The 536903-nt window shown below is 56.7% G+C and overlaps 12 protein-coding genes, 4 long non-coding RNA genes and 2 other non-coding genes across 36 annotated transcripts; 7 read left to right on the top strand and 11 right to left on the bottom strand.

The window, feature by feature from the left end:
- Nucleotides 1-6420: 6420 nt before the first annotated feature.
- On the bottom strand, nucleotides 6421-27153 carry NADK (NAD kinase). Of its 4 annotated transcripts, XM_033845033.2 has the most exons (13): nucleotides 27044-27153; nucleotides 26300-26452; nucleotides 16986-17207; nucleotides 15895-15978; nucleotides 12113-12242; nucleotides 11704-11812; nucleotides 11526-11611; nucleotides 10343-10445; nucleotides 9830-9984; nucleotides 9560-9659; nucleotides 9320-9489; nucleotides 8582-8664; nucleotides 6421-8165 (listed from the first exon to the last, which is right to left on the bottom strand). In XM_033845033.2, exons 2-13 carry the CDS (start codon nucleotides 26356-26358, stop codon nucleotides 7952-7954), a joined length of 1515 nt encoding a protein of 504 aa, XP_033700924.1. In that variant the 5' UTR covers nucleotides 26359-26452; nucleotides 27044-27153; the 3' UTR covers nucleotides 6421-7951. The 4 variants fall into 4 exon arrangements, with proteins under 4 accessions (XP_033700924.1, XP_033700926.1, XP_033700914.1 ...); XM_033845035.2 differs by lacking the exon at nucleotides 26300-26452 and having other exon boundaries at nucleotides 27044-27131; XM_033845023.2 differs by lacking the exon at nucleotides 27044-27153 and having other exon boundaries at nucleotides 9320-9477; nucleotides 26300-26435.
- A 3625-nt stretch (nucleotides 27154-30778) lies between these two features.
- GNB1 (G protein subunit beta 1) lies at nucleotides 30779-122989 on the bottom strand. 4 transcript variants are annotated; one of them, XM_019942329.3, is made up of 12 exons: nucleotides 122769-122989; nucleotides 71818-71866; nucleotides 57241-57343; nucleotides 52205-52243; nucleotides 50491-50597; nucleotides 46299-46362; nucleotides 44822-44984; nucleotides 36850-36916; nucleotides 35195-35396; nucleotides 34345-34561; nucleotides 32744-32859; nucleotides 30779-32508 (listed from the first exon to the last, which is right to left on the bottom strand). In XM_019942329.3, the coding sequence occupies exons 3-11, from the start codon at nucleotides 57295-57297 to the stop codon at nucleotides 32753-32755; spliced, it is 1023 nt and encodes a 340-aa protein (XP_019797888.1). In that variant the 5' UTR covers nucleotides 57298-57343; nucleotides 71818-71866; nucleotides 122769-122989; the 3' UTR covers nucleotides 30779-32508; nucleotides 32744-32752. The 4 variants fall into 4 exon arrangements, with proteins under 4 accessions (XP_019797888.1, XP_033700904.1, XP_019797887.1 ...); XM_033845013.2 differs by having other exon boundaries at nucleotides 30779-31408; XM_019942328.3 differs by having other exon boundaries at nucleotides 30779-32505; nucleotides 122769-122988.
- A 16005-nt stretch (nucleotides 122990-138994) lies between these two features.
- LOC117310043 (U6 spliceosomal RNA) lies at nucleotides 138995-139101 on the bottom strand. The gene has a single exon (XR_004524311.1). It is a non-coding gene; the product is annotated as a U6 spliceosomal RNA (small nuclear RNA).
- Nucleotides 139102-145492: 6391 nt separating this feature from the next.
- On the top strand, nucleotides 145493-147328 carry CALML6 (calmodulin like 6). Of its 2 annotated transcripts, XM_033844956.2 has the most exons (5): nucleotides 145493-145873; nucleotides 146512-146686; nucleotides 146783-146927; nucleotides 147004-147104; nucleotides 147179-147328. In XM_033844956.2, the coding sequence occupies exons 1-5, from the start codon at nucleotides 145493-145495 to the stop codon at nucleotides 147223-147225; spliced, it is 849 nt and encodes a 282-aa protein (XP_033700847.2). In that variant the 3' UTR covers nucleotides 147226-147328. The 2 variants fall into 2 exon arrangements, with proteins under 2 accessions (XP_033700847.2, XP_073653491.1); XM_073797390.1 differs by having other exon boundaries at nucleotides 147004-147319.
- Nucleotides 147128-149565, bottom strand: TMEM52 (transmembrane protein 52). The gene is made up of 5 exons (XM_033844971.2): nucleotides 149461-149565; nucleotides 149331-149374; nucleotides 149177-149218; nucleotides 148382-148560; nucleotides 147128-148272 (listed from the first exon to the last, which is right to left on the bottom strand). Exons 1-5 carry the CDS (start codon nucleotides 149524-149526, stop codon nucleotides 148094-148096), a joined length of 510 nt encoding a protein of 169 aa, XP_033700862.1. The 5' UTR covers nucleotides 149527-149565; the 3' UTR covers nucleotides 147128-148093.
- Nucleotides 149566-151904: 2339 nt separating this feature from the next.
- CFAP74 (cilia and flagella associated protein 74) lies at nucleotides 151905-209830 on the bottom strand. The gene is given in 38 exon segments (XM_033841420.1): nucleotides 151905-152006; nucleotides 152203-152337; nucleotides 152551-152707; nucleotides 152919-153055; nucleotides 153296-153450; nucleotides 153577-153703; nucleotides 154378-154533; nucleotides 154820-154939; nucleotides 155049-155104; nucleotides 155233-155342; nucleotides 155498-155632; nucleotides 156255-156382; nucleotides 157205-157303; nucleotides 158355-158631; nucleotides 163988-164121; nucleotides 164852-165025; nucleotides 165489-165576; nucleotides 165792-165920; nucleotides 168187-168308; nucleotides 174876-174998; nucleotides 175402-175478; nucleotides 185302-185464; nucleotides 186530-186694; nucleotides 193624-193713; nucleotides 194166-194232; nucleotides 198030-198148; nucleotides 198467-198640; nucleotides 199752-199907; nucleotides 200937-201138; nucleotides 202089-202246; nucleotides 202657-202759; nucleotides 203118-203228; nucleotides 204173-204319; nucleotides 207553-207652; nucleotides 208472-208581; nucleotides 208869-209009; nucleotides 209092-209176; nucleotides 209767-209830. Coding segments are annotated over 38 exon segments (4896 nt in total).
- Nucleotides 206401-206473, top strand: TRNAG-CCC (transfer RNA glycine (anticodon CCC)). Its single transcript has one exon. It is a non-coding gene; the product is annotated as a tRNA-Gly (tRNA).
- A 33189-nt stretch (nucleotides 209831-243019) lies between the features above and the next one.
- Nucleotides 243020-253606, top strand: GABRD (gamma-aminobutyric acid type A receptor subunit delta). The gene is made up of 12 exons (XM_073805549.1): nucleotides 243020-243087; nucleotides 245119-245189; nucleotides 245736-245761; nucleotides 245849-245925; nucleotides 248961-249073; nucleotides 249373-249440; nucleotides 249538-249758; nucleotides 250919-251001; nucleotides 251374-251511; nucleotides 252122-252277; nucleotides 252489-252700; nucleotides 252926-253606. The coding sequence occupies exons 1-12, from the start codon at nucleotides 243020-243022 to the stop codon at nucleotides 253208-253210; spliced, it is 1518 nt and encodes a 505-aa protein (XP_073661650.1). The 3' UTR covers nucleotides 253211-253606.
- A 13133-nt stretch (nucleotides 253607-266739) lies between these two features.
- PRKCZ (protein kinase C zeta) lies at nucleotides 266740-363263 on the top strand. Of its 3 annotated transcripts, XM_073797343.1 has the most exons (19): nucleotides 266740-267009; nucleotides 271761-271882; nucleotides 272827-272916; nucleotides 274605-274655; nucleotides 331762-331847; nucleotides 336353-336484; nucleotides 337054-337135; nucleotides 338118-338170; nucleotides 340775-340963; nucleotides 343719-343816; nucleotides 345418-345528; nucleotides 355235-355321; nucleotides 356775-356910; nucleotides 357082-357169; nucleotides 358118-358237; nucleotides 358922-359001; nucleotides 359391-359480; nucleotides 362603-362718; nucleotides 362867-363263. In XM_073797343.1, exons 1-19 carry the CDS (start codon nucleotides 266939-266941, stop codon nucleotides 362952-362954), a joined length of 1890 nt encoding a protein of 629 aa, XP_073653444.1. In that variant the 5' UTR covers nucleotides 266740-266938; the 3' UTR covers nucleotides 362955-363263. The 3 variants fall into 3 exon arrangements, with proteins under 3 accessions (XP_073653444.1, XP_073653454.1, XP_033700802.1); XM_073797353.1 differs by lacking the exon at nucleotides 345418-345528 and having other exon boundaries at nucleotides 266741-267009; nucleotides 336985-337135; XM_033844911.2 differs by lacking the exon at nucleotides 345418-345528 and having other exon boundaries at nucleotides 266743-267009.
- On the bottom strand, nucleotides 353159-374628 carry FAAP20 (FA core complex associated protein 20). Of its 3 annotated transcripts, none has more exons than XM_073797371.1 (4): nucleotides 371014-374628; nucleotides 370149-370284; nucleotides 369776-370062; nucleotides 353159-355865 (listed from the first exon to the last, which is right to left on the bottom strand). In XM_073797371.1, exons 1-4 carry the CDS (start codon nucleotides 371124-371126, stop codon nucleotides 355823-355825), a joined length of 579 nt encoding a protein of 192 aa, XP_073653472.1. In that variant the 5' UTR covers nucleotides 371127-374628; the 3' UTR covers nucleotides 353159-355822. The 3 variants fall into 3 exon arrangements, with proteins under 3 accessions (XP_073653472.1, XP_073653470.1, XP_019806893.1); XM_073797369.1 differs by lacking the exon at nucleotides 353159-355865 and adding an exon at nucleotides 360203-366202 and having other exon boundaries at nucleotides 371014-374622; XM_019951334.3 differs by lacking the exons at nucleotides 353159-355865; nucleotides 371014-374628 and adding exons at nucleotides 360203-366202; nucleotides 370538-370677.
- A 266-nt stretch (nucleotides 374629-374894) lies between these two features.
- On the bottom strand, nucleotides 374895-381908 carry LOC109552783 (uncharacterized). Of its 6 annotated transcripts, none has more exons than XR_012328501.1 (4): nucleotides 381301-381908; nucleotides 378790-378961; nucleotides 375489-378515; nucleotides 374895-375381 (listed from the first exon to the last, which is right to left on the bottom strand). It is a non-coding gene; the product is annotated as an uncharacterized lncRNA (long non-coding RNA). The 6 variants fall into 6 exon arrangements; XR_004523309.2 differs by lacking the exon at nucleotides 374895-375381 and adding an exon at nucleotides 379113-379246 and having other exon boundaries at nucleotides 375392-378515; nucleotides 381301-381880; XR_012328508.1 differs by lacking the exon at nucleotides 374895-375381 and adding an exon at nucleotides 379113-379208 and having other exon boundaries at nucleotides 375392-378515; nucleotides 381301-381873.
- A 12819-nt stretch (nucleotides 381909-394727) lies between these two features.
- On the top strand, nucleotides 394728-455207 carry SKI (SKI proto-oncogene). Its single transcript, XM_033841369.2, has 7 exons — nucleotides 394728-396463; nucleotides 450382-450501; nucleotides 450583-450698; nucleotides 451182-451444; nucleotides 451545-451846; nucleotides 452425-452655; nucleotides 453226-455207. The coding sequence occupies exons 1-7, from the start codon at nucleotides 395495-395497 to the stop codon at nucleotides 453412-453414; spliced, it is 2190 nt and encodes a 729-aa protein (XP_033697260.2). The 5' UTR covers nucleotides 394728-395494; the 3' UTR covers nucleotides 453415-455207.
- Nucleotides 432898-436726, bottom strand: LOC141277326 (uncharacterized). Its single transcript, XR_012328510.1, has 5 exons — nucleotides 436692-436726; nucleotides 436442-436604; nucleotides 435903-435956; nucleotides 434209-434434; nucleotides 432898-433889 (listed from the first exon to the last, which is right to left on the bottom strand). It is a non-coding gene; the product is annotated as an uncharacterized lncRNA (long non-coding RNA).
- Nucleotides 454934-460172, bottom strand: LOC141277328 (uncharacterized). Its single transcript, XR_012328511.1, has 2 exons — nucleotides 458102-460172; nucleotides 454934-457786 (listed from the first exon to the last, which is right to left on the bottom strand). It is a non-coding gene; the product is annotated as an uncharacterized lncRNA (long non-coding RNA).
- An 829-nt stretch (nucleotides 460173-461001) lies between these two features.
- Nucleotides 461002-467217, top strand: LOC141277320 (uncharacterized). Its single transcript, XR_012328491.1, has 2 exons — nucleotides 461002-465144; nucleotides 466348-467217. It is a non-coding gene; the product is annotated as an uncharacterized lncRNA (long non-coding RNA).
- A 26396-nt stretch (nucleotides 467218-493613) lies between these two features.
- Nucleotides 493614-518894, bottom strand: MORN1 (MORN repeat containing 1). Its single transcript, XM_033844883.2, is given in 9 exon segments — nucleotides 493614-497795; nucleotides 504413-504523; nucleotides 505467-505566; nucleotides 514123-514207; nucleotides 514789-514879; nucleotides 515790-515903; nucleotides 516392-516487; nucleotides 517396-517467; nucleotides 518585-518894. Coding segments are annotated over 9 exon segments (945 nt in total). The 5' UTR covers nucleotides 518706-518894; the 3' UTR covers nucleotides 493614-497640.
- A 37-nt stretch (nucleotides 518895-518931) lies between these two features.
- On the top strand, nucleotides 518932-529201 carry RER1 (retention in endoplasmic reticulum sorting receptor 1). The gene is made up of 7 exons (XM_019951370.3): nucleotides 518932-519088; nucleotides 522569-522650; nucleotides 523703-523807; nucleotides 525593-525692; nucleotides 526947-527025; nucleotides 528242-528377; nucleotides 528943-529201. The coding sequence occupies exons 2-7, from the start codon at nucleotides 522570-522572 to the stop codon at nucleotides 529030-529032; spliced, it is 591 nt and encodes a 196-aa protein (XP_019806929.1). The 5' UTR covers nucleotides 518932-519088; nucleotide 522569; the 3' UTR covers nucleotides 529033-529201.
- PEX10 (peroxisomal biogenesis factor 10) lies at nucleotides 529122-536262 on the bottom strand. 3 transcript variants are annotated; one of them, XM_073797323.1, is made up of 6 exons: nucleotides 536020-536260; nucleotides 534987-535067; nucleotides 534190-534596; nucleotides 532781-532956; nucleotides 532559-532691; nucleotides 529122-531106 (listed from the first exon to the last, which is right to left on the bottom strand). In XM_073797323.1, exons 1-6 carry the CDS (start codon nucleotides 536129-536131, stop codon nucleotides 530996-530998), a joined length of 1020 nt encoding a protein of 339 aa, XP_073653424.1. In that variant the 5' UTR covers nucleotides 536132-536260; the 3' UTR covers nucleotides 529122-530995. The 3 variants fall into 3 exon arrangements, with proteins under 3 accessions (XP_073653424.1, XP_033700748.1, XP_073653429.1); XM_033844857.2 differs by having other exon boundaries at nucleotides 529122-531707; nucleotides 536020-536258; XM_073797328.1 differs by lacking the exon at nucleotides 532781-532956 and having other exon boundaries at nucleotides 529122-531707; nucleotides 536020-536262.
- Between the last annotated feature and the right edge of the window lie 641 nt (nucleotides 536263-536903).

The raw sequence follows: 536903 nt of genomic DNA, 5'->3' as shown, positions 1-536903 counted from the left end.
CTATAAGTCCCTAAGGGGCCGCCCTCCGAGTTTTGGTTTCAAGGGACAGAAATTCCAGCCTCAACACGCCTCCTTTAGAAGAGGAAAGATAGAGGGAGTGTGTCTTCCCAGCATCCTAGCATCAGAGGAGCTCTAGGGGCACCTGGACCCCCGAGGCCACGCCCCTGGAGAGGGCGCTGATTGGCCAAGCTGTGTGGAGCTCCGCCTGGGGGCGTGACCTCGGCCCAGGTGAGCGGCGGGCTGCGCTGGGATGGTCGCAACTGCTGCGGAGCACCTGCCCAGACCGGTTCTCCTCCCCGCTTACTTTTTAACATGATTTTAAGGGGCAAGGGTACAGCTAATGGGCTTTTTTTTTTTTGTATATGTATCTCCTCCTGCTTCTCTTTCAACGTCAGATTGACATATTATCTGTCTTTTTATGGTGATTTAATTACCGGGAGAGAGGAAATCTCAGAATGTTAGTGTTGTTTTCTTTTTTAAATTGAAGTATAGTTGGTGTGCAATGTTATGTTACAGGTGTGCAATATAATGATTCACAATTTTTAAAGGTTATGCTCCATTTATAGTTCCTATAAAATATAGCCTATATTCCCTGTGTTGTGCAATATGTCCTTGTAGCTTATTTTATTTTTTATTTATTTTCTGTTTTTTAAAAAAATTTTTAATTTAATTTAATTTTTTATACAGCAGATTCTTATTAGTCATCAATTTTATACACATCAGTGTATACATGTCAATCCCAATCGCCCAATTCATCAACCCCCACCCCCACCCCACTGCCCCTTTCCCCCCTTGGTGTCCATACGTTTGTTCTCCACATCTCTGTCTCAATTTCTGCCCTGCAAACCGGTTCATCTGTACCATTTTTCTAGGTTCCACATATATGCATTAATATATGATATCTGTTTTTCTCTTTCTGACTTACTTCACTCTGTATGACAGACTCTAGGTCCATCCACCTCACTACAAATGAGTCAATTTCGTTTCTTTTTATGGTTAATATTCCATTGTATATATGTGCCACATCTTCTTTATCCATTCATCTGTCGATGGACCCTTAGGTTGCTTCCATGTCCTGGCTATTGTAAATAGAGCTGCAATGAACATTGCGGTACATGACTCTTTTTGAATTATGGTTTTCTCAAGGTATATGCCCAGTAGTGGGATTGCTGTAGTTCTATGTTTAGTTTTTTAAGGAACCTCCATACTGTTCTCCATAGTGGCTGTATCAATTTACATTCCCACCAACAGCGCAAGAGAGTTCCCTTTTCTCCACACCCTCTCCAGCATTTGCTGTTTGTAGATTTTCTGATGATGCCCATTCTGACCGGTGTGAGGTGATATTTTCAGGAGCAAGGGTACAGCTAATGGGCTCTGCTTAAAACCTACTTTTTGGTCAAACTTTCACATATTTTTCTTCACATTATTTTAATAATTTTGTTTTTTATTTTTATTATTTTTTATTTTTGGCTGCGTTGGGTCTTCATTGCTGCGCGCGGACTTTCTCTAGTTGCGGCGAGCAGGGGCTACTCTTCGTTGTGGTGCGTGGGCTTCTCATTGCGATGGCTGCTCTTGCGCGCGGGCTTCAGTAGTTGTGGCACACGGGCTCAGTAGTTGTGGCTCGCGGGCTTAGTTGCTCCGCGGCATGTGGGATCTTCCCGAACCAAGGCTCAAACCTGTGTCCCCTGCATCGGCAGGTGGACTCTTAACCACTGTGCCACCAGGGAAGTCCCTCTTCACATTATTTTAAAATTAATAAAATTTCTCCTTTAGGTCTTGGCCAGAGGGTCAGTTAATTAATGGTGGTGTCTGCCCACCCCTGGGCGCGCACAGGTGGGGCTGGGGCCGCGAACTGCAGTTCAGGGCTCAGTGAGTTACTTGTGGTGATCAGTGAGTTAGTTACTTGTAGTCAAGAATTTCAAAAGGAAATGTATAAAAAGTATCCAAAACTTTATAGTAGGGCTTCCCTGGTGGCACAGTGGTTAAGAATCCACCTGCCAATGCAGGGGACACGGGTTTGAGCCCTGGTCCAGGAAGATCCCACAGGCCGAGGAGCAACTAAGCCCGTGCGCCACAACTACCGAGCCTGCGCTCTAGAGCCCGCGAGCTGCAACTAGGGAAGCCCGCGAGCTACAACTACTGAAGCCCGCGCGCCTAGAACCCATGCTTCGCGACAAGAGAAGCCACTGCAGTGAGAAGCCCGCGCACCCCAATGAAGAATAGCCCCCGCTCGCCGCAACTAGAGAAAGCCCACACGCAGCAACGAAGACCCAACGCAGCCAAAAATACATACATAAAATAAATAAATTTAAAAAAAACCTTTATAGCAGAATCTTTCTTGCATTTTATCTGAGACAGTGCATTTTAACAATTCTGAAATGATGTCAGGGGAACCTAGGCACCTTCCCCTCCTGGACCAGGCACCCCAGCATGGAGGACAGTTCGACCCAGGCCTCCAGCCACTGCCCAAGGAAGCCTTTGCTCCATGGTCACACTCCCAGAGTTTGTATCCTGCCCTTTTTTCTTTGTCCTGCTAACAGTTGTTCACCAAAAACAATAAAACAGCCAGTTATTTTACCAGCAAAACGGGTTGATTTGGCAGCAGCAAAGAAGTGAAGTTCAGGACAGGCAGCTACGGTGAACCACAAGCAAGTCTGGTGAAGCAGAGGAGAAGGGCAAGTTGTTATAAACAGTCTACTGGAGGAACTGGGTGGTGGCTTTTCATTGGCTGAGAGGCCGCCAGGCGGGGGACATCGTCCTTCCTCCTGCTGGTGGCAGTGAAGTATCTGCTTCTGGCCGCAGGTGCAAGGGACTCTGCCTGCTGGGATCTGTGTTGAGGCCCAGGGGCACCTGCCTGAGAGCTTACCCTTCTGGCCTCCCGACTGCATTTTAGTTGAGGTTCCCCTTTGTTAATTTTCACATAAGTCTTCTCTAAACACTGCAGGAGACACTGCTGCAGGTAGCGAGTCGTTTCACCGCTGGGCCGTGTCTGACTTCCAGTATCAGGGAAGGGGTCTGAGTGGTTTTACCTGCATTTGCTGGAGTTTCCACTTCTTCCTTTGACTGGATTCCAAGAAGCAGAATTTGGGGTTGAAAGACTTTAGACCGGCCAGGATTCTTCACACCCTTGTCAGCTTCAAATGTGACCATTTCAGCCTCTTTGCTGATTTGCACATTAGACACAAACTTGTTAGGAAGCGGCTCTCATGAAGGAGCCCCACGCCGGCCAGCCTGCCTCTCCTCGTGGCATCTGCCGGCCTCTCCCAGTCCAGCCCCCCGCCCCAGCCCCCTTCTCACAGGCTCAGTCTGCATCTGGGCCATGGTCTGACGTGATGGCTGCAGTCAGGTGGGTTGGTGACTTGCGGGCCTGGAGGAGCCCAAGTTCCCAGGGGACGGTGAGGACAGCAGGAGGTGTGGACCTGGGCCTGGGAGCCCACAAGGCCCAGAGCACGGGGTCCCGGGAGGAATTGTGGGGGATCCCCCCCTCGTCCCTCCAGCCGCACCGCCAAAATCGCCAGGAAGCACTGACCCGCACGATGCTGCTTCCTAGGCGCCTGGCCTCCTGATGGCAGCCCCTCGCTGGGCCGGGGGTGCCTCTGGGCCCACGTTCTGAGGGCTCCACGTTAAGCCCCAGGGGTTCTCTTTCTTTTAAACAATCACCATTTGTTAGGCCTCACCACCTCGGGGTGCTCTTGGGCGCCCTTGCTTACCCCCTGTAATTAGCTTGCTCTGGGAGGAAGGCAGGCGGAGTGGTCAGTGCTGGGGGCGCCGTTGGAGCTGCCAGGGCAGGAGGGGGGACGGGGGCTTCAGGCCGGCAGCCCATGTGGGCCACTGGGCACCCAAGGCATCGGGAGCTGAGTCTGCTCCAGGCTTCTCGGGGGCGGGGGGGGGACCCGTTATTCGGTCCACTGGGAAGGGATTTCGCAGATGTAATTATGATCCTGAGCGTGTGGCCTTCAGACCCATCCAGGGGGCAGTGCCCGGAGGAGGGGAGCCTCACCAGCAGGTGAGGCCGGTGGGGTCTGCCTGGGCCTGGCCCCTCCAAACTCAGCCCTGGCCCACCCAGCAGGGCCCCTGGCCATCCCCAGGTCACTGGGCTGTGGAGTCGAGGCCTCTGGTTCCTTCCCGAGTGTCCTTCCCAGGCTCTGGGTCCAGCCGGGATGCCCACAGCCTGGGACGGCCAAGCAGCCTTTCTGGACGCTGCCCCTGGTCCCGTGGGTGATGTCTACTCACTTGTCATCCTGGCCATCACCTCAGCAGGCTGCCCCGGGGGGCCAGAACCCCGTCCAGTGCGAGGGCTGTGCCCGAAGGTCCCTCAGTGAGACCCACTCGGGGTGGGGCAGCAGCAGCCGCTAAGGCCTCTGGGACTTGCCCACTGAGCAGCAGATGAGGAAACAGGGAGTCTGCAGCCAAAGTCGCTCAGGTTCGCGACACCTGGGCCCGAGCCCAGGCCTGTCCCCAAACCAGAGATGTGCAGCCTCCCTGGCTGCCCTTTGGGTACCCCTCCACACACACTGTGGCGTGACCCCTGCCTCCCACCCCCACTTTAGCCTGACCTTGGGGCTCAGCCTCTGGACTCCACGGGCCGGGGGCACTGGCAGAGCAGGGAGGGCACCTAAAACCTCTTCCCCCTGGGGCTGGGGCCAAAGGTCATGCAAGCAAAACCACAGGGCTGGGGAGCCGCCCCCTTGCTGCTTCAGGCCAGCGTCTGGGAGAGTCCAGGGCACCCACGGGCCTCACCGAGCTCCCAGGAAGCCGGCTGAGGTCAGGCCGTGCCTCTGTCCCCGTGGCTGCCTGTCCTGAGCTTCTGGGGGCAGGAGGCCCTCCCCGCAGGGTGCGGGGCGCAGACCAACCCCGTCCCCGCTGTCCTCCGCGGGCTTCACCCGCTCCTCGGCCTGGCCCACACTGACCTCACCTCGTCCACCAAATCCTCAGCGTTTCCAGATTCTGAGGTGGCCCAAGCTGTGGCCTGGACCTTTCTGGGGTGAAATGTGCCGGCAGTGGCCAACCCCGCCCCCTGTGGTGACTCGAGTTCATGGTCCCCCCCCCCGCACCCCCCATCCTCTGGGCTTCTCCAACAGGCCTCCACCCACCGCGCCACTTGGCCTCCATCTCCACAACTGCTCTCACCCCCAGCTGGCCCCCCAGGCAGACTTCCCAGGTCCTGGTACTCAGTGGCTCCCAGGTGTGGGAACCTCAGCAGGACAGGCCCCGGCCACCACGGGCCAGGAACTGCTGGATGCGGAGCCTGACCTGAGAGAGAGGGGAGGCCAGCTGGGTGGGCGCCCAGCACTGAGGCCTTGGGTGAGGTCTGGCCCCGGCGCTGCTCAGACACAGGCCAGGAAAGGCCAGAAGAGGTTTCCAAGGCCACCGCCCTGAAGACCAGAAGCTTCGAGGGACCTCAGGCCTGGCCCACAGAAATGCCCCACCGGCCAGGTCAGGAGACGTCTTGGGTCCCCTGTCCTGTGGCCTCTGGGACCTGGGCTCCGCATCCCCTTCAATGTGCTCCACAAAGCCCAGAAGATCAAGGTTCAGGGGTCAACAGCCTTTGCCAAGAAGCGCGATCCTGCGGGCAGTGTCTCTGTCCACGGTGAGCCTGCCCCTCTGGCCCAGAGACCCCAGCTGGCCGGGCTGACTCCTGCCCTCAAGTAGACAGACACTCTGTTCCTGGAGCAACAGGGCCTAGTTTGGGGTCCGTGCACGGCCGCCTCGAGTTTGGAGAGCCTCAGGCCCCGGCAGCGCCCCCGCCCTGCCCCGCCGCCCGTGCAACTGACTGTGGTCACGGGCACCTCCCAGCGGACACACCGCCCACCCAGCCCCACAGCGGAGGGACAGCAGATGCCTTCCAGCCGCCAAGACGCCTGGGCAGGAAGAGGCCGCGCCCACGCATCCGCCTAGATCCCGACAGGAGGGCGGGGGCCACTCCGCTGCCCGGGCGTCCACCGTGTCTGCCCGCGGTGGCCTCGCAGCAGTGCTTGCAGGGACGCTCGTCCCATCTCTTGCCAGGCTCCAGCCCACAAGGCTGTGTCCGCAGCACCTGCTCTGGCTCCTGGAAGAGCCTGGTCCCACCTCTGCCCAGGCCTGGGAGGGAGGGAGGGAGGGAGACCCAGAGCCGGAGCGGGCGGCAGGGGAGGAGGGAGGCGGGAGCTCCAGGCCGGGGCACGTGCCCCACCGGCCCCTGCAGGGCACCCTCGGCCCAGGCCTTGGGCTCCTCCCTGCAGGACCGGCCCTGAAGCCTGACCCCAGAGCACTCGGGACAGGACGTGACTGGGGTGTGGGGGGGACTGCTGGAGCGCAACCCACTACCTATGGGTGGGCCAAGGGCAGGCTCAGCGCATCTGGGCTCCCCAAGCCTGGTCCACCCTCCTCAGCATCTTGGTGTTGGTTACAAAGAACTAAATTAAGTTGTCACTTGACCCAACTTTTTAAACAAGCCTGTTTATTGAAAGAATCTGAAAATAGTAATAAGGCTTTCAACATTTAACAAATTTTCAAGATATTAACAATATGAAACATTAAGAATTGATTTCAAAAACCCAAAGTTTCCTAGTTCATTCCCTGTCACGCTTCAGGACTTGGTCTACACTGGCTCTGTTGTCTGAACGAGTAACCTGCGTTCTGAATGCTACTCTTTTCTGGGCCTAAAGCTGGGAGTGTCGCCCCCTCAGCCCATGGGAGGCCGAGCGGGCTGCCCACTGTGCCCGAACTCGCGGGCAGAGGGTGGGAACCGACCTCCGTGCCCAGCACCGGCTGAGCTGCCCACACAGGCACGCGAGGCAACAGCACTTGATACACACACGGACGGTGGCCACGGTGCTCAGGCCGCAGGGCCCGCCCTGGAGACCCTGGATGCCCTTCCATCAGCCCGTGACCCTCCAAGCGGGCAAAGCACAGCGGCCCCCGGCCCCGTCCCACCAGAAGGAAGTCCAAGAAATGACGGGCCCCCATCCCTTCTGTTCTGGCCAATTTAACAGGAGAAAACGCAACCCAGAGAGAAAACAGTTACTCAAAAATAGGAAGCCCATTAGGCGACAGTAAGCGGGGCCAGGGCCACACGCCCCCCGCGAGCCACTGCTCCCACCAGACTCCAGGCGGCCCCAGCCCCAGCCCCAGGCAGCCAGCGATGGAGGCGTGGGGGCTGGAGCGACGGGCACGCCCTCGAAGCCAGGCCCCCGGGGAGAAGCAAGAGCAGCTTCAACACCTCCCGGCCCGCCAAGCGCCAGGCGCTCTGAGCAAGTCGCCCAGCTCTCCGGACGGTCGCGCGGGCTGCACAGGATGGTCCCACTTCACAGCACAAACTCCCTTCTCGCCGAATTCTCAAAGTGTACACAACAAAATCTGTACGTAAGCACTTTCAGAATAAAAGAATCTCTAAAAAGTAGACACAGAATCGAGAACACCTTCCAGGGTGGGGAGGTGCGTCCCTGCTTCCCGAGGAATGTGTGCGGTCTGAACCCTCGCCCCGCCAGTGCCGGTCACCCTGAAGCGGGGGAGGAGACCGGGGCCTGGGGACCCATCTGTCCTGGCAGCCAACCTGCTCTCGGCAGAAGCGTCCCCCCGAGTGGCTTCAGGGGAAGTCGTGGGAGCTGAAGGATTTTTGGCCGTGAGACATTTATTTTCAAGACCATAGGATAGACCCATTCATTCTGATCCCCTCTGAATCTCAGTAGACTGATTTATGGAAGTTTCCTCACAAGGAACTACAAGGAGCCCACCAGGCTCGGCCGTCCCTGCCTGGGGCCGGGCTCTGTCCACACGCAGGGTGAGTGCGCCTGGGCTGACCTCAGAGCTCCTGGTCTGCTCACTTGTTTAGAAATGCAGAAAAGTCAGATTTAAAACGTTAAAAACAGCTGATCTGGTCGACAAAAGGCAGACTGCAGGCCCTTCCTCTGGCCAGACACGTGGTGCGGCACCTGCCACTGGCGCTGGGCCCGTGGTGCTCACAACGCGCTCAGGTCCGCCTGTCCCGAGTGCAGACGGCAGGACCGCAGGCCTGGTTCCCCGCCCCATCCTCCTCGTGCGCGTCCTCCTCGTCCTCCGCGAAGTGGGCTTGCTTCTTCCGCACGTTCCAGTGCAGACACTGTGCCAGGCTCTCAAACCAGTCGCTCACGGGGTCGCGGACACAGATGGAGGGGAGCGGGTAGCGAGAGGTAGTGATGCTGACGCTGAAGCAGGAGAGACGCACCGTGGCCCCTCCTAGAACCGCCAAGCGCACGGCCCGCCCCCCCAGGGCAAGACCCCTCCCTGGTCTGGCTGGGGACCACCTCAGCTCTGCTCACGCCACCTGCTGCAAAGCCTGGCCCCAGGTCCTACGGTGCCACTTTCCGGTCTGGTCCTGAGAACAGCCAGGAACTGGGGGCTCAGTGGTGCTCTTGTGCCCCCCAGGACAGAACCACGGACCCCCTCGACGTACCCAGGTCCAGAGGGACCCCAAGGAGCAGGGTGGCGGAAGGATAAGCAGTGGGAACGGCTGGCAGGGCGCCGTCACCCCAGGCACAGGTCCATGACACGATCTCTCGAGAACCAGGGATGGGCCCTCAGCCCACCTGCCCCACCCGCTGCAGCCCCGTGGCCCACACACCTGTCTCCGTGGCGGACCTCCTGTCTCTTTCGTCCATCGAAGGACACCCACACAGTGTTCCTTGCTTCCGGTGACAGCATGATCTGACGGGTCAAGCAGGACAGGTGTGGGCTACCTGAGCGCAGCCGAGCGCCGTGGACCCTACCCCGGGGGGACAGCACCGGCCGGGAGGAACCTCACAGGCGCCCCCAATGCCCACCACGTGCCAAGGTCAGTTCCAGGCTGTGAAAACATTAACTTGCGTCGTGCTGACCCCAGCCCCAGGGGCCTGGCTCTAGCATCGCCCCCCACCCCCCACCCCCCGCATCTCTCTGCGTCCAGCAAACGCAGCCCCACCCACCAGGGCTCACATCAGGGACTCACTGGTCTGGGGGTGGCCTGCAGTGGGGGGCAAGGGGCAGGGGAAGAAGAGTGGACGTGGAAGGGCAGCAGGGCCAGTCAGACGCCAGGACACGCCGTGGGGGACACGCCGGGCAGCGGCCGTTCCTCACCTGTGGGCCCCCCTCCCCTCCAGCAAGGCCTGTCCCCACCCACTCAGGCTGAGAGCCCACCTGAAGGGCTGGCCCGGCTCTCAGCACCACCCCCGCCAACCGGACCCCTGGGGCACTGGCCACACGATGGAGGCCAGGGTGGATACAGCCCCTCCGGCACCCAGCAAGGCAGGAGGTCAGCACTGCAGGCCCCGCACCGGCTCCAGCCGACAAGGGCAGCGGGGGTGGGGTGGGGGTGGGCTCCGACCTTCAGCTCGACCCCTGCAGGAACCACGATGGGCCGGAAGGACAGCGAGTGGGGGCAGATGGGCGTGATCATGATGGCTGGCACGTTGGGGTGGATCATGGAGGCCCCGGCGGCGGCTGCGTACGCTGTGCTGCCCGTTGGGGTGGAGACGATCACGCCTGCGGGACAGGCTGAGGGTCACGGTCAAGCGCCCGCCCCCACCCCACGTGCAGCCCCCAGGCGGGCCTGACGCCCACCTACCGTCGCCCTGCACCGTGGTGATGAGGTGCCCATCCAGGTAGACGTCCACGTTGGACAGGTATGAGGATGGGCCTCTGTCTATCACCACCTCGTTTAAGACCTGTGGGTGAGGTCACCGCAAGCTGAGGGGGCCGGGCAGCACCGAGCTGCTCCTGGGCTCCCTGGAAGGTCCCGAGGACAGGGCTGGGGGGTGTCCAGACCAAAGCTGCCACCCTGTACCCCCTGCCCGAGGGCGAGGCCCTGAGCCCTGTGGGGGACAGACCCACAGACCTGGTACTGCATGACCTGCTTCCCGACCTCTGCGTCCAGGGCTGCGGCCAGCACCCCGTTCTCGCTGATCCCGTTGGGGACGGCCACCTTCTTCCCTCGGAGCTCCTTCACAACCCTGACCTTCAGCCGGCTCCGGAGAACAACAGCTGCGTTCCCTGGGGGCCAGCAGGGGTCACACCCAGGGAGGTCAGCAGGGATGGGGGCGGTGGTACTGCAGGAAGAGAGACCCTCCCATCGACCAGGGACCCCCCTTTCTTCTCCCAAATGGAGGGCAACACCCTGTGCTTCTGTGAAAATCAATTCACTGCTACTCGACACGTATGGTAGCCTAAACCCGTGATCAGCTCAAACTTCTCACTGTTAAGAAAAAACGTCTGACTCGTTCAAAATTTAGAATTCTCTGAATCCCGAAACACTCAAGTGTTGCTCTTTGCATTGTTAAAAAGCCCCCAAATCCCATAAGATGATCCCATGTTCAGAACTGCTCGTGGGTTCTGGAACATTCTGACTCACCCTGTATCACCTGAGTAACTTGGGACTGAAAGTTCTCGAAGTTGAAGGGGGTCAGGAAGCCCAGGGAGCCCAGGTGGAACGCCATGACCGGAGGCACGCTGCCCTGTGAGCCAATGAGGCAAGTCACTCAGCTGGCCAGTGCACTCGAAAGCCACCCGAGCCGTCCCCAGCCCGGAGCGACCCGCACCCCGACTACCCCTGGGAGGGGCGGGCACGGGAGTGCAGGGTCGGCGCCCGGCGTGGTCGGTGGGGCTGCCGTGCTGCAGTGGGGCAGGGCTCCTTGGGGTGACGGCACTCGGCCCGCGAGGAGTCAGGGAGGCCAGGGGAAGAGCGTTGTGGGCAGCTGACGAGAAACGGAGGCGGCGGGACGGACCAGCCCACCGGCCACGGCAGACAGGAGGGAGCGGCGGGGAGACCTCGACAGAGCCGCTGGAGAGGAGTGGGGGCAGCCAGGGGCAGAGGGCCTAGGATGGGACTCGGGGACCCTAACGGGGCAGCACTACAGCCCCCCGCATGCTGCTTCCGCTGAGGAGGGAGGGGCAGGCGGGTGAGGAGGGGCTCCCACAGTGGGAGGTGAGGAAGAATGGGCAGCTCTGAGGAGGCGGGACAGCCCCAGGACCCTTGCCCTCGTCCTCTGCCGGCCACGAACGCTGCGGCCTTCCAGCCTCAGCGGGTTCACACCGTCGGATGTGAGGCCCCAGGCCCCGCCGGGCCCTACCCTCCTGCCCTGCTGGCCGTTCTGCCCACTTCCAGGCCGCTCTCTGGAGGCCACATCTGACCTTCTAACACACCTCGGCCTGGTCACTCCAGGAGCCCTGCCTTGAGGAGCGTGAGGGTGGGCTCCCGGGCAGACCCTGGCGGTCTGCGGCCTCCACAGAGCTCCCCCGACCCCCCGGACGCTCGGCCTGCAGCCGCTGCCCTCACCTGCCCCGGACGCTCATCCACCAACTCGGCCCCACATGCCGGCTCCTCTGGGGGATGCCCCGCCCCCAGGCCATGCCCCGCCCCCAGCCCCACCCTCAGGCCCCCCCTTCTGGTGCACCGGCACCTCGAGGTGCATGGAAACGCCTGGCCTGTCACAGTGTCTAGCACCGGACAGCAGATGCAGCACTTGGTATCGTTTGCAAACTTGCTGTGTCGCTGCCTCCCCTCGCCATCCTCAGGCGGCATCTGGGGGCCTCACCTGGAAGAGCGACGAGGCGTACAGCAGGGTCCCGTCTCCTCCCAGGCAAATGATGAGATCAATCTGGTTGGAGATGTCATCGTAATCTAGAAAAACAAGGCAGACACAGAAGAGCCGTCAAACACCCCCGATGCTGCCAGGCATGGCCACATGGGCGAGGCCCCACGGGACAACTCGCCTTCTCTGAAGGTGCAGAACTTCCTCTTCACTGGCCCAAAGCGGTCATCACTCACGATGGCGGGGTCCTCCAGAACCTTCTTCTCCACGTACACGATCATGTTGTTTTCCTGGAAGGGACATGGGCGAGTCAGCCCTGCCGGTAAGAGCCAGGCCAGGGTGGGCCGGTCTTCACGGAGCCTCCTTCCTGCCTTGCTTGGCCTTGTACGATGCTGGGTGGGGGGTGGGCGGCAGCAGCTCTGTCTCGGTGACAAAGCGCGGCCGCTTTCTCACTTCACACGCTGCTGAGCTGCTGGAGGCTCGGTGACGCTGGGTTACAGAGCCTCCTGACTCGAGCAGCCCCAGGATCAGAGCCCTGGAGCCCCAGGCGGGAGCCGGCCTGACCCCAGCCCCGCGGCCACCCCGCTCACCTCCATCAGGTACACGCAGAGCTCCTTGAAGGGCTGGAGCAGGCTGGCGTCCCGGATCTTCTTGATGACGAGGACGCTCTTTGGGGACTTGTTCCACGTCAGCCGCTGGCTGGCAGGGTCCTGGATGTGCCTTTGAGGGAGACGAGCGTTCGCACTGGCCCTGGGCCGTCCCCGGAGTGTGTCTCCTGCGCCAGCGCGGCCGGTCCCCGAGCCGGAGGGGCGCTCGGGGCACTCAGCGCGGTGTCCCCCCTCTGGCTGCCCGACTGCACCCCTGCCCGCGGCTCCTCTGGAACAAGGCTCACTCGGGGACCTGCTGCGGAGGAAACCCCACACGCACCCGGACCCAACAGATGGGGACTCTGTCCCGGGGGACCCAGGCCTCCTGCTGACTCGCAAGAGGGGCACAGCCCCACGTCCACACCGTGTGAGCAACTCAGGTGACCGTAACTTTCACAGTTAAAAGCCACCCGGTTTTAAAGTCAATGGCAGGATGTGGGGCAGGGAGACGGCTCTAGAGATTTCAGCAGTGGGCACGTGTTGTCACGTCTGTCCAAAGCACAGGACGCACCGCACGGAGGGACCCTGGTGTCAACTAGGGAATGTGGGTGACACGATGTGTCAGTACAGGTTCGTCGTGTGTAACAGGTGCACCCTCTGCGAGGATGTCGAGGAAGGGCTGGCTGGGGGGGGCAGGGGGGGCATGAGAAATCTCTGTACCTTCTCCTCACTTCTGCTGCGAACCTAAACCTAAACCTGCTCAAATAATAAAAGCAAAATCCAAAAAAAGTCAGCTGGGCCTGCCTGCCAGCAACAGCTCTGCAAGTTCTGTGGCGCTCGGCCTTGGCCCCTGGCGCTGGGGGCTGGCACGGTCCGCGGGCAGCAGACCCTCCCTGAGGGGCGGAGGTCCCGAGGCCGAGCCCTGCCAGGACTCCGACCGCTGTGGGCACCCGGCAGGCGCCCGCCCGGCCTGGCAGCACACCCCTCCGCCTGTTGGGAAACAGTCCTGAGGGCTGCAGGCAGTGACTTCCCTTCTGACGCAAGTTCCCCAATCAAGACAACTGCTCCAGGTCACACCCTGTGGCTGCGGCCCCCCTGAAAACCTGACGACCCCAACAGCAACTCTCCAAACCGTGACGTGAACCATGAAAAGAGCAGTGGGTCCCTGGCCCCAGGCTGGGACTGACTGACCATCACTCACCCTTTCCAGGCGTTTCTGCGAGGGCAGGGGTCACTCATGACCTCCTCTGCCAGGGTCTCCACCAGCCCGGGTCACACGCGCGGCTCAGCGGAGGGCGGCGCTTGGTGCCCAGCATCTCGGTCACGCTTGACTGACAGCAGGAGTGCCATGCAAACCACCTCCCCCAGACTCCCCAAATGTGCAACTGCACCACAACCCTGATTTCTGTACCCTCAAAACTGAAAGCAAAACATACTGTAACTTGTTAAAGGTTGTATAAAACAACAAGTCAAGAGAACTTCCTAAAATGAAAAATCAAACCAAACGAACTGTATTTGATCTTCTTACTGTTCACACCATCCTCTTGTCCAATCGCCTTTAACAGCAAAGAGGCCAGACCTCAGACGCCTGCTCTTCAGAGGCTGGGCGCCAAGTTCTGACGCCCTGGGCGGTCAGGATGGGCCCTGTCCAGCCGCAGACGACAGCGCTGGGCTGCGGAACCGGCTTGGCCCGTGGGAGGGGCCCGCAGGTGGAGGGGCGGGCACTCCCGGGCCTCCTGCCACTCCACCTGGCCCTGGGGCCTGGAGGGAGGGCAGGCGGGTCAGCGGAAGTCTGCCTGGCTGCCCAGGTGGATGATGAAGCCCCCCCTCCACTGACCAGGTGGGCCGGACTCACGGCCCTTCAAGACCCGAGACTCAGCCGCGCCCAGCCAGAGCCACCACAGCGCCATCGGCTTGTCTCGGGTACCAACTGGTCACTTCCTGTTGGATCACTGCAAAGAGCGGTGCTGGCCCCTCCCTGGCACAGAGGCTCTGGGGGCTGGACAGGAGGCAGGGATGCCTGACAGCTCAGCGGGGGACCCATCTGAGCCCTGTCTCAAAAGCCAAAGGCGTCAGATGTTGGCAATTCCACATGTTTCAACATAACAGAAAATACACATTCATGGTGAGGTCTGAGAGAAGGAAGTAGGAAGTGCATGTCTTGCAGTCAACTCCTCTAAGTATGTTCCTTTTCAGCATCAGGGGAAGTCAGGTCAGCACATAATCCCTGCCCCACCAGCCACGGTGCTGGGAGCGCCAGGGACAAGATGGAGAGTGGAGTCCTGTCCTCCCAGGGCAGGACTGTGCTGGACGCAGGGCCTCGGAGACGCTTCTGGAGCACCTGCCGCTCTGCTCGGAGCACCCCTCCCCACGATCCCACCTGACCTCGGGGAGCAGCTCAGATGCCATCCCGAGACCCCACCCGAGGTTCACGAGGCCAAAACACACACACACCTGTGACATGGGCTGGGAGCAGCTGACAGCCAATTAAGCCTGGATAGCCAGAGGCCACCCAGGGCGGCACTTATGCTGAGCCATGAGTGACGAGGAGGGAGCGGCACTGCCAAGACCAGGGAGGGCAGGGAGGGGCCCCCGGGCAGCGGTAAAAGGTCAAGGCAGGGCAGTCTGGGGCAGTGCACACAGCAGGGCGTGGGGCACCTGGGGGACTGGTTACCAATGTGGATGCTGTGCGGAGTGCAAACGTGGGGCACTGGGGGGTGGGTGCCGCAGGTGGGCAGGACCTGCCTGCGTCCAGCAGCAGCGACTAGAGAGCCAGGGCAGCACCTGGACGGTAGAGGCACTGACACCAGTTACCCCAGTACCCAGGCCGCCCTTGGGTCACCAGGGTCCACAAAGCACAGCAGCCCCCAGGGGCCCGGCACCATCTGCCCACTGGGCCAGTGCTGAGAACGGGGAGACAGCTGCAGGGAGCAAGGCCCCCCGACGGTGAGTCGCAGAAGCCCACCTGGGCCCTTGGTCTGACCCCCCCCCAGAAGGTGAACCCGCCATGGCTCCCCAGAAGAAGGGGGCACAGACGGCCCACTCGGTGGTGAGCCCACCGCCAGGCACAGTGGCAGGGCTGACCTGGAATTCTGCTGTTTCAACACGAAGCTCTTGTGGCCACGAAGCCATTTGAGTGTTTTCTCCCCTAGGACACACACAACACAGAGCAAAGGAGCAAAGCTTTCCCCTCTTTGGAACCATCCAGCACCTGGAGGAGGTGCTGGACGGGTAGAGACGGGAGCTGGGTTCAAGTGTCCAGTGAAACAGCCCGAACTGCTTCGCTTCTAAATAGTTTCTCAGCCAGCACCGCACGGCCAGGGGCCCCCAAGCTGCACTGCCCTCAGGCTGTCGCTAAAATACAGAGCTTACATAAAAAAAAGAAAAGGAAAAAAAAAATTGTGCCCGCAAGTCAGGGTATCTCTCAAACAAGTAAACTCAGCTTTTCAAAAATGCCAACTGACATCTCTGCATTTCAATAATAATTAAGAGAAACATATTTGACCCACCAAATGCATTAGCATGAAATACATTATTTTTCTCTCCTAGAGCTTTTCCTGTAAAAAGCAAATTAACTCTAAACACGAGTCGAGGCCCCTCCGACCCACTGCGCCCACGGAGCAGGCCGCACCCACTCTCTCGCCCCGAGCGAGTCGGAGACGGCGCCGCGTGGCCTCCTGGGGCCTCAGAAGCCGCCCGACACACTCACTGCCCCCCGAGCCAGAACCTCCCACAGTCCAGTGGCCCCTGGACAACAGCCCTGTGGAGCCTCCCAGAAGACTCACATGATGGTCTGGGGGTTCTGCAGCACGCAGGCCTTTGGTCCAAAAGTGGTCACTGGGCACGGCCCGTGTAGCGAGCGGGTCCTCCTGTGGGGAGAGGCACAGGGCAGGGGCCGTCAGTCGGCTGAAAGACACACACGTGTAGACAAGGCACAGACTGTGTTAAACTCTCCAAAATATTTTTAATCCAAATGATGTAAACTCCGTCATCTGCCCAGCACCGATGTGACAGTCCTGGAAGACCCTGCCCTGATCCCCAGAGCTCTGGCTGGAGGGCTACATGCTGTCCGTGTAGCCATTAGAGGGGGCACACTTAGAAATACTCCTTAGAACAAGGACCCCAAACCAGTGCAGGTGCCCAGGCCCCACCCCAGAACAAGGGGATTCAACCCAGGGGAAGGGCCTGGGAATCTGAATTCTTGACTGGGCAAGTCTATTTGAAGACGAGCTTTTGGGCCCATACTTGGGAATCAAGACTTCAGAAACGATCCCCAAGTTATCCAGATTAAGATTCTAACAAAAATACTCATTCTGAGTTGTGCTCTCAATAAAAACAGGCAGTACTTGAGTGACCCAACATTTCCAATAACTGAAAAGTGACTCACAGGGCACTGTGGCCACGGAGGCCACCTCTGACCCGCTGCCACCACACCAGGTTCAACGCCCTTTCGGGCATGACACCCCACAGAGCCAGCAGCCAAGGCCGCCCGCCCGGAGACGCACCCCCTGCAGTGCCAGGGACACCAAAACGGGAGGACAACACGACTCTGCACGGAAGCTTCTGCTGGGAGCTGGCCGCCCGCTGCCCAGCAGGCGAGGGTGCCGTCCACCGGGCCCCCTGCATCTGCGGCAGTGCTGGCTCGGGCAGCTCCTCCCAAGACCCCGGGTGGCGTTCACAGCTCTGAGGCTGCCACTGCCGCAGCCCGCCTGGCCTGCCCAGTGCCGCTGACGGCACACGGGCCCCACCCACGCGCCTCAACCTTGCGCAGCGTGTGGGCACGGTGGGTGGGGGTGCCCTCTGGGAGCTGTGGCAGCAAGCGCACCCACCCCTCGTGTGTCTGAGCGCCCACGCAGGCCCAGAGGAGGCCTGGTACCTGAACTCGCGGGTGCTGGCCAGGGCAGGCGCGGCCGACAGGCTGCGGGACTTGGCGCGGCCCCGGATGGGGTGGCCCAGGCCCCAGTCCTCGTCACCATGGCACGCGGAGCAGCGGTAGGAGGCCGCCTCTGCACGCAGCTCCGCACTCCCGCTGACTGTTTCTTGTTCCATTTCTGTAGTCGATGGACGAGGAGGACTTCGGCCCGAAAACCGCGGAGGCCTTGATTTAATAAAATACAGTAAATATCTGTGTACAGAACAACGTATACACACACCTACACCCGCCCTGTCGGGAAAAATGACTCATGTCCAACTTACCAAAGGACTTGGCAAATAGTCTATTTCCATCCCAAAGATATTTAAGAACTCGGGAATCTACCTGTGGTTTTTAGTGAATCCAGAAGAGCTAGGGGTCTACCAAGCTGCGGTGTGGCCACGTGCCAAGGGGTGCACGCTTTCATGAGAGAGCAGTCACCATCGTGCAGTCTTAAATGCCTCTCGGCCCAGAAAATCTGGCTAAATATACTTGATAAGACCACCAGCAGGCACCCACTGAGCTCAGCCTGCGCTTTAATCCAGTGCCAATGAAACACTGGCCAAAACCGACGTACTTGGTCCTCAAAGAAAAGTTCAACTTCCAAATACTAGTAAAGATAGGCACCCTCATCTTCTAACCACAACATAGTAAAGCAGGAAAAGATGGAAACAGAGGGCTTCCCTGGTGGCGCAGTGGTTGGGAGTCCGCCTGCCGATGCAGGGGACACGGGTTCGTGCCCCGGTCCGGGAAGATCCCACATGCCGCGGAGCGGCTGGGCCCGTGAGCCATGGCCGCTGAGCCTGCGCGTCCGGAGCCTGTGCTCCGCAACGGGAGAGGCCACAACAGTGAGAGGCCTGCGTACCAAAAAAAAAAAAAAAAAAAAAAAAAAAAGGATGGAAGCAGAAACAAAACAACAGTCCTCCAACTACTGGGGAATGTTTGAATTTTCTCCTAACCAACTGAGGGCTCAAAAGAGGTATCAAAACAACCGTGACGGTGGATCGAAAAGGTAAGCATGAACCCAAAGTCCATGCCCCCCACTGAGCTGTGCTGAAATCCTTGGGAATTAGGAGTCATGAGCTGAGGCCTAAGTCAATGAAGCTAGAAAAGGAATAAAACAAGCCTCAGAAAGGCAGAAGAGGTGACAAAAATACAGGCAGAAATCAGTAGGTTGAAAAGTAGAAAAAGAAGAGCAGAGCTTGGAGAAAAGCAACAATAAATAAGCCAGTTTAGACAAGGGATGAAAAGAACTACACTCACTGAAAAACTTGGGCCAAAGGCCATTTTCTAAGAGAACTGCTGACTAATGGAAGAGCTTCGGCTGTGCCACGCACTGCTGGGGCCTCAGGACCTGGCTGTCCTCGGGAAGCAGAGGGAGAGCGGGACTCCTCGCTCAGAAAGACCCAGCAGGGTAGCCTGCCAACAGCTCACGTCACCTCTTGAACAAGCAAGGGAAACAGGGCCATCGCGGCAGGGACCACGACAGAGACCACGATGCAGATGCCAGCACCAGAAGGGACAACGTGGGGTGACGGCACGAAGGGCAGAAAGAAAGTTTAAGGACTCCAGAAAAGCCTGGGGCCTCTACGATAAGGTCAAAGGTGACGGGGTCTCTGCATCTCCCACCTCCACCTGCCACACCTGACTTCGACCAAAGGCATCAGTAGTTTTAAAAAGCTCCTGAGAGGGCTTCCCTGGTGGCGCAGTGGTTGGGAGTCCGCCTGCCAGTGCAGGGGACACGGTTCGTGCCCTGGTCCGGGAAGATCCCACATGCCGCGGAGCGGCTGGGCCTGTGTGTGCACCCCAGCTACTGAGCCTGCGCTCCGCAACAAGAGAAGCCACCTCAAGGAGAAACCCACGCACCCCAACAAAGAGTAGTCCCCGCCCACTGCAACTAGAGAAAGCCCGCGTGCAGCAACGAAGACCCAACGCAGCCTAAATAAATAAATAAGTAAGAAGACAAGGCTGTGCGTCCCTCTATCTGTGCAAGAAGGAAGAGCAGGCCAGGGAGGCCAGGGTTACAGCTGCAGGAATGTGGACACTTACCCCAGACCAGGACGACCAGGGAGCGGCAGAACCCGCGCCGACCCGGCCAGGCCCTGTCGCTGCACTCGACTCAAACTGCCTGACTTACCCTCGCGAGGAGCCGTGCGGGGAGGGTCCAGGGGACCGAAGTCCAAGGTGACACAGCTGGCATCTGGGCCAGCACTCCTAAGCTCCTCATGCCTGACCACAGTGAACACAGACGACGGGACCCAAAAGGGAGGCCCAGGGCACGAGCTGGCCCAGGGTCCCGGGAGGGGAGAAGACCCTGCAGACCCCACTCCTCGTCTTCTGGAAACCATGCCTCTGACTTAGCCCCTCCTAAATTAAAATAAGCTTCTATCAGGGCATACCCCGGTTTCCAGTAACACGAAAGATCAACAGACAATCATTATAGGCAATAATGCCAAACCTCTGGCCAAACAAAACTTGAAGACACTATCCTGGCACAGCCCCAGCTGCAAGAGGCTGAAACCTGCTTGCAAGGAAGGCCTGCCCTAAAACCAGCTGGGCCTGCAGCCTGTGCTGGGCAGGTGATGCTGTAATCCTAGGAGGCTGTGGAAAACTCTATCATCCCAGGAAGGTACAGAAATAACTACCTAGTAAGATCACTATAACCCTGAGAAGATACGGATAAGAAGGTAATTAAATCCTATGATGCTGAAATGTTCAAAAAGCTTAAAATTCATTTTATAATCACTGGATTTTTACATATTTTGTTTGATATTACGGGCAACATACCCAAAGGAAGAAATCATTCAAAGTAATTCTCATTTAAATGGTTGAGATGAATTTCTATTTGTAAATAACAATGTTACAAATGATAAAAGTTAGTGACTTCCCCCATTCCCACAACCTCCACCTACAAGGCAGTGCAAGGGTCTTCTGAGCGGCACATTACCCAGGGCCCAAACCACTCCCAACAAGCCCTCAACCACTCCTGGGGCAACTGCTGAAATTCAATTTATTCTACAGCTAAATGCTCAGGTGACGCCATGTCGAGCTGCTGCCTGTAGTGTAGGAATCACAGGACTCTGAGCCTTGGGGTAATACTTCGTGTTATCTGACACATGCTTAATGGGGACACAACACATAATGTTTAGAAAGAACAGCTCAATCGCCAAGTGGGGCTTATTCCAGGAATGCAAAGCCTGCTCAATGAATGTAACCCATCATTTCATCAGGCTGATCACATCAACTGATGCACAAAAAAGCACTGGACAAAATTCAACACCCGTTTATGGTAAAAATTCTCAGCAATTATGAATAAAGGGTAACTTCCTCAACTCGATAAAGAGCATCTAGAAAAAACCTACCGCTAACATTAACCTGATGGTGAAAAAATAAGACTGGGAACCAACTGCTCTTCATCAGCACTGTACTGCAAGTCTGAGCCCGGGCAACAAGGCAAAAAAGGTAGAGACTGAAATTAAAGACAGTATCATCCACAGTCACCTAAAAAGTACTTAGATGCAATCTAACGAAACACGTAGAGGACTTGTATGCTGAACATATTTTAAAAACCCTGATGAAAGAGACCAAAGAACACTAAATAAACTGAGAGACACCCTTGATTATGGATTAGAAGACTCAACATAGTAAATATGTCAGTTCTCCCAAAACTCATCTATAGGTTTAATGCAATTTCTATAAAAATCTCAGCAAGAGTTTTTTGTAGATATGGACAAGCTTATTCTAAAACATATATGGAAAGGCAAAGGTGCTAGAATAGCTAAGACATGTTTTAAAAAGAAGGATAGGGGCTTCCCTGGTGGTTAAGAATCTGCCTGCCAATGCAGGGGACACGGGTTTGAGCCCTGGTCCAGGATGATCCCACATGCTGCAGAGCAACTAAGCCTGTGTGCCACAACTACTGAGCCTGCGCTCTAGAGCCCGCAAGCCACAACTACTGAAGCCTGCGCACCTAGAGCCCGTGCTCTGCAACAAGAGAAGCCACCGCAATGAGAAGCCCGCGTACCGCAAGGAAGAGTAGCCCCCGCTCGCTGCACTAGAGAAAAGCTCACGTGCAGCAACGAAGACCCAACACAGCCAAAACTAATAAAATAAAAAAGTAAAAAGAAGGGTAATGGAAGACGAGTCCACTCTCTGACTTAAGACTCTACAGCTATGCCAATCAAGACTGTGTCGCTGGCGCAGGCAGACACAGGCCAACAGAACAAGTACACTCAACTGATTTCTGACAAACGCACACAAGCAATTCAGTGAAGGAAAGAGAATCTTTTCAGCAGATGGTGCTGGAGTCATTCTACATCCACAGGCAAGAAAGTAAACCTCAGCCTAACCTTCACATCTGAAACAAAAATTAACTCAAAATGGATCAAAATGGATTACGTTAAATATCAAACATAAACTATAAAACTTTTATAATAAAACACAGGAGAAGGAATTCCCTGGTGGTCCAGTGGTTACGAGTCCGCACTTTCACTGCCAAGGGCAGCGGTTCGCTCCCTGGTTGGGGGGAACTGAGGTCCCGCAAGCTGTGCGGTGTGGCCAAAAATAAAGAAGTAAAACACAGGAGGAAGTCTTGGGGACCTAGGTCGAAAGAGAATTTTTTTTGTACATGATATAAAAAGTACAGTTCATAAAAAATAAAAAAAATTGATAAACTGGGCTTCATTAAAATTAGAAACTTGCTCTGTGGAAGGCCCTGTTAAAAGGGTATAAAAAACAAACAAGCTACAGATGGGGAGGAAATATTTTCAAACTAGATATCCAACAGAGGATTCGTATCTATAAAATATAAAGAAATCTCAAAATGTCTGGTAAAAAACCAGATAATCCGATTAGAAAATGGGCAAAAGAGAGGAACGGACCACAGGGGGTGCGCCCGGGGTGAATGAGCACGCGAAAAGACACTCCACATCACGAGCAGTTAGGAATCAAAACCACAATGAGATGTCACTGCACACTGGTCAGAAAGGCTAAATAACTCAAAGCTGGAGAGGCTGCAGAGAGACACCCACTCACACGTCGCCGTGGGAACACGGAAGGCTCAGACGCTCTGGAGAAGCCTGACAGTTTCTTATAAAAACGAAATATGCAGCCCAGCAACTGCACCTGGGCATTTATCCCAGAGAAATACCTGATGTTCACATACAACCTGCACATGAACGTTCACAGCAGCTTTTTTGGCGACAGCCAAACATTGCAGACAGCCCAAGTGTCCCCCAGCTGGTGAGCAGACCCAGCGACCAGAGGGAGCAGACACTGACACTGCAACAGGCTGGGTGACCCCAGGGCCCTCTGTGGGGCGAAGAAGGACAATCCCATATGGCCACATGATAAACGTTCCTATTTACACAACTTTCTTTCTTTTTTTTGTTTTTGGCCACATCACGCAGCATGCGGGGTCTTAGTTCCCAGACCGGGAGCTTAGTCCCCCTGCAGTGGAAGCGTGGAGTCCTAACAACTGGACTGCCAGGGAAGACCCTTCCACAACTTCCTTGAAATGACAAAATGATGGCGCCGTGGACAGATCACTGGTTGCCAGGGAGTGCAAGGAGGCCTGGTGGGGCTCCCTGGCATGACGGTCAGCTCTGAGCCTGCACTGGCGGTGGTGGTTATGCAAACGTACACACTGGTGAAGGCTGAGTAAGGGGTGTAATGCACTTAACAGTGTTTACATTAACGTGCTATCGATGAGGGGATAACACTGGGAAGCAGGGGAAAGGGTGCAGAAGTTTCTCTGCACTGTTTTTTACAACTTTCTGTGAGTCTATAGTTATTTCAGAGCAAACAGTTAATAAAAAGGGATAAGCCAATCAAAACCACAAAAGGCAAATGTATTCAAAAACTATTACAAATTATTTAGAAGCTGTTAATATTTATTTACAAAGAGTAGTTTGATGACTAAGTAATAAACTAACTTATAAAATAATCATATTGGGACTTCCCTGGTGGCACAGTGGTTAAGAATCCACCCACCAGTGCAGGGGACACGGGTTCGAGCCCTGGTCCAGGAAGATGCCACATGCCGCGGAGCAACTAAGCCCTTGCGCCACAACTACTGAGCCTGCGCTCTAGAGCTTGCGAGCCACAACTACTGAAGTCCGTGCTCCGCAACAAGAGAAGCCACCGCAATAAGAAGCCCGCGCACCGCAACAAAGAGTAGCCCCCGCTCGCCGCAACTAGAGAGCCTGCACACAGCAACGAAGACCCAACACAGCCAAAAATAAATAAAATTTAAAAAAAATAATAATCATATTAAATATGAAAACCAGCTTTTGAGATTTATCTCCACAGTGTATTCTGTGACAATGGCAAATCATGACTCACACTTAATCCAAGTTTATTTGCTATTTTAACGTTTTCTTTTTTTTTAAAATTTATTTATTTACTTATTTATTTATTTATGCTGGCTGTGTTGGGTCTTAATTTCTGTGCGAGGGCTTTCTCTAGTTGCGGAGAGTGGGGGCCACTCTTCATCGCGGTGCGCGGGCCTCTCACTGTCGCGGCCTCTCCTGCCGCGGAGCACAGGCTCCAGACGCACAGGTTCAGCAGCTGTGGCTCACGGGCCCAGTCGCTCCGCGGCATGTGGGATCCTCCCAGACCAGGGCTCGAACCCGTGTCCCCTGCATTGGCAGGCAGACTCCCAACCACTTCGCCACCAGGGAAGCCCTATTTTAACGTTTTAAAAGGATGAAATTTTAACTCCATCCAAGCTCACTGAAGTTCCCGACAGCACAAATCTAATTTTTAAAAAACTTCTGCATTGGGAAGTTTTAATAGGAATAATGCGTTGGAGCACAATAACAAAGTATGCAGACATAAAGTAGTTCCCAAAGGGCTTCCCTGGCGGCGCAGTGGTTGGGAGTCCGCCTGCCGATGCAGGGGACACGGGTTCGTGCCCCGGTCCGGGAAGATCCCACATGCCGCGGAGCGGCTGGGCCCGTGAGCCATGGCCGCTGAGCCTGCGCGTCCGGAGTCTGTGCTCCGCAACGGGAGAGGCCACAACAGTGAGAGGCCCGCGTACCGCCAAAAAAAAAAAAAAAAAAAAGTAGTTCCCAAAGAGGTGGGGGTGCCAGCCAGTAAAAGTCGTGCACACGAATATAAACACAATAATGTGATGTCCGCTGCGAGCCCTCAACACATGCCTGTTGAAGTCATGACAAAGCAAAGCTCAGCACTCATCACGGAGAGGCACACTGCCCTCCTCCCGCCAGTAAGTGAAGCCCGCGCCGGCAAGGACATGACAGAACTGGGCGCACACAGTGGCAGAGCCCGGCCGCACAGGGACCCGAGGGGGCCCCAGGGTGGCGGCCCCCTTCGCGGGGCCGACGAGGAACACAGGCCTGTGCCGCTCTGGGCACCTGGCTCTGCTACACACAGCCCCCCAGCACCTCTTCACCGACTGTCTGCACACGCATCTGCCCGTTCCTACGCAACGAACTCGGCGCTGTGCAGTCACGGGTCAGGAGGCGGGCAGGCAGCACCAACCCCAGACGGCCCTGTGCCGGGGCCACGGCCGAAGAGAAGCCCGGCCTGAGGGTGAAGCGGAGCCCCTAGGGCCCTATGGTCCTCCCCGCACCGAGTCCTCCGCCCGCCTTTTGTCTGTGGAAAACCTTGAGCCAAAGAATAGCTTTAATCAGAGAAGCGAGAGAACACAGAAACAGAGGAAAACAGTCAAAGGAGACCAAATAATAATAGTGCAGTCATTAGGCAAAGTCAAGGACCTCTGTTCCCCCTTAAGGGCCATAGGTAATATTCGGAGCCCTCCCCTGGGAGCCGTCTTGTAGACACTGAAACCCCACCAGGTGGAAGAAGTGAACTACATGAGGACCAGGCGCTGGCCTCGAGGAAATGGAAACAAACCGACCCTGGAACTGAAGAGTAACTCTACCTAAAACATCGAGATGACGCTGGTCAGACCACCGATGACCAGCTTCATGATGACCGTCAGAGCTGACTGCATTGTTTCTGCACGTAGCCCCCTCCCTCTGTCTATAAAAGCTCTTGCCCCCTTTTTGGGCGGGGCAGGGCCCTTGGACAGGCATCCGCCCTCCCCGCCCCCCCTTTTGCTGGCCTCCGAAATAAAGCAACCTTTCCTTACCTACCAACATCTATCTCTCGAGAATTGGCTTTCGAGCGGCGAGCAGCCAGACCTGGGTTCGGTAACAAGGGCAGCACCCCCCGTAAAGAACCGCCCGCCCCTTCGTCCTGCGGGTTACCGGGGCCTCCTCTCCAGCGCCCAGCGATCTCCCGGGGCGCCGCCGCCGAGCCCACCCCACGCCCACCTGCACGGCAGGCCCGGGAGCACCTGAAACCCGGGGCCGGCGTCCGCGCTACCGCACCTGCCTGTCCGGGTCCGCGGGTCCCCGCGGCAGAGCAAAGGTCACGGCCGGAGCCGAGCGCGTCGTCCAGCAGGAAGTGACGACCACCCGACTCAGGCCCGGCACCCTGTGGCGAGGCGGCCCCCACGAGGACCAGAGCGCGCCAGACGGGGAGGCAGTGACCAGGGGTTCCGGGGTGGTCGGGTGGGCGCTGGGCTCGGAGCGCAAACGCGCCTTCCGAGGATAAATAACGCGACGCGGACCCCTAACTGACCGCTCCGCGTGAGGGCCGGACCCGCCAAGCCGCCCCACAGCGCGGACGCGGGGGGCGAGGTCCGGCCGCCCGGACGCCTGCGCGGGCGCCCGGGGCAGGGGGCGGCCGGCCAGCGCCTCCCGGCTCCACACCCCGCGGTAGGCAGGGCAGCCCCCGTCCCCGCGACCCCCGCCCCGCCCCCACGACCCCACGACTCCACGACCCCACGACCGCGGGCGGCGGGCCGGGCCGAGGGGCCGCTCACTCACCGTTCGCTCGCCGGGCCGAGCCCGCGGGTCCCGCCGCCCCGCCGCCGCTCGCAGTCGCTAGCCGGTCCCCGGCGCCGCGGCCGCCCCCTGCCCCATGGCCACCCCCTGCCCCACGGCCACCCGGCCCGCGGCGCCGGCCCGCCTAGCATCAATGCCGCCACGCCGCCAGTGCGCACGCGCGCCCCCGCCTGCCGCGCGCATGCGCCTCCGGAGCCATACGCAAGCGCTCCGCGCCCGCCCCGCCCCGCGCGTGTGGGGCGGCCCGCAAGGACACCGGGCAGGGACTAGGGGCGGGACTGGAGGCGGAGTGGAGGCCTGGAGGGTGGGGCGGGGGGGGGGGGGGCAAGGACGGGGGCCGTGCTGGGGGCCGCCGGGTGGGGAGGAGCGCCGGCCCCAGGAGGACCCCTGGTCCCCACTCACCACGCTGTGTCCCAAGCACGTTCGCTGGACCCGGGCCCCGCCCCGCCCCCATCCGCCATCGCTCCTCTAGCCCGCGGGTCAGGTTGGCTGGCGGCGGCTGCCGCCAATGGTGACACCGACCGCCGCAGGCTCCGTAACCACCAGGGTGTGGCCCTGCTTAGAAGGAAAGTGTTTTCGGAACCAAAACTCGGTGTGAGCAGCTGCGACAGAACTGCGCCCCTCGGCTGCCGGCACAGCTGGAGGGAGCGGCCTGGCCCCGGCCCTCGTGGGCCTCGCCCACCCCAAGCAGGCCGGCGAGTCCTTGCACACCACCTGGACCTGAGGGGCCCTGGGCCGGGCGTCTCAAGTAGGGCCCCTCGAGGGTGACTTGCCAACACTGTTCTTCCTCCCTCCCCCCATCCCCTCACTGGAGGACCCAGAGAGGAGGGAGGAAGGGGGCCAAGGGGGAACTGCGCCCCCGCGCCCCCATGTCCAGGCACGGTGGGTTCCCCCAAGGCGTGCTGAATTGACGCGTTACCCACCACCACGGCATTGAATCAAGTGTCCCAGCGGTGTGCCTAGCTCCTGGGATGCGTCTGTGAATAAGCTGATGCAGGGCCACTGTGGATGAGCCCGGTCGGCTGTCAGCTACTACTGTTCCTTCTCTACCCCAGGGCCTCCGGGACACAGAGCGCCTGGCTCAGGCCACGTGTGGACCGGAGCCCCCTGCAGCAGCGTGGTCTCTAGGTTTCTCCACCCCCATACCTGCCGCTGACAGTCTTCTCTGGCCGGGACTCCTCGCCCTGTGTTGAGAGACCTGGAACACAGCTGGGCACAGCAAAGGACACCTGTCACTGCTGTCCTGGGACCACTGGGCCATGGGGTTATCAAGGGTGAGTGGAAAGGGGGGCAAGGATGGCGGAAATTTGGGGGGATTTCTCAAGCTCCGTAACTTCCCCATCTGGTTATTTTGTAAACCCAACCGCTTCCCCAAAGTGACCCCCCAGCCACACCCACAGAAAAGCCTTTTGAGCTGTGTTTTTGGATATGAGCATTAACATACTACTACTAATGCTTGGCCAGGCCTCCCAAGAACCTTCTAGAGCAGGGACAGTCTGCAGAGAAGGCAGCTCCGGCCTGGTAACTAGCCAAGGTCACACAGCAGGCACCCTTCCTGTGCCCTTTCTAAAAGGAACTTGTGCAGGTGTGTGGCTGTAATCATGGCAGTCTGTCCATTCTGGACCTCAGGCAGGAGCACTTCCCCATTTCAGAAATGAGAAAACGGGGGCTGTGGCTTCCTCCATCAGAGCCTGTTGTGCAATCTCCCAGCAGGCCCTGGGCCCACTCCGGGGATTCCGGAGCCTCCCAGTCACACCCCGCAATCCATAAGGCCAGTGCTGGGAGGGGCACTTTAGGGCCTCCCGAAGGTTCCTAGAGGAGATCTTGCTTGAGCTGAGGGCCAAGGCTGAGCTGGAATGAGCCGGGCAGTGGTGGGGACAGGGAGGGGTCAGCAGCAGGGATGCAGGCGGGCGTGGGGGTGGGGGATGGGTGCCAGTCAGGCCAACGTGGGCAGTGGGATGGGCAGACGATGCCGGGTCTGCTTCAGAGGGTCTGTGTTCAGGAAAGGCCAGAGGTGTAAACTTTCCCAGTGCCAGGGGTGCAGGACTCTCTTAATTTGGTATTTGTTTCTTTGTGTTCTTTTTCTTAAACATGGCTCCCCTACTGTTTAAGCTTTAGACCCCCCAAAACCTGGACTCCTACTCTTCTGAGGGCTGAAAGATGGGGGACCACAGAGGATGCAGTGGATAGGGCTGCCTCTCCAAAGCTGGACTCATTCAGGAAGGGAGGTGCCCTTGGATTTGGGGTGCAGGGTGTGGAAAGGGTTTTCCTCTTTGGGGTTCTGCTCCCAGCTCTTGGGGAAGTAGGCCTCAGCTGTGCCTGCTGGAGGGGAATGGGGTAGAGGGAGGCTTCCCAGCACCCAAAAAAGGAAGTGGCCAGGGGCCTGGGTGACAGGTGTGGCCGGGAGGCACCGAGGCTCCCTGTGGACAGGGAGTGTCTCAGGCTATCCAGAGGCCACCTTCCCCAGTTCTGGCCTCCAGCCAGCATGCCCTGGACAAGTCCGGCCCCTTCTGTCCCACTTTTCCCAGCCCTCCCCAGGGGCCAGTGTCCGGAATCACGGACTTGGCGGTCTCCTGGTTGGGCTGGCTTTGGGATCGGGCAGCCCCTCTTCTTGCCGGGCCACTAAGTGCCAGGCGCACAATACTGCAGGGAACAAACCCTCCAGGTGTTCGGGCGGGGGCACGGCCTGCTGAAATCCAGGAAGAGGGCTGCCAGAGGGTAGCTAGCCCGAGGGAACCTGGCGGGCGGCGGGAGCGCGCGCGCGCGCGCGCGTGTGTGTGTGTGTGTGTGTGTGTGTGTGTGTGTGTCTCTGAGAGCGAAGTCGTGTGTGTGTCTCTGAGAGCGAAGTCGTGTGTGTGTGTGTGTGTGTCTCTGAGAGCGAAGTCGTGTGTGTGTGTGTGTGTCTCTGAGAGCGAAGTCGTGTGTGTGTGTGTGTGTGTGTGTGTGTGTGTGTCTCTGAGAGCGAAGTCGTGAGCAGCCCTTCCCTGCTCTAGCACCTCACAGACGTGAGACTCGCCAAACTCTCACAAGGTGTCTAGGAGCAAGTGCTCTTGTTGCAGTTTTCACACGGGGAATCAGAGGCACAGGGAGGCCAAGTAACTGGCCCCAGATCACACAGGGAGGACGTGAAGGGGCAGAATTTGGCCGAACTCCAGGAGTGGGGAATGGTTGGGGGGAGACAAGCAGAGTGGTGTGGGTGGGGTGGCCTTTTCCTGCTCTCACACATTAGGAGGAAGAGGAACCGCTGGGGTGGGCAGGGGGGCGCCGAGGACCCCGCTGTGCGCTCTGCGTGAAGGGTCAGGCATCATGGGTGCTGGTGCCGGGTGGGGTGGACACCTCGAGTGGACGTGAACGCTGGGTGCTGGAAGAGGCGATGAGACCCAACGTCGGGGTGCAGGTGACCCTAGAGCTCCCCGCAAGGCCCCAGTTCACGTCTAGCTGCCGAGGGTCTGGCGGAGCGTGGACGTTGCACCTGCAACAGGTGTGCTCACCAGAGCCAGCTGCTACCTCAGACGCTAGGGGCGGAGGCCAAAGGAAGGAAGGTGGAAGGGCAGGCACCCTGGAGGAGGGTGGGCCAAGGAGATCATCACTTCCCAGGTGCATCCAGGCCCAGGAGGCTGAGGGGTCCCAGGCTTCAAGCGTGAAATCCGAGGCGCACGCCGGGCAGCGCAGTGCGGAACGCGCTTCGCTTCACGCCACCGCCTGGCTGTCCTCTGAGTGCCCCCGGACACCTATTTTCAGTGACCACTTTGCTGAGAAGGTGGGAGGGCGGCCTCGAGGCCAGCAAGCAGAGGGGCTGAGCCTCAGCTCCCCTGGCCCCACCAGTCTAGCCAGCCCTTGCTGAGGCTCCTGTGCCCACGCCATGCCCCTCTGAGGGTGGCCGACAGCAGATGTGTCCCTGTGCCAGGATAAAGGCTTGCTTCCTGACCCCAGGAGACCCTCCCTCCCAAGGACTCAGGCTGCCAGCCCAGGGAGCACCTTAGATGCTCTCTGGCATTTTGAGACAGCTGGCAGCGTTAAAACGTGCAAAGAGCAGATTTATTCCAGAGAGATGCGGGGGAGGAGGTTGAAACCGGGCGAACCCACTGTTCAGGCTGTCAACCGCCGGGAGGCCGCGCCCATGGTCCTTGTAGGAGAGACCGCTGCCATCGCGCCAGTCCCACCCACCCCTCCCCACGGGCAGGGCCAGGAGGACCGACTGCCTGTGTCTTCCTGACAATTGGAAAAGGGAGCTTCAGGAGGGAGTACTTCCCGCTGAGAGCAGTCTTCACTTACTTATGAATCTGACCCGTGGGAATTACCAAGTTACCTTTCATAACCTTACACAGAATACTTCGGACTAAAAGAAAATCACATCCTTTAGCACGAAGGCACAGAAGGCAGGGCTGGGGTCCAGGGAAGCGGTGGAGTGAGAGGCTTCCTCACTGACGTGCAATGAAGTGTTTGCTTCTCGTGGGTGTGGGGCAGATGCTCATTTTTTCTTGCAAGATGCAGGTCTTTTCATTCGGACAAAGATGAAAACTGTTCTATCATCTGAAGGGAAGTATGTCTCTGGAGTAACGTCCTTAGTATCTTAGGGAGGGAAGAGTAGGGGAGGGCCACCAGTAGGGGCAGAGGCTCAGAGAGGAGAGAAAGGTCGGACAGCCACTCGGGAGACTCACGCTGCCGGGGGATAAGAGGACCACGGTCTGGGTGGTGACAGGGGGCCAGGGCTGGTGGCATGCTGCTGCTCTGCAGGCCCATCTGAGGACCGGCCGCTCCTTTCATGGACTCTCTGTGAGGGGGACAAAAAATCACATGGGCAGAAGAGGGGGCAGCCAGGGGAGGGCAGCTGCCCCCCAGACACCGAAACAGCCCCACAAATGAGCAGCCACGCCAAAATCCCTCATGTCAAACTGCTTTATTACATCTTAAATAACAGTACAGTGAATATAGGATCTATCTTGCATCCAGCTTCCTTGCAGTACACTGACTTTAAAATTAAATACAAAAGGTGAGGGACAGGGTGCAGAGAGCTCTACAGGGGTGCCGAGGGGGGTAGGGCCGGGGCGGGGGGGGGGGTGCTTGTCCCACTCTTTGCGGGTCCAGGGCACAGGGCACACAGGATGGTGCAAACACAGGATGGAGAAGCCGCTGCTGCCTCTACGGGAGTGCTTGGTGCGGGGAGGAGGCCTGCGCCGTCCCAACGCCACTGCTCCACACTGGACGCGCACAAAACCAGGGACGTCTGCATGTTAGAAAAATGGTCTGCCTCGGTGCAAAAGGCTGGTTCCACGGGAGAGCCGGGCTGTGAGGAATCCACAAAGGGAGGCCGGGGTCTCCATTCCCTGTACCACCCCGCCCCACCCCCCAATTCCAACAGCAATCGTTTGGAACAGGACTTGTTTTTAAAGGAATAAAGAAAACAGTGAATATCCCGCTAGGTGAGTGTGCAGAGCCGCTGGCTGCACGGCTTCCGATGCGATGCGTGTGCACAGAGGAGCAATGGTTACAGCTTTAAAGAGGTTATTTCTGAAAAGAAAGAGAACATCTAAGGACTGAGTCCTATATGCACTTTTGAGCATTTCTACAGCATGCGATTCTAAGAGTAAACCCACCCGATATGGCAAACGATCAAATTTTTTAAAATTTAACTTAGAAAGTTTGAGATCATTATTTTCAAAACATTGATTTGTACATTGTTTCATACACAAATAACTGACTGACTATCCAAGCACAGGACGGGCACCTCGCTTGAGAGCAGAGGCTCCTGACGGTCAGGGTGGGGCACAGGGTAGTGTCGCGCTGTTGCTGTTGTATAAACTTCCCTCCAACTTCACAAGGAGACCCAGGGTGAGATTAAAAACTGAACTGAGAAGGTAGAGAGAGCGGGTTGGGGAGCAAAGGTGCCTAACTGGTGTTCACTGTTCGTCCACGGCGCGTGCTCTGTTCCTTGACTTCTCAGCATCACCCTTCTATGCCGTGTGTGCACACAACGATCATGTGACACGAGACGAAAAGTAAAAAAACTAGGGACTAAATTTACATCATTAACAATTCCAGAGAGGCTGCACTAGACCCTCTTTCTCTGTTTAACTACTGAACAGAAAGGAATATATTTTAAGAAGGAAATATGAATGTCTGCAAAATCCTGTTACAAACACAATCTGAAACTTAGAATCAATTACAAGATGAAGTCCTCAACTTGTTCGCCATGAACATCACAAAACAGGATCACTGATCTAGAATTCAAAGAAACTAGTAGAAAAGTGTGTCTGCCTTACAATTACACTCAAGTTTACCTTCTGGTTAACATTTTTATTATAGTATTTCCTTTTAAATTCATTCAAGACAAAAAAAAAAAAAAAAAGAAAAACAAACAAAAAAAAGAAAAACAAAGACAATGGTCCCGGAAGGAATGCACGATTTGTTTTAGTTTACAGCACAGAGATTCTTCTCTTAATGGGAATTGTGCTCTTGGTTTCAGCAATAAGTGAAGGGAAAAGGTCTTGCCCTTTTGAAGTTCTGAGGGGTGCAGGGCATCCGCGTTAGTAGGGGTGGATTGGAAATGCTATCACTGTAACGCTCCAAGGTTGGAATGGTCTTCCAGTCACAGCGGCGTCCACCTGCTGCTTTAAACAGAGTTTAGAGAAACATGAAGAGAAACGGACACCCTGGTGCAGGTGCACAGTCAGTATGATGGGTGCACCCGCTCGCGGCTGAGGGCACAGGAAGTGCTCCAAGCTGACACCAATGCTCACGTGCCCACAAGTCCAGATCAACTACATCCAAATTAATCTTAGAAACCCCGACCCACAATGTCATACGTAGAGCTACAAGCAGGGAGGGCACGGGGCTGCTCCTTACCTGTTGGTGTTAGTTCCAGATCTTGAGGAAGCTGTCCCAGGACCCTGTTGCCACGGCCATCCCGTCGTCAGTCACCCCCAGGCAGCTGACGCGGTTGTCATGCCCGGCCAAGACCCCTGGGAGCAGATGACAGCACGGTCACCCCTGGATCCAGCCACTCCCTGAAGCAGACCCAGAAGCCCCCAAGGTTCAGTCCCTGCCAGGCCTCAGTGGTGAGGAAAGGGCACCAGGAAGGAGAGGAAGCCTGGTCAAGTGGAAACTAAACTGAAGCTCATGCCCACACTTGTCCAAGGCGAGGAAGGGTCAGCGTGCTCCTCTCCCATGGTGGACGTGCCCACGGCCGCGGGAGGGATTCACACAGAAGGAAAACACACTGGAGAATCTGGCAACGTGTCTGTTATCAAGACACGTGGATAACAGCATGACAACAAGGAACACACACAACTGAAAGGCACTAACACACACACTGAACAACCTAGGGCCTCTTGCACCGACTCCTGAGCACTCCCGACGGTAAAATGCTTAAATAAAAAATGGAACAGGGGGCTTCCCTGGTGGCGCAGTGGTTAACAATCTGCCTGCCAATGCAGGGGACACGGGTTCGAGCCCTGGTCCGGGAAGATCCCACATGCCGCAGACCAACTAAGTCCGTGCACCGCAACTACTGAGCCCACGCGCCTAGAGCCCGTGCTCCACAACAAGAGAAGCCACCGCAGTGAGAAGCCCGCGCACCGCAAGGAAGAGCAGCCCCTGCTCGCTGCAGCTAGAGAAAGCCCATGCGCAGCAACGAAGACCCAACACAGCCAAAAATAAATAAATAAATTTATTTAAAAGAAGCAACAGAAAGCACAACAAAAATACAGCACAACAGTGAAGGCTGTAGGCTGTTCTTCATTTGTTTGTGATGCCCGGGGCCTGGTGCAGAGCACAGAATACAGAAGGCTGGTGACGGACGCTGAGGGAGGGCCTTTGGGATATCACAGAGTGAACCCCGCCCCCCAAGACAGGCAGGGCCTCCTGTCGACACTCAGCAGTCATCAGCCAGAAAGTTCCACATTTTTCCAGAGGAATCCGAGCCACATCTCAGAGCACCCCCATGCGCCTCCTGCACTCCTCTGAGTGTCAGCAGGCACTGTCGGGGCAGAGGCCGCGGGCGCTGGGGGCACGTGGGGGAGCAGGAGAGGCAAGAGGGGCTCAATGCAGAGCGGGAAGCAGACCCACCCAGAGCGGGGGGCCACGGGCTCGGAGCCACGCTCCCTTCCCCACCCTCTCCAGCACTGAAGACTCCATGAGCTGATGCTCATGGAGCATTCAGGCGCCTGAACCCCCGTCTTCAACACTGCAAGTTCTCGTCTTTTGCACAACCTGCGTTTTAATGCACTTGGGAAGGACACACCTCTCGCCTGCCTTTCACGTGTGAGCTCCAGTCTGTGCTTCCAACAGGCCCGATGGGAGGGGGGCCGTGAAGACCACGCGGCTGGCCCGTTCCTGCCCACCGTGTGCGGCCGAGAGCCCGCCGCCACTGGCCTGCCTCCCGTCCCCCTGCCGGGCCCACACGTCTCAGCTCGCGTCTCAGCCGGCCAGGCGCAGCCGCTGCCTACCTGCCCTGTCGGCCTTGAGGGCGTCCCAGACGTTGCAGTTGAAGTCATCGTACCCCGCGAGGAGGAGGCGCCCGCTCCTGGAGAAGGACACGGAGGTGATCCCGCAGATGATGTTGTCGTGGGAGTAAGTCACGAGCTCCTGATCCGCACGGAGGTCGAACAGCCTGCAGGTAGCGTCGTCCGAGCCAGTGGCAAACGCATTGCCGTTTGGAAAGAACTGGAGAGAGAAAGCGAACCAAGATGATTCGCAAATGCACAGAAAGAAGTACTGTGAACGTGAACTGCCCGACAGCAGAGCGACTGCGGGCCCCGCACGGGGGTGGCGCAACGTGCTCGTGCTCCCCAGAGCCGGCTTCCCCTCCCCACTCGGCCTCCCAAAGGAGCAGCGGGAGAGTGGCCGCCACTGACGGGCTGGGCTCCCTGCAGGCTGCTGGCAGCCAGGCCGAACCCGAGGAGGACGGCTCCTCGCGAGACCGGGCCCGCCCGTCACGGTGCCGGGGACAAGGGCAGGCTCCCTCAACCGCCGCGCCCCGCGCGCCCCCGCAGAGCGGGGCCAAGGGGCTCAGCCGCGGCGCTGCCCGTCCCCTGATGGGGGAAGCCGCGTGATACAGTCACTGGTCACCCCAAGGCCGGGAGATACGCCAGGCCTCAGCAAGGACAGATCAAGTCACAGCTAAGTCTCCCACAGGGCGTGTTTTTCAATTTGACTGTATCTGCATAGAAAAGAGAGACCATCTAATTCTGAAAACATCTTCAAATTTGACGATGCAGCCCGTGGCTCCAGAGAAGGACTCTAACTTGCTAACGGCCGGCGAAGGGCCCCCGACCCGCACCTCGGACCCCAACTCACACAGATGGCGTTGATGTCGGACTCGTGGCCGGTGAAGGTCTGCCGGCACATCCCTTCTCGCACGTCCCAGAGTTTGGCTGAAGCATCGCAAGCACCAGAGACAAACAGTCTGGTGTCCGGGGCGAGCGAAAGGCTCATGACGTCGCCGGTGTGTCCAGTGAACGTGGTCGTCTGCTGGCCGGTCTCAATGTCCCACAGGGCACTGGAGCAGAGCAATGACAGCGGTCACCCCACTTGCGCAGGAGACTAGTCCTGTGACAAACGGTCCTTCAAACCCCCCAGGACGGCAGTAAACGTCTGCACTTAAGGCAACTCTAAAACCTGTAATCCGACTTTGTTTAGAAGGGTTTGTTACAAAGCAAACGAATAAACGCAATGAACAAACACAGTACAGATGAGCACACGCCCACGGGCTTTACGGTAACTGTGATTTCCACGTCAACTCAAACACCAACAAAAGAGGGAGCCCGAGTCCCTGTCAAGGAGGGATGCATGCGGCCCCCTGCGTGGGCTCAGCGAGGGGCAGCAGGAAGCTCCCGGCTGCCATCCCAGGCTGGACAGAAAACGCGCTCCCTGCTGCTGCCAGCTCCATGCCTTCCAGGGTCCCACGGGCTGGGACGAGGAGATGACGGCCCTTAACTGGGGTCACTCAGCGGTGGCAGAGCTAAGCTCGGGCCCACAGCCGTCAGCTTGGGTGGCTACACGGAGGGCAGTCAAAGGTGAGACACAGCAGCGCCGCGAGGACAGCGTGTGCTGTTTCTGTGCTTCACCCACAGAAGCAACGCCACCGGAAGCCTCGCAGAAAACCCGGCTCAGCCCAACCACCCAAATCCAAGCGTGCAGGGCCCCTTGCTAGGGCCTGAGGGATGACAGAAGGAAGCAAGACATTCCCAGGGTCTGAAGAACATCCCTCATGAATGAAAAAGCTTTCAAAAGTATCTTCTAATACAGAAATTCTTCCCCAACTGACAGTCCAGACAGACCATAAATCTTCGGTGAACCTCTGGACATACATAAAGGACACCTCAGGAAACAGGACCTGGCCGGGGCACCCCTGCCCACTGTGCGGCCCGCTGGCTCCTGACTACCACATGCCTCCAAGGACCAGAATAACCCACGAGGAGAGTGTAAGCCTGACATGATTCAACTACCTAAAGATTTAAAAAGATATGCTTTGGTGCTTCGAGTGAAAACATTACAGAGCTTTACGTGGTCTATCCAAAAGTAAGGGGAAACTCTAAAAATTAATTAGTTGGATACAGCTCACGTGAAATTGTGACAAGTGGCAAGTTTTTTAAAGCTGTGCTCGGAGTCCACAGTGAGGCGGTGCTCACCTTAGCGAGGGACTAAAGCACACCCGCTCCCCCAGGTGCTACTAAAGACGGCCTGCAAAGGTAAAATCTGCAGGGGGGAAGAAAAGCGGGCATTTCACGCAAAACTGTAGTTTCAAAATCAGTTCTTTGCTGTTCAAAATCCAACTCTGAGCCTTCAGATCTGCACAGCGCACCACGAACCCACCCACCACTCACTGCCACGTGTGTCTGAAGCCGCCTGGCCATTTCCAGCTAAAATGGCCTAACTGAGAACTCCCCTGCGTCTCGAGCTACGGGCCAAAGCAAGCAGCACGAGGACAGGTCTGGCGCGCAAGTACTCACCAGGTGGTGTCTCCAGAGCTGGTAACAATCTGATTGTCATCCAGAAAACGGCAGCAGGACAGGTAACCTGGAAAACAGAGCCACACGATGGCCCCAGAATTCGAGCCCCCGACGCTATGATCTTATAAATGGAAGAACACGTTGGCAGAACAACTATGGCGGGAAGGTCCACAGCAAGGGAGACAAATACCTCGTCCACCGCCCCCGGCCCCTGCCGTGTGTGCTGCGAAGAGGAAGAAAGCAGCACGGACAACACGCACTGCCGGGCAAGAGTCAGAGCCCCAGGCCCACAGGACTGGACTCCGGTGAGCACGGCGCCCCAAGAGGCTCGGGAGGCAAGTGCACCTGTCCGCCCCTGCCCTTTTGGACACGTCGGGAGGAGCAGGGACGGAGGGTCTGCAGGGGCCAGAGCCAGAGAGGAGGAGGGGCGTGGGGGTGGGTTTGTTTTCTACAGGACAAGCGCTGCTTCTGTCTTAGTGTAGGTGACCCTGAGAACTGCACGTGCAAGGTAAGCACACCTGCCCCCAGAGGGCCCAGGGGATGGTGGCAGAGCAGCTCCTGCCCCCAGCAGGCCGGGCTCTTGCCAGGGAGAAGCATGCCTGCCAGGTCTTCCCAATCCACACCAGAGCCACGTGTGACGCTGTGTGAATCAGTAAGATCAAAGACAAAATACAGAGAGGAGGCCCACTGAAGGCTGCTGATGTGTAAAGTATAAGAATATTGGGAAAATAAAGCACTTATCTAACATATTACTGTACTGTCTCCCATAGAAAAAACAGAGAGAGAACCATTTCAAAACAGCAACGACGTGCCTAGACAAGGACCTGTGGTCAAGTGCTCGCTGGAGGCCACGTCCCGTCCACAGGACACCAGGGACCACACGGGCTCTCTTCCCGCTGAGTCTCAGCCTAAGTTCCGCTCCGAGAACAGCACTTACTTCCTGGCACACTCTCACCCTCGCTCAAGCCAGCCTTCTGGGAACCAGCCCTGGGACCCTCACACCCGCCATCACAGCACTAGCCTGTCTGACTTGGGATCCCAGCAGACAGGGAGGAGCGTCGTGGAGACGGCAGCACCGCCTGGTCTCACACAGGGCCATACAGGGGCACACCTAGGTCAACAGCACGAAGAAACACGACCTCAGATGACCTCTGTCCCACCTTGTGCAGGCGGTGGTCCAGCCCAAGGGAGTCCACGAGCTTCCCGCCCCAAGGACCAGAGGCTGCCGGCTACAGCCTCGGCTCTCGAGCACTAGCAACCTGCTCTGGCCTCTTCAGGGCCTCGGATGGTCAGCACACGTCAGCTGGCTGACCCTCAGGGGCCAGGCAGGCTGTGGGAAATGACCAAATCTACAAAACCACACATGGTCCCTGGGGACCACAAATGCTGTGAAGACTCCAAGACACATGCAGATGAAGAGGCGGGGCGGGGCAGCACACGGAGCCCGGCCTGGTCCTGGGCGAGGGCGTCTCAGGGACCTGAGAGACTGCGTGTGGAGAGCACTGGGGTGGCTTTGGTGTTCGTTTTCTAACTTCCTGTAGTTTGAGCTTTCAAAATATACACAGCTGACCCTGAACAACATGGGGGCCGGGGGTGCCAGCCTCCTCGAGGCTGGAAATCTGCAGAGAACTTGGAGTCGGCCCTCGTGACAGCGCTTCCTCAGTCTCCTCGGGGACGCTGCCCACCCGGGCTCCTGTGTGCTGTATTTGGAGAAAAACCTCAGGCGTAAGTGCACCAGTACAGTTCAAACCTGTGTTGTTCAAGGGTCAACCCTAGCCAAATACTACTTTTCATTAGACAAAGTCAGAGCTGCTGGCTCATAACTCACTTTTTTGGTCTCTGTATTTTGTACATCGAGGGAAAAAAACAATAACCAGGTGGATATTATATTTTTTACAAAAATCTTTTTTCCTCCCAGAAAGAAAAGGTGGAAACCAGCTTTTCTTTTTATATTTATTTATGTGGCTGTGCCGAGTCTTAGTTGCGGCACGCAGGATCTAGTTCCCTGACCAGGGGTCAAACCCAGGTCCCCTGCACTGGGAGCACGGAGTCTTAACCACTGGACCACCAGGCAAGTCCCGGAACCAGCTTTTAAATTAGGTTAACAAACAAGTACTGAGCATCAAGACTCAACAGACCTGAGACGGGAGCTCACCAACCATGAACACCAGACCGTCCAGCCGGCGGGCTCGGCAGCCGACCCCACAAGCCCAGTGTCCCAGGAGGCCACTGACGCCCCCTGTGCACGGGGACCATGAAGGGGCACCCGGGCTCCGGGGAAGCCTGTGGGGCCGTTCTGGCTGGGAGGTGGGCAGTGGCTTCAGAGTAGGCCCGATTCTCAGCGCAGCTGCTAACCTGCAGTGCATGTTCCCGTGAGCTGGCTCACGAGCCCCAGGCTTCCCAGAGGAACTGGGATCATTCTGGAGAATTATCGGGAGGAACGGAGCTGTCTGCACATTTCAGTTCTCAACGAACGGTGGCAGTTACTGTCTTTGCTTCTATAAGAGCGAGCAAATTCCCTGAAGGGGCCGTGTCAGTGTGTGAGTGTCCTCAGCAGAAGGGTGGCTGGCCCAGTGGCGCTGCTGCCTTACGAAGGCCTCCAGAGGGGCAGGGAAAACAGACCCTGACAAAAGTGGGCACCAAGTGTGGAGGTGCCAGGCCTCACGGAGACAAGTGGCTGCGGGACACAGGTGCGCTGGGGACAGCCTGGCGCGGGGACGAGCTGGCAGCAGTCCAGAGGGGAGGAGGCTTGAAGTGAGGCAGGGCAGGCGCTCAGGTCAAGGACCCGTGGGAGGGAAGGGGGACGGTCTCATGACAGGGTGTCGCTGATGGGAACCTGGGCCGGAGAGGCAGACAAGCTTACCTCCTCATCCAGAAGGCAGCTGAGCCAGACGGCAAAACCAAAGACCAACGTGCACAGACACGTGAGCCGCCGCGAGTGCTGCCCCGAACCAAACAGCGCAGCCAAGGGAACTCATCCCAAGAACACGGTTACGGCCTGAGAAGTCACTCCTCTGCAAGAACAGTATCTACAGCCACAACACGCGCACTAGTGACAAGCCGGGAACTGCTGCAATGACCGACGACAGAGACAAATCGGCGCACCTTACAACGGAACCCTCTCCACCTCTGCAGGACAACGCTGCAGTTCTGGATGGGATTAGAAGTTAAAAACACAGAAGAAGAAATGTTACTTTCCCAACTTTCTACGGTGAATCACGCTGGCAGTCTTCGCCCAGCCAGCACCTGGGGGAGGCGGGGGCAGCTGGCTGGGTGGGGAGGGAAAGCCGCCGATCAGCTCGGAGGTGCACAGGCGAGCGGAGACCGGGAGCAGAGGGTGCGTTCTCTGAGCAGCTCCGTGAAAACGAAAGAGAGACAACGAAGTAACATGAAGGCCTGCGAGCGAGGAAACGCCACCCCAAAGAGACAAACCCAGAAACTGCTGATGCCAAAGGACAAGCACCCAGCAGCAGGCTGGGTGCATCCGTCCACCCGGAGGTTCACGCATCCTCTCAGGCTGAATGCAGGCACAGCCAGGACCCGTGGCCAGCCTGGGAGAGGGGGCTCTTGCTGCTGGGGGGCTGAGCCGGCTGGAGGGAAGCCCAGAGGGTAGCTGAGCCGGCGGCGCAGTCCGTGAGGTCAGGAAGTGAGCAGTGGGATCTGAGTTTCCCAGACTGTGACCACAGAAAGCCTAAAACTGCTGTCACGTTAACTAACTGCCAAAGAACAGGGCGCCGCAGAGCAGCACAGTGTGGCCCGAAGCAGAACTGTGGGACACGTCTTTCCTCCCAGAGCGGGGCCTGCTGGCGCCTGTCAGGAAAGAAGCAACTAACAGGCCAGGGGGCCCGTCCACTGTGCTTTCACGTGCATTCAAGCCCCGGGTAGCATGGACAAATCATCCCTGAAAACGAAATTTTAGCCACCGCAAGGGCTTCTGCCAAGAGTACAAGGCAGTCATGTCACCCCCAGGAAACCTCTGGCTCAATTCTTGCCCATGGTGATCTCAGAAAGGGTAAATGTGTCTGCACTGCGATGGGAGGTTTAGGAAAGGAGAATGAGCTTTTAGGGTATTACTAATTTCTCAAATACACAATCTAATGCCTTTGTATTATTATTTTCACCAAGAGAGCACTCAGCAAGTTTTATTCTATACGTAATATATTCACAGCAACAGCAATAATGATAAATGTTCCGTCTCAATCGTTGTGAATTCATTCCATTAACCATTTCCAGAGGGCATCCTTTACTCCTTAAGATAGAAACTTAAAAGGCAAAACACCAGAAGATAGAACGCCATCTGATGTTTGCTCTCTCAAGTATTGCTAGCGTTTCCAAAGCCTGGGTGGCCAACTCTAGAGAAGGAAGCTTCTGTTTGTTCCATATGGGCCCTTGTATTTTCTGGAAACAACAGCAACACAAAACTGACCACCAAGAGCCTCTCTCCTGAAACTGAGCGCAGAGGCTCGACTCCCGCCCTCACTCCATCAGACACCATCTGAGGGCTCAGGGAGACCGCTGAGAAGAGCACCAAGGTGGGTTTTCTGCGCAACTGAGTTTCTAAGACTCTACGACAAAATGTCCCAACCATAGCTTAACAGAGAGCTCCCAACTTAAGGCTCAGGCCAGAGAGAGATGCCTGAGTGATGAGCACTAACGTCATCAGACGGAGGCTTAGAAGGACTGAGACAAGATGCAGACCGCACATCCTCAGATCTTGAACCCACTAACCATTCACACCTTTACCCCCTGACTAAAGTGAGGCTATTTGAATTTACCAAGTTTTAACCTTTATTGATTTGAAGCTGAATTATGTATCATGTCTGAAGAAGGTCACAAATACTCTTAATTAAGAGGCCAGATGTTTAAAAAAACACCACCACTCAACTCCCAAAGAAGTAAAATTTCATGATACATGAAGGAAACAAAATTTCGAAAACATTCTAATACTAGATTTATTTTTTTGTTTCAGCAAATAAAGTGTTAAAAAGATTTAATTAAAAATGGAAGTCCATACACTGAATCTGATAATAAGGGATCGATAAACAGTAAGAATGTGTTTTTCAATGTGCTGTGAGTTCATCAACGCTATAAGCAAAGTGGTTTAGGAAGGGTGCTCACTGGACAGAACCCCCAGTTTACAAGGATGGGGCAGGCAGCCTAGGCTGGGTTCCGAGAAGGGGGGTTCCCACCCCCAGGAGCAACCTTCCCACAGAAACCACCACGAGCTCTGGACAAATATAAAAACAAAAACCTGAAAGCACTGGAAGCAGAAGCAGACAAACCGGAGGGGAGCCTGCACTTGGGAGAAGAGAAAGGCACTGGGTGAGCTTGTTTTTCAACAAGCTTGCTTGTCCTGTGCCTGAGGGCAGGCCCCCTCTTGCAGCCACATCTCAGATGCAGATCTATGGCCCAACCTTCTTGAACAGCCAGTAAATAGGGTTCTGGTCAACCACAACTGGAAAGTGCAAGAAGGAAACCTGGAAAGGAGAAAGCCACAGAAGGCCCTAAAAATCACACACCTACTGCCCCAACATCCGTCCAAACCACACAGGCAGGACAGCTGCTCCCACACGGCTGTGTGGCTGCTCCCAACGGAACGAAATGGCAGGGCTTCAGGGGAACAGAGTCTGCACAAAGCCCAGGACACAAGTCAAAATCACTAGATGTACCAAGAAGCAGGAAAATGTCGCCCATATTCGAGAGGAAAGAGCCACCAAGACCAAACCTCAAGGGATTAGCTGCTGGAACTGGCAGGTAAGAATTTTAAAGCCAGCTCTTGGAACTCTGCCCAAGGATCCTAAATATGCTCGTCACAAATAAACAGGAAACGTCAGCAGGAAAATAAGAACGATTGTTTTAAAAAAGCAAACGAATTCTAGAACTGAGAAACAGAACATCTGGCATATACGGCTTGCTGGGTAGTCTTAACAACACACTGGAGGTGACAGAAGTCACGTGTACTGGAGGACAGCTCTGGGGAAGCGGGAGACGGAATAAACAAGAACAGAACCATAGGGACCTAAGAGACGATGCGAACATGCACCCACTGGAGTACAAAAAGAGAACAAAGAACAGGAAATGGATTTCTAATATTTCCCAAATTTAGTGAAAGACAAAACTTTACAAATTCAAGGCGCTGAAGCACAATAAACAAAGAAAGTCACTCCAAGGCACATCACAAACTGTCAAAAAAACAAAGACAAATCTTAAGAGTGCTGAAAGAAAATAATACCAACCCAGAATTAAATCCATCCAGCAAAAACTTCTTCAAGAATGAAGGATAATCGACATTTTCAGATAAATGAAAAGAGACAGAATTCGCTGCTAGGAGACCTGCACTCACAGTAAGAAACGGTAAAGCAAGTTCATCAGGCTGAAGGGACCCCGAAAAAAGCTCACGTGTTCAGGACGTGATGGTAAAGATTTGAGTGAAGGTAAAAGGCGATTCAAACTTCTTCAAGTGGCTACGAACACTTAGAGGAAACAAACAGAACAATATATCGTGGGGCTTATAACACGTGGAGACGCAACGCCTACAAAACTTCATAAAGAACGAGGAAGGGCAGAAAATGGGCATTTACGGCCACAAGATTCTTGTATTTCATTTAAATGGATACAGTATAACTCTGAGTGCACCGTGAAAAATTATGAATGTACACTGCAATCCCTACATAACCCTTTTTTGGAGGTAACCAGAAAAGCCAACAGATAAAACTAAAATAGAATTCTAAAACATCAAGTAACCCAAAAGAAGGCAGCAAAGGAGAGCACATCATAAAGCGAGAGAGCCAAATCCCACTGCACCCACACTGCATGAAACAGAACCCCATACTATTCGAAAGGCAGACACTTAGAGTGGATAAAAAGAAAGAACCAAGTGTGTGCTGTCTCTAAGGGGCTCTGTTTATAAATACAGTTAAGTGGATGGGAAGAAATACACCATGCAAACAGTCGGACTAAGACGGCTGGAGCAGCTACGTCAACATCAGATAAAGCCGACTTGCCAACACAGAAGGTTCTGAGAAAGAGGGTCACTTCATCAGGAACGTACGACAGTCATGAACATGCCTTCTACCAACAGAGCCTTCTACCAACAGCTGTGAACAGTGTCAAAGTCCTGCTTTGACGAACACGCTGAGAACCTGCCCCACAGCCTGGACTCCCAGGCGCGTGCGGCGTGTCATCCTCAGACCACCCGCTCCACCGGAAGCAAGTCTCCATAAATGTGAAAAACTGAACTGGTACAGAACGTCTTCTCTGAACATAATGGCATTTGATTAGAAACCAATAACAAGTTATCAAAAGGGTATTAAAAATGTTTCCCACTGAATGATAATACAGTTAAAGCCACGCTTAGAGGGTAATTTATATTTGAAAAAGTAGGAAGATCTAAGTTTCTACTTTAAGAAGATAGAAAGTTAAAGAAGGAAGCAACCCCAAAGCAAACAGGAGCCAAAATAACACACCACCCCCAACGCATAGAGCTGGCTACGTTCAAAAGCACTGAGCCTGAGGACTCTGTTCTGCTTCCTGTGCAACAAGAATGCCAGTCATTATGAAGGGTGCTAAGAGATCAGTAAGGGTGTCTCGATATGTGGACAAGTACGTGTGTGCGCGCACAGGGAGACACGTGCACGCTCGCGCATGTCTAGATTAGGAACCCTTCTGGAAACGCACTCAGGATGGAAGGAGGTTCAGGAGGAGGTAACGCCTCGAACTGCGTCCAGCTGCTGCGGAGCGACCTACGTTCCCAAGATCCTTGACAACAGCCACTACAGCGACTTATATCCAAAGGCTTCTTACTGATAAAGGAATATCAAGGCCCGTGTTTGATTTCATTTAAGAGTACATCTGGCCATTGATGCAGCCAATCTCATTAAATAATTGTTGAGAAGGGGTGAGCGTCCATAGCATGTAACTCATGCAAGGCACACAGCGTATAAACTTTGAGGTTACTGATGAGAACATGTACCTGTATGTCCAGCCAGTTCACGACTCACACGTACATTCCCTTCACGAGTTTTCAGATTGTAAATGGAGCAAATGTTATCCAGGCCACCGCAGGCCACATAGTTGCCAGAAGGGGCATATGCGCATGTCATGACCCACGAGGAACGCAGAGGGATGGCATGAACCTAAATGACAAGACACACGTGATGCAAGCACGCTCAAGGCCAAAAACATTAACTACTGACATTTATGATCCTGCTTCTAGTCTTCAACTTTCACTGCACAGCAAAACAGTGGCCAAAATTATTCTGAAAATATTTTATATGTGTGGGCAGTCAGATAAAGTAATAATTTAATTAGAAATCCAGTGCTGCACACCAATTTAATGTAGGTTTGTTGTTTTTTTTTTGCGGTACGCGGGTCTCTCACTGTTGCGGCCTCTCCCATTGCGGACCACAGGCTCCGGACGTGCAGGCTCAGCGGCCGTGGCTCACGGGCCCAGCCGCTCCACGGCACGTGGGAGCTTCCCGGACCGGGGCACGAACCCGTGTCCCCTGCATCGGCAGGCAGACTCTCAACCACTGCGCCACCAGGGAAGCCCCTATGCAGTTTTATTTATTTATTTAGGCCACACCACGTAGCTTGTGGGATCTTAGTTTTCCAACCAGGGAGCGAACCCAGGCCCTCAGCAGTGAAAGCACTGAGTCCTAACACTGGACTACCAGGGAATTCCCAAATGTAGAGTTTTAATAAAGTCCTAACTTACAGTTAGGTAGACACTTAAGTAATAGCAACATAGCCTCTGAATCACAATTATATAGTAAAAGGAAAACATTTCACTGGCTTGTCAAAATGGCTATAAAATTCACTCCAAAAATAAAGCATTTTTAGTGAAGTAATCAAACTAGAAATCACTGTAATTAATCCTACCACACACCTCCCTGTGTTTGAGACAGATTTGTTGTAAGTACTGGATTCTGTCATACACGTGTGGTGTCCTCCAGTAAAATAAAACTGAATTCTGTCTGTTACACGCGTTTAGACCAACGGTAGTGCTTTTTCATTCAATATGATACAACCCTGGACTGAAATTTTAAAATAATTTAATTTATACTTCAAAGTATAAACTCTTTCAGATTATTTCTTGTAAAAACTAGTCGACTAAACGGAAAGCTGTATCTCTGTATTTTTGAATAAAGCATGAGGTTTCCCAGACTGAGCTAAAACTGGACTCCAGTTGCCTAGAAACTTCAGGAGGCTCCCCCAACCTGCTCTGTAAAGAGACGACACATCGCAGCAGCACCACGCTGGCCCAGCAGCACCAGTGACACATGCCAGCCACGTGACTGGGCTTCCACCTGACCCATATGGCTTCACACAAAAACGAACTCACTGTGCTCCCCCACCCTCTCCCGTTATACATTTTACGTAAGTGAACCCAGAGTTTAAACACCCGCCTTTCCCGGGCCGCTTTTCCGGGAAGGGTTTGCACTACCTACCTTGTTCGTGGTGTAGCTATCCCAGATGATAAGCTTACCATCCTGTGAGGCACTAACTAGAAGCCTGGAGGAAAAAGAAAAAAGCAAACCATGAGTACCACACCAACAAGGGAAGTCACCCAAAGACAACGAATGAAAACTAAACTTTAGTGATGACTAACGCGCTTCAACATTACATTTGCTGACAAAGTGCACTTATTTATAAGCACCCCCCCCCAAAAAAATGTTCTAATTGTTAGACCAACTTTGAAAGCATGAAAAGAAAATACTGCCAGCGATAACAGCTCAGGTTCAATCGTGCTTGTCTTCAGGTGAAGACCTGGCCACAGTCCCTTGGCTGGTCAGACGAGACAAGCTGGTTGCCTAGAACTGCTTCTGTTTGTTTTCTGTTCACCATAAATCAGATTTGAGACCTACAGATCTTTCTTTCATGAGTCAAAGGTGGTAGAAAATATTTAGTATATAATTTTCTGTTCCATTCTGACACGTAGAAAGCCTAAATATAAAGGACTAATAAGTTTTTAGATATTCAAAATTTATGAGACATTTCTCACCAAAGATACCCCATGAAAATTTCCCAGACTGAGCCAAAATGGGACTGCAAGGCCCTTACAAACACTGAGGAGGCACCCCCTTTCCACCTGCTTTGCAAAGAGATGACAATCTAAAGCACAGCTGTGCCTGGCCCCACAGAAGACACTAGTTAACTATCAGGAATATTTTTCGTAACAATTTTCTTGCTCTGGTCAACTGTGCCGTTTGGGATCTGTGTCTTGAAAAGGTGCTCAGTCTGTATTTGCAGAAAGAAGACAGGAAACCGCAAAAGGAAAACATGACTAATGGGCAAAGGAATTTCAAGTGAGAGTAAATTCAGGGAACCACCAGTACTCATAAGATATCCTAAGGAATTCTGTTGTACAGACTGTGCTGTTTTCGAGGAACGGCAAGAAGGCTCTCTCCATAATCCCACGCAGAGATACGTGTCAGCATGGTAAATAAGGAGAAGGATTTTCAGTTTTAGAGATTTTATCAAAACACGGGTCTCAACCATTTCAGCCGCAATATACTCGGCTTCCTGAACTGGTCAAAACCTGGAGGTAAAATCCCTCGAATCCCTCTGACAGCGGGTCCTTTTCGTCCAGCTCTGCGCTCTGATGCGCACCCTTCTCAGGGAGCCAGCAATGAGTCTGGCGGGGAATAAATACATGTTCAGCACTGCATGAAAAACTTATCCAGGAACTGAACTACATGCAGGCTCCAATCCTATTATTCTTTGGATGCAATTTCTTAAAGTAAATCCCTGCATCAAGGTGCAGTTATAAACATATTAGGCACTTGAAAGACCCCATGTAATCGGAACCAGGGTCGCTCTGCGGCTCTATTTCCGCCAGGCTCCTCTAAGCACAGGCTTTGGATGAACATCAGAGCTGACGTAAAGAAGCTCGTCCTCCGCGAGGGTCACCTCTAGAAAGGCCTCCTGGTCGGAAAGCTTACTATGTGCTGACGTGCCCCAGGGTTAGAGAGACATTAAGCAGCCCCTGATCCTCCAGAAGGTGAGAAAAGACACACCTCTTAATCCCCAGTAGGACGACCGCTTGGGACCTGGTTCCTTCTGTCTCCTAGAGCTCTCAGTTCCCCCGAGGTGCCACCCACCCAGAACACCGAGGCAAGAACCAGGAGGATGCCCAGGGCTCCAGGACACTGAAAACAGGGGTTAAGTAGATAGAGGTGCAGATCCAAAGGCCTCACTCAGGCCCTCATTTACTCTGAGGAGGGAGGACTCTCAAGCCTCGCTGGGTTTCACTCTCAATTATAACACTTCAGCAGACTTCAAACAGGGGAGATAGGGCTTCCCTGGTGGCACAGTGGTTAAGAATCTGTCTGCCAATGCAGGGGACACGGGTTCAAGCCCTGGTCCGGGAAGATCCCACATGCCATGGAGCAACTAAGCCCGTGCACCACAACTACTGAGCCTGCGCTCTAGAGCCCGTGCTCTGCAACAAGAGAAGCCACCACAACGAGAAGCCCACGCACCACAACGAAGAGCAGCCCCCGCCGCTGCAACTAGAGAAAGCCCACGCGCAGCAACGAAGACACAGCCAAAAATAAATTAATTAATTAATTTAAAAAGGGGGCGGGGAGTTTAGCATTAATTCATGTGACTGAGACTCTCAAATGTTACAGAAAGTAGACTTTAAGTATAAAAAAATTACAACGTATTGATAAACATGTTATAAATGCATACATAATGTGTACTGACACATGCATATACACAAACCTCACTGTGGGTATCTCCTATAGTTTTAAAAGAAAACTGCTAATCAGTGCAATAGTTTGAGAGATTCCATGAATTATACAAACATGATCAAATAACTGGCATTCCCAAATTACAGTTCTGAATCATGAAAAAAGGCTGTACAATACCCTTTGTTTATGAAGATGCCTTAAACAAAATGTACATCCAAAATAAAAATAAACTTTCTTTGGACTTTAAAGAGGCAGAATTTTACCTATTTTACCTCTCCAGAAAACACAGCTATCTACAAAAAACAAAAAAAAATCTCTGAAGGGGTCTGGATAGCAAAGGTCCTCTTTGGTATCATTTTTTGTTTTCCTTGTTTATGACTGTAAAAGACAGCTCTCATATAAGGGCACTATAAAAATAAATGTCCTTTGAAGAGCACGCACCCAAGACGCTGTCCAAGAAAGAGAACAAGACCCATGCAACACCCAACAGCGCCTCCCGGGTCTCCCACATCACCCCTTCTCTCAGGAGTGACCACGACCCGGAACGCGGTGCTGCTTATAATCCTGCCTTTGCGTTCGTTCCTTCGACCACAGGGCTCTCGAGGCAGAAGTTGTGTTGGAACCAGAGGGCACGCAAGGCCTGGCAGCAGTGCTCAGGATGCCTGTGAGATCTGGTGCTGCCGGCCCCCGGCCTCCCCCGAGCCCCTCTCCACATCACCACAGCTCTGGCCACACACCTGCCTTAGTTCCTTGAGCATAGCTCTTGGTCACCTCTCAGGGCACAAGTGACACATCACTAACCATCCAACGTCCTGTCTAATCAGGACACTGATGTTCCCACAGATGGGAGGAAAGGCCCAAAGGTAAGATACTGTTTGGTTACCATCTACTTTTGACAATAAATTCTAAGGTGGATTGACTAGTAAGGGCATTTTTCTTTCTTTTCCCATTTTTATTCTTTCTGATTACTGCCATCATTGAAATGATCTAAGTTAGCTCTCATTTGCATTTGGAATTATATGGGATAGTCTACAGAAAAAAACTAAAAATAGACTCTTTTGTTCTGTAGCTGTTGACACTCTAAAGCAGGCAATTTCATGAACAAAGAAAAAAACAACCAAGCAAACAATTCTTCTCTGATAATTAAACATGAAAAAAATGCTCCTCTAAGAAAGGCATCTGAAATACCATGTTAGCTATTTGAAAGAACATGTTACAGTCACAAAGTCACACAGCATTTTATGTAATTACTTGGGTGGAAAAGTGGAGAAAGACTTCCCAGCAGCCTCTAAAAGAGGAACAGAAAAGAGCTGAATGGATTTCATTTCAATGCTGCTGCAGGTTAAGGGCAAGGAGAGGAGGGACCGGGAGGGCGACGGAGATGGGGAACCTAGAAAGAGGTCCGAACACGGGGCAGAATTCAAGGCAGAAAGAATGAGAGGCTAGAAGAAAGGGAGGTGGGGCAGGCAGGCCGGGGAGAGGCGGTGACAGCAGCAACGACCAGCTCAGACTCATGCAGGAACCTTGGGACACGAGTCGCTGTTCTAACCCTCCGGACACGGACACCGCAGGAAGTGGCTTCTGATCCCTGAGCCGGGGCACCGAAACCAGGAGAGGGTGTGGACAAGAGGCCACGAGGAACAGGCTGGAAAGAGGAGGAGCCATGGCACAGAGGATAGGTCACCTCCCCAAGGTGGCACGGGCGCCGAGCCGCGGAGCTGGGAGGACAAAGGCGAAGGGAGGGTGGTGAGGAGGTGACCGTGTGCGCTCGGCCGAGGCAGGTGGGAACACAGATGGAGCTCGGGCACCCGGGCTGCTGTCTTGGCCTGCTCGCACATCTGACGCAAACGCCTAATTTTTGCTTTACAAGTCACAGCCAATGAGTTCAGGTTATTTTCTCCTCCGTGCACGTGTCAAGCGCTCCGTGTGCCCACGCCCCACACACCTGGAATCCGTGCCCCAGTGCATGGCGTAGATTTTGGCCAAGTGCCCCCTCAGCGTTCTCCTGGTACGCATCTGGATTCTTCCCACTGGGTCGACGTTGTTTGTGATCTTAAAAATAAAAGTTACTGCACATTAACATCGCGTGACGCATGCTCTCCCCGCGAGGTCTCCTCTCCTTCACGCCCAGCCCGCTCACTGGCCCCGGCGCCCTGGCCACGGCTGTGCCTGCCCTGCTCCTTCCAGTCTGCCAGGCCTCGCTCCATGATTTCTCCCATTTCCCAGGGCACCTACCTTCCCTCTCCCGGTTCTCGAAAGTCCACTACTCTACCTGTTCTCCAGGACCCGCGTCCCCTGCCCCCCTGCGCAGCAGGCCTGGGGCTGGCCCAGAGCCGCCTCCCCTCCCGTCTCTGCTGTCTCCCTAGCTGGCCGCCCGGCCCAGCTCCTCCTGCCTCCGTCAGTCCCTCATGGGTTTCCTCTGAATTAGAGCCTCGTCAGCCTACATCACAATCGAACACAGGGCCCCAGCCCTACAGGCTGTCCAGCGACCAGGCTGTACGCTGAGCTGGACCACGATGGAATCTCGTCTGTACTCTGTAGCTTAGGGCACAAAACTGTACATGCAAACCTGCTGTTCACTTCAACATACAAACCCTGATGTTAAGGATTCTGGGTTGACAAATGGAATATAAGTGTATCACAATAATGAGCTTTAAAAACACGTCCAGTCCAAAGTGCATTTGAGATTCAAATGCATGTTATTCTACGCAGTCTAATTTTTCTTTAACTTATTGTTTAACCCCAATTAAACAACATCTCCTAAAGCGCTAAGACAATGTAAAAAAATCATACTCAACAGAAGTAGGAATATAATTTTTCTTTCACATTTCTGTTCAATTCTTTGGACAAAAATATTGTTTTTCAATGAGTTGAAATGCACCATTTGAGAGTATGTCCTATCTAGCATAGCCACGTAGCTGACTCCTAAGACACTCTCATCGCCCCCAGAGGAAACCCCGCGTTCATTAAGTGGCTGCTCACTACAGCCTCCTCCCCAACTCCGGGCAACCATGAACCTATCTTCTGTCCCTACAGGGCGACCTGTCTGCACATTTCATGTGCATGGAATCACACAACATGTGACCTTCTTTCACTGAGCGCCATGTCTCGAGATTCGTCCCTTCTATGGCTGAGTAACGTCCCACCGCGTGGACAGGCCACACTTGGTCCCTGCGCTCCTCCATCTGCGGATATCTGCTTCCTGCTCTGGCCGCTGGGAACCGAGATGACGTGAGCACGTGCGTACACGGGCTTGTTTGAGCGTCAGCTCCTCTGGGCATGCATCTAGGAGTGGAACTGCTGGGTCATGACTAATGTTTAACTTTTTGAGAATACGCCAAACTGGACTTTAGAAATCGAAGTTCTGAGGCAGATTTTGCTAGGAAGAGGAACTCTGAAATAGCTGTATCGAGACTGCAATAACCTTTACAACTCCGACCTCCGCAAGAAGGCTCGAGAGACATTATTTGTCATCTGCGACGCACCACGGCCTCACCTAGCGTGGTAAGGGTCTGCGCAGGAGAACCCTTCGGGCAGTGCCCCACACCCTCACTGTGCACAGGAGAGAATCAGAGCGCTCCCTCTAGAGGTCCCAAGTGGAGGCGCCACAAGCACCAACCTCCAGGCCAGACCAGCGACTCTGCACAAACTGCTCTTACCTGGGAGAGAGTTGCATCTGCACACGCTTTTCTAGCATCCTAGGGAAAGACAATGATAAAGAGGGAATTAGTGCTGTTTCAGATACAGTCACTCCAAGGTGCTGGCACTGCAGTCCCGGAGAGCCTCCACCAGGGTGGGAGAGCTCAGACCCCTTCCTTCGCCGCGCTCCCACCCCAGCCCCGCACCCACGGTCCCGAGCACACTGAACAGAGAACCAGCAACACACAAGTGCGTGCCTGGCCTGCAGACCACCCCGTCTAACGCGCAGCACCCCCGCGCCCCCAGAGCCTCCTCTCCTGCCTGCGAGGCTCCGGCACCTTCCCACAGACCTGCACGTGCGTCTCGCTCCTTCTACCAGCCCAGGAGCCGGGGGGCCCACAGAAACAACGTCTAAAAAGCACTGACTGGCCGGCCCAGAGAACTTTCCTTCTAGAGTGTGTTAACTAAGACTCTTGTTTCCAAGCCGAACAATCCCTGAAGCTAACCTCTACACAGAAGAGTGAAGGATCTGGGGTCAAAACCACCAAATTCAGGTGAAGACTGGCTGTTGGCAGCCTGTTACCTGTTTTCTTATCTATAAAATGACCTTGTGAAGCAGGTGAGAACTACAAAGGGATGTTACTCAAGCTAATTAAAATGTTCTCATTGTTCCTAAGTGATCCAAGTTACTAGAAAAAAATCTTGAAATCTCAAAATTAGTGTGTATATATATACATATATATATAGATATATATATTTTGGCTGTGTTGGGTCTTCGTGGCTGCACGCAGGCTACTCTTCGTTGCAGTGCGCGGGCTTCTTCTCACTGTGGTGGCTTCTCTTGTCGTGGAGCATGGGCTCTAGGCGCACGGGCTTCAGTAGTTGTGGCGTGTGGGCTTCAGTAGTTGTGGCGCACGGGCTTCAGTAGTTGTGGCACGTGGGCTTCAGCAGTTGTGGCGCACGGGCTTAGTTGCTCGCGACATGTGGGATCTTCCGGAACCTGGGATCGAACCTGTGTCCCCTGCATTGGCAGGCGGATTCTTATCCACTGCACCACCAGAGAAGCCCCAGCGTATATATTTTTACAAATAGAAAGCCATACATTCTGAGGGAAAATGAGACAACAGCTTTAAGAGGATCAAACTTTGAATGTAGGGATGGGGCCTAAAACGGTTTTTTGTGTAGGAATAATTTCAAAGGAAATTATGACAATTTCTAACAGAAACGTTGCCACTGTGTCGTCATCTGACCACCTGCTCTCACTGACATACATATGAGCACTCGTGTGGGAGGGGTCGGGGACCCCTCCAGGGCAGACGGTCTCACCGCTTCACGAAGCTGGTGCTGATACTCACCAGCCCAGCACAGGGAGTATATTCAATGAGATGGTGATTACAGAGGGATTTGATTCCAAATTCAACTCAAACTATCCTATCAGAAGCCATCCTGCTTAGTTAAATCTGCTTATTTAATTAAAACACAAAAATTATATAATCAGGTATCTCTGTGCCAGCACCTAAACTTGGGGTCAAGACCAAGAGGAGGGGAGACCCAGAGCAGCTGGTTTTCCATCAGGGACTCTATCAGTTACTTACAGAGTTCAATATTTATTTCTGAGTACCATTTTTTAAATGTGTTATTTATTTATTTATTTATGGCCATGTTAGGTCTTCGTTGCTGCACGCAGCCTTTCTCTAGTTGCGGCGAGCAGGGGCTACTCTGTTGCAGTGAGCGGGCTTCTCATTGCGGTGGCTTCTCTTGTTGCGGAGCACAGGCTCTAGGCGCACGGGCTTCAGTAGTTGTGGCACACGTGCTCAGTAGTTGCGACACACGTGCTCAGTAGTTGCGGCACAGGGCTCAGTAGTTGTGGCATGTGGGTTCAGTAGTTGTAGTGCATGGGCTTAGTTGCTCCACGGCATGTGGCATCTTCCCAGACCAGGGGTTGAACCCATGTCCCCTGCATTGGCAGGTGGATTCTTAACCACTGCACCACCCTGAGTACCATTCTTACTGATATTATACACAGCTTTCAATTTTAAAAAATAACAAGAATTTTTAATTTGTTTTTTGGCTGTGCCATGTGGCTTGCAGGATCTTAGTTCCCCGACCAGGGATTGAACCTGGTCCACTGCAGTGGAAGCGCCAAGTCCTAACCACTGGACTGCCAGGGAAGTCCCTAACAAGAATTTTTTAAATGGAAAAAGTAAACCATGGGACTTAAGTGGCTTCATTCTGGTTAGTGTCCAGAGATTGAAATGGGTTTCGTAATGTCCAGAGCAGACTGCAGTGACACCACAGAGAACAGAGAGAAAAACCATTTTAAACACAGGGAACTCAAATTCAGTCTTCATTTTAGCCAACAAGTGCTCAATGTAAATGAGTACAATATCCTCAGAGCAATTCAATCTTCAACTTCCAACCCTGTAGGAAGAAGTCTTCTAATGGAAACCATCTCTGTAACTGCTTAATGAAGACAGAAATCTTCAACATTTTTTAGATTAAATTCCAATTTAACGGCCTGGTGATACGTTCACAATGGCTTATTATTTAGCCAAGGCTCCTATACTGTCTGTGCTGAGAAAAGTCACTGAAGACAGCAGGTCACCTTCCTGCCCCTCACCCAGAGGAACACACACACCCACAGTCAGTCAGGCCTTATCCCGGCTGGATGTCGGTCCAGCACAGGGCAGCACGCGGCCAGGCCCATCCCACTAGGGCCGCACTGACCACCGCGGCTCTGCTGTCAATGGAGACAAGCACCCATACGCGTCACTCGGCCCATCTTGTTCACTTGCAGGGTTGGCACAGTCACTTTGAAAAAAAATTTGCGCCTGTACATTTCGTGGAGTTCCCCTTCATCCACTGGTAGCCCATGTGTTTAAGACATGCCGTATTTCAATCGGCATCCCGTTGAGAGCCCGTGTTTCCTCACAAACATGATCAAAAGTAAGACGACACGGTCCCTCTGGGGTCTTTCAGCTTAAAGACCAATCTAATAAAGCAAGCGACCCCTCTCAGAATCATCTACCATCTCTTGTTTGATTTGCTGTGCCCTACATTCTTTAACAAGCATGTGTCCCTTGGGTAATCAGGGGGAAAAGGGTGTTTTTTTCCTTTGTTAAAGAAAGTCTTCTGTTCCCATTTGATGTAATAGACTCAAACAGCTTTGTCGACCCTATACTGTGCAAAGAAACCAGCACAGCCTCAGAGGCAAGGCCTGTGCAGATGGGTGTGGAGATGGCTGTGCAGCTCGTCCACTCTCCTGGGGATGGTCCACGTGGAGCAGGTGCCACGGGAGATGCCACGGGTACACGCTGAGGCCATTTCATGTAAGAGACCCTGAATTGGCAAGACTCAGTACTAAAAAAGAGTGTAAAAAGTAAATGTATTTATTAATTATGTATCAAAATGGTGATCTGTTAGATATATTGGTTTAGATACAGTTGTTAAAAATTAATTCTACCAGTTTCTTTTTACAGCTTTAAATTCCACATGTGGCTCACACGACAGCTCTGTCCCCTAAGAGGAGGGTTTTGTGTGCTTTACAGAAAATGGGTCTAAAAAATGGGAAGAAGAGATGCAACACTGACTTTCAGCCTTTATTTTTTTCCACCGAATTTGGATTTTTTTTTTTTACCTATGCCATATGAACTCTTATTTGCTACGAAGAGATCTGAACCCACTATTTATGAACAACTTATAAACAACAACTTACTGTTGCTAGAAAATCAAAATTCTGATTTCTATATTCTGGAGTGTGGCTGGACGTATTAAACCAATCTGATCAGAGCAAACCATTAAAAATACTAACTCTTCCTTATTTTTATTGAGCTGCATCGTATGTTTTAAATGTTAAGATTTGAAATTCTTACAGTAAAAGGATATTTTCTGTTTCCTCTTTGATGGTAGATCTCAGATAATTCCATTATCTTTTCTCAACTTCAAGAAAAAGTCGGCTAAAATGATGCTGATCTTTCTTTCCAATTACCACTAGGCCTTCTGAACATATAATTGGTCTTTTAAAAGGAAATAATTAGGCTCCATCCTTATAGTTGGACCTAGTATGCATCCCCTTTTAAAAGTTCACGGGTTCTGCAGTGCACCATTATAAACATCAGTGACAGATTGGGAGGTAATGCTTGAGAACTCTGCAACTATCCTACTTTCTACAGGACAGCTGAATGATACTGGCTGTTTTTATCTTCAAAGAGATGCTCTATTTGAATAGAGCATCTATTTGAAGATAGATGTTAGTGCTCTAAGAGCCATAACCATCCCTAGGAAACCCCTTTTTTCAAAATTAAGAACAAATCACCTGCACTTAAAATACTTTTTATTACTGTTGTTAATACTCTTATTTTTAAACAAGTTTCCTGCCCTCAACTTAGCAGTCACAGTGTGGGAAGTGAATACCACACTCTATACAGTGACCAAAAGAATGTCACAAAGCTAATTCCCAAAGTCAAGAAAAAAGGTACAAAAAGATGTCTATAAATTCTATGGAAACATATGCTGTATAGTGAAGTGAAAATCTGCTAGAAAACAAAATCCTAGCAGAAACTAATAAAACATTGTAAGGCAATTATACTCCAATAATGATGTTTAAAAAAAGAAAGAAAGAAAGAAAACAAAATCCTGAAAATAATGTCCTAGGCCAAATACCTGGATCTGTAATTTCTTTTTCTTTTTTCTTTTTTTTTTTTTTTTGCGCGGTACGCGGGCCTCTCACTGTTGTGGCCTCTCCCGTTGTGGAGCACAGGCTCCGGACGCGCAGGCTCAGCGGCCATGGCTCACGGGCCCAGCCGCTCCACGGCATGTGGGATCTTCCCGGACCGGGGCACGAACCCGTGTCCCCTGCATCGGCAGGCGGACTCTCAACCACTGCGCCACCAGGGAAGCCCTGGATCTGTAATTTCTACATCCTGGGCCACTTAAGATTCAATTTCAATCCAAAACAATGAATAGTCTGTATTCTGTAACCCATCTTTCCTTAAAATGGTAACATCGCATCTGAAATCCAAACGATTAACAAAACGGAGCACACATAGCTACGTACTCTAATCTGGTTTTTAAGCTGTTCGGCCTCCTGCCGTAACTGGTCAAGTTCACTCATCTTCTAATCTTAGTGCTCTTCAAAGCCACCTCAAAGAATCTTAGATCTGAAAGAGAAAAGCACAAAAAATTAATAAACAATGACTGAGTAATTTAATGAAGCAGGTGAGAGAACGAAATTGAAATTTTGAGAGCTATGGTTTCATTACAAATCAGAGTACCTTTCTTTAGCATTCATAAGAAGGTATAAAATGCCTACAAGGGCTGGGTTAACAAAGTATAATTACTATTATACACAAGCTTTGTTCAGTGACAACGTCTAATAGACTATTCAAAAGGTGGTGGTGGGCTGAAGAAAGAAAAATCTGTTTAGAAGCAGGTTTCACGAAGGATTTGGGTCTCACTATAAACTAAGACTGACGTTCAGAATAGCTCTCACATGAAAACCCTGGGGTAGTTAGTTCAGGAAATAGAGTACAGCGGCAACCTGGCAACCCAGCACCTCAAAGCCGTGTCAATGATCTTGAACCTGTGACTGCCCAGAAGACATCAGAACGTTCACACAGTGATTCTCATTGTTTTTTTTTTGGCTGCGTTGGGTCTTCGTTGCTACACGCGGGCTTTCTCTAGTTGCAGCGAGCACAGGCTACTCTTCGTTGCGGTGCGCGGGCTTCTCGTTGCAGTGGCTTCTCTTGTTACGGAGCACGGGCTCTAGGCACGCGGGCTTCAGGAATGGCGGCACACGGGCTCTAGAGCGCAGGCTCAGTAGTTGTGGCGCACGGGCTTAGGTGCTCCGCAGCATGTGGGATCTTCCCAGACCAGGGCTCGAACCCGTGTCCCCTGCATTGGCAGGTGGATTCTTAACCACTGCGCCACCAGGGAAGTCCCACACAGCAATTCTAAAAAGACTCAGTTTGGTGTCCAACAGGCCTCTGATTCAGGACAACTTACTCTCCCACCAAAATGAGCTCTGGGATCCCAGGAGAATCAGAAACAACACCGCAGTCCTTATAGGTACAGGCCAAAGTAGGCTCAGTACAAACAGCCCTGTTGCCCACTCTTGACCCTGCCCCACCCCCAAGCTCATTAGACAGTATTCCTGAAAGCAGGGTCAAAACACAATTATCCTATTAAACAAGAGACTTATTTTCCCAAGGGAATGTCGTAATTGGGGGTTGCATTTCTGACCAAGAACGTAGCTGTTAGGTCAATCCTAACTATGACCAACCTATCACGAAGCTGAAGACACAATTATCAACATCTTTTAATCACTTAAGAATACAATTAGCTCCCACAGGCAAACACAGCTTATGCAAGGGCCTCAATTTCCTATGCAAACACAGAGGGGAGAATTCTTCCATCATAGATTTTGTGTGAAAGTCACAGGGTTATTATAATATACACCAGATATTTAATTAACAGTAATTATTTTCTTAAAATGGAAACACACCTGGGGGAAATAATCTGGATGACCCAAGAAACGTAGTTGTTAGTTCCCAGTCTAGATAAACTTTCCTTTTCTGTACAAAAGCATTCAAAGTAATTGTTACATGGTCTATATTACAGAATACTTATTGAGAAAACAAAAATACCTTTCCCAATAAAAAGCATCTTTAAAAAGTATGTGTTAAGTTCCTGGTTCCTGCCCTCACCTGCACCCACCAGCCCACATCTATTCACAGTCACAAAACGCCATTAGCTGCCGGGGCGGGCCGGGAAGGAAGCAGAAGGGGAAGTGCTGGGCTTCTAGAGGCATCAAGTCCCTCGGGCTGACCCTAAATGAAAGTCTGCAGAACTACCAGGAAAGGCCTAACGGGGTGGGGCCGTGACACGGAGCTGAGGCATCTCAGAGGACAAAGGCAGGGCCTGCCCCTCCAGCCGTCCGGGAAGGCAAGACAGTGACACCACTGTTCCTAGAGGCATTACTTCAAGTGGGTGTTGTAAGCCCGGGCAAGCTTCGCCCACGCAGACTCCCTGGCGCCTCCCTGGACAAAGGGAGCATGGCTGGAGTTACCCTACGTGATAACCGGGCTCATTCTCTCTCTCGTTTTCATGTATCAAACTCTGAGGACCGCAGCTGATGAATATTAATGTATGAAATAATAACTAACAGTGCCAAAAGAACACGAAATAATTTTAAAACAGAAAGCTGTGCCGATGCGTTTCCTGAGCTTACGGACGGCCCTGCATCCTCCCCACCAACCCTGGCGGCCTGTTGCAGCGCACGGGCATTTCACACGTGATCAAACTATACTATAAGGACAATCCGGCAGAGCTGGGGGCAGTTTTATCCCAGTAACACTCCCCACCCCCACGTTAAAGAATTGTTCTTAGTCCGTGGAGAAGCTACTTCATTCAATCCTTCCAAAATCAACGTGAAGAAAACTAACAGCTAATGTTGTCATAAGGTACACTGAATTAAACAGTTAGTTTTAGTCAACAAACCATGTTTTCTGATCCTAATTTAAACACTAAAAAGCTACGCTAGTTTTTAAAGTAAGGACAAAACCAACAAACTCCTAGGATCGAGATAAACAAAAAGAACTTTCAGAGATGCTAGGTGGTCTTTAGGTAAAGACCCAAATCCTAGTATTAGATGGAATAGCTCCTGAGATATTAAAATTAAATATTTCTTTTAATTAGGTGCTCTTTTTTTACATATTATAAAAGAATACATATCAATACATGATAATCACCCAGCTGTATTGCTTTAAACTAGAGAAATTAATTTATTGAAAACTTAACTATCTTTAAAATGAGAAGCTCCAATTCAGTTATCTCTCAAAATTTCAGAAGCAATAATACCAATACTTGCTGACTTCAATCTTTAGTCACAAGCAAAGAGAACAAAACCAGATCTATTTCTCTTTCATCATTAAGTAACATAAATTATTAATACTGCCTTTTAATTACGGCTCTCTCTACGACCAGTGTCCACATTCAAGTTGCAATTAGGAGACTCAAAATTCATAACCGTTAATTTTTAAAGAAAAGGGTATTCATATCTCTACTACCAATAAAAAAAAGTGTCCTGAAAGGCCCTTTTTGATCTCTACGGTCTGGTCAGAAAGAGAAACCTACTGGTAGACATTTAGAATTTTTTTTTCAACTACATTCTTTATTCTACATGTTGAAGGTGTATTTTTTAAAATCCAATCTGGAAAAGAAGTTATCTGCAGCTGGCCTCTCACCGATGGGGGGACACTCCAGCACGCTCACTTCTCCCCGTCGCCCTCTGGGCACTGGGGTTCGCTCTGACGTGGCACAGTCCAGGACCTCCTCTGTGGGGCACACACACATCCACGATGGACAGCCTCCCGCGCCTTGAGCTAACGGACACTGAACTGGCCTCACAGGATGAGTGTGAAGGGACCGGGCAACACCACCATCACACAAGACCAAGCAGTCAGCACTCCCCCAAAGAGAAGTCGGCGACCCACGGACAGCAAGGAGGCTGCACACTCAGATCCAGAGTGGGGCTGGTGGGAAGCTAACAACTCCCAATTCCCACACACTAAAAGTTCGTCCCAAATGCTCTGCTGTGACGGTAACAGCGAATGAAAGAGGCAAGGTACAGAGAAATATATGAATGGTGGTAGTCCTCCTTTTGTGTAGAGAAAAAGAATGAACATCTGTGCTAATGTACGCAATCTTTTTTCTATAGACACAAGAAAATGTTAATGGCTATTTTGGGGGGAAATACACAGGAATAGGGGCAGCTCTGACTTTTCATATTATCATATATATATAAGGAAAAAAGACAAATTACATATGTAAAATTATATGTGTATATACTTTTTTTTTTCCAAAAAAAGTTAACTGGTTATCTGGGCTGTTGAACCAAGAAGCATTCACAATTCTTCCTCCATACTTTTCAGTTAAAAGAAAAAAGCTAGTAAATGTTAACCATTTACTGGGTGAACGATTACGTATCACTAGGAACAATAATGGAGATAGTATAAAAAGGTAGAAAAATGCTCATTATATGCTAAATGAAAAACAAATTTGTGTGTAATAATTTTAGCTATTTAAGAAGGCCAGAAACATACCTGATTCAAAAACACATGTAATAAGACAGCATTTTTGTTAGAATTACTGGTCTTATTTTTCTCTTCATTTTCCAAATCCTGGACATGCAGTTTACATTCCTTTGATCACAAAAAATGATGTACATTTTAAAGGTCTTACTTACACGTAACTGCTTTTGCTGTTCTCTTCACTATCCTTAGTCCCCCAGAGCCTCTGAGAAGCCCACCATCAGGTTGACGTGACCTGGGCTCCTTCTCTCCTCCAGGGCCAAAGTCACGGCTAAGCACTGGCCATGCTGACTCAGCGCACTGACCAGTCTAATCCACTAAGACAGGACCTGCTGAGAGTCTCACTTCTGTTCTTTATGACCCACATCTGCCACCAGCTTTTATTTAGAGCTTGTTTTGGAAATACTTTCCACAGAAATTTAAGTATCTTAAAAGCAAGTATGTGAAGTGATCTGCCCCTACTTTAGGTTATACCCAGTATCTCTGTAAGTTAAAGTGTTAACATAATTTTTTATTTAAATATTTCACATTTGTGACATAATGTACTTCACGATTAATGCAGCACCACGCCCCGCTAATCAAGACCCCTGTAAAGTCTCGGAAGGACACTTCAAGGGCCCCCAGCGCCCCAGTTATTACCCAGTCACTAACAATGATACGAGCTGATATTAAGGACAAAATGGAGTGACTGCATCAAAATATAATTTCAGGTTCTGGTTTTGTGACACACAAGGAATGTGACTTTCACCCGCTCACTTTCCACTCTGGTCTGCTGACTGCACCACAGGAACGACAGCACCAACACCGCAGGGCCAAGAAGAAAACTAACAAGACAACTGTAAAGGGCTCTGTAAGCCTTTCTGCGTGATCAGTGATCAGACTATTAAGTGCATCCCCCACAGAGCAGCCGCCACGCACACGCGGGTTTGCGACCCACAGGAAGGCGGCCCGGGACGCCAGCCACCGGTGCCCGTGCTGCGCTCAACGTCCTGGGGCAACAGCAGCCGCGCCGAGCACCCCGCGCCACGGGGGCAGGAGTCTGCCAACCTGCTCGGCCACACGAGTACCAGTACCGCACCTCACCTCCAGACAAAAGAGCATGCTGAAAGAGGGGAGTTTGCATGAGGGATTTGAATCAATTTCACCAGCTTTTCTGGTTTTTCTTCCATTCCCAAATCCAAGTTAATCTCCGAAATCGAGACAGCACAAGTCCAAAGGGCAATGGACAGCAGTCAAGCCCTTCCTGGGTCACAGCTGCTTTAACAAAACCCGAGCAGTGAGGGCAAATCCCCAGGGTGCGGGACAACTCCACCACGAGACACCCGCAGCCTTCCCTGGCGTGGGAAGGTATACCCTGACAGATTTAAGAATAAAATGACGTGTCTGAAATTCGCTGTAAAACAACCAAGGAGGGAAACAGGGGAGAGCACAGAAAAACAAGTTCGGTCGTGAGTTGGTAATTGCTTTAGTTTGGTGATGGAGTTCCTTATACTATTTGTTAACTTATTATGTATTTCAATTTTCCATTAGAATAGTTTCTGTTTAAATGTTAGAGACCTTGAATCTTGATTTAAAATCCAAACGCACAGAGGAAACCAGGAAAGCCTGAGTGTCGTCTGGGTATCGATGGCAAGGGGCTGCCGCTCCTTCGTTCGGCGCCATAATGAAACTGAAGTCCTTAACCGTGAGAAATGCTTCTTGCTTATGAGTGAAATGATATGATTTGGGGACTTCCTTTAAAACACTCTGACAGGAAGAAAGGAGATTAAACAAAACTAGCAGAATTCTGTTAGAGCTGGATGATTTCATAATATTCTGCCTGTAATCTATGTTTGAACATTCTCTTAATAAATTTTTTTAAAAGTCATTACTTCTTGGTATTGTTTGACTACATTACAAGTATGTATGAAATCTGTTATATATCTCTTAGTTTTAAAAATATAGGAGCACAGGGATCTCACAAGCAGATTGTGTTGTATTTTGACATGGATCACGCTGCCACGTTAGCTGGTTGTCTGTGAGAAAGAGACAATCCCCAAAATTCTCAAATTTGTCTGAACAACTGAATGGTTGACCATGGAGGCTGGTATGTTTCAAAAGTGACAAAAAATTAAGTTTTGATGAAACATTACATCAGCTTCTAAGAAGTAGCAGATATCAGAATATTCAATACAAAGTAAACCATAACTAGTTTTTAATATGGTTGACCAGCTGGTAATGGAGACTGACAGAGGAAACTTAGTAACACACAAAATTCCCGTCTGGCTCTGGATTAAAGTATCCAGCAAATTTTTACACGTTATTTTAAGACTGACATGTGTGTGTTACATTTTACTAGAATGCAATGATTTAAATAGTCTGTCCCCAACATCTAAGATACCCCATGAGATTTTCCTGTATCTCAATTTTCTGATGCAAATTTTAAAAGAAAACTCACAGCCCCTCAGTTAAGTGTTTACTGATAATGCACACATAAGACATTTTATTTTTCACATTTTACATTTATGGACAATGTAGTATATACTCTTCTTCTAAATTACTGTTTAACTCCAATTTAAGCATATCCCCTTAAAGCACTAGGACAATGTAAAAAATGTAATCATTCTTACCAGAACTAAATTCATACAACGATCGTACATTAGTTCTGTAAATAGAAATAAAAAAGATACAAGATATAATCTATACATAAAGTGAATTTAATTATTAGCCTTACAAAGGTCTGATCACTAGGAGGCCCCCAGCTGATGTTCTATAAGAGGGAAGAAGAGTCTCACTTCCGTTTACGACCTTTTGAAAATAAAGGTTCTTGTACTTTTCAAATCACAACAGAACCTACACATAACTTCATAACGTCACTAATAGTCAAACGCCACATACACTCAAACTGAATTTCTGGGAACCCATGTGTCATTTTAGGAAATCCACGCTAAACCCAGACATCACGGCAGTGGAAAAGCCCCCAAGATGGTACCATGCTGATGTCTGGTCTGATGCCCTGTGAATGGTTCCAACACCACTGCAGCACGTGCTTTCCTGATTTCCCAAGACCCAAAGCCAGTCCTTGAGTGAGTGGGGTCATAATAGGGTTAAATGCATCCAAAGGGATTTACTGCCTAACAAAAAATCAAATATGTACCGGGACTTCCCCTAGTGGTCCAGTGGCTAGGACTTGGCACTTTCACTGCTGGGCTCGGGTTTGATCCCTGGTCGGGGAACTAAAATCCTCGAAGATGCGAAGCACAGCCCAAAAAATAAAATTTAAAAAATCAACCATGTGCCTGAGAACAAAAGGACAGTACTCCAGCCCCATGGACAGATTGCAGAGAGCACAAAAAGTAAAAAACATATTTTTTGTAAGCCAGCTCCATCCTCCCTCCACAGAGATGTGCCTCATCAGGCAGGTAGCAATATCAATAGCCGCAAGATTCCACCGTCTGCTCATCTAAACCCATCGTTCAGAAGGCACTACTTAGTTTTACCATCATATGCAAACTATTTATGGTTGCTACGCAATGTCACATTTGAAAATTACTATAAAGAATTTGCATTTCAGGGCTTCCCTGGTGGTGCAGTGGTTAAGAATCCAACTGCCAATGCAGAGGACGTGGGTTCCAAGCCCTGGTCCAGGAAGATCCCACACGCCGCGGAGCAACTGAGCCCGTGTGCCACAACTACTGAGCCTGCGCTCTAGAGCCTGTGTGCCACAACTACTGACGCCTGCGCACCTAGAGCCCACGCTCCGCAACAAGAGAAGCCACCGCAGTGAGAAGCCCGTGCACCACAACGAAGACCCAACGCAGCCAAAAATAAATAATAAATAAATATATTTATATAAAAAAGGAATTTACATTTCAGAACACATTAAAACATCTGATAAGAAGTACGGTACTGAAAGCAAAGTTGCAAACATACTGTTATTGTGCTGAATAATTTAAAACCCAGACTTATTTTATTTAAGCTATCATACGAATACTGTTTTGTGCCTGTTAAGAAAAATTCTTGAACTAGAAGGGAACATTCGAATCTCAATCCACCTCACATTTCTAGCTAACAAAGTACCAGAGCAGGCCTAGAAGACCCAGGGGCCCTGGCAGCACGGACAGTGGGAGCCAAGGGAGCCCAAGCGGGCAGTGCTGCGGGGGGCGGGTGGGGGCTCAGGGAAGGCAGAGACCACCTGCTGCCCAGCTCCGTGCTGCCCAGGGCCCACCTCTGCCGGCTGGCACCTGCCTAGGGGTGGCAGGAATGTGCTTTCCGCCCCCCCCCCCCGCAATTCCCAGCATCTCCCAGCCCCGCCCCAACACGCAGCCCCTGCCGCGTCTCTGCGTCTCCTCCACCGCGAGCCAGGCGCAGCTCAGGCTCCCCTGCTTCCTTCGAGGCTGTGGGATTCTGTCTTCCCACCTGAAGGCAGCAGCCAAGGCTTGTCCGTGATGTGAAAAGTGGGCCACGAGAGAGAAACCCCTACGGACGGGACGCATAACTACACCCTTGCTGACAGTGGGAGAGATGTCCTAAGCGACAACCCAGGGAGCCGAGGTCTTGTTCTATGTGAGCAGAGCTGCCCTAAACTGCTCCTCTCAAAACCGTCAATTCAGACAGCCTACAGCTAGCATCTCCCCACAAAAGTTACAGAAAGTAAAAGCATGACTCATACTCATCAAAGTATATTAATTTCTTCTGAATACGTCTTGACTTTTGCAAAACAGCTCTGTGATTCTTCGACACCCAACATCTCTGCTGAGCGGTTCTGCTGCAGGAAACGGGGCGGCCTGTCTGCGTTCCGACCAGGCGTGGCACCCAGGCCGGGTCCGGGAACTGGGGCCATTCTCCCTTTATCAGCAGTGCTCTTGGTTTCGCTCTACAAACCCCTTATTTGTCTTCCTCACCCCTGTCTACCGAGCATCTGCTGTGGACAGAAGACGCTGTGGCTCCATCCCCCAAGACCAGAGTCTAAACGAACGACAGACGAGGCCAACCTCACAAGCTGGCTCAGAAGAGTCTATAGGGTCTCACCACTTGGATTCCTGACTGCTTCAAAATCACATAAAAGGTGATTCACAATATACTCTGAGGTCACAGCTGACTTAGGACCCCTTGCCATGTAATGTCACATGTGTCCTCACCACCCTCTAGGAGGAGGTTCAACCGATTGTCCACACGGTAAACAGGAGGAAAAGGAGTCACAACCTACCCGAGATTCACAGTCACAAACGGCATTGGCTACGGTTCTGATTTAGGCCAGCTCCAGAGTTAACCATGCAGGCCCTCTAAGCAATCCCTAACTGGCTAGAAATGGTCAAGGGACCACAGAAAGAAATTTCACTCCCTTAATCACCTGCTCCCACACGTCATTCCAGGAGGACAAGCTCTCCGACAATGACGCAATGGAAGTTAACACCTGGACATGGCCTTCTGCCCCAGCCGGGGGGAGCAGTGTTTTCTTCCTAATGGAGGTATCCCACCAGGGGCAAGAGATCTTAGGTTCTCCACTTCTAGAGGCAGCATCTTAAAACCACTCTACCCACCAAAAAAAAATTTTTTTTAATGTAAATTGGTGCAGTCACTATGGAAAACAGTATGGAGGAGGTTCCTTACAAAACTAAAACTAGAGTTGCCGTACGATCCAGCAATCCCACCCCTGGGCATGTATCCGGAGAAAACTCTTAATTCGAAAAGATACATGCACCTCAACGTTCATAGCAGCACTATTCACAATAGCCAAGACATGAAAGCAACCTAAGTGTTGCTTAGGAACACTTAGGAATGGATAAAGAAGATGTGGTGTATATATACAATGGAATACTGCTCAGCCATAAAAAAGAACGAAATAATGCCATTTGCAGCAACATGGATGGGCCTAGAGATTATCATACTAAGTGAAGTCAGACAGAGAAAGACAAATATCATATGATATCACTTAAATGTGGAATCTAAAATATGACACAAATGAGTTTATTTATGAAACAGAAACAGACTCACAGACATAGAAAAGAAACTTATACCAAAGGGGAAAGGGGATGAGAAGGGATATATTAGTAGTTTGGGATTAGCAGATGCAAACTACTGTATATAAAACAGGTGAACAACAAAGACCTACTGTACAGCACAGGGAACTACATTCAATATTCTGTAATAAACCATAATGGAAAAGAATATGAAAACGAATATGTATATACAACTGAATCACTTGCTGTACACCAGAAACTAACTTAACATTGTAAATCAACTGTATTTCAATTAAAAAAAATTAAAACTGCTTTGACCATTAGTTTGAAAATTGAATGTCATTAGTTCAGGTGAGCTGTGATTCAGGTTTACGAGTTGCCAGGTGTCACCTCCAGGCCCCAGGCTCATAGGACCCAGTGCCTCACTCATCTCAGCTCCTACCCATCTCCTCCAATCAGCTCATCGCTCTAAGCAGGCGCTGTCCGATACAAGTACAACGGGAGCCACATGTGGAATTAATTTTCCATCAGCCACATTAAAAAAGTAAACAGAAACATGGTTACATTAATTTTAATAATACATTTATTTAACCCAACCAAAAACGTTGTTTCAACATGTACTCGATACAGAACAATTGTAAGTAGGCTATTTTGCACTCATTTGTCGCACTAAGTTTTCCTTGTTTTGTTTTTCTGGTGGAGCCATGCGGCATGCAGAACCTTCCCTGACCAGGGATCGAACCTGTGCTCCCTGAGTTGGGAGTCCTAACCACTGGACCGCCAGGCAAGTCCACACTAAATTTTTCAAGTGCAGGGTGTATTTATAGTTCAATTTGGGCGAGCCTCATTTCCAGTGCTCACCAGTCACATGTGGCTAGTGGCCACCAGCTATTGTAGTGGCCAGCACAGCACTGGGCCCTTCTCATCTCTTCACTCACACAGCAGGCACCCAACTAGAGGCTGCCTGACCCACTTCAGTAACCTCCTAAAGGAACAGGAACTAGGCTCTCCCCACATGGAACTAACCCGTCTCCCAGCTCAGACACTGAGCAAGATGAGGTGGTCTTACCTGACCCCAGTATCACCTCCCCTACGTCGCCTTACAGATCAGCTCGCTCACCTGCCGGATGCTGGCAATTAGGAGTGACAGCAGAAATCACAGTGGGAGGCGCGAGGTCCTTTGCAAGTGGCAGCTCAGAGAGTGGGATGGGAAGACAGGGCTGAGCCAGTGCTGGACAGCAGGTGTGAGTTACCCTCACCCAGGTCGCCTTTCCCTCTGGAGTCACAGGAAACAGCCAGTGACCCTTTCTCCTGAATCCTTCTGTCTGATGCACTAAAAAACCCATCTGTTCTTCTGTCCTGTTCTCCCTCTACAGCTGACCTTGCTCCCCAGGTTGAACACAGAGCCTAGTACATACCCCTTCAAACCCGTTGAGGCCACACAGGAAGTCCCACTTGAAGGATTTCAGAGCCAAACTTCATACATAATTGATGCTATCCGAGAAGTGAACGGCACACACCTAGTAGGAAGGTCTAACCGGGAAAGGTGGCAGGGACTGGACATCAACTGCACAAAACAGAGGCACCTCTGAGAGGCTGTAACCCTCAAGTTTGGGGGAAACTCTGCTCTCAGCTGTGCCACTTGCACTCCAGTACGCAGGCGTAATCTTTGCTTTCACACTCCCTGCAAACTACGATGAGCACAACTGGGTCTCCCACGTGCCTCTGCACGTCCAGCCGGCCTGTGCAGGACCGGCTGGCAGAGGCCACGTGGCTGCACCCGGCTGCGGGCCGCACTTCTGACTTCCAGACCCCACTCTCAGTACCAGGTGGCCTCCACCGAGTTGACAATCTCTCTGTGCCTCTGAATTTTGGTCTGAAAGTAGAAACAGTAACACTACCTACCTCACATGCTATGAGGCCTCAATGAGAATCCACATAAGGTCCTTAAAACCCGACTGAACCACAGCAAATGTCACTAAATTGAACTTGTTACAAAAGCAGTAATAGGGTTTTCCACTTGAAACGATTTAAGTAACAGAAAACTTCTCCCTCACCTGGCACTCTTCCGACCCGGTCAGTGGAACAGGCCCGCCACAGAAACGAAAAATACGGGCGGCGGCAGCCACCAGCGTGATACAGGGGTTCAGAAGGTAGAGGCAGGGCCTGCTCCTATGCTAATTGCTCGTTTAGCTTAAAAAATATCTTTATTGAAGGTAAATAACACAATAAACAATTACAATTTGATACACTCTGACATACTATACACCTATGAAACCACCACCTCAGTTAAGGTGATGAACACATCTACACTCCCAAAAGTCTCCTTGTGTCCCTCTGTAACCCCACCCCCGACGCCTAGGCAACCATGAATCTGCTTTCTGTCACTACACGTAAGTTTGCATCTTCTAGAGTTTTATATACGTGGAATCATACAGTATGTACTTTTCTGTGGTCTGGCTTCGCTCCCTCAGCATGGTTACTTTGAGATGCATCCATGCTGTTGCACGTCTTTACACGGATGTCTGCCCTCGTTTCTCTTGGGTAAACACCTAGGAGTGGAAAGGCTGGATCATACACGGCAAGCGTATGTCTAACCCATTAGGAAACGGCTGGACTGTCTTCAACACGGTGGCACCATTTTTCATGCCCACCATCGGCGCATGGGAGTCCGGCGCCTGCACACCCTCGGCAGCCCGTGGTATGGTCAGTCTTTTCCATTCTAGCCGCTGTAATAGGTGGTTAGTGGTGTCTCGTTGTGTGTTTTTTTTTTAATAAATTTATTTATTTTATTTTTGGCTGCGTTGGGTCTTTGTTGCTGCACGCGGGCCCCTCTCTGGTTGCGGCGAGCGGGGGCCCCTCTCCACTGTGGTGCACAGGCTTCTCACCGTGGTGGCCTCTCCCGTTGGGAGCACGGGCTCTAGGCGTGCGGGCTTCAGTAGTTGTGGCACACAGGCTTAGTTGCTCCGCGGCATGTGGGATTCTCCCGGACCAGGGCTCAAACCTGTGTCGCCTGCACTGGCAGGCAGACCCCCAACCACTGAGCCACCAGAGAAGCCCCTTGACATGGACCATTTTTAAAGTCGTTATTGAATTTTGTTACAATATTGCTTCTGTTTTGGTTTTTGGCCACAAGGCATGTGGGATCTTAGCTCCCCAACCAGGGATCCAACCCACACTCCCTGAATTGAAAGGCGAAGTCCTAACCACTGGATGGCCAGGGAAGTCCCCTCGTTGTGGTTTTAATTTGCATTTCCCTGATGGCTAATGATTTTTCACGTGCTCATCTGCCATCTCTCTATATTCTCTGGTGAAGTCTCTGTTCAAATCACTTGCTTTTTTTTCAGGTTGTTGTTTTCTTAATATTGAATTGTAAGAGTTCTTTACTTATTCTAGACATAAGTTATGTAGAAAACGTGTGATCGGCTAGTATTTTCTGCCAGTCTGTGGCTTGTCTTTTCATTCTCTTAACAGTGTTTTTGAAGGAGGAGATATTTTTAAATCTGATGAAGTCCAATTTATAAATGTTCTCTTTAATGAACTGTGTCTTTGATGTCATTAAGAAATCCTTGCCTAACCCAAAGTCTCAACGATTTTCTGTTTTCTTTTAGATGTTTTCTACTGTTAGGTTGTGTCTGATTCATTTTGAGAGTTAATTTTTGTCTATGGAGTCAAGTTCACCTTTTACATATGGATACCGAACTGGTCAAGCACCTAATTCATTCGTTTTAGTTTTGTTTTTCAATTTAAAATTATTTCAGGGACTTCCCTGGTGATGCAGTGGTTAGGAAGCCGCCTGTCAATGCAGGGGACATGGGTTCGAGCCCTGGTCCGGGAAGATCCCACATGCCGCGGAGCAACTAAGCCTGTGTGCCACAACTACTGAGCCTGTGCTCTCTAGCCCGCGAGCTACAACTACCGAGCCCACGAGCCACAACTACTGAAGCCCATGTGCCTAGAGGCCGTGCTCTGCAACGAGAAGCCACTGCAATAAGAAGCCCACGCACCGCAATGAAGAGCAGCCCCTGCTCGCCGCAACTAGAGAAAGCCTGGGCGCAGCAACGAAGACCCAAAGCAGCCAAAAAATAAATTAAATTTTTAATAAATAAATATAAAAAAATAAATAATTTCAACTTACAAAGAGTTGCAAGAATAATACAAAGAACTGGATACCCTTGCCCAGATTCACCACCAACACTGTGACACATTTATTGCCCCCATTCCATACAAACATATTGGAATTTTCTTCTGAATTGTGTGGCCTCACCTTTATCTGTATGATCTGCTGGTATTCCAACCAAGATTTGATTTGCAAAAGAGGCTCTTCTGCTTTCTACTGAAAGAAGCTGGAGAAATACTGCTCTTGTCCAGAATGTGGACCATCATCTCTGGGACCTTAGCCCTTCGTGCTGAACACTGACTGGATGAAGACTTTGAAGAGAAAACCCTTCTCTGGATCAATGTGTTTGAAAACAACTTTGGGCTTAAAAATGAGAGATGGGCAAAATTGTAACAAAAACCAGGTTCTCAAAAAAAGAAACCCTGAAGAAATTTAAATATTGTACTTTAAAAACTGGTAAGAATCAATTACGTCAAAATTACCTTAATTCAGAAGTGCTTCTGGTCTGGTCTCCAAAACATGTAAAATTGTCTGCAACAGAGAAAAGGCTGTATTTGCATTGATTCAGGTTGTGAGGCACAATATTCCATACATGTTAATAAGCACATAATTCCGCCCCTTCCCCATCACCATTTCTTGCCCCCAAATCACTTTACTTATCAGTACTTTGTATTAACTTAGTGGTAAGTTTTTCAGTGTGGAAAAGAAGAAATCTGATCTCAATTTCTTTAAAAAAAAAAGAAAAATCCTTAGAAATGCCTCAGGGAAAATATCTTGAATTAAACTGAAAAGCATCAGGGGGAAGGGGTGTTTAGAATCCTCTTACTACAAAAATTATAGTAACAGCAACAGAAAAAAAACATTGCAATTCAAGAAGATTCTAAGAGTAACCTTCCCCAGACTTCCCATCTGGCCCACAGAGGATCTCATGTGAATGTCAAAGAAGCCACAGGCTGACTGTTCCCTAAGTGCAGGCAAGTCCACCTGGGCACATCTCCAGCCCACCCCTCTGGCCCAGTCCCGCTGCTGCAGTGCCGTCCAAAGATGTGGCCCTGGGTGTCCAGAAGGCCAGAGCAGCAGACACAGCAACAAGCCTCTGGACTTGCCTCTCATCACACTGCAGCCAGTGTGAAAAAATATTTACTTCTAGATTTCTTCTGAAATACCTGCGTGCTCTTTCCCAGAAACTAAGTTTCAGTACACTTAAAGATGTTCTGGTAATCTCTCCAAAATACTCTGTGGCAAGGCCGCTCTTGGACATTTCGCAGGTTGCCTCTTGCCTACTGATCAACCCTCTACTACATTTCCAGACTCAGTGCGTGCCCCTAACCTGGGGGTCAGGAGAGGCACCAACAAGCTGGCGCCCCCAGCTGAACTATGAATTCTAAGGCATTTATTTATAACAACATAGTTTTGTTTTCGAATTATGCTCGAACGCTGCTTATGTTATAAGCAAGCACATACTTTTCTGGCAGTAAAAGTGGGCATGAAGAAAACAGTGTGGCGGTTCCTCAAAAAGTTAAACACAGAATCACCATACAACCCAGCATTTCTACTTGTAGGTATACATCCAAAAGAACTGGAACCAGGTATTCAATACATGTACACGTATGTTCACAGAAGCACTCTTCACAACAGCCGAAAGGGGGCAACAGCCCAAATGTCCATCAGGAGATGAATGGATAAACAAAGTGCGGTACACCCACACAACGCAATCCTATTCATCCATGAAGAGGAATGAGGCACTGCTACACATACAGCATGGATTACGCTACGTGAAGAAGCCAGACACAAAAGGTCACACACGGTATGATTCTGTTTATGTGAAACAGCCAGAACACGCAAATCCACGGAGACAGAGGCAGTAGCTGCCAGGGGCTCTGTGTGCAACGGACAACTGCTCGACGGATACAGGGATGCTTCTGGGGTGACAAAAATGTTCTGGAATTAGGTAGAGGTAGTGGCTGCACAACACTGTGAATTACTAAAATGCCACTGAATTGTTCACTTTAAAATGGTTTTGTTATATGAATTTTACCTCGGGGTGGGGGAAAGAATAAGTGCTGTTAAAGGTACTTGAAAAAACCAAACCAAACCAAACCGGTGGGTGTGGAAGAAGTTGGAGACGGGGGCAAACTACGGCTCTCGCCCCCAAGAACCCTCTGAGCCGGGCTCCCAGGAGTGTACACCCAAGGCTTCATGAAGCCATCAAACTGAAAGCCGGGGAATCTCAACCTCGGCACAACTGACAGGTTTTTTTACATTTATTATTTTTTTTATTTATTTATTATTTTTGGCTGCATTGGGTCTTTGTTGCTGCGCACGGGCTTTCTCTAGTTGCAGTGAGCGGGGGCTACTCTTCATTGCAGTGTGCGGGCTTCTCACCGCGGTGGCTTCTCTTGTTGTGGAGCACGGGTTCTAGGCGCGCGGGCTGCAATAGCTGTGGCACGTGGGCTTCAGCAGTTGTGGCTTGCGTGCTCTAGAGCGCAGGCTCAGTAGTTGTGGTGCACGGGCTTAGCTGCTCTGCAGCATGTGGGATCTTCCCGGAACAGGGCTTGAACCCATGTTCCCTGCATTGACAGGCGGATTCTTAACCACTGTGCCACCTGGGAAGCCCCACAACTGACATTTTAGAGTGGCTTGTTCTCTGTGGTGGGGGCCGTCCTGTCTTCTGTAGGATATTCAGCAGCTGGCCGGCCTCAGCATCCCCTTCCCCAGCTGTGACAACCCCAAATTTCCAGACACCACTAGATGTCACATGGGGAGAGCAATACTAATCCCAGGTGAGAGCCACTCCTTTAAGGTAACTGTCACAATCACCCCAATCTCCAAATATAAGTCCTTTCACGTATTTTCCACATCAAGAGACAGACAGAAGAAAGTAAAATAGAAAAATGTATCATTGTTTGCTCTAATTCAAAGGCCTGGACTGCCTTGTGGCTCAAGGCATGAAACAAAGTTCAAGCTCTCTATTCTTTGGAAGAGAAGACAGGGAGCTAACTCCCAGAGAGCACTGACCCTCCAGCTCACAGAGGATGCTGAGAGCACCACCAAACCACCTCCCCCTGATTCACATGGACAGCTGTCTGGACTCATTTCTGGCTAAAAACAAGACCCAAGTGGGGTTCTTTTTCTGACTGCCCAGCCCACAGAACCCAGCACAGAGAACAAGACCATTGTCTTAGACAGCAGCACACATTCATGTGATCCTAAACTAGGGGTACCACTTTTACAGAAAATCAGAAAACCAGGGATTTAAAAAACCAAAGGCTACATTTTACAAAGCTACCACACCTACTAGAGGCAAAAGGTACCGTGGCAAGTGAGTCCCACCTTTAGACCCCTAAGGGCTGAGCAACTAGACTGATGAGCCTGGCTGACGGGTTTCCAGGGCCCACAGGGGAGGGGGCAGCGCATGGCCAGACAGTCAGGAGAAAAGATGGTTCTCAGGCAGCAGGCTGGCAGGGAGGACGCTCCATGGTTACTCTGAAGCCCAGCCACGAGGGGTGCTGCTACAGAGTGGAAGTAAGGGGTGGCATGAGTACATGCTGAATTGTTCTCTATTTAACGTTCTTAGAAAGAGACCCAGTTAGAAAGAGAAGTTGGAGGAAGATGCAAACATAAAATTCAAGAAAAAGGTACAACCGTTTACAGACCAATTTTTAGTCAAATTTTAAATATGTGAAATAAAATTCAAATCATATATTTAAACAGAGTAACAACAACTCTATCATGATTTTTATGAGCAAACCAAACACTTCTAATATTCCAAATAAACAGCGCCTCGCCTACCCCAACACTGCTTTTAGACCATCTTCCTTTGGCCGGTGGCGGCCTCCTGGAAGGAGGGCATGAGCCCTGCATCCCTCCCTCTTATCCTCTGTACACAGTCTGCCTATGCAAACCCGTGCAGCACAAAGCTTCCAGACCACTCCCTCACAGAGGGACCAGACGGCCGCACACCACACCCTCCCTGCCCAGTACTGCCTTCAGGCTGCCTCTGGCTGCACCTCAAACACTAGTCTTTGAAGTCTACCCAGTACCTTGGCTTAATTTTAAGTGATGTATGGGTCAAATCCCTTGAACATCCATTCACTCAACAACTATTTCCATGCCTATAATGTGAGATAGTGTGCTAACACTGAAAACAACATGTCACAACCAGGGATGTGAGCCACCTACATGGGTCTTACAGTCTCGTGGAGAAAGCATGAAAAATTATCCTATGAGGTACAGAGAGAAAAAAAGAGAGGGACTGTACCAACACAAACTAAACTAATAAAAATCCAGAAGGGCTACTTTCTACAGCCTCCAATTATAAAATAAGACATGGCATGTAACATACAGCATAAGGAATATGGTCAGTAATATCGTGATAGCTTCTGTATGGGGACAGAAGGTTATAGACTTATCGTGGGGATCATTTCATATCGTATGCAAGCGTCACACCACTACGTACTGCACCTGAAACTAACGTAATATTGTACATCAACGTCCTTCGGTTAAAAGGAAAGGGCTAGTTTCACACAGAGCTGTGTGGTACGGGCACAGTCCTGGAAATGCACGCACAGGCCAGGACCCCAAGGTTCAGAGAGCAGAGCGCTGAAGCAGGTGTGCAGCTGACCCAACCCCGGCTCTGGGGTCAGAGGGAACGGGCCCTGCCCCCAGCCCAGAGAAGCCACTGCACAAAAGCTGGGGAGGACTCCGAGCCATTCTCAGTGGCCAGGGGCACCACAGTCCGCTCAAGGCGCTCAAGAGCCAAGGCAGTTCTAGTCCCACGATTTTTTTTTTTTTTTGGCTGCGTTGGGTGTTGGTTGCTGCGCGTGGGCTTTTCTCTAGTTGCGGTGAGCGGGGGCTACTCTTCGTTGCGGTGTGCGGGCTTCTCACTGCGGTGGCTTCTCTGGTTGCGGAGCACAGGCTCTAGGCGCACGGTCTTCAGTAGTTATGGCACACGGGCTCTGCAGTTGTGGCGCACAGGCTTAGTTGCTCCGCGGCATGTGGGATCTTTCCCGGACCGGGGATCAAACACGTGTTCCCTGCGTTGGCAAGTGGATTCTTAACCACTGCGCCACCAGGGAAGCCATGTTCCCAGGATTTTATTAGGCTAATATCCTTAGAGAAGATTTTAAAAGATGGAATTATTCTATGTCAAAGATTAGGCACTTTAAGGCTCCTGATAAGATCAACTAAGCCTATGTTTTGATTCAGTACAGTTGCTAATTTAGCAATATTAAATCTCTCTGTGATGAACTTCTTTGTACACACATAATCTAGTATCATGAGATTTTACGTATCAAATACTAGCATTTGTATGAATACTGTTATTCCAACATTTTTCAAAATCTACAAACTGAGTCCTCTTGAGATATACCTAGAGAATTCCTTTACTGGGGACATTAAAATTTCAAATCAAGCAAAGGTACACCTGTTGGGAATGATTCCTTCCATATCCACATAACCTCACACATGTACCCTGTTACTTATCTGTAATTCTGAGATAACTAAACCCAGACAGAACGGACATAAGGGCATTAATTAGCCTTTATCCTGTTCAATGTGAACAGTCATACATTTTATCACAAGATTTAAGGTGTCTGATTATAAGTCCTGCTGCGGGCACTGTGCATGTGTGATATACACACCACTTCATCTTTCTAAACCCTGAAAAAGGCTGAATTCTAGAACACATCCAGTCCTAAGAGTTTTGCATAAAGGACTGGGGGCTTGTAAGAGACAAAGTAAACTTCTCAGTTCTCAATAATTCTCTAGTACAAACCTGTCCTGAAGAGGCAGAATATGAAATGATAACGTGAAGGAGGTCCCCTAGCCAAATTCAGGAATAAATCTGAGGGTAAAAAGGAATAATAATTAGGGCTTCCCTAGTGGCGCAGTGGTTGAGAGTCCGCCTGCCGATGCAGGGGACGCGGGTTCATGCCCCGGTCCGGGAATATCCCACATGCCGCGGAGCAATTGGGCCCGTGAGCCACAACTACTGAGCCTGCGCGTCTGGAGCCTGTGCTCCTCAACAAGAGAGGCCACAATAGTGAGAGGCCCGCGCACTGCGATGAAGAGCGGCCCCCACTTGCCACAACTAGAGAAAGCCCTCGCACAGAAACGAAGACCCAACACAGCAAGAATAAATAAATTAATTAATAAACTCCTACCCCCAACATCTTAAAAAAAAAAAAAAAAGGTGGGAAGACTGCTCAAGATGTAGTGACCCTCAGGAGACAAGATAACAAAACGTGCAACACATGAACTTGATTAAACCCTGAATTTGAATAAAGGACATGAAGACGTTCTGAAGAAAACTGAAGAAATCTAAATGTGGACTTGGATTACGCATTAGTGAATCAACGTTAAGATTTGGGGTATCACGAAACTACTGTGGATATGTAAGAGGACATCCTTGTTCTTGGGACAGGCTGGAGTTGTGAAGAATAAAGTACCATGACACAACAATCAAACGGTTCACCAAAAAAGCAGAGAGGAAATGCTACAAATTACCGAAATTTGGTGAAAGGTACAAGAATGTTCACTGACCTATTCTTTCAACTTTCTGTAGCTTCAAAAGTTATTCAAAATTAAAAGCTGGGGAAGGGAAATACTACAGCCAACAAAAGGCAAATACAGATTTAAAAAATATGCCCTTGCAGTGATCAAATGAAAGATGGGATGACCTGAAGATAAAGTCAGAGAAAATAACTTATTTTATAACTATTTTTTTGACTTTTCCACTGACCAATACAGTAAGAAAAAGCTTTAGTAGCTGGAAAACTTGGTACAACCTCAAGATTTAATGACTCAATCAATGCAGTTTGATTTTTAAGAGTATACTTTAAAAAAAAGATGAATATTTAACTTTTCATATTTAATTAATTTTTATTCATTTTAACAGTGTTTTAAGTGTTTTTTTTCTCAGGCTGGCTAGAGGTTTATCAATATGATTTTTTCAAAGGACCGATTTTCAGTTTCACTGATTTTTCCTACTGTATTTCTGCTTTCAGTTTCACAAAATTCTCTCTTACTGTCATTATTTTCTTCCTTGTGCTTGTTTTGAAATCAATGTGCTCTTCTTTTAGTTTCTTAAGGTAGAAGCTTAGATTGGTGAGACCTTTTCTGTTTTCTGTAGTAAGCATTTAATTCTACAGATTTCCCTATAAGCACTGCTTTCACTATGCCCCACAAATGTTGATATGTTTTGTTTTCACTTTCATTCAAATTAAAATTTTCAAGTTTCCCTTATGAGGTCATCTTTAATTTTCAACTACCTGGGGACTTTCCAGACAGCGTTCTGTTACTGTTCTCTAATTTAACTCCACTGCAATCACAGCTACTGTCTAGCCCCTGACAGCTCCAACTGCTGGGTCCTCCTCAAGTCTGGCTTCCACTGATTCCTTTATCTCTTAACAACAGATCACTTTCTGTGTATCACATATAATTTTTCACTGTGCACCAGAGAAAAGCAGCAGAAACCGAAGTAAACAGTATCTACACCTACGGACGGGACACCCCTTCTTCTGTGGGGCCATCAGTATGGAAAGTTGAGTCAATCTACTCTTCAGCTGAGTTGCGCGCAGGTTTTGTAATCCTCAGCACGCCACAGCCTTCAAATTTCTTCAACAGTAAACTGCCTTCACCTTTACGACACTAGAATACTGTTCTCAAAAATTATTGGCCAAAGAAGAAATACACCCCTCTCAAACCCGCTGCAAGCGGAAGTGAGGCAGAAACGCAAGTCATCCAACTTCTGCTCAAATTCAGATTCACATGAAGACGGAAACAAATGTGCAGGCCGCCTCGGTTTGAGGGTGAGCCTTCAACTTTATTCTGGCAGAAAGGTGGGTGTTTGCTAAACTGAAAAAAAAAACCCAAAAACCAACATACTGCGATAGAATATATAAGGACTCCCCCAAAGTTAACATTCTGCCCCACACGGTACACACAGTCTTTGGCAGAGGACACACCTTGCCCCACACCCACAAAGGCTCCGTTAACCCCGTTTCCTGGGAGGCTGGGGCTCTGCCTTGCTTCCACTCGTGTGTCCAGAGGTTCCTTAACGAGTATCTTCAGGTGCTATGTTGGATGTTCTGTACAAAGCTTGGACTTGCCTGTAGAACACTGCCAGCCACATTCCCGGCATCATACCACACAGTGATTTCATACAGTGACACATCAAGAACCTCCTGTCTGCACCACCTCCTTCTCAAGAACACACCGGGGCTGCAGTTTCCACCATCACAGTCTGCGAACCAGCTCTGTATGAAGGTGCACCAGGGGCAGGAGAGGCGCACAGGAACACTTGTGATGCTCCTACCTAAAACAGTTTTGGCTAACCCTAGATGCTGAATAATAAGTTTCTAACCATGCTCAGTTTTTTGTTTTTTTAATTAATTTATTTATTTTTGGCTGCGTTGGGTCTTTGTTGCTGCGTGCGGGCTTTCTCTAGTTGCAGCGAGCAGGGGCTACTCTTCATTGTGGTGCGCGGGCTTCCCATTGCGGTGGCTTCTCTTGCTGCGGAGCACAGGCTCTAGGCACACGGGCTTCAGTAGCTGTGCCTCGCAGGCTCTAGAGCGCAGGCTCAGTAGTTGTGGCGCACGGGCTTAGTTGCTCCGCGGCATGTGGGGTCTTTCCCGGACCAGGGCTCTAACCCGTGTCCCCTGCATTGGCATGTGGAGTCTTTTTTCTTTTTTCTTCGGTATGCGGGCCTCTCACTGTTGTGGCCTCTCCCGTTGCAGAGCACAGGCTCCCGACGCGCAGGCTCAGCGGCCATGGCTCACGGGCCCAGCTGCTCCGCGGCATGTGGGATCCTCTCGGACCGGGGCATGAACCCGTGTCCCCCGCACCGGCAGGCAGACCCTCAACCACTGCGCCACCAGGGAAGCCCTCAATTGTTTTTTAAATTATCCTGTATTCTCTTGTGTTCATTAAAAGCTTAAAAAAACACACACATTTCACTGTGGTTTCCATATGAGACAGTAAATCTTTGGGGGAAAAATTATGAGAGAAACTTTATTTTTTGCAGAAGGGTGGTTAACTATGCAATATGACCTGCAAAGAGTTCCAACTGGGAATGTAAACTGATACAGCCACTATGGAGAACAGTATGGAGGTTCCTTAAAAAAGTAAAAACAGAATCACTGGGCTTCCCTGGTGGCGCAGTGGTTGACAGTCTGCCTGCCGATGCAGGGGACACGGGTTCGTGCCCCGGTCCAGGAAGATCCCACATGCCGTGGAGCGGCTGGGCCCGTGAGCCATGGCCGCTGAGCCTGCGCGTCCGGAGCCTGTGCTCCACAACGGGAGAGGCCACAACACTGAGAGGCCCGTGTACCGCAAAACAAAACAAAACAATTACTACATGACCCAGCAATCCCAACAATGGGCATATACCTAGAGAAAACTGTAATTCAAAAAGACACATGCGGGGCTTCCCTGGTGGCGCAGTGGTTGAGAATCCGCCTGCCAATGCAGGGGACACGGGTTCGATCCCTGGTCCGAGAAGACCCCACATGACGCGGAGCAACTAAGCCCGTGCACCACAACTACTGAGCCCACAGGCCGCAACTACCGAATCCCACGCCCCTAGAGCACAAAGCTTGTGCTCCACAAAGAAGCCACCGCGATGAGAAGCCAGCACACTGCAACGAAGAGTAGCCCCTGCTCGCGGCAACTATAGAAAGCCCACGTGCAGCGACGAAGACCCAACACACAGCCAAAAATGAATAAATAAATTTATTAAAAAGAAAAAAAGACACATGCATCCCAATGTTCACTGCAGCACTATTTACAATAGCCAGGTCATGGAAGAAACCTAAATGTCCATGAACAGAGGAATGGATAAAGAAGATGCGGCACATATATACAATGGAATATTACTCAACCATAAAAAGGAACGAAATTGGGTCATTTGCAGAGACGTGGATGGATCTAGAGACTGTCATACAGAGTGAAGTAAGTCAGAAAGAGAAAAACAAATATTGTATATTAACGCATATATGTGGAACCTAGAAAAATGGTACAGGCGAACCAGTTTGCAGGGCAGAAATAGAGACACAGATGTAGAGAACAAACGTATGGACACCACTGGGGGAAAGTGGCGGGGGTGGTGGTGGGATGATTTGGGAGATTGGGATTGACATGTATACACTAATATGTATAAAATGGATAACTAATAAGAACCTGCTGTATAAAAATATAAAATAAAATTAAAAAAAAAACCAAAATCAAAAAAAGCTCCAACTTTTTCCCCAACTTTGTTTTGCCTAGAAGAATAGCTCAAATTTTGCAATAAAAAACTAACTTTACTATCAAACACAGTAGTAACTGCTTAACATTTGGCATGTTTTGGGGGGAAGAAGTACGGAAATACAGCCAGGGATACATCAATGTGGAAAATGGACAGAAGCAGCAATCTGCTCAGAGCACTTTAAATCCAACACAGAAACAGGAGGCACAGCCGCAACGCTGACAGTCTCCTCCCAGGGCTGCCTATATTCCCAGACTGAAACGACGTGCCAAGCGCCCAGCACAATGACTGAAGAGACACTGCAATCAAGCTACATGTTTCAGAACTCCAGAAGCAAAAGTAAGATCCTAAAAGCTTCCAGATGGAAAAAATCGGTGGTGTACAAAGGATCAAGAATCAACAGCTCTGAATTCCCAACAGCAACACTGGAAACTGGGAGAAAACAGAGTAATGTCCTGAACTAATTCCAAGCAAGAACTGTATACTCAAAATTATCAATCCTAAGGTCAGAATAAAGACATACAAAGTCTAGGAAGCTACTAAAGGATATTTTCCCCCAAAGGGCGAAAAAATAAGGAAGACATCACATCTGGAACTCAGGAGATCCAGAGGAGACATGATTTCCTTCTCTTTCTTTTCTGGACCTTAGATTTGGTGGTTAATGCACTCTTCGATACAGTAATGATATTCCGATACAGTGACCACCCCAGAAGGTCTGACCCACATGGCACTCACATGTGTTATCAGGCACTGCTCTGAGCACTGTGCCTACTGTTCCTCTAAGGCCCATAGCAACTTAATGAGCAAGCCTCAGGAGTGTACCCACTATCTTACAGATAGCTAAACTGGTAGAGCCTAAGACCCCAAACTAGATTTTAACCATGTACCTCGAAAAAAGACATAGGTCAAATTATTGTTAACCAACCCTAAAATTTATCAGGTACTTACTATATGCCAAATGCTATGCTGCTAAGTACTTTATACTCATCATCTGATTAATTCCTCAATAACCCAACGAATACATACTGTTATCATCATTCCTTGTCATTTCAATTCTGTAAAATTACAGAAAAGATAGCTCAGGCAAAGGAAGGTCAGTAACTAACTCAAAGCTGAACAAAGAGGCACAGTTAGCATCACACCCAGTGAAGGGACTCAAGCCCAGGGGCTTACGCTGGCACTAAACTTACTGTCATTTTAAAATAATAAGTCTGTGTACATTTTTTAAAAAGAAAGAAAATCAGATACAAAAACTAAAGTTGTCCCTTTGCTCAGAATGTCCTTTGGCCTCTCTTCCCCTCTGCCAGGAAACAGCACTCAACCTTAGAGACAGAGCTTTATTAAACCTCCCTGACTGCCCCTCTCCCCAACTACCCAGCCTCCCTCCCGTTCTCTGATGCACTGCCATGTTCCCACCGTACTAGGCTGTAAGCAAGGGTTGTGCCTTGCCTTCATCGCTGCTTTGGACACTTTGCTTTGGAGCGGAGGGGTCTGTCACCACCTTTTCTAAGAGCTGCCCCCATTGTTCCTCCTCCAAACCCTGGTCTTGGGATGGTCCCCTGGCTCCCACTCACCCCAGTCAGAGCTGACCACACCAAGGACAGGCACCCAGCTCAAGTCAGACCAAACAAACTGTATCCCCCAATAATGTGGAAACTGAGACTGAGAGTGCAGTGGGCTCTCTGGGTCTGGAAGTGGGACATGCACTGGAGAGCTGTGGCAGGCCACCCTCCACGGCGTAGACGGAGCAGCAGGAAGAAGAGTAGCACTGATGTACAAGAGGGGCACACTCCCCGCTGTTCCTGTCCCTTCCCAGGGCCTCTGCATTCCAGTCTTATAATTAATTCTTGTTTTTTCTTTTCTTTTAATATTTGAATTTTATTTTTTTTATACAGCAGGTTCTTATCAATTTTATACATATTGGTGTATGTATGTCAATCCCAATCTTCCAATTCATCCCCCCCCGCCCCGCCGCTTTCCCCCCTCGGTGTCCATACGTTTGTTCTCTACATCTGTGTCTCTATTTCTGCCCTGCAAACCGGTTCGTCTGTACCATTTTTCTAGATTCCACATACATGCGTTAATATACGGTATCTGTTTTTCTCTTTCTGACTTACTTCACTCTGCATGACAGTCTCTAGGTCCATCCACGTCTCTACATCTTCTTGTTTTTTCTTAATCTGGAGCTTCAGTTGGTTGGTTTCTTGCAACCAAATAACTCTACTAAAACTACCTGTATATCATACCTACACCAGCACCAAGCATCCGTTCCCTAAGTGCTTGCAAGTAAGTCCATGACCTCCTCAGTTTAGGGCTTCACCAACAGTCTCTGCGAGAGGACCCCCAAATTCCCACCTGTCTTATCTTCCAAGCCTGAACCCTTAGCCTCCAGTTATACGCCCTTTGCCTCCCACCTGGGGGATGGCAGCAACAGACCCTTAGCCCCCTTACCTGACTGTACGAGCAACACCTGACGTGCCAATCACCTCCTCCTCCTCGAACGCTGGGTGAGGGGATTACCATTCTTTTGCTGTCCCCCATCTCCTTGCTACGCCCTTTCCTGACTGCAGCCCGATCCCTAGAGTCCTGGCAGTGCACTGCTCTAAGGGCTCAATCCCCTATCACAGTAACAGGCTTTCCTTTCCAAACCCACGGACGGTGGATTCACCGCCCACTTCCGGCACAGAAAACCCCCTCCCCGCAAGCTGCCACTCAAGCCTACCCATCTGCCTGTCTCGCCCCCTGGACTCCACTCCCACTGTCCGGGCCTTTGCCTAGCCTGCTATTAACTTGCTTCCCCAGCCACCTCTTTCCCTCTCCAGCCATCCTATACACCACTGCCTGATTTATCTTTCTGAAGGGCAGCTCTTGACATCTGATTCCAGTCTTCAAGTGCTCCTCCTACAGAAGAAAATCAAACTTTTTTAGCCTGGCCTAGTCGAAAGCCCTTGTACCTTACCCACCATACTTCAGGCACCCTCCCGCAGGATTCTGATTCATCGAGTCTGAGGATGGCCAAATACACGTACACAAACGCTGCGGGTGAAGTTGGGGCTCTCCGCCAGATTTGGACCAAGATCCTGACCAAGATCCTGACTGGTCCCTTACAGAGAAATCCGAGAAACATTAACGTATTCTTGACTTGAAGAGTTAGAGACAACTTTTAAAAAGTAATATATTTCCCCAGAGTCAAGAAAAAGGACAATGCTCCAAAACTTACCAGCTGAAGACATGAGCATTGTATTTCCTGTAAAAACTGCAAAACAGAAGGCACTCTGAATTGAAGTGTTTCTGTCACTCATATTCTAAAGCGTCTGTGATTTATGATGGGAACTGGAAAGAAGCAAGAATCATAGACACTCTGTGCCTTCAGACCATTCAGAATCTGGCAGTGCTCTTTACTGTGAAGCTCAGCTGACGTCTGTGTTTATGATGTGGTCTCTGTTAGAAAAGCATTTTGTGAACCTGTTCTTGTGCCATACACCAGTTTAGGCCAAATATTTAGGAATATTTACAGGCATCCTTTGTTTTACTGCACTTCAGAGATACTGCGTTTTCTACAAACTGAAGCGTTGTGACAGCCCCATGTTGAGCAAGTCCATCAGCGCCATTTTTCCAACAGCATTTACTCACTTTGTGTCTCTATGTCCCATTTTGGTAATTCCTGAAATATTTCAAACTTCTTAATTATTATTATATTTGTTATGGTGTTACTACCTAATGTTACTATTATAACTCACTGAAGGATCAAATAATGATTAGCACTCTTTAGCAATAAAGTATTTTCAACTTAAGGTCTGTATGTTTTTTTAAACATAATGCTATTGCACACTTAGCAGACTACAATATAGTGTAAACACAACTTTTATATGCACTGGGAAACAACCAAAAAAGTCATGTGATTTGTTTTATTGCAATACTCGCTTAACTGTGGTAGCAGAACCGAACCGGCAGTATCCCCAAAGTATGCCAGTACTTCCAGTTTGAAAGCATACAGCCATGCTATACAACAGCACTAAAATAGGATGAACGTTTTAAATTGTCTATAAAACATTTAACAATAAATGGTCTTGATATCTGGGCTCACGTTTGTGAGCCTTCATTCATGCATTCATCACGCCTGTTTCATGCCAAGCACTGAAGCAGGGGCTCCACACACTGACTTGTCCTTGCCACTCAAGTTTCTCACCTGGTTAAACTAAACACTGATAAACACAGCCACTTCTTATCTCTCTCTGGATGTGACAGGAGTTGCCAAATTAACTTTGTTTTCTCCATTCCTGGATTTTTACTCCAATTGCTATCCCTCTCTTAAAGGAAACCTTGTTGGTACAAAAAAGCCCAGTCATCAAAAAAGGGGTGAGAAGGGGGATCACAGCAAAGAAGCAGAAACACAACAAAGAAACGGGCATCAAAAATCTGTTTGGAGCACTTCCCTGGTGGTGCAGTGGCTAGGAATCCGCCTGCCAATGAAGGGGACACGGATTCGATCCCTGGTCTGGGAAGATCCCACATGCCACGGAGCAACTAAGCCTGTGCGCCACAACTACTGAGCCTGTGCTCTAGAGCCCGCGAGCCACAACTACTGAGCCCATGTGCCACTACTACTGAAGCCCATGCACCTAGAGCCCGTGCTGCACAACAAGAGAAGCCACCGCACCACAGCAAGGAATGGCCCCCACTAAACCCAACTAGAAAAAGCCCGCACACAGCAACGAAGACGCAATGCAGCCAAAAAGAAAAATAAACAAAAATCTGTTTGAAGGAGGATCTATATGTATCATTTTGGTCCCAGACTTTCCTTCCTAATTAAGCTTTAAGCAAGTGAATGCTCAAGATAAAACTCCTTGATCAAAGAATCATTAGTCATAGGAATTCACCAAGAAGCTTACTGAATACAAGAAAACCAAGCTTATAAGCTTATAACCAAGCTTTGGTTATTATGATAACCAAAGTTCCATCCAAGTTATTCATTAATTAGCAATGATTAAAAAGTAAATGGGGGCTTCCCTGGTGGTACAGTGGTTGGGAGTCCGCCTGCCTGTGCAGGGAACACGGGTTCGTGCCCCAGACCGGGAAGATCCCACATGCTGCGGAGCGGCTGGGCCCGTGGGCCATGGCTGCTGAGCCTGCGCGTCCGGAGCCTGTGCTCCGCAATGGGAGAGACCACAACAGTGAGAGGTCCGCGTACCGCGGGGGCGGGGGGGGGGGGAGTAAATGGGAGAGAGGAACCAAGATGACAGAGTAGAAGAACGTGCTCTCACTCCCTCTTGCGAGAACACCAGAATCACAACTAGCTGCTGGACAATCATCGACAGGAAGACACTGGCACTCACCAAAAAAGATGCCCCACATCCAAAGACAAAGGAGAAGCCACAGTGAGATGGTAGGAGGGGCACAATCACAGTAAAATCAAATCCCATAACTGCTGGGTGGGGGACTCACAGACTGGAGAACACTTATACCACAGAAGTCCACCCACTGGAGTGAAGGTTCTGAGCCCCACATCAGGCTTCCCAACCTGGGGGTCTGGCAACGGAAGGAGGAATTCCTAGAGAATCAGACTTTGAAGGCTAGTGAGATTTGATTGCAGGACTTCGACAGGACTGGGGAAAACAGAGACTCCACTCTTGGAGGGCACACACAAAGTAGTATGGGCATCAGGACCCAGGAGAAGGAGTAGTGACGCCAGGGGAGACTGAACCAGACCTACCTGCTAGTGTTGGAGGGTCTCCTTCAGAGGCAGGGAGTGGCTGTGGCTCACCGTGGGGACAAGGACACTGGCAGCAGAAGTTCTGGGAAGTACTCTTTGGCGTGAGCCCTCCCAGAGTCTGTTATTAGCCCCACCAAAGAGCCCAGGTAGGCTCCAGTGTTGGGTTGCCTCAGGCCAAACAACCAACTGGGAGGGAACCCAGCCCCACCCATCAGCAGTCAATCGGATTAAAGTTTTACTGAGCTCTGCCCAGCAGAGCAACACCTAGCTATACCCACCACCAGTCCCTCCCATCAGGAAGCTTGCACAAGCCTCTTAGATAGCCTCATCCACCAGAGGGCAGACAGCAGAAGCGAAAAGAACTACAGTCCTGCAGCCTGTGGAACAAAAACCATATTCACAGAGAGATAGACAAGATGAAAAGGCAGAGGGCTATGTACCAGATGAAGGAACAAGATAAAACCCCAGAAAAACAACTAAATGAAATGGAGATAGGCAACCTTCCAGAAAAAGAATTCAGAATAATGATAGTGAAGATGATCCAGGACCTCGGAAAAAGAATGGAGGCAAAGATCAAGAAGATGCAAGAAATATTTAACAAAGACCTAGAAGAATTAAAGAACAAACAAACAGAGATGAACAATACAATAACTGAAACGAAAACTACACTAGAAGGAATCAATAGCAGAATAACTGAGGCAGAAGAATGGATAAGTGACCTGGAAGACAGAATGGTGGAATTCACTGCCGTGGAACAGAATAAAGGAAAAAGAATGAAAAGAAATGAAGACAGCCTGAGAGACCTCTGGGACAACATTAAATGCAACAACATTCACATTATAGCGGTCCCAGAAGGAGAAGAGAGAGAGAAAGGACGAGAGAAAATATTTGAAGAGATTATAGTCTAAACTTCCCTAACATGGGAAAGGAAATAGCCACCCAAGTTCAGGAAGCGCAGCAAGTCCCATACAGGACAAACCCAAGGAGAAACACACCGAGACACATAGTAATCAAATTGGCAAAAATTAAAGACAAACAAAAATTATTGAAAGCAGCAAGGGAAAAACGACAAATAACATACAAGGGAACCCCCATAAGGTTAACAGCTGATTTCTCAGCAGAAACTCTACAAGCCAGAAGGGAGTGGCATGATATACTTAAAGTGAGGGAAGGGAAGAACCTACAACCAAGATTACTCTACCCAGCAAGGATCTCATTCAGATTCGATGGAAAAATCAAAAGCTAAGAGAATTCAGCACCACCAAACCAGCGCTACTACAAATGCTAAAGGAACTTCTCTAAGTGGGAAACACAAGAGAAGAAAAGGACCTACAAAAACAAACCCCCCAAAATTAAGAAAATGGTAATAGGAACATAAATATCGATAATTACCTTAAACGTGAATGGATTAAATGCTCCAACCAAAAGACACAGGCTTGCTGACTGGATACAAAAACAAGACCCATCTATATGCTGTCTACAAGAGAACCACTTCAGAACTAGGGACACATACAGACTGAAAAGTGAGGGGATGGAAAAAGATATTCCATGCAAATGGAAATCAAAAGAAAGCTGGAGTAGCAGTACTCATATCAGATAAAATAGACTTTAAAATAAAGAATGTTACAAGAGACAAGGAAGAACACTACATAATGATCAAGAGATCAATCCAGGAAGATATAACAATTATAAATATATATGCACCCAACATAGGAGCACCTCAATACATAAGGTAACTGCTAACAGCTATGAAAGAGGAAATCAACAGCAACACAATAATAGTGGGGGACTTTAACATCTCACTTACACCAATCGACAGATCATCCAAAATGAAAGTAAATAAGGAAACAGAAGCTTTAAATGACACAACAGACCAAACAGATTTAATTGATATTTATAGGACATTCCATCCAAAAACAGCATATTACGCTTTCTTCTCAAGTGTGCACGGAACATTCTTCTCCAGGATAGATCACATCTTGGGTCACAAATCAAGTCTCAGTGTATTTAAGAAAACTGAAATCATATCAAGCATCTTTTCTGACCACGACGCTATGAGATTAGAAATGAATTACAGGGGGAAAAAAAGGAAAAAACACAAACACATGGAGGCAAAACAATACGGTACTAAATAACCAAGAGATCACTGAAGAAATCAAAGAGGAAATCAAAAAATACCTAGAGACAAATGACAATGAAAACATGATGACCTGAAACCTATGGAATGCAGCAAAAGCAGTTCTAAGAGGGAAGTTTATAGCTATATAAGCCTACCTCAAGAAATAAGAAAAATCTCAAATAAACAATCTAAGTTTACACCTAAAGGAACTAGAGAAAGAACAAACAAAACCCAAAGTTAGCAGAAGGAAAGAAATCATAAAGATCAAAGCAGAAATAAATGAAATAGAAACAAAGAAAATGATAGCAAAGATCAATAAACCTAAAAGCTGGTTCTTTGAGAAGATAAACAAAATTGATAAACCATTAACCAGACTCATCAAGAAAAAGAGGGAGAGGACTCAAACCAATAAAATTAGAAATGAAAAAGGAGAAGTTACTACAGACACCGCAGAAATACAAAGCATCCTAAGAGACTACTACGAGCAACTCTAGGCCAATAAAATGGACAACCTGGAAGAAATGGACAAACTCTTAGAAAGGTATAACCTTCCAAGACTGAACCAGGAAGAAACAGAAAATATGAACAGACCAATCACAAGTAATGAAATTGAAACTGTGATTAAAAATCTTCCAACAAACAAAAGTCCAGGATCAGATGGCTTCACAGATGAATTCTATCAAACATTTAGAGAAAAGCGAACACCCATCCTTCTCAAACTCTTCCAAAAAATTTCAGAGGAAGGAACACTCCCAAACTCATTCTACGAGGCCACCATCACCCTGATACCAAAACCAGACAAAGATACTACAAAAAAAGAAAATTACAGACCAATATCACTGATGAATATAGATGCAAAACTGCTCAACAAAATACTAGCAAACAGAATCCAACAACACATTAAAAGGATCAAACACCATGATCAAGTGGGATTTATCCCAGGGATGCAAGGATTCTTCAATATACACAAATCAATCAATGTGATACACCATATTAACAACTTGAAGAATAAAAACCATATGATCATCTCAATAGATGCCGAAAAAGCTTTTGACAAAATTCAACACCCATTTATGATAAAAACTCTCCAGGAAGTGGGCATAGACAGAACCTACCTCAACATAATAAAGGCCATATACGACAAACCCACAGCAAACATCATTCTCAATGGTGAAAAACTGAAAGCATTTCCTCTAAGATCAGGAACAAGACAAGGATGTCCACTCTCACCACTATTATTCAACATAGTTTTGGAAGTCCTAGCCACGGCAATCAGAGAAGAAAAAGAAAAGGAATACAAATCGGAAAAGAAGAAGTAAAACTGTCACTGTTTGCAAATGACATGATACTATACATAGAGAATCCTAAAAATGCCACCAGAAAACTACTAGAGCTAATCAATTAATTTGGTAAAGTTGCAGGATACAAATTTAATGCACAGAAATATCTCGCATTCCTGCACACTAATGATGAAAAATTTGAAAGAGAAATTAAGGAAACACTCCCATTTACCACTGCAACAAAAAGAATAAAATACCTAGGAATAAACCTACCTAGGGAGACAAAAGACCTGTGTGCAGAAAACTATAAGACACTGATGAAAGAAATTAAAGATAATATCAACAGATGGAGAGATATACCATGTTCTTGGATTGGAAGAATCAATAGTGTGAAAATGACTATACTACCCAAAGCAATCTACAGATTCAATGCAATCCCTATCAAACTACCAATGGCATTTTTTACAAAACTAGAACAAATAATATTAAAATTTGTATGGAGATACAAAAGACCCCGAATAGCCAAAGCAGTCTTGAGGGAAAAGAATGGAGCTGGAGGAATCAGACTCCCTGATTTCAGACTATACTACAAAGCTACAGTAATCAAGACAATATGGTACTGGCACAAAAACAGAAATATAGACCAATGGAACAGGATAGAAAGCCCAGAGATAAACCCACACACCTATGGTCAACTAATCTATGACAAAGAAGGCAAGGATATACAATGGAGAAAAGACAGTCTCTTCAATAAGTGGTGCTGGGAAAACTGGACAGCTACATGTAAAAGAATGGAATTAGAACACTCCCTAACACTATACACAAAAATAAACTCAAAATGGATTTGAGACCTAAATGTAAGACCGGACACTATAAAACCCTTGGAGGAAAACATAGGAAGAACACTCTTTGACATAAATCACAGCAAGATCTTTTTTGATCCACCTCCTAGAGTAATGGGAATAAAACCAAAAATAAACAAATGGGACCTAATGAAACTTCAAAGCTTTTGCACAGCAAAGGAAACCATAAACAAGACGAAAACACAACCCTCAGAATGGGAGAAAATATTTGCATACAAATCAACGGACAAAGGATTAATCTCCAAAATATATAAACAGCTCATGCAGCTCAATATTAAAGAAACAAACAACCCAATCCAAAAATAGGCAGAATACCTAAATAGACATTTCTCCAAAGAAGACATACAGATGGCCAAGAAGCACATGAAAAGCTGCTCAACATCACTAATTATTAGAGAAATGCAAATCAAAACTACAATGAGGTAACACCTCACACCAGTCAGAAGGGGCATCATCAGAAAATCTACAAACAACAAATGCCGGAGAGGGTGTGGAGAAAAGGGAACCCTCTTGCACTGTTGATGGGCATGTAAATTGATACAGCCACTATGGAGAACAGTACGAAGGTTCCTTAAAAAACTAAAAATAGAATTACCATATGACCCAGCAATCCCACTACTGGGCATATACCCAAAGAAAACCATAATTTAAAAAGACACATGCACCCCAGTGTTCACTGCAGCACTATTTACAACAGCCAGGTCATGGAAGCAACCTAAATGCCCATCAACAGATGAATGGATAAAGAAGTGGTACGTATATACAATGGAATATTACTCAGCCATAAAAAGGAACGAAATTGAGTCATTTCTTGAGATGTGGATGGATCTAGAGACTGTCATACAGAGTGAAGTAAGTCAGAAAGAGAAAAACAAATATCGTATATTAACGCATGTATGTGGAACCTACAAAAATGGTACAGCTGAACCAGTTTGCAGGGCAGAAGTTGAGAGACAGATGTAGAGAACAAACGTATGGACACCAAGCGGGGAAAGCCGCGGGAGGGGTGGGGATGGTGGTGTGCTGGCGATTGGGATTGACATGTATACACTGATGTGTATAAAATTGATGACTAATAAGAACCTGCTGTATAAAAAGTAAATAAAATAAAATTAAAAAATTTTTAAAAAAAAAGTAAATGACAGGACTTCCCTGGTGGCACAGTGGTTAAGAATCTGCCTGCCAATGCAGGGGACACAGGTTCGAGCCCTGGTCCGGGAAGATCCCACATGCCACGGAGCAACTAAGTCCGTGCGCCACAACTACTAAGCCTGCACCCTAGAGCCCATGAGCCACAAATACTGAAGCCCGAGCCCCACAACAAGAGAAGCCACCGCAATGAGAAGCCCGCACACCGCAAAGAAGAGTAGCCCTCACTCGCCGCAACTGGAGAAAGCCCGTTCACAGCAGTGAAGACCCAACGTAGCCAAAAATTAATTATTCTTTTTAAAAAGTAAATGACATAAATAACCCCCGCACGGTAGGAATAATAAACACTAGGTCACTGTGTTTAAGTCCAGGGTAAGGAAAGCACCCCTTGGACGAAAGGTGGCATTTCCTTGGCCATGATGGAAGAGTGGGGAGCAGATCTTCCCACAAAACTGGACGGTGTGAGCTCCTGACCCGAAGGGAGTTAAGTGAGGACACGGAATCACAAAGACCTGAGAGGAGGAGCATCCACACATGCAGAGCCCGGGACAGGGCCACAGCCACCGGACTCTTCACCCTATTCTTGGTGCCTAGAGTCTGGAGTAAAGGGGCTTCCAAATATTTGTTCAGTTTTTTCTTTCATGAAGGGTATTTCCTCCTCCCAATTATACCTAATGTAGTAATTAAAAACTTGGTGATGCATGGGACGATCAAGAATGTAAATTCTGGGGCTTCCCTGGTGGCGCAGTGGTTGAGAGTCCGCCTGCCGATGCAGGGGACACGGGTTCGTGCCCCGGTCTGGGAAGATCCCACATGCCGCGGAGCGGCTGGGTCCGTGAGCCATGGCCGCTGAGCCTGCGCGTCCGGAGCCTGTGCTCCGCAACGGGAGAGGCCACAACAGTGAGAGGCCTGAGTACCTCAAAAAAAAAAAAAAAAAGTGAATTCTGACAACAGTTGATTTTTCTTTTAAAGCCCCAAATAACGTTAATTCAGAAAGAAGAGGAAAAAGGTCACGTACTGTTGAACCTTCTGAGGGAAGTACCCCAGAAAACAATGACACCATGAAGACATTCAAGAAAACCAGGCTACATGGACAGCATATTCTGACTTTTAGTCATTTACATACTTTCACTGGATAAATAAATACATTGTCCAACTACCTGGCCCATTTGCCAATGAAAAACCTTAAAGGAAGAAAGAAATTTGACTTATTATTAAGAACTATAACTTTTGGGAAATGGTTAATTCTAGATATGAAAAATTAAACGACTCAATCTCCCCCTACCCTCAACACCCCCCCAAAAAGTTTAACTGGTCTAGTCAAGGCTCTTCTGTCTGCCAAGAAGAGAAAATTCCCACAGGGAATTGGAGAGAGATCTGACAGGTCCCAAGGCCAGGAAGCACAGCAGGCTCCGGGGGGTGTGGGACTGGAAACAAGAAAGGAAAAACAGGAACCAGAGCCCCATCTGGCCAGCTCTTGGTGACCCTTCTGTTTTGCTGGGTGCACTTTCAGTCCTTCACCCTCTCTCTTAACTCGTGCACGGTCCAAAACTGACTGTAATTCCACTGCCCAGTGTCATCTGTGTCTCTGTGGCACAGGAGGGGATGGCTCCCCCTGCCACAGGGACTACCGATGGGGTCCCTAGAAGAGAACACAGGCCAAAAACTGACTGGTGTCTTTAATATAGTAACAAACTCCCTTTAAGTTACATAAGCACTTATCTCTTCACTCTGGCACTACGTAACTACTTGGCAAAGATAAGTCATAAAGTATCATACATGAACCGAAATATAGATAGCAAGTAATAATTCAGTTCCCAAAAACTTACGGTCAACAGACATGTGGCCCTAAAAAAAAAAAAAAAAAAAATCAGCAAAACCTCTTTAACATTTTTTTTAAGTACTCATGACTTTCCCCACTGTCTTATCAACTTATTGTGTCAAAAATAGGAGAAAGGGCTATGGCCAAAATCAGAGGACATCTAACAAAGACAGTCACTTGTTATTTTGATAAATCATTTATGTTTTCAGTTCATTCTCACACCTGTCAAGAAAAATTACAGGTTACCTTCTAAAAGTCCGTTTATAAGTTCCTTAGACGATAAATTTCATTTTTCAAATAAAAGGCACATTATAAATGCCGGTAAGGCCCCTTTAGTCGACAACACTGGTTTTCCTGTGGGTCCTCTAACTTCCCCTCTGGGGACAGAGCACCCCAGAGTGACTTAACTTTGATTCCTGGATAGGAAAAGATCCCACCTTCCGCCCTCACCCTGGTATCTCCGGTGGGCAAGCCCCTTCTCCTGGAAACCCCCAACCCCCAAAGGCTGCAGGGCCTAGTTCAGGCAGCCATGAAAACCCCAGCTCCAAAACTGCGCGGAAAGATGCAGCGAACTCCCAGGTTTTAAGATAATTTTAAGTTGTGACAAGCACAGAGAAAGAAACTTCACAGGTGACAGACACCGTGGAAGTGGCTAGCTCCAGACGGTTCACAGTTCCAACAGCAGATGGCGCTGCATCCTTTCCGATGACGTCACATCCTCACAAAGCTGGGTTTTCAGTGGTTGCTTCGATAAAACAGCCAGAAGCACTGCACAAGAATCAAAGGAAGACAGCCGTGTCCAGTCAGATTCTGAAGTTTGAGAAGCTATACTGCCCATTAGTTAACGACAGTGGTTTAGTTAAGAATAAAATAGGGACTTCCCTCGTGGTGCAGTGGTTAAGAATCCATCTGTCATTGCAGGGGACACGGGTTCAAGCCCTGGTCCCAGAAGATCCCACATGCTGTGGAGCAGCTAAGGCCGTGCACAACTACTGAAGGCCGCGCTCTAGAGCCTGTGCACAGCAACGAAGAGTAGCCCCACTCGCCGCAACTAGAGAAAGCCTGAGCACAGCAACGAAGACCCAACGCAGTCAAAAAAAATACATAAAATTAATTTTTTAAAAAAAGAATAAAAGTTCCCCTCAATTTTGGGGTATTACTTCTTCAAATGGGTACTAAGTTCTTAGGATATACATACTTAAATTGATTGGACCTAGAAACTCAATAAAGGGACTTTTAGGTATTTATTTTAACCTGGGGCACTGTGAAAATCCTAGGGACACTAACGGTGCCATGAATTTGGGAATCTTTGCATGAAGGTTCAAGTCTGGGCCTCAGGGGAGTGGAGGGGGAGGCAGAGAAGCAGGGAGGGGGTGGCTCGCAAACCCACCACCACACTGGGCTCCACCTCCACCCAAAAGAGCCTCACCTACCTCTCTGCTCCCCTGCTTTAGGTACGGGCTGTAAAATTGGACAGTAACTATAAATTCATCAAGATCTGACTTCCTAATCTTTGTGTTCCCCGAACAAAACCCGAGAGGAACTCAGTAACTGATTACTGAAAGGCACTTTCTCAGGGCAAGTAGGATGTGCAATGCAGCCTTGAGGACAGGTGCTTGTGTAGACCTTCCATCCCTGTGGGGAGAGGGAGAATGAAGCCGGGAGCCGAGGGACCAGGAGACAGCGTTTGGGGCAGACCCTCCAAGTGGCACGGAGAGCATCGGAAACGCTCACCAGAGAAGGCCCAGGACACAACATTTCTGTGGTATTCTGCCCCAAAGAACCTGAATCTAACCATGCGGAAGCCCAGACAGACCCAAAGTGAGGGTCACTCTCCAAGACAACTGGCCTGCACTCTTTAAAAGGTAAGGGCGAGAACAACAAAGACAGGCTGTTCCAGATTAAAGAAGAGCAGACACGACCTCTAAATACAACGCAAGTGTGCTCCCCGACTGACCGGATCGGGACCGGGAGGAACAGCTGTGAAATCAGTATAGGGACAATCGACGAAACGTGGAATAGAAAATAGATCAGTATCAGTGTTAAACTTACTGATTTTAATAGCTGAACTGTGGTTATATAAAAATATGTCTGTGTTCTCAAAATACACGCACTGAAGTATTTAGTGGTAATGTGGGAAAACCGATGTAAACTTTGCATTCTACTTCACGAGACATTCACATTTGTTTTTCAATACACTAGCGTGTGCACTGGGAAAGCAGCCTGGTGCTCACACGGCCCGGCTGGCAGTGAGGAGCGCATCCTCTGCCGGGTGACTGCTGGGACCCCTCATCCCCGCAGCACCCCCAAGAGCCAGGCCTCCAGGCGCGGGGGCTGCTGGCCACCGGAGCAAACACACTATGGACACTTTACAGATTTAACTAAAATCTTTACTGAAATGCCTACTGATGAGACCTAAATGCCTTTTTTTTTTTTTTTTTTGTGGTACGCAGGCCTCTCACTGTTGTGGCCTCTCCCGTTGTGGAGCACAGGCTCCAGACACGCACGCGCAGGCTCAGCAGCCATGGCTCACGGGCCCAGCCGCTCCGCGGCCTGTGGGATCTTCCCGGACCGGGGCACGAACCCGTGTCCCCTGCATCGGCAGGTGGACTCTCAACCACTGCGCCACCAGGGAAGCCCCTAAATGCCTTTTTTATGACTAGATCCATAGTGCCTAAGTCGGATATCTTTCACACATCGCTGTCCTGTTAACTACAAGAGAATTTAAAAATAAACCCGAAGAACCTACTCCTTGCCCTCAAAGAACTTATTTTTAGGCCCTCCTCAGCACAACTTCCACAGAGGAATTCTCCTTCCAAGGTATTTCTAGTACATGGACATTCAAATTTCAAGCATCACAGTTAAGATTCCAAAGGAAATTTAATTTGGAAAAACTTAGAAAACCTATTATTCTTCATGTGTATAGAATGTCCCATTAGCTTAGTATATGTTAGCACATGATTGTTAACAGAAAATTGTAAAGGAAACCAAACACAGAACATTGTTTCTGTGGAGGCCGTGTTGCACAGCAGTTAAAACCAAAGGATCTGGGATCAGAAAGGTGTGTTTGGGTCCAGCTCTGTGACCTCAGGTAAACTGCTGAACCCTCAGGCCTGCTGCTCTGCTGGTGAGGGGGCGGAGGACGCCACGCTGGCTAAGAGCTCGGAGCAGGGGTGGCAATGGTTTTCTGCAGAGGCCCAGAGAGCACACGCTCTCGATTCCAGTGTGGATTTTGCCATCACAAAATCAGCCACAGATGACAGACAGAAGAACAGACGTGGGCCCTCCAATAAAAATGTCTACGGACACAACTTGAATTTCGTATCACTTTTCCATGCCACAAATAGTCTCCTTTTGATTTTTCAACCATTTAAAAGTGTGAAAACCATTCTTAGCTCGTGGGACACACACAAAGAGATGGCAGGCCATAGTTTGCCAACCTCTGGCTCATAGGACGGTGCCTGGCAACTACTATCTGGGAAAACAGCCCGTAAATCTCAGTCTCAGACCAACACCTGATCCCCAATATCATTACGAGTCGTCCTCTCTTGCCTACCAAGTATGCTCCTAACTGCTCTGCAGCAGCTTCTGCTGGTCTGAAGAGTGCACGTACACTTCCGAGATACCTGGCACTACTGCACTCCAGGAAATGAGCTTTTGAGTCTTTAAATCAAACTATGTAATCTTGCCAATTAACTGTGAAAAACCCATTATACAAAAGATTTCCCCCCCACAAATGTACACCTAAAGTTGAATTCTACCTCTTACAATTTACACTATTAGCCAGGAGGCTCCATTTCAGCTGACAGTCCCCACTGAGTCCTGGAGGCTCGTTACAGGTGTCTGTCGTGTCTCTCTCTTCTTTTACGTGACTTAAAGTCTATACAGCTACAAGGAACCTGACCAACTACATTTCACTTGGTCTTGGATTCTGCCAGACTGGCCCATGCAGGTTTCCCGAAGAGTGTTACTATCTAACATTACTGAAAAGTACTGTTATTAAAAACCGATAGATTGTAGTTGTTATGTCAACAGTAACAGGATCCACAGCCTCCAATCTTACACAGAAACCAGTGGAAGGATGCAGAACAAAACAGGAGTATAAGATGCTACGAGGGGCTTTCCTGGCGGCCCAGTGGTTAGGACTTCACACTCTCACTGCTGTGGCTCGGGACTCAATCCCTGGTGGGGAACTAAGATCCCGCAGGCCGCGCGGCGTGCCACCCCGCCCCCAAAAAAGCTACAGAAGAGCAGACTATAGCACCAATAAAACTCTTTTACCTCAAAGGCAAACTTAGTCAATTATACCTCAATGAAAAAAATAAAGGCAAACAAACTAAAACTATGAAATGTCTATAATATTCTCATTTCAGTCATGCTAACTTTGAGAGCGCTTCTAAAACTTCCACATATAAATAATTTGCTTTAACGTTTCTTCCAAAGTGAAAATATCTTTTTCCTAATTATAATGATCTTGGTATTCTTCCACAAAAAATACAGATAAAACATTATCTTACTGTACAGCACGTTCCTTGCCCCCAGCTACCCCCAAGAAATAACATGTTTCACAGGGATGCCCAGGGGTGCATACTTCTTCCAGACTTTATTTGCTGCACTGTGGTCATCTCCTCAGGACGATGAAGTAGGGCTACCTTAAATTTTTTTAACAGCTTCGCAGTATTCTGCATGTACCTTAATTTAATCAATTCCCACTGATGGGCATTTAGATTCATCCACTGGTTCATTCCACAAATATTTTTTGAGATGTACTACATTCCAGGCACTGTTTGAGGAGATATTAGGGAATAAAAAAGATAAAGATCTCTGCCCTCTGGAAATATATTCAAAATACGTTAAGATACAAAAAAGTACATAAAGTATAATGCCATTTATATTTAAATAAAAACTACCTATGTGGATTAAAAAAAAGATCTCTGCCCTCATGGAACTTATATTCTAGTAACTACTGACAATTTTTTGCTTTCTTACCAAAAATTCTAGGTGAAGGTTTCTTTTTTCTTTTTTTTGCAGTATGCGGGCCTCTCACTGCTGTGGCCTCTCCCGTTGCGGAGCACAGGCTCCGGAAGCGCAGGCCCAGAGGCCATGGCTCACGGACTCAGCCACTCCGCGGCATGTGGGATCTTCCCAGACCGGGGCACGAACCCGTGTCCCCTGCATCGGCAGGCAGACTCTCAACCACTGCACCACCAGGAAAGCCCCTAGGAGAAGGTTTCTAACAGAAACTGTTTTTACTATTTTGTTTTTATAATGAATGTTGTAACAAGGATTCTCTTACTTCCCCCCCTCCCCCGTGAATAAATTTCTAAAAATAAACTTGCTCAATAATTTAGTTTCGAAATGTCCTTTTATACTCAACATATTAACCTCTTATCTTTTATATATACATATATATATATATGCATATCTAATATTTTCTCCATATTGCTTGTCTTTGAACTACAGTTCAAAGTTCCCTATCATCAGGACTTCCCTGGTGGTCCAGTGGTTAAGACTCCCCGATTCCACTGCAGGGGGTGCAGGTTCCATCCCTGGTCAGGGAGCTAAGATCCTAAATGTCATGTTGGTGAGGTCAAAAAAACAAAATTCCTCTATCAGATATCTTTTGCTATAAGTATGTTCTGAGTATTCACGCAGATAATCTTTTTATGGCTTATGACCTTAGTGTCATGCTAAGAAACCCTTTCCCCAAACACCCCACCTCAAAGGTTAAAAAATACTTCTCACAATGTTTTTCTAATATTTCCATGTTTTAATTTTACATTTAAGTCTTTAATCCAGCCAGAATCTCTATGTGTTGTAGAGTTTTCCACTTTATTTTTTCCAACAGACTGCCAGTTGATCCAACATCTGTTACATTACAAACCATCCACTCCCAACTGATTTAAAATGCTACACTAGGGGCTTCCCTGATGGTGCAGTGATTGAGAATCCACCTACCAGTGCAGGGGACACAGGTTCGGGCCCTGGTCCGGGAAGCTCCCACATGCCGCAGAGCAACTAAGCCCATGTGTCAGAGCTACTGAGCCCGCATGCTGCAACTACTTAAGCTCACGCACCTAGAGCCCGTGCTCTGCAGCAAGAGAAGCCACCGCAATGAGAAGCCCGCGCACCTCAACAAAGAGTAGCCCCCGCTCGCTGCAACTAGAGAAAGCCCGTGCGCAGCAATGAAGACCCAACACAGCCAAAAATAAATAAATAAATTTTTAAAAATAATAATAAAATGCTACACTAATCAAGAAGTAAATTCCCATAAATTTATAGATCATTATCTAGACTACTCTGTTCTACCTACCTATGCTTTATAGAACTTTCCTGTTTATATCTAATAGAACACTTTCCCCTCATCTTTCGTTTATAGAACTGACTCTTCTCAAATATTTATTTGTCCAAATTAGGTGACAATTTAAAAATATCCCAGCATGTACATACAGAAGAACTGCATTCAAATTCTGTGTTCAGGTCTATTCAAATTCTCTTTTATCTCTTCAGTAATGTACCTGTTAGGTCTTACAGCTGACTTAAACATGTTTTTCTCTTTATGAAAAAAGAGAAGAGTTTTAGGCCTAACAATCATAAAAAAAAAAAAATGACCTTGGTCAATTTGCCTAAGAACTCAAAAAAATTATTTCTAAAGTTAGTTTCCATAAAGGAGTAAGTTATTTACCAAAAAAAAAAAGCTTCTGTAAGACCCATGGCTCTTGTCATGAACCTCTGCTCTTTGACTTTTCTGACCATTCATTATCTTAGCATGGCTCAGATTACTGACCTCCGCAATAACACTAAAAACAGACGCTCAATCTAAAGCAACCGTGAAGTTTATTTCAGCCAAGCATTCAGGACAAAGGGCTTAACCGCAGGCATGGACTGTGGCCCGGGTCTCTCTCCCCTGGTGTCCCTGAGGTAGGACGAGGGCACAGGAGGGCAGGGGCAGCAGCACAGGTACACCTGGAGCTGGAGCCTTCTTAGGTCCCTGCTTCCTTGCCCAGGAATCTCAGCCAGCTCAGTCACAGGAACAATACGCAGGAAAGACAAGGGGGTGGCAGTGAGAGGAACCTGCCTGTCCAATCACCGTTATTCAGCAAGTGCCTGGCTCCTCCTCTCTGCCTCTCCTGCCAGATGACCCAGTTACCCTCAAACTCTCTCCCCAAGAACACCCCAAAGTGTGTAACAGGCCAGTATGTAAAAAGCTACAGAGTTACTTACATTTATCAGGGAACACCTATGTTAGCCTGCACCCACTTGTAATGCTGCTTCGTTACATGTCTTAGATGAAAAAACAATCTTTTGGGGCTTCCCTGGTGGTGCAGTGGTTGAGAGTCCGCCTGCCGATGCAGGGGACGCGGGTTCGTGCCCCGGCCCGGGAGGATCCCGTGTGCCGCAGAGCGGCTGGGCCCGTGGGCCATGGCCGCTGGGCCTGCGCGTCGGGAGCCTGTGCTCCGCAACGGGAGAGGCCACAGCAGGGAGAGGCCCGCGTACCGCAATCTTCTGTTTTGTTTGAAATGTAATCCCTCCCCCTCCCAATCAAAGCATCTTTCTCGATCTCATTTTGGCTCTTCCAAACCTTAAGATTCTGAGCTCATTTGGCAGTCGCTTTATGCAGCCTGTTACGTACAGGAGAGCTGCTGAAATGACAGGAAGGTATTGTGTGCTGAAAGCTAGTTAGTTCAACCCATTCTTCCGACATAAAACAAATTAAATTCTATGCTAATTAAAATTGCTGTCTAGCGGCTTCCCTGGTGGCGCAGTGGTTGGGAATCCGTCTGCCAATGCAGGGGACGTGGGTTCGTGCCCCGGTCTGGGAAGATCCCACATGCCGCGGGGCGGCTAGGCCCGTGAGCTATGGCCGCTGAGCCTGCGCGTCTGGAGCCTAGGCCCGCGTACGGGGGGAAAAAAAAACAAACTGCTGTTTAACCTCACAAGAGTTAACCAGAGGGAGGAGATATGGGGATAGATGTATATGTATAGCTGATTCACTTTGTTATAAAGCAGAAACTAACACACCATTGTAAAGCAATTATACGCCAATAAAGATGTTTAAAAAAAAGTTAATGAAAATAGGTCTATCACACATCCCATGTCACAGCTAACTTGCTCGGCTGGAGGGAGTAGCATACCCATTAGGACAAACTTTGAAGCCATGAGACCAGCTGAAATGAAAGGCCAATACAAACAGCTGGCACCAGTGATGAGATAGATAAGAACCACCCCCCGCCCCAGCTTTTAAGGCATTCAGCCTTCTGTTACTGCATCAACTCCCTCTACCAGCTAGTTTCTAACAACATCAATTGTGCTTGCTTCTCCGTGTGTGGTCCAGGGACCAGCAACGCCAGCGGCACCTGGGAGCTAGTCAGGAAAGCTCACTCACTTGGCCGCAGACTGAATTAGGATCTGCAGCTAATAAGATCCCAGGGGATGCATTCACAGTCGAGTTCTGGATGCACCCAAATACACACCCGGGTTTAGGAGCTCCCTATTTAAAAACAGACCAGTCCACGGTTCCCCTCACCACCCACCAACTACAGAGCCCTTTCCTTCCCCCCTCCTCCCACAGCAAAACTTCCTGAAGCCACATCTACACAGGTGGTCTCCCCTTCCTCAACTCCCATGTTTTAACTCCCCGCAATCTGTCTTTCACTGCCCACCACCGAGCACCTACAGCCCCTAAATCTGAGGGACCCCTTTCACCTGACCCCTCAACAGCACTCTATGCGGGATCCCCACCCTCCTTACTGAGGAAGAGCTGCCCTCTCCTTCCTTCACTGGCTGGGCATCCTGTCGCCTCCTCTTCCTACCTCCCAGGCGCAGGTGAGAGCATCATGCACAAGAACTGAAATCTTACCTATGACTTCCAGACTGAACTCCAGGCCAACATCCTTATGAGCCAACACTTGCACTTGGTTTCCTATGTCCATTCTGAACTTCAAATGTTCCAAGGATGGCTCTCTCGTCCCCACTGGACAGTCAACAAACCTGAGCCACCCATCTGGCCTCATCTCAGTGCCCGACCATCATCGGCCCCTAAGTGTGCAGAGCAAGCGCTTAAGAACTGTCCTAGGGGGATTCCCTGGTGGTCCAGTGGTTAAGGGCTCTGTGCTGCCATTGCATGGGGCACAGGTTCGATCCCTGGCCGGGGAACTAAGATCCCACATGCTGCCAGGCACGGCCAAAATAAAAAAAAGAATCGTCCTAGATCATCAGCACCGTGGCTAGCTCGACCTCCAGAGCAGATATGAGTCTGTCCACTTACTCCCATTTCCTCAGCCCCCATCCTTAGCCAAGCTACATCATTTCTCATCAACAGTATCCTTTAAATGATCTTTGTTTCTATTTTCACCCCAACAATCCATTCTTCCTTCGGCAACTGAACAACCTTTTAAAATTCACATCTGGTCACTTCCTGCTTAGAATTGTGCAGTGGCGTCCACCGCACCGAGGGAAAGAATCAAACCTTCTTCCACATCAGAGTGACCATAAAATGCACTGTCCACCAAGGCACGTCTAATAGTCAAAGAGGGCACTCCCCACACAGAATCCCGGCTCACCGGGTGAAGCTGACACTGCCTGGCAAACTGGGCCAGGTGGCCAGTGCCAGCTTCCTCTCCAACCCTGACTTCTACCGCCTTGCTCCCGGGGCACAAAGCTTCAGCCACGCTGGCCTCTCCCCACCTCAGGGCCTTTGCAATTGCTGTTCTCTGCACTTGAAGTAACCAGGCTCTTCTCCTACCTGGCTTCTCCTCCTTCAGGTGCCAACTGCTCAGAACGGTCTTTCCCAAATAACCTAAAACCAAGTGCCCTCTCTCCACTCTGGATCTTGCAGCACTCACCACAGGTCTGAAACTTGCTTATTCACAAGTTCACAGTCCTCCCCAGAAGAAAAGATTAGAAGCTATTTCCCAGTACTTGCACATCACCAATCACAGTGTCTTGCTGAAAGTAAGTGTATGGCAAATGTCTGTTAAATAAACTGATGCCTTTAAGCAGTTCACTTCTGGAATCCATTCCACAGCAATCTTAGTATTAACTGGACACCCTAAAGCAGGCAATTCTACATGTCATGCTATAGAGAGGTCCTGAGAGATTTAAGAAATGGCCACAGATTCTTTGCAGCTCCTCCTGTAAGAACGAGGTTCACTATTTCTCTACACTTCCAGTCTGGACTAGGCCTCATAACTTGCTCCGACCAACAGAATGTAACAAAGGTGACACTGTGTGACTTCTACGTATGGCCTCAAGAAGCCTAGCAACTTCTGCTCCCGCCCTCTTACCACTCGGCTACCCTGAGAGGCCTGAGCCGGCCTGCTGGAGAGGTCACATGGAGAACAGAGGTGCAGCCTGGCGAAAAGTCCATGCAGGTAAGGCCTTCCCAGAAGTGCCAACGGACTGCAGACACATGAGTGGGCAGAGCCCCCCACCACACAGAGCCCTAACTGCCAGTGGTGAACACACAGTTATTGCTTGAACTCGTTAAGTTTGGGGGGCAGTGTGTTATGCACCAACAGGTAACTGATGCAAGGCCACGAGCACGTTTTCTTAACCGTAGGGTGCATGTTAGTTTAAGTCAGAGTTCTCAGCCTCGGACCGGTGAGGTCTTGGGCTGGCTCACCCTTGGCTGTTAAGCGGCATCCCTGTAGCACACCACACATTATGACGACTAACCACAGGTGTCCGCAGACAAGCAACAATGGAGACCAAAGGCAAGGGGAGAATGCTGCCTGCGCCTCCCAGGGGCTTGGCACTTCCACGAGGGAAGGAAGGAGCCACTGCTTTGGGGGGCGTTCTTTGTGCTGTCTCCTCCTTCACATATGTCCTTTCCCTCCTCACTGGTACCCAAAGGTCAGTTAGTGGAATGGACATTAGCAATAGCCTCTATTGCTATTATAACCTATTCCTGCAAAAATTACCCTCAAGGATGTCATTCTTCTGTTTCCACCAAAGAAAAAAGACAGCTGCAAAAAACAAAAATTGCCTAGAGGGTCCTTCCAGCACTGGGCCTGTCCTGGCCCCCGAGACACTCAAACCCTAGCTGCTGAGTGGGCTCCACAGACCCAGGAAGACAGAGCCCAACCATTTCAGAAGCTTTTCTTTTTTTAAGCTAGCATTATCTAAATCTGTGAACAAATGTTTAAACTAGAAGAGCTGCTGTTTTAAAGCTCTTCTTTCATAGCTAAAGTGTAGCACACTACTCAGCAGCTTAGCATTTTCCTGAATATGTCAAGTTTTAAATTATGGGAAATGTGTGCGGTCAGTTCCCATATTTTAAGAAAATGTAAAGAGGACATGATGGTCTGTTACTGATTCAAAAAGCACATTTTAAATGCCTTGCCAATCAGTGTTAGGCACTGAGATTCTCCCTGCTCTGAGTGCATCGATTCCCAGGAAAAGCTCCCTGCCCTCTTCCCTTCTCATCTCTCTGGGTCTACAGCAGCCATCCCCAAACCCACACCCCAACAGTGGTTAAGCAATCTCAAGCCTTTCCAATAACCCTCCTATCCATTCTCCGGAAAACTACCTAGACGTTAAGCCCTAGTTAAGTGGTTTCACAGGCCACTGTCCCCAAACCTAACTGTGTATCATGTTCGCTTGGAACATTCCTCTAAACCACCTGAGTCTCAGGCTTACAGATGGACCGACGGGCACTTTCAGGGGGTCTGACTCAGTCAGGTTCAAGAACTAACCCTGCCGGGCTTCCCTGGTGGTGCAGTGGTTGAGAGTCCACCTGCCGATGCAGGGGACACGGGTTCGTGCCCCGGTCCGGGAAGATCCCACATGCCGTGGAGCGGCTGGGCCCGTGAGCCATGGCCGCTGAGCCTGCACGTCCGGAGCCTGTGCTCCGCAACGGGAGAGACCACAACGGTGAGAGGCCCGCGTACCGCAAAAAAAAAAAAAAAAAAAAAAAAAAAAAAAAAAGAACTAACCCTGCCCACATGAAGAGCCCAACTGGCACACCCTTTACTTCCAGCCTGTGCTAGTTGGGAGAGTGAGAGACAGAGCCTCACAACTCTGCAAACACAATTTGAGGGGAACCCCATGAAGCAGTAACTGTGGTCAATCAACGTGATCAAGAGCAACAATGGTGGCCAGAAAAAGCCTCTTTGAGGTGACACTCAAGCTGAGACCTAAAGGATCAAGGACTCAGCAGTGGAAACAGCAAAAGTAAGGAGATGTCAGGTGGACACGAAGACAGACGAGTCTGGAGATCAGAAAGGCTGCAATAGAGATATAAATTTGAGAGTCTTCACAACTATCAGTAAACATTATTTAAAACAGATAAGAACAGATGGGAACAGCCACGATCACCTAAGGAGAGCCCAAGAACAGAGAGAATCCTGGACTCAAGATGGAGAAACACCAGACAACTGAAGGCAGGCAGGGCAGGCAAAAGAGGAACCTTGGAAGGAAACCAAGAAGGACAAAGCGGCAGAAGGAGAACCAGGAACTAAGAGAAGAGTGTGTTTCAAAGAGGTGGTGGTTAAGTGAGTTCAATGCCAAGAGGCAAAATGTGATGAAAACAGAGAAAAATGACCATTTCAGGGAGCTTTTTTTTTTTTTTTTGCGGTACGCGGGCCTCTCACTGTTGTGGCCTCTCCCGTTGCAGAGCACAGGCTCCGGACGCGCAGGCTCAGCGGCCATGGTTCACGGGCCCAGCCGCTCCACGGCATGTGGGATCTTCCCGGACCGGGGCACGAACCCGTGTCCCCTGCATCGGCAGGCGGACTCTCAACCACTGCGCCACCAGGGAAGCCCTCAGGGAGCTTTTTTACTTTGCAAGCAGAAACATCGAGGCACTTACAGAGAAGGAGAATGGAAATGAGATGGGCAGAGACCCCTGAATGGTTTCTCCATCCTCTGACCCCACGCTGACCCAAAAAGCCCAGCTCTATTCCTGAACTTTGGTTCTGAGACATCCAGAATCCCAATAAGACATTTTCCTTTTCCACCTAAGTTCTCTCTATTGTTTTCTTCAACCTGCAACTGAGACTTCTTTTTACAAGCTCGGCCACGAAAGGACGGTAAAGACATGGGAGACAGGGAGCTGGGAATGCAACGAAAACAGGGCCCAGGAGGAAGCTCTAGGTAACGGCAGTGGGTTGAAAAGTGTCCCTTGAATATTCTTGTCCACCTGGAACCTGTAAATGTGACTTTATTTGGAAAAAAGGTCTTTGCAGGTATAATTAGTTTTAACTCAAAATGAGGTCACAATGGAATAGGCCCTCATCCAATGACTGGTGTTCCTATAAGAGCAGAGACAGACACAGAGAGAAGGCCACATAAAACAGGCAGAAACCGGATTGCCAGCAACTACCCGAAGCCAGAAAGAGGCATCAGACGGAGCTGCCCTGTCAAAACCTTGATTTCAGACTTCCACCCTCCAGAATTATGAGAGAATAAATTTCTGCTGTTTTAGCCACTCCTTTTGTGGTAATTTGTTACTGCAGCCCCAGGAAACTAAGAGTAGCATTTCAGAGCCACACAGAAGAACCCCTGAGAACCTTAAGTGAGACAGCAACCACAAAGACAGAAATAAAGAGCAGGGGTCGACTTGGAGAAGCGTGTGAGGAAAGGAGGAAGGCAAAGGAGGCAAAGGTCACAGGCAGGGGTGGTAACGGAAGCAAATACGTCAGTGCTTGCGCCACGCTAAGCACGGGGGTAAGTGTTCCATTTGCACCACCTCGTTTCATCCTCACCACCAGCCCAGGAGACGGGAAAACTGAGAGAGGAGTTACACAACTTGCTCACAGCCTCAAAGCTCAGACTGCAGAGCCAGGATGTCCAGCACATGGGCACAGAGAAGCCACGGAGCAAGGAACACCATCAACTGTTATGTAGTTACTGGTCACGTTTTCAAAGATGTAAACACGTGTAACGAAGTAGAAAAAGTAGAACTTAAAAATCTACACATACAGTGTGATCTCCCATCTGGGGGGTGGGGGAATCTCTGAATACATGTGCATGAACGACAAAACTAAATGAAAATACAACAACATAATATTATAGGTTATTTCCAGATAGGTAAACTATAGATTTTCCCCGTCATTTTTGTGTTTGTTTTTGGTTTGTTTTTTTGCGGTACGTGGGCCTCTCACTGCTGTGGCCTCCCCCGCCACCGAGCACAGGCTCCGGACGCGCAGGCTCATCGGCCATGGCTCACGGGCCCAGCCGCTCCGCGGCATGTGGGATCCTCCTGGACCGGGGCACGAACCCGCGTCCCCTGCATCAGCAGGCGGACTCTCAACCACTGCGCCACCAGGGAAGCCCTGTTTTTGTTTTGTTTTTTTGGCTGCATTGGGTCTTCATTGCTGCACGCGGGCTTTCTTTAGTTGCGGCAAGTGGTGGCTTCTTTTGTTGTGGACCACGGGTTCTAGGCACGCGGGCTTCAGTAGTTGTGGCACATGGGCTCAGCAAGTGTGGGTCACAGGCTTAGCAGTTGCAGCACGCGGGCCCTAGAGCACATGGGCTTCAGTAGTTGCAGAGTGTGGGCTCATTAGTTGCAGCACGCGGGCTCTAGGGCACGCAGACTCAGTAGTTGTAGCTCGTAGGCTTAGCTGCCCCGCAGCATGTGGGATCTTCGCTCTCCAACCAGGGATCGAAACCACGTCCCCTGCACTGGAAGACAGATTCTTAACCACTGGACCACCAGAGAAGTCCTCTCCCCTTCATTTTTATAATCCTAATTTTGTACAATAAACAATTAAACACTTTTATTATTAAAGTACAACAGTTAAAGATAAAAACTGGGGACAGTAAAATGGACTTACTGAAAAGGACATCTTTATGAAAACAATAACAGTGATAACTTAGGGGGAGCAGGGACAAGGCCCTCAAAGAATGAGGACAGGGGGACTTCCCTGTGGTCCAGCAGTTAAGAATCCACCTTCCAATGCAGGGGACGCAGGTTTGATCCCCGGTCGGGGAACTGAGATCCCACAAGCCGCGGGACAACTAAGCCCGCACCAAAACGAAGAGCCCACACGCCACAACTAAGACCAATGCAGCCAAAAATAAATAAGTAAATATTAAAAAAAAAAAAAAAGACTGAGGACAGGACATATGGAGGAACTGAGGCAGTGAAGACAGATCTCCTGTCCAGGGAGTTTAATTTTAAACAGAGAAAAATATGAATAGTGGCTGAAAAATATACCAAGATTAACTGGGAGATTAAGTTATATAAGACTTATTAGTCACGTTTGAAGATAGAATAGAAGGAGCCCCTGATGAAGAAACTAAAGATAAAACTGCTGGTGAATATGTTCTCAAGTGGAAGAATCCTCCCTTTAACAATATATGGAGGAGGCAGATGCAGACACAGAAGTCCTCTGAGATGAAGGAGTAGGGGAGAGGAGCTCAAATTAGATGGTCCATGGTGTAATAATTAAGAGCACGGGCTCTGGAGGCAAACAACTGACGTTCAAACATGGGTTCCACAGATTCCTGGCTGTGACTCTGGCCAATTACCTAATCTCCCCATAGGTTTAGCCACCTATGAAATGGGGCTATTCACAGGACCTGGCTCAGAGCTGATTAGATGATCAAACAGTAACACCGTCAAGTTCTTAGCACGGTGCCTAGCTAGCACGGTAGGAACCTAACAAGGCCGAGCTAACAGCACTGGGGTCATCTGCAAAATGCAAGTTCATCTACTGCCGAGAGAACTGCAGGTGGAGGACGGAAGGGCCACGGTCCTTCTGTGCCATCCTCAATTTCCCAAGCCCTCTTATTTCAGTTCCTCGCCCGGTCCTGTCTCGGGGCTTCTCCCTTTGCCCAGGTATCTGCCTGCCTCATCCCCTCACCTCCCCTTGCTTGCAAGTTCAGATGTTTCCACCACCCTTTTAAAATGAAATCAGCCATCTCTATGGCCCTGCCCTGATTTCTCTTTCAGCACAACCTTTTCCACCCGCCATCGGACAGATGACGTCCCTCTCACCAGAGGGGGTGGGCGTCTCTCATCACTGCCCCATCGCCAGCTGCCGGCTGGCGCTGCTCAGCCTTGAACGTGCATTTCACTGACACTCTCCCTCCCCTTGTTTACAGGTGCTCCTCAGGTGACAGTGCTCAAGGTACTCCATCTAAAATCAAGGCAGGGGACTACCCTGGTGACGCAGTAGTTAAGAATCTGCCTGCCAATGCAGGGGACGTGGCTTCAAGCCCTGGTCCAGGAAGACCCCACATGCTGTGGAGCAACTAAGCCCGTGCGCCACAACGACTGAGCCTGCGCTCTAGAGCCCGCGAACCACAACTACTGAGCCTGTGTGCCACAACTACTGAAGCCTGCGTGCCTAGAGCCCGTGCTCCACGACAAGAGAAGCCACCGCAATGAGAAGCCCGCGGCACCAAAACGAAGAGCAGCCCCCGCCTGCCGCAACTAGAGAAAGCCGGCGCACAAACGCAACCAAAAGTAAATAAATAAATAAAATTTATTTTAAAAATAAATAAATAAAATAAAATAAAGGCAGAACAGGGACTTCCCTAGAGGTCCAGCGGTTAGGATTCTGCGCTTCCACTGCAGGGGGCACAGGTTCAAACTGGTTGGGGGAACTAAGAAACCACATGCCATGCAGGACTGCCACAAAAAAAAAAAAAAAAAAATGAAGGCGGGAACAGAGCCCTCCCTCAACCCCACATGCCTCTCCACCCCTTTCCTTCAGAGCCTCCCCACAACCCACTGCCACTCATCGGCCCTGGGGAGTCCTGACCGCTGAATCCCAATCAAATCTGCCTCTTTGACCATTCCCTTCCCTCTCAGAGACTCTCTTAAGCACTGACACTGCTCTGATGTTCTTCCAACTTCTGACCACTCCTATAAGCTGCTTTTCCTCTGCCCTGCCTCAACACCCAAGCTACACCAAAGGGTCTTCAACCTTTAGAGAATCTCTGGGTGGTTCTTCTCCCCAGGAAAAGGCACAGTTCTACACCTATAACGACACATCAGGACAGGGTACCTGTCTCCAGGGACCTCTCTGGTCCCTGCAGGCACCTGCGGCTAAGGCCCTTGACGTGCACCGGCCAGTTTAACCACCACATTGCTCTCCAAATCACTGCTGCTCAGAGGCTTGGTCTCAGGCTTCCCTTACACTCTTAATTACTGAGGATCCCAGGGGCTTTTGTTTATGTGGGTTATATCAACGGATATTTACTACACTAGAAACTAAAGCAGAGACTTAAAAAAAAAGTTTAATAAGCCTATTACATATTACCATAAATAATATTTTTTACAAAAAATAACTAGAGGGACTTCCCTGGTGGTCCAGTGCCTAAGACTCTGCGCTCCCAATGCAGAGGGCCTGGGTTCGATCCCTGGTCAGAGAACTTGATCCCGCATTCCACAACTAAGAGCGCCACAACTAAGAGCCTGCATGCTGCAACAAAGATCCTGCGTACCACAACTAAAACCCGGCACAGCCAAATAAATAAATAAATATATATTTTTTTTAATTAAAAAAAAAAGAAATAACTAGAAAAATAACTTAGTGAGAAGAGCAGCAACATTACACATTTTAGCACACCTCTTTAATGCCTGCCTCAAGTAGAGAGAGCTGGATTCTCACATCTGCTTCTGCACTCAATCTGGTACAATATCTTGTTTTGGTTGAAGGAGATGAGGAAAATTCAGCCTCACAGATATGTAGTTGGAAAAGGGAGGAGTAGGGCTTCCCTGGTGGCGCAGTGGTTAAGAATCCACCTACCAGTGCAGGGGACACGGGTTCAAGCCCTGGCTCGGGAAGATCCAACATGCTGCGGAAAAATTAAGCCCGTGAGCCACAACTACTGAGCCCGGGCACCTAGAGCCCGTGCTCCTCAACAAAGAGAAGCCACTGCAATGAGAAGCCCGCGCACCACAACGAAGAGGAGCCCCCGCTCAGCAACTAGAGAAAGCCCGTGCACAGAAACGAAGACACAACGCAGCAAAATAAATAAATAAATAAAGTAAATAAATTTATAAAAAAGAAAGGAGGGGAGTACTGTAACAGCCTTTTCAAATAAATATAGACAGTCTTTTTTGATACTACATCAAAACTTGACAAGTGGTAAGTTTCTTAAAGGGTAGTTCTGGGCTTCTCTGGTGGCGCAGAGGTTACCTGCCTGCCAGTGCAGAGGATATGGGTTCAGGCCCTGGTCCGGGAAGATCCCGCATGCCGCAGAGCAACTAAGCCCGCTTGCCACAACTACTGAAGCCTGCGTGCCTAGAGCCCGTGCTCCACAGCAAGAGAAGCCACCGCAATGAGAAGCCTGCGCACCGCAACGAGCAGCCCCCGCTCGCCGCAACTAGAGAAAACCTGCGCACAGCAATGAAGACCCAACACACAGCCAAAAATAAATAAATTTATATATAAAAAAAGGGTAGTTCTGCTGTGGAATCTGAAACTATGTCAATTAACTCTGCATACTGTTACATCAAACACCAGGGGCTTCACTCCATCCCTGTGCTTTGAATGGATCTTTCACCCGTCTGTGAGCTAGTAGCATCAAGCACGGGCCATTTGGAAAATATCAGCTCACTGAGTTAAGCAGATCTTCCAAATGTTGACACGTTTTATTATATAACATTAAAAAAAGAAACATTTCGTTAGCATCACCTCCTATCTTGCAAAAAAAAGTCTTTAAGTACTGGGAAGCTGTCAAGCTCATGGTAGCAGAATCAAGTTTTCCAAAATTCAAATTTCCATTTGAAAGCTCAAATTTTATCACTGCCAACAATACTGTCAGTTATTTTCCTTGAAGTATCTGGTTCACTTCGTTCGTTTTTATGAAAATATCTGCCAAATTCCCCTGTCTAAACAGCCATCATTTTCTGTCAGCTGTTCTTTCAACTCAAGCGATCGCAGAGTTGCTTGTCCAGAAGACCGCTCTCACATGTTAAGATGCATCAGTGCTTTATGCCAACTTCCCATTTTGTCACACAGGCCAGTAAAAAGATGGATACTCAGGTTGAAGTTTAACAAAATTAATTTTGATTGCTTCATCAAGGGCATTCGATTAAACTGGATTTTTTTTTTTAAACCACAAATTCACAGCAGTGAAGAATACTATGACTACAATCACCGTTATAACTGGCTTGGTACCACGGCTTTGATTTCTGCTACAGAACCAGCAGTGTCACCCAGCACTGCTTCGTACCATCAGTGGGAATGTCAACACAGTGAAAGTCAAATGACATCTTAATATGATCATGACAGCAGCCTGGACCTAATGAGCCCCAGAGTCTACAGACCGTACTCGAGACCCCTCGCTCTAAGTGATGGTGAAACCCAAGACTTCAACCACCATCTAAATACTAATAACTCATCCAGACCACTCCTCCAGAGCTCCACATTCACGTGTACAAAAATCTACAATTGGACAAACACTTCAGAGTGTTTCAGACACTGGTAATACTGTAGTGAACCAAAGTGCCTGTCTTCATGGAGCTTAGAACTAGTGGGTAGATCAACATAGAGACCAGGGAGACAGAGCAAGGGAAGACAGAGGTTAATGAGAGCGGAGAACACCCTCTAAGGAGGGGATATTAGAACAAAGACCTGAATGAAAGGAGTGGATGGTCCAAACAGACCTCCAGGAGAAGAGCTTTGCAAGAAGGAGTAGAAAGTGTAAAGGCCGGTGTGTTCTAATGCAAAATGTGGGAACGCCTCCTGGGGTCCTCAAACCCAAGGTGCAAAGACTCACTCACTGTCTTCCCATCAAACCACTGCTCATTTCAGTAAATGCAAAACAGGCACCCGGACTTCCAGGAGAGAAACCTATACTCGCTCACTCCCTTCTGACCTTCCACGCAGTCACCTAAGCATCTGAGTCACCAGTTACCAGCTTTGCTACCCTGGCCCAGACCCCCTTCCTCTCTACAGCATCCCATCTGGAATCTGACCTGTCTTCCTCCTTCCTCTGAGAACACTCCAAGTTCAAGACCAAGTGATGTTCCCGATCAGGTACATCTCCTCACCCTTTGAGGGCTTCCTAGAGCCCTCCACGTAAAAGGGCAAATTCTTTACCAAGGCTCTGACCTCTCAGTGTCCATTCCTCACCACTCTCCAGCCCTTTGGAACTTCTGTCCCTAGACAACCCATGTTCTCTTTCATTCGATAAATAATTACTGAGCACCTATCTTGCACTACACTGTTATACGTGCTGGAGACAGTGGGTGAAGGAAGCCAACTGGTTGCATGAAAAGCATACACAACCATCTCCTCAGCCTGGAACACTCTTTCCTTCCCCTCCACAAGCCAGGCAGCCTCCAACTGGAGAACCCTTTCAGTCTCAACTTAGACATTTTCCAGCAAGCCTGCAAGACAGTGGCGGCCCTGCTGCTCCAGCCCCGCGCCTGCCCACCCACCGCCAGCTCTGGCTCGGCTCTACCACAAGAAGGTTGTTGATCATTATGAAAACCCCCCAAAAGTGGGGTTCCTTAACAAAACATCTAAAAATGTTGGAACCAGACTGGTGGGGCTCCAGCGTACCGTGATGTAATGAAAGTACAGATTCAAGCGGATGAAAAGAGGAAGATGATCAACGGCAGGTTTAAAACACTTGGCTGTGGTTCTGCCATTGCCTCGAGCTCGTCAGCCAGCAAGTGAGTAAAGGGGAAGACAGTGGAGGAAGCCACAACCACCAAAAACACAGGGGGCGGGGCTTCCCTGGTGGCGCAGCGGTTGACAATCCGCCTGCCAATGCAGGGGACACAGGTTCGAGCACTTGTCCGGGAAGATCCCACATGCCGCGGAGTAACTAACCCCATACACCACAACTACTGAGCCTGTGCTCTAGAGCCCGTGAGCCACAACTACTGAGCCCACGTGCCACAACTACTGAAGCCCATGCGCCTAGAGCCCGTGCTCCAGAACGAGAGAAGCCACCGCCAACGAGAAGCCCGCGCACCGCAACAAAGAGTCGCCCCTGCTCGCCACAACTAGAGAAAGCCCGCGCACAGCGACGAAGAACCAACACAGTCAAAATTAAATAAATTAAAAATAAATAAATTTATATTACAAAAAAAATAAAAACACGGGGGCTTCCCTGGGGGTCCAGCAGCTAGGACTCCACACTCCCAACGCAGGGAGCCTGGGTCTGATCCCTGGTCAGGGAACTAGATCCCGCATGCTGCAACTAAGACCCAGCGTAGCCAAAAAGTAAATAATATTAAAAAAATTTTTAAATCATTTTTAAACAAACAAAAAACACCGATATCACCAAGGAGGTCTGCCTTTCCCCCTGTGAAACTGTACTGCTCCATGACAGCCAAAGATGCCATCAAGGTCACCCTGGCTGATTACAAACTGAAACAAGAACCCAAGAAAGGAGAGGCTGAGAAGAAATGAGCCCTCAGGGAAGTCTCCCACAGGTCACACAGGCTGCTTCCCTCCCTCCCCCGCCACCAGCAGTCACGCACACGGAGGTGTTCAGAAGCCCTTGCACTGAAACAAAAGAGCTATGAGATCTGCACAACCTATGCTATTCACATTGTGACTCTAAGGCAAGCAAAATACACAGTCTAATTAATTGTTCTGAATCTGTGTTTTCTTTCAGCTCATGTTTATTGCCTTAACCCAGTCCAAGTCTATTTCGAACTCTTTGTGTGGCCCCAAAACTGAAATCAATAATGAAGTCCCTCATTTGGGTAGTCATGAAGTGCACAATTATCTAATTTTCCTGAATCCATTTTGGGGAAGATTACCAGTAGATACCTTGATAAGATTACTTGACAGAACCAAGTATTGTACATAAAACAGATCTGCATATATATAATAAAGGAATATAAGACAACCCCCCCCTCCAAAAAAAAAAAAAACATTTTCCCTAGGAAGCCATCATTAAACTCTAGGTTAGCTGCCCCTGTGATCCACCGCCCTTGTTTTTCACCTTTGTACATAAACTGTTTGTCAGCCTCCCTGTTAAACTATAACATAAGGTCCTGGGCCACACCCATTCTATAATTTATAGACTCAGCACCTAGCAGAGAAGATGCTGAATGAACATCTGTTAAACAAATTTCCTGTTATAATACTTTTGAGAATATATGAAAAATATTTCATTGTCACTAGCTGGCAAATTAAGGGATGCCAAAGAATGTTTTGTGAAATCCAAAATAATTCAGCATCATAAAGGGAGGTGGAAGTGAGAGCTTTAAAAAACAAACAATCATTTTACCAGTTTCAAAATGAATTATAGGATCAAAACTGTCCTATAAAGGTAAAGCCGGGCTTCCCTGGTGGCGCAGTGGTTGAGAGTCCGCCTGCTGATGCAGGGGTCACGGGTTCATGCCCCGGTCCGCGAAGATCCCGGTCCGGGAAGATCCCACACGCCGCGGAGCGGCTGGGCCCGTGAGCCACGGCCGCTGAGTCTGCACGTCCGGAGCCTGTGCTCCGCAACGGGAGAGGCCACAACAGTGAGAGGCCCGCGTACCGCAAAAAAAAAAAAAAAAAAAAAAAGGTAAAGCCTTTTGAACAAAATGAAAACAGACTCATAGCTACTCATGAGACTCAAAGAGAACTGGTGGTAGCCAGAAAGGGGCAGGAGGACAAAACAGGTGAAGGGGATTAAGAGGTACAAACCTCGTTATATAATAAATAAGGGGACTTCCCTGGTGGCCCAGTGGTTAAGAATCCGCCTGCCAACGCAGAATGCAGGGGTCACCGGTTTGATCCCTGGTCCGGGAAGATCCCACATGCCACAGAGCAACTAAACCCGTGTGCCACAACTACTGAAGCAGCATGCCACAACTACTGAGGCCTGTGCACCTAGAGCCCATGCTCCGCCACAAGAGAAGCCACCACAATGAGAAGCCCGTGCACCGCAACGAAGAGCAGCCCCCACTCGCCCCAACTAGAGAGAAAGCCCACGCATCGAAGACCCAACGCAGCCAAAAATAAATAAATAAAATTAATAAATTTATTTTAAAAATAAGATAAATAAATAAATAAGTCGCAGGGATATAACACACAGCATAAGAAATATGGTCAATAGGGGGAATTCCCTGACGGTCCAGCAGTTAAGACTCCATGCTTCCACTGCAGGGGGGACCAGTTTCGATCCCTGGTCAGGGAACTAAGATCCCGCAAGCCTCGTGGCGCAGCCAGGGGAAAAAAAGAAAAGAAAGAAATATGGTCAATAATATTATAATAATTTTGAATGGGGACAGAGAATTACTAGACTTATCATGGTGATCATTTCAAAATGTATGCAAATGTCAAAGCCCTACGTAGTACACCTGAGATTAACATAATACTGTACATCAACTATATTTTTTTATAAATTTATTTTATTTGTTTTTGGCTGTGTTGGGTCTTCATTGCTGCATGTGGGCTTTCTCTAGTTGCTGCAAGCAGGGGATACTCTTCGTTGCAGTGCGTGGGCTTCTCATTGTGGTGGCTTCTCTTGTTGCAGAGCATAGGCTCTAGGCGCGCGGGCTTCAGTGGCTGTGGCTCATAGGCTCAATAGTTGTGGCTCACGGGCTCTAGAGCGCAGGCTCAGTAGTTGTGGCGCACAGGTTTAGTTGCTCCGCAGCATGTGGGATCTTCCCAGACCAGGGCTCAAACCCATGTTCCTTGCATTAGCAGGAAGATTCTTAACCACTGTGCACCAGGGAAGCCCTCAACTATATTTTAATTAAAAAAAAAAAAAACTTTTTGAGAAAAGAAAGAATGTCAGAGATGACTTGGGAGAAAGTAAGGTAGTAAATTAAAGTGATGGGGGCTTCCCTGGTGGTGCACAGTGGTTAAGAGTCTTCCTAAATTCTCTATAATCTACCTTTATCATAGTTTAAAAGACTGTCACAGGGACTTCCCTGGTGGTCCCGTGGTTAAGACTCCTCGGAGAGCGTTTTCAATCCCTGGTCAGGGAACTAAGATCCTTCATGCCGCGCATGCCAAAAAAAAACAAAAACAAAAACTGTTACAAAGCAAGGCCATAAGCAACAGAAACGGTGATCCTCTAACAGAGCACTGCGGCCAGGCACTGTTCCAAGTGCTTCACACGTATGCTAACTCACTCAACCCTCACAACCACCTTAGGAAGGAGGTTCTAGTGTGCCTGCTTTTACACATGCGGAAACAGACACAGAGAAGTCAAACCCACATCCACACCAGCAAGTTCAGTTACACAACTGGGTTCTAACTCAGGCAGTCTCAGTCCTTCAAGAAAAGAGTGAATTTCTTTCCCTCCCAGCAATTCAGGAATTATCTTAAAGTTCCTAGGACAATTTTTTTTTTGGAAACCTGTTGTAGAAGCTTTAACATTCTCTTGTCTAATTAGAAAGTGTCCAGAATTTTTTTAAAGCTTTACCAACTACAACACTTGGAGGTAGTCAAGAGAACTTGTAATCTGCATGGGGAATATATTTTACAATTGCCACAGGACTGAGTCAGAAGACGTGCAGACATGTATAAACACACAATTACCCACAAGTAAACAAGAATATATTCAATCCCCTTAGTATTCTAGTCCTGCAGGTTAAAGAGTAAATAGCCTTTCCCTCCTTGATAAAGTACATTATTAAGCCTGGACCAGGAATGCCCTGGCAGTCCAGTGGTTAGGACTCTGCTTTCACTGCCGTGGGCCCAAATTCAATCCCTGATCAGGAAACTAAGATCCCGCAATGCCCCCTCACTTAAAAAAAAAAAAAGCGCCTGGGGCAACTAATTATTCAATCGTAACCCTTTATCAATGGCAACATGGATGCAACTGAATAATCTCTTCAGAATTATTACTTCTGATAGTCTTGACTTGGTCTTTTAATCATTAACTTTTTAAAAATGGCTTTTTTCCCAGAATTTTAACTTAGTAAGTCAAATAAGGGAATACTCAAGTCTCTCAAAGAAAGCAATATTGTGCTATAAAATGGGAAGCTTTCCTATCACTGGAAGTCAGTAGGAATTTCCATCAATTACTGTGGCACCTAATGGCAGGCACTGCAACAAGAACAAGAGGGCTAAAAGGTTTCAAAAGCTTTTAGCATTCCTCTGATCCACCGATCAAATCAAGTGTCTACAGATTGCCTGTTTTTCTTAAACGAGAGCTGTGGAACAAAACTCACAGCTCTAAAAAGAAGTGGGATTCTTCATTTTCCAGAAGAGTCAGGGTAATGTTGCATTACTCAATACACAGCCACACTCTCCATAAAAATTGGGACTGTTTCTTCCTTCCAGTAATGTTACACATTCAGTTTTATAAATTATTTCTCTGATCTCAGTTTAAATTTGTTTTTATCCCCTCATTCTATGTTCACTAAACCAAACACTCAACTAAACTGCCTGCTTCATAAATTCTCCGACCACTCTTATCTAGAAATGCAAACCTGAGAGATCAGAATTTATACCAGGGTTAAAAAATTCTAAAACTTTTTGTTCAATGCCTTATTATACTCATCCTAAATAAAGGTTTTAAAATAACATGGCACGCCATATGGTCAAGCCCAGATAACAAAATTGAGAGTATCTATTACCAATCCACTAATGCCAAAGCCAAAGTCTCTAGACAGTAAGAACTTAATCCCATTTGGAAGCCAACATGAGCCAAATCTTTTGGGGAGAGAAAACAGCAATCCGATGAAGAGACTGTAATTGACGCCAATACTGCACATCTGCAATAAAACATTATTTATTAAAGTACTGGCTAAAAAGGCAACTGATGGTAGGTAAGTCTACAGCTGTCCTGAAGACCCTTCTCAAAGTTAATTGTAGAAATACAACTTCTCCAATCAAACTAAAGGATAACAGACAGAAAATTTTAGCAAAATAAAAAGTTAACAGCAACAAAACTTTGAGAAATAAATTAACTCCTCATAAAATCTGTGCACTTCTCATGTGGTCAATATAAGACCTAGGTGTTCCAAGCTCTGAAATCAAAGCCACTAAGCATGGAAAAGATTTGACAGCCTTTTGGCAGCCTTTCAAATCTCCTCTAAGATTAAAATGAAATCTGAGGAAATTTACTTCAACTCCCCCTGAAACAGAAGTAACTCAAGACATCAAACAAAGAGAAATCTTTATTAAGGTATCATTAAAGAACATTCTGCTTAGTACATGCCTGATGACATAAATACAGCTCTGTCGTAAACTCAGATATCATACAAAAGGAATATTCTTGTCTGATGGGCATGTTCATTTAAGAAAGTGTCAACTCTGAATCAAAACTGCATAGTTGAACAATATTCTCTATAAGCACACTCTTGACCATTTCCACAGAAGATGAGAGGCAGCCCTAACACTGGCTCCCCACGCAGGGAGAACCGGGAGCAAGCCACAGGCACAATCATAAAACTTAACGTCGCTTTCCTCAACTCTCACCTGCTAAGAAAACACTGCAGCATTTACAGTGCCTGTGAAACCAGAGGCATATACAGAGGGAGTCTCGGGAGGAGAGAGGCCCTGCGGTCCAGCCTTACAGCAGCCGGGAATCTTCCCCCCACGGGATCCTGCCAGGTCGGCCTCTGACCCTTCCAGTTGCGCTCCATTTCTGACAGCTCTGTCAGAAAGTTAAACTGAGCCAAAAGCTACCACCCAGTTCTGCCGTCTGGAGGTTCTAAGACCTGTTTCCATGTTGGTGGCACCAGCCCTATCCCCAGCCACACACCCATATTAGTAAGGAAGTAAAAAAGGAACTGCCTGTACGTTTTCTTTTTGCAATATGTACCTTCCGGAAGAATCCAGAACAGGCCCTATCTATCTTAATAGAACGCAAACTGAAATCTTTCTTTGAAATACGAACCCCCTCCACCCCCAAAAGACTAGAGCTTCAAATTAGAAAACAAAGAACTCAGGTAGAAATCTTATCGATAACAATAGCTTTTAGACCTTATCCAGTATCTGGGGCTGAAGGGAAGGGAACTTCTCACAAAGCTAATACTTCCACTTATTTGCTAACTATAAAAAATATCTACATATTTTCTTAATAATCTCATAAGCAACTGTTTAATCATTAAACGTTATTGGAGATCACTGTGTTACCAAACAGGTAACAAAATGAAAATACAAAAAAAAAAAAAAAAAGGGCTCTAATACTCCCCACACCAGAACTACAGATTACGACTTTTACATCATTTATGCACAAACTCAGTAACGTACTCTTTAACTGTAAATGTCCACCAACTTCCTTTCCCAAAATAAACACCCCTACCATCGCTGTTCTCCTTCAGTCAATGAGTCTCACAATCCTAACTAAAAAGGTTCCATAAAGAGGAATTCAGTAGATAAACCTACTTGGGTATGCCAACGAGGTAATTTAAAGGACTTCAGAGATGTTTAAACACCACTTGAGTCAAGCATCAACTCGCAAGGAAAAATACAGGAGGATTTTCCAAAGTCCGATGGCTCAGCGATCCCTGGGTGGAATTTCCAGCACCCTCCACCCGGCCGGGGCAGAGGGCGACCCCGACCCTCGCCCGCCGCCCCCCGCCGCGCCCCCGCCCCCGGGCGGCGCCCCCGGAGCCCCGCGGCGCGGGCGGCGGCTGACAAAGGCCGCGCGGCGGACGCGCCATCTTGCCGGGCCCGCCGGGGGCCATTCATTCGGCGCGGGGCGCGGGAGCCCGGCCACCGCCCGCAGGCTGCGCACCCGCACCGTGGCTTCGGGCGGCCCGGCTCGGGCCCGGCGGCGACCGCGGGGCTGGGGCTCGCGCTCGCCGGGCGCTTTGTCCGCCCCGCGCGCCCTCGGCGCCGCTTCCTCATTTCTCCGCCGCAGCGACGCCAGCCTCCCCGCGAGCAGCCGAAAGGCCGCTTTTCCCGCAGCTCGTCCTCCCGCGGCCAAGGACGGCGCCCACCGCCCGCCGCGGGGCAGGGCCGCGGCCGCCTTTGTTCCCTGGCCCGCCCGGCGCCCCTCCTCCGAGCCACCTCCCAGACGCGGGGCGCCGGCCCCGGACCCCAAACCCTGGAGCCTCCGGCCCCGCCCCCACCGCGGACCCCAGGACCCGGACCGCAGGCCTGCACCCAGTACCCCAGACCAGAGCCCCGGACCTGGACTCCAAACCCCGGAGCCCCAATCCAGGCCCGAGCCCGGGACTTCGGTCTCGGTCCCGGCCGACGGCCGCGAGGTCCCCACCGCCCCCGCCCCCGCACCGCGGACCCCACCCGGGCGGGGCAGGAAGACGCGACCCGGAGGCCGGGTGGGGGCGGGGAGGGTGGGGGCGGGGCGGCCCGGGCGGGCGGGCGACTGGGGGGCGATGGGGAGGGGCGGGGGAGGGGGGGGTAGGGGTCGGGGCTGGGGGTCTGGGCTGGGGTCGGTGCCGCGATCGCCGCGCTCACCTCGACACCGCGTCCCGCCTGCCGCGCCCGCTCCCCGCCGCCTCAGCCGCCTCGGCCGCCGCTCCAGGAGATGGTCGCGCTCGGGCCGCTCCGCGGGCGCTGCGGGCAGGTGCGCCGGCGAGGCTCAGTCTGTCGGTCCCGCGGCGGCTGCTCCACTCCCGCGCCCGCGCCCGCTCCCGCCGCCGCCGCCGCCGCCGCCGCCTCCGTCCGCCCCTCAGACGCCTCCAGCCATCGGGATGGGCGCGGCGGCCCCTGCCCGCAGCCTCGGGAAACCCCACGGTCGCGTCACCGCGCACGCCGCGCGCGCACGCACCGCTCGACCGAGTCCCCGGCGCGCGCGCGCGCGCGCTTCGGCCCTGCGCCAGCCCCGCGCGCGTACACGAGCCGCTTAAAGGGGCAGCACCGCGCCCTCGGGGACCCGCTCCAAGAGCCTACGAGGCTGACCTGCCTCTCGCCCGCACCGGGCTGCGCGCCTCAGGTGCTGGCCCGCGGAGCCCTGCGGTGGTATGAGTCTGCCTGCTGCCGACCTGCTTGGTTCCCTGCCAGGTGGACGTGGGTAGAGGCCGCAGAGTGGGAGCCTGCCACCGGACCCGGTGCCCAGCAAAGGCTCTCTGCACCCCGAACATGCGCCCAGCACACACGCCCCGTAACGCACTCTGCGCCCCACATCTGCCTTCTGCACCCCGCACACACATGCATATGCCAGCGCAGGCTGATCAACACCCACGCTGGACCAGGTCGGCCTCAGGGACTCACGGCTTCCGCCTGCCCGCGGAGCAGACGCCCCGCAGTACGGGGTCAGGGCCCGTCCTCGGAGGTGCCCGTGGGGCTCGTGTGAGCTGGCCAGGTGTGGGCAGTGTGGCCTCGATGGTCAAGGCCCTCCTGTCAGGAATGGCCACCTGAGCAGGGAGGTGTGACCACGGGAAAGAGTGTCAGGAGGGACAGATGGACCACCCTTGCAAATGCAGCTGAGTCAGCCAGGCAGCTGAGAAGCGAAGACCCCCTAGTGGGGGAGGGGAAGGAGGTGGAGAGATGGGTCAGCTGTCAGCAGCCTGTAGCTTCCAGTGTCCTCAGAAACCTCCTGGATGTCCATGGATGGAGCCCTAGGCCCACCAACTCCCACCTCTCCATCTGACTTGTGCCTCCCCAGTTCCGACTCCTCCCCACCCCATGGACTTCTTCACTGCAAGAGCCTGCGGTCTCCAACCCTCATCACCCCTTTCCAGCCAGCTCAGCCTCCTGCCCCCAGCCCTCCCTATGCTGCCCTTTCCAGACCAAATCCAGGAGCCCTCCTCCAGGCCTGCACAGCTTGGCTGAAGGAAGCAGGAGGACACACCCAGCAATGCAGCTGTCCCCTTAAACCTCAAGGGGTCCTGTCACCGCCCCCCAGCCTGATTCGCAGCTGCAGCCCATTTGTCCATATGCCTGTGTGCTGTCTGTCTAGGGTGGCCCTGGACCCCAGCATGGAGCCCATGCCTTCCCACCCACGCTAGGGCTGTGTACTCCCTGTCCCTCCCCCTCCCACGGGTCTTTCCTGCACAAACATGTCCCCACCATTTCTTGTGCCCTTCCTCAATCCCTGGCACAAGAAAATCCCTGCCCCACCCTGAACTCAACCATTTCTGCAAGGAGCCCCGTTTTCCTTCGGTGGGGCATGGGATCTAGAAGACAGGATCCAGGCGCAGGCTCTGCGTGCTGCTGCTGGAGTGGCATTGCTCCTAGTCCCGGTCAGTGCACAGAGCTCAGGAGCATATACAGTACAAGCATACGTGTTTGCAGACACACACAGACCCCCCCATCTGTAACCAATCTCCCATGCTCACCACCACCTTGCCTGGGCGCTGACCGCAGCAGAGATGTCCACCCTGCTCAGCCGAGTGAGGACAGAATGCCAGCTGAATCACTCCTCTGCTTAAAACCATTGAGAGCATCCATTGCCCTGGTCCCTCTGCTCTGTCCTCCTCACTGCCCAGCATCTGGCTCCTCTCCGCTCCTTAAACACTCAGTCACTGCGTTCCACCCTCTGGCCTTTGTCCCTTGGGGCTCCATCTGCCCCGGGGGGGGGTCTCCCCGGCCCGCCTCGGCCCCCCGTGTTGCTCTGGCTCCTGTGGCCTCACGTGGTTCATACCAGGCTGCTTGCTCCTGCCCTGCTCCCCTGCTGAAGGCCGAGTTGGACTCCCGTGCCTACTGCTCCACCCGCCAAGAAGGGCGTGAGGCACACAGTGGGTCCTCAAGGAATGTTTATGAGCAGGCAATGCTCTGTGTTCCAAGTGAGGGGGACACAACTCAGAGTGGGGGGGAGGGCGGGGGAGCGGGGAGAGTCAGAACACAGTGGTCACTGTGTCCAGTACAAGGGCGGGGGGACAAGACAGCAGCACTGCCCAGTGCTCAAGAGGTGGGTTCCCTGGGGGTCCACTGGTTGGGACTTCGGCACTTTCACTGCCAAGGGCCCAGGTTCGATCCCTGGTCCGGGAACTGAGATCCCGCAAGCCATGGCACAGCCTTGGCAGGTGGGTCCCAAGGCCCCAGACTTGGGGTCAGAGAGGGGCATCCCTCAGAATCCAGCAGGTCTGATGCCATCCTAACTCTATTCCCACCTAAGTCCAGGACTTGGAAAAGTAGAGATGAGGAGGGGGGGAGAAAAGGGGTGTGGGGGAGCAGGAAGGGTGAAGGAAGCGAGCAGTGGGGTGAGTGCTCTCTATGCAGCCCACTCTGTGCTGCTGTGGGGATGGCAGGAGACCTGGGGGACCCTCAGAACCCCCATCCTGGGTCCCTGCATGCCCACCTAAGAGCAGCAGGAGGGCTGGCAGGCCTGGCCCAGGGCTTCCCTGTGCCACAGGCCACCATCAGCCTGGTTGGGCCCATCCTCCATTAATCAGGGCCACAGGGCAAGGCCACACATGAGGACACCAAGCCAGGGCCTGCCCTAGCTGTCTGAGGTTATGGGGTGCAGCCCTGTTGCCCCTGGCTAATCTGTAGGTCTGCAGGGTACAGCAGGTCCTTCCCTGGAACTTGCCCTGTGGCTGGGGTCTGAATACTGTTTATGTGTTCATGGACAGGGTGTGAGGGGCAAAGTTGAGGGGAAGGCAGGGGGGAGGGAACAGGGGACACTGGCTGGGCCCTCATTCCCAGATTCCCTGCACGGCCTAGGGCCTCATCCCCATCGTCCCCATGTGATGCACACAGGCCTCAGGGTCCCCAGGCAGCAGGGCCCTTCGGCCTTGAACACACATACCCTGGGCCTTGGTCGGCTCTCAGGAGCCCACAGGAGCTTCTAGCTTCTAGCCAGGGCCTTTGAGACCTTAGGGGTCCGAAGGACGCTCAGGGGACCCTGCCCTCCCTGTCCCACCCTCCATCCCTTCTGCCCAGTCCTCCTGAGGTTTTTGGCCCCCACCTGCCCGCCACTCAGCCCCTCCTTGGTAGGGGTGGGGCATAAACCAGGGCCCCTTCATGGAGAGCTCATGCCTGGCCAGGAACCCAGGCTTCCCCTGACTTCTCGGCAACACTCCCTCCCTCTCTGGATAAACGGCTTAGAGACCAGCCTGTGGTCCTGAGTCCACGGCCACACCCATTGAGTGCATCCGGCCAGGGCCAGGCCAGCTGGGCCCCAGTGCCTGGCTCAGAGCCCAGTTTCGCTAAAAACCTGGGGAGCACGAATGCATAATTCAGATGCCCCGGCCCCATCTGCTCTCTAGCAGGAAATGGTCTGACAGGAAAGTAGGTCTTTTAAAATCTGAATTATTCAAACAATCCGTGCACAAGACTGGACTGCTCCTGGGGACCCCGCTCCAAGCCTGGCTTTGAGGGTCCAGGGCTGCAGGGGGCGGCTCCCGCAGGGTCTGCCTTGTCCGGAAGAGCGCTATCTGCTTCTCCTCCCATAAGTGAGCTGCGGGCCGGACCCGGCCTCCGCGCCCCAGAGGACAGAGGACGAGGGGGGAGGGGCGGAATGTAGGTAATCCAGAAGAGGCCTGATTAGCTCCTGCGGGCCGGCGGGCCAGCAGGCAGAGACGGGGGCTGCTGAGCGAACGGGGTCAGACGGGGAGGCGGCTCCTGCTTCTCTCCGCCGAACTTACTGAGGGGTGTGCCCACTGGGTGCCAGGGTGGCCCAGGTCCCCGAGCCCACCTCCGCTCTGACGGGGGGCAGGTCTGCTGGGGGGCGTGGGGAGAGGAAGGTGGGCAGTGGGAAGGGGATAGTCAAGCAGACCCCCCATGGCAGGCAGAGAGGGAGCGAGCTGCGGCGTGGGTGCCAGGGGGCCCAGGGGAGGGTCCAGGCCCAAGGTGGGAGTGGCCGACCAGGTCGCGGGCATCACAGCCCAGGAAGCTGGTATGGCGGACAGAGTGCACCTCCCCGGCCCTGGGGAGGTGCTGGCTGTTGCCCCCTCGTCGCTAGCAGCCCTTGAGGGACCTCTGGGCCCCTTCCCCTGGGCAGTGGAAGCAGCCCCTCCCCCTCCCTCTCCCAGGACTCGTCCCTTGGCCCCGAGCCCCCACCATGCCTCTCGTGACCTGACCTCCAAGCCTGTGACCCTCCTTGTCACCCACCTTTGCTCGTAAACCAGACATCCCTCGTGGGGGGCACCAAAACATGGGGGTCAGTGGGGAATCAGGAAGTGGCACCTGGGGGGGAGGGGGGTGCCCGCACGGGGGTGGGAGGTTTGCTCTCCGCTGGGCAGCTGCACCTCAGGGGCAGACACAGGAGGGAAGACCCAGGTGGCCTCCTTGCCACTCCCAGAGGGGGCCGTCCTGGGGGGCTGACGGCAGCTCAGACCATCAGCTCCAGCAAACGCCCTCGCTGCCTTCCTGGGAGACGTTCCTCGGGGCAGCTGCATCAGGTCCGTCTCGCTGCAGAACCTGGGGCAGGAAAGCCTGGCTCCATGGATGGCTCTGGGGCCACAGCAAACCTAACGAGGGGTTTTTCAATGTCATTCGTGGAGTGAGGCATCTTTGGTTGAAAACACAGACCTCTCTAAGGAAGCAAGATACAACCATGAGTGAGGAGGGGTAATCCCCACACATCCCCCCAGAAACGCGTGCACCACAGATATACACACAACACTAACACACTCCCGGGTTGGATCAGCCCCGCCTCAGGGTAGCAAGAGGCAGAAGCTTAAATAGCTTATCTGAAAAGAGGCACTTGACTGGCTCAGACACTCAGCCTCAGCGAGGCTCCCAGTGGGCTCTGGCTCCCCAGTGATGCCTCCTGCCTGGTGGGGAGGCGCCTGCTGGGGCTGCCTTCCCACTCCCCCAGCTAAGCAGCTACAGCGCTCCAGATGCTCTGGGATGCTGTGTGTGGACCCCAGGAAGGCTCTGAAAGGCTTCACTCAGATTTCACGTGGCCCTGGAGGCAGGGGATGGAAGGGCCACTGGCTCTGTTGGGACAACATGCAGCGTGCCCGGAGCAAAGGTGAATGTTGTCACCAGGAGGAGGAGGGCTGCCGGGCAGGGGAAAAACACTATGGAAATGCAGCAGGATTTGGGCAACAACTGAGACACTCATAAACCGAGCCACTGCTGGCTGTGGGGTTCAAGGCCCACAAGGCCCAGGTTCCGGCTCCTCCCAGCTGAGGCCAGGCAGCCCCAGCCTCTGGCCTGCTCCATCCTGAAACCGGATGCTGGGGCACAGGCTGGAGGGACGAGGCTGGGCAACCCTTGCCTCCCCGCTCCGCCCCGCCCCACCCCCCACTGCAGCCTCCAGGGACTCCCAGGCAGGCGTCGAGGGTGCCCCATGGGGCGGCTGGCGCTCCCGCCCGGCCCAGCCCCCAGCCCCATTTCCTCTCCGGGCCTGGGCGGCGCCCTTGGCAGAGAGGCTGCGATTGTTCTACGCTGGCGCTTCCCGCAGCAGCCTGCAGAAGGTCGGGCAGTCACCAGCCCAGCCCTGGAGCGCAGCTGCCAGAAACGCCCTAGGCGCATCCTGGGCCGGGGCTGGGAGTGCTGAGACCCGAAGGAGAGGAGGTGTGATGCAGAGACGCCAAGACCCCGGGAGAGCCCAGGGTCGGAGCGGGGCACACCCAGGCCCTGACACCCGCACACAGACACAGACGAGAGAGGGCAGCCCAAGCGGGCACCAGATGAGGGACCAGGGAGGCCTCAGTGCCCAGAGTAGGTGGGGTCTGCAACTGGGAGCCCGCTGCGTGCCGAGGGACCTAGGGGTGGTGAGGAGGCCCGGTCCAGAGGTGGCCACTGCCCCAGAGAGGCCTAGGGGCTCTGAGCCCCCAGACCCCTTCTGGGCCCCACCTCCTCCCCAGCCTGGCCAAGCCTCCTGGCCTCAGGTGCTATCTAGAGGCCTGGGCAGGCTCAGGGGAGCGCCCCTGGCGCCTGGAAGATGGGGCAGGCTCCTAGCTGCTTAGCAGCGCGCACCCGGGTGGGCACGCTGGCTTGGTGGGCCGCAGGCCCGTGCAGGGTGGCCGGGGCTTCTTCCCCCATCCTGGCCGGAGCCAAACCTTGACGGTCCCCAGAGCGGGGACAGCCTGCACACTGCCCGGCCCCTAGTTCCCGCCGCAGACAGGAGCGGGGGCTGCTGGGGTGGTGGCCAGAGGGACCTTTCCAGGGGAAGAGGGGGGCTGCTGCCAGGGCCGCCCTGGTCTCCAGCTCCCCTCGCCTCCCTCTGCCCGCGCCCCGCCTGGGGAGAGCGCCCAGCTGTGCTGGGGATTCCTCGCCCCGCAGCAGGTACCCTGGGACTCAGCTCCACCAGCACCGGCCGGGTAACCAGCTTGCACCTGTGACACCAGCAGGCAGGAGGGTGGCCGGTCCAGCCTCGGGGGTGCCTGCAGCCCTCGAAGCCTTCCTGAGCTCACTGCCCTGTCCAGCCACATGAGGGGCAGCCCAGAGTCGGCCCCAGAGCCTGGGTCCCGTGCTCGGGCACAGCCCTCTCACCCCAGGACGCTGGCCTGAGGTCATGTTGTATGAAGACGCTACGCAGGGCCACTTCCAGCAGGAGGGCAGCCACGGAGCAGAGGGGAAGGGATGCACTTCCTCAAGGCCACAGGGGCCCAGAGCCACCCTGGGCGGTCACCTGTGACCACGGACTGGGCAGCATGCCACATCATGCCACGCATCTGCCATGCCACGTTACCTGCCACATCATGTCACAAAGTGCCACATCACTCTGCCAGCCAGGCCGCCCAGGGCTTGACACGGTGACAGAGCCTTGTCCCGGGGTGCCTGGCAGGAAGGGCCTTTCCTCTGGGCCTGCACCCTGTCCCGACTGCTCTGTGGTCTCTTCTCAAGTCCCACCCTGGAGGAGTGTCCTTTCCAAAAAAAAGACCCCACCGTGCTGCCCCTCCCTGCGAGGGGGCAGGGACTCATTCTCACGACCAGAAGGCCAGGGTTCCCACCCGGGCCCCCGCTCAGCTTGGCCCGTGGGGTCTCCACCGGGAAGTCCCTCCGCGCAGGGCAGCCCACATTCCCTGTCAGAAGGGAGACGCCTCAAGAACTCCCAGTGACTCAAAGGTCCCCCCAGATAGGGTTCTGCCCCATGAACTACTCTTGGTTTTGAATCTTGGTAGAACACACCTAACGTGAAACTTACCGCTAAACCCTTTGGAAGTATACAGTTCGCGGCATTTAGTACGTTCACCTCACTGTGCAGCCACCACCTGCATCCAGCTCCAGAGCATCTTCATCACCTCAAAAGGAAACCCCGCCCCCATTAGGCAGTCACTCCCCATTCCCTCCCCTCAGCCCCCGGCAACCACGAATCTGCTTTTTATCTCCAAGGATTTACCTGCTGTATGTACTTCGTCCAAGCAGAATCATACAGCATGTGTCCTTCTGGGTGCGGTTTCTCTCACTGAGCATCGTGTTCTCAAGGCTCATGCATGTTGCAGCAGGTGTCAGCACTTCATTCCTTTTTATGGCGGATAGTCCATTGTGTGTATACACCACCATTTGTTTATCCACTCATCCACTGACGGACAGTCGGGCTGTTTCTCCTTTTGGCTATTGTGAATAGCGCTGCTGTGAGCATTCGTGTACACGTTTTTGTTTGAACACCTGTTTTCAATTCTTCTGGGTATTTACCTGGGAGTGGGATTGCAGGGTCATACAGTGACTCTATATTTAACCTGCAGAACCACCAAACTGCTTTCCATAGCCGCTGAGCTAGTTTACATTCCCACCGGCAGTGCTCAAGGGCTCCAAGAGCCCCACACCCACACCAAGGCTTGTCACTATCTGCCTGTTTGACTCTAGCCATTCTAGTGGGTGTGAAGTGGTATCTCATTGTGGTTTGATTTGCATTTCCCTGGTGACCAGGGACATTGAGCATCTCTTTATTTAAATTTTATTATTATTATTTTTAGCGTCTTTATTGGAGTATAATTGCTTTACACTGTTGTGTTAGTTGCTGTATAACAAAGTGAATCAGCTACACGTACACATATATCCCCACATCCCCTCCCGAGCATCTCTTCTTGCGCTAACTGGCCGTGTGTATGTCTTCTGTGGAGAAATGTCTATTCAAGTCCTCTGCCCTTTTTTGAACTTGTTTTTTGTTGTGGTGGTGGTGGTGGTTTTGAGTTGTAAGAGTTCTCTATATAATCTGGACATGAGACACTTATCAGATATGTAATTTTGCAAATATTTTCTCCCATTCTGTCAGTTGTTTTTTCACTCTGTTGTTAGTGTCCTTTGATGCACAAAAGTTTTTAATTTTAGTGAAGTCCAATTTATTTCTTTTTCCTTTCTTGCTTCTTTGTTGCTTGTGTTTTTGACATTGTATCTAAAAAGCTAGGGCTTCCCTGGTGGCGCAGTGGTTGAGAGTCCGTCTGCTGGTGCGGGCATGCGGGTTTGGGCCCTGGTTCGGGAGGATCCCACATGCTGCGGAGCGGCTGGACTTGTGCGCCACGGCTGCTGGGCCTGCGTTCTGGAGCCCGCGTGCCACGGCTGCTGAGCCCGTGCTCCTGGAGCCCGTGCTCCACGGCAGGAGTGGCCACTGCCCTGAGAAGCCCGCGCGCCACTGCAAGGAGTGGCCCCCGCTCACGGGGGCTGGAGAGGGCTCATGTGCAGTGGCGAGGACCCAGTACAGCCAAAAATAAATAAATAAATATGTTTTAAAATGCAAAAATAAAAAAAAAAACCCAAAACCAAAACAAAAAATAAAAAGCTATTGCCAAATCTATGTTATTGAAGATTTACTCCTATGATTTCTTCTAAGAGTTTTTAAGTTTTTTTTGTTTGTTTGTTTTGGGTTTTGTTTTTTTTTTTTGCGGTACGCGGACCTCTCACTGTTGTGGCCTCTCCCGTTGCGGAGCACAGGCTCTGGTTGCGCAGGCTCAGCGGCCATGGCTCACGGGCCTAGCCGCTCCACGGCATGTGGGATCTTCCCGGACCAGGGCACGAACCCGTGTCCCCTGCATCGGCAGGTGGACTCTCAACCACTGCGCCACCAGGGAAGCCCAGTTTTATAGTTTAACCTTTAAATTTAGGTCTTATCCATTTTGAGTTGATATTTGTATATGGTGTGAGGTAGGTGGTTCAAATTCATTCTTTTTCATGTGAATATCCAGTTTTCCCAGCACCATTTGTTGAAAAAGCTGTCCTTTCCGCACCAAATGGTCTTGACACCCTTGTTGAAAATCATCTGACCCTAAGTGTGAGGGTTTATTTCTGAGCTCTCTATTCTATTCCATTGGTGCATGTCTGTTTTTATACCAGTACCACACTGTTTTGATCACTGTAACTTTGTAATAAGTTTTAAATTGGGAGTTTGAGTCCTCTGACTCTGGTCTTATTTTTTAAGATCGTTTTGACTATTCAGAGTCCTTTGCAATTCCGTATGAATTTGAGGAATGAATTTTCCTCAATGGCAAAAAAAAAAAGGCCATTGGCATTTATCAGCTACTTCTTAAAAATGTAAGTTCTGGGAGGAGACTGTGGTGGTGGCTCAGTCCTTCTTACCTGGGCAGTGGTCAGCTTGCTCAGGTCCTGTGGCAGTGAGGAGGGCAGGTCCTGTTGGGAGGTGATGGGGACCACTGGGGGGTCTGAGCAGGGGTGAGACCCCCTCTGGTTGCCTGAGGGCGGGTGAGCCTGTGGAGGGCAGCGCAGTGCTGGCAGGCCTGACAGGGCCAGCTATCTGGAGTGATGGGGCTTGTGTTGGTTCAGGGGAGAAGGCACAGAGGAGTCAGGGGTGACATCAGGGTGTCTGTCCACACAGCTGAACTGTGAGCAAGCCGGGAGGATGGGAGGGGCAGCTGGGGAGGGCAGTTCCGGTGGGGTAGGGGGAGAATGTGCTGTGTCCTGGACCTTTCTCACCCAAGACGCTTGTAGATGCTGGCCGGGAAGCAGGCCTGCAATGGGCGTGGAGAGCCATGGGCCAGTGAGGGGCCATGGGGGAGCATGGGTAGCTGAGGATGTCCCCCCACTGGGGAAAGGGGTGAGGAGAGAGCGGCAGGAGAACCCCAGACAGAGGTGGGAACTTTGTAGACAACAAGTTTGTGTGGCCAGGGTGGCAGGGACCAGCATGGGGTGGGATGCCAGGCGGGGACCAAGGCACCTACAGGGTCCCAGAGGTGGCCTGGGGAATGGTACATGTGAACACAGCCAGGAGGCAGGAGAGGGCTACAGTGAAGGGGGAGGCCTTGACTGCTGGGCCTGGGGGCGCCTCAGAAGGATGGGGGCCCTTCCTGGCGCTGCCCCCCACCCCCACCCTCTCTTCCACTTCTTGACAGCACATTCTTATTTACTGGTTTTTCCCGGGCAGCAGAGGGCCCTCCTCAGCCAGGGCAGAGCCTGGAGCTGGCGGGAAGAAAGGCAGCACAGCCAGCAGTCAGCAGAATGGGCGGGGCTCTGGTTCCCTGGAGGCCCCCTTACTCCCATTGGGCACCTGGGGACACTGTTCAGCCTGGAGGGGGGCCCACCCCCATCCGGTCTCCCCTTCCTCCCCTTCCCATCCTCCTTCCCACAGAGTCTGGCTTCGCCTGGGCCAGCTGCCCCTTGCCCCAGGCATGAGTCCAGCCCGTCAGGCCGACGGAACTGCCAGGGAACAGCTTGCTGGGACCCAGGGGCATCTCCAGCACCTAGAGCCCCCAAGCTGACTTCTGAAGTGGTGGTGGGCCCCCGGGTGTCTGTGGGGGCAGCTCGGTGTGGACTGGGCCAGCAGGGACGGCAAGGGGGGTCACTGGGCCCTGTGCTTACACTCAGGCTGGGCACCACTGCTCGTGCCCAGGGGCAGGCACAGGGTGGGGGGATGGCATGCACCCTCTGCAGGGCCACCCAGGTCCCCGCGCCCCCTGCAGCACCCCACCTCCAGGCCCCCCGGCGTCTCAGTCCTGCAGTCCTCAGCCATGGGACCTTGATCCTGAGGACGCAGCTCTCCTCCCCTGGGGAGGGGCCCTGCCTGAGGGCTGTTTGTGAAGAGTCCTGTCCCTGAGGCCCAGCCCACCAGCCACCCAGGAGGTGATGCAAGTGGTGCCTGGAAGGGGCAATGAGAGGCAGGTATGAGGCCAGTGGGCCTGGAGCCGGTGGAGTCCCAGGGCGCGGTCTTGGAGGCTCGAAGGCTTGGGGCTCAAGGAGGGGGAAGAGGAAGTGGTGCGCTGGGACCCCAGGCAGCAGGGGTGCAGGCCAAGCACGGAGCATGTGCTGGCCCCCAGCTGTCCCTCCTGGGGCAGCCAGGCCGGCAGGCACTGGGTGTTTTGGAAACCAGCAGGCCTGGCTGGGCACGTGGAGGGGTGCTGCCTGGAGCTGGGGCCCTGGAGCTCTCGCTGTGAGGTCCATCTGGGCCCCGCTGGGCCCCGATACATTCCCCTGGGCAGATGCCCCGCGCTCATGCCCAGGCCTGCTCTGGGGTTCCCGGGGGGTGGCTCAGCCTGCGAATCAGACTTCTAAGGGCCTGTCTGTCCTGTCCTATTGTCCCTCCAGCAGCCCCTGGGCACTGAGGTGTCCAGACCTTTGAGACAGATCATGGGGAGGAAGCCCCCACAGTCTGTGAGTATGAGGTGCCGTGGGTCAACCTCACTGGGCACCACTGTGGGCACTGCTGAGGCCAGGGCCATACGTGCCCCGCCCCTGCCCTGCCCCCAAACGGCCCTGTGCGAAGCCCATGGGTGCTGCCCCCAAGGCCAAGCTCTGCGGAGAGGCCAGCCAGGGGCGGGCTCAACTTCTCCAGTCTGTCCCCTTGGTGCAGGACAGACCTCCAGGCTCCTGCCGCCCTCTGGCTGCTGGGCCCACTGGAACCAGAGGGGTCTGAGGTCCTTGCTGCATCTTCGAAACCTCTTTTAGCTTTTGGACAAAATGACCTTGCTGGTGTCACATTCAAACAAGCCTGAAGAGGACAAGGGAGGAGGAGCCCCTGAGCCCTGCAGGGGAGCAGGGGGTTCAGGGATGCCAGGGTCAGCCTGGGGCCTGGCAGAGCAGGGGTCACACTGGGTCACACGGCAGCAGAGCAGAGCAGTGGGCCCGAGCTCCTGAGCACGGCTGGCCGGGGTCTCAGGACGACGAGGTTCAGGGCCCACATCTGCCCTTGTGTAAAGGCGGGGTGGGGGTCTGCCTGGTGCAAAGGGCTGCCTGGGGACGGGGGTGCTTCTCCGGGGGTCTGAACTCTCGGTCAGGGGTCGGCCCAAGGCGAGCGGTGGCTCCACTTTTCCCGGTCGGCACCCTGCCCCCCGCTCCCCTCCCCGCTACCCCTCGGCAGGCTGGCCCTTCGCCGCCTTACAGGTGAATACTTATGCCTATTTTTGTTCTAACAATTGAGGGAACCCAAGAATGAGGCTTCGAGGGCAGGGTTTTGAAAGGCGGGATGGAGAGTGGCCGGGCAGGAGGCTTGGGAAGACGACCCTGCCCAGCTCCAAGCCCAGGAGGGCCGCCCTCAAACGCTTGTGCCCATCCAGCAGCGATCCCCGTCTGAGCTCCGCGCGGCCCGCGAGCGCCGCCTGGTGCACACGCGCGGAGTGGCCGCCCGAAGCGGTGCTTCCGGGCCGGGGATGGGGCGGGGCCTAGGGCAGAGCTACGTGACGGTGAAGGGGCGGGGCAAGTATCGGGGGCGGGGCCTGGAGATAGGCAGGGGCGGGGCCTAGTGGCTGGCCGGGGGCGGGACCGAGGGCAGAGCCGTGGGACAGGGCGGGGGCGGGGCCGAGCGTCGGGAACTGGGCCGGGGCTTGAGAGGCTCAGCTCCGGACTCCGCCCAACCGGGTGGGCGGGCGGGCTGGCACTCCGCACGAAGACCCCGGAGGGCCACGGCGACCTGTTCCCAGACAGGCTTGTGATTTTGCTAAAATCCATAGTTTTCAGGGCTGGTAACTCGCAGTACATCCCGCCCGCTCTTCGCGGAAACAAGCCTTTTCAGTTCTTAGTTGTTTCCTCTGGTCTTGATTTAGAAATTAATCGAAATCTCGGTAGTTGGAGAATGTGGTCAGTTTGAGGCTGATCTTTAGTGTTGAGATTTCTTTGTGGATCAATACATGATCTATTTTTAGAGCAATGCAGGTTTGCTAGAAAAGGATGTTCTGAGGCTGCTACCCCAGACCCAGCGAGCGCGTGGGGCGCTGGGCGCGGGGGGGCGGGGCTTCCGGGACGCGCCCGGCGTGGGGCTCAGGGGACCGGGAGGGCCAGCCTTTCTGTAGGCTGTGTCTGTGGACCGGGAGCGCCTGGACTTTGTTTTTATCCGTTTAGGCAATTCAATCGCTTTTAAAGTGGCGATTGTTTTAAATGGCATAATTTCGATTACTGGTGTATTTGGATTTCTTCTTCTTTTTAAAAAAATATTTATTTATTTATTTAGGCTGCGCTGGGTCTTAGTTGCAGCATGTGGGATCTAGTTCCCTGACCAGGGAGCCCAGTCCCCCTGCATTGGAGGCGCGGAGTCTTAACCAATGGACCGCCAGGGAAGTCCCTGGATTTCTTTTTTAAAATAAACTTTATTTTTAGAATCGCTGTAGATTTTCAGAGAAATTGCTGAGACTTCCGGAGAGTTCCCATGCACTTCACTTCACGGTCGATTTCCTCTATTATGAGGAACTACGTTAGTACAGTACACTTGCTACAATTAATAACCCAATATTGACACATTATTAACTACAGTCCACACTTTATTCAGATCTACTTAGTTTTTACCTAACATCCTCTTTCTGTTCCAGGATCCCACAGTAAGTTTAATTGTTCTCCCTGGGCGCCTCCTGGCTGCGGCAGTTTCTCAGACTTTCCTTGTCTTCGGTGACCTTGATGGTTTTGAGTGCTGGTCAGGACATCCTGTAGCCTGTTCCTCTGTTGGGATTTGTCTGGTGGGGTTGTGGGTTTCAGAGAGGTACAGTGCCCTTCTCGTTGCAAGTGTCAAGGGTGAATGCCCTCAACATGGCTCACCACTGTGACCCTGGCCCTGATCACTGGGCGGTGAGCCTTTCCATTCTCTGCCCATTGGAAGGAAGTCAGTATTGGCCAACCACGATTAAGAAGTGGGGGGTTGTGCCCCCTTCCTTGAGGGTAGAACATCTACATAAATTATTTGGAATTCTTCTGTATGGAATATTTGACTCTTCCATTTATTTATTTATTCTGTCACTTGTATCAATATGGAGTCATGGGTACATATTTATTTTTATTGTGGTTATACACATAACATAAAATTTACCATTTTAATTGTTTTAAGTGCACAGCTCAGTGACATTAAGCACATTCACATTGTTGTGCAACCATCACTACTATCTGTCTCCAGAACTTTCTCATCTTGCAAAACTGAAACTCTGTCCCCATTAAACACTAACTCCCCACCCCCTACCCCAGCCCCTGGCAACAGCCATTCTACTTTCTGTCTCTATTAATTTGACTACTTTAGGGATGGTACATAAATGGAATCATTCGGTATTTGTCTTTTTATAACTGGCTTATTTCACTGAGCACGATGTCCTCAAGGTTCATCCATGTTGTATTAGGTGTTAGAATTTCCTTCCTTTTTAAGGCTGGCGAATAATAATTCTATTGTATATTGTATTAGGGTTCTCCAGAGAAATCAATTATATATATAATATAAAAAATGTATGTAGGGCTTCCCTGGTGGCACAGTGGTTAAGAATCCGCCTGCCAATGCAGGGGACACAGGTTCGATCCCTGGTCCGGGAAGATCCCACACGCCACAGAGCAACTAAGCCTGTGCACCACAACTACTGAGCCTGCGCTCTAGAGCCTGGAAGCCACAACTACTGAAGCCTGCACGCCCTAGAGACTGTGCTCTGCAACAAGAGAAGCCACCGCAATGAGAAGCCCGCGCACCGCAATGAAAAGTAGCCCCTGCTCGCTGCAACTAGAGAAAGCCTGCTCTCAACAACAAAGACCCAACTCAGCCAAAAATAAATAAATTAAAAAATATATATATGTAAAATATATAGAGATGAGGTTTTAATTAATTATTTATTTATTTATTGAGGTATAAGATGGGGAGTTTTTTTTTTTTTTTACGGTACACGGGCCTCTCACTGCTGTGGCCTCTCCCATTGCGGAGCACAGGCTCCGGACATGCAGGCTCATGGGCCCAGCTGCTCCGTGGCATGTGGGATCCTCCCGGACCGGGGTACCCGGCAGGCGGACCCTCAACCGCTGCGCCACCAGGGAAGCCCAAGATGGGGAGATTTATTATAGAAATTGACATGTGATTATGAAGGAGGAGGAGATCTGCCATCTGCAAGCTGCAGGCCCAGGAAGCCTGTGCTGTAATTCAGTCTGAGCGTGAAGGCTGAGAACCAGGAACGCTGATGTCCGAGGGTAGGAAAGGATGGATGTCCCAGGTCAGGCAAAGAGACAGCTTGTCCTCTGCCTTTTTGTCCTGCCCTCAACAGATGGGATGATGCCCACCTGCATTGGGGAGGGCAACCTTTCTTACTTGTGTTCAGATTCAACACCAGTCTCCTCCAGACACACTATCCCAGTCACACCCAGCTGTCTGGGTGCCCTTAGCCTAGCCAAGTGGACACATAATATTAACCATCATACACACACACACACACACACACACCATGTTTTGTTTATCCAACTCCGTCCATTGACGGACATTTGTTTATTTTTCCTACTTTTTAACACCTCTGAATAACACTGCTATGAACACGGGTATGCAAACACGTGTTTGAGGCCCTGTTTTCAATTCTTTGGGGAATAGGCCCAGAACTGCAGTTGCTGGGTCACATGGTAATTCTATGCCTACTTTTTCTAGGAAGCTCTGTACTGTCTTCCACCAGCGTCTACATTCCCACCAGCAGTGCACGAGGGTTCCAATGTCTCCACATCCTCACCAACACTTCTTTTTTAAAAATATGGGATGCTTCACAAATTTGTGTGTCATCCTTGCGCAGGGGCCATGCTAATTTTCTCTGTATTGTTCCAATTTTAGTATCTGTGCTGCTGAAGTGAGCACTCACCAACACTTCTTGTTTTCTGTTTTGTTTTTTTTTTTTTTGCGGTATGTGGGCCTCTCACTGCTGTGGCCTCTCCCGTTGTGGAGCACAGGCTCCGGACGCGCAGGCTCAGCGGCCATGGCTCACGGGCCCAGCCGCTCCGCGGCATGTGGGATCCTCCCGGACCGGGGCACGATCCCGTGTCCCCTGCATCAGTGGGCGGACTCTCAACCACTGCGCCACCAGGGAAGCCCTGGTTTCTGTTTTTTGGTAGTGGCCATCCTGATGGGTGTGAGGTGGTGTCTCGCTGTGCTGTTGACTTGCGCTCCCTGATGATCAGTGATGCTGAGCATCTTGTCATGTGCTTGTTGGCCATGTGCGTGTCTTCTCTGGAGAAAGGTCTATCAAGTTCCTTGCCCAGTTTTTGAATTAGGTTGTTTATTTATTTAAATAAACAAATTATTTATTTATTTATATTTTTGGCTGCGTTGCGTCTTTGTTTCTGTGCGAGGGCTTTCTCTAGTTGGGGCAAACGGGGGCCACTCTTCATCGCGGTGCGCGGGCCTCTCACTATCGCGGCCTCTCTTGTTGCGGAGCACAGGCTCCAGACGCGCAGGCTCAGTAGTTGTGGCTCACGGGCCTAGTTTCTCCGCGGCATGTGGGATCTTCCCAGACCAGGGCTCGAAGCCGTGTCCCCTGCATTGGCAGGCAGATTCTCAACCACTGCGCCACCAGGGAAGCCCTGGGTTGTTTATTTTTGGTGTTGAGTTGTAGGAGTTCTTTACATTTTCTGGGTATTAATCGCTTATCAGATATAAGATTTGCAAATATCTTCTCCCATCCTGTGGGTTGTTGATGGTGTGCTTTAATGCACAATGATATTTACCTTATACTTTGGTTATAACCCAATACGACTTGATTTATTTTCTTTTTCACATTGTTCCAGCTTTGGCTCCTGGAAACTCTGTCAGGTGGCTGGGTTTACTTTCTTTATTCTTCTAATTTTATTGAGGTATAACTCACATACAGCACTGTATAAGTTTAAGGTGTACAGCATAATGACTTGACGTACATACATCATGAACATGAACCACAAGTTTGGTGAACATCCATCATCTCATATAGGTACAAAATTAAAGAAATAGAAAAAAAAATTTTTCCTTGTGATGGGAACTCAGGATTTACCCTCTTAACGACTTTCATGTATAACATACAGTGTTAATTACATTGATCATGTTGTGCCTTACATCCATAGTACTTATTTTTCTTATAACTGGAAGTTTCTACCCTTTGACTGCCTTCCTCCAATTCCTCCTCCCCCTACCTGGGTTTACCTTTATTTTTTTTTTAATTAACAAAAATTTTATTGATTCATTTGGTTGCACTGGAGCTAAGGCTCCTTAGTTGCAGCTCGCCTGCTCGTTAGTTGTGGCATGTGGGCTCCTTAGTTGCGGCATGCAGACTTCTTAGTTGCAGCATGCATGTGGGATCTAGTTCCCTGACCAGGGATCCAACCAGGGCCCCCTGCATTGGGAGCGTGGAGTCTTAGTCACTGCACCACCAGGGAAGTCCCGGGTTTACCTTTATTATGTTACTTTCTGCTTCCTAGTTATGCTGCTTTATTTTAGTTTTTATTTTTAATTTTTGGCTGCACCATGCAGCTTGCTGGACCTTAGTTCCCTGACCAGGGATTGAACCCATGCCCTTGGCAGTGAGAGCACAGAGTCTTAACCACTGGACCTCCAGGGAATGCCCCCCTATGCTGCCTTTCTTATACTTCCTTCTCCCTTCCTATATTCTATTAGGTTCATTACGTTTTCTTTAGTCTTTTTTCCTTCCATAGATGTGGAAGTTATACAACCTATTTCTAGTCTTTTAGTGGTTATCTTAAGAGTTTCACATTACTTTTTTTAAAAAATAAATTTATTTAGTTATTTATTTGTGGCCGCGTTGGGTCTTCGTTGCTGCGCATGGGCTTTTTTCTCTAGTTGCGGCGAGCAGGGGCTACTCTTCGTTGCGGTGCGCAGGCTTCTCATTGCGGTGGCTTCTCTTGTTGAGGACCTCGGGCTCTAGGCGCTCAGCCGTCAGTAGTTGCAGCACGCGGGCTCAGTAGTTGTGACTTGCGGGCTCTAGAGCGCAGGCTCAGTAGCTGTGGCACATGGGCTTAGTTGCTCTGCGGCACGTGGGATCTTCCCCAGACCAGGGCTCGAACCCATGTCCCCTGCATTGGCAGGTGGATTCTTAACCACTGCGCCACCAGGGAAGCCCCCACATTACATTTTAATCTCAATCACTAGCCCTGGCCATTTCCTGAACACTACCGGATCTTACACTTGCATCCCTCCCCTCTTGCATGGTTGGTGGTCCAGGGTTTGGGTTTCTTTGACACCCCTTGTCCAGGGTAAGCTGCCCCCAAGCAAGCCCTGTGACAACGGCTCAAGATGGGGGCACGCAGCCTTTCTGTGGGCACAGGAAGTAAGACGGGACAGAAGGGGGCAGTCCCAGAGCTGGGCAGGGGGCTTTGGGCAGGGGGCTCAGTCCACCGGGACCTGGGAAGACTGTGTCACGTGCAGCCCTGTCACCCGCCAGCGAGGAGGCTGGGGGGCTGCGGCACAGCCCAGGTGCCAGCCCCCACGTGGCTGCCCCAGCTGGCCGAGTGAACCTCAGGCGGAGGCTGTGGAAAGAAGGGAGGGGTCTGAGAAGCTCCGTGCCTAGCCACCCCCCGCCCCGCTTTGCTCCAGCCCCTCGAGGGAGCCCCCGGCCCAGCCGTGCCTGCCTGATTCCTGCCAGCACTGCCACCAGGTCCCTCTGTCCACCCAAGTGAGGCTCAGCTTCATCTCAGCTGGGTCAGCTGCAGCCCTCCTGGGTTGTTGGCCTAGTGGCCACGCGGGAGGGGGGCCTGAGGGGGACAAATATTGGCTCCAGTTGGGGCGTGGCCTGTGCACTGTGCTCCCCTGGGGTGGCAGTTCTGAGCCCAGCCCTTCACAGGGAGAGCCGAGCAGGACCTGAAGGCCAGAATTCCAGAGGAGGGGGTGTCACCCACCCTGACGTCCCGCCTACATGTCAAGGCCCCTGCTGTCCCACCAGGGCTCGACTTTGATGGGCAACAGGTGTCATTGAAGGTCAGCCACTCTGACACTCAAGTCCTGGGCTTGGGACTGCGGTTCTCTGCCCTCCCTCCACTGCCTGGGGGAGCAGAGATCCGTAGGCAGCCAGAGACCCAGCGCTCAGCACAATGACAGCAGGCATTCACACCCACACCCACACCCGCTCCCACGTTCACACCCATGTTCACACCCACATGCAAGCTCACACCCACACCCAGGTTCACACCCACACCCATGCTAACACCCACACCCACACCTGCACTCACGCTCACTCACACCCGCACTCACACCCACGCCCACGCTCACACCCACACTCACACCCACGCCCATGCCCACACCCACACCCACGCCCATGCTCACACCTACATTCACACCCGCACTCACACCCACACCCACGCTCACACCCGCACCCACACCCACGCCCACGCCCACACCCACACTCACGCTCACCCCGGCTTTCAAGTCCCCACTCCTGACCCACCCTCCACCTTGGTGACTGTGTGGAGTTTCATGTGTGGGCACCAGCCACTGGGCCTCTCATCCCCTTCCAGTGTGACCCACTGCAGGGACAATCCCCACGCCTGGCGCCTTGTGGCATCTGGGCAGCGAGGGACCCATCTCCAGAGCCCATCTGGTTGCACCCTGGGTTGTCCGGAAGCAGCCCCCGAGGTGGGGTGTGGGGTACAGGCCATGGGCTAGGGGTAAAGTCCCGCTGTCCTGCAGGAAGCCTCGGGCCAGCCAACAGGCTCTGGAATGAGCGCCCTTCAGAGTGTCCCACATGGGGCCACAGTGGTCGGTGAGCTGGCTCTGCACCTGAGGCCCCCCCGGAGGTGTGGGGCTTGCAGTGTCTTCTTACTGGGGACCCCCAGTGGCAGTGTCTGTGGGTCTCTTCTCTTCTCTGGGAGAGGATGACTGGTCTGCACCGTGTGTGGGGGGGGGCACTGAGGGAGGGGCTAGGGCCCCCCTGCTGCGCACATGAACTTTCCTCTCCCCCTGGCCTGGGGTTTCAGTCTGCGAGTTCAGCCGTTCTCTTAGGGGAGCCCATGGTTCCGTCCAGATCCGCCCAGAGAACACACCGTGTGCCCTGCCGTGGGGTAGGGTGGCCCTGGGGGCCTGTGCACAGATGCCCAGGTGCTGGGAGCACACTGCTCTGGCCTCCCTGGGTCCCCGCCCTTGGTCACCCTCTGACCTGATTATGTCTCTGCAGAGAAACAGACCAATGGGAGAGAGCGGGAGGGAGGGAGACAGACTTATTTTAAGGAACTGGCTCACGTGGTTGTGGCTTGTCCAGCAGCTAGAGACCCAGGGAGGAGCTGAGGCTGCAGCTCAGGGCCAGAGGTTGTGTACAGCAGGACTCCTTCTTCCGGGCGACCTCAGGCTTTTCTCTTAAGGCCTTCCACTCTTCGGATGAGACCCACCCACATTATCAGGGTCATCTGCTTTACTCAAATCTACAGATTTCCATGTTGATCACATGGAAAAAACCCTTCATGCCCCCACGTTCACTGCAGCATTATTCACAGTAGCCAAGAGGTGGAAGCAACCTGAATGTCCATAGATTGACGGATAAACAAAATGGGGTCTATTCATCCAATGAAGTATTATTCAACCTTAAGAAAGAAATTCTGACACCTGCTAAAACGTGGATGCTCCTAGAGGACATGATGCTGAGTGAAATAAGCCAGACGCAGAAGGACAAATACCGTCTGATGCCGCTCATACGACGTCCCTAGGGGAGTCAAGTCCGTAGACAGAAAAGCAGGAGGGCGGGTGTCGGGCTGGGGCGTGAGTGTTTACTGGCGACAGAGTTTCGGTTTGGGAAGACGGAAAGTTCTGGAGATCTACTGCCTAACAAGGCCCGTATAGTTTACGCTACTGAACTGCACACTTAAAAATGGTTAAGATGGCTAATGTTATGGTTTGTGCTTTGTACCACAAACAATACAAAAAAGACCAAACGAAAAGATTGTGGTTCATGACAGAGGTTCAGTATATGTTAGTTCCCTTTTCTGAGTAATATTTTATGCTAATTTCACCACTGTAATCAATACATATATGAAAAAACACACCTTCACAGCAACACCTAGACTAGTGTTTGGGCAAACATCTGGGCTTGTAGCCTGGCCAACGGGATGCAAAACTGACCCTCACGCCCTCCTTCTCCGCAGGCCCTTGCTCTCCCCGCACCCCCTGCCCCACTGCCGTCGTGCGGCAGCCCCCACCAGCCTTCTTCTCCTCCAGCTGTGGTCCGGGTGTAGAGATGTGACTAGTTTCCTTGAAATGGTCTGGGGATTTTTGAGGGAAGGGGTGGGAAAATCTTTTCTCACCGTCACAAAGCCTGAAGCCACAGCCCGGAGCAGCCAGGACAAAGGTAGGGCGCCCAGAGCCGGCTTCTTCTTCCATCCTGGCCCGGGGCCGCTGGCCCGGTGCCCGCTGGAGCCATTTTGTCCCCGTCAGCACAGATCTTGCGGCCTCAGCAGCTGTCCTGGGCCTCAGCAGGAAATGGCCCTGTGGCTTCCATATTTTGGCCCGCGGAGGGCCAGCCAGGCCGGTGGGGTACAGGGCATACCTCGCCTGCTAGATTCGTCAGGTGGCCATGGGGCCGAGGCAGATGTGTGTCGGCGTGCGTGACCCTGGGGGCCATGCACGGGGGTGAAGGGAACTAGTGGGGGCCTGTCTGTGACCATCGCTGGGGGCAGGAGCTGGAGGGGGGATGGGAGGAGCCCCCTCAGCCCCAGCTTGTACTCACAGACCTCCGAGCGCCGTGGCCAGGCCAGCAGGTCACTGCCCGGACAGGAGCACAGGGACCTGGGCCCGGGGTCGGGAGCCAGAGCCACCACCCCACGTTGGGGTGGCGGCGGGTGCGTGTCCAAGGGCTGAGCGCACACGGGCAGGGGTGTGCGTGCTGCTGTGGCGTCTCGTTACTAAACAGCCAGGCCACGGGGCTCCCTCGGGAGCCAGCTTTGCTCTTCTGAGCGGAAGGGGGTCAGGTTTCCCTGAGAATAGCCCCGACCGCCCAGAGGCACCTGGCTTGGCCTCCCCGTGGCCAGTCCAGCCCCCTGGCCCCATCCGCTCTGCATCCTCTCGCCCCTAGTTCGTGGCCAGCTGTCTTCTCCTGGGACTGTGGACCCCCAGCCCCTCCTGCACAGGGTGACCCGAGGGGGACCCCAGTGCATGTTTATTGAACCTGTCTTTAGAGGGTGTCTGCAAAGTGCTGGCACCGTGCTGGGCCCTGGGTCCTTGGGGATGTGAGGGCGACACCTGGCCAGGGAGGGCCGTCAACAAGAACCCTCACCAAGAAGTGATGACAGCCCGTGGGGCCTCCCGCTGCACAGTGGGGGGAAGGGGCTCACTGGGGAGAAGGGAACAGCCCCTCTCCTGCCCTGGCCCACGATGTCCATCCTTGCCGTGGCCCAGGGGGGCCTTGGCTGGGACCCAGGGTCAGAGAGGGAGCTCTGGGGTGAGGGGCTGCTCAGGCCAGGAAGGGCCACGTGGGGAAGGGCCAACCTGTCCCAAAATAGGGCTGACAGGATCTCCTGGCCATAAAAGGCTCTTGGAATCTGGACCCCAGGGACCCCGGGCAGCTGGATCCGCTAAAACTCAGCCGCCCCCTCTGCCCCTTGCACTCTGCCCACAGCAGCTCCAGCGCCACCGTGCAGTGCCCCCTCAGCCAGCCACAGACATGGTAAGGCTGCTCCCGGCACCCGGCAGAGCCCCCGGCGGGCTGGGCTGGGTGGTCCAGCAGGAGCTGGGCAGCGCCTGGGCGAGAGAGGACGGCGGGCAGGCCTCTGCACACACGGGGATCAGGCTGGGGCCGTGACCAAAGGTGGGAGGGTCTCTGGGGACCTGAGGAAGACGTCCAATAAGGCTGGGGGGAGAGCGCGGAGTGGGGGGCCCGAGGCCGGGCCCTGCCGGCCACTGGCGCTGCTCTTGCTCTGGGGCCCAGGCCGGAGCAGCCCTTTCGGAAAGCGGCCGGGGCGGTGGCAGGCAGGGTGGCCCGGCCCTGGACTATCACTCTGGGATGCCAGAACAGGCTGGGGCCTTCACCCTGGCCCCCAGGCCAGGCTCCTCCCCACGCTGGCCATGGTGTCCCTCCCCTGGCCTCACTGGCTGTCCAGCGCTGCCCCACTGCACTCTCACGTGGCTGTCCTGCCCCTGCCTCGAGCGCCGTCCCCCCTGAGTGGCCTCGCGGAGCCTTGCTCTCCCTTCAAGACCCATCCCTGTGCCGCCTGGCCTCAAGCCTGCTCTGGGCTGGGGCCTCCAGCCTCCCCTGGACTGAGGGGTGGAGGGGCTCCTGGCGAGCCTGGGCCCGTGTCCCCACAGACGGAGCGCCTGACGGCGGAGCAGATCGAGGAGTACAAGGGGGTCTTTGAGATGTTTGATGAGGAGGGCAACGGGGCGGTGAAGACGGACGAGCTGGAGCGGCTCATGAGTCTGATGGGCATCAACCCCACCAAGGGCGAGCTGGCCTCCATGGCCAAGGACGTGGACAGAGACAGTGAGGCCGCCAGGGGCAGCGGGAGGGGCGTCACCGGGGTGTGAGTGGGGAGGGGCTCGCCGCCCTCACTCGGGCACCTGCTGCTTGCTCCCGCAGAGAAAGGGTTCTTCAACTGCGACAGCTTCCTGGCGCTGATGGGGGTGTACTGGGAGAAGGCCCAGAACCAGGAGAGTGAGCTCAGGGCGGCCTTCCGCATCTTCGACAAGGAGGGCAAGGGCTACATTGACTGGGACACGCTCAAGTAGGGCCCCGGGCCGGCGCGGGGGCGGGGCCGGGGGGAGGGCTCGCTGGCTGCCGCTCAGCGCAGGCTCCTGCAGGTACGTGCTCATGAATGCGGGCGAGCCCCTCAGCGAGCTGGAGGCCGAGCAGATGATGAAGGAAGCCGACAAGGACGGGGACGGGACCATCGACTACGAGGGTGAGTGGGGGATGGGCCCCGGGAGCCCGGCGGCCGGGTCAGGCCAGGCTGCCTACTTGTCCCTCTGCTCTCAGAGTTCGTGGCCATGATGACTGGGGAGTCCTTCAAGCTGGTCCAGTAGGAGCAGCCACTGCGGCCGTGGGAAGCCCGCTGCCTGCTGCCATCACCCTGCCGCCCACCCTGTCATCCACCCCACGCCGGCTCCGTGGCCAATAAACGCTCCAGCCAGACTCGTGTGTGCTTCACTGTCCCAAGGCTGGAAAAAGGGGCTGCAAAGCTGCGGGTCTGGAGGAGGGAGAGGGTTCTCCTGAGCTGCCCATCACACTTGGGCCATCACTTCTGTGGGACACCCGACACTGCCTACAGCCCAGCTCTGGGCTCCGGACACCAGCCGGAAGGCCAGGCTGGGCATAGGTTGAGGACCACGTACTCACGCTGCCTGCCTGCCCTGCGAGGCTGCTGCCCGAGGGCCCCTCCCGGAGCTCTTTCCTCCATATGGAGATCACTTAGATAGAAACTTTATTCTCTCTCTCTCCAAAAAGCTGTAGACATCACAGCAGGCTCTGAGCCCTGAGGCTTAGGTCTGTGGGGCCTCATCTGGACTGAGGGCCTGCTGGGCCTGAGCCAGGGGCCAGGGCTGAACGAGGCAGCGTGTGTGTGTGTGTGTGTGTGTGTGTGTGTGTGTGTGTGGCCAACACAGGGCCGGCTGGCTCAGATGCCCAGCGTTACATAGCAACGAGGCCAGGGCTGCAGCAATGTGCCGGACGGCTGGCCTTCCCGGGCGGGAAGGATGGTGAGGGTGGGCTGGGGTGCCCTTGCACAGTCCCCTGTGAGCACAGAGTGGCTGGTGGCATCGGGAGGCTCGGGAGAGCTTTCCTGCCCCCTCCGGGGGGGCACCAGGGCTACAGCCAGGGGTGTTGGGCATTGCGGCCCCACCCCTGGGGCCCTGGAGGGGTCTCTAGGCATGAGGCCTCAGGGAGGGGGCTGGGCTACTGGGAGGGGGGTGGCTCTTCCTGTCTGGTTTTAGCCATCTTGACGGCCTCATCGTAGGAGGGCGGCAGCTCAGGGGCATACAGGCTGTAGGCGGGAGGGGTCACAGAGTCGAGGTCCAGCTCCCCCAAGGGCAGGGGCAGCCGCATGCCCAGCGGGTACTGCACAGAGCTGTAGGCTGCAGGGAACCAGAATGGGTTTGTGGCGACGGGTGGCTCTGGCCCTCACCAGTCCCCTGCCGCCCCTTCAGGCAGGTGGGCCGCCGGGCGAGGTCTGCCGGCACTCACATGACACAGTGCTGTGCATGGGGCTGTCGCTGTCCGCGGGGATGGCTGTCAGGTCGCAGGACTCAGGTGCTGATGGCAGGTGTGGCTGGGCGTGCGCCCGCTTCCGGAGACAGCAGAAGCGGACACAGCTGGCCGTGGCCCCACACAGCAGCAGCAGGAGCACAGCAAGCAGGAGGAGCCTGGGCGGGGGGGCGACATCTGCCGCTGGACCGACCCCTGGCCGCTGGGCGCCTGCTCTCTGGGGCAGTCACAGCCCGGTTGCCCAAGACAAGGCGATGGATAGGGTAAAAGACAACCAGGGACTCTGTCTCCAGGCCAGAGACCTCCTCCCAGCCCGGCCTGGCCTCCTGCTGCTGGCCTGCCCTGGCTGTCTCTCCAGGGCTGGCCACAACTGGCCTTGGGCTTACTCCCAGGACACGCTGTCCCAGACCGACTGCACAGTCCTGTGCCCACACCAATGACCATGTTCACAGGGGCCTCCCACAGGGGCGGGGAGCGAGGGAGTGGGAGGTGGGCAAGCAGGCTACAAGGGAAGTCCTGCCCAGGGCCCCGGGGGTGTCCCTAGCCATGGGGGACTCAGGCAGGACCCACGCAGGAGGTCACCCCTGGTGCTGGGGGAGGAGGCTGGGGTCAGCATGCCAGGCTCTGAGGGCCCCAGCGCCGTCCCGCCAGCGGCCCAGGAGGGGGACAGTGCTGGCGACGCCTCGGCCGTGGAGTCAGGCGGGGTGGGGGTCTGGTGGGCCTGGCCCGGGGGAGAACCGTCGCACCCGGCTGCGCGCCGCGGCCTCCACTTACCCCACGTGCCACAGGCTGCTCCAGCGGGCCTGGGGCGGGCACCTGCGGGGACGGAGGCACTTGGAACAGGCGAGGCAGGGCCCGGCCGACCGCCCTGCCCGAGCCTCCCCCAGGGTGGGGCCACCCCAGCTCCCTCCCCCCCGCCCCCACTTACTGATCCGAGGGGTCGCAGCTGCCTTCCGCGAAGCCCAGCGCCACCTGTGGGGACAGGGGTGAGCCCGGGCCAGGGCGCGCCGAGCGCAGACCCGCCCCGCGGTGCACGAGCCGAGCGCCCCGCGACCCACCTGCGGCAGCTGCAGGAGCGGCGGCAGCAGCAGGAGCCCGCGGTCAGCTAGGGCGCCAGCGAACATGCTCAGCGCCGACGGGAAGCGCGAGCCCACTAGCCTCGAGGCTTTATGGAGGCCCCGCCCCTAGGCCACCGCCCAGCGCAAACCCCGCCCCCCGAGACCGCGTCCATTGGAGGGCTCGCCCTGTAGCCGCGCCCATGTGCCTCGCCCCTACCCTCCGCCCAAGGTTAGCCGCGCCCTTTAGCGGCCCCCACCCCCCCGCAGGCTCTGGGCAGGCCCTAGATTCCCCCGCTCCAGGGCCCCGCCCACACAAGCCACGCCCACAAGCCCCACCTCTTGGCCCTCCCATCAGGTCCGTTTTCTCTGTGTTTCCTCAGCCTAGGATCGCGGGGCGGGGGGCGGTCTCGCCCCGTTGGCTTCTTGCAGTCGGGCTTGGGGTGGACCGGGGCGCACCCTGAACAGCTGTGGCCCGGTCTGCACAGGGTGTGGCCTCGGAGGGTGGCGGCCAGGACACACGTGGCCACGCCTCGCACACACCCCGGTGCTCAAGGTAAGGGTTGCAGCAGTCAAGACGCTGGGGCGTTCCTAGCGCGCTGTTCAACTACATTTAGTGTGCCCGCTCGCTGCCCCTCTGCCTTCCGCTCCGCCATCCGGGCGCTCAGGCTGAGGGAGGTGGTCAGCACGGCAAGGTGCAGGGTGGTGTGTCTTGTCTGGGGAGGGTGGGAGGAGAAGCTACCCTGCCGTGTTTTTCTTCATTGCACTCAGGACGTACTCCACAAGCATCTCCCCACTGGAGGGGAAGTGACTGCAGCTCCTTGAGGGCAGGGCCTCCTCGGCTTGGCTCTCTCATGCCTAGATCTGCCAGCTACCTGCTCCATGATCTCTGCCCTGCCTCTGTCCTGCAGCTGTCCAGCACCTCCTGGCTGTACCATGGCCCCCAAGGCCCCTCCTGACTACCCTCTTCCTCCATTCTGCTTCGGAGGCCCGGCTCAGGAGTGGGAGGGAGGGGGATGGGCACTGGTCCAGCCAGCAGGCAGGAGTGCAGGCAGGGCCTTGGGCTGTGAGTACCAGGGTCCGCTGGTTCTAAACCCTGAGAGCCAGGCCAGGGTTTAAAGGAGAGTGGCCTGCCCCTCCCACAGGCCAGCCTGAGGGGGAGGCAGGGGTAGTGCTCTGCAGGGAGGACCTCCTCCTGGGGCCTGGCCTGGGCTGCAGGACCCTGGCTTCTCTTCTCACCTAGTGAGAAAGCAGCCCCTGTGAGGGCTAGGAAAGGACCTGGGTCTGCCCACCAGACTGAAGTCCTGCAAAATGCTGCTCTGTGGACACCGTCACTGGCTCAAGGTTAGGGAGATGGCAGACTTTCAGGCACCGAGGAAGTGGGGTGAGGGCTCCAGGCTGGTGTCCTGAAGCCTGTGCCCAGGGAATTCCCCGGGTGCACCTTGCCCTCCACTCCTGCCAGGGAAGGCTGCGAGTGCTCGCCTGGGGGAGGCACGCGGGTGGCGTGGGCGGGCTGGGCGTGCTGGGGTGTACACAGGGGGCCCGGATGGGGGGGCTCTGTGGGGACAGTGTCTAACCTGCCACTCTCCAGAAGGCAGGGGCTGGGTGCAGGCACTATTCTGGGCTCCCAACAGAGTCTCATGGGCGGGGTGTCCCTCGGACCCTGGCTGGGCCGTGAGGGAGGACACAGTGAGGGCGTGTCCCCAACATTTGCTCGCTCCTTGCTTGGGGGCATCAGGGACCCTGGAACTTGGGAGGAGCAGGGAGGTCTAAGGGGCCGCCTGGGCTTTGGAGCCTGTCGCCCCCCTCCCTCCCCGCCGGCCTCTCTGGGTGTGGAGCCCCGCAAGCCGCCCCCCCCCACGCCCAGCTGTTCCCCCAGGGCTCAGTCTTCCAGGCCGAGTTCACTGTTTTATGGACTGACTTGTGAGTGAGGGTGGGAAACAGGGGCTGCCCCCCTGGGACTCTGTCCGCATCTCTCCTTCACAGCTCACCGCAGGGCTCACCGCAGGGCTCACCGTGGCCCACACTGCAGGCCTGGATGCACAGGTTCACACAGGGTTTATTGACACGTGGGCGGGCGCAGCTCTTCCCCCCACCAGGACCTTGAAAGGCTGTGCGGGTGCTGGTGGGGCTGGGGGCTCCGAGGGGCTCAGGCTGGGAGCAGGTTGTGGTCAGGACTGGCCTCATTGCCGGTTCTGAGTGTGGGGCTGGGACAGGAGCTCTTGGCCCCGGGCTCACTGGATACAGGGCAGCAGGAGGTGGCCGTGCCTGTGGAGCTGGGGTGCCCCGGCCATGGGGCCATGTGGGGGGCCACCCTTTTGAAGCTGCCCAGCAGGGATGTCCAGGTCCCAGGCCCCTGGCTGGCTCTGCTGGGTCCACAGACCGGGAGAGGGCTTCAAATGCGGCAGGAAGATCCGAGGGGGCTCTGTGGAGAGACTCCTGTGGCCTCAGGGGCCCGTCACCACCCGCGCTACGAAGAGGACCTTGTAGGTCTCCTTCACATCCCCCCTGAGCTGCAGCAGCGCTGACACCATGAGTGGGTGGTCCGGCTGGAAGGGGAGAGGCGGGGAAGGAGGGGGACCCTCGGTCAGCTGGCACAGCGGGCAGATGTTTTCTGGCCGCGGCGCTGCCCACCTCACCCGCCCAGGGCCCCCCTGCAGCCCCCTCCCTGGGCGGGGGCAGGGCTGTCATCCTGCCCAGCCTGTGGCTTTCGAAGGCTCCCTGGCCGCCGTCCGAGGCACCTACATCAGAGTCGATGGGTGGCATCCAGGAGATGCTGATGGTCTTGGTCTGGCCGCGCTCCACAGAGCCCTTGGAGGGCTCGATGGTGAAGCCCTTGTGCTGCAGGGACACGACGCTGTCCAGGCTGAACTCGACAGCCTGCAGGCATTGGTGCTGTCAGCAGGTGGGCGGGCACAGCTCCCGGGAAGCGGCGGGACTGGGGATGAGGGAGCCCAGCACCTGCCCTCTCAGCCCTGACCAGCAGGCTGCCCACCCCACACCTATCGAGGGGCAAGGCCAGGAGGGGCCTGGGTTGCCCAGGCAGTGGTGGATGCAGAGGTGCCAGGCAGGCCAGGGAAGTGCTGTGGTCACCTTCTTTGGGGACGGCTGGGTGGTCCGGATGCAGCCCACCTGCAGTTCTCGGGTGGCAGGTGGGGCCGGCGTGTCCGTGTCCAACTGGACATAAGCCAGGGTTACCAGGATGGGCTTCAGCTCCTCAGCTTCTGGAGAGGGAGGGCCTGGCTGGGGGCTCAGGGCAGGGGGGGTACCACCAAGGGAGTGTGGGAGCTGGGTCCGGCAAGGGTAGTGGGCGGGGCTGGGTGAGGACAGCCGGCTTTGGGGGCTGGGCCGGGAATGCCGGCCCTACACGCAGGCCTCCGGGGCCAAGGGTGCGGTCAGAACAGGCCTGGTCCTCCTACTGCCGCCCCGGCCCTGTTGGGGCTCCCAGCACCTCAGAGGGCTCACCCTCTGTGCGCTCGGGGTCCAAGGCAGGGATCACGGTCAGGGACTCCACAGGCACATCCAAGGGGTCTCCGCCTTCCACAAACATCATGTGCTTGCGGGCCGAGCCCTTCAGGAGGATCTGGTGGGAGATTTTCTGGGGGCAGGAGCACAGCAGACTCGGTCCGTGACCCGCGAATGGGGCTCCGGGAGTAGGCAGTGCTGGGGTGCAGGCCTGTGGGACTCAGGACTCTGGTCTCTCCACCGCATGACCCCCAACCTGACGCAGAGCCCCCAGGCAACAGGACTCCAATGTGGGGCCGTTTGGGGGAGGGCGAGGGCCTCAGACACGCGGACGCGGGCGGGTTGGGTCCGGGCTGGGCTCCTGGAGCCGCACCTTTTCGAAGAGCACGACCTGAAGCCGGTCGGAGAAGTACAGGCTCTCATGGTCCGGGCTGAAGGTCACGGTGAAGTCCTGCGCCCTGCCCGGCTCCATGACGCCCTCCACCGGGACCACGCTGAACACGCTCTGGCCGCTGTAGTTCTGCGTGCCTGGGGGTAGGGTGGCCTGGCAGGTCCGGCTCCCCCCGCAGTGCCCAGCGCCCCCCAACCCCGCACCCCCACGCCCCGCACAGTCCCCTGCCAGCAGCGGTCACCCCCCCAGCCGGCCAAGCTCACCCACGACTTCCGTCCTCTGGGCCGGGGAGGCCAGGAACTGCGGCAGCCGGTGCTCGTCTCCGCTCCCGGTGGAGAGGCTGTCCAACTGCATGGAGAACTTGATGGGCAGCGGGGAATCGTTTTGCAGCTGCAAGGAGCAGGGCTCAGTCACTGGACCAGCTGGACTGGCCAACCGATGGACGGGCTGCTGCAACCAGGTCTCAGCTCCCTCTGCTGCCCCTGGGCCACACCCTGGGCAGTCAGGCTCAGGCTGGCCTTCAGCCGAACCAGCATCCCTGCCCAGGCTCTTCTCTGCCCTCACCCTCTTCCACTGAGAGCACCCCATCCCCCCAAAAAACACTCCCTGGAATCCCTGGCCTGGGCTGTGCTGTCAGGACCTGGACTAAACCGGGCAGGGAAGCAGGTGTCCTGTGGGCGGCTCCATCCTAAGGTTGCCACGCCCCTCAGGCCCTGGGGAGCAGCAAGAGGCAGGCGCGCCTCCCTGCCCGGGCTGCGGAGCCCACACGGCCCCTCCCCTGAGCCGCCCCTCAGCTGAGCTGCCCCCAATCCCAGGTGGGGCAGCCCACGCAAAAGCCCTGAGGCGGGAGGCCCGGGCAGCAGAGGCACCAGGGAGGTGGGGGAGGGGGGTGTGCATCCTCAGCTTCTCCTGCTAGAGAGGGCCGTGGAGGCGCTGCTGGCGGGTGGGGTGGGAGCGGCCTGCACACGCACCGGCTCCCTGACCAAGGCAGGGCTGACCCCCTCCTGAGGCACGACCCCTCCCAGGAGGCGGGGCAGGCGCCGTGTCCCTGCCACGCGCTTTACCTTGAAGCCCGCGGAGGTGGATTCTCCGGCGATCACGTAGCCCATGTTGAGGACGCCTCCTTCAATGGAGCACGTGGTCATGGACGCCACGCCTGTGCCCACGAGGGCCAGGGAGAGCGTGCCTCTCTTGGTGATGACCTCCAGCATTTCCCGGGCCTGGGGAGACCACGTCCCTTAGCGTGGAGCAGACACGTGTCAGAGACAGGTGTGGGAGCTCCGTCTCGGAGCAGCTGGCTCAGGATGTGCGGGACCTAAGATGGCTTGGAGCTCCCTGGCCTTCTCCTTCTCCTTCCAGCAAGAAGCCAGGGCCCAGGAGGGCCAGCGGCTCCCCAGGCCTGGCTGGACGACTACGGGCCTGGGCACTTGGCGGGTGTGCAGAGTGGAGACTGGGGCCGTGGAGCCCCAGGGCTGCAGCCCGGCTCAGGGTGGGCCTAGGACTCACCAGGACACTCTCACGGGGGGAGAAGGACAGCTCCAGGACCTGGGTCTCTCCAGACACCAGCTTGCCGATGGGATTCAGCAGGACAAAGGGGCCGTTGGGGTTCAGCACGGAGTACTCCAGCTGATGGCCCAGTGTCAAGGATGGGTGACAAGTACGGGGCCGCAGCCCTTCACCAGACGCCCCTGTCCCCCTGCAGCAGGCTGCCTGGGCCGGGTATGGACAAGGATACGTCGAGACGCTCGGGGGAGATGTTCTGGATGGAGACTTTCTTTATGCCGCGTTGTCCTGAAACGGGGGAGTCAGGTCACTGCCCAGGCCTGGGGGTGGGGCATGGGAGCCCAGGCGGTGATGGGGTGCCTGGGTCCCTATGGGTGGGGGATGGCCGTGGGGGGCTGGGCCCGATCAGGACACACCTACAGCGATGTCGCCGAAGTCAGCGATGGTCTTGCCTTTGTCGGACGTCACCACGATGGATGGTGCTACCGCTGGACACCACAGCTCCAGGTACACGGTGCTGTGGGCACTGAGGTGGCGGGGAGCTGCTGAGGGCGGAGTGGGCGCCGCATGCCCCGCCCTCTCAGCCTGACCCCATGCCGGCCCCGCCCAGATCTGGGGGCTGCAGAGCCGGGACGGTGACTTCTTGGCCGACCACGCCCCACCCTGCCCAGAGCACCGCACCTGAAGCTCAGGGGTTCCGTCCCCTTCCTGTCTTTGGTGTCACCACTGGCAACAACACAGGGGACCACAAACTTGTCAAACTTGCCCTGGAAAGATCTGGTCAGGGTGGCCTGCGCAGCCTGGTACTCCTGGGAGCTGCAGTGGAACCGGCAAGGTGCTCTCACACCCCTATCCCTAGGCTGCCCCCAGCGGCCCAAGAGGCCCCGCGCTGCCCTCCGTGGAGGGGTCCATAAGGCCATGCCTGCTCCCCAGGGCCCTGGGCTAGAGGGTATGAGGTGGCAGCCTTGGGGGGCCACGTTGTGGCCCAGGCTGTGGCTGTCCCAGTTTTGTCTGACCAGCTGGTTTTCTCACCCCTTCCCTGGTTGCTGTGGCGGCCTCCCCGCTCCCCCGGGGTCTGGTCAGGCACCTAAGCAGAACGCCATGTTCCTGGAGCCACAGGCAAGGGTCCAGGGCTGGCGAGTGGCTCAAGCCCATTGCAGTTCTCTGGGGAGGCTGGGGCTGCTGAGCTGGGAACATGGGAGTCAGGGGCTCAGCATCTCCCCAGCCGCTGGCCTGAGGCTGTTCACAGGGACCCTGGGCCCTAGGGCCCCAGGGGAGGGAGGTGAGCAGGTGCCCAGGAAGGCAGAGCCTGAGGGGACTCTTGGTTCCAGCTGTATCTGAAGCCAGCCCCACCCTGGCCTTCCAGCCACAAGGTTCCAAACAGCTCTGCTCCAGGTGGAGGAAGTCTCTGTGGGGGGCAGCCTTCTCTCGGGCCCACCTGGACGTGAGGTCCTCTTTCTGCAGCTCCAGGGGCTGGGAGGCAGAGGCCTGGGACAGCCGGTCTCGGTTCTGCAGCCGCAGTATGGAGGACTGTCTCTGCTGGTCCTTCCTCTGGGTGGCCGTGTCCTTTTGGGAGTGTGAGGTGGGAGGCCAATTGTGGGGCTGCGCCGGGGACTCTGCTCCCGGCAGACCGCCCAGGGCAGGAGCCCAGGGGCCCAAACTCCAAGCGGCTCCCTGGGGGACACCGTCGGCAGGTGCGGAGACCCCAGTGTCTGTCTTTACCATCGGGGAGACCGAGGCCCGGGGTGGGGCAGGGCGGAGGGCTGGCCGAACTGGGGGTCCTGCTCCCTGCGCCCTGCCCCCAGCCTCACTGCCCTGCCAGCGGGCTGCAGGCCCTGCCCCTCCTCCTGCGCTTGCTGTGACAGCACGGGTGCTCAAGATCAGGCCCCAGAGGCCGCGGGGAGTCGCGGGGTCTCTGCGTCCCCAGGGCAGCAGCAGGCAGGCCCTGGGCTCTGACTGCCCAGCTCTGTTGGACGCCCTTTCCTGGCAGGAGCCCGGCGGTGGCTGCCTCTCCAGGCCTGAACTTGCTAGGATGCACAGGCCCCTTTGAGGTTCATCTGTTCCCCCTCCATTGTAAGGGCAAGCCCCCTGCTAACCAGTGCACAGGGGCCCGGCCCACCCTCCCAGGACCACCGTCTGGGGCTCCACCTCGCCTAGCGATGCTTTCAAGAGGGGAGGGAGGAGCCTTGCCGAGGAAAAGTGTTAACCTCTTGAAACAGTTCCACACACACGAGGCTGCAGAGAAGTCTGCCCAGGGCTCCTGACCCCCGGCCCCCCAGCCTCAAGGCCGGTGGGGCCTGTTCCCAAGCCTTTGTGCAGCGGCCTGGTGCACAGTGGGCAGCACCCCCGTCTCCCGCCCCAGGCTCCCCCCCCCGCCCCCCCATGTACCGATTTGGCCTCAGCTTCTTTGGTCAGGGCCTGTAAGGCTTCCTGGTGGATCAGCTCGCGGGTCAGCACGGGCCGGAAGGCCACCCGGACCAGGCACCTCTGTGAGGAGAGAGGCCGGAGGGCAGAGGGGCCCCTGTGGGTGCCCCCAGCACCCCGCTGCCGCCACCGCCAGGATTCCCTGGTCACGCTCTTGGACATCCTGGGGTGATACCCCATCTCTGCTTTGGGGTCTCAGCTTAGACGAGCCCTTCTGGAAGGTCCTTCCTGACCTTTGCCCCCGGAAGTTGGGGTGGCTGCAGACATGATCACCAAGCCCCTCTCACCACGCGGGGGGGCGGTCCTGAGATGGACCATCCCACTGCCCACGGGGCACGAGTGAGAAGGGGACGTTTGTGTTCAGCCACTGAGACTTGGGGGTGAGTCCCTGCACCCTCACCTGTCCCCCTTTCTGAAGCACGTCCACCTTGCAGTCCACCCCCTGGGACAGCCCCGGGTCCCAAAGGGGGTTCACTCATCACGGCCTGCCCCGTGCTCAGTGCAGCAAGGGAGCAGGGTGGGTAACGGCTGCAGTAACCCCCTTGGAGAGGGGAACCATGACTTAAGCTGAATTTGCTCAGTTTACTAAAATGCATTTCAATAATCACTGAGACACTGCCAGGGTCCAGGGCCTGCATGTGCCCCTTCCCACTGAGTCCCCTCACAGTGGCTGTCACCCCTGACTTGTCAAGGTAAGGAATTCAGCTCGGAGGGGCTGTGATGGCCCCAGGGAGTCTCTGCCTCCAGGCCCGGGCTCTTTCTGCTTTATCAGCAAAAGCAGTGGTGGGGAAACCTTTCGCCAATCAGCCGGTGGGCAGGCACCCTGTGCTCCTGGTGACCAGGCGCTGTGTGGTCTCTGTGCCCATCTGCTGTGAGATCCAAGGGCTGCACACCCTCCCTCCAGCCAGGGGCCCGTGGGGTCAGCTGCCCGTGGGTGCCCCGCCTCTGGGGCCAAGTTGGGCTGGCGGAGGGCACCGTGGCCTGCTTGGGTCTGATAAGAATCCAGGTTGATCTCCACGTCTGCTGTCTGGTTGAATCGCTGCGGTCCAGGGAGAGTAGAGACCGGCCCCTTGGGCTGGCCCCGCCCCAGCCCACCCGTGGGGCCCACACCCACCTTTCCTGGCCACACGGTGCCCACCGAGGGTGAGATGGTGATGGGGGAGTCTGGGGGCAGCAGGAACTCGAAAGATGTGGGCCCCACAGGGGATGTGTCCTCCAAGCCGATGCGGGGTACCAAGGGCGTCGGCGGGTTCATGCTCAGGCGGGAGTTGATGACGTACAGGGTGGCCACCGACGTGTTGTACAAGGAGGTGGCCGCAAACTTGACCTGGTAGTGGGACAGCTCCAGGAGCGGGTGGACACCCACAGCCCGGCACGTCAGCTTGAAGCACCTGGAAGTGACAGCGTGGGCAGTTCAGCTCAAAATTTTAGTAAATTTTGAAAATACTTTGTGCCCCTGTGCACATTTTAATAAGATAGTTAAACATTTAATCACAAGTTTAAACATTTGCAAAGCAGGTAATTTCTGGCTTATTTCCTTAAATATTCACTGACATTTAAAAAATAAAACTGATAGGGGACTTCCCTGGTGGTCCAGTGGTTAAGACTCTGCGCTCCCAATGCAGGGGGCCTGGGTTTGATCCCTGGTCAGGGAACTAGATCCCACATGTTGCAACTAAAGATCCTGCATGCCGCAACTAAGACCCGACACAGCCAAATACATAAATATTTTAAAAAACCTGATAACTTACTCCTTAAATATAAACATGGGAATCTATATACCATAGTGAATTGATTCTTTTTCTTTTTTTTTGGCTGTGTTGGGTCTTTGTTGCTGCACGCGGCTTTCTCTACTTTCGGCTAGCGGGAGCTACTCTTCGTTGTGGTGTTCAGGCTTCTCATTGTGGTGGCTTCTCTTATTGCGGAGCAAGGGCTCTAGGTGCGCAGGCTTCAGTAGTTGTGGCTTGTGGGCTCTAGAGCAGGCTCAGTAGTTGTGGTGCACGGGCTTAGTTACTCCGCAGCATGTGGGATCTTCCAGGACCAGGGCTCGAACCCATGTCCCCTGCATTGGCAGGCGGATTCCCAAACACTGCGCCACCAGGGAAACCCCGTGAATTGATTCTTGCCACCATCCGGTTTTAAGAAAAAAGAACAGATATTTGGGATTTTAACCAGTGGAAAATTTACAGTCCATGTTGCTTTGAACTCCTATTTCCATTGCACTCCTGCCATTGGATTTTATCCTAATTACATATGTTTTAATGCTTTATGAGGTGATGTCGATGGCCCTGTCATACTTGTCCGTAACAAAAATGTGTTCATAGGTTGAAATATTTCAATGTATATCTTTGTGTCCTGTGACCACAGGCTCTAAATGTTAAAAAAATTCCTTCTGGGTGGAGATGTCATTGAGGTTATTGTTACAAGTTAATTAGTTGAAATAGCACAAATGTATGGAATGTGATAATCACTACATATAAAAAGTAAGAGCTGCTTGGAGTCACTTCAGGAAGGTGATGGAGCTGTTTCCCAGCTGGTTCAAGGGACTGTGAGGGACGCGGCCTGTGGCCTTGCTCCGTTGACCTGGGAACTGGGGGTGGGGGGCCCACCCAAGTCCCCTCCAGCCCCTTCCTTTCCATTCTTGTGACCATGTGTCTTCCGATGTCCCTCTGAGGAGCCCCCCGTGGCTCTCTCAGGTCCTGCTCCACTTTGCTGCAGGGAAAGACCATCAGGTCCCATCACCCAGGCCCAGGCAGATGCTGCGACCTGCAGGCAGCGGGTTCACCCAGGACACCCAGGGCCACGTTTGCTGAAAAAATGCTTTTTTCTCCGTGCACGCTATACATGTTTCTCTCCCCCTCAAAAACCACCGAGGTGAGATGAGCCCATCGGCGTGTGGGGAATGTTCTCCTGACCTCAGAGGCAGACATGCAACATGCCTGGCCTCCGTGCCTAGCTACGTGCGAGCCTCCAGCTTCTTTTATCTGGTCACACAGGCAGCTGGTGCCCGTCACAGGGGCCAGGCCAAGGGTACAATCAGCCCTGCTCTGGGGGTGTGCCTGACCTCTGGAATGTCATCACCATCATCATCATCACCATCACCAGCATCATCATCATCACCATCATCACCATCACCACTATCATCATCACCATCATCACCACCATCATCACCATCATCACCGTCATCACCATCATCACCACCACCACCATCATCATCACCATCATCACCATCATCATCACCGTCATCACCGTTATCACCACCATCACCACCATCATCACCATCATCACCACCATCATCACCGTCATCACCATCATCACCATCACCACCGTCATCACCATCACCATCATCACCATCATCACCACCATCTCACCATCATCATCACCATCATCACCATCATCATCACCGTCATCACCACCATCATCATCACCGTCATCACCACCATCATCATCACCGTCATCACCACCATCACCACCACCATCACCACCATCATCACCATCACCATAATCACCGTCATCACCACCACCATCAACACCATCACCATCATCACCGTCATCACCATCGTCATCACCATCATCATCACCACCATCATCATCACCATCATCATCACCATCACCATCATCATTGTCACCATCACCATCACAATCATCACCATCATCGTTACCATCACCACCATCATCATTGTCACCACCATCATCATCATCACCATCATCATAATCACCGTCGTCATTATCAACATCACCGTCATCACCACCTCCATCTCCATCAACATCATCATTATCAACATCATCACCATCAGCAGCAGCAGCAGTACTGGGCTGAGGGCAGCAAGATTTCCCATCTTCTCCTGTTCTCTCTGGAAAATTTGTGTCAAATTGGCATCATTTTTTCTTTAAATGTTTGGAAGAACTCATCAGTGAAGCCATCTGCATCTTTCATTTTGGGAAGCTTTTAAACTTAAAAAAATTTTTTGCATTTAAAAATATATTTATTGGGCCCCACAGGGCCCCTTGGCTTGATCGGAAGCTCGGGAATCTCTCTCCATGCCAGCCTCCTTCAGGAGAGCGGAGGGTTGGAGGATATCTCTGAGTCCAGATCGCCACGGACTCCCTGCCACAGGGCTGTGTCTGACTTGGCTGCGGAACTCCGAGGCTGCGGTGGAGAACGGGGGAGAGGCTGACCTAGCGGCTGCGGAGGCTTCTTTTGCCTCAAGGACACCTTCTCTTCTCTTGCCCGTGCCGGCCTGGACTTCCACTCCGAGGAAACACTAAATATTGGAGGACCAGAAAGAGGGTGTACGGAAGTCGCGACGCACCCGTCAGCACCTACAAGCCTGGAAACTGTTGGGTCCCCAGCAGCTTTATCAGGTAAATTAGGAAGGCTACCTCACTAACAGGTACAGAAATCTCAAGGTATTTTCGGGAACTTGAAAAGGGAGGAATTCCCCTAGATCTGATCAGATGCCCCACGACCTACAACCAGGGCATTATGTACATACTGGAAAAGACGTAATTTAAAGGACTATCTCCAAACTGGATGGAAGGACGCTTATCAGATTACAATAGGTTTACATCAAGATAATGATGATGCAAAGATTCCAGCCATTTCTCAGAACAGATCCTGCCAAAACAACAGCAGAGGTCACCCTGGGGCCCTTAATTAGACAGGGTGAGAGCTCCGTGACCCCAGCTAAGCAGGGTCTACGAGCCCCTTGCCAGCCTGAAGAAGCTACAGAAGACAGGCCATCATCCCTCATCCTCCCAATAAAGATTTCCTGGGGTTCATGTCTCTCGGCGGGGGGGAGGGGGATTGTAAATTGGAGATAGATGGGCCCCTGGGCCGCACAGCTGGTGTTTGTCAAGTGGAGCAAGACTGAAGTTTTGTCCTCGGCCAGACAAGAACGACGCCCGTTTCCCTTCCTCCATTGATACGGAGAGAATGAACTAGCAGTGGGGAATTAGTTTGCAGCAAAAATAGAAATGAAGTTTTCCCTCTCCTGAGAACAAGGAAAATAAAGGGAACAGCGAACAGGCTAGAGAAGAAACATAACCTGGCCTGAAAGAGTTCTTCACTCCCTGTTTTTTTTTAACTGTCACTAATCTGTAGTGTCTGTAACTAGATTTGTGCTTCACAAAGCTGACCTATTACTCTAAAACACTATGTGAGTTACATCCTGCACCCCCTTGTAGCAGATCACCCCTTGTAGCATTTGCATTTCAGAAAAGAAGTCGCAGGCCAATAACGCAGAGACAAAAAGACCCAATTATGGGGGCTGCCTGATGCCAGCTGTGACTGTTTTGCGAAGGAAGGGGGACACTGTTCTTGAGGCGCTAGCCTGCTGTGTCTTCCCTTCTGCCTGGCAGAAAAATAAAGCCTTCCTAGGGAAAAAAAAAAAGAAAGAAAAAAAATATTTATTTATTTATTGCCCATTTTTCTTTCCTTTTCTGTCATGTTTAAAAAAATTTGGGGGGGGGCTTCCCTGGTGGCGCAGTGGTTGAGAGTCTGCCTGCCAATGCAGGGGACACGGGTTCGTGCCCCGGTCCGGGAAGATCCCACATGCCGCGGAGCGGCTGGGCCCGTGAGCCATGGCCGCTGAGCCTGCGCGTCCGGAGCCTGTGCTCCGCAACGGGAGAGCCCACAGCAGTGAGAGGCCTGCGTACCGCAAAAAAAAAATAAAAAATTGCCTAAATATTTATTTATTTATTTATCTATCTCCTCTGGGCTCCGCACGCCCTGCTTTAACCCCTGAGGTCTCACAGTTCGAGCTTTCCTATCCTCCCCAAGACGGCTCCTGGCTGAGTTTGGCAGTTTCAATTTATACGTAGATAGTTCTTGAAGAAACACTAAACGCACATTCAATCAGCAAATATCTACGGAGCTTCTACCATAGGTCCTGAGCACTGAGGTTATCTCACAATCCCCTCTTTTCCTGGGGTTTGTTTTCCAGAGGCTGAGAGCGTTGTGAACAAGCCCAGAAGGGTCCCAGCCCACGGACGGGTCACTAAGTCCGAGGGGAGGGGCGGGCAGTGGGACGCAGCAGGGTGGCAGAGTCTGGTGCCTGGTTTCCTCCACGGGTTCTAACTGCACTCTGCTCCCAAAGATCACGACCGTGAACCCCTTCCTGCTTTCCCTCAGGTGTGTCAGATCCTGGGCCCGCCTGTCCCGCCATGGCCACATGCCCGGCTGGAGGAGGGCATCAGCCCGACCTTACCCAGGGCTGCCCAGGCCCCCAGCCAGGACCAGACAGCAGCTCGGGCTGGATTGTGGGTGGGGACTGGAGAGGAAGGGAAGGAGAGGGGCAGGAGGGCTGGTTCCACGGGGGCGGGATGCCCACCACATTCCAGACCAGAGGCTGACGATCCCAAGTAGCGAGAGCCGGCCCTTGTGCCAGACCCCCTCCACGTACAGTCCACTTCTCCCTCCCCAGCACCTTCTTAGCCCCAGTTCTCAGCGTAGACACGGAGGCCAGGGAGGTCCAGAGACTGGGCCATCACACGGTGCATGAGGGCAAGCGGGGCTCATGCCCAGGGGATGCTCTGCACACTCACACACGCCCACAGGTGCACTCACACATGTGCATAGCACACATGCCTGCAAGGCAGCCTGGATCCCAAGCGTACGGACCTGGGTCTAAGCTTCCTGAGGCCGGCACTGTTGCCCAGCCCTGTGGTCAGCCTGGATGGCCAGGGGCGGCTCCTCCCAAGCTGGCTGCCAGGGCCCTCCATGCGCCCCCCTCCTGCCAAGCTTACCGGTTAATCTCTGACTTGCAGACGAGCTCGAAGTTGTACTCTTTGGCCTTGGTGGGCTGAAAGATTACGTCGAGTTGCAGAGTTTCCAGCGGCAGGATTGTCCCGAACCCATCATTGGGCTGGATGTCCACAAACTGGCAAACGGAAGACCATGGATGCCAAAGCGAAAACTCAGTGACCTGCTGGGGAGGGCTGCAGGGAGCCGGCACGGACATGCGTGTGGCCGGGGCGCGGCAGTGTGTGAGCGAGTGTGGATGTGTGTGTGGCTACATGCATGTAAGATGCATGTAAGTGTGCTACATGGGTGTGAGCCCCTGCGTATGTGATCATGTGTGCAGATGAGTGTGTGTGAGAGGGTGGTGTGCGTGCATGTCTGTGTGTGTCTGCCTGCATGTGAGCATTTGTGTGTATGTGAGTGTATGTGCGAGTGTGCGTCTGCAGGCACGTGAGCACGTGTGGATATGAGTGTGTGTATGTGTCTGCAGGCACATGTACACGTGTGTGTGTGTGTCTGTGTGTGTGACTGTGTCCGCATATATGTGAGCGGGCAGCAGGGGCCCTGGAGGAGTGAGGACAGCCAGGCCTGGGCCTCGTCTTGGCCGCCCTGCAGGGCCAGGCCGTCAAGAGTCCTGGAAGGAAGGGTGGGGAGAGGACTCTGGATCCTGAGGGTGCAGCGGGCGGACAGAGGGCAAGAGAGGCAGCGTGAGGTGGGGATGGGGCCGCGGGCATGAGGAGAGGGACAGCCAGAGAGACGCCCCGGCCGAGGTGCCTGGAGGTGAGTGTGGAGTCCGGGAGTGGATCAGGCGCCTGGACCCTGGGCAGCAGCCCATGCCCCAAACCTCCCGCTCTGACCACACGAGGCACCTTGGGGAGCCTGACGAACCCAAACTCCTGGGGCAGGAGGGAGTGGTTGCAGAGGCTGACTTGGGTCCTGATGGCCTCGTAGATGGTGCAGTAGCCGAAGTCCACCCCCGAGGGGCTGAGCTCCAGGTCCGAGGTGGTGACTATGGCGTGGACAGTAAACCCCACGGGTTTGATCTGAAGTGCGGAGGGCAAGCGCATCCGGTCACCGAGGTCAGTTTACGCAAGTGTTTCCAAAAATGAGAACAGCACCATCCCGGCTGTGAGCTGATGGCCGACGGTGCACCTTTCAGGGACACAACCCCTTCCCTGTTGGCCCCTGGCTTGGGACGGGCAGCACGGGCGGGCAGGTGCAGGAGTGCACATGTGCACACACGTGTGCACCTGTGCGTCTACGTGTGCGGTGCATTGTGTGCTCACATGTGGCGTGTGTACGGAGGATGTGCACACTCCTGGGCACCTGGATCTGCGTGTGGGGTGGACTGTACACATGTGTGTGTTTGGGTGCCCTGGGGACAGCCCTGCCGGCCCTGGACAGCACTCGGGGCCTCTCTCCGATCCACAAAGACCCTCCCTCCGTCTCCCCCGTGCCTTCTGCTCCCCAAGGGCGCCCGCGCTCCCAGAAGTACCCCACACAGACCTGGTCAGCCACCCAGATAGTCATCGGGGCCTCCAGGACTCTGCTTTCCTTGTCAAAATACTTCCCGGCATCTTCTGGGAGGGAGCGTCTGAAAGAGACAGGAGGCACTCGAATGTTCTTTTCTTCTTTATATTTGCGAAACGACAAAATGCTGAACTATGAGTGTGTTTTGAATTCAGACGAGAGCTAAAAATTACATAAAAGGTAAGAAACACAGGGCCACGACGTGGGCGTCGAGCCAGCTTCCGGCTCTCACCTAGAGTCCCCCCCCACCGGGCGGAGGGACCCCGCAGCGCCACGCACCTGGGCAGGAACTTGAGCCGCACCGAGTAGGACGACAGGGCCTGGATGCAGGCGGTCTTGGGCAGGAGCTCCAGGTGGCCCTGCAGCCCCTTGCACACCTCGAAGTGCAGGCGCAGGGCGGTCTTCGACCTGCAGCGCCCGAGGGCCGGGCGGGCGACGCCGCGTTTGGTCCCTGCGGGTTGGCCTGTACCCACCCCCCAGGGCCCAGGGCACACCCTCCCAGATGCCCCCCACCCCCTACTGTCGGGGAGTCTTCAGAGCCCTGCTCGCCAAGGGCAGGTTTTCCTGAAGTGACATCTGCTGAGGAATCCTTACAAATAAAAACATCGCAACTGAAAGGCGCCCAGTCAGTTCTCAGAAACCTAGTGTTTTCTGGGAAGACCCTCGCCGGGCAGGTGCTGGGTGCAGGGACCTGGGGCGTGGGCGCCGGCCCTCCCAGAGTCTTGCCCTCCCCGCCCAGGCGTGGGCACGTGCCAGCACGAGCCCTGCAGGACGCTCGGGAGGTCCCCAGACGGCCAGGCCTTGGCCAGTGACCGCAGTTTCCCCAATTTTTGTCCCTGTTTTCAACTCAGGGCCAGCCAGAGAAGCCAGATGTGCCCCCAACCAGCCACGTGGGGCGCCCCATCCTAGCCACCCCAGGCCACAGCCCCCATCGGTGCGCTGCCCCTCCCCTCCTGTCCAGTCTCCAGGAAGAAAGGTGATGGTCAAGCTGCCCCAGGCCTTCCTGGGCTGCCCGGGAACCCTGGGCCGTGGTCCAGAGCCTCCCAGGCCTTCCAGCCCCTCCTTAACTGCCTGGGGTGATTGTTGCCTGCCTCGTGGCTGCTGGGGCCTCACCCTGAGGGCTGAGCCCCTCTGCAAGGAGAGCCCACAGCCAGACAGAGACCCCTGGGAGATCCACGGGCTCCTGGGTGCTCCTGGCCGAGGAGGAGTAAAAGGGGGCCCTTTTGACCTCTGACCCCCAGTGTCACCAAGCCCCTCCCTTCAGTGACCTCGGGCCCCAGTGTCACCCAGCACTGGGTGTCCCCTGCCACGGAATGTGCCCAGACTGGCCCTCCCGCCCTCGGCAGGCAGCAGCCCCGCCCAGGTTCCCGTGCTGGCTGGGCTCCTCCTTGAGCAGCTGTTCATGTGACCAGGGTCATTGCGAACGAGCTCCTTTGCTACACCTGTGTCCATAATCCCGGTAAATTAAACAAGTGAGTAATGCTGAATTCTAGAATCACTCAACAGGGACTTCCCTGGTGGTCCAGTGGTTAAGACTTTGCCTTCCAGCACAAGGGGTGAGGGTTTGATCCCTGGTCGGGGAGCTAGGATCCCACGTGCCTCGCAGCCAAAAAACCAAAACATTAAACAGAAGCAATATTGTAACAAATTCAATAAAGACTTTAAAGATGGTCCACGTCAAAAAAAATCTTAAAAAAAATATAATAAAATCACTCAACAAATGTACGCCGTCGAGCCTGTGCCTTGGGGAGGGGCTGAGAAAGCACAACTCCCCCCCGCCAGCTCCCCGTCACCACCCTGCCCGGGAGTGGACACGCTCTGTGTCCCGAGGTAAACTGGCCAGAGCCCTGCAAAACCTAGTTTCCTGAACAAATCCACCTGAGTCCTGTCCCGAGTTCCCAGCTCCCCGGTGAGAACAGGCCCCCTGACGTTTGCAGTGCTGAGGCCCAGGGACCCAGCGGCTGGCGCACGTGCCAGTCCGTTTCCACCCAGGCCGCCCATCGCCCCCCCCCCCCCCCCGCCCCCAGGCTGGAAGCGGGGCCCCGTGTGTCAGCAGCCTGCCAGGTACGCAGGTGTGTTTGGTTAATGAAAACCCATTAAGCTCTAACTGTAGAATTTGCCTGCTTTTCTCCATGTAATTGAATTTCACTAAAAATTAAAAAGAGCGTAAAAAAGAAATGACAACTGTGGTGTCCGGACGCCCTTGCAAAACACTGCGAATGAAACATGCTTCTTGTCTCGGGGCTCCGTCCATGGTCCTTCAGAGGACACGCCTCCTTCCCTGTCTGTGTCCGAGGGGCCTGGCCCGGCCATGTTGGGGGCGAGCTCCCCAGAGACGCAGGGGTGGCAACGCTGCCTTACTCTGGCGGTTCTGGAGGTCAGGACCGGACACAGTCTCCCGGGGCGGAGGCCCAGCTGCGGGCAGGGCTGGTCCCCTGGGAGGCTCCGTGGGGAACCGTTTCCTGGCTCTTCCAGCTTCTGGAGGCACCGTGTCCCTTGGCTCGTGGCCCCGTCCCATCTTCAAGGCCAGCAGCCTAGCATCTGCCAACCTCTGTCTGACTCTGGCCCTCCAGCCTCCCTCCTGTGACAGCCCTGGGATTCCAGTGGGCCCTTGGGGTAACCCCAGGTGACCCCCACCCCGAGGTCCGTGACCTCACCCCCGCCGAGGGCTCACCGTGTGTGGACGAGGATGGAGTCCTGATACAGCCGGTCGTACATGCAGATCTTCAGGTCTACGTTGGGCTTTGGCACCCAGACTGGCACGTCGATAGCAACACCGACGACTTTGAAATATAACTGAATTTGAACATGAAAATCCGACAACACGTATTTCCATCAGCAGAGCAGGCGGTGACCGTGAGTACTAACGCAGAGCTCAGCGGCAGTGTTTTGTGACTCTTACAAAAACTGGAAGGTTAATAATCAAACTGGCCATGTTTTGGGGATCATGGCACTTTTTACATCATATAATTTAAACAATCCTTTTTATTTTCAAATTTTTTAAACATAAAAAGATAGAATGGTACGATGGATTGTCACGTACCCACCACGCAGCTTCACAAATATCAACATTTTTAGCTGTTTAAAAAAACCTGGACTTCCCTGGTGGCGCAGTGGTTAAGAATCCGCCTGCCAATGCCGGGGACATGGGTTCGAGCCCTGGTCCGGGAAGATCCCACATGCCGCGGAGCAACTAAGCCCGTGCGCCCCAACTACTGAGCCTGTGCTCTAGGGTCCGCGAGCCACAACTACTGAAGCCCTCACGCCTAGAGCCCGCGCACTGCAACGAAGAGTAGCTCCCGCTCGCCGCAACTAGAGGAAGCCGTGTGCAGCAACGAAGACCCAAAAATACGGCCAAAAATAAAAAAACAAATAAATTTATCGAAAAAACCAACAGCCGTTTTACTGCAGACTCATGCATCACACAGGCAGTACACGCAGCTGATACAAACGGAAGCTCAGGGCTCGCGAAGGGCCCAGTAGGCACGTGCTTCTCCCCACCTCGGACCCTGGCGTCGGCTTCCTGCAGTCAGACCAGCATGTCCTGCAGAGAGAGCCTGTGCACAGCAGCCCCCCTCAGGCAGGAACAGTGACCACCAGCCCACACAACTGGGTGGAGGGCTTCCCTTTCTACCACCTGCAGGACTGTGACCTTAGAACACACCAGCGCCAGATCCGAGGCCACAGGGTCACTGAAACATACAACCCACCTCCAGGGCCAGAGACAAGATGGACGGAATAAAAGGAAAGCGCGGCCAGAGAGACGGGGCAGCCGGGAGAGGCCAGAGAGACGGAGCAGCCGGGAGAGTCAGGAGGGGGTCTGAGGAGAAGCACGGCCACCCCACTCAAAGGCAGTGGTGACAGCAGGTGAACGGTGGTCCACCGAGGGGGGCGGGGGGGCTGCTGCCGAGAGGCGCTGAGGCCCGGAGCAGCGTCCTGACCTCACGGCCAGGCAGGTCACAAAGACACTGGTCCCGCCGGCACCTGAATCAGGGCCAGGCGAGCAGGCGGACACGTGCGGTGACACGTGACACACAAGGCCGGGGGACAGGCGTCCGTGAAGCAGACGGGGTGGTCGGCACAGGAAGGCCCCGTCCACGGAGGAGCCAGCCAGGGAGGGTAAGAAAGGCACAGACACGGAAACGAAAGGCCAGCCTGCGCTGGGACCATCCTCACGCGGAGACAGTGGGCAGCGTCCTCACACCCCTGGAAGGGAGGGGTCCACAGGCCGGCAGAACCCAGCACATGTCACGAGGGACCCACCTCAGGAAAGCAGGCGGGCAGGATGGGAATCCAGACCCCGTTCACCCCTGGAGGCCGGGAGCCACCCCAGGGGCTGCGTGTGTACCACACCCGGGTGAGGAGGTGGGGTAGGAGAGTGGTCAGGGCGTTCACTGCCCCGGCTCGCCTGGCAGGGCCCCCGTGGGCTGGAGCGTCCTTGACCCGAGGTCACAGCCCCAGCCAGGCCATCCTCTCCAAGTGCTCAGTTACCCAGGTCTGGTCCCTGTTCCTTCCTGACACCACAGCAGGGGCTCTGTGGGGACCTATGGGGCTACCGCGGGGAACTGTGGGACTCCATGGTTACTGTGGACATGTGGGAACAGTGTGAGTATTATGGTACATTGTGGGGTATTGTAGGGTATGGGCTATTCCTTGGGGTTTCCGTTACAAATAAATGAATATTGTGTCTCAAATCCCTGGCCCCTGACAGACTCATTCCTATATGGAAAACACACCAGAGCAGAGACTCCTGATGGCGAGAGGAGAGGAGAGTGTGGTGAGCACAGAATCAACAAACGGTCACACCTGGACATGGCCACCTGCCTCGAATCGTGGACCACGGAGTTGGGTCAGAACTCCTGAGGCAGTGGGGGCAGAGTCGGAGGAGATGCTAATAATTCTAATGACAGTTAAGTGAAACCGAGACATCGAGGGCCAAGAAAGAGGATAAATAAAAGGGACCCAAAATCGTGTCTTATTTTGGCCATAAGGAAGTGGTGGTGGAGTGAACTATCCGTCTTGGAGGATGGTCCTCTTGCACTTAAAAAATAGAAAGTCAGGGCTTCCCTGGTGGCACAGGGGTTAAGAATTTGCCTGCCTGCAGGGGACATGGGTTTGAGTCCTGGTCTGGGAAGATCCCACATGCCATGGATCAACTAAGCCCGTGTGCCACAACTACTGAGCCTGCACTCTAGAGCCCGTGAGCCACAGTTACTGAGCCTGTGTGCCACAACTGCTGAAGCCTGCACGCCTAGAGCCCGTGCTCCACAACAAGAGAAGCCACTGCAATGAGAAGCCCACGCACCGCAACAAAGAGTAGCCTCCGCTCGCCACAACTAGAGAAAGCCCACAAAAGACCCAATGCAGCCAAAAAAAAAAAAAAAAAATTATAAAAAAGAAATAGAAAGTCATGTGGGATTTAAGGGCTGGGAAAGGGGAGGGGACCGTTCATTGAATGAAAGTAGAATTTCCAAATAACAGGGAAAAAAGGAATAAGTAGCAACTTGATCAAACCAATGAAAACAAGAAAACTGAAAGTGAGGAAACAGTATGATAAAATGAATAGTAGACAAATCTAATGGAAGTAGTAAAACAAAGTGTGTCAATATTATGCTGCAAATGCACTGGATTCTCCCCCTAAAGGCAGACAACATTAGTCTGGGTCCACAGACAAAACCTGGCTCCTTAAAAGACACATGAAGTCATTAAAAAAGGATAAATATCGGCCGGGGCCGGGGGGAGGACAAAGGGATATGAGGAGAAGGTGAAGCAGAGGAAAGCAGGAGTGGCCCTGTCGTTATTGTGGGATCAGCTGGATATAGAGGTGCCAGGAGCAGCAGGATGAAGGGGGATGTTTGGTTCTGGTGAAAGGCACAATTCACGATAAGAAAACGACGATAAACCCTCATGCGTGAAACAATAAAGCAGCTGAACAGAGCCCTCTGTTAGAAGAGTAAGGAGCCCTCTCGCACTGCTGGTGGGAATGGGAATTGGTACAGCCACTATGGAGCACAGTATGGAGGTTCCTTAAAAAAATAGAAATAGAACTACCATACGACCCAGCAATCCCACTACTGGGCACATACCCTGAGAAAACCATAATTCAAAAAGAGTCATGTACCAAAATGTTCATTGCAGCTCTACTAACAATAGCCAGGAAATGGAAACAACCTAAGAGTCCATTGTCGGATGAATGGATAAAGATGATGCGGCACATGTATACAATGGAATATTACTCAGCCATAAAAAGGAACAAAACTGAGTTATTTGTAGTGAGGTGGATGGACCTAGAGACTGTCATACAGAGTGAATTAAGTCAGAAAGAGAAAAACAAATATCGTATGCTAACACATATTTATGGAATCTAAAAAAAAAAAAGAAAAGAAATGGATCTGAAGAACCTAGGGGCAGGACAGGAATAAAGACGCAGACTTAGAGAATGGACTTGAGGACACGGGGAGGGGGAAGGGTAAGCTAGGACGAAGTGAGAGAGTTGCATGGACATATATACACTACCAAATGTAAAATAGATAGCTAGTGGGAAGCAGCTGCATAGCACAGGGAGATCAGCTCGGTGCTTTGTGACTACCTAGAGGGGTGGGATAGGGAGGGTGGGAGGGAGACACAAGAGGCAGGAGATATGGGGATATATGTGTATGTATAGCTGATTCACTTTGTTATGAAGCAGAAACTAACACACCATTGTAAAGCAGTTATACTCCAATAAAGATGTTAAAAAAAAAAAAGTGTAAGGAGAACTTGTCAAAGATCGGGTCATAAGGGAAGATAGATGTGTGGAAGGAAAATGGAGGGAAGCCAAAGCATCTTGACAAAGAAGAACAAAGCTGGGGGAATCATCCTCCCTGAACTCCAGACTATACTGCAAAGCTACAAGCATCAAAACTGCATGGTACTGGCACAAAAACAGACACATAGATCAATGAAACAGGAAAGAGAGCCCAGAGATAAACCCATGCACTTATGGTCACCTAATCTATGACAAAGGATGAAAGAACATACAATGGAGAAAAGACAATCTCTTCAACAAGTGGTGCTGGGAAAACTGGACAGTTACATGTAAAAGAATGAAATTAGAACATTCTCTAACACCATACACAAAAATACACTCAAAATGTATTGAAGACCTAAATGTAAGACCGGAAGCTATAAAGCTCTTAGAAGAAAGTGTAGGCAGGACACTCTGTGACATAAATTGTAGCAGTATTTTTTTGGATCTGTCTCCCAAGGCAAAGGAAGCAAAAGCAAAAATAAACAAATGGGACCTAATTAAACATAAAAGCTTTTGTGCAGCGAAAGAAACCACTGACAAAATTGAAAAGACAACCTACTGAATGGGAGAAAATATTTGCAAATGATATGAATGATAAGGGATTAATATCCAAAATATATATAACAGCTCATACAACCCAATATCAAAAAGCAAACGACCTAATTAAAAAATGAGCAGAAGGGAATTCCCTGGTGCTCCAGTGGTTAGGAATCCACGCTTCCACTGCAGGGAGCCCGGGTTTGATCCCTGGTCAGGGAACTAAGATCCCGCATGCTGTGTGGCATGGCCAAAAAAATAAAAAATAAACAAGTTTAAAAAAATGAGTAGAAGACCTGAATAGACATGTTTCCAAAGAGGACATGCACATGGTCAACAGGCACATAAAAAGATCCTCAGCATTGACAACCATCAGGGAAATCCAAATCAAAGCCACAGTGAGATATCACCTCGCACCTGTCAGAATGGCTTTCATCAAAAAGTCTACAAATAACAAGCATTGGAGAGGATGTGGAGAAAAGGGAGCCCTCAGGCACTGCTGGTGGGAACATAAACTGGTGCAACCACTGTGTAAAACAGTATGGAAATTCCTCAAAAAGCTAAAAATATAACTACCATATGACCCAGCAATTCCACTCTTGGGTATACATCTGCAAGAAACAAAAACACTAATTTGAAAAGATATATGCACCCCAATGTTCATGGCAGCAGTATTTACAATAGCTAAGATATGGAAGCAACCTAGGTGTCCATCAACAGAGGAATGGATGAAGAAGACATGGTGCATATATACAACAGAATACTACTCAGCCATGAAAAGAATGAAACCCTGACGTTTGCAGCCACATGGATGGACCTAGAGGGTATCATGCTTAGTGAAGTAAGTCAGACAGAGAAAGACAAACACTGTATGTTATCACTTATATGTGGAATCTAGAAAATAAAACAACTGAATGAATATAACAAAACAGAAACAGACACACAGATATAAAGGACAAACTAGTGGGTACCAGTGGGGAGAAGGGTCGGGGAGGGGCAAGATAGGGGTACAGGATTAAGGGACACAAACTACTATGTATAAAATAGATAAGCTACAGGGACTTCCCTGGTGGTCCAGTGGCTAAGACTCTGCCCTCCCAATGCAGGGGGCCCAGATTCGATCCCTGGTCTGAGAACTAGATCCCGCATGCCGCAACTAAAAGATCCCGCACGGCACAACTAAGACCCGGCGCAGCCAAATAAATAAATAAATAAATATTTTAAAACATAGATAAGCTGCAAGGATATACGGGACAGCACGGGGACTATAACTGAACTGCATAACTATTTTCTTTTTTTTTGGCTGCGCTGCACGGCTTGGGGGATCTTAGTTCCCCGACCAGGGATTGAACCCAGGCCCACAGCAGTGAAAGTGCTGAGTCGTACCCTGGACCACCGGGGAACTCCCTATAATGGCTTTAAATGGAATATACTCTATAGAATTTTTGAATCACTATGCTGTACACCTGTAACTAAAAAAAATACCTCCACAAACTCAGAATCCTAGTAAGAAACAAAATACAATAGAAAAATTGGCAAATGACTTGAAAAAAAAAAACCCACGGAGGGGTATGAATAATGTGACTAATCCAGCTAATAAATCTGTTTACAGACACTAAATACACTTTCTTCATATGCACATTTCATACTTATAAAATCAATCTTGCCCTTGGTCACAAAGAAAACTAACAAATTAAAAAAAAGACTTTGCAGATTATATTGTCTGAGCATAATTCAACTTAATAAACTTATAAATAAATAAATCTAAAAAGTAATGATGACAAATTTTAATTACTGGGAAATTAAGAAAGACATCCCTAGTGATTAAGTGCAAGGTGTGTGTCTCTGTGTGTGTGTGTGTGTGTGTGTGTGCGCGTGTGTGTTCACAGGTGTGCATGTGTTGGCTATGTTGTTAGCCATGTGTGTCACTGACTAGCCATGCAAGCGTGGGCAGTGCGGGCAGCAGCCTCACGTGGTCGTGGTGGAGGGACGCAGAGGGCGGGGACCCCGTGCCCAGGGAGCAGCAGGATACTCACAGTTGGGCACTGCTGATTCTTAAACACGACCTTGAACCTGGTGGAGACCGTTCCTGGGACAATCGGGGTGAAGATGACGGGCACTTTGATGGTGCTGAAGGGGCCAATCTCCCCCTCTGTTATCTGCACGGCAAGAGAGGTAGGCAGGGCCGCTCAGCCTTCACGTTCCCGTCATGGTGTCTCCCGTGGCCTCACCACAGCCGGGTCACTGCGGGGGCGAGTGGTGGCAGCCCCCACGTGTGCACTCGCTCTCCTGATGACACGGTCCTTGCACACACATGCACAGCCCCCACGCTCTGGCTGGGAAGGCCCTGCATTGGTGTCTCCTCTGAGCTGGACTAGGGGTACCCAGGGCCCTGCCTCTGCGGCTCTGGACCCGCCCGGCCCCAGTCTGAGACGGGGCAGCCGGACACCGGCTGAGACAGCTAACTGCCCAGAGGAGGCGAGTCCAGCGGCCAGACTAGTCTAGTCCGGCTCTGGTCAGATGGACAGACCACCCTGGGGGCCGGAAGAAGGTGGGCCTGACCTCTCCCAGTGAGAACTCCGTCTGCTCCTCGTTGGGAGGTACAGTCACGATGGTGGTCGAGGTCACTCCCTCTGATTCTGGAAGAGAAAGGTCCAGGTGTGAGGCTGGCCAGGCATGGCTGGGCAGTTCCGCCACCCCCGGGGCGTGGCCACCCCCAACCTGGCCTCCCGGGGCCGTGAGGCCCGAGGGGGAGCTGGGGCGCTAGGGCACCATCCGGCCCCCTCCCTCGCCCAGACCAGGTGCTGTTCTGGGGCTCGTGGGGGCCACCCCAGCCCTCCTGCGCAGACAGCTCCTCCTGACAATACCATCTCCAGCAACCCCACCCTTTCCCAGGGCTAGGGGCCACAGGAGGCTATCATTGTGGCCCCAGGTTTGCATGGATGTGCCCCCGCAGACCCCCTCCCCCCGTGGCCATCTCCTGGTCAGGGACCTCGGGAACTCGGGGACCCCCAGCTCAAGCCCCAGGCCACTTGGACAGTGGGCACTGCGACCTCTGGAGCAGGAGGCTGGGGTGGCAGAGGGTCCCTAGTTGCCCAAAGCCCCAGCGCAGGGAAGGGGGTGGGGGAAGGATGCTGGCCCCAGGGCGGCCCGGTGGGTGCAGTGGCCTGAGAGCAGCGCACTGGAGAGGGGACGGCCGAGAAGTGGACCATCTGGGGCTTCACTTCAAAGCAGGAGGAGTGGAAAGTGGGCTCAAGGGGGTTTGTATGAAGAGGAGGAAACAGCAGGGTGCTGTGTCAGGGCTGGGCCAGGGTGGGGCGTGGGGAGGGGGTCAGCCATTTCCCAGGGACCCACCGGAGCCCGAGGGGCTGCTGGGCCCTGGAAATGTAACACAGTGTCCACTTTCAGGTGATGATAACATGTTCGCAGCCTCATTTTCACACTCATTTAGCCTTGTCTGTGTGCACGTTGCCTGCATGTTTTGAACATCTCTTCCCCACTGGTGGGCCATGGATCCCGGCCCGCCCCTCGGGATTTGGGGGGGCACCCCAAGAATGGCAGGCCATCCATCAGGAAGGGTAGACCCTGTTTCCTCTCATCTGAGAAGGTCTTCCTGTTGACTTTGCAAGTGAACAGACCCAGTTTGATAGGAGAGGTGAAGGTCAGCGTCCTTTCTGAGTCCTTCCCCAGCTGGGCTGCCAGCCTGGCCCTGTGGAGACCCCAGGTGCACTGCTGCGGCCTGCCCCAGGCTACCACAGGGCGGTATGCACCATTTCTGGGGCCTGGGGTCGTAAAGGCAGAGGCCCCCAGTTCTGGCTCCTCCAGTGTGGCAGACTTCTCATGCAGCCAGCAGCTGTGACTGTCACCAGGTTGGGTGGGGCGAGTGGGTCAGCTGGCTCCCGCCCCCCCACTGTTTACGTCCTTGTCTGCTTCAGGAGTTACCTCGGTGAGAGCCCAGACATGGGCCCACGGGGTCCTTCCCTACGCCCTGCGTCCAGGCCAGACCCTGGGGTCAGCTGCTTCATCTTGCATGGATGCTGGCTGGGGTCCCTTGGTGACCCAGGGTGGAATCGTGTTGGTCAGTTTGCTGGGAATATGGTGCGCTTCCACTCATTCTAGAATCAGGCTTGTTAACGATTAGGAAGACTTGCATTAATCACGTGTGCAGTGTATCTGCTCCACGCGTCCATTCTGTTCTGTCAGTCACAGAGTGGGTATTTACTCACTTCCTGGAGTTAGAGGCATTTCGACATTTTAGAACATTCTCAGCAAGTAGCTCTTTAAATACTGTCTTTTCCAGATTCCAACGGACAAGTCGCTCCTTACTCATCCTCAACAGTACACGTGTTGTACTGCTTCTTTCATGTTTCCATCTCTATCTTCTAGTTCCCTAATTGTCTCTTCAGCAGTGTCTAATCCACAGTTTAACCCAGTGATTGGGGTTTTGTTTGTTTTCAGTGATCATATTCTTACTGCTTGAAGTTTTATTTGGTTCATTTTCTTTATTTTTTTAAAAAAATAAACTTATTTATTTTGGGTTGTGTTGGGTCTTCGCTGCTGCGCGGGGGCTTTCTTTAGTTGCGGCAAGCAGGGCTACTCTTCGTTGCGGTGCGCGGGCATCTCATTGCGGTGGCTTCTCTTGTTGCAGAGCACAGGCTCTAGAGCACAGGCTCAGTAGTTGTGGCGCACGGGCTTAGTTGCTCCGCGGCATGTGGGATCCTCCCGGACCAGGTCTCGAACCCATGTCCCCTGCATTGGCAGGCGGATTCTTAACCACTGCGCCACCAGGGAAGTCCCTCATTTCAATTCTATTTGATCTTATTCCTTTGTGATATTTTTCAAAGTGTTAAGTGTGCTTGTTTTATTTTCAGTGTCTGATCATATCATATCTGAAGCATGCAAGATCGTAATGCTCTCTGTCGTTTGTGTTGAGGGATTTCTCCCCCATTTCTTTTTTTTAGTGTAAACTTCTGAAAGCTTTGACAAATGCATACAGGGTGTATCCCCCACCACAATCAAGATACAGAACGTTTCCATCACCTCCCAGCCCAGCTCTCCCTGTGCCCCTTAGTAGTCAATCCCTCCCTGGCTCCTGGCAACCACTGGTCCGTGTTCTGTCCCTACAGTTTTGCCTTTTCCAGAATGACACATAAATGGAATCACATGGTTTGCAGTTTTCTGCGTCTGACGTTTTTCATTAGTGTGATGTCGTGAGGTGCATCCGTGTTGCGTGTGGGTCCCCAGTTCATTCCTTTTCATTGCTGAGTAGCGCTGCAGAGCAGAGGGGTGCCAGGTTGTGTATCCACTCACCAGTCAGCAGACGTCGGCAATCCCAAAGAATTCACATGCAGGTTTCTGTTCGAATTTAGTTTTCATTTCTTTGGGTAAGTACCTAGGAGTGGGGTTTCTGGGTTGTACGGGGTTTGTTCGACTTTATAAGAAATTGCTGAACTGCTCTCCACAGTGGCTACACCGCTGCGCACTCCCAGCAGCAACGGACGAGAGTCACGGCAGCCCCTCACCAGCACTTGCTTCTGTCAGGGGCTGGGGTTTAATCTCGCCCTTCTAACAGGCGTGTAGTGACGGCCCATCGTGGTTCTAATTTGTTTTTCCGTCTGTCTACTGTTGTCGCGTCTTTTCATGTGCTTACTTGCCATCTACACATCTTCTTTGGTCAAGTGTCTGTTCAAGTCATTTGCCCATTTGAAAACTGGGTTATTTGTTTTCTAATTGAGGTTTCAAAGTTCTTTATACATTTTGGATCTGTTCTTTTTTTTTTTTTTTTTACATCTTTATTGGAGTATACTTGCTTTACGATGTGTGTTAGTTTCTGCTTTATAGCAAAGTGAATCAGTTATACATATACATATGTTCCCACATCCCCTCCCTCTTGCATCTCCCTCCCTCCCACCCTCCTTATCCCACCCCTCCAGGCGGTCACAAAGCACCGAGCTGATCTCCCTGTGCCATGCGGCTGCTTCCCACTAGCTATCTACCTTACATTTGGTAGTGTGTATATGTCCATGCCTCTCTCTCGCTTTGTCACAGCTTACCCTTCCCCCTCCCCATATCCTCAAGTCCATTCTCTAGTAGGTCTGTGTCTTTATTCCTGTCTTACCCTTAGGTTCTTCATGACATTTTTTTCCTTAAATTCCGTATATGTGTGTCAGCATACAGTATTTGTCTTTCTCTTTCTGACTTACTTGGATCTGTTCTTTATCAGGTCAGTGATTTGCTAATATTTTCTGACAGTCAGTGGCTTATCTTTTTCTTTTTTTGCGGTACGCGGGCCTCTCACTGCTGTGGCCTCTCCCGTTGCAGAGCACAGGCTCCGGACGCGCAGGCCCAGCGGCCATGGCTCACAGTCCCAGCCGCTCCGCGGCATGTGGGATCTTCCCAGACCGGGGCACGAACCCGTGTCCCCTGCATCGGCAGGCAGACTCTCAACCACTGCGCCACCAGGGAAGCCCTCAGTGGCTTGTCTTTCATTCTCTTAACAGTCTGTTTAGAAGAGCAGATAGTTTTAGCTTTGATGAAGTCCAGAGGTTTTTTTTTTTTTTTTTTTTGATGTACAGTTTATAGTTTAAACCGTACAGTTTAAAGAATGGCTCATGCTTTTGATGTCATACCTAAGAAATCTTTGCCCAAACCAAGGTTACACAGATTTTCTCCTGTGTTTCTTTTAGAAGTTTTATAATTTTAGGTTTTACATTTAGATCTATGATTTTGAGCAGTTTTTGTTTACAGCGAGAGGAATGGATGGAGGTTAATTTGGGAGCATATGTTTATCTAATTGTTAAGGTCTCATTTGAGGACAAGACTTTCTTTCTCCAAGGAATTACCTTTGCATATTTGTGTGGGTCTATTTTTGGACCCTTTATCCTGTCCCACTGAAACCCTGTGTCTCTCCCTCTGCCAATATCACGCTATGTGTTACTCCAGCTTTAGAGGAAGTCTTGAAATCAGGTAGTCTGAGTCTTCTAGCTTTGTTCTTTTTCAAAATTGTTTGTTATTTTAGGTCCTTTAGATTTCTATATAAATTTTATTTGTTTAAAAATTTTTATTTATTATTTATTTTGGCTGCACTGGGTCTTAGTTGCAGCACACAGGATCTTTAGTTGCGGCATGCATGCGGGATCTAGTTCCCCGACCAGGGATCGAACCCAGGCCCCCTGCATTGGGAGCTTGGAGTCTTACCCACTGGACCACCAGGGAAGTCCCTCCATATAAATTTTAGAATCAGCTTGTCAATTCCCATAAAAAGCCCTGCTAGATTTTGATTAGAATTGCATTCATCTATAGCCAGTTTTGGGAGAACCGACCTCTTAACAATATTGAGTCTTTCCATCCACAAGCTCCATGGATCTCCCAATTAATAAATTGAGGCCTTTGATTTCTTTCATCAGAGCTTTGTAGTTTTCAGCATACAGACCCTGAACATTTTTTCTTAGCTTTATAACTTACTAGTTCATGTTTTCGGTGCTATTATAAATGATACTTATAAAAATTTAATTTCCAATTGTTAATTTCTATCTAGAAATGTGCTTGATTTTTGTATATTGTATCCTGTGACCTTGCTAAACGCACTAGTTCTGTAACTTTTGGGGGATTCTTTGAGATATTCTAGATAGACAGTCATGTTGTCTGTGAATAAAGCTGATTTTATTTTTTTCTTTTCAAATTTTATTTCTTTTATTTCCTTTTCTTGCCTTATTGCACTGAATAGCTATGAGTGAATGAGCATCTTTGCTGTACTCCCAACCTTCAGGAGAAGCATTCAATCTTTCATCAAGTATGATGGTAACTGTTAGGTTTTTTTTTTTTTTTTTTTTTTGGTACGCGGGCCTCTCACCGTTGTGGCCTCTCCCATCGCGGAGCACAGGCTCCGGACGCGTAGGCTCAGCGGCCATGGCTCACGGGCCCAGCCGCTCCGCGGCATGTGGGATCCTCCTGGACCGGGGCATGAACCCGTGTCCCCTGCATCAGCAGGCGGACTCTCAACCACTGTGCCACCAGGGAAGCCCAGGTTTAGTTTTTGTTTCTTGTTTTTCAAAGATGCCCATCATCAGGTTGAGGAAATTTTCTTCTACTCCTAGTTCACTGAGATCTTCCATCACCAATGGATGTGGAATTTTGTCAAAAGCTTTTTCTCCATCTGTTAAGACGATCATAATGTTTTTTCTTCTTTCTTCTGTTGATATGGTGAATAATATTGGATGATTTTTCTTTTTTTTTTTGCGGAGCACAGGCTCCAGACGCGCAGGCTCAGCGGCCATGGCTCACGGGCCCAGCCGCTCCGCGGCATGTGGGATCTTCCCGGACCGGGGCATGAACCCGTGTCCCCTGTATCGGCAGGCGGCCTCGCAACCACTGCGCCACCAGGGAAGCCCAATATTGGATGGTTTTTGAATGCTGAACCAGCCTTGTGTTCGGAGGACAGACCCCGCTTGCTTATGATGTATTATCCTTTCTCACATCCTGCTGGATCCATCTGCTAGTATCGTAATGAAGAGGCAGAGGAGGTTTTGACTGTGAGCACGTGCTTCCTGGCACTTTACCTGTGGAGCTCCTTGAGTTCTGAGCTGAAGCTGCACTTCTCCAGAGAGGGTTGGCCTTTGTGTGGCTGGGCCCCGAAGCTCTTCCAACCTGGGACCACTTTCCCCTAAAGTCTCGGCTGGAGACAGCACGGGGTCACAGGTCCAGGCTGCAGACCCACACGGAACTGGCTGATGGTTTTCTTCTCTTTTTTTAAAAAAATAAATTGATTTATTTATTTATTTTTGGCTGCACTGGGTCTTTGTTGCTGCGCGCGGGCTTTCTCTAGTTGCATCGAGTGGGGGCTACTCTTTGTTGCAGTGCGCGGGCTTCTCATTGCGGTGGCTTCTCTTGTTGCCGAGAACGGGATCTAGGCACGTGGGCTTCAGTAGTTGTGGCATGCAGGCTCAGTAGTTGTGGCTCGCTGGCTCTAGAGCGCAGGCTCAGTACTTGTGGCCCACAGGCTTAGTTGCTCTGTGGCATGTGGGATCTTCCCGGACCAGGGCTCGTACCCGTGTCCCCTGCATTGGCAGGCGGATTCTTAGCCGCTGCGCCACCAGGGACGTCCTGGCTGATGGTTTTCAACCATCAAGGTGACCCCCTCGCCACCTTTAAAGGGCAAGGGGCCCACGCTGCTGCTTCCTTGCTGCTCTGCTCTGGGGCAGCTCATACTCGTGATGTACTTGTCCGCCACGTGTGCAGCCCTCTGAGGCAGACCCTTTGCTCTGAGCACTCCTGCCACGCCCCATGCTGCAGCCGTGGGGAAGGTTCTGGGCCAGCAGGTCTCAGGGGCCCACGCTGGGAGCTGCACAGCTGATGTGAGGACCCCCACGAACCTCCCGTGGGGGGTGGCCCAAACTCCACTCGGAAGGTGGCCCCTCCTGACGTGTGGTGCTGGGGGTCAAGGCCAGCTGACCCCCTGAGCCAGCACAGGAGGCAGAGGAGGTGAGGAGGGAGCCCTACCCACTCACCCTCTGTCCCCCTGGGAACAGAACCATCTATGTGCACCCCAGCGTCTCTCCTCTCTCCACGTTTTGTAATCTCTGTTCTGATCCGCTGATCCATGTGTCCTTATCTGGACCACACTGTCCTGATTACTGTAGATTTAAAGTACGTCTTGAAGCCACGTGTGAGTTTACAAAAACGGTCTTTTGAAAGATGCTTTCCTGGAGTATTAGAAAAATACCGAGGCAGGGGTCCCATGCACCCCTGCATCCCACGTTCACACCAACGTTTATCAACAGCCCCCCAGGGGCTTCCCTGGTGGCGCAGTGGTTAAGAATCCGCCTGCCAATGCAGGGGGACACGGGTTCAAGCCCTGGTCTGGGAAGATCCCACATGCCGCGGAGCAACTAAGCCTGCAAGCCACGACTGCTGAGCCCGAGTGCCACAACTACTGGAGCCTGCATGCCTAGAGCCCATGCTCTGCAACAAGAGAAGCCACTGCAATGAGAAGCCCGCACACTGCAACAAAGAGTAGCCCCCGCTCGACGCAACTAGAGAAAGCCCGCACGCAGCAACGAAGACCCAACGCAGCCGAAAATAAATTAAAAATAAAATAAACAAATTTATACATAAAGAAAACATATGGAAATGCAAGTACCTAAAATATCCAAAGCAAATACCTTGCCAAAAAAAAGAGCAAAGTTGGGTGACTTAACACTACGTGGCTTCAAGGCTAACCCTAGAGCTACAGTAATCCAGGTGGACAGTGCTGGTCAGGAGCGGTAAATGGGTCAACCGATCGCATACAGAGTCCAGAAGTACACCCACACTTTCAATCCATTTGCAACAAAGATAACAAATCAATCCACCAGGGAAAGGAAAGTATTTTCAACCTGTTTTGCAGGAACAATGGGACATACACGTGGGAAAAAGAAGAGCCTTGGCATCTACCTCACATCACACACAGAAATTAGCTGGACCACAGACCCAAACGTAAGAGCCATGTCTTATGTCCTTGGGATAGGGGAAAAGTTGCTATAAAGGCATAAAGCGCACACCTCAAAAGAAATGATGGGCAGATTTGCAAACATTAAAATTAAGAACTTCGGGACTTCCGGGACTTCCCCGGTGGTCCAGCGGTTAAGACTCTTTGCTCCCAATGCACGGGGCCTGGGTTCAATCCCTGGTCAGGGAACTAGATCCCGCACGCATGCCACAACTAAGAGTTAGCATGACGCAACTAAAGATCCCTCATGCCGCAACGAAGATCCTGCGTGCCGCACCTAAGACCCGGCGCAGCCAAATAAATAAATAAGTAGAACTTTGGGACTTCCCTGGCAGTCCAGCGGTTAACACTCTGCACTTCCAATGCGAGGGGTGCGGGTTTGATCCCTGGTTGGGGAACTAAGATCCCACATGCCACGTGGCACGGCCAAAAAAATAAATAAATGAAAAATAAAATAAAATTAAGAACTCTGACTTAAGAAAAGAGATCATAAAGGGAGTAAAAGGACGAGCCACGACTTCGACTTGGAGGCAATCTTTGCAACCTCCTAACTGACAAAGGCTAAGTATACAGGATCTGGAAAGAACTCCTATGAATAAATAAGAAAGGACAAACAACCCCGTAGAAAAGTGGGTGAAAAGCTTGAACAGGCATTTCATACAAAAGAAAATACAAATGGTAAACAGGCACCTGGAAAGACAGGCAACCTCACCGGCGGCGTGAGCAGTGCAGACGGGAGCCTCCCTTCCCAGGCCTCCAGACCGACCCCGCGGAGCTGCCCAGTGGGACCCAGCCATGGGCCGCGGGTGGCTGTGAGCTCTTGAAATGTGGCTCCTGGGAAGGAGGAACGAAATTCTCCTATTACTTAATTTTGGTTAATTTAAATCTGAATAGCCAGATGTGACTAGCGGCAGCTGCACTGGGTAGCGCAGTCCCAGCTGCAGCCACGCGGGACAAGAACAGACGCAGTAATAAGAGTGAGGCCGCGCGTCCCCCGCGATGCGGCAAAGACACGCCCCAGGGAGACTCACACACTTGGAGACGCCGCCTGAGCCCCTGCGCGCACGGCCCGCGCCGTGAAGTCCCCCTGATGTGAGCCGGTGGGGGTGGCCTGTGACCGAGGCATGTTCGTGAGAGGAGCCGCTACGCAGAGGACCCCCGCCCAGTCCACGTGGACGCCCCACAGAGCTCAACGCTACACAACCAGACAACTCAGGATGTGCTCCCGCGGCTCCGACGCTGGGGAAATGCAGCCCTTTCTGACCGTGAGCGTGGAGGGAAAAGGCAAAGGGAGGCAAGGGAACGCTGAAGACAACGCCAGAGGGACGCCCCTGGGGAGGCGGTGTGTCCGGTGAGCGCGGCCGCCTGGGCCCTCGTCCTCCTCAAGCTCCACCTGGGCTCGGGCTGCCGACTTCCTGGCTCTTCTTTAAACTGTCCTCACGTGTTACATGCACTTGACTTCCAGACGGAGCCAGCCTGGGGCCTTCAGCGACCCCATCAGCAGAGCCCCCGGCCCCTTCCCCATCCCCTCCCTCCCTCCACCAGGCAGGGCTCCTCAGATGTCCCAACAAGGGCCACCAAGGGCAGGGAGGAGGGCAGTTCCCCTTGTGGCCAGCCTGGTGGTCCAAAGCTGTGCATTTCCTTTAAGCCTTCTGTTAGCTTAAATATGGATGCAAATTTTAATCCACTCCATAACCAGTATGTAGTTGAATACATAAATGCATATGAATATCTTCTTACTCACTTAAAACTGGAGCCTGGAAAAACTCTGCACCGCCCAGCCCCCGGTACCACACTGGCACAACCGGCCTTCACCGGACGCAACCATGCTTGGAGTGGCTCCCGGAATCTGTCCCTCTGGGGCCCTCCGACCCGGCCTGCCAGCCCCTCTGCCTGTCAAACGGCTGGGGCTCGGGGCCCTGCGGCCAAGGTGGCCCAGGGCTGCGTGCTGAGCGCAGGTCGCGGGCCCGGCTCACCTACGGGGCGCCCCTCCTCCTTCTCCTTTATGTCCAGTTTTCCAGACTCCTTCTGGCTCGGCACATCTGCGGGCACGGACTCATTGCCCGCCGTCAGCTGCTTGGAAAAACTGGTGGCGACGTTACTGTCAAAACCCTTGTCTTCATACGTGAAGTTACTGCTCTGAAAAAGAGAACGTGACACCTTTACTGGCAGTTTCCACTTGCCTTTCCCATCAACCGTCCGCACCCGCCATCTGGGGAGGGCCACGTTGAGAGCCTGGCCGTATCCGGGCTGGGGGCCGCGGGCTCCCACAGCACCCCTCAACCGCTCTCTGGCGACCCGTGCCGGGCTCGTCCGGGGCTCAGGGCCCCTCTCGCCCAGGCGGGCTCCGCCTTGGCCCTGTCCCAGAGCCTGCTGCATGCGTGCACGCAGCCGAGTTCCTCCAGGACGCCTGCTCCTCCCCCACATGGGCTTGGGCCCCACAGGCTCCAGCCCCGAGCTCTCCTGGCTTCAGCTCAGATCCCAGCAGGCCGAGAGCGGCCCAACCCCACCTCTGCTCCTTTCCCAGAGGTCACTGGCCCCCAGTCCTTTCCCCTGGGCTCACAACAGACCAACGGAGTGCCTGCCGCGTGCAACTCAGGGGCCACGGGGGGACACACAGGGCACTGCCTGGGTGGAGCTGCCGTCCAGCCGGACAGACACCCACCAGGAGAGGGCTGGTGCCCGCGGGGAGCCCTGAGGGCCCAGGCAGTTGTCCTCACCCCCAAATAATCCCCCCCAGTGTCCATTGGCTGTGCTGGAAGTTGTCTCCACTGATGGGGTCCCACCTGTTTCCGCTTCCTCAGCAGCACACGTGCACAGCCTTCCCGTGAGAGGACCAGGGCCCCCCTCGCACCTTTGGGAGAGGTGCAGGTGCGGGGCAGGGTTTGCTGTGCTTTTCAGCCTGGGGTGTCTGGGCTGGACCGCCCGTCCCCACAGGCTGGGACTTTAGGGCCTGGAGCGCCTGGCCACCACCTTGCCAACACGTATGACGGGACAGCATCCTGCTGCCCTAGGTGCACTCCTTACGGAGACAGATCTCTTCTACCTAGACTGACCGGAGGCCGTCCTGCTTCTGGGCCTTCTCCCGCCCACATCGGCGTGGCCCCCTTTACACTCGTGGGACTGTGTCTCGGGGCGGGAGATGCCACGTGCTGCCCTTGGCCGGGCAGTCACGGCACTGACCAGGAGCAGCAGCACACTCACCGTGCTGAAGACCGACGGGGACGTGTCCATCTCACAGCACTCTGATGCCAGGAGAAACCTGAGCCCGGTGCCCAAGCCCCCGAGGTTGGTCAGCGTGACGGTCCGGGATGCAGTCTCACCCACCACGCAGCTGCCGAAGTCGATGAGCTCCTTGTCGAGGGACAGCTGCCCAAGGACCCCGAGTGAGCCAGGGTGACCACGCCAGGCTCACAGCAAGCTCTCCTCTCCCACCTGTCACCCTGCACCCCTGAGGGGACACAGGAGCGCCGGCTGCCTCTGGCTCATGGGGGGAGGCAGGGCCTCTGCACAGCCCAGGACACAGTCCACATCCCAGAAATCATAGACTGTGTACTGATCATAGCAGTTTGGGAGCGCCTGAGTGCAAGTTTTGAAAAGTCAGAGACTTCCCTGGCGGCGCAGGGGTTAAGAATCTGTCTGCCAGTGCAGGAGACACGGGTTCGAGCCCTGGTCCAGGAAGATCCCACATGCTGAGGAGCAACTAAGCCTGCGTGGCACAACTACTGAGCCTGCGCTCTAGAGCCCACACGCCACAACTACTGAAGCCCGTGCTCCACAGCAAGAGAAGCCACCGCAATGAGAAGCCCGCGCACCGCAACGAAGAGTAGCCCCCGCTCAGCGCAACTAGAGAAAGCCTGTGCAGAGCAACGAAGACCCAACGCGGCCAAAAATAAATAAAATAAATAAATTTATTAAAGAAAAAACTGACATTACATTACATTACATTACACAGCTTACGTTAAAAAACAAGACAGGGAGTTCCCCGGCGGTCCAGCGGTTGGGACTCTGAACTTTCACTGTGGAGGGCCAGGGTTTGACTGCTGGTCGGGGAACTAGGATCCCGCGAGCCGCATGGTGCAGCCAAAAAACCAAAACCAAAACCAAAACCAAACATAAAACAAGACAGATCTCAAGTCAACAACTTATGTTCGCTACTGAAGAAATCAGGAAAAGAACAAACGAAATCCAAAACTAGCAGACAGAAGAAAATAATAAAGATCAGAGCAGAGACAAACAAAAGAGAGAATAGAAAAATAAAGAAAATTAATGAAATCAAAAGTTGGTTCTTCAAAAGATCAACAAAATTGACAAACTTCTGCTACATGGACTAAGAAAAGAAAGACTCAAATTACTAAAATCAGAAATGAAAGTGGGGACATTAATACTGATTCTACAGAAGTAAAAAGCATTGTAAGTGAGTACTATAAACACTCATACCAACAACCTGCAACAAACCCAGATGAAATGTACACATTCCTAGAAAACAAAAACCTACCAACACTGAACCAGAAAGAAATCAGACAATTTGAAGAGACCTGTGACTAGTAAGAACATTGAATGTATCATAAAAAATCTCCTGACAAAGAAGAGCCCTGAACCTGATGGCGTCACTGATGAATTCTACCAAACAGTTACAGAATACCAACCCTTCTCAAACTTTCCAAAAAACTGAAGAGGTAGAAACACTTCATAACTCATCTAGGAGGCTGGCATAACCCTGATACCAAAGCCAGACAAAGATACCACAACAAAAGAAAAGTACAGACCAAAATGCCTTATGAATATTGATGCAAAAACCCTCAACAAAATATTAGCAAACAGAATATACACAATGACCAAGTGGAATTTATTCCTGGAATGTAAGGATGGTTGAATGTAAAAATATCAATCAATGAAGTATGTGACATCAGCAAAATGAAGGGGGAAAACCCACATGATTATCTCAATTGATGAAGAAAAAGCATCTGACAAAATTCAACACGCTTTTATAATAAAAGCACTCAACAAAATAGGAATAGAAAGAAACTACCTTAATATAATAAAAACCAAATATGAAAGCAACATAACATAATATTGCAATAAAACATAACATAATATTCAATGGTGAAAGACTGAAAGCTTTTACTTTAAGATGAGGAATGAGGGAAGGATGCCTGCTTTCCCCACTTCTATTCGACATAGTACTAGAAATTCTAGCCACAGCAATTAGTCAAGAAAAAAACGGTATCCAAGTTGGAAAGGAAGAAGTAAAATTATCTCTGTTTGCACATTACATGATCTTATACGCAGAAAATCCTAAAGACTCCACAAGAAAGCTGTTAGATCTAATAAACAAATTCAGCAAAGTAGCAAGATACAAAGTCAACACACAAGAATCAGTTGCATTTCTGTACATGAACAGTGAACAATCTGAAAAGGAAATTACAAAAACAAATCCATTTACAATGACATAAAAAAAGAATAAAATTTTTAGGAGTTATCTTAGCCAAGGAGGTGAAAGGCTTGTACCATAAAACTACAAAACATTGTTGAAAGAAGACATAAATAAATGGAAACACATCCCACATTCATGGACTGTAAGACTTACTATTGTTAAGAAATCAATATTACCCAAAGCAATCTACAGATTCAATGCAATCCCTATCAAAATTCAAATGACATTTTTTAAGGCAACAGGAAAATCCATTCTAATATTCATATGGAATCACAAGGGACCCAGAATAGCCCAAACAATCTTGAAAAGGAAGAACAAAACTGGAGGAGTCATTCTTCCTCATTTCAAAACTTACTGCAAAGCTACAGTGATCAAAACAGTGTGGCACTAGCATAAAGACAGACATACAGACCAATGGAGTAGAACAGAGAGCCTAGAAATAAACCCTCACATATATGGTCAAATAACTTTTGACAAGGGTGCCAAGACCATTCAGTGGGGGAAAAGACAGTCTTTTCAACAAATGGCCCTGGGAAAAGTGGATGTCCACATGCAAAAGAATTACCTAATTCCATACACAAAAATTAACTTAAAATGGATCAAGGGCCTAAATATAAGACCTAAAACAATAAAACCCTTAGAAGAAAACAAAGGGTAAAATCTTCACAACACTGAATTTGGCAATAATTTCTTAGATACGACACCAAAGGTGCAGGCAATGAAAGAAAAAATGGACAAACTGGACTTCATGAAAGTTGAAAAAATTTTTATATCAAAAGACATTTTCTACAGAGTAAAATGACAGCCCAGAGAATGGGAGAAAATATTTGCAACTCATATATCTGATAAGGGGTTAATACCCAGAACGCACACAGAACTTCTAAAACTCAACAACAACAAAACAAATGACAACCAAATTCAAAATGAGTAAAGGACTTGAATAGACATTTTTCCGAGGAAGACATACCCATGGCCAACAAGCACATGAAAAGATGCTCAACATCACTGATCATCAGGGAAATGCAAATCAAAGCTACAATGAGACACCACCTCACACCAATCAGGATGGCTCCTGTCAAAAAACCCCAGAAAACAACAAGTGCTGGTGAAGACGTGGAGAAATTGGAACTCTTGTGCACTGTTTGTGGGAATGTAAGATGGTGCAGCTACGTAGAAAACAGTGTGGAGGTTCCTCAGATAGAACTACCATAGTTGCTGCTCCTGTCCCATTGTCACATGCCCCTCCCCCTCTCCTGAAGTGACTCCAGGGGACTTAAAGGGCCAGCACACTTTCTTTCCTCCCCTCCTTCATTTTTCTCTTTTTCCTCATTTGTGAGTCAGATATTAAAGTTTAGGACAGGGAAAACCAGGAAGTGACCAGGCACGCCTAGGGAAAGGCTCAGAAGAGACCTGGGAAGACAGTAAGGTTACATCTCAGGCTGACCCTCAGCACAGAGAGAGCTGACAGCAGTCAAAAGGCAAAGAAACAGAAACAATAACAAAACACAGCAAACCCTGGAAAAGGGGAAAACCTGATTTCCAGAGTTACCACATTATTAGATTCAAATGTCCAGTGCTCCACAATCATACAAGGAAACAGAAAGTATGATTCATTCAAAGAAAAAATAAATCAACAGAAACTGTCCCTGAAAAGGACTTGATGGCAGGTCTACTTGAGCAGGACTTTGACACAACTGTCTTAAAGATGCTCAAAGAGGGAAAGGAGGTAAAGGAAGGTGTGAAGGGAGTCAAGAAAATGATGTGTGAACAAAATGGAAATGCCAACGTTTCTAAAAAGAAACAACAACAAAAATCTGGAGCTGAAAAGTACCAGAACTGAAGTGAAAACTCAGTAGCAGGATTCAGAGGTGGATCTGATCAGGGAGAAGACAGAATCCGGGAACCTGGAGACGGGACAATGGGGTCATCGAGGCTGAGGAAGAGGAAGAAAAAAGGCTGAAGAAAAGTGAACAGAGCCTGAGGGGTCTGTGGGACACCATCAAGGGGCCACTATACGCATTGTGGGGTCCTAGGAGGAGGAGAGAAAAGGGCAGAGAGAGAATACTTCAAAAAATAATGGCCGAAAGGTTCCGGCATTCGATGAAAGGTATGATATAAACATCCAAGAAGTTCAACAAACCCCAAGTAGGATGAACTCAAAGAGACTCGTGTTGAGACACCTTCTAATCGGACTGTTAAAGGCCAGAGAAAGAGAGAAAATCTTGACAGCAGCAAGAGAGAAATGACCCGTCACACACAAGGAGCCTGAGGAACATCATGGGCAGGTTTCTCATCAGACTCTTTGGAGGCGAGGGCGCCGTTAGCCCATTTATTCAAAGTGCTCAAGGAAGAAAAATGTCAGTCGAGCATCCTACAACCTTTAAAAGTGAGGAAGAAATCAAGACAGTCCCGGATAGACAAAAGCTGCGGGAGTTCCTCACCACAGACTCGCCTGCAGGAAATGCCCCAGCGAGTCCCGCAGGTGAGAGGAAAGGGCCCCGGACAGTAACTCCAAGCTCTGCAGAGGGAAACACGTGGGCAATTATGGAAGCTGGTGTCACTGTCGCAATGGTTTGTAACTGCACTTTTAGTTCCTACATGGTTTAAAACACTAATACATTATTTTAAAAAGCAATTATTAGTCTAAAAGCTAGTGTTACCGTAACTTTGGTCTGTAACTCCACATTCTGTTTTCTATATAACTTAAGAAACTAATGCATTTAAAAATTTTAGTTCATGTTTCTGGACACGCAAGTTATACAAATGTAATTCTGTGACATCAGTGACTGCGCAGAGTAGGAGCAAAGTTGTAAAGCAGCAGGGTTTTCGTAAGCTGTCGAAGTCGGCTAATACAAACCCAAGTCAGACTGTTATAACTCTAGGATGTTCAATGTAATCTCACGGGAACCGCAAAGAAAATACGTGAAAGGAGATGAGAAAGGAATTTAAACACTTCACTGCATAAAATCAACTAAACATAAAGAAGACAGTCGCGCAGGAAATGAGGGACAAAAGAGCTATGCGGCCATGAAAACAAACAGCAAAAGGACAGAAGCAAAGCCCTCCACAGCAATCAGCCTGAAAAGGAAGGAAACTCTGACCCAGGCTACAACGTGGGTGGACCTTGAGGGCACTGTGCTCAGTGAAACAAGCCAGTCACAAAGGGGACAATACTTGTGATTCCACTTGTAGAAGGCACTTAGCGTCATCGTGTTTGTAGAGACAGAAAGCAGAACGGAGGTCGCCAGGGGCTGGAGGGAGCGCTTAGTGGGGACAGAGCTTCGGTTTGGCAAAACGAAGAGCTCTGGTGAGGGCTGCGCAACAGCGTGAAATGCTTAGCACCCCTGCTGTGCACTAGAAATGGTTACGGCGGTATAAAAAAGAGACTTAAGAACCTAATAATCCCATGCAGTGTGTGAGCCTGACTGTACCCCAGCTTAAAAAATCACAGCTATAAAAGCTGGTTTGGGGACATCTCAGTACATTGGAATGTGCACTGGTGACAGGCGATAGCTAGGAGTGTGGTTAATTTTATTCTAGATGCTGACATTTTATAAGGGTGGGCGCTGAGTGCTGTGATATCGCTAAGTCACTTGGAAGTGGGCCAGCAAACACAGACAGGTGGACAGCTGAGGCAAGTGGGGCACATGCTGACAATGACTGGACTCTGGAAGTGGGTACATGGGTATACACTGTACTCTTCTTTCTGCTCTTCATTACTTTGAAACTTTTCTTAATTAAAAGAAAAAATCCATTCTGCACAGCAAAGGAAATCACCAACAAAATGAAAAGGCAACCTATGGAATGGGAGAAATTATTTACAAATCACATACCTGATAAAGGGTTAATATCCAAAATATATGAAGAACTCACACAACTGAATAGCAAAAACAAACAAACAAACAAACAAACAATCTGATTTACAAATGGGCAGAGGAACTGAATAGATATTTTTCCAAAGAAGACATCCAAATGGCCAGCAGGTACATGAAAGGTGGTCAGTATCACTAGTCATCAGAGAAATGCAAAGCAAAACCACAGTGGGACATCACCTTATACTGCTGGAATAGCTATTATCAAAAAGAAAGAAATAACAAGTGTTGGAGAGGACGTGGAGAAAAGGGAACCCTCGTGCACTGTTGGTGGGAATGAAATTAGTGCAACCACTACGGAAAACAGTATGGGGGTTCCTCAAAAAATTAAAAGTAGAATTACCATATGATCCAGCAATTCCACTTCTGGGTATTTATCCAAAGGCAGGAAATTGGTATCATCAGAAGAGTTGTGTGCATGCCCATGTTCACTGAAGCACCATTTACAAAAGTCAAGACATGGAAGCAACCTAAGCGGCCATCGATGGATGGATGGATAAAGAAGATGTGGTGCATATGAAATGGAACGTTATTCAGCCATTAAAAAGGAAACCTTGCTATTTGCGACAACCTGGATGATACTGAGCTAAGTGAAATAAGTCAGGCAGAAAAGACAGATACTGTATGATCGCACTTATATGTGGAATCTAAAAAACGTGGAACTCACAGATACAAAAACAGATGGTGGTTCCCAGAGGCAGGGGTGGAGGTGGGCAAAATGGGTGAAGGGGGTCCAAAGGCACAAACTGGGGACGTAAGATGCAGCGTGGCGACTATAGCTCAAAAAAAGAAAGGAATCAAAGGGACCCCACAGAGCTTTCAGGAGGAGCAGGGTCTCCTCTGACCCGGGGTTCCTGCAATCTGGGCTCCACCCAGCACAGGACTCGCCTGGACGTTTCCAGCGTTGCCACGGGTGCCCACCTCCCAGGCTGGACGCCTCAGGCCCCGGCCGCCCACCCTCCCAACCCGGACGCTTGGTGAGAACTCACGGAGCATTTCTTCGCTGAACATTTCAGTGGCACGGAAAACCTGCCCGTCTGAGCCAGAAACGAGATGTTTCCTTCCAGATCTTTGTTTACCTAGAAAGTAAAACCACCCAACCACGCACATGCTCGCAGCCCTCCGCGGGGACATGCGCTGTCCGCACAGGCACGGCCACCACCCCCCGCCCGAGGGAGGGGTCCATCCGCGGGGACATGCGCTGTCCACACAGGCATGGCCACCACCCCCGCCCGAGGGAGGGGTCCACGGAGCGCGCCCCCTCGGACCCGCTAGCATGAGTGCTCACACCTGGCAGCCAGCGGCACAGAGGAGCCGCCTTGTCACCCTGCTGGCATTGAGGGACATTCCAATACGTTTTGGGCATAAAACAGCCTAACGGGGGCCCGCGTGACCCCTTCTGAGGTGTGTCCCTCCTCCGTCACAGCACTCTGTGGAGACTGGGGGGCAGCGGAGACCCCGATTCCACCCACCACCCTCTTGCGACAGGGTGAGAAAACCCCCTTTTCCACGGCTTGGCCTCAACACTCACCGTGGGCTTGAAGGTGACAAGCACTTCACAGGACATGCCGGCTGGCATGGGACCAGGGGGGTCAAAGCTGCAGGTGCAATGAAGGCGGGAGGTGAGCGCCCTGTGCTCGTGCAGAAGCCACTGTCCAAACAGCTGGCGCCCCAGAGGGGCTTTGGGGCCCCCCTCTCGCCTGTCCTGGGTGCTGAGCCCCTGCTGCCTCGCCAGGACTCAATTCACAGGAGATGCTCGAGGAACACCTGAGAGTCAGTTGTGTGAGTGAAGGGCTGAGGGAAGGAAGGAAGGAAGCGGGGAGGGGAGGGGGGGAGGGAGGGAGGAGGAAGGGGGGAGGGAAGGGGGAGGAGGGAGGGAGGGAGGGAGGGAGGGGGAAGGAGGGGGGAGGGAAGGAGGGAGGGAAGAAGGGAGGGGGAGGGAGGGAGGAGGACGGGGGGGGGAGGGAGGAAGGAGGCAAGTCCCCAGGGGCCAACTCCAGAGGGACAGATGCTCTGGGGTGAGCAGTGGTCACAGTCCCCCCAAGAACACGTGCGAGGCCTGAACCAAGGATCTAGGGTTTTAGGATCAAGGTCAGGTGTGTGAGACAGGTAGGGAGCTGGGACTGTGGGCCCTGCATTCAGCTGGAGCCCTCTAAGCTCCACTTTCAGTGAAAGACCCAGAAAAACAGCCCCACCTTCCTGGGGACACTTGGAGGGACTTGGTCTGGATTTGGGTGAGAAAAAGAAGCCCCTCACAAAGTTTCTAACACAAAGTCCATTTTCACAAGGTTGGATGTTACCTACTGTACTTTGTACAGAAATAACACAAGCTAAAAATTTAATATAAAAATCTGTCCCTGGCTGGCAGCAGGAAGAAGCAAATCCAAACCTCCTCGGATCGGGAGGGAAGCATTGTGATGTCAGACTAACAGAGGCCCGAGGGTGGAGCCTCAGCCGTGGGAAGATTCGAACCCAGATTTCAACGTCCGCGCAGAGACCAGCACGAAACACGGCGAGGGGCAGGGCCAGACTCCAAGGATGTCAGGCAGTAGAAAGACGCAGAGAATTACAGACGTGAGAAAAGAACAAGAAATACCAGCTGATCTGAAAAAGAACTTAGAATTTTCAGAAATGAGAAATACGGCAACTGAAATTAGACACATAACAAGCAATTTCAACAGCCGATTAGATACGACCAAGGAGAGAAGTACTCAACGAGGGACGGACCCCGGGAAACACTGAGAAACCTGCTCAGGGAGATGACGGGGCCGGCGGGGGGGATGTGAGACAGGCGTCAGGAGGTGTGGGGGGCACAGAACAGACAGGGTTCAAATCGGAACAGGGGGGCAGGTCTGTGAGGATGGGAGGTAGGCGACATCTGAAGGGACAGGGCGGAGAAATGCCCACAGCTGTTCAAAGAGCTGAATCCTCCCATCGGGAAGCACAGGGAGTTCTAAGCAGCCCTAGGAAAGGTCAGTCCACACCAGACACACTGCCGTAGACATGCAGGACCCCAAGGGGAGGGCAAGCTCACGGCAACCTGAGGAAAGAGCTCGATAACCTACAAAGACAGGGGATCGGACGGAACAGTAACAGCAGAAAACAGGAGACGGGGGAGTAAGATCCTCCGAGCGTGGAGAGGAAATGCTGCCAATAAAGAATTCTTGCTCCAGGCTTGGGGAGGGCGCCTCAGGGTGGCCTAGGTGACAGCGACCACCCGACTCTGGGCCTCTGCCGACTCCTCCAGAAACCCACAGCTCAACAGGAAGAACTAGCAACACAGGAAAGCCCCCGCCGTCAGCATGCCTGGAAGGCGGAGGACACGCGGGCGATAAACACGTGAGCCTCTGCAGACCCCGCGCCCGGCCACAGTCGGCACAGAACGGACAGCGCGTCCTTCGCGGGGAGGCTGACCAGAGCTGTGGACTCAGGGAGCAGCCCCAGGAAGCCCCTGGGGGCAGAGGGCAGGGCCTTGGAGGCTGCAGCACTCACAGCAGGAGCCCCCGGCACCTCCAAACCGAGGACAGAAGCTGGAGAAACCAGGGCGGGGAGGAGAAAAAACTTAACGGCAAAGGCAAAATGCTCAAGGAGCAGAAGAGAAGAGGGTCCCGCAGAAGACACAGCAACGGTGGTTACAAGAAAAATGAGGGGAAAGCAAAACAGGAAAGAAGCAAGGATTACAGGGACCAGAAAGAAAATCAGACACAAAAGAGGACCCAAGTCAGGTATCAGTGGGGTCTCAAAGGAAGAAACCTGAAACCCTGCAACAGAGGAAAAATTTAAATACATTGGACCCACCTCCTAGAGTAATGAAAATAACAGAAATAAACAAATGGGACCTAATGAAACTTCAAAGCTTTTGCACAGCAAAGGAAACCATAAACAAGACGACAAGACAACCCTCAGAATGGGAGAAAATATTTGCAAAGGAAGCAACGGACAAAGGATTCATCTCCAAAATATTCAAACAGCTCGTGGAGCTCAATACCAAAAAATACAAACAACCCAAATAAAAAATGGGTGGAAGACCTAAATAGACATTTCACCGAAGAAGACGTAACAGATGGCCAAGAGGTACATGAAAAGATTCTCAACATCACTAATTATTAGAGAAATGCAAATCAAAACTACAATGAGGTATCACCTCACACCAGTCAGAAGGGGCATCATCAGAAAATCTACAAACAACAAATGCTGGAGAGGATGAGGAGAAAAGGGAACCCTATTGCAGTGTTGGTGGGAATGTAAATTGATACAGCCACTATGGAGAACAGTATGGAGGTTCCTTAAAAAACTAAAAATAGAATTACCATATGACCTAGCAATCCCACTGCTGGGCATATATCCTGAGAAAACCATAATTCAAAAAGACACATGCACCCCAATGTTCATCGCAGCTCTATTTACAGTAGCCAGGTCATGGAAGCAACCTAAATGCCCATCGACAGACGAATGGATAAAGAAGATGTGGCACATATAGACAATGGAATATTACCCAGCCATAAAAAGGAACGAAACTGGGTCATTTGTAGAGATGTGGATGGACCTAGAGTCTGTCATACAGAGTGAAGCAAGTCAGAAAGAGAAAAACAAATACCGTATATTAACGCATATATGTGGAACCTAGAAAAATGGTACAGGTGAACCTATTTACACGGCAGGAATAGAGACGCAGACGTAGAGAACGGACATGTGGACACAGTGGAGGGAAGGGGAGGGTGGGACGAATTGGGATATTGGGTTTGACATGAATACACCACCACGTGTAAAACAGACAGCTAGTGGGAACCTGCTGTGTAGCACAGGGAGCTCAGCTCGGCGCTCTGTGATGGCCTAGATGGGTGGGATGGGGGGGGGGGTGGGAGGGAGGCACAAGAGGGAGGGGATGTATGTAGACATACAGCTGATTCACTTCATTGTGCGGTAGAAACTAACACAACCTTGTAAAGCAATTTTACTCCAATAAAAAAAAAAGAATTATTGGATACAATTAAAAGAAAAGAAAAAAAGTTTAAATACAGAGTTCAAGTACACAGTCCCGAAATAAAAGATGGCTTTTTTCTTCACCTTGAAAAGGCACAAGGCCCTCCAGGGAAATCTTACCCAGAGTGGTCAACCTCAAAACACAACGAAGGGGAAAACATCAAGCCATTTATCAGGGAAAACTGGGCTGGTCTCAGGAAGGCGGAGGAGCCACTTTACAAAATGCCCACGGGGACCCAAGCTGAAGGTTTTGTGCCCAAAATGTGGGTCAAATAAAAAGGCTCTGATAGCAGTTGCAGGGACTGAAGCACCCGCCCCGCACGCCGCCCGCCTCCCCCCACTGCCACCCGCGCGCCGCCCGCCTCCCCCCCACCCCCGCGCGCCGCCCGCCTCCCCCCCCACCCCCTAGTACTCGATGTGGATGAAGTCCCCGAGGAGCTCCTCCACGCCCACCAGCTTGCAGTAGTTAATCGTGTAGGTGGCGTTAATCAGCGTGATCTTTTTCTTGTACACTTTGCCGATATCAAAGTCCTAGGAAAAGCAGATAAAAAGTTACTGCTCCGAGTTTTCTGGCGGATGCTTCTCGGCACCTGACATTCCCGCCTGGGAGATGGGGACACCCTCCATGGTCTCGTAGGATCCCCGCCTCAGGCAGGAAGCGGCCTCCTGGGGACCAGCGGGTGGGGGTCCGCCAGCAAAGGGTCGGGTGGTGCCTGGGTCTTCCAGAGGGACCAGGAAGGTGTGACGTGCCAGCCCCCCAGGACAATCGCCCTCCTGGGGCTGGTGTCTGACCCCTCGTGTGAGACCGGGCCCTGTCCCCTCAGCCCCAGGCGAGGACCCTGGGCTCACCTTGAAGTGGACGAGCTTGGGCTTGCTGTGGAAGGGACACCCTCTGAACTCGCGCCTGGATGCCACCTGCTTGTGGGTCACCCCGCGGCACAGCTGCTGCGCAGTGCGTGCCAGGATGTCCTTGTCGGTCTTCGTTCCGCCCACGGACTTCTGGTCCACATCCTCCTTGGGCACCTGGGGTTTTGTGGGGACAGTGGTCAGCTCGGGAGCGCCCCCAGGGCTCCCTGAGGTCAGCTGGGGAGTAAAGGAAATGGACAGCCCGGAGCCGGGGGCCACCACGGCCGCATGGGGCCGGGGTGGGGTGGGCACCAGCAAGGCGGGGGAGGGGGTATGGCAGGGTCAGGGGAGAAACAAGGGGTCGAGCAGGGCCATCCAGGATCCGGCGGATTTCCAGGAAATAATGGCAGAGGGGTATTTTCTAGATTTTAAAATCAGGCCAAGAGAAAGTTCTTGAAAAACTCTACCGAAAGCAACATTTTTTCAGTGGCACAAATAAAGATGCCTCCCTGACCGGCTTAGTGACTTGAAGAAGGACCCTCTGGGGGCCTGGTTTCCGGTGCCCCTGCTGGCCCAGGGGCTGGCATCCTCCTGCCTCGCTCTCCTGGGTGGGAGCCGGCCTGCTGACCGGTGGTGCCCAGGCCCGAGCAGAGCAGCGGCAGGCCTCCTCAGAACCAGCGGAACCAAAATGGCTTTGCCCTCAGAGCGATGGGAACCAACTTGTACACAGACCAAGGCCGGGCGATGTCCTCCAGGTGGCCGCGGGCCTCCACTGGCCAGTGCAGAGACAGGGCCAGAGCCTGTGTCCTGTTGCGTGCAGTGGACACTCGCTAGCTTCTCAGCTCCCAGAGCTGTGCCTGCCCTTTTAGAGCCAGCACGACCAGTGCTCCTCGGCTCCCAGAGCCTGTGTCCTGCTGCGTGCAGTGGACACTCGCTAGCTTCTCGGCTCCCAGAGCTGTGCCTGCCCTCTTAGAGCCAGGACGATCAGTGCTCTGGATAGCGCGTGTTCTGTGACAAGAGGCCGTCAAAGCAAGTGTGAGCTCATGCCTTTTTCTAGCGACACATTTCCCCAGTAGTAAGCTGGAGAGTTAGGACTCGGCCCCACCCCTCGAGCCCTCTGCCTCATCCCTCCACGTGTGGCCACCGCCGGCCCTGTGGTTGTTTGGGAGGGAGGTGGCTGGGGGGGACCACAGAGCAGCCCCCGCGAGGGGGGCCGCCACGGTCGCCAGGACAGGGTGAAGACGTGGGAGACGGATGAAAAGATGTGGCCGCGTGTCCAAGGGGCTACCTGGTACGGCTTGCAGTCCTCCTTCCAGAGCCCGGGGATCTCCGGCTGAGCCAGCGTCCCCGCCTCCCGGCCAAGGCTCCCCCTGTCCGCCTGGACGGACTCGCTGGACGCGGCCTTCACCAGCAGAGAGGCTTGGGGTAACGCAGACCTGCCCTCCTGGAGTTGGGGAGAGGAACGCGACAGCCTATTCTAGAAAACAGAGATTGTACTGACCGGGAGGAAGAAAGTGCAAACCCTCGGGACTCCAGGGCCTTGGCAGACGACCCAGCCCCGCTCTGCACTCAGAGACCAGAGCACACATGGGTTTGCAACTTCTGTTTACAGCGTGAGTGTCTTTACACATCGTGAAAGCCTGGTCCCCAACGCCCAGAAGAGCTACAAAACTCTAACTTATGGACACCCCGGAACCCCCTTCACGGACCCTCAGCTGCTCTAGGGCCAGACGGGGCCTCCCTCCAGGGACCTCAGGCTGGCACAGGGACAAGAATGGAGGGCGATGTTGCTGGAGGCGTGAGAAAGGCCCCACGTGGAGAAGGGCAGGAGCACGGCTGGGGGCGAGAGGACAGAGAGGCACAGCTTTGGGGGGCACCCACGAAGCAGCCTGGGGGTTCCGGCTGGCAGCGCATTGCTGGAGCCAGTGACCTGGGCCTTCAGGCTGGGGGCACACAGAGCAGAAGCAGAAGGGCTGCCGGGCTCAGGATGGGGTCCCGACGTCCCTACCCCACACCCTCAGGGACAGGTAAGCAGGTCACCTGTGGGGTGACCGGCACAGGGCCGGCCCTCTATGTGAGGACTGAGTGCGGGAATGGAGGGAAGCGGCCCGGCTCCGGGGCGAACATGCGTGGGGGGTGGACGGGGGCACACGTCTCCCCTGGGCCGTGATGGGCCTTTGGTCACCAGCCTGGCTCTGGCATCTGGGGACGGGTAAGGTGGCCCAAGACAATCCTGTTCAGGGGACATGTGGCGATGGGGGTCTGCTTCCCCAGGCGGGCCAGGCGCCGGAGACCGGGGGGGGGGGGGGGGGGGAGCCGCGAGGGACATGGAACACGTGCACCAGGTCTGGGGCCGCCTGGCGACCGGAGGCTGTGCCTGCATCCGGCGAAGGGGCGGAGGGGCAGGAGCGCTCTCCGCGGTCCTGATCGGAGCTGGCCGGTGCGGTCCGGTGTAGCAGGGGCGTCCGCTCACCGGGGGGCAGCAGGGCGGCTCCGCCGGGCCCTTCCCGTCATGGAAAGCGGCCACGTAGCTCCAGGTTTGGTCCCTCAGGATCGGCCGGCCCGCGGGTCTGGCGGGCGAGGGCCGCTGCTTCCTCCTGGCCTCCTCGGCCTCCTCCTTCAAGATCCGACTCACAATCTCGTGCTTCCTGAGCTTCTGCTCCTCCTCGAAGGCGCTGTGGGGAAAACGCTAGCTGCACCCAGACCCCGAGAGGCTCGGCCCGCAGGAGCCGACGGAGGGAGCCCAGAAGGGCGGCCGGGCCAGAGACCTGGGACGCGAACCTCCGGCCCAGCGCCGTCCCCGCCACAAGCCTCGACCCCGTGAGCAGTTGCGTCCCCCACTCCGGGTTCCCAGGCGCCACTGGGCGCCCTGAGGCTCAGACCAGGGCAGTCTCAGGGCTGGAGGCCGGTCACTCAGTCAGTCATTCCCGCTGCTCCTTGCTGGTGCCTCCCACCTGCCAGGACTAAGGGCTCCGAGGCAGGAGGAGCTGCCCCCGGGACCCCTGCAGGCAGGCGATGACCCAACGCCGGGGCTGGCACCCAGGGCACCGCGACTCCCCAGTGACAGGACCGGGTGGCCACACCTGGGCAGGTGCTGACAGTGACCACGATGGGCGGGGCTGCTTGTGGGGGAAGGGACAGGCCCTCCAGGATGAAGAGGAAGTGACAGAACCTTTTGTGCAAGGCTGGGCTGAGGCAGGAGAGTTGGCCACCTCACCCTTGCATCTTGGGAAGCCCCCGGGCGGACCCCTGTGTCTCAGGTCGGGTGCAGCCTGGGGAGCTGAGAATGGGGGACTTGCAGGCCGAGGGGTTCTTAGGGGATGACGGGGTGCAGCGTGGACTGAGGCAGCACTGAGCCCCGGTTTGGGGGAGCCCAGAAAGTGAGCACCGGCTGCCCGCAGCCTTTGGGAGGGAGGAGGCCATGGGCGGGGGATGCCCGGGGCAGCAGGGGCAGTGGGGGCTGTGCCTGAGGCCCAGGAGACATCCTGCCTGCTGGGGGCTGGAGAGCAGGATGCGGGGGGTGGGGGGTGGGAGGGGGAGGCCCAGGGAGAGAGGCAGCCTCGCCGCAGGTTGTGACAGACACACCCGCCCACCACTCTGGGATGCCGCCCCACCAGGCCCTCACCGGTTCTGGGCCTCCAGCTCCTGGCGCCGGCGTTGATGGCAAAAGTGCTTGAAAGCGTCCCCACCTTGGGCCAGAATCACCTCCTTCTCGGCCTGGGCCCTCTGTTCCGCCAGCTCTGCCTTGGCCTGGCCCCATGCTTGAAATTTCCGGAGCGTCTCCTTGGGAATAGAGAACATGGACGTGCCGGCATCCCAGGTGTGCGCGTGCGCAGTGGGGCTTTCTGTGGGCTGGGTGCCCTCAAGTCGTACCCGAGGCGCCGGAGGCCAACGTTTGTGGAAATCACCGCTGCTCCCGCCTGCACGCGCCTCCTGAAGCTGCCCCCCCAAATCCTCAGGGGCTTCCCGAGGCCAGAGCCCCGCTGTCTCCACTGGACTGGCGGCTCACTGCGCATCCCTCCCCGCTTCCCTGGTCTAACTGCCCCCCAGGCCCCGGGGGGTATCACTTCCCCTGGGAAGGCCCGGGGCTCCAGCACTCCCCTCGCCGAGCCCGGGTCCCCCTGGAGCGCGGGAGCCTGTCCAAGGGCAGGTGAGCGCATCCTGAGGGCGTCGGGAGGTGGGGCCAGTCCTACCCGGTTGGCGGAGATGCTGTTCTTCAGGGCCAGCACTGCGTCCATGCGCCTGCGCGCGTGCTCGCGGCTCTCCAGCTCCTCTCTCTGCTCCTGCTTGCGGATCCTGGCGGGGAGGACCTGCTCATGGCGCAGTGGCCACCGGGGGGAGGAGCCCCAAGGAAGCAGCCAAGCGCCATGATGTTAAAGGCAAGTGGGAAAGAGCTGGGCTGCGCGTGGACCATGAGGAAACGTGAAAGCCGTTTCTCTAGACTGGAGTCCTCGTCTGAAACTAACGGCCGTCAGCTCAAAGCTGGAAACACACACTTATTCTTTCTGGGTGATGAGGTGACGGCTCAATGATAAAATCGGAGGATTTCAAAACGAAGGCAATTGATCCACTTTCTCAGGCTTCCCTGTGTGGGCGGGGGTGGGGTGAGGGGAGGGACAGGAGGAGAGGCGCGGAGAGAAGAGAGCCGCAGTACCTCCCCAGGGAGGCCTTCAGGAACTTCACGGCCTTCCGATGGTTCTTCTGGGCGTCTTCCACCAGTTTCTGGTGCCTGAGCCCGTGCTCCTTCTGCAGGTACACGGACCTCCTGCAGGGACACGGGGCAGCGGGAACTGGGACACGTCCTGTGCAGGCTTGGCCGCAGAGGGCCCGGGACCAGGGCCAAGTGCATGAGGCGGGAGGTCCCTGCGCTGTGCCTGGTAGGGGGCGGGGCCGTGGGGACCCTGTGGGTGTCCACAGGCTCGGATCCCACGGAAGCAGCAGGAAGATCTGGCAACGGGCTGGACAAGGTGGGGGGTGGGAGAGCCGGAGGACCTGTGAGGACCCTGTGCCGGGGCGAGGGCGGGGGGCCCCTGGGGGGGGCTGCGTCCCCCGGCCTGCAGCACACCTACTCCACTGGCCCCACCCTCAGAAGCAGCTGCCCGCGGGGCACGGGCAGTGTCGGGGCCTCAGGAGGACGGGCCACAAGGAGTGGCCAGGGCCGGGAAGAGGGCAGGGCGTCCAGGAGGGAGGCAGCCATCAGGTCAGGGAGCGAGCGTGGCCCAAGTCACTCTGCCCAGGCTGGGGCTGGGTGGGCAGGGGCGCAGGCGTGGGGCGGGGGGGGGGGGGGGGCGCGCAGGCCTGGGCCTGTGGGGAGGTTGCAGGTGTGGGGCGGAGGGGGGCGCAGGCCTGGGCCGGGGGGGGGGTCGCAGGCGTGGGCCGGGGGCGGTCGCAGGCGTGGGCAGGGGGGCCGCAGGCGTGGGCTGGGGGGGGTGTTGCAGGCGTGGGGCGGGGGGAGGGCGCAGGCGTGGGCCGGGGGGGTCACAGGCGTGGGCAGGGGGGCTGCAGGCGTGGGCAGGGGGGCCGCAGGCGTGGGCCGGAGGGGTGTTGCAGGCGTGGGGCGGGGGGGGGGCGCAGGCGTGGGCCGGGGGGGCACAGGCGTGGGCCTGGTGAGGGGCACAGGCATGGGCCTGGCGGGGGGCACAGGCGTGGGCCTGGGGGGGTGCGCCCCAGGCGTGGGCCTGGGGGGGTGCGCCCCAGGCCTGGACCTACCGCACCCGCAGCAGCCGGTTCCGCTCTGCCTTCCCCGAGGCCCCCCTCTCCCGGAGGCATTTCCTGGCAGCCGGGGCCTCCGCTTGGGCCGACTCGCGGGCGTCCTCCAGCTGCCTCTCCTGGATCTCCATGTGCCACACGGCGCTCCTTGCAAACAGGAGGCGCTTCTGTTTACGCTGGCAAGGGGGTTGGAGAGCCGGGCCACGCCCCCCGCGCAGCGTCCACTCCAGGGCTCCGCCACCGAGTCTGACCAACACCCAGGCCCCTTGTCTCCTGCAACACCGCCCTGCTCTGTCCCTGAAGCCCTGCTCTCTGGGCCCAGGGACGCAGCGACCGTGCCACGTGGCACCGCCGCGAGCTTCTTGCTTTGCTTATGTGCCTCTCATTCCCGTGAAAGCAGGCAGGGACTCCAAGTGTTTTCCTCACTGCTGACCCTACGTGCTTACGTCGGGGTCTGACACTCAGCAGGTGCTCAGTGACCGTGAGTGACGCCGTCTAGGCCACGAGCCCCAAGTTCACACGTGCCCCTGAAGGAAGCCCTTGGGGACAGCAGACACCTGCTGCGTGGGCTGCCTGCCCTCAGCCCACACTTGGGGGGACTCATCAACGTCCCTGCGGCCTGGGGTGCCCTTGAGCCTGGGCACACAGACCAGCAGCAACACAGGAGGGCCCTGAAGTCACGTCCCCCCAAGAATAGGTTCAAGGGGTCACTACGTGGTCCAAGGGGATGCTGACCAGGAAGGGAAACCAGGTGGGCTTCCAACGGGAGCCCTGCTCAGTGGTGAAGCAGACAGCAGTGGACTCTACGGCCATGAAGGGAGACACCGGCCATGCACGAGGACATGAATGCCTCTCATGGCTGCTGTGTGGCATGGAGGAGACGGGCACGGGGAGTAAACACTGCAGGGTCTCACACACTTAACACTAAGGGGCAGAGGACACCCGCGGTCACCTGGGGTCAGCACTGCTGACGGACAGGATGCATAAGGGACGTTTGACGTACATTTTCCTGCATATAAATTAGACCTAAATAAAGCTGATTAAAAAGAAAGGAAATGGGCAGCAGCCACGCCCACATGAGGAGGGGCAGGCAGGTGGGCTATGGGGGGGTCAGGGCCAGCCACAGCGGGGCAGGGTCAGCAGACTGGTACTTGGTGGGAGGAGAAGTGAGCAAAAACACTGAAGGTAATGACAGACAGGTTCCATCTGTCAGAGAAGAAGTGTCCCATCAGACAGGGGAGATGAGGGTGCACCTCTGGTTCTGTTGGAGCTGGAATCACGGGTGTCAACTCCTGGTTCTAACGCAGACACACAGAGACATGCACATGCTTCCCAGTGGGGCCACCTGGTGCCCAGCCCTTGGTCCCTAAACACCACTCTCCCCTGTGAGAAACCAAGGCTCTGGCTTGGTCCGGACAACCGGCTAGGTCTAGGACTAGGGCGGACAGGAAACAAGTGGGCTACGAACATGTCGTTACCCCAGAAAGCACTCGAAGAACGACAGGGAGCCTGCTTGAAAGAGGTGCTAACTGGCCCAATTGGGGGTGACTGGAGCATCAAAATAAATAATGATGATGGGACTTCCCTGGTGGCACAGTGGTTAAGAATCCGCCTGCCAATGCAGGGGACACGGGTTCGAGCCCTGGTCTGGGAATGTCCCACATGCCGCGGAGCAACTAAGCCCGTGCGCCACAACTACTGAGCCTGAGCTCTAGAGCCCACGAGCCACGACTACTCAGCCCACGCACCTAGAGCCCGTGCTCCGCAACAAGAGAAGCCACCACAATGGGAAGCCCACGCACCACAACAAAGGGTAGCTCCCGCTCGCAGCAACTAGAGAAAGCCCGTGCACAGCAACGGAGACCCAATGCAGCCAAAAATAAATAAATTAATTAATTAAAAAAAAAAGATAGAGCAGGTTATAACCCACTGCATAGAACAGAAGTCGAAGAGTCTACACTGACACATAAAGAAACATGGGGAAGAGAACGCTGTTCCTTACAGCGGAACGCTAACTCGTACATCTAGAAGGAATTACGGAATTAGAAAATCGCCCTTTGGCAACCATCATCATAACTGATTCAAGCGAGAAGCATCAATAAATGCAAACACCGAGCGTGAAAGGGATGAGGATGGGGTTTTCCAGTCTCACAGTATGTACCACCAATTCCATGTTAGTTTCCAAAGGAAAAGCGTGACTCTGCATTGAAGAAACCCTGCGTGGGACTTCCCTGGTGGTCCAATGGGTAAGACGCTGCACTCCCAATGCAGGGGGCCCGGGTTCGATCCCTGGTCAGGGAACTAGACCCCGCATGCATGCTGCAACTAAAGATCTCACATGCTGCAACTTAGACCTGGTGCAGCCTAAATAAATAAATAAAATAAATATTAAAAAAAAGTGTAAACTTTAGGGACTTCCCTGGTGGTCCAGTGGTTAAGACTCCGTGCTCCCAATGCAGGGGGCCTGTGTTCGATCCCTGGTCGGGGAACTAGATCCCGCATGCTGCAACTAAGACCCAGCACAGCCAAATAAATAAATAAATATTTTTTTTAAATGTGTAAACTTTAAAACCAAAAAAGAAACCCTGCACACCCCATCTCGATCAAGTGACCAAAGTTCCCCCACTGGAAATGGGACCGGTGGCCATCGTACGCCTTGTTGGCGGGGGGGGGGGGGGGGGGGCGGGGGGCAGCACCTGGGGGATTCTAGACCACCGCCCCGAGGAAACATCACACAAAGGCAACTTGGGGGACAGTTCCTGGCCCGGATGCTTCAAAACCATCAAGGTCACGAGCGTCACGGGAAGACTGAGGGTCTTTCCTACTGGAGGTGGGGCGACGCCACGCAACCCTCCACGTGTGAAGTGTCACCGGGACGGTGGGGAGAGCAAGGGAACACCAGGGGTTCTTGGTGCTATTTCTGCAACTCTTCTGTGAATTTGAAATTGTTTCAAAATTTAGAAGTTTTTTAAAAAACTAAATGGACCATACAGTGATCCGACACAGGCAGGGCCCCGGGGGCTCCGCGGCGCTGGTGGGGACCAGCCCGGTGCCGGCTGGTGCAGGGAGGAAGCTGCCGTGTACAGGATTTGACACAGCACAGCCGTCTCCTCGCCGGGTGGGGGGAGTGCTCTCAGAAAAGGTGTAAAGCTCTTTTAAAAATCATGCTGGTCGTTCTTTGGAGGCTCAAAGAGCAGGAAAAAAGGAAAAAGAAGCTGATTTCACAGGTCCTGAGAACTCAGACAAACATGGAGGATGCGCAAAACACTTAAACGATGGAAAGTCTCAGCTACCTTTCAATCTTTAGGCAGCTTGAAAGTCAAACACAAAATGTCATTCTTCATCTTCAAACCCGTCCCTGCTCGACGGCCTGGACTTACACGCTGTCCTGCAGCACGGCCGTCATCTTCGCCTGCAGGTCCCCCTCGTTCCCCAGCTCTGAGCACGGGCGCTGGGACGCTGCCTCGAGGCGACCCACGGCTGCCCAGCAGAGGGCGAGTGGGTCGGGGCCTCAGGGGCTGCGGGCCTTCAGGCTCAGCGATGCCTTCGCCTGACCTTTCCTCTAAACTGGCCGACTCGAGGGCAGGGCTGCGGCCGAAGGAAGGCTTCTCCTGGGCCCACTCCGTTGATCTGAGCCCGCTCCTGCCCCCTCCCGCCCCCTCTCCACTGGCCTCTCATCCTTCCAAGGATGGGGAGCCAGCCCCCTGGTTGCCAGCCCCTCAGGAAGGACCCGCACACTCACCTAACGACTAGAGGCATCTCGGGGGCCAAAAAGCCACTGAGAGGCCCTCCTGGCCGAGCCCACTCTGAGACCTCCTACTTCACCTCCCTCTGCCCTCCCGGACACCCAAGCCCAGTCACACTCTGAGGTGTAGCCACTTCGCGGGGGCACTCAGATGAACAGGGTGGGTGGGCGGGCGCAGGACAGAGAGGTGCACCGCCCCGCAAGACACCCCTCTACGGTCAGGAGAGGGCGGGGGCATCTCTTGGAGGGCGGCCTGGAGGGACACTGACCAGAGGGCTCTGGTCCGCGGGCACGTGACCTGGCGTCCTCACCTGCTGCCCCGGGCCCTGCACTCGCCGCCCACCCCAGCCATTGTGCCGCTGTCCCTACCACTCACCTCCCAGCCTGCAGGTCCCCTCCTCAGGGAGGCCTCCCCTGGCCACCTGCCTCAAAGTGACCGCCCCTCCTGACTCGTGGCCACCTGACTCCTGATGTCCACTTGGGTTGCCCGATTCCCACACGGCCGGGAAGTGGGTCCGCCCCCACTCCCGTGCCCACCGGCCCCAGGGCCCCACCTCCGACCTACCTGTTGCCGGCGGCTCTCTCCGCGGCCGGGCCAGCTGCCACGCTCTCCTGCTGCTTGGCGAGGAGCCCCATCCTCCAGCGGCAAGCACGCAGCTCCTCCCTGAAAGTTGGAACCAGCGTCGGTAAGCGGCTCCCTGCACCCCAGGCGCTCCGGCCGGGGCGGGGCCGGCAGCTGGCACAGGCTCTCCTGCGGGCATCTCGAGCATTTAGGAGTAAAGTTTCATGATGTCATCAATTTGCCTTCAAGTTTCAACTTTTCTGTGTTTGAAATTTTTCTTCGCAGACATTGGAGAACACACTGCAGCGTCGCCGTCAATCGGACAGGAGTGGAGGGCGGCAAACGCCGCACAGATGGGCCCCGGCCAGAGCCCGGCCCGCCCCGCTCACCTCGTGTTCTGAATGAAAAGGTCTTTCTCTTCATGCAGCTGGTCTAGGTGGCTCAAATCCCTCCGCAGGAGTGAGGCCTGCATTCTGTCCTGGACGGCTGGTCTCTGCTTCCTCTTGTCTGCATTCTGCTCTTTCCCTGGACTTAACATGGAAAGGACGCCCGCTGCCATCCCGTGGGGAGTGCGTCCTGCCCCTCCCCCTCCCCCTGCCCCGGGTTAATTACCAGGAGCTTCCTGGGTCCGCCTCGTTCTCAGCCTCCCCAGGGACAGGGCCCAGCACAAACTCCGGATCCTCCGGTTCATCTGTTTCTAGAAATAGAGTGAGAGTTAAAACAACAGAACGCAGATGGAGACCTTCAAGCCTGAAGTTCCAGGGTAAATCCTGACACACGCAAACTGGGCAATGATGGGATGGAGCAGTGGTTCTTAAAGTGTGGCCCAGGGAACCCTTCCAAGGGGTCTGCAAAGTCAAAACTATTTTCATAATAATAGCAAAACACTATTGTCTTTCCCACCCTTGTTTCATGAGCGTAGAGTGGAGTTTTCTAACGGCCACGTGACAAGGTCTCAGAGTAGACTAGTCAAAGGCAGACGTGAAATGCAGCTGCTGCTCTGAAACCAGGCTCTTCAGGTTACATACAGCAGGTTCCTTATTGCCATTTGAAGCAATAACAAAAGACTGGGAAGCTACCGTCGGCCACTGAACTTCAAGGTCTCAGCCACGTGGACCTTTCTTCTGATTAAACAGAATAATACAAGCTACCTTTTTGAGAAAAAATATGAGTTTAAAAGATGTGGTCTCTCTGAAAAAAGGAAATTAAAGGGCAACTATTAAGCACATCGTTTGTCTTCCGTGTGTTGAAACGTGTCTTATTTGTGAAAAGACCTTTCTTAATTACCATCCTCCACAAGGGGGGCGTCGTCCAAAAGCTTCTTAGGGAACAGGCTGGCATCTTCTTCCATCTTGGGAGGCAGAAATTAGCTACAAAAATTTTTACAAAACATAGATGACACATTAAAAAAAACCTAAAAAACCGGATTTCATAAGCGTTAACAATTTCTCTTGTAAAAAGACATTAGGGCTTCCCTGGTGGTGCAGTGGTTGAGAATCTGCCTGCTAATGCAGGGGACACGGGTTTGAGCCCTGGTCTGGGAGGATCCCACATGCCGTGGAGCAACTAGGTCCGTGAGCCACAACTACTGAGCCTGCGCGTCTGGAGCCTGTGCTCCACAACAAGAGAGGCCGTGATAGTGAGAGGCCCGCGCACCGCAATGAAGAGTGGCCTCCGCTTGCCACAACTAGAGAAAGCCCTCGCACAGAAACGAAGACCCAACACAGCAAAACTAAATAAATAAATTACTAAAACTCCTACCCCCAACATCTTAGAAAAAACAAAAAAAACACAAAACAAACAAACAAACAAAACAGCAAAGCATATTTTTTAAAAAAAGACATTAAGAAAATGAAGAGAGGCCACAGAATCTGAAAAAATATTTGCAGCACATACATGTAACAGAGGTCTGGTACTCAGATTATACATAAGGAACTCCTAAAAAACAGCAATAGCAAGTCCAAACCCCAACTGAAAAGGGACAAAAATTTTAGAACAGACACGACAAAAGAAGATGCACGATGACCATAGGCTCATGGAACTTTGTAAACATCATTAGTCACTAGGGAATCAAATCAAAACCATAACCAGACACCACTACACACCTGTTAGAACGCCCCAAATCAAAAATACCCAATAAGAAACCGTAACGCTAGATGCTATCAACATATACTCACCAGAGGACCCAGAAACCCTACTGCGAGGTATTTACCCAAGAGAAACAGAAGTATGTCCACAAAAACACTTGTACAGGAACGCTCACAGCGACCTTATTCACAACAGCCGCAAACTGGAAACAATCCAAATGTCGATCGTGATGAGAACGGATTCTGAGAAGCAGATTCTGGTACATTCATACAGAGGAATAACAGTGATAAAGAGAACGCAGTCTGATGCACGAGCACCACGGATGAATCTCAGACACACCGTGCTAAGTGCAGGAAGCCAGACACAGAAGAGCACGTGTGAAGCCCCAGAACACGCAGGACTAAAGGGCGATGATAGAAATGAGACGCAGCTTCTGGGTTAGAGGCAGGGGATGGGGACGGCGGGGGCTACGAGGGACTGGGGGGAGGACGGAAACGGTCTGCATCTTGTTTTGGGTGGTGGCTACACAGGTGTACACAAGTGTCAAACTCACACTAGTGAACATTTAATTTGCGTGCTCGTTACAGCGTGTACACGTTATCTCAATAAAACGCAGGCACAGAGTCCAGAGACAACTCCTAAGGGGTTTCACAATATTCATTACAGTTTGATAGTCATTTCGGGAACATTGGGAGATGCCTGTGTAGAGCTTGGTACAGATGTTGATATTAGACGTTGATATTAAATGTTGATATTATGGACGAGGTGCTGAAACTGTAGACCAGTTTGTTTTCATTGCTGAATTTAGCAACTGCTCCAGAATAAGTCACTGAAAAATATTTTCAAAGCCTAATAATGTTTCCTTGATAAGTCATTAATAAATCAATGCCAGTCATTTATTTTTTAAATGCTACAAAAAACCCCTCTGTGCATTAAAGCCCTGAGAGGCAGAATTTCGAGGCATCTTGTAAAATACCAACAATATTCCTCCCAACTGAAGACAGCTCTTAGTCTACCAGCCTGCAGAGGGTGGATGCGGGGCTTTCAGAAGATGCTTGCAAAGTGGTCCAGCCTGTGCTGCCCTGGGCTTGTGAGTTCCATGTGCTCATCACATCGCGTATAAAACACAGTGTAACCAACGCCCCCCGAGGGTGACACTCTGCTAAGAGGAGGGACGTCTCACACAGCTCCACCTGCAGTGACATCAAACCACACACGCTCTGAATGTCCAGCTAAAGACGGTGGTTCCAGACAGGGGGTCCCTAATCCCCTTCAAATCCTCACTAGGACAACCGTGGCAGGATTCAGTGTTTTCAGGACATGAGTCTACAAGGATGAGGCAGACGTGAGAGGAACGGTGGGAACACAACAGGAGCCAGCGTGCGGAAGGGCACGTGGTGAGGGGCCCCAAGGCCTCGCGGGCATCGCACAACCTGGGGCTCAGGAGCCGGGCGCCCCTGACGTGCGGGTGAAGTGGGATCACACGCAGAGATGTGCCAAAATGTGCTTGCGAAGCGCGTGGACCTTCTGTTTGAGAGCTGGCTGGCCAGCGCGCAAATCACCAAAGTGCTGGGAAAATTGTGTTTTAATTGTCTTAAGGGGCTTGAAGAATTGACATGACGAAATTATCAGGTCAAAACCTAAGTGAAGACAAGAATACAAATAGATGAAGTGACCAAGCTAAAGAAAAGTGTCTTATCAACCACCAAAAACAACAAAAATCTAACTTTTTACTACTTTTTAATTTTTTAAAATTTATTTATTTTTGGCTGCACTGGGTCTTCGTTGCTGCCCGTGGGCTTTCTCTAGTTGCGGAGTGCAGGGGCTACTCTTCATTGAGGTGCGCAGGCTTCTCATTGCAGTGGATTCTCTTGTTGTGGAGCACGGCCTCTAGGCACGTGGACTTCAGTAGTTGTGGCGCATGGGTTAGTTTCTCTGCGGCACGTGGGATCTTCCCAGACCAGGGCTCAAACCCGTGTCCCCTGCATTGGCAGGCGGATTTTTGTTTTCTTTTTTTTTTTGGTACGCGGGCCTCTCACTGTTGTGGCCTCTCCCGCTGTGGAGCACAGGCTCCGGATGCGCAGGCTCAGCGGCCATGGCTCACGGGCCCAGCCGCTCCGCGGCACGTGGGATCCTCCCAGACCGGGGCACGAACCCGCGTCCCCTGCATCGGCAGGCGGACTCTCAACCACTGCGCCACCAGGGAAGCCCACTTTTTACTATTTAAAAGAGAATTCTAAAGCAATAACATACAAAAGCACTGCATTTTCAAAGTCAGACAAAGATGCCCTATATAGAAACTGTAACAGGAAGCTGGTGGCGTTGTCTAGAAACAGACAAAAATACTTCAGGCAAAAAGCAGTAACAGCAGTAAGAGGGTCAGGTCATCACCAGAGGCTCAGCTCACCAGGAAGATACAACAGTGGTAAATCCACGTGTATTCAAACGCATAGCCGCTAAATAAACAAAGCAAAGACTGGCAGAACAAGGAGAAAGGGTCAAAAGTACAAACTCTAGTGGGAGGTGTTAACACGCCTCTCTCAGGAACTGACAACAAAACCGGATAAGATAAGTCATTAATGACACACATTTAAACAACATCATTAACAAACTGAACCCCACAGACATACATGGAACAGAAACAACTATGGAAATTCAAGTGTTCCCCTAAACCATCACACAGAATATTTACAGAACCTATGTACCGGCCCCAAAGCAGGACTCAACACACTTCAAAGAACTAAAATCATACGGAGCTTATTCTCTGAGCAAATTAATCAGCCCAGATCGGTAACAGGTAGAGAAAAGCAAAGCAGATGGGGAGCAGGAAGAGCCCTGAGCTCACCTTCGCCCGCGGACACAGAGAGAATCACCCTATCACAGAGCAGCTAGTGACGAGAAAGAGCAGGAGCTTAGAAGAAAAGACCGTCTACACCTGAAGCTGTACAGGAGGACTCCCAACAGGCGGGGCAGGAGGGGCAGAGCCGCGGTGCGGTCAAGACCCAAAGCCCCAGGTGGGTGAGCTGAGCACGGGAGGATAATCACAACCGCAGAGGGGAGCCCCAAGGAGTCAGGGTCCCCAGCCTGGGGGCCCTGCACCACGAAGTCGAGCCGGAAGAACATCTGGCTCTGAAGGTGAGCGGGGCTTCCTTCCAGGGGAGCCAGAGCGCCGTGCGAAATAGAGACGCCGCTCTTAAAGGACACAAAATCTCACGTGCTCAGGGCCCAGGACAAAAGCAGGAAATGGAGAGGAGCCTGGGTCAGACCCACCTGCTGATCCCGGCAGGGCAGCTCATCCTGGGGACACAGACACTGGTGGCAGCTCTAACACAAGGACACTGGCGCTGCCGGTGCCACTTCAGAACCCTCCCTCTGGCTTATTAGTGCCGGGACCTGCCCTGCATGCCAGCCTGCAGGCACCAGTATGGGGACGCCTCAGGCCAAGCGGTGAGCTGGGCAGGGGCATAGCCCCACCTGCCAGTAGGCTGGCTGCCTTAAGACTCCCTGAGCCCACAGCCACCCCAGGACCTCGCGCTGTCCACCCGAGGGCCCAGGGCCCAGTCCCACTCACCACTGCCCAGCACCAGCTCCGGGACCAGCGTCACCCACTAGCAGGCAGCACAGCCCCAGGACGCCCTGGCCCCTGGCCCTGCCCACCAGTGGGCTGATACTGCTACTCCAGGACTCCCAGGCCACTTACATCAATGGACAGGTTGTCCACACAGAAAATCAATCAGGAAACACTGGCCTTAAGTGACACATTAGACCCAATGAACTTAATTGATCTATCTGGAACATTCCTTCCCCAAACAGCAAATACACATTCTTTTCAAGTATACGCGAAACATTCTCCAGGACAGATCACATGCTAGGCCACAAAACAAGTCTCAATAAACTTAAGAAAGTTGAAATCATATCAGGCATCTTTTATGATCACAATGCTATGAGACTAAAAATCAACTACAAGAAAAAGACTGCAAGAAACACAAACATGTGGAGGCTGAACAACATGCTGGTATGCAACCAATGGATCACTGAAGAAATCAAAGAAGAAATCAGAAGAATTCCTGGACACAAATGAAAATGAAAAGCGGATAATCCAAAATCTGTGGGAGGCAGCAAAATCAGTTATAAGCAGGAAGTTTATAGCAATACAAGCTTCCCTCGGGAAACAAGAAAAATCTCAAACAAACAACCTAACCGTACACCTAAAGCCTAACCCTAAGTAGAGACAGCAGAACAAACGAAACTCAAAGTTAGTAGGACAGAAATCATAAAGATCAGAGCAGAAATAAATGAAATAGAGACTTTAAAAAACAATCCGAAAAATCAATGAAACTAAGAGCTGGTTCTTTGAAAAGATAAACAAAATTGATAAACCTTTAGCCCAACTCATGAAGAGAAAAAGAGAGAGGGCCCAAATACAGAAAATCAGAAGGGAAAAAGAAGTCACAACCAGAAATATAGATCAATGGAACAGGACAGAAAGCCCAGAAATAAGTCCACATGCTTACAGTCAATTAATCTACAACAAAGGAGGCAAGAATATACCATGCAGAAAAGACAGTGTCTTTAATAAGTGGTGCTGCTAAAACTGAACAGTTACATGTAAAATAATGAAATTAGAACATTCTCTAATACCACACACAAAAATACACTCAAAATGGATTAAAGACCTAAATGTAAGACCAGATACTATAAAACTCTTAGAGGAAAACATAGGCAGGATACACTTTGACATAAATTGTAGCAATATCTTTTTGCTTCCACCTCCTACAGTAATGAAAATAGAAACGAAATAAACAGATGGAACCTAGTTAAACTTCAAAGCTTTTGCACAACAAAGGAAATCACAAACAAAATGAAAAGACAAGCTAGAGAATGGGAGAAAATATTTGCAAATGAAGTGACCAACAAGGGATTAATCTCTAAAATATACAAACAGCTCATGCAGCTCAATATCAAAAAAACAAACAACCTAATCAAAAAAATGGACAGAAGATCTAAATAGACATCTCTCCAAAGAAGACATAAAGATGGCCAAAAAGCACATGAAAAGACGCTTGACACTGCTAATTATTAGAGAAATGAAAATCAAAACTACAATGAGGTTATCACCTCACACCAGTCAGAATGGCCATCATCAAAAAGTCTACAAACAATAAATGCTGGAGAGGGTGTGGAGAAAAGGGAACCCTCTTGCACTGTAGGTGGCAATGTAAATTGGTACAACCACTATGGAGAACAGTATGGAGGTTCCATAAAAAACTAAAAATAGAACTACCATACGGCCCAGCAATCCCACTCCTGGGCATACACCTGGAGAACACCATAATTTGAAAAGATACACGCACCCCCAATGTTCATTGCAGCACTGTTTAAAATAGCCAAGACATGGAAGCAACCTAAATGTCCATCAACATATGAATGGGAAAAGAAGATGTGGTACATATATACAATGGAATATTACTCAGCCATAAAAAGGAATGAAATAATGCCATTTGCAGCAACATGGCAGGACCTAGAGATTATCGTACTAAGTGAAGTAAGTCAGACAAAGACAAATGTCATATAATATCACTTATATGTGGAATCTAAAAAAAAATGGTACAAATGAACTTATTTACAAAATAGAAACAGACTCACAGACTTCGAAAACAAACTCAAGGTTACCAAAGGGGAAAGGTGGGGGGAGGGAAAAATGAGGAGTTTGGGATTAACATATACGCACTACTATATATATACAATAGATAATCAACAAGGACCTACTGTACAGCACAGGGAACTCTACTCAATACTCTGTAGTAACCTATATGGGAAAAGAGTTGAAAAAGAATGGATATATGTATACATATACCTGAGTCACTTTGTTGTACACCTGAAACTAACACAATATTGTAAATCAACTATACTCCAATATAAAATAAAAATTAAACTAAAAAAAAGAAGTTACAACTGACACCACAGATATACAAAGCATCATAAGAGATTACCACAAAAAATTATTTAAAAAAAAACTCCAAACAAACAGAAGTCCAGGATCAGATGGCTTCACAGGTGATTTCTACCAAACATTTACAGAAGAGTGAACACCTAGCCTTCTCAAACTATTCCAGAAATTTGCAGAGGAAGGAATGCTTCTGAACTCTTTCTACAAGGCCAGCATCACTCTGATACTAAAACCAGACAACAATATCACAAAAAAAGAAAATTATAGGCCAATATCACTGATGAACATAGACGTAAAAATCCTCAATAAAATATTAGCAAACTGAATCCAACAATACATTAAGAGGATCATACACCACGATAAAGTGGGATTTATACCAGGGATGCAAGGATGTTTCAATATCCACAAATCAATCAATGTGATACATGACGTTAACAAATTGAAGAATAAAAATCATATGATCGGGACTGCCCCGGTGGTGCAGTGGTTAAGAATCCACCTGCCAATGCAGGGGACACGGGTTCAAGCCCTGGCCAGGAAGATCCCACATGCCATGGAGCAACTAAACCTGTGCGCCACAACTACTGAGCCTGCGCTCCAGAGCCCATGAGCCACAAGTACTGAGCCCGTGTGCCACAACTACTGAAGCCCGCGCGCCTAGAGCCCATGCTCCACAACAATGAGAAGCCTGCGCACCATGACGAAGAGTAGCCCCTGCTCACTGCAACTAGAGAAAGCCCGCGCGCAGCAATGAAGACCCAATGCAGCCAAAAATAAATAAATAAATAAATAGATTTTTTAAAAGGCCATCGACTGAGCGGCAGATGATGTTTGCAAATATATCCAATAAGCTGTTAATATCCAAGATATATACAAACTCATACAACTCAACATCGACAAACTGAACAACCTGATTAAAAAATGGGCAGAGGATCTGAATAGATGTTTTTCCAAAGAAGATATAAAAACGCTGGCCGAATACGGAGGAAAGGGAGCCTTCCTGCACTGCTGGTGGGAATGTAAAGTGGTGCAGCCACTGTGGAAAACAGTATGGAAATTCCTCAAAAACTTAAAAATAGAACTACCATATGATCCATCAATTTTACTCCTGGGTATTTATCAAGGAAAAAAAACCCAAAACACTAATTAGAAAAGATATATGCACCCTTATATTCATTGCAGTACTATTTACAATAGCCAAGATGTGTAAGCAACGTAAGTGCCCATCAACACGTGAATGGATAAAGAAGATGTGGTATATATACACAAGGGAGTACTCCTCAGCCATAAAGAGAATGAAATCTTGTCATCTGCAAAAATATGGATGGACCTCGAGGGTATTATGCTAAGTGAAATAAGTCAGATAGAGAAAGACAAATAATGTATGATTTCACTTATATTTAGAATCTAAAAAAACAAAACAAATGGACAAACATCATAAAACAGAAACAGAGTCATAGATACAGAGAACAAACAGGTGGTTGCCAGAGGGGGTGGGAGTGAGAGGGGGAGAGAAATAGCTAAGAGATATTGGAAGGTACAAACTTCCTGCTGAAAAATAAACGAGTCACAGGGATGAAATGTACAGTGCAGGGAATATAACAATAACTATATAGTATCTTTGTATGGTGGCCTATCGTAACGAGACATACCCTGTGATCACTTCAAAATGTATAGAAATATCGAATTATTATGTTGTGTAACAGGAACTAACATAGTGTTGTAGGCTAATTATATTTCAAAAACAAACAAAATCATAGAAAAAGAGGTCAGGTTTGTAGTTACCAGAGGCGGGGGATTGGGGAAGGGGGAATTGGATGAGGGCATAAAAACGTACAAACTTCCAGTTATAAGATAAATAAGTACTAATGATGTAATGTACAACATGGTAAATGTAATTAACACTTTGTATGTTATATATGAAAGTTGTTAAGAGGGTAAATCCTAAGAGTTCTCATCACGAGGAAGAAGTTTTTTCTATTTCTTTAATTTTGTACCTATATGAGATGATGGATGTTCACTAAACTTATTTTGGTGATCAGTTCATGATGTTTGTATGTCAAATCATTATGCTGTACGCCTTAAACTTATACAGTGCTGTATGTCAATTATATTCCAATGAAACTGGAAGAAAAAAATCAAATCAAAAACTATAAATTCACCTTATATTTTGAAAATAAGAAACATACTTCTAAATAACCCGTGGGCCAAAGACAAAAATCATAATGAAAATTATAAAATGTTTTTAACTGAGTTATAATGAAAATATCATACATCAAACTGAGTGTAGCCAAGGTAGAACAGAGTGAAGTTGTGATCCTAAATGCTCATATCAGGAACAAGACAGGCTAAGTATTAACTGCTAAACATGCAACTCAAGGGGTTATAAGGAGAGCTGCGACATAAACCCAGAGAAAGCAGAAGAAAACAAACAGATTAGAGATTAATGCTGCAAGACAAACATGTGATAGAGATGTTCCTCAAAGCCAAAAGTTCGTACTTTTAGAAGATTTATAAAACTGACAAACCTCTAATGAAACTGATAAATAAAGAGAGAAAGAACAAATCATCCATATAAGAAGAAAAGGGTCTCTAACTACAGAGACTACAGACATGAAGAAGGTAAAAATGTCACGAGCCACTCTACACCAATAAATTTGAAAATTTAGACAATGGACAAATTATTAGAAAAATATTACTAACCAAAATTGCTTCAAGAACAAAAAACAGAAAACTTGAACATTCCCACAGGCGTAAAAGAAATCCAATCAAGAGTGAAATATGGGGACTCCCGGAGGGCTCACACCAAGGAGAACCTCCCAGAAATGCTGCTGCCAGTGTCCCTGTCCTCACGGGGAGACACAGCCACCCCCCGCCTCTGCAGGAGACCCTGCAACACTAGCAGCTTCCATGGACCCCTGACTGCTGCTTGAGGAGAATTGCCCTGTGGATTTGACTGACCAACGATTGTGATATAAGCAGTTTCAGGTGACTGGCCCAGCAGGAGTGAGAAGAATTTATCTTCAGTATAAACTTCATTATTCCACAGCGTCTCTTCATTTGCCTGGGAGGTAAGAATAATGAGACTCAAGGAGATTAAGCAATGGAGTATTTTCACTGCTCAAATGTAATGATGCCATGATTTTGATGGAGTGTTGACCACCCCTCATACACTGCTTTCTTCACCCAAGTGCTAATTCCATCTTATGAGATGCTGTGTCCTTTCCTGGCTGAGGAAACCAGGATATACAGTGAGGGCAGACAGCAGAAGCAAGAAGAACTACAATCCTGAAGCCTGTGGAACAAAAAACACATTCACAGAAAGACAGACAAGATGAAAAGGCAGAGGGCTATGTACCAGATGAAGGAACAAGATAAAACCCCAGAAAAACAACTAAATGAAATGGAGATAGGCAACCTTCCAGAAAAAGAATTCAGAATAATGATCGTGAAGATGATCCAGGACTTCGGAAAAAGAATGGAGGCAAAGATCAAGAAGATGCAAGAAAGGTTTAACAAAGACCTAGAAGAACTAAAGAACAAACAAACAGAGATGAACAATACAATAACTAAAATGAAAACTACACTAGAAGGAATCAATAGTAGAATAACTGAGGCAGAAGAATGTATAAGTGACCTGGAAGATAGAATGGTGGAATTCACTGCTGCAGAACAGAATAAAGAAAAAAGAATGAAAAGAAATGAAGACAGCCTAAGAGACCTCTGGGACAACATTAAACGCAACAACATTCGCATTATAGGGGTCCCAGAAGGAAAAGAGAGAGAGAAAGGACCCGAGAAAATATTTGAAGAGATTATAGTTGAAAAATTCCTTAACATGGGAAAGGAAATAGCAACCCAAGTCCAGGAAGCGCAGCAAGTCCCATACAGGACAAACCCAAGGAGAAACACACCGAGACACATAGTAATCAAACTGGCAAAAAATAAAGACAAACAAAAATTATTGAAAGCAGCAAGGGAAAAACGACAAATAACATACAAGGGAACCCCCATAAGGTTAACAGCTGATTTCTCAGCAGAAACTCTACAAGCTAGAAGGGAGTGGCATGACATATTTACAGTGATGAAAGGGAAGAACCTACAACCAAGATTACTCTACCCGGCAAGGATCTCATTCAGATTCAATGGAGAAATCAAAAGCTTTACAGACAAGCAAAAGCTAAGAGAATTCAGCACCACCAAACCAGCTCTACAAGAAATGTTAAAGGAACTTCTCTAAGTGGGAAACACAAGAGAAGAAAAGGACCTACAAAAACAAACCCCCCAAAATTAAGAAAATGGTAATAGGAACATACATATCGATAATTACCTTAAATGTGAATGGATTAAATGCTCCAACCAAAAGACACAGGCTTGCTGACTGGATACAAAAACAAGACCCATATATATGCTGTCTACAAGAGACCCACTTCAGACCTAGGGACACATACAGACTGAAAGTGAGGGGATGGAAAAAGATATCCCATGCAAATGGAAATCAAAAGAAAGCTGGAGTAGCAGTACTCATATCAGATAAAATAGATTTTAAAATAAAAAATGTTACAAGAGACAAGGAAGGACACTACGTAATGATCAAGCGATAAATCCAAGAAGAAAATATAACAATTATAAATATATATGCACCCAACATAGGAGCACCTCAATACATAAGGCAACTGCTAACAGCTATGAAAGAGGAAATCAACAGTAACACAATAATAGCGGGGGACTTTAACACCTCACTTACACCAATGGACAGATCATCCAAAATGAAAATAAATAAGGAAACACAAGCTTTAAATGACACAATAGACCAGAAAGATTTAATTGATATTTATAGGACATTCCATCCAAAAACAGCACATTACACTTCCTTCTCAAGTGTGCATGGAACATTCTCCAGGATAGATCACATCTTGGGTCACAAATCAAGCCTCAGTAAATTTAAGAAAATTGAAATCATATCAAGCATCTTTTCTGACCACAATGCTATGAGATTAGAAATCAATTACAGGGAAAATAACGTAAAAAACACAAACACATGGAGGCTAAACAATACGTTACTAAATAACCAAGAGATCACTGAAGAAATCAAAGAGGAAATCAAAAAATACCTAGAGACAAATGACAATGAAAACATGATGACCCGAAACCTATGGAATGCAGCAAAAGCAGTTCTAAGAGGGAAGTTTATAGCTATACAAGCCTACCTCAAGAAACAAGAAAAATCTCAAATAAACAATCTAACCTTACACCTAAAGGAACTAGAGGAAGAAGAACAAACAAAACCCAAAGTTAGCAGAAGAAAAATCATAAAGATCAGAGCAGAAATAAATGAAATAGAAACAAAGAAAACAATAGCAAAGATCCATAAAACTAAAAGCTGGTTCTTTGAGAAGATACACAAAATTGACAAACAATTAGCCAGACTCATCAAGAAAAAGAGGGAGAGGACTCAAATCAATAAAATTAGAAATGAAAAAGGAGAAGTTACAGCAGACACCGCAGAAATACAAAGCATCCTAAGGGACTCTATGCCAATAAAATGGACAACCTGGAAGAAATGGACAAACTCTTAGAAAGGTATAACCTTCCAAGACTGAACCAGGAAGAAATAGAAAATATGAACAGACCAATCACAAGTAATGAAATTGAAACTGTGATTAAAAATCTTCCAACAAACAAAAGTCCAGGACCAGATGGCGTCACAGGTGAATTCTATCAAATATTTAGAGAAGAGCTAACACCCATCCTTCTCAAACTCTTCCAAAAAATTTCAGAGGAAGGAACACTCCCAAACTCATTCTATGAGGCCACCATCACCCTGATACCAAAACCAGACAAAGATACCACAAAAAAAGAAAATTACAGACCAATATCACTGGTGAATATAGATGCAAAAATCCTCAACAAAATACTAGCAAACAGAATCCAACAACACATTAAAAGGATCATACACCATGATCAAGTGGGATTTATCCCAGGGGTGCAAGGATTCTTCAATATACGCAAATCAGTCAATGTACTACACCATGTTAACAAACTGAAGGAGAAAAAACATATGATCATCTCAATAGATGCAGAAAAAGCTTTTGACAAAATTCAACACCCATTTATGATAAAAATTCTCCAGAAGGTGGGCATAGAGGGAACCTACTTCAACATAATGAAGGCCATACACGGCAAACCCACAGCAAACATCATTCTCAATGGTGAAAAACTGAAAGCATTTCCACTAAGATCAGGAACAAGACAAGGTTGCCCACTCTCACCACTATTATTCAACATTTGGAAGTCCTAGCCACGGCAATCAGAGAAGAAAAAGAAATAAAAGGAATACAAATCGGAAAAGAAAAAGTAAAACTGTCACTGTTTGCAGATGACATGATACTATACATAGAGAATCCTAAAGATGCCACCAGAAAACTACTAGAGCTAATCAATGAATTTGGTAAATTTGCAGGATACAAAATTAATGCACAGAAATCTCTTGCATTCCTATACACTAATGATGAAAAATCTGAAAGAGAAATTAAGGAAACACTCCCATTTACCATTGCAACAAAAAGAATAAAATACCTAGGAATAAACCTACCTAGGGAGACCAAAGACCTGTATGCAGAAGACTATAAGACACTGATGAAAGAAATTAAAGTTGATACCAACAGATGGGGAGATATACCATGTTCTTGGATTGGAAGAATCAATATTGTGAAAATGACTATACTACCCAAAGTAATCTACAGATTCAATGCAATCCCTATCAAATTACCAATGGCATTTTTTTACAGAACTAGAACAAAAATCTTAAAATCTGTATGGAGTCACAAAAGACCCTGAATAGCCAAAGCAGTCTTGGGGGGGAAAAAACGGAGCTGGTGGAATCAGACTCCCTGATTTCAGACTATACTACAAAGCTACAGTAATCAAGACAATATGGTACTGGCACAAAAACAGAAGTACAGATCAATGGAACAGGATAGAAAGCCCAGAGATAAACCCATGCACCTATGGTCAACTAATCTATGACAAAGGAGGCAAGGATATACAATGGAGAAAAGACAGTCTCTTCAATAAGTGGTGCTGGGAAAACTGGACAGCTACATGTAAAAGAATGAAATTAGAACACTCCCTAACACCATACACAAAAATGAACTCAAAATGGATTAGAGACCTAAATGTAAGACTGGACACTATAAAACTCTTAGAGGAAAACATAGGAAGAATGCTCTTTGACATAAATCACAGCAAGATCTTTTTTGATCCACCTCTTAGAGTAATGGAAATAAAAACAAAAATAAACAAATGGGACCTAATGAAACTTAAAAGCTTTTGCACAGCAAAGGAAACCATAAACAAGACGAAAAGACAACCCTCAGAATGGGAGAAAATATTTGCAAATGAAGCAATGGACAAAGGATTAATCTCCAAAATATATAAATAGCTCATGCAGCTCAATATTTAAAAAAACAAACAACCCAATCCCCAAATGGGCAGAAGACCTAAAGAGACATTTCTCCACAGAAGACATACAGATGGCCAAGAGGCACATGAAAAGCTGCTCAACATCACTAATAATTAGAGAAATGCAAATCAAAACTACAATGAGGTAACACCTCACACCAGTTAGAATGGGCATCATCAGAAAATCTACAAACAACAAATGCTGGAGAGGGTGTGGAGAAAAGGGAACCCTCTTGTACTGTTGGTGGGAATGTAAACTGATACAGCCACTATTGAGAACAGTATGGAGGTTCCTTAAAGAACTAAAAATAGAATTACCATATGACCCAGCAATCCCACTACTGGACATATACCCAGAGAAACCCATAATTCAAAAAGACACATGCACCCCAATGTTCACTGCAGCACTATTTACAATAGCCAGGTCATGGAAGCAACCTAAATGCCCATCGACAGACGAATGGATAAAGAAGTTGTGGTACGTATATATGATGGAATATTACTCAGCCATAAAAACGAACGAAATTGGGTCATTTGTAGAGACGTGGATGCATCTAGAGACTGTCATACAGAGTGAAGTAAGTCAGAAAGAGAAAAACAAATACTGTATATTGACGCATATATGTGGAACCTAGAAAAGTGGTACAGATGAACCAGTTTGCAGGGCAGAAATTGAGACACAGATGTAGAGAACAATCGTATGGACACCAAGGGGGGAAAGCGGCGGGGGTGGCGGTGTGATGAATTGGGAGATTGGGATTGACATGTATACATTAATGTGTATAAAATGGATGACTAATAAGAAAAATAAACATTTTTTTAAAAATTTTTTTAAAAAGTCAAATATGTTCCCACCAAGAAAACTCTAGGCTCTGAGGCTTCCCTATCAAGTTCCATGAAACATTTGAGGTTCAAAATATTCCAGTTTCACACACTTTCTTCCAGGAAAGAGAACCAGAAGGTCCACTCCATGGTTTGTTTCGTGGAATCACTTAACTTTTGCTACGAGAGCCTGGCGGTGACAACAGGGAAAGGAAAACCACAGACCAGCCTCACTCTTGAGGTGAAGTACCACCAGGCTAAAGCCAGCAACACGTAGACAGGATGACACATCACGACGAAGACGGACTTGCTTAGCATTAGAAATCAAGTCAACTCACCACACGAGCAGACCAGAGAAGAGAAATATACGATTGACTCAATGCAGGAAAAGACATTGATGAAATTCAACATCCCACTTACACTTTTTAAAAATGTAGCAAACTGGCGTTAGACTTCTTTAATGTGATAAAGAATGTTTGCCAACAATAATCCACAGGAAGCGTCATACTTAATCATAACATTATTAAGACTTCCCTGGCGGTCCAGCGGTTAAGACTCCGTGCTTCCACTGCAGGGGGCGTGGCTTGGATCGTCCCCGCAAGCCGCTCGGCGTGGCCAAAAGAAAAAAAATCATAAACGTTAAAAGCATGTCCTTTAAGACTGAGAACAAAACAAGGGTGCTCTCTGAAGCCACTGGGCCTCCTGACTGGAACAAGGAGAGAAGAAAGAAGTACAAGGCATGAGGAGCGGAAGGGGAGACAGTTGTTTTCAGATAACACGATTGTGCATGTAGAAAGTCCAAATGAGTACAGAGATAAATTGTTAATGTTATCGAGACAATTTAGTAATGTTGCTAGATATAAATTCGGTAATAAAAATCAATGATATTCCTGTTTATCAGAACAAATAATGAGAAAGCAAGATTTGGAAAACTTATTTACAATTACACCAATACATATGAAGTACTTGGGAATAAATACAAGAAGAAGGGAGTAGGACCCCCGATGAGAAATGATGAAGCCCCGTCCCCGTCAGGCGACGTGAAGTGAGACCTAAAGAAAGGATAAGTGGAGTCAATGACCCAGGTTCTTCAACAAATGGATGCCGTGGGGGGAAAGGGAAGCGGAGCTGTTCTGAATGTAAAAGCCGTGAGAGACAAGTCAACCGCATGCAAGGGGGGGTTCTGGTTTGGAACCTGAGTCAAGCGAGAAACTGTGGAAGACATTTCTGAGGTAACGTGGGAAAATGAACACCAAGTGGTGTTAGATTTTATTAAGAAATCAATGTTAACTCAGCTGGGGTTGATAATGAATTTGTGGTTATGCTAAAAATAAGTTCTTTATCAGTTAGAATTGTGTACTAAACAGTTTACGGGTGGGGCTTCCCTGGTGGCGCAGTGGTTGGGAGTCCGCCTGCCGATGCAGGGGACACGGGTTCGTGCCCTGGTCCGGGAGGATCCCACATGCCGCAGAGCGGCTGGGCCCGTGAGCCATGGCCGCTGCGCCTGCGCGTCCGGAGCCTGTGCTCCGCAGCGGGAGAGGCCACAGCAGCGAGAGGCCCGCGTACCGCCAAAAAAAAAAGAAAAGAGTTTATGGGTGAACTATTACACCTGGGGTTTTCTCTGAAACACATCAGCCAAGCGCTACAAGTGAGAAGCAGTAGAAGCTCCAGGATTGACTCGATTCGGGTGACCACTGAAGGGGCGCTGGGCGCCCGACAGTTCATAGGACCACTACGTGGTGAGTTTGAAATTGTCCATAACAAAAACCTGAAAAAGAATAAAACCAATATAAATAAATCAATGGAGAGGTGCGTGTTCACGTAATGGACGCTCAATGCTGTCAGGATGCCAGTTCTCTCCAAATTGCTCCACAGAGGCATTAAAACCCCCCCAAACTCCGACAGGGCAGCGTGTGCACGCGTGTGCAAGCGGCGGGCAGGGAATGCACATCTCAGTCCACATGCTAAGAAGCTGCGTGTCCACCCCGGAAATCAGTTCCTTGGGGGCCAAAGACTCACAGGTGAAGAGCAAAGCTGCTACGGTGAAGGCGGAGGGGCCTTCATGCCTTCAGGTTTCCTAAACAAGACATCAAAAACATTAAGCCACAGGAGGAAAAGCTGGCAGAGTCTCGTACACTTAAAACCTTTGGTTCAGGTGACACCCTAAGGAGAGTTTAAGAAACACTACAGATTAGAAGATAAACGCAACACATTTCCCAAAAGGTTTACCATCAAGACATGTAAGGAACATCGTCGGCTCAACAGAGAAGGTGGGCAGCCCAACAGCAAAACGGCGAGACCATAACAGGCGGGTTACAATAAAGGACGTTCAGATGGCTGGATTCATGCCTGTTTTCCTGGCATTATTAATAGTGCTCCCTGTAACTCTTAACAGAGTCCTGGCCAGATGATGAACTGTTTCTTGGTGATCAACCTCATTTGTAATCAGGGAAATGCAGAGTAAAGCCACATACTGTTATTACACAGCCATCAGACTCGGTAACATATTCCGAGCCTGAGTATACCAGGTGGCACAAAGGACACGGAGCAGTGGGGAGGCGCACGCCCTAACAGTGGGAGGGAAAACCAGGACAGGTGCTTTGAAAAGAGCTCAGCACTGTATCGTAGTTAAATATATACACGCCCTCTGCACTGGTATCCTATTGCTGCCACAGGAAATTGCCGCACACTCAGGGACTTAGCACAGGTGTATCATCTTACAGTTCCGGAGGTCAGAAGTCTGAAATGAGCCCCACTGGGCTAAAATCAAGGTGTCGGCAGGGCTGCCTTCCTTTCCGGAGGCTCTGGGGGCGGGTCCATTTTCTTGCCTTTTCCAGTTTCTAGAGGTCACCCGCATGCCCCGGCCAAGGCCCCATCCTACCAACTTCAAAGCCACTACCATCAGGTGGTCTTTCTCGGGCTGCTTTCTTTCTGGCTCCCCTCCGCCTCCCTCTCCCACTAGGAGGGCCCTTCTAGGTGCGCTGGGCTCACCGGGATAACCCAGCACAATCTCCCATCTCAGAGTCAGCTGACTAACAGCCTACATTCCCAGTGCCTGTAACCTAACACATTCACGGGTTCCCAGGGTCAGGACACGGTGGTCTCCGGGGGCCATTATTCTGTCTACCACGCCCTCTGACTCAGCAATTCCTCTCCCAGGCGTTTACCCTACAGAAACTCAGATGCTGTATTAGCTTCCTGGGGATGCCGCAACAAAGTACCACAAACTGGCTGTCTCAGAACAACACAGAAGTATTTTCTCATAGTTCCGGAGGCCAGAAATCTGAAATCAAGGTGCCAACTCCCACTGAAGTGCTAGGGAAGGATCTATTCCAGACTTCTCTGCTAGCTTCTGGTTCCCGGGCTTGTGGCAGCGTAACTCCAATCCATGTGACAGTCTCCCTGTGTGCGTGTCTATGTCCAAATTCCCGTTTATAAAGATGCCTGTCATATTGGAGGAGGGGCCACCTTCCTCCAGTATGACATCGTCTTAACCAATTACATCCCCAATGACCCAATTTCCAAATGAGGTCATATTCTGAGATACGGGGGGTTGGGATGTCAACATATCTCTTTTTTGAGGAGACACAATTCCACTCCTAACACACATAGATACCAGGAGCCATAACGAGACCCCAGAGAGCAGTGTTCGTAAGAGCAGTAACTACGGAAACAACCCACAGCCATCGGCAGCAGAACGACTGTGAGATCCGCACCGTGGCGAGCCAGCTGTGATGGAGGTGACGACCCACAGCTCGTGCAGCAGTGTGGATAAGGCTCTTACACACAACCGAGAGGGAGGAAGACACAAGCACAGGCTGCCTTTCTTCTTCCCCTTCCGCCCCAGGTGGGCCTGTGAAACAGGGTCCACAGTGGCCCAGACTGGGTGACAGAGCCTGAGTGGAGGAAGGCAGTCAGTCCAGTGTCGGGTATGAGAGCCCGAGCGGGGGGCGGGGGGAGGGGGGAGGTGTCCACTGTGTGCGCCACTGGCTCAAGCCCGGGAGGGATGACGTAGCTTCAGAGCCTCAAAGTACTGCCCAACAAAATACTCGTCAGTTACAAAGGGCAAGGCAACTTCCCAGGCGAGACGCTGGCAGATACCACCTTCATCAAGTGATCAAAGCAAACTCGTCACTAATGTGACAAATGGACCACTGTGAGCCACCTGACGGGATGGAACGAGCAGAGAGTGACACGTGGCCTCACTTCTGTGGCTTCCCTGCCAAAGACGCATAATGGGAATCTGATCACGAGGAAACATCAGACAAACCCAGAGGGGCTTTCTACAAAGTCACTGGCCTAAACCTTCAAAAGTGTCAGGGTCACGAAGCCAAGGAAAGCCTGGTGAATGTTCTGGAATGAAGGAGACTAAAGCACCACGATGACTGCTCAGTGCAGTGGGGGGTCCCAGACCGGACCCTCTCGGGTTTGTGACTTTATGGGTCTTTGATGGTCGTGTGTGGTTATGCTGGAGATTGTCCTTATGTGTAGGAAATGCACACGAAAGTATCTGGAGGTGACAGCGCATCACGCAGGCAACTTATCCTCAACTGCTCCAGGAAACACGTTTTTTATGTTGAACTTGCAACTTCTACATAAATTTGGGATTGTTTCAAAAATTAAAAAAGAATATATACAGCATTTTCCCATTTATATAAGGTTTAAAAACAGGTGAAACAATATTGTTTACAAACGGTAAAACTAAAGAAAATCAAGGAAATTAGAATCAGAAAGTCAGGCTATGGTCACCGGGGAAGGGTCTGCGTGGGGCATGGGCGGGGTAGGTTGACTTGGGGTGCCGACCAGGTTCAATTTCTGGACTTGGGTAGTGACTAGTGATGCTGGCTTTATAACCAGTCCTTCAGCAGTACCTGTGAGTGTACTCGCCATCGGTCTGCAGGGATAACCCATCAGGGAATTCTTTGGACTGTGGGTACCAGAGCCGGTCCGCCCATCACCTGCTTCAGTACTTGGCTCACGGCAGATGGTCAAGGAGTGTTTGTCAGATACATAATGTGAGCACGTAAAACGACGGAAACAAATAATAGAGATTTCCAGAAACAGGTAACCATTAAAAACCAAACCGAGATGACCTCGGAATTCCTTTCCTCTGCCCGGACCCTCAGCGTCCCCTCTTCTTACCAGCCGGGCTGAGCCCTCGAGTTTTGCTCAACGGTGTCCTAGATGTGAAAGGACAACATCGCAACGTCCGCGCGGAGCCGGAGCAGAGCTCAGAACCCAAGCTTCACGGCCCGCTGGGGTCCCTGAGAGCGGCCAGGGGCGACCCCCACTCCCCGCACTAGCACTTATTTCTTGGGCAGAACTTCCACGATGAAGGCGCTGATTTGTGCCTGAGGGGGCGGCTAAAGTCCTCGACCCAGCCCCAGGCTCCGGGGCCAACGGACCCACCTCTCCTCAGACCCGCCGGGGTACGAAGGGCGCGCGCTCCGGGCGGAGAAGCTGCTCGGCTGCGGCTGGCTGCGCGGTTTGGAGCGGGCAGCTCCATGGCAACGGACGGCTCCACCGCGGTGTGGGGGTGCCCGCGCCCCCCTTCCCCGCTCGCGCGATGGCTCGGTCCGGCGGCGCGCCCCCTGCGCAGGCGCAGTGAGGCCGAGGCGGCCACTTGCGCCTGGAGCGCGGGAGGGAGGCGGGGGCGCGCAGCTCCGGGTCGCCGGGACCCGGGCGCTGGCCGAGGCCGAGGCCGCGAGCGGAGGGTCGCGGGGGCACCCAGGCCGTGGCGGAGGAGACCAGCGCTGCTCGGTGGACCGAACGGCGCGCCGGGCTGCCTCCCCTGGTTTGGGCCAAGCCGGTCGAATTTCGGATTAGTTGTCAATTTTAAAAACAGGAGAGTTCACATAAAATCGGGGTTCCTCACTTTTCTTTTCGAGATGAGAGACTTGGCACAATATGGCACACTGGGCTGGAGCTGAACTGAGCTTTCCCCGCGCATTCTCCAGTCCCCAGCCCTGCCCGGGCCCAGAGGGGCGTGTGTTCGCGGCTGAGATGCAGGGATGTGAAGAAGGGTCCTTCTCGCCAGTGCACTCAGTGCCGGGCCCTGGGTCCCCGAGTGAGTCCGCGTATCCCCCGTCCTTGCAGGGCCCCGCGCCTTCCAGCATCCCACCTGCATGTGACTTGCAGGGCCGCTGGCCCTGCTGGCCACTGGCTGGCTTTGACTAGTGTTTCCTGATGCCACAGTGGGGCCCGGGAAGTCCCTTAGTTTCATCCTGGGATGGTGAGATCCATCAGAGCCATCAAGCCTCGTGAAAAGCGCAGCATCTCTGAGAGCTGTGGACTTTACCCAGGTGACAGCAGTTACCTCTGCCTTCATTCCCCTGCAACGGTGCCCAGGTCTTTCCCTTCTGGACCGAGGAACAGACCTGAGTCACCATACGAGCCCAGGGCAGTTTTTCTAAGAGAAATTATTCTTCTCTTCCCCACCCCACCCGAATTACGGAGCTGCTTCTTGTCAGCTTTGCTTCTCTGAGCCTGTCCATATGAATGATTAAGGCGCTTTCTACTAAAGAAAAGGGCAGCGGAAGACTGAAAAGAGCCCCGTGTCCACCAGTGAGAGCTGGGTGAGCTGCGGCCGCACAGCGGAAGGGCTGGGAAAGGACTGTTTCTATGTTCTGCCCTGGAGTGATTGCCGGAACATACCGTCAAGGGAAAAACATCAAGATGCAGGACAGTGGGTGCAGTATTTTATCTAAGAAGGGGCAGGTGCAATAAGAATACACTTGCTTATTTTCTTACATTATAAAGTAACGTAAAAATGGTTACTGACCAGGGGCAGGAGGGTCAGTAGTAGAAACCAGATTTCTCTAAATGTGCTTGTACAGTTGGCTATGGAACTGTGTAATTATAAAACCCAAAATAAGACAGAAGACAACAAACAAAGAAAAGAGTTGAAGACAAAATAATAATAAAAATAAGAACCTAACTCTATGTCAGTTTGGTGGCTTAACCAACAGAAAAGGATAATTTCAAGTGGCTTTAAAACCCAACAGTTTGTGCATACCTAGCAGACTATAAACTATACAATTGTTTGCAGTAATCCTGGTCTTTGTTATAACATTGATAGTGTTATTCTGGAATTATCCAAAGTGGGGTAAAACAAAAAAGTAGTATAGTAATATTAGGAACCAATATTTTCATTTGGGCGAAGAGATAGAAACATAAAAAGTGGAAAAACCAGTAATATTGGATTTGGATGTGAAATATTAGTATGAATTAATATAAATTTTTCTTTTAAAATACATTTCTTAGCTCTGTCCACTGAGAAGGTCTAGAACTATCAATATGGTAGCCACTGGACACATGTGGCTATTTAAATTAATTAAAATTAAATACCTGAACGAATATTCGTACACCCATGTTCACAGCAGCATTATTCACAACAGCCAGGCGGAAACAACCAAAATGTTCATCAGTGGATGAGTGGATAAACAAAATGTGATGGATACGTATAGTCGAGTACTATTGTGCCTTTGAAAGGGATGACATTCTGACACCTGCTACAAAATGCATGAACCTTGAAGACATGATACTGAGTGAAATAAGGCAGTCACAAAAGAACAAATATTTGATTTCACTCACATGAGGTACATGGTCAAATCTATAGAGGCAGAAGGTAGGCTGGTGGTTGCCAGGAGCTGGGGCTGGTGTGGTGAAATCTGGGGTGAGTGTTTAGTGGGGACAGAGCTTCAGTCTGGGAAGATAAAGGAGTTCTGGAGATGGAGGGTGGTGCCCGTCGCACAGCAATTGAACGTGTCTTACGCTGCTGAACTGTGCACTTAAAAATGGTTACGATGGTAAAATTTAACTTCTGTGTATTTTACCACAGTAAAAACATTTTAATTAGATAAAATTAAAAATTCCATTCCTCAGCGGCAGAAGCCCTGTGCGGCTCACAGCTGCTGTATCAGGTGCCACGGGTTTAGAAAGTGCCCATCACCGTCCTGGACAGCGCTGGTCTCAACACAATCACCAGTCCAGCAGGGATGAGCGCTCTTGGCACCCAGGCTGTTGTCCCTACACGCCGTTTCCCACGAAGAAAGAAAACGGAGCTTCCTAGAAAAAAACGGCTGATTCCAGATCTGAGGCAGAAAACGTCCAAGACGATCCTGGAGCATCTTTACCGACAGAAAGTGAGGACATTATCAACGATCCTAGTGCTGTGTCGGAGGATTCATTAGCCAACTTGCAGGGCTCCCGCCGGTCAAAGTAGGGACAATTTTGAGTATCCAAGTGTAGGGGAGATCCCGCAGCAATCCAAGGCCAAAAAAGAAAAGAAAAGAAACTGTTTACAAAGGATTGAAGCACATCAAATACGCTGATATCCATGAGCTCATTCTAAACATAGAGTCCTCATCGGTCATCTTTGGAGGATGCTAGGATACTAAGTTACTATTCTGACAACTTCCTAGCAGCCATGGGGGAGCCCCCTGTGATCTCCCTTCCAGAAAGGAGGTGCATGTAGCTGTGAAGAGTGGCAGCTGGCGACCCACCTCCAGTTGCAGTGCTGTAGTTGGACGGGGTTTGAGCAGATCCCACTCTCTCTCTGGCTGGCATCTGGGCCCAACACCTCCCCCGGCATGAGACTCTCTAACGCACAGCCTCTGCTCCAGAGCCCTTCCATACCCCCTCTGCGCTGGCCAAAACCTTGTCAGGTTTACATTAGAGTTCAGTTCTCCTGCTCAGTCTTGCTTTCCCCCTCTTTCCATCCACAGGTGTCAGATCAGGATTGCGGAATGAAGGCCTTCTCGGCCCAATCCCACTTCCTCCCCTTGATCTTTCATAGGCATGAGCCTCCAATAAATCTTTTGCATTCCTAATTCCCTCTCACGGTCTGCTTACGGGAGGACCCAGACGGACACAGCTGGCACCAGGAATGGTCTCAGAAAGCAGATGGCATGATGGGGATTTGTAACCTGATCACTCACTGTCCAGCTGGCAAGGAGGAGCCCATCCTGGGTAACATGTGGATGCCCGGAACAAGGTGGCAGTCTGCTGGTAAACTTCCACCAATAACAAATTGGGAGAAGGTGGCTGGTACAATGATTGAGGAGAGTGTGTGTTTGTGGGGGGCAACAGTACAATGATCTGGCTGTTACTGCGTTGCGTTGAGGGGGTAGGAAAAGCTGGAGACGCTTAACCAGCAATTGAAACTAAGTGTGTTCACACCAAAAGCAAAGGCAACAAAAGCAAAATTAAACAAAAGGGGCTACATCAAACTAAAAAGCTTCTGCACAGCAAAGGAAACTGTCAACAAAATGAAAAGGCAGCCTATGCAACAGGAAAAAATATTTGTAAATCATACATTTGATAAGGGGTTAATAACCCAAAATATATAAAGAACTCATACAACTCAGTAGTAAAAAGAACCCCAGACAATCCAATTAAAAAATGGAGGGCTTCCCTGGTGGCTCAGTGGCTGAGAGTCCGCCTGCCGATGCAGGGGACATGGGTTCGTGCCCCGGTCCGGGAGGATCCCACGTGCCACGGAGCAGCTGGGCCCGTGAGCCATGGCCGCTGAGCCTGTGCGTCCGGAGCCTGTGCTCCGCAACGGGAGAGGCCACAGCAGTGAGGGGCCCGCGTACCGCAACAACAACAACAAAAAAAGGGCAGAGGATCTGAATAGACGTTTTTCCAAAGAAGACACACAATAGGCACATGAAAAGCTGCTCCACATCGATAATAATCACGGAAATGCAAATCACACCTGTTAGAATGACTGGTCTCCAAAAGACAAGAAATAACAAGTGCTACTGAAGATGTGGAGAATAGGGAACCCTCGTGCACTGTTGGTGGGAATGTAAATTGAAACAGCTGCTGTGGAAAACAACATGGAGTTTCCTCAAAAGATTAAAAATAGAACTACCATGTGATCCAGCAATTCCACTTCTGGGTATTTACCCAAAGAAAATGAAAACACTAACCCAAAAAGACATCTGCACCCCCATGTTCACTGCAGCATTATTCACAAGAGCTAAGACATGGAACCAACCTAAGTGTCCATCAGTGGATGAATGGATAAAGAAGATGTGATGGGGGGCTTCCCTGGTGGCGCAGTGGTTAAGAATCTGCCTGCCAATGCAGGGGACACGGGTTCGGGCCCTGGTCTGGGAAGATCCCACATGCTGCAGAGCAACTAAGCCCGTGCGCCACAACTACTGAGCCTGCGCTCTAGAGCCCGCGAGCCACAACTACTGAGCCCACGTGCCTAGAGCCCGTGCTCCGCAACAAGAGAAGCCACCGCAATGAGAAGCCCGCGCATCACAATGGAGAGTAACTCCCACTCGCTGCAACTAGAGAAAGCCCGCGTGCAGCAACGAAGACCCAACTCAGCAAAAAACAAATAAATTAAAATAAATAAATTATAAAAATAAATTAAAAAATAGTAAAAAAAGTTTTTTAAAGTGAAATCTTGCCATCTGCGACAACCTGGAGGAGCCTTGAGGGCATTATGCTAAGTGAAATAAGTCAGACAGAGAAAGACAAATAGTGTATAATCTCACGGGTGGTAGCTAAAAAAAACCCCAAAAAGCAGAAAAACCCACCACCACCAACAATAAAAAACCCAAAAAACAAAACAAAAAGCAAACAAACAACAACAACAAAACCCAAAAGACGAAGAAGGAAGCAAACAAAAAATCCAAACTCATGGATACGGAGAACAGATGGGTGGCTTCCAGAGGCGGGGGCGGGGGCTGGGTGAAACGCATGAAAGAATCAAAAGGTACAGACGTCTAGTTATAAGAGAAATAAATCGTGGGGATGTGATGCACAGCACGGCGACTATAGTTAATAACACCGTGTTGCATATGTGAAAGCTGCTAAGAGAGTAGGTCTTTGAACTTCTCATCAGAAGAAAAAAGTTCCCATAACTATGCTGTGATGGTGGTTACCTAGGTTATTGTGGTGATGATTCTGCAATACAGGCGACCCTTGAGCAACGTGGGTTTGAAGCGTTTGGCCCACTCATGCATGGATTTTTTTCAGTAAATACCTGCACTCCAGTACTGCAAGATCCGCGGAGCCGTGGCTGAGGTGGGGCAGCTGTAAGTTAACCCGGGGTTTCCGAGCCCCACGTTGTTCAAGGGTCTGCTGTATACACAAACACGGAATCATTATGTCGTACACCTGAAATATGTACGTATGTCAGTCATACCTCAATAAAAAATTTCAAATTGAAAGCAAAACAGTATCTAAACCATGATGATCATAACACATAATTGTATTATTTGACAGAAAAGAACTTCTCAAATTAAAAATAATGAAAAAGAAAAAAAAAACCCAAAAAACTAAGAGTGAAGGCCAGAGCTGCTTGGTAGTTTATCAAGAGGCTCTTACCTCCTTCTCTGGAGAAAAGGAGGTGATGGAAGCAGGACGAGGACAGACTAGAGATGCTGAGATTCAGAGGTGTTGGAGTCCAAGCCAAGGTAGCTTCGCTGTGCCAAGATCAGGTCCTGGGACCAAGGGCAGGTCCACGGGCCAAGGGCAGGGTCCTGGGTTCAAGGGCGGGTCCGGGGGCCAAGGGCAGGTTCTGGGACCAAGGGCAGGTGGGCGATCTTGACACATAGGGCGGGATATCTGGGTGGAGGCCCCAGGGTTTTTGGCTTCCCAGGCTGCTCTGAAACTTCAGAGGCGGCAAAGGTGGCTCACGTCTCCCTAAGGGGAGCCAGCACTCCCCGCATCTGGAAGGACACCCTGGAGGTCTCCCCAGCAAGTCATCAGGGCCCTGCTCAGCCTCTGTCCCACGCCTCCCCTGGCTGCCAGGCTGGTGACTAGGGGTAAGTTGCAGCCTCATCGGGTACACGTGAGCCTGGGAGGAGAGGAAGGGGCTAAATGCCAAGGACTTGCACGAGTGAGCACCTCGACCCGGCCATGGGGAGGGGTGGCTGAGCAACGGGGCCAAACCCGAGCCTGTGACAGGGAGAGGCTACGAGGGCCTTTCTCTTGGGATGTGGGGTTTAATGCCTTGAGGAGCCAGAGGAGGCTGAAACGCACGTGAAAGCGGCTGCAAATCTTCTAAATTTGATGAAAACTCTAAGCCCACAGACCCTAGATGCTCAAGCAGAATAAATACAAGACAATTTACACCAAGACTCAAACTAATCAAATGGATGCAAATGAGAAACAGAGAAACGCTCTTCAAACCCCCAGAGAAAGACACACTTTCCCTACAGAGCAGCGGAGAAACGCCACCCAGCTTCCTGTGACAAACCAAAGACAGAGGAACTTGAAAATAAAGGAAGGAAAGAAAGAAAACTAACCCAAACCTTGTTGACCTGAACGTGTTGGAGCAAGTCTCGAGGGGCAGAGCACGTGCGGCTAGGGGGCTGCGGCAGGGGGCAGGGGGCACTGGATGGGAAGTGAGAAGGCGTCTGCACCAGCATCACCCTGTGAGACTCCAGAAAAGGCAAAACTGTAGGGCTAGGAAGCAGACACCTGTGGTCACCTGGGCCCAGGGCTGGGGTGCAGTCACCTCCTCGGGGGACTGCAAAGGGGCAGGAGGGAACTTTTAAGGTGGAGCAAATGGGCAATGTCGTGATTTCAGTGGTGGTTATACGACGCTCCATGTATATCAGAGCCATCGAATTGTATAGTTAAATTAGTGAATTTCATTGTATGTAAACTGTATTTCTATAAAGCTCATTAAAAATAAGCTGGTGGCTTCCCTGGTGGCGCAGTGGTTAAGAGTCCACCTGCCAAAGCCGGGGACATGGGTTCGAGCCCTGGTCCAGCAAGATCCCACATGCCGTGGAGCAACTAAACCTGTGTGCCACAACTACTGAGCCCACATGCTGCAACTACTGAAGCCCGCGCACCTAGAGCCCGTGCTCCGCAACAAGAGAAGCCACCGCGACGAGAAGCCTGCGCACCGCGAAGAAGAGTAGCCCCACTCGCCGCAGCTAGAGAAAGCCTGTGTGCAGCAACGACGACCCAACACAGCCAATTAATTAATTAAAAATAAGCTGAACACAGACATCAGTCCGCACCTACTGGACCACACGTGACCTGGCTTCTGCCTGCCTCACTCTGCTGCCCTCCCTCCCTCCCTCACGGCCACTCGGGCCTGGCCTTGCTCCTGTCTGGACTGGCCAGTTCACTCCTGCCTCAGGGCCTTTGCACATTCCGTTCTCTGCCCTGAACACTTACCTGGCTCTTGGTGGGGCTGGCTTTTCCTCCAGAAGGGATAGAATGGAATCCAAACCTCAGCTCAGATGTTGCCCCTCACAAAGGTCTTCCCGCCCACCCTGTGTACAGTGCCCGTCCCCACAGGTATTCCCCATGATTGTTGTCTTGCTGAGGTTACACTTGAAATGGTCTCTTTTGTTTGTTTACCCACTGATTGTCCAGGATCTTCCTCCCAGAAGTTGAGGCCACTGGGGACGGGAACCTTTTATATCTTATTCACGCCCAACGTCTGGACCAGTACTTGGCACAGAGTAGGATGAATAATTCCATACATATTGGTTAAACGAATATTGACCTGTGTCGGGGCCTTTCTTAAGGAAGTTTAATCAAAGTATCCAAATATCGAACGTGAAAAAGATTACAGCAAATCTCCTGCTTTTACTACTCCAGCATCCTGCCCAGAGGATCAGCTCATCAGACCAGAGAGAGTCTTGGGGAGCCGTGGGAGCAGGGCCGCCCGACCACCATGGGGACCCTGTGCCAGCAGCCCCTTCAGGACTTTCACGTCAGTCAATTCAGTCATGCTGGCACCTAAAGGAGAGTCTTTTTCACTCGACAGGCAGCCCTTTGTTAGGTATGTTCATCTGCGTGTAGCATTTTCCGTCACATGAAAGAATTCAAATTGTCGCTTTAAAAAACATAAAATACGAGAATAGAATTCTGTCTTCTCCTCATTACACGTGAGCAATTGTACTTGGACGTCTATCTACCTCATGGAGAAAAAATTCTCTAAGTGGCCAAGTTCGGGTGTTTATTGGTTCTCAGGGCCTTGATTACCAAAACCAGCCTCGAGACGCAGCCCCATTTCCAGCGCATCCTTTGTTTGAGCAGACAGTTGATCTCGGCCCGCTGCAGGGATTTTGCATGTGACCCTTTCTGCTAAGTTGCCTCTGCTTCTCCAAATGAATGGATTCCATCTGGAAATCATGGGATTAATAATTACACTCTAATAAGCTAAAGAAGATTTTTCTGTGTCGCTGCCATTTTCTCTGTTTGGTGCATTTTCCCGGGAAATAATAAAACCACCTCACAAGTATATGAAGCAGGGATTTTAAAATTAGCTGGTGCAGTTTCCCCTCCCGAGTCCCTGTGACTCACCTGTACCTCCTGGGGCCCGTCCTCCTGCTGCAATGGATTCAGGCCAGCTCTCTGCCCAAGCTTTGGACTCGGTGCCGTCCCTTCCCCTATGTCGTGAGCATGCGGCAAAGCATTACCCAAAGGAAACAGGCAGAAAAGACAGCAGGCTGATGATCTCAAGAGTCCAGTACACGCACCAACCACACCTTGCAGCTCCCTAGGTTCTGCCTAGGGCGTTGTTACCCAGGGAAGTGTTGAGGTGGTGACTCCGGGGGACAACCACAGAAGTAGAGTGTCTGTGCCTTCCAGGGCTAAATGTGCGATGGCCCTGCTCAGTGCCACGTGGGGAGAGCATAACGCCTTCCTGCACTAAACAGGAGGAAGGTACAGCAGCCGCTGCCCTGCGCCCGTAACCAGAGGGCTCTGCGTGGATCGTCCGCCGGAGAAGCCGTGTTACCCGTGAAGTAAGAGGAAGGCGAGCGAGTGGACGAGTTAAGTAGACCTCCAGGGACCAAACGCCCCGGGGTGGAATTTCGGGCTTCCTGTTCATCCCTGTTCCCGGGCTCTAGCGCCAGGTCCCCTGGCCCGTGCTCTCAGTGCCAGGCCAGCGGGGTGGGGCTGTCTGTATCTGGGTGAAGAGCACAGACCTCACCTGAAATGGACAGAGGCCCTTCATCTGATTGATTTGGAAAGTTTCAGCAAAGTCACACTTGGAGGGTGGGGTTCTGCCTTCCCCCCAAAAAAATCACAGGTGTGGAATAAAGATGGGGAATCACCTACACTGTTTTCCACAGAAGGGGGGGACCTGAGCACCTACAAGTTAGACTGTTGTCTTCAGTGAAGACAGCCCATGAGATCCTCTGTAATGGGCTTCAGCCTTGGGGACTTCCGGTACCCAGGAAACCCATCACTCCCCAGCTTCTCCTCTGGCAAATGCATAAAACAAAGTCAGGAGAAATTACTTCCCTGAGGCCACACGGCCAGTTAGGAGCAAGACAGGGACTGGTACCAGAGCTCTGACTCTGGGGGCATTTCCTGAGTTATCAAAGGGAGGGGAGAAGTGGACCTTCGGTGGGGCTGCCCCGCATAGGCTTCTCCCCATCCTGGGACGGCTGGAGCTTGTCTGGGTGGAGCGGAAGATGAGGGCCCCGAGACCGACTAGTGACACATCAGGGGAATGAGACCGAGGCTCAGGAGTGCGACAAGCTAATTCTCAAAACACTCGAGGAAGGAAAAAGGAAAATGCCCATTCTTGAGATCCAAACTGAAGCCAACTAGCAACAAAACAGAACTAAAATAAAGCTTGCAGACTCTGGGGAAGAAATTAAGCATTTTGATTTGAGGTCAGTGAACAGCCGGGCATCCTAGAGGGAGCTGTGAAGGATGGGCGGTATCACGGGTCCCCCGGGCGTGCAGGTCGCTTCCTTACCTCTTTCTCTGTCCTGGCTTTGAAACGTGCTTCTCTCCAGGGCTCGAGGAAGGAAAGGTGATTCGATGGTACGCAGCGCCCAGGGCTGCGGCTGAGAGGCCTGTATGGGAGTCCTCCAGCGAAGCTCAGTACTAATGCTGGGCCTCAGATAGCAGACGAGGGTGTGGAAAATGGCAATAATCTGGTTCACCCTGAACCAACTGAATCAAGTGATTCAAGGTCGGCAGTATTTCTCAGAGGCTATCAGCACCTGGATCTTCTCAGATCCAAGAAAAGAGTGTGACAGTGAACCCAGAGAAAGCGCTGGAGCCTGGACCAGCACAGAGACCAGAGCTTGGGCCTGAAACACAGGAGAGCGAGCGCTGTGCGTGCTCCCGAGCGCTTCGGGGTCTGACCACACCAGCTGTGCCGGCTTTTGGTGGCTCTGAGCCTAATTTCCCTGCATTTATTAAGCATCTATCGTACACCAGAGGCTGTTAGACACGAGGGCTGCTCTAGAGAAGCAGACAGACTAGATCCTAATCTAGCAGAAGAATAATGAACACAACCCTCGTGAGGCTCCGGGCCCTCACGCCGTGCCAGGCCCCACTCTCCGCACTTTCTTGTGGGTTAACTCCTCAACCTCCCATCAAGCCTGCGCAGGAGGACAAATGGGAATGTGTCCGGAGACACGCCCAGAGCACACGCTCACACACACAGCAGGACAGTGCTTCCACGTACCCAGAGGACGCACCCGAGGGGCCAGGGGACCCTCCAGGGGGGCATTTTTGCTGGGACCTGCCTGACTGTCTTAGAGCTCATTGCTGGCTCTAGGAAAGAAGGCTGAGACCCAGCCCCCTTGATCTGTGGCCCTCAGGATTGGGCTAGAAATTCCCAGCAGCAAAGCCCTTTCTTTCTTTTCTTTTCCTTTTTTTAGTATATTTATTTATTTATTTATTTATTTATTTATTTATTTATTTATTTTGCGGTACGCGGGCCTCTCACTGTTGTGGCCTCTCCCATTGCAGAGCACAGGCTCCGGACGCGCAGGCTCAGCGGCCATGGCTCACGGGCCCAGCCGCTCCGCGGCATGTGGGATCTTCCCGGACCGGGGCACGAACCCGTGTGCCCTGCATTGGCAGGCGGACTCTCAACCACTGCGCCACCAGGGAAGCCCTATTTGTTTATTTATTTATGGCTGCGTTGGGTCTTTGTTGCTGCGCGCGGGCTTTCTCTCTAGTTGTGGCGAGCGGGGGCTTCTCTTGTTGCGGAGCACGGGCTCTAGGTACACAGGCTTCAGTAGTTGTGGCACATGGGCTCAGTAGTTGTGGCTCGCGGGCCTAGTTGCTCCGCGGCATGTGGGATCTTCCCGGACCAGGACTCGACCCCGTGTCCCCCGCACTGGCAGGTGGATTCTTAACCACTGCGCCACCAGGGAAGCCCCAGCAAAGCTCTTTCTACACTCCCCATCGCCTGCCCCGCACCTGCTCTGGCCAGTGTCAACAGTCACGCACAGGACTCAACCCACTCCAGGACCAGTTTGCCCGTTTTTAAGTGTTTTCATGAGACGTTCGTTTTCGGTCGTGAACTGGTACCGAGTCCAGAAGTGAATGAATGAGACCAAACGAGAAGAGTTTGTGGTCAGCTTTTTTGGGGAAACTGTGTAGAGTTTTATGTTCAGAGGAGTCACAGTAGAGAATACGGAGACCTTGGCTTTCTTGGTGGTTCGCTGGGGGTGGCGGTGGGGTGAGGTAGGGGTGTCGTCTCGTCAGAGCCCAGCCGTCGGCCTGCGGGCAGGTGTGATGGAGCCTGACCCGCCAGGCAGAGAAGTCACTGCGCCCCGCGACCAGAGCGGGGTTTGACCACAGACCTGCGGGCAGCGAAGCGACCACGCCTGCTCTCACCGCCCACCCGACGGAGGGTGGGCGAGGCGCAAGCGCCAGGGTCTTGGAAGGAGCTGCCGGTGCTGGGGGGGGGGGTCTCGCCCGGTAGAAGCTGAAGGCTTCTGGGGCGCTGGCACCCTCCTCCCCCCGAACCAGCTCCCGAGGACCCGTGACCCCCACAAATAGCCCATCGCAGACTCCGCCCCAGGGACGAGGTTCTGGCGCGCCCGTCGGTCCGCAGGCGCCTGGCCGGCAGCGAGAGGCCGCGTCCACGCGGGTCCTGCGCCTGAGTCGCCTCCCGGATAGACGCGCGGAGGGACCCTTTACGGCTGGCAAGGGCAGCGGCGCTGGGACGGGGAGTGCCGGACCCCCGGCCGGGGGCGCGGGGGTGTGGCGGAGGCGGGAGGGGAGCTGCAGGCGGGGCGGCCGGAGCTGGAGGGGGAGGGCGGGAGGGGGCCGTGCCGCGCGGCGCGGGGCGGGGCGGCTCCGGGCTCGCCGCTCCGTCCGCCCTCGCGCCCGCGCCGCGCGCCCTCCCGCTCCCGCCCTCTTGTGCCGCCGCCGCCGCGGCCGCCGGCTAAGCAACTTCTCGAGCTCCCGCGACCGGCCGGACCCCGGCGCCGCCCCCGGCCCAGCGCTCAGCCGGCCGAGGCCATGGACGCGCTGGCCTGGCTGCTGCCCCCGCTTCTGCTGCTCTGCGCGCAGCAGCACCGCGGCACCAGGTGAGCGAGCGCCGGGTCCGCGCTGCGCCGGGCCGCCCTCGGTGGGGAGTCCCGCGCCGGCCAAGCCCCGGCTGCCGGGATGGAGCCCCGTGCGAACCCATGCTCTTCAGGGGCCCGCGTCTTCCCGCACCCACAGGCTCCCACCGTGTCTGTCCCCCATCCCCCCATGACTCCCCCACCCCGTCTCCCCCGCGGGCCCTCCCCTCCGAACTCGCCGCGGAGATGCCCTTGGGCGCGGGCAGCGGCGATGTTCTAGGTTCTGGCAGCCCCGCCGCCCCGGTGCTGTCCGCCGTCCCGGTGCTGAACCCGCGCCGCAGGGCCGGTCGAGGGCGTCAGAGCCGCTCGCAGTTTGCCCCGGTGCCCGGGCTCGCCTGCTGAGCTCGGGTTCCTCGCCCCAGCCGGCACTTGGCCGATCCCTGGCTGGCTGGTGCCCTTCCAGGCGCGGTCTGAGCTCTCAGCAGGGCCCCAGCTTCAGGCAGGAAGAAAGGAGGGGTCCGGAGAACACGGGAGAGGAGGCTGCTCCCCTCCCTCGGGCACCAGCTTCCGTTGCCTTTAGCAGTCTGGGGTGGACACGAAGGCGCGTCCTCATGGCAGGTGTGGCTGTGGACCTCCCTTCTGGGACCATTTCTAATGCCATCCGACTGCAGGGTATGCGAGTGGGGGAGCCAGGTGCCCCTGGCAGGGGACAGACTCCGGATTTCTTTTTAACTGTCAGGAGAGGGGATGAGGTGCCCTGTCTTCCCCCGCGAAGGCAGAGGCTAAGAAGAAAGGTGCCTGTGCCGAGGCTCCCTCGCTCTGGCTCCCAGGGGCCAGCATGGTCCCAGCTCGCTTTTCACGTCTCTGCAGACTGGACTTGAGGTGGGCCCCGGGCTGCCCAGCATCCTGACCACTGAGTCTGGTTACCAGCCATAGGAGTTGTGAGGGGCCTTTTAGAAGATCATTTTGGTGCCAGGGCTGCAGGAAAAAACAGAGCAAAAACATCTCTCCCTGCCCCTTCCCCCCAGCATTCCAGACTTTGTGGTCAACCAACTGAGGTCGAAGACTTTAAAAGCCAGAAATCGTTGAACACTGGCCTGTGTTTTGGCTGTAGTCACTTGGACAATACGTAACGCGGCTCTGTGTGTGTGGTCGGAGCTTACTTGGTGGTGGTGGAGGGCAGAGTCTGGCTTTGGTTGTAGACCTGGCTGTCATGTCACAGACACAGGCGGTGCCCGTGTGGCCCCTGTCCCGGGGCCTTGTCCTGTATCAAGCCCAATGGGCTGTTCTCCTCTCTCCTCTTCCTGCTTCATGGTCCCAGAAAGGGCGAAGCGTTGAGGTGTGGCTGTGGAGGGATGTGCTGGGGGCCGGGGGTCAGCCGCCGGCTCAGGCCCACAGCTGCGCGCCGCAGTTCTGAAATCCAAGTTGCTCTGAGCCCCAAGTGTTTGTCCAAGTTTGACACCAACACTCAGTTGGCGGCAAAGCCTGCCTTGCTTGTTTTGTCTGTATCCACGCTACTCATGAGGCATATTTATACATTTCCTGCTGGAAAATTCTCCAGACACACCCCTCCCCAAGTCCATGAGTGCGTTATATGGCCTTTCTAACATCTGCAGTGTTTTGAACTCCTGCCCCATCTGGCTCCTGGGTTGTTGGGCGAGGGGCGAGCCTGTCTGCCTGTGTAGGAAGGCCGAGGCCCCGGTTGGGACGAGCGCCTCTGGGCTTTGGGGGCCTTCGGGGCCTCTTTTCCCATCTGCTCTGCGTCCCTCCGCTCCGATACCAGGGCGACAGCGGCTTCCCTTCCCTCGTGCCCACCCCGGGGCGGTGTGAGGGGACATCGGGGCGAATGGAAGGGCCTCTTTGTTGCCGCCCCTCAGCCCAGGTCCCGGGGCTGCTGGTGGGATGAGAAGGGAGTGGGCCGTGCAGCGTTTGTGGGTCGGGTCACGGCCACGCTTCCCCGAGCCTGAACATCCGCTCACGCAGCGGCCGCCCGAGCTCGCCGGCTGCCTCCCGAGTGGGTGGCCTTCCGGGGCTGCCGGCACCCCCGTCTCCCAGGAGAAGCTGTGCCCGCGGCTCCTGCCGCGCCCTCACCTCCCGTGAGCACGATCGTCGTGGTGTTCGCCTTGGTAACTGGGGTGCCGGCGCTGCAGCGGCTGCTCTAAAAGCAGAGCTGTCAGGGATCCGTGGGCTCCGTGCGCGCAGGGTCCGGGGCGGGGGTGGGAGGCTCCTGGGGCTGGTGCCTGCTGCCTCGCTCAGCTACACCCACCTTCCCTTCCCATCCCCAGGGGCACAGGCAAGTGACAGGGGTGGGGCTTCTCTCAGGGGGGCCTGACGGCACCCAGGAGCAGCCCCGGGAGGGCGGAAGCTGCCTGTGATTTCGCGGCACCTGCTTTGCCCCACGAGCTTGAGCCTGGTGTGTCCCTGAGCTGCTGTTCCTCTAGTGAAACCCCAACCCTAGACCACCGCCGGCTTCCAGGGCCATCAGAGGAGTTAGACGCTCCCTCCCGGAACGCGGGTCAGAGTCCCAACATTCTGACCCCATGCAGAGCCCCCCATGGACCAGGTACCCCGCCTGCCCCACTGACTCTACCTGAACCAGTGGCGGAGGGTAGGGCCCTCCAGGACCCAGAGCACCATATGGCCCCGCCTCCAGCCCCCGCATCCCTTCGCAGCTGCAGAAGCGGCCACCTTGTCCCAGGTGAGATGTGGCACTGCAGGAGGCTGTTCCCTTCTCACCCCTGGAGACGGCAGAGCTGAGAACCCACCGGTGTCCTGACACTTTCAGGCGAGCTTCATGGTGGGCGCTGCCCTTGCCCTTGCGTCTGTGCCCCTGAGCGTGTGTGAGGCCCTGGCCCAGGACAGGTGTGCTCACCTGTGCCACCAGCCCAAGGCCGGGAAGGGTGGTGTCTCCTGACGGCCTGGCTCCAAGCAGGCCAGCGGCTGGGCCGGTCCGAAAGTAAAGCCTCATTCCAGTCCCTGTGTGTCTGACCTTCAGGGTGAGCTCCGTTTGCGTTTCTAATTGTGCTTTACGTGGGGCCAGGGCTGCATTTAATTCCTTCTTTGACTTTGTTACCAAAGCACCTGCCCTGTCTACACGCTCTACCCAGCCTTCACCTGGAGGGACCCCGTGGGCCCGCGGGGAGCGCGGGTTTCGCAGGCCTCACCAGCTGAGGACTTCCTGGGTCACGTTCAGCCTTCCTCATGGGCCAGTATGTGGAACAGACGAGGGGCCCAGGTGCCCTTGCCGGCGTTTCCCAAGCCCCGGCGGCCCGAGGCCTTCTTGAAGCCCCTGAGAGGACGGCGTCCCGGGGCCAGTCCAGCTGGATGCCGAGCTCCACCAACTCAGCAGCAGAACTTGCTCCTGGCCCCTCCCTTCACTGACCCTCCCTCGTCTGGACCAGGCCCCTTTCTGTCTCCATGGCCCGTCCAGCCCATCATCCCCCCAACCTCCACGATGGCCCCCAGTTTATCCCCCCATTCCCTCAGGACACTTCCCATGCCCCTCCCTCACAGGCATCCAGGTTTAATCTAATTAATCGAGCAGCTCCTTGTTCGGAGTGCCGGTTTCCCCTTGACCCCGGAGGAGGCCCACGGTCCCCCCTCCACACCCTCTGCCCCATGCCTGCCACCGCCCTGTGGGCCCCTCCCAGACCCCACCGCGTGGAGCCCTCGGCTGCCTCCTGCCTCTTGCCTCGGCCCAGACTCACTTTGTCTCTCTTTGGGCTGTGATGTCACTTTCTCGGGGAGGCTGTCCCTTTCTCCCCAGCCAGAGGGCTCCTGACCTCCCCTTCCTGTGACCATCTTCATGCTCAAAGCCCCTCGCTTTGCCACCCCTTGCAGACGCTGACCTCTGGCCGCGGCTGTCCTGGCCCGGCTCGGTCACATCTCTGGAACAGGGCAGCACCAAGGGTCGCACTAGCCAGATGGAGGCGTGGCCAAATAAATGTGTGATCAGGGCAGCTTCCTTCAGGGCCCGGGGCAGGGCCGGGGGGGGGGGGGGGGGGGGGGAGGGGGCCCGGGGCAGGGCCAGGGGAGGTGGGGGGACCCGGGGCAGGGCGGGGGGGGAGGGGGCCCGGGGCAGGGCCAGGGGAGGGAGGGGGCCCGGGGCAGGGCCAGGGGAGGGAGGGGGGTTCAGGGGAGGGGGGGATCAGCGCGGGGACATGGGGGGCAGAGTGAGCGCTGCAGCAAGAGGTGGGACAGATGGCAGAGGGTCTGGAGGGTCAAGCGGGCGTCTAAGAGGGCGAGGCTGGAGTGCAGGAGTCGGGGGCAGTAGCAGCTGGAGGCAGGCAGGAGGCTGGGGCCATGGCGGCGGGGGACGCGGTCTGCGGTGGCCCAAGTGGGGGGTGGTGGGGGGGCGGGGCACAGGCTGCGCCGACAGGCTCAGCGGTAGCCGGTCCCACGTCCGGAGGGGAGGGGTGGGGTGGCCAGCGGCAGCACCGCGGGAGCCCAGAGGGGTCAGCGGTCTCGTCACGGTGGCCAAAACGGCCCAGAGTGGGGCGCCTGGGCACGCGGCCACGCCGGACTCTGGGGAGAGGAAGGAATGGCCTCAGAGCTCCCGGCTGCTCTGCACCCACACCCTGGCGCATCGGCTCCCCTGCAGGCTCTGGATGGGCTCGGGCCCCAGGTGCCCTGGAGGCCTTCTCTGCCCACTGGGGACAGCAGTGATTCAGAGGAAAACAAGAGGCTTCCTCCTGAAAGTCCCTCCTTGTTCCCTGCTGTCAGGTTTAGGAGAAATCTTGCCCGCCCCCCCCCCCACCTGCCGTGGCCTGGAGGAGCAAGGGTGTGTGAGGTTCCCAGGGCTGCTGTAACAAGCGACCACAAGCTGGGGGGCTTGAAACAGGGGGGATTTATTCTCTCGTAATTCTGGAGGCCAAGGTGTCGGGAGGGTCCATGCCTCTCTGCAGCCTCTGGTGCTGCCAGAGTCCCTGGTGTCCCTCGGCTTGTGGCCGCATCACTCCGATCCCTGCCTCCGTGGTCACGTGGCTTCTCCCCGTGTGTCCATTTCCTTTTCTTCTAAGGACACCAGTCATGGATTTAGGGCCCACCCTAGTCTAGCATTTCATCTTAACTAATTACATCTGCAAAGCCCCTGTCTCCCAATAAGGTTCCATTCTGGGGTTCTGGGTGGACATGAATTTGGGGGTGCTGTTTCCCAGAGGGCGAGCAGAAGAAGGGGGATGGGCAGAGCCACTGGGGGGCTTCCAGCAGTCGGTGTGTGCGGGCCACGAGACGCCTGTGTCGTTGGGTCCCCGTGCAGCCCCACCAGGGACAAACACAACCAGCACAGGCCGTCAGTGAGGTTAATCTGAAACCAGGGCGCGTGGCCCCCAGCTGCTCTGGGGTCAGGCTAAGCCCCCGAGGCACGTGGCAATTTGGGGAGATCTGGAGACTGCCTGGGAAGGGACAGAGAGCAGGAGGCCGGCCTGCAGCCTCCCCACGGGCCCTCGGCCTGGACCTGGGTCCCGGGTTTGGGACCTCACCCTCTGTCTCCCTCTCCCCAGCCTTCAGCCTCCTGGTCACACGTCTTTTCTCCCAAGTCACCTCCTACAGGACACATTGCCCTCAGAAGCTGAAAGGGAGGCCATGTGCTCTCATTGGGGGACCCCAGGGGTGGGGATGCTGGGTGGTTATGGAGGGAGCCGGGGGCCTCTGCCTGACCTGGGTGGCCTCCCTCAGGGCCGAGTGAGTGGGATGTAAGCTGAGCATAGAGGCCAGTGGAAGACGCCCAGGAGTCCTGGGCTCTGCACCTCCCGGGGGCTCCCTGTGTTCGGCGTGAGTTCCTGGGACTGGTCAGGTCCAGCCCGCAGGGCCTCCCCCTGTCCACCCCTGGCCTAGGTGCCCAGGACAGGCTCTGTCCCTGGCACCCTGCCTGTGACCAGAGGGCCTTGCGTTTCCAGGGCAATGAATGACATTGGCGACTATGTCGGCTCCAACCTGGAAATATCCTGGCTCCCCAACCTGGACGGCTTGATAGAGGGCTACGCCCGCAACTTCCGGCCTGGCATCGGAGGTGAGAGTGGCCGTCGGGCTCGGGCAGACCCTGGGTCCAGTGTGGGTGTGAGCCCTGCTTGGCTCTGGGCTGGCGCAGAGGCCCGCTCCCCTGAGGGGCGTGCCCGAGCTCCTGCACCAGCCCCCAGGGAAACAGCTAGGAAGGTGGATCTGCTCAGGCCGCAGGCTGGCCTTCCCTGCAAAGCCCCTGGCTGTTCCCTGTCCCGCCTTCTGGGGCACTCGCTGGCCTGGCTGAGCGGCCGGGGGTGCCGGGCCCTGGCCTCAGCCCCACGTGCCTCGGGCCTGGCTCCTTCCTCGCAGGCCCCCCTGTGAACGTGGCACTCGCCATCGAGGTGGCCAGCATCGACCACATCTCTGAGGCGAACATGGTAGGTCCCACCGGCCTCCGCCCCGCCCCCGGCCGCGTGCCCCAGGAGCGAGCGGAGGGGCTGACGGCCGGGCCTCTGCGTCCCCCCATCCCCGCAGGAGTACACCATGACGGTGTTTCTGCATCAGAGCTGGCGCGACAGCAGGCTGTCCTACAACCACACCAACGAGACTCTGGGCCTGGACAGCCGCTTCGTGGACAAGCTGTGGCTCCCTGACACCTTCATCGTGAACGCCAAGTCCGCCTGGTTCCACGATGTGACGGTGGAGAACAAGCTCATCCGGCTGCAGCCCGACGGGGTGATTCTCTACAGCATCCGGTGAGCCCAGCCGGCTGCCTGCCCACCCCCCCCCCCCCACGGAGCGCACCGCTGGGAGCTGGGGGGATGGGGGTGGGGGGTGGCGGTATTTATATCCCCCGGCAACCAGCAGCTGCGCAGGAAGCCGAGGCTGCTGGCCGGAAGCCAGCAGAGGCCGCTATTTGGCTAACGCGTGCCCTTGTCTTTTTAAATTGAGGTGAAGTTCACATAACATCAAATCAAGCATTAAAAGTGAACAATTCCGTGATACTTAGCACACTCCCCTTGTTGTGCAAACATCACCTCTACCCACTTGCAATGTATTTCGCCCGAAAGGAGACCCCGTGCCCGTTAGCAGTCCCTCCCCATCTCCCCTCTCCAGCTCTGCAAACTGCCAAGCGGCTTTCTAGCTTCGTGGATTTGCCTACTCAGCACGGTTCACACAGAAGTAATCATACGCTACGTGACCCTTTGAGTCTCCTTTTTTTCACTTAGCATAGGGTTTTCGAGATTCATCTATGCTGTGACATTTATCAGAATTTCCTGCCTTTTGATGGCAGAGTGACATTCCATTGCATGGATACGCCAGTTTTGTGTATCCGCTCCTCCACGGATGGACAGCTGTGCTGGTTCCACATTTGACTGTGTGAGCTGTGCTGCTGTGAACACACGTGTACGTGTATTGGTTTGAATGTGTGTTTTCTGACACATGCCTTTTAAAAGTGGACTTAATTGCCAACACTTTAAAGATCAGGAGATTTACATAAGAATCTAAATTCTCTTGGAAAACCAGCACACTCGGCAACACCAGCCTTTTCCCAGGCTGCATGGTCAGTGGGGACGCCTAGAGGCCGTCCCCAGGGGCAGACCAGGGGGCTCAGGCTGGACCCGCCTTCTTGGCCGCCGGCTTAGCCAGCCAGCTGTTCTGAAGGACGAGGAAAGTGAATGAAATCCGGTTCTTGATCCCTGAAGACTCACAGATATCTGTAACGTGGCCACAGTTTCCAGTTTCCACCCAAATGCCAGCAGCTTGCCGGCAAGACCAAAGGCAGCCTGCTGCCGCCCCGTGAGGAGGCCATGCTGGCCGGTGCAGGAGCGTCTCGGCCATGTTGGGCCAGAGAGACGCCGGCTGCCGGGGGCTGGCCTCATCCTGGGGACCCACCGGTGTGTTGTCTGGGCAGAATCACCTCCACGGTGGCCTGCGACATGGACCTGGCCAAGTACCCCATGGACGAGCAGGAGTGCATGCTGCACCTGGAGAGCTGTGAGTGCGGGGCGGGGGCGGGGCGGGGCGGAAACAGAAGGAAGAGAAGGAAGAGAGGGGGCCGGAAGGCCCTCCTGCTGCGGGTCAGCGCCCTGCCCAGGACAGCCGGCCCTGGAGCCCAGACAAGACACGTGCCTGTGTCACTGGGCCAGCATGGCGGCCCCTGCGGGTCACCCTGGCAAGGGCGACCTGCCCTTTGGCCAGCTCCTCTGGCCTTGCCCACCTTTCCGAGGTGCCAGGCGCGGGCCCAGGCCTCCTCGCTCCCTGCCTCTGTGTATCGGGCTCCCAGCACAGGCAGGGCAGTCCTGCGAGGGCTGCCAGGGGCTGGGGAGGGGGCGCCAGGCTCTGCGGCCCATGTGGGCTCTCCTGCAGACGGCTACTCGTCCGAGGACATCGTCTACTACTGGTCCGAGAACCAGGGGCAGATCCACGGGCTGGACCGGCTGCAGCTGGCCCAGTTCACCATCACCAGCTACCGCTTCACCACGGAGCTGATGAACTTCAAATCGGGTAACGCGGCCTCTCGCGGCCTCTTCCCTGTGAGCCCCGCTGGTGGCTTTCTAGCGCTTTCTGCAGAGCCACTAGCCAGCCCCGAGGGCCCCCGGAGGCTGCAACTGGAAAACCGCTGGTCGGCGCAGCCTGTGCCTGGCTGAGCCGCTCGGGACGAGCCCTAGTGCGGGCCCAGATCAGGTTTCCTCCGCCTTACTCCTCGCTTCTTCATTGCTTCCCGGGGTTTGAGGGGTGCCGGGGGGCTCCAGGGCCAAGCCTGTGTTGTCTCCCGGCCCCTCCCGCCCCTGCTGCCCGGTCATCGGAGCCAGCAAGCCCAGGCTGGCTCTTTCCTCGAGCTGGGCTGTGCACAAGCAGGGCAGGAGAGGGGTGCACTGCGCTCTGGGAGGGGCCCACGGGCCAGCAGCAAGGCCGGAATCTTTCTCCTCTCCCTCCTCTGGTGGCCCTGCCGCAGGGCCGGCCCCTCTCCTGACCCATCAGGCTGTGGGGGGAGGTGGGCACAAGGGTCTTCCTCTCTTTGGAGGCCGGCAGTGGCCCCAGTTCCCGCTCAGTGCCCCTCTCCCCGAGCACTGCCCTGGGTGGTGGGCCTGGTGCTAACGGGGGTCTCCGGCAGCCGGCCAGTTCCCCCGGCTCAGCCTGCACGTCCACCTCCGGAGGAACCGGGGCGTCTACATCATCCAGTCCTACATGCCCTCCATCCTCCTGGTCGCCATGTCCTGGGTCTCCTTCTGGATTAGCCAGGCCGCAGTGCCCGCCAGGGTGTCTCTAGGTACGGGGCCCTGGCCTCTCCCCCGCGGGAGCTGGTGGAAGGAGGGAGTCTGGGAGCAGGGCCCTAACCCCACTTGTCCTGAGCACAGGCCTTGCCTTGCAGTCCCTCGGGCCCACTGTCCTGGGGCAGTGGCCAGCCGGGCCGGGCCTGGTGACAGGAGCCTGACCTGCACCCGGGTGGGTTCCAGTAGTGACACCACCTGTCCCCACAGGCATCACCACGGTGCTGACCATGACCACGCTGATGGTCAGTGCCCGCTCCTCCCTGCCGCGGGCGTCGGCCATCAAGGCGCTGGACGTGTACTTCTGGATCTGCTACGTCTTTGTGTTTGCCGCCCTGGTGGAGTACGCCTTCGCCCACTTCAACGCTGACTACCGGAAGAAGCAAAAGGCCAAGGTCAAGGTCAAGGAGCAGAGGGTCGAGGTGAGGCTGGGGGTGGGGTGGGGTTCTCACGTTCAGGACGAAGGACAGCGCCCCCGCCCAGCACCAGCAAGGGTCAGCATTGCCGGCGGGGCAGGGGGCACTTTTTCCTGTGCTCAGCCTGGGACCCTCTGCCACCTGCTCTACCAATAGAGCCGCTGGCCTGGGCTGGGGGTCCTGCCCCTCGCTCGCCAGCCACTCAGCCTGCCCCTCTCCCTCCCCACACAGATGGACGTGAAGAATGCCATCGTGCTCTTCTCCCTTTCGGCCGCGGGCGTCACCCAGGAGCTGGCCGCGTCCCGCCGGCAGTGCCGCGCGCCCGGGAACCTCATGGGTTCCTACAGGTCGGTGGAGGTGGAGACAGAGGAGACGAAGAAACAGGGGGCCCCGGGGGGCCTCCGTGCGCTTTTCAAGCCCATCGACGCGGACACCATTGACATCTACGCCCGTGCCGTGTTCCCCGCGGCCTTCGCCGCCGTCAACGTCATCTACTGGGCCGCGTACGCCATGTGAGGCCGGCTTCGCGGGTCCCATGCCCGGGACCTCCTGGGGGAAGGACCCCCGGGGGGCTCTGCGTGTTTCACAGGGGGGAGGACCACGGGCCACATAAAAGGAGAGGAAGCCCTCAGCCTCGCTCAGCACCCCCAGGCTCTGTCCCCACCCTCACCCGGACCCCTGGTCTGCAGAAGACGGCCCAGCAGCCCAGCCTCCTGACCTGGGAGCCAGGCAGGCACCGGGCCCCAGGGAGCTTTGCGTCTGACTCGGGAAAGGATCCTGATTCTGGGACTTAGCTCTGTGGGTTTGGACCACGGAGGGGGAGGAGGCCGGGCATGGAAGGTGCGCACCTTCTCGGTGAGAAAGCGGGAAGGCCTTTGGTCCCAGCATGAAATAAAACGGAGCCTTTGGCCGCTGCTTAAATTCACTGTGGCCTCCTCTACTGGAGCCTGGAAGGCTCTCCTCCCACTAGCTCGATGGGCTCAGGACAGAGGGACTTGGGGACCGAGACTTGAGGACAGAGGGGCTGGGGGGAGGCACGGGGGCTGGAAGAGTCACTCACCCCCAGTCCCTTGGGTGCATGGCCAGGGGTGCCACCTCAGTGCCTTCTGTACGTGGTGATGGGAGAACAGAGACCACCAAGTCCCCATGAACACCCAGCCCCCTCCCACATCTGCTGCCACCACAGGGTGGTGGCACAGGGTGACGGCACAGGGTGACAGGGTCACAGCTCTCAGCAAGGGGCCTGGGTCACCCCTGCACCAGAGCAGGGCAGGTCCTCGCACTCAGAGGGGACAGAGGCGACTAGAGGGGCGGCTGTGCAGCCGAGCTGGGTCGGGAATGCCAGGCCCAGTGCCCTGCTGTGATCAGCCAGGCCACGACCCCGCTGGCCCTGAGGTGCCCCCGCGAACCACCTCGAGGGGCGTGTGACGGTGACGTTGTGGGAATCAGAAAGTGTGCCCTGCTGGGCCACCTGCCCAGGGTGTGCTCTGTCCCCAGGCCACGGGAGCGGGCGCGGGGGCTGCTCACCCACTGCAGGGCTTAGCTGGCAGAGTGACCCCTGAGGCCAGCTGGTCCAGCCAGGGCTGCAGGGCCCAGCGGCCCCCTACGGGAGCAGCCGTGTCCGAGGCCTGCCTCCCACCCAGGGCTCACACCTCGAGCTCTAAGGCCCCTTACCTCCTGAGGACGCCTCCTCGCGTCAGGCTGCTCCTTGGGCCCCTGCTCTAAAGGACTAGGCTGCAGGGCTGGGCAGGCTCATCCCAGGGGGCAGGACCGCCCAGGGAGCGGGGCCTCCGGGCCCCAGAGTGAGTGACGTGGGAGCAGCAGGAAGCAGGTGGCCGAGAGGCGCAGAGCCTGGCTCTGGGTCGGCCAGGGCCCCAGGCCATGCCTGGCCAGCTCTGACAAGAGGCCAGTGACGCCTCTTTCTCCCCTTCCCAGATGGGCGCCCTCTGGCCTGTGTGTCTCCAGCAGCGTCCCTGCTCCCTCCTCCTGGAACATGGAGAGTGGCCCGGGGATGGGACGTCCAGGCCCCGACAGCGTCCTGAGGCTACTGGGCTGGGCCCGAGACCACCCACAGCACCCCCCGCCCCTGGCACCCGGGGTCCTGCCCTAAGGCCTGCCTTCCACTGGGGCCTCTGGCGGATGCGCGGGTGGGTTCAAGGTTCCCGGAACTGCTGTGCTCACCTGGGTCCGCTGCCAGGACCCTGCCCACCCCGGGGCCCGCCTCCCCCCACCTTCTTCATGGCTCGCAGGCTGCCCTCCTTCTGCCGCACGGTACCCACAGGGAGCTATTTCAAGCTGGGCTTTGTGGCCGCCTTGGGCACCCACGCAGCGAGGCCCGCCCGGGCAGGAGCCTTCGCTCGGTTCTGCAAGCGGCAGTCACTCCCTCTAGCCGGCAGCTGCTATTTCTGCCCGCATGTTTCCAGGGCCAGGAAGAGGGGCGGGAAGGGCTGACGCTCTTTAAATGCGAGTTCTGTTCCGGTGCTAATGGCACGAGCAGATTGAAGGCCAGGGCGGATCAAGGTTTGCAGCTGAGAGGAGCTGGCTTGGGCAGGGGTGGCAGCGCTTCCTGAGCCGGGGCACCTGGGCCAGGTGGCCGGGTGGGGCGGTGGCCTGGGCTCTGCGTGCGCCTCATCCCAGCAGGGACGGTCTTTGGCGGCTGGCAGCTTCCTTGTCTGTGTTCTCCCGTGGAGGCCGGGCTGCGTGTGCTGCCCACGTAGACTCCGAAATGCTCCCCTGAGCCTGGGACAGCTTCTTCCCCGAGGCTGGAGGGGACAGGGCCCCAGGTCCCTTCCGTCCACTGTAGCAGGGGGAAGACCAGCACGGACCCCTCCCCCTTCCAGTGAGGCAAAAGCCTAACTGTGCGCAGCCCACACCTGGGGGCGCCGTTTGGGTTCCCCCAAAAGCAGAGCTCGGGACAAGGACCTGGTAGAGGGAGTTTATTTGGGGGGAAATTAGTTTCCTGGAGTGGCCGTAGCAAAGTGCCACAGACTGGGAGGCTTAAAGCAACAGAGATTCAGGGAATTCCCTGGCGGTCCAGTGGTTAGGACTCTGCACTTTCACTGCTGTGGCCCGGGTTTGATCCCTGGTTGGGGAACTAAGATCCCACAAGCCACACAGCACGGCCAAAAAAGAAAAGAAAAAGAAAAACTCATGCTCTTACAGTTCTGGAGGCCAGGAGTCCAAGATGCAGTGTGGGAAGGCTGGGCTCCTGGAGGCTCTGACGGCAAGCCTGCCCCTGGCCTCTCCCCAGTTCCTGGCACTGTTGGCAATTCCGGGCGCCCCTCGGCTTGATGGATGCATCACCCCATCTCTGCCTCTGTCATCACGTGGCTTCTCTCTGTGTGTCCCTCCTCTTCTCATAAAGGTACCTGTCATCGGATTTGGGGCTCCGTAATCCAGGGTGACTTCACCTTAACTAATTATAGCTGCAAAGACCCTATTTCCAAATAAGGTCACATTCTGAGGTTCTGGGTGGACATGAATTGGGGGGGACACCGTTTAACCCAGTACGGAGGGTGACACCCCAGATGCAGGAGCAGGGTGTGGGGAGCACGGAGGAGGGAGGGAAAGTCCACAATGGGCCACCAAGTCCCATTCCACTGGGGACCCCTGCAGAGCCCTGGGGAGTGGGCCCCGAATAGTCCTTTCTTTAAAAAATTTATTTATTTATTTGTCTGAGCCGGCTCTCAGTTGTGGCACGCGGGACCTTTAGTTGCTGCATGCGGACTCTTAGTTGCAGCATGTGGGATCTAGTTCCCTGACCAGGGATCGAATCCAGGCGCCCTGCATTGGGGGTGTGGAGTCTTAGCCACTGGACCACCAGGGAAGTCCCCCAAATTGTCCTTTTGAAGAAGAAGGGTCTGGAGCTTTACCACCAACTCCCACCCCTGCCTGACGCTCTGGAGGGCACTGGAGACGCTGCACCTTACACTGGGGACAGCTGCCAGCAGTCACCCCGCGGCGCTCACGCCTGCTCAGGGTGGCGCTGGTCCTTCAAGGTGGCAGCTGTCACAGCAACAGCAACAAATGATAAGGACGTTTAGTGGAACGAGCCACAGTCGGTGCCACAGCTGTGGCCAGCCTGGGGCCATGATAAGAGGCCTCCTCCCCCTGCCCCGCACCATCCCTCGCCGGCCTTCTGCTCGCTAAGGTCACCTCTTGGTGCAGTGACCCACGCTGTATGAGGGCTGGTGCCACCTGTCTCAGACGGTCCACCCCTAGTCACAGGTGAGCTCCCACATCAATAAACTGTCCCCTGTCCAGCCTTACGTCCACCCCCGCCCCCCAATCCAACACCTTCCAGAGCGGCTCCCACACGGCCAAGCACGTGTGAGCCGCGGGCCACAGGTTCTCCATATATACGCCCGCTCAGGCTGTTGCGACTCGGTCCCGGCTGTCGGTCTGGATGCAGTGAGGGAGGCAGTGGGGGGTGGGGAAGAGTCTGAAGAGCGTGAGGGGTGGGGGGGTGGATCGTGTCCCCCGGGAGATGTGTTAAGTCCTCCTTTCTGGTACCTATGAGTGTGATATTGGATATAGGGTCCTTGAAGATGCAGTTAAGATGTGGGTTTAGATGAAGTCCTATGGGTTCAGGGTGGGCCTTAGATCCAACCCCTAGTGTCCTTATTTACAAAGAGGACACAGTGAGACAGGGAGACACCTTGTGGAGACAGAGGCAGAGAGGCGTCTACAAGCCAAGGAGCCCGAGGATGGCCAGGAAAGCAGCGGAGTCTAGGGCAGAGGCTGGCAGGGATCCTCCCCGCTGCCTGGAGAAGCAACCCGCCCTGCCCACACCCTGGTCGTGGGTTCTGGCCTCCAGACTCTGGGAAGAGATTTCTGCTGTCTGAAGCGCCCCCTCCGGTTGTGGTCCTTCGTTACAGCGTCCACAGGAAACGCATCCAACAAGCAGCCTTTGGCGAAGGCATCCGCCTCAGATGTATTCTTAGGGACCCCTGACAAGGGAAGCCTCTTTCCCACAAACAAGCGGGATACAACTCGGGGGTACGAGACCCTCAGGTGAACTCAGGCCTAAGGACCCCGCACCTCAGGCACTATTCCCCCCATCAGGGTCCTGATCTCAACTAGAGAGGCCTGGCGAGGTGCGCGGGCCGTCCTCGGGGGCGTCTGTCGCCTCACCTAGGATTGGACCTGGGGCCTGACGGTCAGCACCCGCTGCCATCTTGCTGCAGGAGCCAGGGTGGCCTGGAGAACTTTCCGGCTCTCCCCGCCTGCCCTGAGGCCACAGTCGGCTCCAGAGGCAGCAGAGGGAGGTGTGCAGGCCTCCCCTCACCTCCCATGTTCCACCAGCGAAGCCAGGCTGTTCATGACACCACTGAGTGGCAACCCCACGACTCTTCCAAGACCCGAAAGCAGCATCTGTGCAAGGACTTCAGTGCCTGGGGCGACCTTGGGAAGGGACCCCAGAACGCAGGAGCAAGCAAGGTGGGGACATGGAGGAGGAAAAGCCAGTGGAGTGTGGTTACTGAGCTGTCTCTGCAGGGTGGGGTTTCCATCCCCGGAGCCCCTCTGAGGGGCCCCTCGCCACGGTCCCCTGAGGATGGATAAGCCGGGTCCCCTCCCCCCACACCCACCCCCGGCCGAGGGCTGCCCCCTCACCCCGGGACATTAAGCCTCCACCCTTTCGGGCTGCCCCACCCCAGGCTGAGCAGGTCAGAGGAAGTCCCATGCGGGACAGCGGTGGAGATGGAACGCTGGCCGTGAGCTCGGGGACTGTCCCCCTGCTGCTCTGAGGTTGGAAGTGAGCTGAGGGGACCTGGCCCAGGTGTCAAGAGCCGCTACAAGGAGGTTCTGGATTCCCAGGGTAACCGGGTGATCGTTTGGGGGAAAATGAGCGCGTTCTGCCTCCCCAGGTATGGCCCCTTGGGTGAGAAGCCCTGTACACGCAGCGGCTGAGAGCGTGGGCTCCGGACGTGAATGCTTGTCATGTGACCCACCTGCCCCGGGGACCGTCACCTGTTAAATGGGGAGACGATGGTATAAGGTTGTCGTGAACATTAACTGCTATAATAATAAAAGGCACCTACAGCGTGCCTGTACCTTGTCCCACTCAGTAGGTGCTATTGGATGGCCCAAGGCACACGTCTTCCTGGGCTGCGAGGCGATTAGCCTGGTACAGGAGACACACAAAAGGTTAGTGTTTGGGTTTAGGTACTCGAAGTAGGATTTGCAGCGAAGACAGTACACTTGCAATCCGGGCTGTGGCTTGAAAATTCCCTGCAGTCTCTTAGGTCTCATTGAGCACAGCAAGGGCACTTCTAGGAGACGCTGGGGGTGGGGAAGGGCGTGCTGCCCTGCGGAGGAGAGTCCGTCCTGAGAAATGCGAGAGCCCCCTCTCCCAGCCCAGGGGGCTGCAGGAAGGAGAAGAGGATGGGGGAGGAGGAGGGGGCTCCCCCAGGCTCACGGGAGCTGATGTGTACACGTCTCCCTGACGCCAAGTTCAGTGAATTCACGCCGTGGAACTGGGCAAACACTATACCCGGGGCTTTGATTTTCGGGGAGCTGGTGTACCAGCACGGCAAGTGGCGTGTGACACACGGGAGAAGGGACACCCCTGTCCCCATTCTGGACTCAACACCATTTAGAGGTGGAGTGGCGAGGCCAGACAGGGCGATCAGACCAGGCGGGTGGTCCAGCCTCTGGGCTGCCTGCCCTGGTCCACTGAGGCTGAGTGAGGGGACCCTCGAGAGAGGCTGGGGCTCCACTGAGGCCAAGGAGCTGAAGGACAGCAAGGCAGAGGCCTGGAAGGGTCGCCAGCCGGGACACCGAGGGCAGGACACCCCTCCTGGGAGGCCTGCTGGGTCCGCCAAGTCAGGAAGCCATGTCCCAACTTCCTGCTGGGAGACTGCTCTCCACGGGACTCTGGGTCTCTGCACATCTTATGAGCAAGACGCTACCTGCCTTTTGTCCTGCACTGTCTCTCCAAGGAGGTCTGTTGCGCACACAGCTTGGACTTGTCCCCGCAGGGGAAGGGGCAGGGTTTTCTGCCTGGTATAAAATACTTGGTGACTGGACCTCAAGTTCATCTCCTATAACAGAACCTGCTGTGCACGCGGCGTCCACCTGGGCTGCCTCCCTTAAGGTGGCCCCTCCCTGGGTGGGCCCAGGTGCCCGAGCACCTGGATGGGGTAGCTGTGGGTTTAGTGTCCTTGGCTTGGGGTGCCCGCAGCCCCCCTCTCCCAGGTACCAAGGGCCCCACGCCCCAGGCCCGGCCTTCGAGCAGTCCTGGGAACCGTCTGGCCAGGCTGGGTGGCTTCCCCCCAGGGCGACCTTGAAGGCACAGCTCTCGGGACTCCCCTGAGGCACCGTGCAGATGGGGGGCAGATGGGGCACGGAGGGGCCTGCCCTGGGATCTGCGCTGGACCCTGGAAGGTGCTGCATCTCCCAGGGCTGCAGAGCCTCAGCCACCTACCCACCTGGGTGGGAGCTGCAGAGATGAAGTGAACTCCCATCCTGAAAGCAAGTGTTAACCCCACCTGCTCTTCCACGGCGAGGGTCATCGGGGGCAGAGAGGGCGGAGGGCTGCCTCTGGGTGCAGCTCGTTTTCCCTTGGGGACGGCAGCCAGGGCCCTGTGTCCACAGGAGGCTCCCGACCCTGGGTGACAAGGTCCCGGTGACCTTCTCCCTGCGCGGGGAAGCAGGGACGTTTTCCTCAGGCAGAGGCGCCTGAACACAGCCTCCCGCTGGACGGGGCCCTGCTTGTCCATCTGCTGGCTTCTGGGGCCACCCAGCAGGGGTCCTGGCAGAGCTGCTCCCGCCTGGCCTGGGTGAGCACAAGCTCAGGTGTGCGCACGTGTCTGCACACGCATGGACTTGTGTGTTGTGTTGCTTGTGTATGTGCCTATGAGTGTGCAACTTTCCATCTAAAGGTCATGCGGAGCCCGTGGCTGGGCAGGTCACCTCCCACGTTTGAGCCTGCAGCTGACACGGGGACAGCTGGTTTGCAAACGTTTGCATTTCCAGTTCTTTTCTTAAAGCAGATTCCCAGAAGTGGAATGATTGGACCCAATGATGCAGACGTGTTTTGTGCACTTGTCTCTGAAAGGTGGTCCCAGCTGCACCTTCCCTGCTGGACGGGGGCCTTCTGCGCGCCCTCCACCCCCAGGCTGGGGTTAAAGACAAGCAGTTTAGAAGCAATGCTGGGCTTCAGGCCGCGCCCACCTGGGGCCGCAGCCTCACGCTCTGATGGGCGGGCTCAGTGAGGCGGTGGCATCTCAGCCCGGTGGGTCCTGATGCAGGTGGCCTGGTGTGGACAGGCGAGGATGGGCGAGGAGCTCGGGCGGAGGGTGGGAGACCTGTCTCGGCTCCGCCACCGTGTCTCCCTGGGATGCCTCGTGTGGCTAAGATAGCGCTTGCTCCGTATTGCCATGGTGACCGTTCTTTGGGTGCTGCCGGCGCCGCAGGCTCGGTTTGGGTTGTAAACACAATCCCAGGCCGACTTGGGGACAGGAAAGCGGGACAGACTCCATTTCCCAGCGGCCTCAGGACAGGAAGCGCCCCTCCCTCCACGGTGCTCCGACCTGCTTGTCCTAGGCCCTGCTCTGTGGGCACGCCTGGCCTGAAAGGAGAGATGTGCGCCTGTCCCCATTGGCCTGGGCAGGTCTGGTCCCAGCCCTGAGACCCTGGACAAAGCACTGGGCCACCCTCACCCTCAGTGTCCTCCAGAGAATGGGGCACGTCCTAGGGGTGATGCCCGGCGCAGGGTCTGACCCTGGGGGTGCCTTGCCTCGCGGTCCTCACCCGTTCAGTGTGAGCCATGAACGTGTGGGAAGTGCCTGGCTCTGCAGCCTCCAGCCCCTCCCAGCCGAGCAGTCAGGGTCCCGCCAGCCCCTCTCCAGCCCTGGACACAGCAACCCCCGGTCCCTGCTTCCTGCCTCTGCGGACGCGGCCTCTCCCAGTACCTCCTCTGGCACACGCACACGGACACTGTCTGTCTGGGTCCAACCCGCAGACAAGCCTCGCCGTGCTTTGAAACACGGACCATCAGTGTAACTGACGGTTAAGCTGAGAATGCGCCACTGCAGGGGGAAGACAGGGCTGAGGTCCTCGGAGGGGTGACCTTGGAGCGGCCCCTCCCGAGGCTGGACTCCGGCCCCGCCCAGGACCCCGCGAGCAGCTCCGCGCCTCCGGCCGTGTCCACGCCGCGCCCTCTGCCGGGAACGCGCAGCACTGCGCCCGCGGGAAGGCGCCTGCGGGGGGCGGGCTCCGATGCGGCTCCACACCCCGCAGGGCACCGGCCCCGCCGCGGCGACGCACCTGCTCCAAATGCCGGCAGTGCCGGGGGAGAAACCGTCACCCTCTCCTGAAGGAAGCCCTTCGGGTACACACAGCTCCCGCCGCCGCCGGGTCTGCCCCACGCCGTAAGCCGTCCTGCTCCCTGGGCCCCCAGGGCCTTTCTCGGGCCGCCCGGACCCCTCTGCTCCTGCCCCACCCCTCCCGCCCCCAGGCCCCACAGCCAGCCTCCCTTTCCGGGCCCTCGGCAGACCTCGCTCTCTCCGACCAAGCTGCCAGGTCTGTGACCTGTCGCCCGCCAGGGTGCAGCGCCCAGTCGGCCCGCAGTCGACCTCCTTTGAATAAATGAAGGAGCAGGTGAAACGAATGTTGACATCGAACCCGTGTCTCCAAATCCCGAGATCCGAGACGAAGAAAGGAAACATCTGCGGCCCATCCCCCCCACAGCTGCGCGTGCCAAGCGCCTGTCCGCGGGCGTCGCGGGCTCTCCCGTGACCTGCGTGCTCCTCGCCAGGCCCCGCCCGGGTCAGTGTCACGCCTGGCGGGATGACCAAACACCCAGGCCCACCCCACGGGCCCAAGCAGATGCTGGCTCCGCAGTCACCTCTTCCTGGGCAGCCCCAAGTGCTGAGTCGGCACAGATGCCGCCTGTGAGCTTTGATGAGGAAGGCCCCCAGGCGGGGTTCTGAGAAGGACCCCTCAGGAGGGACCACCGACCCCCACGGGAGACCTCTGCTTCTGTCCCATGAGGCTCACCGAGCGTAAACTCCACCTGCCTTTCACCTTTCACCCAGAGGAGCTCAAAGTTGTTGAAAGTACTCATAAAGAACATTTAACAAAGCAAATCAGGGGGCGAGCCACACGCTGGCGGCCCACTCTGCCCACCTCCTCCCCGCGGTCCCACGGCGGGTGGGATGCACAGGCTGCAGCCCCGCCCTGGGTCCCAGGTGACAGGTGACAGGAGGGGCAGAAGGCCCGGCTGTGTTTGGGGGGGGCCGGGCAGGGGGAAGGTCTCCTCTCCCCGCACCTGCCGTGCTGTCGGACCTCTACAGTGAGCCATTGTCACTTTTATAATCAGCTAATAACAACAGACATTTGTACTTTTCGCTTTGGAAATAATAGGTGTTTGTGATCGTGAAAGTATATGAGGCTTTGTGGAAAATTGGGGAATATAGAAAGTGCCCAGAGTGAAGAGGACCAGCCCTCAGCTGCCAGGCCCTCGCGGGTCTGTCCCGCCTGTGCCTCCGTCCAAGGGTCACTGCCGCTCCGCCCCAGGTGACATCATTATGCTGCAGCCTGCCGATGGGTGGGGCCCAGAACAGGCCCGGGCTCCTAAGAGGACGACTGGTCCCAGCATTTCTGAGGGGTCTTCACCCATGTGTTCATTCATTCGTTCATTCCAGGTGTGCCAGATGCCTGATGCGGTGGGGATACAGCGGTGACCCAGGCTGACGGGATCCCAGCCCCGCCAAGTACCCAAACACCCCATGCCTGTGGCCAGGATGCAGGGCGAGAAGTGGATGCCAGGCAGGCTCAGCTGCCTGTCGCTCAGTCGGGACCAAGCCCTCTGTCCTCGAGGCCCTGAGAGGGATGGCTCAGTGGCCCTGTCCTCTGGAGGGGGTCTGCTGGCCTGGGCAGCAGGTCGTTGTTTTGCAGAACTTGTTGGTGGGGGGAGGGTCCTTCACCCTCCCCCCTCCGGCGGCCTCAGGGAAGTGTTCTGGGCACCGCAGGCAACCATGTGCCCTCACCCGGGCCTGGGGCTAGACAAGGTGGGGGACCCCTCCCCTCCCGGAATACACCTCTCTCCTCCCCAACCCCCATGGGGAACAGAGGCCCCACTCTCCAAACCCACCTGACCCTGAGCAGGCAGCTACCGGCCCCCCCTCAGACTTCCTCACCAGTACTGGGTGACCCAGCTTCCAGACTCCAGGACAGAGGGTCCCATGTGGCACTCAGGTCTGCAGGCGGCGGCCAGCACCCACGGGGCCAGCTGGAATGCTCGGAGCTCCTACCCTGACCAGGGCTTCCCTGGTTAGAAAGGGCTCTTGTGTCCGGTGGGGCCTTGGATGGGGCATGTCCAGGAGATGGTGCCCAGAGAAGGGACCCTCGCTAGCCCGTGCTGCCAGCAGGGGGAAGAGGGCATCAAGGACTGGACCCCCTGGCCCCTCCTCCTCTGCCCTCACCACGCTCTGAGGCAGGAAGTCAGAATGTGTGTGTGGGGGGACGGAGGGCGGGGGTGGTGCTGTGGGACGTCTTGCTCTTCTCGGCCCGTCAGGACGTGCCCAAGGCCGTGTGCCAGGCTGGGCTCCCGGTGGCCCAGGGGACACAGCCACAGTGCTGGCCGTGGGGCCAGGTGAGGGGCTGGCACAGGCCGCTGCATCCCACACACTCACCTCTGGGCCACAGGTTCCTGCTCCCTCCTGTGAGCGCCATGCTGCTCCCCTCACATGACAAACCCTCGGACCCCTCCCCTTCCACATGCACCTGACAGCCAGGGAACTCGGTGCCCACGCCGGGGCGTGGAGGAGTGCCCACGGGGTGGGGTCGGGAGCAGACTAACACGGACGTCAGGGATGTTGGGTAGAGACTCAAGGGAAGTGTGGGTCTGGGCAAAGGTGCCACAGCACATGCGAAGGCCCTGAGCCAGGAGGGAGCCAGGGGGCCGGTTGTGGAAAGAGCCACGTGAGGCTGGCGCGAGACCAGGCAGAAAGGCCTGGGGTCCCTGAGGACGATGCAGACCACTGCAGGTCTTGAACACCAGAGAGATGGACACAGATGGACTTAGGTTGGACCAGGTGGCAGCAGTGGAGGTGGTCGACACGGCAGGAATCTGGAGCTGCCAGGATCTGCAGATGGTGGTGGGCTGGGTGTAAGAGGGAGAGAAAGCAAAGGAAACCCCAGGAGTTTTGAGGTGAGAATGAGGAAAGAAGGGGTGGGTGCCCTGAGGTGGAGGATGGCATGTCGGGGAGCTCTGGCGGAATGAGAGGTGTGATGGTGGGGGAATCAGCCCAGCGGGGCCATCTGAGCTTGGGATGGTACTTCGAGCTCTAAGTGGACACGAGCAGCTCAAGGGCTTGAGAAGCACCCATGACTGAGGCGGGGGCGGTGGGGACGCATTTAGAGGCTGACGAGGAAGCGGCAGAGGCACAGGGGAGAGACAGCAGCGTCCTAGGGTGAGGACACTGCCAAGGGTCAATGCAGAAAAAGCTGACAGTTGGCCACTGTACTTAAAACACAGGAGGTGGTAGTGACAGTGGCCTCAGAGAAAGTGGCAGGAAAGAGAAAGTGGAGATAAGGCTGCAGAAAGCTCTGGGCAGGAGTTTGTTGTAGAGAAGAGCAGAGAAATGGGCAGGTGGGTGGACGGCTATGGGGCGCAGAGGGCTCTGTTTTTTAGGACGGAGAGTTCACAGCACCCTAAGTAGGTGAGAGGTGGGCTGTCAACAGGTTTCTCTGTGTCCACCTCTGGGGAGAATATGGGTCCTATGACCATAGGGACTATGTCCATGTGGTTCTCCAGGGACACCAGCACCCTGTACTAGGAGGCGCCAGGAAGCTCGGTGGAATGAAAGAGTGAATGAGAAATCCTTACAATTGTCCAGGTGAAGAGTGGTGAAGGCTTAGCCGGGACTGGAGTCGGGGGTGGGGTGGGGTGGTCAGAGGTTGCCAACGGGGTGGGGTGGGGAAGGGGAGGGAGGCAACAGGGGTGTGGCCCAGAGTAGGACAGGCCTTGGCGGGGGCGGCAGGGATGAGCGGTCTGTAGATCTCTGAGCCCGGGGTGCGCACCTGGTGCCCAGCTGAGATCCCACAGACTGCAGATTTGGGCCCCTGTGGATGCAACCAGTAAGGGATGGGCCCAGGATGCAGGCACCTGGTGGGTGCGGGCCTGGATATTATCCTAAGGCGACAGTCCGGAGCAAACGCACGGTGTTAAGAAGACCCAGAGAGGATGTGGATTCAGAAGTGAAGGTCACGGGCGAGCTGGACAAACGCAGCCTCCTTGTCCCGAACCGAGGAGTGAACTGGAGCAGAGGAGCAGGCTAGCGAGTGTAGACAAACCTTCCGCAGAAGGAGGAGGGCGGCTGCGGCCGGGAGAACCCACTGAGCCCGGACCTGCCGGCCGTGACCTTCGCTGGGTTCTCTGCTCCTCGCAGTCTGTCTCCGCAGTTGTAAGCTGGCCGGACGCGGGTCACGCGGTCCGATCGCCGTTCGGAATCCAGGGTCTGAGCGGCGGGCTGCACTCGTCACGGGCGACCCGTCCCCGCTGTCCCCTAGCCCAGCGGCTCGCAGACTCGCGCTCACCCGATTTACCCGGGCTTGTTAGCACAGACTGCTGGAGTTTCGATTCAGCGAGTCTGGGCTGGGCCGAAGGCTTGAATTTCCAACAACTTCCCGGGGCGCGCAGCGCAGGGGCCCCACCTGGGAACCCCGGCCCCGGGACCCCACTTCACCGAGGGGCCAGCGCGCGGGGCAGACAGGGGGCGTCGGTTGCCGGGCAGAGCCGGGCCGCGCGCGCCCCCATTGGCCCCAGGTGGGGCCGTGCCCCGCCCGACAGGTAGTCCGCCCCGCGCCGCGCCATTGGGCTGCGGCCGCGGGGTCCCCCGGGGATTGGCCCAGGTGGCGGCCCCGCCTCGACCTCATTGGCCGCAGGTGCCACCGCCTCCGCCCCGGGACCGCCCACCCCGCCGATTGGCCGCCGGCTGGGCCTCGGGTCGGCCATGTTCGGACACCCCCCGCCCCCCTCGAGGCCTGACGCCGGACTCCGTGCGCGCCCCCACCGGCGCGCTCGCGCCGGCCGCGCCCCCGTCCCGCCCCGCCCCGCCCCGCCTGCCGCCAAGTTCCGCGGAGTTGGCCGGAGCGGTGCTCATCTGTTCCCGTGCCGCGCGCTCCCTTCCGCGTTCCGCCGTCTACCCCACCTGCGCCCCGGCCCGGCCGCTGGGGCCCCGCGCCATGGCCCGAGCGTCCGGGGTGCAGCGCTGACGGCGGCCGGCGGAGCGCGCCATGCCCAGCAGGACCGGCCGCAAGATGGACGGGAGCGGCGGCCGCGTCCGCCTGAAGGCGCACTACAGGGGGTGAGCGCGAGCGCCCGACGGCAGGGCCCGGCCGGGGCGGGGGGCGTGTGCGCCGAGGCGGCGGGGCCGAGGACAGAGCCGGGCGCGGGGAGCTGCCCCCGACAGCGCCGGCCGTCGGCGACCGTGTCGTCGCAGCTTCGGGAGGCCAAGGGCTGGGGGCAGCCGGCCGTGGCGCGGGAGGGAGGGGACAGCGAGGCCCCTCCGGGCCCAGGGGCGTCCCGGGAGGTCCGGAGGCGCCAGCGCCTAGAGGCGGCCCCGGGCGAAGCGGGCGCTCCGGGCGCACTTGAACGTCACCGGCGGGAAGGTTCGCGGCCAGGGTGGGGTCGGACTGGCCCCCCGGCGCCCTAGCTCGGGGTCGCCGGGCCCAGCTCGGAGCGCGCGGCCTTGCGGGTCTCTCCCCGCCCCGACGAGATTTTCCTGGGGCTGGGACTTGCCCGGAGGGGAGGCGGGCGTCTGGCACGCCCCGCAGCCCCGGGCCTGTGTTGACACTCTCCCTGGAAAGTTGGCCGAAACATTGAGGCCACAGCCTGTAAGGACGAAAGTTTTTGTCAAATTGTGAAGATTGCTGGCAGGTTTTAAAAACCGAGGTTTTCCTAAACTTTTTCCAATGTACCCGACCAGCTCTCAGTTTCAGAACCGTTTCATGACCGGGTGAAGGGCAGGTGCGGTGAGCCGGCTGGTCGCGCGAATGGAGGGCGCCTGGAAGGGCTAGGGCCCTGCGTCCGCGCTCGGCGCCTGGATTCGACCTGCCTCCCTGTGAAATGGGGCGAGCCGGCGCCCGCAGGGGTCAGTGGCCGGAGCGCCTGGCCCGGCCCAGAGAGCGCTCGCTGGACTCTCGGTCGCGTCGGGACAGCCCTGGGGGGGGGCGGGGGGGCGGGGGGGCGGGGCTGCGCCCAGAGGCCGGGACCGCGCTGCGCGCTCGGTGTAGACTGAGGTCGGAGAAGTAGGAGCCTTTGCTGCTGCTTCTTTCCACTGGTGTTGGTCTCCGGGAGCCCCCAGATCGGACCTGGCTGCTCCCAAGGTCGCCTCTGCCGGGGAGTGGGGAGCGGAGCGGACCTTGGCCCCGCAGATGAACTTGGTGGTCTCGGCTGTAGTGGCACCGGAGGAGGGGCTTCGGGCTCGAGCTGGGGAGCACACCTTGTTTGGGGTGTCAGTCAGGCCTCTCCTGCCCGCTTTGCTGTCCTCAGCCTGACCACCTGGGAACGCAGTGGAGGGGGCAGCAAGGGGAATTGGTGGCAGTGCCCCAGAAGAAGGATTTCTGGGGGGGAAAGACTGGCCAGCCCACCTGAGGAGGCTGAGGGGGTCTTGTCTTTTGGCTGGCAAGGTGGGCTGCAGACTGAAGCTGGTGAGGTGTCAGCCAGGTCCTGCGCCTCGGCTGGTCCGAGGGTCTTGGCTCACTGAGGGTAAGGAATGGCTGCCGTACAGCAGAGACAGTCCTCTTCCCTTCCTGGAACCATGGAATAGAGCAACAAGTGACTGAAAATCAGAGTTGATCCTTAGTGAGAGGAAGTCCACACCCGGAGAGGCCAGGGGGCAGGTGGGAACCAGACCCCCAGCCTTCCCCCAGGACGAGTTCGAGTAGGCACTGCGCCAGGGGTGGAAGGCGGACCAGGCAGTTGCCGTGGGCAGAGTTCAGGGAGCCCCAGGGAGTTCTGGCTGAGCTGCCTGTCCGTCCCCTCCCCGGGCTTGGGCCCCTGGAGAGCGCTTTGGTTACCGGGGGAAATGTGACCTGTTGAGTCTGGTTTCCCGGCGATGAGGCCACACCCTATACTCTTCCCTCCTCTTTCCCGTCCCAACCTCCTCTCCTTCCTCTCCCCTCCCCTCCCCTCCCCCCTCCTCCCCTTTCCTCTGCCCCTTCGCAGTCCCCTCCCTCTCCTCCCTCCCCTCCCTGCTGCGGCTTCCTCCCTCCTTGTCCCACTCTTCCTTCTCTCCCTCCCACCCTCCTCATTTCTGCCCCAGGCTGACCGTTCCTCCTCGATCCCAGCTCCTCACGCCTCCCGGTGCTTTCCCTAAAGTGCTCCGCACTGGCGCCTCTAGCCGGGACGAGAGAGTCTGGCGTCTGAGTTGGGAGACAGTCCTCGGCGGGCGCTGACCTGATGCTGGCTCCGGAAAGTGTCCGCTGCGCTCCGCGCTCACTTATCCAAACCCCGCGGGTCCGAGTGAAATTCTTTCTCCGTGCTGCCACTGCAGGTTATTTTTAACCAGCAGGGCTGGGAGCTGAGGGTCAGATACATTGGAGACACTATTCTTTTTTTTTTTTTTTGAAATTTTAAGATCAGCTTATTAAGTTCAGTGCTGAAAGCCATCAGAAGAATATTCTCCTGAAAATTATTTTTTCTTAGAAAAAGAGAAAGGAAACTCAGCACCCTCTTAGCATGGCCACAGATGCGATGGCAGTCAAGCCTCTCTGAAGACGAGCTAGTCCATTAGTCAGTCGAGTCCCTCTCCTGTCGGCAGGACTGCAGTCTGGATCACCCTCCAGCCCCAGGTCATCCATTTCCTGGAACAAAGACTCATCTACCTCCGCGTTGTCTCCAGCATCTTCCAAGAACTGAATATCAGATGTGGAGACACTGTTCTTAAAAATAGGGGGTCGTCAGCCGCCCCCACTGGGGGGATGCCTTCTCCCCTCACCCTTTCCCATCCCCTCCCCTCCCTGCCCCAGGCCCTCCAGAGGCTTGAGATCACCGTCTCCCCCTCGCTTGCTGGGCCTTTGGAGGGTGTGCAGTCACCAGACAATGAGGGTGGGTCCGGGGGTCCGGCAGCTTCTGTGTTTTCAGGGGGTTTCCAGGTGATGCATGCTGGGTTTGGAGACCCTGCTCTGCCCGCTTTTCTGAGATCACAGGAACACTTGGCTGGATCTTCCTTCTCTGCAGCTCAAGCTTGTCTTCCAGAACTCTTATTGAGGGCCTGCTGTGTGCAAAGCCCGGGCCTGGGTGCATGGCTTGGGCAGACCCAGGAGTCCCGGGAGGGGCCATCCAGCAGGCTGTTGCCCCAGCCCGGGGCTCTGTCTTGGCGCCCTGAGCTGGCAGCCTCAGGATCCCGTTTGCTCAGAGATGCCTCTTGATTCGGGTTTGGGATGACATTAGGGGTGGTGGTCAGGGGTCTGGCCGGGGGTTGGGACAGTCCCTCCCCACTGGTGCCAAGGTCATGCGTTGGAGGGAAGAGCTGCAGTGCTGTCACTGGGTGATGAGCTTGGGGCCCAGGGGCGCCTCCAAACCACTGGGGAGCTGCCCACCTGAACTCTAGGCCCTGAAATGCTGGGGGGTGGGGGACTAGCTGCCACGTGGGGTTAGAACTGCGGAGGAGGGTCATGGGGCAGGGAGAGGTCAAAGGTGAAGGGATGGCAGACTGACTTCTAGAGTTCCCTGTGGCAGGGGGACTGGTGGATGCTGGGTCGTTGGCGAGTGTGGGCAGCGTGGGTACCAAGTCTGGGTGACCCCAGGATGATGGGGTGGGTGCGATGGGGGCTTGGTCTCTGGGGCCCCCGCTGATGAGCCGTGTGAGCCCTCTGTGCCTTGCATTGCCAAGACGTCGCAGGCTGTGGTGAGCTTGGGGCCCCGGGGACAGGTGCTGTGGGTCTGTGAGCAGATGGGGCCAGTTCCAACGAGAAGGGGTGGCTGGCTGGGGGCCATATCCCCCCACCCGCTAGGGTGAGCGACCCGTGGGCCGGGCCCCAGCTGTGGTGGGCGCCCAGCAGGCAGGTCTTAGTGGCCCTGGATTTGTTACCTGGTGGACGGAGACTCTTATAAACACACGTTTGACAGACTTCAGAAGCCAGCGGTGTTAGCGCCAAGCAGACCCTGCATTTCTCTTGTACAGGATGTTTCACGTCTTTCTTCATACGCTCCACACCCTTGTGGTGTCAGATGCTGGCAGAATTTCCCCAAAACTTGAGCGTATTCTAAAGTGGTTCTTGCTAAGAGTCTCCGTGAGCGTAGCCGAGTCAGTGCCCTCCCTGCTTTGGGTGGTGGGTGACGGGAGGGGACAGTGCATGGTGGGGGGGATGCCCCTCCCCCATCCTCGGGGGGGTCGAGCGTTTCCCTCGTGCTGACTTGCCTCACCCCCGAAGGGCCAGCCCTCAAAGGCTGACTGTGAGTCCCTGAGCTGTCTCCAGTGATCCAGCTTCTGCTTCCCTATTTTGGATGAAAAGATAAAAGGCAGTGACATTCTGGGACTGGCTTTTCCAAAAAACCGAACCTGGAATTCTGTTGTGGCCGCACCAAAGGCGCTCGAATGGTCCCTCCAGGGTTTCAAGAAGCTGCGGCCTTGGATTAATACGTTACCGCCTTCTGCCCCCACGCCCCCAGTTCCCGTCTTCTGAAGGTATATGACGTGGCCCTGTTGGCGCCGTGGAGGTTGGGGGACGGTGTGATGAGGCTGGTGGGCTTGAGCTGAACAGGCTGTGTCCAGCCGCCCCACCCTTCTTGGGTGACCGTGCTGGCAGCCTCACTCCCGGTGTCCGAGCAGGTCTGCCTGGCCTCCACGGGGGGTGGACGGTGCTTTCTGCCGCGCCCACCCTGGTCCTTCCGCCCCGCTGAGGCACATCCCCGCACCCAGACAGACCTTTCTGCACAAGGGCACTCGTGGTGGTAACTTGCGTAGACTGCGGGCAGTGGTTCTGGGGAGAGGCTGTAATATTCTCTTTGGGGACAACATTGCTTCATTTATTTGGTCAATAACTTGGTTAATCAATCATCAGTACTTCATGTGTGCGCCATGGTGAGACCTGTGCATCCTTTCTGCCCCAGGGACATCCTGATCACCAGCCTGGACTCCGCCACCACCTTCGACAAGCTCTGTGAGGAGGTGCGGGAGGTGTGCCACCTCCACCAGGGCCACCCGCTCACCCTCAAGTGGGTGGACAGTGAAGGTAGCGCCTGGGCGCGTGTCGGGCGGGTTGTGAACCTCTGAATCTGTGCGCAGCCCCTTCTGGGGGAGACGGACGACCTTGGAATTAAACCGGTTAAATTTAACCAGCTTCCCCACTGGGGTCGTTGGAAGCTGTTTCCTGGGAAGAGGCTGCGACAGGTGCGTGGACAAACTGGGCGGGGGGGTGGGGGGTGAGCTGCCCCTTGGAGGGGGAGCCACCCACCCCCGCAAGGCCAGCTCTGGTCTGGGCACCAGGGAGAGGCTGCAGGGTCTCCTGCACACCTTGCACGGCTCCTTACCCTCCTTACGTGACCTTCCTTCCCCATATCCCGGGTTTTTCTGTTGGGTGATTTGGAAGCTGAGCTCTTCATTTTCTCGGGGAAGTGGGGAGGGTAAGGGTGGCCGGGGCCCCAGGGTCCATCTCTCCTTCCCTCTCCCTCCCTCCTCTCTACCCCCCCACTTCCTTCTTTCCTGCTGCTGGACACACTTCGGAGAAAGCTGAGGGTTTGGGAGACCATCCAGGAGCTCCCTGGCAGCTCTCAGCCTGGACAAGGGGCAGGCAGGTCTCTGGCCGTGCCCCTTCCCGCAGGCACCTGGCCACGTGGGGCGCTGGCTGTCTGTGGATCTGTGCCCCTGTCCAGCTGCAGCGGGCAAGGAGCCCTTCCCTCCGCTCTAGGACTGGCTAAGTGTGTGCTTACTCTCACCCTGGCCGGGAAACCTAGGACGCCTTAGCTCCCCGCGTGGCCTTCTCAGGCTGTGGGTGAACTCATTGCCCTTATAGGCTTAACTGGTTCTGAGGTCGGGCCCTGGCTGGGGTGACCTGCTGGTCAGGCTGGGCAGCTGGTCACAAGCAGTGAGACTACCCTCCCAAACTCGGGTGCCCGCCACCGTGAACCCCTCTGCCTTGGGCCTGCGGTGGCCTCATCCATGTCTCTTGTCCACCAGGTGACCCCTGTACTGTGTCCTCCCAGATGGAGCTGGAGGAGGCCTTCCGCCTGTCTTGTCAGCGCAAGGACGAAGGGCTCATCCTTCACGGTCAGTGCCGGCCAGAGGGTGGTCTGGGGAGGGTGTGTGCGTGTGTGTGTGTGCGTGCGTGTGTGTGTGTGCATGTGCGTGTGTGTGTGTGTTGGGGGGGGCGGGGGCGCTCTGTCAGACCAGTAGCCACGTGGAGGATCGCGGTTTAAGATCTTAGGATGCCCGAGAATGTAAGGATGTGGGATGGGATGCAATGGGGTTTTTTTCTCTTACATTTTATTAACCCAGATAAAATTGCTCTTACTTGTAAGGAGAAGCCCAGGTCCTGGAGCTGGTTAGCCTTCACTGCCCTCGTTTCCTGGGGGCAGCATCGCTTACCTGCCCCCACCTTTCCAGGAGCTCCGAGGGCCTGGGGCCCACGTGCCTGCTGGCAGAGCAGGGACAGTGCTGCAGCCCTGCCCCGGGGCAGATGAGACCCTCCCCGTGGCTTTCTGCAGGCTCACAGCCTCCCTCCGCTGGTTAAGCTCAGCGCGGGGTAGAAATTGAGTTGCGGGAAGTGTTCTTTGCTATCGTCTTTAAATCGCAGGTTTTCAGGCTGTGCCCCCGGCACTTTGGGGTTCCGCAGGGTGTCTGCCGAGAGAGCGTAGTTCTGGCAGCTGTGGCCGCCCTGCCACTCTGCAGCCACTTCTGGTGCAACTTATAGTCAGGCGGGGGCCGCGGACGGCTGAGCCCAGGAGCCAGGACCGGCGCACGAAACCATCTATAGTGTTCTTTTTTTTTTTTTAATTTAATTAATTTATTTGTGGCTGCGTTGGGTCTTTGTTGCTGCGTGCGGGCTCTCTCTAGTTGCGGCGCGCAGGGGCTGCTCTTCGTTGCGGTGCGCGGGCTTCTCGTTGGCAGTGGCTTCTCTTGCTGCGGAGCATGGGCTCTAGGCGTGCGGGCTTCAGTAGTTGTGGCGCGCGGGCTCAGTAGTTGTGGCGCACGGGCTTAGCTGCTCCGCGGCATGTGGGATCTTCCTGGACCAGGGCTCAAACCCGTGTCCCCTGCATCAGCAGGCGGATTCTTAACCACTGCGCCACCAGGGAAGCCCCTGTCCACGGTTTTCTGTTGGACCATCGTTCTCTCTGATGCTGGACTCGCGGTTGGTTAAAATACCTAGTTTGTCCTTTGTATGAACGTGGATTGAACGTCAAACCTACGCTCGTCCACAGCATGGTGGTGGTTAGCATGTCTGTGTTGACTCAACAGTGAAAGGTTTGGTACTTTCAAAATTCACTCTATTTTCTAGATTAAGAAAAAGGTCATTTGAGCTAGGTTTTAATACGTTTAACCTTTTCTAGTAACTTACTGTGGAAGCCCAGGGTATATCTTACGACGCTTCATTTTGAACTCCATTTTGAGTGTAAAGAAGTGGACCGAAATGTGCTTTTTTCAAAAGTCAGTTTTCGAGGGAATTTCGGTTTTTTCCCATTTCCGTATGGACTTATCCATACACATCAGGAGTCCTCCTGGGACGGCTCTGCTCTCTAGACCCCTCTGGCTGCTTTTCCCCCTGAATTATTCCGTGCAGCTCCGTGTCTCGTCAAAGGGAGTTTGGCACACATCCATGTGCTGGGTTTGCCTTAATGAGCGTCTCCCAGGAGCAGGCTCTCATCGCAGCGGGGGCTCTACGGGCAGCCTGACTCCCAGCAGGACTTCTCACGAGGCCGCAGTGGGCACTGACGCTCTCTCTCTGTCTCTCTGTGCAGTTTTCCCCAGCATCCCCGAGGAGCCAGGCATGCCCTGTCCGGGAGAAGACAGTGAGTACCGCCTCTCCCATGACCTGTGTCACAGTGCTGGGTTGACGTGTCTGCTCTGCGAGGCGGGGGAGGATGGAGCTTGGTGGCCCGAGGCTTAGGTGCTCCTCGCAAACAGTCTGAAAGCAGAGTGGGCAGCGGGTGTGGCCTCGTGTGGGGTTTTCACTGGTGTCCTCGCCCTTGGCTAGGGGTGTATCCACCATCAGACAGGGCACCGGCTTGGTCAGTGATGCCATGAGGTAAAGCCCAGGAGAAGCCCTGATGCCCCCCGGCGGGAAGGGGCCTGGCTGGGATGGCTGGACACTGCTCCCGTGTGTCTGTCCCAGCTGCGGCCACCCCCAGTCATCGGCCCCTCCTAGTCCATACCGGGCCCCCCAGGGAGGCATCCGTTCCTCCTCCACGGCAGGTCTGTTGGTTGAAGATAGAGTCCCAGGGGCCGTGGGTCGGAGGAGAGCTTCTGACCACGCCCCGGAGGCCCCCGATGAACAGCGTGCCCTGCCTCGTCTTTCGGGGCAGGGCCCCCACTGGATGGGGCGAAGAGAAACTTTACACCAACGACCAGACCCTCCTCGGGCCCTGGCCGGGTGCTGAGGGGCTCTGGACCCCGGTGGCCGCTTGTTCGGTTAGGGGGACTTGGCTCCGCCTCCTGCCAGCAGGGGTCCCAGGGTGGGCTCCGGATCAGGTCCCTGGGCCCGGCCTCTGGGTGCCAGCAGCGTCCTGTGTGGGGTGGGAGCAGATTTGAGCAGAGGCCGGACTTGGGTGCGTGACTTGCATTTCGGGGAGCAGTCGGGGCTGAAGAGAGATTTGGGAGCCCTTAGCATAGAGGAGGTTGTTGAGGCCACGGAGGGTGTGGCCAGTGACGAGGGCCGGGCCTCGGGGTCTCCCAAAGAGAACAGGGGACCCTGGAGGAGCAGTCAGCAAGGCCATGGAGACATCCTGATCGTGGAGCCCTGGCGGGAGTGGAGCAGGCAGTCTGAAGAGGCAGCAGCAGCCCAGGGGCCGTCAGGAGGTGCTGCCCCAGGGGGCGGACGTGAGGGGCAGGTCTGGGAAGGCTGGGGGGTGGGTGAGCAGTCCCAGTGCGTCCTGGCTGGAAGGCAGATATCCGCTGGTGGTAGATAAAGCCAGAGGTGGGGGGCGAGCCTGGAGCTTCTGAGACCTGGAAGCCGCCCTAAGAAGGTGGACGGGGGGCGGGGGGGAGTCAGTCCCACGAGTAAGACTTCCTGGCCGCCGCCCGCCCCGTCCAGGACAGCAGGCTCCTGTGCGCATGTGTGGTTTCGCTGCCAGCGGCCCTTGGACCTGCCAGGACCTGGCTCAAGACCGGACACTGCGGGGCTGGGGAGTGCGGCCAGCTGGGAGCAGACCCCATGAGCAGAAGCCCACCCGCAGGAGCCCCAGGTGGCTAGAGAGGAGCTCGGTGGTGGGGGGCTCGGAGGCGGGTGGGCCTCCCCATCCCCCGCGGGGCTGCCCCTCCCCGTGACCCCCCGCCCCGGGGTACCCATGTCTCATGGAAGGGGCACACTTTTGATAGTTCACGTTGTCTTTTCAGACACATAAAAGGATAAAATAAGGTAGACCTTCCAGGTGGAAGGAGGGTCCCCTCCACTGTGCTCTGTACGAGGGGTCCCCCAGCTCGTTTCTTTGCCCACTTGATGGCTCTCAACCACAGTGACAGGCTGTCTGTCTGCCCAGAGCCGTCGCCAGCAGCCCGTGCGGCGCGGGGGTCGCCCAAGCATCTCTGCATCTCGGTCTCTGGCTGCCCGGCCATCAGCTCAGGCCAGGGCCCCAGCAGTGCCGCCCTGAGGGCCTCGGACCTGCCCGTTCTGTCCCCGACTCGGTGCCCTCCTGGCTTCATCCCCGCGTGGACGCCGCCCTGTCTGGGGCCTCATGTAGGGGATGGTGATGGGGGTCGGCACAGCCGATGCTGTGCCCTCCTGGGGTCGTGGGAGTCACAGGGTCTCTGCCGGAGAGGGACGTGGGCTGACGTGTGGGCAGGGGCTGCATCACCGCGGGGGAATGCAGAGAATGTGGGGCCATCCCCACTCGCGAGCAGGTCCTTGAGATGCTCACCAGGGGCGGCTCCGAGCTCCGGGCCACTCGCTTTTGTTGGAACATTCCAGCAGCCTCTCCGCGCAGGTGGAGGATGGGGTGGACGGAGGGTGGGGGTGGCGTCCTCTCCCTGGCTCTGCTTGTCCAGCTCGGTCGTGACGCTGACCTTGGGCAGTTAGGACCGCCCTGCGCTGGTCCCCCGATGGTCTGGGTGCAGGCGTGATCCTGGCACCTGCGTGGGCGTTGGTGTTCACTGAGGCCGGGCGAGTGAGAAGGGTCAGGCTGGTGGGACAAATGGCACCCTTGACCCGGGTCAGGACCGCGTGCAGATGCTGGCGGGTCTGACGGGCGGTTGCCAGACAGGGACACGCGGCAGAGATGCAGCCTCAAGGTCATGCTGGGCATGTCCGGCCGGGCCTGTGTTCATGGCAGCAAAGCGCCTTCCAGCACCTTCTGTGCAGGTTGTCAGCCTGAGTTTAATCGGTTCTATAGGGTTTTTAAAAAATGGTGTAAAGTACACCTAATATAAAATGTGCTATTTTAACCACTTTAAACTGAACAATTCAGTGGCATTTAGTAGGTTCACCACCTCTGCCGTTTCTGAAACACGTTCAGGAAGAAAACCTCGTGCCCACGAGCAGTCACAGCTCCTCCGCTCAGCGCCTGACAGCCACCAAACTGCTCCATCTCTACGGAGGTACCTGGTGTAGACATTTCGTGTAAATGGAACAGATAATATGTGGTCTTTTGTAACTGGCTTCTTAACGTGATGTTTTTGAACTTCATCCATGTTGTAACGTGTATCAGAACTTCAGTCCTTTTCTTTTCCCCCAATTTTTTTATCACGGTGAAATGCACGTAATATAAATTTATCATCTTAACCATTTTAAGTGTGTAGTTCATTGATATGACCTGAATCCATGTTGTTATGCAGCCATCATCCCCATCCGTCTCCAGAACTTCCTCATCTTCCCAAACCTCTGCCCCCATGAGACACTCACTGGCCACCCCTCCCCCAGCCCCGGGCCCCACCCTCCTACTTTCTGTCTCTGTGAGTGTGACTCCTCCAGGGACCTCACAGAAGCGGGATCACACAGAATTCGTCCTTTTGTGTCTGGTTTATTTCACTCGGCATCGTGTCCTCAGGGTCCATCCACGTTGGAGCAGGTGTCAGAGTTTCCTCCCTTTCTAAGTTTGAATAATATTCCATTGTATGCATGGACTGCGTTTTGTTTATCCATCTGACCTGGGGTCGCTTCTGTGTTTTAGCTACTCTGAATAATGCTGCTATGAACATGGATGTAGAAATATCTCTGAGACCCTACTTTCAGTTCTTTTGGGTATACATGCAGTCATGGAATTGCTGGGTCATAGGGTAGCTCTAGTTTTAATTTTTTGAGCAACTGCCGTGGTGCAGTGGCTGCACCATTTTCCATTCCCGCCAGCAGTGCACAGTGGTTCTAATTTCCCCATATTTTCACCAATGCTTGTTGTTTTCTGGTTTTTGATAGTAGCCATCCTGGTGGGTGTGAGGTGACACCTCACTGTGGTTTTGATTTTCGTTTCCCTGATGATTAGTGATGGTTGAGCCTCTTCATGTGCTTGTTGGCCGCGTGTATGTCTTCTTCGGAGAAATGTCTACTCAAGTTCTTTGCCCATTTTGAATTGGGTTGTTTGTTTTGTTGCTGTTGAGTTTTAGGAATTCTCTACATATCCTGATATTAATCCCATATCAGATATATGATTTGCAAACATTTTCCCCCATTCTGTGAGGTTTTTTTTGTTTGTTTAACTTTGTTTATTGTGTCTTTTGATGCACAAAATTATAAAATTTTCATGAAGTGCAGTTCGTCTGTGTGTGCTTTTGTTGCCTGTGCCTTGGTGTCATGTCCAAGAGATCATTGCCAAATCCCATGTCGGGAAGCTTTTGTCCTTTGTTCTCTTCTAAGAGTTGTATAGTTTCAGATCTTACGTTTAGGGTCTTTGCTGCATTTTGAGTTAACTTTTGCATATGATGTTAGATGAGGGTCCAACTCTGTTCTTTTGCATGTGAATATGCAGTTTTCCCAACACCATTTGTTGAAAAGACTGTCGTTTCCCCATTGAATGGTCTTGGCACCCTTGCTGGAAATCATTTGACCATATGGGTGAGGGTTTATTTCTGGGCTCTCTCTTCTATCCCATTGGTCTATATGTCTGTCTTTATGCCAGTACCACAGTTTTGATTACTGTAGCTTTGCAGTGTGTTTTGAAATCAGGGAGTGTGAGTCCTCCAGCTTTGTTCTTTTTCAAGATTGTTTTGGCTCTTCCGGGTCCCTTGAGATTCCATAAGAATTTTAGGATGTTTTTCTGCCAAAAACATCATTGGGATTTTGGTAGTGATTGCATTGACTCTTCAGATCACTTTGGGTAGTATTGATATCTTAACAATATTAACTCTCCTAATCCATAGACACGAGATGTCATTCTACTGATTTATGTCTTGTTTAATTTCTTTCAGCACTGTTTTATAGTTTTCAGTGTACAAGTCTATCACTTCCTTGTTAGATATATGCTTAAGTATTTTATTCTTGATGCTAATGTAACTGGAACTGTGTTTGTAATTTCCTTTTTGGGTTGCTCACTGTGAGGATATAGAAATGCAACTGAGTTTTATGTGTTGACTTGCTATCCTGCTGTTTTGCTGACTTTGTTCTCACATCGTTTCTGTGGAATCAGTTTTCTGTGTCATCTGCGAACAGAGATAATTTATTTATTCCTTTTCAATTTACATGCTTTTCATTTCTTTTTCTTGCCTAATTGCTCTGGTTAGAACCTCTCGTACTCCGTTGAATAGAAACGGTGATAGTGGGCATCCTCGTCTGTTCTTGCTCTTGAAAGAAAAGCTTTCAGTCTTTCACCCTTGAGTGTGATGTTTGTGGGTTTTTCCTGTGTGGCTTTTCTTGTACTGAGGTGGTTTCCTGGTTTCTAGGGTATGAGAAATGTGCTTGGTCCTTGTCCCTAGTTTACGGGCAAGGAGCTCCTAAAACCCTGGGAATTTCCTGAGTGATAGGAGTGTCTTGTCATTCATTAGGACGTGATTTAGGGTGGGGGCCCTGATAGCCTCAGGATGGGGCTGGTCACTGGAAAGACAAAGAGATTAGGGGCTTGGAGCTTTCAGTCCCACCCCCTGACCTTAAGGGAGGGGTGAGGGGCAGGAAGTTGAACTACTGTCCAACAACTGCCAATGATTTAATCAACTGTGCCTATGCAATGAAGCCTCCATAAAACCCCGAAAGGATGGGGTTCAGAGAGCTCTCAGATCAGATTTGAGGGAGCGGCTCCTGGAGAGCGCGGAAGCTCCGCACCCCTTCCCCGTGCCTCGCCCTGTGCATCCTTCTGGCTGTTCCTGAATTAATCTGGGAAGTTAAATGTTTCTCTGAGTTCTGTGAGCTGCTGTAGCAAATTGATTGAATTGAGGAGGGGGTTGTGAGCCTCGTCTATAGCCGTGGGTCAGAAGCAGGTGTCAACCTGGACTGGCAACTGGCATTGAAGTGGGGTGGTGGGCAGTCTTGTAGGACTGAGCCCTTACCCTGTGGGGTCTGACGCTACCTGCAGGGAGATGGTGTCAGAATTGAGTTCATAGCTTGGTAGTATGGGAAAAAACATGCCAGGTATCTCCTGTTCCTAGTTTGTTGAATATATTTATGGTAAAGGATTTTCTACTTTGTCAGATGCCTTTTCTGCATCCACTGATATGACCGCATGTCTTTCTTTTGTTCTGTTAATGTGGTTCACATTGATTGATTGTTCATCTTTTTATTCCAAGAATAACTCCCACTTGGTCATGGTGCATAAGCCTTTTAATATGCTGCTGAATTTGGTTTGCTAGTATTTCGTTGAGGAGTTTTGTGTCAGTATTCTTAGGGGACGTTGGTCCTTCGTCGTCTTTTCTTGTAGTCTCTTTGCCTTGCTTTGGCGTTAGGGTAAGTTGACCTCCTAGAACGAGTTAGGAAATGTTCCCTCTTCAGTTTTTTGGAAAAGTTGGGGAAGGATTGGTGTTAGTTCTTCTTTAAATATTTGGTAGAATTCACCAGTGAAGCTGTCGGGTCCAGGACTGTTCTTTGTCGGGGAGCTTTTTTTTTTTTATTACTGATTCACTGTCCTTACTAGTTATAGGTCTATTCAGATTGTCTGTTTCTTAGTGACTTAGTCTTGGTAGATTCTGTGTTTCTAGGAATTTGTGCGTTTCGTCTAGGTTATCCACTTTGTTGGTGTACAATGGTTTATAGTAGTCTCTTACTGACTTCTGTGAAATCAGTGGTAATGCTCCCACTCCCATGTCTGATTTTAGTCATTTGAGCCTTTCCTTTTTTCTTAGTCCATCTATAGCTAAAAGTTTGTCAGTTTTGTTGATCTTTTCAACAAAAATGGTTTCCCTGATTTTTCTCTATTGTTTTTCTATTCTCTGTTTTATCTCTACTTTAGTCTTTATTATTTCCTTCTGCTAGCTTTGGGTTTTATTTGTTTTTCTAGTTTCTTAAGTCGTATAGTTAGGCTGTTGATTTGAGATCTTTCTTTTTTTAAAAAAATTTATTTTATTTATTTATTTTTGGCTGCGTTGGGTCTTTCTTGTTGAACGCGGGCTTTCTCTAGTTGCGTTGAGCGGGGGCTACTCTTCGTTGTGGCGCACGTGCTTCTCATGGCGGTGGCTTCTCTTGTTGCGGAGCACAGGCTCTAGGTGCGCGGGCTTCAGTAGTTGAGACACGTGGGCTCAGTAGTTGAGACACGTGGGCTCAGTAGTTGTGGCTCACGGGCTCTGGAGCGCAGGCTCAGTAGTTGTGGCACACGGGCTTAGTTGCTCCGTGGCACGTGGGATCTTCCCAGACAAGAGCCAGAATCCGTGTCCCCTGCGTTGGCAGGCAGATTCTTAACCACTGCGCCACCAGGGAAGCCCCGAGATCTTTCTTCCTTTTTAAGGGAAGCATTTATAGCTGTAAATTTCTCCCTTCGCTTCGCTTTCTCTACATCCCTTAGGTCTTGGTATGTTGGTCTTTGTTTGTCTTCAAGTATTTTCTAATTTACATTGTGATTTCTTCTTTGATACACTGTTTAAGAGTGTGTTGTTGAATTTCCACACGTTGTGAATTTTCCAGTTTTCCTCCTCTTGTTAATTTCTAACTTGATCCTGCTGTGGTCGCAGAAGATATTTTGTATGATATCTGTCCTTTAAAATCGATTGAGACTTACTGTGTGGCCTGATGGTTGGGAGGGCAGAGTTTTAACTGCTGCGGCACCAGGGACGTCCTCTTGGGTGTTCCGTCACATCTTATGTATCGATTCACCTGTTGTTGGACGTTGGGTTGTTTCTGCGTCTTGGCTATCGTGGACATTCATGCACAGGTTATAGGTTTTGAAGATACTGAATTGGTCATTTTGTTCTGGCCACAGCACGGAGAAGTTTTCAAGTCTGTGTATGTTGAAGCATCATCAGAATAAACTGTCAGCAGGGCCCGGGAGATGCCCCACCTTAAAGGGTTCTGGCTTCTGTCCGGTTCCGCGTCCTGCGCAAGCAGAGCTTGGTTGCCCTGCATTGCCCGCGAGGCGCAGGCGATGGGGGTGAATGTGCCGTCGGCTCAGCTGGGAGGCTGTGCTCCCTGCTGTCGGTAGCAGGGTCCTGATGGCAGCTGGGAGACCGGGAGGCTCCCTCCCACCAAGCGGAAGCACCTTTCCAGAGCGTTCCGGGGCGCTGTGTGTGGGGAGAGCTGGGCTGGCTGGTGACGTCCCCGGGGGAGGTGGGACCTGCAGGTGGTGGCTCTGGGTGGCTTATTGGAGTCCAGGAATGACGTGGCAGCACTGGGGCCCGAGGGAGGGCCACCTGCTGGCTCTGGCAAGGGCGCCGGGCAGCCCAGGGCCAAGCGCGGGGTGGTGGCAGCACAGAGGGGCTCTGTGGCCTCACAGAGGTCCATCCCGCTGGGGGTCCTCCTCTGCTCACACAGAAGTGTTCATGTTGGATTTTTGTGCGTTTCAACCTGTTTCACATTTTCCTTTCTGGCTCCCCCAAATGGAAGAAATATTTCGTTTCTTGCATTCTGGTCTTTGATTCGTCTAGAACGTACAGCTGTGTCCCCGGTGGTGTTGGCCTGGGTGTCTGGCTGGACGCGTCTCCTGTCTCAGATGTGAGTGGCCAAAGCTCTCGGGCCCGAGATGCAGCAAACCCAGGTCTCTGCTCTGCCCCTCGGGCAGCGGGACTCAGGGAGCCTGTGAGATGCAGCAGATGTCGTACCTGGGGGCGGCGGGGATGTGGAGAATGCGCCGCACACGGGCCTGGGTCGCGGCTCCTCCGGAGCATACAGTCACGGTGACAGACGGCAGGCCGGTCCCCGCCGGGATTGCCGCAGTGAGCATCAGGGTCGCACCCGGGCGCTGTGCGGGGATCCCGTCAGGGACCCTCCTCGCCTCCCCTTTGCCGTCCCACCCCCATCAGGAAGGGAGGGCACAGGGCCAGCAGGCGGCCGGGCCCCTTCCGGGCAGGGTCCCTGACTGCCCACTGGATGGCCTGCTCTAGGCTCTGCTGGGCCACTTGTCCTTGCAGCCACGAGGCCCGACGGGAGGGAGAGGCCTGGCGCAGGGCAACGGGGACTTGGGGGTGTGCGGTGCTGCTGGGCGTGTTAGGTCCTGGGGCTGCGCAACCTGGTACCCCGAGCTCAGAACAGCTGGAGACGGAGTCTGCAGTGGGAGCTCCAGGGGAGAAAGGTCTGGGTCTTCTGGCCGCACACTCCTCCCTCCGGCTTCATGGGCACCTCCCCTCTGTGTCCGCCTGTCTTTCCTCCTCTTCTTACAAGGACATGTCATTGGATATAGGGCCACTCTCGAGCCCCTTACTTCCTCACGTCTGTGAAGACCCTTTTCCGGGTAAGGTCCCATCTGCAGATTCCAGGGTCTAGGCGTGGACATGTCTCGGGCCAGCACCCAGCCCCCTACAATCAACTACACTCAGGTCCGATCCCCCCTGCACCCTGTGGGTGTGGTCTGCCCCCGGGAGGTGCCCTGCGCACAGGGTCCCTGCGGGCTTCTGGCGTGGAGCTTTGCGGCAGACGCTGTGCAGGTTTGCAGGGAGCCCAGGGCCCTCGCAGTGTTTGGGTCGGGGTCCCGTGCGGAGCTCTGAGGGGTGGGACCGTGGATCGGATGGTGGAAGGCGGATTCACACCAGGCCCCACGCAGAGGTGTGGGGGACGGGGACCTGGGGGCTGAAGCTAGTGCTGCGGCCAGGCTGGCGGTCAGGGGCATCGCCTGGGCCGGCTACTCGCGCACAGATTGCGGGTCTGGGTGGCACGTCCGTGGGTCTTCCCGCAGGGAGCAGGCCCAGCAGGGGCTAAGCATGGTCGAGACCTTCAGCCCTCCCGAGGACAGTGGGGTCCTGTTGCCCACTGCCCCGTCGGCCCCCTGTGACGGCCGCTGTCCTTAACATCTGGCCGCACTCCCCTCAGTGTGACCGGACCCCTGTCGGCCACTCCTGCCGGCCCCTCCTCCACTGGGGCTCTTCCCAGGGACCTGACTCCAGCCTGGGGGCTGGGGGTGGTTGTCAGCTGGAGCGAGCCCCCAGGAGGGCGGCCTCCCTGGGAATGTTGGGTAGTGACTGTGTGCCTGGCCGGGAATCAGGCAGGTGTCCAGGCAGCAGCCGCAGCTCTGCCAGTGGAGCAGATGACAGACCCGTTAGCTACTGCCTTTCCTTACCTGTAAAATGGGGTAATGGGACTGTGACTCAGACACTGTTTGTAAAGCGCTGAGACCTCCGTGGAGCGAGTGGTTATTCAGCGTGTTTTAAAGGACAGTTGGGGGCACTTACAGGGCAGAATAGATGCAATAAACGAAGCCCTCTCGGTCACTCGGGAGTGTCCCTGTGGGTGGTGAAGTTGGCCCCAGGAGGGCTTCCTGGAGGAGGAGTCTCGTTGGAGGCCCTGTCACACGGAGTTAGCCGTGGACACTGCGGGTGCTCGAGTGACCCCCGGGAAGGGGTGTGGGAAGGAGGGCTGCAGCGTCAACACCAGGATCCGGCCGGGGCAGGGCTGGCGGGTCTGGACTCAGCCGGGCTTCTCAGTCCTTAAAGGCCTCGGAGAAAATGCAAATCTGGGGGTTTGGTGCTGGATCCCGTCTTAAAAGCCGCCAGTGTCCTGCGAGGTCCTGGGAACCTGGTGCTGGCACCCTGTGTGCTTCGTGTCATCGGTCCCGGCCTGTCCACACGCTCAAGCGACAGAGGTGTCCCTGGACTGTTGGGTGGGCTGGCTGGTGTAGGAACCCCGCTCCAGCCTGCTCCCAGGGAGAGGTGTCCCACGTTCAGGGGGGCAGGCAGTGCTGCAGAGGACCCTGCTTGTCACCTGGGTGGCCCTTGTGTGGCTCTGGGGCCGAGCCTGGCACCCAGGGCAGGACCCCCAGGGTCGGGGAGATTGTATCTGGGCCAGGACCCTTCAGGTCTGGAGGTGGAGTCTGGCTAGGAGGATGACGGCTGGCTTTGTCTGCAGCTGTGCCCCCTGCCAGCCCCTGTGGACTGGGCCAGGCTTCCTCACCTGTCAGGAGCCCCAGGCCTTTGGGGGCTTCCGACGCCCTCTTACTCCCAATCAGTGGCAGCGGCGTGGGGGTGGCAGCCTGGCCCTGCTCTCCCTGCAGCTGGGCCCCAAGCCATTTCCTCTCCTATTCTGGGGCCAGAAAGCTCTCACAGCCTGAGGTGTTAAAGGCAAGTACCTGGATACACGCGAGTCAGCCTATGGGAGAGTGAGCGGAAGGGAGACTCACCTGGGCTCTCACCTGGGCATGTACGTCCGGAAGCCCAGAGGAGTGGTGACCACGGAGTGGGGCCGGGTTGGGGCTGGTGGGGACAGCCATGGGCTGCAGGGGCCACGGTGGGTTGCGGGGGAAGGGGCATCCCCGCCAGTGGCTGTGGGAGAGGAGGGGGCTCAGGCTGGGCCCCCTGCCCACCCGCCTCTCTCGTTCACGCTCCCACCCGCTGTGCCCGGAGCTGCTGTCCCGCCTGTTCTCTGGCTCTGAAGCTTCGCGTGCCTCCCGGACACACGCTGGGCGACCACCCAGAAGCAGAGCTGGTCCTGGAGGGGCCTTGGCTGGGGCACATCTCCCGCGGCCACGACCCACCAGGGAAACCAGGGGTCGCTCCGTGCGATGGTGGCGGCTCCTGAACGCGCGTGTTTGTGAGAGCCCAGAGGGCGGTGCCACCATGCTGCCGGGTCCAAACCCCGGCTCCGGGCAGGCGAGGCAGCTTCCTGTGCCTTGGTTTCCCCTGCTGTGAAAGGGGTCTGGAGTGACCGCCCCCTTGGGTGCTGTGTGGGCACTAGCAGAGCTAGAAGGGCTCCGGGAACGGGCCGAGTACCCAGCTCGCCGCCTCCCCTGCCCCCGCTGGTGGATCAAGGGCGAGGAAGTTGCCCCCGTCGTGCGCTCACGGCCACCCAGCGTCCTCAGAGTGAGAGGACGAGAACGAGGCCCAGCGTGGGTGGGGGGCTGGGGGTGGGCCAGGCGGTCGAGCAGGTGTGGGTGGACCGGTTACCACCGAATCCTTTCAGGAGGACGGACGCCTGCTATTTCCTGGTGTTTATAGGTGTGTGTACTGTTTTATGAACAATCCAGTTTCAGGAAATTCTGTGGCGGTCCAGTGGTTAGGACTCTGCGCTTTCACTGCCGGGGCCCGGATTTGATCCCTGATCGGGGAACTAGGATCCAGCAAGCCCTGCAGAATGACCAAAAAGAAAAGAAAAAAGAAAAAAATCCAGTTCCGTTCAGCTTTGTCTCAAATTATCTGCAATAACCCGGAACAGCTACTTTTCCACCTAAAATGGACTTCCGGTGAAATGCATAGTCTCCTGGTTCAGCTTGGGTTTTCTAGAGTTCTGCAAAGCTGGGTGTTTGGACTGACTGGGGGCGAGATGGCTGAAGGGCAGCAGCGGTGACACCAACGCGTCTTTTGCGGGTTCTCCCCTTGGACTCAGGATAAATCTGCATTTCCCATCGAAGCCCACTGTGGATGTGATGGTTCCGCGATTTTATAGTCTTAGGGTTATGCCAGCTTCTCCTGTAAAAGCCAAACGATAAATATTTGGGGCTCTTTGGGCCATTTAGCCTCTGTCTTGGGCTCTCGGCTGCCGTGTGGTGTCGAAGCAGCCCCAGTACGGCAGCGGGGGAGCAGGGCTGTGCTACCGCGAGGTGTTCTCGATGGGTACTTTCACAGCTTCTGGGGACTTTCTACTCCATTGGCGCTTCTGGAGTTGTACTGAGTTTCAAACACCCTCGCACGGTCACTCGATGCGGGTCAGAGAAGCTCCACGGTGACTTCCGCCCGGAGCAAGGGAAGGAGCTGGAGTCCAGACCCAGAGCTTTGGCGCGGACTCTGTCGGGAACACAGGTAAGCGTAGACTCCTGAGCCGGCTGCCTGCCTAGAATCGATCAGAGGAGGGAGGCCTGAGGGTGGGGGAGAGAAGTTTCCAGCATGTTCCGTGCCCCCAGCGTGAAGCCTGGCCACACAGCCTGAGCACAAGCCCTAGGGGCTCCAGGGAGGGGAGCCGAGTCCCCTCGTGATTTTGGAATTGGAGGGAAGCCTGAAGCCGGCCAAGGCCGGATGCCGGGTGTAGTGGGTCCTGGGGCAGGTGTCGGAGGTCCGGGGTCCACTCTGGCCACGGCCGGCACGACACAGGCCGCGTGGGGGGCCCACCTCCCACCTCAGCCTGGAGCAGGTGCGGTTCCAGGCTGGTCACCCCGATACTTGCCTCCTTGGGAGCTCGGTTCCCCCATTTCTGCCCTTCCCGCTGGCCCCCCACCCCCCCCCACCCCCCCCCCGAGTAGCAGCAGCATCAAGACACACCTCCTGACCTGGGTTCGCTGCCTCATTGACCGGAGCCAGGCCTCTCTCCTTCCCCTCCCCCCGGGCCACAGTGCCCAGGCCTTGGGACCCGTGAGCATTCACGTTGGACCCATTCTTGGCCTCAGCGATGCAGGTCGGAGGTCACCCGCATGGTGGCCGCGGCATCCCCGCATCCCGGCCGGTAAGCCTGATGTGGTGGCCCCAGGCCCCGCCGGGCTCCGTTTCCCATGGACGCTGCGTTTGAGCAGCTCCGGGAGGCCGAGCCGCTGCCCTGGGCTCCCTTCAGGTCCATTTCAATGCAGAGATGCTTGTGGTCCTGTGACGTCAGCTCCTCGACATCCAGGCCGTGTTTTAGCTGGTGCCTCAGCTGCCGGCTCCAGCTTCCCAGGGGAGCCGGGTACCACCCGGGCCTGGAGACATGAGGAGGCAGGGATGTGAGAGGCGGGGGACAGGCCGGCCAGCCTTCCTTTAAATATCTCCCCTGGTGTGTGAGCCCCCCTTGCCTGTTGTCGGGTCCAAGGGGAGCAGGGGGCAGCGTCGGCACATTCAGGGAAGGAGGATGCCTCCTTTCGTGCCCACTGCTCCGTAGAGCATAAAGGATCCGGCCGAGGAGGCAGTGGAAGAAAGCCCGGTAAGTGATGCGCATCTCCCGGCGGGGCAGCCGCGATGGTCCGCGTCTCGGCTGTGTGGCACCCGGCCTGCAGCCTCCCTTCTGCACAGATGCTCCAAACACAGGCGCGCTGGTGCCACCGGCCCTGGGCAGGGATGTGGCCGCAGCAGCTCCGAGTGCGCAGGGGGAACAGCGCCGAGGGGTGACAGGTTTTAGAAAAACAAGCCCCAGGGGAGCGTGCCCAGCGAGGGATGCGGCTGACGCGGGGGGAGGGGGTGGGTGGGGAGGAAACCTGCCCCTGAAATCGGACGGTATGTGACCGAGGCCCGGCCGCGCGGCTGGTTGGCTCTGGGAGCAGCCTCGTTTTCATGTGGCAGCCTGGCCGGGGGGCCCTGCTCTCTCCCTGGGAGTTTTGCTGCCGGGGCTTAGCGGCGAAGGGTCTGGAGTGAGCGTGCATGTGTGTTGCCTGCTCTCCGCTCCGCGTTGCTGCCGCCTGCGTGTGGGCAGCGCCACGATGGGGCCGCCCGGGGCCCCCGGCTGCCCAGGCTGCCCGCGGCCGGCACCTGTTTCCCAGCCCTGAGCCCCATGCGCAGAGCGGCTGTGCTCCCGCAGCCCCGGCGGTCCTGGCTCTGGCTCCGGCTCCGCGTTGAGGGCAGGCAGGTCGTGTCGGCGTCTGGCTTCTCCGCCCGGGCCTGGGAGGTCGGCGGCCGGGTCCCTGTTCTGACATGACTGGAGGTAGACTCGGGCGCTCCGGGGCTGCACGTAGCTCGCGGGGAGGTGGGGATGTGGGTGCTTTTCTGACGTCCATTTTGCAGAAGGTGTTTTTGTAAAAATCAAAAACACCAGCAGGCAGCCCCCGCCCACCCAAGGCTGGTGGGGAGCAGGGCGGGTGGGCTGCTGGGTGGTGGGTTGCCCCCCATGTGGACGGTGCTGGGGTGACGGGGAGGCTGTTCTGCCAGAGCCACCCCTCCCCCAGGAGCAGAAGGACTGTGTACCGGCCACCCTGCAGCCAGCCCGGGATGCGGGGGTGACTCATTTGTTTTGGATCCTAGAATCAGAACGTAGGGTGCATTGGAGGGGTGCATGGGAAAGGGAGATGGAGCGGGTGTTGGCGCACACGTGCACCGGCCAAGGAGCAGAAATTAGCTGTGTCATAGTTTCTTCAGGATGTCTTGGCCTCTTTCCTTTCACGCGATCACACGCTGCCCGTGCAGGGCTGGTGGGACCCTCAGGGCAGACACGCTGCCCAAAGACCCAGGACGTGACTTCCAGGCCTCAGGGTCTCGGCTGGGTTTAGTCAAAGCCGTGAATGGGGGGCAGGTGGGAGGAGTGAACGCCCCCAAAGCCACAGCCATCCTGTGTTGATGCTGCCAGGTGGGGCAGTGGCAGGGCCCACCTGTATCCATGTGGCTTCACCACTCTCCTGTCTCTGCTGCGTCAGCCACGACGGGCCGCCTTCACAAAGTTCAGAGCTGCTGACAGTTACGTAAGGAGTGTGAGCTCCGTAACCTTCCAGACTTTACTGCCAGGGCTGCCTATTTATCAGTCGGTCACACGGAGCGGCCGGGAGCCCCTCCGGGTGGATGTCACCCTCCGCCCCCCGTCCCTGGGCACCGACCTGGGGGCCCCGTCAGGGTCGTCTGTCGTCCCTGCGGAGACGTCCTGCTTCAGAAGCTCCCCGTGTTCCCGTCTTGTTCCCTTTAACATTTGAGCGGGGGGGGGGGGGTTGTGTTTACCCCCCAGGACGGAGCGGATCCCATGCAGTCCAGCCCCCTGGAGGCCCATCCTCCTCGGAGCTCTGGTCGGAGAGTGTGCCTGGCTCAGGCTCCAGGCCCCACTGAGCATCCGAAGGCCTGGGGAGCAGTTGTTTCCTGCTGTCTTGGGGCTGTCATGGGGCTGTCGTGGCGGGCGGAGGATGCCCTAAGCGCTGCCCGCCAGAGCCAGGGCCCAGCGACGCCCAGCCCCGCGGAGGACCAGCCCTCTTTCCGGGTGTCGTGTCTCTGTTTACATCACAGAACAGAGAACGATTCTTTTCCATGTTTCCCTGCCTCGCTCTCCGGGAAAGGCGCGTTTGGGGGCTGGCGGGGCTGGCCGCCCCCTTGGTGGATCCCTGCTGCCGCTGGGCCTTTGCTCGTCTTTTCCCTCCACTCTTGCAGGGCAGGCGGGGCTTGGGGCTACGGCTCCACAAGGGTCGGATGGGCGTTTCATGTTCTAGTGGGGTCCCCGGCTCCCAGCCCAGGGGTGGGCACCAAGCAGGCTCTCTGTCCATAAGAGCTTGTTGCTTTGTGGGAGGGGCAGGAAAAGCTTTGTCCAGAATCAGCCATCTGCACCAGTTACCCAGTGTTTGAGTTGTTTTGGTCACGAAATCATGGCTGACATCATCCGATCGGGAGGTGGCGCCACAAAGTCCCCGCCGTGTGTGTGGACGTGGCGGTTTATTTTAGGATCGTCCTGAAATGTAGAGTAGGCCACCTCGTTGGTGCCTGCCTGCTTCTCCTCCGTGTTTCTGAGGCCTCCACCCAGGCCCAGCCGGATTCTGATCCCCCCCAGATAGCCGAACCATGAGCCGGTGGGTCCCCGTTTCCTCCAAGAGAGATTCCAGATCAGGAGAGGCAAGGACGCCGAGTTGACAACTAACGAGCCTTTCTCGGTAGTTATTTCAAAGGTGCCGAACCGTGGTCTGACAGCTGTGGAGGCTGTTTCAGCTTCATTTCAGTCCATGATCATTTATTGGGTGAACAGGAGATTGTAGACGCGATGCTGGGGTGGGGTGGGGTGGAGGGGACCCTGAATTTGCATTTTATTGTTTAGTTTGCATGTGTCTGGTCTTTTCTTTTTAATTAACAAGTTTATTTATTTATTTATTTATGGCTGCATTGAGTCTTCGTTGCTGTACATGGGCTCTCTCTAGTTACGGCGAGCGGGGGCTACTCTTCGTGGGGGCGTGTGGGCTTTTCATTGTGGTGGCTTCTCTTGTTGCGGAACACGGCCTCTAGGTGCGTGGGCTTCAGTAGTTGTGGTGCGTGGGCTCAGTAGTTGTGGCTCGTGGGCTCTAGAGCTCAGGCTCAGTAGTTGTGGTGCACGGGATTATTTGCTCCGCAGCATGTGGGATCTTCCCGGACCAGGGCTCGAACCCATGTGCCCTGCATTGGCAGGTGGATTCTTAACCACTGTGCCACCAGGGAAGTCCCTGGTCTTTTTTTTTTTTTTTAAAGTTTATTTATTTGTTTTTGGCTGAGTTGGGTCTTTGTTGCAGTGCACGGGCTTCTCATTGCAGCGGCTTCTCTTGTTGCGGAGCACGGACTCTAGGCATGCGGGCTCAGTAGCTGTGGCTCGCGGGCTGTAGAGCGCAGGCTCCGTGGTTGGGGCGCACGGGCTTAGTTGCTCCGCGGCATGTGGGGTCTTCCCGGACCAGGGCTCGAACCCGTGTGCCCTGCATTGGCAGGCGGATTCTTAACCACTGTGCCACCAGGGAAGCCCTCCCTGGTCTTTTCAAAGTCTGCTTTTTTGCCTGTGTCTTCTGTGGGAAGTTTAAGAAGAGTTGACTTGTGGCAGTGGGGAGCATCTGTGTGTGGGTGCGGCGAAGAGCGCCTGGGAGGGAGAGCTGGGGTCAGCACCCCAGGGCTGCCCTGGTCAAGTGGCCCCGTGGCCCCCTGCCCTGCGCCTGTTTCCTTTTCTGTGATGTGGGCTTGTTGAGAGGATGGAACAAGGTTGTGTCAAACGTGGAGGAGCTGGGCATCCCGTCCTGGTCAGGAGATGCGCATGTGTACAGTTTGCGTTGTATATTGTTTTCATACCTTGCATTTAATTTTGAGTTTTAGGTTTCTATTTTAAGGTGTTGAATAGTCCATGTGGTTTAAAGGGAGAGAACAGGTGTCGCCACCCCTCTGCCACCCTTGGCATGTATTTCCAGATTTCTGGATCACACTTTTCCGTTGGGGGTGTTACTTGTTCCGCTCTGCCTCTGGACACGTCAGCTCAGCTCTCCCTCCCTCCCTCTACCCCCAGTAGGGTTGTTTTGTCATTGACTGTATCTCGTGGTCATGAGCCACCAGCATTAGACTTCCTGTCTTGTACAACTTGTAGTTTTTCTTGCTGTTACTACTTGTCTTGATTTTCGTCCTTGCAGTTTTCTAGAAGTCCTGCCTCATATTTGCCCATTATCTTCCCAGCGCAGGGACAGCCCTCCCGGGGCCCCCCAGGCCCTGAACAGCATGCCCAGGACCTCCCTTTGCCTTCATCCCGCAATCTCCTGCCACTCTGCTCTGCCCGCCGCCTCCATCCCTGGCTCCCCTGTTCCCTTTCTTGGCTTCATCTCTGGTTAAGACGTCCTCCAGAGATGTTCTGAAAGAGGGGCCCCGGGGTTGGGGGTGGGAGGCAAGGCTTTAGAGACCTGGAGTGGAAGTGCTTTTACTTGAGTGGAACATGGGTGATAGTTTAGCTGGGTATGGAAGCCTGTTAGAATCGCCCCCCTCAGCACCTTGGAGGAACCGACTGTGGTCCACTAGTTTCTGGTCTGATGGCAAAGTCAGAGGCCATTTTGATTGTTGTGTGTGTTTTTGTTTTGTTTTGTTTTTCTGCTGAAAGTTTCTAGGATCTTTTGTCTTCTGTATTCTCAGGTTTCACGATGATGTGCCTGGATGTGGGCCTTTTTGTCTCTTGTGCTGGAACTTTCAACGTGGAAACTCAAGGCATTCCTGATGGGAAGGTTCTGTTCAGTTATTTCTTTCTTTTTTTTTTTTTGCGGTACGTGGGCCTCTCACTGTTGTGGCCTCTCCCGTTGCAGAGCACAGGCCCCGGATGTGCAGGCTCAGCGGCCGTGGCTCACGGGCCCAGCCGCTCCGCAGCACGTGGGATCTTCCCAGACCGGGGCACGAACCCGTGTCCCCTGCATCGGCAGGCAGACTCAACCACTGCGCCACCAGGGAAGCCCTGTTCAGTTATTTCTTTGATGGTTCACTTTTGACGGTTCTGTTACCTTCTCTTCCCACTGATGGTTAGTTGGAACTCCTGGACTGGTTCTCTGATTTTCTATTTTCCACTTCTTCTATTTTATTTTCTAGGTGATATCTTTAATTTTTCTTGTCCAAACCATCTACTAAGTGTGTTGTCTTGTCCTTGTTTTTTAACTTCCAAGAGCTCTGTTTTGTTCTCTGAAGGTTGCTTTCTAGAATAGACTGTCCTGCTCTTGTTTCAGAGCTGGAAGATCAGTGTTTCTTTGAGGTTATAATTGTGGCAAGAGGCCGCATCATGTGAAGTGATTACGTGAGTCACTGAGCACTTCTCTGGCTTTAAGGCTTCCCAGGCATGAATCCTTTCATCCTCGTGCTGCCCTATGGGTACCTGCTATTATTGTTTGTGTCCCGTGGAGAGAATGCCACCCAAGGCACGGAGAGGTCAGGTCATTTTCCCACAGCACACAGCTGTGCCTGGTGGAGCTGGGGTCCATCCCCCGCAGGCTGGGCCCAAGTCCAGGCCCCTGCTCAGACCCTCGTAAATGGAGCGTGACTGTGGGTGAGAGTCCCCGCCACTTTGAGAATCAGGTGCGTGAATGAGGTCCAAGCAGAGTAGGGCAGGTGCAGGAGGAGCTGGTGTCTTCCTTCTCCACGCGTTCTTCTGCCCTTCCCACTGCGTGTCCACCCAGCTGCTTCTTCTTGGCTTGTATTGCTAGGAGGTTTCCCCCGGCCCCCATGACCCGTGCTCATCTGCCCATGGGGATGACTGGTGCAGTGTCCTGGCTGGGCTGCTCCCGGGAGGCCGGGGGTCTCAAGCTGGGTGACCAGGCTGCCGTCATCCCCCCCAGGCTGGGCCCTCATTCTGCCCGCCTCCAGGGTGAGGCCAGGGGTCTCCTCCTCAGAGACCAGGAGCCTATGAGTTGAGGCCTTGGGGGGCTCCGCCCTGCCCCGTCTCCGGTGACCCCCGGTCGGCCGCCCATCTCCCAGGGTGCCACGCGGTGCCCCTCTTCCCACCCCCCCACCCCCGCTCCTCTGCTGTGACGGGTTTATCGGTGCTTTCCTTCCTTCGACTGTGGTCTTGGGAGGGAAGTAGGAAAATGATTGTGTTCCTGCTGCTGTGTTTATCTGGATACCACGTAGGTGATTCTTTCCCGAGGCTAGATTATGCAGGAGAACCAGCGCTGGGACAGGCCTTCGCGGGTGGGTGTGGGCGAGCGTGGGCATCTGGAATCAGCCTGTCCGAGGGCCCGCGTGACCGTGGGACGGAGGATGCGGGGCTGACGGCGGTGTGGGGTGGTGTGGCCCCCCGGCGAGGGGCAGCGGGAGGCGGCAGGGCTGGCGCGTCGCGGGCGCTTCCCAGCAGTGGTCTGTGCGTGTGAGTTGATAGACGTTATGTTTTAGAACAGGCTTGGGGTTAGGGAGAATTGGGACGGCGGCACGGGAGCCGGTAGCACCAGTGTACACGTCAGTCACAGCTAAAGATCCCACGTAGGCACGTTTCCACGAGCTCGAGCCCCACCTCACTCGGGATTCCTCAGTTTCCCCTCGTGTCCTCGTCATCCTGGACCCCACATGACATTCAGTCGTCACGTGTCCTCGGGCTCCTCTGGCTGCGACAGGCCTCAGATGCCTTTGGTTTCTGTGACCTTGGCCGTGTGCAGGAGTGCTGGCCAGGTGTGGGTCGACTGCCCCTCTTGTCTGATGTTTGTCTCATGTTTTTCTCACACTTCGACTGGGGTCAGGGGCTTGGGGAGGAGCCGCGGAGGCGCCGCCCTTCTCATCACATCACGTCGGGGCACCTGCTCTCACATCACCAGGTGACATGGCCTCGCTCACCTGGCTGAGGTGTGTCTGCCAGGTGCCCGCTGCAGAATCCCTCTTTCTCCCTTTGCATCCTCTCCTCTGAGGAAGGTTGTCAGCACAGCCCATCAGGAGGGGAGGGGGCGTCCCTGCGGATTACCTGGACTCTTCTGCTCGGGGTGTTTGATGTCCCTTCCATTGCTTTCTTTCTTCATATCAGTCTGGACTCACAGCTGGTGGTTTTGTACCCGGGATTCTCATCCAATATGACTTTCTTCTTCTGTTGCCCACATTGTTCCAGCTTCGGCCACTGGGAGCTCCTCAGGTGGGTCTGGGGAGTGTGAGGGCCAGACCGCTCCCCAAGAGGGTGGTGCTGGGGGCTCAGGGGTGTGAGGTGGACCTGGAGCCCCCGTGGGTGGTGAGGCAGGGGAATCTCTGACCCCCATAGGTGGGGACACAGGCTTTCCCTCCGTCCCTTCACCCAGGAGAGACGGTGAGGGCAGGAGGGCACGAAGGGCAGCATGCTGGTCGGCCTGTTACGGTGGCTCAGCTGCCGCCGTCGGACGCGGGATCTTCCCGGCGAGCATGGTCTGTTCTCTTCCGTCCTGTCCTTCCGTAAAGCAGTGATGGTGACACAGGCCCAGCCCCAGCCATTGCGGCTCCAGGTGAGGCCCCAGGACGGACGCCATGGCAGTGCTGCCCTGGGAGAGCCCAGGCGTGTTTCTGGCTGCCGACCCGACGGGCCTGGCCCGGAGCAGCTGGAAGCGGCTCCAGTCGACGTTGGTGGCCGCGCGCCCCGCTCTGGCGCTGTTTGGGGAGGGGCCCCGTGCGGGTGACCATGCGGGGGGCCTGGGGCTGCCGAGCAGCCGTTCAGGACGGAGCCGGCAGATGGCATCTCTCCAGGAGCAGGTCCGTCGGTGCCGTGTGTACCTTGGCCGCTGCGGAAGGTGGATTCACGTGGAGGCTGTAACTAACCGACCCGTGAGTGTGAGGTTCGCTGGTTGAGCGTCCGGTGACTGTTTTGTGATGTCAGCAGCTGAGCGCTGGGAAAGGCTACGTTCATGCTGGTGTCCCTTCTGCCAGTCTGCCTGGTGTCAGCGCTCCCACTGCGGCCGATCCCCCGCCGCCCAGCGACCCGACCGCAGGCAGAGCTGGGGGAGACACGCGGTCATCTGAGAAGGTCAGCAGGGTGACACGGACACCGGGTCCCAGCTGGTTGATGACCGTAGCTCAGGAAGTGCTACCTGTCCCCCGGCCGGCCTCCTTCAGAGTGGCACCCGTGGCCTTTGGCAGTCGGCGGGGGAGCCAAGCAGCGAGCGGCTCCCGGGAGCGGCCCCGCAGACAGCTGGCAGGGGCAGCATGCCCACCATGGCGACAGGACCGGATGTGAAGCCGCTGTGAGGGTTGTCACGCTATGGACCCTGGTCTTAAGCACCTCCTTCCTGGCTTAGCATTTCATGTCTCGCCTGAAAGCATCTGGGTCTCAGAACGGACCCCCGGACCACGCACACCCTCGCCTCTCACCAAGCTGTGCTCTCGTTGATCACGTTCTTTCCAAATCCTTTGTCATCGGAGCTGCCTCTCCGAGCCAGTGTCACCCACCAGCGGTCCTGCTTCCAGCACGGGCGCCTCTCAGGTCCACGGAACGAGAGGAGGTCCGCGGTGGAGCCTGTGGCCTGTGTCCCCCCACGTGGTGTCGGCATCCGTGGGAGGGTTGTTCCTGTCGTGGCGCTCCCGAGGCCGTTTTCTCTTTCCATCGCTCCCTCTACCGATATCAGTAGGCATTTTATGCTGTAAGGAAGAGCCGTCCCTGCTCCCCTCCCTGTTTAAAAACAATGTCGTACCCTCATGGGGTACGACATTGAGGGGTTTTCTAAATTGTGAGTTTATTAAAATTCATTTCTGTCATTTCTTTTGAGGCTCTATTTGGCCGGCAGAGCCTGGGGAAGCGGCTCCCGCCGGCTTGGGGCGCGTTCCCACCAGCGTTTGAGGGCGTCCCCGCTTTCTGGTATAGTCACCTCTGGGATCAGCAAGCACGGTCCCAGTTCCAGCCTGGAGCTTCTGTTGCCCTGAGGACCTAGCCTCCCGGGGTGGGGGAGGGCCTCTAGAAGCAGAGCTGGGTTCCATGCGCCCCTCACCCCCGGGAGTAGGACCCGAGCTCGCGCTCTGACCCTCGAGCTCCCACCGGGACTGGAGCTGCTGCGGCTCCGCCCGCCTCCGTGCCTCTCGGGCTCTCTGCGCATGCACCGACCCGGTTCCCTGGCAGCCTGGGTCCGTGGCCTCTGCTCCCCCGACACGGGTTCAGTTCGAGCGCGGCTCCCAGGGTTTACCGAGGTTCCGTTGTCATCGTCCCTGTGGCTGTGTCTATGCAGTACTCAGTCGGGTTTATTTATTTCTGTCTGCACTCAGTTCTAGGGTGTGTTCCTCATCCCTATTTGTTTATTTTATAGAAGGGTTGTGTAACACATGAACATGATTCAAAAATAAAAACAGTGTGCAGGGGCTTCCCTGGTGGCGCAGCGGTTGAGAGTCCGCCTGCCGATGCAGGGGACACGGGTTCGTGCCCCAGTCCGGGAAGATCCCACGTGCCACGGAGCGGCTGGGCCCGTGAGCCATGGCCGCTGAGCCTGTGCGTCCGGAGCCTGTGCTCCGCAGCAAGAGAGGCCACAGCAGTGAGAGGCCCGCGTACAGCAAAAAAAACCCAAACAAACAAAAAACTGTGTGCAAAGATTCCTGTTCATGTACCTTCGACCCATGTGCACCCAACTTCAGTAATTTCTTTGGCTTATTCCTGTGTTTCTTTTTGTAAAAATAGGTGTATGTGTTGTTTACCCTTTTTCGTTGCACAAAGAGTAACCTAGTACACGTACTCTTCTCTGCTCGTACTTTCTTACTCTTGTCTGCTATTATACATACATGTGTATATGTATTTAGAATGAGAATAGAAATATAAATAAATGATAACTCCTAAAATACTGACGGCATCGCAAAATCTAGAAAAATCACTAATTAGACTCACCATTAAATATCTGCTTGGCATGATTCTATAATACGTTTCTCCCAATATGTTCTAGCTGCAAACATTGTGATTGCCTTCTCAAGTGACAATTTTGCAATATTCCCTATAGAGAAACCTCAAAGATAATTACCTCCTTCCTGTCATATAGTTGACAAAATTTTACTTTTTGGCCATTTAGAAAATCTTCTTTTTGGCCTCACAAATTATTATTGGAAACATCACGTCAATTTTTAGGATTGTTTTCAAATTTGGGAGAGCCCTCAGTTTCTTTCACTTAAGGTCTGTAAGACTTCAGAACAGTTCAGATTTTCTTGTACAGTGACTCATCTTACAGATTCTTCGAGATGATAATCACGCATTTACCGTTTTGCTGTCCAGGTCCTCGCTGTAGACACACATTGTATGAATTCTGTGTAATCTTCATTCACGTTGTAGTTTTTAGAGATGCTTGAAACGTGTGACTTGACTCAGTATTTCTGTAAACGCGTGAAGCACAGCGCGTCACCCAGAACTACCGGCAGCTCCCAGTCCTGCCACAGGTTTGTACCCACAAATGTGATGATGCTTTAAAGCTATGACGGGGGCGCTGGCCATTGTCCTGCAAAGCATCTGGGACCAGTCAGACCCCTGAGCATCAGACACCCCACGTCCACCCACATTCCTGATACATCTTCTTCAGTTAGCCGTGGCCAAATAACACATGGTATAAAAATTACCATCTCAACCCTCTCTCTGATTCTGAAATGCCAGGTGGTCCTTGCAGCTTATATGCCACCAATAAGACCTTTGCTCCGAGGGATTTTAATGATTCCCTTACTTTTGCATAGTTTTTGTTTGTTCATTTTGTTCTGTTTTGGTCTCATCATCCAGAAAATGTTGGTGTCGTTACCAAAGGACTATGAAAAGATACCCGAGCAATATGTCCATTATGTCATCAGACAGATTTACTGTGGGCAGAGTGAGTAACTCAGAGGTGCTTTTTCCTCTGAAGCTGGCATTTTGGGGAGTCGGGGGTACCATCTTTCTGCTCCTGTGTGGGGAGGGCGTGGCGGCTGGAAGTGACCTGCCACGGAAAAACGTCTGACCTAACGGGGTGGGCACCCGTCCCGTCCGGCCGCCGAGGAGCTGCACTGGTGTGGAGGCAGTGAGGACGGCGTCTGGGCGGCCGCAGCAGCGGGCGGTCTGGCCTCGAGGTGGGGCCACGGGGACAGCGGTGAGGGGCGGGCTGCTTGGTGGCTGGCACGTGCTGGCCGCCTGGACACGTGGCTTGAAGGCGTCCTTTGTTCTGATGGGGCGGAGCCAGTGCTGAATAGCGGCTTTCTGTGCGGCCGCCGCGGCAATGAGGGCTCTGCCTTCGATGCCCCCCCATTCGAATTCCAGTTCTGCTGCTTCCCTCCTGTGTGACCTTAGGAAGGTCGCAGCCTTTCCTATGGACCTGGTGCAGCCTCCGCCTCCCTCACCTGGATAACCCTGCCCCCTGCAGGCGGAAGGGGCCTGTAAATGGGGTCTCACTGGGCCGTAACCCCCTGTCACCACCCCACCCCGTCTAGCCGGGCTGAGGGGGCCCTCGCTGTGGGAGTCCCACCTCCCTCTGCAAAGGCAGCTCACGTCAGGAGGGCTGCAGGCCTCCGCCCTCCCACCCCCGTCTCCTTCCCCATCCCATTGCACACCATCCTTCCCCCCCGCCACGAAAACTCACACCCCCCCCCCCCCACCGTTTGTCTTCTCCCCCGGCACCCAGGCTTTTGTGCTGCCCCCCACCCAACCACCAGGGTGTGGCCTCTGTGAGGGTGGGGTCCGCCTGCTTCCACCTCAGGTGTGTCCTCCCTGGGCATTCACTGAACAGGCTCCCACGGAGATGTCCCCCCCTTAAACCAGAGGTCCCCAGACCCTGGGACCAGTCAGCGATGGGCTGCACAGTGCTGCCCACTGCCCGGGAGCACTGTCAGCCCCGCCACGTGGCTCAGGCCGCCGGAGCCCGAGGCCGGGTCACGTGTGCCGCTCGGCGTCTCGGGAGGGTCGCTGGTGACTGAGTGGACGGGAAGGCAGCACTGTGAAGACAGGACTGTCCACTTTGTATTTAAAACAGCATTTCTCGTTGACAAGCAACACGTGTTGAGTACAGAAAATTTGAGACACGCAATGAAATGGAAGGGGAAAATTTTGAATTGCCCCTTATGTCGCTCCCTGGCGAGCGTACCATTTTAAATTCTATTCTAGCCTCGCGTGCTTACTAATATTAAGGAAATACGGAGGCGTCAGGTTAGTTAAAATTCCTCCCTGTCTTCAGCTCACGGTTCGGGACTTGGCCGTGGGCGGGCAGGCGCTGGGGTTCGGGCTGTGCATGTGGTGACCCCGGGGGCGGCGGGTTCCCCTCGGCCGCTGCGCTGCGCCGGCCCCTCTGGTCCACTCTTGGTTTCCTGGGTGCAGAATCCCAGATGAGCAATCATGCCGTCAAAGAACATAAATACGTTTTTATCATTTAAAGTCTTGTGAACCGGCAACTTCCCTGGCGGCCCGGTGGTTAAGGCTTCGCCTTGCAATGCAGGGGTGCGGGTTGGATCCCTGGTCAGGGAGCTGGGGTCCCACGTGCCTTGGAGCCAGAGAAGCAACACATCAGACAGGAGCAATATGGTAACAAATTCAATATAGACTTTAAAAATGGTCCACACCAAAAAAAAAACATCTTTAGACATAAGTAAATAAAAATCCTGTGAGCTGCTGGCGCCTGTCACTGTGTGTTCGGGTGCGCTGTCACCTGAGCGCGGGCATCCGCCTCCCGGCTTGGGAGATGGGACACAGCGATGGTGGTCCCTGGGTGCCACCCCCCACATTACCTTTCCAGTTTTTATTCCCTTCCTGAACTTTCTGCATGGCGAAGAGTTGACTCTCCAGCCGGGCAGTTGGAGAGTCCATCGCGCGTTGGCGTCCTCATGTGGGTGAGGGGCTGGGCGGGTGTCTGTACTGCCGTCCATCATCTGACCGACCCCCGGGGACTGTCCTGTCGCAGGGGCCTTCGAGCTGCAGCCTGGCCGGGGGAGGCCAGTGTTCCCTTTTCGTCCCGGGCCTGCCCCGGCCAGGGGAGGAATTTAGCCACTTTGTCCTGACCTTTCTGAGACGTGGCTTCTACGTGTGAACTGCGTGTGGACCCTGGGACTCACGGGTGTGTGTGGGAAGGGGCGAGAGGCAGGTGGTGGGAAGAGGACCCACGTTGCTGAGTTGATTATGTAAGACCCTGTTTCAGCCCTGTGGGGAGAGGGGCCGGGGAGGCTGAGGGCGAGTCTAGGGATTTGGGGCCTGTCTCTGTCAGCTCAGCTGCTGTAACAAACATACCCCAGGCTGGGTGGCTCAAGCAACAGGAATTCCTCACGTTTCTGGAGGCTGGGCATTGGAGACCTGGGTCAGTTCCCGGCGAGGTCCTGCTTCCTGGGCTCCCGCTGTGTCCTCATGGGGCCGAGAGGGCTAACTGGTGAATCTTCCTCGAGTTTTAAGGGCGCTAATCCCATCATGGGCCCCACCCTCATGACTTCATCTCACCCTAATCGCCTCCCAAAGGCCCTGCATCCAAATACCACTGCACTGGGGGTCGGGCCCCCCCAGATGGGTTTGGGGGACACGGACATTCTGCTCATGGCAGGCGTCCAACCCAAAGGCACCGGGAGGGTGTGGAGGGTCCAGGCGGTATGTCTACAAGGAGCAGGGATGGGAGGGAGGGGCCTTGGAGAGCAGAGAGGTCACCAGGACACGTGCTTAGAGGGGCTGCGTTTCGTGCAGTGTTGGAATGAGGATGTGAGTGTGAGGATGCCCAGGGGTTGAGGTCAGCCGTGGAGACTCCAGGCTCCGGGGGTTGCCTCCTGTCCTGCAGCGCCTCCCCCTGTCAGGGTCTGCTTCCTGTCCCCCCGCTGCTGGGGCGGGTGACTTAAGCCGCCCAAGTTTATTCTGTCTCAGTCTAGAGCCTGGTGTGGGCAGGCTGGCTCCCTCTGAGGCTGAGGGAGGGTCCATCCGGCCCCTCCTGGGCTTGGAGACGTCGTCACGCCCACGTGGTGAGCTCCCCCTGCGCCTGTGTCTGAATTTGCCCTTTTTATAAAACCACCCGCCATTTTGAGTCAGAGCCCAGCCTGTGGCCTCATTCTGACTTCAGACACCTGCAGTGACCCTATTTCCAGATAAGGGCACATTCTGAGGTGCTGGGGCCAGGACTTAGCATTTGGATTTGGCCTGAGCAGTCCCCGCAGAGGCTGAATCCTGGGGTCCCCGTAGGCTCACAGCCTGGCAGGTCTGCAGTCTTCATGGCCAGCTGTCCTTGGTGTCCTCTTCTAGTTGGGAACCAGAAGGCTGCCTGAGGATTTCTAGTGGGTGGTTCGTGACCAACCACAGAGGACCCCGCTGACCAGGCCCCAAGCCCGGTGTCCCCACAGGATCCGTCACACCACCCGGAGGACACGGCGTGGCTGCGGCATCCTCCCCTGCGGCCACCCCTTCCCGGACAGGAGGCCCTGGTCGCTGGGCAGAGTCCTGAGCTCACGTGGTCTTGAAGAAACACCCAGGGCTTCGCCAAGGAGGCCCTTGCACGTGTAGGAGTGAAGCTTCCAGCCCCGTTTCATGTGCACAGTGTGTGGTTTGCTCTCTGGACCTCACGCAGCCTAAATGTCCAAGGTAGAACCCACCCAAATATTTCCACGATATTAATTTGACTTTCTGTATAAGTTACAGAACCTCGTTTTTCTTGACGTTATGATCTAAGCAGATTATTGAATACACCTTGTAAATACCGCTTTTAAAGACCACCCAATGTACCATCACCTGGATACACTTTAATAAAAGGGTCGGAGAACTATGGGCCACACACCAAATCCAGCCCACCGTTGTTTTTTGTTGTTTTTTTAAAATTGTAGCAAAGTACACTTAAAACTTACCATTTTAACCATTTCTGAGTGTATAGTTCAGTAGCGCGTTCACACTGTTGTGTAACCATCACCACCATCTGTCTGCAGAACTTTTTCATCTTCCCAAACTGACACTCTGCCCCCGTTAAACACTCTTCACCCCCTCTCCCAGCCCCTGGCCCCCCCCCCACTTCTGGCAGCCACCATGTGAATCTGAGTCCTCTGGGTCCTCTAAAAGTGGCATCGTACAGGACATGTCCTTTCGTGTCTGGCTTGTTTCAGCATTGTGTCCTCAAGGCTCATCCACGTTGCAGCGGGTGTTGGAATTTCCTCCTTTTTAAGGTTGAATAATACTCCCTCCTGTGGATGGACCACATTTCGCTTATCCGTCATCCACTGATGGACACTTGGGTTGCGTCCATCTTTTGACTGCTGTGAATAATGCTGCTCTGAAAATGGGTGTACAAATACCTTTTCGAGTCCCTGTTTTCAGTTCTTTGGGGACTATATGCACAAGTGGAATTGCTGGATTGTATGGTATTCTATTGTTAGGTTTTTGAGGAACCACCAGACCATTTTCCGTAGGAGCTGCGCCATTTTCCGTTCCCACCGGCGTGTACAGGGTTCCAGCTTCTTCACATCCCCACCAACACTTGGTATTTCCTGGGTTTGTTTGATAGGAGCCACCCTGTTGGGTGTGAGGTGGTGTCTCACTGTGGTTTTGACTTCGTTTCCCTGGTGATCAGTGACGCTGAGCATCTTTCCTCGGGTTTGTTGGCCATCAGTCTACTGTATCCTCTTCGGAGACATGTCTGTGCAAGTCCTTTACCCATTTTAGAGTCAGGTTGTCCGCCTGTGTGGTGTTGGGTTGTCCTGGTAAGTGTGCAATGACAGACCACAAGCGTGCACATTGGGCCCCGCCTTCTCCTGACCACATCACCCGAGCAGAGCGGGGGCGGTCCGAGGCGTTGGCTTCAGGGTGGAGAGCAGACGTGCGCCTGCGATGTCAGCGCGAAGGTGGACCGTTGTTTTCCTTCTCTTTTACGTCTTCTGATATTTTCCAAGTCTTTCATCAGCTTATTTTTATAGCATACAAGTTCATTAAGAAGGAAAAAGACTTGTGTGGAGGAGGAAGTCTTGAATCAGGAGGCAACGGAGGGCCTGTGAGTCACTCCATCCCCACGAGGACGTGGGTCTGGGGCAGCATGGCTGCAGTAAGACGTTTCCCTGCTGCCGCAGACCCTTGCCTCCCGTGGGGTCCGCCCGTGGCAGCTGCACCGTCTGTGTCCAGCCCTCCCCGGACGCCCCCTCATTTCAGCACTCCCCGGCCCCCAGCATGTTTTCCTATGTGCGGCGACTCCTGGGAGAACGGAACGAGATGCAGCAAGCCTGGGGCTCTGGGCCGTCTGTGGGGTGATGGGGGAGCCTGGGGGGCTCGCTCAGCTGCGAGGAAGGCAGGCAGCGGGGTCCCACTTCGGGGCCGGCCCAGGGGGGCAGAGCACAGGGCGGCCGGCACCTCCCTCTGCTCCCGGCCTCCCTGGGGGCGCCTGCTGGTAAGTGCAAACCACCTCCTCCGCTTTGGGGCCTTAAGAAGCACTGGGGTCCCGTGCACCTGAAGGTCACGGGCTCCTTTAGGACGGAAACTTCCCTGAGCTCCACGTTGATGTTCTTGGAAGTGAACAGAACAAGCATAAATTATTCACGGGTTTTAGCTGATCTGTTTTTGTACAAAGGGATCTTTTAAATTTAAATTATTTTTTTGCGGTACGCGGGCCTTTCACTGTTGTGGTCTCTCCCATTGCGGAGCACAGGCTCCGGACGCGCGGGCTCAGCGGCCATGGCTCACGGGCCCAGCCGCTCCGCGGCATGTGGGATCTTCCCGGACCGGGGCGCGAACCCGTATCCCCTGCATCGGCAGGCGGACTCCCAACCACTGCGCCACCAGGGAAGCCCAGATTTAATTATTTTTAAGCACTGAAGAGTGGTTTAGCTGGAGGTGAGCAAGGTGAGCAGAGGGCGAGGGCAGTGGGGGGCGGGGCCGGGCCGGGGGTCCAGGCCCCTGTGCTCAGAAAGGAGGGGCCGGGCCGGCCGGCGGAGTCAGACCCGGCCCAGGACGCACAGGGATGCCGTGTGACGGATCATTGGAAACAGACGCACAGAGAAGTTGCAGCGCCTGCGACGGGTCTCCTGCTATGAGGGAGGCTGCAGCTCGAGGCCCGGGACCCCCAGCCTGTGGGGAGGAGACGGACGGCCCATGGGCTAAGCTGGCAGCAGCTGTTCCCTTGCAAAGTGTCTCCTCCTGGGAATGGACAGGCACGGGTGGGTGTGGACACCACGCGGACATGGCGTGGTCGGGCCTGGATGCTGTGTAGACAGGTGTGGGTGAGTGTGGACACACTGTGGTTGTGGATAGACAGACGTGGATGCCATGGACAGAGGGACCTGTGGTACTTGGGCCCCCCTGTTCCAGAGACCTCCCCACGCTTGGAACTGCACTGGGCACGGCCGCCTTGGCGGGGGTGGGGGGTGCCAGGTAATCGCAGGTGTGGACACGGATGCTCACCTGCAGGCAGGGTTGTGGGCACGAGGTAGAGAGGCCTCGGTGCTGGGTCCTGGTCCACGTGTCCCTCTCCCAGTCTGACTTTGGGGGCCACATCTCCTGCTGGACACCTCTTTGTCCCCACCCCCTCGGGTGACCTCCCAGCTTGTCACATCGGTGCAGCCACGTTCCCTGGGAGCCCACGCGTCCTCCGGAATGTTCCCTCCGATGCGCGGTGTTGGGGTTCTCCTTTGCCATCACCTCCCCCACCTCCAGGGGCAGCACCTGTCTCTGTCTCTGGACCCCGTCTTTGGCAAGAGATGGAAGAAACCTGGTTCCAGTCCAAGCTGCACATCCCAGGCCCGCGGCCTCATCCTTGTGTGTGAAGGTGCAGGCCCACGGTGTGGACAGCAGTCGCCGCGGGGTATGGGGTCTTTTCTGAGGCTCCTGCCGCGGCCTCCTTTCCCACCCTCGGCCCCTGTCTCCCGTCTTGGCTGTTCTTGGCCTTGAATTAATTTCTTGCTTTCCAGTCATTTTTCTGAAAGCTCAGTTTTGAGCTCTTTCCCTCTCGTGTCTATAACAAGCTCTGCCTGGATCCCCCCGGGCCCCCCACCCGTTTGCATATCTCCCCAGGCCACCACCGAGCAGGGCCAGGGGCCCCGGCCGTCAGCATCTGACTGCCTGTTGGCGGCTGTGGAGAAGTGGCTCCTCTGTGCCTTCGAGCCTGGGGCTTCAGCCCTCGGATGGGGCGGGCTTTCCGTGTGCCTGGGCCACTCACGCGAGATCATAGGTCCCTGAGGGCCAGGGCAGCACCAGAGGCCCATCCACCAGGAGGCCCAGAGCACGGGCCTTGGCATCCAGCCGCCCCTACTTCCCACTCCGGTCTTGGGTGGGCCACCTCTTCTCTGGGCCTCCATTTCATCTCCAGGTGGTAGATGTGGACGCAAGGAACTGAATCACGTGGATTTTGTGGGGATTAAATGCAACAGTGTGTAAGCATGCTTGGCACCACGCTTGTCTTCAGTAGGTGCTGGAGCCAGTGTGCTGATGTTGGCGTATTTCTGAGTGGTAGGTGACAGTTCTGGAGGGAGCGGCTTCGGTGCAATCAGAACGGTCCTGGGCTGTAAGTCGCAAGTCAGGGAACGTGGAGCAGCGTCCCCTGTGGACGTCAGGTTTGCTCCTGACTCATGGCTTCTCGCAGACACCCAGGGGTCCACTATGACCTCAGTCTCTGCTGAATCAGCCGGAGTGTCAGCACATGCGCGCGCGCGTGCGCGCACACACACGCACACACGCACACACGCACACACCGGGGTCCTCACACAGACGGGCTTCCTTCCTTCCACGTACCTGAGTGGTGGCCCCCGGATGCCGGGTCGGGCAGATGCTGGGAAAACCAGTGACCTGGAGGATACACTCCCGGTCTCTCCTGGTTAATGAGCAGATGTGCAAAATGATGATTTAAAGTTCCAGCTTGTAATTAACGTAAGTGGCACCAAGGCGGAAACACTGGGTAGTGGGGCTGGTGCGGGGGGCGAAGGAGGTGCCGGGGCGGGGCGTGGTGTGACCCCTGAGGCGAAGCGCAGAGGACCACCGACATGGCCGTGGCGGGGGGGTTCCTGGGGGGGCGGAGGGCGGGGAACATGGCTGGTCAGAGGAACCGGGAAGACCTGCTGGTGGAACCACCCAGAGAGGTGAGGGTGAGGGTGGGGGCCACACAGGAGCCTCCGGTCACCCCTTAGTTGTGCATTTTGTGAACCTGTAAGGCATTTGTTCAACAAAACTGCATCCTGGGTGTGACCAGTTTGCTGTTCCAGTTAAGTTGGACGTCACTTGTCCACATCCAGCTAAACCAGATGACTTGCAAGGAGCAGAAAAAACTTGAACTGCATTTTCGGAGTAACGAAAGTGAGATGAGGATGCTCTCTGTGGGAAAAGACAGCCCTCAGATTCCGCACCCTGGTGGCAGTGAGCTGCGTGCACTGCGTGCTCTGAACCAGCTGGTTCAGACCCCGAGTTATTTCTCGTCTTCGCGAAGCACGGAGGTATCCCCAGGGTCTTCCTGCCCCCGTGATCATGGCCCAAGGGCAAAGGAGGAGCCGGGCTCAGCCCAACCGCAGGCTGCAGTCTTCTCTTTGGTTTCATTTTATTTTGCAGTGGTAGATGCTGTTTTGCTGCAGTTATTTCAAAATCTGCCACCTGGAAAAACACGTCCCTTGGGGGACCATCTGCAGGGACCCAGGATTCCACAGAGGCTGCAGCTTTTGTGCTGACATCTAGCTTTGTCACCCCGTTCGCCCGAAGGTCACCCGCTGCCACCAGGACGTCTCCTCTGTCCCCAGCCCCGTGGCCCTGAGCTGCCCTTCCCTGCTGGTTGCCTTCCTAGTTTCCGAGCTCTGAGGTTTGCTCCCAGGGCTCTGCCCCTGGATCTGAAGGCTGTGTCCCGTCCTCTGCGTGGACAACCTCGTGTGGTCACTGTCGCGAGGGTCAGCTCCCGTGGACGAGGATGCCTTTGTGTCACGTTTTGGCAATTCTCACGATATTGGAGACTTCATTATTATTGCGTTGGTTACGGTGATCTGTGATCGGTGACCTGTGTAATTGTTTTGGGGGCACCACGAACCACACCCTTATGAGACGGTGAACTTAATCCACGAGTGTCGTGTGCGTTCTTACTGCTCCACCCCCCAGCCGTTCCCCCCTCCCTCCCCCTCCTCGGGTCCCCGTATTCCCTGACACGACAGTACTGAAATTAGGCCAGTTAATAACCCTGCAGTGGCCTCTGAATACTCAGGTGAGAGGAAGAGGTGCACGTCTCTCCCTGTGAATCGAAAGTTAGAAATGATTGCGCTTAACGAGGAAAGCATGTCAGAAGCTGAGACAGGCCGAGAGCTAGGCCTCTTGCACCAAACAGCCGGGTTGTGAATGCAAAGGAAAAGTTCTTGAAGGAAATTAGAAGTGCTGCTCCAGTGAACACATGAATGATAAGAAAGCGAAACAGCCTTATTGCTGATATGGAGAAAGTGTTTTTTTCCTTTGTTTTGGGGGTTTTTTTTGGCTGTGCCGTGCGGCATGCGGGATCTTAGTTCCCCAACCAGGGATGGAACCCATGCCCCCTGCATTGGGAGCACGGAGTCTTAACCACTGGACCGCTAGGGAAGTCCCTGATGTGGAAAATGTTTTGAGTGGTCTGGGTATAAGATCAAACCAGCCACAATATTCTTTTAGGCCAAAGTCTAATCCAGAGCAACGCCCACACCCTCTTCAGTCCTGTGAAGGCTGAGAGAGGGGAGGAAGCTGCAGGAGAGAAGTTTGAAGCCGACAGAGGCTGGTTCATGAGGTTTAAGGAAAGAAGCTGTGTCTCCATAACAGCAAAGTGCAAGGGGAGGAAGCAGCAAGTGCTGATGGAGAAGCTGCAGCAAGTTATCCAAGAGATCCAGCTCGGACCGTTCATGGAGGCGGCTACACTACACAACAGATTTTCAGTGTAGATGAAAGGGCCTTCTATTGGGAGAAAATGCCATCTAGGGCTTTCATAGCTAGAGAGGAGAAGCCAATGCCTGGCTTCAAAGGACAGGCTGACTTTCTTAGGGGCTAATGCACCTGGTGACTTAAAGTCGAAGCCAATGCTCACCTACCATCTGAAAATCCTAGAGGGCTTAAGAATTTGGCCAAGTTTTCTCTGCCTGTGCTCTGTAAATGCAACAAAGCCTGGATGACAGCACATCTGTTTACAACATGGTTTACTGAGTATTTTAAGTCCACTGTTGAGACCTATTGCTCAAAAAAAAAAAAATTCCTTTCAGAATATTGCTGCTCGTTGACAATGTACCTGGTCACCCCAGAGCGCTGATGGAGATGTACAACGAGATGAATGTTGTTTCCATGCCTGCTAACACAGCTTCCATTCTGCAGCCTGTGGATCAAGGAGGAACTTCAACTTTCAAGTCTTAATATTTAAGAAATACATTTTGATCAACTATACTTCAATAAAAGTAATTTTTACAAAAATCAATTCTACTTCAATTTAAAAAACAAACAAACAAAAAACACATTTTGTGGAGCTTCCCTGGTGGCGCAGTGGTTGAGAATCCGCCTGCCAATTCAGGGGACACGGGTTCAAGCCCTGGTCTGGCAAGATCCCACGTGCCGCGGAGCAAGTAAGCCCGTGCGCCGCAACTACTGAGCCTGCGCTCTAGAGCCCACGAGCCACAAGTACTGAAGCCCGCACACCTAGAGCCCGCGCGCCGCAACCAGAGAAAGCCCGCGGGCAGCACTGAAGACCCAACGCAGCCAAAAATAAATAAATTTTAAAAAAGAAAGAAAGAAATTGCTGCAGCCACCCCAGCCTTCAGCAGCTACCACCCTGGTCAGTCAGCAGCCGTCAACATCAAGGCAAGACCCTCACCAGCAATAAATAAGCAAATGATGAAAAGATTTGCCGCAGGCTCAGATGATGGTTAGCATTTTTCAGCAATAAAGTCGTTTTTACTTAAGGTATGTACATTTTTTGAGACATATGCTACTGCACGCTTAATACGCTACAGTCTAGTGTAGACATAGCCTCCTATGTGCTGAGAAACCGGAAAATGCGTGCGACCCGCTTTATTGCGATCTTTGCTTTCTCTTTGCTGGAAGCAAACCCACTATCCCTGAGGGTGCCTGCACGGACACGCAATCTTGACTCCGTGATTTCCTGGGGGGCTGTCCTGCGATGCCGTCCCACCCCCTGGAGGCCGGGGGCTCCTGACTTCCTTGTGCCTGATTTTCTAAGATGAGCGGCACAATGAGATAGTTACTTTTAGTAACTAGTAAAAAGACATTAAAAGATTCTCCGTTGTGGAGGGATCCCGAGGGGGCTCCCCTGGTGCTGGCCCTGCCCCCCTCATTCTCGACCTTTGAGTCTCCTCTCGATATGTAAATCCCGCATCCGAATTGAGTTGTGACAACGTGGGCTTCCCCCCAGTAAATTCTTAAAGCCTTTCAAAAGCTTAATCTCAAGGAGAATCAGGCCCTTTTGTGTGTTTAATTAGCAAAGCTGTTTTGAATCTCAAACATGGTTTAAGAGACCTAAGAAACTGCACCAGCTGAGTCCTCTAACTGGCAGGAGGCCGGTGGGCATCCTCCCTCCCCCGCTTCTCAGGGTGGCCCTGGCCGTGAAACCCCAGGGACAGCCTCCAGTGCGGGTCTGAGGCTGATTTCCAGGACAAGGCTCCCTAACCTCAGTTTCCCTTCTTGTGAAATGGGGGGTAGGAGTGGCTGCCTTGCAGGGCTGCCATGTGGGTCCAGCGCCTGCTGCCCTGCTCGAAAGCTCCTTTCCCTGCTCTCTGCCCTTCTTCCCCAGCCGTGGCCACAACTCCCCGACTATCCCTCACCCACTAGAACGGGGCGCTAGGACAAGAGCTGTGCACGGGGATGCAGGCCTCGCCCAGGTTCGTGGGACTTCTGCCATGAGCGTGTGTTTTCCTATCAACTTTGTGGCCCTCGTGTCTGTTGCTCTGTTACTTAGGAGTTTAGGATCAAAAGCTTTGGAAATACTGAACCGACCTGCAGTCCAGATGCTGCCTCGTAGGCCTGCCTGTTGAACGGAGGTGTCAGTGCCTGCCTCTAGGAGGCCTGTGAGGGGACAGGATTCAGCATCTCCTCGGCGTGGACCAGCATCCGGTACAGAGTGGACACGGGGTAGATATGTGGTGGACATGTCCCGTATTAGGTGTAGCAGAGACAGAACAGATACACCATAGACACGTAGTAGATAGGTAATAGATACAGAACAGATACAGAACAGATACACAGCAGAAGTTCACATGTAACAGACAAGTAGTGGGTACGCCGTAGGATCAACACATGCTAATGGTGTGTCTTGAGTGTCCCGCCTGGGGTTCACTTAGCTGTCTGTGGGATCCTTTTCACAAGGGAGGACTGTTACGGGGGTTTGGAAAAACAGTCCAGTTTTCTTTCCCTCTCTCCCCCTTTTCCTTTTTACCAGACACAGCAGAGCAGCGTTTCCTGTCTGGTGGGTGGAGGAGTGTCCTTCTGGGTTGGGCCCTAAGGTCAGGAGGGCGATGGGCTGGGGGAGGGGGTGGGAGGGTGGTCCTGGAGCCAGTCTCCCCCACCCCCCGACCCCTTGCTCTGCCCCAGGAATCTCTTGAATTTATATTTTTTCCTCAGAGTCCGGTGTGGGCTTTTCGAGGTCTGCTTACAAGTTTTTGTTCTGTTTTTGTTGGTTTGTTTTCTAGACTCCTAGAAACTTCTTGTATTTTGTTCTCTTCTTTTTTTTGTTCTTTTCTTCTTTGAAGAAGCCTAAAGATGCCCCCACTGCCTCACTAAAGGGTCCCGAAGCAAAGACGTGCAGTCAACTGCGAGGCACACAGCCCGCAACGACCCTACCCGCACTTTTTCGTTTCCTGTTTTTCTCATAATTAGGCCTCTCCCTCTGGGGAAGGGGCAGTGCTTCTCTTGAGGGAAGGTGGGATGCACTGCTGAGATGTGGAGGAGAAGCAGGTGTGTCTGCCGGGCCTCGGAGATGCTCTCAGACCCGCTGGGGGAGGGCGCCCCCCCCCCCGCCCCAGCCTCGCTTTTCTGCCCCTCCCCCCATGTGCGAGGCCTTTACGAACACGTGGCCCCTGCACTCTTTCTAACCATCTCTCTAATCGATTCATATCAACGTGACAAATCTTTTTTAATTTTATTTATTTATTTATTTACTTTTGGCTGCGTTGGGTCTTCGTTGCTGTGCGCAGGCTTTCCCTGGTTGCGACGAGCGGGGGCTACTCTTCGTTGTGGTGTGCGGGCTTCTCATTGCGGTGGCTTCTCTTGTTGCAGAGCACGGCTCTAGGCTCACGGGCTTCAGTAGTTGTGGCATGCGGGCTCAGTAGTTGTGGCTCGCGGGCTCTAGAGCACAGGCTCAGTAGTTGTGGTGCACGGGCTTAGTTGCTCCGCGGCAGGTGGGATCTTCCTGGACCAGGGCTCGAACCCTTGTCCCCTGCATTGGCAGGCGGATTCTTAACCACTGCGCCACCAGGGAAGCCCGACAAATCTTTAATATGAAGAAGTCGAATAAGCCGCTTTCTCTGGGAAGCCTTCCCCAGCGGTGGGGCTGCACTTTGTTTCTTAGTCCCTCTTAGAATGGGGCGGGGGGGGCGTATGGGTACTTGAACATCAGCCGCTTTGTCCGTTTAGCCGTTGCTCCTTGAGACCCACCGTGAAGAGATGTGAAGACGGTCCTCGGGAAGCTCACGGTCCGGGACGAGGGTAACTGACAGGGCTGCATGGGACGTGAGACTTGGGGCAACACCACCCGCTCCTCGCCGTGTGGCCGCCAGCGTTTCCCGGCGTCTGCGTTCGGGCGGCAGTGGGCGGCTGGGGGGAGACTGGTACCTCCCCGTGGCCTGGACTGTGCGGGGTTCCTTTCCTGTTGGTGTCACGAGGCTCTCGGGGGAGCGGGGTGGGCCCCCGAGGCGGTCCCAGGCGACTTGAGAGAGCAGCTTGGGTTTCGGGGGGCGTGGGGGGGCAGGGCCAGGGCGTTCGGGCTGTGACCCCCGGTGCCACAGGAGGTGGCTGTGGGGCTTTCTCGTCCGCTCCCTCAGCTGTGGAGGCAAGGGAAGGGAATGGGGTGCTCGACGGTTGTCAGCAGCTGAAAATCAAAACTGGGGTCGCACGGCTACGTTCTCTTTGGCTGAAACCCAGACTCGGGGCCCGTGGAGCTGCGAGGCTGGCACGGCGGCCAGGCGGACGCTGGGCGCTTCCCCTGGAGCAGCGAGAAGAGGGTAGACCTGGCTGACCACAGACCGCCCGCACCTCGCGGCCTTCTGTGTACAAGGCCCCTGGTGACCGGGTCTGCTTCAGGGACTGGGATGGTGCTGCCTGTCCGCGTGGAGTTTGTGCCCTAGAGGGAGGGAGGGCACAGGCGCGTGGCTGGAAGGGCCCTGGGAGGGCTGCTTCCACGAGGAGACGCTGTTTCAGCCGAGATAAGGGGTATGGGAGCTGGCTCTGCCCAGGTGGGAGGGGGAGGGGTGGGACCGGACTGGGCCCTGGTGTGGGCGGAGCTCGGACACTGAGGGTACCTGGCCTGGCTGGAGGTGGGGGGAGGAGAGGGAAGCCGGCGCCTGTCCTGGAGCCGTTGTGAGGTGGGAGCTGCGCGGTCAGAGCGTGGACCGGGCAGGCGCCCCATGCTGAGTGGGGTGGGTCAGGGCCAGCAGGCCTGTGCGGCCTGCTGCTGCCCACGAGGCCAAAGACACGGCAGCAGAGGGTCAGGGAAAGGGGGCAGGAGTCCAGCGCTGGGAGAAGATTGGCAGGACCTGGAAGGACCAGGAAAGGGGGAACTGAAGGGTGGGTCCCACGTGAACCGTGCAGGTAAGTGTGGGCAGGTGAGTGCAGAGAGATGAGTGTGGACAGGTGGACGCAGGCAGGTTAACATGCATGTGGACAGGTGGACGCGGTAGGTGCACGGACACCATCTTCCGAGTGAGGGGAGCAGCCTTCAGGACCGGAAGTGTTTACTCTCCACTAAGTCTCCGTTCGTGGTCAGACACGTCCAGGTACTTAGTCAGCCGAGGACGCCGCCAGCTGCTCAGCTGACCCCGGTTCACTGCTGTGCATTCGTGCAGCCTCGGCGGGCGTTCGAGCATCGTGGTGCGGTCCCGGCGAGGATGCTCAGGTCACGGAGGACACGGCAGTCGTGGGGAGGCGGTCTCATCACGGCGCCGGCCTCTCAGGTGCTGAGGCCACGTCCTGTCGCGTGGCTGCAAAGGGCGCGCGGTTGTGTGTCGTGGCCTCGCTGCCCCTCTCCCAGGTCTGGTGCTTCGATCCCAGAGAGGAGGCGGCGCTCTGGCCTTGTGCTCGCAGACGACCAGGAGCTGGCTTGTCCCTGGCCAGCAGGAGGGGCCGCAGGCTGCTTGCAGACAGGGACCCGAAAGGAGCTGAGGGGCGGTGGGGGGAGCCGTGGGCGCGCCCGGGGCTCGTGGTTGATAGGACGGGGATCGTGCTGGCGTGTGCGGGTCTCGCTAAACGGCCATCCGAGCGGAGTGGATTTGGGACGAGGTGATCACGTGGCCGAGAGCCGCGAGGAAGAGCTGGCCGGCTGCTTCGAGACGTGCTGTAGGGACAGGAATCCTTCCTCCAGGGTGGATAGGGCTGGCCACAAGGACCGGGGTGAGTCCAGGGCAGGGGGAGGGCCCTGCCTGGTCCCCAGCGTGGTCCCAGGACAGCAGCAGGATGAGGGAAGGGAGGCCCCGCCTTAGTCATCTCTCTGTCTCTGTCTGTCTGTCTCTCTGTCTCTGTGTCTCTCAGAGGCCTCCCTCTTGTTCCTCATTGGACCAAAGATGGTTGGGGCAGGTGAGCCGCTGGGGGCCGGGCTGCGTGAGAGGCACACCTGAGGGCTTCCGTCATCACATCTTGTCTCTGACTCTGACCCTCCTGCCTCCCCTTCACAAGGACCTCGTGATGACACTGGCCCCCAGATAATCCAGGATCATCCCCTCCCAGGGTCCTTACCTTAATCGCGCCAGCGGAGTCCCTGTTTTCGTGTCAGGTGACACAGGCACAGGCTCGGGGACTAGGACGGGTCATCCCTGGGGGTGGATACTCAGCTGGGCACAGGGGCTTCCCAGCCCCCCACTGTGGGCGGTTTCTGGTCCCCTCTAGAGGGCTTCCTGGAGTGAGAGCGAGACCCAGACGGAAGGCACTGGCGGGCTCACTGGGGCTGGGGCGGGGGCAGCCTGGGAGCCCCCTCCAGCTCTCTCCGGGACCCCTGGCCTTGGATGGCCTCAGTTAGCTCATCTGTAAAGTGGAGTCCACGGTACCTGCCCCTTTGTCCTCTGATGATCAGAGGTTGTAACGGGTATTAAAACACTAATTACAACCGCTGACCTGAGCTTCATCAGAATGCCCGTGGAGGGGGCCGGGCGTGGGACAGGGAGAGGGTGCTGGCAGCAGCTGTGACGCGGGGCTGATACCGGCTCACCCTCGGAGCTGCACCTGGGCTCGGCCTCTCAGCAGCCCTGTTCACGGACCTTCTGAGGAGGCAGGGGGAGCCCAGGTCACGGCCTGCGCGACGTGTGCGTCCCTGAGATTTGATCGTGTCGGTGTTGGGGGCCACACGGGAAAGGTGATGGCTTCCCAGGGCCTGGGCTGGGGACGGGGCAGGGAGGCTGTGGCCAGGCGCAGGCAGGAGGCGTGGGGAGAGTCCAGCCCCAGCCACAGGAGAAATTTGTGGACTTGGTCGCTGGCTGGGCATTGAGGGAGCGCAGGTTTCTTTCTGCCAGGGGGGCCCCGGGAGGGGGAAGAGCCGGACAGGAGGGGGCGTTTCCTAAGGGCTTCCGTGAGTGACCAACAACTGAAAACAGATTCTCTAAAACTGAGGCAGGAGACCCAGCAGCCAGGACTGACCCCGGCTCTTCCTCGGGCGGCCGGACCTCTGCAGTGCCAGTTTCCGCAGAGGGGCTTACCCTCCGTCAGGCACCGCATCAGGGTCCCCGGCTGCTGGGTCACACCGACGCCTCGTGCCCTTGGTCACTTGCCCACCTTCAAATCATCACTGGTGGAAAGCCCTGCACATGGCCTGGCCTGGGCTGGTGGGCATGGGGCCCTGCAGGGCGGGGGTGTAAGGAGAGGGACCCCGCCCCCCGCCCACCTCTTTCACCTGGTTTCCGATCTGCTCCTAAGGGCTGGTTTATCCAAGAGAACCACCCTCCCTGCCGCTCGCTGCTGCCACTGTGGGTGGCCACCGGCCTGCATTTGGGGGCACTCGCTCTTGAGCGCTGCCCCCGGCGCCCCACCAGCTCACCGCTTGGACCTCAGCCCTGCCTGGGACGGATCCCACCCTCGCCAGAGCCCCTCTGAGCTCCTGCTTCAGGGGGTCCAGATCCTTTCCGCAGTCCTCGTTCCTTACGACCCGATCCTCAAGCTCAGGCTTCACAAGAACTTGGCGCGTGTGTGTGTCCAGCCTCCTGTCCAACCATCTGTCCATCGAGGCTCCCAGATAGCCACCCAAGTGGAAGAGATGAGCGCAGGGTGAAGGGCAGGCTGGCTTCCTTTCAGGAGGGCCGGGAGCCGCCCCCACACACCGCGTTCTGTCAGTTCTGGGACCAGCCTCCCGCTTCCTAACATGGCTGAAATCGGAGAGCATCGTGCAGGTCTGGGTGTCCCCGTTTAGCCGGCAACGTTTTCTTTCTTTCTGGTGCATAAAATCACGGTGTTTCTGACAGTTGATGGCCTCTTAGGTTGGATGAGGAATGTCACAGAGGTGGGCTGGCATCAGGCAGAGAGAAGGTTGGGTGCGGGCATGGACGCAGGCCTGCAGGTGGGTGATCCTGAGGGATGTAGGTCTGCGGTGTTGATGAGGGCAGGGAAGGTTAAGGTCATTGGTGTTGAGCTAAAGAGATGGGGACCTGTGGCTCGAATCTTTGAGGACAGGGCAGATGGTGTTGAAGTGTGGAGAGAGGGGAGGGAAATGGCTGGGGGGGCAGCCCACCTCCCGTCCCTCTCCCCTCCCCAGAGGGCGGGTGTAGGGCCGAAAGTTCCAGCCGTCTAATTATGCCTTGGACCGGGACGACAGCCCCCAACCTGAAGCCAATCTCATCAGCTTACAGAAGACACTCAGGACTCCTAGGGTTTTAGGAGGCGTGTGCCGGGAGCACAGTCGTGGTAACTTTGCGTTTCCACCCTCTTCTCGGGCTGTAGGGGTCCCGCTCACACGTCCTGCAGCACACGGGCTTGTCGGAAGCTCTTTGCAAGAGAGCACGTGTGAATGGTCCCGCATCGTGGCCGTGGTCCGACCTCCTCTTTACCCCTGAGGCTGAGTAAGCATCTCACTAACAGGCTGTTTAGGACCCACTGCTGTCGGGTGCCCGTCCAAGTCTTTTGCTTAGTTTCAAAATCAGGTTGTTTAAAAACAACTTAATCGGCCGTGCGTCTGTTCTCCTGCTTTGCAGGAGCTCTTTGTGTGTTGTGGATGCGACGCTGCCAACACCTCCCCTCACTCAGCGGCTTGCCTTTCCACTCTTGATGAACAAAAACTGGACGCTCACTCTACAATTAGTGCTTTTTGTATCCTGTTAAAGAAATATCCCCTTAACCCCGGGTCCTGAGTATTTTCTCTCCTGCCCAAATTGCAGCTTTTCATTTGTCCTACATCACCTGGGAGTGAGTTTTGTGTATGGCGTGAGGTCAGGGCGGAGGTTATCCGCGCCCCCCCCCCCCCCCGCCCCCTGCCGTGGTGATAACCAGTTGATCCAGAACCACTTATAGGAAAACCCATCCTTTTCTCACCCCGATTCAGTGACATCTTTATCATACATTGTCGGGGTTGGGGGCGGGCTGTCTCTGGACTTGTTCTGTCCTGTTGGACTTTTACACCCATATCACACAGTTTTAACTCAGCTTTTTTTTATTATTATTACTTTGTTTACTTATTTTAATTTTTTTTGTCTATGTTGGGTCTTCATTGCTGTGCGCAGGCTTTCTCTAGTTGCGGCGAGCAGGGGCTACTCGTCATTGCGGTGCACGGGCTTCTCATGCAGTGGCTTCTCTTGTGGCGGATCACGGGCTCTAGGCACACAGGCATCAGTAGTTGCAGCACGTGGGCTCAGTAGTTGTGGCTTGCGGGCTCTAGAGCACAGGCTCAGTAGTTGTGGCACACGGGCTCAGTTGCTCCGTGACATGTGGAATCTTCCCGGACCAGGGATCGAACCTGTGTTCCCTGCATTAGCAGGCGATTCTTAACCGCTGTGCCACCAGGGAAGTCCCCTAACTCAGCATTGCAATAACTCTTAATATCATTGTGTTTTAAGTCCTGCGATTTTGTTTTTCTTCAAGAGTATCTTGGTTGTTTTTTACTTTTTCTATTTCTATACGAATTTTACAGTTGGTTATAAGTTTCCCAAAACCCAATGAGATTTTTTATTTGGATTACATTTGAGTTCATAGATCAACATGGGAGAATTGACATCTTTACAGCACTGAGGTTTCCAATCTATGAGAATAGATTTAACCCTTCTTTAAATTCTTTCAGTAACGTTTGTGGTCTCCTGTGTAGCAGTCCTGCACAGTTTTTGTTAGATCATGTCACTGCCGTTTACTTTTTTGTTTTTAAAGAATTTATTAGTGTTTGTTTGCTTCTGGGTGATTTTTTAAATTATTATTATTTATCTATTTTATTTTATTTTTGGCTGCATCGGGTCTTAGTTCCCCTGCAGCATGTGGGATCTTAGTTCCCCAACCAGGGATCGACCCCGCGTCCCCTACATTGGAAGGCAGATTCTTAACCACTGGACCACCAGGGAAGTCTCTGCCATTTACTTTTTTTTTTTTTTTTGCGGTACACGGGCCTCTCACTGTTGTGGCCCCTCCCGTTGCGGAGCACAGGCTCCGGACGCGCAGGCCCAGCGGCCATGGCTCACGGGCCCAGCCGCTCCGCGGCATGTGGGATCTTCCCGGACCGGGGCACGAACCCATGTCCCCTGCATCGGCAGGCGGACTCTCAACCACTGCGCCACCAGGGAAGCCCTCTGCCATTTACTTTTTAATGCTGCTTTAGGTGGTGTTCCTTTTATAATTTTGTTTTCTATTTGTTTGCTTATAAAAATGTATGGAGAAATGCAGTTGATTGTCGAACTCTTGTTAATTCACATATTAATCCTAGTATTTTGGGACTTCCCTGGTGGCACAGTGGTTAAGAATCCACCTGCCAATGCAGGGCACACGGGTTTGATCCCTGGTCCAGGAAGATCCCACATGCTGTGGAGCAACTAAGCCCTTGTGCCACAACTCCTGAGCCTGTGCTGTAGAGCCCGTGAGCCACAACTCCTGAGCCCACATGCCACAACTACTGAAGCCTGCGTGCCTAGAGCCCGTGCTCCGCCACAAGAGAAGCCACCGCAATGAGAAGCCCCCGCGCACTGCAACGAAGAGTATCCCCCGCTCGCCGCAACTAGAGAAAGACCGTGTGCAGCAACGAAGACCCAACGCAGCCAAAAATAAATAAAATAAATTTAAAAAAATAAAGTAGTCATATTAAATATGAAAAACAGCTTTTAAAATTTATCTCCGTGGTGTATTTTGTGACAATGGCGAATCAACGAACCCAACGCAGCCATAAATAAATAAATTATTTAATTAATAAATTTTTAAAAAATCCTAGTATTTTATCTGCAGGTCCCTTTGGGTTTCCTATATACACTACCGTTTCGCCAGTGAGTTTTATTTCTATTTCCAAACCTTCAGCTGTTGCCTTGTGGCACTGGCACTGTTTATCTTTCCAAAACATTGAGCCTGTGTCCAAAACATTATGGAACAGAAATGCTGACGACAGGCATCCTGTTGTTCTAGATTTCAGTGGAAAGTTTTCAAAATTTTACCATTAAGGATGTTGTCTGCTGAGTGACTTTTCTTTCTTTTGTACATTCCCATCATCAAATTAAGGAGGTTCTATTTTATTCCTAGTTGAGGGTTTTATCCTGAATAACATAGACTTTTACCAGATGGATTTTTTTTTCATCTGTTGACATACTTTTCTCTTTTATTCTGTTAATAAAGTGAATTACATTATTTAGCTTTGAATGTTAAACCAACCTTGCATTCACTTAGTTCACCCTGTTTGGCTATAATGTGTTATCCTTTCTATATTTTGCTGGATTCAGTTTGCAAATATTTGTTTGGTATTTTTGCAAACTATGTTTACAAGAGAAATTGACCTATAATTTTCTTTTTTTGTAATGTTGTCAGAGTTAAACATGGAGGTATATTGGCCTTAAAAAATTAATTGAGCTTTTTAAAAAAATATTTATGTATCTTATTTAATTTATTTTGGCTGTGCCAGGTCTTAGTTGCAGCTCACGGGCTCTTCGTTGCAGCATGCGAACTCTTAGTTGTGCCGTGCATGTGGATCTAGTTCCCCGACCACGATCAAACCTGGGCCCCACGCATTGGAAGGCAGATTCTTAACTACTGGACCACCAGGGAAGTCCCTGAGCTTTTTTTTTAATTCTTGGGAAGATTTACATTAAGACTGATGTTATTTCTAAATTAATTATTTAGAAGAATTTATAGCAAAGCTCCACGAGCCTGGAGTTTTCCTCGTGGGAACATTTTAAATTCTAGGTTTAATTTTTAAAATACAAATTAACTATTCAGATTTTGTATTTCTTCTTTTGTCACCTTTAGTAAGTTGTGTTTTTAAGGGTATTTTAAAGTCTAAATCATACTTATTGACATAGTACATATCTTTATTATCCTTTAAAATATCTTTAATATCTATAGGTATTAAATTATTGGAAATTTGACTTCTTTTGGTTTTCCTTCATGTATTTTGTGCTATATTATGTGCGTACAGATTTAGGATCATTCTATCTTCCTTTTGAATTGACACTTTTATCATCATGAAATGTTGCTCTTTTAGATAAAAAATATTATTAGCATTTATGTCTCCTTTGTCTGACATCAGTATAACTATGCGTGTGTGTGCTGGGGGGGAACGGGGGGATCTTAGTGTTTATGTGGTATATTTTTTCCATCTTTATACTCAACTTTTCTGTATCATATTTTGGAAACAGCTCTTATAAGCAGAAGTTAGTTGTTGTTTTTGACCTAGTGTGAAATCCATGTCTTTTACTGAAGCATTTAGTTCATTTACATTTAATGTCATACTGATAAGTTACAGTTTAAATCAATCATCTTACTATTAATTTTGTAACTGACCTATGTGTTCTTTCTTTTGGCCTTCCTTGCCTGCCTTCTTTTGGTTTAATCAAGTGTTACTTTTTTTATCACCCCACCCCGCTTTTTATTAGCTTTGTTAAGTAATACTTTTAAAAAATATACTTAAAAAAATATTCTAGGTACTTCCCTGGTGGCACAGTGGTTAAGAATCCACCTGCCAATACAGGGGACACAGGTTCGATCCCTGGTCCAGGAAGATCCCACATGCTGCGGAGTAACTAAGCCCGTGTGTCACAACTACTGAGCCTGCGCTCAAGAGCCTGTGAGCCACAACTACTGAGGCTCTGTGCTGCAGCTACTGAAGCCCGTGCACCTAGAGCCCGTGCTCTGCAACAAGAGAAGCCACGACAATGAGAAGCCCACACACCACAACAAAGGGTAGCCCCTGCTCGCCAAAACTAGAGAAAGCCCACATGCAGCAGCGAAGACCCAATGCAGCCAAAAAAAAAAAAATTCTAGCGGGACTTCCCTGGTGGTCCAGTGGTTAAGACTCCGCCTTCCAATGCAGGGGACACGGGTTCGAGCCCTGGTTGGGGAACTAAGATCCCACATGCCGTGGGGCAACTAAGCCTGCATGCCGCAACTACTGAGCATGCAGCCCACAACTAGAGAGGCCACGTGCCACAACTACAGAGCCCACACGCTTTGGAGCCTGCATGCCACAACTAGAGAGAAGCCTGCACGCTGCAACAAGGAGCCTGTGTGCGCAACTAAGACCCGACACAGCCAAAAATAAAATAAACAAATAAATATTTTAAAAAATAATAGGGACTTCCTTGGTGGCGCAGTGGTTAAGAATCCACCTGCCAATGCAGGGGACACGGGTTCAAGCCCTGGTCTGGGAAGATCCCACATGCCTCGGAGCAACTAAGCCCGTGCGCCACAACTACTGAGCCTGCGCTCTAGAGCCTGTGAGCCACAACTACTGAAGCCCGTGCGCCTAGAGCCTGTGCTCTACAGCAAGAGAAGCCACTGCAACGAGAAGCCCGCACACAGCCATGAAGAGTAGCCCCCGCTCGCCACAACTAGAGAAAGCCCGTGCAGCAACAAAGACCCAACGCAGCCAAAATAAATAATAAATTATTTTTAAAAAATAATAATATAATAAAATAAAAAATATTCTGGCTACCTTAGGAATTTTAAGAAACATTGTTGGAATGCACCTTGTTACTATTTTTGCTATTTCTGGGTAAGGCAAGAACCTTACAACGCTTTAGTCTTATTATCCCCTTATCAATTTTTATGCTATTGTTGTCATGTGTGTACATTTTACTTCTATTTTAAACTCCACAATCATTGTTAGCGTTGTTGGAAATAGCGTGCGTTCAGACTCCCCTTCGGATGCACACATTTCTTCCTGCAGCATGTGCTTACGTCCGAGACCATCTTCCTTCCCGAAAAACTCCCTTTAGTATTTCTTCTAGCAGAGATTTGCTGACAACTAATTGGTTTTTGTTTCTGTGCGAACATCTTTCTGTTGCCTTCGTTTCTGAGGCCACTTTCTCTGGGTGTGGAGCCCAGGTGGGCAGCGTTGCTCTTTCAGCACGTCTGGTGCATCATCTGGCCTCAGCCGTTTCTGTTGGAGACTCGCCTGTTCCCCCGTTACTCCTTGGTTGCTTCTCTTTCCTCTTTGGCTGCCTTAAAATGGTCTTTGTTCTTCTGTTTTAGCAGCCTTGCAGAAGAGGGGGAATAGTGAATTCATCCTGAGGTTTGTAGAGTTTGGGGATCTGCGGCACAGTGTCTTTTGTTTCTGCTGTGATATATCAGCTGTGTCCTTTCAGATGGTGCCCGTCCCCTCTCCCTTTGTCCCCCAGGCGCCACATCCATGTCTTTTCACCGTGTCCCATATGCCCTCTTCCTCTTTCCTGCACTTTCTTCCGTCCCGGTTTTCCCCCCACTGTGTTGCAATCTGGATCTTTCCTACTACTATGTCTTATTTTGTCTAACCTGCTCTTAAATCTGTCTCCTGAATTATTCATTTCAATCATTGTATTTTCACTTTGAGAATTTCTAAAATGCTTGGGTTTTTAGAATGTGATTCCTTTTTTCATAGACCCAGTTCACAGGTGAAATTCTCTCATTTTACCTTTTTCAATATACGTAGAATATCGGAATCTCCTGGGAGGCCATTTTTATTGACTGTTTGGTCAAATGCTCCTATTTCTTGACCTTCCTGGTAACTTTTTACTGAATATCAGATACTGTGTTTGAAAAAGTGTAGGAGCTCTGAGTGAGGTTATTTTCCTCTTGAAAGGATTTGACTTTATCCCAGCAGATGGAGTGTGGGTGAGTCACCTTGATTCTGTTGAGGCTGGTCTGTTTCTCATTTTCCTTTAATATCTTTTAGTAATTGCAGCTGGAGAAGTCTGAGGGGTCACCAGGACCCCAATCTCCAGCTTTTGTCTCCCCAGCGCTGTGAGTCAGCCAGAAATCTCCACCGAGCTTTTTTTTTTTTTTTTTAACCTTTTAGCGGCTCTCTCTGCTTGATTTCTTGGCCTTTTGCCCTGGATTCGTGCGGCGTAGGACTCAGCAAATGCCTTGAAGGGCAGCCTGGATTTTTGGTTCATTTCTCCACACTCCCCTTTCCTCTGGGACTTTGAGAGAGCCTCGTAGTGGGGGGTCACCCCGCCACTCCAGTGAGGCTGGGGGGCAGAACATGAAACCTTAAAGATCTGGCGAATTTGTCTGGCCAAGTCTGGGGCTTGCTGGGGACCTGTTGCTTGCGCTCCTTTTCTCTTTCTCCTTTTGGAGTGGGACTGACCATCCTGTGCCTGTCCCAACATTGCATTTTGGTTTTGGTTTTGTTTTTTGTTTTCTGGCCACTCCATGTGGCTTGCAGGGTCTTAGTTCCCCGACCAGGGATTGAACCTGCACCCTCGGCAGTGAGAGCCCCGAGTCTTAACCACTGGACCACCAGGGAAGTCCCCCAACATTGCATCTTGGAAACACACAACTTCCCCAGGTCCAGGCCGGGGGGCGCCTTGAGTGTCATCCCCCCCCCCAGGTTTAGATGATGTTTCAGTGAGACTTTGGACGTCAGTGTTGCTGCAGGAGTGAAGGCTTCGGGGCTGTTGATGGAGTGGGTGTGTTTTGCGTGTGAGAGGGGCACGAATCTGGGGGGGCCAGGAGCAGATTGTTTTGGACCAAGCGTGCCCCCCAAATTCCTGTGTGGAGGCCCCGACCCCAGGTGTATGTGGTGCTGGGGTCGTGGGGAGGGGTGCTTGTGCCGCAGGAGAAGAGACCCCGGGAGCCCCTCTGCCGAGTAAGCTGGCCGAGGCCGTCGCCAGAACCCGGGCCTCCAGCCCGCAGACTCTGCTGCCGCCCATCTGTGGGTCCCGGGAGGACCCAGGCGGCCCCTAGGGCGGGCTTGTCTCGGCTGCCCTGAACCCCAGTTTTCATCTGCAGTTGGATCCCACGAGCGCCAGGCCTCGCTCTCCGCTTGGCCTCCCAGGAACCAGCCTTGTCTCCCATTCTGACCCGCACGTCTGGCCGTGATGCCGGCCCATCCTTGTTGTGGTCCAGCCACCACTGGCTGTCTTTGGAGGGGCTCTGTCCTCAGTCCCCTCCCATCGTTTCCCCCGGCACACTCGGGGTGCCCGTGTTCCCGGCCCGAGGTCTTCTCCCGTCGGCCTGGCCCTGTGCTCCGGGCCGCAGGTGCAGCGGGTCTGGGGGGAACGCGGGCCCCTGCAGCACAGGTGGGCTCTGAGCAGCTCCAGGACTCGTGCTGTTTATAAGAAGTGAGTCCGTAAAGGAGGACGCTTGCATGGAAGGGAGGTGGTTCGGCGGAACTCATCTGCAACAGATCGCTTGCAAGTTGGTGTACGTTTTTCTAGAGAATCTTTCTGAAAACATTGGTCAGACATTTCATCAAAACTCAACTCATTTCAGGACAAGTTTGTATCTTTGTGATAAAAACTGTGAGAACGTTGAACTGTTATAATATCCCCCCTCCCTCTCAAAGCACCTCTTAGGATTGGGTTTCTCAACTGATGGTGTTTGGTGACAAAGGGACAGCTCTGAGGAGCCCTGGGAGGCCTGCCCTTTCTGGGAACCCCTAGGGTGTGGCCCTGGCCTTGCGCCCCCTGTGCCTCGTCAAGGTCTGTTCTTTAATGGGGCGTCTGGGGCCCTGTGACAGCAGCTCGAGCCAACAGGAATGGGCCCTTGGGTCTGTCTGGATGGCTTGGTCGCCCTGAACACCGGTGTTGGGTGCTGGCCGGGCCCCTGATGTACACGGAGGACGCCTTCCGGTCCTCACAGCTCCTGTCCTGGGGAGCAGAAGACCTTTCTTTTCGTAAGCGTTTCTCTTTACAAAAATCAGGAACCTGGTCCTTCGCTGGATCTCTCGCACGTGCCGGCCCCCCGTCCCTCGGAGCCTTTGTGGGAGTGAATCCGCCACTCGGGGCTCCAGCGCTGGGTCAGGGTGCGTCCGTCAGCCGCTCCTCGAGGAAGGCGCCCCTTTCCCCTCCCCACCCCCGACGGCTGCTCCATGGCGCCCGTGGCCACTCTCCTGTCCACGGCGCCTAGCGTCCTGACCTTCAGCCGCTGTGTCCTCACGGGCACAGCTCAGATGTCCATCTTGGCCACCAGGGAAGGTGTCCGGCAGGTGGGCTCCTGCAGGTGTCGCCGAGCCTCGGGACGTGTGTCTGCCCCGCCGCTTTGCACACAGCGCGTCACACTGGGGGGACCCTCGCGCCTCTTCTCCCTGCCGTGTATGAGGCTCAGGGAAACGAACCGCATGCTGGCCCCGGTCCCCAGCTTCCTCTCCGCGGGAGGCCCCACCGGTGCTGCCGGGCCACGGCGCTGGCACGTGCTCCAGATAGCTGTGGCCACAGCTGATGGTCTGTCCCCGCAAGAGACATCCCCACAGCACGTGTCCAGAGGCGGCAGTGTGGGGTGGCAAGCCTGGCCCTGGTCACTCTGTCTTCCCGTGGCCATACGCTGGGGCTGGCCCCACCTCGTCCACACAGCCAGCCACGCCCGGGCCCTGTGTCCCTGCTCCATTGCCCAGGGAGGGGCAACCTGGCCTCAGAGGGAAGCCCCTCTCTGCAGCCTGATTGGGTGGTTTCAGTCACGTGACGGCCCTGGACCCATGACATCCCTGGGGTCACCCTTCTGGGATTGCTTTAGACCCAGATGGTCAGCTCCGCGCCAGCAATGCCAAGGCTTGGGGGCCACGTCGGGACCATGTGCGGAAGGCAGGCTTCTGTGGGAGCTGGGCCGCTGAGAGGACCAAACTACCGCTGTGCCCACGTGGCTGGCTTCCTGCCAGGGTGGCTCTGAGACCCTTCCCAGGTCTGCACTGTAGCCTCTCAGCGGTGAACCACCTCTCAGAGCAGCGGACTTTAAGTTGCGTCTTCTGCTGGGACACATCAGAGTGAGGGGCAGGAAGCCACGAGGGAAAGGGCCCTGGAGGGGGCGACCCCACCGGCACTGCTGTATCCTGCTCACTGCTGCTCCACCCCCAGCATGACCCGCAGAGCCACAGGAGGACACGGCTCTGGGGACAGTGCCCGGTCCCTCCTGAGACACAGCGACCATCTGGTGTGCGTAGCAGTGGGCTGCCGCGTCCACGGTCGGGTGACACCAGCCACTGGGAAATGCAGGCGAGCTGTGTGGCTCCGTGGGCTTCCTGGGACTGTTTGTCCACACTGGCCACCGTCCCTCAGGACCCCCAGCCTGTGCGGCCACCAGGCATCTCAGCAGCACCAGATACGTGGCCCATGGCCAGGCCAGCGTCCCATGTAAACCCCAGACTCCTGCTTCTAGATGGTCACGTGCAGCCTGCAGTAGGAGCCTCCTGGTGGGATGTGTGGTTGGTGAGGACGGGGGCCTGAGTGAGTGCGCTGCACGCTGGACACGGGCCCCGCCCTCCTGAGCATGGACCCCAGGGGACGCCACTCGCCCGGAGGGAGCTGGGCCTGGGGGCAGCAGCGCGCGCTCTGCTGAGGACCCCACCCCCAGCCTGAGGGACGAGGGCCCCTCACCAGCTCCCTGGCCTTGCCTCGGGCTGGTCACCAACCCGGAACCACCAGGAAGGCTCTCGGCTGACCCACATGCCCCGTCGCCGGAGCGCTCCCGCCACAGTTTCGAGGTGCTCTAGGGCTGTCCGGGGGTTGTGCTGGGCTGGTCACCTGGGCGGTGGGTCCGTGTCCAGCAAACAGTCAGAGAGGCTTCCAGTAGCATCATGATCTGCCCTGAAAATTCGGAGCACCCCATGCTCCCCCCAAAATCTGGGGGCTGCCTGGTTTGTTTCAAGGTCTGTTGCTCTAAGCTCCTTTTTTAAAGTGTATTTTCTTCGCCTTGTCAGAGCCCTCAAGATGCTCCGTTGCCATAGAAACTGAGCTCATTAAAGTTCCCCGCAGCCGTCCTAATTATAGAATTCCAAAGGCAAGCGGAGAGCTGCTTTGAGGGTGTCGTTCAGGCTGAGAAGGTATAGGAGCGGCTGAGCAGACGGGGCCGCGAGGGCCCACTGTCGTTCCCGCTCTATGTCCGTCCAGAGCACAGGCGCCGTGGAGGCGACCGGACACCTCAAGGTGCCCCGCAGGCTCTGACTTCGAGCAACTCTGACTCCGAAGTCGAGCCTCCTGACCCACCAGGATTCCGGGTGGAGCAGCTGCGGGGTCAGCCGGAGCCGCCCCCCAGGGCCCGCTTCCCATGGAGGCCTTGCCAGCCCACCCGGCTGAGCTTCCGGACCGTTTGCCACTGAGATCAGCCGAATGGGAAGGTGGACACTCAGGGCCCGCGGTGGGTGCAGCGGGCGGTGGGACGGGTCATCCCCAGAGCGCCCGCCCCGGGATGCGCTCTGCACATGCGTGTTCCCTGAGAACGTGTGTCCTTTTCTTTTTCACACTGTGTCAGAGCAATGCTAACCGAGGGGAGACTGCAGGCAGGTTACACAGGAGCTCTCTGAACTGTCTTTGCAACTTTCTGTACATCTGAAATCACTTCAGAACAAAAACTCTGTTTAAAAAAATATATATATTTTTTAAATGCAGGATGCCCTGCTGTCCCTTGTGGTTCCTTGTGAGTCACCTGGGCACTGCTTTCCAGGTGGCAACATGGGTGTGGATTGGAGACCACAGGGGCTCCCCCGCCTCTGCCGGAAGTGAGGCCAGGGTGTGGAGCGGGCTGTGCACTGCCAGGGTCTCTGACGGCACCTTCCTGTCTCTGCCTGGGGTGGGGAGTGATGGAAAGTCCACCTGAGAGTTCATGTGAGTCAGTTCTCCAGACGAGAATAAACAGGACGTGTGTGTAGAGAGAGTGTTCACTGTGAGGGATTCGTTCACATGTCACGGAGGCTGCAGGCTGGGTGCAGGAAGAGCCACTGCCGTAGTTCAGGTCCGAAGTCCATCTGCTGCAGGACTTCCTCTCGCTGGGGGACGTCAGCCTTGGGGTCTCTTCAGGCCTTCGCCTGATCGGACGAGGCCCACCCTCATTGGTTTAAACGTTCATTTCATCCAGAAACACCCTCACAGAAACATCCAGAATAATGTTTGACCACAGATCTGGGCACCGTGGCCCAACGCAGCTAACACATGAAATTAACCACCACATTCCCCTCCTTGCCAAGAGGCATCTCCGGAAACCATGCTCAGTCTCTAGTTAAAGACAACAGCACGGTCACACCTCTGCCCGACATTGCACGGCGGTCCTGTGTGCGCAGGACATGCACTGACCCTTCCCCCAGGAGGGCTGGTCGTCGGGAGGGGCCTAGAGGATGTGGCCCCCTCCTGCCTGCTCACCACTTTACTCCCTAGTTCCCCTCCCTTAACTTGCACATCTGCAACTTCTGTGGCCTGGGAGCCGTGTCACGTCAGCGCCGTGGCTCTCTGAGGCAGCCCTGCCGGTCGGCGCTCTGCCGTGGGTGTGAAGCGCACGTCCACAGGCGCTGCTCCCCGCTGGTCAGGGTGCGAGCCGGTGGGGGCGTGGATGTGGGCCCCTGCGGCGGGGTCGCGTGCAGCGGCCGGGGCCTTTCTGTGCAGACTCAGAGCTCTGTGTTTCTATTAAAATCTGAAGCTAGTTTATAAGCATGTCGTCGTTGCTGCCTCGGGCCCCTCCCTCTGTGTTCCTACAGTTCTGATCGTACGTCGTTCACTGCGGCACTCGAGGCACTTCAAGAGCATGGGACTCACGCGTGTTATAAAACACAACGGAGCGGACACGCGTGCCCTTAGCAGCCGACCCGCCCAGCGCAGACCCACTGCTTCTGGTCTTCCACTGGCCAGAAGGATTTCATCTCACACCTGCGCATCCTGAAACGACACACTGTCCGTTTTGCTTATTTTTTAGTTTGGTAACAAGGGCGTCATTTCACAGAGCCCGCTTTATGGACGTCAGTACGTCGCTTCATATTGATTTCTTATTTGGTTTGATTTTGGAAGATGCGTCTGGGCTGCTGAGCACAGCTCAAGTCAGGTTACGGCCGACGGGTCCTCCTGAACGGCCACGCCCGCAGGTCACTTGTCCTCTTGCCGATGGGCCTGGGCGTCCGCAAACACCCTTTGCCGGCTGCGAGCCCACGTGTGAGGTCCCTCGGGCCTTGGTCTCGGAGCAGTGCAATTGCTGGGTCCCGGGGAAGCACGCGTCCTCTCGACAGTCAGTTTTGGCCCCGGTTTCGCCCGTGTGTCGGAGGACAGGCGACTTCCGATTGCTCTGGTCCTTGACGGTATTTGCCGTTGCGGAGGCTTGTCTTTCGTTGACGCTTCTGCTGCTCTTTCCTCGCCGATCTGTGGAAGCACCTCCCGCATCCCGAATCGTTAACCTGTCTCTTGGTGCGGCTGATGATGGAGACGGTTTGTCTGCCTCTCGGGCGGCCTCCTCCCCTCACGGTACTCAGGTGTGTTCCTCTCCTCTTTGGGCCGGTGCTTTTTTGTCGCTTTGCCTCTCGTGGTTGGTCCTCATCTTTTGAGGCCGCAGCTTTGTGTGGAGTGAGGCAGGCGTCCGGTCTGCGTGGGCTGCCCTCACGATACCTGGATGGGGGCGGAGACCACAGGAGCTCACTTCCCAGGGTCTGGAGGCTGGACAGCTGAGGCCCAGGTGCCAACAGGGTCGGTGCCTGGTGAGGACACTTGGCTCGCTCTCCGCCTCCCCGGTGTCCTCCCGCCCTGGAGACCGAGCTCGAGTGTCTCCTCTTCTTGCGAGGATGCTAATCCCGTCAGGGGCCCTACGCTCTGACCACTAACCTCCATTGCTTCCTTAGGGGCCCCACCTCCAAATACAGTCACATGGGGGCTGGGGGTAGGGCTTCCACGTGTGATCTGGGAGGGCACGTAGCAGCAGGGCTCCAGGCTTCTCTCTGTGGACGGCGGGACATCGCCCGCCTTCCTTCCGTCCTGCTCCGTGCCCAGGGGTCAGCAGGGCTCCATCCTGTCCCCTCGCTGAGCTTTCCGGCCTGCTGGGGGCTCCCTGGCGCCCTTGGCCTCTGCTAGGACGTCCTTGATCTCTCCTTTCGGGTGGCTTTGCTCAGATTTGAAGGGTGTCCGTGCCACCGCGTCCCCGGCTGAGAGCCCGGCTCCCTCTGTGTGTCTGTGTCACTCGGTGCCTCATGCCTCCGTCTGCGGGGACAGCCGGGGGGTGTGTGCGCCACACGCGGGGACGTTAGCGGGAACCTGCCGGGGGCCAGGCTTCCCCCAAATCAGGCCGGGAGGGCCGCACCCTGTCACCCGGGCAGGGGTCCTGGGGCGTCACCAGGGACCCCTCGGAGCCCAGGGCAGATGGGCTGGGGGGTGAGGACGCTCCCTCTGGCCGGCCCTGTTCTGTCTGGGTGTCGGCTTCTCAGTTTCCCACTTCGTCTCCCATGTAACGGGAGAGAAGCCGGTTCTGCAGTCACTGTGACCTGGTTTCGGCAGGTTCCAGCCAGAGCTGTAATTTGCTTGTTTTAAAAACATTCTGTTACGGTTTCCACGTCAGTATATTCCTGGCACTTCCCTGACTTCTCATGAAAGTCGCCTTCACTACAGAGCTTTGTAAAGGCACAAAGCTTCCCGTTGTGTCCTGAGTATTTTGTTTTCACATACTTTCAAAGTGTTTTGAAGGAGCAAAGTTGGAAACGTTTTTGAGGAAGAATAAAACCAGCGGTTCTGGTTATACGTTCAGCTCCGCGTTTTTAACGAGCAGCCTCCTTCCTCAGGAGTTTGAATTATCGAATGCAGGTTGTGAAAGCGACGGTTTGGGTAACTTTCAATTCAACATTAGTGTCCGGTTGGTTTGGCTTTACTTCTGTCCCTAGATTTGCTCTTCAAACGGGAGCCCGGGACGGAGGGGGCGGGATGGTGCTGGCTGGACGGACGCCCGTCTCGGGCTGACCGTGGACTCCCCGGCAGCCAGGGTCCCTCTGAGGACGGTTGGGCGTGCACGTCCAGGGGTCCCTCGGCCCGTCGGAGCCTGTCCCTGTGTGGAGAGGGGCCTGGTTTTCACGCCCGGAGGGAAGGGGGTGGAAAGGAAACACGTGGGAGGCCACACGGGCCCCGATGTCTTCACAGCCTGACCCTCCGCGGAGGGCAGCTCTCGCGGCATATCCAGGGGCATCGAGGGGAGGTCGACCCCGGGATCGTGTGAGGAGTGGCTGTGGGGACGCAGGCGTGTCAGCTCGGCGGGTGGCCTGTCCCCACCGCACCGCACCGCACCGCACGTGGCGGAGCTGGGCTTGTGGGCCACTAGGCTGTTTCTTTACCCCTTTCTGCTGTTCTTTCCAGAATCCATCTACCGCCGTGGAGCCAGAAGATGGCGGAAGCTGTACCGCGCCAACGGCCACCTCTTCCAAGCCAAGCGCTTTAACAGGGTGAGTTGCTGTCGAGGCCGCCGAGATGCCCCCACTCCCCCCCGCCAGAGGAGGTGCCGGGCTCTGCCCTGCGCACAGGCGAGGCCTCGAGCCGCTTCCACAGCCGCTGCCCCTGGATGACAACGAGCCCTTTACGAGGCTCCCTGAGCCCGGGAAGGTGCCAGCTCAGTGCCAGCTCGGGCCTTTCTGATGAACTCGGCCTGTGTGTCCCTGTTACGGGATCCCCTGTCCAGGCGCTGTGGCTCCGTGGTCCCGCCTGCCTGCGTGCATTCAGAAGGGACGCAGATTTGTCCCGTTACCGGGATGCGTGTGTTACCCCACAGTGTCCCCGTTGGTCCCAGGGGTGTCCTGCGAAGCCCAGAGCCCGAGACAGCCCTCCAGCCCCCGGCCCGCGGGCCCCGCTGCCCGGCCCGCTCCGAAGGCGCTTTAGCCAAGCATCTGGTGTTGCTCCTCGTGCTGCCCTGTGTCCTGCGGAAACCATGGGGCTCGCGAGGCTGTGTAGCCGTCCCGCTGGCAGGTGGGTGGGGAGGCACCTGCAGGTGTCCCCATGGCCGGCGACCACGCGCCCCAGGGCTGCCGGCACAAAGCACCACAAACTGGATGCTTCGCCGTCCATTCTCTCGCCGTCTGGAGCGCAAGCCAAGGTGGGGCGGGGCCGCTCGCCTCCCGCCGCTCTAGGAGGGTCCTTCTTCCTGTGTAGCTTCTGGGGTTGCTGGCGGTCCTCGGAGCTCCTGGGCTGGGAGCTCAGCCCTCCAGCCTCTGCCGCCTGCTCTCTGTCTCTGCTCCCCAAGGACGCCCGTCACGATTAGGACCCAGTCTGACCTCATTTTAGCTTAACTAACTGCACCTACAAAGATACTTTTCCACCTAAGGTTCTGGGTGGACCTGAGTCTGGGGGGACACCACGGAGTCCGGTACAGCAGCCGAGCGCCCGCTGACCTGGGGACCCCCGCACGCGCTGAGCGCTCTGCCCCCCCGCCCCCCCCCACGTGGCGCGCCCCCTCCGTGCCCCTCACAGCCCCGTGTGTGCCACCTCCCGCCGGGCACAGCACTCTGCCCTGAAGGTTGTGCCCGCACCTGGCACACGGGAGGCGCACACGACACAGTGGCTTATCGTTTACTGTAATGGATGACTGGGGAAGAGGCAGCGGGGGAGCCCTGGGCGCCATGTTGGGTGTAAAGAAGGGACGCAGCGTGTCTGTCGGGAATGAGAAGGGCCCCGGGAGCCTTGGCAACGTTGGGAGGGCACGGGGTCCTCGGGACATCGATGCTGTGGGGAGGTCGGGCGTCGCCGAGTGCTGGCAGAGGGCTGGGGTGCGGGAGTGATGGGCCTGGCCGACGGGTGTGGACGTGAGACTTTGCAGTGAACCACCCAGACGGACCGGGTGAAGCCTGGAGAAATGGGAACGTCCAGCCCCGTGACGCGAGGCCCCCACTGCCCACCCTCCCGTGTTTATTTAAAAAACGGACGACCAGCCAGCTTGTGGCCGGTGGCTTCTCTTCCTGTGCATCTGGGCACCGGCTTGGTTCTGCCAGAGAGGGTCTCAGGCGGACGGGATGGGCCACCCTTCAGGACATCAGAGAACTGCTTCCCTTCATGACAAATTGACTCACGGGCCCAGGACGAAACCCACCCACCCGGCAAGGCCGCCGGAGGGGCCTGGCCGCTACCTCCCTGCAGGTTCTCCGAGGAAAACCCATTTCTCTGATGGCAGGGTGAAGAGCCTGGCACTCCTCCTGCCGCACCCTCCCCAAGCTCTGTGGGCAAAGGCTTCTCCTCAAGGAGGAGGGGAACTCAGCGGCGGGGGGGCGGTACCCACTCCAGCCCCGTCCCCACCCGCTCTCCCCGAGCGCTAAGCGGCTTTTCACAGACACCAGGCCGAGGAGGGAGCCGACCCCGAGACCCCCGACAACTCTTAACCAGCCCCGCCATTCACAGATGGGGAGGCGGGCGTGTCGCCGTTTGTCACCAGGCACAGTTCCCACCAGGGTCCTTGGGCTGCACGTCTGAGGCCGCACCATCCACCAGTGTTCATTACGGGGCCGCGAGGCCACCCCGCGTGTCTCAGGAGCTCCACGCCTGGCTCTGCGGGCTCAGCCAGATTCCCAGGGACAAGCGCATAAAGGAGGCCACTGCCCTCCTTCGCTGGTGACCCAGGGATGGAGGCAAGGGCTGTCGGCCTCAGTGGCCCGAGCTCCCTGCCTGGAGCTGTCTCTGCACTGGACACAACTGAGCTTCTCGAGCAGAGAGGAAGGCTCCGATGGGGACTCATGGGGGCGCAGGGGCAGCGTCCAGCCCACAACGGGAGGCCCTGAGGCCCTCAGCCCCGGGGCCGTTGGTCTGAGCAGCTGGAACAGGGCTGAGGCAGCGAGCAGGTATTTCAGGCTTTGTGGGCCGTGCAGCCTCTGTCACGACAGCCGGGCCCTGACTCGGCCATTGCTGTTGCCGTGTGAAAGCAGCCCCGGACGCCGGTGACTGAAGCCTGAGCGAGGAGCCGCCTCGGCAGCGTGTAAGGGGCTTAAAATACTCGCAGCCATTAGTCTACTAAGTCACGTGATCTTTCTGAGACGTGAAGCTTGGGTGTTAAGTTTTATTTATTATCATTATTGGGTTTTTTGGCCGCAGCTCGCGGGGTCTTAGTTCCCCGACCAGGGATTGAACCCGGGCCGTGGCAGCGAGAGCGCCAAGTCAACCACGGGGCCGCCAGGGAAGCCCCTAAGTTTTAATATTTAGTGGCGCGTTTCTTGAAACGTTGATAATTCAAATCTAGTTTTGAAATAAAGAGCCTTTGGCAACATTGTGGCTGCCCCTCCTGGGGGGATGCCTGCACGTGGCCTCGATGCGACTGACGGGTGCTGGAACCCGGCAAACTCAGCTGCCCTTGATCCCCCGTTGTCCTGGCCTGGACCCTGGCGAGGGTGGCTCTGTAGGAAGAGGGATCTTGGTTAATTCGCGAAGATACCAGGTGGCTGTGGGTTTGCCCCTAACGTGATGCAGGCATTGTTCGATGGTGTTCTGGAGAAAGCAAAACACATTTAGCACATGGTATAAAAGGACGTGGATTTTTGTAATGGTTCCATGAACGGTGAGCGGTCCTCAGAGATGCCGCCCCTTCCCTGAACCCCGAGTTTACTCACCAGCGCTCACCCTCCTCGGGCAGAGGTGCCAAGGCTGGCGTTAAACTGGATTGGCCCGAGTCGGAGGCCTGGGGGGTGGCGCTCTGTCCAGCCCCCTGTCTGGCCCTTGCTGCCGCATCTCAGGCCGTTCCCAGAGGGAGTCCCACAGCCCGTGTTGGCCTCCTCGTGGGAGGGATGGTTCCGGCAACGTGGGGGACTTGGGTACATCCTTCTCTTTCCTGTTACCGAAGTTGAAAGCAGGGGGGCGCGCGGGCGCACGCGTGTGGACTTGTCTTCAGCAAACCTTTATTGGGCACCCACTGTGTGCCGGGCACTGTCTCAGGTGCTGACCACGTGGCCGTGACTGAGACGTATGCGCTCTGTGTATGGGGAGGGGGCTCCTTCCTGGTGGGAGACCGGCTTCTCGGTGCCCGCTGGCCGCCAGCAGCCCGTCCTGCGCCTCAGGCCCGCACCTCGTGAGGGTTCGCTCTGTTTCCTAAATGAGCTGCATTGCGCGGCTGGTACCGTGTATCCTTTCTGTTCTCCAGGAGTAATTTGAGACTCTCTCAAAAGAAAGAAATTTGTTAAAAAAAAAAAAAAAAGGCAAAAGAGGGTAAAACGCGAAAACAAGTTATGGCTGGAAAAAAACTAAGTGGGGAACCTGTCGACGTGCGGACACCACGGAACTGCGAAGATGACTTTGGACGCCGAGTGGTGGGCGGGTGACCAGACTTCTGCACACGCTCACCTCCACGCACTTTGTGACATTCCAAAAACTTCTCCAAACAAGCCAAAAATGATCATGAATTTCAGGTGTTTAGAACCAAGAAGAATAAAAATTGACCATTTAAAATCTTTTAAAACGCTGAGAAAAATGCCAAGATAATTGCATGGAGCCCCAGAGCAGCTCAGAATCCTGACACGTCCTGACACCAGGCAGGGTCGCTTCTGTGGTCGTCGTGTAGGTGGGTGTTTGGACGAGGGTCAGGCAGCCGGCTCTCCCACCCGCTTCTCACCTGGGTCCCTCCACCCACAGGGGGCCCCTCGGCTGTTCTGAGCGCAGCCTGGTAGGAGCTACGACTCCCACTCCAGGCCCTGCGAGCAGGGGGGGCGCTGCCCGTGGAGGGGTCTCCTCACCCCTGCCTGCCGGGGCCTCCCCTTTTCCCTCACAAGGAGCAGAGCCCCAGTGCCCTCCTTGGGGCCCTCGGTTCCACCAACCTTGGGACGGAGCTGCCAAGCCTGGGCGGGGGCCTGGTCCCGGTTGGATGAGGCGACGGGGCCACCTCCCGCCCCAGCTGCGCGTCGTGACGGTGCAGCATGTCCGCGGCGTGGCGGGGCCCCCGGGGGCACCGGGCCCGGCTGACAGCGGCTGTTCTCGTCCCGTGCAGAGAGCGTACTGTGGCCAGTGCAGTGAAAGGATATGGGGCCTCGCCAGGCAGGGCTACAGGTGCATCAACTGCAAACTGCTGGTCCATAAGCGCTGCCACGTCCTCGTCCCGCTGAGCTGCGACAGGCATATGGTGAGTGGGGGCCGGCACAGCCTGGCCGGGTGCCCACACTGCCCCAGGGGCCCTCGGCCTGCTTCTGTCCAGGCGGGGCCTGACATCGTCCCTGCCACCCGCGCGAGAGAGGAGGGGGCTCCCGTGGGCTGCAGGGTGACGGCCCAGGTCCGCGGTCCGGGTCGGGCCCTCTTCCTGAGCCCTGGGAGCCCCCGGCACTCTCGGGGGCCGCAGGGTCCACCTAGGGAGCCTCCTCGATTGTGACGTCAGCCGTGGAACCCGGAGCTGGGGCCTGACTGCAGCCACGCGTGATGGGGGCTGGGGGCGGGAGAGAGGAGTCAGCGTCACTGTGTAAATACACGCGCTTTTAAGGCACCTGCCGGGAAGGTCGCGGCCCGAGGGGCTGAGCGGTCACCTCGGCCTGTGGACTCACAGGTGGCTTCAGTGCTCGTCCTCCCGTGTTCAGTGCGATGATGTAACAGTTGAGTGATACGTGTGTTACAGTGTGTGTTACATAACAGGTGACTTACAAGTCTCCGGAAGCTCCGTCGTGGCGCCCGCCGGGTCACTGTGTTGCCGTCTCTCTGCAGGATTCTGTCATGCCTTCCCAGGAGCCTGCAGTGGACGACAAGAGTGACGACGTGGACCTTCCTTCTGAGGAGACGGATGGAAGTAGGGGCTGCTCGCCCCGCCCCCCGGGAACACCCGCCCGCCTCCCCTTCCCCCGGGGCACCCTTTTAGATCCTCTCCTCTCACCAGGGGCCAGTACCTGGGAGCATGTCCCGTGCTCGCTGCAGGACTGGGGAGGGCTCTCAGGGCCCCCTCGTCCGGTCAGAAGTGGGCGGGGTGGCCTTCCCTGGGCGCCCACGTCTCTGTGTGCTGCTGCCTGGGGAGCCCGGGGCGGGGTTGCCCTCTGTGCCGACTTCGGACGTTCTAAGAGGCACGTAGCGCAGCGGCCACCATGGATACCCATGTCTGTGGAAAGGCCTGCAGTGCGCACGGCCGGCTACTGTGTAGTTCTTGAGTTTTAGTGGATTTTTTTTCTTTCTTTCTTTCTCTCTTTTTTTTTTGGTTGGGGAGAGACTTTTTTTAATGCTAAGAAGCATTCAGAGAGTGACTCTGAATACCTGTTGGACTGATGGCCCAGCTCTGAGCTTCTGCAGTTCTGTGCACCGTTACAAGGGTGTGCAAGGGCCCTAGCCCTCGTTTGATAAATGAGTTCCATCCCCTGGGATGACAGGAGGCCACGGAGCATAAAACCCTTAGCACAGCACCTCATGTAAAGGAGACCCGTAACAAGTACCCGTCCACCCAGCCAGCCATCTGCGTACCATGAGAACAAAGACCGGAAGGCTAGACACCAGAATCTTACGATCCGTCACTTCAGAAGAATCACTAGGGAAACTTGTCACAGAGGCAGGTTCCCAGCCCCAGAGGTTCAGAGTCAGCAGGTCTGGGTGGGGCCCAGGAAGCTGCATTTTCTTAAGTCTCTAGTTGAGTCAGAGTGGCTGCCAGGCCTTCACCCTGAGCACTGGCTGGCCTGGCGGCCTGGCCTGGGCCACTGTGTCTCCACAGAGGGGCAAGGGCCGTGGGGGTCTCAGGCCGCGTCCCCGACGACGCCTGTAACACCCTTTCTTCTTCCTCTCTTCCCTAGTTGCTTATATTTCTTCAACCCGGAAACATGATAACATTGAAGATGAACCTGAGGTGAGTGCAGACGGCTCGTCGGTATTTCCAGCGTCCTGTTTGCAGGTGCTTTAGCTCATTTCTGGGGCAGTCGTGGAAACTCGAATGTGAACGAGGAGGGCTGGGGGGAGCACGGCCTCGCGGCATCGGGGCTCACGCACACTGAGGCTTCCAGGGCAGAGGTCTGGGAGGTCTTCCAGACATGTAGCACAGAGGTGCTCTCTGTACAGCCGAATGGGCAGAGAGCAAGTGAACGTGGCAGCACGTGAGCCATTGCTGAATCTGAGGTGAGCATATGGTGCTCATTGTATGTACTCTTTCACCGACGCAGAACTGGGCGTGAGGGGTCACTGGCTGAGTCTGTGTGAGCCCAAGCTGCAGGCCTGGTCTGAGCCCGGGTCAGGGGACCCCTCTGACCTCAGGATCCTCTTCTGTCAAGTGTGGATAATGATTGCGCCTTTCCGTGAGGGTAAACTGAGAGCATTGTGTAAACGCTTAGCACCATGCCCGGCGCACGGGAAGCTTTCCACGGCACTGACTGCCGGCGTGGCCGTTTCCACATCAGTACCGGTGGCTCAGGCCATCACGGTGGGCCACAAGGGGCACCCGTGACCTCCACAAAGGAAACCCCGTGTTCTTGTGCTTTGAGAGAAAGCGGGAAGGCTGGCCTCTGGGGCGTGGGCTCACTCTGACCTGGCTGTCACGCCCACTCCAGCACCCAGGTTCTTACATTTTCTGCGGCCGTCCCCCTCCCCCGTGGCGGGAGTCCCCGTCTCTGAGACTCAGTGCCTTGTGTGGCAGGGACGTTGGCGCCCACAGGCAGCTCTCACGGGCCCTCTGGTTTGGGGGGATGGGGTGTCCAGGGTCGGGGAGTCGGCCTGTCGGGTGGCAGTGAAGGGGGGGTGGCGAGGAGGGGGAGATGACAGCTCCGGGAACAGGCCCTGCCGCCTCCGCAGCTGGGTCTCACCAGAGGCATATCTGTTACGAAGCCCCAGAGGCTGCTGCCCCAAAGGTTCTTGGGGACCCAATCCTGGCACCGTCTTCTGCTGCGGGTGAGGCCTTCCCACGTGCTCTCCACCCAGACAGCACAGCGGGTCCAGGGCTGCAGTTTTAGTCAAAGTTTATTTGCATAAAAGCCTGCCTTTATTTTCTGTGTGTGCTTTCCACACTACCCAGCAGCTCTGCAATTCTCAGCAGACGCTGAGTGTCCTACAGTGTAACCCGGCTCTGACACCATCGACCGGGGAACAGATCCCCCAGGTCGGGGGCTCAGTCCCACGAGACGGACCCCTCCTCCCACTTTAGATGCCAGTTGCAAGTGCTTCTGAGCGACTGGCTACAGATTGGAGGGTCCCACGACCCCCTCCTCAGGTTCAATTAATTTGTGAGAACGGCCCACGGGGCTCAGAGAAACATTTTACTCACCAGATCACCGGGTTCTTTTAAAGGGTTGTAACTCGGGAGCAGCCATCTGCAGGAGGCTCACAGGGCAAGGTGTGGGGAAGGGGCGAGGGCTTCCACGGTCTCTGAGCGAGGGCCACTCCCAGATCTCCACGTCACCAACCCAGAAGCTCCCCAAACCTCTCCTTTTGGGAGTTTTACGGAGGCTTCATTACACAGGTGTGATGATGAAATCATTGGCCGTTGGCGCTGGAGTCGAGCTGTAGCCCCTCTCCCCTCCTGGGAGGTCAGGGGATGGGACTGACCTTCTGATCCCTGAGTCGGTTCCCCTGGCAGCCAGCTGCATCCTCAGGTGACCTAGAGGCTTCCCTGTAGTTGCCTCATTAACATAACAAAACACACCTTGCTGGCTCCCAGCACTTAGGAAATCCCCCCAGGTTTTAGGAGCTGTGTGCCAGGAATGGGGCCCTAGAACAGAGAGGAACTTGGTGTTACAAATCACAGCATCACAACTGGGCTCTGGGTGATAGATGAGGCTCAGGCAGTTGTGGTTCTGAGCAAGGGCATTTCCAGCTGGAGCTCAACCCCTGTGCACAGGACCTCAGGGAACAGCAACGCCTGAGAGGCCACACCTTTCCCAAGGTCAGTGTCCCCGCCTGGACGTCTAGGTCTTTCTCCCTGGTGTTCTGTGTCTGGAGTGAGTCAGGAACACTTAGTTACCTAACTCCCTCCACCAGAGAATCCTTGCCAGAGATAATTCTCAGGAGGGGAGCTGGTGCCCTTAATCACGTTGCCTTTCTCTTTCATCGTATATAGTTTCTAGTGGTACTTGCTTTGGAAGGTCTTTCCAGACATTAGCAAGTTATGCTTTGCAACCCCCCAGGGAGGGCCAGGTGGCCTTCCGGCCGCTGCACCGATGGCCCCTGGGTGTGTGAGCCTGCGGCCACCTGCTCGGCCTGTCCAGGCGGGGCTGGCCCCGAGCATCCTTCCTTGCTTGCAGAGGGCCTACCGGTGGCTGATGACGGCTCTCGGATTTCCGGCCCCTTCCACCAGAAGCTCTTGGGGATTGCTCCTGGGTGGCGCGGAGGCGGCGGCCTTTGGGACAGAGAGTCAGGACTTATGAGCAGGATGGGGCTCTGGGCTCCGGGGCGCGGACGCCACGTCTTCCCCCGTCGCGCACGAGTCTCCTTTCCGCTTCCTCCCGTTTTGTCCTCCCTCCCTCAGGACCTCAAGCCGGTCATCGATGGGATGGACGGGATCAAAATATCTCAGGGGCTCGGGCTGCAGGACTTCGACCTGCTCAGGGTCATCGGACGCGGGAGCTATGCCAAGGTCCTGCTGGTACGGCTGAAGAAGAACGATCAGGTCTACGCCATGAAGGTGGTGAAGAAGGAGCTGGTCCACGACGACGAGGTGAGGGCCCGCCTGCTCGCTCCTTCGGATGGAAGTCAGCGCACGTAACCGAGTTTGCCAGCTGACCGCTTTCAAGCGCGCAGTTCAGTGGCGTTCAGCGCATTCACGGTGTCGGGCCACCCTCGCCAGCACCCCGCCCTGTCCCCGTGAGCAGTGCCCCCCGGCCCCCTCCCCGGCCCCTACGGCCGCCACTGTCTCCTTGGATTTGCCTGTTCTGGACGCTCTGTGTAAGTGGAACCGTGCGTTATGGGACCTTCTGCGTCCGGCCTCTCTCACGGAGCGTCGTGTTCTCAAGGTCCATCCACGTGGTAGCGGGTGTCTGCGCGTCCTTCCTTCCTTTTTGGGCCTCGGCCACGTTGCGTTTTACGGATCCACCCCCTCGGGCCTCTCTGTTCACCCGCTGACGGGCCCTGGGCTTGTCTCTGCGTCGCTGCCTGAGTCGCGCTGCCGTGAACGGCTCCGTGCGGTTATTTGTCGAGTCCCTATTTCCACTCGTCCTGGGTGTTTACCCAGGAGGCGAACTGCTGGGTCATAGGGTCGTTCTATGTTTACCTTTTTGAGGAACTGTTTTTCACGGCAGCTGTGCCATTTTACATTCCCAAGAGCAACGCGTGAGGTTCCCAATTTCTGCGCGTTCTTGCCGACGCTTTTGCTATTTGCTGTTTTTTGACCATTGCTGTCCTGGTGGGTATGAAGTGGCTTTGATTGGCGTTCCCATAGTGACAACGTGTTGAGCTCCTTTTCATGGGCTTCTTGGCTTGACGTACTTTTGACCTGTTTCTTTGACCCCTGAACGGGGGTGACGTCCCTAAGAAGCAGAGAACGGGCTTCACGGGGAGCAGACACTCTGTTCCGGTGCAGCCGCTGCTGACCCGTGAGGCCGCTTGGCGCCCGTGGAGCAGGGGCCACGGGCGGGCTCCCCGGCCCAGGCTCGCAGTTCAGAGGGCAGAGCGGGGCTGCGCCGAGTCCCGACCTGTCCTCCCAGCAAGTGCGTTTGTGCAGTGCTCACGGCGCCCAGCTGGCCCCTCAGCCCTGGGTGCTGAGCTCACAAGTGAGTTGGGACATCCGTGCCTCACAGCTGAGGCAGCGGAGGCCCTGGGAAGTGCGGGGTCCGGCCGGCGTCTTCACTGCCGGTTGCAGCCCCGCAAGAGGATTCCAAGCCCCTTCCCAGCCTGCGGCCGGCTGGAGGGTTGATGGTGTGTGAGGGCCGGTTTCTAGAACGCTGAGAGGAGAGGCCTCCAGAGAGTTACTGCTGTGGTCGCTCTCGGCATCTTCGCACGTGGCGGGGACTGGAGCTCGGACTCGGAGGTGGTCTCAGGGGAGCGAGACCCTAGGATGTGGCGCGCGGGCCAACTGTGCGTTTGTGAGAGGCGCTGCCGTCCCGTGGCCCCCGTCCCAATCCCAGGAACCTGGGAACAGGACCTTATTTGGGGAGATGTAATCACAGATCCTGCGGCGGTCATGCTGGATCAGCTGGGGGCCCTAAATCCAGTGACGAGTGTCCCTTTAGAGAAGGGCAGGGAAAGATTTGAGACAGGAAGGAAGGAAAACACACACAGAGAAGTCACTGTGAAGACAGAGGCGGAGAAGGGCCAGAGTCCCCTGGAGGTGCAGGAAGGACCCTCCGCGGGGCCCTGCCCACACCCTGAGCCCAGAGGCTTCTGCCTCAGAGCAGCGAGAGGATACAGTTTGGAGGATTTGAGTCTCGAGGTCTGTGGCGTTTTGTTAAACTAGCGTGGGGAGTCCGGCAGGCGGGAGGCGGGTGGACCCGGGGGCGTGGGGGCGGAGGCATCACCCACCCAACGGCGTTTCCTTCCTGAGCACCCGGGTGGCCCGGTGCCTGCGAGAACAGACGCAGGGACAGTCAAGGGCTCTGTTTGAGGCCGGCTCTGCACATGAGACGCTGAGTGCCGACACCAGGTGGCCATTGCACGAGCGAGTGGAGCTGGGGGAGGTGGGGCTGGTCAGACAGAGCCATGCCGGCCAGGGCGTCCCTGGGAGCGAGGGGCAGAGGGGTCAGGACCCAGCCCCAGGACGAGGAACCCAGACGGTCTTTGGCCACCAAAGGGATGCTCACTGAGAGTCTGCTCGTTTTTCCAGAAACCTTCAGGGGAAGGCAGGCTACCGTGGACACATCCCGTTCCCTCTCGCTTCCCAACCCCTGAGACAAGAGGTCTAACCCGGGGAATTCGGGGACTCTCGTCCGACTCTGCTTTCTGGGGTTGTAATGGAACCAAAGCTGAGACTCTCAAGCTGAGTTTTTCCCAAGTTCCAGGGTGGATTGGGAGGGAGATAGGCCTGCCGTGGGAGCTGGTGCTTGGGAGGTGGGTGTGGGGTGTTGGAGAAGCCTCCACTCTCTGTTTCCTCCTGTCTTAAGCGGAGATGATAATACAGACTTTCCAAGGCTGCCCCGGGCAGCACACGGGGCAGTGCGGGAGAGCCTGTAGCCCAGAGGCCAGTGCACAGCTGGTGATGGTGGCTTTGGTGATGGTGGTAGAAACGGTGAGAAATGTGAACGGTGATAGATGACAGGTAACGGAGATGCTGATGGTGGTGGAGATGATGAAGGTGAAGGTGACGGATGGTAGTGGGTGACAGTGGTGGGGTGGCGATGGTGGTGGGGAGAATTTCTCAGCGGGCGTTTTCTTTTCCTCTCTGCATGGTCTCCCCTCCAGCAGAGCTGACATTCCTCTCTTGCCTCCCCTTCTCCAGGATATGCCCGTGAAGTGTTCACACTCCCTGGCTTCTATTTCAGGACATTGACTGGGTACAGACAGAGAAGCACGTGTTCGAGCAGGCATCCAGCAACCCTTTCCTGGTCGGCTTACACTCCTGCTTCCAGACAACAAGTCGGTAAGAGGAAGGGGGCACTTCTGGGATTCTGCTGCTCTCTGACCTGAACCGTGTGGAGGCTGTGTCGTCGCGAGGTTTCTGCCGTCGTCTGTAGGGTCCTCCTCTCTGCAAGTATAGGGGCTTTTTGGTTCCTCAAACTAGCTTTGTTGTTCTCGTTGGCCGGTGTCATATTAAGTAAATTTCATACAAATGAAGCTCAATTCTTTCATTCTGTTTACAAATTATTGAACGCATCCCACTGGTACAAGCGTGGGAGCAGGTATTGGGAGGCCACTGTGAACGGGAGGCCTGCCTTTGTGCTTAATGGATCTCACTGGTTAGTGGGATAGATGAATAGATACTAACCAGCCTCACTTAGAAGCTTTGTACATATTAGAATTCTACCTTAAAAAGGTTTGGAACTGCTGGTCCAGGATAGTCAGCGTACACTCAGTTTGGAACTTTTTCGGCCAGATGACTTGAACTCACACAGTTTGTTTACTTGAAAAGTTACTGTGTTCTGGGTCGGGTGCTCAGGGCCCACCCCCAGGTTCGGTGACTTAGGAGAACTTGCAGGACACGGCACGTCGTCAGACTCAGGGCTAAGGCTTACTGCTGTGGAAGGACGTAAAGGGAAACGACGCACGGGGTGAAGTCACGAGGAAACCGGGCATGAGCTGCCCGGAGTCCCTCCCTGTGGAGTCCCACAGCACACCCTGAATCCCTCCACAGGGAATTGTGAAACTCGGGGTTTACTGGGGGCGGGTCACGCAGGCACCTCTACCTAACACGTGCCCAAGTCCCACACTCCCAGCCAGCAGCAGGTGTTCCGTGTAAACCGTGTTGTTCGTGCAGTGTGATCACGGTGAGATACGCTTATCTCTTGGGGAAGGTTTATATCAGCGCAGGGAGCCAGGGATCGAGCGAGGGCCCGACTCTGCCAGGGCCCAGCGTGCAGCAAGCCTCTCTGCGCGACGGTCTCGCTCCTGCTCCGCCCACTCTCTGCTCGGGGCTTCGTTGTGGTCAGAGCAGTGACTCACCCCCCGACACCCCCCGCACCCACCCCCACCTCTCTCGATCTTCAGTCCCCTGTTCCCACCGGAACTGGCGTTGCCACCTTCCCAGATCTCAGTGCTTCTGCCTCCTGAGTGGGTCTCAGACCCTCCCTTTCCCCCTGAGCCCCAGCTGCAGCCTCCTCGGGGCGTCCGGTCCCTGGGGCACCAGGCTGTCAGTTCCCCCACGTTGGAACTGAGCCATGTTTCGAGAACATAGATCTGAAGTATCCATCACCTGCTTCAGAGCCCCCCGACCACTTTCCCAATTGCTTCTGGGAGACGGTCCAGGCCCCTAGGCGTGTGGACGAGGCCCCTGCAACCAGGCTGCCCCTGGGTCCCTCTGTCCGTCTTTGCCGCCCTGCCTGCCGGGCCTCTTCCCCCACCCGGGGCTCCGGGAGGGCCCAGCATAGTGTCCGGTGCGCGTTCCTCACCTCTCTTTGGCTGTGACCAGTCTCTTGGGATTATGGGGCCCGCCCGAGGGTGTCCCCCCAACCCCACGCTTCCTAAATGTATTGTGAAACGAGTCTTGCTGTGTTTTTCAGTTAACTTCACTGTATGAACTTGTAGGGCGTGGATGTACAAGGGTCAGGTGTTTCAGCCTCACTTCCAGCCCTGTTACAGGAGCACAGCGCTTTCTGCACTCACGTCCCGGAAATCCGCCGGCTCACGTGTTCCCAGGTGCGTTAAGGTTAGAATTGGAAACAAAAACCATCCCGCAGGTGTTTCTGTGTGAGCCCCACGATGCAGGTGCGCACGGTAGCGCCTTTCCAAACTGACGTGAGAAGCTGTGTACAGCCTTCGCACTCACAGCCGGGAGGCAGCCCCGGAGCCATTAGCATCTGCGTCTAGTTCCTTTGCCTCCCACTTTTATGGAATCCGTCAGTGACGTCTAGAAGCACCTGAGACCTGGTTAGTCCGGATAGGTGTCTTTCCGGGCTGTTTCCACGCGCCTGCTTTGACGCCGGTTTATGATATATGCCTGTCCCCCACCACCCACGGTGTGAGCTCCCTGAGAGCAGGGCCGGGTGGGGTGTTTCGTGCTCCCAGCAGTTGGTTCATACCTGGCACCTCACAGGCAGTTGTGGTGTTGAAGGATAATTTTCTTAAGGTACAGTCATGTCCTTGGTACAGATATAAAGTGAGCGTGTGTCAGCGTTTATGTGACTCACTGATTAATGAGGGACTCGTCAGAGGTTACAGCCCGCTCACAGGAGAATTCAAGTTCCCGCACACGTCGGGTGACGGGGACCCTGGGACTGGCCGATGCCTGGTGCCGAGCCGGCTGGGAGGCCGGGAGGGGCCCCACCAGGCAGACTTCCTTTGCGAGTCTGTGGATGGCACTGTTGGTGTAGAACGCACCCGGTTGGAAAGTGGCTCAGAGACGGAGGGAGAGCCCGGAAGCCGTGCCCTGGGAGGGAGGTGGCAGCAGAGCCTGGCTCCTCCGGAGATCCCGTCCTCATTTCGGTCTTTCAAAGCCTTTTGTGGTTCTCCTGACAGTGGTACCAGCAGAGGCTTGGAGCCGACAGCTGGGCTTCGCTTGCCAGCCCCCCTTACTGTTCGGGCGACCTCGCACAGGGCACCCTCTCTGGGCCCCGTCTCAGCCCTGGGACAGGGAATGGCAGGGATGCCCACCTCAGGGGCTGTGGCTGTGGGTCCGTCAGTGGAACGTTTACAGCCAGGAAGGCCCCGCTCCCGGGGAACCGTGAATGATGTAAGCTTCGGCTGAAAGGGCCTTTCTTCTTGGGGGTGCTGGGCCTTGGAACAAACAGACGGAACCTCGTGTCTGAGCCCGCGAGGACATAGGAGCCAGCAGCTGCCCCGCCCCACGTTGGGCGGCTCTCGGCACCGCGCCCGCTGCTGCTGGTGAATGAGGAGCGAGGCCACTGGAGTCGGGAACTGGGAGGTGGGTGGGCAGGGTGGCGGCGGGGACGTGGCTGGGATGGGCGTGCGGGCCACCTCGACTCTTCCCGTGGGCTCCTCGCCGAGCTGCCGCCCCGAGGGCCTGCCGTGGTGCCGGGAGCCGGCGGAGCCCTTGCAGCGCCACTGAACACAGCGGACACCCGCTCCACTCCGGAGCTGCGCCCGCGGGCCGCCACCAGCAAAACTCTGGTAAATAAGCACAGTTTCTCATGAGCAGTTATCAGAAGGGGGTCTCCGGATGGGAAGAAAACAAGCATTTCTTTTTTCTCCCCAAATCCAGTAGTGCCGTCCGGCTCTGCCATGTTCCACGTTCACTCATGGACGTGGAGTCCCGAGCGTTACAGTCACTAATGTCGCCACGTGTATACACAGGGTACAGAGCCCCGCGCGTGTACAAACGTATGCAGATGGTACAGTGGGGCTTTATTTTTATTTTTAATTTTTTTATAAATGTATTTATTTATGTCTGTATTTATTTATTTATTTTTGGCCGCGTTGGGTCTTCGTTGCTGCGCACGGGCTTTCTCTAGTTGTGGCGAGCGGGGGCTGCTCTTCGTTGCGGTGCGCGGGCTTCTCATTGCGGTGGCTTCTCTTGTTGCGGAGCACGGGCTCTAGGCGCACGGGCTTCAGTAGCTGTGGCGCGTGGGCTCAGTAGTTGTGGCTCGCGGGCTCTAGAGCGCAGGCTCAGTAGCTGTGGCGCACGGGCTTAGTTGCTCTGCGGCATGTGGGATCTTCCCGGACCTGGGCTTGAACCCATGACCCCTGCGTTGGCAGGTGGATTCCTAACCACTGCACCACCAGGGAAGTCCCACAGTGGGGTTTTAGTGTAAAATAAACGTCTGTGTTATGGAAAAACCATTGTTCGTATCCACACAGCCCATCTTTTCTACACAACAGCCAAAATTAACTCCGAAATGGCCAAAACAGGGGAAACGGCTTCAGTTTACGCTATTGTGGGGAAAATGGGTGATCGAGAGATGGTGGCTGGAAATCTATGTCTCCCTCCCCCAGCCCCCACGTTAGATTGTAGTTTGGGGACCTTTTTCTCGCTTCTGCGTGATCTCAGATCACAGATGAGCAAGCCACCAGTAAAGTGCTTGCAGTCAACTTGCTGTTCCAACGTAAAGCCTTTTAACCGTTGGCCAATTGGTTGTCTATATTCACGCGCGGCCGCGGGCGCTTCTTACCCTTTAAAGAACGCAGCGGCTGTGCCTTGTTTGCGGTGCCCGCCTAGACGCTAAGCTCGGTTCTTCCTGGTTCCCGGTGGCTTCGAGATGTGAAACGCCTTGCGTGTTGGCCTTTGTAAATCGCACCTGAGGACTCACCTGCAGCTCTGGAGAGACCTCAGCCTGGACGGGGTCCCGGGGCCCCATACAGGGGGGCCACAACGCACACGTGTACCCTGGGAACGCCGCCAAGGCGGGGCGGGGTGGGGGCAGAACCCACGAGGGACGGCCACATGGGTGTGTCCCAGGGGAGGCGGCTGTGCCGGGGAAGGATGAGGAAAGGCTTCCGAAAGCACCACGGTCCTCAGCCGGGGACGCAGGACCTGCTGGGCGAGGAGGCCTGAGGGAGGTCTAGAGGGAGACGAGGATGGTGAGTTCGCCCAATGCCAGGGAGAGCGTGGCAGGACTGACGAACGCTTGGTGCTGCCAGGGTGGCAGGCGGGGTCTGACATGGAGAGCTGGGGGCGCGGGGCAAGCACGTGTCCAGTGGGCGGTGTGGACGCGGGGCTGGGAAGCGGGAGCCGAGGGGGAGCCGGGGCCACGTGTGTTGTCGCCACGGTGAGGAGCCGGCGGGCCTGCGGTGAGCAGACCCCGGGCCCAGTCTGACCTCCGCCCGCTCCTGATGGAGGGTCAGGGAGATCCGGTTCCCGGGGGCCCTGGTGGTGGTCACGGGACACCTGTGACATCTGCGTGAGGATGCGCCCACGGGGCCGTGCACGCGGCAGGAGTCATCCGCGACCTTGAGGGGCAGGTGCTCCCTCCTTGGGAACGTGAGTCACTGTACTTTCCAAAGGCAGTACGTGTGTTCCAGTCATAATTTAAACCCGGAATAGAAAGCGCGGCGCTGAGTGACAGTGGGCGTGGGTGGAGCCACGTCAGCCTCTGTTCTCCACCTGGATCCCCTGCATCCAATGGTCCGGACGCAGCCCTGACCCCTCAGGCTACCAAGCAGGGCCCCTCGGGCTAGACTGCCCGGCACGAGGGCGCACGTGGGGAGAAGTGAGTCGAGACTCCCCGGAACACTCAGGAGGTTTCAGGACTTCGCTGTATTTTTCCAGCGTTTCCATCTCTCTGGAAACACTGTGGTAGCTGTTGTGGATCACGCCACAGCCCCGGACAGTGAGGGACCCTTGGGGCATGGCCTCCGTCCGCCTAGCGCAGGGGCCTGAGTCCTCCTGCCGCTGTGCCCACACACGGCCTTCACTGAGTGTGATTCCTTCTTTCTTCCTAATCTGGTGGCGACTGGCTGCTTTCAGACCAGGGCAAGTGGGTGGTGGGGACGTGTTATTACCGCGTGCTTGGGGACGGGCGTGCACGGGCGTGGGACGTGCTCTCCGTGAGCGGGCGTCCTCGGACCATCCCGTTAGGATGCGGTGACTCCGGTGCCCCACGCAGCCGCTGCCTGACTGAGAGGACGTCCTGTCCAGCTGCACGCCTCCCCTGGACAGGGCCTCGCTAGAGCCGGGCGTGGGGGCTCCTTTGGTCGAAGTAACTGTCAGGACCAGGCCTGAAATTGCGCTTTTGCCAACTATTAAACGACATCAGAAACCACGTAAAAGGGTAGCTCCTTTTTTCAAAAAAGCTTGACGCCATTTCAAAACGCAGGAGAGTGGAGGAGGAAGGAGCTTTGTGTGCACTGCCTGGCCTTGTCACCGGCACGTTCTGCTGCTTGTTTTCCCTTTTGCTGTTTATTTCTCCATGTGGACTTTGGAGTCAACCTGTCCAGCTCCGGAAAGGAAGACGGGGCATCCTTAGGGTGCAGGCGCTTCCTGCTCAGTTACGTGGTTTCCCTTTTCATCTGCTCTTTCGGGAGATCTTAGTTTTTCTTCGTGCAGAGTTTTCAGTTCCTCGCTTCATCTTGTCCTGAGTGTTTCTCTCTTCTGTTTCTACTGTAAGGGAGGCCTTTTCTTCCATTAGAGCAACAAGCAACGTAACGCGGTTTCTGCACATTGATTTCGGGCCCTTTTCCTCATGATTCTCTTTCTCCGGTAAATTTCAGGTGGTTTTCTTGGATTTCCGGCTGTGCAGTGATAACATCTGCAGACGATGCTGTTACCCCCTGCATCCCGATTCGTGCCCCTCTAATGACATCAGCTGGTACCTACCACATTTGGGGACTGGTGGTGGTGGACAAACCTGTCCCCTTCCTGACCCCAAGGGGACGCGTCTGGTGTTGGCACTGAGGGCCCAGCGCCAGCTGCCGTGGGCCAGCGGGGTGTCAGGAATGCAGAACCAGACCGCGCTGGCATTCCAGTCAAATGTGTTGACGTTTGCTACACCAAGGGGCCCAGGGGCACTGGGGGAGGCAGGGAGCAGCAGGGACCAGCGTCTCCACCTGTGGCCATTGCCCTGAGTTCCGGGTCCACAGGGGCCCCGTCTGACAAGGCTGGAGGCTAAGGAGGTGCTGCCCCTGTCTGGCTTTTGGGAACAGGCTCACCCCCTGCGGACTCCTGGACCCCATCATCCCATCTCCCCCAGAGCCTCAGAAACGCAGCTCAGAGACTCCCAGTGGGGAGGTTACAGACACGCCAGTAACCGGCGTGGAGTTACAGTTTGTCTGAAGGAAGTTTACACCTCTTTTTATTTTATTGTCAAGAAAGAATATGGAATTTTTCCGAAGGTCTTCTCACCGTTTATGGGGGTGATTGTTATGACTTTTACTCCTCGGGGCCTCCTAAAATGATGAATTGTATCATTAGAACCTATTTCCCAGGGTTGAACTCTCCTTGAATTCCTGGGGAAACGCATGCCTGGTCTTAGTGTACAGTTTTGTTAATGTCCTTTTGAATTCAGTTTTCTGATCTTATTTAGGAGTTTTTCATTGATGTTTTCTGATCCATCTATAGTTCCCCTTATACAATCGTTATTAGATTTCTGCATTTTCCTTATTTTTTTACTCTCTGGAACATTCTAAATCTCATTGCAATGATCTCTTGGCAGGATTCCCTGAATCTGCTGGGGCCTGTGGTGTTTCAGAGGGCAGCTTCCCTCTCTCCACCACCCAACTGCGTTTGCTGTAATTGTTATGTCTTTTAGGTGTGCCACCCTCCCGCCGGTCCTTCTGTAGCTGCTTCACGGTTTTGGTCTCTCCTGCTTTGCTCGATTCCATCATGAGGCACAACTCCCGAGTCTGGGAAGGGCTGGAGTTCACGTTCCGTGCCTCCTTCACGTGTGACAGCACAGGCGCTTGAGCCAGGCTTAGCCAGGTCCCCTTGCCCTCGAACGCAGACGGGTGCTTGGTGGTGTGTCCGTCCAGCACGCGCCGTCCACAGGGAGATGGAGACAAGCTGTTCGTCCCCCCGCTCCGAGAGGAGGTTTTTCTGGGCCTGGAGTTGCCAGCTTCCCTGCTCTGTAGGCAGCTGCCCCGGAGCCGTGGGCTGTATCTGGTTTGCATGCTCACCGCGATCGCTGTGAGCATCCTTCTGACTCAGGGTTTTGGTTCGGACCGTGTCTGTCCTGGGGCTTGCCTTGCGTTTCTGATTTTCATCCGGGAATGAGGGTGGTCTCTCCCGAGATGCTCCCTTTGGCCCTCAGCCTCCTTTCCTGTCTGTCGTTCATTGTCGGGAGCCCAGGTGCTTGTCTGCTTCCTCTTTTCCTTTCTTCGGTCCCTGAGCTCCACTGGGGGGCAGCCACCCCTGTGATGGGGGGTCGGTAACTGGCGGTGGGGCTCCAGGCTTGCGTTCTGGATTCATCCAGATCGGCCGCTACCAGATCTTATTAGACAGTAACTGTGTGATGCTGGGAAAGCTGTTTCACCTCCACTGCCTCGGTGTCCCCGTCTGTAAAGTAGGGAAACTCCTAGAACCTACCGCACGGTTCTCAGGTTAAGTTTTATACACAGATGTGCTTGGAACAGTGCCTGACGTTTTGTGAGGGCTGTAAAGTCTGCTGTTCTTGTTATTTTTGACACCAGCGGGGTCGACACTTTTTTTCAAAAGACCAGATAGTAAGTATTTTCACCTTTGAGGGCCACATGGTCTCTGTGGCAGCTACTCACTGGGGTTCAGACAGACAAAGACAGTGTTCCGATAAAGCTTTATTGACAGACATGGGTGGGGGGCCAGATGCAGCCAGCTGCTGGTGTCCATGTGGCATTACCTCTTGATCTCAGCACACTGTCCCATGCCATCGGTGTCCCCTCTGAGCGAGGTATGGGGCTGGTGGCTTTTTTAATATATATATAAATTTGTTTATTTATTTTTGGCTGCATTGGGTCTTCGTTGCTGCACGCGGGCTTTCTCTAGTTGCGGCAAGTGGGGGCTACTCTTCATTGCAGTGCGCGGGCTTCTCATTGCAGTGGCTTCTCTTTTTGCGGAGCACGGGCTCTAGGTGCACAGGCTTCAGTAGTTGTGGCACACAGGCTCAGTAGTTGTGGCACGTGGGCTCAGTAGTTGTGGTGCACGTGGCATGTGGGATCTTACCGGACCAGGGCTTGAACCCATGTCCCCTGAATTGGCAGGCGGATTCTTAACCACTGCACCACCAGGGAAGCCTGGGGCTGGTGTTTTATCCCATGGGGGCTGTGGGGAGGTAGGGGCCTGGCCTGACTCATCCCCGAGCTGAGGAGAGCATCTCCCATGCAGATGGGGCCACGGTCCCCTCTTCCCCTGCCCCCGGCACCCTCAGCCATCGGACAGGCCCCACATCCCAGGTTTTCCTCGGGTGATGGGGGTCAGGCAGGTAGGGCCGGCCTCTGGCCTCTGCTCCTGCCCTGGTCCCAGCCTGTGAGTTGACTGTGGTGTTTACTCCCCTATCTGTCTCCAGCTCTTGATGAATCCTGTTTTGCGAGGTTTTACTATATTTTGCACATTTTGTGAAGTACCGAGGAAACGTAAGCTGCTGTCTCGGCCCCAGGGGTGGCTTCTTTCCCATCCTGGCATCACACACGTGCCAACCCTGCCTGCGCCGTGGCAGAGCCCCGGGCGTGAAGCCCAGAGACGGCCTTCGGCTGCGCTTGGCCATGGACATCGGGGCGTTTTGTCATAGCAGCCAGCTTGTCTGAGTCACACAAAGCCTTGTCATCAGAATGAATCAGCCCCTGGCGGCTCTGGTGGGGTTCTGCGCTAAAGAAATGCTGAAAGTGGTACACCTGAAACTAACACAACATTGTAAATCCAGTGTACTCCTGTAAAAACCAAAAAGGAAAAAGAAAAAGTGCAATGTTGGAAGTAGTATTAAGATTTATTTGTAGAACGAAAAAATTCTTCAGATACACAGTTGCTTTAAGAAAAAAAACCATCCTGCTCTGTTCTTGCAGCTGATCAGTTTCACAAATGAAATAAATTCCTTGATCGGCAAGTTACCTGAGACCCGGGGCCCCAGGTGACAGCCACAGACCAGCTGAACGTGTCCCCGCGTCCACGCGTAGAGATGCGGCTTCTCTTGAAACTGCCTTGACGGTCTTTCCCCCGGATACAGAAGGGAAACTACCATTGCCGCTTCTTCTCTGGGTTCTTAAATGTCCCCTTAAATCTCTTCTGCTCCCTAAGCCGTCCTGCTGGTGTCTGTCTCCAGAACTGGTGTATTTCTTTCTGTCCCTGTGTGGGCGGCCACATCCGTTTCCTGGGGAGCACCCACGTTGGGGTGAACACACCTCCTGGGGCTGCAGGATTCCGGGTCCTGGTGGCAAATACCGTCCTGTGCTTTGATGTCACAGGGTTGTTAGTAAATGGTTTTTTTTAAAACCGTTCGGTCTTAGGCCTCTCCCCAGGGGTCGAGGAGCTGCATAGCACTTCCCTCAGGGTAGCTGCCAGGATCAGACGTGCACACACGTTGGAATAGTGCCCGACGGTCAGCGGGGGCTGTACAGCTGTCGTTTGTCCTTGCTGTTTGTAGCTGGTCGGCAAGCTTTTTCCGTCTCTCACCTCTGTTGTAGTGTGAAAGCGGCCACAGGCAAGATGTGCGTGAGCACAATCTGTCTGTAAAGCGGGTGGACCCGCGTCAGGGCCAGGGTTCCTGGACCCTTTCCGGGAGCATCCTTTGGAGGCGGGGGAGCCGCTTTGCCCCCACAGAGGAGCTGGGTTTTCTCCAGGATGACAGGGAAGGCTCTGGCTACCCACCCAGTGTTCAGGCTTTTGTCTCCATTTCTGCTATTTATGTATTTAGGAGTTGTTTCTAGTCTAAACATGTAATCAGAGAGTTGGAAGGCGATTTGCAGCTTGTTCACTTGCCCCGTGTTAAAGGACGTCATCACTGAATCAGGGATGCAGACAGGCTGGGGGGCTGGCGGGTTTGCTCCCCTCCGTCTGTGCTCCCAACTCCCCAGAAGCGCCCCAGAGGAGCCGTTGACCTAAAAATCCGCGAGCTGCCCTCAGCAGGGTATTTCTGGAAAATCGTGTGGGAATTTAATTTTGAAAATGGAACCTTATTAAATGTGAGAAGGATCTTATCAGAAAAGCAACCACATGGTAAATGGTAAATTTGGAGACTTGAAGGGCCCTGCCTGCATCCGGAGGACGGATCTGTCAATCCCAGGGATCCTCCCGCCGGCAGCCCCGACCCCGCTGCCCCCAACACCCCTCCTGGAGGGCAGCCGGCATCGCTCCCGGTGGCCAGGTCAGCAAGCCTGACCCTCCCCCTTGGGACCTGCTGTTCAGGGAGGGTCCCACCCACTCCTTCCCCTCCTGGCTGCCCAGCCCACTGGCAATCTTGCGGCCTCTGCCTCAGGCCCTCCTGGCCAGCGCACCTGTGCTCTCACCTGGGCACCTCCTCCCCCTTCCGCCTGCCCGTCCGCCCTTCCTGGGGTGCATCCAGACGGCGGCCAGAGGGTCCTTCGCATCACCTGGTTTGTGCATCTGCCCTCTGGCTTCCCCTTGGCCTACAGGGTGGTCCCTCAGCTCTCCGCCCTCCCCCGTGGCCCCTCCCGTCCCCCCACCACCCGGGCTTCTGCTCCCTGGGGAGGCCTTCTGCGGCCACCCAGACACATAGTGCCCTCCCTGCCCCAGTGGGCCTCCGGCCACCAGCCCTGCCTTATTTTTACCTTTTTTAACCAAAGGCAGGCCTGGCACCCCTGGGAGAACAAATAACTGTGTTGGACGCAGCGAGTGGCGAGTTTCTCTCCTGAGTTTTACTGCATTGGGGTCAGAGCTGAGCGGCTCCCCTCTGACCCCAGAGCCGGGCGGGCAGCCCCGGTCACCGCCTTCCCTGGGCCTCTCAGGAGGGTGACCGGCCAGAGAGGGGGACCCCTGGGGGTCCCGGCCGCGCCTGTGACCCTGGCCTCCCCGCCACGTGTCCCACAGGTTGTTCCTGGTCATCGAGTACGTCAACGGGGGCGACCTCATGTTTCACATGCAGAGGCAGAGGAAGCTGCCCGAGGAGCACGCCAGGTGGGTGCAGCCGGGGGCCGGGGGGAGCCTGGGGGGTCAGAGGAGGGAAGTGGATTTGGGGAAGGGGCACAGGGGGTCACTGCCTCCCGCCAGGGGCCAGGCCAGAGCCGGGAGGGTCCTGGGAGTGGCCGACCCCCTGGAGTGCTGCGTGTGCGGTGGCGCCGTGCTTTCCCCTGTTTCTGAAACGGGGTGAACGTCCCGACCATCAGCTTAGCCGCCTGGATGGCAGGGCCGCTCCCCGCCATCTGCACGGATGTACAGCAGGGGCTCGCCTGGAAGAGGAAGACCGTCTCCATTTCTTTCTAAATGACTCTCAGGGACACTGACCCCATCACCGCCGCGCAGCCTTGGCCTCACGGGCGGGTGGGGCGTTTATTTCCACCCCGTACGTAGCTCTTTCCTGTTTTCCATATTTTTCTCTTTTCCTCATTTCCTCACTGGAAAATAATTCCACGCGGCATCATGAGTCACCGTAGATCCTTTCTGGGGGGAGGCGGGTAGTCATTGGAGAAGAGCGAGCCCCACACGCTCATGTCCTCTTTTCCTAATTGTGGTAGAACACACATGAGATAAAGTTACTGTCTCGGTGCATCTATTTGTAAGTTCGCAGCTCAGTGGCGTTAAGCACATTCATGGTGTGTACAACCACCACCACCGTCATCTCCAGAACTTTCTCATCTTCCCAAACCGACGCTCTGGCCCCATGAGACACTCACTCCCCACCCCTCCCCCAGCCCCGGCCGCCACCCTCCTCCTTTCTGTCTCTGTGAATCGCCTCCAGGGGCCTCGTGGAAGCGGGATCACGTAGGATGTGGCCTTTCGTGCCTGGCTTATTTCACTCAGCATCGTGGCCTCAAGGTCCACGCACGCCGGAGCAGGTGTCAGAGTCTCCTCCCTTTTTAGGGCTGAATATTACTGCATTGTGTCAATGGACCACATTTTGTTTATCCATCATCTGACAATGGACACTTGTGTTGCTTCTGTGTTTTAGCCACAGTGAATAGTGCTGCTGTGGACATGGGGGTACAAATGACCATTCGAGTCCCTGTTTTCAGTTCTTTTGGATATATACGCAGAAGCAGTATTGCCGGGTCACATGGCAATTCTATTTTTAATTTTTTTGAGGAGGCTCCGTACTGTTTTCCACGGCAGCTGCACCATTTTACATCCCCACCAGCAGTGCACAAGGCTTCCAGTTTCTGCACATCCTCACCAGCACTTGTTCTTTTCTGTCTGGGGGGTTTGGAGAGTGGCTGTCCTGGTGGGCGCGAGGTGACGTCTCATGGTGGGTTTGGTGTGCGTCTCCCTGACCACGAGGACGCTGCGTGCCTTGTCCTGTCCTGTCGGCCCACGTGCTCTTCAGCGGAGGATACGGGGCGTCTGTGCGCTTGGGCCCCCGTCCCGGTTCCTGGTTGGCTTCTCTCTGCTGATGACGGGTGTCACCCCTCCCCAGGTTCTACGCTGCTGAGATTTGTATCGCGCTCAACTTCCTACACGAGAGAGGGATCATCTATCGGGACCTGAAGCTGGACAACGTCCTCCTCGACGCTGACGGTCACATCAAGCTGACGGACTACGGCATGTGCAAGGTGGGCTCCCGGCCCGCTGCCCCCGCCTGCCTCTGGGGGGTCCCGGGCAACCCAGCGCCCGCTCCGTCTCGTCCTGGCTGCCGGGCTCCGGCCGCCCCCACGTCACCGGTCCTCTGTTGGTTCTCTCGCCGGCGGGCCCCTCCCTCCTGGTAACTGGCTCTATCCCTACAGGAAGGCCTGGGCCCCGGTGACACGACGAGCACTTTCTGCGGGACCCCGAACTACATCGCCCCGGAAATCCTGCGGGGAGAGGAGTACGGTGAGCGTGGGCGGGGCGCTAGGGCGCTGGGCGCAGCGGAGGCGGGGGAGCGCGCCCCAAGCCCTGGGAGTTTCCTCTCCCTGGGGACTCGGCCACGGAGCAGAGAGAGAGGGAGGTGGGCCTGCCTGGGGCCAACCCTGCCGGGGCTCCCCACCAGGGGCTCTGGGGCCGTGGCCCGGCAGCCGGGGCTTCCTAACCAAATGGCACTAAAATGCACACCTTACCTCGTCCCAGCCCCAAGCCACTAACTGGCCTCAGTCCCCAGCTGTTGTCCTGTGTGTCCACCTGGGTGTCCCCTGGCGAGGTCACTGGACAGGATCCCTCTGGTCAAGGAGCCCGAAGGGCTGAGGCGGGTGTCCCGAGTCAGTGGGCGCCGCCCTCTGGAGGGGGTTCCCAGAGCCGCTAGAGCCACGCACAGCCCCCGTGGACACTGGAGCTTGTCACCCCTTCCTTGGGTTCTGCTGTTTTCACATCCCAAACATACCATCGAATATTTCCACACATTTTCCTTGCTGTTAACAGTCGGGGGGCGGGTAGGCAGGGTGGGCAGTTCTCGCACCCTCAGATACCTGGGCACCCAGGAGGCTGATAGGGTTGAAGTCACTTAGTAGCCAGAGAAGGACAGACGGCAGCTGTGGACCAGAGCAGGGAGTCTAGAACCTGGCCCGGGATGGGGACCCCGTGTGTGATGGAGGTGGACAGCTGCAGACCCTGGGAGCAGCTGGCCGTCCGTGGACTGCCTCGATGTGGAGACAGCTCTGCAGCTAGTAAGGGGGAGCCGAGCGTCCCGGGGACAGTGGACAGAGGGGAGGCCAGGCTGCCTGGGAGACGCTGGGGACATGCATCCTCAGCTGTGGTTCAGGAAACGCAAACTGTCATGACTGTCGCCCCGTGACGGGACAGCACAACTGGAGAGGCCCGGCCTGACAGGCCTGCACTCTCTCCCAGGGTTCAGTGTGGACTGGTGGGCGCTGGGCGTCCTGATGTTCGAGATGATGGCTGGCCGCTCCCCCTTCGACATCATCACCGACAACCCCGACATGAACACCGAGGACTACCTTTTCCAAGGTGCGCGGGCCGTGCGTCCAGCTGACTCCACACCCTGCGGGTTTTCCCCTTTCAGAGGTGCAGGTCCCCAGGCTGGTCCCCGCGGCTGCCACAGACTAGGTGGGGCCACCCGTCCACGACCGGCTCTCTGGGAGCAAAGCCCGGGCCGTGGGTGTGGGAACGGCCGTGGCTAGGGGGACACGGCACTCTCACGCCCACAGGAAAGAGAATCTGTCCCGATTTAGCCCAAACTCCCTTCCGCCCATGCCAGGTGTGCACATGAGTCCCGGGCAGCGGCTGTGCTGAGCCACAGTGCTGCCCCCTTCCAGCCACGGCTCCTTGCAATCTGGGCCCCGGGCCAGAACCGACAGCCCCGGCATGCTGGGGCTCAGGGCGAGGCTGTCCCCACGGTGGCCTCTGGCACCCGTGGACGTGGGGACGCAGGGCCAGCTGAGCCACCGTTGGTTCGTATGTGATCGTGAGCACGTGTGACCGTGGGCACTAGGGCCCTTTGCGGCCTCGAGACCCTGCTGGGGTGTAGGACGGGGCCCAGGGCACCACGAGTGCCCCGAACCGCCTGCTCAGGAGGGTTCCCAGTGCCCTGCAGGCCGCCGGCTCCCTGGCTGCTGGGCAGAGCTGACATGGCGGGCGGGGCCGGGCACGGAGAGGGGGCTGGCTCTCACCTCCCGGTCCGGGTCGTTGCAGTCATCCTGGAGAAGCCCATCCGGATCCCCCGGTTCCTCTCGGTCAAGGCCTCCCACGTGTTGAAAGGATTTTTAAACAAGGTACGCTTGTGGCCCCCGTGGCGGCCGAGCCAGCCGTGGCTGCGGCCCTTCCTCTGTTGCTGGGGCCACGGCTCCACCAGCTGGTTGGCATTTTTAGTGTCGGGCGTGGGTGTGGCTCTCTGCGTCCTTCCTTGGTCCTACGGATGCTTGTTCACGCTTGACAAAATGTAACGACGAGGAACGATGCCAAAGAGGAACTTCCCGGAGGAGCTTAACCTGCCGGCAGGAAGCGTTTCCAATGAAGGGAACGTCTGGCCTTCGCCTGGGTGCTGGGCCGGCGGGGGGGGGGGGGGTCCCGGGGAGGGCAGGCCCGTTCCCCTGCTGGGCACGGGAATCAGGGGCCGCCTTGCTCTGTGCTGACTTGTCCTCATTTGAACTCTGACCCCCAGGACCCTAAGGAGAGGCTCGGCTGCCGGCCGCAGACTGGATTTTCCGACATCAAGTCTCACGCTTTCTTCCGTAGTATAGACTGGGACCTGGTAAAGCAGCGCGGAATCTGATACCGCCCCCCGCCCCGTGCGGTGGGCGGCCCTCGAGGGGGGTGCGATGGGTGGAGATGGGCGGGGAGCCATCTGGAAACTCCTGAAGAACAAGGAGGGGGCCTGGCGAGCCCCTGGGGGCGGGGGCTGCTTCTTGAAGGTCCTGGGAACAGCCTTGCCTGGGCGCCCATGCCATGCTGGGGGGTCCCGTGGCGGGGTGCCCGGTCTGTGACCGCTGCCATCCGCCTGAGTTGATTCAGCTCCCGGATGTTTCCGCTTGGCTGGCTAGCTAGTTCCAATAGGACATCCCGGTGCACCGTGGCCCCTCCCCCCTGCAGTGGACCTTGACCCACCCAGGCCTCAGGGACTCAACCTCCAGGGCCTGGACCTTCTCCCACCCCCACTGCAGCCACCTGGGTCTGAGCCACCCTCATCCGGGCTGGTCCCCGGCTTCGCGCGTGGCCCCTAGCAGCAACGGCCTCCTCTTCTGGGCCTTCGTGATCCCCTCGACGCCCGACATACCAGGTCCGCTCCTGTCTTTGCACAGCTGTGCCCCTCCCCGACCTCCACCGCTCCCTCACCTCTTTCAGGCCATCTCCTCAGAACCGGAGCCGCCACCCCTCACCCCCGTCCTCTGCCAGCCTCCTCTTTCCCATAACACCGCAGGGCTAAGTGGTGGGATGCACAGGACATCACTCGGGTGGCACCGTTCTCGTCCACTGTTTGTTTTTGTTTTTTTTATTTGGTTGCGATGGGTCTTAGTTGTGGGGGTAGGCTCCTTAGTTGTGGCTTGCCAGATCCTTAGTTGCAGCTCGTGGGGTCCTTAGTTGTGGCATGCGAACTCTTAGTTGCGGCATGAGTGTGGGATCTAGTTCTCTGACCAGAGATCAAACCTGGGCCCCCTGCACTGGGAGGGCGGAGTTTTATCAACAGCACCAGCAGGGAAGTCCCTCGTCCACTGCTTTTGACTGAGGGAAGAGGAGGTGACATTGTGTATGGGATACTCCGGGGGGCTTTGCCACGGACTGAGGCAGCCTTGGCCCCCAGAGCAGGGGCAGGGGTGGGGCTGGGCTCAGAGGACCCCAGGCCAGCACCCAGCTGTGCTTGCCTCGTACTCTTTCTGACTCTTGCTGTTTAAATGTTTCTAAAGCAGCCTGAGACCTGAGGGAGGGAAAATCGTGTAAGAAATGCCCCCTTTTTTCACTTTTTACCAGAATGTATTTCATACATACAGAAGAATACGGAAACTTGCTCATGAGAGGAAGTCAGGGAAGAAGGGAAGGCCTTGTGTCCCCGTAACAGTGCCCAGGGCGTGGCCCAACCCTACCAGCTGCCGGGGCCTTGTGACTGCAGTGTGTGCACGGGTGTGCAGACACACGCACGCACACGAACACTGGTGACCCCGCTCTGCCTGCGGGTCGGCCCGTTCCCTCTGCTCCTGCATCCCCTGGGTGACAGACACAGGCGTTCCTCTGCCGGGGCTCTGGCAGGTGCGCTGGCCTCAGCCCTGACACCTGGGCATTACTGGGAAGGATTCGTCTGTTTCTGTGGCATCCTCATTTCATGCACCAACTTCGCCAGCAGAACCTGCGTTCATCCTTCCCAAGTCCCCAGACTTATGGAACATGTTTCAGCATTCCAGGCCCAGTTTGTTTCTCTTGCTATAACTGGAGTTCCTGATGGCTCTGGGTCCCACAGTGCAAAGAGCCGGTGTGAGCTGAGCTGGGCTGGGGGCTTATTTTTGACTCAGCTGTCGCTCGCTCCCCACACGGGGCCTTGGGACAGTTCCACATCTTGGACGGGGTCCCACGGAGGCCCCACCCAGGTGGAGGTTTCCAGGCTCAGCACTCACGCAGACCCTCCAAGGGAAGGGGGCAGCCCGTCCCGAAAGGCTTGGGGCATCCTCTTCCTGAGTCAAGCTGCTCTGGGCCTTGAGAGCTGAGGGCTCCGGGCTGCAGGGCTGGCTGCTGGCTCACACGTGGCTGGTGTGGGTGGGCGCAGACCCCGCGGGGCAGGACCTTACCTCTCACTTACGACTCGATCTGTGTTCTTAGGAGTGCGCCTGGCCCAGCACAGGTGCGCAGCGCACACCTGGGTGGGTTATGTCACCGAGTGTGTGAACGTGGGGGCCGCTCCATCCTCGCCGTCCTCCGTCCTCACTGTGAGCGGCGTGGCGCTGAGTTGCTCTGCCGCAGAGCGCGACTCACTCTCTCTAGGCATGAGCATGTCTCATCCTCCTAAATGTCGAGTAGGAAGCAGAGTCTGGGTCCTGAGACGCCCCATTTCCCACCTGACAAGCGTTTTACTGCCTTGCATCCCATTGGGATTAGAAATACATAGAGGGCTTCCCTGGTGGCACAGTGGTTAAGAATCCGCCTGCCAATCCAGGGGACACAGGTTCGAGCCCTGGTCCAGGAAGATCCCACAAGCCGCGGAGCAACTAAGCCCGTGCGCCAACAGCTACTGAGCCTGAGCTCTAGAGCCCGTGAGCCATGACCACTGAGCCCACGTGCCACAACTACTGAAGCCCGTGCTCCGCAGCAAGAGAAGCCACCGCAATGAGAAGCCCGCGCACTGCAACGAGGAGTAGCCCCCGCCCGCCACAACTAGAGAAAGCCCTTGCAAGGCAATGAAGACCCAATGCAGCCAAAAATAAATTTACATATAAAAAGAAAACCATAGAAATGGCCACTTAAGGCTTTTCTGGGAGAAGGGGTTCCAGTGTGGGCGTCCCTGCCAGGTCCCAGCTCCTTTATGACCTGGGTTCCCAGATTAAGAAAGGAAGAAACTTCCCCAAACTAGCCTCCTTTGGTTTAAGTGGTGGGGCTGCCGAGGGGGGCGCAAACCCCAGATGGCGTGGGATCCCGCGTGGGTGGCCGGACCTTGCACTCCATCCCAGGTACATCCCGCACGGCCTGCGCTGCCAGCATTTTTCAGCTCAAGTAGGGTTTTTATGACTGGAAAATTTTCCTGCTGGACTTTAAGAGAAAAACAATCGGTCTTTAAACATGAGGCATATTTAAAGGCGGTCTCTTCTGTTCGATTCCGTGGTTTATGTTTGTGCAAACTCCAAGCGGGCGCTGAGCCGGCGCGCGTGGGTCTGACCGCGTGTCTTCTTGCAGCTGGGGAAGAAGCAGGCCCTGCCGCCCTTCCAGCCGCAGATAACGGACGACTACGGCCTGGACAACTTCGACACGCAGTTCACCAGCGAGCCGGTGCAGCTGACCCCGGACGACGAGTAAGACCTGCCAGACGGGCGGGGCGTCCTGAGCGGCGGGGGCGTGGCCGTGGGCGGGTCTCGCGTGGGGGGGCGGGGGCGGGGCATCCCGAGCTGCGGGCCGGGGTCTCTCGCGGCCCGTCGAGCCTGCCCTGTCCGGTACCCACAGGGACGTCCTCAAGAGGATCGACCAGTCGGAGTTTGAAGGGTTTGAATACACCCACCCGCTGCTCCTGTCCGCCGAGGAGTCCGCGTGAGGCGCCGCGTTCTCGTCGTGGACGCGGGCAGCCGGTGCGGGCCTGTCCCCGACCACCGCGCATGCATGCATGCCGGGCTGGGTGCTGGCGGCCCGGGCAGAACAGCCCCTCCATGCGGCCCGCGGCCGCCTGCACCAGAGGAACTTGCTTCTTGGGCCTGCGCCGCGGAGGCCGCGGTGCCCGTGTCCGAGGGAGGAAGTGTCCCCGACTTCGAAGGTGCACACTTTCCACAGAAACAGAACTGACCTGCTCCGCCGGGAGAGTTAGCCTGTAACGTCCTGAGGAATAAAGTGTCCCGATGATGTTGAAGCTTCCCTCTGATGCCTTTTTTTCGCGGGTGGCACCCGCCCAGCGTCGCAGGCACAGCCCCACCCGGAGGAGGCGCGGGCCGGGGACGGGAGTGTAAGTGCCTGCGGGGACCCACTGCAATGGAGCATTTTTACAAATTCGGAACATTTTCTAAATCCTGGTAAGTTCCTGTTGTTAATATTTAACAAGTATTTTCATACCGAGCACGTCAGTAGCCCCTGTGGTCTGACGCCCAGGTCCCCCCTTCACCAGGTGGGCACCGCTGGTCCCGACCCAGGCATTAGACTGACCAGGAAAATTGGATCATAGAGGTTCTAAAACACGGCTCACCAAAGCACCCGTAGACCAAAAAACAAAAAAAATCTGAAAACTAAATCCGCACAAAATATATTTCTGGAAACACTAAGCAGTGCCTATGTGACGTCTTGTGTTACGTATCAGATTTTGGGAAAATATTTTTATCAGAAATAATGATGCTCAGAATTAGAAATTTTAAAAGATATATGTATGATGGGTCCTAAGCCTTAAAGTGAAACAGTAAATCTGGAATACCCTCACACACGCATCTCTGGGCACGGCTCACCCCCACTTCCCATAATCTGCAAAGGGGGCGCGTGTCACTCGGCCACCCTCGTAAGTGAAAAGCCAAACCCGAGGTTTTCTAGAACGAGGTAGATCGTGGGTTTGCAAGTCCCTGACATGTCAGGTGTGGCTCAGGGACAGGCAGAGTGTTGGGGGGGGGGCGGGCAGGGGCCTTGCCCGCCCTCGGGGACAGCAGTCCCCGGATGTCCCACATCGCCACACACCCCTAGGCCTTGCTTCTCTCCATGTGTCTGCGGCCTCGGGCAGATCACGGTAATTAAAGGATAACAGAGAAGCCGCGGCCTCACCGGCCTCACCGTGACCCTCCGCAGACACGCCAGCCTCCCCAGGCCCCTGACCCCGGTGGCAGAGCAGTGTCCATGGAACGTGTAGGCTTGTCCCAACCAGCACCCCAGTTGGGACCAGGACCCACCTCCAGAGACGGAAATGAGGGACCACGGACCAGAGTCAGAGCTGCCTGGGCCTGAGGGGCGTGGCAGCCCCGCGGTGACGTCGTCCTGGAGCCACGCGTGAGGGCTGCGAGGTCGCCTGGGCGGGGGAGACCCCGCTTGCCCAGGACAGGGTCACGGACGGCCTCAGGAGCCCCCTTCCTCCCAACAGGGGTCGCGTGCTGCATCGGGTATGGTGACGTCTTTGCTCAGACAGCACAGGGGCCACGGATCTGTTCAAACTTAAGGCATTTATATCAAGGTTGCGGTGCTGCCAAACAGCTTCCCGGTCACCAGTGCGGGTGCTCGTGTCCAAGACGTGTGCGTGACCTGTGCTCCTGGGGAGGGGAGATTTTGTGCACAGTCACTTGTTTTTATAAATTGAAGGTGAAGGGTGTGCTGAGGCGGGGTTTGGAAACAAATCATTAACATTTTCCAGCGGCTCCAGTCACAATACGGTGTCCTTTTGATACGGTTCTTGGAAACTGGGGCCGTCAGAACTGTAAAGAGGTAACCGCGTCCCTGTGGTTCGTACAGTGAATGGCGGCGCACGTGGCCATGGCTTTCCTCCTGCAGAGGGGGTGCCCACCGAGGCCACACCCGCTCGTGTCTTGCACATTATTAAAGACGTTAATGACAGTGCGTGCTGTTGTCGTTTTCATTAGAAGTAGGCGTCTCCAGGAGCAAAGGCTCCTGAAGCCATTTTTGAAAAACAGAGTTTATTTTTCAGAGCAGTTTTAGGTTCGCAGCAAGAGTGAGGGTACGGTACAGAGTTCCCACGTGCCCCCCCGCCCCGCTGCCGCCTCCGTCTCCCAGCATCCCCGTAGGGGGTGCATTTGCTACCAGGGAAGAACCTGCTCTGCTGCATCACCCGGGAGCAGTACATTCTGTGGGTTTGGACCCAGGCTCGATACACGTATTGCGTAACCACCCTTGTAGTTCAGAGTATTTTCCTGCCCTAAACTCCTCTGTGCTCTGCCTATCTATGCCCGCTCCCCACCAACCCCTGGGGACCACTGGTCTTTTCACCGTCTCCATGGCTTTTGCCTGTCCCAGAAGGTCCTAGAGTTGGAACCACACGTGTAGCCTTTTCACGTTGGCGCCTTTCACTGAGAAGTGTGCACTGACGCTTCCTGTGTCTTTTCATGGCTCGTCTGAAGCCCTTTCTGAAAGGAAAATACCAGCTTCTGGGGGTTAACCCTAGGCTTCCACATCCTACCCCCTCCCTCCCGCCGGTGCTGCAGCCGCTGTGGCTGTGCTGGAGACGAGGCTCTTCCAGAACCTGTGGGCCAACAGCGCCGGAAGGAAAACTACCCACACCCGCTCCCTGGCCCTGCTTCCCGTGGGCACTGAGAGCACGAACGAGACACAGCTCACACAAGAGGCCGGCAGGCGGGCCTGTCCCTCCCCGTGAATTCCCGACTTGAGGGGAGCTGCTCTGAACCCCTGCGGGTGGTGACAGGCACCAGTGACAGTGCCTTCCTTGCTGGCAGTAACCTACAGCTGCAGAAGGAGCAGGTTCACCCGGGGGTTAAAACACGGTCGTGAAACGTGAGCCAGTCGGAGGTGAGCAAAGCGTCCGTTCTGCCAACTTGGGTACAAACACCCGAACCGCTGGTGACACCGTCTGTCACCTGCCTGGGCTGCTCTGTCCACTTCAGTCACCACGCTGCTCAGCATCACCCCAAAAGGAAAAAGGACCCAATGTTCTGGCCTCAACACAGACGCGGGACGTGAACGCCTCACGCTGACGCGCTCTAATACACAGCTTTGGGGGACGCAGGGCGGAGGGGCGGTGGCCCAGCCGGTGGAGGGGGAGCCGTGGGCCGGGCTGCTCACCACACCACGTCGTCCGTGCTCTCCGCCAGGCACTGGGCCAGGTGGCTCTCAATGTCCAGCTGGGTCAGCCTGCGAGGAGAGGAGAGGGTCACGGGCAGGGAGGGCGCCCGGCCAGAGCACGCGACACCCGCTTCACGCCCTTCCTAGGTGCTCACCACGCACCAAAGAGTAGCTGGAGAGAAACCGGGGACGGTGCCCTCGGCTGGCAGAACCAAGGAGGCGGCCCCCCCAACCAGAAAGGGCCTTTCCAAACCCTGCTCCTGGGTCCAAGGTCCCCAGGGCGCCCAGAAGGCTTGTTGGATGCCCGTTCCCAGGCTCACCTGGCACCTGCGTCTGAGACTGAGGGGAACCCTGTGTCAGAAAGTCCCAAGTAAAGGGCGTGGGCAAGACACGGGGCCCCCCAGGTGGAGGGCGGGGTCCCCACCCCCCATGGCAGGGGCTCTGTCTCATCAGTCAGACAAGCCCACAGGTGTGTCCGCACCAACAAATGCCCATGCGTCCCTTCCCTCCTTCCCTCCGAAGTTTTCCTTTGAAAACTACCCGCTTGGCAACCAGAAAAGAAAAGGCGTGAGCGCTGGTGACTAGGAGGGCGGTCACTACGAAGGTGGGCGTGCGCCTCAGACCTGAGAATGTGTCTCCTTCACTCAGGGACTCGGCCCCTCTGGGGAAGAGGACTTAGTGGGGCTCCAAGGCCCGCGGGTCAGCCCCTCGGCATTGGGTGGGGGAGGGGAGAGTGGGCGCCGGTCACAGCGGGCGCCTCCCATCCCTGACCTCGTCTGATGCCATCAAGGAGGAGAGGCCGGGAATGACCGTCCCCCATGTGCTGGTGGCCCGTGTACGGTCAGCTTGCAGCCACGGTGCCCAGAGGGCGGCAGAGCCAGGCGTTCGGCAGACCAAGCTGGTCACCTGGCCAGAGCAGACAGGCCCTTCCCTGCACCACTACGTCCCGGCGTCCAGCCTGAAATGACCTCCTTTCACCGCGTGGCTCGGCGAGCCCGAGGGCCACGGCCTCTCCCCTGATGCACGCCCACGGCGGCCTCTGCTGCTCGCGGGAGCCCCTGCCAGTCCGGGTGGCCTTCTGCTCCCTCCTGGGGATTTGAGGCCCCCGGTCAGTGCCTCCTCGAGTCCCTAGAGGCCCCTCAGCCCGTCCTGGGAAGCAGCCCCTCCACGTGTCTTCTCCGAGGCCACCAGAAGACCCTAAGATCTGGACCGGGTCACCTCGTCCGGGGGCTGCCCGGCACTGTCCCTCGGTGGGGACACAGTCTGGGATTCCCTCACACACCCCAACAGGAGCCTCGTGGCGGGTCCACTTTGCACACTGAGCTTCTGCCTCTGTCTCCCACTCGTGCCCGGTGCGTGGACGGGAGGCCCAGCACAGGAAGGGGCTCTGCTCCGACCCTCCAGGGGCCTCGGAGCGCGTGAGACCCCACGGGCTGGCCTGGGTCTCATCACGCGGACACGGTGCCCATCTGGTTTCCCGTCCTCACGTCAGGTGGCGGGTGAGAGCCAATCTCCGGAACCAGCCCCGAGCTCACGGACCCCGAGGGGCTTTCACACACACGTGGTACATGACGGCCCTCAGGTCAGAGAAGAATCTCAGAGAACAAACGGTTCTGAGTGACCCGGAAAGCGCGAGGCTCCAAGAAAGACAAGCACCGTCTCACTGCCCGTGGCGCCCAGGCCGCCCGCACCTCCCGCGGCCCAGCAGCCCATCCCTCTGCTCCGAGGGGCGGCAGGGCTTCCATCTCTGCCCCAAAACAGTCCCCAGAATCACTGAAAGCAAGTGTGGCACAGTCCCATTTCTGTCCCCTAATGGCCTGACCTGTCCCCTTGCCCCAGGGGTGGAGGGGCTCGGGGTGTGGCCCGGCAAGGGCCCACTCTCTCCTTCTTAATCAGAGGGAAGAACGTGCTAGAAGCATTCCAGACACGCGGAGGCCTGGACCCAACCGCACTGACACCTACTCTGCAATCCCGAGGCATTCTGCCCAGCCTCAGTCTAACTGCTTAAAGAGCTCAAACTAGAACTTTCTTTCTAACATATCTGGGAGTTCTTTTTTAGACTGTGTAGAAAAACAAGTAATCCAAGAACAAAAGCCACCCCTAGACCGGGACGGAGGGGCTGGGCCGCACGTCTGCTGCCAAGAAGACGTTCTTTCAACGGGAACGAATCAAGAGGACTTCGTATTTTAAAAAGCGTTCATGGCTTCATCAGGACTCGTAGGCAGGGTTGGGGGGACGACTTCCCTGGTGGCGCAGTGGTTAAGAATCCTCTTTCCAATGCTGGGGACACGGGTTCGAGCCCTGGTCGGGGAACTACGATCCCACATGCTGCAGGGCAACTAAGCCCGCGCGCCGCAACAAAAAATCCCATGTGCTGCAACTAAGACCCAATGCACCAAAAATAAACAAATGTTTAAAAAAAAAAAAAATTGGTGAGAGAGCTGGTGTTTGCAGCCCACAACTGTCCTGAAGCATCAGTACAGGCAAGAGACATGTTCGGTGAGACACTGGGTCTGGGAAAAATTTTCCAGCGCTACGAGGAGCACGGGCATCTCAGCGCGGCTGCCACACCCACTGCACCCCCCCCCCGCCCCCGCCATGCCAGACCTGTGCCGGCTGGGGGGCCTCGCCCACAGGCCCCCCTGGGGACAGCCACCTCCTCACCCCTCGCCCTCACTCTCCCCACCCCAAGCCGTCCAGGCCCCCAAAAGCTTGGCTCCAGTGAAGTGTCGCCACTGGAGGAGCCTGGATGTTTCACTGCAGACCTGTGCAGTTCTGTGCCACACGTTTTGATCACTGGTTTGATGACTTTTGTCTGTCATCAGCTGCTAGTTCTATAAGCCACTCCCTTCACCCCCCAGGGCTGCTTTTACTTCTGGAAAACCAAAGACAAGGCACGTAACTGAACCCACTCTCCAGGCCACGGGACACGCAGAGCACGTCCAGCTACCGAAACCGGCCGTCCACTCCCTTCATCCGACCAAACTCCTTCCCGCCGTCCTGACCCCCATGACCCCCCACACACACCTGTGTCCTCGGCTTTGTGACATGTGGCCCACAAGCTGGGCAATTAGGACTTCTTAGCAAAGTCCAATTCCACCACCCTTATTTTTAAAAAGGTATAAAAGTATACATTAGACTTTTAAAAAGAGATAAGTATCTCTAGACACAGAAATGAAATCTTGTTTTTAAAACTGGCAATCCACCCGCGGGGGAAGGTGCCCGAGGGGCTGTAACAGAAAACTGCTCAGTGACCCACAGCCTGGACTGGCTCTGGAGGCAGTCCACCCGGGGATGCCAGTCACTTCCCGGTTCCCGGATGTCAGGGTGGACCCGGTTGGAGCCAGAGCCTCCCTGCCCTCATGCTGCAGAGTCTCAGAGGCCCCGTCCAGGAGGCTGCAGGCTGTCAGCAGGGCCCCAGGCCGGTGGACCAGGAAGTAGACCCCCAGACCTGCACCCCTGTGCCCTCTGGCTCATCAGCACCGTCTCTGTGCTTTGCCCACTTTTTCTGCGTGAAATTATAACTTTAGAATGCCAAAGTCGCGCTCAGTTACCCTAGCTTTCTGAAACTGCCTGTGGTTTCCAGAGAAAGAGCCACCGGGTGGCAGCAGAGGGGAGGGAAGGCCCAGGGGGGCCACTCACCTGGGGGCGAAGACGGCCTGGCACATGGGGCAGCTCTGCAGTGTCGGCAACCCCTCTACGGACGGCTGCTCCTCAGCGCTGGAGGTCCCGCGGGGCTCGGGCGCGGGGTGTCGTTGGGGGGACCAGGCGGAGGACCCCGTGCGCCCCAGGGCCTCGCGGAGCACCCGGTCGCAGTCGCTTGGGTCCCCGCCTCGCCGCGGGGCCGGCGGGAAGGGCGTCCAGGAGAAGGTCTCGGTTCCCACGATGAAGCTTTCCGGGGGCGCGCGCTCAGGGCTGCGCCTGGGCTCCTACAAGACGGGGTCGTCGGACCGCGCCCGCCCCGCCCCGCCCCAGCCCGAGACCCGGGGCCACGCGGGGACCACTGCACACGCACCTGGCCGGGGAAAGCGGGCAGCGGCGGCGGCTCGCCGTCCACGTTCAGCTCCGCACACGCGGCGCGCAGCAGCTCAGCCCACGGCCGCGCACACTCGCCGCCGTCCGGAGGGGAACCGGGGGGCTTGCTCGGGGACCTGGGGCGACGGGGCGGTGAGAACTCAGCCGGCGGGGAGGGCACAGGAGAGAGGACTCAGCGGGGGGGACAGGTGTGCAGCTCGGCGTGGGGAGGTGAGAATTCCGCAGGTGGGGGTCGGGTGGGAAGAGCTGGGGGGGCGGACAGGTCCGAGGTGGGCTCGGGGAAGCACGTGGGGACGTGACACCCGGCCACTGCTCGGCCGGGGACACTAGCCTCCCCATTCTCCCTGCTGCCCCCAGCCCCGGCCTCACCGGACCCCCGAGGGTGGCCTCCGGCGGCTCAGTCTCAGCCTCGACCTCTTCGCCGCCTCCATCCGCCCGGAGCCAGCGCGTCCGGCGGAAATGAGCGGCCCGCGCGCCGGACCCCGCCCCCAGCACAGACCCCGCCCCCGGCACAGACCCCGCCCCGGGCACTCCCGGCTCGCCAGGGCGGAACCCAACCCAGAACCCCCTAGTCAATCCCCGCACGGCCAGACGTGAGCTGTGGACCCCAACTCCCACCCCCACGTGGGCGCTTGACCCGACCCTGGGGACCCCACGACCTGCTCCGCAGGCCATGAGGTGACCTCCCCTTTGTGGCACTATCGGAGGGTGGTATCCTGACCCCAACCTTTGGGGAGACGGAGGCCAGGGTTCCTCCGTCCACCGCGGAGGCGGCACTGAGGTCGGGAGGCTGCCTTGCCCTGAGGGAGTCATTTTCCAGCTGAGCCGGCGGATGCCGCCCTCACCCCTCAGGCCTGGGGTCTGCAGCGGCTTCTAGGAGGAGGAACTGCGCGGGAAGTCCTGGCGTCCCCACCCGCCGCTTCCAGGCCTCATCTAGCTCTGCCACCTCCCTTTGCATCGGCAGCCCTGAGCCTGGGCGTCCAGCTCTGACGACCCGGGCGATCCGTCCCCGTTTCCTTACAAAAGGGAGGAGCTTAGTTCCCTTAATTAAGAAATAGAGGGACTTCCCTGGTGGTCCAACGGTTAAGACTCCGCGCTCCCAATGCGGGGTGGGGGTGGGGTGGGGTGGGGCCTGGGTTCGATCCCTGGTCAGGGACCTAGAGCCCGTGTGCCGCAACTAAGACCCGGTGCAGCCAAATAAGTAAATAAATAAAAAGCAATGTGAGACGACCAAGTGCAGCGCCCGAGTCCTGGGCCAGGGGCGGGGGCCTGGAGGTGGAGGGCCTTTGAGGGGGCTTCTGTGACACCCCGGGCGCCAGGCATTCTCGTCCAGTGACCTTGCAATCCACCACGTGGTGGCAGCAGACGCCCAGGCACCCTCGGCCACTCCTGTCGGTGCAGAGTTTGTGCCCTGGGGGCCCCAGGATGGGACTGAGGTGTGCAGGACGAGCCGGGTGGTGGTGGGGTTCCCAGACACGGCACCACTGGCTCTGGCTTCAGCTTCCGCTGCTTCAGAGCCTCTCCTGGAACTGTCACCGCGCCTCTGAGCGCCAGCCGTGGGGACTTCCAGGAGGAACGCAGGCAGACCGGGGCCCCAGCAGGCCTCGACGGCCGGCGCGTGCCCCACTGTCGGGCCGTTCTGGGAAGCCGCATGGGGACATCTGTGTGAGCAGCTGCTCCTCCCCCGCAGGGCTCTGGGAACTGAGCCCTGGGGTCTTCAGCGTCCTGGCCTCTGCCTGTACAGACCTCACACAGCCGACGCCCCAGCCCGAGGCAGGAGCAGGGAGGGTCTCAGGTGCCCCGAGGAGGTGCAGGCCCCGGTGGCTGTCAGAGCCTGGCTGAGCCTGGCTCTGGCCTTCAGCACAGCGGGTGGGGGGCACTCATGCTCCTTTGGCCTTAACCACTCCAAAGGGCCTCATTTACCCTGGGCTGCTGGGGGGTGCATGGGATCTAGACCCCAGGCCAGGCAGAACAGAGGCCCTCGGGATCCATGCTCTGGGGATGGCAGAGCCAGAGCGACATGTCAAAGCTGTCTCCTGGGGGCTTCTCCTCTCTGGTTTCATCCGGCTGCTGGGGATTAACTCCCCCATCGCCACTGAGACCTACAGCCGGGGACACTTCCACCGAGAACAGAGCCGGGGTGACCCGTATGCCTGCTCGCGGCAGGTGCCGGCACCCGGCAGGAGCCCCGTCCCCTTGGCTGCCGCTTTCCCGACAGCTGCCCGCCGCCTGCCCAGCCCGCACGAGGACCTTCTGGAGGTGGACGGGGACCCACCTTGCCCCAGCTGTCCTGGCATTATCAGCAAGTTGCGGTGGCGGGGGGGGGGGGGGGGGGGGGGGGGGAGGTGGGGCTGGAGGAAGTTTAAAAGTTGAACATGATTAAAAGGCTCCCGTTTTCTGAGCCACCTGCTGCAGTGACAGGCCGCGGGCTTGGCTGGAGAAGCATTTCTGATCGGGACGGAGGCTGGCACCGCGGGACAAGATTTTTACAAGCCAAGTTTATGTTTACAGAGAATATTTCACGTTCTGGAGGAGGCAGCCCTCCAGCGAAGCAGAAAGGGCGCCAGTGGGCAGGGGTGGCGGCCCCACCAGCTGTGAGGCCACCTCCCCCCACGCTCTCTGGCTTTGTCCACGATGGCGCGCCAGGTACGCCCTCCCCTCCCAGAATCAGGGTAACATCTGTGGCCAGCTGGTCGGGGGCCCAGCCCTCCCCAGCACCTTCTGATACCTGTGGGCTCCTGGTGTCCTTAGAGCCAGGGTGACTGTGCTCTGTCCTCCCCCCCAACGGAGCGGAGTTTGCCGCTGACTGACTGGCGCTGATGCCTCTACTCCACGGTGGGCCGGCCGGGCGAGACCTGTCAGCTGGACCCCGGCCCAGGGCCGGCTGGCGAGGTCTGAGCCCCACTGGCTTCCCCACGCCCTCCTTTGGGACCAGCTCTGCCATCGGGGCAGCCAAGACGGCACAGGCGGGCAGGGCAGGGCCTGAGGCCGGCGGGCACGACCAGCCCCAGAGAGCACCGCAGCCTCCAATTTCCAAGTGGAACAGGGCGCCGGGGGCACGTGCTCCGTGTGGGTGCCCTGTCGGTGCCCACGCCAGCCAGGATGGCCTCAAGGGCTGGGCCCGCCCCCTTCCTGAAGCCCGGCCTCCTGACGCGGCCACACCTGCTGGCCTGTGGGTGCCAAGAGGGCAAGGCTGCCTGGAGCCGGGCAGTGCATTCGCGGGCACGCAACGCGCCGGACAGACGGGCGGGATTGAAACAGCTGCCCGGGAAACATCGCAGGGTCCGTCGGGCAGCAGAGCGCGCGCAGGGCCCACTCACCGGTGTGGGAGTTAGGGCACCCTTGGCCTCCTCAGGGACCCTCGTCACGGCTGCAGAGGGGTGGGCGTCCATGGTTGGGACCTGCCACGGTCAGCAGGCTAAAGCCAAGGGCCAGCTCGGCCTCCAGCCTCCACTTTAAGAGCCTGAAAGTCACGGGGCAGCCGGGGACCCTTCCACCGAGAACAGAGCCGGGGTGAGCCGGTGTGGCAGAGACAGCAGCCTGCGGCCGAGCACCCATCCTGGCCACCACCTCTCCCTGGACAGCCACCTTCTCCCAGCATGCATAGCGAACCTTGTCACTCCCTCAAGGTCCCCACTGTTCCCGACCCACCCCCCTCCTCTGCTGCTGCCCTGCGTGCAGCAACACCGGCTCTGCCTGTCCCCATGTCTCCACTCCTGCCAACCCTTGGGCTCTCCTCTGGGGCCCCCTCCGCAGAGAAGCCCTCTGGACTCTCCCTGCCCCTGTCGCCTGCCTGGGTTTCCCTGCCGTCCCCGCCCCCTCAGTGGGACTTGTAGGGCTAGGGTACTGTGTGCCTTCCTGGGTAGGCGAGCCTGCACTCTGCCCCCACGGTGTCCCCGGAGCCTCGGGGGTGCCGGAATCCGAGGATGAGTGGGGCCGGCGAGAGGGCGCCATGTCAGCTCTCCTGTGGGGAACGGAAGTCCAGCAGGGACCAAGCTTTGAGGGTACTGGGCGGCTGAACAGTGTCCCCGGGGAACCTGTGAGTGTGACGTTGTTTGGAAATAGGGTCTTTGCAGCTAGAATCAAGTTAAGATGATGCCGTACTAGGTCAGGGTGGGCCCTGAATCCAGCATCACCAGTGTCCGCACAAGAAGAGGGGTGTTTGGACACAGCCACACAGGACAAGCCACGTGACTGCAGAGGCAGCGATTGGAGGGATGTGGCCACGAGCCCTGGAGCACCTGGAACCCCAGGAGGCCAGAAGAGGCAGGAAGGAGTCTCCCCGGCACCTCCAGAGGGCACGGGGCCCTACGACACCTTGAGTGTGGAGTCCTGGCCTCCAGACTGTGAGAGAGTGGATCCCGTTGTTTGAAGCCCCAGGTGGGTCATTTGTGCAGTAGCCACAGGACACTGACACAGAGACTCGGGCCTCTCCAAGCTGTCGGCACCATGTGCAGCTGGAAGACTGCCCCTCCCCTCCCCCTCCCCTCCCCTTCCCCCTCCCCTCCCCTCCCCCTCCCTCCCCTCCCCTCCCCTCCCCTCCCCTCCCCCTCCCTCTCCCTTCTCCTCCTCCTCCCCTCCCCTCCCCTCCTCCTCCTCCCTTCCTCCCTCCCCCTCCCCTCCCCTCCCCTCCCCCCTCCCCTCCCCTCCCCTCCCCCCCCCTCTCCCTCCCCTCCCCTCTCCCTCCCCTCCCCTCTCCCTCCCCTCCCCTCCCCCCCTTCCCCCTCCCCTCCCCCTCTGGGTGGAGAGGGTGGGCCAGTGCCGCTTGTTGTCCCACTCGGGCCAGCTCCTCGCTCCAGTGGTCTCTTGCCTGCTTACGGCAGATCTGCTGGCCAGAGCCTGGCCTTCTAGGCCCCCACCGCGTCACCCCCATTTCTGTGTGAGCCATTTCTGACCACCTGCTGTGAGGGAAGCCTGATGCAGAAAGCTCTGACCGCCTCCCTGGAGACCTCCTCAGGCAGGGGCTGTCCTCAGGCTGGCCTGGGTGTCCCGGTGTGGCTCATGGGGTGGGCATCCCCATCAGAGGTGTTGCTGGGCCTCAGCTGGGTCCTCTCCCTGCTCCCCCCACCCCCCGCCCCGGCCCACCTGTTATCCTCCTCTTTTCCCTCCCCCTTCAGCCCCCTCCTCTCTTCACAAGGGCACAAAGGCTTTAGCTCCTCCCCGTGTGGACACAGAGGCTCGGTCAGGGCTCAGCAGACAGGTGTCTGACCTCCCTGCAAGAACGAGTAGGGGTCTGTTGGGGCAGGGTGGGCACAGGCAGGAAGCTGCTTCCTCCCTCCCACCCCCGCCCCCAGGGGCCTTGCACCTGGAGTCATTTTACCTGAGTCTTACTGGGATCCAGGACTATGGCCACCAGAGGTCCCAGCAGCAACCCCAGGTCACGGGGCGTCAGCCTGAGGCAGCTCGAGGGACGCCAGCCCTTGGCAGAGGGCCTGTGTCTTCTTTCCACTGCCACGTTTGGGGCAGCAGCTGCTCAGGGCACAGCTGTCTGTTGTCTGGCCCAGGGGGGCAGGAGGGGGCCGGGCCACCTCTCTGACATGAGACCCCTGGGCTTCACCATCCAAGAGGCAGGAGCAGCAGGGACGCCCCCCCCCAGGCCCCACCCACTCCCGTTGCCCTGGGTGCTGAGCTGCTTCTGCCTTGGGTGTCGCAGGGCCCTCAGGGGCCTGGCAACCCCCCAGGCCAGAGGGCAGCCCCGGGTCCTGAGTGTCCCCTTTGAGGCCTGCAGGGGACTGTCCGGCCAGTGGGGCCTGTGGCCCCGTGGAATCACTTCTCTGAACTGGCCTTACTCCCACCTGTAGCCCAGGTTCCTGCCTGTGCCCACCACCCCTGCCCCAACAGACCCCTACCCGTTCTTGCAGGGAGGTCAAACACCCGTCTGCGGAGCCCTGACCGAGCCTCTGTGTCCACACGGGGCAGGTTAAAGCCAAGCTGGGGCCCAGCAGGACGTGGCTGGAAGCCGGCTGGTGGCCGGTCGGTATCCACCCAGGCTGCTGCCTCAGCCCCTGGGGCCACTGAGGCTAGCCTGCCTCCACTCCTGCCGCCTCCGTCTCCCCTCCTTGGGCCTCACCCCCTGGGCCACTCCGCAGGCCCCGGGCTGGGATGCTGGCAGGAGGGTGGGAGGGCCCTGGCTGGGGCAACAGCCCAGGGAGAGAGCTGGCCGCTCACAGCTCCGGAGGCGGCTTCTGGCCCATCTGGCCGCTCAGAAGGAGAAGGTGGGGGGAGGGGTGGGGGAGGGGGAGAGTGCAGGAATTTAGGGACCCCCCCAGGTGAGGGGGGGCGGGAAGGGGACCAGGAGTCAGGGACACGGGACCTGTTTGGGGTCATTCTCAGGCAGTGGGCACCTCCCAGGCTGCTGCCGCCCACCTGCCCAGACAGCGGCACCGGGCCCTGACACGACTGAGCCCCAGTCGGGCATCCAGGGCCTGGGAGCGGCTCAGCAGGCCCTGGAGAAGGGGCGCAGCCCGGCTCCTCCCCCGCTGCTTCCTCCCTCCCCCTCGGGAGTGCCTGGGACCCCTCCGTGGCCAAGCCCCTCTGACCACATTGCCGGTCACCCCACCCAGGCCAGGCACAGCTGAGCTGGCCTTCCCGGCAACCCCCGTGCACAGGGGTCTCCCTCTCTGGGGCCAGCCGAGCCCACGCCATCCTCCTCCCAGCTCAGCCCTGCGTTGACTGTCACCCGTCCAGGAGCGGGGTGGGGGGGGGGGGGGGGCGGCGCTGAGGCTGAGGGTGGGGGGGTGGGGGTGGGGGGGGTGGGCGGCTCTGAGGCCGAGGTGGGGCAGGTTCCTGACGATTCATGCAGAGGCTGCGTCAGCGCCTGCGTGGTGGAGCTGCCAGGATGGGCTCCCTGAGCTGCTTCCCCCGTGTCTGGCCCATGCGGGGCTCACTTCCGGGCACCAGCCCCGCATCGGAGGACAGACTGGCCGTCCAGCCCCTGTCATCGGCTGCGTGACAGTGAGCTCCGAGCAGGGACTTGAACCCAGGTCTCCTGTGCTGCTGCCCGGCTGGTGGACTTCCCGATTTAGTGGCACTGAGTGGCCTTGAAGGGGGAGTTGGGGTCAGGGGGTGAAGGTGGTGCTGGAGCTCCAAGCCCTGGGGCAGGGACAAGGGGCAGCTTCTCTGGCCTGGGAGACCCAGGCCCAGCCTAGGCAGACGGTGGAGCCAGCTCCCCTCCTGGGTGCCCACGTGCCCCACGGGCTGCTCCTGGGCTGGGGAGGGGCCCCCGAGACCCTCAGGGAGAGGAATATGCCCCCGACTCTGCACCCACGCCCAGCGATCCCAGCTGCCCGGGGTCTGCTGTCCTGCGGCTGGTGAGTGTGGCCAGTGTCCCTCTGGCGTCCCCAGGCCTGGGCGCTCGGCCTGCCCCTCGATTGGTAAAGACTGTCCCAAATCTCCTGGACCACAGCCTCCTTTGAGGGACCCATCTGCTGCTGGGTGCCCGGGGTGGCCGGTCGCCCCGAATAGCAGCCTCACTTCCCCACGCGATGAGAGCGGCTGGCCAGCTGGGCAGCGAGGACGCTGCCGAGACCCGGGGCCGCGCAGGGCTTCAGGCAACTGTGGGCGATGGGCCTTCGCAAAGCTGCCCGAGGACGCCCTGCAGCACGGGGTCCTGGGAGCCGACCTCCAGGGAGAGAACCTTCCAATGCTGCCCCGGGTCTACGGTCGGTTGTCCCCGCCACACCCTCCTCCGACCTGCCCTCGCCCTCCCAGCCTTTGTCTGTCTGCCTGCCCGCCCCTACGCTCGCGTTGTTGAGAATGTACAGTAGCCACCTCTGAAGAGGTGACAGATGCAGGTGCAGTTAATCATGAAAATATATTTCATTTCAACCCAGCATATCTGACATATTACGTTTCACCGTGGAATCGTATGTCAGTTATTAGCACGTTTCCGCACATTCTTCTCTTCAGGCTGGGCCTTTGCACGCAGAGTACGGCTCCTGTCGGCCACGTTCCAGGAGCTCGGGGGGGGGGGGGGGCACGTGTGGCCGTGTGACCGTGTGTGGGGGGAGGGGCCTGGGAGTACAGGAAGCTCCTGCCACGTGCCCACTGGAGCCCGGGGTCATGCTCTGGGCCCTATCTGCCACGTCGAGGCCGCGGGCTCCAAGGACGCGCTCCTGACCGCCCCTTACATACCACATCAGGGTGCCGGGGGATGCCGAGAAGCAGGGCCCCCCGGAGGTCTGCTGCCCTCCCACCCTGGGCCCGGCCTTCTGCACCTCACCTGTGGGCCGACCTGGGCCCCGAGCCCTGGAAACACCCTCCATGGGCCTCAGTTACCCTGGTCTGAGAGCTGGTCTGAGAGCTGATGCCTCTGGCAGGCCCGGTGTCTTAGTTCGTTTGGGGTCTGCTGTGAGAAAACATCAACACCATAGATGGTGGCTATAAACAGCAGAAATTTCTCTCTCACAGCTCTGGAGGCTGGAAGTCTGAGATCAGGGTGGCAGCATGGTTGGGTTCTAGTGAGGGCCCACATCCAGGTTCTGTGTCCTCACACGGTGGGACACAGCTCTGTGCCGTCCCTTTTATGAGGGCACTGATCCCATTCACCAGGGCTGCATCCTGGTGACCCAATCACCTCCCAAAGGCCCCACCTCCCTAATTGGGGTTAGGCCTCAACATACAAATTTGGCGGCCACAAGCATTCAGGCCACAGCATCTGCGTGGCTCCCACGTGGTCCGTAGCCACGGCTCCCGGTGGGGGTAGGGCACCCCCCGGTCCAGATGCTTTCATCACAGGCACCGTCCGGCGTGGGCCAGGAACAGGGGCCCCTGTGGATTCACTCACTGGCCTGTCTGCGGAAGATGGGTGATAGTTGATTTTCCTCCAGAGAAGCAAAGCAGGGAGAAAGAATTGGCGTGGGAGATCTCCTGTCGCAGAGACCCGGGTCCCCCTGCAGCCCTGCATGTCACAAGCAAACACACGCACTGGAGGGAAGCTCCTTACTCTGTCCAGGCTCCTTGCCAAGCCTGCAAGACGGGCCATGAATCCTAAAGCTCTGACAGAGACGCTGCTGTCCCGGCTGCTGTCAGGGCTGGGACTCTGATTCCCAAGAGGAAGTCCAAAATGAAACAGTTTCACTAGTGAAAGGAGAGCCGCGGAGCAGAGGGCAGTTACCAGAAGTGGGAAAGCTTCGCTCTGAGCTCTTCCACCAGATGGTGTGACTCGGTGAGGGTCCCCTCCCCCGGGCGAGGCGCCCCACTCCACCTGGTGCCAGGGTGCCCACCCAGCCAGCTTTGGTGGCCCGTCCTCTAGGGTGGGTGATACAGGGCCCCACCCCCCAAGGGCAGACGTTTTTGCCTGAGAGCAAATCAGGACAAACTACAAGGTCGGAGAGGGGTGCATTTTTCCCTGGGAAAATGCATGCTTGCGGAAAATAAATCATTTAACAACTTAGATTTGCTACATTCCAGAATAGAGGCGAGTCGGTGAAGGGTGGGTGCAGCTTCTCACCTGGCACCGTGGAGCCGAGCCCCAGGCTCAGGGGCTGCTGGCAGGGCCGGGTCCCAGTAGAGGAGGGTGGGCCCCACGTGGCATGGAGACCCGGGGTGACCTGTCCCCAAGGCAGGGGAGCCGGGGCCTCTCCCCTTGGGCCTCTGGAGCGGGGCCCTCCCAAGGTCCGCTCAGCCTTCTTAGGTGTGGGCTGGGGACACCTGGAGCTGGGAGAGGCTGGCAGCCAGCAGAGGCTCCATGTTCCTGAATACCCTGGGGCGGCCGCTGCCCGGAAGTGGCCGCACTTCCCATGGAGGAGGGCACACTGGCTGGGGCCCTTCCCAGCTAGGCGCTGGGTGGGCAAGCCTGCGGGCACAGACCTCTGGGAGGGCCCTGGCCTGCCTGCTCTCTGCCCCGGCTTGCTCCTGCCCCGAGGGCTTTTCCATTCTTGTGCTGAAGACTCAGAGATGCAGGCAGGCCTTTCTGCTCACAACCTCGAGCTCTGTGTCTGTGTGTGTCTGTGTGTCTGTCTCTGTGTGTGTCTGTCTCTGTGTCTGTGTGTGTCTGTGTGTGTGTGTCTGTCTCTGTGTGCATCTGTGTGTGTCTGTGTGTCTGTGTCTGTGCGTGTCTGTGTGTGTGTCTGTGTGTCTGTCTCTGTGTGTGTCTGTATGTGTCTGGGTCTCTGTGTGTGTGTGTGTGTGTGTGTGTCTGTCTCTGCTTGTGTCTGTGTGTGTATGGGTCTGTGTGTCTGTGTATCTGTCTCTGTGTGTGTCTGTGTGTCTGTCTCTGTGTGTGTGTGTGTGTCTATCTCTGTGTGTGTCTGTGTCAGTGTGTGTGTGTCGGTCTCTGTGTGTGTCTGTGTGTGTCTGGGTCTCTGTGTCTGTGTGTGTCTGTGTGTCTGTCTCTGTGTGTGTCTGTGTGTCTGTCTCCGTGTGTGTGTGTCTGTGTGTGTGTGTCTCTGTGTGTGTCTGTGTGTGTCTGGGTCTCTGTGTCTGTGTGTGTCTGTGTGTCTGTCTCTGTGTGTGTCTGTGTCTGTCTCTGTGTGTCTCTGTGTGTGTGTCTGTGTGTGTGTCTGTGTGTGTCTGTGTGTCTGTCTCCGTGTGTGTGTGTCTGTCTCCGTGTGCATCTGTCTCTGTGTGTGTCTGTGTCTCTGTGTCTGTGTGTGTCTGTGTGTCTGTCTCTGTGTGTGTGTGTCTGTCTCTGGGTCTCTGTGTGTCTGTGTGTGTCTGTGTGTGTGTCTGTGTGTGTCTGGGTCTCCGTGTGTGTGTGTCTGTCTCCGTGTGTATCTGTCTCTGTGTGTGTCTGTGTGTGTATGGATCTCTGTGTCTGTGTGTGTCTATATATCTGTGTCTGTCTGTGTCTGTGTCTCTGTGTGTGTGTCTGTCTCCGTGTGTGTGTGCACACACGTCTTGTGTTCTCTGCCCCAGAGCTGAATCCTGAGGCTCCTCCTGACCGGGGTGTTTCCTGCCAGGAGGCCGAGGCTGGAGGGGCTGCCGGCTGTGCTGGGCGGTGCTGGGCCCCGTCCTTCGAGCTTCCCTGGGGTGCTGTCTCTCAGGCCCGCCTCCTGCCCTCCTTTCTTCCTCTCAACTTTGCCCTCCCTCCCTCCCCCTCTCCTTCCTGGCAAGCGGATCGAAATCCAAACTTGTTGTGAACTTCTCCCCTGCAGTTGTCCGCTGGCCCTTCCAAGTTAAATATTACTCACGGAGATGAGAGCCCGCTGGGCAGCGCTGGCCTGGAGGTGGACCGGTCTGGAGAAGGTGCTGGGCGGAGGCCAATGCCAGGCCTGCGGCGGCTGTGGGACTGGGGGTGGGGCTGGGGTGGCAGCCGGGAGCCCCACCCTTTGAAGTGGGCAGTTCCTTAACCCCTGCGCTGTGCCCAGAACAGCGGGCAGCGGGGCCCTGGGCGGGGTGGGGAGGGGCCGCCCAGGGGCTGAGAGGGGCTTGGCCTGGGCCTGGCAAGGGCCCTCCCATTGGCCGGTGGCTCCTGCCCTGTGCCAGGCTGGGGGCGGGACTGGGAACAAATGTTCCGAGAAGTAGCCTGTGTCTTTCGAATCGATTCCCCTTCTCTCGCTCTCAGTTTTCCCAGCAGCGAAGTGGAGGCACAGGGGTGCTGGGTACAGGACGTCCCTTCCTCCTCTGCTCACCCGGCAGCTGCTCCACCCCACCTGCCAGCGAGGGGCTGTGGCTCTGGGGGCCTCCCAGGCCGGCTCAGAGCAGGGTTCTCCAAACCCCCATCCCCCGGGGGCAGCAAAGCTGGGTTTGCCCACACTCCTCTCACTACCTTCTCCACCCCTCTGCGTGGACCCCAGTGGGACCCAAGCGTGCCCTCGCCTTAGGGCCTTTGCACCTACTGCGCACGCCCCTCTGCTTGGTATCCCACCCCCCTCACCCTAGTCTTTATTTATTTATTTATTTTTTGCTGCGCCAGGTCTTAGTTGCGGCACACGTGATCTCTTTAGTTGTGGCATGCGGATTCCTAGTTGCAGCACACGGACTCTTAGTTGCGGCACACGGACTCTTAGTTGCGGCACATGGACTCTCAGTTGCGGCGTGCATGCGGAATCTTGTTCCCCGACCAGGAATCAAACCTGGCCCCCCTGCATTGGGAGCACAAAGCCTTACCCACTGGACCACACCCTGGTCTATTCTTAAGAGCATATACTCCCGACTAACATAGAACATATGGAAATTTAATTTTTCATTGTCTCCCATGAAACTGTAAGCACTTGAGAACAGGAATTCTTTTCTGCTTGTCACAGTTTGGCCCTTGATAAACCTGGTGGAAGAAATCAATTTCACAGTCACGCCTGGCATGGGATCTCACCCATAAGCACTCACTGCCCCTCAGGGCCTGAGCCCCCGGCCTGCACTTGGGTCCTAGCCTGGGCAGGATGCGTCTGGCTGACCAGAGCTCAGACCAGGGCCCCCTGTGCGGGGGTCCAAAGGGTGCAAAGGCAAGGGCGGGGCAGTGGCTGTCCCAGGAGTCTGAGCCTTACATAAAAGCCCCGAGGGAGGAGTTCCCTGGTGGCCTCGTGGTTAGGATTGCGGCTCTCACCACTGTGGCCCGGGTTCAATCCCTGATCTGGGATCTGAGATCCCAGAAACCATGCAGCGCGGCCAAAAAAAGTTAAAATAAAATAAAATATTAAAAAAAAAATCCAAGGGAGAAGGGGGGAAGGACAGAGGCACACAGAGTCCCGCGCAGTACCTGCGGTAACGGCGGGGCGGCCACCTGACCTCTTCTGGGGCCACAGGTCTTCCATCCTTCACCTTCACGCCCCTCAGGGTGAAGCCTGCCCCCTGCCCCTCACTGTCCCACAGCTCCCAGACCCTGTGTCTCTGGTCCAGACGGAGCTTGTTGGGGTAGGTGCTTAACTGGACAGGCCACATGTGCATCCCTGCCCGAGCCACCTCCGCTCAGGGCCCGGGTCTGCTCCAGCCTGGGCCCTCTCTCTCAGGGCCTCCTCCAGGCCTGAGGACACAGCCTCAGGGTGGAGAGGCTCCTGGGGGAGCAGTGGAAAGGCCCACCTGTGGGCCCCAGGAAAGTGCTCTGCACAGCTTTTCGTGAACATGTCTGTGTGGGGCTCTGGAGACGGGGCCGCCCACCGGCCTGCCTCCTGTCCAGACCTGTGAGTGTGCCTGCCTGTGTCAGATGGAGGCGAGTTGGGACTTCGTACCTGAAATGCAGCCAGGAGGGCAGGAATGTGAGCCTTGAAACCACCTTCCTGCGATGTTGTTTCTGGGAGCAGGGATGGCAGCTAATGAGCTATCGAAGTGTCTTCTTTGCCCTTCTGGGTGCTGGCGGCGCAGAGTGTGGCCCCAACTCTCGGCCTCGCCCGTGCCAGTGGCTCTGACCCCCCACGACGCCCCCGCAGCCCTGCCTGCTCCCCTTCTCCTCGGCCCCAGACCCAGTGTCTGCTTTCTGGCTGGGGCTGGGGTTCATACCATCCGTCCCAGGCCCTGTGGGGCAATGGGGAGGCAGAGGCCCTGCTTAGGGGAGGGGACCCCGGCATCCCACCAGGCAAGGTAGCCTCTGCAGGCCCAGGGGCTGGAGCGCCTGGCTCTTTGGGACTCCTCCGCCGGAGGAAGAACTCCTTCTTCTGACCGTGGCAGGGACGCGGGGCTCTCCACGCCGAACTCGCCCGTCCTGCGAGGCCCGGCCAAGACTTCTCAGCCGTTTCGGCAAGCGTCTGGGTCCACGACAGGGCAAGTGCCCAGGAGTGGTGTGGACCTGCAGTCCTGAGTGTCCCTACCCTCGGTCTGGGCTGAGGGCAGCCCTCAGGCTGGGCATCGAAGGGACAGCTGGGTAAACTGTAGCCCAGATAGAGACACAGCCTGGTCACCAACTGCAGGACACCTCAGCCCAGGAGGAGGGACCAAGGCCCCCCAGTCCTGCAGCCAGACCAGGACCAAGGTGTGGAGCCTGAGGCCCGTGGACCACACAGCCGGGAGGGCAGTAGCCCCGGGGCCGGGCAGTGTGACAGCCTCACCCAGGGGACCAACACCCACGGGCAGTTAGCACTTAAGAGACCAGGCCACAGGGCCTCCAGCGCTCCTGCTGCCGGCACGGCCCCAGCACGGTCACCACAGGGGCCACACAGGGGCCACCGGGGCCGAGGCAGCTCCCACAGGGCAGCGGCGTGGCAGGGAGCCCGGGACGGAGGGGCCCGGGGAAGGGCCTGGCCAGCGGGCAGCGGGCACGGGGAGGCGGCGGGGCCCACGGGGTCTCAGCCGGGCGGCCCCGCGTGGCGGCAGCGGCGGGAGGCCTGGGCGGCAGGAAAGGGAAAGGTGACGTCATTGCCGCCTGGAATCTGCTGTTTGGAGGCGTCGCCATGGAGACCGGAAGGCTCAGGGTGGGTAAAAATAGCAAACCCAAGAGGGTGTAAGTTCCAAGAACGCGAGTCTCTGAAAAGAAAGGAAAACACGGTCTCGTTCGTTCTCCGTTTCTCGAGGAGGACAGAGGCCGGGGGCTGGGAGCCGGGGGAGGGGCCGCGGGGCTTCCGGCTTGGCCGCCACCCGCCGGCCCGCGGTCCCCAGGGTCCCTTCTGCCCGCCCGCCGGGAGCTTTGTCCCCAAGCAGGGCGTGGTGCACGCCGGACTCCCGGCGGGGCGTCTGGAGTCCGCTTCCTCCGGGCGGGGCTGGCGGGAGGCGGCGCCGGGGCCACTTTCCCCCGAGGCGGGGCCCGAGCGCGGGCCACCGAGCGGCCTCGAGGGGCGGACAGCTCAGGGCCCCAAGCTTGGCCGCCGGGCCCAGAGGAGCGGGAAAGGGGCATCCCGTGGGAGAAGCTCGCGATGGGCCCGGCCCCACGGCCGCCCCTCCCGGAGCTTCCTTCCAGGCAACGAGGGGGCCTGTCTTGCTCCTCTCCAGGCCAGGAGCCGGCTCGGCCCTCTGAAATGCCCAGCACACGCTGTCTGGACACCCCTTCAGCTGTGTCCTCTGGGGGCCCACTGCGTCCGCGTGGTACCCGGCCACAGAAATGAGGCAGGAGGTCTGAGGTCCCCGGGCCCTTCTGCCCCTGGGGGGACCCCTGCAGCCTCAAGGGGCTCCTGGGCTGGTGCCCCCTCTGGAAAGCAGGGCTGTCCTGCTGGGGCCTCCAGTGGCACTTAGCCAGGCATCCTCTGTCCTGACCTAAGGAAATGCTGCAGCTCCTCTGGAGACGCAAGTCCTGGCGGACATGTTGCTGGGATCGGGGCCCACGGATGACCCAGGTGCCCCAGACCCAGAGGGAGGCAAGCCCACCCCCATCCCTGGGACAGTGACTGGTGATGGCAGAGCCCTCGTGCCCTGGGGAAATCCCTTCCTTCCTCCCCCTCACGCCTGAGGCTGGGGGTGGGGCTGCGTCTCTGCCCTCAGCCCTCCCAGGGAATCTGGAAGGAGCTGCCCTCTCTTCTCTCCCACCCTTGTTCTGCGGGGTGGGGGGAGCCCCCTCCCCGCGCAGGGTCGGGGGGGGCGCCCTGGGAGCCTGGGGGTTTTGCCTCTCATGCCCAGATGCTCTTGGCTGGTGATGGCTGAGGGTTGGAGAGGGAAGGGGGGAATGGAGCCCCGCGTAGGGGGAGCTCAGTCCCCCAAGAAATAGCTCGGATGCCTTATGTAATGAGTGAGCTCACTGCAGCGCCTGCCAGGAGTGACGGCAGGAGGGCGGGAGGGGCCTGCTCTGGAACGGAGCACGGCTCCGACGTTTTACGAGGAGAGAGGGGCCCAGGGCCTGTGCAGCAGGAGGGGACTGCAGAGGCTGGGCCTGGGGTCTCCTGGGGCGGCAGGGGCCAGGGAGGGAGCAGGGCCCGGGTGCCGTGGACGGGCCTGGGGTCCGTAGGCCGAGACCCACCCTACTCCTCCTGAGCCCCCAAGTCTCTCTGGGAAGCCGCGTGGGGGGCCTTGGAGGGGTGGGCACCAGCTGCCCTCTGTCCTCCTTCCCTCTCCCCTTCCCGTGACGTTCACCCGGGGCGGACACTGCTCTGAGGACGGCCTCTCCATCCTTTCTTCCCTGCCGGAGGCCTGGGCCGCCGCCCCTTCGTGGCCCCTCCCCTCTGGGGTGTGCAGCGACCCCCGACCTCCTGTGCGACAGGCCGAAAGCCCAGAGCCAGCCCAGCTATCCTCTGTCTCCTGGAGACGCAGCCTCAGGCCCAGAGAGGGGAAGGGGCTCAGGGCGGCTGCAGCGGCCGTGTGTGATGCCCCTCGGCCCGGGGATACGTGCCCCTGCGCCGGTGGCTGGGCCTGGCGTGAGGTGCCTCGTGTCAAGAGACCTCCCTCAGACCGTCCACCAAGATTTACTGAGAGTCTGCCCACCACTCACTGCCTGGGGTCCCTGATGGGGAAGCGACAGGTCCCAGGCAAAAGGAGGCAGACCCCAGGGCCTGGGCAGGGGCTCAGGGCGGGGCACACCCTGCTCCTAGAGAGTGTGTTTGGGGAGGCCGTGGGCCCAGGACAGGGGGATGGGGCCTGTCCTGGTGCTGTAGGGGCGAACATCCCCGGTGGGGTGGAGCAGGACGTGGGGGTCCCTCTGGATCTCAGAGTCACCGGGCTGCTGGGAGGTCGAGTGGGCGTGTTCCAAAGGCAGGCTCCCTTGTTGCTCCACCTCTCCACTGAGGTCTCTGGGGTCTGGCCCTCAGAGCCCTCACCTGTTCCCGGCCCCCCACCCCGACGGCTCATCACAGCCACCTGCCCACACCCTGCTGCAGGCAGCTGGGTCTCACCCGGGCTCCCACATCCTTACCGCACGGTGCGCTGGGCAGGTCCCGGGCCACCCCGGCCTTGGTGTGCCCTGCCGTGACACGGGATGGTGACCCCGTGCCCTCAGAGCCACCTGTGCACGTGAGTGTGTCTCATGGGCCCTGGGCCCCGAAGAGGTCCTACTGTCATTACCGGCAGCTTGGGCCCCTGGAGGACGTCTTTGGAAGATGCTGGTGGGACCTTCCTGCAGGCGAGGACCTGCCTTTCCGCCCCCATCCTGTCCCTTGTGCCCAGCTGGTGCCTCTCGGCAGCGTCTGCTGGGCAAGGGCAGGTTAGGGGGTCCCCGAAGGGGCCCAGCTCCCCCTCACACCCGGCTCGGCAGCCCTGCCCCTCATCCCGGGGCCCAGGGCCCAGCTCCCCCTCACACCCAGCTCGGCAGCTCCGCCCCTCGTCCCGGGGCCCAGGGCCACCCTATGATTGGCGGGTTGTGGCCAGCAAGGGGCACGTTCTGTCCGGAGCAGCACAGGACGCTTCGGGGCCAGGGTCCTGCGGGCAGGGGCGGGTCGCAGGGCAGGTGCCCACAGCACGCCCTCCAGGCTGAGGACGTGTCCCCAGAGGCAGGGGCTTGGAGCCCGTGGCCGGGGGGGGGGGGGGGGGGGGGGGGGGGGGGGGTGGCTGGCGGTGGCGGCAGCCTACGAGTCCCTCCCTCATTCCTGCTCTTTCTTCCTGCTGCTTCTGGGCCTCCAGGGCTTGTGCTGAGTAGGGCCGGGTGGGGTCTCCCTCCCCCCAGGGACAGGGGCTCCAGAGCCAGCCTTGTCTCCCCGGCCTGGGGTCAGGGCCTAGACGTGGGCCTGGGGTCAGGGCCTAGACGTGGGCCTGAGCAACCGCCTGGCTCCTGGGACTGCCCACTGCCCTGCTCGGGCCCCCAGAGGCCAGGCGGCCTCAATGTTGCCCCACAGGGCTTCGTCCGCGGCTGAGGCTGGGCCTGCTGTGTCGGGGCGGGCGGGGTTCTGGCAGTGCCTCGGGGCCATGGGGTGGGCATCTGGGTGGCTCTGGTTGGCACAGGAAAGGGGCCCACTCTTCCCTTCCATCCAGGAAGACAAGGGCAGCTCCTGGACAGGGGCAGGACTTCGGGGCTGCTGCCCGCAGTGGGAGATGGGCAGGACTTGGGGGCCCTGGATGAGGCAGCCAGCCCACCCTCATGGCCAGTGGCGACTCCCACGCGCCATGGCCAGGTCCTCTGCTCAGCTCCCCAAGCACCAGCTCAGCTGACCCCCACGAGGCAGGTCTGGGCTGAGTGCTGGGTGCAGGAGCCACGTGTGACCCGGCCCAGGCCTTGGTCCCCAACCACCTCAGGGGAGGCACACACACACCCTTGGCCCCTGGATGAGTAGTCCTTATATGGGCCACGAGGCTGACCCCACAGAAGGTTCCATGAGGGAAGGGGGTCCCTCCCAGACAGAATGGTCCAGGGGAAACAACAGGGAAGGTCAACAAGACTGAAGCAGATTCTTTGGAAAACTAGAAAATGCAGGTCAGCACGAGGAAGAAACTAAAAATATTTGTAGTTCCCTCACTTGGCAAAAACCACTTTCTTGTCTCTGATGTAGGAACTGAAGACCATAAATGTCTGAGCACCACGCTGGCTGTGCCGATGATTGACGGCGCTCCGTCATCATTCAGTTTAAAACTTTTTGGGGGCTTCCCTGGTGGCGCAGTGGTTGAGAGTCCGCCTGCCGATGCAGCGGACGCGGGTTCGTGCCCCGGTCCGGGAAGATCCCACATGCCGTGGAGCGGCTGGGTCCGTGAGCCATGGCCACTGAGCTTGCGCGTCCGGAGCCTGTGCTCTGCAACGGGAGAGGCCACAACAGTGAGAGGCCCATGTACCGGAAAAAAACCCAACAACTTCTTGGGACTTCCCTGGCAGTCCAGCCGTTAAGACTCTGCACTTCCACTGCAGGGCCACGGGTTCGATCCCTGGTCCAGGAACTAAGATCCCACATGCCGTGCAGTGCGGCAAAATAAACTTTTTGTGATTCCCATTTTATTCCTTCTTTAACTAATGACTTATTCAAAGTGTGTTCTTTAATGTCCCAAACTGTGGCATTTGGGGGGGGCAGAACGTGAGTGCGTCTTTTTGTTGTTACTTATGTTTAGAGTTATGATTTGTTCATTTTAATTCTTACCAAAGAAAGATACATAGATGAAAGGAACAAAAAGAACCCAAAGGGTTAAGACTCTTTGGACGAGTCTGGTGGTCACTAAGCCATCGCCGTCCGCCCCTGGGTCCGGTGGCCTGGCCTCAGCCTCTCCCAATTCTTTCAGCCGTTTCTTGTCTCATTTTTCTCCATTCTTCTAAATTGTGTTCTCTTGCTGCTTCTTTCTTCGTTTACGAGTTTTGGACATCGTGAGACGGAGCAGCGACGGCCCAGCACCTCTGCCCTCACCTGACTTTCTCTTTTCTCTTCCTAAATGACCTGAGTTGTTTACACTATTATAACCGTGTCAACACTGCTCACGGCTAGGCCAAGTGGTGAACTCTGCTGAGGTTTTCTCTTTGTCTTTCCTGGAGTTAATATTTGCTTTGCTTTCTTTTTCATCTGCTGAGTTTGTTCCTACAGCTAATATCTCCTACCTCATCCAGGAGGCTCTCCAGTTTTGAATCTAGTCAGATACATCCTATATTCCACCAGATCCTCGTTTCCCTGTCACCCTCTGCCCTCTTGTCCTATTCTGGGCTGGTTGCTTTCTGGGCTCCTCCTCCAGGCTGCTGGGCAGAGTCTCTATGTCCCCTTCATGGACCAGACAGCCCCTTCTCAGCCTGGATGGTCATGGCGGGAGCCTGGCTCCAGCTCTCGTTTGAGAAATGGCCTGTGGCCTCAACTCCTTCCCACCGTGGCCTTAACTCCCTGACCTCAGTGGCGTGAGGCCAACTCCAAGCCCCGTGTAGGCTGCATGGTCTCCGCCCCGCTCACCCCGGGGCCTTGCCTTCCGCCTTGTCTCCAGCTCTGCGGAGCTCCCTCCCTTCTGAATTTTCTCATTTGTACATTTAAGGAGCGATCTATATTCCCTGGCTTGTGCCCGTGTTGGACCAGGAAGGGGGTCCAGCTCCTCCGCCATCTTGGCCGGAGTTGCAGCAGACACTCATGGGGTTCTGCTTGTACCCCCCAGGCCTGGCCTGCCTTGCCCAGCGGCAGGGCTTTCAGCGGCCCCAGGCCGGAGCCCGCTCCGCTGGCAGCTCAGGCTCAGGAGGCCGCACAAAGAATCCATGCCTCCTCCCCATGACATTCTTAAAGATAAACTTTGTGTTTTCTACAATCTCAAGCTTAGAGAGAAGGTAGAAGTTGCCAGAATGGTACAGGAACACCACCCCTCCCGCCCCACAAACCATTGGAGAGTGAATTGCTGACATGGGGCTCTATCCATCACACCCCACAGCACCAAGTCCCAGGTAGGGCTGCTGCCCTCTGAGCCTCGGGCCACATCCGAGGCTTTCTGGTCCCTCCAATAACATTCTTTCTAGTAACGAGATCCAGCCAGGGACCACATGTTGCCCTGAGCCGTTGTATCTTTCGTCTCCATCAGTCCGGAATATTCCTCAGCCTTTCCCTGACTGTCATGAGCCTGACACCTTTGAAGGTTCCAGGCCCATCTTTCTGTACAAAGTCCCTCTGTGTGGGTGTCGGAGGTTTCGTCACGGCCAGGTGCAGGTTATGCCTCTTTGGCAGGAGAGTCACAGACGTGAGCAAGCATCCCACCCTGTCAGGTGGTGCAGGGTTACGACTGATCTGATGACCGCTGGTGTCCACGGATGGCTCGGTTTGGGTGGTACTTGACAGGGTCCCCCGGGAACTCACTGTTCTTCCTTTCGCAGACGGGAGCCTTGTGGGGAAGAGCTGTAAAACCATGCAAATAGCCCATTTCTCATCAAACTTTCCAGTTACGAATACATTTTATTTTAATAAATATTTAAATACGCATGGCCCTGTGGTCTAATACTTTACTTCACGGTTATAATCCACGGCCATCATGATGGTCTCCGACTTGCCGTTGGGGGCCCTTCGAGCCAGCTACGCGGCTTTCAGTGTGTCCCTGTTATGCTCTGGGCTCTCCTACTTCCCCACACAGTAAGATGTTCCGGCCTCGTCCTGTACTCTTTCTGCCCAAGCCCTACGACTAGCCATTTCTCCAAAGGCCCCTGCTTCCTTTGAGTGGAAGATGGCATTTAGAAGCCAAGACACAGGTTCTCGGGGTGCCTGCTGCTGTTGGGGTGTCATTCCTCTAAGGGCCTCTCACTGCATTTATCTCTTTCCATTTTTTGTTTCTTTTTTTTTAAACATCTTTATTGGAGTATAATTGCTTCACAATGGTGTGTTAGTTTCTGCATTACAACAGAGTGAATCAGCTATACATTCACTACATCAGCTACAGATATCCTCATACCTTTCCATTTTTTAATTCCCATCTCTAACAGCGAGAGACCTGAAGTGTCACCAGTAATTTGTTTCCTTATTTGCTCAATCCCATGTGTAATCAATCTCCCTGCTCCAGTGGATGTCCCCTCCCCTCCTTGGCCTCTGACCTCAATCAGGACGGCCCCCGGGGATGGCTCTGCACCCCAGGATCCAGTTCCAGGAGCCTGGGGTGACAGGCTGGTAACACACTCGGGTGTCCTGCCTTCCTTCCCTCCCTCCCTTCCTCCCACCCTGATTTGTATGTCCTGGAAACACCTCCCAAACACATATTTTCACTCAAATCTTTGTCTCAGGTCTGCTTTTGGTGGAACTCAAAATAACATAAAAGTCTTTTCTAAATTTTTATCAAGCTCATGTTACTTGAGTAATTTTTTTTTTCAAACTTCAAGTTTTAAAACAGTATCTCAGCACTTTCCTGACGATGGTAGTTTGTGCTTGTCTGAGACCAGGTGTTTTCTTCCCATGGAGCAGGGAGGAGGGAACAGGTGGGACCAAGGAGGGCAGAGCTGTCTGTGGGGGTCGCTGTCAGGACCTGCTGATCTGAGCCTCCCGGTCCGCTTCCCCAGCTGGGCCTCTGAGCTGCCCCTGAGGCCAGGGGCAGCTCATCAGTGCCAGCACCCTCTTCTCTCAGGTCTCGGGGTGCTGCTGGCTGCAAAGCCCACCCCCAGGTCCTCAATAATCTTGATCCTTTACGAGCAGTTTGCAGATCCTTGGCCTCCTTGGCCCCAGGACACGGAAGCACACGGGGCAGAACTTGGTCTCCTTCGCCACTGGTCCCAGAGCCTGGCTTGTGCCCACGGGAAATGTGTATTTATCTCGCAGGTGAACACGCACACGACCAGCTGCCCATACCCGTCAGTGCGGCAAGGGCTGGAGAGTGAGCTGGGCGGGCCTGGCGCAGCAGGCTCCTGCCCCTGCCCTCCAACGTGCCTGTGCCCGTGGCCTGGACCCTCCACCTCACAGTGTGGTGCGTGGCCTGTGGCAGGGGTCAGTGGGGGGAGCAGGCCACTGGCCAGGGCAGCTGCTGCAATGAGTTGAAAGGAGGAAGGCCAGACACTGGGGGCCCCCACCTGGGCTCGTGGAGAAGACAGGGCCTGGCTGACTCTCTCTAGGTACAGCCGTCCTGGCCCTCGGTGGGTAGGACGGCCTCAGCTGCTCCAGAAACTCCAACATCTTTCGGGGAAGGAGACCTCAAGGTCCACCGAGGCAGAGAAGTTTTAGTGACCAGTCCAGGCCCTCCCTGAATCTCAGGGCCCTTCACCCCTCACCTGTCCCCCACCCTACACCCACCCACTTTGGCTTCAATCTGGGTTCTGAATCTCTGGGAGTGTTGGTCCTTCCACCTGGCCCCTTCCCAAGACCCCTTCCTGGAGCCCTGCAAAGCCAGAGGACAGGGGGTGGGCGGGGTGGGGGGACACTGGGAGGCAGGCACTACCTGTCCAGGGGGCCTCAGGCTCGGGGCTCTCCCGGGAGTGCCCACTTCGCCGAACGAGGAGGAATTGTGCGTTTGGCTGGAAACCCTCCCTGGCCAGCCCTCTGGTGCTCCAACATCTCCTGTCAACTACAGTTTGCCTGACTGTATGGGAGTCAAAGCCACGTGGAAGGAACGGACTCAGGTACAACAGAAATTTTTTTGGTCCAAATGGGACCAAGAAAACAGCCTCCGAAAGCAAAGAAGTCCCTTTTTTTTGTTTTGTAAGGACCCCTTTCCTAGTTTTCCTGTGCCAGCGTTGGGGGCACTGGAGTGAAGAGTGGAAGACACAGCCCCCAGGGCGCAGGCGAGGGTGGGAGAGGGTTCACGTCCCTGGCGGGGCGTGGTCAGGCCTTCAGACGTGCAGCACTGCACCCTGAATCTCAGGCCTCCCTTGAGACTCTGCAGCCATGCATGTGTGGGGTCACTGCGCATCCTAGCTGCATCTCCAGACACCTGCCCGTGCCTGAGGGGCGACAGAGGCCGGCAGAGACACCGGGTCGGCCCCCCCGGGGGCAGACACAACCCTGGGGAGTGCTGGTTTGGGGCCAGTTCCAGCTTCCACTGGGGAGGCAGGAGCAATAGGTAACAAGCTGAAGGTCACACAGGCTGAAGTGGGCATGGCCCTCTCGCCTCTGCCTAGCACTGTGCCCCCCCCAACGTGTCCCCCAGTGCCCAGAACAGCTTGGGTGCCCTTGTCCTGTGGAGGAAAAGATGCCACTGCCCAGCTTGGCTGGACTGTCCTTCTGCCCCTGACTTGAGCACCACCAGAATCGTCCCCCTGATCTCAAGTCCCCACCCCCCAGGCCTCTGCCAGATGCTGATTCCTCTGGGGGCCGCCCGGCCAGCCTGTCCAACTTCAGGCCCCGTTCTTGTCCCACCCCGCACTTTCTGGTTTGTCTGGTTTGTCTCTCCCTCGTGATAGAGCCACGACAGACAGTGGGGTCTCCCACTGGCCATGCCCTGGGCGCCCTGCAGATGTATAAATGGCTCTCTGGGCCCGGGGGCTATAGGGTAAGGGTCGTGCCAGCTTGCCGGGGGCAGGAAGGAGCCAGGTTCCTGCAGACCCACCCTGGGCCTGGGCCTGGGCCTGGCGGCGACCTGGATGCAAGCCCTGCCCTGGAACTGGTGGGAGGCCCAGCCGCTGGCTGTGTGGGGGGACCACCTTGCAGGGTCATGGGGTGGCCGGCCCTGCGGCCAGTCATCCCTTGGGGGTGTTGTGTCGCGCCTGCATCGCTTGGGGGTCGCCAGAACAGGCTGCATGATGTCTGTGTCCCGTGTGGGGTCTCCAGGGTGCTGTAATCCCAACGTGTGTAGTAACCCACATCGTGCTGCTCGGTGTCCCTGTCCTATGTGGGACGTGGATCGTCTGGCCTGGCGTCCCCGTCGCCTATGTGGGGACCCCGGGGGCTGGGAGGTGGGCGGTGGAGGGTGTGCCGCCCCGTCCCGTCCGCCACTCAGCTGGTTTGCGGTTGTAGTGGGGACCTTGTGTGGGTTTCTGACGGCGATGCGGGGAGTGGTCATCGCTCTGGCGGCGATGCGGCGGCGGGCCGGGCGCCTTCGCAGCCTCGCAGGACGCTGCCGCCACCGGATGGGGGACCCGGGGCGCAGCCGCCGCCACCGCCCCCGCCGAGTGGCCTTCCGGCGGGCGGGCCCGAACGGAGCCGAACGGGGCTGAGTCCCGGACGGGCGGGGCCGAGCGGAGCCGAGCGGAGCCGAGTAGCGGCCGGGCGTGCCCGAGCACAGCCGAGCGGGCCCGAGTCCCGGGCCGGCGGGCGGGCCCAAGCACGGCCGAGTGCGGCGGAGCGCCGAGCGCGGGCGGGGGGAGCGCGCGTTCCTGGAAGAGCCGGACCGGGGGGCGGGCGCATTCCTGGCCGGCGCTCGGCTGAGGCGGGCGCGCGGCCCCAGACGACGCGCGGGGCGGGGCGGCGGCGCGGGGCGGGGCGGGGCGCGGGGCGGGGCGGCGGCGTGAGCTCAGCGCCCGGCGCTCAGTCCGAGCTGGAGCGAGCCGCCGGGAGGATGTACGCCGAGCCCCGCGCCGCCGCCGCCGCCGCCGCCGCGGTCTGAGGCCGCCCCACAGGCGCTCCGCCGTCCCGGAAGCCGCGCGCGCGCGCGCGGGCGGGCGGGCAGGCCGCGGAGCCGGGCGCGGGCGGCGGGGTGGGCGCGGGCCGGGCCGGGAGGCCGGCGGCGGGCGCGACGCGGCCGGCCAGCGCCGCCGGGACGAGCCGGGCGGGCGCCGCGCGGTGGGAGGAGCGGGGCGGCGGCGGCGGCGCGCCGCGCGAGGACGGCCCGGCGGGCCCCGCGCCCGCGCCCCCGCTCCTCCCGGGCCCCTCGGCCTCGGTCGCCGCGGAGATTCGCGCCTCGCGGCGCCGGCACCTGCCCGCGCGCCCCCCGCGAGCCCCGGGCCCGCGAGCGTTGGCGTTGGCGTTGGCGGCGCGCGCTGGGGCATGCCCCGCGCCTAGGGCCCGGGGGGCGCGCGGGGGGCGCGCGGGGGGCCCGGGCGGCGGCGGCGGCGGCGGCGGGCGCGGCGCGGGGCGCGTGGATGTGGCGCCGGGCCCGGGCGGCGGCGGGCTCCAGCGGCGGGACCCCTTCGCCCCGCCCGCCTTCCCCTTCGCTCCGCCGGGCGAGGCCGAGGCCGCGGCCGTGATCGGCCGGGAGCCGGCGGCGGGGGGAGGCCGGGGCCGGGGCCGGGGGCGCCGCCGGGGCGCGCGGGGCAGCGGCGGGGGCCGCGGGGGCCCGGGCGCGCGGGAGCGGGAGCGGCCTGGGGAGCCGGAGCGCACCATGGAGGCGGCGGCGGGCGGCCGCGGCGGCTTCCAGCCGCACCCGGGGCTGCAGAAGACGCTGGAGCAGTTCCACCTGAGCTCCATGAGCTCGCTGGGCGGCCCGGCCGCCTTCTCGGCGCGCTGGGCGCAGGAGGCCTACAAGAAGGAGAGCTCCAAGGAGGCGGGCGCGGCTGCGGTGCCGGCGCCGGTGCCTGCGGCTGCCGAGCCGCCGCCGGTGCTGCACCTGCCCGCCATCCAGCCGCCGCCGCCCGTCCTGCCCGGGCCCTTCTTCATGCCGTCCGACCGCTCCACAGAGCGCTGCGAGACCGTGCTGGAGGGCGAGACCATCTCGTGCTTCGTGGTGGGCGGCGAGAAGCGCCTCTGTCTGCCGCAGATCCTCAACTCGGTGCTGCGCGACTTCTCGCTGCAGCAGATCAACTCGGTGTGCGACGAGCTGCACATCTACTGCTCGCGCTGCACGGCCGACCAGCTGGAGATCCTCAAAGTCATGGGCATCCTGCCCTTCTCGGCGCCCTCGTGCGGGCTCATCACCAAGACGGACGCTGAGCGCCTGTGCAACGCGCTGCTGTACGGCGGCGCCTACCCGCCGCCCTGCAAGAAGGAGCTGGCGGCCAGCCTGGCGCTGGGCCTGGAGCTCAGCGAGCGCAGCGTGCGCGTGTACCACGAGTGCTTCGGCAAGTGCAAGGGGCTGCTGGTGCCCGAGCTCTACAACAGCCCGAGCGCCGCCTGCATCCAGTGCCTCGACTGCCGCCTCATGTACCCACCGCACAAGTTCGTGGTGCACTCGCACAAGGCCCTGGAGAACCGGACCTGCCACTGGGGTTTCGACTCGGCTAACTGGCGGGCCTACATCCTGCTCAGCCAGGACTACACGGGCAAGGAGGAGCAGGCGCGCCTCGGCCGCTGTCTGGACGACGTCAAGGAGAAGTTCGACTACGGCAACAAGTACAAGCGGCGGGTGCCCCGGGTGAGTGTCCCGCGCCACGGCCGGGCCCGGGGAGTGAGTAGGAGGGCGGGCTGCGGAGAGGGTGGGGGTTCCTCCTGGGTCAGGGGCTCTGCCTCCCCTACACGTCTCAGGGTTTGGTTTGGTTTTAAGGAAATTTGGGGTGGCGCTGGCGTCCCCGTAGATGGCCATGTATCTGGGAGGAAGGTCCTCCCGTCCGACTCCTAGGACAAGCCGCTTGCCTGGTTGGGGGCCTCGAGGGCTGGCCAGGGTGGGTGAAGCCTTCCTGAGGCCCATAGCCGGTGCCCAGCTGGGCCGGCAGGGGCAGGCTTCAGATCTCGGACTCTTCTGCCCTGAGTCCCGGGAAGTTTGATACCGGCCGCGTCCAGGCTGGAGCCGGGAGCCCAGGCCTTCCTGGGGCCCAAGGAGGTGTCCAGGCCGAGTTGGCGGAAGGGACCCGCCCTGGCCCTAACGCTCCCGGGCTGGCACACGGAGGGGCGCCTGCCCCTGTGTCCTAGCAGACAGAACTTGGCCGGGCAGGGCCTGTTTGTGCCTTGAAGGTTTGGGAGACACACTAAACCGAAGCCAGGTGTTCGGGCCGTGGTGGCAGGGGGCCGAGACTCGGCGACTCCAGCTCTGTGTGTCTGCCCTGGCCTGCCAGGGAGTGAATCCCAGAGTCCCCCGTGCGGGGGCGAGGGCCCCTTGGCACTGGGCTCGGGGACTGGTCAGCGGGCACCCGGGGCCCCGAGTGTCAGGGTAGCCGCCGGCCTGCGATTTGTTTTGGATGTGCACGTTTCCTTCTCTCCTTCTCTCTGAAACGCTGAAGGGCGCCGCGGGGAAGGGCCGCTGGGCTAGTCCCTGTTGTTTGCCAGACGGAGGATCTGTGTGATCCAGCCTGGCAGCTCCCGGGCCACTCGACGCCGAAACCATTCAGTGGGGTCCACGCTAACTTTCTGTGACATCTCCCCCCTCTCCCCGAGTATTTGTAACTTTTCTTTTAAATATCCAGGCTCATTAAATTGCACACACAGAATGCTGCATTGGCTCAGCTATTCTTGGGAGGCCTAATTAATTCAGCTATTGCATCAAACTTTTTTTTTTCCAAATCTGTGAATAGATGCTCCCGCCCGGTTTTCTCTGGGCGCCCCTCCAGCGGAGTGTCAGAGTCTCAGGGAGCGGAGGAGGGGAGGGGAAGTGAGGGCCTGTCGCCTGCGCTCAGAGGGGCCACCGTGTGCGTTTGTGGATTTGTGGTGTTTCTGCCCTTGGCTAGGCTGGCGCCCAGGTGGCAGCTGTCTGCAGACTATGGGGCTGGGATTGGGCGGGAGGGACAGTCTGAGTGGGCAGCGCTGGTGGGGGAGTATGCTGTTGGGAACGGCCGGCTGGCCGGGCCCTTCGTTGTAGACTGGGAGCTGGCTCTGGGTGGCATGGTGGGCGCTCCCTGCACACTGGGGGCCTTTCTGTTTGGGGTGCCTGCCCCCTTGACAGCCATCGTGGCCCGAGGGAGCCCCGTGTGCAAGGTGGTGCTGGGTTCTGGCCGACAGGGGAAGCCCGTGGTGGGTCGCTTACCCCGGGGTGGAACGCAGAGGGGCTTGTCTCACAGGGTGTGTGTCTGTGTCTGTGTCCGAATCTGGGTCGTGTATGTTTGTGGCTGTCTTCCTGGGGTGGGCTCTTTGTTGCAGCTGCAGACCCGGGCCTCAGCCCTCTTGCAGCAGGCTCCGCTCTTCTGGACATGGGTGTCCGTAGGCTCAGCTTGTGAGCCCAGGGACTGCCAGGTGAGAAGGCAGGACCGTCCCCTGAGCCACAGTCCCAGAGAAGAGGTCAGAGGGGGATTTCGTGCCTGGTGATTTCAACAGATGGTCAGCACCACCCTTTCTCCTTCTGTGCTCCCCCCAGCGCCGCTCAGAAAGCTCATTCACCCGTTAAAAAAATCTCCCCCGTGATGACGAAGATGTGGTCGCTGTAAGTGGTTGTTGGGGTCCCCAGGCCGAAGTGTCAGCGCGGCCTATCCTCGCAGTGGTGGTATGGGCCGGCAGTCCGGTGTCCCTCCTTCCGGGCCTCGGCCGTGTGGCTGGCTGGCCGCTCACACGCTCCTGTGCCTTCCTGCCACTCCTGTACCTCGGGGGGCACTCCTCCCGCCGGCCTCGCCGCCTATCCTGTTCCCGGGACTGTGCTCACTGCCTTCTCTCTGTGACTATGCGGTTGGGAATTCTGGGGTGCGTGGTCCTTTCCAGAAGTCGCCAGCACAGCCTGTCTACATGCCAGGGACACCCCACCCGTGAGAAGGGGGGGTCTGAGCCTCAGGATCAGGGGGACCCATGGCTGCCCAGACCCTGCTTGTTCTGGAAGAAGCTGCCTGGGAAGACCCCCTCCCGGCGCCCTGCCCGCCTCTGTTCACCCCTCCCACTCCCTGCTCGACAAATTATTCACGGGTTGTGTTTTGATTTCTTCACTTTTCTCGTAGTTTAGTTTAATGTTTTTGGTCTCCCAAGGCTGAGGGCAGAGAGGAACAGAGCGTGCTGGCAGCGCTCTTTGTGGGGGCCTTGGGTGCCGGGGCCATGAAGTGAGCCGAAGTGTGTTCCAGGTGCCGGGGGCCTAGGGGTCGCCCGGGTCCTCTGCCGTCAGCAGTGGGCGGGGGCCAGGGACTCTCGTGGGGTCCTGGTGCCCAGTGGCCTTCTCTTGCCCTGCCGTGCCTGCGGCCTGACTGTGGTGGGGCGGCGATCCCAGCGTGGGACCGAGTGGGGGGGCGGGGCTCCAGCCTGAGCTGGAAACCCTTGAAGGTGGCGCGTCCATGTGTGGCAGCCGGGGCCCTTCTCAGTGATGCCCCCCACGCCACGGGGGCCCCAAGGATGTGCTCTCGGCCGTCCCACGGCTGTTGGGGCTGCCGGGGCCCCGGCTGCTGTCCTTGGTGTCCCGCGCTGGGCGGGTCTGAACGTGGAGCCCCACGGGGCTGCTCCCATGTCCTCGCCCTGTCCCTTGCTCCGTTCCTCACTAGCTGCCTGACCTTGAGCAAGTTTGCCTCAGTTTCCTCACTTGTGAAAGGGGGACTGTAGTAAGTAGCGGCCATTGGCAGTGTTTTTTGGGGGGTGTTTAAGTGATGAGGTCATAGGCGGGGCGAGGACGTGTCCTTTTGCTGCTGGGAACGTGTGGCGAGGAGATGGGGGCCTCAGAGCCTTCCCATGGCCCCCTCCCCTTTTCTTCTGCCCAGTCGGCTCTGTCCCTTATCTGATGGCGTTTGAACCAAACTGGACTGGTGTTTTAACGGTACGGCTGCTATCAGTCATGGCGGGACGTTGGTGCTGCCAGCCTGGCTGCTGCCTGGGACGCACCCCTCGTTCCGCGGGAGGGCTCCTCGCGGGCCGAGCAGGCGGCGGGGCGGGGGTGTGCTGTCTCCCCAGGGCTGGAGCCTGGCCGTTCCTTGTGTGGTTAAGAAACGGGCTCCTGGGAACTGCTGTGCCTTCGGAGGGTCCCGCTTCTCAGACCGGAGACCGGGGATGGTGTCGCTCGCTGACCCCTGTCCTTCAGACGCTGAGTCCTCGCAGGAGTCGTCTTTGTAGAATTGCCTGCACACCAGGGGCTCGTGGGCCGATGGTCGCCGTGGTGTGTGGTGTGAGCGTCCACGGTGCGGTCTGTCTGAATTCCTAGCGCTGGAACGGTTTCCCTGCGTCACCTGATGACGGCTCTCTAGTCAGAGAGCAGTGCTTCCTCAAAGTAGAGACCCGGCCGGGCTGTTGGCGTGGAGGAGCGTTGAGTCTCTTGGTGTCTGTTGCGGATCGGCTGTGGCTGTGGTGGAGGGAGATCTGGGCCTCTAAGCGGGCTGCGTGTTGTGCGTTCAAGCCGAAATGGCCACGGGAGGGCATGGAGTCAGGAGCGTGCGACAGGCTGGAAGGGACTCTGGCCAGCATGCCTTTCCCGGCACTCCCTCTCTCATGGGGGGGCTGTGCTCACCGGATGCCGTCAGGTTTGGCCCTAGATGTGAGGTTTGGCTGTCCTGTTTTTTCTCTAAGATATTTATTTCTCTACCTGTGTATCTATCTGTTTATCTGTTTTTCTTGGCCGCGCCGGGTCTTAGTTGCGGCCTGCGTGCGGGAGCTAGTTCCCCAACCAGGGATCGAACCTGGGCCGCCTGCATTGGGAGCGGGTATCTTAGCCCCTGGGCTGCCGGGGAAGTCCCTCGGCTGTCCCTTTGTCCACTTGTTTTGCTCGAGGTTTTCATGGGGCTCCATGGTGATTCCCTGGCCTTGGACGCTCAGCTGAGAAGGCGGGGTGCCATCGGGCGATGATGCGAGGCCAGGCTCCTGGACGGGCCCCGCCCCTTGTGCAGGAGGACAGGGTCTGCGGGTCCGTCTGGTCCTCAGCGCGAAGGCCCCAGAGTGAGGCCGGGGCCTTGTCAGAAGGGAAACAGCAGCTTGAGGAGCTTCTGGTTGCTGCCCTGAGCCCTGTGGTCAGCCGTGTGTGAGGGAGGGAAGGCGTGGGGGGCTGGCCCTCAGTCTCTGTGCAGTGAGCGGGCCACGTCTGCCCGTCTTCAGCCATCCTGCCGATGTCCAGGACGTCTCCTTGGAGCTGGGCGGGGCCCTCGTCTCTCTGGGGGCAGCAGGGTCCTTGAGTGGCCCTCGCCTCCGACCCTCCTGCCCCCGGGACCCCTCAGTCGGCGCGGGGCTTCGAGAGTAGGGCCAGTGGCTCCCACGCTTCGTTGCAGCGCGTCTGGGTACCGTCTGTCTGAGATGCCAGGCGAGGCCCACGAGGAAGTCTGGGGAGGGTGACCGCCGGGCGCCGGGAGGGCCTGGGGGAGGCGGTGCTTCCGGGCCCTGCGCCCCGGCTGTCTGGCGGGAGGTGTCCGTGGCCGGCGGCCGGACTCTCTGTGGCCCGGAGACTGTTACACAAGCAGCAATAATGTGTCTCTTTCTAAGGATTGCGAAAGTTGGGGAGGATTTCTCCACTGGAAGAATTATGCAAGTTTCAACTGAAATGTTTTTTAAAAGTTTCTTTGTTTTGAGTTAAAATACAGAGGCTGAATTATTTCCTTAAGATCTGTGAGAGCTGCGGGAGAGGGAGAAGGCTCCATTCCTCCAAGGGCCCTTCCTTCCCTCCTGCCCACTGGTCATGGGGCAATGGGGCGAGTCCAGGGGGGCTGGGCCCTGAGATCGCGGGGCGGGGGCTCTGGGCCACACGCATCTGTGGGTTAATGAGGGCCGATCCGAGCCTCAGAGAAGGGACGGGAAGTCGTTTCCGGGAGTGTGGGGCCCACGCGGTGGGGTCTGAAGCTGGTTTTGGTCGGAGTTGGGTTAGCACTGTGAACGGTGTCCGTGTGTCCGTGTGAGTGGAGTGGGGCGGGCGGGGCCTTGGGCTGCATGTGTGTCCACGGTGTGACCTGTGCCAGCGTGGCCCAGGCCCCCATGCAGCCTCAGGGCAGGGGGGGAGCAGAGCACAGCTCTGATGCTGCCGTCTGTGAACACAGGGCTGGCTTCCAGAAGCCCCTGCTTCAGTGCAGTGGGACGGCCGGGGGAGCAGACAGGACGCTGTCGGATATTTGGCGTTTGCGTCTCCTCTGATTTTACATTTTTGATTTAGAAAGACTCAAAGAACACTGCGACTTCTTGATTTTGCAGCTACAGATAATTCAGGAAGTTGGCGTGGCTCTGTGGGCCGCGCAGCCCGCAGCGGTCAGGCCTGCCCCGCGGGCTGGGCTCTCCGGGGAGCCCTTGTTGCGGCCGGCTCTGGGGTTGTGTGTTTGTGGTTGTGTTGTCGGCTTCATGGGGGGGGTGTTGGTCTCGGCTGGGTCCCCAGTTCCGGGCCTGGAATAAATACTCGTTGAATGACTCATAGAGGCATGAAATCACTAATCGTCAAGGTTTACTGGCAGCTTGGCTGTGGATGGCTAGAAAAGGAGAGAGCGGGGAGCTTTCCCGGGAGTGGACAGAGCTGTCCTGTAGGTGTCGGGCGTCCTCGCCCTGCTTCACATTTGCTTGGGTCTGCATGGGGGGTTCGAGGGACGCTCTCCCTGGACAGGTCTCGTGTGGCGTCGGCCCCGACGTGTCTTCCGCTGGGATGCTGGTGGGCTACTTCGAAAGGAACATCTCTTGTTGAAAGTAGGCTCCCCGCGACGTGGCCAGCAGCGTGGAACTGGGTTGAATGTCAGGACTGTAGGTGGGGGCGATGGATGCATTTTGGGGTCAGTCACTGGATGTCAGGTGGTCCTGTGTGCCCGCGCTGGCCTCCCTCAGCCCCCGAGGAGCTGTTGGCCACGTCGTCACAGGAGCCAGGTGGTTGTGATTGGTGCCTGGGGACCTGCCCAAAACCTGGGCCTGGCGGCACGGTCTTCTCCGCACCCCACTCTTCCCAGCTGGGCAGGGGCGCCCCCGTGCCTCTCCTGCGCCACGTAGCGTGTTCCGGGAGGGCCGAGGGTCTGTCCCGCTTCGTGTGCAGGAAACCACCCCAGCATGGGAGCCCACCTCCACATCATGGGCCGTCCCAGCCACACCCACTGCCAACAGCCCTGGGGAGGCCGGCAGCCCACCTGGCTCTGAGGCCGGGGGTATCTGGACGGCCTGTGGGGCTGTGACTGGGCCTGTGAGTGGCCTGCTTTCTGGGTCCACATCTGTTCTCTGACACCTCAGGGTTCTTTCATGTTGCCGTGGCCCTGGTTCGTGGCTCAGGCCCGGTGGGTGGGCGAGGCATCCACGTGGCAGCGGCAGTGACAGGCGAGCTGGCCAGTGGCCGCGTGTGCTGCCTTCACACCCGACCTCCTCGCTCTCCGGGGTCGCGGCCGTGCTCACGGTTCCTCTGGCCCGTCCTGGTGGACGCGTTCCTGTTTGCCCGGCGTTCTCCTCTTGGATCAACTCACTGCTGCCCTTCCACCCTTGGAACAAGAGGGGCGGGCCGTTGGCCCTGCAGAGCCCCTCTCACCCTGCGTGCGGCTGGGGTGCCTCACACGGGGACCCACGGGTCCAGCCGTGGACGGCAAGGTGCACAGTCTTCATGTGGACCCGCTGGGCGCGGGCCGGGCCCTAGAGACGGTGGGGCCTCGGCGCCCCGGTGCTTCGTGTTCCAGCCGCCACGAGTGAGGCTGGGCTGGGAGGCGGGTGTGGGCGGGTGTGGTTGTCTGACTCCAAGACGTCGCCCCCTGTGGGGCGGGTGTGTCTCTGGAACCGTGGGCTGGTGCTCCGTGAGCCCCTGGCGGGAGTTGGGGCAGATGGGGCGGGGGGCCGCTGTGCTGCCCCTGGAGGAGGGGCAGGTGCATGTGTCCCATGGGTAGTTCTGGAATCCCCTGGCCCCTCCCCGCCGGAGGTCAAGGCAAGGTAGAGGTGCTGGGCTGCAAGGGGGAGCCTTGGGGGCGGGGGGTCTCTGCTGGCCTTGACTTCCTTCTGCACTTGGGGTGGGGACCCCAGGCCTGGCGTGAAGCCCCGGGGGTCCCAGCCCTGCCCTCCCTGGTCTCGCCTGGGGCTGCTGGCTCCCCTTACCTGCCGCCTCCCGCTTCCTGGCGTTCGAACCACGTTGCCCAAACCGTTAAAAAAATTATACTCCCAAGTTGAATGATATGCAAATGTAGTCAATTAAGCGAGGGGATTTTAATTAGCAGTTTAAGTTCATGTGTGAAGTGCCTAGCCTTAATTACTTGACAGTTTTGTTGTAAATTTGCTAAGTTTTTTTTTGCAGAACTATCAAAACTGTGATTTTTTTTTAACATCCTTGTATGTAATAAGTGTCGCCTAGCTTGCCTGACCCTAGTGGGTCTTTTCTGCATTTATAAAGCTCTTTAGGCTGTGAGACCAAGGTGGGCCCTGGGCTGGCCCCGCGTCACTCCAGGAGGTAAGCTGTGCTCCACGTGGCCTGAGCGGCCGTGCGGGGTCCTGGGCTCCCTGGTGGGGGACGCTCAGGACCCTCCTCCCAGCCGGGGTCCGGCCACCTGCAGTGGAGCTGGGGCTGGGCCATGTGCCGACGGGTGCGACTGCAGAGGACCGAGAACGCGGCGCCTGCCCTGCCCGGCGCTGGCACCCCTGCGGGCTGGGTCCCTGGCATCCCTGTCTGCCGTGAGGGCCCGGGGATTCCGAATCGCGCTCCTTCCCCACGGCGAGGAAGAAGGCCTCCACTCCTGCCGCCCCCCACCGAGCCGACAGTGCGGCCCGAGGCCGGCCCTGTGTCCAGTCTGCCGCGGGGCGGGTGTCCTGCAGGGGAGGTTGGAGTCTCCTGTTTGGGGAGAACTTGCTTTCATTTTCCTGTTGCTGCTGTTGAGGTGGTCTTGAGTCACTTGGGGGGGTCTCCCGTGGTTTTTAGTGCCCCTCGGGATTTAACTACCTGAGCTGGAGGCCTCTCACGCATCACGTACGTAATTAGGCTTTTAAACGTTCTGTTAAACACTTACACTTGAGTTGCGATTTCTCTCATGCGTCCCCGTGCCAGAGGCCCTGGGGTCCCCGGGACTGAGGAGTGTGGCCGGGATTCCACAAGGCAGCCCTGCAGCGTGGCCCCGCGGCGGCTGTAAGCGAGCGGAGGGATGGGGGCGCAGGCCGTGCCTGGGGCTCGCGAGAGTCGCAGACGCTCCGGAGCCGCCTGGGCCTGTGCCTTTGCTGCTACGGGGTGAGTGGAACAGAATCCTGCCCAGCAGAGCCCACCGCCTGAAGGGACCAGCGCTTGTCTCTCAGTGCCATGGTGACATGTCTGTGACTTATAAACTGGGAGATTCAAGAGTGCCCCGGAGTCGGGAGGTCAGTTCACGCAGCCACACACCGGTTCCACACGTGCCGTCGTGTTACTCGTTTCTTTTCATCTAGCTCCTTCCTCCTTTTTATTTGTTTTTGTTTTGTTTTTTTTTGGCGGTACGCCGGCCTCTCACTGTTGTGGCCTCTCCCGTTGCGGAGCACAGGCTCCGGACGCGCAGGCTCAGCGGCCATGGCTCACGGGCCCAGCCCCTCCACGGCATGTGGGATCTTCCCGGACCGGGGCACGAACCTGCGTCCCCTGCATCGGCAGGCGGACTCTCAACCACTGCGCCACCAGGGAAGCCCTCCTTCCTCCTCTTTAAAAGCAGACCCCAGGCATTATCTCACTTCATGTTTAAGTGTTTCAAGATCCGTCTAACAGATACAGAATTGGAGAAAATCACCACCACTCTGCCATTAGCGCGTCTGACAAAATCGTCGAGAATGTCTTAGTGCCAGCCGGTCCCCGGCCTGTGTTTGGATCCCCGCCGTCTCAGACACAGTCCCCTGCGGGGGCCTTGTAGGATCCGCGGCCGCCGTTGTGAGTGGGTGACAGCCCTCCCTTGGGCACACGCCCCTGTGTGCACGTATCTCTGTGCACGTCTGTGCGTGTTTACAGCCACGTAGCATTTTTGCGAGTAATCTGTGGTATTGAGGGTCCTGGCGTTTATTCTGCATCCGACGGTTGGGCCACGTTTTTGTCATTACAAGTGAGGCTTCAGGGAGCATCTTACCACGGATCCCTCGCAGAAACCTCAGCACAGCCGCGCGTGGTAGCACGGAAAGTCATGCACACCTGCCAGCTGCTTCCTGCCCCCCCCCGGACACCATCCTGAACGTCCCCGTGTCTGGACCTGTGTCCAGCGAGGCTGCTGGCTCCCCCTGGGTCTTGTCGTGCGGTCTGCTGGCCTGGTTGCTGGGCGCACACCAGCCTGTCCCCACTCTTGTGTCGATGGACTTGGGAGTGCCTGCGAACAGGAGTGTGGAGCGTCCTTGGTGCAAGCGTGTGCACGTGTGTCTGGAGCACGGGCTGTGCTGGGTCAGAGGTCATGCTGAGCTGTTTTCTGAAATGGTTGTACTGGCTGACCGGCCCCTGCGGGGAGGGGAGGGGAGGGCCTGGGTCCTGAGGTGGCTCAGATCAGTGTCACCGCAAGTGCATCTCCTCAGACGCCTGGGACTTCCGGTGAGTTTCTCGTAGGAGATTTGGTGGCTCAGAGTGAGCTCCCTGGCCTGTTTCTTTCATTTAATTATTCACGCACACGATGTGTCTCTATACTTCTCTGGCATCTTTGGTCGCGTGGGGTGACTGTGCGCTTAAATCTGCGCGCACAGTCCTGGGCATCTCTCAGGAGGCTCTGACCCCCGCAGGGTGTAGGCCCTTTTTAAGGGCTCTAGATTTTGTTACCAGAATTCTTTCTCTAAACGGTGTGCCAGTTACACGCCCACGTTCCTACCTTCTCACAACGTTAGGTTACCGTCATTCAGAATAGCTTTGTTAATGTGAGAGCCGAATAGCTCTCGATTCCTTTTTTGCTAATGGAGTCGGCCATTTTGTTATTTTTAGTATTTTTTTCTGTAATTCTTCTTATACGTGGTTTTTTGGTGTGTGGGGTGAAATATATGTACCATAAAATTTCCCTTTTTTTTTTTAAGTGCACAGCTCAGTGGCATTAAAGCACGTTTACACTGTTGTGCAAACATCACCACCATCATCTCCAGAACTTTCTCGTCTTCCCAAACTGACACTCCGCCCCCATGAGACACTCACTGGCCACCCCTCCCCCAGCCCCGGGCCCCACCCTCCTACTTTCTGTCTCTGTGAGTGTGACTCCTCCAGGGACCTCACAGAAGCGGGATCACACAGAATTTGTCCTTTTATGTCTGGTTTATTTCACTCGACATCGTGTTCTCAGGGTCCATCCACGTTGAGCAGGTGTCAGAATCTCCTCCCTCTGTGAGGCAGAATAATACTCCGCTGGGTGGACGGACCACATTTTGTTTATCTGTCATCAGACAATGGACACCTGGGTTGCTTCCATGTTTTAGCCACGCTGAATCGTGCTGTTGCGAGTGGGTTTAGCCTTCCTTCAGTTCTGTCGGGCACGTTCTCACGTGTGGAATGGCTGGTCACACGGCAATTCTGTGTCTGCTTTTTGAGGGCCCTCCATACTGCCTTCCACAGCAGTGGTGCACCTGCGTCCCGGGTTCCCCATATCCTCGCCGACACTGGTTTCTGTTCTTTGATGGCGGCCACGGGTGTGAGGTGGTGTCTCGCTGTGCTGTGACTCGCGCTCCCCGATGATCAGTGATGCTGAGCATCTTGTCGTGAGCCTGTTGGCCGTGCGTGTGTCTTCTTTGGAGAGAGGTCTGTTCGAGTCCTTTGCCCTTTCTGAACCGGGCTGTTTGTCTGGCCTTGTTCAGCTGTAGGAGCGCTCTGCCTTTTCTGGAGTCTGATGCTTTGTCGGCTGCTTCAGTCACCCCTCTGTTGTCACTGTGGCTGGACACCCATCTTTGTACAAGGAGACCCCACGTGCCTCAGAGACTCTGGTGCAGCCGGGCACAGTGGGAGGGGTAGTGACCTGCTGGAGGAGGGGCTGCCGGCAAGTCTCACGGTGGAGCGTGGCGGGCGGACCTGGATGCAGACGTCGTCCGTGATGGGGCGTCCGCGCTGTGCCCGGCTCGTGGGGGCTGGGAGGGAGCCTGCAGGGGCCGGGGGTGGCTCTGCCCACCAGGCGCGGGCCGTCTTCTAGTCCTGGGGAGGCCTCTGCGAGGGCTGCTGCGCGTGTGCCCTGGTCGGGGCCAGGCTCTGGACAGATGGCCGGGCCTCGGCCCGGGGTGGGGAAGGGCAGGGCAGGAGCGTGTCAGGCTCCGAGGGGCGGCCCGGCGAGCCTGGCGTGAGGCTGTCTTCTCTCTGTGAAGTCTGCCTCCTGCCCCAGTTTCTGGAGAAAGTTCTGGTAAGAGGAAGTGATGGACTCTCTGAAACTGATGCTTCTCCCCACACAGAGAACCGCGTCTCCACCTTTTAAGCGTGTCACCAGATGTGGGTGGCGCGCTGGACCCAGAGCAGGCGGACACCCACCCCTGCCCTGGACAGCTTGGGGGCAGCTCGGGGCAGGAGTGCCCGCTGGCCGGACGCTGACTTTTCCCGGGAGACTGGGAGGAAGGTCAGAGCTGCTCCTGGGCAGCTGGGCGGCCGACGCCGAGCTCGGGGGCTAGCATGCGGACCTGCAGCCCCACCTGGCTCGGCTCCAGGACAGTTGGGAGGCCCAGGAGCCCGAGCCCAGGACCGCTGGCCCCTTGGTGTCCTCCCTCTACCTTCGGACACCGCTTTCCGCGTGGCTGGCGCTCGTGCCCCTCTCGTGGCCCTGGGCCCAGACCGGCCCCCAGCCGTGATTTCCACTAGTTTGGCATTGGTTTCAGGAGGCCACGGTAACAGGGGGCCCGGGAGACATGGGTCCTCCGGGTGGGCCACTCGCTGTTGTGCTCCGCCACCTTGTGGAGGTGTGGGTGGTGAGGGTGGGGGTGGGGGTGGCATCCCTTCCCTGGAGCCCCGAAGGGCCTTGAGGTCATGGGGTGGCTCCTGGGGCCTGGGTGGTGGCCTTGGCCGGGGCGGCTGTGCCCCGCTGCCCGCACCCCAGCCCCGGGGCTGCACTGCCTGAGCTGATGACCCGGACCATCCCCAATGTTTGCTTTCCAGACACCCCCATCTTGGCCTCCTGCAGGGGGCGGGCGCAGGCTTGGACCTGGGGGGCCGAGGTCACCGTCTGCTCTTCCGTCCAGCTTTGTCTTAGCTGTTGACTGCGGATGAGAGGCAGGGTAGTGGGGCTGTGCGGCCCGCCGTTGCCTCTCAAAAGGAGGGTCCTTGATTGTTGTTTTGCAGATACCGCCCGGTCTGCCCACTGGGTGGGGTGACGCCACTGGCTGGACTCAAAGGGAAGACCCGGTGGTGGGAGCCTGGGCGTGGCCTGCAGTGACCGCAGCGAGGCTGGCTCTTTGTGCTTGGGTTAAAGAAAAGAAGGACTTGGAAATCTCTCAGCGGGCTCTCCCTGGCCTCTCCGCTGCCCACAGTGAAGCAGAAATCACTGTCTTTGGATCTGATTTTAACCTTTCCCCCCGCCCCCATCTTCTCTGTGCAAGTAGTAGTAAGTATAATTTTTTGGTATTTCTAGTCACGTAGAAGTTTCTTGAAACTTAGAGAGGCAGTTTAGCTTAGTGGTTAGGGGCATGGATTCTTAAAACCTGACTCCTGGGACTTCCCTGGCGGTCCAGGGGTCAGGACTCTGCACTCTCACTGCCAAGGGCCCGGGTATCATCCCTGGGCGGGGAACTAAGGTCCCACAAGCTGTGTGCTGCGGTGAAAAATTAAAAAAATAAAACATTGGCTCTTTACCAAAAACAAAACCAGAACCAACAAAGAACCGAAAAACACTTGCTTCCCGGGCCCAGGTCCTGGCCTGGCCAGTCTCTCCCTCGGATCTGAGGCCCCGTTACTTCCTCGGGCCTCGGTGTCCCCACCTGCGAAGTGGGGTGGTGGGGTGCCCACCCCTGCGTCGGTCACGATGAAGGCCCAGCACCGTGTGTGAGCTTCCGGCTGCCCCAACCCTTCTCTGTTTCCGAAGCCGGGGCATCTGACAGGAGGCAGCGGGCCCGACAAGCCGTCCCGGGAGCCCAGCGGGGGCCGTGTGTGGGCTGGCACGGTGGCCTCCCTGCAGCTAGCCGGGCCAGTGGGGCGGGCGCCAGCAGGTGCTGTGGGCAGAGCACACGGTGAGCCAGGCGGCCACAGCTCTCTGTGCCAGCAGCGGGCTCATGGGTGGACCGGGGCCTGTGCAGTCTGTGGTCAGTGTGCCCCATGCTGGCCACCCCGATGGACTTGCAAGTTCTCAGCCCACTGCCAGGGGGTGGGGTCCGAGGTGGGGGGGGTAGTGGTGCGTTTGGCCTGGGCCCCTGCGTGTGGTCCTGTTGGGAGGCTGGGAGCCACCCGTGTCCTGGGGGCCCCTGGGCTGTGTGCAGGCCGGGCGTGCGTGGGCCAGCTCAGCCGCCCACCTCAGCCATGCCAGCAGGTGGTGCCCGGTGACGGGCTGCGGGAGTCCCTTCTCTGCCGAGTTCAACCTTCACGTGGCCCCATGGCGGGAGGGAAGACCTGCATTCTGTTTCAGAGCAAGGCTCATGGGATGGGATTTCAAGTGGGACAACTTTGGGTGATTCTTCGAGTGGTGATTTGGGTAAACAAGCCAGCAGCGGTCCTCTCCGGTGGAAGCAAGGGAGTGTGTACCCGCTTAGGGAGGTTCCTTCCCTGTCCTGCTGCTGTTGGGCTGGGGGCTTGGGAGGGAGGAGCCCGTGGGGCGGGGTCACGGGCCGACATCTCCTGTCGGCAGGAGCCAGGGGCTTGGGTCTCGGAGGGGCCGGGGGTGTGGGGTGTGGGCGTCGCCATTCCCCTGCTCCTTGTTGGTCCAGGTCCTCATGTGCTGGATGCTGGATCATTGTACCAGAGAGTTGAACTGGAATTTGACATTTGTTTTTATAACCATGTTTGTTACTGTTCAGGAAATCTGGAATTTTGAGAGTTAGGTTTTTCATGCTGTTTGATTTCTGACGACGCCTTTGGGTCCGTCTTAGAAAAATCACTCAGCGCGGCCTAAATATCGCAGGCGGTCACTGCCCTGCGCGAGCTGGGCGTCCCCAGAGCGCCGGGCCCGTTCTTGGTGCGCGATCCCGTGTCCTCATTCAGTGGCGTGGCTGCTGCTGCCGTTGGTAAACCTGCTGCGTCTCCTTGGTTTGGGACTTTTTAAGAAATCTTCAAACCTGCAGTGAAGCTTTGAGAGCAGGTTCACCAAGGTTCACATCTGCTATGCTGGAGGGAGTGTCCGTCACTGTGGTCCTTGGGTGTGTGACCACCGGGGGGCCCAGCTGCTGCCCCGTTCTGAGCCCGTCATCTCTCTCGGCCCTTTCACAGTGGTTTGCTTCTGCCGGGGACCCGCCAGGATGCGCCCTGGGCCGTCTCTTCCGGGCCGTCTCCTGAGTTCCTCCCCACCTTTGGTCCTGCCTGACGCTGCATTTGGAGGGCGGGAGCCGTCCTGTGGATCTCCAGCCGGGGTGCCTTGGCGTGTCTCCTGGTCGGTGTCAGGTGGCGTTTGGGGCGGGATCGTGAAGCTGCAGGAGGCTCAGAGTCTGCCTCCCCTTGGGGACGGCAGCTTTTGATCACTGTCGTGAGTGGGGTCTGCCTTTTCCCTCCATGGTTAATAAGTAATCTGTGGGCAGACTTTAGACCCTGCCAGCATCCTGTCCCCGTGAACTTTCTCCTGGTGGGTTCATTGTCCCTCTGCGATGCTGCCTGACCCGCGACAGTGGCCGGTCTGCTTCTCACGGAGCTCTGCCCTCCCTCCCCCTCCTGCTGCTTGGTGTCACCAAATTCAGCCCATTTCAGTGTCCCAGTCGTCCTGCCATTATCTGATGCCTAAACTGTCCCTCCTTTGGCCACCTACTGGCACTCGGTCCCTCCTGATGGCTTTTCTCCCACCCCCCACCGCCATGCCCCACACCTCATGGCAGCGTGTGGCCCATCCTCTCCTGACGGCTCCCTTACAGGGAGCCGGGTCACCAGGTGGTTTAGTCTGAGATGCGGCCCCTTGCTGTGGACGCGCCTGCCCCCAGGCCAGAGCCCGGGGGGTGGGTACCAGTCTCGGTAGGGGTTGCCTCCCGTCGGGCAGCGGTAAGGTGACTGCCAACGGCAGATGATCTTTCTGCACGTGAACGTAGGGCCGTCTTCCATTTCTCATTGTTAGGGGTCATGGATGGAACCCAGCCGCTTCCTCCCCAGTGGCTCGTGTCTCGGGGGCCTCCCATGGGGCTGCGTCTGTTGACATTTCACTGTCCCTGAGCCCACAGGCCGTCTCTGTGCCTGTGTCCACTCCACCCTGGGCTGTGCCCAGGTGCGCCGTGCGCTGGGCTCGCTCACACTCTTCCCTGCCCAGAACGTCCTCTCGTTCCTGCGCCTGGATCTGTGTCCTTCTCTGGGCGAGTGGAGTCAGGAGGGCAGGGAGCCTGGTGCGCAGCGCGGCCTCCAGGTGCCTGTCACTTCGGTTTGAGGTGGAATGGAGAGAATTGAAAAACGTCCCTTTTTTCCCCATTTGGAAAGCAAACCTTTATCCTACCTCAAATCTCTGAAAGCCCTGTAAGATTAAAAAAAAAAAGGGGTTGACTCATTTTAGCTACCCTAAGAAGGATGAGAGTGTTTTGAGAGCAGTAGTGGCTGATCGAGGATGAGCTCGCGCCCGTGGCGTGGCCCGATGTTCTGAAGCTCTTCTGGGCTGTGTAGGGGCGGCCAGGCTCCAGACAGCTGCCCCGTGGCTGTGCGGCTGGGGAGGCCCCCAGGTTCCAGGCCCTGTGCTGGGGATACAGCCTCCCAGGGAGCAGTTTGCAGGGTCCCTTAGGGCTACAGTGCTTTGTACCTGCCGAGGGCCTCCGTCCGTGTGAGCTCCTGACCACAGAGAGTTGCCAGAATGTTAATCCAAGGGCAGGCACGTCAGTGCTTTGTGCCCAAAACGAAGACGGAGCTTAAAGACACGCCCGGCCCCGGCCACGGGCACCTTGGCCCCGGCCACGGGCACCTTGCCCCCGGCTTTCCGGCATGGTCCGCGTGCCTCCAGAGAGGACGAGGCCCGTGTTCCCACCGCCCCTCCGAGCTCGGGACGGGGTCCTTGGTTGAGGCCAGTGTCGGGCCGATGCCCAGCTCTGCCAGAAGAGCCTTCCAGTGGGTCCAGCCTATCAGCAGAAGGTTGTAAGTACTGAGCCTCACAGGAGAACAAGGAGGGCCTGACTGGAATGGATGTTCAGGGCCCGACTTGGTGCAAGTTGCTTTGGCTGTGCCGTGGGGCACCGTGCACCGTGGCGCACAGCCTCGCCCGTCCCGACCTGCAGCGCGTGGGTATGGGCCGAGCCCTGCCACCCTTTCCGGCCCCCGCAGTCAGCCAGCGTGGGCGTGCCGGGGCCGGGGCCCTCGCGTTCCCCCGTGAGGCCCCCGAGTCAGTGTGTGTGCTTGCTCTTGACGTATCCTTTGTGTATCCCTGGGGCCGGGCCTCCGGTGAGGGGAGAAGGACCCATCGCGGCTCTGTCCTCAGACGGCGATTTGAGGAGACAGCCTGTGAACCTCAATTCCCTCAAGCCCTCCTGCATTCACATCTTGTCCCGCCAGGGGTCTCGCTTTTATCCCTGGGGACGCGTTCCCACACGTGTGCGTTTCTCAGTAAACAAGCCACACGCTCCAAGCCCGATGGTGAGGCAGAGGCGGAGGCAGAAATGGGCCGCGTGAGAGCAGGAGCAGGTGGCCCTGCTGTGCGTCCCGCTGGCCGCCGGGCCCAGGGGGATGGCGTGTGCCTGAGCAGCGTGGTGCCGTTGGCCGGGCCGCACCAGTGCTTTCTGCTGCTCAAGGCCCTGGTGTCGTTAGTTGAGGCCCCTTCCGCGCCCCGCCTGGGTGTCGGATTCTGTGTGGCGCACAGGGAACCAAGGTGCCCTCATTTGGATGCTGGAGGGCATGTGGCCCCGGGGAGCCCAGCCAGAGTGGGAAGGAGCGCCACAGCTGCCAGGTGGCGTGAGGGGTGTGAGGGGCGGGGGCGACCCGTCGGCAAAGGCCTTGGCCGGGCTTAGCGCTGGTGGCGCCTGTCCGTCGTGGGCAGAGGTGGACCCTGCGGGCGGAGCGCTCGCTGCCGGGGCGGGAGGTGCTCCGTTCTCCTGGAAGCCTCACGCCCGCCCCGCTGATCCACGTCAGGGCTTGCTGTGACGGGGGGGAACCGTCCGGGCCCCGTGCATGCCCCGCCGCGACTGCCTGGCCGCGCAGCTTGCCCTTGCCACAGGAGGTGACTGCGCTCGCTGGTCCCCCCGCTCTGCAGTCAGGGAAGGGCCGCAGGTGCCACAAGTGGAGGCAGCCAGTCCTCTGTGGGCCGCGGTCCTGTAGTGTGTGTGCGCTGCCGGGCCTGGCGCCGTCCTGAGCTGTGCTGCGTTGTTTCAGGTGCCCCAGGTGCATTGCTAGGTGGTCTCTAGGTGGGTCCAGGGGGACCTCTCTCGAAAGTTCTTCCGAGACTTTCTGATCCACGTGGGAGCTTCTTGTTCATCTCGAGCTGTTGATTCTGAAGTGTCGGGAAGGTCCGCCGTATAGCCTGGGCCATCGGCCAGCGTGATGCACCTGCTCGGAGTGCTGGCCGGCGGGCCTGTGTCCCTCCCCCCGGCCCCTTGCCGGCCCCTCTGCCCTTAGACGAGGCAGCATCAGGCTGTGGGCCCAGCGATGGATGGAGTTGTCTCCAGGATTGGTGCTGACGGAAGGAGCTAGCTGGCCCAGGCCCTCCAGCCCATCCTGGAGCACACAGGGGGCTGGGAAGCCCCACCCGCCGGGGGTCCTTCTCCTTGCTCCCTGTCCCTTGAGTAGCCCTGAAGCGGTGCTGCCTCCCCCAGGAGCCGCCACGTGGAAAGCTCGGGGTCTTTGTCTGCCTGTTGTCCATTTTGATTTCCTTGGTGCTCAGCGTAGACGTGCTGACGCGCACCCTCTGGCTGCCGGACAGTCCTGTGTGCACTTCTGGTTGTCACTGCCGCCCTGGGTGGGGCAGCTGAGTCGGGATCTTCTGTTTGCTTCCGACGTCCTCAAGGTCCAGGCCGGCTGACGCTGGCTGTGGCCTGGCCTTCGCAGGCAGGATCGGGATGTCGTGGGTGGACACGGCCGTGGGGGCTCTTTTTCCTCCAGATGCCCGTTCCCGCTGCGGGGCACAGGTGACCTTTAGCCACATGCTGCCCAGCAAGGCCCACTTTGTAATGTGGTGGAAGATGCGGGCTTGTGCCCCTGCTCCCCAGGTACGCGGACGTCACTTCTCCGTCTTTTTGGGGTTTGAGGGTTTGATGTTAGTTCTTATCACGATGTGGGCATCCTCTTACCTTTACTGCCACTTGGGGTCATGGCTAAAGAGCCGAAGGCACAAACCCAGTGACCCTGTCCTATACTCTCCACTTGGCTTTGGGCAGGGGCTTCCTTTGGTTCACGGCTTATCCTCTGTTGACCCGTGTTTCTCAGTCACCTGTGCCTGCCCCCCCCCGTCCAGGCCTGCCCGTGCCGTTGCGTCTCAGGTCTGGGTAAATCCACCCTTCGTGCTGACTGTTGTGACTGTGGGACGTGTTTACCCTGAGCCAGCGGATGTGTTCGGACCTCACTTCCTGTCTGCTCTGGGTCCCGCGTCCTGATCTCACTTCCTGTCTGCTCTATGTCCTGCGTCCTGATCTCATGTCCTGTCTGTTCTGCGTCCTGCATCCTGACCTCACTTCCTGTCTGCTCTGGGTTCTGCGTCCTGACCTCACTTCCTGTCTGCTCTGGGTTCTGCATCCTGACCTCACTTCCTGTCTGCTCTGGGTCCCGAGTCCTGATCTCACTTCCTGTCTGCTCTGGGTCCCGCGTCCTGATCTCACTTCCTGTCTGCTCTACGTCCTGCGTCCTGATCTCATGTCCTGTCTGTTCTGCGTCCTGCATCCTGACCTCACTTCCTGTCTGCTCTGGGTCCTGAGTCCTGATCTCACTTCCTGTCTGCTCTGGGTCCCGCGTCCTGATCTCACTTCCTGTCTGCTCTGGGTCCCGCGTCCTGATCTCACTTCCTGTCTGCTCTACGTCTTGCATCCTGATCTCACGTCCTGTTCTGCGTCCTGACCTCACTTCCTGTCTGCTCTGGGTTCTGCATCCTGACCTCACTTCCTGTCTGCTCTGGGTCCCGAGTCCTGATCTCACTTCCTGTCTGCTCTGGGTCCCGCGTCCTGATCTCACTTCCTGTCTGCTCTACGTCCTGCGTCCTGATCTCATGTCCTGTCTGTTCTGCGTCCTGCATCCTGACCTCACTTCCTGTCTGCTCTGGGTTCTGCATCCTGACCTCATTTCCTGTCTGCTCTGGGTCCTGAGTCCTGATCTCACTTCCTGTCTGCTCTGGGTCCTGCATCCTGATCTCACGTCCTGTTCTGCGTCCTGACCTCACTTCCTGTCTGCTCTGGGTTCTGCATCCTGACCTCACTTCCTGTCTGCTCTGTGTCCTGAGTCCTGATCTCACTTCCTGTCTGCTCTACGTCCTGCGTCGTGATCTCACGTCCTGTCTGTTCTGCGTCCTGCATCCTGATCTCACTTCCTGTCTGCTCTGGGTTCTGCATCCTGACCTCACTTCCTGTCTGCTCTGGGTCCCGCGTCCTGATCTCACTTCCTGTCTGCTCTGGGTCCTGAGTCCTGATCTCACTTCCTGTCTGCTCTACGTCCTGCGTCGTGATCTCACGTCCTGTCTGTTCTGCGTCCTGCATCCTGATCTCACTTCCTGTCTGCTCTGGGTCCTGCGTCCTGATCTCACTTCCTGTCTGCTCTGGGTCTTGTATCCTGACCTCACTTCCTGTCTGCAGTAGCTCCTGCGTCCTGACCTCACTTCCTGTCCGTTCTGTGTCCTGGGCTTGGTCATTGTTTCCTGCTCCCCTGTGAGGTGCTGTCCCCCTCCTTGAGACTGAGGTGCCGGACCTGGCGTGTGCCCTACCTCTTCCCTCTGAGCCCGGCATCAGGCAGGTGACTGTGGCAGGCCTGGCGCGGGCCGTCTGCCCGGTTGCAGGTTCCTAGTGGCGAGTCCCGGCTGTTGGTCCGTTGCTCTCCTGTCCTCTGGAGCACCTTCCGGCTGGACGTCGGCCTCTCTCCGTGTCATTTCTGGGGATTTCTTCCACTTTCTCATCTAATACTTTTTTTTTTTGCCTGTCGACTTTTGGGTTTTGTGATTTTAATTTTTAATATGTCTTTTTCTGTTCTTCGTTTCTTTTGTGAAAGCGCTCGCCTGTTCTCGTTTCATGGATGCAGTATCTTGTCTGTTATCCCCAGGAATGTTAACGGCGGTTTCCTTCGAAACCCTTTGGTTTTGGGGCCTCGGCTTTCCCCACGCTGGTGGTTCTTTGTCGTCTGCTCACGTCGTGGGGAAGCATGATGGGCAGCGGTGGGGTGGCATGGCTGGGCACTCAGGGTCCGCCGAACTGTCCCGCGGACACACTTGCAGATGAGCCCCTGATGTTGCTCCCGAGAAACGTCCTCTCTGCCCGCCGTGGTCGCTGGCGTCTTCGCACCCCGCGCTTGTCCACGTGGCCCGTGGCCCTTGGCCGCCGCTGCCGGCCCAGCCTCCTCCCGCCCGCGCAGGTGCTCCTTCGCTGGAGGGTGGGGGCTTTGGCGGGTTTTGAGAGGAGGGCGGAGTTGAAGCGTCTTTGTTCTTCCATCTTGAAACTGGTTTTCTTTCGTTCCGCATTTTAATTATTCCATCTTCTTGATGAGTTTCACTGAATTTGCAAAAGGTTTTGGCATTTTAAGCATTCGGGAAGGAAGAGCATAAAGAGCTGCTTTAAAAAGGACGGTGCGGTACTGCCAGTGATCTGTGACTTAACCAGAGCAACCCTCGGATAACCAGGGTTTGTTTTCTCGCAGTGTTTTGTTTCTTGCTAGTGTGTGTGCACACGTGTCTACACAGGGTTCACCGCCCTTGAAGGTCTTGCATTCAGCGTCTCCGGCTGAGTGTGGTCTTGACTGATGTTTGGAGGAATGACTCAGACCCCTCGTTCTGAGGTTTAATCATCCCCGAGTGTCGAGTGGAGGCAGTCAAGGGAGAATGTGAACCAAGACAATTTTGGAATTGCCTTTTAAAAGTGGGTTGAAAACTCCTTGTCAAGAAGTGAAAAGAACCAGCAGGAGCTGTTCAGTAATAGAGGTTTGTCAGGACACGTCTCACTTTCCTTTCTCCTTTTTTGAGATCTTCTCCTGTGGCGAAGTCAGCAGACACGTTTCATCACCGGCCGCCCAAGGCCCAGGGCCTCCTGCGGAGTGTGGGCTGCAGCTTTCTGTTAGTGCTCACTCTTGCCTCTGGTTCAGTCCATCGTTCTTGCCGGTTTTCCAGACCAGTGGTTCTAGAGCTTGGGCTTCAGAATTCTTCAGTGACGAGCTTGTGAGTCCCACCCCCGGAGTTTCAGATTCCTAGATCTGAGGTGGGCCCTGAGAATTTGCATTTCTTACAAGTTCCCAGGTGACGCTGCCCCTGGGCCCCCCTGGGAGAAGCCCTGGGCTGAGGCCAGAGCCCACTCGTCTATGTAAATAAAGCTGTATCTGCTCACGGCCTTGCCCGTGGCATCCACTTGGCCTGTGGCTGCTTTTGTGGGAGCCTGGAGCAGCTGGAGTGAGAACGCAGGCCCCAAAAAGCCAAAAAAAAAAAAAAAAAAAAAAAAAAAACAAAAATACGGTTTGTCCTTTATAGGAAGTGCTTGCAGGTTCCTGATCTGGACAAAGAAATGACTTGAATGCATGGCCACGGCAGTTCTGCGAGTCTTTTGGGGATGGAAAAGGACGTGCTTGGGATCGACCGCAGACGAAATGGTGGCCTCTGCTGCTCAGTTACACTTGTCGTTGACCTTTGGGAATTGTTTCAAGCCGTGGAACAAATGAGTCCTGGAATATAAAAGCTCCAGTTGGGATAATTGCTGTATAGTTTTTTTAAAGGCAGCTTTTTAAAGGTATAATTAACATAATAAGCTGTGCATATTTAAAACGTACAGTTTGATAACGTTGACAAATGTGTACACACGTGAAACCATTGCTCCAGTCAAGGTGAAGAAACCGTCCCTTACCGCGAAGTGTCCCGTGCCCCTTGGCGGTCCCTCCGGCCTGTCCCCCGATCCGCACCCCGGGCAGCACCGAGCAGCTTCCTTCACTCTAGATGGATTTGCCTCTTTTTCGGTCTGGTTTCTTCCACTCAGCATAATTGTCTCGCGATTCTTCTGTGTGGTCGTGTCGGTAGTTGGGTTTTTTGTTTGTTTTTGCTCCATTGTACGGATTTGCCGCAGTTTGTTTCTTCCCTCACCTGCGGACGCTCGGGATCCTTTCCAGTTCCTGGCCGTTACTTATAAAGCTGCCGGGAACGTTCCTTTACAAGTTGTGCCGGGACGTTCACGTCTCCTTTGTGTAGACACCTAGGTGTGAATGGCTGGGTCGTGTATTTGTGTGCAGGTTTGCCCTTCTAGAAACACCGAGCTGGTCCAGAGCACCCACACCACTCCCCATCCCCGCCAGCATCCCCGCCAGCATCCCCGCCAGCACTTGCTGTGGTTGCTCTCGTTTCAGCCCTTCTAACAGGTGTGGAGGGGTATCTCATTGTGGTTTTAATTTGCGTTTCCCTAATGACGTTGGGCATCTTTTTGTGGGCTTATTTGCCGTCTGTGTGTCTTCTATGGTGAAGTGTCTGTTCAAGATTTGTTGGTTATTTCAGTGGAGTTGTTGTCTTATTGGTGAATTTTGAGAGTTCTTTATGTATTCCGAGTGCAAGTCCCTTTTCACGTTTATGCTTTGCAAAGCTTTCTCCCTGTCTGTGGCTTTCTTTTTTCTTCATAGTGTGGCTTTCTTTTTTCTTCCTTTTTTTCTTCTCAAGAGTAGAATTTTAACATTTTGATCAACTCCAGTGTACCAGTTGATTCTTTTGGACGGGGCTTTTGATGTTTTAGCTGAGAAATCTTCCCTAATGCAAGGTCACAAAGATCATCTCTTTTGTTTTCTCCCACAGATTTTGTAGCGTTCAGGTTTACATTTAGGTTTGTGATCTATTTTGAGTTAATTTTGGGGAATGATGCAAGGTCCACATCCAAGTTCATATTTTTGCATGTGGATGACCAGTTGTTGCAGTGCCAGTTGTTATAAAGACTATACTTTCTTTACTGAATTATCTTTGCACTTTTGTCAAAAATCAGTTGTCCATATGTGTGTGGATTGATTTCTGGACTCTCTTATGTTCAACTGGTCGAGTGTCTATCTTTATATCAATGTTGTGCTGTTTTTGATTATTATAGCTGTATAATTCTTGAAATCAGGTGATATTCACTCTCTAGCTGTGTTCCTTTTCAGAGTTGTTATGACTATTTCAGGTCCTCTGCATTTCCATATGAATCTTAGAATCAGTTTGTCAATTTCTGTGAAAAACAATCTTGCTGAAATTTTGGTTGGGATTGAATTAGATTACAGGTCAATTTGGGAAGAACTGATATTTTAACAGTTTTGAGTTTCCAACCCACGGTCAAGGTATATTGCTGCATTTGTTTAAGTTATGCTTAGTTTCTCTCAGCAATATTTTATAGTCTTCAGGGCACAGGTCTTTGACGCCTTTTTTCAGATTTATTGATTTATCAACAAGTTTTTTCCTTTTCTTTTTTGGTGTTATTGTAAGTACTCTTTTTTTTTTTTTTTTTTTTTTTGGTACGCGGGCCTCTCACTGTTGTGGCCTCTCCCGTTGCGGAGCACAGGCTCCAGACGCACAGGCTCAGCGGCCATGGCTCACGGGCCCAGCTGCTCCGCGGCATGTGGGATCCTCCCGGACCGGGGCACGAACCCATGTCCCCTGCATCGGCAGGCGGACTCTCAGCCACTGTGCCACCAGGGAAGCCCTGTAAGTACTCTTGTTTTTTAAATTTCAGCTCCTGATTATAAGTTGCTAGTACAATTTATTTTGCATCTTGCAACCTTGCAAATCATTCTAGTAGATTTTTGGAGATCCTGTCAGGTTTTACATCTGTGAATAAAGGCAGTTTTGCTTCCTCTCTGATCTGGATGCCTTTTCTTTGTCTTGTGTGATTGCACTGGCTGGAGCCTCCTGTGGCTGAGTAGACATCGTGAGAGCAGACAGCCTTCCTCCTGGTCTAGGGGAAGCGTGCAGTATCTCACCATTGGGTATGTCGTTCACAAGTTACTGGGTTTGTAGATGCTCTTTATTCGACTGAAGGAGTCCCTACAGTTCTGTCCTTGATTGCTTTGATCAGGAATGGGTTGGAGTTTGTCAGATGCTTTTTTTGCATTTATTGAGATTATTTATATGGTGCATATCTTTTTTAGTTCATTAATATAGTGAGTTACATTGACTGATTTTGAATTCAGCTAACCTTTCGTTTTCTGGGATAAACCTCCCCTGGTCACGGTGTCTCATCCTTTTAGAATATTGTTGAGTTTGACTTGATAAAATTTTGTTTATAAGTTTTTTTTTTAATAAATTTATTTGTTTTATTTATTTTTGGTTGCGTTGGGTCTTCGTTGCTACGCGCGGGCTTTCTCTAGTTGTGGCGAGCGGGGCCTACTCTTCATTGTGGTGTGCGGGCTTCTCATTGCAGTGGCTTCTCTTGTTGCGGAGCACAGGCTCTAGGCACGTGGGCGCAGTAGTTGTGGTTCGCGGGCTCTAGAGCGCAGGCTCAGTAGTTGTGGCTCACGGGCTTAGTTGCTCCGCGGCACGTGGGATCTTCCCAGACCAGGGCTCGAATCTGCGTCCCCTGCATTGGCAGGCGGATTCTTAACCACTGCGCCACCAGGGAAGCCCTGTTTATAAGCTTTTGCATTTATATTCGTGGGGGATATTGGGCTGTAGTTTCTGTTTTGTTTTTTCCTTCTTGTAATATCTTTGTCTGGTTTTGGTATCAGAGTAATGTTGGATTCATAGAATTATTTGGGAAGTATTCCGTCCTTAAACTTTTTGAAATAATTATTTATTTCTTTTCAAAATATTTGGTAGCGCTTACATTGAAGCCCATTTTGGTCTGGAGGTTTTTTGTGGGAAGGTTTTTAGCTATTCAGGTTATCTGTTCTAGGTTGAGAGTTGCTTTTTACACGTAAGTGCCCAATTCATTTAAATTGTCAAATTTACTGGCGTGGGTTGTTGACAGCGTTTTCCTGTTCGCTGTAGAAATCAGGGCAGTGGCGCCTCTCACGTTCCTGATGCTGGTCATTTTTCTTTTTTTGTTTTCCTGATCAATCTGGGTAAAGGTTTATCGATTTTAGTGGTCTCCTCAAAGAACCAGTTTGGGTTAACTGATTTTTTTCTGTTTTCTATTTCATTGATTTCTGTTTTGATCTTTATATTTCCGTTTCTTTGGTTTACTTTGGGTTGAATTTGTCCTTTTTCTAGTTTCATATGTTGGACGCTCATTGTGGTTTTAATTTGCGTTTCCCTAATGACGTTGGGCATCTTTTTGTGGGCTTATTTGCCGTCTGTGTGTCTTCTATGGTGAAGTGTCTGTTCAAGATTTGTTGGTTATTTCAGTGGAGTTGTTGTCTTATTGGTGAATTTTGAGAGTTCTTTATGTATTCCGAGTGCAAGTCCCTTTTCACGTTTATGCTTTGCAAAGCTTTCTCCCTGTCTGTGGCTTTCTTTTTTCTTCATAGTGTGGCTTTCTTTTTTCTTCCTTTTTTTCTTCTCAAGAGTAGAATTTTAACATTTTGATCAACTCCAGTGTACCAGTTGATTCTTTTGGACGGGGCTTTTGATGTTTTAGCTGAGAAATCTTCCCTGCAATCAGGGGTATTGCACATATCCTGGTGCATTGTTTCCATTTCCATTCACTTTAAAACTTTAATTACCATTTGATTTTCTCTTCGATGCACGGTTTATTTAGAAGTGAATTAGTTTCCAAACATTTGGGAATTCTCCAGAGGTCTTTCTGTTACTGATTGCGCATCGAATCCCACCTGGTAAGAGCACCCACCTGTGTGACGTGGCTCCTTTTGAAGGGACCGAGGCTGGTTCCAGCCCAGAGTACGGTCCATCTCGGTAAACCCTCTGTGCACGTCGGGGGAGCTGAGCTGGGGGCTGCTCCGAACCCTCAGGTCCAGTGTTGGCAGCCTTGCTCACAGCTGCCGTCCTGGCTGGTCCTCTGTGTCCTCTGTGTCCTGCTCTCTGTCTTTGCGAGAAGCGGACTGGGATTTTCTGTCGTGACTGTAGATCCGTCTCTGCAGTCAGGTCGGGTTTGGGCTTCACGTATGTGGTAGCTTTGTTATTAGGGGCATCCGTGTTTATGATTTTTTTTAGAGATCACTTGACCCTTTTTATCAGTTATGAAATGTCCCTCGTCCCTGGTGAATACTCTTTGCCCTGAAACATACTTTGCCTGATGTTAATGTAGTCGTTTCAGCTTTTGTTTACTTTCTTTACTCCTGTGAATTTGCGTCTCCCTTCCCACGCCTTCGCTTTAACCTATCTTCACGTTTGGAATGTGTTTCTTGTAGGCTGCATATGGCTTTCTTATCCAGTCTTACAATCTCTGCCTTTTAGTGGAGGGTGTTCAACCCACTGAGGTTTACTTTCATTATTGACAGGATCAGGTTTGAGTCTTTCATCTTGTTCGTTTTCTGTTTTTCCATCTATTTGTTTCATTTTTTGTGGGTTTCTGCATTCCTTTGGTTTAATCAAATACTGTTTATGATTCCATAGTATTTCCTTGTTGCCTCCTTTGCTGTGCTCATTTTGGGATTTTAAGGATCTGCCCGGGGCTTCAGCCTTTATCCTCGTCACCTTGGACCTGTCACCGTTCAGCGGCACCCAGCACAGCACCTGCAGCGCGAGAACTTCACTGCAGCCTGCCCATCGTTCCGCTCCTGGCTTTTTGTTTCACGCACTGCACTTTTACACGTGTCATAATCCCTGCAGTACGTCATTACAGCTTATGATTAAACAATTTCTTTTTGTAATAAATCCCTTTCTTTTATTTCTTTTCGGCTGCGTTGGGTCTTCGCTGCTGCGCGGGCTTTCACTAGTTGAGGTGAGCGGGGGCTACTCTTCGTTACAGTGTGCGGGCTTCTCATGGCAGTGGTTTCTCATTGCGGAGCACAGGCTCTAGGCATGTGGGTTTCCGTAGTTGTGGCTCACGGGCTCAGTAGTGGTGGCTCGCGGGCTCTAGAGCCCAGGCTCAGTAGCTGTGGCACACGGGCTTAGTTGCTCCGCGGCATGTGGGATCTTCCTGGACCAGGGCCCGAACCTGTGTCCCGTGCATTGGCAGGCAGTTTCTTAACTACTGCGTCACCAGGGAAGCCCCTAAACAATTGCTTTTTAAAGGCGCTTAAATAAAAAGAGAGAAATTGATACATTTACTTACGTAGTAATCGTTTCTAGCACTGCTTATTCTTTTGTAAAGCTACAGATTTCCATCTGGTGGTGTTTTTCTTCTGCCTGAAGCATGTCCTTTAATATTCCTTATTAGTATCGGTCCACTGGTGGTGAGTTTTTTGGTGTCAAAGCGTATTTACTTCCCCTTTGTTTTTGAAAGGTATTTGCAGTGGGTATAGAATTCCAGGTTGATAGTTTTTTTTTTCCTTTCAGTACTTTAAAGATGCTGATCTGATGTGGTCCTTTGTTCCTCTTTCTGGGATGTCTTTATGATTTTCATTTTATCACTGGTTTTGAGCATCTTGATTTTGATGTACTTTGCTGTAGCTTCCTTTATGTTTTTTTAAAAAAAATTTTTTTAATTAATTTATTTGGTTGCACCAGGTCTTAGTTGCGGCAGGCAGGCACCTTAGGTGTGGCAGGCGGTCTCCTTAGTTGCAGCTCATGGGCTCCTTAGTTGCGGCCCGCCAGCTCCTTAGTTATGACACGTGGGCTCATTAGTTGTGGCAGGCGAACTCTTAGTTGCAGTATGCATGTGGGATCTAGTTCCCTGACCAGGGATCAAACCCAGACCCCCTGCATTGGGAGTGTGGAGTCTTATCCACTGCGCCACCAGGGAAGTCCCTGTAGCTTTCTTTATTTTTATTTTTAAAATTTTATTTATTTTTATTTTATTTATTTATTTTAGGCCGCGTTGGGTCTTCGTTGCTGCATGTGGGCTTTCTCTAGTTGGGGCGAGTGGGCGCTACTCTTCGTTGCGGCGCGCGGGCTTCTCATTGCGGTGGTTTCTCTTGCTGCAGAGCACGGGCTCTAGGCACGTGAGATTCAGTAGTTGTGGCACGCGGTCTCAGTAGTTGTGGCTTGTGGGCTCTAGAGCGCAGGCTCAGTAGCTGTGGCGCACGGACTTAGTTGCTCTGCGGCATGTGGGATCTTCCTGGACCAGGGCTCGAACCCGTGTCCCCTGCATTGGCAGGCGGATTCTTAACTGCTGTGCCACCAGGGAAGCCCTGTGGCTTTCTTTAGATTGCGTGTGTTTGGGGTTTATTGAGCTTTTGGAGTTCACAGTGTTTTTCAAGTTTGGAGAGTTTTTGGCTGGTGTTCTGAAGACTTTTCCTGCTCCCCGTGCCTCGTGCGGGAGCTCCAGTTACCTGTTGATTCACCGTTTGAAGTTGCCCCCCCCCCCCCCATGCTCTTCCCCTCTCTTGGGTTCTTTCTCTCTGTTCCATTGTGATCAGTTTGTCACAAGCATCTGCGCTGCACATACGCTCTGCCAGCCCATCCAGCATCGTCTTCCTCTTGTGGACGTTTGACTTCACAGACCTTCCGTGTCTCTGTTTAACTTCTTGAGCACGTAGAGTCTGGCCTTAGTGATGGTTTTAACGTTCTACGTGAATTCCAGGTTTTGGTCCGTTTCAGTGGGTTTGTGACTCTGCATTGTGGTTCGTGTTCTCCTGCTTCCTGGGCTATAGACGTTTTGATGCTGAATGTTCTGAATTCCTGTAAATCTTCTCAAGCTTTGTCCTGGGGCACAGTTAGGTTACTTGCAGACAGTCTGATCCTCACAGGTCTTGCTTTTACGATTTCTTGGGTGGGTCCAGAGGAATGCTCCTTCTAGGGGTAATTATCCCCCACACTGTGGCAAAACCATCCTGAGTAGCCAGGACTGCAAGGACTCGGGTACCCCAGCCTCTTGGGTGGAGCAGGGCTGCTCCCAGCCGCGCGTGGGCCCCGGGCGCCATTCCCTTGACCTCTTGCTGGGTCTTTCCCGGCCTCTGGCAGTGTCCTCACACGCGTGTGCCAGCCTGCGCTCTGCCCACCCTGCCCACACCCTGTGGCTGTGTCCTGGGCACTCCAGCCGCACTGGCCCCTCTGGACCATCAGCTCTGTCTCCTCAACTCGGGGTGCCCTGGGCGCTGCCATCTGAGAGCTCAAGGCAGTGAGCTGGGTGGCCGAGAGCTTCCGCATCTGTGGGGGGGGTCACTGTCCTTGGTCACTATGTCCAGTGCCTTGAGGGCGGTCGTCTCCTGGATCTTGTCTGGGTTTTAACTGGCTGGGGGAGGGGGTGATCGGTCCCTGTGACGCCATCTGGGCTGCAGGCGGGTCCTCTCCCCGCGGTGTGGTTACTGCCCCCAAATCGGCTTCCAGCTTGTCTAATCAGGCACTCTTTTCATAAACAACATTAGAAAAACGAGATCAAAAGTTAAAAAATTGCTGTCATCTTGCGGGATGCAGACATCTGGGGAGGCTTCTCTGCACGGGGGCGTGTGGGGGGTGCTCTGCGCTGCTGGAATCCCATGAAAAGCAAAAATAGCTGGAGACTTGAGTGGCAGACCCCAGGGGTGCTGTCGGCCCTAGGAAGGAAGGTGAGCGAGTCAGACCCCGAGGTGGAAGGCTTCAAAAACACCTCTGCGTTGTGCTGACTGGCACGGCAGTCGTGAGCAGATATGTTTTCCTTTTTGCAGTAATCTTGGCTACATTAAATTCGTTTTTGTTAACATCTTCATTACTGCCTTTTCAATTTTAGTCAGAATTGATTATGAACAAAGTGCTGTGATTTTGACTATTCAGAGTAGCAGCTGCGTCGAGCCAGCGCTTAACCAGTCTAGCGACAGGCTTGGTGTCCACGCGCTCTACGTGGCACCTGCGAGAATGGGCTTGTGTCCACGCGCTCTTCGTGGCACCTGCGAGAACGGACAGTGCTCCGAGTTGAGGACTCGGCTGTCGGGGAAGGGGGATTACCAGGTGCCACTCATTTCAGGTTGAGCAGGGACAGAGTTGTGTGTTTTGCTTTTCAGAAATTTCCAGGCAGTGTGATGCCTTTCAGAGTGAGGAGGTGGCACATCGGTTATGCCGTCGGGGTGTAGCAGAGCGGTGACAGTGGCCTGTACGCCCTCGTGTCCTCACGCTTAAGTACCACATCTGCCTAGAGCCTTCCTTTAGGTCTGGAGGTATGGTCAGTGGCTTTGGGGCTCGGCCAGGCCGAGGGTGGGGCTGCATTCTCCTAGACACTGTGGGGAGGAGCTCAGGGCCCAGCAGGTCAGGGCTGTGCTGTGGTCCCGCCCAGGAGGGGCGCGCACGTCTGTGCCACGGTGAGCCTGGGCACCAGGGCACAGGTGGGACCGTGGGCCTCCTACTTCCAGATCGTCCCTGGTCACAGGTTGCAGTGCCACCCCGGTGTCTGCCCAGAGCTGCATCAGAACGGTTTCACCAGGTGGCCGGAGATCTTCCTGAGTGGCCCGGGTGGCCCGAGCCCTGGAGTCAGGGGGACAGGGCTGCCGTGGAACAGGCCTGGGCGCCGGGCGGGGAGCCCCTCGGTGGGCGTCACTCACCCTGGAAGCCCCTGCCCCAGGGGTGCCTGACTGGCCCCAGCCCTGGACTGGCGGCCTCCCGGACGCAGGGCTCCAGCTCAGGGAACTAGTCGCGTGGCAGGACCTCAGCCCCGGGGAGCTGATCCACGTTGTCTTTGCTGTTGTTCTGGGCCTTTCTGGCGGCTGGCAGATGCCCCCGTGTGTGCCCCTCACCCCGATTCCTCCGTCCCAGCTTCTGGACAGGCGTAGCCTCGAGTAAGCACACGCGGGTCTTGGGCGAGGGGCCGGGCTCCTGCCGGGGGTTGCGGTGGCTGAGCCACGGGGCGGAGTGCCAGCACGTGGGGCGGAGGAGGTGCCGGCCACGGCTTGGCTGCCTGAGTCGGGAGGGGCCCTCGGGGGCACATGGCCGCCTGGGAAGTTGCATCCAGGGCACAGGGCCTCGTCTGGCCCCCCCAGTGGTGCCGAGCTGACCACAGGGCAGCGACGGGCCAGGAGGCTGTGAATGCTGGGTGACGGGGAAGGCGGGCAGGGCCGGCCCAGACCCCTGCCCAGTGTCCTCCGGCCCGGTCGTCACCGCGGGCCTCTGAGTCACTCCAGAGGACTGTCCGGAACCATATTTGATTTGGTTTCTGGCGGTGCGGCAGAGTTTCCCTGCCCGGCGTTAGAGCACAGTCCTTTCCCTGGCCGAGGGGGTGACTGACCTGACTTGCTGGTGGAGGGCTGCAGAGCAAAGGGGCTGAGGGGCAGTGGGCGCGCACGGTGTGGTGAGGCCTGGCGCTCCTGAGGAAGCTGCGGGTCGCCTGGCCAGGTCCCCGGGCGCTTGTGGGGTGCCAGCCTACGTTCAGTGGTACTGGGGGTCCACCCGCCACTCGGGACCCACTGGGCTCTGGCTCAGGCGTCCCTGCCACGCTGGGCCCTCGGTGTGGCCATGCTGCTGGGGATTCTGGACGAGCCCACACCTGGCTCCTCGCGGCCCTGTCTGGGACCTGCTGTGACGTCCGTCGTGTACCCCTGGGCAGCACGTCCTGCCGTGACGTCCGTCGTGTACCCCTGGGCAGCACGTCCCATGAGAGGCGCTGCCAGCAGGTTCTGCGGAGGCCGCAGAGCGGCGGGGCCGCGTCCTAGCGGGCCTTTCTTCCTCTGGCTCTGCTCATCACGCCCGGCGTGGCAGTTTAGGACGACAGGCCTCACGGGGACAGGCGATGACCTGGAGGGAGGTCAGCGGGCGGGCAGGCGGGCGGGCTGTGCGCTGCGTCGTGCGGTGGCTCTGGCTGGTCCTTAGGGACGGCGAGGCTCGGTAGTGTCTGGTCTCGGGGTGTGACGATGCGCTGCTGTCAACGCCTAGGAGAGACCGGGGTCACTTGCTGATGGAGCCTGGCCCCGGGTGCAGCCTGGTCGATGGCCGTGGCCGGCAGGTCCCTGCTTCTCCCGGCCTGTCGTCGTGACGCGTGTTGGGGGGGATGGGGCGTGCGGGTCGGTCTCTGCGCCCAGAGTCTCAGCCATCCCCGCGTGTCCCCTGCTCGTCGTGGCCGTGCCCTGCACCGTCGGGCAGGTTCTGGGCAGCGCCTGCGGTGTCCTGTGCCGCGATCCCTCCACCGCTTCTGCCCCATCCCCACTGGCGGGTTGGGTCCTCTTTGGTTCTCACACAGGAGCGTCTGGGAGGTGTAGGCATTGGCTCACCTCACGAGGCGGGGGGATGGACGCAGCCCTGGTGACCTTCGCCGGCCCCTCCAGGGTGTGGGGGTGTGGCCGCAGGTCCCAGTTCTGTCCCTGTTAACGAGAGGTCAGGCGGTCACAGAGGGTGAGGAGGCCTGCGGGCCCTGGGCCGCCATCTGGCCATTGTAAAAGGGGCCATACACGATTCTGGAGGGGGGCGGTGGGTGTTGGCCGCCCTCCCCTCCCCCGCCCGCGGGCAGACACCCCTGCGCCCTCCTTTCCTGGTGTCTGTGCCGAGGGTGAAAAGTTCAGGCCACCAGCCCCAGAGGGAGCTGGGGGTGGGGCGGAGCCACTGCGTGCTTTCCTCCCGGGCCCTGGATTCAGCAAAGGGCCCTGGATTCAGCAAACCGGCCTGTTCCTCGCGGGGCGGGGCTGGGCTCCAGACAGACGGACGCGGTCCCGCCTGTGGCATCCCAGGGACTGGCACGGTTCACTGTGGGTGGCGGGAGCATGGGCACCCCGGGATGCGCCCTCGCCTGTGGTCAGGCCCTCAGGCTGCCCCGGCAGCCCCAGGTGGAGGGCACCTGCCCCCGAAGGTGCTGTGGCCTCTGCCCGACGGCCACGCCGGGGGCGGTGCGGCTCGTCCCTTTGGAGCTTAATTAGGAGGGCCCTGTCCGGCGTCCTGTCGCCCAGTTCCCACCGGGGATGAAGGGCCAGCCGGGGACTTGCAGCAGTGGGACCCTCGGCACAAAGGCTCGATGCTGCCCTGCGCCGACCCAAACGCTCCTTTATGCCGAGCTGCTCCCGCCCCACGGAAGCCTTTGTCTGTCTGGGCCTGCCAGCACCCAGACCCCTCTCCGCCCCCGCAGGACCTCCAGGGCTGAGATTCGGCCCTTGTCCCTGAGGGTCTCCTGTGTGGCTGCCCGACTCACGGGGACTTGGGGGGCCCCTGGGGTGCCCCCTCCTCCCATCCGGACCACTGCTGAAGGCCAGGAGGTGCTGATGACCTTTGTGCAGATGGCCTGAGAGGATGATGCCCGGGGAAGAGTTACCCAGTTGACAGAAGTGGCTTCTTGGAAAGGGGACCTGATCCCCAAAACAGGCAGCATCCTCAGGACAGGGAGGATGTGTCCGGCCTCTTTGCTCGTTTCCTTTTCCCCAGGGGGCACTGGCCCCTGTGGGCAGGTGCAGGGCCAGCCTGGCCGAGGGGCCTGGGGAGAGACGCCCCGCCCCCGGCCCCTCACTGGCGCGGCAGGCCTGGGCCCTGCAGAGAGGCTGGGTCGAAAGGTCACTGCCCTGATCTTTACGCCACGTCGTGTGTTCTCACGACCCCTCGCCCTCCGCACAGACGGGCAGGGCTGGGGCTTGACACGGCCTTTCAGGGGATGAAACAGGCTGAAAGGTCTGAATTGCAGCCCTGAGGTGACATGTTTCAGTAGCTGAAAAATGGTGGTAAAGCGCGCGCGGACACACACACACACGCACACACACACACGCACACGCACACACACACACACACACACACACGTGTCGGTTTAGGACAAAGAGAAACCAGGACTGGTTGGGACGACACCACCTGCTAAAGCAAAGTGAGGTGGGAAGCCCCGGTGGGAGGCCGCACCAGGAGCCCCCTGTTGGCGGCCGGCCCGGCGTGGGGAGGGCCTTCGGGACCTTCCTGGCAATGACGGGGGTCGACGAGTCGGTGTCCCTGTTTGCTGACCCTTCGGCGCTGCCGTCTTGTCCACATCGTCCTTGATGTCGTCTGTGTTGCCCCAAACCCGAGTCTCCCTGTCGCTGCCCTGGCTTGTGTCTGTCTGCAGTGTTGGGACCTCATTCCCCCCCACCTCCTCTGGCCCGCACCGGCCCTGCTTCTCTGGACGCTGGAGCAGGTGAGGTGTTTCTGCTCCCAGGATGACCCTGGTACCTTTTTAAACAAAGCCGTCCCTCTCGAGGCTCTGAGGTGCTCTGCTTGTAGCCGGCCTCAGATGTGCTCCTTCCCGAGGGCGGCAGGTGGCAGGAGCCCGGCTCTTAGGTCCAGGGAAACACGGGTTATGTTGCCGCTGCCCGTGCCTGCGGCCGGTGGCCCAGAGTGTGCCAGGCCACTCAGGCTCCAACGACAGGGCTGCAGGAGCTGGAGCTGCAGGGGCAGGTGGCTGTGGAGATGGGCGTGGCGCGGGGCCCTCTCCCCTCCTCCCCTCCCGCTGCCCCGCCCGGCTCCCAGCTCTGTCCTTCCGTTTTCTGTGTCACTGGGAGTAGGTGAGTGGTTCACAGGCTGGAAGGGCTCACGTATTTGGGGAAACCTCCCTCACACGTTGTTCTGGTTCCTTCTGTGACTTTCCAGAACACTTGTGCTGTGAATCCTGTGCGTCTTCCCCGCGCTTCGGTGGACAGCACCCTCCACACGCTCAGGCCTGCCTGGGGCTCCACGTCCACACCCTGGCCACGTGCGTCCCCGCACTGTTTCTAGAAGCGGGAGTCAGGTTGGGGCCTGGGGCGCGAGGGACGGCGAGGTGGACGCTGTGCCAGCCCCGTGCTGGTCCCGGGAGGACAGCGGCGGTGACAGGGACTGCGGATGCGCACCCCCCCCATCATCTGTCGTCGCTCCCTGTGGCCAGCACGGGGCGGCGTCTGCGGCCTCTCTGCTCTTCCGGGGACAGGCGCCGCGGTCGTGTCTGGGCTTTGCTGTCCTTTGCCCACTGGTCCTTCAAGGTCCCTCCCACCCGGGGCCTCCCACTCTCCGGGGCTTTGGTTTTTCCACGAGCACTCTACCGCATCCTTCAATGTTTGCCAGCAGCTGAGGAGGGGCCTCTAGAGGGGTCTGGCCGGGTGGGAGAGCCCCGAGCACAGTCTCAGTCCTTGCTGCCCAGGCGTGGGGGCCTGGGGCCTCTTCTCTGCTGCGGAGACGCTGGGGTCATGCGTGCCTTTGCTCTCTGGCCTTTACCCTCCGGGGTGGAGATTGCTGTGTGTGGAAGAACTGGTGTCGGCGTTGCTGCGGCTCGAGCCTCCTTCGCCCGCTGTGCCCGCAGCCGGCCCGGTTCCAGTCCACGCCGCCCAGCATCCTGGAGGGAGGTGGTCCTGGCCCTGCGTCTGCCTCTCTGGGGGCGGTGGGCAGGGCACACCCCCAGGGGCACCAGGACCCGTTCTTCGAGCTCTCAGGTCACTTTCTACGCTCAGAAGTTGTTTTCTTGGTGCTCAGTATTTGTCTCCAAAAGAAGGGTGAGGCCCTGCGGTGAGAGGAGCTGCCTGGGCGCTGGGCCCCCGGGCGGAGGTCGGCCTGCCTGGCTTTGCTGCTCCCCCCGCTGGGCACGAAGGGTGGGCCCTCAGCGTCCCTGTGCTTCCCGGGGTCCCCCTGGCCCACCCCTGGGGTTGTGCTCCCCCCTCGATGCTACAGCCTCGCCTGTCGGAGGGTTGGCTGCTCTCCGGTGACGCTCCCTCGTTAGCGCTGTGGCTTCTCCCTGGGAAAGGTGAACAGCCTCCCCAGTGCCTCGGTCCTGATGTATGCAGGACCCCTAGCCTTGAGGTGTTTGCCTTTTGTTCCAAAACGTGGGGGGTTCTTGGGCCCCTGTGTCCACGTGTGCGTTTGCAGTGAGTGTTGTGTGCGTGTCCTGGCCTCCGGCTGCTCCCGGCAAGGGCGGGTGTGGGGCTGTTGACGCAGCCGGGCTCCGCCCGGGGGGCGAGGAAGTGGGTGTTCACAACTGCCAAGCCTGGCTCTGGGGGAAGGTCTCTGGCTGACCGCGGACGCTCGTTCTGTTTAAAAAGAAAGACTGATTTAAAGGTAGGGTCAACTAGATTTTCTGATTAGATGCCTTGTCTGAGGAAGTGAAGTCAAGAACAACTCAAGCTTTGGTTTGGTGATTGACAGAGAGCTTGTGCTGTTTACTGTAAACCTTCCAAACAAAACTTGAGGCTTGTGACCTTTTGCTTTCTGGGTGCAGGTCAGCAAGGGCTCGCTCCACCCTTGGCAGCCCTGCTTCGTGGTCGCCCCCAGCCGGGGTGGGGCCTGGCCAGCGTGCAGAGGACACACAGCGCGCACACCCCCCGTGGCGAGTGCAGCCTGGAGGCAGGAGCCCCGTCCTCGCTGGCTCTCTGAGTCACTCTTGCTTGCTGCCTCCTGGCCCAAAGTGGCTGCTCAGGCCGAGCCTTCACATCCATGCACAGGAGAGGCCGGCACCCGGATGGAGTCACGTGGCCTCGCGTCGTTGCAGAGAGTCCTTTCAGCTGAGCAGGGCGTGCTGGCTGCAGGTCTGGCCACGTGGGCTCAGGCCTGGCCCCAGCCTCACCTCCTCTGTCCTTGCTGGGAGGCCGTGTGGGGCAGCAGCTAAGATGGGCCCTGGGGCCAGACGAGCGGCTTTTCTGGGGCCATTCTTGCAACATGCAGATTCCTAAACTTGCTTTGAAGACGACTCCCAGTGGGGAAGTCCCCACCTGGTCACTCACTCCCCAGGCAGAATCACGTGGTCCTCACGTGTCCCTCTCCCTCAGCCCCTTAGAGCAGGGGCCTGACCTTCCTGTTCTGAAGACAGAGGCCTCTCCGTGGGTCCTGGAATGTTGCGGGGAGATGGGGCTGCTCCGAGGCTGAATATAGATGGGGTGTCTGTCGGGGCTGTGCACGGTTAGCGGGCACGCGGCCCTGAGGCCCGGGCTGTCAGCCACCACCGTGGCGTTCTCATTTCTGATAGGTGCGCAGCTGGGTCCCATGCGGACCTGCAGGGCTTTGCCCTTTCCTGTGCCTGCTGCCAGGGTTGGGCGGAAGGCCAGGAGCGCCACTGAGCCCCAGGGCGTCTGTGGAGATCAGTCCTGGCCTTGGGTGGGGACCCCGAGCGTCCGGGCTTCCTTGTTACGGCCAGAAGCGTCCCTAACCCTGCAGGAGGAAGAGACCACCTGCTGGAGGGCTGGTGCTGGCCAGACTCCAGAGCTCCCAGCATGTGGGACTGCGGGCCCAGGGTCTCCATCCCAGCCATTGCCTCAACCCCCAGGAAGCTCCAACACCTTGTGTCCCCGAGACACCCAGGGCCTTGGGACGGCCGTGGATCCCCTGGGCTTCCGTGCACCCACAGGGCTGCATGGCGTGTGTGGACCCCAGGGTGACCCCACGCTGGTCCTTGTGACTTGGCCCCGGGGGCACCGCTCCACCATCCGGGTCCCTCCCTTAGCCCTTGACTGCAGCCTTAGACTCTGACCTCCTGTCCTGCTGGGCGTGCAGGGAGGGCGTTTCCACAGCCTGTGGGAGAAGCAGCCGCCCCGTCTCCTGGGCTCCTGGGCTCCTGGGCTCCTGGGCTCCGGTCGCTCTGGGCCCACACGCAGCGCTGGCGTTTCTGGCCCAGTTGTCATGGGCCTGGTGTCTGGAGGCCCCAGGCTGCGCCGGTGAGCAGTGCAGGGCTTTCCCTCCCAGTCCAACGGGGGCAGCTGAATGCCAGGTGGGGCCGCAGAGCACTTCTGAGGCTTAGTGGCCAAGGACTGGACAGTCACCCCAACTCCCAGCCTCCGGGCATCTCCATGTCCTGAAGGCCCGGGTCCCTGGCCCCCTGCGTCTCTGTGGGTGCTGCAGGCCTGGCGGACACCCCACGGGGGATGCCCTGATGGAGAGCCCCTTCCTGCCCGCCGGCCTTCTCCGGGCGCCGCGTCCTCCCGCCCCGCCACTTCCAAGCCCCTTCCCGTCCTTGTCACCTCCTCTCCTCTGGGCTTGCCAAGAATGTCGGGAAATTGGGAGGGGGGGGCACAGGAAATGCCTCCTTCCCTCTAAGGACTGCTCCAGCTGCAAGTGCAGGGGGCTGGGGGAGGGTCACGGACATGGAAAGCTGTCCCCGGCCAAGGCCACCCCACGCCCCAGCCCTGCAGATAGAGGCGCTGTCTGCCTCACTCTGGCCCCATGTGCACACCCTGCTAGGGGGAGACCGAGGCCGGAGGTCGGCGGGCTCCTTGAGGGAAGTGAGGTGTTTCTCCTTTAGTTGTTTCAAGTGGGATCTTTCAAAAAGCAGATTCAGTGGTGACACCCCCTCTCCCGCCATCTGTGTCATTAGCGTTTAGGAGACACGTTAGCCATTGGGGTGGAACCCGTTCCTGTGTGGGCAGACGGCGGCCCCTTCTCCAGGAGGCCGCCTGGGTCACCATTGCAGAGGGAGGGCCCGGTGTTCCCAATGTCACTGCCAGAGCCCGGCCTGCTGTAACCGCATGTGATTGAACCCCTGAACAACCCCGACATGACACCCAGTCTCCTGGCCTGCAGAGAGGAGGCCGTGTCACCTGACACCTCACACGTGTACCTTTTAAGAATGTACACCTAGCCTAGAAAACAGCAGCGAACACAGGCTATAGTGTGGGTATTAAAAAATGAAACCGGAGACCCCAGTCTTCCTATTAGATCATGTGAACTCGGGTCTTAGGGTCAGTGAGGGTCAGAGAGAGCGCGGGTGGGCCGTGGGCTCCGGTCCCTGCTGTGGCCTTGGCCACAGTGGGCAGAGCAGGCCCAGACCTGGGGCGAGGGGCCGGCCGCTGATTCTAATGGTGGCCCCAGCCCTCCTCCCCCCAAGGAGAAGGCACAGGAAGCCCCTGTCTCTGCTCCCTCCCCCAGGGCTGCTGAGACACCCTTCCCTTCCCTGTGGGGTCCTTGGCTTTGTGCAGTGAGAGAAGGGGGCCCGGGGGCTGGTATGGGCGGGGGTGGGGGTGGGGTCAGGTCCTGGGCTGGGCAGGTCCCCTGGTGCAGCCATGTCACCCAGAGTCTGGCCTGGCAGCACTGGGAGAGCCTTGGTGCCTGGGCCCCTGGCCTCCTGCCCCTGCCAGGCCCTGCCCCCACCTGCCTCTTGATGGGGGGGTGTCCTGGGATGCTCCGCAGGAGGGGAGCTTCAGGGGTCTCAGGGCCCGTTGCCCGGCTCACCAGTGGTGGGGATTCTGCAGCTGCGGGGCTGTCATGTGACCGGCGTGGTTCCTGCTGTAGGCGAGACGTGTTAGGGCTAGACGTTCGAGAAACCCCATGTCCTCTGCTCTGAGGTAGCAGAGCCTGTGTCGCCCCATTTTTCAGATGAAAAACTGGTGTGGATTCTTCAGCCGCGTCCCCCGCTCACCCCTGTTGCCCGCGTCCTGGCTCTCCTGGGCCCAGTGTGGCCCACATAGCCTCCTCCCCGGTGCTGGTCACCCTCGTCCCCCTCCCCACCCCAGCCCACCCCACTGGCAGGGATGAGCCTCAGACGAGAGGGGCTGGGCCCCCTTGGAGACCCTCATCCGAGTGTGAGGGTGACGCGGTGCGCTTCACGCCGTGTGTTCTTCATTTTACTAGGAACCCACTCTGGTGGCCCTGCCGCCTTGTGCCCTGGTCAGTGCTGGCGACAGGCCCGTGGACTCTCGGCTCTGTGTCTCCAGGGTCACGTCTTTGGGACCCACGAGCAGCTGTCTTTCAGCCTGGGCTTGGGGACTCACCGGGGATACACCAGCGGTGACTTCGCTGGCCCCTTGCCGGCCTCGGTGCCTCCGCCTGGAAGCAGAGGCGGCCACCGCGCCAGCTCTGAGTAGCCCCGCGGCCGGGCAGCGCCACCGTCCACCCGCGCCGGCTCAAGCGCTGGGCTCACTGTTGTGTCGGTTTCTATGGCGAGAAAACAAGCAGGGCGGCTGCCGGGAGGGGGAGGGGAAGGGAGGGAGGAGGTGCAGGCGCTGAGGAAGCCGAACAGACCGGCGGCGTGGGCGGGGCCGGCCGGGGCTACTTCCTGGCGGGGAAGCGGGCGAAAGTGCCGTCCCTCCAGCTGCCCGCTGAGGCCGGGGTGCCTGCAAGAGCGGGGCTGGGCCTCGTCGGCCGTCGGCACGTGCGGTGCCTGGGGGAGGGGACCTGCCTGGGGAGGATCTTTAGGTTGCTGAGGAGTGGAGGGCAGCTCCCCTGGGACCCCGCCTGCTGGCGGAGGAGGCTGCACGGGGTCTGGCCCAGCGGTGCCGCGGCGGTGGCCAGGTCCGGTGTGTCTTGCCTTCGGCCTGCGCCGCCCGCTGGTCCTGCCGCCCACGCCTGGCTCGCCGCAGCCTCCTTTTGGCCCCGGGTCACCCTGATTTCTCTCGGGGCTGCTTGCAGGTCTGGGTGAGGGGCCAGGCTGCCTCCCCCTGCTGCTGCGCCCCTCCTGAGAGCCCCTCCAGGGGAACCCAAGGTCTCCAGCTGACCGGGGAGCCGTTGCCAGTGCCGCTGCGAGAGCGCCCTGGGTCGGGCTCCCTTCCCTTCCCCCCCAGGAGGCCTGCACCTGGAGGAGGAGAGGTGGAGGCAGATGGGCTTTCAGCCACCCTCCTCTGGGTCACCTGCCCACCCGGCCGCACCCACCCGGGGTTCTGCTGTGGCCCCCGTGGCTGGAGGGCGGGGTGGGCGCTCCACGCACGGTCCTGCGGCTCCATCCCTGTCACATTCCCGTCAGTGGCTGGTGTGGACAGGGGAGTTTAGGGGCCCACGTGTGTGCTTCCTGGACAGATGCACCCCCAACGATAAAAAGAAGTGACCTTTTCCTGTAATTAGAATTGGGAGCACAGAAAACCCTTTGGCTTTGAAGTGTGTTTGGACCCCAGTGGGCAGCCTGTGTGCTGCCTTGAGCTCTGGTTCAGATGCATGGTGGTTTTCGCGGAGCTGTGGGGAGCTGGGCGGCAGCTCACGGCAGCCTCCCCAGTGAATTTCTGTCTTCCCCGCCATCACCAGCTCCGTGTGCACTTGGGAGGTGTTGACAAATGGGCTTAAAAGTCTTCTTTTGCAGGATCTTATCCTTAACAGTTAGAGAGTTGTTTCCAAGTTCCCTCGCTCTGGCGTGAGCCGACGGGTGGCGCTCACACGCGCCCTGGGGCTCCACGTGGGTGACACTGGACCGCAGGGCCGGCTTCTGTGGGCAGCCCTTTGCGTCCCCAAGGACGGCGAGTGGCCGCTGCTGAGCCTGTGCAGCTGGGTACCTTGCGGGTCCACGGTGACCGAACGCGTTGAGGGTCTGGGCTGGCTTCGTAACCCGGCTTTTGTCTGGGAAGCAGGAGGAAAGGGCCTGAAATGCCTACACTTCATCTCTCTTTTGAGGTCTCTCAACTTGTCGCAGTGGGGGGGGGGGGGTATTGTTTTTTAATGCCATTTCAGATAAAGAAAAAATTAAAAATTTAAGCTATCACCCTGAGTTTTACTGTTCCTCCTGCCGTCGTGTGATGCCACTTTTAAATGCAAAGATGAGAGCGTCTGAGGTGTGTGCAGGGTCGCTGCAGCCTGCGTGTGTGTTTCGTCCTTGTCTGGCTGACGGCGCTGCCCCCCACCCCCAGCTGCCTCTGCCTCCCTCTGAGGTGTGGAAGGCGGGAGAGACGAGAACCCGGGTCCCCAGCTCCCGTTCTGGCCGCGTCTCTGACTCTAGCGTGGGTACCGAGAGGCCAGGACGGCCTCCTGGGCTGGGGTGGGAGGCGGATGGCCCCCTCTGTCTGAAGGGAAGCCCTGGCCCGTTGGGGTCACACGCCATCTCTCTGGCTCTGCACACACCCCTGTCCCGTTGGATTTCATTCACAAAATAACATTTGATCGAAGGTGAAGAGGTGACCCCAGCAGAGCCTTGACCCCAGTGTGCGGTCGTGGGCCTGCAAAGCCAGCCCTGGTGTCTTACCTTCAGGTTAAAAAGCCCTCGTGGGAGGGGCCTCCTAGGACCCCCTTCCCGGCCCTCCTCCTGCCCCCGGGGGTGTGTGGTAGTTGGTGTCAGGCTCTGGAGGGCCGGGAGACCCCCATGCTGTGCAGAGATTGGCCGCCTGTCCCCTTTGGGTGGGTACATCTTGGGGATGTTTTTACTTAGATTCTGAAGACGGGGACAGTGCTCCCTGGACAGGAAAAATCCTGATGTGGAGAGAAACGGGGAGCTCCTGACATGGGCGGTTTGGACCCCAAGAACGTCGTGAGCAGCCTCCTCTACCCCCGAGGATGGTTCAGGCTCTGTGGCCCCCTGCGAGGTGGGCTGCTGGGAGGGTCTGCTCCCGTGGACTGAGCACGGGGCTCCCCTAAGTGGGATGGGGCGTGTGGGCGGTGGACCTCATCCTCCGAGGGCCTCCCGGGGCCCAGGGAGCTGGGTGCCAGCCAGGGGGAGGAGTCGTTTGAGAGCAGAGAGTCCTCGTCTCTCCCCCCCGCCTGCCTCTTTGGAAGCCCCCCATCCTGCACGGTCAGCACTGGAATTTGGGTCTGGTGGGCGGAGTGCTGAGAGCAGCACCGATTCCCTCCTGCCTCTCAGGATGCATGGATTGGGGGCGCTCGGGGTCCATCACGTGCCCTCGCCTGGGGCTGGGCCTCTTTACTGGCGTCGTGTCTGTGTGTCAGTGAAGTCAACTCTGAGGTTGGGCTGTGGTTGACCCGTGGGTGTCATGGCAGTGCCCTCGGGACGCTGATGGTGGCCGGGATCCGGGCCTTTCTTCTGGGCATGGAGCTCCTGGGCCTTCGAGTCCCTCCACAAAACTGACCAGCCCGCAGCACCTGTGTCACCTTCTCCAGGACCCCGGCCCCCAGGTTCCCGGTCCTCCTTCCGTCCTGGCTCACGCACCCACCCCCGAGGCTCCCACTCAGGCGAGCTGGGCTGCGTAGCTCGCGGCAGGGCCTGGCGCGTGGCAAGCAGGCTTTCTGTGCACAGAGACCTGGGGTCTCGGGCTCCCAGCCCGCGGGAGTGGGGGGCGGGTGAGATGGCGGAGCCAAGTCTGGGGACGCGTTCCCGCCTCGGCCTCCTGTAGTGTGTCCTCCAGGGTGGGACACTGAGCAGCCCGAGGCCTCAGCTGCCCTGGGCCCCCAGGTGCTCCGCCATCTGCCGCCCCCTCCGCTCGCAGCCGAGGCCTAGGGTCCCGAGACCTCAGGAGACCCTCGGCCGGCATCACGTCGGCGTTTGGAGGAGCGGAAGGCCCTTCACTGGAAGGACGTGGGAGGCTGCTGTGTCCCGGCAGCCTCTGATCCTGGCTCAGCGCCCCCGGCCAGCGTCCGCATCGGTGCCCTGACTGATGGGACCAGGCGGGGCTGGGGGCTCTCTCCCCAGGGCCTGTCCCAGGGCCACCTGGGAGCCACCCCACCAGCCTGCCAGGTCTAGGGCTCTGCTCAGTGAAAGGCCTGCCAGGTCCCCGCTGACTCCCGGCTGCCCCGGGCCCGGGCTTCTCTCTGAGGCTCTCACCTGGAGCAGGTGACAGATCACACATGAGAGTGCCGTGTTATGCGTGTGTGCAGGCTACACGCCCCTACACGCCCGTCCGCTCGCGTGTGCCCCGATCTTGTCCTGGTCCGAGCACGGCAGGTGTCAGCTGTGAGTCCGGGGGCGTGTGGGGGGGGTGCCCTGGAGGTTTAAGCAGCAGAGGGTGGCCCTGGCCCCCACCCGGCATGGCGTGCAGCTCGGAGGAGGAGGCCAGTGGAGGGGACCTGGGGCCCGCAAGGCACGGGGGCTGTGTCCCCAGGGGCGGTGAGGGAGACGCCGTGGGTGTGGTGAGGCGCCCACGGAACCCCTGGCGGCAGTTGTGGGTGTGAGCAGAGGGGCCAGGGACAGGCTGGCATCTGGGCACGGACGTGGGGCGGGGGGCAGAACAGGAGAAGGTAGGGGCGGCGGGGCGGCTGGTGACCCGGCAGAGCTGCTGCCCGGCCCATGTGCCCGCTGCTGCATCAGGGCCCTTGTCTGGGGACAGCGCCCATGCGTCCTGGTGGTTCCTGCGTCAGAGGCTTGTTGGGGGTCGAGGGTGAGGCCGACCTTCCCGAGGGGCCTTGGTGGGGTGAGGGCCACATGGGGCATGGTGGTGTCCAGCCCCGCCCCTCCCGCTGCCCCGTAAACTGTCCTCTTCCTCTCAGGCTGGTTCTTAGTCACCCTCCAGAAGGGCGGCCCCAGTGCCCTGTGTTGCCTGCTGGCTTTCTCTCTTGTTCTGGATGGCGAGGCCTGTTGGCCCTCCTCCCTCTCTGCCCAGGGGCTGGAGGCCTGGCGACCACTATGCCCCCCCCACCCCCCCCGGCCGGTCAGGGCGCTGGGAAAGACGCTGTCCCTCACCACCCCTCAAGGACATTGTCCTAAGAGTAGAATGAGCCCCAGAACAGCTTCATTGTTCCTGGGGTTCTGGTGTTTGGGGTTTTTTTTGTAAAGTCCTTTTAACAGTTACTTTCCAGTGACCGCTAAGGAAAAGAAAAGGTTCCGTTCCACCCTGCCTGGTCCAGCGGGGGACTTCCCCTGATTTTCTGATGCTAAAAGGGAGGTTTTGCAGGGGTGTGGGAGGCCTTGTGCAGCAGGGCTGGTGGCGGGTCCGTGACGTGGCGAGGACTGTAGGGCCACCGGAGGCCTTCCCGTGTCGGGGCTGATGTCCAGGGTCTTCAGGGACACCCCTTCCCAGAGCCCCGCCCTGCCCCTCCCGTCCCCTCCCTGCATTCTCCTCCACAGGAGGGTTGGTGGGGGGTGGGTGGGAGGACCTCCCTCTGGGAGCCAGGCCAAAGGTCCCTCCTTGCGGAGGGAATGCGGACCCCTCCATTGAGAGCCGCTGAGGTCTGGTTCCCAGGGGAGGGGCAGCGACTGTTTCCTTAGAAAAGTCTTAACTTATTCTTGTCGACGGTGTGGAAATAACAGAAAAGGTGACCCATTTAAGTTTAAAAAAAATCAAAGCAAATCTGTAAAACTGCTATTTTCACTTCATTTTGGGGTTTGGGGTTGTCTTGCAAAGTTAATCCGCTTCCTCTGTACCACAGTAATCAGAAAATAGGTTAATTTAAGCATAATATGAAACATGAATTATCACGTGGAAAATATTAATGGTACTTAACAAAAATAGCTCTGCAGTTTCTAGAACTGTGAGATCTGCAGGACCGTCCATGACGCAGCCCTTGGGCTGATTTAGAGGGAGTGGTCCCAAGCGTGGGGGCTGAGAGCTGCGCTGTAGGAGACGTGGGTGCTGTTGGCAGGACTTTGTCACAAAGCCTAGGTGGGATGCGGTGGCCCGGAGCCCCACTATCGCCCCGGGGAGCCACACTCTCTCCTCTGCGGCCTCCCTCTGAGGCGAGGCGGGCATCCCTGCAGGAAGGAGCCTGCGATTCCCTGCTGCGCCCACCCCGGGCAGGGGTTCAGGGGCCCAGCAGGGCTGGCCCCGGTCTTGGCAGTGGGTCCACGTGGCTGCAGGAGCGGGGCTGACCGCCCGCCCCTCGAGCTGCTGCGGTCCCTGTGGGCAACAGGCTCACCCCGGGCGGGAGAGTCCAGCAGAGCGGGGCGGGGGGGTCGCTCTGCGGGGTGCCATGTGCCTGCCCGGCGCTGGTGCCCACCCACATGCACAGCTTCTCTCTGTGTCTGCTCCGCTCCGGCTGCGTCTCTTTGGGTGTTCCCACCCTGTGCTCCTCACGTGTAGGGTCTGTGGGTGTCTGCCCCTCTTAGGGGTCCGTGCAGGTCCATGGTTATGGGTTCTTGAGGGACTTTCCCCTGCATGGTGGGCGGGGGCCCCAGGCCCTTGTTGGTCGTGGTGGGCCTCCTGGGCCAGCACGTGACATGGGCGTGTCCTCCTGGGCTCAGCTCCACACTGCCACGGGGACGCTCGCTTGTCTTCTCCGGTGTCAGAGTGTGCGGACCGGGGTTCCGGGGCTGAGAAGCGGGGCTGGAGGCTGCTGCCCCCACCGATCTCCGGGAATCCCAGCCTGACGGCTGTGACAGCTCCACCTCCACCGGGGTTCAGAGAGGTGGGGTGGGTTGCTTTGAAGGCCCCATACTGCCCAGCAGGAACTTTTCATCTCTGTCTGTGGTCCTGGCTGTTTTTCTGCTGATCCGCTAAATGACAGGAAAATTGCAGAATGAGCAGCTGGACCGTGGGGCGCTCTGAATGTCATGGAGAGACCCCAGGCTCCCTGGCCGGCCCCTGCCCCACGGGGGTCTCCCCGGGACCCCCGCCTCGAGCCCCCGCCGGGCTGCGGTCATTGACACTCACCTGTCCCTGCTCTGGGGGACAAATCACCTTGGGTCCTGTCCTGGGGCTTGGAAGTCTCAGGAATGCTTCCAGTGTGTTTCTTGCTCCTCACCTAGAATCCGGGTGACAGACCCTCAGTGCTGCCTCAACTCCAGACCAGCAGTGACTTTCTAATTCAGAAATATCAGTTAGGAGTGGAATTCCGTGTTAAGATTCAGTTAGAAATAGATGTGTTGTATTAAGATTCCTAGACTTTTTCTTTTCTTTTTTTTGTAAGATTGCTGTTTTTTTTTAAACGTGGTTTTTGTATGCCGTCTGTAACGTTTAAAAAAATGCTCCTTAGACACGTTTTTGCCGATTTGTGCATTTGTAAGAACGTCTCTCACCGCTTTTCTGAGGCCTCAGTCTGGGGGGTGCAGGCTCGTTCTTGCGGGTGGAAGGCCCCTGAGGTTGGGGGCCGGGGTGGGGGGACTGCTTTGCCTTCCGAGTGGCTTGTAAGATGGTGATGGGGCCACAGGTGATGCCGAGTTGATCCCCCAGAGGGTGCTGCCCCTGGGTGCCGACCTGGGCGTGCCCACGTGCCCATGTCTTGCCAGGGGACCTAGGTCTTCAGCTGCTGAGGGTCGGGGCACAGAGCGGGGAGGGCCAGAGGGCGGGTGCTGGTGGGGGGAGCGGGTGGATGCCGGCCAGCGTGCTGAAGGTTCTCCTGCCCCCTGCTGTGTGAGGTGGTGGCCTGAGCAGCGCCCTCTGGCCCTACCTGTGAAGTGGCACCAGGCTTGAGAGAGCCAGCCGGGGTGGGGCTTCCGGGGCGCCCACTGCCAGGACGCCAGGCCACAGGGTTTGGGAGGCGGGGGCCGGGGTGGGCCTCAGGACCTCGGGGCCGCCCTCCGTGTCGAGCCTCTGCACTTGTGTGCAGCCCCACACCCACCCGCCATGGGACCCTGGCCAGGGCCACGTTGTCACCCTGGACATGCCCTGGCTGCCCGGCCAGGTGCCCAGTGGATGCCAGCCCCGCCGGGACCTTGCCTGACCCCTGACGCCATCTCGGTGCCATGGACCTTGAGCGGCTCCCCGGGCTCCTCAGTCAGGAACCCTCGATCCTCAGTGGTTGGGTTTTTCAACCAACAGTTCCTCTTATTTTTCTAATAGATATTTTTAGTAATAGCTTTGTTGAGATGTAATTCGCGTGCCAGAAAATGCGCCCTTTCTAAGAGTATGAGCCAGGGAGTTTTAGTGTATGCCACCCATCGCCGTCGTCTACTTTTAGGACGCTTCCATCACCCTGAAAGAAACCCGTGCCCCGTGGGTCCCCCATCACCCAGCACCCACCAATGCACTTCCTGTCTGCGGAATCTCCCGTTCTGGACGTTTCACGGGAATGGGACCATGTGGCCTCTCACATCTACTCCTCTCACCGGGCGCTGTGTCCTCACGGCTCCACCGTGTCGCGTGTCTGTGCCTCACTCCTCGTCAAGGCCGAGCGATACTCGGTGTGTGGATGGACGGGACCACGTTTTGTTTTTTCATTCACCCACTGACGGACATTTGGCTGTTACGAATAATGCTGCTTTGAATACTCGTGTCTGATGTTTTTGCGGGTGTGTTTTCAGTAATCTTGAGTACAGGCCCAGGAGTGGAGCTGCTGGACTGTACGGCGGTTCTGTAGACTGTTCCACGGCGACGGCAGCTCTGTTCCTCCACCAGCAGCACACAGTGTTCCGCTTTCTCCACATCCTCACCGCCGCTTTTTTTTTTTTTTTTTTGCGGTACGCGGGCCTCTCACTGTTGTGGCCTCTCCCGTTGCGGAGCACAGGCTCCGGACGCGCAGGCTTAGCGGCCACGGCTCACGGGCCCAGCCACTCCGCGGCATGTGGGATCTTCCCGGACCGGGGCACGAACCCGCGTCCCCTGCATCGGCAGGCGGACTCTCGACCACTGCACCACCAGGGAAGCCCCCTCTCACCGACGCTTTGTAGCGTCCATCCTTTCAACAATTACAGCCGTCCTAGTGAGTGTGAAGGGGCACCTCACGGTGTTTTTTTAAATTCTACGGTTTTTTTGAGGTGGTTGTAGGTTCACCTGCAGGCGTACGAGGTGACAGGTATTCCCGTGCACTTGGTCTAGATTCTGGTACCAGGTGTGAGTCCCTCTTTCTAGTCCTCTCGGGTGTTTACCGGGGGTCACGGGGTGGTTGTACACCAGCTTTCCTGGCAGCTGCCCCGGGTCACATCCCTGCCAGCGGCGCGCAGGCTCCCGATTTCCCTGAATCCTCACGACACTTGCTTTCTGGTTGTGATCGTCGCCGTCCTGACGGGTGTGAGGTGCGTTTCCCTGATGGTCAGTGACACTGAGCATGTCTTCGCGTGCTTGCGCTTGCTGGCCGTGTGTGTGCCGCCTTGGGAGCAATGCCTGTCTAGGGCCTTCGCCCTTGAGATGGCTTGTTTTTGTCTCGAGTTTCCGTTCTCATGTGTTCTGGATCCAGGTCCCTTATCAGAGGTGATTGCAGAGGTTTTTTTCCGTTGTGCGTGCTGTCTTCTCGCCTTCTCGATGGCGTCCTTTGAAGCACAAATGTCTGAGGCTGCTGAATTCCCCCTCCGCTGTTTCATCTTTGGTTCCTTGTGCTTTGGTGTCATCTAAGCGGCTCACTGGGGGTGGGGCTCACACCGTCGGAGCCCTCATGGTTCCTCCAGACGCTTCACCTTCAAGTTTTCTCTGAGATGGTTTGAGGAAGCAGTTTATCATAGGGGAGCTGCACAGAAACAGTCTCGGCCTTAGGGAGCCGGGAGGGCCCTCCCCTGGCCGCCCTCACCCCGAGAGCCCGGTGAGGACGTGAGGAGCAGAGGGGAGGTTTGGCTTGTGTCCTTTCAAGGACCCGCTTTCCAGCCGTGTGGAAAATGAGCTCATAACGGTGGCAGCGCAGGTCCAGCAGCCCCTGACGCCCAGGCCGGGCTGCGCTCGGCTGCCTTCGTCCTGACCGGTGGCCCGTGGGCGGGGCCTCGCCGCGGCGGCTCTCTCCGATCTCGGTCTCCTGGGCTTTTGGGTGATCCTGCTGCTTCCCCCCCCCCCCCCCCCCGCACTGGCCTGGGGGGAGGTGCCGTGGGCTCTGGACCATCGTCACAGCTTCCTGGAGCAGTTGGTGTTGCAGGTTGGCGGCCAGTGGTCTCGCCCCTCCGCTTCTGCCTTCTGCACGGGACCGGCAGCAGTCACTCTCCCCACGCCCACCCGGTCCTCCCGGCGCGTCCCAAAGCCCTTCCCTGAAATCCCTGAAGTGAGAGCCGCCTTGGACGGTGGGTGAGGCGCTCTCGCGGCCCCTAGCACAGCCTGCCTGGGCCTTTGGTGCAGAATCTGTGGGACTGTGAGCTGGCAAAGGGGAGCCGCTGCCTGCAGGTCGGCTCTGAGGCTGGCTGCTCTCCCAGCACACTCGCCGCCGCCTGGTGAAGAGGTGGAGGGGGGGTGGGTGGGGAGGGGATGATATAGGGGGTGCAGGCAGGTGTGTTGCACAGCAGGGCACGTGCCTCTGGAGGACACCCCCAGCTCTGTGCGAGCTTCCCGCTCACCTGGAAGGTGTGCGCTCACAGCCGAGAGGTGGGGACGTGGCCCCTCGTGTTGATCTGTGGGGGCTGCTCGCTGCCTCCGGGGAGAGGCTGGCGCTCTTCCTGTATCTGCTGGCTGGGCTGGGTCAGCCTGGGGTCCGGGGGGCAGGGGGTGACACCAAGGCTGATGTCCTTCTAACAAGTTGACGACCAGGGTCTGGCGGCTGGACAGTGCGTGTCGCCTCCTGGCCGAGCACAGTGCCTGGCCGGACCCTCATCTGGGCCTGGTCCCCGAGGTGGCAGAACTCCCGCCCCCAGCAAAGAGTTGGGGGAGCCAAGTGTTTCCTCCGTGGGGCAGGTCTTCTGTCCAGGCCGTGCTCCTTGGCCAGCGGCGCAGGTCTCACTGGGTGGACGCGCCCACCTGGCCCCCCAGACACATTGTCTAGTGCTGTTGGACCAGAGGGCGTGTGGGGACCAGCCGCCCTCAGCCCTGCAGAGCGCCCAGGGCAGCGGGCATCCTGGCCTTAGGCCCCGAGGCCAGAGGGGACGCCTCTGTGCTGCGAGAAAACAGACCGATCCAGCCCGGGGAGGGGGGTGGTTACCGCTCTCCTCTGGCTGCCAGTGCGCGGCCTGCACAGCTGAGCTTCGCGTGTGCACGACCCTGAGCAGGTGTGTGTGCCCCTGGGGGTGCAGGGAGGCCCCGCATCCTGACGGCCCGGGGCGCCCTGGACAGACGCCTGCCTCCATGCAGGTGGCGGATCTCAGGGCAGCGCGGCGCCTGTCTGGGCGGGTGGAGCCCTGTCACCTGCACGTCCCACAAGGGCTCACGGCTGCAGTCGTGGGCCTGAGCCGGGAGGTGACCGAGTAGCCGCTTGCTGCAGCCGGGCAGCCGCCTGGGTGGCATGCATTCCCACGTGCTCCGTGCTGGGCCCAGCCCGGGCAGCCCCGCCGTGCCGTGTTCAGGCGGCATCTCCCTCAGCCCTGCCTGCGTGTCTGTGTTCGAGGCCTGAGTCTGAGCCTTCCTCTCTGAGCCCCGGGCCCTTTGGGGCTGGTCCTGCCCTTGCTGCTGGGCTTCTCTTGCTGTGTCCCGTGCAGGTTAGCGCTGGGCGGCTCTGTGCCCTGCTGGTCCCCGGCTCTGCATTGCGGTTAGTGGGATCCGCCCTTCTGTACTGCTAGGGTCGCCCCAGAGCTGGGAACATGGGGGGTGGTATGCCCCAGCGCTCTGTGTGTGCGGACGTCACGCCGTGCGCTCAGGCCTCAGCCCGGTGCCACGAGCTGCATCTGGAACGTTCTTTCTCCTTTCTTTCCTCCCCCACGTACGTTGTCGCTTTCTGTTTTAAGATGTCCAAGGTGTAGGGCATAAGAAACAGAGCGCGGCACGGCAGGGCAGGCCCATGGGGTGGGGACTGCCAGCATCCGGGGGCTCCTGAGGTCCCCAGATGTGCAGGCCAGGGCCCAGCGTCCAGGCCCTCGTGCTGCCAGGCCCTGGGGCTCTCAGTGCAGCACTGGGGGTGGGGACTCAGAAACCCAGGGTGAGCTTCGTCTTCGATGGCCCAAAGCCCTCCTTCCGCCCCTTCCCCACCTCTGGGCCTTAGCACAGGGTGTAGGCTGCTCCGCCAGTGGGTCCAGGGCCTGCTGCCTGCAGGGAGGAGCCCCCCAGGTTTGCCTGGCTGGGCTGGCCTGCAGGGCCTTTGGGGCTCAGGCACTAAGTATGGCCCTTGGGAGCACGAGGTGGGGGACGCTGGAAGCCCCCCCGGCCCGGTCTGCCTGCTGCTGTTGCACTGGTCTCTGGCGGTGGCCACAGTCCCAGCAGCCGTCCACACTCCACTCCACCCATATCCAGCGGGCCCCACGGTTTGGTGCCTCTGACTTGGCTGACGCTCCTGGCCTGGCCGGACATGAAAGTCACAGGAGTGACAGCACTCCCAAATCGTACCCCCAAATCCTTGCAGACATACACAGGTCCCTGGGTGACACACAGACCCCACAGTGGGGAGCGCCCTACGGGCAGACGCGTGTCCTGTCCTCCGTGGTGATGCACGCGCATGGCCGCTGAGCAGTCCTGCGTGGCGGCACCCTGTGGTGGTGGGGTGTCTCCTGGGACCCACGTCTTGGCGCTGTCCCTACAGGCTTCTCAGTCAGGCAGCACCCCCACCCCCCGCGCTGGGGCATGTGCACGGGGCACGTGCTCCCACCCGGGTCCTCGTTTGTGGGGAAGTGGCCATGGGCGCCCAGCCCCACTGCCGGGGAGCGTCCTGGGCTTCGAGGCGCCCAGCGGGGTCAGGAGCCGGAGGCCACAGGCTCACCTCCTCGCACGGGGGGACATGCGGCCATGGCCGCGCACAGCTCTGTCCCCGACTGCCTGCTGTCGCTGGCCCGTCCTTCCCAGGGCTTTGAGGAGGCCGCACTCCCTCGGGGCCCTGGCAGCCCCGTGCCCGCCCAGCCTCGCTCCACAAGCCCCTCTTCCGCTGCTTCCTCGTTTTCGTAACCGGTCGGCTGCGCTTCCTGGAGGGCGCACCGGGGTCCGGAGTCTCAGGGGCTGCTCGGCTTCCCGAGTTGCCTCCCCGCGTCCTGGGTGGACCAGGGCTCGGGGTGAGGCGGGGGCAGGAGGCTCCGGCCCTTCTCCGAAGTGGGAAGCCGGCTCTGCCGCGCGGCTCATCTGACACCCGCCACGAGGCTCCCTGAGGTTTCTCGGAATCGGAGGAGCCGGCGGGGCCGCTGTGGCTTCTCTCCCTTGAGAACTGGGCTCAGACAGGAAACCCCACCCTTGTGGGTGTCGCCCGGTCTAGGCATCACCACGACTCCTTTCCCCTGAAAAGCAGCACCAAGTGGGTCTCTCTTTCCTGAGTGTTTTCAGGTCTGAGCAGACGGTCCCTGCTGTCTGTGGGACCCCCGAACCGTCTCCTGGGGCTGGGTGGGCAGGCTGTTTGTTGGGACAGCTGCCCTGTGCGGGGACCGACCCACAGGTCTGGGGCCCGAGGGCTACACGTTGCCTGGAGCAGAGTTAGGGAGCCTGGCTCCCTGCGCACACACCCACGTGTGCCGGCTCCTTCACCCTGGGGGGCCTGGCCCAGCCTGGCCCCCTGTCTCTTGAGTTCTGTGGTGATGGCTCTGCTGACCCTCGGGTCAGTTCTGGGGTTCAGTATTTTCTCCAAGTGCCCCCTGGGGCAGAAGGAGCCCCTCCCCCATCCACCCCACCCCTCTTGAGGTCTGGCCTGGGGGTGATGGGCACTGTCCCCCAGCCCCTCGCCCTCAGTGGCCTCCCAGATACGCCCAGGCTCCGGCCAGGGCGGGGTGGGGGAGGCACCGTCCGTCCTCCAAAGACTGTTCTGTTTTCTTGGGGAGGGACCCTGTGTCCTCAGGACTCTGGTGCCAGCAGACTGGGGGGAAGTTTGACACCAGCCCAGGAGGCCACTTGGGCCACAGCATCCAGCAGACACAACGCTCGGCTGCTGGGCCTGGGGTCGCTGTCCCAAGCTTCCTTCCCTGACAGCAAGACTTGGGAAAGTCGAGGGGGCTTCCTTGCCAAACTGAACACAGTTCATTTTGGGAATGTTCTTTCAGGCGGGGAGGGGGCACGGCCCAGGGCTGCCCTGCCAGCCTAGCGTGCAGCTGCCCCAGGCCCCATGTGGTGAAGTCCAGAACTCTGGGGGTGCTGCGTGGCGCCCCTGGAAAGCTCTGCGTGGTGCCGACAGGGCCCTATACTCGGCCAGCGAGCCTGCCTGCCGGGCTGCCTCTTCCAGACCGGCGGTGGCCTGAGGGTAGGGGCAGGGGTCCCTCCTGCTGTCTTGCACCAGTGCCCGGTGGGCGTGTGTGCAGCACTGCTGTGGGGCCGGGCCTGCCCTGGGTGATGAGTCGGGCAGGGTGTACGCGTCCCTGGACACGACTCGTACTCAGCTGCGTCTGAGACTGGGCCCTGGGGGACCCCTCGCAACCTGCCAACGGGAACTTCTGTGTTGCTCACAGGTCTCCGAGCCCCCGGCCTCCGTAAGAAAAGCAGACGACGCCCCCTCCCAGCACCCCACACCCTCCGAGAAGGACAAGCAGTCTGGCTGGCTGCGGACTCTGGCCGGCTCCTCCAGCAAGGTGCCGTGTGGCCTGGGCGTGCGGGGCGGGCGCGCGGGGCGGCCTGGGGCCCAGCCTCTGACGGCGCCTCTCTCCCGACAGAGCCTGGGCTGCATCCACCCTCGCCAGCGCCTCTCTGCCTTCCGACCCTGGTCCCCTGCGGTTTCTGCGAGTGACAAAGAGCTCTCCCCACACCTCCCAGCCCTGATTCGAGACAGGTGAGTACCCGCCAGCTCTGACGGGCATGTCTGCGTCCCAGCTCAGCCTGACCCTGCTGTGGGGCCCCGAAGCAGTCGGGGAAGCAGGTTCCCGCTTTAATCATCACTGAGCTCGACGGGCACATGGTCTGCAGGCTGTGTGTCAGATCCCCAGCCCCCCGGTTGAGGCAGCTGCAGAAGTGCTGGTTCTTTGATGGCATGGGGGGTGGGGGGGGAACGCTAGGATTTTCTGTGGCGTCTGGAGTTGGCCGCGCGCTCTACGTTGGCTGTGGCCTGTCCCACGTATGGTGGCTGGTCGCCGTGTTGCAGCTCCCCCAGGGCCCCGGGCTGTAGTGTCTGCTCCCTTGCACGGTCCATGGGAGCTGGGGCCGCGATGGGGGGTGGTGTGCAGCGGAGGTGCGGAGACGTGCAGGGGCACAGGGGCGGGGTGAGGGGCTGCGAGGGGCAGATGCCGAGGCCCCGATGCCCGCCACACCCCTGCAGCTTTTACTCCTACAAGAGTTTTGAGACGGGCGTGGCCCCCAACGTGGCCCTAGCACCGCCAGCCCAGCACAAGGTGGCGAGCAGCCCGCCCTGCGCCACGGTCGTCTCCCGGGCCCCCGAGCCCGTCACCAGCTGCGTCCAGCCTCGGAAGCGGAAGCTGACAGTGGACACCCCTGGAGCCCCAGAGACGCCGGCACCCGGGCCTGCCCCCGAGGAGGAGAAGGACTCGGAGGCCGAGGTGGAGGTGGAGGGAAGAGAGGAGTGTGAGTGCGGCCACAAACCTGCCCCGGGGCGGCGGGGGCGCCCGCCCGCTCTTCCGGGGGCGGCCCCTGCTGACCCGCGCCCCCGCCGCCTGCCTTGCAGTCACCTCCTCGCTGTCCTCGCTGTCCTCCCCGTCCTTTACCTCATCCGGCTCCGCCAAGGACCTGAGCTCCCCGGGCCTGCTCGCCCTGCCTGCGGCGCCCGGCGCCCCCGATGCCGCGGCCCCCGCCGACGCCCCGAGCAGCGGGCTGGAGGCCGAGCTGGAGCATCTGCGGCAGGCCCTGGAGGGCGGCCTGGACACCAAGGAAGCCAAAGAGAAGTTCCTGCACGAGGTGGTGAAGATGCGCGTGAAGCAGGAGGAGAAGCTGAGCGCCGCGCTGCAGGCCAAGCGCAGCCTCCACCAGGTGGGGCGGGCGGGGGCCGGCGGGGGCACGAGTGTGCGGGGAAGGAGCGGGCGCTGCCCCGCCGGCCCCTTGCGCGCCGGTTCCGGGCCGCTCCACCCGGGACTGCTTCCTTTCCCGGCGGGGGCTGGAGGCCCTGCGGTTGTGCCATCGGCCCCGTGGTCGCCTTGTGCGCCACCTTGTGGGGGGCGGGGCTGTCACCCCAGGGCTCAGCTGCATTCACACCTCAGCCAGCGTCTGACACGTGGCCCCAGCACAGCACAGCCCTGCCAGCCCCGAGAGCCCCATTTCCACCACTCTCTCAGAAACCCGCACCAGTTCCCTGGTTCTGGTTGGAGGTGTGGCTCCCCACAGGCATCTTCATGAGCGTGTTGGGGGCCGGGGCTGAGACCCCGAAAAGGGCCGCCGCCTCTCCTTCTGGCTGCGTAGGGTCCCCGGGGCCCCCAGATGGCACCGTGCCTGGGGGAGCCCCCTCCCCCGGCCGCAGGGACTCCCCCCGGGCTGTGCACGGTGGGCACCGGAGGGCCGGGGCCGGAGAGGCCTGGCGTGAGGGCGCCCCTGAGCCGGCGCCCTCGCCCCAGGAGCTGGAGTTCCTGCGCGTGGCCAAGAAGGAGAAGCTGCGGGAGGCCACGGAGGCCAAGCGCAGCCTTCGGAAGGAGATCGAGCGGCTCCGGGCTGAGAATGAGAAGAAGATGAAGGAGGCCAACGAGGCGCGGCTCCGCCTGAAGCGGGAACTGGAGCAGGCGCGGCAGGCGCGCGTGTGCGACAAGGGCTGTGAGGCCGGCCGCCTGCGGGCCAAGTACTCGGCCCAGGTATGTGGGCTGTCCGGCCGGGGAGGACTCGTGCACCGTCCATCAGCATCTCAGGGTCCCTCCCCTCCTCGCGGGGCCGCCCCGGGCGTGGGGAGCCTGCAGGCCGACCTGGCCCTGCTGGGCTTTGGGGTCCTCCTTCCACGGGGGTGTCCTGGCCCCAGGCTCTCCTCACCTCCCGTCCTGGGGGGAGGGCCGCACCCATACCTGCACCCTCACCCTCACGCACTGTTAAAAGTCTCAGCCTGTCCCAGTTGGCCACCCTGCCTGGCCTGGGGTCGGGAGACGGGGTCCCGTCTCACGGCCATCTCCGGGGCCCGGGCCGGGGCCCAGGAGGCTGAGAGGTGCCCCGAGGCCTCCGCACTCGGGGCTCGGGTAGTTCCCCAACTCGGGGTCTCCGCGGGCAGGGTTGGTGCTGCCCGGGAAGCTCCCCCAGGCCCTGCCAGGCTCACCAGCCCGGGTCCAGTGGGCGGCGGGCGGGGCGAGCCTGTGATGGGCCGGAGGGTCAGGCCGGGGCCGGGGCGGCGGCCAGGTGGGGAGCGGGCCCGGCTAACGCGGGGCGTCCCCTTCCAGATCGAGGACCTGCAGGTGAAGCTGCAGCACGCGGAGGCCGATCGCGAGCAGCTGCGGGCTGACCTCCTGCGGGAGCGGGAGGCCCGGGAGCACCTGGAGAAGGTGGTGAAGGGGCTGCAGGAGCAGCTGTGGCCACGGCCCCGCTCTGAGGCCACGGGCGGCGAGAGCATGGCCGAGCTGGAGCCCTAGCCGGACCCACTGTCTGCTGCGCGGGGCGGACGCCGCAGGGTGGGCGGGCGGGCGGGCAGGTGGGCGGCGGGGCTGGGGGCTCCGTGCCGGCGGGGCCGCTCCCCACCCCCCACCCCGGCCCCCCCAGCCCCGGTCCATATAGCACAACGTCTTACTGTGCCTAGAACCAAGCAAGTGTTTGGAACCACATACTTTTGGAATCCACTGCAAAATTTTCTACTGGCCAAGGTCAAGCAAGCACGCCGGTCCCCACCTGCAGCCGGCGTCGAGGCCAGCTCGGTAGCTGCAGCTGGCGCTCCGCTTGCCGGATCGTTCTAACATTTACACTTTTGTGATAAGCTATTTAAAACCCATAAGGAGACTTGATATTCAAAGAAATCAACATGTTTTTTAATGACTAACTTTTAAAAGCCCCACCCACACGTGATGCCACCTGAGGACCCGCAAGGGAGCCAGGGTGGCAGCCGCCCTGCCCCTCGAAGCCATCACAGCTCATCCCGCGCCCGCGGCCGCGTGACAACACAAAGGGTTTTTCTCCAGAGTCTATTTTTTCAGCCACAAGGAACCCCGTCTCCTGTGCTGCCACCGGGAAGGGCACGGAGAGCACCGCGCAGGCACGATGAGCTGGAACACTGCCGCCTTACCCGCCCGCCGCTCCGGCCCGCCTTCCACAGGTGTGTCCGCAGGTGTGCTTGGAGGCGACGGGAGATGGGTCCGCGCTGGCTGGGCACACGCGCCCTCGACCAGGCAACCCTCTCAATTCGGCAAACGTTGCTCCTTCTGTTTGGGGACTGAGGCTGCAGCATTGGAACAAAACACAGCATTATTTCACTTCTTGTTTGTTCGTTCATTTAAACGTATATTTAGAACTGCACTTTGTCAAAAATCTTCCCTTCTCTTTTTATTCCCCAGTTAACTGAGGTTTTTACTTTCAAATACTGCAAACCGATTTATAGAGCATTCACATCCTAAGTGCTCAAGTGTTTAGAAACCCCTCTGGTGCTTGGTTGAACAAGGGAATCACACGAAAACGAAAATGCAAAAACTGAACTTCGGGGGGTAGTTCTGTGCCTTCCAGCATCTTGTACAGCAAACCCTGACTTGTCTTTTTACCCCCAAAATATGTCTTCAGTAGCTATTGAATCTGCCACTATCACAATGAGTTACTTGCATTTATTCCAAATAATCTCGTTTACTCTCAACTGTATGCGAATTGTATAAGGTTTCTTATGCCCAAGCTTGAAAAATGATTTCCCAGTAGACGAGGTGGCTGCCCGTCCTAAAATCATGGTATTTATTTACATGGAGAGATCTTACCAGAACCCTCTGCCCGAGTCCGTTCCAGCACCCCGGCAGCTGCGAGCGTGGCCGGGGGTGGTGCCGCAACCGCCGAGTGGAGCGGAGACCGGGTGACGGCATCGTCGGTGGGGTTTTGCCCTTGGTTTACTGGGTGGGGGCCGGGTGCTGCCGGCCTCCCTTCTAAAGTGCAATGCAAAAGGGACATCGTGTATATGCAGCGTTTGTTTGGTTGTTGTTGTTTGTTTTTTGTTTCTTTTTTGTTTTTTAATTTTTTTGCTTCTGTTTTTCTTTGCAGTTATTAAATCTGTATGCATGGAATTTAAAACCTCTGCCACACGTATATCCACCGATGGGCATTATTACCGTGTCGTGTAGAGGGTCGGTTGTGTCACGCAACACTCAGAATGCTGTGTTTAGCTTTGTTTTTCCAGAGTTGTGTTTTTGCGGTCATTTCTTCAAGGGAAAGTAAATGATGTAGTTGGAGCAAAGCGTGACGCGTGTGTCAGTGTGCTTCTGTGCGGCTGTGCTCTGTTGCCAAGTCTGAAAATCCGTAGTGAGACCGCAGGGCCCCCGGGACCCGCCCGAGGCCACCTGCTTTGCTCCGTTTACTTTCTGAGTTTTTAGGCTCCAGAGGGAGATACATTTTTCCAAGTTGCGAGTGGGGGCCGCTGCGCCTCCTTGCCCGCGCTCTGTCCCCTCCGGTCACCCGCATGTCTCGGCCATCGGGTCTACGCCGCCACTGTCCGGCTTGGTCCCCAGATGTCGGGAAGAGCTGGAGGTGGGGTGGTGGACTCAGGCCCGCCCCGAGGTCCCTTGGCCTGCCAGCGCCGTTGGCGGCCCCTGGGCGAGGCCGGCCATGGGGCTGTCCACGCTTGTCCTCGGGGGCAGGGTCCCCGGGCTCCTGCCGTGCGGCTGCAGTTGGAGTTTCTTTGCTGAAGAGGCACTCTCCCGTAGGCTGTTGACTCTCCCCGTGTGTAATACCCATTATCGAAATGATCGTGTATTCAGTTTAATCACTCATTATTTCTATGCTGAAAGAAGACTTTTAACGAAGGGAAAAAACAACAGCAATAACATTCATATCTGTGGAGCAGCTAACTCACTCACATGATATCTTGCTTTTCGTACAGAACTCGCAGATGTACAAAGCGACCATGTAAATACTTTTTCCTCTGATACTCGTGTATCATACGTATACGTGGTAGGTCCTTTGCCGGATCTCTCTTCTTACCTGGTAGCTGTCTTGTTTTCTGGGTTATTTCTACCTGAGGCAGAACATGCCCACCGCTCGAGCCGGTTTTCTGGGCGACACCGCCCGCCGCGCCCACCAGGCTCGGGGAGGCCATCTTGTTCTTGCTTTAAGTCAGGAGTCACAAATGACACTTTTTTTTTCAATTAAGGAAAAAAACCACAGCTCCACCCTCGTACCCGCCAGGAGCGTCTGCATCACCGTCCCCTTCTCTCCTTTGCTGCTGCTAATGACAATATGATGACTTACTCACTATTCGAAAACTATTTTTATGTAATTAATGTATGCTTTCTTGTTTATAAATGCCTGATTTAAAAAGAAAAAAACAGCTTGGCATATTTCTCTACTTCTCTGTGTACCCGTTAGTCCTTTGGCGCCCCTCCCCAAACAGATGACATCGTAAGATAAAGGACTCGCTCGCCTGGCCACCCCAGAACCCCTCCTCTCCAGCCACCATCTAGGCCTGAGCCCAGGAAGGGGCGCCTGTCTTCCGGTCGATCAGACCCTGGGGCCTTTCAGTCTCCACTGAACCCAAGTGGACACGGGGCACAAGCGGGCAGGTCCCAGCTGGGGCGCCCTCCATCCCTCTCCCTCCAGGTCACGCCAAGCTGCGGCTCCTCCTTGTACTGTGGGCGTCGGCTGGGGGCCCTTCCTGGCCTGTCCCCCATGGGGCCTGGAGGCCTGCCCCCCCCCACCCCGGGGTAGACGGCCAGCTCCCTGCAGAGTTGCCCCATGTCTTTAACGGGGAGGGGGCCAGGTGGTATCAGAACCGCAGACCCCAATGTGCTGCCCTGAAGGATGAGCAGAGGGCCACCACCCGCCTGTCCGACTACCTAGGGGCTTCCCCAGGACCGCCGCGCCCCCGGTTCTGGGCCCCAGAGTGCCACCTCACTAAGGCTTCCTTTGGCCACCCAGGTCCGGCCTCCCAGCCCAGGCCGTGGGGCCTCCCAGGTCACCTGGAGAAAACGCACCGCAGCCTGGGAGGGCTCCCGGGTCCCTACTCCTCCCCCCAGCCTTGGGAAGCCCCCCAGACTTGGGCCCAGAAGTGCTCCCCTGGAGCCCCCAGGGAGGGGGGACACGAAGGGCTGCAGTGTGGAAGCAGAAGCCCACTCCGCGCAGGCCAGGCTGGGGCGGGGACAGCTGGGCCCAGGAGAAAGCAGCCCCGAGGTCCAGGGTCATGGGGTGCCACCTAGGGGCGGGGACAGGTCAGGGGACGGGAGGTGGGCGGGGCCCTAAGCTGTAGCCCCGCCCCTCCCGCCCGCGCATTGGACCCGAGAGCGCTGCCTGGGGCCCTGGGCCCGATGCCTTCTGCCCCCCTCGCTGCAGGTGTCACCTGGGCTTGACTCCTGTCCCTCTCAGGAGTGGCCTTCCACTGAGCTGTAGGGCCATCAGTCAGAATCTGAGGGCCCCCTTCCCCGGGCAGGGCTGGACCCTGGGGCACTGCCCTGCAAGAGATGAGGCAGGCACGGCCCCCAGGGAGCGCTCCTGGCCCACGCACCCAGAGCGGGGAGGAGAGAGGGAGAAAGGCCGGTGGCCAGACACTGTGTCCACGTTACTGGGCCGTGCGGTCCCTCGTCCACCTGACCGCTGCCTCTGCCTGGACGTCCAGGGTGCCGCGCAGCACTATCTTCTGGGGTCTCCTGAGTGGTCAGCCGTCCACTGCGGCCCGTCGGGGGTCCTGCAGGCATGGACGCCAGTTGAGGGCAGCTGAGGCCCTGCCACTCCCAATGCTGGACACGGACGTCGTCCTCACGACCTCCACTGAGCCCAGCAGGGTTGGGTGGCGTGACTGGGGGTGATGTCCGGTGTCCAGATCTGCCGCCCCTGTGGGGCATTGTCACCACTGAGTGGGCGCCATGTGCTTCCCAGTCTGCACTTGTCCCCAGAGCTGACGTGAGGCCTCATTCTGGGCTCCGCCTGGCGACGGCCTCTCCTCACCCTCCCCCAGAGCATCTCTGACCGCCAGCGCCCAGCCCCTCGGCCCCTGGCTCTACCCCGGCTCCCCGCTCGGGCGGTCCACGTAACACCCATGGTCCTGACGGCCAGGGAAATGGGTGGGGGGAGGTGTTCCCGAGGGAGACTGGGGGCCCTCTGGGGCTGGGGGAGTGCAGTGGGTGTGCAGTCTGGGGGTGTCCTCACGGCCAGCGTGGTGCTCAGCCCGTCGGGGGCCTGGAGCTGGGCCGGTGGCAGCTCCCGGGGGCTCCGGGCTCAGCCGTCTTCCTGCGCTGCCCTGGGCTTCCCTCTGGGTTCACCTCTGGGTGGGACCTGATGGCATTAAAGGGCTCTGGGCACCCCCGGCCCAGAGAAGACAGGATGGGAGCCGTCTGAGCTCAGAACCCCCTTCCCGAGCCCATGCTGAAGGGGTCAGGGCACCCCGAGGGCTCAGAGAGAGGAGATCAGACCCTCGGGGAGGGAGGGACCCCTCCTCGGGAATTCCTGGCAGCCCCATGCCCCACCCCCCCACCTCTGAGTCCCCAGGCTCGGGACTGTCACACCAGCAAGGGCCTCTGTAGGGACCCACGGGGCCATCCCCCAGCCTGGCCTTTGCCCAGGGCCCTGGGCTGGAGAAAGTGTCCCTGCACCGGCAGCTCTCGGCGGGCCCCCCGCCCACGTTGGGGCCAGTTCCCAAGTCCCCCCGAGGCCTGGGGTGACGTGAGCCCAGGGCGGGGTGCTCCTGAGAACCTCCTCGGCTCCCCAGCTTCTGTCCCTGCCCCGTGGCTCCCACCCCCCGGCTTTCACTTCTGCTCCGTCACTGGCAGCTGCGGGCCCCACCCCGGCCCCCTGGGCTCTCAGCTGTGCCTGCCTGTGTCTTGGGGTCCTCACCCCTCTAGTCTGCCGGTCCCAGAGCCACAGTCTGGCCCCCCCAGCCCCTACCCAGCGTCCTGTGGTCAAAGGGGCCAACCGCAGGCCGAGCGCTGGGCCCTTATCCGGGGAGGCGGATGCCAGGCGCGCCCTCGTGGAAAGAGGAAGCCGCCTGCCCTTTACAGCAACAGCTGGCACAGCCCATCCTCCCTTCCCCGAGCCCCTGGCCCTCGGTGTGGCCCCCACCCAGCTTCCACCCCACCCACACCTCCAGCAGAGCGCAGCTGTGGCCAGCAGCCGCCTCCCTGGCCCACCTGGCCCCAGACCCCAACCTGCCCCTGCCCCCTCGTCTCTGCCTGTCCTGTCGCAGGGTCACCCCTTCTTGCTGGCCAGGAAGAGAACTGTGGGAGGGCTCCACGAGCGGGTCTAAGATTAGGGCGGTTCACGAGACCCCTGAGGCCTCCTTCCCACACTGTGCTCACCAGGCCGCTGGGCAGCTGGTGGCCCACCGGGGCTGGCCAGGAGCCCTGGCCGCACTCTGGGTGACCTGGGTAGTCCCCCCTCTCCCCGCAGGGAGGTGGAATCCCCTAGGGAACAGGGACGCTGGCTCATCCCCCAGGGAAGTCTGTGTGCCCTCAGGAAAGGGTGGGGCTGTCAGCAGAATGTGAAACCAGGGCCTCGGAAGTGACCCTGAACCCCTCCCCACAGAAACCCACTGTGCTCTGGGGGGCAGCAGCCCTGCACCCTCCTGTCTGCCCACCCACTGACGGGCGACCCTGGGAAGGATACGGGGACAGAACTTTGGGGACCTGGATGCCTGCTGGCCCCTGCCCCCAAGGATTGAGGACGTGCGCCTGCAGGGCCATCTGTGCCCAGGCCTGTGCCAGAGGCCAGGGCCGCTGGGGCTCCTAGCCCTGGAGCAGGTGGCCGCACAGCAGGGGGGTGGGCAGGCAGGTGGAGTCAGCCCGACCTGGCTTGTCGTGGAGCGTCCTGTGCCAGGCAGGTGTCCGGCCGGGCTGGGGTCGGGCCTTCCTGCTCTGTGCCCGGCCTGGCAGCCCCTGCAGGCAGGAAGCTTGGCCCAAGCTCTCTCCCAGGTCACTCCTGCTGCCGTGGAGGCCTGTTCCGGAAACCTCCAGGGATAGGGCACCTTGTGTGGGAGGGAGCCTGAGGTTGCCTTCTCTGCAAGGCCCCCATCACAGCACTCATGTCCAAGGCCACCTGAGTCCTGCAAAACCCAAGCAGAGAGGGGAGGCAGGTACCTGGCAGCGCCCCGTCACCGGTGCCCCCTGCAGCCCCAGAGAGGCAGGTGGCATCGGGTACCCCCTGCACCCAGGCAGGCCGTGGGCGCGGCTCTGCGGTCTACAACCTGGCGTGTAGGGAAAGCCCTGGCAGCGCGCGCTTAGTGTCGGGGTGCCCACCCTCCCCCTCCTCAGCCCCTCAGGTTTCCTCCCCCCACCCCTCCCCCACGCTCAGAACCCTCTGGTCCCTCCACCGAGTCAGGAGAAGCAGGTGCCGCTGGGCGGCAAGTGCGCACCGACTTGCATCAGGGCCCACCCCACAGGCCTTCCTGGGCTCCATCCTCTGCGGCCCTGGGGTCCCCAGGCCCACGGCGAGGGTGCGGGTGGGGGCCTGCCTGGAAGGAAGCCCTGCATCCTGAAACCCTCCAAAACCAAACCTCCCTGTTCTGGCCGGGCGGGTGGGGCGGGGCCAGCTGGTGTCCCTGGCCGGGCCTAGTGCACGGCCAGGCTGGGCGCGCTGCGTCAGGCATCCAGGGCTGTGCTCACGGTGCCCTCCGCGGGGCTCCCAGCCAGAGCGGCTGGCAGTGGGACCACCGGACAGATGCTCACCTGTGAGCACGAGAAAGCGTCAGACACGGGGCAGCGGTGGAGAAGACCCCCCACCCTGCCCAGTGAGCAGGACACAGGGCCCAGGAGCTCCGCTGGAGAAGAGGAAGGGGCTGAGCCACCAGGGCTGGGATCAGAGACCCAGGTCCTCAGGCCCAGGACGGCTGCGGCACCTCGTCCGGGGCAGGGGTCTCCTGGCCTTGGGGGGCAGGTTCTGCTCGGGCGAGCGGCTGCGGGGCTGGGGCCGGGAGGAGAGCACCGGTGCGCCTGCTCTACACGCCCGGGGCCGGACTCGTGGAGGCGCCACCGAGAGGCCCAAGTGACCCAGTGCTGCGGCTGGCGCCGAGTGGGCAGCAGAGCCCAGGCAGCCAGGCCGGGTCATCCTGTTTCCCTCCCCTCGCCTCTGTTCTGCGTACACCTGGGGTTCCATCGGGCGCCAGAGGGCTGCAAGAGCCGGGCAGGATGGCGAGTTCCCATGAGTCCAAACCCCCACCCTGCTCTGCCCTCGGCGGGGCCTTGACCTGGGGGACGTGTGGCCCACACCCCAACTTCCTGTTTCTAAGAAAAAACAGTCCCAGAAAAGGCTCTGGTGGTTTGTGGAGGAGGTTCCCTGCCAAGGCCGGGCCGGGGAAGGGTGGTGTTGCGTCCAGAGGGCTGCAGCCGGCGCAGCCAGGCAGGTGTCACTGGCCGCGTCACTGGGGCGTCTGCCGTTCCCCACAACTGCTTCCCCGGCGGGAAGGCAGCGGCTGCTCCAACACGCCCGGTGTTCGGAGGCCCAGCTGGTCGGGGCTCCTCCGCCCAGTGCGGCCTCCCTGCAGGCACCCCTGCCAGGACACGGGCCTCGCCCCCGCCTTCTTGCGCCCCCGTGCCTGAGGTTGGTGCTGGGCCGGGTGCCCGGGCCTTCCCCCAGCCCCGGTTTACGCGGCACCCGCGAGACCGCGTCTCGGCCAGACGCCAGGGTGGCCCCCGGCCCTGGAGGTACCACCCCGCCTTGTCGGAGGCAGACTAGGCTCCTCCCCTTGCCCCGCCCACCCTGGGGGGAAGGGCGGGGGCGGAGAAGCCCCTGGAGAATTATAATGCTGGTTCCCAACATTCCAAATTCCTGCTCCTTCCGGCTTGGCCGGAAGCCGGGCTGGGGTGGGGGGAGGCGTTGGCGCGCGGGCTGGGTGCGGAGGCCTGTGGTAGGCCCTTTTGGGGTGAACCTAAGCCCCTTTGCCGCCTGCTTTGCACGCGGCTCCGGGTTCCCGGTCCGGAGTCTAGGGGTGCGGGTCGGGGGCCACGCCCTGCTGGGCCAAGGCTGCGCGCCACCCCAGGAGGCCTCTCCAAAGTCACGCGGGTCTCGGACGCCCAGCAAACGTGCCGATGGGGGTGCAGAGCGCGAACCCGAGATGCACCCCCAGCACGGGGTGTCCGTGTGGGGCCCGGCACCCAGTGAATCAGGCAGCGAGTAGGTGTCTCCGCCGGAGTGAGTCACCCGGAGGGTGTGCGCCCCTCGTGGGCGGTGCTAGGAGCCTGGGGGGCGGGCTGCGGGGACAGGGGCGGTGGGTTACGCCCTGCCCAGGAAGGCCCTGCTCCAGTCGGGACAGGGCAGATCCCCCCACTTCCTTCCCCGGAGCTGCCTCCTGAGATCCAGCGAGGCTGGAGAGGGGAGGCTGCTGCGCCCCATCTCCGCAGTCGAGGGGGCTTCCCCAGCAGAGCCGGGGCGGCGGGAACGCAGGCGGCCGGGGTCGGGAATGGCCGCGCAGCTGCCGCGCCCCCGCCCCGTGGCCTCAGTTTCCGATTACGCGTCTACAGAAACCCCGACGCGGCCCCCGGGCCCCGCCGCTCGGTTTCACTTCCCCTCCCCCTTCCCGGCGGGGGGCGCGGGGCTCAGTCCGCCTCCGATTCCGACGGGGGTGGGCACGGCGGCGCTTCCGGCCGTGGGGCGGGGTCGGAGATGGGGTTACGACGGGGCGGCCCGCCCCCCCTAGGCCCCTCCTCTCCACGCCTGCGCCGGGCGCGGGGGTGGGGCCGCGCGTTCCCCCGCCGCCGCGAGGTCGACCCCTCCACCCACCGCGAGGGGCGGGATCAGGTTCAGGCCCGGGGTGGGGGTGGGGGCGGAGCGGGCCGGGGCAACCCACACGCCGCAGCCCGGGCACTCGGGCCCGGGGCCCGGGGGTGGCGCGCGCTCGGGAAGGAGGGAGCGGGCGGCAGGAAGTGCCCCCCCTCCCGCCCTGCGCGCTGGGGAGAGGCGGGATGGGGGGGAGACAGAGGTGTACCCTGTGGGGGGAGGGGCCTTGGGGGCACGTTGGGCTGGAGCCCCCGCGCCCTCGCTCCGGGGTAAGATAGGGGCTCCCCACGCGCTCCGAGCGTCTCCCCTGCGGGGGCGGGCGGGCGCTGACGTGTCCACGCATCCGAGCGCCGCGCGGCCTAGGGGGGCCGGGGTGTCGGCGCGACCTCCGGCGGCGGAGGCGGGAACTGCACCTTCGGGCCGAGCGCGGGGAGGGGCTTGCTCCGGGGTCGGCACACGAGCCCGCCCTCCCCAGGAGGTTTCCGCTCAGCCTGCTTGGGTGTCCTTAACTTTGGGGGGCCGCCTGCCTTTTATGCCAGATCCGAAGCAAAACGGATCCTTTAAGACCCCTCGAACTTTGGGCAGCGCGTTCCCACCGGTGTGGAAAAGCATCCCTGTGAGAACCCTGCGCGGGCTCCCTGGAGGCCTTGGGCCCCGTCCCTCCCCACTGCCCTCCATGCAGGCGCAGAGTTGAGTCTAGTCACTGCTGGGGGGGGTGGGGGTGGGGAAGCCCCAGGGCACCCCAGCCCCCAGGGTGGGAGGTGGGATGGGCCTTGAAGGATGTGACCAGAGACGGCTTCGCATGACCTGCTCCCCTGTAGAAGTGCTCTCCCCGCCTCTCTCTCTGTCCCTGTCTTCTCTAGGCCTCGCCTCCTCTGTCCCCAGCCCTCACTGTCATCAGGATAACCCCCTCGTCTACACACCCTTCCTCTCCCTGGCACTGGCTGGTACTTGGGGCCCCCTCCCCAGGCCCTGCCGTGCCTCTGGGACCTCACCTCCCCACCCCCCCACCCCCACCAGCTCACAGCAGGTCTGGACTGTCCACTGGCCAGCTCTCCAGTGCACCCGCTGGCCAGCAGGTTCTTTCCAGATCGGGGCCTTTGTGGTGCTCCAGGTGCACCCCCAGCCCTGACCCAGGCATCTGCCTGAAGGCTCCCCTTCATCTCTGCTCCACCTTTGCCCTCTTTTCTAGTGGGGTCCTCGAGAGGGGCTCACCAAGGATTAGCCCACAGGATGAGAACCCCTGGAGGGCCAGCCCGGCCTCGATCTGGTGCAGAGGCCCCCGGTGGCTGACGCGGCCAGGCTGGCATCTGTGCTGCGTGGAGGGCCAAGGAGTGTTGAGGGCGCGGGGGTGCGGGGGGGTGGACAGCACTCCTCCCGGGCCCCTCCCCAGGTGGTCCCACCCACTGGGCTCTGGAGCCGCATCTGTGGGAGGGAGCTGTTCTGGTTCCTGTTGCCGGGTGTCCAGGGGGCAGGGTCGGGGGCGGCTGACAGTGCTCTGAGCCCCTGTGGACGGGAGGGTTACCAGGAGGACGGGTGTCCGTGTTCGGGGGAGCAGTCCCGCTCAGGGGCCGTGTGGGGCGGGAGGGCTGGCCTGCCAGCTGAGCCCGCACATCTGGTGTCCCCATGACAGTCCTATTTATAGTCTCCCTCGGAGAACGTCCCCGGCCGTGGCAGTGGGGCGCCCGCCCGCGCCTCAAGACCCAGGGCCTCGCGCCAAGAGGAGCCCGGGCTGGGGCAGCTGTGGCCAGTGTGGGTCACCGCCTGGCTCGCTTGCTCCCGGGACGCCCCCAGGCTTGCTGAGGGCCAGAGGCGGTCCCGGGCCTGAGGAGGGGGGGCCCGCGGCAGCCGCTCCCCACCTGCCTCCCAAGGTCCCCTGTGCCCACCCCAGCCCGGCTTTTCCATCAGAGAGGCCCCGGGCTGGCCCTCAGTGGCTGTCCCTGCCCTGAAGGGAGGGGGCAGGAAGGGGGGCGCCGCGGGCAGCTGTCTATGTGCCCTGGTGGTGCTGAAACAGGCCTGGAGACCCTCGCCGACTCCGCCAGGACCGAGGGCTCCCAGGGCACCTCGGGCTAGCAGTGAGCTCACCGAGCGGGCCAGGCTGCCCCGGAGCCTGGCTGGCAGGCTGGCCCCCCTGCGCCCTCCAGGAAGCCCTCCCTGGGGGTGGCGGGGGGGTGCTCTGCACAGCTGGCCTCGCCACCCGACTGACACCGAGACCAGGCGGCCTGCCCGGGCTGCGGAGAAGGGAGGCCTCCGCCGGGGGCATCCTGGGCGACCCGCCGGCCAGCGGGAGGGGAGGCTGGGGGGAGCGGCCTGGAGTGCTCTGAGGGGCTGTGCCTGCCGAGGCCCTGCTGGGAAGTGGGCTGGGCAGAGGGCAGGCGCCCCCAGCTCTCCCGGCTCTTCCCATCTCTGTGTGCGTCCCTTGTCTCTGGCTCAGTCTCCAGTCGGGGAACGAAGTTGCCAGGACTCAGGCGCGTGGCTGTCACTCGGTAAATGGCCCTTCCGTGAGTGGACCATCTGGAGTCAGTCCCCAGCCCCAGAAGTCAGAGGCAGGAGGAGGGTCCACCGGGGGCGCCGAGGCCCGGGGGAGAAAGGAGCCCCCTCCCACAGCCTGCTGGAGCCCGTGTAGCCTCCTGGGGTGTAAGGCAGCCTCAAGGCAGCCCCCCATCAGCCTCTGTCCATCTGCCCGCCCCACCCCGGTGTGGAGGAGGGTGGCTTGGAGGCCCCACCTGGCCCACTGGTGCTGCTCTCCTGGGAGACTCCCAAGAGGCCTGCCTGCCTCTGAGGAGAAGGCCCCAGGCGGGGGGCTCTCCAGGCCAGAGGCAGACGCATAGCCGCCCCCGAGAGGCAGGCCCGCCGGAGCCCCCGCCTGCCTGGGGGGCACCGTCTGCCGGTAGGGCCCTGCCTGCGGCCGCCTTGCCGCTCTGGCCTTTCGTGGTCCAGGCTGGATGCTGCCCCTCCCAGGACCCCCTCTTCCCCCCCAGCTCCTCCTCCAGAGCTGGTGTAATGGCCGGGCCGGCACCTCCGGCTTCTGCTGACCCTCCCTCTTTTTTTTTTTTTTTTGTTGAGAATTCAGATTTTCTACAGATTTGTCTGTGGGACACAGTGTGAGGACTGGGGGTCCTAACGGGCTGGGGGCGGTGCCTCTGGTGTCTGAACCCCCCCCAGCACCCCCTGACCTTCAGCTGAAGTCCTGGTGGGTCCCTGGGGCCGTGGCTCAGGCGCGCGGCCAGGAGCGGTGCCCGCCCCCCACCCAGGACTCCTGGCAGCGGGTGGGCACGAGGGGAGGGGCAGGGGACAGCGCCTTTCACCTGGGACTGTCCTGCCCCCACCCCACCTCCTGGGTTCCAAGCAGCCCCTGCCCTCGGGCCTTCGGAAAGTAGGAGGTTTCGTGGGCCCTGTGTTTGCAGAGGCTGCCGACTGAACAGCCAGCTTCGCTCCAAGTCTGCGGGGGCACCCACGGTGGGCAGCCCCCGCCCCACGTCCCGGGAGGCCCGCATCGTCCTTGTGGGGCGGCGACCTTGAACTTGCTGCCCTGGGTTTGGGGACTGAAAATCGTGATTCTGATTTGGAATTCAACCCCAGAAGATGCCTCCTGACCCGGGCGTGTGGGAAACACAGCAGCTGCTTCTGTTTCCAGCATTTTTGTTTTTTAAATTGAAACATCATTTTCATTGTTTTTCTTTTGACAGAAGTGTGGTTTTATCTTGAAGCAAAGAAGGAGCTGCAGAGCGACTTGCCGAGTCTTGGGGTGGAGCCGGTGGATGACGGGGCCTGGAGGAAGCTGTCTTAGGGGATTTTCAAGGGCATGGGGTCCTGGCCAGGGCTCTGCCCCCGGGATTCACGCAGCCCTGTGTGGACACCGCCCCCGGCAGCTCACCTGCCACACCCTCCGGAGGGGGCGCTGTCCTGCACCCCCTCCATCTGCCTCCACCACTTTGGGTGGGGTAGAGCCCCCAGGAGCCCAGGCATGATGCAGGAGTCAGGGGTTCCCGAGGACGGGCCCCTTCTGGGAACTCACTGCTGGGACACCTGCAGCCTGTCCTCTCCTGACAGACATTCAGAGGCGGAGGCCCTGCTAGACCAGGCTGGCAGCGTCTGTGGCTCCTGGAGCTCGTCGAACCAGAAGGAGGCTGACAGATGCCGCTTGCTCCAGGCTCCCCAGCTGCCACCCCACGTCTCGGGCTCGGAACTCCATCAGCTCCCTCATCGTGGAGGTCCTGGAACCCCCTTTCCCTCACTGGCTGTCATTCCTCTCTGTTCCTCATGCTGAAGCTGGCCCTTGGCGGGGCTCACGGCCCAGCCACTCCCCCTGCCCTGGGAGCCGGACCGAGCAGAGGTGGAGGGTCGCCTGGGGCCGGGGCTCAGCTCCCCCGTCCTGCAGGGGATCAGCTCCACCCCGCTGCCCCATCTGCCAGCTGTCGACCGTGTATTGGGGCAGGTGTGTTGAGGCAAATTGGGTGGGAAACCTACTGAGAGAAAAGCAGGAAGGGTGCAGGGCTCTCGTGCTCTGGATTGGTTTTGGTCGTTAGCCTCCTCCTGCCTTTCACGTTAGAACATAATTATTCCACATCGACCTACGTCCTAAAGACACATGGACCTCTGCTTCCTCCATCCCTCATTACATCCATCCCCATCCACCCACCCACCATCCATCTATCCATCCCTCTGTTTATTCATACTTCCATCAGTCTGTCCACCTACCCACCCACCATCCGTCCGTCTGTCCTTCCAGCTGTCCCCCCACCAAAGCCCCGCTCTGCACACCTCCTCTGCCTGTTTGTCTCCAGTGCCTGCACGCTGCCCGGCTTGGAGTAGCGGCTGCACCAACTGGGTTCTCCGCATTCACCCATTCCTTACAAATACCCGCTGGGTGCCTTGTGTAGGCCACATGCTGCTCCAGGTGCCGAGGTGTGCTGGTGTACAGAAATGAAGAAATGCCCACCCTCTGGGAGATTCGTTTGTGAAACGCACGGCGTCCTAGCCCGTGGCACGTGCAGAAGACGGAAGAGGAAGCAGGGAGCTGGAGGCCGTGTTGCTGGAGCTGGGGTGGGGAAGGCCTCGTGAGGAGGTAAAGAGCGAGTGCAAAGGCCCTGAGGCAGAAGCATGCCCAGCTTAGCTGAAGGAGCAGCGAGCCCTGGGGTCACCTGGTGGAGGAGAGACGTCGGGGCAGGGCGAGTGCTGGGTGGAGTGAGATGGGGTCAGCTGGGGATGCACCTTGAAGACCTGCAGGATTGCTGGGGTTGAGGTGGGGGCGTGGACCACAGAGCAAGAGAGAACAAAGGCGGACGTGGAGGATTTGGGCCTTAACGACAGAAGACTGCGTAGCTGTCAGCCCAGCAGGAGGAGCGGGTGTGGGGCACGTCAGGTCTACGGTGCCCTGGACGCCCGAGGGGGCTGCCGCACCACCGCTGCTGAAGCCAGGGGAGACCAGGAGACAGCGAGCTCCCCGGGAGGTGGGGGGGCGGCCCAAGCCCCAGGCCCCAGGGCTGAGTCAAGGGGATGGGGGGCCTTGCCAGGGCCACGTCTGGTACCTGGAGCCCCTTGGGGCAGGTGGCCCTGCTCTGAGCGCTGAAGTGGGGGTGGGGTGCTCACGGGGACGGGGGGGTGCAGATGGCGAGCGTAGGAGGGAAATGGGTGCGGGATGAGGGGCGGGGGGTCAGCAGGGCGTTTCGGATGGGAAGCAGCAGCTTCATCCTCATGGCTGGGGGCTCAGGGGCCCGTCCACTCGGGTCCAGGGGTGACTGTGCCGGTGAGGGAGGGGCTGAGGGCTCTGGGCGTCCCCTCCCCCTTCCTCCCACTCTGCGAGGGCAGCAGGTGGCCAGGGAGAGGAGGAGGTCGTGGGCTTCGAGGCAGGGGGTGAGCCCAGCCCTGTGTGGATGCGGGGAGATCTGGGGGCCCTGGGCGGAGGCTTTGGATCCGGGGTCTGGAGTGTGGCCGCACCCCGAGTAGGAGGTTGGCAGGTGCGGGCCCCTCCGCCGGCTCCTCCACGTGGCTGCTCGTCCAGCTGCCCCCAGGCCTCCCGGCGTGTCCCCTGCTCTATCCCCGAGCCCCAGACCTGGCTGATTGGCTGGGGGTGCGTTTCAGAGGCAGCTGTGAAATCTGACAAGCCGCCCCTGCAGACACGGCCTCTGGTTTCCGGAAAACCGATCACCTGCCTACGGCCTCTTGATTCTCGTTTGGGAGCCGTCCTGAGCCTCAGGCTGCCAGCGGGGCCCCGGAGCCACCCTCCAGGGCAGGGACGGCGGGGAGGCAGGCGCTGGCCGGCCGGCCTCCGGGCAGTGCTGGCCCGAGGGGTCTGCTGGGCCGGCTTTGCTGCAGGGCTCTGTGGCCAGGGGACTGGGACCGCCAGGCCTGGGCTCACCCCGGGGAGAGCGCGGGTGGCGCAGACGTGCCAGCCGAGAAGGGCACCAGCCACCACCGGCCGCCCCGCCTTGGGACGCCCAGATGAGCCGCCACGTGTGTCCGGGGGTCGGGGAGGAGCCCCCCCTCGGAAGTCGGTGTTGGCGCGTTCTATTAAAGTCAGTGGTGGGTCCCCCGGGCAGCGCCCTAGCTCGGCGCTGCAGGGCCGCTCCAGGGGCGTGGGGCTGCTGGCCCGAGCCCTGCGCCGAGACCCGAAGGTGTTCGAAGGCAGCGGGCAGCGTGTGGCCCGGGAACGGAGGGGTGGCCACGTCACGGATCACGACGACACACCCCCTGCGAGAGGCGGGCACTTGGACCAGGCTGCCGCCGCCCTCAGATCCCCCGCACCCCCCAACCCCCACCCAGGGACCCCGCCTCAGTACCCTGCCCGGGGCTCCAGGCCCTTCTCCTGGGGAGCTGGGTGTGCAACGCAGGTGAATAAGTGCATTTGGGGTGAGGGAAGTCACCTCCCACCCCGTGTCCTGGGGCAGAGCTGGGGCCGGACCCAAGGACACATGCCAGCTCTGCAAGGTGGGCCGGGCTCAGGGCCTCCCCACCCCGCCGATGGGGCAGCGTGGCTGAGGGCAGGGGTTCTTCTGAAAATACTTTCCTATCTTTTTAGAAGAAAAATAATTCACTTCCTCTAGGATGCTTTTAAAAATAATTAGCCTCTGAAGACACGGCTGTCTGGCTTGTGTTGTGGGAAGGGGCGGCTCTGGGGGTGGGATTGCTGCCCGCTGGGGGACATGGGAGAGGAGGAAACGCTTTTCTTCCGTGCAGTCTGTAAACTGTCTGGAGAGCTTCAAAGTTGGAGAAACCATAAAAAAGAAAATAAGAAATAACAGAAAGTGAGGTTGCCATGGAAACCGTCCTCTCCCGCCCTAGCCCGCCAGTGCTGGCACCAGAGCGTGGAAAAAGCTCGCAGGGCTGGCCGGGGCTCCCACCAGGAATGCGGCCGCAGCTGAGGGGGGCGCGGGAGTCGGCTCCCACCGTCAGGGAACATTCCAGCACCCGGGGTGGAAAACAGGCCACCTCCCTGGCTGCGCTCTACCCTCCGGCTCGGGCCAGCCTGGGGGCCGCGGACGCCCCGCGTTCCTGGGGCGGGACGAGAAAGGGCCTCTGGGGCTGGCAGGAATTTGCTTGACCTTGAGTCAGTTCCTTCAGAAGAAGCCACAGTTCTGGGGGTCCTGGGGGCCGGCTTGGGCCGCTGGGAGGGGGCCCACATTCCGCAGCCGGGCACCGGGCCTCCCTGGCCGGCCTGGAGGAAAACGGTGCATGGCAACGCCGCAGTGTTTCCAAGCAGCCCGGTTTCTAGGTGTTCCCGGGAACACGCAGCCACACCAGCCGCGGCCAAGGGCGCCGGCGGGGGAGCCGGCGAGAGCTCAGTGGGCAGCGGCCGCAGAGCCGGGCCCCAGCCCTCATCTGACCTTGTTCCTGAGGCCCTTCTCCCAGCAGATGGGAGAGGGCCTGGCCAGGGGCCCCCTTGCCGGCCTCGGAAACCACCCAAGGCCCAGCCCAACCGCCACGTGGTCCCACCGTGGGCCCGGCGCCCGGCCGAGCCTGGCCTGGCTTGACCCACATCTCAGAGACCCGACCGTCCACCTGGCTTTGCCCCTCACAGCCTGGCAGTCCATTCGGTCCCCTGCTGGCTTCTCCCAGCTGGTGCAGAGGGGCACACTGTCTGCCTAGGCTCGCCACCTCCTCCTTGGGCGCACGCGAGGGTTCCGGGGTCCTGTTGGGGGTGACCTCGGGGCTGGTCCTGTTGGCCAGTTGGCAGGAGTGTGTAGCTGTTGTTAGGACGGCCAGTGCCAGCTCAGAGAGCCAGGCGGGGGCACTGCCTGGAACCCCAGCGCTGCCCGTGCACGGGGGCCTTTCCGGCTGAGGCCACCAGCAGGGCTCGCTAACACTCCCAGCTGCACGAGGGGTCGGGGGGGCCACACCCGGAGGCCTGCCTGCCCTCTGACCAGGACCCCAGACGGACCCAGGGACTTTCGCCTTGGCCGAGGGGACAGGGAGGCGCCCTGCTGGCACGCACAGTCCTTGCAAGGGACTGAGCCTTGGGAGGGGCTTGGTGAGGACCCTCGGCCGGTTGCCCCTCCACCTGCCCAGGCCCCTCTTGGTGCGGCCTTGGGGGGGCCCAGAGACCCTTGGGGGCACCCTCGTGCAACCCGAGGCCCATCCGGAGCCCTGGGAGCTACCCTTTCTGATGAGGCATTTGGAGGTCGACACAAATGACTCATTCGGATCGTGGAGTGACAGCCGGAGATGCCCCACCTGGCCGTGTCCGCCGCTGCCCGCCTACCTGGGAAGGCCGCTGCTGCCAGCTGTGCCGTGACCACCCTGTCAGGCCTGCGGGGAGAAGAGGAGAAGGCCCTTGAAGGCACTGCCCGGGTCCCCCGCATCCGGGCCTGAGGACAGCGGAAGCCTCAGGCCCGCCCTCGTGTGACCATCCTGTCCTCCCAGGCCCATTGCTGCCTTTGAGGGGGAGTGTGCGCCAGCCCCTCTCCGCTCTGCCTGCACCTGGAGGGGGGTCCCTGCGAGCCCTGGGACCTGGGTCTCCGGCCCTCAGCCCCCGAACCTTGCCGTCCGATCCCAAACGTGCCCACAGACGGATGGAGCCAGAGCTGGAGCCAGACAAACCCAGTCCCAGCCCCACTGCGGGCGCTGCCCTGTAGAATCCCGGGGCTGCTCTGAAAAGTGGGCGTCAGCTGCACTGAGGCCTCACGGAGGTGCGGAGTCTGTTTGGGGAGGACACAGGAGCTGCGTTTATTTCCCAGCGAGAAGTGACAAGCGGCAGCTGGGACTCGGGGGGTCTGGGGCCATGGGCGCTGGTGTCCCCTCGTGAGGCAGGAGAGAAAAGGCAGCGGGTGAAGACAGGAGGTCGCGGGGCTCCCAGGGGCCCAGCTGTTCAGCCCCGAGGCCCAGTCCAACGTTTCCGGCTCGACCATGCGGGCTTCTGCTCTGCAGTGAGTGACGGGCTCACCCCGCCTGCCCGCAGGGGAGGGTCACCTGCCCAGGAGGACCACCTGGGCTTCACCTCCAGGCAAGGGCAGGGCACTGTGCCCCAGCTGAGCCCTGACTGCACCCTCCGTTTCTGCCCAGCCTCGTCCACGCATCCTCGGGGGACAAGGGAGCCGGTGCCGTGTGGACGGCAACCCTGAATCCTTGGGCTGCTGGAGCTACAGAGTCCCAGGTGCCACAGGCTGGGCTTTGCCCTGACTTAGCCCCCAAAGGGACTTAGGGGAGTGGGCGGGCTCCCCCCACCCCTGCCCTCTGTGGCTGGTGGTTTCCTGTCATCAGAGCCTGGGGGTGCCTGGCACAGGCTTGGTGACCCACCAGGTTCTGACCCCTTGCCAAGCTTCCACACCTCAAGCGTGGTTTGGGTGATAAAAAATTAAAGACAAAAGATTTTAAAATTCCTTCATTTGCAGTGGGGGAGATGGGCCTTGGCTCGGACCCAGGAGCCGCGTTAAAGATTCTGAAGTGCGGGTATTCAGCTCTAAGAATAACCGGAGCCTGTCAGGCTGCCAGCTTTAAGAGAAATAAACGGGGTTACAAGAACCCTGAGAGTTTTTACAGAGCCCTCAGGGCTTCGAGAAAACAGAGGCAGAGCCGGGAGGGAGCCAGCGGATTAGCTGACGGTTCTGGTAGTCCCGAGGGCTCGGGGGCTGGCCCTGTGGGGACCGGTGCAGCTGCAGCCCGGGCGGTGTGTGAGGTGGAGGTTCTGTCTGAGCCCAGAAATGCTGACTGGGCGCCCACTGTGTGCACAGCGCTGGAATCAGGAGGGCTCAGGGCTGGGATGCTAACGGACTTCCTCTCGGAATCCACCTGGACTCCAGGTCAGTGGGGAAGCGTGCGTGGGGTCAGTGGGGAGACCCGAGACCCAGGTTTGGGGGGGCTGGGGATGGGGCAGGATGTGGGAGGGGCCGAGTGCACCCGAGGTCCTGCAGTCCCCCATCCAAGACCTTCCTTCTGTCTGTGGCTGGTGTCCTTGTCTTCATGTTTCTTGTGCTCAGGGTTCTTGAGTGTCTGAGATCTGTGGGTTCATAGTTGTCATCAAATTTGAAAACATTTTGTTTGTTTGTTTGTTTTTGTTTTTTTGCCATACGCGGGCCTCTCACTGTTGTGGCCTCTCCCGTTGCGGAGCACAGGCTCCGGACGCGCAGGCTCAGCGGCCATGGCTCACGGGCCCAGCCGCTCCGCGGCACGTGGGATCTTCCCGGACTGGGGCACGAACCCGTGTCCCCTGCATCGGCAGGCGGACTCTCAACCACTGTGCCACCAGGGAAGCCCAGATTTGAAAACATTTTGGCCATAATTTCTTCAAATATGTTTTCCACCTCCTCCTCGCCCCATCACTTTGGAAGCTCCGATTCTGTGTACGCGTTTGGCCTCTTGAAGTCGTCTCAGGGTTTAATGAGCAAGATCTGCTTACCGTGTCCGGTCTTATCTTGCTTTGGGTTTCATCCGGGATGGCCGTGTCTTCAAGCCCACTCGCCCACTGCGTGGCCATTACCCCTCCGTCAGACATCGCAGTTTCAATCTCCAGACGTTTGATTCAGTCTTCTCAACCTTCCATGTTCCATCAGTTGTCACCGGTCCAGCGTATGTGCCCATGAATTCTTCCACTTGTGTCGTCCAGGGTCAGTTTTGATGGACTGATTTTTCTCCTCGTTACGGGTTCTGCTTTCCTGCATTCTCTGTGTGCCCGGTAATCTTTGGTGAGAAGCTAGACATTGTGGGTTTTACCTTCTTGGCTGCCGGATACTTTCGTATTCTTGTAAATATCCTTGGTGCTGTTACATTACTTAGAAACAGTGCGATCCTCTTGGGTCTTGCTTTTAAGGTTCGTTCGGTGGGGTTTAAGGTAGGACCCTTGTGAGTACCAACGCCCCGTGAATTTGGAGGTCTTCTGGCCTGGCTGTTGGAACGAGCCCGCACTTTTCACAGCCCGTGTGAGCTCTGGACCCGACTCCCTTTAACCTTCTTGGTGGGTCTCTCCTGGCCTCTGGCACGATCCTCACATGCACGGGCTGATCCGTGCTCTGCAGACTCTGGGGCTCTCTCCTCTCTGTGCTGCGAACTCTTGCCGCCTCGGCTTTCCGGGCCTCCCAGCTCCGTGTCTCCCCGCCGGGGCATCCCTGAGCCCGCCTGGGTCCCCTGCCTGTGCCACAGCTGGAGACCCCGGAGGCAGCGCACTGGGGGACCCGAGAGCTCACCCCGATGGTTCACCCCGAGGGCTCACCCCGACGGTTCACCCCAATGGCTCACCCCGAGGGCTCACCCCGACGGTTCAGCGTCATGGTTCCCCATTCCTCGACATCAGATGTACAATGTCTCGAGGACTGTTGTGTCCTGGATCTTGTCCAGTGTCTTACTTGTTTACTTGCGGGAGGGCAAATCCAGCCCCTTGCATTCCATCTTGGCTGGAAGCAGAAGTCCGTTTCTGCATTTACAGACCAAACCGAGGCCTGGTGCCCAGACAGCACCAACTTGTCTTCCAGGGACCCTGCCTGAAGGGTGGGGCTCCTCAGGGGGAGGGCGACCTCGAGCTCCTGCTGCGTGGGGCTGTCCGTCCAGGGCCTTTGTCAGGCGTCTTGACCTGACAGATGTGTCCCTGTGACACGAGGCCTGTAGTGAAGCCCCCCTGGTGGGTCCCCCCGAGTCCTCCACGAGGCCCAGGGGCCTCACCCTCTGCCTGCTCCAGTGGGACACGTGGTCCAGCTGGGCCTCCTGCGAGGGTCCCTGTCGGGCACTCAGCTACCCAAGGGACCCACCAGTCCGTTGGCTGCCCTCTTGGCACAGGTGGCCCCACGGCCGTGCCTCTCCTTTCCGGAGGCCCTGAGAGTGTCCTGCCAGAGCTGGTGCGTCGCAGCACTGCACTGGGGTCACAGAGGCCCTAGGATTCTGCCCTGGACTTTCTCTGCTGAAATTACCGGGAGCACGTCTGATCCTGAGCGGAGCTGTTGCCAAGGCGACGCCCACGGAGCCTAGGCTGGGTGTGGGGCTACAGCTGAGCTCCGTGGCCCGTGGCTTCTCACTGCTTTTCCACGTGGCCCAGGTCAGGAGAGCCAATGGGCAGAGGTGAGAAAAGGGCCGTGATTGGATGAGAAGCTTGAGGCTGGTCGGCCAGACCCCGGCGAGCAGAGCGCCTGCACACAGCCGGCTCTTCTGCAGGCAGCTGGCTGCAGGAGGCGCTGGGCATTGGGAGCCGCTGGCCAGGTGCCCAGTGACCACGGGAGAAAGGGGCTCACGCTCTGGAGAGACCGGTTCCCTACTGGGCCCGGCGTCTCCAGCAGCCCACGTGAGCCGGGCCTGTCCACCCACAGACCCGCCGGGGACGGGCTGGGGTGCGGGCTCTGGGCGCGGTCAGACCTGCGCCTGACCCTTGAGGTCATCTGTTTTCCAGTCTCTGGAGTGTGGCGTGGGGTGTGGATCCCCCGAGGCCTATCTGGGCATGGGGACCAGTCTTTGAGGCTGACCCGCTGCGAGAGCGTGGGGACCCCTTCCCGCGGCCTGGTCAGAGGACAGCCCCGGGCAGTCTGGGTCGAGGCCCAGGATCCTGGGGGTGGGCGGGAGCGTCACGCCAGCACTCGTGGGATGTGCCGGCTGACAGGGCCCAGTCAAGGCCCCAGTTCGGGAAAACTGTCGCCCTGAGGGTCTGCAGCCTGCAGAGAAGCCCGCCCAGGCTCCCCCAACCTGCTGCTCATGTGGGGCGTGGGCCCCGGGGCTTCTCTGGCCCCCGCGGAGAGCCCATACGAAAGTTCCAAAATTAAAAGTCAGCTCGTCGCAGCACTGCGGCTGGCCCTGACGTGGGGCCTAGCCGGGAACTGTCACTGCCTCCCTAGGACCCCAAGAGACGGGGGGTCTCACGCAGTGCCATGGGCTCTGGAGCAACAGCCCCAGGTTGGCGCGGGCCTCCGGGCGGCTCCTCTCCCAGAGCCTCCTGTGCCCCGCACGGCACCGCTGGGCAGTCAGCTCCAGGCCCTGGAAAGCCTGCAGGGTGTTTTGTGTTTGGGGGTGCCTGCTGAGGGGGTCCCTCGGCCGGGGGATCGTGGGTGGTGCCCTGGGGGTCGGCGTGTGAAGGGTTAAGGGCTCTGTCGGGCCTCCAGCCTCCGCATCTGCCGTCGGGGTGATTCTTCCAGCCCTGCGTCAGGGGGGAAGCATCCCGCTCTGCTGTGGGGCGGAGCGGTCAGGGTGCCAGAGCCGCGCTTCCCGGCCAGCTGTTCCCGCCTGGCCCACACCTGCTCTGGCTTGTTATTCCTGCGGACAAGACGGGCTCACTTCTCAGTCTTTGAAAGTCTCTAAAGAAGTAAAGAACCTTCCGTTTCTCTTGTTCTCCATGAATGCCCACCCCGAGGAGCTCCCTGCTGAGGGCCGGGAAGGCAGAGGGCCCGTGGGCTTTGCCTCAGTCCTCACGTGGGGAGCCTTCGGGTCATTCGAGATTCAGTTCTAAAGCATCTGCCTGTGGGCCCCTGGGCTGAGCCCCGTGGAGGACACGGAGTCGGGGGAGGGCTCCCAGAATTGGCCCCCAAAGGCCAGAGGGTACGGTGGGAGGCCTGGGGTCCCGGGAGAGGCAGGCAGCCCCTGGCCTGTGGCCGTGGAGTTGCCCGTTTACTCCATCACGGGGGCCGAGGGGGCCCCGTCCCTGCCCTGCGGCTGCAGGTGTGCTTCCCTCTTGTCTGCCTACTGTGGCCTCACCAAGCCGGGCCTGCCTGACTGGGCCCAGCACATTCGGGGTGCGGGGACCAGCGCTCGAGACAGGAACTGCTGACCCCGGTGGTTCCTGGACTGCGCCCCACCTCCCTCCAGTCCAGTCCAGGGCTGTCCTGGACTCGGCAGAGGCGGGGGGCCGGCGGGCGGAGGGGAGCCCAGGATGCAGGCTCAGGGAGGACGCGAGCCTGTCTTAGGGGCTCGGCGGTCACCGCGACCCTCTGCGGAGGTGGGGGGCTCTTGGACCGCGGGCTTCAACTGTCTATTCAAGTAGAAAATTGTCTCCATCTGCGTTGGCCTAATGACTGATTAAATGACTAATCACGGAAGCCTTAATGAAGCCCGTTTTTCTCTGAGCGAGCAGGGCGTGTCGCTGTGTGTCAGGCTCCGGCTGGTCCTCCGCTGAGCAGTTTCGGGCAAGGTCAAGTGCAGCCACCAGGCTGATGGGGCTGCGGGCGCGTCTTCCTGTCACAGAGCCGGCATCCAGGATTTCTGGGGAAGATGCAACCAGAGCCACGTGCTCCCCAATTCGGTGGAATTCTCCCGTGTGGCCGGGCAGGCTCACGGCCACGGTTCTGAAATGGAGAATGTCTTGTGCAGCTGACACAGTCTCACATCATTCAGGAACTGACAGGGCTCTGTGTCATGCTGTGAAATTCCGTAATACGCCAGGAATGTCTCCGCAGGAATGCAGCGAGGCCTGCGGTGGAGACCACGCTCTCCCGGGAAGCAGCGCGGCACAGGGCCGCCCTCCAGCCTCCCTGGGTCCTGGGGCCGCAGGGAGGGGCCACCCTGTCCGCACGCCGTCTCCCCTGGTCTGGCACTGCGGGGACTGGGGACCAGGGCAGGCTCCCCTGACCGTGGTAGGGCAGCAACCAGACTCTGAGACACAAAGAAGCCACGTATGCGATGGCCGGAAAGAGCCAGAGCCCCGTGGACGCAGGCCATTCATTCCCAGGGGAAGGGGAGTTCAAGGCGGCCACACCCCCTGTACGGCCCCCAGGACTCGGGCCCTCCCTTGTCGTCCACATGCAGGGCCCTTCCAGGCCGGAACCCTGCCGGGTGGGCGCGAACCCTGCCTGCTCCCTCCACAGGGCGGGGTTTGTGTGGTGAGGGGCCCCGGTGGGCTGGGCGCCCCTTCCCTGGGTGGGCGTGCACCTCCAGGAGCAAATGGTCAGAGCGTGTCTGCGGCGGGGCCGGGGCCTGGTGGGCTGCCGGCTAGGCTCTGGGGAGGCCGCGACCCCCAGGCCGAGGGTGCCGGTCTGCCCCAGCGGGACCCCTTCCCTCCACGGAAAGGCTTACTTTAGGGGGCACAAAGGTAATTTAATTAAACCTGAACATTGTGACCAACAGCAGGTGGTTCCCCTTGAACTTGCCCCTGTGTTACGTGAAATAAAGACCCTCTCGGCTCTGAGGCTGCAGGGCCCGCGTCACCCAGCCCTCGTGGGGGTGGAGAGGCACCCTTGCAACCCCGGCTACTGTTGGAACCCTCTAGATGGTGACGATGGGTGCAGCTAGCAAGTGACGACGTGAGGTGTCCTGCGGCTCTGAGGGGTTACCAGGGGAGGACACGCAGGGGCCCTGGGGCAGGAGGGCAGGCAGGTGGTGGCTGAGTGGGGGGCCATGCGGGCTGTGGGCATGGCCGGGGCTGCTCTGAGGGTCAAGTGGCCCTGGGGCCGCAAGGTCAGCTCGCCCTGGGCCCAGCCCCACAGTCGGCCGCCTGGACCACTTCCGCGGGCCCCGGAAGCTGAGCAGCGCCGGCCTACCCTTGGTCTCCTCCTGGGTCACCCTGGGTTGGGGGGTGGCGGCCACCTGAATTCAGCGGCTCCTTCCACCCTTCCTGGACCTTGGGGTCCGACGCCTCAAGGCCAAAGCCTACAGGCCAGCCTGGAGGCTCCACGGTCACGGCCAGGTGTCGGATGGCCCCAAACTCAGGGCCCCGTGGACGGGGTTTTGGGGGAAACGGAAAGGGTTTCCAGCGTTGCCTGCTGCGCACTTGCCAACCAGAGGGGAGGGCGAGGGCTGGGCTGCACCCGCCGGGCATCCACGTACGCCGTCTCGCTCCCGTGAAGACTGTGGGTACCTCAAGGAACCTCGTCTGCAGGCAGGTGTTTGCCAGTTGGCCCGAGATTCGGAACAAGCAGGAGACAGTTGTGGCGGTTTGCAGTCAGCTTCTGTCAATATCTGCGTCTTTAGCAAGAGTGACGGACACGTCTGAGAGAGCAACCACCCCGGCGGGGGGGTACGGCGACTCTGGGGTTTGCTGCCGGGGGGAAGAGCGAGCGGGGAGAGCCTCGTCTGGGGTGGCCCTGGCAGGGCCTCGGCAGCCTTGGGCTGTACCAGGAGTGACCGATGGTCTGTGCCCCCCGGGGTTGCCACAGGGTGAGACCCGCGGGCGGCCCCCATGCTGGCCTCTCCCAGGCTTTGCCTCCTTCTGCCCCCCCCAGCCCTCCCCCCGCCCCCAGGGCTGGGAGGCAGACTGTCAAGAAACAAATGCGGAAATGCGGATGGTGACACAGGACGGGCTTGGCTTTGCTGGACGGGGACGGCCCTGTGGCCTCTGCGTTTGCCTGAGCCAGCCCGGGGGGGTGGGGGGCCAGCGGGAGACCCGACTGGCCCTGCACTCCGTCTTGGTGTCTGGGTCAGGCCCTGCAGGCTAGCTGCCCATTACAGAAAGAGGGGTCCCCCAGCCGACCGTGGGGGAGGGAACCGCCGTGTGTTGCTGGTGAGACCGTTCGGGGCAGGAGGCACTAAGGACTCAGGAGGCCCCGCCGGCTGCAGGGGCCCACGTGCCCCTTCTCCCCCCACCCCCGCCCCCTGTGGGTCTGTCATTCACAAACCAGAGCCCCAGCCTGGGACCTGGCCGCCGGGTGGGGCCTCGAAAGGCGTCAGGAGGAGGTGTCACTGTGCCCCGGTCGTGTAGCGGGGAGCCCTGTGCAAACGCTGTGCCTCCTGGCAGGGGTGGGGACAGTGGGCCCAGCGGGAACCGAATGTCCACGGCTCTGCGGGAATTCTCAGTGCAAACCCGGAGGCCCAGGTGCTTCTGACTTGCCAGAGCCGGCTGCTGGAGAGGATGGGTTTCTTAGAAGTCCCAAAGGTGGGCTTTTGGGTCCAGAGGCAGGTGTGGAGGCTGGCACAGGGCACTGACGCCTGAACAAGCGCGAGGAAGTTGTGGTGGGCAGGGACCAGGACGGCCCGCGCCCCATAACGCAGAGCAGGAGGTGCTGGGGACCTCCGGCCGGTCCCCGCCTCTTCCCTGTATGGGGCCGGGGACCACACAGACCCAGAGCAGGTCGGGGACTCGGGGGCACAGAGCTGGGGCCCTGGAGGAAGCCTTGAGGCCAATGCCCGTCAGCACAGGGCATCTGGGCAGTGGGAGTGTTGGGATCTGTGGGGGGAAAGGACCTCACGGCTGCAGGAACTGGCCCCGGGGCCTGGGAGGTGGATGCAGGCCAGGCAGGTGGGCTCGGGCCGGGGCGCTGGGGCCAGGTCGGGGTTTGCCTGTCCACACTGGCACGTGTCCTTAACCGCGGCAGCTCCAGGGCCCGTGGGGAGCTCTGCATACGGGGCCCTGCCCCTCCACAGCTGGCCCGGCTGAGGGGGTGGCCCAGGAGCTGTGGGAGAATTCAGGATTAAAAATATCTCTCCGGGGTTTCTATATTCGGAGAACGAGCTCAGATGGGGCTCCCCAGGGAGAATGGGCCAGGCCTCACACTCGGGCCAACACGTGGGCACGGAGCAGTATAAGACGCAGACGTGCCCTCCTGGGGTGGTACCCACGCTAGCAGAGGACATGTCATTTCAAGAGCTTGGAAAGCCCTCAGCAGGGCCGGCCTGCGGGAGGAGGTGGCTGCTCCCCCGTCTTCTCAGAAGAATTGGACGGTGAGAAGCTTCTTTTTGCTGAAATCAGACGTTTCCACATCAACCTCAGCTGCCGGGTTGCCACAGTGACCAAATCAAGCACCAGTTCCGCCCTGAGCATCTGGGTGTGTGCACAGTTATGTGAGTTATTCCTGGGGTGTTTCAGCCTTTGGCTTGCACGTGTGTTCCCGAGATCGAAACACTGGGCAACGTGGGGTCTCGTGTCTCACAGGATCTTGCCTGTTTGTTTTGTTCTGTTTTGAGTCTGTGCTTCTCCGGTTATCAGTGAGCTTCATATTTAATTCACAAACCGTGACTCAGAACGACACAGAAGGATGGCCCCTTCTGCTGGAAACGGCGCACCCCCGCTCCCCCCTGGCGAGTGGGATCAAAGGCCTGTCAGCCTGCCGACCCCGTGCCAGCCTCCAAGTGTCCCGGCCCGTCCCACTCCCGCTGGCGTCACGGATGAGCAAGCCGATCGCTGGGAGCGTCGGCGGCTGCAGCATCTCAGGGCGGCGCTGCGGACCCCCTGCCCATCTGTCCTGCGTTTCTCCTTTTCCTAGAGTTTTGTGGCTGCGTCTGTGCCCACGGGCCTCTGCTCTTGTGTGGCTGTTTCAACGTGTGCCGCGGGCTGGCGGCGAGAGGCTTCCACGGCACTCCGACCTTGGCTCCCGTGGCTGGCAAGCCTCACGCTCGGGTCAGAGGCCGGGCCTTGGGGGCAGGCGAGTGTCTCGGAGGGCCTGGCACCCCTCCCCGGCCCCTCAGGGGCCATGTCCTCCCTCCCCGCCCACCCAGGGCCCGGCTGCCTGTCTCGGGAAGGAGGGCTCCTATCTTTCAGGAGCGGTGATTGGATTCTCCGGGTCTCACGGCCCAGTTGCCAGCCCGGCTGGGCTCCGCGTGGCCACACCTCATAGGTTCCACCCGTGAAGGGGACCCCAGGTGGCGGGGCGCTGGCGGCTCCGTGGAGGGCCGCCCCGCGCTCAGGACTCCCAGGCACTCGGGTCTGGAGCGGGGCTGAGGGTCAGTCCCACCCGAGCCTCTGGGGCTGGTCTGTTTGGCTTGGCGGGGGCGGGTGAGGGGCTCCCAGGAAGTTCCTCTGGAATCCAGCCTCCCGCCTGCGGGGCAGGGTCAGCGCTGCAGGGAGCGTGTGTCTGAGAAGGAACAGCAGAGGGTGTCCCCTCGCCTCCCCACACAGCCCTGCCCACTGTGTCAGACAGAAACCCCAACTAGCCTGGGCGCACCGCGGTCTCCGGGCCTGTAGGATGGGCGTGTGGCGGCCTGAGCGGCCGTGCGGGGCGGGGGGGGACGTGGGGAGACGAAGCGCCCGCCCGCCTGAGGCCTGGCTCCCCGCCCAGTGGCCCCCGGCCTCTGTCCACTGGCTGGAGCGGCCCGCAGGCCCCGTGAGGAAGGTGTCCCCTGTGACCGCTCTGCTCCACCCCCACTGCCCCATCCCAGGCGAGGCCTTCGGTGCTGCAGGGACATCGCCGTCCTGGCCCAGGCCCCGGGCTCCCCTCGCCCCAGGCCATGGAAGCATGTGTGATTCCAGGGCAGACAGAGGTCTCGCTCGCGGCCTCCATGCCCAGGCCTGGGGACACCGGGCAGGCGGGTGGAGAAGGGCCCCCCGTCCCCGAATGCACACGCCGGCGAGGCCCTGCCTGTGGCCCAGCTGACGGGGAGGCCAGACCGAGCCCCCAGGCGCCCGTGAGCGGGGTCAGCCTCTCCTACCTGCTGTCTCCTGGCGGGGCCCGCACTGTGGGCGTCGTTCTCCTGCAGCCCAGGCCTCGGGGCCTGCTGCCCGCCTTATAGAAGGAGCGGGTGGGGCTCCGAGGGCCCCCCCGCGCTGGCCTCAGTGTCTGAGCCACGTGGGGCTCTCCCGCCTCGCCTCCCGGAGGCTGTCCAGGAACAGGATGGGGTGGTACCCGGGGGGAGGGGGCCCGCGGCGGACGCCGGAGAGCGGGGTGCAGCTTCTCCCTGCTCACCGGCGGTCCTCAGGGCAGCGGGGCTTGTGTCCCCCAGCAGAGGGGAAAGAGCTTTTCCAGAAAAATGAAGAACGAAAAGGCCCTTTAAGTGCCACAAAGCAAAAGTTTGAAGCGTGACTTGTGTGGCTGCGGTGGTCGGGCCACGGTGGCCACGTGGGCCCTGGGGGCCTGGCCCTACTGCCCGGCGTGGGGCCACGCGGCCCTCCCTAGGCAGGGCCAGGCCGGGTCCAGTGAGACAGAGCAGGCTCCGTGGCTGGTACGCTTTGGGGGCCACAGCCCTTTGACGCCCCTTCATCTGGGGTCCGCTACCAGGCCTGGCAGGCTGTGCTCTGGGGCTGGGAGGGTCTCCTGTCGCGAGGCCCCTGCCGGCTGAGGCCCGGGCTGCCTGGGGCAGGCCTGGGCAGGCCACAGGCCAGAGGCCTCGTGCTTGGCCAGGCAGAGCCCAGCTCCCGCTTCTGAACAGTGTGGCCAGAGGACATTCCTGCTTGCTGACGGCTGCCCAGTGCGGGTGACGTCAGACTGCACCCGTGACGGCGAGGGGCATGGGTGGGGCTGCAGCCGCCCCCCCAGGAGACCCTGGAGCCCTCCTGTGCTGGGGAGTGTCAGCGAGCTGGGCTCGGCCTGCCTGTCCTGCAGCGGGTGCCCCCCGGACTGCTGCTCCCCCCGGCTTCCTCCATCCCTCCTCCGCCTGGGGCCCCAAGGGGCGAGGGCGACAGGGAGCGTTTCCCCTAGCAGGCCCGCCCCCATGCTCCGGCGGCTCACAGACAGGGGTGCAGCCTCAGCCCCGCACCTCCGCACTCGGCCTTTTCTGCACAGAGGCCGACAGCTGAGCTTCCAGGGGACTCTGCGATGTGGCGTTGGTGCAGGGTCACCCCAGGACCGTCCCCAAAACAGGCCCATCAGGCCCGCTGTCCTATGGGGGCTGGACTCAGGACTCTGCTGCCCACCCTCTGTCCATGCACACCAGTGGGGAGGAGCCTCAGGGAGGTGGCTGGACGCTCCTGCCAGCGGAGTCTGCAGGGTGGACCCCTCATCGGCCCCCCTTGGTGGGGGGGCCTCCGGGTGAGTGGAGGGGTGTCTCTCATCCGTATGCTCGGGATGGGGCCCCGGGGCTGCAGGCGTTAACGCGCCTTCCCCGGAGCCCCAGCTTCTGCAGGGAGAGGTGGAGACGGGTCCCAGAAGAATTTCCAAATTACAGGTGGGGAATTATTTCTCCCGGAGGCGTCTTCACCTCATCATTATGGTACATTATAAAAAGGAAAGTCTCCCTCCACAAGGACGTTCTCTGCTAACGTCCTCTCCTCAGCAGCTTCTGCTGCCCTCACACTATTTACGTCCTGGGCAACGACAGGAACTGTGCTGCTGACGGCACTGTTTCCATTTCTTAACGCGCCACCGGCTTCCACGTGACTTCACGAGGGGCTGACTTCTCCTGCCTCTTTTATCAACACCTCTGGACAATAGAGACCCTGCGCTGTGCTCTGACAAGGTGACCATGCTAGTGGCGCCAGGCGGAGCTGGGCTGGCCGGGGCCGCCGTCCCTCCCGGAGGAGTAACCTCGGACCTGGGCCCGCAAGACGCCACTGCCAGGGGCTGGGGGCCGGGGCCCGGGGTGTGGGCTGGGGGCCGGTCCACACCCAGCCTGAGCTGCCGCCCCCCGGCTCTGGGCTGTTGGAAGAGGCCCGTCCTCCCGACCATCACAGGCAGCCTCGGAGCCCAGGTCTCGGAAACCAACGGGGTGGACAAGGCAGGGAGAGGGCATGGTGAACCCGATGGCGGCTCAGGACCGCCTCCATCTCGGCCACGAGGGCGGGCATTCCCGACCCCCGGGACGCGCCGTGCGCCGTCCAGGGACAGAAGAGCAGGGTGCTCCGAGACCTGGCACGAAATGGCTGAAACCCCAGAGGCAGCTGTGTCTGCAGTCCTGGGAGGGAATCTTCCCAGATTCAGGTGCATTTGGACCCTGGCCTGGGACTGGGGGCTGGGAAGTGCATCTGACCCCAGTGGACGGCCCCACAGGGAAGGAGGGGCAGGCGGTGGGGCAGCCTTTGGAATTCGGATCCTGGACACAGGAGACTGAGGGGTGCCCATCCCCACAAACACGTGCTGCCCGTGCTGGACACCAGGCCACTTCCTGCCGCCTGCACTCGCCGGCCTCATCTGCTCAGGGGGAACCGCCTTCTGGGGATGGGCACCCACTCCAGGCGCTTGAGCCAGAAGCCGGAGCAGCCTCCGTGCCCCCACCCCGCACCCTCTCCGCGCCTCGTCTGCTCTCAGCAGCCCCGGCGACGCCAGCTCTGCCGCAAATACTTTCAACTCTGAACCACCATGCTCTCCGCGCCCACCACGACCTCGCGGGCCCCAGCACTGCCCGGCTGCTGCCAGCTCTGCCCTTGGTGGGACTCCAGGGTCCTCCTCACCCTTCGACCTGCTCTCCATGGAGCCAGGCCGCTGCCCCAGCTGCCCCCAGAGCACAGTCCGGCCGGGCCCCGCTCAGCCCCGCTCACTGACCCCCGTCTCGGACATGCTCCCTGCCACCTCCTCTGAATTGGCTGGATGGTGGCTTCCTGGCCCGTCCACTGGGTCACTCAGCTTCTGTTGGCTCTGCTGTGTGATGTCCAAGCCTGCAGAGCCTCCCTGGGGACAGGTCAGCCAGCCGTTCTCCTGGCCGAGTTTGCACGGACTCCGTGGGCCCTGAGGATGCCACATAAGAGGAAGAAACGCCCTCACCCCCTTATGCTCCAAAGGGGACAGTGTTCCTGGGGGGAGGGGTCCCGCCTCGGCCTCCAGGGCCCTTGGCGCTGCTCCTGGCGCGTTGCTGGGTCCTCCCCAGCCAGGCGGCCCTGTGAGCAGATGCGAGACTCCAGATGTGGGGAGTGACTTCTGAAGCCTTTGTGTCGATTTTAATTACAACAATTATGGCTTTATCAGCAAGATAAAGGTCACTGCCGGCCAGGGAGATCAGGCAGCTTGACCTCTCCGGGAGGGAAATGCCAATTAATTATCTTTTTACAGCCAACTCAATTAGACTCCCTAATCACCTGTGTAGGACGCAGAGGCGAGAGGCGCAGAGACCTCGTGCAGGCCCGGCTGTTCCCCGGGGGAGAGCCGGCTCTAGGCCGGATGTTTCCTCCGTTTGCGACACTCAAACCCCTAAGAGGTTATCAGGCCGAAGCGGACAAGCCGTCCTGTCTGCTGGTGACTAGACACACCGCGCAAGCCTTCAGGGCAGCCTCCATCAGCGAGGGGCTGGCGGGTTGCAGAGACAGGGACACACGAGCACCGGGGCAGCCAGTGAAGCAGGGAGGCCATGCAGGGAGGACACGTGGGCCCTGGGTCTCGATGACCGGGGGTCGGGGGAGGCATCCTTTAGGGCTGTGCACGGCCAGGCGGGCACCCTCGGGCCCCTTCTCCAGCCTCCCAGGCCCCTGGCGAGGGCCCCCTCTGGGCTGCGTGCCAGCCCCCCGACCCCCGTTTGTCCAGTGGGTACACACAGCTCTGCTGTGGCCTGGGGTCTGGCCTGGAGGGTCTCTCATCAGCCGGGCACGGGCAGAGAGGGCATGGGGGCATCTGTACTGGGCTCCCCTCGGGCAGAGAGGGCATGGGGGCATCTGTACCGGGCTCCCCTGCCACCAGGCCTGCAGACCTCTGTCCAGAGTCCCCGATGCTGTCTCCCCACGTGGCACGCGTGTGCACACACAGGCACACGTGCGCACGTGTCCCGACTCTCACACTCCCCTGCCCAGGGAGGTCTCCAGCCCCAGGGCCACTGCCCGTGCACCCCAGACGGAGCCACCCCTCACGGACCAGGCCTTGGTCCCGTTGGTGGTGTCTGCCTCGGAGGGCTTCCTAACATCTGGCAAAAACCTCTGAGGGACGGCTCCCCAGCCCTGCCACGGTTCCTGGAGGCTGGAGACGGGAGGAAAAAGAGGAGGTGCCCCTCCCCACTCACTGGATCCTGTCTGGGGCTCCTCCACGTGCATTTGGCGAACCAGCCAGAAGGCGTGCTCTGCGTGTCTGGACGGGCTCCCCCTACACTCGTTCTGCCGTCCGCGTCCTGCGGAGCTGTCCCAGCGGCACTTCCCACGCAGCGGACCCCATGGGCAGGGGCTCCCCTCAGCAGTGGATGCGTGTGTCCTGCCCAGGGAGATGAGAGTGACAGAAACGCCTGCAGCGGGGTAAGTGCAGCTCCGAGCTGCTGACATCTAACGGGTCAGCCTATCCTATTGGCCGATGGGGTGAGCGGTGTGGCTGGGAGACCCGAGTGCGCCCTGAGCCCCACAGGTGACCAGAGGCAGAGCAAGGACCCCTTGACCCTCCCACTCCTGCCCTCCTGACCCTGGAGCCGGGAATCAAGTCTGGCGCCCGTGAACCATTTGGTACCAGGAGATGGTCCAGGCCAGGAGGAGGTAAGAAAGGCCATGGCTGCCTGTTCAAAACCCTGCAGGTGGGTCCGTTTGGAGCCCGCAGGGACCAGAGTGGACGGGCTACTGTCCCCCAGGTGTGGCCGGACATCCTCCAGGAGTCCTGCCTTCTCACCCCACCTGGCACCCTCTGGACAGCTCAACCCATCTAAGATCCGGCTGCGAGCATCCTACACCAAGTGGGGATTGTTTCTGTTACAGAAAAACGAAGCCAGGCTCCTCGAGAAAGAACACAGGAAGCGAGTGCTAGGTCTGCAGCCGAGTGATGCCCCGGCTTCCCTGCTCCAGCCCTTCATGCTGCCTCTGCCCCCAGGGGCTCAGGGCCCTCACACCCACCTTCCTGCCCAGTTCCCATTCCCCCTTTCATCCACGCTGCCACACAAGAGTCCCTCCCAACCTGCGCCAGACTCAGGGGCCTCTTCCATCTCCTCCTGGCTCCTCCCCACCTCCCAGGGCCCCATCTGCCTGTGCTTCTCTGCAGCTTTCCTGCTGCCCACCTCCACTGGCTCCTCCATCCCCAAACACACTCCTCCTGGGCCTCCTTCCATGGCTTGTTTGGCTGCTGACATCCCAAGGATTGAAGCCTGCTTCTCCTGGACAGTCCCTCCTGGCTCTTATGGCCTCAGTCCTTAGGTGTCCTTAGGACCAGGTCTGCCTGCTGTATTGTCCTCACCACCCTGACTACCACCATCATCCCCATCCCCATCATCATCATCACCACCATCACCATCATTATCATCATCACCATCATCACCATCACCATCATCATCATCACCACCATCACCATCATCATCACCACCATCACCATCACCATCATCACCATCACCATCATCACCATCATCATCATCACCATCATCACCATCACCATCACCAGCATCACCATCACCATCATCACCATCACCATCATCACCATCACCATCATCATCATCACCATCATCACCACCATCACCATCACCACCATCACCATCATCACCATCATCATCACCATCATCACCATCACCATCATCACCATCACCATCACCTCCATCACCACCATCATCGTCACCATCATCACCATCATCACCGTCACCATCATCACCATCCTCATCATCACCATCACCATCATTATCATCACCATCACCACCACCACCATCATCACCATCATCACCATCACCATCATCACCATCACCATCACCTCCATCACCACCATCATCATCACCATCATCACCATCATCACCATCACCATCATCACCACCATCATCATCACCTCCATCACCACCATCATCACCATCATCACCGTCACCATCATCACCATCACCATCACCATCATCATCATCACCATCACCATCATCATCACCATCACCATCATCACCACCACCATCACCATCATCACCGTCACACCATCATCACCATCACCACCATCACCATCATCACCGTCACCATCATCATCACCATCATCACCACCATCACTATCACCACCATCACCATCATCATTACCATCCTCACCATCATCACCATCAGCACCATCATCACCATCATCATCATCACTGTCACCACCATCATTCTCACCATCATCACCACCATCATCATCATCACCACTGTCCCCACCATCACTAACAACACCATCACCATCATCATCACCATCACTGATGTCACCACCAGGATTGTACTCACAGCCACATTATGGTCACTCTACACCCTCCAGGGGCCAGATCCTTTGATAAGCTCTTCCCATGTGGTTAACACGCATTGAACCCTCACCTCAGCCTAGAGGAGGAGTCATTGTCTCCCTATTTATGGAGGGGGAAACTGAGGACAGCCAGCTCCAGCCAAGGGGCCCTGCTGCTCTGCAGGTACCACTGTGGTGGAGGCAGGTGCACGGATCTTGTCTTTGAAGAGATCCCAGGGCTGGACCCGCAGGTCCCTCAGGAGCCCCTGCAAGGGCACCCTCCTCCACCTCAGCCTCGTCTGTCCAGGCTGCCTGCACCTGGGGTGGAGATACGTGCCTGAGAATCAGCCCCAGAAGCAGAAATTCACCGTGTGGGGAACATAGTGCCTCATCTGTAACTGGACCCTCTTACCCACCCGGGGGCGAGGCTTTGCTTTTTTTTTTATTAAGAGATTTTCAAACTTGAGAATTTCCAGGCGAGCAAGGGGACCGTGACCTGGCCTGGCCTGGCCTGGGAGGGATGGGCATGGTGGGCATTTGGAATCTCCAGTCCCTGTGGTGGGCGGCTGTGGATCAGGACCCCCGGCAGACCGAGGTCCCGGGCCCCGGCAGCCACCCCGGGCTGAGCTCAGCAGATCCTGCCTCTGGGGCCACGGCACCGGCTACTGAGGGGAAGCCCGACCCTGGTGTTGCCCGTCCTTTTGTGAAGCAAAGCCATCGTCCCCACTGGACGCTCAGAAGGGACAGGATGCACGTTCCTACAGCCTGAGCTTTCTGTCTGCCACGTTCCTGCTGCCAGTCGTGTTTCCCTCTGAAAGGAGCTGCACGCTCTGTACGCATCGAAGCTCGGCTGAAAACGCCCCCTTTTCAGAGACGTTGCACTGGGGCGTCCTGCCCCCCTGAGGGCACGCTGCCCTGCCCCCTGAGGGCACGCTGCTGGCACTCTGAGGAACACGAGGGGCCATGTTTCAGCTGGCAAGCCAGCAGGGCTGGGGAACGAATCTGGGGTCCTCTCCGAGCCTGTTTCTGACACCCCCACCCACTCCCCGCCTCCACGAGGCTCCCCCAGCCGAGCCTTTTGCACGCAGCTTGGCAGAGCAAGGCTGGGCAGGCCCCACGGGCCCGGGGGAGAGCTACGCTGCCGGCCACCCACACGGGGGCCCCTGGAGGGGTCCCCGTCCGTCCCCGCAGTCCTTGGCCAGAGACTGGAAAGCAGCCGGCGGCCCCTGCGCTCCCCGTGTGCTCTGTCTCCTGCACGTGGCTTCACTAAGCAGCGGCCTCGTCCTGGGTGGAGGAGTGGGGGTGGGGAGGGGCCCGAGGACGCTGCGTCCAAGGTCTCTCCTGCGGTGATGTGTCCTTTCACTCGCTGGGAAGTTGCAGTTTCTAAAGCTGCCACTTTGACGACATCCATCCTGGGGGTCTCGGACAGCCCTGGTTAGAGGCCGCAGGGGCCATGAAGTGGCCTGAAGTGGGGCAGCCGGCGGTTGCCTTCCAATGTGAGGGCCCCTGCAGGGGGCGGTCAGCACGCAGAGGAGGCCTGGACTGCGGCGCGGGGCCCTCGCTGGGCCCTGGAGGTCCGGGGTCTCCAGGGGCGGGAGCTTGTCTTCCGGAGGGGACGGGGTCAGCCTCAGGCTGGGGGCTTGCGCTTCTCAACGACAAAGCACTCATGTGCTTCTGTTCTTCCAGGAAAGGGTGGAGGGGTATTTGTCACTGTGTCTAGGACACTGTCCGGCTGCGGAGCTTGTGGCTGGCGTGCGGGGCACGGCCCAGGTCACACCGCACAGGGCAGGGCTGGCATGAGGCCCGAGGCCCGGCGGGAAGGAGGGAACACAGCTGAAAACTGCCTTTAAAAAGAAAACGTGCTGATTCTGAGGCTTCGAGAAACGGCTTGCGGGGGCTCCAGCTGCCAGGCACCTGGGAGCAGGTGGGCCGGGGGGCGGGATCCGGGGAGGCCGCGTGACGTGCCCTCTTCCCCGCACTGCTCTCCGGGAACCAGGCCCTGACGGAGCGGTGCGAGCACACACTTGCACACACACACACACGAGCGTGCACACAACTCACACGGCCTCATTCGCACACAGGACTCAGCCACACGGGAAACACTCTCACCCGTGCGCAGGCCCTCCACGCTCTGGAGCACACGCACACTCACACCCGTGTGCAGACGCTCACCTGGGGTCTGCACTGACACGCGCATTCACAGGCCCACGAGGGTAGCCCCTCAGGCCCGGGGCGACCCCTCCTGGTGGCGCCCTGCCAGTCCAGCCCCCTCCTCCGCATCACGCTGTCCTGACTCTGCCCCGCCCGTGGGGGCCCCAGGCCAGGCCTCCAGGACAGCAGCGACCCCCCAAGCAAGCCCCTCCCCGGTGCCTTCGGAACGAGCTTCCTGACGGTGGCCGGGTCCTGGCCCCTCGCCCAGGGACCCTGGACAAGTCAGGGGGCCTGACTCACCTCCCACCCTCAACAGTCTCCAGGCTAGAGCTGCTCCTGACCCGTAGAGGCGAGACCCCAGTGCCCTGCCAGCTGGGCCGTGGCCGCACCGACCAGCACCTCAGCCGATGCGGGAGCCTGACCCCAGCGTGGTGCCCTGGGCTGTCCCCCTGGACGGAAGCCCGCAGGCAGCGTTGGGGCTGACACGGGAAGGCCACAGGCTCGGTGACGTGTGAGGTGACACGGGGGCAGAAACTGTGCCCAGGAGAGCCCCTGGGGCAAGGCTGCAGACAGGCGCGGGCTCTGACCACAGAAGACAGGGAGCCCCATGGGCGGCGCCCACGTGGGCGGCAGAAGGGCTGACGCGGGGTCCCGGGCGCGGGGCGAGGCAGGAGCTGCCCCCACTGATGCTGGAAGCTGCCAGCAGCCACTGGTCGGGTTTGCTTCTTGGTCCCCTGTCAGAACGTAAAGTTAAAATCAATAAGCCATCGTCCCTGGCTGGTCTGGTGGCTCTAAGGGGTCTGGGGCCCAGCCAGCAGACGGCCTGGACCCCCGCCAGCAGACGGCCTGGACCCCCAAGGTCATAGGGAAAGAGCCCACCTGGCCCGCCCGGCAGGATGTCCTCACCTCGAGGCCACGACGGGGGCTGAAGGGGGTGGGCCGGGCCGGTTGCCCGCCGTGCGGTCCCCCCTAAGGACACGTGTGCACCCAGTGCGAGCGTCCACGGGGGTGCAGATCTGCCGCCATGCCAGACCTCGGCTGCACTGGGAGCCTGGGTGCCACCCCGCCTCCCTCTGCTCTCCACCCTGTGGGTCCCACCAAATGGCTCCAGAGATCCGCTGTTGGGCCAAAGGGCGTGGGGCATCCGAGGCAGCGCAGGGGCTCTCCCGCTGGTTGTGCCCTGGGGGTCGCGGGACACTGGGAGGGGCTGGTGTCCTCTTGCCCGGCCCCAGACCCACAGCCATCCATGGGAAGGAGGAGCCAGCGGGGGCTCCCACTGGACCCACCCTGGGGGTCAGGCCCCCACCACCCTGCTGACCGGCCCCTCCTCCTCCCTGGGGCGCCCAGGCCACAGGGCCACCACAGGGCCAGAGGGCCCAGTGTCCAGGAGAGCCACCAGGGAGGGCACCCCCTGAGGCCCCGGCTCCCAGGAGCTGTGGTCTCGGGGTCCTGCGGATCCCGACCCCTCACCCTCCTGACGCTTGGTTCCGGGCAGACATCCCCCCTCACATCTGAGCTCACCTCCATCATTACCCACGGCGTTGGCCCTGGCAGCAACGCGGTATCTTTTTATATTTCTCTGGGACGTTTCCTCTAGCTGGGATGGTTCCTAGACAAGAAGTTTTTAGCACAAATTTTCCTTTAAAAGTACGGCTCTTTCATACTATTCTGCCATGATTAACCGCAGACAATATTAAAACGTGTTATCACCCCAAGAGGCAATGAAATTTCCGGAAGTTCTGCCACACATCCTGTCACCTCTACTGGCAAGACTGGGTCAGCAGCAAAGGGCACCTTGATTTTTAAAATCATCTTATAATTACGATGATTCCTCCTAGAGCCCATCTGATGAATACTCAAAACGATTGTTCAACAGTGAAAAAGAGGAACCACTCAGACCAATTGGAAACATTTCCTGGGAGGGTTTTGTGCATTAAAAAAAAAAAAGCAAGCAATCCGAGGTTCTCCCTCACTGCGACGGCTTTTTTAGGTTCCCAAATCCAATTTACAGGCTCAGCCAGGCTGACAATGTCCGACTCGCAATTACCAGCACCTGCATTAGGATTCAATGGGTTTAAATTACCGGGGTGGGGGGGGGGCAAGGCAGACACCCCACTGACAACAATTAACATAAAAGGGTTCTATCGTTTAAAGCTGTGGGTGGGAATTACAAAAGGTTAAGAGACTAAATATAAAAAATTTTTTGAATGTAAAATCAGTGTGCTTTGTTACTAAAATCTGGGTGCTGTAATTTAACCAAAATAGGGTTTAGAAGATCAGGCGATAGCCACGTCGATGAAATCCTCTTTTCTTCTCAACGGAAAGCAAATCGTCTATTCAAAAGTTAAAAACAATGGAACAACTGAGATATTTCCTATCAACAAAATAATAAAATAGAGTTTGAATTACATGTTACTGACATTAGGCCTTGGGAAAGAGAAGGCATTTTCTCGCCTCCTTTTACTTATTTGTATAATTAGAAGCCAAGTTTTTAGAGGGTCCACTTTCTTAATTGCCCACCAGATGCGGGAGGGAAGATGCTGACCTGCCGTCCTTGAGAACCTGGCCCGGCTGGGGGCGGGGTGAGGGCCGAGCCCCCGGGTAGGTGCTCGGGAGGCCTGGGTGAGGCCGGGCGGAGGGGGGCTGAGAGCCCTGAGTGGGGGTGACTTCCAGGGGCCCGTCCTTTGTGCACAGGCCTCGGCTCCAGGCGCCCAAGGTTCTGAACCTGTGACTGAGAGGCCGCATCCCCTCTGTCCAGGAAAGTCTGGGGGCGGAGCGTGGGGCACGGGGTGCCAGGCGCCTGTAGCTGCTGCCGCCTGCTGGGGCCCGTGTTCACGCACCCCAGGCTGTCGGCACGATTCTCAGAACAGGCTGGAACTGGAAAATTGCTTCAAAATGTAAGACGACTCGGGCTCTGCTCTAACTTCAAGTCGGCCTCAGCCGCGATGCTTCTGCTCCGGGCCTCCTTCCCTCCCTCCTGTCCTGGGGCAGCCCGACCTCCAACCTCCGGGAGACCCCTAACTGCTCCGAGGTTTGAACCCGACTTCGTGCTCCAGCGGCGGGGGTGGGGTGGCCTCCCCCACTCGCAGCGGCTCCCCACCTGCCACACCCAGCGCTACCTCTAGGAGCAGGCCTGCAGGCGCCACGTGCCAGGTCCCGCTGGCCCGACCCGTGGCCGGGCCCCCAGCTCTGCCTTCACCCACCGGGGCCTCGGCTCAGGGCCCGGGGCACTGACTCCTGTCAGTGAGTGAACCCCATGGCAGGAGGGCAGGGCAGGGCCAGGGGGGGCAGCTCCGGACCCCCAGCCCTCAGCCCCAGCCAGCCTGCCTCATCTGGCGGGCCGCCCACTCCCTGGGGGGCCTCATTAGCTCCCGAGGCTGCGACACCCTCACGGCGCCCGTTGGTCTAAAAGAATCAGCATCTTCACTACCAGCCTGTTTTACCAAACCCATTAATCACGACCTTACAGTCCTGTCGCGGGGCTGCAGGGTGAGGTCACAGGGTGGGCAGGGGTCACGGACGGGGCCTGCTTCCTAAAAGGAGACGGGAGGGGGGGCACCGGCACGGAGGTGGCAGGAGGCCAGGATCCTTGCCCGCAGGCTGCTTCCCGCTCAGCTGGTGCCCAGCAGGGGCCGGCAGTGCAGCGTGATGACACGGTGTCTGACTCGGGCTTCCAAACCGCTTGGCAGACGGCTGGGTGACCACCCTCCCCTCCTTCTCCGATGGCAGAGCCGGGTCTGAGCTGGCAAATCGCGTTGCTTGTCTCCGTATGGCCTGGTGTGGACACGTAACCAAGCTCTGGCCAATGAGGTGTAAGCGGCAGTGGGAGTGATTCCTCCGGGAAGCTGCTTAGAAGCGAAGGGCCCGTCGCTCCTTATGCTTCCGCCTTCCTGCTAGCTGGAATAGGGGCATGATGCCTGGCGCTTGTGCGACCCTCGAGGACCACGAGGGGGTGCGCAGAGTAGCAGAACAGGAAACAGAAGTGCGAGTCCCTGGCAATCAGGGATGTCGCCCCTGCCTCCGAACTTACGTGAGCAGCAAACGTCGATGGAGTTGGAGCCACGGCTGTGTTGAGAGAAGCAGCGAAGCCTCGCTGTTAGCGTGTGGTCTGCCCAGGAAGAAGCCAAACGCAGCAGGCACGCGGTGAGCTCCGTGCCCTGAGTCAGCTGGAGAGACGGGCGACCACGGTGGAGCTGCCCGGTGAGGGCAAGGGGCCCAGGGACAAGGCCTCGGCGAGAGCCGTCCTGTGTCTGGCTCTGTGGCACGCGTCGGTCATGGCAGGCATTCAATAGCGCCCGCGACTCTGGGCCGAGAGGGAAGCCGGACGTTTCACTGGACTCCTCTGCGCGGGGGTCCCTGTAATTCGCTTCAGTAGAAACTGTCACCTCAGAGATTTCCTGGCCCAAGTTTATCTCAGGACTTGTGCTGAATTATCTTTCAATCTGAAACCCTCTGGGTCTCTTCGAGACCTGTCCGCGTGGGGATCCTGGCTGAGGCTGGTGCCCCGAGGGCGCGTTCCCCAGGCTTCCCAGGGCCCACGGCGATGCCCCCGCCCTTGGACTCAGCAGGGGCCGCCTTCTGCCTCCGCGTCCTGCCCCTCACGGCCCTCGTGCAAGTTAGCGCACAGGCAGAGCCAGCCACCCGAGCCCCTCAGGCCCCGTGCTGGCTGGAGAAAGGGCCACAGCCGTGCTGGGGTGAGCATGAGAGGGACGGGTTTATCTCTCTGGTTCTGAGAATACAGAAGTTCACTCTTATGAGGAAAGGACCCCTGGTTTTTGATCCCGGTACATGTGGGCCTGCCCCAGAACTCCGCACTCTGCTTTCCTTTAGGATGAGGGATAAATAAAACTTAAAGAAAAGATATCTGTCCCCATATAGTCATAGAATAAGCCATTGTATTAGAATTAGAAAAGGCTTGGGACTTCCTTGGTGGTCCAGTGGTTAAGACTCTGTGCTCGCAGTACAGGGGGCCAGGGTTCGATCCCTGGTCAGAGAACTAGACCCTGTGTGCCAAAACTAAGACCCGGTGCAGCCGGATAAATACATAAATATTAAAAAAAGAAAAAAGAGGGCTTCCCTGGTGGCGCAGTGGTTGAGACGCCACCTGCCGATGCAGGGGACGCGGGTTCGTGCCCCGGTCCGGGAAGATCCCACATGCCGCGGAGCGGCTGGGCCCGTGAGCCATGGCCGCTGAGCCTGCGCGTCCGGAGCCTGTGCTCCGCAACGGGAGAGGCCACAAGAGTGAGAGGCCCGCGTACCGAAAAAAAAAAAAAAAAAAAAAGAAAATGCTTGCTCCTTCCCTAGCCCAGCAGCCCCGTGTCCCCCTCTGGCCACTTCGAGGCTTTGCTCTGCCCACCAGGGTCCCAGGTCCGACTGGGTGCCCCGCAGGCCTGCAGCCCAGGGTCTGCCTTCCTGCTGACGGGGTGCGGGGCCCCCGAGTTGAAGCCGTTTCCTCACTGGCGGCTGACCGCTCACCTCCTCACGGCAGGGCTGGAGCGTGCACCACAGGACAGACGGAGGACAGACAGACGCAGCGTGTTCACCACCCTGGGCCGACCTGGGCTCCCCGCAACACGTCCGAGAGGCTCGGGGGCAAGGCGAGTGTCATCGTGGGGGAGATGCTCTGCTGCAGCTGTGTCCGTGGGGGGAGACTTTCACCGGGAACGGTCCTGCGTGAACCCGCTCGCACGACGGGAAGCATCAGTGCTATAGGAGGAGCAAAAGCAGAAGGGAGCCCACCTCCCTGAGCTCTGGGCGGCGGGCCCTCTCCCTTCTCGGGGGCACTTTCCGGGTCAGACCCGAGACGGGGACGGAGTGGGGCGCAGGGGCTCGGTCAGCCGTCCTGGAGGTGGACGCTGTGACCACCTCATCTGGCAGAAGAGCAAACTGAAGCCCAGGGAGGGTCAGCTGGAAAATGATGGAGACTCTCCGGCCGGTCCCCAGATGCTCCTGCCGGGGACCCAGGGCCCTCCGACTGGGCGCCGAACACAGAAGGGTGACGGACGGAACCCAGCGGGTCTGTGCCCCTCGGCTTCCCTATGGGGCACTTTCTACAGCTCAGTGCCCGTGCTGAGCTGCGCTGAGTCCAGCCCGCAGGCCCGCACTCGGCGACGCGGGGCTCGCATTCCGCATTCCACCGAGACCTCCTAGCGGCTCTGAAAGCCCTCCCAGCGGAGGGCCTGGCGCCCAGTGAGCCTTTTTACACAGAAATACAAGCACGTTCCCCGACGACAGTGCAGCCAAATTGGCTTCCATAAACTGAGGCGGAAGCAGAGATGGGGTCTCTGGCCAGGCTGGCCCCGCCTGCCCCATGAGGGGGGCGCCCGGGGCTCAGTCTGGACGTGCCTCACCTCAGCACCGCACGGCCACCCTGTCTGGCTCGGCCCCGGACACGGCAAATCTGTGCCCCACACCCACCTGGCGGCGCCCAGGGCTGGAATCCTAACTGGAGGGATGGGGGCCCCTTCAAGAGGCTGAGGAGAGGGACTTCCCTGGTGGCGCAGCGGTTAAGAATCTGCCTGCCAATGCAGGGGACACGGGTTCGAGCCCTGGTCCAGGAAGATCCCACATGCTGCGGAGCAACTCAGCCCGTGCACCACAACTACGGAGCCTGTGAGCCACAACTACTGAGCCTGCGTGCCACAACTACTGAAGCCTGTGTGCCTAGACCCCATGCTCCACAACAAGCGAAGCCACTGCAATGAGAAGCCCACGCACCGCGACGGAGACCCAGCGCAGCCAAAAGTAAGTAAATAAATAAAAATTTATTTAAAAATAAAAAAAGAGGCTGAGGAGAGCATGAAGGCCCTAAACCGAAGTGTGCATGAGTCTGCCCGTCAGGGACCCCAGGATGGGTGTCTCTCTGTGACCATCGTCCACTTTGAAAAAGCTGACCTCCAAGTAGGCTGGGAGCTGCGTGTATCGGATGCCCGCAGAGATCTCCACCACCCGGCCGTCCTCACCTTCCCGAAGGAGAGAGAGGGGCTGCCGAGGGCTGCAGGGGCGAGGCGGCAGCACCTGGGTCCCCCCAGCCCCCACTCCAGCCTCCGTGAGGAATGTCTGCGGCAGAGTGTCCAAGAGGAGCAGGGTGCTGCCAGGGGCCAAGAGCACGGGCACCTCGCCCTCCGCTCACCTTCCTGGGCCCACCACTCCTCTTGGCCCTCAGCCGACTGTCCACCCTCTGCCTACCCGCTCCACCCCGTCCTGGGAGTCCCGACCTGAGTCCAGCTCCGGGCCGCAGGGCACCTCTGTGCCTCTGGCCCTGACCGGTCCCTACTCCCTGGGAGGGCCTCTCCTTGCTGGCTGGCCTCAGGGCTTCACCGGCTACAGGCTCAGGGCCGTGGGGGACCGACTGAGCACACGGCCACCCAGCTCCCACCTCGGCCTGGGGGATGGGCTCCACCCACTCGCCGACATCCCCGAGGCACCCAGCACAGGCCTGGTCACACGCACGCGGGGGCTCGGGGTCAACAACGAGCGCTGACCAGCGCCAGTGAGGGCCCTGTGCAGCCTCGAGTTGCTGAGATCGTAAAAGGAGACACGCAGGGCAAACACCAGCACGTCGTGGACTTGGGGAGACAAGGAGCCAAGTGTAGAGACAACTGTGGTTTGATCGGCTTCCGGTTCTGGTCCAGAGGGCGTAACTGGGACCCACGGACCCTCCTACTCGGAGCAACCAAAGAGCAGATGAAACTGAATGAGACTGTGGTTTTCAAGACCTTGGACGTCAGGCAAGGACAGCGGTTCCCGAAGGATGGGAAACACACGACGGACTCCACAGTTGCCCAGTTCCTGCCCTGAGAGGACGTGCGGGGCTGGTACAGAGCGGGTCGGGTAGAGGCTGGTAGACAGGCCCACGCAGGAGCGGAGCAGAGGGGCACCTCAGGGTCAGTGCAGCACAGATCAGAGCATGAGTGAGGGGAGAACGAGAGGCCCCAGCAGGATGGGAGGCCTGCTCGTCCTGTCAGCCAGGCTGGAGAACTCAGAAGTCAGGGCAGGTCGAGCAGAATTCTCAGTAATGGGGGGGTGACTGGTCTTAGACTGAGGCCCCCTGCAGACCCAACAAATCCCAAAACCAAGATCTGAGAGGATTAAACTGTCTCCAAGCAACTTAACTGCACCCCAGAACATAGGTCAAGAATGTTTACAGGGACACAGGTGTCTCTAGCCCCCAAGGTAAAATTCACAAGGTCCGACATCCAATCAAAGATTACCAGGCAGAGAAGGCAGGAAAGTATGGCCCATAACAAGGAGGAAACTCAATCAAACTGACCCAGAACTGACACAGTGGAAAAGGACATCATTTTTTTTTAAGTAGGTTTTTGGGTTTTTTTTGAATTAATTAATTTATTTATTTTTGGCTGCGTTGCGTCTTCGTTGCTGTGCAGGTTTCTCTGTTGCGGTGAGCGGGGGCTGCTCTTCGTTGTGGTGCGTGGGCTTCTCGTTGCGGTGGCTTCTCTTGTTGTGGAGCATGGGCTCTAGGCGTGTGGGCTTCGGTAGTTGTGGCATGTGAGCTCAGTAGTTGTGGCTTGTGGGCTCTAGAGCGCAGGCTCAGTAGTTGTGGCGCATGGGCTTAGGTGCTCTGCGGCATGTGGGATCTTCCCGGACCAGGGCTCGAACCCATGTCCCCTGCATTAGCAGGCAGATTCTTAACCACCGCGCCACCAGGGAAGTCCCGAAAAGGACGTTTTTGAAAGTTATTATTATAACTGTATTCGTGTGTTCAAAAGTTAAGTAGAGACATAGAAGATATAAAAGAGAACAAAGGTGGGGCTTCCCTGGCGGTCCAGTGGTTAGGACTCTGTGCTTCCACTGCAGGGGGGTGCGGGTTCGATCCCTGGTGGGGGAACTAACATCCTGCTTGCCACACGGCCAAGAAAATGAATAAATAAATAAATAAAAATAAAAAAGAACAAAGTTGATTCTAGAGGTGAAAACCATGAGATGAAAAAACACACCGGATGTGATCAACAATAGATTAGATACTGCAGAAAAAAAGATTCATGAACTTGAAAACACAGCTATGGAAATGATCCAGAATGAGACACTGTGAGAAAAAAGAAAAAAAGGAAGGGAGGGAGGGTGGGAAAGAGAATCCATGGACGGGGGGGCAGCCTGAGACATGGAAAATTGGGGTCCCCAAAGTGGGGGCAGAGGCTACCCACTGCTTTGGGTCCCCCAGATGGGGGCAGAAAAATTATCAGAAGAAATAATGGCTGGAAAATTCCCAAATTTGATGAAAATTATAAACCCACAGATCCAAGAAGCTCAACAGGTTCCAAGCACAAGAACCACGAAGACAACTACGCCATGTCGCATCACAATCAAATTATTCAAACCAGTGAAAAAGAGAAAACCTGAAAAACAGCCAGAGGAAAAGGACATTTGTACAGGGACATGAAAGCAGATCTCTCAGAGAAAACAACGCAGACAAGGTGACACCACAAAGCTCACCTGGAAGATGAGGCAGAATCCTGTATGCGCTAACAATGTCTATCAAGGAAAGCAAAATCAAGATGTACGAAAGCTGAGAGAATTCATCACCAGCAGACACATATGACAAGAAATGTTAAAAGTTAAGTCCTTTGGGCAGAAGGAAAATGGTAGCAGATGGAAATCTGGATCCATGGGAAGGAATGAGGACCAGGAATGGTAACTCAGCAGATGAGACGAACAGGTGAGACTTCCTTTTCTGTTTGTTAAATACTCTTTAAAAGATAAATGACTGTTTAAACAAAAATAATAACAATGTATCATAAAGTTTATTAGATACATGAATGTAAAATGTACTAAAACAATAGCATAAAGATTGGGATTGCAGAAGTCAGTTAATTAAATGACATAAAAATCCTAAATGTTTATGCTTCTAATAATAGAGCTTCAAAATACATGAAGCTAAAACTGATAGAAATGAAAGCAGAAATAGACAAAAACACAAGTATAATCAGAGATTTCAACATACCACTGTCAATAACTGATGGAACAAGCAGACAGAAAATCAGCAAGGATATAGCAAACTCGACAGCAGGGTCAACAAATTTCACCTGATTGACATTTATAGAAAATGCCACCCAATTCCACTCAGAAGCAGAATTCACACTCTTCTGAGCCGTATTCTGAGCCATAAAACAAGTCTCAAAAAACTTAAAAGAATTCAAGACACACAAAGTATGACTCTAACCACATGGAAGTAAGTTAGAATCAATAACAGAAAGATTTCTGGAAAATTCCCAAACACTTGGAAATGAAACAACACACTTCTAAATAACTCTTGGGTCCAAAAAGAACTCAAAAGGAAAATCAGGACGTATTTTGAATTGAATGAAAATGAAAGCACACCATGTCAAAAGCTGTAGGATGCAGCTAAAGCAGTGTGAAGGGGGAAATGTCTAGCAATGAGCTTCTATATGAGAAAAGAAAGGTCTGAAATAACGTCAGAAACTTTCCACCTTAGGAAACTAAAAAAGGAGAGCAAATTAAACCCAAACTAAGCAGAAGCAAGGAAATAATGAGATCAAAATAGGAATTAATGGGACTTCCCTGGTGGCGCAGCGGTTAAGAATACACCTGCCAATGCAGGGGACACAGGTTCGAGCCCTTGTCCAGGAAGATCCCACATGCCGTGGAGCAACTAAGCCTGTGTGCCACGACTATGGAGCCTGTGCTCTAGAGCCTGCAAGCCACAACTACTGAGCCTGCGTGCCACAACTACTGAAGCCCGTGAGCCTAGAGCCCACGCTCTGCAAGAGAAGCCACCGCAATGAGGATCCTGCGCACCGCAATGAAGAGTAGCTCACACTTGCTGCAACTAGAGAAAGCCCGCGCGCAGCAACGAAGACCCAACGCAGCCAAAAATAAATTTAAACAAAATAGGAATTAATGAAATAGAAAACAGAAAATAGAGAAATCAGTGAAACCAAAAGTTGGTTGTTTATCAATGAAACTGATAACCTCTCACTAGACTAGTCAGGAAAAAAAGAAAGAAGACCCCAATAATCAATATTAAGAACAAGAGAGATGGTATCAATTCATTAACTGGGGAGCAAGGGAGTGTTATGAACAAGCTTATGCCAAGAAATCTGAAACCTTGGAAGACACAAAACACCACACTCACTCAAGAAGAAATAGATAAACTGAACAGCTCTATATCCAAAGGAAACGGAATTAGCAGTTAAATATCCTCCCACAGAAGCAGCCGCACAGCACAGGGAGATCAGCTCGGTGCTTTGTGACTGCCTGGAGGGGTGGGATAGGGAGGGTGGGAGGGAGGGAGACGCAAGAGGGAAGAGATATGGGAACATATGTATATGTATAACTGATTCACTTTGTTATAAAGCAGAAACTAACACACATTGTAAAGCAAGTATACTCCAATAAAGATGTAAAACAAAACAAAACAAAAAAATCCTCTCACAAAGAAAACTCCAGGCCCAGATGGGCTTCATATTGAATTCTACCAAACATATACAAAGATTAACTCCAAATAGATAATAGGCCTAACTGTAAGAGCTAAAAATATAAAATTCTTAGAAGAAAACATAGGAATAAGTCTTCATGACTCTGGGCTAGGCAGTCTTCTTAGATATGGCACCAAAAACACAAGCAACAAAAGAAAAAAATAGGTAAATTGGACTTCATCAAAACTTAAACGTATGGGCTTCCCTGGTGGCGCAGTGGTTAAGAGTCCGCCTGCCGATGCAGGGGATGCGGGTTCGTGCCCCGGACCGGGAAGATCCCACACGCCGCGGAGCGGCTGGGCCCGTGAGCCATGGCCGCTGAGCCTGCGCGTCCGGAGCCTGTGCTTCGCAACAGGAGAGGCCACAAGAGTGAGAGGCCCGCGTACCGCAAAAAAAAAAAAAAAAAATTTAAAATTGTGCCCTTCAAAAGACAACATTAAGATTAAAAGATAAGCCACAAACTGAAAGAAAATATCTGCAAATATATATTTGCTAAAGGACTTGTATCCAGAATACATAAAGAACTTGTATAACTAAAAACTAAGACAAGCAACCCAATCCAAAAAAAAAAAAAAAAAAGAGGTGAAATATATGAATAAACATTTCTCTGTAGAAGACGTACAAATGGCCAATGAGCACATGAGAAGCTGCTCAACGTCGTTAGTTTTAGGGAAACGCAAATCAAAACCATGAGGAGGGACTTCTCTGGCGGTCCAGTGGTTAAGACTCTGTGCTTTCATTGCAGGGGGTGCAGGTTTGATCCCTGGTCAGGGAACTAGGATCCTGCATGCCGCGCGGTGCGGCCAAAAAATTTTTTAAAAACCCAAAGAACAACCAAAAGAAAACAACAAAGAAAACAAAAATCCATGAGGAGATGCCCCCTGACATCCTCAGGATGGCTACGCCCTGGCAAGGACGTGGAGAAATCGGAACCTTCGTACGTTGCTAACGGGATGGTAAAATGGCGCAGCCACTTTGGAAAAGAGTTTGGCCATTGCTTGAAAAATTTAAACACGAACCTACCCAACAACTGACCCAACAATTCTACTCATAAATATATACCTGAGAGAAATGAAACAGGTTTGCACAAAAACCTGCACAGGAATGTTCACAGCAGCCAAGTGCCAAGGACTGGACTGTCGCCCACGGACGCAGGTGAGCAAAGTGCTGGGCGGGCAGGATGGGAGGCTAGTGGTCCACAAAGAGGAGAGCAGCACCGCGCACTGGGCGGGACGGAGGAGCAGAGCGCGACCACAAGTGAGATTCCATCCACACTCAGTGTCCAGGAAAAGGCATTTGTGGTGCCTGGGATGGCGGGTGGGAACAGGGCAGGAATGAGGGGTCTTTCTGGGGTGGAGGAAATGTTCTGAAATGGAACTGGTGTAGCAATGGTCGCCCAACCCTGCAAGTGTACTAAGAATCATTAAATCACTGAATATAGATGAATTTTATGGTATGTAAATTATGCTGCAATAAAGTTGTTAAAATAAGCCAATTGTGACGAAATATGCTCGGTTTATGCTGCACGTCATGCTTCCTACGCGGAGCCGTGGACCCGAGCCGGGCCACTGTGCAGGAACGTCTGTCTCCGGTGGTCCCGCCCCGTCCCTCTGGGTCTTCTCTGCTCATGGGGCGGGAAGCCCGGTCGTCCCTCTGCTTGGCCGCAGGGCTGACTGAGCATCTAGACGCAGCCCAGACGGATGGGCGTCTGCCCACCTTGGTCACCCCACGAGGAGCTTGAGAAACCCTCCCCTTGCCAGGCTGAGCGGCTGGCCCGGCGCCCACGTGGCCTCCTCTGTCCTCTGACTCTGAGTGTGTGACCGCCGGGAGGGCCGCCTGTGTGCTCACGCACATGCACACAGATGCACACACAGAGCCCATGTGCTCACACACGCACATGCACCGCACAGCGGCCTCCCACCGGCTGGAGGGCTCGCACGCCCACTGCCCTTTCTGCCGAGGCTCCGGCAGCGAGGACTTGGGAACGGGGTGACCTGGGCGCAGCTGGGAGGCCAGAAGCCACCTGTGGCATCTTGTCTGCGTTTTTGCTACTTCAGAACCCGACAGCTGCTTATCCTTCTGAAAAGAATACATAACCCGGCCGCCTTCCTGGAGACACTGACTCGTGGCAACTTCCCCACCGTCCCACTGCAGCTGGATGGTCAATGTGAAGGAAGATCCCTGGGCCACTTCCATCCCCTCCGGACCCAAAATCACGATCCCTGTGGCTTGTGCTGGGGAGAGCAGAGCGCATCTGTCGTGGGGTCAGGGCGGTGAGTGCCACGGGTCTGCATCCCGCATCCTGAATGCGCTGTGCAGCCGCTCAGGCCTGACCGTGTCCCAGCGGGGGTGGGGGGCGCATGGATGGCACAGCTGTCAGGGCTGGGGGACCATCACTGACGCCGTGACCTTAACCTCGTCCTGAGGGCCGGCTACAGTGATTTGAAGTGGGTCATCTCAGAACTGACCTGATCACGGTAGGGGGACGGCAGAGCTGAGGTGACGGCCCAGCAGTGCCCAGTGCACCCGGGGCATGTCCCCGCACGGCCTCCCGCCCACTGCTCGGACCCGGGCCCTGCATTGCGTGCGTCTGAGTCAGCGACCTGATGTGTGCTGGACGAGGCTGTGGCTGTCTGCCCGGGAGCTGGCCTGGTGAGCAGGGTCCACCCGCAGCTCTGAGTGAGCAGCTGCACCCGTGGACCCGGCACCAAGGTTCTGATTGGTGACCCGAGTCCCTGGAGTCTAACAAAAGCCCCCATGCCCGGAGGCAACACGGGGAGGGTGAGGCGCCAGCAGAGGACCCTGCAGGCCACAGGCCACCTGTGCGCACACTGCAGAGCAGAGAGCTCAGGGTGGGGGGCTGGATGGAGGCTGTGCAGGGAGGCCAGACGCCCAGAGCCCCGTGGGTGGGAGACCCCGAGGCTGGGAGCCCTGCTTGAAGCAGGACCACTTGGGTTCAGGGTCTGACGGGGGCCTCTGCGTGTCACGAGCCCCGTGAAACCACAGCAGAGCATGTTTCTCCCAAAAGGGGATTCTAGGTTCCACTCCATCCAGCCCCGCTTGGTCCACACCTCCCGCGAGACTGCCCAGGGCCACTTGAGAAAGGACACGGCCAGACCCAGACGTGACCCCACAAGAGGACCCCACGGGGCCAGCGGCAAGGCCGGGGGCACCTACTCACGGGGTGGCCATTGATCCACACCCCTCGGTAGACGCCCCCGGAGCAGTGGGCCACGCTGCCCTGTCCACTGAACACGTCACCGTGCCACTGTCCCCGTGGAGAGAACCATGGGCTCAGACGGGCTGGTCTCCCTGCCGCACAGCCCGGCGGCCCCCCAGGCTCCGAAGGCCCCTGGGGACCTCCGCAGAAGGCGCTGCCCTTTGAACTTTAAGAAGCCAGGAAGTTTGGAGACAATGGCCCGAATACAAAATGCAAAGAAAATATGGCTCCAAAGGGCACACTTTTTAGCACGAAACCCTTTTAACACAAAGATACTGCATTTGTGCAGAGTCACGGGGGGCCGACTGTGCAGGCGAGCGAGCGGAGGCTCGCGGGGTCGAGGGGCTGAGCGTTCCGACACGCTCCTTGATAACAGAAAGGCCAATTAAAATCACACTGGGAACCCGCACAGCCGCACCCTGGGGGCAGTGCCAACTCGCTGCACACCCCAACTCTGCCACCCCCATAATAAGCCTGCTTTGTAAACGATACGCACGACCGAGCGGAAGAACAGTGCCGAAGAGCAGAAAGACTGCTTTCCTGGAAAAGTTCGAGATCTTAATGGGGTTTTATTCAGCTATGAATTACTCCTATTGGAAGAAGCATTAGCCACAGGCGCGTTTTGGTTCGATTCACTCTGGCAGAAGGTGACTGGGCTCCTGCTTTCCTGCCCAGCCCTCCGAGTGGCCCGAGGCCGCCCAGCAGCTGGGGCCGGACTCCGGTTGGCGGGAGCCCCTCAGGCCCTCGGGAGGGGCCGTCTGGCAGGTGAGGCCTGTGGGAACGGCCCCTGAAGAGCTCAGACACCCCAAGATCTGGGGGAACAGGTTCCACGGCTGCTTGGAACACACGGTCGCTGTGTTCACATTACACGGTGACAGGGAAGGGGCCTGGCCGCGGCTCCCCCTCCAGCCGGGGCACCAGACAGCTGCGGCGCCCTGGGGGTGCACGGCAGTAGCGGCAAGGCAACAGCTCGCGGCTGCAGGAGGGGCAGGCTGCCGGCTGGGGGTGGCAGCTGGGCAGAGGCGTGGCTGTGCCCCCCACGGGAGGCCTGGAGCCGCAGGGCAGCCTCGTCCCTCCAGCCCCCAGGCCCAGAGAGCTGAGCCCTCTGGGCCCACAGTCGGGCTGCGTTCCCGGAAAGCTCGGTGCCAGCACGGCTGACATCGCAGACGGTCTATCGACGTCCCCTAAGACGTGGCTCGCGTCTGCAGGCAGCGTGCCAGGCCAAAGAGGGGGCGAGGCCGCAGGTATCACGCCAGAGCAGGGACCCCGTGCTGCCATCCTGGGCGGGGCTGGGGAGCCCCAGAGTCACTAGCTGACCATCCCTGGAGCCAGTGCGGGCTCCAAGCAGCAGCATCTGCTGGGCTTGCTGCCTGGTCCCAGGAAGGGGTCCTGTGCACAGGTGTGCATGCATGCGGGCGTGTGCACCTGCGTCTGCTGTGTGGTGGAGGCAGCGATGCTCAGTGATCGCGATGGGCAGGGTGACCTGCGGGGGAGCAGAGCGGGAGGGTCCTGGCCGAGCTGGGCCATTGTCTCTGAGTCTGGGTGGGGCCAGCCCTAGGGGGCAGGGAGCCGCCCCCCACCCCCAGCTGTGTACAGCACACTGACGTCAGAGCTTCTCCCAGCTCGAGCCCCGTAGTCGGTTTGCTGGGGTCAGTGGTGCTCCTCAGAGGTGAACGAGTCGCCGGAACCCCTCGCTTCCCTCACGCCGCCGTCCCCAGGCCGGAGAAGTGACCGATTTCAACTCGGGAAGCAGGTCTCACGGCCAATCGAACGCACCTCTCAGGAGCCAAATCAACTCATCACTCCGCCCCCCCCCCCCACCCCCGCCCTTTTACGTAGAGGTTCATGCCCTCGTCTGAGGCTCTGTGCTGTGGTGCCTGGGCAGTGGGCCGGTAGCCCCGGGGAAGGGTGGTCGCCTCCAGAGACAAACACCCCCCTGTGGGGCCCGGCTGCCTCCCCCGCACACCGCCCCCATCTGGAGCTGCGCCCGCTCTGTGCCCGGGGCCATTGTGCTGCCCGCCCGCACAAGCGCAGGCCTCACCCCTGTCCTGGGCAGCGGTGCTGGGGTCACCGCCCCTGCGGGGTGGACGGGGGAGGACGCCCAGAGGCAGGTGGGAGACGGGGCTTCCAGCCACCGGGAAGTGGCAGGAGCTCAGTGCGCGCGCACGCCCGACCCTGTGACACGGCCTCGGCCTCTGTTCGAGCTTCTCCATCACGTGACTCTGAGCGCTCCCGCCAAAGAGGGCCGAGCTCTGTGGCGCTCCGCGGGCCCCTCCCAGCGGCCTCTCCCTTCCCTCTCAGTCGTGGTCCCCTCTTGTCTGTCTGTCTGCTCCGGGGCATGAGCTTCCCAGGGCAGGGCTCCATGGGGACAACTAGGGCTCGAATGAGCGCGGGCTCCTCTCCAAACAGCACGATGGCCACTGGGGCCCTCGACCGTGTCGGGGTCCACGTCTTTGCACGCCCTGCCCGGCCCCTTGGCCCTCTGCGAAGGTGCAGCGTGGGTTTTCAGGAAGAAGGCAGGCAGGGCCTAGGGTCGCCTGGGAGCCAGGAGCAGACTCAGGAGGGCCCAGCACACAGAGCCTTGGAGCATGGCCTGCGGGCGCACGGGCTGCCGCGTGCAGACAGGCAGTGAACGTGCCCCTCAGACCACGAAGCCCCGGCCCACTCCGCCCCACTGGTGTGAGCAGGGTGAGGCTCCCCGCCAAGTCACTGTCCAGTCCTCGCCATCCAAGCATTGACAGACCGCTTAATCGCTGACCGACCGCTTAATCGCGCTCCCGTAATCTGAGACCCCCCACCCCAGCTCAGGCTGCAACACAGCACTTTCCCAGGACAGATACACGATACACTCCAGCCTGGCGGCTCTTCCTTCTCCTCCCCGTGCAGGTGAGGACCTGTGTGTGCTGCCGCAGTGCAGGAAGACGGGAGGACGGCCGGGCCACCCTGCACGCGAAGCACGGGTGCGCGGGGTCCCTGTTAGGAGAGGCCCCGTGGGGTGAGTGGGGCACACCTTGTGGCCGGCGGTGGCTGAGGCAACCCCAGGGCCTCTCAGCTCCAGGATAGGGACCTATGTGCTCAGAACTCCTTACCTGGTCCTTTCTTTGAAGAGCACGGAGTCGGGGGTGGGACGAGGGGCCGCTTGGGTGCCTTCCCCACCACACACGAGTTTGAATAAATTGTGAGAAATACACACCTGACTCTTCTCATTTCGGGAAGCACTTTCTAGTTAACAGACGCTGTTTTTCTTTCCCGGGAAAAGTGACGGTGCTTTCCCTGGAATTGCTTCTACGGCTGCGTTGTCCTGTTGCGTTTTCAGGCGCTCCCAGGCACACTCTGAATCTCCGCCCCGGTCAGAAGCCCACCTTCCCAGCTCACCCATCTCTTCCCCACCTCCAGTCCTCTCCAGGGCACCGGGCTTTGACCGACCACACCAGGAGGGGCCGGGGCCCGGCTCTCCACAGCATCTTCTTTGATGGCCTCCAGTCTGGAGAAGGTGACTTCCCACTGTCACCAAACTCCCTCCTGGAGCAGGTGAGGACTTTCCTGAGGCCACGGCTCCTAGACCAGGGAGGGGCGTGGCCCCGGGTCACCTGCCTGGGCCTGCGGCTGCAGGGGCCCGGGGTCTCCAGCTTTCGGGGTGGCCTGCTGGGGCAGCAGTGGCCACACAGGCCAGAGTGTTGGTGGCCCCTGCCCATCATTCTCTGCAGACACAATGCCCCTCACTTCCCAGCTAACAGCAGGGTCCCTAAGGTGTCTTTGATCTCCACGATCCTGGCCGTAAGTTCCCTGGATTCCAAAGTGTGACAAGCTCTGCTGATGCAAATGCAAGCTGCCTTCACACTCCGGGTCCTGATATCCGTCTGCGTAGAACCCCACCAGGAACGTGGGGCAGCGCTGGTTCTGCTCTGGCAGCCCAGGCCCCTCCTCCCACGATGTGCCAATGGGCCCAGATGCTTCTCACGGTCAGGCCCCCATTCCTGGACTGTGACCTCCCGGCCAGGACAGTGGCACAGGGGCACGGAGCCCCTGGCATTCCTACAGATGCACAGGTGAGGAGAGGGGAGGCTGCGAGCCACCAGCAGGTGAAGATGCGCATGAGGCCGACCACCTGCTCTGTGTGGTGAGCAGGTGCGCCGCCCAGCAGGCCTCCCTTCGAGAAATGCAGAGAAACGCCAACACGAGAAATGCAGCCAATGCACACGGAGGTGCCCCGGGACGGGCAGAAGCGCAGCTGCTGGCGGCACCACGGCACAGCCGCACAGGTAGGAACATTCCATGTGCACAGAGGCTGAGGCTCACTGGAGAGCACCCCTCTGTCCCCTCCGCCAGGTGTGCGCTCGCCTCCACAGCCCACAGTCTGTCCCCAGGCTCCACGGAGGTGGCCCGGAGGACGCTGCTCTCCGAGGGGCTGCCCGATGCCTGTCTCTTAATCACTTCATTGGCACCGCGGTTATTTAAAAAGCAGGAAACATGGGACTTCCCTGCCGGTGCAGTGGTTAATCCACCTGCCAACGCAGGGGACACGGGTTCGAGCCCTGGAAGCCCAGGAAGATCCCACATGCCGCGGAGCAACCAAGCCCGTGCGCTACAACTACTGAGCCTGCACTCTAGAGTCCACAAGCCACAACTTCTGAGGCTCGCGCGCCTAGAGCCCGTGCTCTGCAACGAGAAGCCACCGCAATAAGAAGCCTGCGCGCCGCAACTAGAGAAAGCCTGCGTGCAATGAAGACCCAATGCAGCCAAAAATAAATAAATAAAAAAACAAACACAAAACCCCCAGAGAACACAAGCGTTGGGGGAGGATGTGGAGAAATTGGAACGCTGGTGCGCTGCTGGTGGGAATGGAAAATGGAAAATGGTGTGGAGGTTCCTCAGAAAGTTAAAAATAGAATCGCCACGTGACCCAGCAGTTGCGCCGTTCCCAGAATTGGGAGCAGGATGGTGCTCACAGCAGCGTCACTCACAGGCGCCAAGAGGTGGAGACAGACCGAGTGTCTATCGATGGACGAGCAGCCGGACGCAGCGCGGAAGGAACATCCGCACGGCAGAGCAGGAGCCAGCCTTAAAGAGGAAGGAGGTCCCGACACCTGCCCCAACGTGGATGGACCTAGAGGACACGATGCCGAGTCAAATGAACTAGACACGAAAGGACACATCCTACATGACCCCACTTCTATGAGGTCCCGGGAGGAGATCCATAGAGACAGAAAGTAGGAGGGCGGGGCCGGGGGCTGGGGGAGGGGTGGGGAGTGAGTGTCTAATGCGGACAGAGCTTCAGTTTGGGGAAAAGAGAAAGTTCTGGAAATGACGGTGGTGATGGCTCACAACAATGTGAATGTGCTTAATGCCACCAGGCTGTGCACTTACAAATGGATGAGATGGCAAATTTTATGTTATGTGTATTTTGCAATAAAGTTAAAAAACAGAGAAAGCTCTTTGCCTAGTGAAAGCTTGGGGACAGCTGTACCCTCATGGGAGACATGCCAACTCCCTCTGGCGGCTCCATCTCTCCCAGGTGACCCTTCATGCCCAGAGGTCACAGCTTAGAGGTCAGGCGCAGGAGGCATCCCCACAGCACAGAGAGGCGGGCCCTGAGAGCTGGGAGCTCCTGTGCCCACACCGTCGGGAAGCTGTTTGGGGCGCGGGGATTCAGGGCCTGGCTGTCCTCCCGGGGCCCTCAGGACATGGTCGTGGCTGCGACTGTGGGTGGGGGCAGTGCTTCCCGACCGCGGGGCTGCGTGGCCCGGTGCTCAGGGTCTGGGTCGCGCGGCCCTGAGAGGCTGGGGCATCGCTGAGCAGCGGGAACGCAGGCGGACGGCCTGAACCCCGGGGAAGGACCCTCGTTCACCTGCAAAGCGCCGGGGGGACGAAGCCGCCAGCCCCTCGCACTCTGCCGGCTCCCGCCTGACATCCAAGCCGGCGTCCACGGGGCATCCGCTTGGAGGGACGCGGCTCTAGCTCCGCAGCCAGCGGAGGAGCCCCCTGCAGGGCCGGGCGGTCGGCAGGGCCGGGCTGCCCCCTGGTGGATGGCGGCGGGGAACCCCCAGCCCCCCGGCCGAGCAGCGACTTGCTGGGGAGGCCCGAGCACGGCCCCCAGTGCCCAGGCCGCTGATGCGGAGGCCCTGGAGGAGCCCAAACTGCCTCTGGGGGAAGGGCATGCGGGGTGGAGGGTGGGGGCGGAGGCTTTCGGGATTCTCCGGAAGAAGGCGAGGGCTCGGCCACCCCCTGCTTTGGGAGGCCGCCTCGTCTTTGGAACGGTGGTCGAGAGAGTCGGGGAGCCAGAGGGCAGCTGAGGGCAGTGCCAGCACTAGAACTGCGACCCCACGCCCCCAGCCCGCGAGGTGTGGACGCTGTTGGGGGTTCCGAGCGAGGAAGATCCTCCCAGGTCCCCCCGCATTTCCCTCTTCCGTGGCAGCTCTGGAGAATTCAGGCCAGTGACTGTGGCTGCCCAGGATGAGCCCTAAAGCCTGGCCCCATGAGGATGGACAGACGTCCCCCTTGGGGAGAAGAAGCAGAGCTCTGGCCGGGGCACAGCGGCATCTGCAAATGGGCTCTGGCGCAAACTGCCAACCGCAGCGGCCCAGGCGGCACCCCGGGAGTGGCTGGCTACCCAGACCAGGACTTGCGGTCCCAGGAGGGGCCTGGGAGGTGGTGTCACCTAAGCAGAGCTCTGCGTTTTACAAGCAGGCAAGGTGAGCATGCCGGGGGGAGCCTCGCAGCCAGGGCAGGACTCCACACTCCCCAGCAGGCCACTCCATCTCAGGAAGTGCCCCGGCCAGTTACCAGTTTACTGCCCCTCAGCCCCCAAACGACCCTTCCTGCCCGACTCTGTGCTCCGGGAGCTGGACCCTGAAACGTGTCGCTTTGCCAGCTGGTGCCGTGCTGGGCGCTGCAAGGACCCTGCGGAGAAGAGGCTTCCCTCGGGCTCCAGGGTGCCCACTCCTAACCCCTCAGGCACAGGGGTTTGTCCTGGGCGAGTTCCTCTGTGTCCCAGGGTCTCCTGCACACGCGGCCCCGGCAGCTGGCAGCAGACGCCCAGGGAAGCTCCTCCAACCCAGCGGGCTGTGGCCACACCCCCTGTCTGCAAGGTCTGAGTCTCCGGAGGGGCTGGGCTTTCCCTCATCTCCTGGGACTTCTTTCCCAATCTCCACTCTAACTTTCACATGAGAAACTTGGCAAAGATATGAATTCAGCTGACAACCTAATTCTGCAACCCACACAATCAAATTGTTTCAGCCCTGAGGCTGTGAGAAGTGAGAGACTCTCAGGACCGTGGCTGGAGCTGAGTGCAGACCTGAGCTCCTGTCCAGGACACCAAGGGCCTCGCGCCGCCGTCACTACATCCACAGCCACGTGCAACCCTCGGCTCCCGAGGCCCAGATTCAGCTGGCGCATCACAGCCGAGCTCGGTGGCAGCTCAGTCACTCCCAAAGCTACCACGTGCCACAAGTCACATCTCCCATGGCCTCAGCCCCACGCGGTCAGGCCCGAGGATGCAACCAGGCCGGCCCCCACCCCATCTTTGGGGGCACCTCCTGGGGCCACTTTCGCATTTGCTTTTGCCATATTCCTGCTTTTACTCCTTTGAGTATTTTGCTGTCTTTCACTAGTTGATACTTTCACGTTCAATTACTGGTGTGACTTGTCTTCCGGTGGATTCTGGCTCAGGCATCACCACCATCCACCCGACGCTGGGCCAGAAATGCAGGACATCTTCGCTTCTGCTCTTGTCAACCAGTCCAGTGTCTGTACCTCCAAACCCCCCCAAATTTGGTTCCACACCCCGTGCAGGCCGCCATCACCTCTCTCCATGAGTGAGAGCAAGAGAAGCCTTCCAAACACAGGGATCAGGTCACCAACTCCTTCCAGCACTTTCTGTGATGTGTAGGATAAAACTCCAAGCCCTCGTGGCTCCAGGGCCTATGCGTGGGACTGCCTGGACCTCCTGCCTTGCCTCCCCTGACCCCTGCTCTGGCTACGCAGGCTTCTTCCTGCCTTGGAGCCCAGCCTCGCCCTTCCGCTGCCTGCAATGCCCTTCCCTGTGGTCTCCATGCGGCGGCCCCTTCCCATCCTTCAGACCTGGCTCACGCGGCATTCTCTGGCCCCTGGCTGCATCTCTGCAGGGCCGGCCAGACCCACAGGCCGGCGTGCGGGAAGCACAAGGATGGCGGAGTCTGGGGGCCCGAGAAGGTCTTCCCACGTGCCTGAATCTCTTGGCCTCGTGGCACCTAAAACCCCCCATCAACCCGAGACTAGCAGCTGCCACATGATGGGGGGTGGGGCGCAGAGCCCTGCTCATGAGGAGCAGGGAGGGGTCCTCGCCTGCTTCCCCAGGTTATTGAGGGCACTGGGACCCCACGGGTATCTCCTCTCAAAAAGGCTTCACCAGGCCATTCCCACAGGAGAGAGTGTTGGGTCATGGGGTGTTTCAGGAACCAGACGGGACGGAAAGGTGTTAGCGCGTGGCCCTTAAGCTCTCTGAACCGCATCTTCTCATCAGCGAAAAGGGAACGGTGGCCGACCCTACCTCGCAGAGTCAGAAGGGCAGCACCTGCGCTGCACCCCGGGCGGCACTGGGAGCAGAGGACGCCCGGCCGGTGGGTCCAGTACCTCATAGATGGAGCCGTCCGCATGGCGCAGTGTCCCATGGCCCTGGCGCTGGTCCCGGACCCAGTCGCCCTCGTACTCATCTCCGTTCCTGAGGGACAAACGCGGAGGCTGCTCTCAGGCTGGGAAGGGCCAGGTGGCTGTGTGACGCACACCGGCTCCTCCGACTGGGGCTCAGCACGCACCCCCGGGACCAAGGCAAAAATAGGCCCAGAACAGATGGCACAAGCTGTGGCCTTGCCAGGGCCCGGCCAGAGGGGCAGGTGGCCTTGGCGCCCGGTGGCGTGCAGTGACGGGAGGCCCCGCTTGCTGGGCCCCAGGTGTGAAGGTTTGGAGAGGAAAACGGGAAGGAAATGGGGGGGGGCCTGCAAATCCCAAGGGCAGGATTTTGCACGAAAACTGCCTGGAGTATGAAAGACGCCCAGCACTGGGCCCAAAGCTGAGAGCCTGCCGGTGTCACCCGACTCGGCCCCACTCCACCCTCGCGCCCACCCGACCTTCTCACCTGGTGTTTCACTGGAGGAGGGGGATAGATGTTCTTTCTACTAAATACACACAGAACCAATGTCAGTAACTGAGGGAGAAATTGCAGGATCATGTGAAAAAATCACAGACCGTACTTTCAGGGCTGGGTGTTCGATGGGGGTACGGCCCACAGGACGGCGGACTCACCGGAAGACCATCCGCCCTTGGCCGTGCCGCTTGTTGTCGTGAAATGACCCCCAGTACACTTGTCCATCTGCGTCCACCAGGTGCCCCTGTCCTGGAGGCGGGCAAGAGTTGAGGGTCACCTCGTACCTCCGTTGGGGGAGGCGGGTGTCTAGAAGAAGGATGGGGTTGGCACCCCCTGTAGCCGGGCCCCATGGGGGTCCCCCGGCCCCGCAATCCGATCTGGGGCGGCCTGGCAGCCACACGCAGCGGGAGCGGCTCTGAGTCCAGCTCTCAAGGTCCCGAGGGAGGGTGGGGGCGTCCGGGGCCCCCAGCATCGGAGACTGAAACGCTCTGCTGTCCGGCTGGGGTGGTGCTGCCGCGCGGTCAAGGCCAGCTCGCAGGTGCGAGTTCACGCTGAGGACCGACAGTTGTGCAGGGCCTCTACCACCTACTCAAAGGGCCCAAAGGCCAGAGGAAGTGCTCGTGAAGACACGGAGTCTCAGGGCCTGGACACTCGGGAAGGGGGGCGTCCTGACCCCTCACGGGAGGCCTTGGAGGGGTCAGAGCTGCGCCCGCGCCGGGCATGCTGTCGGGGGCTGGGACTGCTCCGCTCGCTCCGGCGACCCCGGGGCTCTTCCTGCTGCTCCCCGGAATGTGGCCTCCTGACTGGCTGGGTCCCACAGGATGTGGAGGAGGTGACCGAGCCGAGGGTCAAGAGGACCCACAGCGCTGGTTGAGCCACTGCGACCCTCAGCGAGTCCAGGAGACCCGCCTGGCCGAGCCCAGGCCGACTGCTGACACGGGGTCGAGGGCGATGGCAGAGCGGGGACCTGAGTCACCAGGTTTGAGGGGCTCGCTGTGAGCCCTGCGCTCCGAACCTCACCGGACCGGGAAGTGCACTCGCGCCCAGGCCCGCCCAGGCCCGTCCAGGCCCCGAGTCAGGATCCGGGGAGGGCTGGGGTCCGGGCCCCACAGTGTCCACCCCGAGGCCGATGCCTCACGCCTTCCCACGGACCCCGGACCTTCTCTCAGGCTGCAGGAGAGCTCCCCTTCGTAACGTCCGCCGGCTTTGTACTTCATGACGCCATGTCCTTGGGGTTCTCCCAAAACAAACTGTCCGGTGTAGGTGTTCCCCGGTGTGGACGGGAGGCGGGAAGCGGTGTCCAGGGTTAGACTCGTTTCCTGAGTCCAGCGGGGTAACCAGTAGTTCCTGCCCGACCCTTGGGCAGTGGTAGCAGAACACGGTGTCCCTTTATCTCACCGCTCACCCTGAACAAGGGAAATGGGACTCCCTCCCTCCCAGCAGTGTACGTGCAGACTCCATCGCAAGGGGACCCTCTCTGGGGCATCTGTGTGCTGGGGGCAAAGGCCCCGCCAGGCCAGAGTCCGTGGTGTGAGGCTTCTCTCCGCTGAGAACCCAACACCCGCTTGCCGGTGGGGGTCTGAGGTTCTGCGGGCAGCAGTGTGGCCACCCTGCCCCAGGCTGGCACGAGGCCATTACGAGACACCTTAGGGAAACCAGGGGTCCCCAGGTTACTGATGGAAGTGCCTTCTGCACCCGGAAGGGAGGGGCCAGCTCACACCAAGGTTGCTTTAGGAGGAAAGCGTCGGGCCAGCTAACCTGTCAGGGCCCAGTGCCGGCAGCCCTCTCCCGTGATCTCTCCGTCTACAAACTCGCCTTCGTAGTAACTCCTGTCTTTAAGCAGAAATTTGCCCTGACCTGGTGAAAGACGTCGTGCTGTCAGGCAGTGGCTGGGAGTGGCCGCTGGGGCATGCGTGTGGCCGGGCTTGTTTCTCAGGGACGAGCACGGAGCCGTGAAAGTCTCTGCGTTTGGCTCCATCTCTCGTCCAGCACGTGCTCTCTGCAGGCTCACCCACACACGTCCACCAACAAGAACGTCCGTGAAACATGACTGAGCGTCTTCCTGCTGTTCTGGCCATCGAAAGTTCAAGGACCCCGCCCCAGACCTCCTCAGAGGGGACTCGACGGCCACCTCGCCTCTGTCAGTGCAGTGACAGAAGGAGAGAAAGAGAGTCTGTGGTCATAGGGTGACACTGAAGCATACATTTCAAAAAGGAGGAACCACTCTGTCCAGGCCAGGAAGAGAACAGAGATTTCAGCACAAAAGTGAGAAACATCCGTGGGGCAAAAACAAGAAAAGTCAATAAAAGTCAAAAAGTTCAAAATATAGAAAACCCTGGCAGCCAACAGATGTAAAAATAGCTCATGAGAAAATACTGAAAGATCAATCCTCCAGTAGAAAGCCAAGCAGAGGATGTGAGCAGACAGAACCCCAAACAGGCACAAAACCATGAGTGTAAACTTTGGAAAGTTCAGGCCTGCCTCTGGGGGGGACTCCAGGGGACTTTCGCTTGATACTTGCTCTCCTCTGCTGCTTAGATTTTCTACAAAAACTGGCAGTCTCTTTATCATCAGACAAAAAAGAAAAGCAGATTTCATCAGCACCAGGGGAGCTGTCCAGGCCTCCAGCGCTGCAGGATGGCCCCTCACGGGCACTAGTGAGTGCTGAAGGCCCGGTGTGGCCAGCACCTGTGTGGCCCCCAGATCGGCAGGGACACGGGCCATCAGCGGCATGGCTGCAGGAAGAGGCCACAGCCCATCCTTACCATGTTTCCTGCTTCCTCTCCATTCTCCTTCATATCAAAAGAAAGAATTCGGGTAAACGTAGACTCCGTAACATGAATGTTGAAAGGAGGGCGCACAGGTTAGCAAGAGACACAGGTGACCTGGCTGATGACCAGCAAGCACTGAGGTGCGGGCCGTCCCGGGGGCTTCTCCAGGTGTCTGTGGCTTCACCCCCAGTGAACTCCCCTGCCCACTGCTCCCCAAAGGCTCAGTTTGGGTCACGACTCTCCCTGTTCATCTGTTTATGCACCAGACACGCTGAGCACCTACTCTGTGCAGAGAGGCCCCGGGGGAGGTAGGCTAGGAGTGAGCACAGGGTCCTTGAAAGGAGCGTGCGGGTTGGTGGGAGGGTGGATGGGTGTGCGCGGGGGTGGGGAGCCTTCCTGAGAGGGGACATTTGAACTGAGCCGAATTAGCTGGGGGTAAGTGAGGGCACAAGGAGAAGAGCCGTCCAGGTCATCTCTCTGCAGGGACCTCATCCCCCCAGTGGCCTCCTGTGCCCTCCAGACAAAACCCACACCTGCATCCAAGGAGGGCCTGCCCATCGTCACTTCTTGCCACTCGGCTGCTGGGTGCACCATCCCCCAACTCCAGTAGTTCCCACCAGCCCCCCTATTTCAAGGCCAACTTGGGGCGAGCATTTCTAGGGAAGCTTGGGGTTGCCAGACTCTGGTATCTGCCATAAACGAGGCTCGGGTTCTACCTGAAGTTAAGAGATGTGGACTCGGATCTCTACGGCCCCGTTTTTTTCATTCTATGAACAGGTTCTATCAAACCTCCTCTGACCGCGCGTCGGGGACGTTGGGAGGCGCGGTCAGAGGAGGCGACCCCTGCCAGGACGCAGGGACACCCAGGGTCGACTCGGTTCCTGCCGGCTGGGTCTCCAAGACACGGCTGGTTCTGCTACTCTGGGCCCGGGACCCCGCCCATCCCGCGGGCACCGGGACACGCGAACGCGCGTCCCTCCCAAATTGGGGGCGACAAGGCTTCCGGGGGTTGCGGGCTGGGCTCGGGGGAGGCGCGCGTGGGGAGCTCCGCTGGGCTTGGGGGCTGCGGGTTCTGGACTTCCTGAAGTGAAAGTGCGTGTGCTGGGACACGCAGCGAGCGCCCGGACCTGCCCGCCTCCCTCCCATCCGGACCGAGGCCCGGTAGGGCGCAGTCGGCTGTTACCGTCCCGCAGTGGCCGAACCGGCGGCTCTCGGCGCGCCAAGCGGGAGCTCGCGCACCCATCACGGGCGGACGCCATCTTGCCTCTAGAGTTTCCCTTAGCAACCTCATAGCACTCCTCCATTGGCTCGTTGGTCGCGAGGGGGCGTGGCCTCGGGCTCAGTCTCTGGGCGTTACCAATCTCTGGAGCGGAGCTGTCTGGTCCCGGAGCCAGAGGACGCGACTGCGCTTGCGTAACGCGGCGAATTTCCGCCGCTTACGTCCCTTCCGCCGACGCGACCGCCCCGCCAACGGCCTGGGCGCCCGCACCGGAAGCGGAAATGGTTGGAGGCTCTCGGCCCCGCCCCGGAGGCCATCTTGAAGGCCCGGGAGGCGGTGCCGCTCAGGACGGAGCGGAAGTGCTCGGCTGCGTCTTCCCGGACCGAGCGAAGCGCCGGCGCGGCAGCCACTCGCGTCCTCCTTCCCGCGGCCCTCGGGAGACCGCGCTCGGCCGCAGTGGACCGCGAGGTGCCGGCGGGTGGGGTGGGGCGGGGCGGGGGCCGGGGTGTTGGGGGCCGCGCGCGGGGCCGGGGCCGAACGGGGCCCCTGGGGTCGCCGCGTTGACCGGCTCCCGCCCCCCGCTGGCGCGTCCTGGAAGGGGTCGGCCGCCCGGCCCGGGCCGTGGGGCCTCGGTGTCCTCGCCGACCCAGGGCGGCCTGCGGGATTTGGGTAGGAAGCGTCGCGGTGGACTTGGGTGTCTTGAGGTCGAGTCCTGGCCATTTTGCGAACCGAAGGTTCCGAGCGCTCGGGCCGAGCCGCCCGACGGCGCCCCGCGTGCTGGGCCCAGGGCTTCCTCCGGAAACTTGCCCTGGGCACCTGGGCTTGGGAGCGTCCCGGGGCGCCTGCTGCTCGGTCGGGTGGGTCTCACTTTAGGGGATGTGTAAGGCGGACCCCCCGGGGCCCCCGGTTGTGGTGGTGCAGGTACGGTGTGGTCAGGGCCCGGTGGAGACGGGAAGGTGGTCACGCCCAGGGGAGGGAGCAGCCGGCGGCGGGGCTTGGCCGAGCGCTCGAGTGGATGGGGTCTGGAAGGGCATTTCAGCGGAGGGAACAGCATCAGAGGGCGAAAGTGTGGAAAATTACCACGCTGGGGACCCAGGAGGAATGGGGAGGGGGATGAACGGAGAGGCAGTGGGAACCAAATTGTGGGTGACCCGTGCACCGGGCGGGACTGTCCTCTGTGTAACGGGGGCCATCTGAGGAGGGAGGTCCACTCCACAGACAGGTGCAGTGATGACTCTGGAACTCTGTACGCAAATCTCCAGACGTGATACTTCTGGTCTCTGCTTGGAATGGTTTTGTCTTATTTTTGCCTTTGTTTTCTTGAGGCTGAGCCTGAAACAGTGACATCCAACAGAGAACTTACCCACTGCGAGCTCTGTGCCGGGCCCTGTGGGCCGTGGGACTGGCAGTGGACAGACAAGGCTCCCCCTCAAGAAGTTTGCGTTGTAGTAGGAGGCAATAGAGAGAGAAAGCGGAAAGCAATCAGAAACGATCGTCACACAGAATAAAACAGGGTGACATGATGTGAGGGACCGGCACCTGTTGGACAGTCACAGGGGGCCTCTCCCGAGGCGGCGGCCTTGGAACAGCAGAGGGAAGAGGACCGCAGGCACCCAGCCGTGTGAGGGTTGCCCCGTTTGGGAACAGGTCTGACTCGTGTCTGAGGGGGACCCACTCGCTCCCTCCCTCCGTCGGTCGCCCTACGGGCCAGCCCTGCTGCTGATGCTAACACGGCTGGCCGCTCACTCCCACAGAGGCCCGGGAGGGGCCTACGGTGCTTTACAAATCGGAGTGGGGCCGGCCGAGGTGGCCTGCGGGTCACGCCATAGACAGGCCGTTTGACTCCAAAGTCCACGTTCTAAACGTCGCTGTACGCGAGCTCAGCCATGGTGTGGAGCCGTGTGTCACCACGTATGTCGTTTGCCAGGTGATCTGAAGTTCGCTGTTTTGTTTTGGGAAGATTTTCCACACGTTCAGTTGAAAGAATGAGACTTAGAAGCAGTCATTTCTACTTAGGGCGCGTACTTCAAAGGAATACCCAGGTTTTTCTAATGGTCATCTTCATGCCTCAGCTCAAGTAGAAGCGTTTTAAAGGTAAACGCTTTGGTCATAAAAAAGTAAAATAAGGGGTAGTTTGTATGGAGCCAAAGGATAAATGATGTTACTGATGTAGCTCTCTGCTGGCCTGGCTCTGGCCTAAAGAGGGTGGCTGGCTGTCCTAGGTAACAAGTTCTAACGTAGCCACTTTTAAAAAATGTAATTTTTCCCACCTTCTCAAAAGACAGGACTAGGAGTTCGCCTGTTCAGTTCAGCCTCGGCTCCCCTGAGAGCAAAGGGCATTTCTCAGTCTCCTCCGCGGTACTCCTGGCACTCCTGCACCCGCTGGCCTAGCTGGCCTCCTCCACACGGTGCCTCCAGGAAATGGCGTCACTGAATGACAGACTTTTCAGCACAGATGTGATGACGTGTGTGGTGGGACTGCTCAGGTTATTGTAATACCTGAGTTGTACAGTTGACCCTTGAATAACACAGGTTTGGACTGCATGGGTCCACTCACGTGTGGATTGTTTTCACGAGAAAAGTACTGCGGTACCGCACAGTCCGTGGTTGGCTGAACTGCGGATCCGGAGGCCGACTGTAAGGTATACTCGGCTTGTCGACTGCTGGGGGCCGGCGCCCCTAACTCTGCATTCTTCGAGGGTCAGCTGTAACGGGCATGTTGTTCCACTTGGGACCCGGGATCGCGTCGTGAGCCTGCGGACTTGCTCAGTGCACGTGGCGAGGACGTGTCAGCGGGCGTGGGTTCAGGCCCCAGCCCCGCTGTGCGCAGGCCGGGTGTTGGGGCAGCTCGGGCCGTCGGGAGCCGTGGTTTTCTGTCTGAATGGGAAGGGCCGCTGTGCCAGCGGGTACCATCTCCCCAATGAGGAAACTGAGCCCGCACAGCCATGCCACTCAGGGGCCCTGGAAACAGACTCCGAGCTGGAGTCCACTTCTGGTCCCCAGCCCTGCCGTGGTGCCAGATCGGGAGGGAGCTGCCCGCAAGTTTGCGGGCAGGGAGAGCTTTGCCCCGGCGTCTTCACCAGCTTCAGGCTGGCAGGGCCCTCCATCCTCTGCATCCTCTGGTCCCGAGGTTCAGGCAGGGGTGTGTTGGGCTGCAGGAGCTGAGGTCAGAGCTACTCTTAACTTTGAGAAGTGGCTTAAGCTATCTGGGGCTTGATCCTCTGTTGTGGAACAGGGGTGACGATGCCCTTGGCTTCCCTTAGTGACCTGGGTTCTCACAGGCTAGATGCGCATGGAATCGCAGGGCATGTTGAAATGGTCAGGAGCAGATTGGATTACCTCCACGCACAGATAAGGAACTGGGACGCAGACGGATGATCACCTGAGGATCCTGGTCATGGAGTGGGGATCGGGTCTGGGAGGACCTGGAGGTGCACAGCTGGCACCGTGGGCAGTGGCCTGGACAGAGGCCAGGGCGGGGCCTAGAGAAGTGGGGGCACTGAGGGGAGCCCGAGGAGTGGCAGGAGGAGGTGCTGGAGGCTGGCGAGCCCCGGGGAGGCTTGGGCGCGGTGGCCCGTGCTGTGGACCGGCCCCGGGAGGTGGACACAGAAATGGGGCCAGAGGACTTGGCCGTCAGCGAGGGCGGCTCCTGGGGACCTGCCGGAGGAGTGTGAGCCAGGTGACATTAGCAGGAACGAAAGTCCACCCGGTGCTGCTGCTTTGCATGTCACATGCCTTCCTGGCTCTCCACCAAAGCGTGTCGCTGGCTGGTTTCTTTTTTCTGGGTGACTGGTAGTAAAGACACACAGAAGGAAGCCACGGCGTGGATGAAACAGTGAATGCTGAGGAAACCTGCTTGGTGGTGTGGATGAAAATAGGGCAAAATGATCCAGTCCTTGAGTACTTTTTATTTAATTTAAAAGTATGTTGTATTTTTCTTGTATACAGCATGTCAGAAGGTGACAGTGTGGGAGATTCCGTCCACGGGAAACCTTCTGTGGTGTACAGATTCTTCACAAGACTTGGACAGGTTGGTTTTCGGGTCACTGAGTTGCGGAAACATTTAAATGAGACTTGACCCTGGGACGTTTCCCTGGGGCATAAGTGTGCTGGCAGACCCCGCAGGGTGGGCGGCCCCTCCCTGGGTCTCTCGTTCACCCTCTTCACCCTCTCAGAAGCTTTTCCCGTTGCCGTGAGGGTGCTGGGTCTGCTGAGTTTCAGGCCATGTACTTGTCTTCTGTGTTTTTTTCCAACAACTTTTAAAATGTGAAAACCATTCTTAGCTCCTGGGCGGGATGGACCTGGCGGCCCCTGCTCTGCCCTTGCTGTCCCCTCGTCCAGACACCCATGTCTGCGTCCCCTCGGCCCCTCTGTCCCTGGCCCAGGCTTGCGCTCCGTGGCGGGAATACCCCTTGGGGCTGCAGCGAGGCCTGTGAGTTCCGGAGGAAGGAGTCTAACTCAGCGAAGAATCGCACAGTTTGGTTCAAAACTAAAACTGTATTGATTTTTTAAATTAAAAACTAGCATCTGGAGAAGTTCCTAATTATTGAAGCAGGTGACGGGCACGTGGAGGCTCGTTCTCACGAATGGTTGAAATTTTTCATAATTAAAAACTCAAAATTAAATTTAGACTACACACGTGTATATTAATTACACACACATGTACACGTGCATGTAGGCACACGTGTGCACATATGTGAATCTAAGGATTAAGGCAGTCAGCTCTGCGGCTCCTGGGCGGGCTGGGACCGGCTCCGGGGGAGGCGGGACGGGACCTCGGGTGGAGTCCCACATGCAGGGTGGTGACATTCTCCTTTCTCTGTCCCATCCTCTCTGGGGTTTAAGTTCAGTCTCCCCACGATGGCCCCTTGGGCCGATGCTGTAGGACTACGTGCTGCAAGAGATGGTTCTGTAGTATTTTTGCTTAAGGGGTGGACTTGCCTCAGGAAACACTGCAAATGTTCGATTAACTGTAGTCACCGCTTAGTGCCATTGACTTAAAATCTGAAGCAAATGCTGGCAAGAAGTGTGCTCTGCGGAAGGAATCGCAGGGTCTCTGTAACTTGGGCACTCTCCTTCCAGATCTATCAGTCCTGGCTCGACAAGTCTACGCCGTACACGGCTGTGCGATGGGTGGTGACGCTGGGCCTGAGCTTCGTCTACATGATCCGAGTTTACCTGCTGCAGGTCGGTGGGGGGTGGCAGTGACGAGTCACTGCACTGTGGTGTTGGCTGGGGTGTTGTTTTTCCTTCTGTCTCTGGATTAGGTGGGTTTATGGTGAAGGAAAGGGTCTCTGAAGATAATTTTACAGCTAAGCACCAAGTATAAGAAAGACTTCGGTGACTGTCTTTAAATGTTTACATCCCGTTCTAAGTTCCTTGTATTCTGTTGCTGGACTTCCCAGGACAGTCTTGGTGTCAGCCGAGCCTGGTGAGGTGACAGCACTCTCCAGTGTCCTCGTCTGCACAGGGGACCCTCTGGCGCTCCTTGACCCTGCCTCGGGCGGGACTTACGGGGGCTGGGGACTCTAGGGACAGAATCACCCGGACTGGCCACCCCATTCCCTGGGTGCCGTGAGCCGTGCTGGTGTCCGAGGAGGGCCAGGTGGGGTGACCGAGGGCGGCACGGCTCCTCCAGGGGACGGACGCCCACTCCGCACCTTTGGTGAGTGCTGGGCTCCTGGACGGGAGTGCTCTGTAGACCCTGAGAGGAGGGCAGCTCATGCTCCCTTCTGTCCAGAGGAAGGAGGCTGAGGCTTTTTCTCCCCCTCCTTGAAAGCAAACACCCTCCTTCCAGGTATTTCCCAAGGTTTAGGAGTACGTGTGTGCGTGGCTGGGTACTTCACCTGCTGGATGCTATGCTGCGTCCAGCGCTCTGGGGAATTCTCACCTGAGCTAAGCATAGAGACCTGTCCTTGGATGGTATTGTGTCTGTGTTCCTACAAGGAAGCCTAGCCCTGGCTCGGCGCAAAGGCGGTGGGGCCCCGGTCCAGCTCTGCAGCAGGGTGCGGTCTGTATTGGGTGTCCATAACTGATGTTCAGTTTGCTGTGATCGGGTCTAGATTTTTTTAAGAAACTGGACCTTGGTCCATTCTCAGTGGAATGAATGACCTAGAAACCTTGACTTGGGGGATTTGGGCGGGGGCGGGTGCATCTCGTACGGGTTGGTTCTCCTGTGCTCTGAGCTGAGTCTCTACCCGACTTGGCGTCCCTTCAGACTCAGCCCGCCACGAGGAGCTGTGTGTTAACTCCTCCTTGTGCAGAGTTAACTCAGCTGTTAACTCTGCACATGTAGGTCTTTGTTGTTTGACTTGAAAACGTTTTAAGGTAGAAAGGGCTCATCTTGTTTGTGTGAAAATGTTTAGGCTTTTACAGTTGGTCCTGCAGTGCAGCTGTGGTTCTGATCGGATGAAGTCTGTCCTCTAAGAGCGAGTCATGTGGCACGTGTGCCCCTTTCTCTGTGTCGCCTGAGGGGGGTTTGGGTCCACAACACTTTGCTGACTTGGACTTGGTTTACTGATTTTCCGGCTCTGGTTTTCTTCTGGGCAAACGTTATGAACATTCCTGACACAGTGTGCGGTGGTGTGAACCGCCCGCCGGAAGGAGCTTGAGCCCCAGTGTCTCAGGCTGGTCTGGAGCCTGCGTCTGGGTCAGGCACCCCTGGCCGAGAGCAGGGCTTCTGACCCGGGTGTGCAGGTCGGGTGTGAGGCTTTGTGAAGCACCCCCGTTTCTGCTGCCTTCCGGGGGGCTGGTGGCTTTACGTTCTGGGTGCACCTAACTGGACCCTTGAAGACGTTTGCCGTGTGGACCTTGGCTTATCCACTCTCCAGACCCATGGTGCAGTTTAAGAGAAACTGTCAGCACGGATGCCCACTGCACTTCCGTCACTTGTTACGACTCCATGTCCTGGTTCAGTCCAGACAGGGAATGGGTTCAGGGTGGCCTCACTGACCGTTTCTCCTTCTCTTCCAGGGTTGGTACATCGTGACCTACGCCTTGGGAATCTACCATCTAAATCTCTTCATAGCTTTCCTTTCTCCAAAAGTGGATCCTTCCTTAATGGAAGATTCAGGTAGAGTAGAGACTGTCCACTTTGCTCTGTTTGGGGAGAGTTGTGGGTTTTCTATACTTCCCAGGATTGCTCCATTTTCTCTGGAAACATTTGAAATCTAAATTTTGGGGACTGTTCTCTGGGTGCTTAAAATGTACCTGCAACTTCAGTGATCCTGGCAAGTTTGTGGAACGACTTGCTAAGCCCTTGTGACAGTCACAGGAGGCAGGCGCTCCTGTCATCCCCGTGTGGCAGAGGGGAAAGTGAGCCGTCAGGCTGTGGAACCTGCTGAGGTCCCGCAGGGGCGGGGGGAGCCAGGGCCTGCTTCCTGGGTAGCTGGCCCGTCCATGTCCCCTCCACGCTTGCCTGTTAGGTCCCTTTCTCACAAAAGCAAGCTTCCACGGCGGCTCCACATGGCTGACTGAGGCCACTGGCCCCCCAGTGTCCCCTGAGGACGATGGGTTGAAAGGTTCGTGGCTCTGGCTGCTCCTGGCATACCTGGGCCAGGTGGGGGCCTTGGCACACACCTGCTGGGCCAGCTGGGGGTGGGGATGGCTCACGACCGGATGCTGAGGCCTCCATTCCGGCGCGTCGCAGCCACTGTTGGGAAAACCCACCGCAGCTCCTGTGGAGCCCATGGAGTCAGAGGCCCAGTTGTTAACGGCAGGGGCACGCTTTATGCAGCCTGTTCACATCACGATGGGAGCCTGTGTATTTTTTTCTGTGGAGTATTTGATGAAAATAGCAAAGGAAACAGCCCTTTCGTTTGGTGCTGCATTGGGGGGTTAGGAAACAAGAGGCCCTTTCAGTGGGCCTCAGTTTCTCCATCTGTTAACTGGGGAGGGAGGCGGCTTGGGGGCCTCAGCCCGAGGCCCGGCTCGCGGCTCATTGCAGAGGGTGGCCGTCCTGAGCCCAGTGCCCCTGAGAGTGGATGCACAGCTCCCGCCTGTGTGCTCTCGTGGGCTGTGGACTTTCATCCTCCCTGTACCTCGTGTTGTACAGTTGACACGTTCCTGAAAATCGGCGTGTGGTTGAATTTTTACGTGATCGCTTAAACTGGTCTTAAAAAAAATTCTAATACAGATTTTCTAAAGCAGTGAATCGGTTTCTAAATCAACTGAAGGTCCCCATTTTATGTCCGGTTAAAGGATGTCAATCTGTATGTCACGTATCAGGCCTGCTGGTTCACAAGCTCTAGGGAACCTTAAAAGGGCAGCGGTGGAAACGACAAGGTGCACTGTGTGCCTCACCTCCGGGTGACATTCTGCCTTTCAGATGATGGCCCCTCGTTACCAACCAAACAGAATGAGGAGTTCCGGCCCTTCATTCGAAGGCTCCCAGAGTTTAAGTTTTGGTGAGTCACTTCCTAACGGTGGTTGCGAAAGACGCCCGTGCCCACGCACGGCCGTGAGACGGGGGCGGGCGCTTCGGTCCCAGCGAGCCAGCAGCTTAGGCTCCTTGGAGAAACGCCAGTTCTGTTGTGTTTCCTCGTTCTCAACGTTGACTCACCCAGAACGTGAAGCGTGCCTGCTGGGCGTGGAGGGGGGTCACGGGGCCTTGTAGTGCCCACCCCCCTCCCAAGGTAACACTGCTGCACCTCGATGCCGCAGAAAAGAAGCTGCTTCTGGGGAGGCGGGTCCCGGGTATGTGGCACACTTGGCCTCGGGGGGGCGCTGCTTTGTGCACGGCGCCCCCCCGGTGGCCCGAAGGGGGACCCGCTCTCTCCCCAGTCGGTCCTCGGGGTGGCCTGGGCGTTCTCAGGCCTCCTGGAGGCGGTCACGTGTGTGTGACGCTGTGACAAGTACGAATGTGACAGGAGGATGGAGGTGACCCCCTAGTGTGTGTGTGTGTGTGTGTGTGTGTGTGTGTGTGTGTGTGTGTGTGTGTGTGTGTGTGTGTTGCGGGGGGGGGCTGGTCTGTGAACGTGTCTGTCCTGTGTTGTCACAAAAGTGAAGGCAAAGAGCTGCCGCCCTTCAGCCTGTCCTCCTGGTGCAGGGGTGGCCGTGCAGGCGCTCGGTGAGTCCCTGTGGGATGAGTGTGAAACGCTGGGCCCAGGGCTGCCGGGGGAGGGTGGGCAGTGGGCAAGGCCGGGTCCTGCCCGCCCTCTGAGGTGGCCTTTGTTCTCTAGGAAAGGGAGACCAAGGGGGATTCTAAGGAGGGCTGTGACCCTGATGGGTTGGGCCCTAAGCCGGAGGGAGGGTGGCCCTGAGGCCTGACTCCACCTGCTTCTCCTGGGGACACTGCTCGGCCACTGGGGGATGGCCTGCTGGGCGTGTGGGACTCAGGCCTTGAGGCTCGGGACTGGATTTCTAGACGTGGGCCCCAGCAGCACATGGGGGGCATCTGCATCCCCCAGCTGCTGGCCTGCGCAGTGCCGGGGCCCCCACTGCTGTTTTACACTTCTGTAATTTCAGAAAACTTCGAGTGTCCAAGGGACTAAGAACGCTGTGTCCGTGGTCACACGTAGTACGTCAGACACGCCACACGCAGCGCCCACCCCGCTCCGCAAGTGGAGACCCACACCCTCCTCGGGGCCGCCGTCCGGCTCTGACCTTCTCTCCTTCCGGTAGGCACGCAGCGACCAAGGGCATCCTGGTGGCGATGGTCTGCACCTTCTTTGAGGCATTCAACGTCCCGGTGTTCTGGCCCATCCTGGTCATGTACTTCATCATGCTTTTCTGTATCACGATGAAGAGGCAAATAAAGGTAAAAACCCAGATGATTCTGCACCGTGAGACAGTGCCACCCAGTACTGGTAGCTTTGGGAGAGCCGGCTCGGGCCCGAGACACGGGAGGGCCGTGTGGCCCCTGCTCTCCCTGCAGGTCGATGGGTGTGGTGCTCGCTCCCCACCAGCACAGCACAGCCGGTTAACACCCTCCGGTCTGGCACATCATACTGCGGGACAGTCTGGGCCCAGGACCTCCTGGACGGTGTGTCCTGCCAGCATCACCCTAGAACGGGCCTGGCCAGACAGGGTGGTGCGGCTTCATCCTGGCCTCCCCACCCGCCCAACCACCTGGGCCCGGGTGCCACCCATCCCACGTCCCCAGCTCAGTAGCGCTAGCCCGTCTGGCACACAGGGCGTCACGAAGCCCATCCCACACCCTCAGGGTTTCCAGCAGCTCGGCTGGCTCCGCTGGGCAGTGGGGGGACGGGGGCGTCTGCCGGAGCTCTGGCTCCACGCCCGGTATGTGGAGAAGGTGGGGCTCAGAGTTGGAGGGAAGGTGGGTCACGGGGAAGCCGTGCTGAGACGCGTCTGCCTGTCCCCAGCACATGATCAAGTACCGGTACATCCCGTTCACGCACGGCAAGAGGACGTACAAGGGGAAGGAGGACGTGGGCAAGACGTTCGCCAGCTAGACGCGGCCGCCCTCCGCGGGCCCTGGACGGCCGCAAGTTGCTGTGACGCCGTCTTCTTTCCTCACATAAAGTAGTTGATTACAAGGGAGTTATTTTCTTTTTAAAAAGGAGCTTCAATTATTTGTAACTGAAATATCAGGTTCTTGAAGAAACTGGCATTTAAACCGAATCGCGTTGATTTATTTTCCAGTGCCGGTCAGGCGTCCAGACGCTGGCCTTGCAGAGGGCAGGCCGGGTGGACAGCCGTGTGGGCTGGGGGGCGGGGGCGGGGGGCCGGGCCCGCGGAAGGAGCCAGGACGCCAGCTGCTGCCTCCCAGGACGCTCACCGTGGCCCCGGAGGACGCTCGCCTGTCCGTCCGGCGCGTGGAGGAAGGAGATTCTGCAGCAACTCTGGGCTCTAATGCCGGTTTCCGAATTTCATCTCGCTAGAGATGTGTTGAGTTGGCCTCTATCATGATGACTCAAAACTTCGTTCTTAACTACCATGATTGCTTCTGAGGGCCTGGAATTATAAATATATATATATTTTAATTGTTTGAGATTATTTTGACACATTTCTTTGATACGTGAAGGGTTGTTTTAACTTAAACGTGTTCTCATGCAGCAGCCCCTTTTCAGATACACCTGGCAGGAGCAGCCAGTTCTGTGGCTTTTAACACATGGCTTCCCACTTTCTACAGGGAAACAGCTCTGACCTGCATGTCAACTTTTTTGATGTGATAAAAACCAATACTCGTAAACATTTTACCGAGTGACTTTTTAATTCCAACTTCATTAAAGACAACGTCCCTGCTCTCCTGTAGTCTTCATCTAACCCGCTACGCCTCCGGCACTGTGAGGGCCTGGCGGGGGAGTGCGGCCTCCCTGGAGGGCGGGCCGTGCTGCTGAGGCCGCGGCCCAGACACCGGTGGTCTGTTCCCACTCCCTGCTGCAAGCGCCGTTTCCATCTGTCTGCGGGTTTCAGACATCGAGTGTTTACCGCCTGGCTTTTCTTTTGCCAGGTTTTGCATAGCTGAAATTGAGCTCCTCTTGCTTTTAAGAGGCCGTATGAAGACCATTTGTGTACCTGATCCTGAATTCTAACTTCATGTGTAAATGATGTCCAAATCGGTACTTTTATTACCACATTGTGGCACCTGAGGTGTTCAAACTCTAGACTATTTTTTGTTTTGTTTTTCATACTGTTTCCCTGGTAAATGCACAGGCCTGAAATACGGGAAATTGCAGGCACTTGGTGAGTGTAAGTAAGGGGTTTTGGGAACCGTGGAGCCTCCCCTGGGGCTCCTGGCTGTCTGGAGCAGGGCCCACGGTCACGGCCTGCCTCTGGGGCTGACCTCTGCTCACCGAGGAGTCTCTGTTCCTGCATCACCGCTCCCACAGAGTCACGTGGAGGGAGAAGCAGCCTGTAGGGGCCCTGGGAGGGCCCCTTCCACACGGGCTTCCGTTCACCTCACGGCGCTAACACACCAGCACTTCTGTGGACTTGCTGTTGTAAGGATGCCTACGGCAAAGTCCTGTCTCTGCACAGCTTAGGTAGATGTAAAAACCTGAAAATAACAAAAAAGGTGGCAGGAAGTGTGTTGGACACAGCAGTGAGCCGGTGTGTAGGCGAGCTGGCCCACCACCAGCTTTGGAGACGGGTGGCCTCAGTGGGTCAGGCTGGCTGGAGCCCGCCAGGCGCTCCAAGCAGGAGGAGACGGCTCGTGTTCAGAGGCCAGGACACACACTTCCATTTTATTTTTAAAATTTATTTTATTATTTTTGGCTGCATTGGGTTGGGTCTTTGTTGCTGAGTGTGGCCTTTCTCTAGCTGCGGGGAGCAGGGACTACTCTTCGGTGCAGTGCGCGGGCTTCTCATTGCAGTGGCTTCTCTTGTTGTGGAGCACGGGCTCTAGGCGCGCAGGCTCAGTAGTTGTGGCTCGCAGGCTCTAGAGCGCAGGCTCAGTAGCTGGGGCGCACAGGCTTAGTTGCTTCGCGGCATGTGGGATCTTCCCGGACCAGGGCTTGAACCCCTGTGCCCTGCATTGGCAGGCGGATTCTTAATCACTGCGCCACCAGGGAAGCCCTCCATTTTCTAAAACGGGAAACAAACTTGACATTTATTAGAAGGCACCTGCCCAACGTGTTAGGGGGCAATCACGGCTACTTTCCGGGAAGGGCTGTGCCCTCTCGCCCCAAAAGCCAGCTCCAGTGACGAGGGTTAAGGTTTGTGGGTCGTTTGGGCTGGAAGACTGACCACGCTGGGAAGGCAGGCTGCTGGTTTCCGGCCCTTGTTCAGTCCTGGCCCGTCTGGCCCTGCCCTCACTGTGTGCCTGGTATTGGATATAAATGACCGGTTTGGGGAAGGGAGGGAAGTTCTGTTTAAGTGCTGAGCTGTCTGGCTGGCAGCCCTGCAGGCCCTGCCCAACCTGCCCTGAAGCCATTTCACGGCCAGGTCCAGGTCTAGCGCCTGTCCTCCCCGGCGGCTGGCACAGTATCTACTGTGACAAAGAATAAAAGACTTGAGAATTTCATGATTTCTGTGCAAGTACAGTCAACTTGTCAACCTTGAGAATAAACTTCCTCCTGACATCAGGAAAGACTCCTGGGTTCCTCCCTCCGTCGGGTCAGCGGTAGTGCCGCAGGTAGACCAGCTTCTGGGGGAGGAACTTCTCCCTGCAGAGGGGACACTCCATCTGTGGGGGGAGGAGGAAGGTCACGGGTTGTGACCCCTACAACCCCGGGGGTCCCTCCCCCACTGGCATCTCCAGTAAAACACGGATGTACACATGTCTCCATTAAGACAGAAAAACATTTTTTTGAGATGATGCAGGCAGTTGGGGAGCAGAGCAGGGACGGTGACCAGCGAGGAGATGGCCAGGCCATGGGTGACTTGGGAGAAGGGAGGGCGCTTGGCCGCGGAACGACTGTGGCTGCCCTGAACCTCTTGGAGTTTCTGGGTGTGAGCTCACGGGTCCCCTGTCCCCACCCTCAGGGCCGGGTCCCTCGTGGCCCGGGAAGGTCAGCCCCTTGCCTGCCAGGCACGCGTGTGCCCCGGGGCCTCGCAGAGCGGCCTGGACCCCACGGAGGAGGCTGCAGCCGCCGCGCCCTGCAGGCCCTGAGGAAGGCTCCTTGGGCAGCGTGTGGACAGGACATCCCAGTAATGAGGCGGGCTTGACCTCAGGCCCCAAGGAGAGACGGGGCGGGGGTACACGGGGGCCCGGGACCGGCCCCTCCCTGAAGCCAGCGCAGGAGTAAGGTGGCAGAGCTCTCTGCTCTGGCCCCCTGGACCCCACACCCTGAGATCTCAAGGCCTAGCAGGCGGCTCTCGCTCCGAGGGTTCCCAGGTGGGTGGCTGGGGCCTTCCTTTTGGGAGCAGAGCTGTCACAGCAGGCTTCCGGCCACCGCAGCTCCCTGCCTCCATCCCAGCTGGGGGCTTTTAAAAATAGCCCCCCCACCACCACCACTGAACAAGCGTGGCTGTGGAGGCAGGCAGCAGGCCCAGTGCAGCGGGGGTGGCCCGGGGGCCTACGCTCAGGACGCTCACCTTGGTGTCGGCCCAGTGGGTGATGCAGCCCCAGCAAAACAGGTGACCGCAGGGCGTGGCCGTCGAGTACCTGCGCTCCTCCAGGCACAGGGTGCACAGCGAGGTTCTGGAAACTGCTCTCTCTGCGTAGCTCCTGGCAGGAGAGGGGGGACGATGGGACAGAACTGAGCCTGAGTTCCGTGTGGCGCTGGGTAGCCCCCGCCCCGGCACAGCCCTGCGCACCTGCGGTGGGACAGGCCACGCTGCGGCCTCCACTCCCTCTGGGCGCGCTGCCTCTGCCGGAAGCCGTAGAGCTGCAGGCCCGCGGCCAGTGCCAGGTGCAGCAGGGACACGAGCCCCAGCAGCCTGTAGCTGGCACGGGCCCGAGGGTCCTCTGCGAGCGGATGGCGGACACGGAGCTGTCAGGGACCCGGGGAGGGGGGCACAGTCACATGATCCGTTGGCGTGAGGCACTGAGTGGCCCAGGGGCCAGGCCTCCCCTGTGGCACAAAGCCAAGGCCTGCCCTCTGGCTGCGGGATGGGGCAGCAGCGCCTGGCAGGCTCTGCGCTGGGTGGCAGCTGGGGGGGCGCAGCTGGACAGCTCAGGGCCTCACCCCCAGCGGGAGCCCAGCATTGAGCGAGGACGGCCACGAACCTCGAAGCCTGCAGTCACTAGGCTGCAGGCAAGGTGTTGCGGGGAGAGGGGGGACGACGAGGCCCCCAAGCCTCATAGAAAAAGAACTGGGAAGCCTGAGCAGCGGCGCCCAGTGAGATGGGAGGGGCGCCAAGCGTGGCAGACCCGCTACTCAGCCCCGTGGGACGAACAGAAGCTCCCGCTTCTAGCAAGGCACCAGACTACCCGGGTGATGTTCCGCAGCTGGGACTCCCGGCCACGTCCCCCAAGGGAAAGCTGCTTGCCCCCCGCTTCTGTCTCCTTCCCCCCAGGGAATGGGGACAGTCAGGTCAGCCAGACTGGCCAGAGCCTGGAGCCCGAGGGGCAGGGCCCTGGTTGCCTGTGTAGGAAGAGCCCGTGGCAGCCCCCAACGCCCTGACTGGGTTGAGCCCGTGTTTCTAGGCCCCTCTGTGGCAGCAACTTAGCAAACACCCTACCTAACAGGTAGAGCAAACGCGGTGAGGACTGGGGCTGGGCTGAGGAGAGGGGGTGCACGTGCCGGGACAGCACTGCCAAGGGAGCCTGGAGACCTCCGGGGAGGCAGGGGGCCCGAGGGAAGGCCCTCCGGGTGAACCTGGGAGCAAGGGCATCAGCTGAGACTCCTGCGGCGGGCGGAGCCCAGGGGAGGCTAGCGGGGATGCTGGCGGCAACAGGGTCGCTGTAGGGTCACCATCAGGGTGTCCCTACACCTGACCCTCTGTCAGGGCGGCCTGGAAGGGTGGGCACGGGGCCCAGGAGCCAGGGCCCCAGGCCTGCGCTCAGGGTACAGAGCGGGGCGGCCACACGTGCTGGCGGCAGGAAGACAGACTCGCCCTACCCTCAGGGTTTACGGAAACCAGACTTGCGCAGGTCTTTCAGCAAAACGGGACCTGACAAGACCCACGTTTCCAGTGAAGGATTTCAGCTCTGGCCCTGTGACTGTGCTCGGGGACGGAGGTCCCCTGCAGAAGAGCGGGCCCAGGCGGCACCTGTGACTTACGTAGGTGATGCCTGTGAACCTCTTGGCCAGGTGGTAGAAGGCGCCATGGATGTAGAACCAGGCGACGTGGAGACGCTGGAGGCACCCGAGGCCCTGCCTGAACACCAACACAGCCCGCAGGAGCGTCCCCTGCTGCTGCTCCGTCAGGGCGGCCGTGCACCGGCGCATCCAGCGTCTTGTCCCTGACTGGCCACGGGCACCGGGGGCCAGGCTGCCCCGTGAGGGCCAGGTGCCGTCACCATCGGCCTGCAGCTCGTGCTCCAGGTGGAGCAGGGCCTTGTCCAGCAGGTAGGGCAGGACGGTGTGCAGCGCCACCAGTATCCCGCGGCGCAACCTCGAGGGCACTCGGCCCTGGGTCGGGTCCACCTGCAGGATGCTGACGTACTCCTCCCCGAGGGTCTGGTAGCCTGTGGGGAGAGGGACCGGTGAGAGAGACAGGCAGGGACCTGCCAGCGACTTCCGTACTGGGTCCCTACAATCCTCATAGCCCAGGCCCCGTGACAGGGCTCAGCGCTGGGACCCCTCTAGGGCCACGGGTTCAGCCATGGAGAAATGGTCCCAGACAGATGTGACAGGGGTACGGCAAAGCTTCCAGAGGCCCCAGCCTGGGCTCAGGGCCTGGCCTCCCACCTAGGGAAAGGGTTCGGGGTTCCCTCCCTCCCTGAGGCTGCATGCGGCCCAGCTCCGGGGGCCCTGAGAAGCACCTCCAGAAGCTTCTCACTCTGCTGACAGCCCCTCTCCTGTCCTCTGGGCTCGGCGTGTGTTGTGGGCCTTGAGATCCTGCCAGGGGCTGCTACCTGCCAGTGTAGTGAGGCCAAAGTAGGCGACATCCGACACCAGCTCAATCTCTCTCCTCCACTCCAGCCACTTCTTCGCACCTGAGAGGAGGAACCACGTCATTTCTGAGGGGTTGGGGCGAGGGTGGTGCAGCGTAAGGATTAGGAACAAGCCTCCTTCCTGCTGCCAAGGCCCAGCCCCGTCACCCTTCCACGCGGCTGATACTGTCCTAAACCACACTCTGTTCTCTCCCTGGCCTCCTGTGCTGTCCACTCTGCTCCATCTGTATCTGCCTCGCCTGGGCCACTGAGTATCCTGAGAACTTACCAACCTGTAGCCACCTCCCCGTCCAGGACCCGCCTGGGCAACTGCTCTAGAGCCCAGAAGGGCCACAAGGACAGTGTAGTACAGTGACCAGGAGCTCAAGCCGAGACCACCCATCCAGCATCAAATCCCAGCTCCCCACACTGCTGGTTGTGACCTCAGGAAGTTACAAGATCTTTCTGGAATCCCCGCTTCCCTGTCTCTAAGGAGGGGACTAGCAACAGGTCCCACTCACAGGGATGTGTCGAGAATAAAATGAGTTAACGTTCTGAAGCACGAAGAACAGTGTCTGGCACAGAGTAAGTGAATGTGTTAGCAAAACGAATACACGGGCCATTTGTTTTGATCGTGTCGTGTCCCTCTCCTGCTCAAAACCTGCCCATGGCTACCCGCCCGAGTCTACGGCCCAGCCTCGCTTCGGCTACTCCGAAGAGGAGCCCGCTGTCGTCTGGAATCCACCCCACGCTCTTGCCCCTCCACTGGGCTCCGACGCCGCTGCTCCACGGGAGACTCTCCGTGTCCCCAGAGCCGTGGACTCTTCCACGCCCGGTGCCCGGCCCCCACCCCCGCCCCCGGCAGCAGGGGGGCAAAGCCCGGGGCGCTCGCTCCTTCCTTCGCCTCAGGTCTTGGGGGGGGCGAGCAGGGCCTGGCCGAGCCTGCGGGGGGATGACCGGAGGGCCTGAGGCTCGTCGGCCCGCTTCGCGCCCCCGCGGCCCCGCGGGGGCTCACCCGCGAGGCTGTGCAGGGTGCCGCCTGCCGCGCTCCGCAGCCCGCCGCGGTAGTAGTCGTCCTTCTGAGCCGCGCGGACTACCTCCGGGGGGCTGGCGGCCGCAGGGGCCATGGCCTAGGGTTGCGGGACCGCGGGGACCGTGGAAACCGGGGAGATCGCGGTGACCGGGGAGATCTTGATGACCTGCGGCTGCGGGACAGCGGATAGCCACGCCCACGCGGCGGCGCCTCCTGATGGCGCTAGCTCGGCGTGCGGCGCAGACCTTGTGCGTCACAGATCTTGTGCGTCACGGCGCGCGCGCGTTCCGGGGCGGGGCCTGCTGCGGGGCGGGGCCTGCTGCGGGGCGGGGCCTGCTGCGGGGCGGGGCCTGCTGCGGGGCGGGGCCTGCTGCGGGGCGGGGCCTGCTGCGGGGCGGGGCCTGCTGCGGGGGCCAGCGCGTGGTAGGGCCGTGGGTTCCGTGCGCGGTCCGTACGGGGCGAACGCGGCCCGGATGAGGAGCGGGCGCAGTGCGGGAGGGGGCGGGTGCGCGGGGTGGGGGGTTGAGCGGCGCAGGGTGGCGAGCGGCCTCGGCGACAGCCCCCAGGTACTGCGAGAGGCATCAGAGCTAGAGGGGGCGTGCCGACGCCCGGTGGGGAGGCACTTGCCCGTCCCCTGGGGCCGGAAGTAAGGAGGGCGCTCGTCTCCCTCCCTGCAGTACCCTCTGCGGGGCGCTGGCACCTCGTGTGTTCTCATCCCCGCGACCCCCACTGCGGGCCCAGGAAAGGTGCTCTGCGGCCTGGGGCGGAGCAGGGAGCTCTGATTCTTGAACCGCGGTGTTTCTACTGGCGGCTGCCCAGGCCCCACAAGTGCAGACCCCTGACCCCTCCCAGCTGCTCTCAGAGAG

Source organism: Tursiops truncatus, chromosome 1 (genome assembly GCF_011762595.2).
Source record: "Tursiops truncatus isolate mTurTru1 chromosome 1, mTurTru1.mat.Y, whole genome shotgun sequence".
NCBI lineage: Eukaryota > Metazoa > Chordata > Mammalia > Artiodactyla > Delphinidae > Tursiops > Tursiops truncatus.
The sequence above is the reverse complement of the archived record's forward strand: the minus strand, read 5'-3'. Positions and strand labels throughout refer to the sequence as shown.

Excerpts from the sequence above, each read along its gene's own strand:
- NADK (XM_033845028.2), bottom strand. The coding sequence starts at position 26,028 with ATGCTAGGCGGGCCGGCGCCGCGGGCCGGGTGGCCGTGGGGCAGGGGG. Across the intron at positions 15,979-16,985 it reads GCCAGCACCCGCGAGTTCAG|GAGGACCCGCTCGCTACACG; the intron begins GTACCAGGCCTC and ends CTCTCCCCACAG. Across the intron at positions 11,813-12,112 it reads TCTGCGTGTACCTGATGGAG|GAAAACAACATGATCGTGTA; the intron begins GTGAGCGGGGTG and ends TGTCCCTTCCAG.
- GNB1 (XM_019942329.3), bottom strand. The coding sequence starts at position 57,297 with ATGAGTGAACTTGACCAGTTACGGCAGGAGGCCGAACAGCTTAAAAAC. Across the intron at positions 36,917-44,821 it reads TGAACTGGCTGGACATACAG|GTTACCTGTCCTGCTGCCGT; the intron begins GTACATGTTCTC and ends TCTGTTTTCCAG. Across the intron at positions 32,860-34,344 it reads CCTCAAGGCCGACAGGGCAG|GGGTCTTGGCCGGGCATGAC; the intron begins GTAGGCAGCGGC and ends ATCTGCTCCCAG.
- CALML6 (XM_073797390.1), top strand. The coding sequence starts at position 145,493 with ATGACAGCCCGTGGGGCCTCCCGCTGCACAGTGGGGGGAAGGGGCTCA. Across the intron at positions 146,687-146,782 it reads CAAGGACGTGGACAGAGACA|AGAAAGGGTTCTTCAACTGC; the intron begins GTGAGGCCGCCA and ends TTGCTCCCGCAG. Across the intron at positions 146,928-147,003 it reads ATTGACTGGGACACGCTCAA|GTACGTGCTCATGAATGCGG; the intron begins GTAGGGCCCCGG and ends AGGCTCCTGCAG.
- TMEM52 (XM_033844971.2), bottom strand. The coding sequence starts at position 149,526 with ATGTTCGCTGGCGCCCTAGCTGACCGCGGGCTCCTGCTGCTGCCGCCG. Across the intron at positions 149,219-149,330 it reads AGCTGCGACCCCTCGGATCA|GTGCCCGCCCCAGGCCCGCT; the intron begins GTAAGTGGGGGC and ends CCGTCCCCGCAG. Across the intron at positions 148,561-149,176 it reads AGCAGCCTGTGGCACGTGGG|GCTCCTCCTGCTTGCTGTGC; the intron begins GTAAGTGGAGGC and ends CCCCCCGCCCAG.
- GABRD (XM_073805549.1), top strand. The coding sequence starts at position 243,020 with ATGGACGCGCTGGCCTGGCTGCTGCCCCCGCTTCTGCTGCTCTGCGCG. Across the intron at positions 249,441-249,537 it reads ACATCTCTGAGGCGAACATG|GAGTACACCATGACGGTGTT; the intron begins GTAGGTCCCACC and ends CCATCCCCGCAG. Across the intron at positions 252,701-252,925 it reads TCAAGGAGCAGAGGGTCGAG|ATGGACGTGAAGAATGCCAT; the intron begins GTGAGGCTGGGG and ends CTCCCCACACAG.
- PRKCZ (XM_073797343.1), top strand. The coding sequence starts at position 266,939 with ATGCCCAGCAGGACCGGCCGCAAGATGGACGGGAGCGGCGGCCGCGTC. Across the intron at positions 337,136-338,117 it reads TTCTGAGGAGACGGATGGAA|TTGCTTATATTTCTTCAACC; the intron begins GTAGGGGCTGCT and ends TCTCTTCCCTAG. Across the intron at positions 338,171-340,774 it reads ACATTGAAGATGAACCTGAG|GACCTCAAGCCGGTCATCGA; the intron begins GTGAGTGCAGAC and ends TCCCTCCCTCAG.
- FAAP20 (XM_073797369.1), bottom strand. The coding sequence starts at position 371,126 with ATGCAAAGGGAGGTGGCAGAGCTAGATGAGGCCTGGAAGCGGCGGGTG. Across the intron at positions 370,285-371,013 it reads GCAGACCCCAGGCCTGAGGG|GTCCCCGAGCAAGCCCCCCG; the intron begins GTGAGGGCGGCA and ends CCGTCGCCCCAG. Across the intron at positions 366,203-369,775 it reads CAGGCCGTCTTCGCCCCCAG|GCTGACCCAGCTGGACATTG; the intron begins GTGAGTGGCCCC and ends CTCTCCTCGCAG.
- SKI (XM_033841369.2), top strand. The coding sequence starts at position 395,495 with ATGGAGGCGGCGGCGGGCGGCCGCGGCGGCTTCCAGCCGCACCCGGGG. Across the intron at positions 450,699-451,181 it reads CCAGCCCTGATTCGAGACAG|CTTTTACTCCTACAAGAGTT; the intron begins GTGAGTACCCGC and ends ACACCCCTGCAG. Across the intron at positions 452,656-453,225 it reads GGGCCAAGTACTCGGCCCAG|ATCGAGGACCTGCAGGTGAA; the intron begins GTATGTGGGCTG and ends GTCCCCTTCCAG.
- RER1 (XM_019951370.3), top strand. The coding sequence starts at position 522,570 with ATGTCAGAAGGTGACAGTGTGGGAGATTCCGTCCACGGGAAACCTTCT. Across the intron at positions 522,651-523,702 it reads TCTTCACAAGACTTGGACAG|ATCTATCAGTCCTGGCTCGA; the intron begins GTTGGTTTTCGG and ends CTCTCCTTCCAG. Across the intron at positions 528,378-528,942 it reads CGATGAAGAGGCAAATAAAG|CACATGATCAAGTACCGGTA; the intron begins GTAAAAACCCAG and ends GCCTGTCCCCAG.
- PEX10 (XM_073797323.1), bottom strand. The coding sequence starts at position 536,131 with ATGGCCCCTGCGGCCGCCAGCCCCCCGGAGGTAGTCCGCGCGGCTCAG. Across the intron at positions 534,597-534,986 it reads TGGCCTCACTACACTGGCAG|GCTACCAGACCCTCGGGGAG; the intron begins GTAGCAGCCCCT and ends CTCTCCCCACAG. Across the intron at positions 532,957-534,189 it reads GGTTCACAGGCATCACCTAC|CTCCGTGTCCGCCATCCGCT; the intron begins GTAAGTCACAGG and ends GGTCCCTGACAG.